The 551,754-nt window shown below is 48.0% G+C and overlaps 18 protein-coding genes, 1 long non-coding RNA gene, 1 other non-coding gene and 1 pseudogene across 45 annotated transcripts; 12 read left to right on the top strand and 9 right to left on the bottom strand.

The window, feature by feature from the left end:
- Positions 1 to 2,291: 2,291 nt before the first annotated feature.
- LOC136309437 (calponin-2 pseudogene) lies at positions 2,292 to 4,612 on the bottom strand (annotated as a pseudogene).
- A 30,883-nt stretch (positions 4,613 to 35,495) lies between these two features.
- CCN5 (cellular communication network factor 5) lies at positions 35,496 to 58,728 on the top strand. 3 transcript variants are annotated; one of them, XM_066235140.1, is made up of 5 exons: positions 35,496 to 35,621; positions 45,351 to 45,443; positions 49,627 to 49,843; positions 55,674 to 55,928; positions 57,602 to 58,728. In XM_066235140.1, exons 2-5 carry the CDS (start codon positions 45,384 to 45,386, stop codon positions 57,820 to 57,822), a joined length of 753 nt encoding a protein of 250 aa, XP_066091237.1. In that variant the 5' UTR covers positions 35,496 to 35,621; positions 45,351 to 45,383; the 3' UTR covers positions 57,823 to 58,728. The 3 variants fall into 3 exon arrangements, with proteins under 3 accessions (XP_066091237.1, XP_066091238.1, XP_066091236.1); XM_066235141.1 differs by lacking the exon at positions 35,496 to 35,621 and adding an exon at positions 45,073 to 45,171; XM_066235139.1 differs by lacking the exon at positions 35,496 to 35,621 and adding an exon at positions 45,096 to 45,171 and having other exon boundaries at positions 45,329 to 45,443.
- Positions 58,729 to 75,009: 16,281 nt separating this feature from the next.
- Positions 75,010 to 359,403, top strand: KCNK15 (potassium two pore domain channel subfamily K member 15). Of its 2 annotated transcripts, XR_010726044.1 has the most exons (3): positions 75,010 to 75,381; positions 80,336 to 82,656; positions 359,392 to 359,403. XR_010726044.1 is itself a non-coding variant. In XM_066235247.1 (2 exons), the coding sequence occupies exons 1-2, from the start codon at positions 75,099 to 75,101 to the stop codon at positions 81,043 to 81,045; spliced, it is 993 nt and encodes a 330-aa protein (XP_066091344.1). In that variant the 5' UTR covers positions 75,010 to 75,098; the 3' UTR covers positions 81,046 to 83,735. The 2 variants fall into 2 exon arrangements, 1 of the variants encoding a protein (XP_066091344.1); XM_066235247.1 differs by lacking the exon at positions 359,392 to 359,403 and having other exon boundaries at positions 80,336 to 83,735.
- RIMS4 (regulating synaptic membrane exocytosis 4) lies at positions 84,635 to 136,648 on the bottom strand. The gene is made up of 6 exons (XM_066235248.1): positions 136,361 to 136,648; positions 99,260 to 99,398; positions 89,736 to 89,848; positions 89,353 to 89,454; positions 88,577 to 88,716; positions 84,635 to 86,780 (listed from the first exon to the last, which is right to left on the bottom strand). The coding sequence occupies exons 1-6, from the start codon at positions 136,455 to 136,457 to the stop codon at positions 86,562 to 86,564; spliced, it is 810 nt and encodes a 269-aa protein (XP_066091345.1). The 5' UTR covers positions 136,458 to 136,648; the 3' UTR covers positions 84,635 to 86,561.
- Positions 170,281 to 193,217, top strand: YWHAB (tyrosine 3-monooxygenase/tryptophan 5-monooxygenase activation protein beta). The gene is made up of 6 exons (XM_066234967.1): positions 170,281 to 170,477; positions 184,816 to 185,118; positions 187,024 to 187,147; positions 188,954 to 189,117; positions 190,886 to 190,981; positions 191,277 to 193,217. The coding sequence occupies exons 2-6, from the start codon at positions 184,819 to 184,821 to the stop codon at positions 191,331 to 191,333; spliced, it is 741 nt and encodes a 246-aa protein (XP_066091064.1). The 5' UTR covers positions 170,281 to 170,477; positions 184,816 to 184,818; the 3' UTR covers positions 191,334 to 193,217.
- PABPC1L (poly(A) binding protein cytoplasmic 1 like) lies at positions 194,236 to 216,621 on the top strand. Of its 2 annotated transcripts, none has more exons than XM_066235158.1 (10): positions 194,236 to 194,426; positions 198,682 to 198,875; positions 200,399 to 200,514; positions 200,762 to 200,901; positions 201,065 to 201,159; positions 205,476 to 205,613; positions 205,927 to 206,022; positions 213,396 to 213,626; positions 214,366 to 214,453; positions 215,647 to 216,621. In XM_066235158.1, the coding sequence occupies exons 2-10, from the start codon at positions 198,702 to 198,704 to the stop codon at positions 215,766 to 215,768; spliced, it is 1,200 nt and encodes a 399-aa protein (XP_066091255.1). In that variant the 5' UTR covers positions 194,236 to 194,426; positions 198,682 to 198,701; the 3' UTR covers positions 215,769 to 216,621. The 2 variants fall into 2 exon arrangements, with proteins under 2 accessions (XP_066091255.1, XP_066091254.1); XM_066235157.1 differs by having other exon boundaries at positions 194,236 to 195,328.
- Positions 221,419 to 238,185, bottom strand: TOMM34 (translocase of outer mitochondrial membrane 34). The gene is made up of 7 exons (XM_066235160.1): positions 237,788 to 238,185; positions 235,743 to 235,842; positions 234,687 to 234,839; positions 230,967 to 231,136; positions 225,879 to 226,023; positions 222,595 to 222,721; positions 221,419 to 222,350 (listed from the first exon to the last, which is right to left on the bottom strand). Exons 1-7 carry the CDS (start codon positions 237,912 to 237,914, stop codon positions 222,231 to 222,233), a joined length of 942 nt encoding a protein of 313 aa, XP_066091257.1. The 5' UTR covers positions 237,915 to 238,185; the 3' UTR covers positions 221,419 to 222,230.
- On the top strand, positions 239,318 to 324,098 carry STK4 (serine/threonine kinase 4). Of its 3 annotated transcripts, XM_066237918.1 has the most exons (13): positions 239,402 to 239,446; positions 244,375 to 244,455; positions 245,674 to 245,833; positions 246,482 to 246,987; positions 251,267 to 251,395; positions 254,118 to 254,232; positions 257,158 to 257,322; positions 260,728 to 260,895; positions 262,764 to 262,901; positions 264,497 to 264,625; positions 264,926 to 265,112; positions 286,995 to 287,152; positions 311,926 to 313,941. In XM_066237918.1, the coding sequence occupies exons 5-13, from the start codon at positions 251,379 to 251,381 to the stop codon at positions 313,450 to 313,452; spliced, it is 2,604 nt and encodes an 867-aa protein (XP_066094015.1). In that variant the 5' UTR covers positions 239,402 to 239,446; positions 244,375 to 244,455; positions 245,674 to 245,833; positions 246,482 to 246,987; positions 251,267 to 251,378; the 3' UTR covers positions 313,453 to 313,941. The 3 variants fall into 3 exon arrangements, with proteins under 3 accessions (XP_066094016.1, XP_066094014.1, XP_066094015.1); XM_066237919.1 differs by lacking the exons at positions 245,674 to 245,833; positions 246,482 to 246,987; positions 311,926 to 313,941 and adding an exon at positions 319,766 to 324,098 and having other exon boundaries at positions 239,318 to 239,446; XM_066237917.1 differs by lacking the exons at positions 245,674 to 245,833; positions 246,482 to 246,987 and having other exon boundaries at positions 239,318 to 239,446; positions 311,926 to 313,942.
- On the bottom strand, positions 321,723 to 321,913 carry LOC136309665 (U2 spliceosomal RNA). Its single transcript, XR_010726348.1, has one exon. It is a non-coding gene; the product is annotated as a U2 spliceosomal RNA (small nuclear RNA).
- KCNS1 (potassium voltage-gated channel modifier subfamily S member 1) lies at positions 331,538 to 335,821 on the bottom strand. The gene is made up of 3 exons (XM_066235937.1): positions 335,746 to 335,821; positions 334,228 to 335,270; positions 331,538 to 331,972 (listed from the first exon to the last, which is right to left on the bottom strand). Exons 1-3 carry the CDS (start codon positions 335,819 to 335,821, stop codon positions 331,538 to 331,540), a joined length of 1,554 nt encoding a protein of 517 aa, XP_066092034.1.
- On the bottom strand, positions 342,063 to 347,131 carry WFDC5 (WAP four-disulfide core domain 5). Of its 2 annotated transcripts, none has more exons than XM_066235812.1 (4): positions 346,914 to 347,131; positions 343,125 to 343,265; positions 342,895 to 343,030; positions 342,063 to 342,524 (listed from the first exon to the last, which is right to left on the bottom strand). In XM_066235812.1, the coding sequence occupies exons 1-4, from the start codon at positions 346,996 to 346,998 to the stop codon at positions 342,509 to 342,511; spliced, it is 378 nt and encodes a 125-aa protein (XP_066091909.1). In that variant the 5' UTR covers positions 346,999 to 347,131; the 3' UTR covers positions 342,063 to 342,508. The 2 variants fall into 2 exon arrangements, with proteins under 2 accessions (XP_066091909.1, XP_066091910.1); XM_066235813.1 differs by having other exon boundaries at positions 342,895 to 343,035; positions 346,914 to 347,124.
- PI3 (peptidase inhibitor 3) lies at positions 358,420 to 360,038 on the top strand. Its single transcript, XM_066235249.1, has 3 exons — positions 358,420 to 358,576; positions 359,434 to 359,685; positions 359,888 to 360,038. Exons 1-2 carry the CDS (start codon positions 358,498 to 358,500, stop codon positions 359,682 to 359,684), a joined length of 330 nt encoding a protein of 109 aa, XP_066091346.1. The 5' UTR covers positions 358,420 to 358,497; the 3' UTR covers position 359,685; positions 359,888 to 360,038.
- Positions 360,039 to 378,187: 18,149 nt separating this feature from the next.
- Positions 378,188 to 379,274, top strand: LOC136307654 (uncharacterized). The gene is made up of 3 exons (XR_010725977.1): positions 378,188 to 378,269; positions 378,409 to 378,567; positions 379,123 to 379,274. It is a non-coding gene; the product is annotated as an uncharacterized lncRNA (long non-coding RNA).
- Positions 379,275 to 397,643: 18,369 nt separating this feature from the next.
- On the bottom strand, positions 397,644 to 409,064 carry MATN4 (matrilin 4). Of its 2 annotated transcripts, none has more exons than XM_066234884.1 (10): positions 408,942 to 409,064; positions 406,647 to 406,760; positions 405,346 to 405,915; positions 404,339 to 404,461; positions 401,510 to 401,632; positions 401,296 to 401,418; positions 398,877 to 399,290; positions 398,630 to 398,782; positions 398,058 to 398,164; positions 397,644 to 397,975 (listed from the first exon to the last, which is right to left on the bottom strand). In XM_066234884.1, the coding sequence occupies exons 2-10, from the start codon at positions 406,723 to 406,725 to the stop codon at positions 397,916 to 397,918; spliced, it is 1,752 nt and encodes a 583-aa protein (XP_066090981.1). In that variant the 5' UTR covers positions 406,726 to 406,760; positions 408,942 to 409,064; the 3' UTR covers positions 397,644 to 397,915. The 2 variants fall into 2 exon arrangements, with proteins under 2 accessions (XP_066090981.1, XP_066090982.1); XM_066234885.1 differs by lacking the exon at positions 408,942 to 409,064 and adding an exon at positions 407,360 to 407,501.
- RBPJL (recombination signal binding protein for immunoglobulin kappa J region like) lies at positions 407,656 to 421,371 on the top strand. 5 transcript variants are annotated; one of them, XM_066234888.1, is made up of 15 exons: positions 407,656 to 407,774; positions 408,910 to 409,018; positions 410,300 to 410,425; positions 411,445 to 411,515; positions 411,677 to 411,792; positions 412,045 to 412,219; positions 414,066 to 414,203; positions 414,618 to 414,727; positions 415,001 to 415,153; positions 416,971 to 417,126; positions 417,258 to 417,361; positions 417,472 to 417,559; positions 417,684 to 417,886; positions 419,037 to 420,472; positions 420,707 to 421,370. In XM_066234888.1, exons 1-13 carry the CDS (start codon positions 407,753 to 407,755, stop codon positions 417,858 to 417,860), a joined length of 1,545 nt encoding a protein of 514 aa, XP_066090985.1. In that variant the 5' UTR covers positions 407,656 to 407,752; the 3' UTR covers positions 417,861 to 417,886; positions 419,037 to 420,472; positions 420,707 to 421,370. The 5 variants fall into 5 exon arrangements, with proteins under 5 accessions (XP_066090985.1, XP_066090984.1, XP_066090983.1 ...); XM_066234887.1 differs by having other exon boundaries at positions 417,684 to 420,472; XM_066234886.1 differs by having other exon boundaries at positions 417,472 to 420,472.
- A 4,657-nt stretch (positions 421,372 to 426,028) lies between these two features.
- Positions 426,029 to 446,872, bottom strand: SDC4 (syndecan 4). Its single transcript, XM_066235074.1, has 5 exons — positions 446,766 to 446,872; positions 434,925 to 435,063; positions 433,739 to 433,785; positions 431,994 to 432,195; positions 426,029 to 428,226 (listed from the first exon to the last, which is right to left on the bottom strand). Exons 1-5 carry the CDS (start codon positions 446,832 to 446,834, stop codon positions 428,075 to 428,077), a joined length of 609 nt encoding a protein of 202 aa, XP_066091171.1. The 5' UTR covers positions 446,835 to 446,872; the 3' UTR covers positions 426,029 to 428,074.
- Positions 446,873 to 460,943: 14,071 nt separating this feature from the next.
- Positions 460,944 to 467,693, top strand: SYS1 (SYS1 golgi trafficking protein). Its single transcript, XM_066237937.1, has 5 exons — positions 460,944 to 461,073; positions 461,286 to 461,525; positions 463,322 to 463,389; positions 464,578 to 465,884; positions 467,582 to 467,693. The coding sequence occupies exons 2-4, from the start codon at positions 461,364 to 461,366 to the stop codon at positions 464,816 to 464,818; spliced, it is 471 nt and encodes a 156-aa protein (XP_066094034.1). The 5' UTR covers positions 460,944 to 461,073; positions 461,286 to 461,363; the 3' UTR covers positions 464,819 to 465,884; positions 467,582 to 467,693.
- Positions 461,003 to 488,613, top strand: DBNDD2 (dysbindin domain containing 2). 9 transcript variants are annotated; one of them, XM_066237946.1, is made up of 5 exons: positions 461,003 to 461,073; positions 463,322 to 463,389; positions 486,191 to 486,337; positions 486,518 to 486,655; positions 487,966 to 488,613. In XM_066237946.1, exons 3-5 carry the CDS (start codon positions 486,199 to 486,201, stop codon positions 488,166 to 488,168), a joined length of 480 nt encoding a protein of 159 aa, XP_066094043.1. In that variant the 5' UTR covers positions 461,003 to 461,073; positions 463,322 to 463,389; positions 486,191 to 486,198; the 3' UTR covers positions 488,169 to 488,613. The 9 variants fall into 9 exon arrangements, with proteins under 9 accessions (XP_066094043.1, XP_066094051.1, XP_066094045.1 ...); XM_066237954.1 differs by lacking the exon at positions 461,003 to 461,073 and adding an exon at positions 461,475 to 461,525; XM_066237948.1 differs by lacking the exons at positions 461,003 to 461,073; positions 463,322 to 463,389 and adding an exon at positions 483,779 to 483,911.
- Positions 471,433 to 485,106, bottom strand: TP53TG5 (TP53 target 5). 5 transcript variants are annotated; one of them, XM_066237943.1, is made up of 8 exons: positions 484,805 to 484,906; positions 482,459 to 482,540; positions 481,067 to 481,175; positions 475,531 to 475,638; positions 474,449 to 474,523; positions 474,130 to 474,260; positions 472,247 to 472,757; positions 471,433 to 471,559 (listed from the first exon to the last, which is right to left on the bottom strand). In XM_066237943.1, exons 5-7 carry the CDS (start codon positions 474,449 to 474,451, stop codon positions 472,268 to 472,270), a joined length of 624 nt encoding a protein of 207 aa, XP_066094040.1. In that variant the 5' UTR covers positions 474,452 to 474,523; positions 475,531 to 475,638; positions 481,067 to 481,175; positions 482,459 to 482,540; positions 484,805 to 484,906; the 3' UTR covers positions 471,433 to 471,559; positions 472,247 to 472,267. The 5 variants fall into 5 exon arrangements, with proteins under 5 accessions (XP_066094040.1, XP_066094037.1, XP_066094035.1 ...); XM_066237940.1 differs by lacking the exon at positions 484,805 to 484,906 and adding an exon at positions 485,031 to 485,106 and having other exon boundaries at positions 471,433 to 472,757; XM_066237938.1 differs by having other exon boundaries at positions 471,433 to 472,757.
- A 7,002-nt stretch (positions 488,614 to 495,615) lies between the features above and the next one.
- Positions 495,616 to 504,608, top strand: PIGT (phosphatidylinositol glycan anchor biosynthesis class T). 2 transcript variants are annotated; one of them, XM_066234733.1, is made up of 12 exons: positions 495,616 to 495,829; positions 496,361 to 496,538; positions 498,563 to 498,690; positions 498,999 to 499,099; positions 499,238 to 499,324; positions 499,869 to 499,956; positions 500,064 to 500,161; positions 500,250 to 500,415; positions 501,041 to 501,241; positions 502,864 to 503,029; positions 503,155 to 503,238; positions 503,938 to 504,608. In XM_066234733.1, exons 1-12 carry the CDS (start codon positions 495,643 to 495,645, stop codon positions 504,188 to 504,190), a joined length of 1,737 nt encoding a protein of 578 aa, XP_066090830.1. In that variant the 5' UTR covers positions 495,616 to 495,642; the 3' UTR covers positions 504,191 to 504,608. The 2 variants fall into 2 exon arrangements, with proteins under 2 accessions (XP_066090830.1, XP_066090831.1); XM_066234734.1 differs by lacking the exon at positions 501,041 to 501,241.
- Positions 504,609 to 531,951: 27,343 nt separating this feature from the next.
- Positions 531,952 to 537,501, top strand: LOC136307942 (WAP four-disulfide core domain protein 2-like). Its single transcript, XM_066234988.1, has 4 exons — positions 531,952 to 532,109; positions 532,666 to 532,809; positions 535,184 to 535,336; positions 537,336 to 537,501. Exons 1-3 carry the CDS (start codon positions 532,031 to 532,033, stop codon positions 535,333 to 535,335), a joined length of 375 nt encoding a protein of 124 aa, XP_066091085.1. The 5' UTR covers positions 531,952 to 532,030; the 3' UTR covers position 535,336; positions 537,336 to 537,501.
- The last annotated feature ends 14,253 nt before the right edge of the window (positions 537,502 to 551,754 follow it).

Genomic DNA, 551,754 nt, shown 5'->3' with positions numbered 1-551,754 from the left:
CCAGCGCTGGGTTTATGTCTGGAGGGTTCTTATCTATTTCTAAAGGAGGGAATTTGAGGGGAGGTCTTAGGAGAGGATCTCAGTAAAATATCCATCAGCTTTCTGCTGATGCACCAAAAGGAGATTTATTCCCTTGACCTTGTCCGGCCTTGGGTGTGGTTGGCACAAGTGGCACTAACTGGATTTCTGTTATCTGCCTTCCTGAGTAGGTTGGTTTAAACTACCCTCCAGTTGGGGAGGAGAAGAGTAAACCATTGGTTAGGGAAGATAGTATTTTGCGGTTTCCTAGATCAGTGGTCCCCAACCCCCGGGCCGCAGACCGGTCCCAGTCCCTGGGCCATTTGGTACCGGTCCGCAGAGAAAGAATCAATAACTTACATTATTTCCATTTTATTTATATTTAAGTCTGAAAGATGTTTTATTTTTAAAAAATGACCAGATTCCCTCTGTTACATCCATCTAAGACTCACTCTTATGCTTGTCTCATAAGTTCGACAATTATATTTAAAAATACCACAGTTTTCACACCGGTCGCATAATTTTATTTTGTGCATTTATCCGTGAAAATATTTTCTGACATTAAACCGGTCCGTGGCCCAAAAAAGGTTGGGGACCACTGTCCATTTCTGGCTTGGCTGTTTATCCATCTCAGTTTCCCTATTCCACTTGTCCTGGCTTACTAACCTCTTTCAGCTGCAGTGAGGGGAGGGCATCGCAGAGGGGCCGGGGCAAGTCGTCTGGAGACCAGGAAGGAGGCAATTGCAGTAACCTGGGGTGGAGGTGCTGGTGACGGTGGGCATAGACGGGAAATGCAAGCTACACTTAGGGGGTAAAATCAGCTGACCTTGGGTTAAGTTACATGTGGTAGTGAGGCAGAGAGCGGGTCAAATATGGTTCTTCCCATACATTGAGGAAGCCAGAGAAGATTTCTGTAAAACCCTTTCTTGGCTCTCTGTGCTCGCAGGATCGATCATAAAGGCTCCATTTATTGATTCATACTTGGAGCAGGTACTCGGGGAAGCGCTTTATAAGCACCATCCCATTTCATCTCTATAGCAACACTGCAGTAGGCAGTGATCTCATTTCACAGATGAGAACGCTGAGGCTCAGAGAAACTAACAGCCTGCTTGGCACGTGTGTTCTCGGTGGCAGAGCTGGGATCTGCATTTGAATCTGACTCTAGAACCTTTTCTCTCTCCTAACTACTGTCTCCAGTCCTTGTCATGACATTCAAGTCCCCCTCCAACATCAGTCCCAGCACATTCCTCAAACACTAGCCAACCTGGATGACTTGCTGGTCACTTAAAGGTGACAAGGTCTTTTGCTACTCCTCCCACTGTGAGATGGAGTCTAGTTTTCCTCCTTTTGTGCCTGGGCCAGACTGAGGAACTTGTTTGCCGGATAGACTGTGATAAAAGTGACATTCCTGGACTTTGAATCTAAGTCATTAGAAGCCTTGTAGCTTCTACTGGGGCCTCTCGAACATTCTCTCTGGGAACCCTGAGTTGCAATATAGGAAGTCCAACTACCGTGGGGCCGTCACACTGGAGAACCCACACAGTCCTTCCACTTGGCAGTCCGGCGGGACGCAGCCTTTCCTCCATCCCCACCAAGGGACCGAACACATTAGTGCAGCCATGCTGGACCCTCCAGACCAGAGCAGCTGCCGGCTGAATATATGACTTCAGTCATGCCACGTGGGACAGAATTACTCAACTGAGCCCACTCCACGTTCCCGACTCGAAGATATATAATATTCTGCTCACAAAGTTAGGGACTATTTTATCACTTCATATTCATTTTGAAATATCCCCTAATTTTTGTGAGCAGTATATAATTAAATGGTTGGTAGTTGGAGCCACTAATTGTTGGGATAGGTTGTTATGCAGCAATAGATAACAGGAAGGCTGGATCCTACCCGACTCATTTCCTCCCCAAAAAAGATTACTTTTGTTTTGCTAAAACTGCCTAAAACATCTGTGGGTCACAGAAACCACAAATTGATCAGCAGAGAAAAGGGAAAAGCGGCAGAAGCAGCCGGAAGCCATTTGGGGTCAGTTTCCCTCCCTGCACAGGTGTCTCCTTCCCACAGCAGCTTGGCCGAAAGCCTGCTGGGAAATTTGCTACCCAGATGTGCCCTGGAGGGACCCCCACCGTACATGCATCTGGATCTGACCTTCACAGACCCTCAGCTGGAAGCACTTGAACACAGAAAAACAAGATGAAAACACAGAAAAAACCCAAATCCCAGATGGGGAGATGGTGTGGGGAGACACCCCACAAAGGAAGCCTCAGTAGCCTGCCTGCTCCTGGTAGTAGGGGAGGAACTCCAGGGACCTTCCTGGGCTTGGGCAGACCCTGGCTGACCTCGGAGCCCCATCAGCCTCTGGGCCTTGTGGGCAGTACTTGGGGTCATACATCTGCCAGCCCAGGCCAGAGACCTGGCCATGCTGGTTGGCACCCTGCACGTAGCCTATCTGCAGAGACATGGAGGAGTTGTCACACTTCTCATTCCCCAGTTTGGTGTCTCAGATGTGTCCCAGGAGCCATCATACCCACCCGGCTGGCACACTCATTGGTGCCCATTTGCAGACTGATGGGTGAGTGGTCAATGGGTGGCAGGACATGGTTCTTGGGGTCATACAGATGTCTTCTTGTGCCCCATGTTGTCATGATTGACTGGCTGGCACACTCGTTGGTGCCCATCTAGAGCCTGATGACACACTGGCCTGCCTTCATGGTGATGTCATCAAAGTCCCACTCCTGCTTCTCTGAGTACTTGATGCTGATGTCCATGCCACTCTGCAACCCCTTTGTCTTGGCCATCCCTGCCAGAGCCAGAAGCGACGCCTGCCTCTGAGTCATGTTCCCACTCTCAAACAGGTCGTTGGCCTGGAACAGGTCCACGGAGTTCATGCCATAGCTGACCATGGTCTTGAAGTTGGAGAGGTAGGTTTTCCAGCTGGTGCCAGTTTTGCGTGGAGCGGTTGGTCTTGGGAACAGAGCCTGGCTGCAGCTCATTCATGAGCGTGCACAAGATAATTCTATCCTTCAGATCCTTCTGGAAGTCGTGATCAATAGGCCCAAGAGTCCCTTGATCCAGTTGTGGAGTCCTGCCTTCTTCTGAGGGTCATAGTTGGGCAGGAGCTGGTTCTTGACCTTGGGTGAAAGCCCTCACAAGATCCCCTTGCTGAATGAACTGTGTGGAGCTCAACTACAATGTGATAAATGGACGCATTGTAAAAGGTTCCCCCAAATTAATTACCACTGCCACCACCTCACATATATATCTCTTCCTTCCTTTTTGGTGAGAACATTTCAGTTCTGCTTTCTTAGCAAATTTTAGGTATACAATAGTGTTATCAGCTAGCCACAGTTGCCAAACTGTATGTAAACTCCTCAGGTCTTATTCATCTGTAACTACAAACAATTCCTTTATTAAACTCTCTTCAATCACTCCATTTGGGTGTGTTGGCTGGTTCCTGCCACGGGCTGGTCTTGGACTTCCCCATGTCAATGCACACTGGGCCAATGTCTACAGAGTTGGAGGAGAGCCTGACCTGTGGTAGTGCAGTGGATAAAGCATCGACCTGGAAATGCTGAGGTCGCTGGTTCAAAACCCTGGGCTTGCCTGGTCAAGGCGCATATGGGAGTTGATGCTTCCAGCTCCTCCCCCCCTGTCTCTGTCTCTCTCTGTCCTTCTCTGTCTCCTCTCTAAAATGAATAAATAAAATAAAAAAATTTAAAAATAAATAAATTAAAAAAATATTTAAAAAAAAAAAAAAAAACAGAGTTGGAGGAGAAATGGAGAAAGGGGTTTTCCCCAAAATGCCTCACCCACACAGCATGCCGGTCACATGTGAAGACAAGAGAGCTACATTCTCAAACCCTCGGGAATTCTAACACTCACATATCCTTCCTGAAACAAATCTAGTTCAAGATCTAATTCCAGCCAAAATAAAGAGAATACAAACAGAACTAACAACTAAGGCTCTGCTCATCTAAAACTACAAAGAATGAAGTTGTGACAACAGCTTTGGTAACTCAGTGCCATGGAACCAAAGGCAATTGTTAAAGATGAGAAGGGGAAAGGTTAGGTCCTGAAGAAAGTCAGGCTTTCAAAGCAGAGGTATTAGCATACCCCTAGCGGCTATAACACATAGACTGTTACAAATACCTGGCAGGTGTGCCAGAAATAGAGTTCTTGCTCATGTAACAAGTCTGGGCGGGTGGCAACTCTCTGCTCAGTCCTTCTGGGACTGGGCTGAATCCACAAGATGTGGGCCTTGAGGTCGCCCTGGGGAGGATCTTTCTTCCAGCCTCTCAGAGGGGGATGAGAGTATCAAGGATGTTTGGGGTTTTGAGGAACCAGGCTCAGCAGTGGCACTCATCACCTCAATCCACACTCAGCCACCACAGCCGAGTCACGTGGCCACACCAAACCGCCGGGAGACTGGAAAAGGCACCCAGCAGCCTGTCCGGAAGGAGAGGAGAGGGGGTGTGGGCGAGCGGCCAACATCTCTGCTGAAGGGGAATGCAGGTTCCTCAGGGAAGACCTTTTGCTTTCCTTCCCATAAGACTTGTCATCGACTTCCGTGTACTGGAGAGTCATGTGACCTTGACCAACCCTACCAGTCAGGTGGATGGTCTTCAAAGATAAGACAGGTTCAAATTCTCCCAGATCTCCTGTCCTGCCCCAGGGCCTGATGGAGAGAAGCTGGTTGTGTGTTGATGGAATAATGGGATATAACTGGGCAATTCAGGTCACTGTCCCCAAGCTCCTGAGATATATGGGAAGCCCTCACCCAAGCATGAGCTGTGTCCAGCCCTGGGCAGGACTCTAGCTGTCTTGAGTTAAGGGAGGGTGAGTCCATGACTAGGAAAAAATATTTCAAGACCTAGGCAATTAATCTGTCACCGTCCCACACACTCTTAAAAAGTATGTGTTGCAATAATAGCTTCTATTTCTCCAGCTGGCCACTGTGAGGAGAGATTAACATGCATGATCTCATCTAGTCCTCCCAGCAGCCCTGTGAGGTAGGCATGTGAGCAGCCCCACTCCCTGGTGAAGAAACCAAAGCTCAAGATGGTCACAGCTAGTGAGAGAAGAAGGGGGATTTTGGTGTGACTGTGCTGGAGCTCAGAGCCTGTGCTCCTGACCTCGGTCAGTATCCAGGAGAAAGCGGGCTAGGTGGTGAGCAGTCAGGCCGGGGGCAGAGCCCTGGGCGGCAGGCACCCTGAGTTTGCACCCCTGTGATGCCATCCTGCTGTGTGTGACCGAGCCTGGGTCACTTCATGCACCCAGCACCCAGCTCCCGAGGCTGGCCCTGAACCAGGCACTGAGGATACGGAGAAAAAGGAGAAAAAAAACTACCTTCGGTTGGTTTGCTCACAGCAGAGCAGGGAAGCCAGCGTCACTGGTTTGCTACAATATGAAAAGGGTCACTATGTATTTCTTCCTCCTTGGCTCTATTGTCTTCCTCTGTGAACTTCCAGCAACTGCTTGGGAAGTCAAGGGTTGCGAATGCAAATGCTGACAGAGCAAGCATGGAATGTTGATAGTCTGGAGTCTTGCCTTCAGCCCTGACGGCTCTGTGACTTGGGACAAGTGTTCTCTGAACCCGAAATTCCTAATCTGTTGAGGAGGGGTCCCCAAACTTTTACACAGGGGGCCAGTTCACTGTCCCTCAGACCGTTAGAGGGCCGGACTATAAAAAAAACTATGAACAAATCCCTATGCACACTGAACATATCTTTTTTTTTTTTGTATTTTTCTGAAGTTGGAAACGAGGAGGCACTCAGACAGACTCCTGCATGTGCCCGACCAGGATCCACCCGGCATGCCCACCAGGGGGCAATGATCTACCCATCTGGGGCATTGCTCTGTTGCAACCAGAGCCATTCTAGCGCCTGAGGCAGAGGCCATAGAGCCATCCTCAGTGCCCGGGCCAACTTTGCTTCAATGGAGCCTCGGCTGCAGGAGGGGAAGAGAGAGACAGAGAGGAAGGAGAGGGGGAGGGGTGGAGAAGCAGATGGGCGCTTCTCCTGTGTGCCCTGGCCGAGAATCGAACCTGGGACTCCTGCATGCCAGGCCGACGCTCTACCACTGAGCCAACCGGCCAGGGCCTGCACATATCTTATTTTAAAGTAAAAAAACAAAACGGGAACAAATACAATATTTAAAATAAAGAACAAGTAAATTTAAATCAACAAACTGACCAATATTTCAATGGGAACTATTGGCCTGCTTTTGGCTAATGAGATGGTCAATGTGCTCCTCTCACTAACCACCAATGAAAGAGGTACCCCTTCCGGAAGTGCGGTGGGGGCCGGATAAATGGCCTCAGGGGGCCGCATGCGGCCCGTGGGGCCATAGTTTGGGGACCCCTGCTGTTGAGTGTGGATAACACATAGTACCAAGCTCACAAGATAACACATAGACATACCTAATTCATAGTATAATCACATATATACCTAACTCATAGGATAATCCATATATGTACCTAGCTCATGGGATAACCGCTATACATATATGGGGGCCAGATTTTGCCCCTGGGCTCCATAGTAACTAAGGTCTCTGCTGATTCTGGTCTTCTAGGATCTCTGAATAGGAAAGAGGACAAGGGAGGGATGTCCCCGGCTCAAATTTATCAAATGGGATTAGTATCAGTTGCACATAACACAAACTCCTAAAATAATAGTAGCAAAAAAACAAGAAAGAAGCTTATTTCTCTGTCATGTGAAAGAACTCCAGAGGTGGGCAATGCATGGCTGCTATAGCAACTCCATAAAGATGGCTCCTTCCATCTCTCTGCTCTGCCATTTCTAGCATATGGCCCTTACCCTCATTGCACAGGATGGCTGCTGAAGCACAGGCCATCACATCAGCTGTCTAGAGAGCAGAGTGGAAGACCTTTCTTCTTTTAAAGATACTTCCTGATTTCCTCAAAGCAAATTCCACTTACATAGTCACATGGTCACACCTAATTGCAAAGGAGACTGGGAAATGCCTTCAGCCAGAAAGCAAGGTAGCTAGCTAAACTAAAAGAAGTGGATAGTAGATATTGGAAGGCAACTAGCCATTTCTGCCACATCAAATAGCCTGGCTTGTGAGAAGGGTGTGTGGATGAGTGGAGGGATGTCAGCAGGCTGCCAGACTCTGCCATCCGCTTCTTCTCTTCTGCCTCATAACTTTCAAGAACTTAAGAGAACAAGACAGAAAGAGGCCATCCGAGAATAGTGAGGACAGCAACACCTTGCCAAGGACCTACTCTATTCAGGCCCTGAACTGAGCCGGTTCAACATTATCTCAGATCTTCATCTTCCAGCCTCTCCCATAGAGAGCCTTCTGGCAGTGGTAGGAAGGGTCGTGTTTTGCCAGTGCCAGCTGAGTCAGGAGAACTCAAAGCCCAGTTGTCCCCAGATGGATAACCAACCAGCCCTTCTGTTTTGAGCTGTCCCACGCATGTCAGTCTTGAGAGGTTCCTGGCCCCTCCAATCCCTCAGCCTTTCTGTGGATCCTACATCGTCTTGTGTCCTGATGGCTCCTCCTGAACAGTCAGGTTCCAACTTCTTATTTGTGTGTGTGTTTTCTCATTTTTATGAGTTTATTTCAGCCAAACTGACGCCATTGCTGGAAAGCAAGGTCTCAAATGCTCCCTCGGGTTTCTCAGCTCAGTCCTCACTCACCCTTTGCTTGCCAGCTTCCGGAATTTGGTGGACTTCTTTTAGCTGTTATTTCTTTTTTTTTTTTTTTGTATTTTTCCGAAGCTGGAAATGGGGAGAGACAGTCAGACAGACTCCCGCATGCGCCTGACCGGGATCCACCCAGCACGCCCACCAGGGGGCGATGCTCTGCCCCTCTGGGGCGTCGCCCCTTTGCGACCAGAGACACTCCAGCGCCCGGGGCAGAGGCCAAGGAGCCATCCCCAGCGTCCAGGCCATCTTTGCTCCAATGGAGCCTCGCTGCGGGAGGGTAAGAGAGAGACAGAGAGGAAGGAGGGGGGAGGGGTGGAGAAGCAGATGGGCGCCTCTCCTGTGTGCCCTGGCCGGGAATAGAACCCGGGACCTCTGCACGCCAGGCTGATGCTCTACCACTGAGCCAACCGGCCAGGGCCTAGCTGTTATTTATCATGTTCTCTTTGTCCTCGTGAATAGGTGTGCATTAAAATAAAAAACCTTTAACTCATTTTATTGGCATTTCAGAGAACAGTGGGAGTAAATAAGTGTTGAAGCCATGTTTAACCAGCAGCCTCCTGCCTGCATTTTTAAAAATGTTCTGTGTTTTTTGTTTTGTTTTTGTGAGAGAGACAGATAGAAACTGACAGACAGAAAGGGAGAGAGAAGCATCAATTCTTCATTGTGGCACCTCAGTTGTTCATTGATTGCTTTCTCATATGTGCCTCGACGGGGGTGGGGGGGGTGGGGGGGCTTCAGCAGACCAAGTGACTCCCTTGCTCAAACCAGTGACCTGGGGTCCAAGCTGGTGAACTGTGCTCAACCCAGATGAGCCTGCACTCAAGCCAGGGACTTCAGAGTTTCTAACCTGGGTCCTCCGCATCCCAGTTTGACACTCTATGCCCTGTGCCACCGCCTGGTAAGGCTAAAATAATTTTTATTGTTTATTTTATTGATTTTAGAGAGAGGAAGAGAGAGGGAGACACACAGAACATCAAGCTGCTCCTGTATGTTCTCTGGCCAGGGATCGAACCAGCAACCTCTGCGCTTCAGAACAATGCTCTAGCCAACCATGCTATTGGGCCAGAGCCTGCCTGCATTCCTGACGGGAGGAGCCCCCAGAGGCTGTGGGGATGGCACGGCATGAGTATCTTCATCCAGCTCAGAGCCCCGCATGCTCAGGGCACGCGGGGCTCTGTTTCTCCCTTTCTGGGCCCAGGCATGCTTCTCTCCTGCTTCCACAGCCCCAGCCCGGCCTCACGCTTCTTTGGACAGAGGCAAGACCAGGCAGGCCTTGGATAGGAGCCCCTGGTGTGGTTCATTCCTGAGCTGAGCGTCCAGGATGGGGCTTTAATGAGTTAAAATTTAAAGTTGGGGAAGAGAGCCAGACACTTCTAAGTTGGAATATCAGAGCCAGTTTCCCCCCACAAGAACATTCCCCCGGTGTTTACAGTGGAGTCCAAAGTCAACGCTCAAGGGGAAGGCCTGATAGGGTTGCACTTGTCCTTGCAAACCCTTCAGCAGGTGCCAGGCTGGACTCGGTGAGTGTGGCGAGGCCAGCAGTTCCTCCCCGTGTCTTGCTTAAGCGCCTGCAGGAGATCCCGGTTTGCATTGAGAAGACATGTTGTGTGAACAATGCCCTTCTTCAGATCCTAGACTCCCCCTCAGTCACTTGTCATGCGCACAGTGCTCAGGGAGAGAGGCACACGGTCCCCGAGATCTAGGGTGACCAGCCATCCCGGTGTGCTGGGAATGTGGAGTTCAGCAGGATGCAAGACTTTCTGTGCTAAAACCAGGACCGGGCCAGGGCAAACCAGGGTGGCTGGCCACCCTATAAGAACACCTGCCACAGAAAGGCTGCCTTCTTACACACCTTCCTGGGCACATCCTTGTTGCAAAGACAACTTAAAATGGAAATGCTGTGCTATTTAACCCCCACCTCGCTTAGCAAGGCAGATGGTGGGTGGTTGGTTCAGCTGTGGGCTTTGGAACCAAGGTGCCTGGGTCCAATCCCCAGCTCCCATATCCACCAGCTGTGAAACAAGTCACTTCACCTCTTCCTGCCTCAGTTTTCTTATCTATAAAGTGGGGAGAAGAATAATAAGTTCTATCCCACAGGATTGTTGCAACGATTGAATGCATTCACAGATGTAAAACACTTAGAATATATTCAGTCTAAGATCCCTTATCTAAAACCCTGATGTCTCAGGACCCTCACGAGTTGTGGGATTTTGACACTTTGGGGTATTTTATTGTTCATTTTGAGAGTATGTTTATTAAAGTCAGGGACAGTGAAACAGGAAAGTGCTGAGGATAGAAGAAACAACAAGAGAGAGCCAGGCAGGGCTGCTTCGGCTCACCGAGAAGTCAGAGAAAAGGGGCCTTGGAGGGTTAGTTAGCCTTTCAGGGGGTGAGTCCAGGAGGCCTGCCGCTGCCCACGCTCCCTGCTTGCAAGTCTCGCGGGTCTAGAAGACACACGTCTATGGTGAAGAAGAGGAAGAAGGGGAGGGAGAGAAGGAAGGAGGAAGAAGAGGGGAAAGGGGGAAAAGAGGGGGATGGGGAAAAAGAGGGGGATGGGGAAAAAGAGGGGGAAGGGAAAGCCACAGCATGCTCCAGGAGGGGGAGCACACAGAGACACATGTTTTAGACAGCATGTGCCCTAAGTTAAATAACACAGCAGTGGGTTCCGGGTTAGCCTCCCATAACTAGACTCACTCATATTTCTGCAGAGAATAATGTCTGAATATTCACATCTATTCAAGGTAGGTATTGGTCCACCAAACCAGTTTTGGTGCTAAGCTGAAATTATTTTGTTCAGAATGTTTTGGCCTCAGATTGCGGAGAAACATTCATAAACCCATGTGAGAGTTTGCTGTTACAATTTCTCGCCCATCTGGTGCAACTGCCGTGGAATCATTTCTTGAGGACAACTCACAACTGTTGTGCCCGAGGCCCTGTGGTTTTGTGAAATTTTCTAGTGGGGCCTTTCTGCACCAACAGCTCTGAACAGCCTTTGAAGACTGAAGAGACAATCTCTTTTTCTTTCTCTATGCAGGCCTTCAATTTAGTGATATCTTCCTGTTTCTTTTACTATCATGATGGTGGTGATGGTGGTGGTAGTGATGATGATGATGATGATGATGATGGTGATGGTGGTGGTGGTAGTGGTGATGGTGTTGGTGGTGGTAGTGATGATGATGATGATGATGATGGTGATGGTGGTGGTGGTAGTGGTGATGGTGATGATGATATTGGTGATGGTGATGATGGTAGTGGTGATGGTGGTGGCAGTGGTGATGATGGTGGTAATGGTAATGGTGGTGGTGACGGTGGTGGTGGTGGTGATAGTTGATGGTGGTAGTGATGGTGGTGTTGTTGGTGATGGTGATGATGGTGATGATGGTGGTGATGGTGGTAGTGGTGGTGATGGTGGTGATGGTGGTGATAGTTGATGGTGGCGGTGGTGGTGATGGTGGTGATAGTTGATGGTGGTAGTGATGGTGGTGTTGTTGATGATGGTAATGATGGTGATGGTGATGGTGGTGATGATGATGATGGTGGTGATGGTGATGGTGGTAATGGTGGTGATGTGATGATGGTGGTGGCAGTGGTGATAGTGGTGGTAATGGTGGTAATGATGGTGATGGTGATGGTGGTAATGGTGGTGGTGGTGGTGGTGGTGGTGATGGTGGTGATGGTGGTGATAGTTGATGGTGGCGGTGGTGGTGATGGTGGTGGTGGTGGTGATGGTGATGGTAGTGGTAGTGGTGGTGATGGTGGTGATAGTTGATGTGGTGGTGGTGGTGGTGTTGATGGTGGTGGTGATGGTGGTATTGTTGGTGGTGATGGTAATGATGATATTGGTGATGGTGATGGTGGTAGTGGTGATGGTGGTGGCAGTGGTGATGATGGTGGTAATGGTGGTGGTGACGGTGGTGATGGTGGTGATAGTTGATGGTGGTAGTGATGGTGGTGTTGTTTGTGATGGTGATGATCGTGGTAGTAATGGTGATGGTGGTGATGGTGGTGATAGTTGATGGTGGTGGTGGTGGTGATGGTGGTGGTGGTGGTGATGGTGGTGATAGTTGATGGTGGTAGTGATGCTGATGTTGTTGATGATGGTAATGATGGTAATGATGGTAATGATGGTGATGATGGTGGTGGTGATGGTGGTGATGGTGGTGGTGATGGTAATGGTGGTGATGTGATGATGGTGGTGGTGATGGTGGTGGCAGTGGTGATAGTGGTGGTAATGGTGGTAATGATGGTGGTGGTGATGGTGGTGATGGTGGTGGTGGGTAAGGTTTTGGAGAGGGGTGGTTCCAAATTTAAGTCTCCAGGAGCCTTTCCCAGTCTGAGCTGAGGGAGCCAGCAAGGCCCAGTGTGGAAGGGGCACATAAGCTATGGAGAAGCGATGAGCAAGCCATGTTCTTGGCAAAGCCACTGTGGGTTCCAGGCAGTGGTCTGCTCTGGGCAGATGGGATAATGGAGCCAAAGAGGCTGCACTTACAGAAAAACGTGCAGAGGGGGATCTTTGTCAGGGTGCATGTTTTCTGAGCCCTCTGGGAACGCATGGTGGGCAGGTGCCCAAGGTCTGAAGGAGTCACACTGGTGCCCAGACAGGAAGAGATGCCCAGCAGCAGAGCCGCAGGGAGAGGGCCCACCTGGAACCCACCCCCACACCTCACAAAACTCCCTCCAGCCCTCTCTACAAGAACATTCCTGGTGCAGTGACCTGGCCTTGGGATATTTTGCAAGTGCATTTCTCTCTGGACTTTACTGTCTGGGACGGACAATTGGTTCCTGTTTTTTGTTGGGGTGTTTCACAATCAAGGACAAGGGCCTTTTCCCATGAGGGAGAGGGGAGGACAGGGGTCAGGCTCTTCCACCAGGCACTCCCTGCCTGGGGAGGGAGATCTGAGTTGCCTGTCGGGCATTCTCAGCTTTATGCAAACTATGGGATCAGAGAGAAGTCCTGGGCTCCCCCCTCCCCTGATGTTCGTCCCTTCACCATTGGGGCTCCCCTTCTCCTTTTGGCCACTTAGCTTCTCCCGCCCCCCAAAAGCCCTAGACACTGGAATCTCCCTCTTTCTCTTACTTCCTAATCAAACCTCCTCCCTGCTCACCGGCAAGAAAGTTCCTGAGAAAGAATCCTGGCATAGGAGTTAGGAGACTCCAGTCTGAGTTTCAGCTCTGCCCTGTACACACGGTGACCTTGAGCTGACCTTGTCTTCTCCATGCCTTAGTTTCCCCATGTATTTGAGGGAAAGATGGAATTTGATCAGGAGCTGCAAAATCAAATCACTCTAGGAGTTGGACAGATTGAAATCAGAGATCAGGTGAATGAGCAAATGACAGCCAGGCAGCAGTTAAAAACGACAGCTCGTTGGTAACCACATGGCAATGTGAGCCCAGTGTTACCAGATTTCTGATTTTCCAAGAGAAGCTGTATGGGTCAGGTTAGGCTGCTGTGACAAGCAACCCAGAAGCTCAGCCTCTTAGTACTTACTACAAAGGTTTACTTCCTGTTCCTGCCATAGGCAATGTGGGCCAGCAGGAGGCTCCACACCGCCACTGACCACCACTCCTACCATCTTGTAGCTTTGCCCTCTCCCAGGGCATAGGTGTTGTCCCCTGATCTGCCTCTGGCCAGCACTCGGGGAAGAGAGTGTGGAGGGCCAGAGGGGAGGTTTTAGGGACTAGGCAGGAAATGGAGCACATTACTTCTTTGTGCATTTCATGGGCTAGAATGTGGTCACGTGGTCCCAGCTAACTGCAAGGGAGTCTGGGAAATAGAGTTTAACTGTTTCGAGAAGAAAAGGACGTGGGTTTGATAAAAGGTAGACACTTGATGACAGTCTCCACTGCAAACTGGAAGCCTCACTTTTATGTGAGACCTTCTGATTTTTAAATAGTGGGAAGTAATTAAAAATTTAAGGAGACATTGTTTGAATGAAACAAAACCTTCTTATGAGCCATACATCCACACGCTATCAGTCTGTGACTTCTAGGTTGGTCAGTCTCATCTTGCTCAAAGGACCTATGATTCTACAGGGGCAGGCCGCGGCAGTGGCTCATGCATTCTCACATCCACACCGTCATTCTGCAAACAGCTATGAGCTCCGACTCTGCATCAGGCCTTGGGAAAGCAGGAGGGCACAGGAAGGCAAAAGCAAAAACAAAAACAAAAACAAACAAACAACAACAAAACACTGTATTACTTCCCCTTGAAAGCTCACTTTTTCTTTTTTTTTAATCCCTGGGTAGAAAACAGTGTTTGATTCTTAAAACTAAATTTGAGGATTATTGGCCATCATGTTACATTATAACAGAGGATAATTCCTTAATGAAAACAATGACTTTGCCCTGGCCGGTTGGCTCAGTGGTAGAGCGTCGGCCTGGCGTGCAGAAGTCCCGGGTTCGATTCCCGGCCAGGGCACACAGGAGAAGCGCCCATCTGCTTCTCCACCCTTTCCCCTCTCCTTCCTCTCTGTCTCTCTCTTCCCCTCCTGCAGCCAAGGCTCCATTGGAGCAAAGATGGCCCAGGCGCTGGAGATGGCTCCTTGGCCTCTGCCCTAGGCGCTAGAGTGGCTCTGGTCGCGACAGAGCGACGCCCTGGAGGGGCAGAGCATTGCACCCTGGTGGGCAGAGCGTCGCCCCTGGTGGGCGTGCCGGGTGGATCCCGGTCGGGTGCATGCGGGAGTCTGTCTGACTGTCTTTCCCCGTTTCCAGCTTCAGAAAAATACAAAAAAAAAAAACCAACAAAAAAACCCCCCCAAAAAACCCCAATGACTTTCTTTTTTTCTTTTTTTACAGGGACAGAGAGAGAGTCAGAGAGAGGGATAGATAGGGACAGACAGATAGGAACGGAGAGAGATGAGAAGCATCAATCATCAGTTTTGGGGTTTTTGTGACACCTTAGTTGTTCATTGATTGCTTTCTCATATGTGCCTGGGTCCTCTGCATCCCAGTCCGATGCTCTATCCACTGCACCACCGCCTGGTCAAGCTAAAAAGAATGACTTTCTAAGCGGGAAATTCTAGGCATAAGGACTAATCAGAAGAGTGGAGGACAGAGTCAGAAGCTCTGGCTGGCTTGTCCCTTCTGAGCTCTATCAGTGTGTGTGGGGGCTCAGGTTTGTCCCGGCCGAGCCTCAGTTTCCACCTCTGTGAAATGGGGATAATGGTTCCTATTCCGCAGAGCTGTGGGAAACAAGAGAAGCATGTAGAGCCTGACCAGGTGGTGGTGCAGTGGATAGAGCGTCGGACTGGGATGCATAAGATCCGGGTTCGAGACCCCGAGGTCGCCAGCTTGAGTGCGGGCTCATCTGGTTTGAGGAAAAGCCCACCAGCTTGAACCCAAGGTCGCTGGCTCCAGCAAGGGATTACTCGGTCTGCTGAAGGCCCACGGTCAAGGCACATATGAGAGAGCAATCAATGAACAACTAAGGTGTTGCAACATGCAATGAAAAACTAATGATTGATGCTTCTCATCTCTCTCAGTTCCTGTCTGTCCCTCTCTCTGACTCATTCTCTGTCTCTGTAAAAAATAAATAAATAAATAAATAAAAATTAAAAAAAGAAAAACCTATAAGAGAAGCATGTAGGTTTTTTACACCCAGGACATGCACAACTCCTTGCTCCCCTTGTTCTTGCGGGTAGTAGGCTGGCCCTCACCTGGCCCAAGATGGCGGTGTGCCCATCACCCCTTAACCCAGGGGCTGGAGGGGAAAATGCACTCTCATTCCAGAGTGACTTGGCCATAAAAAGCTGGTTAGTCATCTTGGTTGACATCAACCAAGAAGCATGAGCACAAGCCTTGGGGGAGCCCCAGGGGACCGGGGTGGGGATGGGAGTTGAGACAGGCTCAGACTGCAGAGAAAAGGCTTCTGCTCAGGCCCCAGTTCACGAGATGACGCTGCACTCATCCTCCCGGGGCCAGAGCACTTCCTCTCACCTGTCGCCATCTGCAGTCGGCTAACCCTGTGGGGCAGGTGCAGTCACAGACCCACCTTACAGATGATGACGTCCAAGTGCGAGCAACGATGCCAACTGGCCCAGAGCTGCTAAGCAGCGGCCCGAAGACTCAAACCCCGGCCCCGCTTCCGTTCTAAGGTTTCTGTGGCGGGGCTCAGAAGACCTCTTCCTGGGGTTCCCAATCAGCCATCCGGGATGGAGGAAGAGAAGCAGGCCATCTAGGGCTCTGCGGAGGTCTGGCAAGAAGTGACTTTCTTTGTTTGAGGCCTGTAGCCCATCTGGGCGGCTGGACTGTGTCCCTCCCTCCCTTCCTTGTTGATTCTCAGCTCTGGCACCTACGATCTAGGAAACCTTGGCAGACCCCTTCAGCGTCGGAGCCTACGATTCTGCTATGTACCAGACACTGCTCAAAGAATGCTGAAGGTGCGGACATGGCCTCCAGCCACATGGCGCAGCTAACGGATTCTCCTGGGAGGAGTGACGCTTCAGTGGAGAATGGACAAGTCGAAGAGCTGGTCAACGCATTCGAGGTGAGCAGGTAGGGATTTCGTTCTGGGGAAAGGCAGGAACGGACCCACCTAAATGCCGAAGCCTATGCGGTCAAGCCCCTCGCTGGCCAGGGGCTTTCCAGCGGCCTGGGAGGGGTCATAGCAAGGCCTACTCAGCGTCACATGCGAGTGTTGAGTTTGCCAAAGTCAGCAATTTTTTTAACTGCCAATAAGAATGCTGCCTCTTTCCTCTCCAGCTTCCCCCTTGGCCACATTTCTCTAATTTTGGGTGTTGCTGGCGTGGTTGTGGCATTTTGGGGACCTAGATAAGGGGAAGTTTCCATGGAGTACCATCAGTGAAAAGAACGAAACTCAAGCTACATCATTGCAAAGAGGACATTGCAACAAATTGGCTCATAGGTGGCATCAACTCAAAAATATTTTGATTTGTAATCAAGGAAATATGCAAAGTCCTGAAACCTTACAGCTGCTATATGAAATCAACTTGACAGAGAGTTTTCTAAAGTTGACAGTGACCCTAAAATTTTATGACACTATCCATGATGAGTTGTGAATTTGAAAGAAACTTATCTAAACTATCAAAAACAAAAAACAAAAACCTTTTGGTCGACTGTGGTTGAGAAAAGATTCTTCTTATTCTCTTCTAGAGAAAATGACATGACAAGATCAATGTCCTGTGAAGACGTTATCCTAAAGGTATACAACTAAAATGAAGAAATAAAAGTGTTATAGAGGTATATCAGGTGGTAAATGTAAATATTCTTTTTCTGGACGTTGGCTAGCGTTTATCAGCTTTCAAAAATTTGTGGTTTTGTTTCTCAATCTAAATATTCACATACTTGTCTGATTTTTTTATTCTTTTTTCTTAGAGGTCTGTCAGCTTTATAAGTTTCAGGTACATAAAATCTAAGTGTACCTCTATGGAGAAGATATGGCATGTGCAAAGGCCCAGTGGTTGTGGGATAAGAGCTTGGCTGTGTACGAGGAACAGAAAAGCACAGAGAGAACAGGCAGAGGAGGAAAGGAAAGCATTGTCCTTAGTCCCAACTTGACCTATCACTGGTTGTGCAGCCAAATAAGGGAGGGAATCTTGGGATCCTAACCTACAGAGACAAAAACCAAAGAAAAGACTTCATAAATCATTTCCTCAACCTCCTACCAGTGCAGAAATCCTCTCCCTGCTATAAGCCTGCTGGGCCTTGGTTCTGCACACCTCTGAGGATGTATAAACACACACATACACACACACACACACACACACACACACACACACACACACACACACACACACAGTTGACCTTTGAACGGCACGGCTTTGAACTGGCCGGTCCATTTCTTAGTATATTTTTTTCAATAAATACTGTAATGTATTTACTCTTCCTTAAGATTTTTCTTTTTTTATTGAATTTATTGGAGTGATTAATAAAATTATATAGGTTTCAGGTATACAATTCTATACTATACCATCTGTATATTGTATTGTGTGTTCACCATCCCAAGTCTCCACCTTATGATTTTTTTTTTACTTTATTTATTGATTTGAGAGAGGAGGGGAGTGAGAGAGAGAGAGAGCCAGACAGAAACATAGATCTGTTTCTGTATGTGCCCTGACCGGGGATCGAACCAGCAACAGCTGCATATCGAGATGATGCTCTAACCCAGTGGTCCCCAACCTCTTTTGGGTCACGGACTGGTTTAATGTCAGGAAATATTTTCATGGACTGGCCTTTAGGGTGGGACGGATAAATGAACAAAATAAAATTATGCGACCAGCGTAAAAACTGTGGTATTTTTAAATATAATTGTTGAACTTACAAGACAAGTGTCAAGAGTGAGTCTTAGACGGATGTAACAGAGGGAATCTGCTCATTTTTAAAAAATAAAACATCATTCAGACTTAAATATAAATAAAACGGAAATAATGTAAGTTATTGATTCTTTCTCTGCGGACCAGTACCAAATGGCCCATGGACCGGTACCAGTCCACGGCCCAGGGGTTGGGGACCACTGCTCTAACCAACACAGCTATCTGGCTAGGGCTCCTCCTTATGATTTTCTTAATAACATTTTCTTTTCTCTAGCTTACATTATTGTAAGAATACAGTATAGAATCCATATAACATACAAAATACGTGTTAATTGTTATTGGTAAGGCTTTCAGTCCACAGTAGGCTATTGGTAGTTAAGTTTTGGTGAAGGCAAAAGTTACAGGTGAATTCTCAGCTGTGCGGGGAGGGAGGAGGTCAGCTCCCGTGACCTCCATGCCGTTCCAGAGTCAACTGTACCCTGTGTTGGCTCTGCTTCTCTGGAGAACCCTGACTGACCGAGAGTCTGTCTCCTAATCTCTAGTCTGCAAGGCATCTAAGAAGCCTAATACTTCCCCATTACCAAGTCCCAGAGACATGATGTTATCAACAAACTGGACCAGCGTCATACCTGTGAGATGGTGCGACGGTCACGCAGAGCTGGAGGACTGACCTTGTCCTGAAGGAAGGTGGTGACGGTGGCCTGCTGTCCCTGCCAGATGACACCGACTCCAGTGCTGGAGGAAGGGCCCTGGGGAATATGTTGCTAACTCTATGACACTGAGGAAGGGGCTTCCCTTCTCTGGACCTGTTTTCTTATCTGTAAAATGGGCAGGTGATAAGATGACCTCCACAGACCCTATTATCCCTCCTACCCCAGAACTTCTAGGACTGATCAGAACCTTGAGCCTCACCAGCTGTGGGATGCTGACCAGTCTGCTCACTTCTCATCCTCAGGTGTCGCGCCTCCCTCTAGCACGGCCGCACAGCTGAAATGCCACACACAGGTAGCAAGCACCGGGATCAGGGGCACTGGCTTCAGCAGTTGGTCAAACCTGCTTCTTTTTTTTTTTCGTACTTTTCTGAAGTTAGAAGTGAGGAGGCAGTCAGACCGACTCCCGCATGCGCCTGACCAGAATCCACCCTGAATGCCCACCAGGGAGCGATGCTCTGCCCATCTGGGGCGTCACTCTGTTGCAACCAGAGCCATTCTAGCGCCTGAGGCAGAGGCCATGGAGCCATCCTCAGCGCCTGGGACCAACCTTGCTCCAATGGAGCCTTGGCTGCGGGAGAGGAAGAGAGAGACAGAGAGGAAGGAGAAGGGGAGGGGTGGAGAAGCAGATGGGCACTTCTCCTGTGTACCCTGACCAGGAATTGAACCCGGGACTTCCGCATGCCAGGCCGACGCTCTACTGCTGAGCCAACCGGCCAGGGCCCAAACCTGCTTTTTAGCCCCTGATCCACCGCTGCTCAGCTGTGCCCCCCCTGGGCGATTCACCTCACCCCGCTCAGCCTCAGTGTCTCCATCTGCTGAATGAAGAGAAGCGTGCCTCCCGGGAAGGACTGCGGTGACAATGAGACGAGATCCTGAGGGTAAAGTGCCCCTCGCATCTTAGGGGTCTGATGAATTTTCTGGCCTCTTTTCTCCCTGAATCCACATGGTCACAAATCTTCCTAAGCTTCAGTTTCCTCATCTATCCAATGGGAAGAGAGGCCCTCCTCATTACAGTCATAACCTCACACAGTGCTTCAATTCACTCACCGCCACCTGCTAAGCCAGATGAACACAAAGGTCCGTGGTCATCTGTTCTGCTAGAGGAACAGGCACGGAAGGGTTCCGGAGGGTAGTCCATGAGTCAAGGGGAAGTACGCACACTTCGCTCCCTTAAGTGGGTTATTTGGAGCCTCTGGTGTCCTACTGCTCTCTAGGCCATTCCTGGGAGAAGAGGAGTCAAGTTTGTGACAAAGAGACACTCACAGTGGGAAAGGTGCCAGGGCTGGTGATGCCCGGCCACACGCCTCCGGCCCTCCTGGCTCGGGAAGGGAAGGGTCGGCAGTCATCAGGTACCTGACCCCACTGAGGGCCAGCAGCCTCAGCAGGGCCCTGCTAGCGGCCAGGCAGCACCTGGTGGCAATGATCTTAGAGCAGGTCTGCAGAAGCTAGCTGGGTGCAGCCTGGGGCGACGTGGGAGAGAGCCCGCCTTTGTGTCCCCTCCTCCCCTGCTCCTGACGGGTCCTGACCCACCGGGGATCTGGGCCCCCAGCTCTCCGCCTATTGTACTGACAACCATTCACAGCCTCTCTGGCCTGCACGGTTCACCAGACAGGCTCTACCCTGGGCCTCATGGGACCCTCGTAATGGCCTGCAAGGGAGGGAGAGGAAGGGGAAAGAGACGGGACAGATGACCCACTCCATCTTACAGGGTGAAGAAACCAGGACCCAGAGGAGGGTCCATTTACATCAGAGGAGGGTCCATTTACATCAGAGGAGGGTCCATTTACATGTCTGCCTCACCCGCTGGTCTGCGAGCAACTTGAGGTGAAGGACTGAGTCTTGACTATTCAGTCACTCACTTCTGGCAGCAGAAACAGCAAATGCAAAGGTCCCGTGGCAGGAAGGCAGCTGCACGTTGGAGAAGCATCCAGGCCCGTGAGCAGAGTGAGCGACAATCGTAGGAGAGGTGTTGAAGAGGTGGGCATTAGCCAGATCTCGTAAGGCCTGGTAGAACAAGAAAGGGGTCTGGCTTTATTCCGGTTGCCCGGGGAGTCCCTGGAAGGTGCCTACTCTGAGAGCGGACCCTGGGAAGAGGTCGGCCAGTAAGACAGGTCTGTCCTTGTCTGTCAAAGGCAGGAAGCAAATAGTTACATAAGTGTGATCCATGCCATGATCGGGGGTCCATAGGGGCTGCAAGAGGACAGAGCAGGGGCCCTGTCTGTCTCAGCCCAAGAGCCTGAGAGCACTTCTGGGGGGAAGATCTACCGCTCACAAAAATTAGGGGATATTTTATAGTTTCAGAGTCGTTTTGAAATATCCCCTAATTTTTGTGAGCAGTATCTTTCCACTGAGACCTAAAGGCTGAACCAGAGTTAACCAGTTGGAAAATAAATGAAAAGAAAAGGGATGGAGTAGCATTGCAGGCAGAAGGAACAGCAAGTGCAAATGCCTGAGAAGAAAGCCTGGGCATTTGGGGGTCAGAAGTTTAGTATGGCTAGATGGTAGGACGCAGGCAGGCGCGGTCTGGTGACGCTGGGCGGTGGGGGTGGCCGGCGGCGGTCCGCTCCTCTCACTTAATGCACTGGGAACCTCCTCTTGCTTGGTGGTGGGCATTCGTCTGCTAGAGGAGCTGTGAGGGCTGCACTGTGTCCTTCCATGGTGCGTTCTGTTGCCTAGTAACCAGCTCCCCAGTGTTGGGCATCCGGGTTCTTTCTGGGGTCTATAAACAATGCTATGATGAAAATCTTTGTTTGTGCATCCTGTGCGCTCATATTATTATCTCTGTATAGCAAGGATGGGGAGTCTCAGGGGCTGCCCGGGGGAGAGGCTCGAGCCCTGCCTTAGAGGGGCCTGAGCCGGACCTATTTGCCAAACCAATCCGGGGCCACTTGGGCAGCCCATTGCTGGGTGTCCGCTTAAGGGCCCTAAACAGGGAGAAGCTGGGAGAAGGTCCGAAGGAGCGATAAAGAGCCCTGACCGCAAGCTCTGGCCACCCACGCCAGATAACGGGCAGGGAGGGGCCCCAGACCCTGGGCCCTACATGACTTTCCAGCTGACCCGGTGCACCAGCTCCCAGCCCCTTCCAAGGAGGCGACATAAGCATTAAGGTACCAGATACAGGGTTCAAACCCTCTGTGCCTCCTGACTGTGTTCTCACGGCTGGGGAAAATGACCTAATAGGGTTATTGTGAAAGTGAAGTGAGATTAATATACACTTGACCCACAGTCCATGTTCCCGATAAATGATGGTGTATATTTTTATTGTCATCTTGGGTCTCCATTCCATCTTTTAAAAAATTATTCTAACAGCATTATTGGGATAAAATTCACATGCCATATAATTTACCATCTAACGTATACAGTTCAGTGTTTTTTTTAACCAGGCTTATCACAATCAATGCTGGAATTTTCTCCTCATCCCTCCACAATGCCTGTACCCATTAGTAGTCATCACTGGCTCCTCTGCTGATCTGCCCCGCCCCCACACATGGCAATCACCTACTCTCTTTCTGCCTCTATGGACTTGCCTATTCTGATCATTTCATGAAATAGAATCAAGTCAATCAGACATCACACAAAGTCTATTGTGACTGGTTCATTTCATTTAGTATGATTGCAAGGGCCATCCACGTTGTGGCCAGAATCAATACTTTATTCCTTTTTATTGCCAAATAATATTGCACTGTATGCACATACCACCTTTAATATATTCATTCATCAATTGGTGGATGTTTGGGTTGTTTCCACCTCTTGGCTCTTGGGAATAATGCTGCTATGAACATTTGTGTGTGGACATATATTTTCATTTTTGGGGGGAGTAGAATTGCTGGGTCCCATGGTACTGTCTAGTTTTAACATCTTGGCTTGCCTTGGTGGGGTCTCTTTTGAACCCCAGAAACCCCTTATTCTTATTTATTTATTTATTTTTGTATTTTTCCGAAGCTGGAAACAGGGAGGCAGACTCCCATATGCACCCAACCGGGATCCACCCGGCATGCACACCAGGGGGCGATGCTCTGCCCATCTGGGGCGTGGCTCTGTTGCAACCAGGGCCATTCTAGCGCCTGAGGCAGAGGCCATGGAGCCATCCTCAGCGCCCAGGTCAACTTTGCTCCAATGGAGCCTTGGCTGCAGGAGGGGAAGAGAGAGACAGAGAGGAAGGAGAGGGGGAAGGATGGAGAAGCAGATGGGTGCTTCTCCTGTGTGCCCTGGCCGGGAATTGAACCCGGGACTCCTGCACGCCAGGCCAATGCTCTATCCCTGAGCCAACGGGCTAGGGCCAGAAACCCCTTATTCTTAAACCCCAGAAGCTTGGGAGGCCTGCTTCTCCAAGGTACAGAACACTGGATGTCAAGTTTGTGATTTCTGGTGCCCTCTAGTGGGAAGAAAGAAGAAAAGCCCAGATCCCTCAGAGAGCTGGGAACCAGGGTTGAAGTCAGCTGCTCCTGCAATGAGTCTCTCAAGATGGGAATCATTGCTACCACTTGAGAAAATAATCTGGGCCAGTTGAGAAAATGATTTTCCACGACACAGCCAGGAGTCAAGCCCGTGGAGCTCAGAGGAGGAAGCATCGTCAAGGAAGGCTTCCTGCACCAGGAGCCGGACATGCGTGGTTGGACCCAAAGTGGATTTACCCTGAGTTTAGTGACGCTTCAGGATACCTCATTTGCATGCCCCCGTCCAAGACCTTTGGGGGACTCTACAATGTGCTCACATGGTCATACATCTTATAAAATTTACAAATTAGGACATTTTAGTTGCAGCTGGTCAAGATCATTGTCTCTCCTCCAGTGTCGAGAATAATGTCTTCGTATAGTGGGTGGTAAATACCTATTAATAAATAAATAAATAATGTGTTTAATAAATTGTGGTAAGTGAATAGATGAGAGTGGAATGAATGCATGAAGTACATTTAGTTCAGTCTGATAGAAGGGCAGGATTTTAGTGAGTGTTTCTTATGTGGTCTAGGAGCGCCCGCTACAGGCGGACCAAATGTAGGCCATGGGTGGTCTTGAATGCCAGGTTGAGAAATCTGGGCTACTTGGCAGGCAATAGGGAGCCATGGGAGGTTTTAGAGCAGAGGAAGGATTCAAGTGTAATTGTCAATTAAGCGAGAGTTGAATGTCTGATAAAAGGACAGGGCCCTATGGCACAGGTCCCAGATTGGCTCAGATACAACTGTCCTCACCCACCAAAGAGCCGGTGCTCAGGTGATGCGATCACATAGGACCTTCCATTGCAGTGCTCTTCAGGGACAAATGTCTCCAGAAAGCCCCTGCCAGGACATCTGCAGGTCCCTGGGAGGGAGAGTCCAGGTTGGGAGGGTCCAAATGCCTCAGTGGGGTGTTTAGCCTGGGTTTGCTGAACACTCTTGTGTGCCCAGCCCAATGTGGGGGGAGGCCAGGGCCCTGCCCGGGTTAGGCAGGGGATCACACGGGTCTGAGGGTCCTAGGCATCGCAGCACGTCCCAGCCCTTCGCTGTGAAGTGAGGTGGCCGTTCTGCAGAAGAGGAACTTGACGCTGGCCAGGCAGTGGAGGACCATGGAAGTGCAGCTGCACCCCTGCCTCCTTTCGCAGCCTGCAAGCCATCCTTTCCTCTCTTCCCAGGTCCAAAACACTCCAGCAACCATTTATTTAGCACTTGTTTTGCGCTATAGCCACTGTTAAGCATGGCTTGTCACCTCATTGTTCCTCCAGCAACCCTGGGAGTGAGAGGAATGGCTACTGTTTTTATTTTACAGAGAACCCAGAGAGGTGGTGTTATTTATTCAAGGTCACACAGCAGCAAATGGTAGACCTGAGATCACAGGCAGCCCGTTTAGTCCCCAGCTGTCGGGCCACCTCCTCTGGCTCGAGCTGGAGTGGAGAGACTCAGCCTCACCAGCAGAGGGAGCTATGCCCTCAAAGGTAAGTTCCACTTCCCAGAATGTGGCCCACAGAATTCTTGCTGCTAGGAATAGCCAGCTACCCCTATCGCGTGATTCTGAAACATCTGGCCTTAGTCCCCGGTCCTGGTGGGGCCTGAGGAGCATGGAGAGGTGGCAGAGAAACATTAAATACAGCCCTCAAATGAGGTGAGCTGATGGTTCACAGAAAAGGAAACACAATGACTTTTAATATATAAAAAGAGCTCACTTCTACTCAGAGAATCCTGTGTCAAAGGCACAAGGAGCAGACACTTCTTAATCTACCAAATGGACAGTTATATAGGTGAGAGTCTGAGGAAACACACCCCCATCCATTGCTGACGGGATTAAAATTGTTTTTAAATAATTTTTTTTTTTTTTTTTTTTTTACAGAGACAGAGTGAGAGGGATAGATAGGGACAGACAGACAGGAAGGGAGAGAGATGAGAAGCATCAATCATCAGTTTTTCGTTGTGCACTTTAGTTGTTCAGTGATTGCTTTCTCATATATGCCTTGACCGTGGGCCTTCAGCAGACCGAGTAACCCCTTGCTCAAGCCAGAGACCTTGAGTCTAAGCTGGTGAGCTTTGCTCAAACCAGATGAGCCCACGCTCAAGCTGGCAACCTTGGGGTCTTGAACCTGAGTCCTCCGCATCCCAGTCTGACGCTCTATCTACTGCGCCACCTCCTGGTCAGGCTAAATAAATAAATTTTTTAAAAACACAACAACATGGTTTAACACCCATGGAAGGTAATCTGGTAATATGATATAATCTACTGAATAGCACACTTGAAATCTGAATGGTTTTGTGAACCAATGTCACTGCAATAAATTCAATTAAAATTTTAAAAATGCACAGGCATCCAACAGAGATGCATAAAACATTAATCGAAAGATTCGTACTAGACCTGCTCTGTTTAATATGAAAGCCGCGAGCCACAGGTAGCTCCTGAGCATTTGAAACGTGGCTTGTCCACGTTGAGATGTGCTGTAAGTGTCAAACATACTCCGGATTTTGTTAGTGTGAAAAATAAATAAAATAACTCCTTGATAACTTTTTTATATTGATGATGTGTTGAAATAATCATATTCTAATTGATTAGGTTGAATCATTTAAAAAGTTAAATGCCACCTGCTTCTCTTTACTTTTTAAAATACATTGCCTGACCAGCGGTGGCACAGTGGATAGAGCATCAACTTGGGATGCTGAGGACCCAGGTTCAAAACTCTGAGGTCGCCGGCTTGAGCGCAGGGTTGCTGGCTTGAGCATGGGATCATTGACATAGTCCTGTGGTCACTGGATTGAGCCCAAAGGTTGCTGGCTAGAGCAAGGGGTCACTGGCTCGGCTGGAGCCCCCAAGTCAAGGCACGTACAATGAACAACTGAGGTGCTGCAACTACAAGTTTATGCTTCTCATCTCCCTCCTTTCTTGTCTCTCTCTCCTTTTCTCCCTCTCTACCCCCCTCTCTCACAATAAAAGATAAAATAAAAATAGTTGGCTAGAAAATTTTAAATTACATATGTGGTTTGCATTTGTGGTTTTGTATTATATTTTTTTATTGTGGTAAACTACACAGCATCAAATTTATCATTTTAACCATTTTGAACTTTCCAGTTCGGTGGCATCGGTACATTCACACTGCTGTCCAGCCGTCACCATCATCCACCTGCAGAAATTTCTCATCACCCCAAACGGAAACTCTGTCCCCATTCCCCGTAGCTCTGGGGTCCTCCTTCTCCCAGGCCCTGGTCAGCACCTTCCACTTTCTGTCGCGCTATGCCCAGCCTACCAAAAAGGCCATGCTTCCCTCACAAGGGAGGCCGGGGAATGCAGACTAGCTGCGTGCAGGCAGCGGACGAAAGGACTGCCAGTCTCTGCCCCGCTTGCCCAGTCCCCTGCTGATGCCTATGGAGGCGCCCTGCTACTGGGTGCTCAGCCCAAGCAAGGACACTCACTTCCGCTCTCAGGACCTCCATTTTCTCATCTGTAAAATGGGACTATAACAATAGAAATTTCTTTCTGTTGATTTGGTGGTGATGGAAGCACTCTTCGTGAAAATCTCGGACTTTGCAAAGAGATGGATGACACAGTCCCTGCCCTCAGAGGTGTTAATAACTAAGGGAAACAAGAATTAAAGATGTGTGCCCAGACCTGAGGAGACTGTGAGGGTTAACGGGGGACGGGGGAGCAGCCAGAGGGGCTGCCACAGGAGAATGTCCTGTGGCCAAGCCTGGACAGCTGATGAGCAGAATCAGCACTGATGCAGGAGCTATGGCTCGGCGGGGAGGACAAGCAGCACGCGCAAAGGTGCGGGGGCTGGCGCATGCGTGGTGTATTGAAGGGGCCTGTATCCCAGCAGTTAGCCAGAAATTCCCAAAGGGTGGGATGTGGGCCGGGCTGGGAGCTGACGCACACATACATGTTTGTTTTGGCAGCATAGATTTGAAAAAGAAAGAAAGAAAAAAAAAGTGTGAGATTGAAAACAGATTATCGGGGAGAAAAGTATTTCAGGCTCAAGACAACCGTCTCTGCAGCCTCTGGCTCCCTTCCCATTCATTCCCCATCCCTGATGCAAGGCTCGCTGGAAGAAGGTATTTCTGGGGCGATGGAAGGTATTTCTTCAAGCTGAGGGCCTGGCCGGCAGGAGACTCAAGCCTACGCCATTCCTGCCTGTATGCCAAACCCCATGCAAGGCTTAAATATACCCTCAGCCTGACAGCATGCCTTCAGCCACACTCATGTTTCCCATGCTCTTTGAATTCTCCCCTCAAGATACACCCTGTTTCTGTTCTCCCTTTCCCAAATAAGTAAACTGAGGCTCAGAGAGGTTACTCAGCTTTCTCACAGCCACACAGCCAGCCAAGGGTGAACTTGACTGATTTCACTGCCCTCTCCTGGGCCTGGGGTGTACACAGAGCAGACGGAGGTTTAGGACAGCAAGGAGGAATGTCCCAGAGGGTACAAGGTTTAGAAGGAGAGACAGCAGGGCGCAGCGGTTACATGCTTGACTCAGGAGTTGGTCTTTGGGGTTGCTTGTTCTGTAGCATGACCTCGCCCTTATCCTGATTGATACAAATCATGATAAACTAAGTTATATGTCCTTAAAAATGTTAGCACTTACCATCTTTCTCTTAGGAGCAGCATTAAAAAATAAATTTTTTTTTTTTACTTTTTAAATCATGGCAAAATACACATAAGATTTACCATCTTGGCCCTGGCCGGTTGGCTCAGCGGTAGAGCGTCAGCCTGGTGTGCGGGGGACCCAGGTTCGATTCCTGGCCAGGGCACACAGGAGAGGCGCCCATCTGCTTCTCCACCCCCCCCCCTTCCTCTCTGTCTCTCTCTTCCCCTCCCGCAGCCAAGGCTCCATTGGAGCAAAGATGGCCCAGGCACTGGGGATGGCTCCTTGGCCTCTGCCCCAGGCGCTAGCGTGGCTCTGGTTGCGGCAGAGCGATGCCCTGGAGGGGCAGAGCATCGCCCCCTGGTGGGCAGAGCGTCGCCCCCTGGTGGGCGTGCCGGGTGGATCCTGGTCGGGCGCATGCGGGAGTCTGTCTGACTGTCTCTCCCTGTTTCCAGCTTCAGAAAAAAATAAATAAATAAATAAAATAAAACAAAAATAAAAGATTTACCATCTTAACATTTTTCAGTGGAACATTTTCAGTAGCATTAGGACCGTCACAGTATTATTATCTAACATCACGGTCATCCACCCACAGAACTCTTCTTCTCTGATAAACTGAAACCTCGTACCCATGAAACAACTCTCCACGCCCCCTCCCCGCCGCCCCGACAGCCCCCCTTCCACTCTGTCCCTGTGACTCTGACCACACTAGGTGCCTCTTACAAGTGGAGTCATATGGTATTTGTCTTTCTGTGGTTGGTTTATTTCACGGAGCACAATGTCCTCAAGGTTCATTCATGTTGTAGCGTGTGCCAGACTTCCCTTCTTTGGTAAGCCTGAATAATATTTCATTGTATATATACAGGGGCTCCTCAGGTTACGACAGTCTCAACATACGACGTTTCGAGTTTACAACGTTCACTCCCATAAAAACTTTTAAAAAATTGAGACGCGAGTGTTTTAGTTTACACCATTAGCGTTGTACTTTTTTTATCACTCAGTCTTTGGTCATTTTTTTTCTGTTACTATGGTACAGTGTACCGTACAGTATATTGATGTCCTTTTTCCTTTTTCTGTGGCTTAGTTGTGTTTCTATGTTCTAGATTATGATTTTACAACTGTTCAGGATAGGTAAGTGACTAAGGCTAGGGTGTGTTTTGACTTACACCAAAATTCGGGTCATGTCACTGTTGTAGGAATGGAACTGTGTCGTAACCCGAGGACCCCCCTGTATAAGTACCACATTTTGCTTATCCATTCATCCATCCACAGACACTGGGGTTGCTTCCATTTTTTGTCTGCTGTAAACATCGGTGTGCAAATACCCAGGGAAACATTTTTTTAAACAAAGTTGTTAGAGGGAAAGGCCCTGACCAAGAAGCCAGGAGACCAGGTCTCCTGACTCGACCACTGACTCCTGGGTAGCTCTGAGCACAGCACTCTTGCCCCTGATCCGAACTTTCCTCCCTGTCTCTCCTCCTTCACAGCAGCGTGATGAGACCAAGAGAGACTGTGGGTGTGAGCGCTCCGCAGAGAAGCCACGAGGGGTTGTGATTGTTATTACTCAGTGGGGTAAGGGCAACGATTTCCCAAAGGCGTGAGTCACTAATGGTGAAATTCCAGAAGAGGCAGTTCTGGGCAGCAGAGACCAGATTCCACACAGAGCAGTGACCCTGACCCTGAACCCCTGGCGGGAGCCACGCCTTCTCTCCTTGGCCACTAGCTGTTGTGAGGAAGGAGCCAGTGAATATGATAGGCATATGGGTCCTTAGGACAGCCTGCGGTCCCATCGCCTCACACGATTGTTAAGGAGGCTCAGAAAAGGTGATGCGCTTGCCCAGGGTCACACAGCCAGAGAGCAGTGAGGCTGGACTAGAATGTGAAACTCTAGACCCCCCGCCCTGCACCACACTGCCTCCCAAGAATGCGGCAGGAGGGGACAGAAAGTCTGCCGGGGGGGCCTGAGGAGAGCTGGCCTCGATTTTAAAAGCTGTGAAAGGAGATGTTTCCCTCTTCTTCCTCTTTAAGTGGTTGTGTGAAGATGTGATGTTTGAAACTCTGGCAGCCATATTGAGACCATGAGGCAGCCAAGCCAGAGGGCTAAAGCCAACACCCCAAGGATGCTGGAGCTGCAATCTGGGTCCTGGATGGCACCACTGAGCACCTGAGTTTACCAATTCGTGGGCCACCCAAGCTCCAGGTTTCTTGGCCACAAAAGTTTTTATTGTCAAAGTCAGGAGCATCGGGATGTTCTATTACTTGCATCTGATCCCCAGGGCCGTGCAGGGTCTCCTGGACTCACTCCCCAAGCTGGCTGCCAGTCCAGCCTACCTCCGGGGTTGTCCTGGTGAAGGCTGCACCCCTGCTGTCCCAGGAACAACCCTGGACCGGAAGGGGAGAGAGAGAGAAGCAGAGTATTGAATGACTTGAACCAATGGAGAAGGCTGCCTTGGCATGTGTGTGACACGCTCCCTGGCCCTGGAGGGAACAAGCCACGGCTGATGGCCATCCGGGAAGGTGACAGAGGCAACTCCTGCATGGTGAGGACCTTTGGATTCAAAGACCTTTTGATTTTGAAAAGCTGTGACTGTCAGTCTCCCATCTCATTTTCTCAGTTCCAACCTAAGACCGCCCGACACTCAAACTCTAGGAATCCGAGACTGCCTGCGTCTCCCCCACGGCGCCTTGTTCCCCATCCAGACAGGTGGACTGGGAGCATCTGCTGACCCCTCAGGGGAGGGGTGTTTCAGTAAAAGCAGAGGACAAGCTTTTAGGTTTCAAAAGCCCTGTTTCATTCCAAAACAAACCATTCCGGAAGGGACTTGGGGGCCTATTAATTCTAATGAATCAGAGCAAGGCGTGACTCGATTTCTCTGTCCTTCCGTGGGTACATGCGGATGGCGGCAGTTCTGGAAGCCGGGACCCCGCGGTGAGGACACACGGAGTGGGGCTGGGCCGACCTCACGTGCAGCAGGAGTTAAGAGAAGCAAGGTTCGCGGGTGGTTGTTACTGCCCCCCCCCCGGCCGACCCTGACGGAGGCACATCTCTCCCTTCCCCCCCTCTCCTTCCTCCCGAATAAAAATACTGGGAAGAGAGCCAGAGAAAAAGCTACAAGTGAACAACATATTTTTAATTCTGTGGGTCAATGTGACCCCAAGAGCTTTGAAGAATCCAAAAGTAGAGGGTGGGGGAAGGACTTGAGAGATGAAATGTCATGCGGTTGGTCCAAGCCAGGAGGGCCTGAGACAACCTCCCACGTAGACACAACCACAGGGAAAGTGTGTGCCCGTGCGTGTGCATTGCGTGTGCATGACGGGGGAGAAGTAACCAAACTGATCAAGATGAATTTTCTTCCCACAGAGGAAGTGGGGTTTCATAATAGAAATAATTCAAAATAGATGATCTTCTCTGACCCTTTGAATTGGAACTGAACCGTGTACCTGCCACACACAACTCTAAGGTTTCAGGATCTGAGAGTCTTAGTTTCGGGGCTCTTGCTATGAGTCTTGCCCTGGGGAGGAGGTCGCCCATGGACCCTGGGAGCACCCAGGCCCAGAAACCAGGAGAACTGGGCCCTACTCTCGAATGTCGCCTGCCAGAGGAGGCCTTCCCTGGCTGCTCAGTTTAACGTGGACCCCTCGTCCCCGTCATCCTGGCATTTGTGATTCTTCTTTTTCCCCAAAGCACTTAGCATCAACTGGTCTGCACACTGCATGGCTGACTTCTTTGTTTGTCCTCTATTCCCCTACTTGGAAGTTTCCAAAGAGATTCCTTGATTCCTTCCTTCCTTCTTTCCTTTTCTTCCATCTCCCTTTTTTTTCTTCCTTCCCTTTTATTTATAAAATATTTTTTTTTCTTTTTTCTTTTTTTCTTTTTTTTTGTATTTTTCTGAAGCTGGAAACAGGGAGAGACAGTCAGACAGACTTCCGCATGCGCCCGACCGGGATCCACCCGGCATGCCCACCAGGGGCTGACGCTCTGCCCACCAGGGGGCGATGCTCTGCCCCTCCGGGGCGTCGCTCTGCCGCGACCAGAGCCACTCTAGCGCCTGGGGCAGAGGCCAAGGAGCCATCCCCAGCGCCTGGGCCATCTTTGCTCCAATGGAGCCTTGGCTGCGGGAGGGGAAGAGAGAGACAGAGAGGAAGGAGAGGGGGAAGGGTGGAGAAGCAGATGGGCGCCTCTCCTGTGTGCCCTGGCTGGGAATCGAACCCGGGACTTCTGCACGCCAGGCCGACGCTCTACCGCTGAGCCAACCGGCCAGGACCTATAAAATATTTCAAACATGCAGAAAACATATAGTGAGCAACCATTTGCCATTTGCCCATCCCCTAGACTTATCAACTGTTAACATTTTACTGTATTTGTTTTGTTGTCTTTTTTTTTTTTGATACCAGCATTTTCTAAAGTAAACAATATCCGGGCCCTGGCTGGTTGGCTCAGTGGTAGAGCATCAGCCCAGTGTGTGGAGGTCCCGGGTTTGATTCAGGGCCAGGGCACAGAGGAGAAGCGCCTATCTGCTTCTCCACCCCTCCCGCTCTCGCTTCTCTCTCTCTCTTCTCTCTCTCTCTCTCTCTCTGTCTCTATCTCTCTATCTCTCTTCTCCCTTCCTGCAGCCATGGCTTAATTGGAGTGAGTTGGCCCTGGGTGCTGAGGATGGCTCCATGGCCTCTACCTCAGGCATTAAAAAAAAAAAAAAAAAAAAAGGCTCTGATTGCAACAGATCAATCAAAGCCTTTGTTGCAAGGGGAGTCTGTCTCTGCCTCTCCTCTTCTCATAAAATTAAAAAAAAAATCGTCACTATATTCCTCTTTGAAAACTTGAAGGTAGAGTTTTGTCTCTTATTCAGTGACTTATCACTCACTGTCTGGGAGTGGCTGTTGAGTGACTAGATCTCATTTAACCTTCACAGAAACCCTATGCCATAGCTGGTGTTCTTAGCCCCATTTTATAGAAGAGGAAACTGAGGCTGAAAAAGGTAAAGTAATTGCCCCAGGCCACACAGTTAGGAGGTAATAAAAGGGGCGTCTGAGCTCAGGCGGGTCGATCCAGAGCCCACACACTTACTGCGCCAGGGCGCTCGGCACTCCTTCCGCTGCGACTGTTCATTCACCCTCTCTTTCTACCTGTCCCATTTGGACAGTGTCCACAGAGGAGACCCAGAGGAGAAAGAGGGGTTCTCAGGCTGTCCTTAAGCAGGTCATTCCCATCTGGACACCAGGGTGGCCTCCATAAAGGCGGGGGCCCTCTCTCCTGCCCTGGAGTGGAGACAGAAACTCCTTCCCAGACGGGTGACCTTTGGGGTTTGTTATGAATAGAGATTCTTTCTGGGGAACATGACTGCTGATGCCAGAAGCTTGGGTCCCCAGGCTTAGCCCCCAGGAATGTAGGGAGAAGTCTCCAGGCCTCCGCCCTCCAGTCCAGTTCTCCCAGCTGCCTGGGCCAACCAGAGAGGAGGGTGGTTCTAGGCAGGGCCTTCTAGGGAGGTCAGGGACCTTTCATCCCCAGGCCGGGAGGGTGCTCCTCAAGGTAAAAACAGCTCCAGGCTTCAAAATCAGAGAAACCGGGGGTCTACCTCATCCTTCCTAGCTGTGTGGCATTGGATAGGCACCCAACCTGGCAAAGCCTCGGTTTTCATATCTGTCAAATGGGGATAATTATTATCCCAATCTCACAGCTGATCTTGGACTAGGGTGCAGTAACCCAGGTACCCAGCACACAATAGTTAAGGAGGCGCTGGCTCTCAGGCACTGACCCTGTACATGCAGGAGTCTGAGGGTGAGTGCCTCCTTAAATTATGCACCCTGTCACCTTAAAGCCACACCCTCATGCCGATCTACTCCTAGAGTTGTCCAGGGAAGGAAGTGAGATATTCTGTGCAGCAAACACATTAGCACAGTGCCTAGTACATGCTTAGTGCTCATTCTTTGAGAAATGCTGTTATTATTACAATTATTCTTACTTTCATAGGTAGGCTGGACCCTGACTCCGAGACTCTCTCTGTGGCCTCTGTCACTTCCTCCACCAGCATGTACTGTCATTATTTGTCCCCCTCTTGCAATATGTAATGACTATGAACTTTACTTTCCTTGTCCTAAAGCTCCTGCTCCCAGTTGCGGCATTCCGGCTGTGATTGCTGATATTGAGCGGGTGCTTACGACGTGCGGGTGCTGTGCTAAGCGTCCTGTACCAGCCCTCATTCAAGCTTTACCATGACGCTGTGAGGTAGGAACTATGATCATGTCCACTTCACAAGTGAGGAAACTAAGGCACTGAAACATTAAGTAACGTGTCCAAGAATGTGCTGTTAGGGAAGGCTGGAGCCGGGGGCAGACCAAGGCGGTCTAATCCCACAAACCCACACGGCGGAGCCCAGAACACCGCGCCTTCACCTTGTCCCGTCCTTCACCCAAGAGGTGCAGACGGGTAGCTCGAGGCAGGGGCCCCTGTGCCCAGGTAGGAAGGCTGACTTCCCTGAGCTGTGCCAGGTTCCAACACCTGGGGACACAGGATGGCCCGGATACGCTCTGGACCTTTCCAGGCCACAGCAAGTAGTTTCTGAGTTCTTCCCAAGCCAACAATGGCTTCTGCCTTCAGGCTGTGATAGTGACATTGAGCTCATATTTCCTGACCGCTCACTCTGAACCAGCGCTGTGCCTCATGCTTCGCCTTCAAGGCCTCCATCGAGCCTCGGGATAGCGCCCTCATTTATTATTGTTTCTGTGTTGTGCCTGAGGGAGACTTCCAGACCAGGGTCACAGCTCAATATGCGGCAGGTCCAAGATCTGGACTCCCATTTCCTGAATCCCAGGTGAGTGGCTGGGTGAAGGTTTGGCTGCTGGGGGCCCTGTGGGCACTTGACCCTAGTCACTGCCACCTTCTGTGCCAAAAATGGGGTGAACCCAAAAGGAGGTCATTGCAGGAGCAAGGGCTGGGGGTGGGGTGGGAGGAAGGCACATGTCTGGGCTCCAAACATTCTAAGTCTGGCTGCTCCATGGCTAGGCTCCCAAACACACACACGTTACTTTGGATAAAGTAGGACACAAGACAGGTAAGTTTTTGCTTTGGGGAGGGATAGCTCACCATCAGTAATGACGCTGAGGTTTGTTATTTGTATACATCAGTTTTTCCCCTGCCTCCAACCTCCTTCCTATGAAAAGCATCTTCCATCCTGGCCACCAGAGTGATCACATCCCTGGCCACCTGCAGGCTCTGCTCGGGACTGTCCATGGCCTCCCTCCCCACAGAACGTCTAAACGCTTTCCTGGCATCCAAGGCTGTTTGCAGACATCCCTCAGCCTGGCCTCCTGTTGCTCCCACCATTCACACACCTCAGGCCCGCACACCACAGTCTTTGCTATTCCACACACAGGTCGTGCAGCAGAGACTCGTGCTGTGGGTTGGCCTGGCCTCTTTGCCTTCCCCAGGCGGCTCCCTCTGCCTCAAATGTCCTTCTTCCCCCAGATCTCTCTCCTCGGGCTGGACTGGGCTGGGCTCACTGAACTTCCAGGCCTGAGAGTGACTACGCAATGCGCTACATGACAAAAATGTAGGCTTTGAACTCGGACAGAGGTGGATTCAACCCCAGCCCTGCCGCTTACCAGCTACAGGACCTTGGGCTGGCCTGGTGTGTCTCAGTTTGCTTCTCTGAACATAGAATAAAACAACCTAGTTCACGGGGAGGGGCTTTGAGGGAGGGGAAGGCCGTGCACACAGAGCCCTGGGCGCGGTGCCTACAGCGGCCAGGGATCAGAAAGCATCAGGTGTTCACTAGCCTGCTCCACAGTCAAGTTTGAACGCCCCCTTGGTATCTACAGGTCTCTGTGCTGGGATAGAGCGGTGAAGGGACTCGTGTGGCCCAGAGAGGCTGGAGAGGCAGACATTCACCAACGGGTTGTCACTGTGACATAGGTAGGTCACTCTCACCTCCCAGGTGTGGCGGGAACCTTGACTTTGAAGCTCCCGGGGAGCAGAACCTGAATCTAATTTATCTCTGTGACCTTGGCTCCTCAGTCACCGCCTGGATGCTCAGCTGCAAACATTTCTGTAACAATCATTTCATTGTTACAACAATACTAATGATACAACAATGGTTCTGTATTATCACCATTTCCATTTTTCAGATGGGGAAACTGAGGAACAGAAAAGTTAAGCAGATTTCCCAGGGTTTTATAGCCAGTGGGGGCGCAGTCAGGATTTGAACCCGGGTTGCCTGGCTCCAGACTCCAGTTGATTCATGCCCCCCCCCCGAGTGGATGCCACTTCCCAGGGGTATCCAGAACGGGCTTGGTCCCCTGGCTCAGGGAGCCCCAGGGCTGGCACGAAGACCTTGCCCACCTCAGTGCCCCAACCTCTGGACTCCTCATCTTTCTACTCCCCAGGTGGGCTGTGGAGGAAAACAAGGGCCCAGCTGCAGCCTCTGATGTCCCCTGCCAAGCTGGCATTCGGAGGCCCGGGGGTGCCTCAGGGGATCCCAGCCCAGCAGCTGGGCCGACTCCAGGGCCAGCGTTTCCGTAAACACCCAGTGAGCCAGCCTTTCGTGGTGAGTCCACGGGCTGCTGGCCCCAAGGGCAGAGGTTTGGCTGACCCTATGCGGTTTCCTCTAACACGGCCATTTCTACCCCCTCTGCCTGGTTGGGCTTCCGGTAATAAAGGGTCTGCTCTGGGGCCGGTGGGGCTGGTGAGATGGGGCTCTGGGACCTCCCTGTCCCACTTACCTCCACTTGGGCTTCTCAAAGCTGGTGTAGAAGCCCCTCACTGCAGCCTGGACAGCCCACATGGCCACTGGGTCTGAGGGTAAACTGGCTCTAAGGGGACAGGCTCAGGCGCTGAGCCCAGAGGGAGGGTGTGGCTGGAACGCAGCCTGCTGCTCCTTTCTGAGAGGTTGCAGGGCGGCAGGGGGTGGGGTGGGGGGACAAAAAACTGGAGCCAGAGCCAGATAGTTTGGAGATGGAAGGGGATGTCTCAGCTGTGGCCATCACCCCCTTCTCACCCAGAGATAGTGGTGACAAGGTGCCATGGGGGGTACTGAAGAAATGCCAATCGTGGTGAGGGCACCATCTCCTGAATATATCTTGGCCCTAGCCGTTTAATTCTCATAATCAGCCCACTTGGGAACAGAGGCCCAGAGAGGTAAGGTAACTTGTCCCAGGTCACACAGTGAGTGACAGAGCCAGGATGGGACTGAGTCTCTCCCTTCGCACTGAACCACTTCTGTCTTACTGTCTGAGTCCCAGACAGCAGGAGCTGGAAGGTGTTTGCAGGCCATTGCCTAAGAGCTAATATAGCGCAGTGGGGAAGAGCAGTGATTCAGGGGCCAGCTCAGATGCGTGGGTTCAAATCCCAGCTCTGCCTCCTCTTGGTCATGTGGCTTTAGGCAAGCTATTTCATTTCTCGGTGCCTCAATTTCCCCGTCTGTGAAACGAGGACAATAACAATACAACACTAGAGGGTTGCTGTGAGGACCGAGTGAACACGTGGCTCATGGTAAGGCCTCCGCGAACACTAGTTGCTTCTAGTCTCTCGCCAGCCGTCCCCTGCGGAGCTGGGGAGACACAGGCCCAGAGATGGAGGCCAAGCCCACTGACTCTTGTGTGGGGCAGAGCATAGCTCTAGCCCATGCCTCCTATGGGGCCACTGAGAAGCTGTGGTGTGTCTGAGCGGAGGGGAGTCACTGGACGCACAGCCGCCTCTGGAGGAAGGGAGGGTCTGCAGAGGTCAAAGCCCAGGAGAGGAGAGCAGTGAGTCAACGCGCTGCGTGACCTCGGGCCAGGCCCTTCCCCTCCGGGTCTCAGTGTCTCCTCCCGAGGGGGGAGGGCGTTTGGACTCTTGGACTCAGGGTGGCTCCTGAGGACCCCAGGGTGGGGGAGGGCAAGAGCCCCCTACACTCTGCCTCATCCTGAACAGTTTTCCTTGGGCCTTTTTAAATATTAGTTTCGTACGGGATTTTATTCCTAACAAGGGTCTGCTGGCGAAGGGTGGGGGCGTGAGAGCTGTGGCCAGCAAGGAGCATGAACGGGGCTCCCCTCCTCCTACCTGGGGACCTCGGGCCGAGCTGATGACCGGCTGGTGACTCACTCCCTTCTCAGCACTTCCTGCCATCCATGACTGGGAGTCCCATGGGGACAGCCTCTCAGCTGGGTCTCCTGACCAGTGTACACCCCCCTCCCCCCCAGCACACATAGGGGCTGGGAACAATTACCTCTCTCCTCGGGCCGGGCCAGATGTTCACGTGGGCATTGGCTTTGCTGACTACATGTGACTCCGGCTCCCTCAGAACTGGAAGGGTCTCAAGAAGCCACACAGGTCAACCCTGTCATGTCACAGCAGGGGAACTGAGCCCCAAGAGGTAAGGGGGAGACTCCCCCAAGGCCACTCAGGGGGAGAAGGAAGGAGGAACCTGGAATACTGAAGCCTGGCCCAGCGCTTTGCTACATCTCCAGATAGTCCCTGGAGGTCCCTCCCGAGGCTTCTGTCCCTATTCCCACCCTCGGTTACAAATGTCCTCCCCAACTAACCCCGCCAGGCTCGCAGCCTCATCGCACGGCCTCCTGCCTGGCTCTGCAGGCTTCACTCAGCTCCTCACAGCTCCCGGCAGCTCCCGCTCCCCCGCTGGCCTCACGTCTTTGTTCTCTGGTCCCTGTTTTAAGTGATTTTTCTCTTGGACGACTCCTACTCTTGCTTTATGACTCAACTCAGATGTCACCTCCTCCAACAAGACTTCCAAAGCCACCTTTCCCACCTCCCGGGCTGGGTTAGGTCCTCTCTCTCGTCGCCCTCAGTACCTGGTACTTGCTGCTAACAGTGCTTGTCTCTGTCTTTCCCTCTAGTCTCTGAGCTCCTTGTGGGCAGAGACCTTATTTTTGATTCTTTATTTAATAGAATCCATGGCCCACTATATTCAGTGTTTGTTGAATGAATGAATGGATATACAGATAGATGGATAGATGGCTGGCTGGCTGGCTGGCTGCATGGATGGATGGATGGATGGATGGATGGATGGATAAACACATGGATCAGTGGATGGACAGGTGGATTAACAGACAAATGGATGGATGGGTCAGACAGATAATGGCATCTGTAGGGACTCAGACAGTAACTTGACATGCTGACTGATGGAGGGGCTCCTGGCTGGGGAGGCAGTCACCTAACCTGGTACTGTATTTGCCTCCTCCATGGGATATCTGGCCACGAGCACAGCCATCTCTGCCCAGTTGCCTGGGTCCTCTTGACCAACTGATTTCAACTGACTGAGGTCTCCTGAACTCAGGTAATTAGTCAGACATCTACAGGAGCCACCTCTGCCTCTGACATTCTAGAACTCTGTGACTCTGAGCGCCCTCCCTCCATACTCCCCTCTGGGTCAGAACTGCCTCACCGGAGATGCTTCCAGGTATAGAAACGTAGATTCCTAGAGCCAATAGGCCCTAGAAAGTATGGCATTCACCCCTCTTCCATTTGCAGATGAGGAAACTGAGGCCAAGCAAGGCCATAGAACTTGCCTAAGAATGCAGTAAAGCTGGCATTAGACCTTGGGTCCTCCAATTCATTCTCATTCATTCATTCATGCAACAAATATGTATCTAGCACCTAATGTATGCCAGGTTCAGTGCCTTTTTCCTGGCACACTAGGTCTGTAAGTAAACCCTCACATCAATTCCGAAGCCTCTCCCTTGCCCCATTATGACTTCCTCCAGCTCCCCAGTAGGCTTATCTAAGCCTCACCAGCTGCACCCTTGGCACAGTCCCCGTGCCAACCCCCTTACCCAGAAAATGAGGACAACATTCTTGCTGGGAACTCCCAGCTCACACTGGCATGTGCAGCTGTGTACAGAGCTGGTCACACGCATGCGCCGAGAGCGCCACACTTCACCCTCTCTCTGTGGGGACTGTGTTGGTTTCTGCACACAGAACCAGCTCAGGCTGAAGCCACATGTTAAACTGTTCAAGTCCCACCACTGACCTGAGGTGGGGAAGGGGAAGCTCATCATGGCACCTGGGATTGCAGGGCCGAGAGCTGACCTCTGAACTTCTACCCAGACTGGGGGAGATGTGGAAGAAGAGGCCATAGACGGGTGCCTGGGGTCAGGTCAGATGAACAGACAGCAGGTAGCAATCACACCGCCCCACATCAGCCCCTCCCAACATGGCCCTAGGCTGGGCAGAGTGGAGGCTGCAAGTCTTGGAGAGATGGAGCTTTATGTTAAGGAGCAGGAGCCCAGACAGGGGCCAGTCGTGGCTATTTGCTGGGCCCCGTCTATGGACCTTCCTGATGGAGAAGACCTCACTGAAGACGTGGAACAACTCAGTAGGGCAAGGACCAAAAGGAGGTTCAGCTGCTCATAAGGGAACACCTTCCGAGAACAGATCAGGGAACTAAAGAAGAATGAGGAGGAGCCACAGAACCAGAGCTGGTTAGGATGAAATGAACATGAAACAGACTCCTCATAAGGCTGATCGTAACTCAAGAGAAATGACGGAATAAAATAAAATACAGAGTAAAAGAAGAAGAAGGACATGGACTTCACAGGAAGTAAAAGTAATTTAAAAACTATTGCGAACAGTTACACACTTATAAATTTGAAAACTTAGGGAAAATGGATAAATTTTATAGAAAGCTATAAAATGTGAAAAGGTTAGCCCAGGAAGAAATAGAGAATATAAATAGGTCAATCAGTATTATTGAAATAGAGAATATAAAAAGGTCAATCAGGATTATTAAAACAGAAGTGGTAGTCAAGCCCTCTCATCCCTTGATATCATCATACTTAGACCAGGTGAGTTCTGCTGAAATTTAAGAAACAGTTAATGCCTATCCTATACAAGTAGCTTTAAAAAAAATGAAGCCATCCTATCTTATTTTCTGAGGCAAGTGTCATTTGATTAAAAAACCTGGATAAGACCTGACCAGGTGGTGGTGCAGTGGATAGAGCATCGGACTGGGATGCGGAGGACCCAGGTTCGAGACCCCGAGATCACCAGCTTGAGCACGGGTTCATCTGGTTTGAGCTAAAAGCTCACCAGCTTGAGCAAAGGGTTACTCAGTCTGCTGTAACCCCCCGCCCTCTGGTCAAGGCACATCTGAGAAAACAATCAATGAACAAGACAATATAAAGAAAATTATAAACCTGTTTTACTTATGAACATAGGATGGCAAAATACTAAAAAATATTAGCCAACTGAACAGTGTGTTACAGTACCGAAAAATTTATCTCAGGAATGCATCAACATCAGAAGATTCTAATGTAACCCAATGAACAGACTGAAATAGGAAATTGTCATTTAGTCATTCAACCAATATTGATTGAGCTCCAACCATGAACTCATCCTGTGCCCCAGGCATCACTCTTAAGGGGGCACTCACTTTCAGGATCTTGCAAGTGCAAGGTTGGCGCCTGAGAGGGAGAGCTCCTTACATTTTGTTCCCTGGGCGACCCTCTTGCCCCTCCCTACGGCTAGTACTGTAAGTCCGGGCGGGAGCCAGGATTTGAAGCCCAGACCTTTTGACTATGAGCCTGAGTTTGTTTCCAGCAATGCAAAGGGCACACATGCTCATTCTGGAGTCTTATTTGGGGGGGCATAGCAGCAGCCAAAAGATCAATGGGTTCCCTGGATTGCCACATCCCTCTGGTGCCAAACTTGGCTGTACCACGGGCAAGCAGTCAGCAAAGTGGCAGTTCCGGCCGCAGTCCTTGGGCACTTTGAACTGTGTATGAAAGGCTCATCACTTGTATGTTCATGGCCAGAGGGCCTCGGTGCCAGCGCGTGCTTCCTGAATTGACTGGGTTGCAGGGCCTCCGCTGTTCACACATGCCCATCCTCAGTGACTAGAGAGGACAAATCCCACGCAAAAATCCATGCTTGCCCTGGCTGGTTGGCTCAGCGGTAGAGCATCGGCCTGGCGTGCGGGGGACCGGGTTCGATTCCCAGCCAGGGCACATAGGAGAAGCGCCCAGTTGCTTCTCTACCCCCCCCTCCTCTTTCCTCTCTGTCTCTCTCTTTCCCTCCCGCAGCCAAGGCTCCATTGGAGCAAAGATGGCCCAGGCGCTGGGGATAGCTCCTTGGCCTCTGCCCCAGGCGCTAGAGTGGCTCTGGTCACAACAGAGCAACGCCCCGGAGGGGCAGAGCATCGCCCCCTGGTGGGCGTGCTGGGTGGATCCCGGTCTGGCGCATGCGGGAGTCTGTCTCCCCCGTTTCCAGCTTTAGAAAAATACAAAAAAAAAAAAAATCCGTGCTTGACTCAGAGCAGCCCCTCCAGGCGGCGGCAACACTTCCACTCATCTCCTGTCACCTCCCTGGGCAGCTGCCCCCCTCACCTCCTCACCATCAGGGGAGTGTTTCCTGTGACTGATGTTGATGTTACCCTTCCTCGTGCCCCTCACCGCCTCCTCATACCTCCTTTCTCTCCCGTCTCCTTTCTCTCCTCAGAGAAAGAAGAAACTGATGGTGTCATGGGTGAACAAGTCAAAACTTATCAAATTGTACACTTTTAAGATGTGCAGTTGACTATATGCTGACCATACCTCAATAAACCTGTTAAAACAGGAAAAACACAAAAACAATGACTGTTGAGTGAGGGGGTGAAGAAGAAGACACAGGTTTTTTCAATCCTGTTGTCTTATGTGACTGCTTGGCGTTCTGACTGGTGTTTAAAATTTAAAACATTGAAACCGTATGAGCTGTGAAGGATAATGATCATGTTATGTTAAGTGCAGATTTTAGTTCACACATGAAGTTTTTTTTTTATCTGATGATTATTACTGAAAATCATTTTGTTGTATAAAGAAGAGGGTGTTCAAAAATTATCCACTCGGGGTATAAAATACCCTAGGCATGCCTCTGATATAAAACAAGGATTTATCCATCAATCATTAGACAATCAATTAGTCATTCTATCTCTCCTTCCCTGCAAGTCTAGACACCCCACCTCTACCCCTAGCCACTTCCTCCAACCATAAATAATCAAATTCTGCATTTTTATCTTCATGCTGTGAACTCTGAGAAAAAAAGATACCTACTAAGAAGGGTTCCTGGTGGCTTACTGGGCTCAAATTTTTTAAAAAAACCAAAGCCTAGCAGCCATGTTCTGCACAGAGGGCTTTCAGGCACATTGCACATGTCAGAGAAGCCTTGCTGAACTGCCTGCCTACAGTGTTTCTGCCATCTGACCAGTGCTTCTAAAGGCTTCCTGGAATCCCATTTCAACCACTAGCACCAGGGGTCCCCAAACTTTTTACACAGGGGCCAGTTCACTGTCCCTCAGACCGTTGGAGGGCCGGACTATAAAAAAAAACTATGAACAAATCCCTATGCACACTGCACATATCTTATTTTAAAGTAAAAAAACAAAACGGGAACAAATACAATATTTAAAATAAAGAACAAGTAAATTTAAATCAACAAACTGACCAGTATTTCAATGGGAACTATGGGCCTGCTTTTGGCTAATGAGATGGTCAATGTCCAGTTCCATATTTGTCACTGCTAGCCGTAACAAGCGATATGACGCGCTTCCGGAGCTGTGACGCGAGCGTCCGGCGTTACCAGAAGTAGTACTGTACCTGAGCAATGCCGTGCTTTGCAGTGCCGCTGCCACATACAGTACTCCAGGAGCACAGGACACGGGTGCATCCTGTGCTCCTCTCACTGACCACCAATGAAAGAGGTGCCCCTTCTGGAATTGCGGTGGGGGTTGGATAAATGGCCTCAAGGAGCCACATGCAGGCCCACAGGCAGGACCCCTGCACTAGGGCTGAGGCTTTCCCCATCCAGCTGGAGCTGTGCAGCCCCAACCAATCAAAAAGGCTTACTTCTGACCAATCAGCATGGTGCCTTTTGGACCAATCAAACTGTGAGAATTTGGATTCCTCATTTGCATAAGAACAGATCAATCAGGGACCTGGGGCAGGGGCTCCTGTCTATATAAGCCAACTCCCCTGTGGCTCTGAGTGCACTGTTCCTTTCCATGAAAGACGGAAGGCTGAATCACTGATGATGTCTCACCAGAGCAGATCAGCACAGAGTGCAGACAGACCATGGAACAGAGCAGAACTGTGTAGCCAGAGAGAGGCTGCTTGGCCTCAGGGCTGCCTCACAGCTGTGCTGTTTTCACAGTTGTTCTGTAGCAAAATTGAGCTGTTTTGCACTGAGTACACTTTCCTTCATTCCTGCACCCCAAATTGGGGATTCCTGTTGGCATTGAATTGGCACCAGTGATCATCAGTTGACATCCTCTATCCCCCTCATCTTCTTCCCCTAAGATGGCAACCGGAGGGGTGTCTCCCTGCTGCTGAAAGTCCCTCAATCTGACACCTGGATCAAGTCCCTCTCCCCCTTCCACCAGCCGCCCATTTTGGAACCCTCTGCTCTCTGGCTCCCTCCCTTTGAGGTTCGGGGTACTGGTGGAGAGTATGGGGGCCAAAGGCTTCTCCAGCCACCCCTTGCCATCACCTCTGTTATCTTTGCAAAGTCTACAGTTGAAGCTCATTCTTCACATCCACCCCAGGGCTGGAATGTTGTAGATGTCCCCCAAACACTAGTGGCTTGAATTTGGGTGTCCTACTCCCCACGTACAATACCACTGCCCTCCTCACAGTCAGCCCTGGTGACCCCAGGGATCTTAGGGTCCTAAAACAGCCAATGCTATCATGCCCGTTCCCACCTCTAGGTGTATGTGCGTGCTGTTTCCTCTGCCTGGAACATTCTGCCCTCTCTGACTCCATCTTTCCTTGGCTCTCTGGGAAGGCGCCTCCTTCAGAAAGCTGTCCCTCACCCTCAGTCTCAACCAGGACCCCTCCTTGGTGTGCCCAGAAATTCCACCTGTTTTCTCACTGTCGTCTCCGACTCTGGGCTTTGACCCAATGGCCGTACTGTGTATCCAGTCCCTCAGAGATAGCGGGAGGGCATAAAATGGATTCAGTCCTTCCAGATCTGATGGTGGTGCCCAGCAAGTGCCAGCACGCAATAGGTCCAGCCTGTGTGGGCTCATCTGCTGCGGCCGCCTGCCAGCGCCCAGCAAGCAAGCTCTGGGGAGGCCCCTTGTTGCCAAAAAGCAAACAGGCCGCCAGGGAAGTTTTGCTGTGGGTCACACCCACCTCTGGGTGGCTGCCAGTCCTCCTGCCAGAAACCGCAGGTCCTCCAAAGCTGCCCAGAGACCGGGCCACAGGGCTTAGGAGGACTTGGGTCAGCTCTGCTAAGGGGGTGTCTGCCCAGCACTTCCTGGATCCACAGCCCCCCAGGGTCGGGCAGGGGGTCTGGGCAGGGCTGCCGCAGCTACAGCTGAGGCATGGGAAGGCCCTTTTGGGCTGGGAGGAGCTACAGAGGCCCCTGCCAGCCTTTCACAGGCTCTTGGTGCTGACACTGGCTCTGGCTTTCACACACACACTCACACATACACACACAAACACACACACACACACACTGGCAGACACCCCCTTGGTGGCCTCCACAGTCTCACCTTCAGGTAAATGGGCTCATCAGCGGGAGGCTGAGGATGGGGAGAGGAGCAAGGAATGCAAAGACCAGTGTGTGTGTGTGTGTGTGTGTGTGTGTGTGTGTGTGTGTGTGTGTTTGCGTGTGTGTGAGCCTGGGAGTGACCTCATAGCCTCCGGAACATAAAGACTTACAGGTCCTGCCTCCCAGGCTCAAAGCTGGCTCCGTGGGGGACACAGTGACATGAGAGGCACACTACAGACCCACCTCCTGGCCTTCTCCTTCCTCTGCCTCCTCTCAAAGGTAAGGGGGACGCTGGGGCCCTGAAACATCGCTGGCTTCCTTGGTATGGTGGGGGAGGTACGAAATCACCGCCGAGGACCCCTGGAAGGGGCCCTGCAGGGACCGTGTTGGGCTAGGGAGGTTCCCTCCTTGGTGCCCAGACAGCTGCCTCTGGCCCGCTCTGTGTGTGACCTCAAGCAAGTCCCTTCTCTCTGAGCCTCAGCTGCCCCTCGGTTGAATGGGCACGATATTCCTGAGGTCTTTGTGAAGATCATTTTTGATAATTCATCTAAAGTGCTTAGCACAGGATCTGGCACATGGCGAAAGTTCAAAGGAGAACTTGCATGCATCTTACCAACCCCACCACCCTCTACAGAGCGGAAGGAGGTGTCCTCCTCACAAGGTGGACTCTGACCTGCTTTGCCTCACAATGAGCCAGGGTTTGAATGGATGCCGGTGTCTAACTCATTGGAAAGTTCATACCGCAAGGGCATTAATACTGTTGGGCCCTTAGGCAGTGAGTGACCTGCTAACCCTGGCTAGATGGGACAGAGAGACATCTTCATGGAATAATGACCTTCTCTTATGGGACAATTTCCAAAGAGCTTGTGGAATGGCTACCTTGTCTAACATACCCAACAAGGCTCAGAGAGGGTAAGCAAGTTGCCCAAAGCCACACAGTAAAGAAACATCAGAGCAATAGAGGAGGTAGAGCAGACATAAGTCCTGGGCGTGTGGGGATAGGCTAGAGACTTCAGTTTGTGCCTCTCCACCCCAGCCTAGGCCATGGCCACAGTTGCTGGACTCTGTCATCCCCTCAGCAAATGCTGAGTTCTCCATCCAATGGGGACGCCCCCCCCCCAAGCCATAATCTCACTGTATTTTCATGCTCCTTTGAGGGGCTTGGGCAGGAGTTTCTCCCTTCAGATCTCAAGCCTTGGTGCAGGGTAGGGTGAGAAGCCTGCGGGTACCCCAATCCTACTGTTTGTTCTGCCAAAGGGGTGGGCAACACACATGCCAGGGTGGGTGGCTGGGGGAGTTGGAACAGGGGACTTAGGGTTTGGGGTCCAGGATTAAATGAAAGGCCAAAATGAAGACATCCTTGACTTCCTGTGCACCCCTTCATTCTTCCCGGGGCCCCGGGAGCCGGGCAGCATCCTACCTAGAACACAGGGACTTTGTCATTGTGAACATGGAAAGCCACCACAATCCTCAGAGAGAGAATGCCGTGTCCTCCAGGCCGGTGGGCTCCTGGGCTCAGGGCTATGGACAGAGGTTGGGGGCAGAGATTTGGAAACAAGCAGAGCCACGTTAACTGAGAACTGGCTCTGGCCTTACTTAATCCCTGTCACTACCCCAAGATAGCTGGTCTCCATTCCATGTTACTGAGGAGGAAACAACTCCTTCCCCAGTTAAGTGAAGTGCTCAAGGCCTCACAGCAAGCCAGTGGTATTACTTAGATTTCAACATTGCCCAGGAGATGCCATGTCCAGGGCTCTCACCACAGACCCTTGCCCCCTGGTGAGCACAGCAGGGGTCTGGGAAACCAGGGGGGAATGGGGCCACTTGAACAGAGGGATGGGGTGGTTAGGATGGAGGTGGAGATAGGAAAACCAGAGAGGGCATATCTCTCCTTGGCTATGCTGGAACACCCTCCCCAACTTCTCATTAGTCCTCTTGAACACATGGGTAAACTGAGGCAAAGGCTAAGCTGGCATCAGAGATCCCAGAGAACAAGAGGCGGGCATGGCAATGAAGAGCCGAGGCCTTGGGTTCCAATCCTGGTTTTACCTCTTCCTGGAGAGAAACATTGCCTTGGGCTTCCATTTCCTCATCTTTAAAATGGGCATAATGACAGCACCTCACATTGGAGGGTAAAATTAGACAACATATTAAAGGGCTCAGTACACGGCACGCCCATGGTGTGCCGTGAATATTAGCCATATTCATTGATCTCATTAGTAACCTCTCCAGAGTATCCAGCCCCTGCCAAGCTTGCCTGGTAGAAAGAGGACGAAGTGGGAAGCCAGGTACAAAACGAAGGCTCATGTCCACCGCCTGCTTTCAGGTGGGAGGGACCTGAGAGCCAGTTCTGGGCAGGGTTCCCCACTTCCCACTAGCCAAGGAAGATGAGCCTCCTGTTCGGCAAGGGACCCAAAATTCCAGCCAGCCTATTGCCTCTCAGGTCAATTCCATGTTAATCTGCATTTATTAAAAGGCAGATTTCGCCCTGGCCGGTTGGCTCAGTGGTAGAGCATCGGCCTGGCATGCAGGAGTTCCAGGTTCGATTCCCGGCCAGGGCACACAGGAGAAGCACCCATCTGCTTCTCCACCCATCCCCCTCTCCTTCCTCTCTGTCTCTCTCTTCCCCTCCCGCAGCCAAGGCTCCATTGGAGCAAAGTTGGCCTGGGCGCTGAGGATGGCCTCTGTGGCCTCTGCCTCAGGCGCTAGAATGGCTCTGGTTGCAACAGAGCAACACCTCAGATGGGCAGAGTGTCTCCCCCTGGTGGGCGTGCCAGGTGGATCCTGATCGGGCGCATGCAGGAGTCTGTCTGACTGCCTCCCTGTTTCCAACTTCAGAAAAATACAAAAAAAAAAAAAAAAAAAGAAAAGAAAAGGCAGATTTCAATTCATAAAGAAGCACCCGCGAGGCTGCATATCTAATAAGCTTCCTGGTGAGGTTTCTGTGACTGGTCTAGACCACACTGAGGGGCGAGAATAGGCCAGGCCACCTTGTCTAGAATCTCTTCAGTATCACCTAGTCCCCTGCCTGAAATTCCTGCAAACGTTGGCACTTATTCCTCGTGAGGCCCAGGGCACCCAGCTGCACCACCAGCTTCCATCACCAGTGCCATTTTAGATGGGAGCCCGGTGAGCGCTTCCTGCTCTGAGACCCCACCGGAAGCTGGTCAGCCTGATTGGGGCGCCCCCTCGTGGCTAGGGTGGGAACTGCAAGCCACTGATAGAATGTTTGCAGAGTAGAGGTGGGACAAGATGGGAACCGGGTCATTGCCTGCTTTGGGGCCACACAGGGGCCCCATATGAGGGCATTGATTTCATCTTCCTAAACTGTAGTCTTCTCTTCGCTAGATAAAAAGTCCAGTCCCCCAAGGATCCTACTAAAAAGTTCAGTCTTCCATGGGTGTGGCCACTGGGAATAACTTGAATTATGTCTCCCTCTTGGTCCCCACCTTCAACTGGACATGCGGGGAGCCTATGGCATCTGGTTTCTGGTTTGGTTGTTTCTCTGTCCTGAGTGGGGAGGGGCAGAGAGGACACTGCCCCCGGGGTGTGGGACCCAGGCTCAGACTTTCCCCTATGACAGGAAGAGTCAACCCCCCACCCTGGGATGCTGGGTCCTCAGCGAAGAGGCAGGTCCCAGCTCTGCAGCTGACACACTGCAACTCTGGGCAAGTCCCCTTCCCTTCTCTGACGCTCAGGTGTCCCTCTGTACATGGTAGGGGAAAGGGTTAGAGAAGCCCCTGCACAACCTGTTAAACATTCAGATCCCAGGGCCCCGCCCCGAAGTTCTGACCCAGTAAGTCCCGGAGGAGGCCTAGGGGCTGGTGTCTTACCAAGTTTCCTGGTTCGTTGCTGCTCGTCCAGCAACATATTCCGGTTTGGCTTCCAGATCAAAAACCCCCATGATACTGTTGGATTTATTCAGCCCTTAAGACAAGTATCTACAGTCTGCCTGCTGGAAAATGTACAGGACCCTGTGGTTTTGAAGCTTCATGTGGCAGCTTTTGCCTTCTGTAAGCTCCGGAAGGGCAGGGCCTAAGCCCTTTACTGTACGTAATTCACCATGATGACCGTCACGGCCAAACACACGGAGCCTCGGCTGCATGCCAGGCCTGTGCTAAGGGTTTAAGATGCACCGTTTCATGTGCTCCCCCCCACAATCCTGAGTTAGATTGCCCCCTTTTCACAAGTGAGCATGCAGAGGCTCAGAGGGTTTAGGTGCCTTGCCCAAGGCCACTCAGCTAATAACCGGCAGAGTTAGGACCGGAACGCTAGTCCGGAGTCCATGCTCGCAACCACAGTGAGTACCATGGGACTGCCAGGGTTCAAGGCCAGGTCTGTGTCTTTCTGGGGCCAGGGTGTGGATCCCACACTTCCCAGCCTGGCAGAGAGGTAGCTAATTGGGAGGGTCTCACTGCCCACCTTCAACAACCATGGCTGAGTGAAGGCTCTGTCTTTGCAGGTGTGTGCCCAGCTGTGCCCAACACCATGTGCCTGCCCCTGGCCGCCACCCCAATGCCCACTGGGGGTGCCCCTGGTGCTGGACGGCTGCAACTGCTGCCGGGTATGTGCACGGCGGCTCGGGGAACCCTGCGACCATCTCCACGTCTGTGACCCCAGCCAGGGCCTGGTCTGTCAGCTCGGGGCGGGCCCTGGTGGCCGGGGGGCCGTGTGCCTCTGTAAGCAGGTTTGCGGGACCGATGGAGTGTGTGGTTGGAGGGGAGGGGCGTCAAGGCCATGGTGTCCTCAAAGGGAAGCCCTTCTCTCGCTCCCCGTTAATCTCATCTCGGGTACACCATCCATTCCAGCCTAGGCCCACCCCCTGCTTCTCCCCTCTCTATTTCACGACAGTGCCACTGCCTGAGCAGCCTCCCCCATTCCTACCTGTCCAAATCATAGCCAACTTGCAATGCCAAATGCAACACCTCCTCCCCTGAGAAGCCGTTGCAGATTCTTCTAACCAGAAATCCTCACCCCCTTCTCAGGGCCCTCACAATACTTTCGGGGAAATAAAAGTGCAGTCCCTTATTTAGGGCATAATATATGGCCAGGCACTGTGCTTAGCACTTACTACATAAATCACATAACCCTCACAATAATCCTCTGAGGTAAGAACTTTTAGGCCCATTTTATAGATGACAAGACTGAGGTGCATAGATATTAACTGACAAGCTTAATATCACACAGTTTGGGACCTGATCCAACAGGCTCTAAAGGTCTTCCCCCTGGATCTAGAGAAAATATTTTTTTAATTTTTTTTAAGACTTTATTCATTTTAGAGAGAGAGAGAGAGAGAGAGAGAGAGAAGGGGGGAGGAGCAGGAAGCATCAACTCCCATATGTGCCTTGACCAGGCAAGCCCAGGGTTTCGAACCAGTGATCTCAGTATTCTAGGTCGCCGCTTTATCCACTGTGCCACCACAGGTCAGGTCCCAGTTTGAACTGAGTCTGCATTTCCCAGTGACCCTGAGCATCCTACATCTTCCATCATTCTTCTAGGCCTTGGGCCCCTGGCACTTTCGACTAGGTTCTCAGCTTTATATTTGGGACCAGATAATTCTTGCTGTGGGGGCTGTCCTGTGCTTGGTAGGATATTTAGCAGTGTCTCTGGTCTCTACCCACTAGATGCCTATGGCACCCAAATTATGACAATCTGTCTTCAGACATTGCTGAGTGTGCCCTGGGGAGGGGCGCATAATCATCTCCAATGATGAAACACTGCTTTAGAAAAGTAGAAAGAACCAAGAGACTGTTTCTTTTTTCTTTTCTTTCTTTCCTTCCTTCCTCTCCCCCTCTTTCTTTCTAATAATAAGCCTTGTAGAGCAATAGACCTCTTTCATCTATTACATGTCAAACTTTTATAAAAACAAGAACAGGAGACAGAGGCCCATGAAGCACTGACAGGGAGTCCATTTATAGGAACAACCCTGTTAACAAGCAGAACAACCAAACTTAGAGACAGAAAGTTATCCTTTAGGCAAGTCTTGTTACATCCCTTATTTGATTAGAGGCTTATAAGAAGAAGAAAGGGGACATTTGTTAGATAAACTCATAAATGATTGCTAATAAAAATGCACCTAAAGAAAGAAATGAGACAAGACACACTTAGATCATAAGGCTGATATTTAGATTAGCATCGGCACGGGTAAGGCATTGGCAGAGTTTATGCACTGACACTGCATAGCACTCAGCAGACGCCAGGTGCTAAGAGTTTCACAAACATCACCTCATCTAATCTCATGGCAACCATGTGAGGCAGGCACTGATGCTATCCTTATTTTATAAATGGAAAAAGGAGGCACAGAGAGGTTAAGCTTCTTGGCCAAAGTCACACAGCTCATAAGTAGCTGAGCTTGGACTTGAACACAGGAAGCTGGCTATACTTAGTTTCCATTGCTCTAAAGCCTGACACTCAGCATATGCTTGGTACCTAGTGACTGCTAGAGCCAAAAACTTCATTAAGGGACCTTTAAAATTCCATCTTGATTCAGATTCAAATACCTGGGGGCCAAAAATTTACTTGGTCCTTGCCCCTTCCTGCAACGCCCAGCCCTGGTCATGCAACATGGTGGGTACTCATGATTGTTTCATGATTTGAAATGAATTTGGAGGCTGGGAGCTGGTGAATCCCACAGGCGGGCCAGAGCCAGCTAAGACTTCCCAGGGGCTGAACTGGGTCTTGGCTCTGAGGGGTCCCCCAATCCCCTGAGCTCCCTCACCCCAAACGTGCAGCTTCCACAGCCCAGCGGAGGGTAGCTTCAGCCTTCCTCTGGCTCAGTTACAAATTTTGGAGTCCTTCTTGATATCTATTTTTTTACATCCCACACATTAGCCAGCAGCAAATTCTTCGCAAGACTCTGGGACCTGACACTTCTCTGTCCCTCCACGGCTACCACCCTGGTCTGAGCCCCGTCATCCCGTGCCTGGATCTGGCAGTAGTTCCATAAGTCTCCCTGCTTCTGTCCTGGTCTATTCTCAACATAGTAGCCCAAAGGCCCCTCTTAATACATAAGTCAGATCACATCCCTCCTCTGCCTGAAAGCCTCTAACAGCTTCGTATTTCCTCGGAGTAAAAAGCAAAGTCTTCTTTTTTTTTTTTTTTTTTTACAGAGGCAGAGATAGACAGGGACAGACAGACAGGAACGGAGAGAGATGAGAAGCATCAATCGTCAGTTTCTTGTTGCGCGTTGCGACTTCTTAGTTGTTCATTGATTGCTTTCTCACATGTGCCTTGACTGTGGGCCTTCAGCAGACCGAGTAAACCCCCTGCTGGAGCCAGCAACCTTGGGTCCAAGCTGGTGAGCTCTTTGCTCAAGCCAGATGAGCCCGTGCTCAAGCTGGTGAGCTCGGGGTCTCAAACCTGGGTCCTTCCGCATCCCAGTCCGACGCTCTATCCACTGCGCCACCACCTGGTCAGGCAGCAAAGTCCTCTTAATGACCCACAAGGCCCCACAGGGTCCTGATCCTGTTAGCTCTCTTATCTAATTCCCTCTCTCCCTGCTGTTCTCTGCTCCAGCTACACTGGCCTCTTTGCTGCTCCTTAAATATCCCAGACATATTCCCAACCTCAGGGCCTTTGCACTGGCTATTCCCTGTACTGTGTTCTTTTCCCCAAATGATAAGTTCCCTCACCTTCTTCACATATTTGCTCAAACATCACCTCCTCAGTGAGGCCTTCCCTGATCACCACATTTAAAAAATTACCACCCTGCCCTCCTTTATTTTTCCAGCACTAATCTGATATCATAAACTCTACATACTTGTTTATTGTGTTTATTTCCACTAGAGCAAAAGCTCCAATGAGGGCAAGATTTTGCCTGTTTTAGTTGTTGCTGTATCACAAGTGCCTGGAATAGTGCCGGGTGCATAGTAGGCACTCAATAAATAATCATTGAATGAATGAATGAGTGCATGAATGATTAATAACAATTGTTCTAGAAGGGCTAGCAGTATTAGGCATTATTTATTGAGCATGTACTGTGAGCAAGCCCTTTACGCTCATGACTTCATTTTAACTTTAGTTATGAGGTAGGTCTTATTATTATTCCTATTTTGCAGATGAGGAAACGGAGGCTCTGAGAGGTTAAATCACCTGCTTAAGATCACACAGCACGGAAATAACTAAAGACAAACTCCCCTACCTCCCAAAACAAAAACTTGTGTTGTTCCTTCTCCTGCAAGGGACTTTTAGAGGGAAGACGGATGCAGAAATCACGAGATGACAAACCCGTGGCCTGAAATTAGTTGGGGAAGGTTGTTGGACACGGGGGCACTGGAGAGGGTATGAGAACGGGAATGGGGTTTGGGCAGCAGTATGTGTGCATGGATGGATGGGGCACCCAAGTGCGAGTGAGTTTGGGGGCAGCTCTTGCTGATTGGGACCACGTACACGGTGCACCAGGGCTGGGGAGTGGCTGCCCACGCGTCATTCCTCCACCACCTTCCCAGCCAGCTCTGAGCTGGAGGACCCAGGAGAGGCTCCAGGAAACCTTGCTAAAATTATCACCCCTCCAGCGGACTTTCCTAAACAGTCCCTCTGTTTACCAGGCCATCTCAGCAACCAAGAGGCCCAGGGCTGCGGCACCAGGGCTGGAGACTGGGATGAAGGTGCAACTGCCCCTGCAGTTTCTGGGACACCAGTAGCTACATGGTCCAGGCTGAAAGGTTGGGACTTCGAGCCAAAGGGCTGTGGCCAGGAAGGAGCAAGGACAGAGAGCTGACACTGGTCCTGTGCCCCCAGAGGAATAAACATCACTCATGCCCATTTATTGAGCATCTGCTATGTTCCAGACTTGGGGCAAAATGCTTGAAGTGCACTAGCTCATTTAACCCACCAGTGGCGGCCCTGTGCACAGGGTACCATGGCTCAGAGAGGTGAAGTAACTTGTCTCAGGGCCCTCAGCTTGCAAGTGGGGAACTGGCATTTGAACCCAAGTCTATATGGTTCCAAAATTCCTGCGTGTGTACGGGCCTCTTTGAGGTTTTTCTCTTTTGACCTGGAAAAACCTGCTTGCCAACAAGTCCTTTCTTCCAGACCCAGCTGAACTGCCACCCACGCCTCCAGGAAGCTCTCCTGATTGCGCCATTCTTTGAACTTCCCGAGCAGCTCACAGGCACCTCTCCAGGGCAATTTATTATATCTTGGGGATGATGACTTTCACATCTGTCTCCCTCTCTGGCCCCTGAGTCTGTCCAGACAAGGACTGTGTCTTAGTCCTTCCTGGCCAGGAACAGGGTAGGGTGTTTGGCACATAGAAGGGACACAATACATATCTCTGGAACTATAGGAGTCAGAACTATTTTATCAGTGTCTCTGATGTGCTGGGCCCTGTGCCAGGCATTCATTCAAAGGGCATGAATGTGTCCCATTCATGCTGTGAACCAGCACGGGAAATGCCAGGGTGAACATTCTCAGCCCCAGACTTCAAGCACGTCTAGCAGAGGAAGTGGTAATAACACCCATATTGTGAGGGATCCATTCAAAGTGTGTTTCCTGAGCACCTACTATACGCCTCGCACTGTGCTGGGTAATATGCACAAATTATCTCATGCAACTGAAGGTAGATTACTGTTCTCATCATTGCTGTAGTTAAGGTGACTCAGAGAAGTTAAGTAGCCTACCTGAAGTCACAGGGCCAGCAAGTTAAGCCCTGACCTCCAGTGATGACAAGCAGATGGACCATGAAAATGTGTTGTATGAAATTTCACTGTGTATATCATAGTTACTCATTATTAATGTCATAACTATGCTAATAGCAACAACAGATCGGCTAGGATTTGTTAACTTCTCCTTTATGTCGTATTCATTACATACAGCATCCAGGCTTCCCCAAACTACGGGCCCGCGGGCCACATGCGGCCCCCTGAGGCCATTTATCCGGCCCCCCACCACACTTCCAGAAGGGGCACCTCTTTCATTGGTGGTCAGTGAGAGGAGCACTGTATGTGGCGGCCCTTCAATGGTCTGAGGGACAGTGAACTGGTCCCCTGTGTAAAAAGTTTGGGGACCCCTGGTACCACAGCCCCATGAAATACAGGGTGAGACAAAAGTAGGTTTACAGTTATGAGCATGCAAAAGATTTTGTTCTTGTATTATTATGTATTAATTATTGTATTATTTGTATGGTAACTGTAAGCCTACTTTTGCCCACCCCTGTAAGTACCTTTATGGCCAGTTTTTCAAGAGAGGGAACTGAAGCAGGAAGTGAAATCACTTGGCCGAGGTCCACAGCTAATAAAGGGCTCAAACCCGGTCAGTCTTCTTGCAGACCCTGTGCCAGGATGCACTGGTCACGCCATCTTCCTGCAGGTGCCAGGGCAGGCAGGCCATGGGGGGCGGTGCAGATCATGGGTCTGGAGCCCCTTGGCAGTGCTCAGAACGTTAAGGGCGCTGCCGCCCCAGTGGGCTCCGGGCCAGCTCTGCACAGAACCATGTGGAGGATGCGGCCAGCACAGCGTTGACCAGGAAAAGGTGGGGATCACCAATGGAGGTCCTCTTTGTCCTCCGCAGGGGGAGAGGATGACGGGAGCTGTGAGGTGAATGGCCGTCTGTACCGGGATGGGGAGATCTTCCAGCCCCACTGCAGGATCCGCTGTCGCTGTGAGGATGGCGGCTTCACCTGTGTGCCGCTGTGCAGTGAGGATGTCCGTCTGCCCAGCTGGGACTGCCCCTATCCCAAAAGGGTGGAGATTCCGGGCAGGTGCTGCCCTGAGTGGGTGTGCGACCAAGCAGGGTGGCTGGGGGTCCAGCCCTTCCCAGCCCAAGGTGAGTGCAGGGGGTACCCAGGCCATGGGGCAGGGCCGCCTGGAGGGGCGGGGCGGGGCCTGAGGTGTTGGAACACTTGGACCCATCAAGGCCAAGGTTTACTGACAGCAGCAGGGAGGGGGCAGTGACTGAGGAGACATATAGGAAAGTGGAGTAGAGAGTCACCGACCTATTTAAAACTGACATAACCAGAAACAGTGGCAGAAGTATGTCATTTTAAATCATAAATAAATAAAAGTAAAAACTGGTGGCAGAGTGGAGAAGGGAAAGGAGAATTAGAATGCTTGAACCAAATTCTCAATTTCATAGTAAAGTATACTATTATAATATGTATTATTACAATACTTGTAATAATATTGATACATATTAATAACATTTATATAATATAACAAGTATATTATCATATATATAATATTAATATACTGTTATTATTTGGGCTTATCAAAAGAGGAACCCAATACTGAATGTAGCCAGGGGGTTGGCTCTGGGACATGGGCCCAGAGGTGGGCAGGGGTGGAGGAAGACAGTTACCGCCTGCTAAGAAATCTCCAGTTTTAGAGAGTTTGTTGTTATGGTGAGGGTTTTTAAAAATTGTTATTATATGAATGTGATTTTTTTTAAAGGAAACTGAAAGGCAGGTATTGGTTCCATAGATGATAGCACCACAGGAGAGGCAGTAGAGCGTGGTGGGTTCAGCATGAAGTCTGCCCGCGTTCTAAGCCCAGTTCTCCCTAGCTGTGTGACTCCGAGAACGTTGCTTAACTTCTCTGTGCCTCAAGTCCTTCAACTGTAACGTAAGAGCACCCACCTCACAGAGTTGTTGTAAGGACTGGATGAGTTAATACAGGTAAAGCCCAGCCCACAGCACTCCATTGGCAGTAAGTAGCTGTTGTTATCACATCTGTTTAAATCCATAGGAGAATGCCATGAGTCCACCTTATGTATAAAAAGCAGGCTGGGACACTGTGTGTGCAATTATATCTCCATTATGTGTGTGCACATATATGTATCATACGTGCTGCACACGTGTGCATATAACACAGGGCTCCTCAACCTGGGCACTACTGACGTTTGGGCCGCATAATGGATGTTTAGCAGCATCCCTGGTCTCTACCCACTAGATCCCAGTAGCAACCTCCCCTGGTAGTGACAACCAAAAATTCTCCAGACATTGCCCGGTGACCCCTGGAGGACAAAATCATCCTTGGCTGAGAACCACTCTTATGAAGGGCCGGAAGGAAGGACACCAAAACATCAGCAGAGAGACTAAGACTTGGGGAGGAGGAAAAGGCAGACCCTGGGGAACCCGCCAGTTTGTTCCAGGCAGAGCCTTGGAGTCACTAGCCTCCCTGTCGCCAAGACACAGCAGCACCGCGCACAAGCTCTGACCTCCTTGTAAAAAGAGAAACTCACCGATGACCGGGGAACGGTCACGTTCAGCACCATCAGAGTTGCCCAGTAACCATCGTGTACAAGTAGCAGGTGCTGTGCTAAGTACTTCAGCTCCACTATTGTATTCAATCCTAACGATCGACCATTAGGAAATTTACAAAGGAAGAAACTGAGGTCCAGAGAGGTTAAGCAACGTGACCAAGACTGCACCACAACCCAGCAGGTTGTTTTGGCTGCCAAGTCCTGACCTCACAGCACTGACCCTTCTTTCTTCCCTCCAGGACTCCAGTCTTCTGGTCTTGTTGCTCCTCCAGCTGCTGGGGTCCCCTGCCCAGAATGGAGCACAGCCTGGGGCCCCTGCTCAACCTCCTGTGGGCTAGGCGTGACCACCCGGGTGTCCAACCAGAACCGCTTCTGCCGACTAGAGACCCAGCGCCGCCTGTGCCTGCCTGGGCCCTGCCCACCCGCCAGTGGCCGCTACCCACTGAACAGTGCCTTTTAGAGTCAGGCCCAGGCAGTCTCGGCTACAGGCAACAACCCAGCTCAGGTTCCCCGTGCGGGCCCTGGAGGACGACAAGAGTGGTCACAAGGTCTGTCTGGATCGTGAGATGGGGCAGGGATGCATGCATTAGTCCCGTTTCCTCTAACTCCCAGCCTGGGGGCGCTGGACAGGTTTCTAGGGCCTTCTGGTCCATTCCCAGCCTCCACACACAGCCTTTATCAAACACACACGCGGACTAGCTTTCTGGGAGGTAGGACAATCATCTCTCCTCAACCATCAGGCTCAGGCAGGTCCTGGGCTGGGCTGGCTATTTCTCTGGGGGTGTGGCGAAGAGGGTCCCAGGTCTTCTGAACCTCCTGCACCCTTTCCTGTGATGCTGTAAAACGTCCCTGAACGTGTGCCACGCGTGAACTCGCATGTCAGGCTTGTGCTGAGAAAAAGCCCTCCCCATCTTGGGCAGAATTCCGGGGCTGAATGCTTCAGAAAAATCGCAAGAGGGAATCATTTCTTGCAGCGAGTCAGAAAACGGGGCCTTGAATGGGTTCATTCAACTCAGCTTGTATTTGTAATAATTACCCCTTCTGAGCACCTGCGACGTGCTGGACGCTGAGCTGGACACTTTGTACAGATCAGTGCTTTGCAATATTTTGGACTCGAGAAAAGCAGGGGAGTCTGTCCCCTGGGGACCAGGGAACAAGGTCTGAAATAAGCCAACCTGAGTGTGAAGTTCTGTTGTTTAAAAAAAAAAACTTATCTATAAATTTATGTCCTCCTCTGTGATCTACTGTGTTTGTGAAAAACTGTTTCCTTCAGGATTCAACCAGGAAATTAGAAAACACACAGTTAAATGCACAGGTCTTAAGCGTGTGGTTTAATGAGTCTTTACAATATACACACCTATGTAACCTGCACCTCAATCAAGGTATAAAACATTGCCATCATCTCAGACAGTTTCCCCCACCCCCTTCCTACTCATCCCCTCCGTTCCCTGAAGATAACTGTTGATCGGAGTTCTGTCACCATAGATGAGTATTGCTTGTTCTTGAACTTCCTATAGATAGAATCACACAGTAGGTAGGTACTCTTTAATGAATGGTTGCTTTTGCTCAATTCTAGCCCTGGGGCCAAGGAGCCCAGGGAGGGCTGCCTGCTGGGAACAGGAGCCTCTGAGGAGATGAAGCCATGTAGACCTTACAAAAAGTAGATGGAGATGGGGAGACAGCCCCCAGCTTCAGCTCTCTCCTGTTCTCCAATTTCCAGTGGGGCCTCCCATCGGTCAAACCTACTGGGGATGGAGCCTGAGAATGCAGAGCCTGGCTGTGGGGAGGGAGAGCCAGAGAGCCAGGGGGAGTCCAGCCCACAAGGTTGTAAATGACCCGCCCGCTCGGGTTCCGCCTCCTCTGGGAACCCCAGTTTGAGAACCACAGCCAGCAGGTTCGGGCCACTTCATCTTCACAAAATGGAACTAACTCTAGCTCACAGATGAGGAAACAGTAGAAAAGTGGCCTGGTTAAAAGCTGGTCTGCTCCTGGGGTGGGATTTTCATCCAAGGTTTATGGTCTCTCATGGGCTGAGAGTTCCGGTGGACCTGGCGCTGCACAGGTGAACTCAGAACACAGAACCAGTTCAAATTCTGACAAAATCCCGAGAAATGAGAGCAGAGAGTGAGGGTAGGACAATGAACTTGTATCGGAGGATTTCTACAGAGCCCTCTCTGCTGAGCGCTTCAACCACAGAATTGCATGTTGCCCTTGGGACACCCCTAAGGGAAAGTGCTATTGATATTCTCATTTCAGAGATGGGTAAACTAAGGCTCGGAGTGATTAATGAGTTGCCCAGGATTGTGGTGCTGGACGCTGGGCCAGGGTGACTACAGACCCTAACCTCACCATTGAGCCGCTGTGAGAGGAACCGTGAAGAGTGGTCTGGGCCAGCCTGCCCAGTCCTGGCACTGCTGTGTCCTAGTGTGAACTCAGGCAGGGTACTTAAGTTCTTTGTGCCTCAGTTTCCTCTCCTCTAAAATGGGATAATGGCACTACTCAATACAGAGGGTTGTAGAGAATATTATGGGAATTAAGTAAACATTTTAACTATTATCTTGAACTGACTTCTTGGGGCTTTAGTTTTTCATCTGTAAAATGGGCATAAATAATAGTGCCCACCCTCCAGGATCAATCGCAAGATGAAAATCACAAGAAGGATGAGTATCTACCACGTAGGAGTATTGCAAATATCAGGTGAATAATTCCTCTGTGTTCACCTTAAATATAAGCTATTATCACCCTGCTTCCAAGTCAGAGAGCGATGAGAAGGCAAGGCTGGCAATCTTATCTGTGGAGAACATGAGGAGGTGTTGGGGGGCAAAGGTTCCCAGGTGAAAATCCGGCTGTCCTCACTGACGCTCAAAGCCAGACTACCCAGCCCAGCTGTTCCCATTATATTTGTACACTGTATCCATGTCATTGTAAGTTGCATCCACATTGTTTCAAGGCACAATAGTCTATTCTTTCTTGTACAATATTCTATTGTGTGGATATACCACATTCTATTTATTCATTCTACTCTCCATGGGCATTTGGGTAGTTTCCAGCTTGGGCTATGATGAATAGGGCATTGTGAACAATTCTGGTACATTGGTAAACATTTCTGTTGACATATATTCAGAAGTCGAATTGTTGGGTTGGGGCTTGTGATCTTTCTCCGGGGTCAGGTTACCTCCTGGTATAAATAATGGAAGTCTCTACACATAATAGGTGCTCAATAAAGATTTACTGCATAAATAATGAGCTAACATTTATGTCCCTCATGCACATCATACTTACCACCTTTGAACACAGTACATAACTCACTTATAACATTTATTATTTGTTGCCGAACTCCACAAGCACTGGGACTTCATCTGCTTTGTTCACTGATGGATCCCCACGACCTAGAGCGGTGCGCAGGACAGGATCCGGCTCAGTCATTACTGAATGAAGGAAATAACATCTCTTGCTTTTAAAAAAGAGATTTAATGGGGCTTAGAAAAGTAATTATGTAGTTGACAAACGGAAGTGGCAGCCCAGTTCCTAGTGATTTCCCGGTGCCATGTCTGTGTGGGTCAGAGCTCACTCCTCCCAGCCCCTAAACGTCAACCTCTGTATTTCTCAGTGGGGTACCCAGACCGGAAGCATCAGCATCGCCAAGGACCTGGTTTGAAACGCAAAGGTTTGGTCCTGTTCCAGACTTACAGACATTCTGGGGGTGGGGTCCATATATCTGTGTTTGAACAAACCTTCCACCTCATTAAAATCTATGTCAGATTCACAGTGTGGCTTCAGACCAGAATCAGAAGAAAAACGGTGGTGTGCTGCTGCCCCCTTGTGGCACTTCAGTGTGTGAACCGCGGAAAGGCCACGGGAGGGAAGGCACCCTCAGAGACTGGGGTCCAGCGGCCTTCTCCTATTTCACAGACGGAGAAACTGAGTCTCAGCGAAGGGAGGCACCTTGACCAGGGTCTCGGAATGAGGCAGTGATACAGCTAGGCATAAAGTTCTTTCCTGTTTGTGACCAATGCAGCAGCTTTTTTTCTTAAAATATTATTTAAACAGATGCCTATGAGGGCCCCCGCCAGGCCCTGAGCCAGGGCACCTCCATCTGTCCCCTGGCTGACTCCCTGGTCCCTCTGCCCACAGCCCAGCTCCCTCCGCCCATACTGCACAGCCAGAAGGTCTTTCTGGAGCATAATTATAGTTATGTCATTCTGCCTAAACCCCTCTGAGGCCCAGCACTGCCCTCTGGGTTCAGTCCAGACTCCCTCCATGACTCATGGGCCTGCTGTGTCTTCCGGACTCTTCTGTGCTCCGGCCACACCAGACTGCTCGGAGGGCCGCCCTGTGGCCCAGGCCTTTCCCCAGACTGCACCCTCTGCCTGGACACGCTCTCCCCACCACCCAGACCCCTGACTCTTCTTCATTAGTCACGGTTCCCCTGCTGGCTGAGGCCGAGCCTCCCATCCCTTCACCTGCCTGGGTGCTGTCCTTCTCCCATTCCACCCCTCCTCCTCCCACACCTTCCAGATGACTCCATCAATATACACACATGCTGGCCTTTCTTCTAGTGCGTGAAGGGTGCCCACCAGCCCATGCCCATCCTGGCTACCCTGGTAACAGGAGGTGAAGTTCCTTCCTCAAGGGGCAACTCCAGCAGCCTTCCTGGGGGTCCCTGGGAAAAGTAAGGCCACATATGGCCAGCAAGTTTGACGTGCCATCAAAAAGTCCGCCTGCCACTCCATGGCTGAACTGTGGCCGAGGGTCTGAGGCTCATTCTCAGCAATGGGGTGGTGATTTAGCTAATTCTGGAGAAATCATTTTTTTCTCTTCCACTGCAATTAAGTATGATATCAGGGTAAACCCAAGGGCAAGAGCCGATGCCTCTCGGACACCGCGAGGTAGGTCAAGAAGCCTAGTTGTAAGTGGCCCCATCACACTGGTTTGATTCTTGTCTGTGGCCTATTTGCTGGTTTCTGGCCCCTCTACGCTGACTTTCATAAAAGTGTTTCCAGTCTCAACACCGAGCTAGGGCGTCTCATCCGCTCTCTGTTGGATGGCCAGTACTTTGACACGAGTTTGGTCAGCTGCTTCTCTCCAGCCCTGAAGCCAGCAGGCGGTCACACACAAGTGGTTGGTGTTGACTTTCATCCCCTTCTCACCTCGAGGACTGGACCTCTGTGTCCTGAGTCCCCTCCTGTGTCCTTCCATCTCTGAGACACCTGATTCACGTCCTGTTCCTCTCCCTTCCTCTCTTGATTCCTGCTCTGTGCCCCACTCTCAACCCCATTAAAGCCCAAGGTTTAGAAACTCGTGACAGCCACAGGTTAGGCGAGACTATAGTAAGTTCTCACCTAACATCGCGGATCAGTTCTCGAAAACTGCGACTTGAAGGCAGACGACGAAGCCATAATTAGACCACAGGCTAATTGATGAACATGTGAGTTACGTTCCTACGGTGTATTTCGGGTCATAAACACATCACCAAACTTCTAAACGAAGGCCAAAAACTCTTTTTCTAATATTAAACATTGAAATAAATGTGAGCTCTACACACATTTCAGAAAGAGGAGTAAAAACAAGAAACCTCATGCTTTTCCAACCTGTTTATTCCAGTTCAGGGTCATGGTGGCTGGAGCCTGTCCCAGCAGCGCAGGGGGCAAGGCGGGACCCACCGTGGATGCGACGCCCTTCCATCGCAGGGCGCACTCACCCTCGCCCAGGCTCAGACCCGGACACTGTAGACACGTGAGTCCACCTCACATGCACGTCTTTGGGGGTGGGGTGGGGTGGGGTGGGGAGGAAACCCGTACAGACATGGGAGAACATGCACACTCCACACAGTGGCCCCGGAAGGGAATCAATTCTTCTTCTCTTGTCTATGTTACAGCGAAATGAAATTGAAGAAAATGACATTATTCGAGGACCGGTTGTAGTATTATTATAATTATTATTATTACTTTCTAGGAACATTGAGAATCTGAGGCTAGGCCTGATTATTGTTCCTGCTGGGTGACCCCGAGCAAATCACCTAACCTCTCTGAACCTCATAATGAAAATGGAGACAATGATTCAGTCATACAGGGTAATCCTGAGGGTTAAAGGGCATGATAGCTCTGAATGCTGGTAATTTATAGCCGAGGTCTTCAAACACCAGCCAGGGAACGGGCGCAAATAATAAGGATAGCGCAGTAAAATCTCATCAAGGTGAATGGATTCCCTCTGTGGAGCTGGCCTGGGCTTTGAACTTAAGACCTTCCTCATCTGAAGGGTTACGAAACCATTCTTTTATAAAATGAGGCTGAGTACAATGAGTACAGGTGGATTTTCCCTTTATTCTTACTTTGCAAACAGAGTCGGCGATGTTATTTGAATTCACAAATATTTTCTGAGATGCGGTGATTTTAGGAAGACCAAAAAGAATGAGAACTGTTGCTTCACACCATCACAAACACAGCCCTTCTTACTATCACTCCCAACTAATAAAGGTTACAGAGGATTTGACTCCTGACCTCGCATGAGTTTGAGTAATAATAATATTTAATGTGCGTTGAGCGTTTCAGTGGGTCCCACACTGATCTAAACACTTCACATGTGTAACTGGTTCACTGAATAAATACGAACTGGCTGAAGGACACGCACTCATAGGTTTAGTGTTTCTTAAACCATTGCCTTTGAACACGTTCACGCAAATCTCTCCTGTTGCCCCACACCTTTCGGTCCAGTCTAAACATCAAATCATATTCTATAATATTTAACACTTCCTGTACATCAAACTTGACCCTTCACCTCAAGAATGCATTGCTGTTAAATTCAACAAACTATTAATAGCCCGACTCAGTGAAACCTTACAATGCCACGCATCTTACAAGAGACTAAACCCAGAGAGGTGAGGTAACGTGCCCAAGGTCACACAGCTGGTAAGTTATAACAGAGGATTCAAATCCAGGCTGTCTGGCTCCAGAGACTTGCCCCTGATCTCCGCATTACAGTGGAGCGCTGAGGGCGCTGTGAGGTCCTTCCTATCCCCCGCCCCTTCTAAATTCTAGTGTTTTCTTGTTTATGATGCCTGGACCAAACAGCAGGGGACAGGAGACAAAAATCTAGTTGGTGTTTTTTCAAGTCCTCCCAGGAAGACGATGTCTTCCGTGTGGCAAGTGTCCGAAGGCTAGCATTCCTGGGCCACACGGGTAGCTCGCTCAGGGCTCCCAGTTTTAGTCTCCTGGCTGTTTTTTTTTTTTTTTTTTTTTTTTTTGCATTTTTCTGAAGCTGGAAACAGGGAGAGACAGTCAGACAGACTCCCGCATGCGCCCGACCGGGATCCACCTGGCACGCCCACCAGGGGGCGACGCTCTGCCCACCAGGGGGCGATGCTCTGCCCATCCTGGGCGTCGCCATGTTGCGACCCTCCTGGGTGTCGCCATGTTGCGACCAGAGCCACTCTAGCGCCTGGGGCAGAGGCCACAGAGCCATCCCCAGCACCCGGGCCATCTCTGCTCCAATGGAGCCTTGGCTGCGGGAGGGGAAGAGAGAGACAGAGAGGAAGGCGTGGCGGAGGGGTGGAGAAGCAAATGGGCGCTTCTCCTATGTGCCCTGGCCGGGAATCGAACCCGGGTCCTCCGCACGCTAGGCCGACGCTCTACCGCTGAGCCAACCGGCCAGGGCTCTCCTGGCTGTTAAGGGACATCTGGGACCCCCTGACTTCTCTTGGACCCTGTCCCCAGAAGTACATTTCACAGCCTCTTTCTGCCAGGGGCCTCTTTTGTGGGCAGCAAAAGGGTCTTTGGGCAGCAGACAGACCCAATGGCCTGGCACCCCCTTGGCTCAGGGAAAGCTCAGCCATTCTTTTTTTTTTTTTTTTAACAGAGACAGAGTCAGAGAGAGGGGATAGATAGGGACAGACAGACAGGAACGGAGAGATGAGAAGCATCCATCATCAGTTTTTCGTTGCGACACCTTAGTTGTTCACTGATTGCTATCTCATATGTGCCTTGACCGCGGGCCTTCAGCAGACGGAGTAACCCCTTGCTTGAGCCAGTGACCTTGGGTCCAGGCTGATGAGCTTTGCTCAAACCAGATGAGCCTGCGCTCAAGCTGGTGACCTTGGGGTCTCGAACCTGGGTCCTCCGCATCCCAGTCTGACGCTCTGTCCACTGCACCACCACCTGGTCAGGCAAGCTCAGCCATTCTTATGCACCAGATGCTGGGTATACAGAATGTCCCCCGCCCCCCCCCCCCCCGCCATTGCTCCCTAAGCACTTTCTCCTCGCACCAACAGGCACCAAGGCATATCTGCAAGCCTGCCCTGCAAGCCTGCCTGACAAGCAGTCAGATGCCACGCACTTCTGGCAGGAACCCCAAATCTCTACAAGTGGGACCTGTCAGAACAGGGGGAGTGCCCTTTTTATTCTTCCCGCAAGACAAAAAAGGTATATCATTTCTCTCTATTCTAGAAAATTATTCTCAGATTCTAGTCTTCTGATTACGGAGGCTGAAGGGGGTGGGGACAGGGTTCCCTAGGAAGGTATAATGTCCCTGAGAAAAATCCCACAGGTGTGGCTTCCTTGAATACGGGGGGGGGGGGGGGGGGGGCGCTTTAACTAAAACGATGAGACAAAGGAAAAGTCCCATTTAAGAGTCTGTTACAAGAGTCTGTATGTCGTCTTAATTTAATCCTCACAACAGCCCTCTTAAGTTTATTAATTAGGGTAATGGTAGCTGCTATAATTAAAGCCCCCAAATCCAGTGGCTTAACACAACAGAAATTTATTTCTTACTCACATAATATTCCAGGGGAGGCGTTCCTGCTTGGAGGGTGGCATTCCTTCACCTGGTGAGCCAGGTGACTTACTTGTTACAGCTCCGCCATCCTCTGGGGCCAGGCCTCGGGTGTCGGTGTTGTGCATCTAACTTGCACACAGGGAGAGAGAGAAACTCACCTGCTTCCATAAGGCCCCACCTCGAAGAGACACTTACTACTCCCACTCCTGTTCCATTGGTGGAAACTAGTCCTACTAGGATGCAAAGGAGGCTGGGAAATGTAGTCTCTGACTGGACAGGTGTCTTCCAGAGACAACTCTATGGACTGAAAGCTGAAAGTTCGTATCCCCTCAAAATCTCTATGTTGAAATCCTACCCCCCCAATCTGATGGTATGAGGAAGTAGGGCTTTGAGGAGGCGATTAGGTCACAAGGGTGGAGCCCTTATGAATGAGATCAGTGCCTTTGTAGGAAGAGATCTGAGGGAGCTTGCTTCCTCTCTCTGTCCTCTGCCAGGTGAGTTGCAAATGAGAAGCTGGCTGTCAACCAGGAAGAGGGCTTTCTTTTTTTGTATTGAATTTATTGGGGTGACACTGGTTAACAAAATTATACATGTTTCAGGTGCATAACTCCACAACACATCATCTATACACCGTATCGTGTGTGCACCACCCCACCATGAAGAGGGCTTCCAAGAGCCTGATCATGCCGACACCTAGATCTCAACCTTCCAGCCTCCAGAACTATGAGAAGTCAATGTTTGTGGCTGAAGCCACCTGGGCTATGGTATTCTGTTATAGCATCCCAAGCTATGACAAATGGCACATTTGCCAAGAATCAGTGGCATCTGGTTTCCAAACCAGACCTGTTATTATACTAATGTAATATAACTAGATGTAATTTAATAAGCTGATGAAATATGAGTGCAAAAAGGAGAAGAGGTTTGCGTTTTTGTGGAAACTCAATACAGATGAGTTGCTAAAAAACACTGTCAGGTTAGGCATGAAAGAAATAGCCACAAAAGATCTGGAAAAACTTACCACGAGAATCTAGGGGGATTCTGCACTCAAGTTGCTCCACAAGTGACTTCAAATCCTTATTCTGCTTAAAATAAACCCAAACTGGAAATAACGAGATGGAATCTTGGTGCAGTTTACCATGTTTTCCCATGTATAAGATGCAGCCATTTTTGAAAAATATAGGGTCCAAAAACTGGGTGCGTTTTATACAGTGGTTGTAGATTTCTTTACTTGCAATTCCCACTTTTTCACGCAGATGAGGAGCTGTATGATGAATAAAACTTGAGTTCAATAATTTTATGTAACACATTTTTTTTCAAATTTGGGCCCTAAAATTAAGGTGTGTTTTATACATGGGAGCTTCTCATACATGGGGAAATATGGCATGTCAGAGGGACAATGTGAAAAGCCAATCAGCCCCACACTCAAAGAACAGATGGGCAAACGTACAGGTGGATGTCATTTAAAATGACTCCCTGCTTCTCTGATTAAATGACTAACCCCTGGTCCAGTTAGTTAAGCTGGACGTGTGGGTTTCTACGAGACTATTACTTTCATTTTATAGGTGAATAAATCAAGGCCCAGGATAGTAGCGGGTAAGGAGTGGAGCCACAGTTCAAAACGAGCCGGTCAGGTTGCAAAGTCCACTCTTGATGCCAGTGATGTCCACTCGAACTTCCCATGACGATGGAGCTGTTTCTACAGGTGCCTGTCCACGATAGTAGCCACTAGCACACAAGCATTTGAAATGTGTCTCCTGTGACCGGATAATGAATTTTGAAACCTAATTTAATTCCAATTAATTTAAATATAAATGGCCACGAGTGGCTGCAGCTCCGTGCTATACTCACATGCCTTCCTTAGAGACTTAAGCACTTTTATCTCTTTGCTTTGACCCTTTGCAGCCATGCCATCTTCAGAAATGCAAACCTATGACCTGAGCTGTGGTGGCACAGTGGATAAAGCGTCGACCTGGAACGCTGAGGTTGCTGGTTCGAAAACCCAGGCTTGCCTGGTCAAGGCACATATGGGAGTTGATGCTTCCTGCTCCTCCCCCTTCTCTCTCTCTCTCTCTCTCTCTCTCTCTCTCTCTCTCCCCCCTCTCTCTAAAGATGAATAAAAATAAAGTTAACAACAACAAACAAACAAACAATCCAATAAAAAAATGGGAAGAGGATATGAATAGACACTTCTCCCAGGAAGAAATACAAATGGCCAACAGATATATGAAAAGATGCTCATCTTCTTTAGCTATTAGAGAAATGCAAATCAAAACGGCAATGAGATACCACCTCACACCTGTTCGATTAGCTGTTATTAGCAAGTCAGGTAATAGCAAATGTTGGAGAGGCTGTGGAGAAAAAGGAACCCTCATACACTGTTGGTGGGAATGTAAAGTAGTACAACCATTATGGAAGAAAGTATGGTGGTTCCTCAAAAAACTGAAAATAGAACTACCTTATGACCCAGCAATCCCTCTACTGGGTATATATCCCCCAAACTCAGAAACATTGATACGTAAAGACACATGCAGCCCCATGTTTATTGCAGCATTGTTCACAGTGGCCAGGACATGGAAACAACCAAAAAGCCCATCAATAGATGACTGGATAAAGAAGATGTGGCACATATACACTATGGAATACTACTCAGCCATAAGAAATGATGACATCGGAACATTTACAGCAAAATGGTGGGATCTTGATAACATGATACGAAGCGAAATAAGTAAATCAGAAAAAAACAGGAACTGTATTATTCCATACGTAGGTGGGACATAATAGTGAAACTAAGAGACATTGATAAGAGTGTGGTGGTTACGGGGGGGAGGGGGGAATGGGAGAGGGATAGGGGGTGGGAGGGGCACAAAGAAAACAAGATAGAAGGTGACAGAGGATAATCTGACTTTGGGTGGTGGGTATGCAACATAATTGAACGACAAGATAACCTGGACTTGTTATCTTTGAATATATGTATCCTGATTTATTGATGTCACCCCATTAAAAAAATAAAATTATAAAAAAAAAAAAAAAAAAAAAAAAAAAAAAAAAAAAAAATAAAGTTAACAACAACAACAAAAAAGAACTATGCCCCCTGAATCAAGAGATTCAGACATCTTTTGATTCCAATCCATTGTGTTGCCTGGAGAATGGGACAGGCGTCTGTCAGCCATGGCTGAGCTTGAACTGCCGTGTGGCAGCAACGGGCACCTGTGCTGGGCACCCTGTGCTGGCACACCGCTAAGCTCCTCGGGCACCTGTGCTGGGCACCCTGTGCTGGCACACCGCTAAGCTCCTCGGGTCGGGGCAGTGTGGCTGTAGCAGCAAGCGCTTGGCAGCAGGACCCAACAGCTCCCTCCCTCCTTCACAATATGACCTCAAGCAAATCGCCACAGCCCTCTGAGCAGGGGTTTCCTCCTCTGCCTGGGGTTCAGAAGTGCCTGGTGTTGTGAGGACTGCACCAAGTGATGCCTGCTTGGATCACAGCAGCTGCTCAGTAATGTCCTTCCGAACCACTCCTACCTTCAGAGTCTCCTCCCACTCAGACCAAGGGAGCAGCAGGAAACAACAATGCGGGTGAAAATCCTCAATCATACATAAAACTAAAGAGAATGGGTTAATAAACCACCCCCCAACACTCCTATCGCTTAGGCTTTTAAATTATTAACCGCAGTAAAGGTTTCAATATCTCCATTCACCCAAGGATACCCATTGTTAGGAGGCTGAAGACCAAACTCCCAAGGGTTCCAACTTAATAGCCACTCACACATACCAGGAATTTCCTGAGCAACCCTGGCTGGTCCCAAAGGTCAGAGGAGGGTCAAGCTCAGACCGTTGTCATTTGTCCCCCAAACTATATCCTCATCATCCTGGGAACGACGACACCCCTCATACTGGGCATGGCTATGGTGTTTCCCTGAAGATACTCAACGTTCCACCTCTCAGAGTTCCCCAAACCATGTGGTTTGTCTTCCAGTGCCTGGAAGATTCTGGGAGACCCCCAAAGCCTGCTGATAACGTTCTTTACATTAGCGCGAGGCAGCCTTTAATTTCTTGCAAGCCACATTCCTAAACGATACCAGGGTTGCCAGAAGGCCACAGCTGCCATCTCAGAGGAGCTGGTACCTATTGTCCCCTGAGGTCAAAACATCCCATTCTTTTAGGAGAGAGAGAGAAGAGAAGAGAAGAGAAGAGAAGAGAAGAGAAGAGAAGAGAAGAGAAGAGAAGAGAAGAGAAGAGAAGAGAAGAGAGAGATGTTACTGGGGAAAACTGCCAGACCCTCTGGTCTTTGGGAAAATTACTGAACTATATTCAAACTATAAAAATCAATGCCTAAGATTCCAGTACGCCTGGGGAATAGGTAACGTGGAAAAGAGAAAGAAGAAATTAACTGGGCAGACAGCAAACGAGCCCACTGGCCCCGCCCCCACGCTGAGTGCTCCTTCACACCTGCCTCCAATCTCACAGGAACACTGTGGGGCAGATATTTTTACCACGTGTCACAGATGAGGAAACTGAGACTCAGAAAGGGGACGTCACTTACCCGAGATGGAACCGAGGTCTGGCTCATTCAGACACCCATGTCATCTCTTAGCGACGGCCCTACCCTGTGCCCCTTCTATGACGGGCCCCTCTCTCCGAGCCTGTTTCCTCTCCCTGGTGTGGGGATGGCAGGGCCTGCCCGGCTCACTAAGCTTTCAGAAGGATCTATACTCATCAGGGATACAAAGTGCTTTAAAGGCACCCAGGGCCCAGCTGGGGACTGGGATCACCTGTCTCCTTGTCCTCAAAGCTGACAACCTTGGAGCTGCAGAAGGTCCAAGGCCCCGATGAAAGGTCACGGGCGTGCGTCTGGCATGAAGGGACAGAGGAAAATCACTAGGTGCCCTCAGGTTCCCAAAGGGGGCAGAAGGGAGGGAGGTGGAGGGAGGGGAGCTGCAGGGATGCCTCGGGGTGTTGCTGTTTTTGGTGACTGCACAGTTGAGAAACACACATACACAAATTCTTACCTCTTCTGGCTTAAAATAGAGCCACTGAACCCAAAATGCCAATCGCAGGGCAGAGTCACCTGCCTGGCGGGGCCAGACAGCTCCCCCATGGCCCCAATAATACCCGTCCCGAGCGGGCACATCTGACAAAGCACTTCTCAGCTGCAGGGCATAGAGTTCTCACGACAGTGTGTGTGTGTGTGCACACGGGGTGGCGGGGGCAGGGGCATCCAGCCAGCACTCCTCAGTCCCATCTTAGAGATGAGGCAAGTGAGGGCCAGAGTGGCGGCGACAGGAAGGTGATAAAGGCAGCGGCATCCTGCCCAACAGGGCCGTGTATTGGAAGGATCGTGGCTGTGGTGGCCAGGCAGCTGAGTTCAAGTGCTGGCTCAGCCACCACCTCTGCTCCTCTGTGCCTCTGTGTCCCCATCAGTCACGTCTGTGACTAGGCCGCGTGTGGACAGGTGCTCACAGTTTTGGCCTCGCCCCTGCTTCTGGAAAAGAATTCCTGACATGGGCAGGCACACAGTTGTAAACAGGGGGTTGCAGGTAGATGGCTCTACCTGCGACCACGCACCTGGAAAGTGACACACAATATTTTATATAACCTTCAACACAGTCCTGTGAGGTTGGCATCATTATCACCCCATTTCTCAGACAGGAAAACCAAGGCACAGAAAATGAGAAGTGCTCTATCTACAGACACCTACCTAGAAAGTGGAGGAGTTGGAATTTGAACCCAGGCCCTGTTGACTTCAGTGATGATCATGACCACACCGCCAGTAACTCCCCAGCGTAGGCCCAGTCTTTCTCCTAGGAACAAGCCTTTCCCACCACCACACCATCCCAACAAGCTCTTCTCAGGCCCTTCTTGGGCTGTAGGTCCCAGGGGCCCCACCCACCCCGCCTGAGACTGTAGCCTAATTTCTGCACCTCTAAAGTCTGGGCAAGAGTCAGAAAATCAAACTTGCTGATGCCATTGCTAAAAATAAGGCTGAGGTGGCAGTTCCGACACCCCACTTCTAGGCCACTGGGCCTCGGTCCAGCTTTTAGGGGACAGAGGAATCCAAGCCACACACACACCCCCCGCCAGGCACTGGGCCCTGACTCTGTCAGGGAACAGCGTCAGGGCAGCTTCTGGGTGCCACGTCCCTACAGGCCCAGGCCATTGTTTGGTTGTGATATTTGTAATAATGGCTACACTTCTAGACAAGTTCCCAAGGCTGGCGGCTGCTCTTGGAGCATCACCTCTACTGGCTTATTTAATCCTCATCACCCCTGTAGTAGTGTCCTATTGCCGCTGTGACAAAGTATCTCAGATTTAGCAGCCTAAACAACGCCAATGTATTATCTTCCAGTTCTGTAGGGTGGAAGTCTATACAGGTCACGTTGTGCTAAAACCAAGGAGCGATGCAGTCCTAAGAAGGGACCCATTTCCTTGCCATTTCCAGATTCTAGAAGTTGCCTGTTCTCTTTGGCTTGTGGCCCCTTCCTCAATCTTCAAAGCCAGAAACATCAGGCTGAGTCTTTCTCATCTTGCATCTCTCTGGTTCTTCTTCTTCTGCATCCCTGCCCCAGTTATAAGGACCCTTGTGATTCTACTGGGCCCACACAAATACTCTAGGACCGTGATGGCGAACCTTTTTATAAAAACCGCCCACTTTTGCAGTGCTGGTCAACCTGGTCCCTCCCGCCCACTAGTGGGTATTCCAGCTTTCCATGGTGGGTCATAGTGGAGCAAACAAATGGCGCTGTGATTGGCCTACCATGAAAGATGGAATACCCACTAGTGGGCGGGAGGGACCAGGTTGACCAGCACTGCAAAAGTGGGCAGTTTTTATAAAAAGGTTCGCCATCACAGCTCTAGGATCATCTCCCAGCTCAAAGTTGGTTGTTTAGCAACCTTAATTCCCACGTGCGAAGTAACCTAACATATTCACAGGTCCCAAGGATAGGATCTGAACATCTTTGGGAGGCCATTATTCTGCCCACCACAGCACCTAGTGAGATAGGAACTTTTTAAACCCCATTTTACTGGTGGGGAAAGTGAGGCATCCAATTTCAAACATCTAGTAAACAACAGTAGCGGAATATGACCCCATGCAGTCGAGGTGTACAGTCCAGATTCTTGACCTCTACACGCTGCAGCTGCTCCTTTGTCCAGTCACTGGTGTGCCCTCTGTGCCAGATCCGGGTGCTGGGGACACAGAGGTGATCAAGACAGGACCCTGGTCTTCAGAGGGGACATGAGTATGGAATAGCAAGAGTCACAACACAGTGGGAGCAATGCAAGATGGTCGGTGGCAGAGGCCACTGGCAGCAGAGGAGGGCCACCTGGGGAGGAGTCAGGAAGGAAGATGTCCAAATGAACTGAGAGCAGGAGGACGAATGGGGCATGAGCCAGCCGCGCCCACAGCACACGGAGACTGTGATGATTAAATGCATTAATCCTTGTAAAGTGCTTCAGCCCGTGTCTTCCCCCTGGCAGGCATTCAATAAGTGCTGGCTGTTGAATGGATAGGGAGAGGGCAATTCCAAGCAGAGCAAGAGTTTGTGTAAGGAGCTAAAAGTTTAGGACAGAGGGGCTTCGGACACAGAGGCTAGACCAGTGATGGGGGACAGGTGACGCATGCCAAGGCTGCAGCCGAGACCAGGGAATGCAGGTGCTCCGGACAGCTGCAGGAGAGGCTGCCTGGTGCTCTGCCCAGAATCTCCACGGAGACTCACCCATACTCTGAAGTGAGTGTCACTTTGGTGCTATGGGGCTGGAGTGGATTCCTTGGAAAGTGAGTGAGGTCAGTGGAAGGCTCCTCAAGCACCCAACTGTTCAAGTCAAAGACCCAGGGGTGATCTTTGAGTCATTCCCTTTGCCCTCCATATCCAAGCTATCAGCAAGTCCTGCTGCTCTGTGCAGCAAGATGACAGTAGCTGTGGTAACAGACCGACCCCATATCCAGGGGCTTATGGCACAGAAGTTCGGAATAGGTGTTCCTGGTGGAAGGTACCTTTGCAATGAGCCATTCAGGCGCTCAGGTCCCTTCCATCCTGTGGCTCTGCCCTCTTCTAAAGACTCTGCATTCAGCCTGCAAGTGGGGGAAGAGAGGTGGAGCATGGCGTGTGGGGGGTCTTATGGGCTAGACCTGCAAGTGGCGCAGGTCACTTCTGCCCACATTCCGTCGGCTATAGCTTGTAAGTGCAAGCGAGGCTGGGAGATGTGGTAGCTGTGCATGCCCAGCTTCACCCCCTAACACACCTCAGGTCCACCTGCTTCTCTCCCTCTCCAGTGCTCCTAGTCCAGGCCCCCCTCGGCACACATTTGGACTACAAGAGTCCCCTAACTGGCCTCCACTCTCAGCCATCCCCCTTTCCCCACTGGACAGCCAGGGACGCTCTTTTTAAAAATGTCAATCAGATCATTGGTGTATTTGTTTTCCTGCTTATAGCCTTTCCAATTGTACTAAAGATGAAACCCATAGAAGGGCCTGTCAGACCTGTGCGAAGTTGCCTCTGTCTTCCGTCGGCTATCCTCTGCCGGGTTCCCCGATTCTCCTGGCTCCAGCCTCACTTCCCAAAGGTCTTGCACTTGCCTGGATGCTCTCTCCGCAGTGACTCCCAGGAAGCCCCCCACCGCCATCACCTTAGCTGGCCGTACTTTCGCAGACTCAGGCTTAGGGTCCTTCGCTCCAGATGTCACTGTTTGCAGACACATTAGCCCCGGGGCGCCAGAGGGTAAACAAAGGCATCTGTGCGGCAGGGGCCGGGCAGCAGCAGTCGGGGGAGCCCTTCCGGCCTCCTCGCCCTCCCCACAGAGGCCCCGCCTCTGGGTGCCCCACCCCGGCGGTGCGTGTCTGGCCTCCTGCCGCGCGGGTCGCGGGCGCTGGCTGGGGCGGAGCTGCACCGGGCGGCCGTCGGGGCGCATGGCCCGGGCCGGGGGCGCAGCTGGCGCGGCGCGGCGCGGAAAAGCGCGGGTCGGGGCGCCGCCATGAGGCAGCAGAGCGTGCGCACCGCCGCGCTGGTCCTGTGCATTCTGTCCTACCTGCTGGTGGGCGCCGCCGTCTTCGACGCGCTCGAGTCCGAGGCGGAGAGTGGCCGCCAGCGGCTGCTGGCTCAGAAGCGGAGCGAGCTCCGGAGGAAGTACGGCTTTTCCGCCGAAGACTACCGCGAGCTGGAGCGCCTGGCGCTGCAGTCCGAGCCGCACCGCGCTGGCCGCCAGTGGAAGTTCGCCGGCTCCTTCTACTTCGCCATCACCGTCATCACCACCATCGGTGAGCGCCCCAGAGCCCCCCATCGGCGCTCGCTCCATCCCGAGCCGCCCGCGGTGCCCTGGGTTTGAATGTCACCTCGCCCCTGCCCAGCTGGGTGACTTTGGACAAGTCATTTCAGCTCAGCGAGCCTCACTGTACCAAATGGGCTGGCTGTCATTCCATGCAGGATGGGCTGGTAGGAGTCAGTAGGTCAAATTTGCCAAGAGGCTGGCACGCAAGAGTGCCCAGAAAATACTCCAAGGGCTGGGAGGCACATCAAGTGGGACTCGGAAGCCCAAGTGGCTGGAGTTGCTTCCTTAGCTGCATCACACTAGCTGTGTGACCTGAGACAGTTGCATAACCTCTCTGAGCCTCACTTTTCTCCTCTGTAAAGTTGGGGTGCTAATCGGCCCTCTCTCGGGTTGAGGTAACATCATTATCATCAAGGAAACAATATATGCATAAAGTTTTTTATCACAGGGCCTGACACATAGAAAGCACTAAAAAAAGAAATTGATTTTTGTATTATAATTATTATTCTGTCTTAGTCACTGCAGTATGACCAGTGCCTGGCACACAGTAGACACTTAATAAATAGTTGTTAAAGGAATGACTGATTACCACAAGCTTTGGACCTCACCCGAGGGGATCCAGAGCACCTTGTCTGCAGCATCTGGACCGCCAGCAGTTGTCATGGCCACCGTGTGGCTGGTACCTTCAGAGCCTAAGCCTGGGGAATCAGGAAAGGAGAGAAGCAGGTTCTGCAGGGCTCCAAGCTGGGTACCAGCCACTGCTGGGGCCCCAGCTGAGGACCACCACCCTGGAAGTCCGCACCTCGAAGGATATATATCTCCATAATGTTCTGGCAGGTGAATGTGAGCTTGTGGGTTTAGCAGTGGAGTCAAAAGCCTGAATTCTACTATTACAATGACCAGAGTTCCACTCTCATCTCGATTGCTTCTTGCCTCTCTGGTAATCGATTGTACCTCTCTAAGCCCCCGGTTTCCTCAACTTCAAAATGCAATTGTTCCTACCTCACTGGGTAGCTGCCAGGCTTAAATAAGGTCAAGCATGTAAAATGCTTGGCCTAGCGCCTGAGACTAAATAGGCACTATTAATTAGTAATAATGACAATTTATTATTTGCCAACTGTGGGCCCAGCTCCCATTCAGCCCTTATGCCCTCTCCTGTCAACACGGGCACCCCCACTTCTCTATTTTAGCTCAGCCTAAGAGCCTCCCTGTCACTGTGCCCAGTGGTGCGAGACCCCATCAATCTCTTCTACTTTCCTCCTGCGTTCTTTAGAGGCCTCCCAGCTGGGTTTGGCCTCCTCTCCTGGCTATTCTCCCCGCCCCCTACCCCCAGCCTCCGCACCAACATGCATCTCCGAGCCTGCGGAAGGGACCGAGGGGGAAAACAGGAGTTTTGCCTTTTGGGCCACCAGGGGGCGCCAGCATAAGCTGTGAGGTGCGGGCTGCATAAGCCAACCTTGCTGAGAGCCCAGGACCCAGGAGCATCACTGCGTGGACAGAGGGACACTGAGAAGCAATGGAAGATAATAGTTAATAGCTCAGGCCTGGTGATCTTTGGGCAGCTCTATCCCTCTAATCCTCATTTCCTTATTTGTAAAATGGCGATAATATCATTTCAAACAGGCACTGAAAGGGTTAAATAAGATAATCCATGTAAAGTACCCAGCATGTTTAGTTGTCATTCATTTCACTCTCTGCCAAAAACCTAACAGCCCCAAACAGCTGGGAACCATACTGGCTGTCTCTGATTCTAAGAGGTCCCCTGGTCTCAGCACTCCTTTCAATGTGGTTTGATGATAACAATTAGTATTGATTATTAAATTTTCACTGAACCCATAGTCTGTGCCAGGATCTGTAGGCCCCAGTGACGAGGGACATAGGGAAGTGGCTGGATGGTTTCTGGCTTCAGGGAGCTCACAGTCTAGTGATGGGCAGAGCCTCACTGCCCTAGTGACAGGTAGGGCCATGCAGCAGAAAAGGGGAAGGGGAGCCAAAAGTCTTTAAACACATACAGTGTGTCCGTAAAGTCATGGCGCACTTTTGACCTGTCACAGGAAAGCAACAAAAGATGACAGAAATGTGAAATCTGCACCAAATAAAAGGAAAACCCTCCCAGTTTCTGTAGGATGATGTGGCAGCATATGCGCATGCGCAGATGATGGCGTAACACCGTGTATACAGCGGAGCAGCCCACGGCCATGCCAGTCGAGATGTGGACGGTACAGAGGAAAGTTCAGTGTGTTCTGTGGCTCGCTAAATTCGAATCCGTGACCAAAGTGCAACATGAATATCGGCGCGTTTATAACGAAGCGCCACCACATAGGAATAACATTACTCGGTGGGATAAGCAGTTGAAGGAAACTGGCAGTTTGGTGGAGAAACCCCGTTCTGGTAGGCCATCAGTCAGTGATGAGTCTGTAGAGGCTATGGGATAGCTACCTAAGGAGCCCTAAAAAATCTGTGCGTGAGCCCACATCAAACTACACTGAATAGGTATGAAATTGGGAGAGTTTTCCTTTTATTTGGTGCCGATTTCACATCTCCATTGTCTTTTGTTGCTTTCCTGTGACCGGTCAAAAGTGCACCATGACTTTATGGACACACTGTATATTGTGTTGATATTTTGAGTAAGTTACATATGCACACAGTATGCACTTCACATGTTCCCAAACAGTATAGAATGAAAAGGCAGTCTCCCTCTTACCCTGTCCCTCAACCCATAAATTCCTTTCCCAGGATCAAAGAGTTACCGGTTTCCTGTGAGTCCTCCTAGATATGCTCTCTCCTTATACATTCTTTTAAAGCACATGCATTATACAGACATTATATTATGCATGCTGTTTTGTCTCTTGCCTTTTTAACTTATATACAGGGTGGGGCAAAAGTAGGCTTACAGTTATTTGCATGGAAAATAATACAATAACTAACAAACAGTAATACAAGAACAAACTCTGTTTCTCATACTCACAGCTGCAAACGTACCCTACCCTACCCTGCATTTTGGTGATGTTTTTATATCAGCCCCTAAAGAACTGTGTCATCTTTTTCATGGCTGTATAGCAGCTCTTCTCACCCTCGACATAACTGACATTTTGGACTGGATGATTCTTTGTTGTGAGGGCAGTCCTGGGGGTGGCAGGATGCTTTGCAGTACCCTCACCCCTACCAACTAGATGCCAGTAGCATGCAGCCACCACTTCCCAGTTTTTTTTTATTTTTTTATTTTTTTTTATTTTTCTGAAGCTGGAAACAGGGAGAGACAGTCAGACAGACTCCCGCATGCGCCCGACCGAGATCCACCCGGCACACCCACCATGGGGCGATGCTCTGCCCATCCTGGGCGTCGCCATGTTGCGACCAGAGCCACTCTAGCACCTGAGGCAGAGGCCACAGAGCCATCCCCAGCGCCCGGGCCATCTTTGCTCCAATGGAGCCTTGGCTGCGGGAGGGGAAGAGAGAGACAGAGAGGAAGGCGCGGCGGAGGGGTGGAGAAGCAAATGGGCGCTTCTCCTGTGTGCCCTGGCCGGGAATCGAACCCGGGTCCTCCGCACGCTAGGCCGACGCTCTACCGCTGAGCCAACCGGCCAGGGCCACCACTTCCCAGTTTTGACAACCAAATATGTCTTCAGACATTGTCAAATGTCCCCTTAGGAGCGAAATCATCCCTGTAACTTGTAACTTGCTGTATCACATTCCATCATTTGGATGACACTGGGATTTATTTAATGAGGCCCCTACTGATGGACACTTGTTGTCTAAAATTTTCACTATGAGCAACAATGCTTCGATGATAACCCCAGTGCATACATCACTTTGCACATGTGTGTTTTGAAGGACTAACTTTCTAACTGTGGAACTGCAGAGGTCAAAGGGTTTGGGTATTTTACGTTTTGGCAGATGGGGCCAATTTGCTAGAGAAAGCATATTCTGTTGGGAAAAGCCTACCTGAATTTTCCTGGGTCAGCCTTTGAAAATACCGTGAAAGCTTTCCCTCCTCTCTTTTGGAAAAAATAATTATCCACGTATGTTTTGGCCCCTACACCAGCTAAGGGGACCTAATGAAGAATTGCTACGCCAGCCAGGCTGCAGAGGTGTTCAGTGAGCGCCGGCTTGGAGTAGGATCTGCGGAGGAAGAGTGGACTGGGGCAGGGCAGATAGGACAATGGGGAGGGGTGACATGAGCAAAGGCAGGTGGAGATGGGACGAGCTGGCTGGGGAAAGAACATGGGGGTCTGGAGAGGTGAGGGGGATTCAGATCATGAAGGAGATCAGACACCCCGTGAGAACTTTTTCTTTACTTTGTGGGGAATGGGAACCACAGAAAATTCTGCCTTAAAAAAAAAATCCAAACACAATTTACATTCAGTAAAACTCACCATTTTTCAGTGCACACTTCTGTGGGTTTTGACAAATGAAGACCTGTTGTGTAACAGCGGTGACCGTCAAGACAGAACATTCCCATCACCCTCCAAAGTTCTGTCAAGCCCCTTTGTAGTTAACCCCCCCTTCAGTCTCAGTGACTGGCAACCACAGATCTTTTCTCTGTCCCCATAGTTTTTTTGCCAGCATGTCATTTAAATGGAACAATGCAGTTTGTACCTTTGGAGAGCTTGGCCTCAGCATAATACATCTGAGATTCGTCCTTTGTTGCTGCTGATAACTGCAGTTCATGCCTTTCTGTTGCTCCAAAGAATTCCATTGTGTGGATGTACCTCTCAGGTGGTTTACCATTTTCTAACTGAGGGACATTTGGGTTGTTTACAATTTGGGGTAATTATGGATAACCGTGCAAGGTTTTGAAACCAGAGAATGACCTAGTTAGATAGAAGTAGCATTTTCAAGATGCCCAGCCTGCTCTGGGGGATGGGAGACCGGGCAGGCCGGCCGTGTTGTTAGATGGCACTGGGTACTCGCCGACCCTCCCCTTCTATCTCTGCTTTCAGGGTATGGCCACGCCGCGCCAGGCACGGACTCCGGAAAGGTCTTCTGCATGTTCTATGCGCTCTTGGGCATTCCCCTGACGCTGGTCACCTTCCAGAGCCTGGGCGAGCGGCTGAATGCGCTGGTGCGGCGCCTCCTGCTGGCGGCCAAGCGCTGCCTGGGCCTGCGGCGGCCGCGCGTGTCCACCGAGAACATGGTGGTGGCCGGGCTGCTGGTGTGCGCGGCCACCCTGGCCCTCGGGGCCGCCGCCTTCGCGCACTTCGAGGGCTGGACCTTCTTCCACGCCTACTATTACTGCTTCATCACCCTCACCACCATCGGCTTTGGTGACTTCGTGGCGCTGCAGAGCGACGAGGCGCTGCAGAGGAAGCCCCCCTACGTGGCCTTCAGTTTCCTCTACATCCTTTTGGGGCTCACGGTTATCGGCGCCTTCCTCAACCTCGTGGTCCTGCGCTTCCTGGCTGCCAGCACCAACGCGCCCGAGCACGCTGCCCGCCGCGCCAGCCCGTGCCGCCAGGGGGCGCCCGAGAGCCGCGGCCCTGCCCTGCCCTGCCTCCTGGCGCGCCTCGGCAGCTCCTCCGTCTCCTACCGCATCCACCAGCTGGAGATGTGGGCCCGCGACAATCTGGGCTTCTCGCCCCCTGCGAGCCCTGGCGCTATGGGTGGCGGCGGCGGGGCAGGTAGACCCCCGGCTCGGCGGAAGTCCATCTGACAGTCCTACCCTGTTGGAGGTTGATCCTGGAACAGAGGGTCTGGGTTCACCTATCAGTGCGCCACTCTCCCCAGAACTTGGAGAGGGGCCAGGGACCAGGCTGCAATGTCCTCTCCTGCCACAAGCAGGTTCTCATTCCCTTCAGCAGCTAGCCCTTCTCTCCTCTCCAAAAATATATTAAAGTTGCATCATAAGCATAAACACGACTCTAAAGTCACCCAAAGGTGCAAATATCTGTGGTTCAGATTGATTTAGGAAGGTGCGGCCACGTGAGCCACCTAAGAGGCTCCATGGCCTGCGTCTCTATCTGGCCCTGCCAAGTGGAAACGGGCGGCTATTATGCCCCACGAAAAGGCCGGTTTTCCATGTCACAGGGGAAATGCATGATTTTCAACTCTGGAATCCTACCCATGAGGGCAGCTGCTCACACCAGAGAGGAACGGGATGGAGAGGAACTGATGGGAACCGTCTCTACCAGCCAGTGTGGACCACTGGGCAAATCACTGCACAATAATCGTGTTCTCTTGCTCAGCATGTAGAGGAACTGGACCCTGTGGGAATTAAGCACACTCTCCTCCCACTCAAACTGATGCTCTTTGTCCTTGGCCAGCCTCACTTTGGTATTAGGGGGCCTTGCCGACTCCCACCATGTCACTGGGGCCATCTGGACACGGCTGAATAATGTGAGACATTGTCTGGGAGATGTGAAGTCTGGGTCCTGCTAGTCACCCACAATGTGACTTTGGGGACTCTCATCCCCTATCTGGTCCTCGGTTAAATTTCACCCGTAAAATGACAGGGTTTATCCAGGATCCTGCTCCCTCCTGGGCACCTCTGGAAGCTCCCGGGGACGGACCGACGAGGGGCATCATGAAAGCCCAGGGTGGGGCATGCTGGCATCCTGTAGCACTCGGCTCCTTAAAACACCAATTGCCCTTAGCGCCCCAAATAGAACTGTCCCGACACAAAGTAGAGCAAGACAAGTTAGAAAAGCCAAAAACTTTAATTTTCAACATGAGCTACATGGTCATGAACACAATGCATTGTGACCCACTCCAACCCAGGGGCTGGGGAATCCTCCCTCCCCAAAGGCCCAAGTGGCTCCCGTTCCTGGAGTGGGAATGGAGGAAAGGTGGGTGGATGGAGAGGCCTCAGCCTGAGGATCCGGGGTCCTGCCTTCCTGCCACCCCCTCAGGAGGCAGCTGGAGAGTGAGAGGGCCCCAGATATGATGTCTGAGGCCCTGGGTTCAAGTCTCCACTTTGCTCTCACAGAGTTATGAGTAAAATGGGCACGGTCAGCCTCCCTACAGGGCTTGTGAGTCAGAGGAGCTCATAGACATGATAGCTTCCCATCACTCTATCAGGCGTCCCCAAACTACGGCCCATGGGCCGCAATTTGGCCCCCTAAGGCCATTTATCCAGCTCCCGCCGCACTTCCAGAAGGGGCAACTCTCTCATTGGTGGTCCGTGAGAGGAGCACTGTATGTGGGAGCCCTCCAATGGTCTGAGGGACAGTGAACTGGCCCCCTGTGTAAAAAGTTTGGGGACCCCTGCTAGGTGCTGCCATACAGACACGGGGCCCTCCCAGAGGGCTGCGGGAGATATCACAGGGTCATGGGGGTGGCCCTGTCCCCTAGGCCCGGCACAACGCTGCTGCTCAATAAATAAACACAGGTGGTCTTGCCTGCCGCAACAGCTGTGCTCCAAGGGGAAGGGGCTCAGTGCTGTCCTGGACACCAGAGTGTGCCCGGGAGCTCTTGGTTTAAGGAACTGGATGGTGAGTCAGCTCGTGAAGTGCATAACCACCCCCTAAATGGCTCTATCTCCCAGCCTAGAAGGAAGAGCTCTGAACAGTTGGAGAACTGAGTTCTAGTCCAGGCTCAGCCACTAACTCACAGTGGAAGCCTAGCAGGTAGCGTCCCCTCCCAGGGCCTCTCAGCTTTCCTCTTCTTCAAAAAGGGGCTGATAAGCTCCCACACACACACCTACTGCCCAGGGGCTCCTGTAAGGGTGTACAGTCGAGGTAAAAGCATTTCGAAAACAAAAATGTCTGAAAAGTACTACAGGGAGATCAAAGAGTATTACATCCGAGGGTTTTGTGAGGATTGCCTTAGGATGAGGTGTACAGAGCAGCCTCACACCCACGCAGCCCCTGGCAGGAAACGGCGCTTCTTACCTCCTTCAGGTTGGTCCTGGAGGGTTATGGCCCCTGGATGGAAGCCCCCACCCAGTCACCAAGGCCTGGGCCAAATCCTCGATCAGCTGGGCCAGACTCCCAGAGCTAGGTCTCTATGGCAAACCCTCTTTCCCAAACCTGGGCCCAGAAAAATTACTGGCCATGGAGATGGAGCCAAGCAGGGCTGGGTGGACCAGGGTTTAAAGGCCACAAATACTTATCATAGCAGACAGGCCCTGGAGCGGTGGTCTCCTGTCCCGTGAAAGAGGGACCCACGTTCTGTCCCCATTCTGGGCCTCTTTCCTCCCCTCTCAGGCCCTGCCCATCTTTTCAAGGTCACTGGGAGGCTCCATTAAGAGTAGGGAGGAGGAAGCGTGGTGAGAAATGGCAGTGCTCCCTCCCCTTCCTACCCTGGCTCTGTCTCAGCCTCAGGTAGCAGGAGCCCCAGGCTAGGGGTGCTATTGAACTTACAGGTGACCCCAGAGGAAAGCAATTCCTGCTCGGGCCTCGGGCTCCCCCTCTGCAAAATGGAAATGACTCTAATAATGGTCCCAAAGCCGCCTTCCCTTTAGTATGAAAAGCAGATTCTGAAGAAGGAAAGTGGAGACGACTCCCTCCCGTGCTACCTCTGCAAGTGACATCTGAATCAGAGATTGAAAAATAAAATCACCATCTAGAGACCCCAGCTCCTCCCCACCCAGGTCCTCCCAAGTCCACCCTCTCTGATCCTCTCCAAATGGTGTTTGAGCTGAAAGGACCTGACAGCAGTGGGCTGGGCTTGAAGGTTCCCAGAGCTAACAATGAGAAGAGTCACCCCCTCCCCAGACCCCGATCGGTGAGGACAGACGGTGGTTCCCATGTCAAATAGAGCCCCTCGGAAGGGGGCACGTGCTCACAATGATTATACAAAGAAAAAGGGCTCCAGCCCCCACCCATCCCACCCCTCCAGGAGGTGAGCTGATTTTCACAGAACAAACAAGAAAGTCAGTGAGGGGGCCCTCGGGGACCACCCCCAGGATGTTATTGCTTTGGAGCCTCTCTCTCTCTCTCTCTCTCTCTCTCTCTCTAAAGGCTGTGCAGACACCAGAGGGCGGGCTCGGGCTGGGGGGCACCGCGCCCCTTCTCCCTCTGGTTGGGATGGCTAGGCTCTCTGCCCCATCTTTGAAAACTACCCCTGAACAACCAGAGCTGCGACGGCTGCAGAGAGAGAAGGTGCTCTCTTGGCTCAAAATATTCCAAATGGCGAGTAATAAACAAACAGCAGAAAAAGCACACTGGTTTAAAAAAAAACCAAAAACAAATGTTGAGGGGCTGATTCTGGGCCTCCGACAAGAGTGCAGCCAGAGCCGGCTGCCTCCTGCCCCATCTCAGGGTTCCACCCCACAAACCCCGGCACTCTGACGGCCTCCCAGAGCCGGCTGCCTCCTGCCCCATCTCAGGGTTCCACCCCACAAACCCCGGCACTCTGACGGCCTCCTCAATGAAGGGGCCTCCGTCGCCCCTGCCCCGTGTAATGTGACAAGCTCCCCAGAGGCAATGGAACTCAGCCAGACTTTAAAGGATGCCTAGGGCTCAAACAGGCAGGGGAGGGGAGGTTAGGGCTGTGTGTGTGAGCAATTCCAGGTGCAGAACCACCTGGTCAGTAGCCTATAGTGAAACCAGGATTGTACAGCGGGACTGGACACAGCGGGTATTCGCAGTGGAAAATGACCCCCTGTGACAGTGTCCAGGCTGCCTCCACCCACACCCACAACCTTAGGAATGCTTCATAAAATCAGTGCCCAGGGTAATAAACCAGAATATCTGAGTCGAGTGGGCAGCTCCGGCTACAAGACTACAGGCGAGGGGCAGGCAGGGGCAGACGGAGGGGCTGGCCTCCAAGCCCCAGGCCCAGGCCAGCAAGGGGACAGTGGCCCCCTGGAATGTACTCGTTCCCTCCTCTGCACCCCATCTGGGGACTCCGGGAGAACTATGTGCGAGCTAAGGACAGGCCCCAGGGCTTGGAACACTAACTCTACCCAGCTAACCTGGACTACGCCCTACACAGCAGGGACTGGGTGATGAGGGGTGGCGGGCTGCTGGGGGCCTCCCAGGAGAAGTGGCAGAAATGTGCTTCTATAAAGAGGGGCCAGCCCGAGTCCTCCCCAGCATGCAACAGGGCTTCTGCAGGCCCCGGGGCGGGCTGGGCTGGGAAGGCAGCTCCCCCCTGCTTGAGAAGGAATCTCATGGTTCTTAGACTCACACCTCCTCTCTCCTTCTCTCCTTGAGCCAAGGTAACTGAGGCCGGGGCAGTGGGCTCTGCCCTTAGTACATGTGGTTTGTTTAAAAAGACTAAAATAGGGGAGCTCTGTTGCCTCCCCAAACCCCTAGCCTGGAGGCAAAGGGATAGACAAGATGACCTTTGACCTCATCCAACAAGAAGGGATTCCCCTATTTGGGAAACCTCACCTAGGCATCACTAGTCCCAACCCCAGCATTCCCTAGACTTCTTTTCCAACCCAGCACCCCAAAATGCAGAGACAGTGAGCTTTCTGACTTGGGGTTCTGGAAAATCAGGGTCCCAAAGCTCCTCCACCAAAACCCAGGTGACAGGGTTCTCTCCTGTCCCACATTTCCAAAGCAACTTGTTTCAGTCCCACAGAGCAAGGCACCCCGGGGTGGGGGGTCTGGGCCAGGCCCTGGGCACCTCCCACCACCTTCGGTCCGTGCTGGACCCCAATCCCACCGGAAGAGGGGCAGGCAGGAGGGGACAGACAGATGAACTCGGACAGGCTGCGGCAAAGCTCCCTCCACGGGCCGGCGGAGGGAGGCCGGAGCTCCTCTTCAAGTGGGGGGTTCTGGGCCCCCCGGAGCTAGCTCCGGATCCTTGCAAAGCTGCCCCGTCAGCTTTGGGGCAGGTGTAGCTGCCTGAACCCGGTGCCACAGGAAAGACACTTGCTGGTAATTGGCACCATGGAGATGGCCGCTGGGTTCTGGACTTGGCTCTGGGCAGCGAGCTTCCGAGGACGCTAAAAGGGGGAGCAGTCGGACAGAGTCTGGGGCAGGAGAATGGTTTGCTCTGCCACCTCAGTCTTTTCCTTCTCCAGATTGCAGCTACATCCACCAGGTCAAGAACCGGCCAAGTCAAAAGCGCAGCCAATCCCACTGGGAGAGGAAAGGTCTCAGGGGATAGGAGGCAAAGAAGGGGTGAGGAGGGTCCCAAGGGGTCTCCCTGTTCTGCTTCCCCACTGTGGGCGAGAACCCCGTCCTCCTCTGTTCAAGGTGCCCCTAGGCCTAGGGTCCCAGGTCGGGGCTGGGTGGTCTCCAGGCCATCTCGGGGAGCCCCTCCCCATCCCTGGCACTAAGATCGCTCCCCGCAGGGCCCCACGGTGCTCTCAAGGGACAATTGGGATGCCTGCCGAAGCAGGGGGCCTGTGGCTGGGTCCACCATGGAGGAGGTGGGGAAGAGCTTGTACCAGCCCACGGCCAGGGTGGTCAAGTCCAGCTCCTCCAGCAGCACGCGGGCCACACCCATGAACTGCTTCCGCTCCATCCGCCCGTAGTTCCCCCACACGATCACCTGCGGGGCAAGAGACACAGTGGTTCCAATAGTCCAGTGCCCCTCACAGGCCCAGAACCAGACCCTGGGCTCACTCCCACACCCAGTTCACTTCCTGTGATTCGACCACCTTAAAATCGCTGGCTCTAGTGCTTCCGTCATCAGTCATAGAGATGACTGTCTTCCTGCCTCCAGTCTTGCCCTCAGTTCTGTTCTGTCCTCCTCACGCCCCGTCTTTGAATCCAAGTCTTGAGGGCTGACCCGTATCATCAGTTCCTTACCTGCTTTCTGCCCCACGGGCCTTTTGCTTCCAGAGTCTCAGAATCCTCCCCTCCCCCCCCCCCACCCCCCCCCCCCCCCACCCCCGTGAAACAAAGTTTTTAAAAGTGGCAGGTACGTGCACAGTAGCTAGATGGTCTTCCGGTTGTTTGAAATGATACCTGAAGGGCTTTTGCAAACCTTTTTTTAACAGGGATCATCCTCACCCATGCACACATGGGCTTCATAATTGAAGCCAGTGACCCACTAAAGAAGGAGACTTAACCTTACTAGGAGTGAGAAATGTTTTCTCTCCTATCCACTCCACTGGAAAAAGTGTTAGGACTAGCTAAACTGATTCACAACTCAGTGATGGGTCTCTACCCACAGGTCAAAACACTCTGTTCTGGACAGGACCTTGGCTTCCCAGTTTAGCAAAAGTCCCACTGTCTTAGCCATTGGTAACACCTTGGCCCCATCTTCATTTGCTTTGCCTGCCCAGGTGAGAAGCAATAAATTAGGTGCAAGCCAAAAAGTGCCTAAAACAGGGGTCTCAAACTCACGGCCCGCGGGTCGCATGTGGCCCGCCGAACAATTTTGTGCGGTCCACAGACTAATCCACGAAGTTCAAAATATTTTGGATAAAATTAAGTAAGCCCAGGGGCCTACTTGTATTTTTCATTTCTCTAGCATCCTAGCTAGATATTAGCTTAGTTAACAGCAGTTGTGATGCGAACTACAGTTTCTGGTCGTTTTGTGACACTGAGTAAACTGCATGTACGATTGTGCTTGTTGTACTGATTTTTTTTTGTTTTCAACTGCAGTGAGAAAAGTGTTGCGTAACAGTTGCCTTTTGTAGACCTAGTGCGGCTGGCCGAACGGCTGTGATCTTGCTCTGCGGCCCACATGCTGAGTTGAGTTTGAGACCCCTGGCCTAAAAGACAACTCTGAAAGGATGGGCATCCTGCTTCTGCAGGCATCTGGCCGGGGCCCTGCCCATACCCGCAATGGGCAGCTGTTTCTAGCTCCAGGTTTGAGTCACCACTGGGATTCTCCTAATGGCCAGAGGGCCCAACACCTGTGTGAATGCTCAAAGGGCTTCCAGTTTATTATCACTGCTTCAGGCCAAGCCCTAGGCCTTCAGAGGTTTATGCTGATGCTGATAATGGTGATGAAGACGAAGATGATGATGATAGTGATGATGATGGTGATGAAGATGATGATGATGGTGGTGGTGATGATGATGATGATGATGATGATGGTGCTGATGATGGTAATGAAGGAAGCCATTTGTAGAGCACTCACTATAGGCCAAACATGCAAATACTTTTCTTGCACAAAGCACACATTTTACTGTTACGGTCACTGTTATCAGTAAGTACTGTTAGTGTCCTCACTTTACAGACATAGAAGCTGAGGCACAGAAAGAAACTTGTGCAAAGTTGCCTGGCAAGTTGTGGAGCTCTGATCAACCACAGCACTCCACTTCCTCCAGGCGCGGCCCGGCCCGGGGGCGCCTGCCTCTCCCTTTACTACTGTGTGACACACACACCCCTCACCTGCAAGACTTTGCCCTGGGGACTCTCGGGAAACAGCAGCACCTGGTTGTACAGCGGGTCCAGTGACTTGCGAGCGACTTTGGTCTTCTTCTTGGCAATGCAGACGCCATTCTCCAGCAGGTAGGCCTTGATGTAGGCCGCTGGGGACAGAAGCCAGCAGGGTGAGTTCTAGTGTGGGCCTCACATGGTGGGCATAGGCACCATAGAGGGAGGCTGCCCACCACTGCTGGGCATCAAAGTGCCCCCCTGGGGTTCTGGGGAGGAGACAATAGGGCCAAACTAGATGGTGGGTGGGTGTGATGGGGTGCAGCCAGGGTTGGTGGGGCTACGCCACCCCCTCAAATGGTCCTGCAAGCCTCCCTCTTCCCTTGCTCACTCTGTACTCACCTGTTCCCTTTCTCTGTCTCTGACATGCCCATCCCTTTCCTGGCTTATACATTCATTCTACCCATTCACCCAACAAATGTTTTCTGATCACCCATTGCGTACCAAGTACCTGACCAGACACTGGGGTATAATCCTACCCAGGAAAGAAGGTCCCTGCCCTCCAGGAGCTCAGTCCAGTTGGGAATGACAACAAGGTCAGCTGATAATCTCAACTGGGTCCCCAGAACAAACCCTGAATCACCAGTTCTTTGTGAGTCACTAATGTTGGGACAAAGGCATCCTCAACCTCCGCACTGGGTTCAATTTTCTCTCTTCTAGACCCAGATATACCTCCAGTCATGCTTGCCAACCTCCCACCCCCACCTCGCAGAAGGGAGGGCACTCCACACCTGGCAGTGTCTTGGAGCCTGGCTTGGCAGTCAGTCCCCTTGCCTGGATGATGTCCACTTCGAGCTGACCATTCCGCTCCTGCAAGCCAATCTCCACGTCCCCTGCAAGAGGGCTCAACAGATGAGACTAGAAAATGGCTTGAAAGCTCAATCAAGGACACAGAACCTCCTCTCTGCTTAGAGATAAAATCCCCTTCCCCTGCTCCCAGCCCAAAATAAGACCAGAACCAACTGCCACACCACATGCTCAGCTTCTGCTAAGGGCTTGGCAGGTGTGGACCAGGCTCTCAGCTGGTGCCAGCAGATACAGCCAAGGCGAAGAAGGGGCAGTGCAGGGCTTCCGGAGGGACACCCCTCTTTGGAATAGGTCTTGGGGCACTCACCCATCGGTGTGGTGGCCAGGGTCTGGCGGCCCACAAACTGCGCCGGCCCCATGCTGCCCAGGAAGTCACTGAACTGCGCGTCCGACGCCAGGCAGACGCCCCCATAGTTCAGGCTGGAAGAATAAAGGATGAGATGGAAACTCATGTTCCCTGGGGCCAACCGAGGACTCAGATGACTCAGGCGGTCAGCTCCAGAACGTCCCTCGTGCCATGGTGATTCTGTCCACATCCGTCACTCAGGCTCAGACAGACCCATGTCCTGTCTCTCTCTCCTTTCTCTCTTCATGGCCCTAAAATCCCAGCTCCGACTCTGAAACTCGGGGGCTTAGCTTTTGTGACCTGTACCACCTTCCTCCCTCTTGTCACGGAGCCTGAGGTCCCACCTCCATGACATGGGTGAGGGGATTCCTGCGTCTCGGGCTGGTTGGAGGCATTGCGGGAGATGATGCTTGTCAGTGCCTGGTACCTATGATTTAACGCCGTGATATTCAAAGTGTGGTCCAGAGACCAGCATCACCCAAGAGCTAATTAGATACAGAACTACACCCCGCTCCACCCCCGGCTGCTGAATCAGAACCTGCCTTTTAACATGATCCGCAGGAGAGTCATTCGCACCTGACAGTTTGAGCGGCGTGGATGGGACCAGTGGCTCGACCTTGGAAGTCTGCATTCGTTGCTGCTGGGGGCTGCCCGATGTCGACCCGTTACTTTGGGAATGAGATTTCAAATCTCCTCTAGGGAGCCCTCTCCCCAAGGTACTGATTTCCATCAGTGGAGCAGACCTGATGCCAGAGGCTGGTATGAGCTCAGCCTGGCCCATCCTTCCCAGCAACTGGCTCAAAGACAGGTCCGTGGCCAGACTCAGCCCCCAGGAACCAGGCTGGGAAGCTTCTCTGAACTGCAGGAAGGGAAACGCTCTCTCTTCCCACTAGTCTTGACCCTGAAACAGACCAGAGCCTCTGGCAGCTACCCTGCTACCACCTGGAGTCCATGAACGAAGCCACCGAACTTGATGGCATTACGTGAGCTCCTGGACCACGCTCTGCCTAAGGCAAGAACTTCATAAATAAAAAAAGTCGTGTGACTTTTTTATTTAGTCACACGAGTCAAAAGAACGACAACAACAATAATTATAATATATTTTGCTTAAGCCAATTTTAGTGAATTTCCTCTCTTCCAGCTCTGAAGTGGGGGTAACAAAGTTTCCTTCTGAGCCCTGTGAATGTCTATCCTTACAAACAGCCTCCAACTACCAGCCCCCTCGTCCTGGCTGCTCAGCTCTCTCTCTCAGCTTTGTGAGAGGCCCCATCATCGTTCCAATAAATTTTGTTTTTATTTGTTATCAGCAGAGTTGCTGGCAGAATAACAATTTGACATTTTAGCCTGTGTGCGTCTCATTTTCATGATTCCTGACCACCTCCTGCTGCCCCACCCAGGCAGCAGCCAGGGAACAAGACCATCAGCTTACTGGCTTCTGAGCTTCAAATCTAGGAAGAAACAGACTGAGAAGGATAGGTACAAAAGTAGGCTGCCCTGTCTCCAAATAAACAAGCAGACAAAAGCCCTCAGCCCGGGGGGGCAGGGGATGTCAGAGGGGAGCCAGGGAGGGAGCTGGGGGGCTGGAGGACCCTCGAGGAAGGTCTGGGTCCCCGGGCTGGGCTGGCGGCGCTGAGGGAGGCCAGGAAACCCCAGCTGGGGTGGAGCCTGGAAGCCCAGAGGACTGTGCCCACCCTTCTCCTGGGTGGCGCTGAGGACAGGGCAGGATGCTTTGCAGCAGTGGCTGCTGGTATCCTGTGGAGTGAACCTGTGAGACTCTCAGGCTCTATTGTCCCCCATGCCGCAGAGGGGACCACATGTTCCCGCTGCACGCAAGAGAAGGCCTAAGCAAGGCAGGGGCAGAGCGCTATCTGAATCCAAGCGGTTGGGCTCCCAAACCTCTAAGCTCAACGATTATGCAACAGCATCATAAAGTATGGGAAAAGAACTTAAATATCTGGGGATAGAAGTGAGTACTCGTTATTCTTGCAAACCCAAAGACCCTTAATGAATAGCACTAGAGCAAAGACCAGACTCTCTTGCAAAAGCTGGTGGCATGGCCTTCCCTCCACACCTGTTTCTTTCCCACCTCAACCTCCTGGCCATTTGGGGGCGGGTCTGGGAGCTCGCTTCCAAAATTGTTGCTACCTCTTGAATTCCAAATCACTGAAGGGACCCAGCCTCTCAATCAGAGCCGGCCTTCTGCAGCCTAAAATTGAAAGTTTCCTCCAACAACGCCATTGTCTGCTGCTCGGTTCCTGGTGGAATCGTGAGCAGACAATGGGGAACTGGCAGGCCTGGTAATTAGCGGTAATTGTTTATAATATCTGGGCGGCTGCCTGCTTTCCCATCCAGGGGGCCTCGCCAGCTGCCAAGGATCCAGGCAGACGCCCCAGAAACCCTGAACGGGTTAGCACATCCTGCATGGGGCTGGCAGAAGAAAGAAGACAGCGGTGGCAGGTCCTTGCTGGCCAGAGGACCAACAGCATCGGGGACCCCACTCCACCTCGGGGTCTTCCCGGGGGCGGGGCGAAAGGCTGCAGATGCACAGTCAGAGCTGCTTCTACTCCTCAGAGTCAACTGCTGGCCACCTGCCGCTGTCTCTGCCCGTGACTCTTCTCTGCAAACAAGACCACACCTGCCGCTTGGACAGTGTGCAGCCAGTCCGTTAGCGGTGCCGGTGCTGTGCCAATTTTAAATGCATCAGAAATCTCTGCTCATTGGATCCATTTGTAACGGGGTAGGAAAGAGCTTGTGAATTACTACCACATACACGCTACTACACAGACCATGACTCATCTGCAGTCGGAACTCAGTAAACGTTCACTGCCAGACGCTTCAGCTGGGCCCAAACTGGAAAAAATACAGTGGTTTAAGACTGGACTTTGGCATAATACAGGCCTTGGACTGCAGTGTTGTGCAACCTGGGGTAAGTTCTATAACTTCTCTGAGCTACTGCTTCCCCCTGCATAAAATGGGACTACACTGTCACCACCTTGCAGTCGTTGGGGAGAGGCAGGCCGGTAAGGGAGGGAAGGTGTTTGGCGCAGGACCTAGCAGACAGTGTGTGCTGAATGAATAAAGGACTGAGATGCCATGGCCTGCTGCCCGGCCGGGAAGAGCCTCTTCTATCTTTGGTGCTCTTGCATTTCTGATTGCAGACCTGTTAAGAAGTGCAGCATCTGGACCTCTGAGGCCAAGCCCGGGTCGTGGAGGGGGAACGGCTGCAGCCAGAGGCACATGCCATGTGGAGCCCTGAAAAGAGATGACAGCCCATGTTCTACTGGCCTTTTATTTTGTGTTAATGGTGAAATGAGATTAGCTGCCTTTCAAAATCCTGTTAGGTTTTGTTTGAGGAGCTGAGACCTGCTTGTCTTTCATGATGAATCATTGAGCTCGACCTGGCCCTGGACTGTCCATGCTCTCAATGGTTAAAGAAGTAATTGGGTTATTGGGGGTTGGATTCGGTTCTCTTTTCCGGATGGATCACCTGTCCCAACTGTATCTGAAACTAAAAGGCTGCGCAGCCCTCGTGGCGATGATGGGTTTTGTGGTTCTGAAAGGCTTTTGAAGTTTATGAACTCTCTGTCCATCCTGCATTGCCTGCCCCCCACGTCCATCCACCCATCCATCCACCTTCTCACGGCCTTGCTGAGCCTACCACACAACCAGTTGTGCTGTAACATGAAGTATACACGCGCTAAAAGTTACTGTGCGTGCAAAATCCTGCAGTAAAAAAAATCACAGAGCTCATGGGGAAAATGGGGTTGGGGCACAACACCCAAATATTATGTCAGTATCACACACACACACCCCCCAAAAAAAGAAAGAAAGGAAATAAAAGACAGGAACATAGTAAAGATGGAAGCTCAATCTTACACACGTTAAGTGGTGAAGAAATGTACGAATACTACAATAAATACGGTGCTTTACCTTGCCGATGACCTGAAGTTTACTGCGGAAATGAGTGTCAGGATTGCAGCCTGTGACTGACTGTGAAGGGGTGAGGAGGGCTGATGAACTGGGACAGGAAGCTGTCACATGGGGTGTGGATGGGACAGCGCACGGAGGCTGAGGGAGCAGGTTATGTTGGGGGGGAGGTGTGCACGTGTGCGTCATGTAATCCTACGTGGGTGCAAATATCCTCCGTTCACCTAATGCTTCTCGTGTATGAAATCGTACCTGAGCAAAGGCAAAATGTGTGCTGTGCTCAGATTATTTCCCAAGACTCCAATTGCGTGGGAACAAATTCAAGTTTTCAAACAAAACGTTGAAGCAGAACTGACCACACGCCAGGACATGCAGCCTCGCGCAGTCCCGACTCCGGTTTCTCCAGCACTCGAGACGGCTCCAAACCGGCCCCTCCCCCAGCCCCTCCCCCACCTGCCACGGCAGTTTGGCTCATGGGCATGACGCTGGGGATCTTATTTTATTTTTTTAATTTATCAAAAATCTGTCATGAGCCAAGCACCGATAGTACTAGGTTATCGACATTAACTTGTTTAAGTCTCATTTAACAACTCCATGAAGGCTAGGTATGCTTTACCAATACCCATTTTACAGAAGGGGAAACCAAGGCACAGAAATGTCAAGTAACCCAACCAAGATCACCCTGCTAATAAGCGGTAGACCTGGGGTTTGAACCCTGGGATTCTGGCCCAGAGGTCATCTTCTTAACCAGTCTGCTTCACTGTCTCTATGTGTCCTGAGGGGACCACAGCCTTGCCCAGAGAAGAGTGCAGGGTTTTGCAGTCCAAGCTTTGGGATCTGCAGGCCTGGATTTGAATCCTGACTCCCCACTCACTAGCTGTGAAGACACAGTCTTTACCTCCCAGAGCCTGGTTCCCCTTTTTGATGAAATAGGAACAAACAATGATAGATTACAACCTCCTCGGTGCTGATGTAAATATTAAATGAGATAGATTTCTCACAACAGAATCTGGCACAGCCAAATGCTCAACAAACACTCATGCTTATAACCCCCTTGTCTCCTCGCCCACAGTCACACCCAGTCCTGGTTTGTCCTTCAGGCATGGTGTCTGGGCTAACATCAGACGTGGGGAAGAGGCAGGGGGTTCTGACAACCCACCCAGACTCCTGGCCTTCAGTGGTTTGCAATCAGGCTTGGAAGGAATTAGCCCCTGAGCCCGGGGGCCCAGGTGGCCCTACCACCAGCCCACACTCTGCTTTCCAGGGCCGTGGGCACAGTGACCTAGACACCCAGGAAGCTAACTCAGACACCTTGGGACAACGAGGAGCAGAGGGGAGGGGCCAGAGGGGTGCTGGCAGCCAGCTCGGAGAGCTTGGGGTTTACAGAGAGGATGCTGAGGCCCCAATTCTGTGTGATGAAGGAGACTGGAAAGGAGGAAAAGCAGAACCTGTGCATGCTTCTGCTCATGGCACCTACCCACTATTCAACAGAATCTGCAGAGCATCATCTCTGGGCCAGGCCCATGGTGGGCAGGCGCTAAACTAACTCAGTGTCTGGTGGGGCAGACAGACACGTGCGTGAGAATTACTACAGGGTGGAAGGTGCTGTGAGGGGCAAGAATGACCTGGACGCTGCTGATACAGTCAGGGAGTGGCAGACCACGCCATTCCACCTCCCCTGCCCACGCCCAGGGCAGACATTGCTAATCAACCTCAACACTCCTGCCAAACCTGGATTGGGCTCCAGAACCCCTCTGAACACAGCAATCCAGGGAGCCATTATCAATTAACTAGAGTTGGCACATGAGACAAAGCTACGTGCCAGTTCTTAGCTGAGGTCTGAAGGAGGAATGAGTCAGAGGATGCAGCAGGAGCAGGGGTAGGAAAGGAGGTGCCAGGAGGAGGGCGCAGTGGAGGAAAGGCCCAGAGGTGAGGCAGGGAAGCGTAAGAGGTTCCGGGCGCTGGAGCGGAGGCACAGGGCGGAGGAATTAAGTGCTGAGTGACAGACTGTGGCGCTCAGATCAAAAAGGGCACTTACTACAGGCATCCAGGCAGGAGTGTGAGGCAGCTTCATCAAAGGGGTAGGAGAGGGAGAAATGAATGGAGTCATGAGATAATCGGGAGTGAAAGAGTAGAGCCCAGTTAGGGATCGGGTCTGGAGTGTGAGAGAGGGTACCATCGGGGAGAACCCCGGGTTTCCGGTTTGGGCCGCGGGACATGGTGCTGTGCACTCAGACGGGGGAACAGACTCTGCCGGCCTCCACCCTCAATGTCCCCTGACCCTCCCCACGGCACACGGACTTCTCACTGCCAGCACACGCGTCCCCTAGCCCCCGAGGAACTTCTCTGGCCCCCGGAGCCCCCTGTGCCGCAGGAAGGGCAGGAGGGTTAACCAGAGCCGCCTTCAACCGGTAATTGATGAGAGTCTGAGTGTAAAGTCTTCAGCTCCCTCGCCTCCCAGGGGATGACTCTCAGGCACACACTCCACACTGGCTCCCAGAGGTCTCATCAGGACTGAACTCCGGTTGCCCACAGTGGCAGCTGGCATCTCTGGGCACACATTACTGGATGCCGCCGCTGCCCGGTCTCTCTCACGTGCTCGTTCGCCGTGGTTATCTAGAATCGCCTCCCGTGACCTAGCTGCATTTGAATCCACGTGTTGGGTTGGGTTCTGAGGAACCCACCCTGAAGAAGACAGTCACCAGGGAGGATCTCAGGATTCGGGGGGGTCTAGGGAGATACTGTTTCATGGTCCTTTTTCAGGGGACTTGAATCCCTGCTCTCTGTCTAGAGGAGATGGGCCTGTTGGTGGGGGGAGCTTGGCTGACTGCCAAACCCACCGCTGTTCCCTTCCATCCCTGACATTCAGAACCCCAGTCTTCAGTCAGGCGGAAGGGGGCTCAGGGAAAGAAAGCCCTTCCTCAGCTTCAAGGGATAAACCAGGATCAGTCCAACATACTGAGACCTACCAGGCGTCCCCAAACTACGGCCCATGGGCCGCATGCGGCCCCCTGAGGCCATTTATCTGGCCCCCACCACACTTCCCGGAAGGGGCACCTCTTTCATTGGTGGTCAATGTACTGGAGTACTGTATGTGGCAGCCCTCCAACGGTCTGAGGGACAGTGAACTGGCCCCCTGTGTAAAAAGTTTGGGGACCCCTGGCTAAACAGAGAGACTCAGGGCCCCTGATAGCATAATTCAGCCATCAAACCATCCTGAAATCATCTACCTCCAGAAGTAGATGCAGCCATTAAATGAGGGAGAGAGTCAAGTGTAACACTTAACAGACTCCAAATGCCTGGGTTTGAATCCCAGCATTTGAAGCCACTTACTGGCTGTGTGACCTTGGGCAAGTTAATGAACCTCTCTTGGTTTCCATTTTCTTGTCTGTAAGATGGGGATGTAAATAGTCCCAGCATCATTGGGTTGCTCTGAGAATTGAGTGAGTCAGTATGCGTAAAAGCGCTTTAGCAGAATGTCTGCCCGCAGCCAGGTCTCCGGAAGTGGTAGCTCTAGCACATTACTACTGTTACACCAGGGCTGCTCAACCTTCATGTGCACATGAACCACCTGGGACCCTGTTAAAATGCAGACTGATTCAGTGGGTCTGGGATGGATGCGCCATCCAAGGTCCCAGGGGATGCTAATGCTGCCGGATTAGAGACCACAGCCCGAGCAGCAAGGGCTGAAGCCACGGTCACCTGGTATAGTATAACTTAGAGCCCAAAGACCTTCACTGACTGAATGGCCCAACCCACGTGAACCTTCCCAGCCCCAAGTCCGGGGTAGGACACAGTCCCCAAGTTCTCTATCCCTGTCCTTTGCAGCTCTCACCGCTGCTAGCTACTTCGTCAGAAGAAAGCAGGGTCCCTGAGGTGCCCAGCCCAATTGTCTGGCACACGGTAGGTGCTTGATCCTGTTTGCTGAAATGAAGATCCACGGGGGAGCACCCCTGTGCCCACTAGCAGGAAGACACATGCCCGGTGATCCAGTGCCCGGGACAGACAGATCCGGAAGTGCCCTGGGCCTCAGGCTGGCAGGGGCTGCTTGGGCAGGCTGGCTTCCTGTGAATCTGAGCTGGGCTGGCAGGAGCCCAGGAGGAGGACAGTCATACCCCCTCAGTTCTGCCAGTGCCCAAAATACCTCCAGAACAAGGAGGAGGCCAACCACAGCTCAAGGTCCCCACCTGTCCCTTCACCTTCCCTTTCTTGCCCAGGTGTTGAACAGGGTGTCAGCACCTGACTGAGCTCAGCCTCTCTCAGGAGGGCAAGACTCTGCCCTCGGCTAGACCCTGCCCCCTCCAACCCACCCGATCCTCCCTCAACTGGGCTCAAGGCATCCACCCAAAACTTTTTAATAATTATAAAGTCAACATTTATCCTGTGCTTACTCTGTGCTAAGCACCTTATATAGAAATGATTATATTTAGGGGGGTTCACTATGTCCATTAGGATGCATCTGACCTCACAGAACAAAATACCCAAGTAACAGCAGCTAAGTCAATAACAAACAACAATCATCTTAACGAATAATATTGCTTGCTATGTGCCATTCATTATTTTAAGTGCTTTCACATATATTAGCTCATTTAATCCTTACAACTTTATTACCCTCCTATGCTGCTCCCCTTGGAGAACGCTGTGTGGCATCGCCGAGCCTCCTGTTCTGTAAAATGGGAATATGGGTCTGACTTCCTGTTTATACTCACTGCACCACACTACCCTCCCACGACCTGGTCCTCCAACCTGCCTGGAAACCAACAGATGAGACATCTTCTGGCCTCCTGATGCTTAGATGGGTCAAGGAACATGCCCAAGGCCACTCGGGGTCTGCGGCAGAGCCAGGACCCAGACCCAAACCTCCCAATCCCCACAAGCTCAGCAGGGAATCGCTGCTACTCAGATGCCCAGAATATCTTCCACCAAGTTCTGCTGCCTTGCCAAGTTTCTCAGGTTAAAGAAAACATTTGTTCCCTTCCTCCTTCTCCTCCTCTCCCTTCCTCCTTCTCCTCCTCTCCCTTCCGCCTGTCCTCTCCTCGCCCTCCGGAAAGTCTCCGAGGAGGTGGGTGGAACGGCAGTATCTGCCAAGGCGAGGCCACTCAGAGGCCGGAGATGTCCAGTTTCGGAGGGCCTGGGGTGGGCAGGCTTTCAGCCAGCAGAAGCCCCCAGCTGCCAGTCAGGGTCCCAAATGGGAGGGAGCTGAGGTGGAGGTCGAGCACTAGCCTACGCTTTTAATAAAAATGAACCCGTTCAGTCTTCATAACGCCGCTATGAAGTATTTACCCTCATTTACAGAGGAGGAAACTGAGACACAGACGACCTGACCAAGGTCACACAGCTGGTGAGTGGAGCCAGGATTCAAATCTAGGCCATCAGGCACTGGGGTCTGGCCCTCCTCGCTCTTCCTCAGAGCGTCCTTGCTTCATCACCTCCCTCCTGAAGATGGACCGGCCAGGGGACCTGAGCCAAGGCCCCTCCCAGTCCGAGGTCCTCCCACCCTAGGCCGGGGAAGACCAAGAGCCAGGAAGGCTTGCAGGCAGGTCAGACTCCACACTCACTTGCCCTCCGAGCCGTAGCTGTTCATGCTGTCCTCGATGGACTCGTGGCTGGCCTGGCGCAGCGTCCGGCTGGGCATCTCCACCGCCAGGCCCGTCTCCGTGCTCCTCTGGATGGCCCCCTTCAGCCTCCGGCTGTCCCCTACTTGGCAAAGAGGCCAAGAGGAATGGCGAGAGAGACACAGGGTGGGAGGGGACAGAGAGGCGAGACATCAGGTTAGCATTTCCGTGGCTGGTGGCTGCCCAGCCTCGGCCCCCACCCCAAATCCATCAACCTCCTCCTACCACCGGCCTCACCTCTACCCACCCTTCCTGGGGCAGACAGCCATTCAGAGCCACCCAAAAAACAGTGTCACTGTGTTCTCTTCACTAACAGATTCCTTTATATGGACTGTTTCTCCTTTTTGAATTGAAACTCACTTCTCCCCTGCAACCTTCTCCAAATCCTTTCTTCTCTTCCTCCTCTTCTTCAGCAATTATTTACTGCACACCTACTATGTGTCATACTCTTGTCAAATGCTTTTCAGGGTTTCCCAACCCCAGCACACTGGCAGCTTGGATGGGATATTGGCTTGTTGTCAGGGCATCTCGTGCATCGTAAAGGTCTAAAGTACCCCCAGTTTGTACGAGTAAGTGCTAGTAGCAGCCTCCAATCCAGTGTGACAATCTAAAATGCCTCCAGACATTGCCAAACATCCCCCGGAGGCACAAGTCACCCCCAATTGAGGACTTCCAATTTCAACCACTGGCTCTGAAACCTGACTGCCCAGGTTCAAATCCTGGGTCTCTTTCTCATCGGCTGTGAGACTTGTGGCAAATTACTCAGCCTCTCTGTGCCTCTGTTTCCCCAACTGTAAAACAGGAGACAACAAAGCTTTTATGAAGACAAATGGCCCTCTGCCCCTGCTCTCCCCTCCCCTTGGGCAGCCCTGCCCCTCAGCAGCTCAATCTATCTCTTTCACCCTGTGAGCACACATCGTCCTATCCAAGACCTTCACTGTGCATTTCTGTGTCACCCCAAGTGTTTCTGAAGAGCATGTAGGGGGATGTGCGTGTCATTCTGTTTCTTCCACGCCACTGTTTGTTCTTTCACTCACTGTATCTGCAGCACACACACACCCCACCCCGTGCCCAGCATTTCTCTTCCTCTGTGTATAACAGGTACAGAGGCACTGAGGCAGATTCCCAGAAGCACGGCGTGCGCACTCAGGAACAGACTCACAGGCACGGAGACGTCCCTCCTCCGTTCACACATACACACAAGCACAGTCATATATGTCGGGGACAAACACCAGACCCCTGCCTGGGACTTCTACCTCCCCACTGAGCCCTGGTCTGGGGTCCCACACTGGCTCGCCCCCATCCACCAGGGTCTGACACATTTATCCCCCTGAAAAGGGCAGGACCAAAACATGACACCAACCCAGTCCCCATGGGGGCTGGCGGAATTTGGAGAGGTGAGCTTCATATCCGTGTCACATTCTACAGCCCCGAAGTACCCCACATCCGGTACCCAATTTGGGCCCCAGGTAGATGTGAGTCACCACACAGGTGAGCCTGGCTTTGCAATCAACAGCCCAGGCTCAGTCACAAGCAAGCTGACCTTGGGCAAATTGGGTAGCATCTACTCCATAGAGCTATTGAGATGGTTAAATGACAACATTTACCGCAGTGCCCAGCACATAGTAGATGCCAAACAAAAGCAGCCGTAGCCACTGCAGAGAAAGACCTCCCAGCACCCCCCAAATCTCCCCAAGCAACTGTCTTGCATGTTCCCCAACAGCCACCTTCCCCACCTCATAGTCCCCAATCTGGGGGGGGGCACAGTTGTGCCCAACCACACCAACAAGGCCCACCTTCTAACCCGTCCACTGGCTATCTCTTGCTCACGCGGTCACAGTGCCCGAAGTGTGGGTCCCAGTGCTTCCCAGTCCCCGCCCCAGAGCCCCATCCATCCCAGCAGATGGCCTTTCTCCTACTTGGCTGAAAAGATAGGTTTCTTTGACTTGCTCTTTCTCACTTCCAGATTTCACAATCCTCAGACCTTGTAACCTGCCCCTCGACCTTCCCCTCCGCTGAGAGGGAGGGTGACCTCCCTGCCGAGGCTGATCTGCCATCTGTTCTCCCATCCCACCTCCCCCCACCCTTCCTGGAAGCTGCTCCCATCCCTGGTCCTCTCTGGCCCTTGAATCTGCCACTTCTCCATCTCTGGCTCTTTCCACTCCTCCAGCAAGCCTGCGCAAGACTTTGCTTCTTCCACCACCCCCTTCAACCGACACACTTCAGAGAACAGCCTCTCCCACCACATCACCGACCACGCACTCCCACCTCTCACAGCCACAGTGTGGCTGCCACTGCCTCTGGGTTCACTCAGCTTGCTAAACCAGTCGGATGACTGCCCTGACTGCACATAAGGGCCTCCTCTCAGGCCCCCGACCCCTGAAGTGTGGCACTTCCATTCACGCCGGAAACACTCCTGAGTGCCTTCCTGTTCAGTGGGAAGCCCTCATGATATTGTTAAGCGTACTTCTAAGCCTGGTTTACACTGGTAAGAGAGGCTTCCTTATCCATGGTCATCACGGTACTCTACGGCAGAAGCCTGGAGTGGAGTCCTCTAAACTCTGCATACCAGTTGTGGCTGGTCACTGTGATACACACATAAACAGAGTTGGAATGACCCATTTTTTTTTTTTGGCCAACCGCTCACACTTGCTGCACCCAACACTCCAACTGTGCAGCTTGAATTTTCTCCTACAGAGTCCTAAGTCCCTCTTCTCCCAGCCTGTGCAGGGTATTGTGGGTGAGGCTGGGGGAGAGGGAGGGTGTGTGGACGGCTGGAGTCCTGCAAGAGGCAGCGAACACTTAGGAAACCAACGCCGTGTGTGCCAAACACCACGCCTGATGCTGAGGACACAGTTCAGCGAGGGAGGCAGCCATTAAACAGATGGACACGTGGATTAATCACAAGTGTAGGAAGTGCTCTGAAGAGCACGTACAAGATAATGATAACACCCACTGGAGGGAGAGGAACTAACAGAAAGACTACTTTGAACAATAGTCACTTCAGACCCCTCCTTCCTTGGCCTCTGCGACAGCGAATTCTAGCAGATTGCCTCCTGTCTGTCTGCCCACTCCTGCCATCCCTGTACGTTAGGACCTCACCATGCAGTCCTTGGATTCTTTCTCTCAGTCTGAAACCCTTAACTCTATCAAGAGCAATACTTCCGCCCTGGCCGGTTGGCTCAGCGGTAGAGAGTCGGCCTGGCGTGCGGGGGACCCGGGTTCGATTCCCGGCCAGGGCACACAGGAGAAGCGCCCATTTGCTTCTCCACCCCCATCCCCTCCTTCCTCTCTGTCTCTCTCTTCCCCTCCCGCAGCCAAGGCTCCATTGGAGCAAAGATGGCCCGGGCGCTGGGGATGGCTCCTTGGCCTCTGCCCCAGGCGCTAGAGTGGCTCTGGTCGCAACAGAGCGACGCCCCGGAGGGGCAGAGCATCGCCCCCTGGTGGGCAGAGCGTCGCCCCTGGTGGGCGTGCCAGGTGGATCCCGGTCGGGCGCATTCAGGAGTCTGTCTGACTGTCTCTCCCCGTTTCCGGCTTCAGAAAAAATAAAAAAAATAAAAAAAGAGCAATACTTCCAGCTGCATTCTGGCCATCACCGCCTACGTGATGAATGGGGTCCTGGAATGCAAGTTGGCCAAAACTAAACCCATCCCTGGTCCCATTTTCCTCAGTCAACTGCTTCTGACTTGTGTTTCCAGCCTTCCCAGTCTCCTAGACTCAGAAGCCCCAGGACCTCTCTGCCTTTCCCCTCTGCCATCAACGCCAAGTCAGACAAAGGCTTTGCCCTTAATATCTCTTAAATTTCTCCCTTCTTATCCCTCGACTAACTTCACATCCAACCACCTTCATTACATGGAGTCTAAACTATTTTAACAGCCTCCCAACTGGGCTCCCTGCTTCCAACCCACCCACCAAACAAGCCATTAATAGATTAACTATCTTAAATTACCACTTAGGACCAAGATATTCCACCCCTGCTAATTCATTTTCCACAAATAATCACTCAAGTACACAGAGATATGCATGAAGACATTCTCCACAGGATCGTTCACATCAATGAAATGCTGGAATTAACTGTCCATCAACAGGGGACCTGTTTACAAAATGACTCATTTCACAGTAGAATACCGTGCAACTGTTAAAAAAGGATCACCTAGATCTACATGTACGGTAACACAGAGAGACTGCCTCAACATATTAAGCAAAAAAGAAAAAAAAAACCAAAACGCATTGTGGGATAGGATGTAAAACATATGGTTGTTTTGTAAAGTTATAGATTATACGTATCTTTATCTTTGTGCACAAACACAGAAAAATCTGTTAAGGGGGAATAACTGTAGGGAGAAAGGGTTATTTTTTTATTATTTAGAAAATTTAATTTAATGGAGCAACATTGATCCATAAGAGTATACAGGTTTTAGGTAAACATTTCTATAGCATTTGAACTGTTGATTATAACTGGTGTATAACCATCACCCAAAGTCAAATCATTTTCCGTCACCGCATATTTGTCCAGGAGAGGGGGGAGAAAAAGTGTGTGGAAGGTTATCCCATAACCTATTCATTCAAGTATAAGGTGTATAGAGAAAAGTGCATAAACCTTAAGTGTATAGCTTGATGAATTTTCACAAATGAAACATCCCCATGTAATCAGCACCACGGTGAAGAATCAGACCTTTGCTAGGGTCCCCAAAGCCCACCGTGCCATCTTCCAGTCTCTATCTTGCTCCACAAGGGTAGCCACTGCCCTGATCTCTAACACCATATATTAGTTTTGTTTGGCTTTGAACTTTGTATACTAGGCATGGCCTTTCTTGAGAGAAGGGGTGTTTCTTCTGCTCACTATCAAGTTGATTGTAGGAGATCCATCCATATTGTTGTATGCAGTTGTAGATGAGATGGCTTATCGCCACTGTATGGAAATACTGCCATCTATTTATCCATTGTACTACTGTTGATGGGCATTTGATCTTTTTCCAGTTTGGGGCTATTAAAAATAATGCTGCTATAATTGCTTTAGTGTATGGCCTGGTGAATATTTGTGCACAGATCTCTTAGAAACATACCTAGGAGTGATTACTGGCCCATAGAGCAGGCACTCATTCAGCTTTAGAAGACATTGCCAAATAACTTCACAAAGTAATTGCACTAATTTATACTCCAACCAGCACACTGGGGAAAATTTCTCTTTTGTATGCCTTTATGTCTCTTGAAGTTTTACAGATAACGTGTTAATTCTATGATGTAAATAAAGATAAAATACAAATTCGTAAATAAGTCACACCTTTAATCACACTATAGTCCTATTTAAAACCTTGGAATGGCTCCCCTCTGCCTGTCAAATTAAGGTTCAGTTTTTGAACCCAAGTATTCAAGACTCTCCATTGCCCAATTCCCTCCCCATCTGCTCCTGGTCTCCCTCAGTGTCCACAGTCCAGCCCAGCTAGGCACCTCAGTGCTCACGTCCACCCTCAATAACTTCCTCACCCTGCTTTTCTCTCCCTTGCCTGCCTCCCTCCCTCCCTCCTTCATCTTCCCTATACACATTCTAATTATCCTCCAGAGTTAAGCTTTAAATAACACATAATTTATTGGGCACTCACCAAACTCTTAGGGCTTTCATGAAGATTAAATACAACAATAAGGTAATGTAATAATATAACAACATTTAATCCTCAGAACATCCTTGGTGGGTGGAGGCATTAAGTGAGCACTCCACAAAGGTGGCCATTATAAAAATTATTATTACCATTTTGCTAGATGCTATGCCAAGTGTCTGACACAGGCACCATCTCCTTTAATTCTCACAGGAAGTCATGAATTAGATAACTACTACCTGATTTTGCAGGGAGATAAAATAAGAATCAAGAAAACTAAGTAACTTTCCCAAGGCCAGACACAGCTATGAACAGCAGTGCCGGGTTTCAAGCCCAGGTCTTTCTGGCTCCAATACCATGATTTTGTCAAATCATTAACTCAGTTTGTTCTCCCACAAAATTCAAATGCCATCTCTTCCACAAGGACTCCCCTGATCAAATTACTTGAGCCCCAAGAGCCCTTTATATTCACCTCTACTGGTGTCTCTATTCCACGGCCCCTCTAAACAGTCCTCATTCAACCCAGTTGATGGCGACGGCGTAAGCCCATTCCTCCCGTATTGTCATTCAGCACCCTGGACAGCGCTCAGCCTGGCTCATCTCGCTAACCGCGTGTTTTTGGTTGAATCTGCTTCCTTCTTAGGATGTGTCCCCAAGGAACATGCAAATTCTCACTAGGTCGTCTATAATTGAGTGTGAATGTGTTTAATGTACCTTCTCCCCAAACCAACTGTTCATAAGGAACAGGGTAATAAAATGATGACAATGATAAATTATTAGAATATGTAACATTATTTTTAGCATTTACCCTGTACCAGACAAATATGTACACTATATAACATATTCTTTACACGTAATCTATAATATTATTTAGAACTCACCCATGCGTATATGTGTGTGTATGCTATATATATAATGTAACCATAACTCTGAGAGTCAAGTACTATTATCCTAATTTAACCAAAAGGAAACAGGCCCAGAGCAGTCCAGCAGCTTATCCAACGTTACACCAGACAAGATAGAGTTAGGTTTCAGACCCAGGTCTCTGTATACAAAGCATGCTCATCTAAGGAACCAGCATTCAGATCAAGGAAGTGAACATTGCCAATGTCCCCAGAAGCCCCCCCCCCAAAAGTACCAGTTACTTCCCCTCAAAAAGTAGCATTACCCTGACTTCTAACAGCACCGATTGGCTCTGACTATTTTGTACTTTTACACACACAGAATCACTGGTATACATTCTTTAGAGTCTGACTTCTTTCACTCAACATTATGCTTGTGAGGTTCATGTTGATTGTTCCATTGTAGTTCATTCATCTTCGTGGCTTTACTGTTGTTCACTGTGAGAATATATCAAAATTGTTCTCATCCTTTTCATTGTCGATGAGCATTTGGCTAGTTTCCAATCTGGGGATATTACAAATAGTTCTGTCAAACACAAACACATTCTTGTCCGTGTCTTTTGGGGACCACATGTGCACATTTCTTCTGGGCACATACCTAGGAGTGAAATTGTTGGGTCATAAGCTATAATTTGAAATGCTTTACAAATGGGTAAAGCATGATGCGGACTGAAAATGTTAACACATTACATTACCCTTCAGCAGGAAGCAATGTTCTGAAGAAATGAGGCTCAGGCCTGGAATATTTTGGGAAGAATAATGGTGAGAAAACAGTTAACTGTCTATCTGGCTCACATTTCTTTCCCCCAAATGTAATATTTGTTAAATGCATGTATAAAGGGCAGAGAGCACCCAGGACAGGAGACAAAGGTGTGAAAAAGGCATGGAACACAGTAGGCATTAAATAAATGCTGGGCTATTATAACTAACCATTCAAAGGTCAATGGGATCAATGGCTTACTGATATTATCTCTCATAATCTGTCCTCATTTTATTGATTCTAAGACATTTTTTCAACATCTCTAAAATTAAGATATGAGTGACAACCGATGGCAAGTCAGAGGTGAATTGTGACGTTTTATTTTTCTTGGTGGTATATACAATAAACCCATGACTTGAGAGTGAATGCCGCTTAGACACTATTAAGTGCAGTCTTCACACGATCCCCCAGACTCGGGACAGCGGACTGTCCGTGGTGCTGACCAGGAATGGAGGCCAAGGCTTGCCTGGGGCAAAGGTGACAGTTCACAGATCTCAAAAACAACAACCCCATCCCAGGCTTGTTATTAAACCACAATTCCTTTCCACTGGCTTGCTGATGCCTCAAAGTCCACTGTTCCACATGGACTTTCTGAGCTCAATCAGAACCTATGATAGGTGCTCAACTTACATCCATTTAATCTTCACAACCACTATTGTCTTCATTTTTCCGAAGAGAACGCTGAGTCAGGGGGGTCAATGAGCCTCCCTTAGATGGCAGAGTTGCCGCTAAGCGGGAGCAGATCAGAGCACACTTTTCCCTTTAGGCTGCTTTACACTGGGGAAGGGATAGGGGGTGGGGCAGTCAATGCCTCGGATCTTTTTCCAAGATGATTTAAAGGGTAAAATGGAAGAGATCATAAAGATGCAAAAATTAAATGGGTGGGAGCAAGGGAGGCAAGGGGCCCATGATAAGGATTGAAGAACACTAGATGGTGAGAATCTGAAGAGCTTGAGAGGATCAACTGGGTAATGTATATGAATGTACTTTGTAACTCTGCCCCTGGAATGAAATGTATTCTTCTCATTCATCCAATAAAATAGACATTTACTGAGCTCATCCTCTATGCCGTGCTTTTCTTGGCATTAGGGATTCTAATACGACACAGTCATTGTCTTTCAGGAACATACAGTTAGTAGAGGGGGAGGGAGGATGAAACAGACAAGTAATTAACATTCATTCAACAAACTCTTACTAAGTGCCCATTCAGGATCTGTGCTGGAGATTCATAACACAGAAGAATTACACCCAGAGCTTGCCGAAACCCCCAGTGTACCAGGAGACAGACAAGTAAAGGGGCAATTATAACACAAGGCATTATAATTACAACAGTATGGTTCAAGAGCAGAATATACACATATTGTAAGAGTAATAAGAGGAGTAATTAATACAGCATTGGAAGTTGAAGGAGGCTCTGGGTTGTCAATAGAATTATTTCAATACTGAATTGAAGTTGATTGCAAATAAAATCATAAAAGATTTTATTGTAGATGCAAGCACTACCTTCTGGAAGTTTACAACCGAGAACTATCCTGCTAAGTGAAAACACGGAGGGAGAAGGTAAAAATGTGGAACCAAAATATAAACCGAAGGCAGAGTTATGAATGCCCTCATAAGGAGGGGGAGGTCCTATACCCAGCAGGTATGGTCAGGGGGAAGCCATTCACTCTATTCCAGCTAGCATGGGTGCAGACTTCCTGAAGAAGGGGGACTCTCAGCAATCACTGGAAGGAAGACAAGTTACAGTCCCCACAAGTGGCTGCCTTTCCCTGGGAAGCCATTCCCACCTGCACCTTGGAAAAGCTGGGCAGCTCCAGAAGAAGTTGGGTTGCGGATCACAGGTAGCGTCTTTGGGCACAGTGCTCAAGGCTTTTGTGATCTGCCCCGAGCCTACACACGACCAGTCAACGCCATGCACATACCCGGTGTTCCATCCATACTGGGTTACTCATCGTTCACCAAACACAGCCCACATACTTCCGTCTTCTGTAGAGCACAGGCTCTGCAGCCAGAATAACTGGGCTTGTCTGAGACTTGGAGCGTCCCTCTGCTACTTGCTGAGAACACTAAAGAAAGCTACTGAGCTTCTCTGAGCCTCAGTTCCCTCATAAGATAGAAATAAATCCTGACCAGATGGTGGCGCAGTGGATAGAGCGTCGGACTGGGATGACGAGGACCCAGGTTCGAGACCCCAAGGTCACTGGTTTGAGCGCGGGCTCATCTGGTTCAAGCAAAAAGCTCATCAGCTTGGACCCAAGGTCTCTGGCTTGAGCAAGGGGTTACTCGGTCTGCTGAAGGCCCACAGTCAAGGCACAGATGAGAAAGCAATCAATGAACAACTAAGGTGTTGCAACAAAAAAACTGATGATTGATGCTTCTCATCTCTCTCTGTTCCTGTCTGTCCCTATCTATCCCTCTCTCTGACTCTGTAAAAAAAAAGAAAAAAAAGATAGAAATAAATAATAGCATCCACTTCACATATTATTGGAAAGATTAAATGTATTGGTCAGTTCTCATTAGGTTGTGCTACAGTAACAAGTGACCCCCCCCCTCCCAAATCTCAGTGGCTTTGAGAACAAAGGTTTAGTTCTTGCTTGGATTAAACATCCTTTGTGAGTTCACTGTGGCTCTATCCCATGGATGTTTTGGGGGATTCAGGACGGAGGAGGCAGCCTTATCAAGGACGTGCTGATCTCATGGCAGGGTGAAATCAGGAATGGTGGAACCCAAGTTCTTCCAGCCACTGCACTTTTTTCCCAATTACATTGTACAAAAGAAAAGGTAAGAAATATGCCACCTCATAATGTGAGAAAGCCAGAAGTGCAGGGGAGGGGTGAGGAGCTCTCTCCCCTGCACACACATTGAAAAGAGACTTCATCAAGCTACCAAATGATATGCTGTAACAAGGCAGCCTGTTAGCCCATCATAGCACAGGTCCACATTAATTGTAAAATAAATCCTCTCGTGCCCCTTGCGGGGCTGAACTCAATGACATATGTGCAGTGATGGCCACGAAAAGATAAAGGCACGCAGTAGATTATAACTGCAATTATCAACACATAGTGTTATCGAGCTGCTCTGAGACGGACGGCACTGCGCCCAATTCCCAGGAACTCTCAGAAAACTGAGGCTTTGCAAACTGAAGCAGTTCACTCACAGTCCCACAGCCAGTAAGTGTGTGGGGGGGAGGCAAGGTGCAACACAAACCCATCCCCCTCCACACAAAGAGCTGAATGCAAGGTTCCCAGCAGCATTATTCCTATGAATCAAAAAGTGCAAATGATCCCAATGTTCACCGGCTGATGAACAAGCAAAATGTAGTCTATCCTGACATCGGAATATTACTCAGCCATCAAAAGGAACAAAGTACTGAAAAATGCTACAACATACATAAGCCTTGAAAATAAGGAATACGAAAGGAGGCAGTCAAGAAACAACCCTATTCAATGACTATTTACAGAAAATATCCAGAATAGGCAAAACCAAAGGAACAGAAGGCATACTAGTGGTTGCCGGGGGCTAGAGTGAGGGGAGAATAAAAAGTGACTACTAATGAGTATAACTGTTTCTTGTTGGGTGATAAAAATGTTCCACAATTGATTGTGCTGATGACTACATAACTGAATGTACTAAAAACCTGCTGAGTTGAACACTTTAAATAGGCGAAGTGTATGCTATGTAATTTTATTTCAACATAGTGCATCTTTATATGTCTACGTATATATCCATCTCATCTCCCAGGCCCTGCTCTTGACCCCACTCTACACTGACTCCCAGAGGGTCAGGGAGCCAGTGGTACAGGGGTGGGTGAGGCTTCTTCAGGCCAGCACTGGCCTCTGCCAGCATGTGAAGCCTGTTCTTAGAGCACACACAGACACCTGTCTCCCCACAGAAGCACACCACATAAAAACAGGTGGCGGGCACATGGAGGGCGAGGGGGTGGGGCTCCTTCCTCTCAGCACCACCAGGGCAGACCTTCTGTCTGTGCCCCAGGCCCCCCACTGCCACCTTCCTCAGTCTATACCCTTGGTCAGCTTGAACTAGCCAGGATCCACGGGGACCAGTTGAAACCCGCTAGAAGCACCCGTCACCAGCACTCACCGGAGGAAACCGGCCTAGGATGAGCTGTCCTCAGCACCGGAGGCTGCTGGCGACGCTGGCCTCAAGCACCACATCCCCTGTTGCTCCCTCTCAGCTCCTCCAAGTCTCATGACGCCTTAAAATCCAGTCCCTTTCTGCACTGCGCTACAGGAGGACGGCTAAGTGTGCCCACTGCAGCTTTCCAGGCAAGAACGTCCCTGCACACCTGCCTAACGCAGGTGGGGGCGGGGGGGAGTGTCTCACACTCCTTGGATGGAAGTTCAATCCTTTATTTGCAAACAGTTGAAACAAAAATCTCCCTTGATTCGGCCTTGGCAGAGCTGCAGAGCTGCTGGGCCCCGTCTTGGCGAAGGAGCCTCAGTTTCTTTCTGCTCCCTCCAAGGAGGGCAGGGAAGTGACCTGCAAAGGTGCCTGGCACTCAGCAGGTACTCCATACCCATCCAGGAAACCAGAGCCTGCAATGCTTTCAAATTACAGCTCCATGCTTCTCAGGCTTTAATGTGCAAATGAATCACCCGGGGATCTTGTTAAAATACAGATTCACAGATGTGCTAACTCCAACGGCCTTTCCAGCCCATTGCCAATAAACAAGCATTTGGGGGGGGGACAGATTCAGACTCAGTAGGTGCAAGTGGGCTTGGGATTCTGCATTTCTAACACCTCCTGGGTGAGGCCCGTGCTGCTGGTCTATGGCCCCCACTTAGAACAGCAAGACTTCAGCCCATCTCACTCACTCTTTTTTCCTGATTTCTTTGCCTTCCTTGGTTGTGCAACCATCCTCGTGAGAAGCTGATGAAAGATATGCTCTCTTTCCTTAGAAAACTACCTGCCAGCACATCCACACAATATGTTGCCTGAAATTCTGAGGCTTGCAGTAAAACCTTTCTTCTGGACAGTTTTTGTGGAAAAGAGGATGCAGTAGAAAACGGGGGTGGGGATGGGCTCGTCAGAGCGTCGGGGCTACTGGGTCCGGTCCCTGCTTCACTATGGACTTCCTGTGTGACATCAGACAAGTTTCTGCCTGTCTCTGAGTTTTAGTTAGTTTCCCCCACCATGGCAGGACTGGACTAGATTATGATGATAAATACGTCTTCTTATTTTTGCCAACTCTGGTAGCTGTTACCTAAAATATCCTATGTTAAGAATTCTTAGTCTGTCTAGACTTGGCAGAAAAGGGTACCATGATTGATTGGTGATTCCTGTCATGGTCCCAGGAAACCAGGGGGGGGGATGGGAGCTTAATTAATTGGTGATGTCTGCTAAGGTCCCAGGCCTAGAGGGCCCTTGGAGCTGTGACACTCTATAGCTTATTTAGAGTCATCCCAGACTGGGGAGAGAGAAAGTCTGCGCTTCTCCTCAAGGGGGCAGGAAGAGATAACTCTTTAAGCTGCTGCCTTCTCAAACCTGCCACCCTGCAGCCCCCTTTGAGAGCAGGTAGCAGAATCCCTGCTCCATGACAGAAAGACAGCATGTCCTTGTGCTCCCATCCTTGGCTATTTTTAACTCCAAGGACAGAGGTTCAGGCAGAAGCTCAAACACAGAAGGGCTGCCACAGGCCACCCAGACTGAGGGAGGGGAGGCTGCCACCCTCCCTTCATCCCCAAGTTGCTCCATTGTTGGCCAAGTGAGACTCACGGCAAGCTCCCCAGGGACAGGAGAAGGTTCCTCACCTCGCTTCCTGCGTGAATTCTTCCACGCCTCTGCCCACTTCCCCAGGCTAGCCAGTGCCCCTCCTCGGCTCAGCCGCAGACCCTCTGCCCGTCCCTATCTATCCCACTACACCTGTATCTGCCCGTTCATGCATCCAGCCCCTACACATGCTGGGCCTTGTACTAGTGCCGAGGACACAGCATCAAGCGTGTTAGACGTGGGTCCTTGTCCGCTAAGCCCATCCAGGCTGGGGGAGGGGGGGCTGCAAACAAGATGGCCACAATTCTGCAGTTAACAGCTACTTGGTAGGGAGTACACCGTGGTCATCCCCATGCCTGTGAGTCCTCAAGAGCTGGGAGGTTCTTTCTCACCTTTCTATCTCCAAAACCTAAGACCTCACCTGGCACAGAGGAGGGTGCAGGGTATATCTGTTGAGTTATTATTACCTGAGACAGCTACTGCTTAAATCCAGAAACAGCTTCTGGGACTCCCGGATCCTACAGGAAGGAGTCCATCTCCGACTAAGTGAGATGCATTCACTCACTCCCTTCACCACGCCTTTTCTTGAGCATTTTCTGTATGTTAAGTGCTGCTGTAGGCACTGGAGCTAGTGCAAAAAGCGAAATAAGGGACACCCAGTGACCTCCTAAGGCTCCCATCTAGAAGAGGCAAGCAAACCTTAAACCACACAAATAGACAAAGATATAGAGGGTGACAGGTGAGTGGAGGGATGGGTGTTTCATTTCTAAATAGAGGTTAGGGAGGCCTCACTATGACCTGTGGGTAAGAATGAGCCAGGTGGACATCTGGGGGGAAAGTGCTCCCAACACAGAGACTGCAAACAGACAGACCCTGAACCGCATTTACGTCTGCACGTTTGACAAACAAGGAAGCCGGAGCGGCTGGAGCGAAATGAGGAGGGGGAGAGGGTGGTATGAAATGAACTTTGAGATGGTGTGGCCGGCAAGGAAGTCCAGACTTTGGGAAGAAGACGCCACTTGCATCAAGCCTGGCATGCAGCGGATGGACACAATGGTGAGGAGGGAAAAGATGATGCCGACACAAGCAGCCAGCATTCACTGGGCACTGACCACGTGCCAGGCGCTATGCTCGACCACCGAATGTGGATCTGGGGCTGGGGTGCCCAAGATAGTAGCCACTAGCGACATGTGACCACTTAAACTAATTAACCCATGAAATAGGTCCTATATAATTCCCACTTTACAGAGGTACGACCAAAGGTACACAGCTTGGAGGCGGCGGGGCTGGGACAGGAATGCCAGCGGCCTGCAGCCAATCCGCTGTCTCCCTGATCCCACCAGCCCGGCTGCACATGCGCCGTGAGTACAAGTTCCTTTCCCTCCCAGAGTTCTTAAACCATTTGGATTCCTTTGAAAATCTTTTGAAAGCGGCTTTTCCTCATTTGAAAAATTCTGGTTTTCTCCAAAAATAAAAAAATAAGACGCACAATGACACAACTTGTACATAATTTCAAGAGGTTCAAGGTTATGAACTCAGGCCCTGAAAAGTAAGTGCTTCGCAAACACTGGTAGCAAAAGCAAGAATTGTCAGTTGTCTAAAGTGGCAGGAGGGGAACATGGGCTCCCAAAACACCAGCTAAAACTACTTTGACAACTTGTCAAGAGACTCCTGGGAGGGAGACACGGGCAGATTCACTGTATCTCATTTAAACCCCATTGTAACCCGGTGAGGTGACTGTTGGTATGCCCCTTTTACAAATGAGGAAACTGAAGCACAGAGAGAGGCTATGATTGCCCAAGATCACACCACTGGAGCTAGACTCGACCCCAGACCTCAGTCTCCATTCCAGACCGCTTCTTTCTGGATTCTCTAACTGTACCTTTTTATCTCTCCAGAGAGGGTTAAAAACTTGTGCAAGGTCTCATAGCCCAGCACATAGAGAGAGCTGGGTCCAGGGCTTGGTTGCCCAAGATAATAGCCACTAGCCACATGTGACCACTTACACTATTTAAAATGTTTTAAAAGTTAAGAATCTGGTTCCTCAGTTGCACTAACCACATTTCAGGAGCTGAACAGTCACCTGTGGCCTTCATCACAGAAGTTTTTATTGAGCAGTGCTGCTTTACAGCTTGTCTCCTCTCAACCCAGGGTTTTCCCACTGTCGGGGGCTACCAGAGGTGAGATTTGCATGATTACTGAAGTGGGTGGAAGGGGTGACCGAATAGAGCGGCTTAAGGTGGCACAAGAGGGCAAGCAAGCTCAGAGAAAGGCTCGTAGGAAGAAAGCCCAAGGCAACATCTTATATAGGATGAAAGGCATAAGAACCACTGGCTTGGGACCCCCCTCGCCAGCAGCGAACACGCCTGGACGTCTGATTACAGGAACCCATTTCCAGCTACATCACTCCTTCCCTCGTTGATGTGTGTGGGTTCTTTACAAGGGAGCAGGGACTTTCAACCAGTGGAGGGAGGTCAGGCTAAATGGCAGTCCCCTGGGAGAGGGAACTCAGTAGTCAAAGCTCCTGCTGACTTCCCTGGGGAGGCAAGGGGACCAGGAGCAGGGGGCATTCTATAGCCAGCAGAGGCCAGCCTGGGACCCAACAGATCACGTAGGGCCTGGACTTGGGGAAGACACACTGAGTATGGGGCAGTGACTCAGGGGCTGCAGACAGTGGACAAGCTGTCAGCTGCACCTGCAGCTGCCAGAGCAGATCTGAAGACCCCGACCTCACTCAGGCTGCAAACCCAACCAGGAGCAGCTGGCCGAGCAACCAGGCCACCCGGCGCTCCTCGGGGTCTCCTTTATCTGCAAGATGCTCAGAGACATCAGAACTGGATTTTCCTGATGGAATATTGTGGAGGGAGAGAAGAAAGGACCACAGATCTGTCCTGAAACTGCCTGGAACAGAGGAGACCCTGGAGGCTATGCTGGGGAAGTCCCTTAACCTTGAGCATAATGGTCCCTCCCAGCCTCCCTTCCTTCCTGTCTTCCTTCACATACGGACAATCGTGGCCCTGGCCGGTTGGCTCAGTGGTAGAGCATCGGCCTGCCGTGCGGGGGACCTGGATTCGATTCCTGGCCGGGGCACATAGGAGAGGCGCCCATTTGCTTCTCCACCCACCCTCCTTCCTCTCTGTCTCTCTCTTCCCCTCCCGCAGCCGAGGCTCCATTGGAGCAGGGATGGCCCGGGTGCTGGGGATGGCTCCTTGGCCTCTGCCCTGGGCGCTAGAGTGGCTCTGGTCGACGACCCCGGAGGGGCAGAGCATCGCCCCCTGGTGGGCAGAGCGTTGCCCCTGGTGGGCGTGCTGGGTGGATCCCGGTCGGGCGCATGCGGGAGTCTGTCTGGCTGTCTCTCCCCATTTCCAGCTTCAGGAAAAGAAAAAAAAATACAAAAAAACAACAACACAAAACACATACGGACAATTGCAAAAGGCTATAAGAAGGGGGGAGAAAGGAAGAGTATTCAATGGAAGACAGATTCAATTCCTTCCCTTCTTTCATCAGCTGAGTGGACTTTCAAAACTCCCTAAGCCTCTGAGCTTCATCTTCCTATCAGTAAAAGGTGGATGGATTTCCTACTGCTTCCTCCGCCAGCCGCTCTGTGTGGCTCAGGTAATACTAATACTGATAATGGCGACAGCCATTGTTTAGTAAGAACTTTTTCATGATGCGCTCCGCCGCCTACAATAGGGTTGGGCATTCATTCAGTACTCAGTAAAAACCTTTAGGATGTTGAATTTACCATGTAAATGTTCTATGTAGTAGTAGTAATACTACTAGTAAATTATTATAAAGTGAGTGTCTCACTACTGGACCGAGCTCGTATCACACATTATACTCAATCCTTCCAGTGGCCTGAGAGGCATGTGCTATTATTACCTCCATTTAGGAGACAGGACACTGAGACACAGGGAGGCTAACTGGTTTTGAGTCAAAGCTAATAGGGTAGGACAACAAAAGGGAAGTGGTTTAAGTGACAGTCTGTCTGACTTTAAAACCTATGCAGTTTTTGCCTTCAAATTAATAAGCAGTTTGTAGTCAAGGGACTGTACATTTTTGATTTTCAGTATCATCACTGTGTTAGAATTAATGGCAAAGGTCTGGGCACAAGGGAAGAAGGACGCTGTGTAGCTGAGCTGTTTGTCCATAGAAGGAACTGCCCTGAAAGGCTGTGAGCTCCTTCCACCGTCATCCAGGAGAGCCTGGACTGGGGGCGAGGGCACGGTCCCCAGATGGGAGCCTGGATGGGCACCGTGAATCCCAAATGTACATGGTCGAACACCAAAACCACCTCGGAGGCTTGTGAAGGAACAATTTCCAGGTCCATCTGAGACTTTTAATTGTGTTGTCTGGATTGGAGCTCAGGATTCTGGGTTGGAGCTCAGGATTCTGGGGTGGTGCTCAGGATTCTGGGTTGGTGCTCAGGATTCTGGGTTGCTGCTCAGGATTCTGGATTGGAGCTCGGGATTCTGGGTTGGTGCTCAGGATTCTGGGTTGGTGCTCAGGATTCTGGGTTGGAGCTCAGGATTCTGGGTTGGTGCTCAGGATTCTGGGTTGGCGCTCAGGATTCTGGGTTGGAGCTCAGGATTCTGGGTTGGTGCTCAGGATTCTGGGTTGGAGCTCAGGATCCTGGTCCCCGATAGAAAGGCATGTGCAAAGCAGGTTGAGAATCACTGGACGAGCGAAATGCTGAGCACCTTCCTTAGCCAATATCATTGGATTCTAGAAGCCATGAGACCCACCAAAGGAACCTCGGACATGCCCGCAAAAAGCATGTGACCACTTAGTAATAACGAAACCTTGCTCTTTGCCAAGCATTACACTCTGGCCCCACAGACTGCTTCTCCCAGGCCACTTCTTCCCCAGGTCCCTGTCTCCTTCTTCCCTTTTTCAGTTCCACCATCCCCTCCTCCAGGAAGCCTTCCCTGACTTCCAGACCTGAAGACTTCTTGTTGGGCTTGCACAATGACAAGATTTTCACTTGCAGATGTCTGTGTCTATGTCCACCCCCACCACCCCGGTCATGATAGAGCTGGTGGCTCACTCCAGTCCGTGTGCCCAGCAACCACGCCCGGTGTAGGTGCTTACTAAACATTCAGAGAGGGACTTGCTCTGCTCCGTGAAGGATGGGCAGAGGAGGCAGCGAGGACAGCAGCCGCTGCAGGAAGGAAGTAATCCAGGTCACCAGGTTGGGAGGAAACAGAACCTACAAATTCTCCCTGCCACCGTTCAGAAGCAGCCTGGGCTATTTATAGCTCACAAGCCTTCTGCTTCTTGCATTTAAATGCCGGGCCAGGCATGGAATAAAATCCTGGGTAGGTCTGTCAGTTTTAATTTTTTTTAAAAAAAAAACAAGAACAGGAGCAGAAAGCAGAGTGGAAAATGAAGCGTGGCTGTCGGGGTGAGCTGCCCTGGGCCCGCATTGGCAAGCCTGTGATCTGCAGACGAATCATATGCAGCTCCAGACCTGATCCTAGAAATGGGTGTCCCTGTGGAGACCAGCCTGTGAAGGTCCTTTTAAGGTGATTTTTAAATAGTGGCTTCAGTTTACAAAACAGTATCATAGCGTGACCCTGCTTTGGTTTGAACATGCATCCCTGCACACACACGTGCACATGCACGCACACACACACAAATAAAAAGAGACGCCCCTGATGGTTAAATGGTCTGCTTTTGGATTACAGAACTGGAGTCACTTTGACTTTCTTTGTGTGTGCTTTCTCTGCATTTTCCCCAAATTCACCATGAGTACACGCAGTATAGACTAAAGACATTAGACACAAGGGACCTTGGGGAAGTTCCTTGATCTTCTCATCTATAAAATGGGAAGAGCAAGAGGACCTTTCTTGGTGGTTCACTCTGAGGAAGACACAAGGTCATGTGCATGAAATCTTAGCACAGCATCCAGAACACAGATGTGTGCAGAAAATGCCAGCTAGTACAGTCACACAAGTGTTTGCAACTTGTGAAAGCACATTACTGTTCTAAAAAATTAAAACGATAGTGATTCGCCCACTCCCGGTACAGACCACAGCCTAGAAGGGCTCAGAGGCCTGTGTTCCACACCCAACCTGGTTGAAAGCACCCTATGGCCCTTCCTTTCCCTTTCAATCTCGTTTTTCTGCCTTTGAAAAGCCTGGTGGTGGTGGTGAGGCCTGACAAGGATGACATAGCTCTGGTCTTTGAGAAGGGCCAGGTCCTGGGCATTTTGTAAGCCACTCATGCTTCTTTCCTGGCCCCATTCTTCCCTGTGCCCATTGCCAAATGCACCTACCTTGCCTCCATAAGACATAAATAAAAACCCCAGGAAGCTCCTCCCTGACCACATGGGATGCCCAGGAGACTGAAGCACCAAGTCCAGCCTGGTGAACAGCTTTTCCTCTTCAAGGCAGTACTCAGCGCCGCCCCCCCTGCCCCCCGCTCAATGGGGTCACCTAGTTACATGCTCTGCTTGCCTTTCCTCCTTGGCTGAGGGAGGCCCCATCCTCTCTCATACCATACCTTCAGTACCCAGCACAGTAGAACAGGGGTCGGTAAATACGTTAACTGCATAAAAGTTGCTTTTAAAAATGATCAAGGGCAGTGCAGAACAGTGGTCAGGCTAACATCCTCAGTACCAGCAGGCCTAGGTTTGACCTTACTATTGAATGGCCGTGGGCCAACAATGAGCCTGTCCTCTCTGAAACTCATTTTCCTTTTCTATACAATGGGTACGACAATTGTACTCCCTCATATTCTGAGGTTTCTATAGGATAATCCAGGTGAAGTGCTCAGAGTACCTGGCATGCATAAGACACAAAACAAACATAAGCTATCATAATGAGGACAATTATTAAAAGTATAGGATGTGATAGACAAATAGATAAAGAACAGGTGGTACATATATACAATGGGGTATTAGCCATAGAAAAAGAATGAAATCTTGCCATTTGCAACACCATGGATGGACCGAGAGGATATATTATACTAAGTGAAATAGTCAGACAGAGAAAGACAAATACCATATGATTTCACTTACATGTGAAATCTAAAAAACAAAATAAATAAAACAAACCAAACCAAACCAAAGGTGTAGGATGACTTATGATTAGCTCGAGATCCCAGAGGGTGAGCACTGTCCCTTCTGGTCTTGCCCGTGGCTCCTCTCTGGTTCGGGTTGATGGAACCTTGTGAACTATTGAATGGTTGCTACCTGCACAAAGGTGCCCCATTGGGGGTGGTCACAGGGCTGAAGTCCAGCCTGTCATCACCTGCCAAGCCATACACCCTGCTGGCACCAGAGAAGGGGGAGTCTTTTTCTAACCCATCCACCTATAGGAGGCACCATTTGTTTAATTTAATCACCCAGATGGAGGTAAGGGGAGAAAGTGTCTCCTAATTGGCACAAAGGTGTCATACAAACCATGTGTCCCGCACAGGGCCCAGGACATGGGACCATGAGGGGAAGGGCCGTCCCTGGGTTGCTCTCCCTCTCAGTTCAAATGATCATGTGGTGCCCAGGGCAATTGAGGCCCACATACTTATTCTAAATATTTAAAAGTTATAAATCAGGCTATTGAATAAAATATGTCCTGTCCTTCCACTTTGACAAATCTGCCTTCATAATGACCTTGAAGGCCGAGACAGGTTCAAATTTAGACTCCTCAATGCTCCATGGCTAAATCCGAAGTGAGAAGGGAGCTGGCCCTCAGCTGCAGCCTGTCCCTTCCTGTCATCATTGTGTCCCCACCCCCACACACCCCCATGACACCCCTCCCTCCGCGCATAGCAAGGGGCCCACCCCGCACATCTATGTTCTGTTCTCACTTCACAAACTGCCACTTTGGGGCCACCTATCAGGATATTAGTGATGGACAAAGTCCACCCTGGATGGACCCGGGGAAGTGGTCCAAACAGACCCTGAAAGCGGACTCAGAGGCCTCTCTGGACAGGGAATTTTGGGGTCCCCTGTTCCCTAGAACACGGCCTGAATAGAGAGTGGGCATATCCTCATTTGCCCCAACAGGGAGGGCTGGAGAGCAACCCAACAGTGACCCCAAATCAGGGCCTTTCTTTCCAGTCTAAAGGCGGTAATGACACGGTTCCACCAGCGGCCAGGTCTACTGCTCCCCAAAAAGGTTGTGAGAAAACTCACAAGAACCTGACATGGGTTGATCTTTTGGGAACTGTGACCCAAGTGTTACCAAACTCTTTCACCAATCAACAGATTTGCCAACCACTTGGGGGGTGAGGTGGGCATGCAGCCTCTCTCACCTGTTTTCCCTAGCAAGGCCCAGATTTAGCGGTTTAAATTTCCTGGGCATCCCCCAGTATCTGTAGGCTGAGTCCTACTCTGAGCCTCTTCTGGGGCTGGAGACAGACAGAGCCCTGCTCCCAATTCCTGGCCAGGATTAGGGTCACAGACAATCCAGCACACCCAACCTTTAACTAAAGAGTGGTTTTCCTTTATTTTTTTTTTAATTTTAATTTTTTTCTTTTTTAAAAAAGATGTAGACATCCACCTCTGGAGAGAAATTATGGGTTTCAAGAGTTCTTGAAAAAGAGCTTCCTTCCAGAAATGTAAAGCCGGCATTTTAAATTTGGTTCGTATTCACTGCTGGAAAGTATTAGAATGAAGATTACAAATTTAATAATGTAACACGGCAGGAATTGGCCCAGCCTCGTCTCCAGGAGAGTAATTTGTTCCTGCCTGCAAGCTGCCACTTCCCAGCCTCCCAGCGTCACTGGACCCGCCTGGTGACACACTCCTGACTTTCTCGTGCCTTGTGCTCCAGCCCACACAGCCAGTCCAGACTCCAGATCACCATCATCGCCGTGGCGTGCGGATTCAACGCTGGAATGGTCAGACTCACTTGGAGACAGTCACCATAACCAAAGGGAGCTATCCGGGGGCCTCTTGTCCCCATTCTTCCAGCCTGCAGCCAAAGAGGTCTTTGCAAACAAATCCCAGATCTGAATCTCTCCCTTTGCTGCTAAACACCCAACAGGGGCTCAACTGTCCTTAAGCTCAAGTCCAAGAATCATGACTTTAGAGACCTAGTATGATCCAGTCCTGCTATTTCCCCAACCTTTGCCCAGGCTTTCAAAACACTGAGTGCCCACCACAGGGCCTCTGCACAGCTGCTAATAAGAACTAAATTAATAGAGCCATACCAGTGTGCCTGGCACTGTTCTCATCCCTAACCTGGGAGGTAGGCAGTCTAGCCAAGTGATTAAGCCTAGTCTCTGGAGTCAGACAGCTGGGTTTGAATCCTGCTTCTGACCCGTACTGGCTTGCGTGATCTTTGGCAATGTACATAACCTCTCTGTGCCTGTTTCCTCCTCTGTCAACAGGGCTGGTGAAAGCACCCACCTCGTGGAGCAGTTGTGAGGCTTGAACGAGGTAGTGGAGGTGAAGTGTCAGAACGTAACGAGCGCTGAAAGTTACTCCCATTTTACAGCAAGAGAAACAGAAGCACCAAGTGATTAGACAACGTCACTAAGGTCACACAGCTACCAGTGACAGCGTGGTCTCCAGACTCTGAAGCCCTCAACCTTCACCATGACACATCCGTTGTAAAAAATTTGAAAGATATATTTTTTAAAAGCACAAACTAGAAAGCAAAAATTATGCATAATTCTGCCATGCAGACACAATTGCTATTAATATTTCCATTCATGTGCATGCATGTGGGGGGGGGGTGAAGGGGGCAGCCTCACAGATTGAGACTATCCAGGATTCAAACCCTTCCCCCAAGTTGACTCCCAAATTTGTGCTCTCAGCATTATGGCTTCTGGTCCCACTTTCCTGCCTTCACTTGGCTACTCCTCTTATCCCTTAGGTCTCAGCTTAGCTGTCCCTTCCCATACTCGCCTCCCCCCACCTCCAGACAAGTCAGTTCTCCAAACTCCAGCCTCTCTGACTCCCAGCCGTTGTCTTGTATGACACTCATTACAGCAATGATCAAATTATTAGTTGTTCCTTTGGGTTATCGAATGTCTAGCCCCCACCACCACTACCACCACTGCCAGCAGACTGTAAACTCCATGCGGGCAAAGACTGAGCTTGCCTTGGCTTACCAGCTCCTAGAATAGGGCCTGGCCATCAACAGCTACTGGAGAAAGAAAAGGGGAAATGGAGGGAGGAGGAGAATGGGAGGAAGGATGAATGGGAAGAAGAGAGAAGTTTGGGAACCAGCTCCACCTTTTAGCTACAAATCCCCTAGGTGAAATGCAAACGAGAATTACACAGTCCCTGAGCTGGAGTGGCTCACAGTGTGGCAGCAGAAAAGTCACAGAAGCCAATGTATAACTACCCCCCCCCATCCTCCCTCGCTCCTGGGATAACCGGGGTGCAAGTTATACTGCAGGGTCTGGGAACTATGCCCTATGAGCTAAATCCAGCTCACTGCCTATATATTTATCAATAAAGTTTTATTAGAACACAGCCTCGCCTGACCTGTGGTGGCACAGTTAATACAGCGTCAACCTGGAACGTTGAGGTTACCGGTTTGAAACCCTGGGCTTGCCAGGTCAGGGCATATGAAAAGCAACTACTACAAGTTGAAGCTTCCCGCTCCTTACTTCTCCCTTCTCTCTCTCTCTCTCTCTCTCTCTCTCTCTCTCTCTCTCGCTTAAAAAATAAATAAATAAATAAATAAAATCTTAAAAAATAAATAAATAAAAGAACACAGGCTCACCTAGCAGTTACACATTGTCTAGGGCTGCTTCTGAGCTCCAACTGCATAATTGAGCAGTTGCAAAAGAGACCTTCTGGCCCTCGAAGACTAAAATATCCACTGTCTTGCCCTTCACAGGAGTTTGCTGAGTCTTCAGTTTCCCAGAAACCCACAGTAAGACTCAGCTCTGTTTTCCTCAGTCAAATTGGCAGAAATGGGGTCGCAAATCCAGGCTTTCTTATGACCAATCCAGGACTCATTCCGTGACAAATCAGCTACCCCTTAAACTCTTCACCTCAGGCAGCCTGTCACGGCCCCTACCTGCCAATCTTCTATGAGGATCAGGTGACAGCAAACAGGCAAAAGTGTCCTGTCAGAGCCAAAGGGCTTTATGTTTTGCAAGGCGCAAAGGAGAAAATCAAGATAGACACCCTTCGAAGAAGCACTTGGTAAAAGCCCACTGGGGTGCACAAATATCTATATGCACAAAAAAAAACCTAAATGCAGTACAGAATTTGGGGGAGACCGCAAGTGTTGAAGGCGGACCTGGGTTTGAAGCCCTTCCTGGCCCTCACTGGCTGTGGGACATGGCTAAGCCAAGAGTCCTTCCGGATATTCAATTCTCCCGGCCCATCAAACGCAATGACTCCATACACTTCACAGAACTGTGGAGAGGGCGGCCTGAAATAGGGGTGAACAGGATCTTTAGCTGTTTCTTTTCCTGCCCAGCAGCACAGAGTGGGCCGCCCCTGCTGTCCCCACGTCCCAGACAGCAGGGGGCAAACCCAGCCCAGCCAGATGCCCTTTGCCAAGCAGGAGTATCTGTGAGTATCTGCTGTGAGTAGCTGTGGGCTGGCTCTGGCTCACTTTTGCCCCTTGTTTGGAGAACTGCCCTGAGCTGATGAGAGCTGCCTTGCCCCAAAAATTATGCCCACCCCCCCAACCTGAAGGACTGCCCAGAGCCAATGAATGACTGATACAGGAGCACAAAAGGCCAGTCGACTCTGTGATGCCATCCGCTCTCTAGAACTTCCCATGGATCAGGCTGAGGCCGGCCTGCGGCTGAGCACCCACCTTCAGCTGCTTTCTTTTCCTGCCCATCCTGCGTCCTTCTCACCTTCCCGCGGGCCTCACCTGAGACCGGCAGAGCACATACCTGCACGTGAATCTATGCCTCGGGCTGAGACAGTGGGCACAGGAGGGAAGAGTTCTCCCATCTTCTGTATTCTTTTGAACTTGAAGGCTGATGGAAGGAGTCTGAGAATACTACAAAGGCACACTCAGCACACCCAACACCAGCTGGGCAGAAGTGGCAGCTTGCTGGGACCAGATGGCTTGGGTGTGGGTTGGCCAGGGCCTGGGTGGGCCCCAGAGGCACCTGGTTCCATCTAGTCTTGGTGTTGGGCCCGGGCAGATAAAAAATGTTTCTCAAGACATTTGCCAAGGAGCTAATTAATTTCCATTATGGGCCCCAATTAGTAACAAATCTAGCCACCCACTCCCAGGACCACTCGAGGTGGCATTTTCCAGGGACACCATGTGCTGGAAACACAGGGTGTGGACATAAAGCCACACATGCCAATAGGATCCAGGGTGGCTGCTTGGGCCACCTCAAGGGAGAGAAAAGGGCCTTGGCAAGGAGTCCAGAAACACAGGTTCTGTTCCTGGCTTTGCCAGAGACCTGCTGTGAGGCTCGGACAAGCCATGCAATCCCTCTTTGGGCTTCCAGTGGAGATGAGTAGATGACCTCAGACAGACTTCTCCTTGAAGGCGCTAAGATAGCTAACACTTCTGACACACTTATACTGCGCATGGGCGCTCTACAATGCACTTTTTACAAATATTTACTCATTTAATCTTCATGACACCTTCAAAACAGGGAGGGGATACTGTTAGCATTTTACAATTGAGGGTACTGAGGCTCAGAGAAGTTCGGTAACTTGTTCAAGGTCACACAGCCACTAAGTGGCAAAGCCAGGATTCAAACCCAGACCATCTGGCTGTGGAGTTTGTATGTAACCACCACCATGCCAAACTGCCTTTTATAACCTGACTATTCTCAAATCCTCAAGCGCCTGGCACAGGGCTGGGCACCACCACGAGCACTTAATAAGAATTTCATAACTGGGGCCTGACCTGTGGTGGCACAGTGGATAAAGCGTCGACCTGGAAATGCTGAGGTTGCCGGTTTGAAACCCTGGGCTTGCCTGGTCAAGGCACAAATGGGAGTTGATGCTTCCAGCTCCTCCCTTTCTCTCTCTCTGTCTCTCTCTCTCTTCTCTCTCTCTCCTTCTCTCTCTCTTCTCTAAAAATGAATAAATAAAATAAAATAAGAATTTCATAACTGGAGAATAAAACCCGGTAGCGTAAAAGACCAGTGGTGGTTTGTGGAAGTGGGACTGGTGGCCAAAGGAGAGGGAGACTGATGTTCCTTGGGCGTCCTTTGGTGCTCTTTGGCTTTTTAACCAGGCATATATTACTGCCAGTAGCAGCTGCATAGAGGGTTTTGAGAGCAGTGGCTGTCCCAGGAAAGGGCCAGGAGAGTCAGGGGATGGAGGTGCCTGGGATACTTTTCTCTGGGTATCTTCCATGCTTTTAAAATGTTGTACCATCTGCATATACTACCTAATCCAAACACTACTTATTCTTTTAAAAATTATTCAATGATCAATCAGCCAAGGATGAACTAGGGAGAAACCCTGGCAGGAGGGGACGCTCTGGGGATGTAAGTGACCGTGGAGGGATGGTAGCAGAGTGGGGGAGAACTCCAAAGGAGGAACTAGGGGGCCTGGACTAGTGTCCTCTGTGTCCTGGGATCCTCTGGTTGTATCTAAACAAAGCCCATCAGACCCACACTCTGCAGATAGAGATGACAAGGCCTAAAAGACAAAGCAAGCGGCCAGAGGAGACGCTGAGGTTCAGCAGTTGCGCAGTGACCTCTTCTCCCAACTCCCTGTATAGCCTCTCGGTCTCTACCAGGAGCACAGTCAACACCAACTCTCCAGACCAGAGCCAGGTGTCCCACACCAGGCAGGGCAACCCCACTGTCCTGTCCTTCCTGTACCCAGGATGTCTACAACAGCAGAAAAAGCAGCAGCTTCCACTGACTTCTAATTCTCATGAGGCAGGACTTACTCCATTTTGTGCAGGACAAGGCCAAGGCCCAGAATGGTGACATGCCACAGTCAAGAGATCCAGCCAGTACTGGGCACAGGCTCAGAGCAGGTTTGGGGCCTCCCAAGTCCGTGCTCTTTTGCTACACAAATCACCCCTCTTGGAGAGTTATTTCCCACCAGTTCAGGACAAGTCCCACCTGGAAACTAGTTGTCAATGCCTTTGTCGTCACACTCTGAGTTTTCTGGGACTGGATGGGAAGCCTATCACATCATACGGTTTGTCCCCGCTGCCTCTAATCCAAGCTAAATCTCCGCTTTCCCTAGAAAATCACCAGCGACCCTTTCGGAGAAACATGTAAATAAACTGACTCAGTAAACTCCCCTGGTAGCAGTTCCCAGCATTTTACCCCTTTACATGGATAATTCCTTGATTGCTTTGATTTGCTTCTTCCCAGCAGAGGCCTGTCCTCAAATGAACCTCCCGCTTTTCACACATCGCCCTGCCTTTCCCTGACACAGGAAAGGGGCTGCGTCCTGTTGCCTCTGGTGAGATGTCAGACCTGAACCTCTCAGAATCCCCAGAGCTGTCTGAGTCCTAGATCCCGTCAAAGGATATTATGACCTGATGTGTTATTCATGTCTACTCATGTAGCATTTCTAGAGACGAAGACTTCCAAGAGGTCTGATGGGGTGCTCCACAACGAACTTGGTGCAAAGCAGGACAGCAGCGGAGGCTCATTTGATCTGAGACCATGTGGCGGAAACAGGAGCGCCTGAAGACTATATCTGGGTACTGAATTTGGAGTCCCAGCATCTCAGACACAGGTTGCCGGGAGACATCCCAACTTGAGAAGACCCTTTCGCTTCTCTCCAACTCTTGTCTCTAACCCAGTGGTTCTCAATAGAGGGTCTCTGGCCAGCAGCATCAGTATGAGCATCCCTGGGGGGGCTTGTCAGAAATGAGACTTTCAGGTCCCACCTCAAACTGAATGAAAAACTCAGGGGTGGAGCCGGCCCTGGCCGGTTGGCTCAGTGGTAGAGCGTCAGCCTAGCATGCAAGGGGTCCCGGGTTCGATTCCCGGCCAGGGCACACAGGAGAAGCGCCCATCTGCTTCTCCACCCCTCCCCCTCTCCTTCCTCTCTGTCTCTCTCTTCCCCTCCCGCATCGAGGCTCCATTGGAGCAAAGATGGCCTGGGCGCTGGGGATGGCTCCTTGGCCTCTGCCCCAGGCACTAGAGTGGCTCTGGTCGCAACAGAGTGACGCCCCGGAGGGGCAGAGCATCGCCCCCTGGTGGGCGTGCTGGGTGGATCCCGGTTGGGCGCATGTGGGAGTCTGTCTGACTGTCTCCCCGTTTCCAGCTTCAGAAAAATACAAAACAAAAAAACAAAAAAACAACTCAGGGGTGGAGCGCAGCAACCGGTATTTTAACAAGCCCCCTCGATGATTCTGCCCCATTCAAACTGACAGTAATAACCACAACAATTGTAGCAGCTACCACTAACTGAGCAACTACTATGTGCCCAGCATTAAACCCAATCTTATCAGTCCTTGTAACTAAGGAAACCTTAATTCCACATGCCCAGCACTAGGCTACACATACATTTTATTCCTCACAATAAGCCTTTGAAGAACTTACTATTATCATGCTCCCATTTTACAGGTGAGGAAATTGAGCCCCAGAGAATTGAAGCCATTTGTTGAAGGTCACACAATTTAGAAGTGGCCAAGGCAAGCTGAAAATTCCAATCGGTTGGATTCCAAAGTCATGTTCTTTATTATTATTATTATTAATAATAATAATAATTTTGAGAGAGCTAGAGTGAGGAGGGAAGCATTGACCTGTTGTTCCACTAATTTATGCATCATTGGTTGATTCTTGTATGTGTCCTGACCAGGGATCAAACCCACAACCTTGGCATGTCGGGACAATGCTCTAACCAACTGAGCTACTGGGCCAGGGCCCCCAAGGCCATGTTCTTTCTGTTCCACCATGGAAGCTTCCCAGGGACTTTCACAGTTACATCAGCCCAAGAAACTATAAAGCTGGGTCAGGTGAGATTCAAGAAGGGGAGCAGGGCAGGTAGGGTGGGGCCTGCCCAGACCTCCACAGTACCATTCCATCTACAATGAGAAAGAAAGCCACGTGGTACACCTAAAGGAACAGCCATCGCTAAGGAACAAAAAAGACAGGGGCTCAGGACACTTGTTCTTAGCCTCTCTCCCACCTTACCCATCCTGGGCAGGGGGAGCTTTTCTCCTCCTACTCTGAACCTCAGTTTCCCCACCTGATATCATTGTCCACAAGGCTAAATGATCTGCTCCCAGTTTACTTCTCTGACCTCGTCTTCTCTACCTACTCTGTCTAACCATGCTGGTCTGCTTTCTGTTCCTTAACCACCCAAACTCACACTGACCTCAGGGCCTTTGCACCAGCTAGTTCCCTCTGCCAGGATCACTTTATCCCCTCCTATTTCCATTGTTGTCTCTTTGTTATTTAGGCCTCAACTCAAATGTCATGTAGAATGAGCCTTCCCTGACTACCTTACTTAATGTTATTGCCTATCCCATTAACCTGTTTTATTTTCAGTCCACTGTCACAACCTGAAATTATTTTTTAATTGCTTACCTGTTTATTGTCTGTCTCCCCCACCCTGGGCCATAACTCCATGAGAGCAGAAACTGTGCCTGTCTTGTCCCCCGATATATCCCCAGCAGCACTGAGAAGCTAATTAAATATCAGTTGAATGAATAAATACCAAAGGAGAAAACCCAGACTCAGAGACCAGAGTCCTGGCTCCTTAATATGTGACCCTAGCAAGCCACTTTGCCTCTCTGAGCCTCAGCTTCCCTCCTTGCCTAACGAGGGCAATAGAATAGATACTTGCTAAGTGTCTAAGACTGCCAGCCTTGGAAAGGTCGGCCTGGAACCTGCCCAGTCGGTCCACCCAGAAGGGGCAGCTGGCCAGGGTCCCTGCAGCAGTTGCCCGCTCCCTACCCTCACTGTGTCCTGCCCAGGCACACAGTCCTCTCACTCCCCCTTCACAGACACTGTTAATGAAGTGCACGCTGCTAAATGCAGTTACAATTATGGGGGCTAAGAATAAGGCGCTGACATCAGCCTCTCAGTTTCCGAGTGAATCAGAAGGGGAGGGGGAAGGAAGGAGAAAAGGGGAGGGGGCATGCGCTCTGGAGCTGTCAAGTGGAAATAGCACAGCGTTAAATATAATCCAGCAATGGCCTACATCGGTCTGGAGAGGCAGGTGATGGCTGGCCCCCAGGGCCAGGGCAGACAACTGGATTCTTCAAGGAGGCCAGGCAGCCCTGTGATGGGGAACATCCAGGAACTGATGGCCAGGAAGGCACTCCAGTGGGGCGGGGCAAACTGTAGTGGGAAGGCGGCCCCTAAGGGGGTGAATGAATGTGACAGGCCCCCATACCATGACCTTTGTCCGCTGCTGTTTTGAGGGCACAAGCACAACCCTAGGGCTTATTGGAATCTCATTTCATGCCAAGAGGCAGAGGGGGCCTGTGGAGTGGAACACACCTGGGTTTGAATCGCCACCATGCAACACAAGAGAGTCGTTAAACTACTACAAGCTGCCCGGCTTTTCTCATCTGCCAAATGGGTACGTCTGCAGCAGTAGCACCTTCTGGTTGCCAAGGATCCAGCGAGATCACGGAAAGCACGGAGCACAACCAAGCTGCCTTCAGTCATTTCATTTTACAACCCTGAGGGAGCTCAGACAAGGAGAATTAACCTTTTTTTTCCTGTTTTCCCGAAATAAGAAAACTGAGGCCCCGGAGCCAAAAAAAAGTCAGACCCGAACTCCCAGGATTAAACTGAGCTGAGGAGGGAGAGAAGGCCGGTGCAGTTGGTTGCTCATTGCAGGTGACCAAAGGGTAGGAACTGGAGCACTAACAGTGACACAGGGGGACTAACTGTAGCCCCGGAAAGGTGGGCAGGGAACAGATTAAAGAGGGGGACATGTTTGCACCCTTTGGAGCACATTCCCCAAGACTGGCACCTTTCTAACAATTTTTATCTTATTTTCTTTATTAACTTTTTTTTTTTTTTTTAGAGAGAGAGAAAAAGGAAGAAGTGAGAAGCATCAACTCATAGTAGCTTCCTGTATGTACCTTGACCGGGTAAGCCACCAGCGACCTCAGTGTTCCAGGTTGACGCTTTATCCACTGCGCCACCACAGGTCAGGCCAGCTTTCTAACAATTCTTTTTTTTTTTTTTTTCAGAGACAGAGAGAGAGTCAGAGAGAGGGATAGACAGGAATGGAGAGATGAGAAGCATTAATTATTAGTTTTTCGTTGGGCATTGCAACACCTTAGTTGTTCATTGATTGCTTTCTCATATGTGCCTTGACAGCGGGTCTTCAACAGACCGAGTAACCCCTTGCTTGAGCCAGCAACCTTGGGTCCAAGCTGGTGAGCTTTGCTCAAACCAGATGAGCCCGTGCTCAAGCTGGCGACCTCGGGGTCTCAAACCTAGGTCTTCTGCATCTCAGTCACGCTCTATCCACTGTGCCATACTGCCTGGTCAGGCTCTAACAATTCTTAAAAGCAGTGTTTTTCAACCACCGGTCCAGGAGAGAGTTAACCACCCTGATGTTGTATGAAGATTGTCTACAATTATATAGACATATTGTCTATATGTCTACATAATCTTCATACATCATCAGGGTGGTTAACTCCTCATAAAATGTCAGGGTGGTTAACTCCTTCATGGACCAGCGGTTGAAAACCACTGTTTAAAAGACATGCTGACGCTATGGTTGTTAAGGCCATTCTCGACGTTAGAGGAGGCAAACTCAGAGAAAGACCCTGGGATGGGAGACAAGGTCAGCTGACATGGTAGCTCTCTTACCTTCTTGCCCTCCTCCACTCCTCCGGCAGCCCTCACTCACTCAGCCAGCCTGCAGCTCAGGCAGGCTCTGCCTCTGGCATGAAGGAGTGGGGAGGGAGGCAGTATCATCCTCAAAGGAAGACAAGTGGATAGACCCCTCCTCCCTCTTTCCCACCAAACAGAACAGGTGGGCCTCTGGCAGCTGCAAAGGCAAGGACGCTGAAGCCATGAGTCTGGCAGCTTGGGGCCGGGCAAGAGGAGATGCCCTGGGCAGAGAGAGTTTAAGAAAAGAGCACTAACAGCGTCAGAGCAGGTCCTCGTGCCAGTGATCTGGGTAGTGGGGGAAGGAGTGAATCCCCGTGCACCTGATTTTTCTAAGACACTTCTTTCAGGGTAACTGGATTAAGATAAAGTAGTGTGGGGGGTCCATATTCTCACCCCATCCCGCGACTTGAATTATGGGAATAATTGGTTCAATTCTTTACCATGCCTCAGTTATCCAAATCTAGAAGAGTTCTGCCCAACTCCCAACACAGAAAGGAGATTACTGCTCTGGGTGGTAAACTGGGGGAGGGCCAGGGAGGGGCGGGGAAGGACGGGAAGAGGCCTGCCCTAGGCAGGAGGGAAGGAACAGAGGCTTCGAAACCTCAGCCTCATGCTCTCAAGTGGCCCTGACCCTAAAGGATATTTTAAGGCCTCCCCCTTACCATTCCCCCGTATCCATCCAGGACCCCTCTAAGGCTGAAGCACTCTGTTCCCACAATCTCAGGGGGAAGAGGGTGGACAGGCAGGACATTTCGTTTCCCAGAAAAAGCTTAGGTCAAATTTCAAGGACAAAAGTTTGCACTTGGTCTGGGAAAGAAAACTCTGCCAAACGGAGTAAATTAGAGGGGAGGGGGTGGGAGCGCTGATTCCCCTTACCGGGATCTATCCGGCAGGGTATGGGTATTGTATCTTTGCTCCACAGCCCAGGAGAAGTAAGTAACTCAGACAGCCTCCTTCCATTTCCCCTCTGGCTAAAAGAAGGGGAGTGACACTTGTTTGTGGGATCCATCGATCATGCTACCCCACCCACCAGATTTGGACTGAGCAGAAGGGGGAGGTGCCGTAAAGGGCTTTCCGGCCCAGAGATGTTGCCCAAACGCCTAGGAGAGGGACCGGTGGCCAGCCGGTGTTGCCATGGCAACTTCTCCCTGCGCTGGATCGAAGCATCCTATGGGCAAATCAGAGCTGGCTGCTTCAGATTCTCCGCCCCTCTCCTGGGCGGGCGGGGGAGAACTGGATGCCAAAACCACTTGGTCAGACTCAGGGACACCATCCTCAATTCCAGACCCTGATGGAAGAACCCTCTTTGGTATTTGCTGGAAACTGGCGACACCACTGCTCCTCAGCTGTGCCCCAGAGTGGCAGGGCTGGGACTGTAGATGTGATTGATGGAAATTAACTGTTCAGGAAGAACAGAGACATGGAGAGCTAGACTGTTCCCCAGCCTCTTATTCCCCATGTAAGTCCCACAAATCCCCATCTTTAAACCAATTCCAAGAAGGAGGGCCCAACTCTACCTTAGTAGCTGTAACAAGGCAATAAAACTAGCTTATTACAAATCATACAAGCTAACATTTCTGAGAATGGAGTTTTTCCCTTCCCCAAACCTACAGTTTCTTTTTTACAGTCATGCTGAGAAACAAAGCTTACTTGGTAATAAGACAGATAACAGGTATTATGAGCCTACCTGCTGCCAGGTACTGACTGTACTAAGCCTTTTGCGTAGCACAAACAGCATAATAATCAAAAGCACAGATGCTTGAGAGTCAGATTGTTAAAGTTCAAATCCTAATTCCCTCACTTCCTGGCTGAGTGACCTTGAACAAATCCTCTCTCTGTGCCTCGATTTTCTCATCTGAACACAGATATCTTAAATGTTAATTCTATAGGGTTGCTATGAGGAAATAATTAACATAATATATTTAAAGTGCCTAGGAGGATACCTATTCAAAGATGATCATTTTTTAAATGTTGACTTTATGTGACCCACACTATTGTTTTTATTTTCACACAGAAGAAAAAGCCGAGGTCCCATGTCTAACTCCTCCCCACCCCTCCTCCCCAATGACAGACCCAGTGCTAGCGAGGCTGAGTGACGAAGACACAGACACAGAAAATGCCCCCAAGTACAGACCTCTTTAAAACCCTAGCATCTTGGTGAAAAGGGGCAAAGGCAAGATAAGGAAGAAGTTCTGAGTGTGCAAGGAAAGATACCCCTTGAGAGGAATTCTAGGAATCTGCAATGACCAGCATCCTGAGCCCCAAGGTGGCTAAAAAGAGCTGAGAGGAAGGGGCAGCTTCCTTTGCCCACAAAATGTCCAAACCTCCCAAGCCCAAGGCAGTAAAGTGCTCTGGCCCAGTTAAGGCTAATGAAATAGTCTCCTCACACGGTTTCTCAGGAAACCAGCTAAAGGGTGGCGTGTGAGCCCTGAAGATGGCTCTGGCTCCATCTGGTTGATGAAAAAGATGCCTCCAATAGGAGTCAGAAGCAGCGACAAGAGGAGGCACCTGGATGAGCCAAAGGCCGTTCAGGGACACACTTCTGAACCGTTACGGGGACCTGAGAAGGGAATGGAGAAGAGGGTGATGGAGTGAAGCTGGCCCTGACAGCCCTCCTCCCAAAGCAGTCTCTGTCCAGAATTTGAGAGATTATTCAAGCTGCTTTTAGAAATTAGTTCAACGCGATGCTGTTCTAAAAGAATAAATCCAAAAGGCTTTTTTTTAGGAGAAAATTAATGACTTGGAGGAGAACGAGAGAAATTAAGCACCAAGACAACGCTCTGTACTTCCGATTTTCGCCAAACACTCATTAGTCTTCCAGAAATAAAACTGGACTATCTCCTTCCCCCTCCCAAACTCGAAGTGTCCCTTAAGATGAACATACAGCAGGCACAAGATGCCCAAACCAAACTCCTGGCTGTCAGCCACTCCCTGGGGCCTCCTCACCTGGGAACCATTTTCTACACAGCGAGATTTGACTCTTTAAAAATCCTCTTTCAGAGAGAGGGCTAATGAAAAGAGAACCAGATTTTAGTCTCAGCTCTGTGCCTGTCTCACTAGGTGACCTTGAGTTACACACACACACACCGGGACTTCGGTCTCTCACACAAATACCAGAATTTCTCTGTTTGTCTGTCTGTCTGTCTGTCTCTCTCTCTTGTATTTGGGAGCAAAAAACAGTTGGACAAGATGATTTCTAGGTCTTTTCCAACAGAAAAACTTAAGAATTTGAAGAAACCCACTGGGGAAGAAAAACCATCAGGTGGACCTTTAAATAAATCTCTACTTCCATGAAGTTACCTATTCTGACTTAAGTGAAGCCAGAGCAAGTCACTTGGCAACCAGCAACCATCACCAAGGCATCTGACCGAGGGCATGACTTTGAAGGAAAACCGAACTGTCCCTGCCACGGAAGTTGCTACAAACCCATGCTCTTCCCCAGCCTGGCTCTTGAGACCCTGTTGAACTTCAGGAGAATCCCTGATCATCAAGTCAGGGGTAGGGGAACCGACTCATCTAGGCTGGAGGGGCTCCCGGCCCCAGCCCCCACACTCACCTGACTTCTCTCTGAGTTTGCTCCAGTAGAGGCAGCTGTGTTAAGAGAGCCCCTCCGTTCCTCCTCACCTTGCCTTGTCCAGGATAACACAACCTCCCTTGGCTACATCAAGGGGGGGGGGGAGTTAAGCCCCTGAGCCTCAGTTATTTTTTCTGTAAAATGGGGATTCTATAAAAGGGCTCTGCAATAACCATCTTTACCCCCCCCCCCCTTAGGACAACAACAAGACAGGTCTACCAAAGGTCTGCTTTACACACTCCCACTCATTCACTTAGTCAACATATTCTTCTGGAGAACCCCCCACCTTTCCCCACCTGCCTCCTATTCCAGCAAGAAGACACGAATCCTCATCACCCAGGCTCCATCCATGGTTTATCGGACAACAGGTTGACAAGACAAGAGTCCCTTTAGGCAGGAAGTCTTAAGCAGGGTCCATGAACTCCCTAAACTAAGCTGTGGACAAAATTTTGTAGATGTGCGTGTGTATATTTTCTTTCTTTTCTTTTCTTTTTTTTTTTTTTTTTTTTTGAGATAGTCCATCTTTTCATCAAGTTTTAAAAAGTTTCTGTGAAGCCATTTTGCTCCCCTTCCACCTCATACACTCCTCTTCCTTTTTGTCACCTGATTGAATTTAAATACTCTTGGATTTTCAGCTTACAAAACACTTTTAACTCCATTCTTATGTCTGAGGCACTGTCATCCCATTTTGCAGATGAGGATATTGAGGCTAGGGGTGACATGACTTGCCCAAGGTCACAGCTAGTAAGTAGAGAAGCAAGATTGGAACCTGATTCTGACTTCCATCTGGCACTCCCTGGGGAACTCTCACCCAGGCCCTCTAGCTACCCCACCTGTTGGTGAAGTCGTTTCCACAGGGCAGAACCTGATGTTCCCTCTGCCTGGTCCCAGGCCCCCAAAGAGCAGGTTTCCCTACATTTCCCCACCCCTGGGGCTCTGGCTGAGGTTGCGGGCAGGCCAGGGTGCCAGAGGTTCCGGCTGCTGGATGGTGTCTGGGTTCAGCCCACCCAGAAGGGCTACTCCAGGGACAAGAGCACTCAGGGTCAGGGGCACACTCCGGAGGGCGTGCAGGTGTAGAGTTGGCGTCGCCCTACGCCTCCTTCCGGACCAGCGGGTTGGAGAGAAGAGGATAGGCCATCACCCGGCCAGTTTCCCCCACTCCTTCCCCGGGTTCGCTCCAATCTGGTAAGAACCAGGAGTCCGGAAACCCCACCTCTAGAAGCAGAGGAGAGACAAATAGGGTGCTAAGGCCTTGCCCGCAGGGCAGGGGGTCTAGGGCAGGGAGCTTCTGGATGCAGCCAAGACAAAGATGGAGAGTTAAGGTCTGCGCGCCACCTCCAATGGCGGGGGGGGGGGGGGGGGGGGCGGGGGGGGGCGGGGGGGGCGGGGGGGGGCGTCGGAGCCCTGGGGTAGAGGCAGCCAATGCCCTGGGGTTTGAGCGTGGATACACACAGGAGGTTCAGGAAGGGTGGTAGTACGATCCAGAGACAAAACAGGGGACACCAAGTAGGCGCATGTGAGTAGGGAGAGCTGGGTACAGGAGACTCAACGGGCCCACCTGCGGGAAAGGAGTGAAGGCAGACGGGGGTCCCTAGGGGGCGGCGCGAGGCTAGAAGACACCGCCTCCTAGAGACCCTGGGGTCCGGTGGCTGGGGAAGGAGACCCTGGAACGCATCCCCGGCTGGGGTTGGGGGTGGGGAGGAGGGAGAAGCCACCTCCAAGGGTGCACCGGATTGGGGAGGAGACCTTTGGGTCTGGCTCCCTGGACGACCCCCGGGGATCGGAGGCGAGCGGCGCGCTTACCCGCATCCTCATCGTCGAAGGAGTTCATGCACGGGAAATAGATGGCGAGAGCCTCGAAGGAGGCTGACAAGCTGAGGCGGCTCTGCGAGCGTTCCATGCCGGCGCCGGCCGCCTCGGCCGCCGCTGCGGCGGCGGGCGGCTTGGGCAGCTTGGCCGCCCCATTCTTCACGCGGAGTACGGCGCGCGGCGTGGTGGCGGCGGCCCGGGGCCAGGTCGGGGCTCCGCGGCCGGGCTGGCAGGCGCGACGGGCCGGGAGCTGGCAGTGCGCGGAGCCTGGGGCGCGCTTGCTCCCGGCAGCGGCGGTGGCGGCGGCGGTGGCGCTGGCGGTGGTGGCGGCGGTGGCGGCGCAGCGCGCTCTGGCCCGCGGCGCCCCCAGCTGGCCACGCGGGGCGGGCTCGGAGCCGCCGCCTCAGCCAATGGGCGCCGCCCGGGGTGGGGGCGCCGCGTACCGGGGCGTGGGAGCCCCGAGGGCGCCAAAGGGGGCCATCTCGCTAGCCCTGCCCGGCAGCTGTGTACCGGAGAAAGGAGCGCGCCAGGCTGGTTGCCATCCGGTCCCGTGGCCGTGCCCAACCCCACGCGCTGCCAGCAGGCTAGTCCCCGATGCAGGCGTGCAGTTACCCACCTAGACCGGTCTCACCCAGGGGCACAGACCCACTCAGAAGGGACACACTCTGACCGACAGACACGCATAACCCTCACATTCACACAGGAACCCACGGTGGAGCTCAAAAAGGCACCCACTCTATTGCATTCACTCCACAAAATACACCACAGCCACCTGCAGACTCACACACACCTGAGAGATTCCTCCAGACATACTTGTAAAGACGCTTGTGAACCAACCAGACTCCAGACTCCCAGAGACCCACACAGTTAGGGACACCCCCAGACTCTAACACGGACACACACAGACTCACATCCTGAGACTTATGGACACACATAGAGTGACAAACATGGCCACACTTGACCACACAGTGAGACCCCCAGTTCCCACACAAACCAATAGAGAAGTTCAGATGGGCACACGCACACTCGCATGCACCCACAGTACTCACAGACACCCTAGGATTCACACATACGGGCACTCATAGATAGACTCAGATGATACACACTCTCAGACCTGCACACAGAGACTCAGCCCCGCCCCCCAGCGATGGCTTCTCAGCACTGATTCACACATACACACAAACATTGGTACTCTCAGACTAACACAGGCACCCTCAGACACAGACCCTCAGAGAAAGAGACACTCAGACACACTTCAGTGACACACACATGCTCATTCTGAGACACAGCCACACAGACTTAATCTCTCCCAGTGACAGATACATTCTGATGCACAGACTACGCTCAGATTCACACACAATGAAACACTTCACCAAGCTCCCACGGACGCTCCCACATATAAACTGTCAGGGACTCACACACCAGGCTCAGACCCTCAGAGCCCCTGAGATGAACACGATCATCACAACCAGAAGCTGGAATTCCATTCCCTGGCCTGGATCAGGACCCAAAGTGCCCATCCAGTCAGGCCTCGGATGTTGAACCTCTGCCAGCTGCTCAGATACCCTCTCCATGAAGCATGGTAAGATGAGATGGCAAGATTCCAGAGTTTCAATCCCAACTCTGGCACTATCCTGTGTGACCTAGAGCAAAGCCCTTTACCTCACCTACCTGTTCCCTCTGTACAAGGGGATGGGACCCTCCATTTGGATGGTTGTGAGGATTTAGTAAAGTGAGTTTCTATTGCTGTGCCACAAACTAAGAGGCTTAAAAACAAAACCCATTTATTAAGTTATAGCTCCATAGGTCAGAAGTCAGAGCAGGCTCAACTGGGTTCTTTGGTTAGGCCTCACAAGCTGTGAGCCAGACTGGGTTCTTAACTGGAGGCTCTGGAGAAAATTCCTTTTCCAATCTCACTCAGGTTGTTGATAGTATTCACTTCCTGTGGCTATAGGACTGAGTCTTCTGTTTCCCTGCTGGTCATTGGCTGAAGTCGCTCTCCACCTCCTAGAAGTGGCTCTCTGGTCTTTACACATGGTCTTCTCCTTCTTCAGGGTCATCACAGGATGTCAAACACTTCTCATCCTTTGACTCTAACTTCCCTTCTGCTTGATAAGATGAGAAAACTTTACTTTTAAAGCACCCTTGTGATTTAATTAAGTCCACCTGGATAATTTCCCTTTGTCGTATAAGGTGACATAATCCTAGTAGTGAGATGTCATTATATGCATAGGTCTCACCCACACTCGAACAGGAGGGTAGTTTATACCAGGGCCAGAGTCTTTGGGGTCCTTCCTAAAATTCTGCAGTCACAACATGGGAACTAGCCAACATAGCGTCTGGCACAGGTAAATATTCGTGCTAATTCCCCTCCCCTCTTCCCAGGAACCAGACCTAGCTGAAAGCAGCCTGGTGTGACAATTAAGAGTCAATCGCCCACCCCCGCCCCCAATTGTGCCCATCTTGGTAATTGGCAGCTTCATTTTTTCCCCATGGTTCAGGCCATAAATCTTGGAGTCATCTCTGGTTTCTCTCTTTCTCTCACCTGCCACATTCAATCCATCATCAATTCCTATCAAGTCTATGCCCAAGAATGTATCCAGAATCTGACAATTTCTCCCCACCACCCCTTTATTACCACCCTGAGCTAAGCTCCCATCAACTCTCACCAGGCATCATGTAGCAACCTCCTCTCTGGTGTTCATGCTTCTGCCCTTGGCCCCTACATCCACACCCAACAGCCAGAGGGACCCTGGGAAAACTGAGACTTCTGCCTCTTGTGCCCACAACCCTCCTACGAGACCCATAAGGAATGCCTGAGAGTCCAACCTTTGGAGGTTCAAATCCCAGCTTTTCTACTTATCAGCTGAATCCTTGTGGTGGTTTTAAAACATGTGTGCACATTCTTTGTCCTCCCATTGAGAGGTAAAGTCTACGTTCTCGTCCCTTAAACTGGGTCAACCTTAGTGACTGGCTTGTAACCAGTAGGATGCAAAAGAAGTGACATGCAAACTTCTGAAGCTAGGTCAGAAAGTTTCCTGCAGCTGCTTTCCATCTTACTCGGTGACTGGCTCTGTAGAAAGCCAACCTCCTTGTAAGAAGCCTGACTACCCAGAGATGGTTGTGCTGGGGAAGCCACCATAAGCCCTGCTGGCCTCCCAGACAACAGCCGGTATCAACTGGTAGACATGTGAGTGAGTGATCTTAGGTGTCCCTCTTTGACACAGCCCTAGCTGACATGTGATGGTAACTGCATGAGACACTCAAGCAAGAAGTGCTTAGCTGAGCCTTCCCCAGATTCCTGACCAGCAGAATAAATGGTTGTGGTTTCGCACCACGAAGTTTTGGGATAATGTGATATGCCACAATGGAACAGTAACCTTGAGCAAGTGAATCAACCTCTTTGGGCCTCAGTTTCTTCAGTTGTAAAATGGAGACAGTGAGGCACTGTCTCCATTTTACAACTGTGTGTCATCATCTGTGTGTCATCATCGACTGAGGAATGAATGTGGCATTCTTAGAACGGTGCCCAAACACAGTCAGTGCTCCGCAAGGCTGAGGTCCTACTACTAAGGACAGGACAGCGCCATCTGTCAGAGGCAGATGTCCAGCACTGGAGGGATCTAGAAAGCCATCCAACTCCCTCTTCTGGGAGAGAGGGAAACAGGCTCAGAAGGTGCAAGGGACTGCTTAAGGCCACCCAGCACCTTGGGGCAAAGCTGGTGGCAGGACAGGACAGAAGCTTCCTGATGTGAGCCAGTGCTTTCCTTACTGCACTCCAGGTTGCCTGCTCCCCTGGTAAGAGTGCCAGGCGGTCCAAAGGTGACAGTGTGGAGGAGGAGAGGCAGCCAGCAAAGCAGACTCACCCTCTGGCCAACAGCAGAGGCAGTGGACTCCTGGTGTGATTTCTCCTTTCTTGTAGCTCATGCCTACAGTTCCACCAGTAGGTTTGCACCCATAAACTTAAATCTTTGATCCTTTGTAAATACCTAACTTCCCCAGTGGAAATCTAAGTTGTCCACGATTTGCTCCTAAATATGAATTATGTGTTCTAAGAACAAGTTTGGCAGTAGGGAAGGGGGGGCTTGAGATGGTGTGGGGGTGGTGGTGAGTGTTCGACAGGGAAGGGTGAGGAATCAGAACCGTAGATGCCAGGGGCTGCACGCCTGGGGGGCTTGGGGCTGAAGTGCTGCTTGCCTTGGGTGTGGCCATCCTTGTTTTAGCTATGAGTCCTTGGGAAGGTCCTCTAGTGCTTTCATCAGAAAGTGAGTATAGGCCCTGGCCGGCTGGCTCAGTGGTAGAGCATCGGCCTGGCGTGCAGAAGTCCCGGGTTCGATTCCCGGCCAGGGCACACAGGAGAAGCGCCCATCTGCTTCTCCACCCCTCCCCCCCTCCTTCCTCTCTGTCTCTCTCTTCCCCTCCCACAGCAAGGCTCCATTGGAGCAAAGATGGCCCAGGCCCTGGGGATGGCTCCTTGGCCTCTGCCCCAGGTGCTAGAGTGGCTCTGGTCGCAACAGAGTGACGCCCCGGAGGGGCAGAGCATCGCCCCCTGGTGGGCAGAGCGTCGCCCCCTGGTGGGCAGAGCGTCGCCCCCTGGTGGGCGTGCCGGGTGGATCCCGGTCGGGTGCATGCGGGAGTCTGACTGTCTCTCCCCGTTTCCAGCTTCAGAAAAATACCAAAAGAAAAAAAAAATGGTGAGTATACTTAGCATGTGATTTCACTTACATGTAGACTCTAAAGACCAAAGTAAATGAACAAACAAAACAGAAACAGACTCATAGATGCAGAGAACGTGGTTGCCTAATGGGAGTGGGGTTGGGGGGATGGGGGGAAAAGGGGAAGGGATTAGGAAGTACAGATTGGTAGTTACAGAATAGTCATGGGATGTAAGGTACAGCACAGGGAATATGGTCAATAATATTGTAATAACTACGTAGGGGGCCAGGTGAGTGCTTGAGTCCTTAGGGGGATCACTTTGTAAATTATATAATTGTATAACCACTATGCTGTATACCTGAAATTAATGTCTAATAATATTGACTGTTAACTGTAATAGAAATTTAACATTCACTTTGCAAAGCCTGTGTAGTGCCTGGCCCTTAACAGATACATTCATTGAGTAAGTTTTGAGTACCACCCTCTGGCGGTCACTGTATCGGTACTAAGAACAGAGAACAGAGATGAGTTAAACAGACTTGGTCTCTGACTTCATGGACTTCACAGTCTAGCAACATTAAGTAAATAATTATGCTAGTAATCATTTAATGACAACATTGTGTAATATTTCACTATAATAATAATTTAAATTACTATTGTGATGTCTCATACAAGATTTATATCTGTGTACATGTGTGTGCCCCCTATGTAACCCAGCTGAAGGGATCTAGGAAGGCTTCCCAAGGGAGGTGACATTTAAGCTGAAAATGGCAGCTATTGTGTGCCTGGTACTGTTCCTGGCCCCAAGAACACACACACACACACACACACACACTCACACACACACACATACACACACAGAGTCAAGTCATAGCTTTTGCATATGCATTTTAAAATGATTCCTGGGCTGCTCTGGAAGGAATGTAGTGGAGTAAATTCAAAGGGTTAACTTCTCTCGTCTTGAGTAAGTCCTGAACTAAAAAGCCACAGACATTTTTTCCCCCATTGACTTGAGAGAGAGAGAAACATCAACTTACCATTCCACTTGGTTGTGCACTCATTGGTTGCTCCTTCTACGTGCCCCGACCAGGGACCAAACCCACAACCTCAGCACACGAGGATGGTGCTTTATCCACTGAGTCACCCGGCCAGGGCCAGCCATTGATTGTTTTTGACAGGGGAGGCTGAGAAGGAATGCCCCATGGAAAGGTGAAGTGGAGGAGGGGGAACATGGGGCCCCACCAGCAGGACTTGGGGGGGGGGAGCCAACGCTGAGGAGAGGGCAGGAGGAAGGGCTGAGCCTGAGGAAGTTCCAGAGATAACCTGAGCCAGATTAAGAGACAGACCGGACAGAAGAGGATCAGGAAGGAAATGGAGGGGGGCGGCCCTGCCAAGTTTTGGAGCATCAAGAGAAAAGAGCAGTGTGGATGGTACCTCCTTTTCAGCATCTCTCCCCAAAGATGAAGCACTGAGGGAAGCAGCCCCTAAATTTTGCATATTTAATATTTAGCAAGACCCAGGCAAGTGCCTTCCCAGAGAAAGTGAGAAGTGGCTGGAAAGTGGCTGAGCCTGACAGGGCCCGGTTTGCTGCTTTGTAGAGAGAAAATGACTGTTCCTGTTTGTGTTCTGCCTGCTGAGGTGTGTCTGCGTGTCTGCGGGTCAGACATCTCTGTGTATGTGTGCATGTCTCTGAATAGCTGGGCATTTCTGCATATCTGTATCCTTGTCTGGGAATGGCTTTGTCACTAAGCATGTCCTAGCAAAGCTTATGTTCTTGTGTTAAGTGAATGTAGTCCGGCTTTCAATGCAACATGCAGCCTGGTCTTTGTATGTATTGGGGGGTATGTGTGTGAGACAGAAATGGGGGAGATAGAGAGACAGAGGTAGAGAGAGAGAGTGCTTGTTCATTCTCTGTGCACATGACCCATGTGCACATGATCTTTGTGTGGGTCTGCATCTGCTTGAATGGGTATATGCTGGTGTCTTCTACTGATAGTGTTTATTCCTCTGTGTCTGCCTCACCTGAGTGTGTTAGTGTCTACATGTATGTGTGTGTGTGTGTGTGTGTGTGTGAGAGAGAGAGAGAGAGAGAGAGGGAGAGAGACCAAGTTCTGTTGGTTATATTTGTGTATCAATGTAAGATTTCCTGACCATCCCAAAAATCAGTTTATTCTTCCATCCAGCCAGCCAGCCACCTATCCACCCATTTACTTCAATTGCACTGACATTTACTAGCTATGTAGTTATCCATCTTAGCAAATTACTAAATTTCTCTTGTCTCAGTTTTCTCACCTATAAAATGGGAATGATATAGGTATCTATCTGACAGGACTGGGAGTGGTGTGGGAGAGAATAAAGTGAGATATTACATATAAAGCACTTAGCACATTGCATAGTACATAATAAATGCTTACCATACTAACTATTATTGTCCTCATCATTGTGGCCAGTGTATTTCAGCAAATTCTCATCAACACTTTATTAAGAGCCACTCCCCCTTGAGCTAGAGGCTGATGAGGCTCTACCTATAGCAGAGGCCATTAAGTGTTTCTGCTACCACCTTGTGTGACCTGTACCCCCTCTATAGCTATAGAATGGATAGAGCACCTTTGCCCCGCCTCCCCCAAGGATATTCTGAGTGCACGTGCTCTTCAAAGACTGCAAAGAACTGTGTACGATTATGTAGCAGGCTAGGGGACATCCCAAAACCTCAGAATGGCAGGGAACTGTCCTGTGTCATCTGGAAGGTCAGGCAGAGCTGGAACAAAGCCAGGACCTAGGGCTCAGTCCACTGCTTCCTGCTGCTTCTTTCCTATCACTTCCAGTCTCTGTTCTCCCAATGTAAATGCACTTGATGTGCTTTAGTGGTGGGCCAAGTGTGTAGGGGGTCAAGAACACACCTTCTTCTCCATGGAGAGCATTTTCACTTACTATTTGGGGGGGGGGCTTCTGGGAAAGAATAAAAGAGAAGGAAGGAAGGGAGGGAGGGAGGGAGGGAAAGAGGAAGGGAGGGAAGGGGAGGGAAGGAACTGTATAGAGGTATGATTCCTGTCCCAATAAACCATCTCTTTGGACAAGAGCCAGAAAAAGAAAAAAACAAAAGGTAGAAAGAGACAGCGATGAGAAAAGAATCAGGGACATAGTAACAGAGAAACACAAGAGACAGAAACGAGAGGCAGAGGCAGAAACAAGGGAGAGGGAGGGAGATTGACTGGAGACAGGAAGACAGAGGGAACGATGTTGGGCTCATTGCGGAGCAGGTTTGAGCTGCTCGCAAGCAAGGCTTCCCCTGTAGCAGTCCCTGTGTCAACGCTGCCATTCTTCTTGGGTCATCCTCGACCAACACACACACACACATGCATGCACACTGACCCCAATTGGACTGTGATGTAAGCAAGAAATAAAGTCACTGAGATTTCAGACTTGTTAGAGCAATTAGCCTACCCTGGTAGGCTTGTACTGCAGGTACTTGTCCATGAACTGGGAGGAGAAATTAAGGCAGGGCTAAAGGAGCCTTGAAGGGGTCATGGGCCATGTGGGGCAAAGAAAGCCAGACTACGCAGAGAAGCAAGAGAGTGAAAAAGAATTCTGTAGAGATGAACAGAGAAAATGAGCCTTAGTGCCTATTTCAGTTCCCAGTTCCATTTCTTCCTGAAGTCATCTAACCCTACACGGTGGGTTGCCGACCCAAATCCATCTTCCTGTCCCTTCCACTATTTTTATTTGGGTGACTGCACAGCCATTCCTCTTGCCTATGTTTGGTGTATGCTTATGACTCAAGTCTGACTGATGTGACAGGAGTGAGATTGGGGGGCAAGCAGCTACTTGGAAAGGTTCCCTTGCTCTTGAAAAATAGGCACATAGACGGAAACATTACCTTTCCCAGCGCTGGACATATACTTATTGCAACCAAGAGGAAAGCTAAATTAGGACAAAGCTGAAACACTGTTTGGTGGAGCAGGTAAAAGAAGGAAACTAGTTCCTTAATGATGTCATTGAGCCTCCAAATTAACCAAGCTTGGAACTGTCCTACTTAGTGTCTTAGTGCAATTGTTAGTGTATACATGTCATTATTGTTTAATACATATCCATCCATCCTTTAATAAAGTCCTTTAATATAATTCGTCCTTTCCCCACTGATTTATGGTGCCACATCTATGACATACCAAATATCCAAATACATGAGTCTGTTTCTGGTTTCCCCTCCTCTGTTCCATTGGTCTACAGATCTTGCATTAATAGCACACTTTGTCAAACTAGCATTTATAGCATGCCTCAATATCTTGTTGGGTGAAATCTCACCTTTGCTTTTATTTTTTTTAGAATACTTGTCTTAGCTACTTATGGAAATCTGTTCTTCTGTACAAGTTTTAGAATTGGTTTGTCAACTTCTCTTCCACAAATATTTAGTTAGAAATATATGAATTGACATTATTACAATGCTATGCCTTACCTTCCACAAACATAGGATATTTCTCCATTTATCCAGGCCCTCTGCTTATCCAGGAGATAAAAAAGAAATCTCCTTTAGTAGCATTTTCCTGGAATCCTTGGTTAAATTTTTAGATAATTCATTTTCTTTCCTTCTCTCTCTCTCTCCCTTTTAAAAATTATTCTCCAATTTAATAGATGGTAATGGTGTCTTCTTCCAGGAAAACCAGATTTTCTATACATTTCTTTCATGGTATTTCCCCCTGGATAACCTCTTTGGCAAGGGATGACTTCAAAGATCTCAGAAATCCAGACATAACCAGGAAGGCACTAGTCAGAGGGGCAGTTACCAAGAGTGCCAATCTCTAGGAAGTGCTAAGCATCACTGGGGCTCTAAAACAACTTTAGAGATGAAGAGAATTATAGTGACTCGAATTCCTCTCAAGGATGTCACTATACCTACTTAAAGGTGATGCTTTAAAAAACTGTTTGGGGTATTAGAGGAGTGGAAGGAGATGATTTAGACTATTAAACAGCCTTCTAAGGAAGATGGGTCTGCTTAACTGCTGGGCTCTAGTTTCATTAAACCAGCTCTGCAAGTTTGGGGCCAGAGCTGAATTGCTTGTTGCTACAAGGAGTCTTCCATCTCAGTTACAACTTCATGCATTGCTCAGTCTCTCTTCTAAACAAATGTTGAACAACCATGTACTTAAAGAGAAAAAGATACTAAATTATTAGTTGCTCTGGGAACCTACACATCTCAGGCTGGCAAGGTATGGTGAAAAGAGATGTTCAGATAGCAAGGAGTCCTAGCGAGAATGAAGCGGAAGCCCAAACCTAGAGGAACCAGGAAATCAGATTGACCACCAAGGTGGGAACTTGGCAATGGGGAACAAGGCCAAAGCTCTCTTATAGGAACTGCCGCCCATGCAGGATGGAACGCGACTTCTCGAATTGGGTAGTGGGCCAGTTATTGAAACACCAGCACATGTCCCAACAACAACAACAAATAATGAAACACCTGACCAGGCAAATTGCCAAATAACAAAAACAAATGGCCAATATTTTTAAAAAATAAAAATAAATTTTAAAAAGAATAAAATGTTCAACCTCACTAGAAAGCAAACCAACGATAAGAGATTCCCACCCCTAACCCCCTCTGATCAGCAAGTTTTCTTTTTCCTTCTCCGTGCTCTTCCTCCCTCTCTTTGTTCTTTATGATGATACTCATTGTTGAGAGAATGGCAAGAGGGCGCCACTCACCGCTAACGCTGTTCTGGTCCTTTCCCCACACACAGCTGGTAGTTCTGTGAGTTGGCACAGCTTTCCCGGAGGGCAATTTGGCAGACTGCATTAAAAAGCCCTAAAAACAAACATTCTTTTTGATCTGGCAATTCCACTTCTAGGAATTTTGTCCTAAGGAAATAATTAGAAGTGAATGCGGAGATGAATAATAGCAGTTTAACATTTACTGGGTGTTCACTTCGTGCCAGGCAATATGCTGAGCACTTTACACTTCACACACCATTCTTTCTGGCAACACATGATGAGTATTATCGGGGCCACCTTCAGGTGGGGAGTCTGACATTCCAAGAGTAATCCCAGTTTCTCCACCAACAAGCAATGTGCTCTTGAGCAAGCACTTCACCTCCTTGAACTTGTTCAGTCCAATAAAACGGGCTAATAAAGTTCCTACAAAGGGTATCAGAAGAATTACCTAAGAATGTATGCAAGAATGTACTAATGCTTAGTACAACACAAGTTTAGCCTGACATTCAATAAATGGCAGCTCTGATTATTATCATTATTCAACTCTCCTCGCCAACTGACCACAATTTATTTTTATTTATTTATTTATTTATTTATTTTCATTTTTCTGAAGCTGGAAACAGGGAGAGACAGTCAGACTCCCACATGCGCCCGACCGGGATCCACCCGGCACACCCACCAGGGGGCGATGCTCTGCCCACCAGGGGGCGACGCTCTGCCCACCAGGGGGCGATGCTATGCCCATCCTGGGTGTCACCATGTTGCGACCAGAGCCACTCTAGCGCCTGAGGCAGAGGCCACAGAGCCATCCCCAGCGCCCGGGCCATCTTTGCTCCAATGGAGCCTTGGCTGCAGGAGGGAAAGAGAGAGACAGAGAGGAAAGCGCGGCGGAGGGGTGGAGAAGCAAATGGGCGCTTTCCTGTGTGCCCTGGCCGGGAATCGAACCCGGGTCCTCCGCATGCTAGGCCGACGCTCTACCGCTGAGCCAACCGGCCAGGGCCTATTTATTTATTTATTTTTATTTTATGTTTTGGGTTGTTGATTCTATTTCATCTATTTCTGTTGTCACCTTCATTATTCCCTTCCTTGTGCTACTTTGGGTTTATTTGCTCTTTTTCCAATTCTTCAAGGTGTACAATAGGTTATTTTTTAAAAAATTTATTTATTCATTTTAGAGAGGTTGGGGGGAGGGGGGGAGAGTGAAAGGGTGTGGGGAGGAGCCGGAAGCATCAACTCCCATATGTGCCTTGACCAGGCAAGCCCAGGGTTTGAACCGGCGACCTCAGCATTCCAAGTCAATGCTTTATCCACTGCGCCACCGCAGGTCAGGCTGACCACAATTTATTGATTTCCCAATGCCATGAGACATCTGCTGCCCTAAGCTATTTTGTCTTACCTGCCACATAACTCATGGGCCACTGGTAACTTATGGATAAGTCTCCCCAGGTATAGTAGCCTATCTCAGACCTTTAAGTTTCAACCTTGGGTTGGAATTCCAACAAAGGTTTGGAATTGCATGGTGGCCTGTGCCCAGTGGTGTGCCAGTAAATATTTAACAGTACTTCAAAACAAACAACAGAAAAAGTTTTTGCCAATTTCTATAGTGTAAATACTACCACCATGGATGATTTAAGCTACCAATGGGATGCCACTGAATGCAGAGCTGGGGGAAATGTGCACAATGGACTCTGACGAGCTAGAGCTGGCCAGCTTCAGCACACCACTGTCTGCACAGGTAGTCTCTCTCCAAGAAGGGGATATGGCAGGAACACTGTCCAAAACCCACCTCCTGGAGCATTGACTAAAGTGTGTCTTAGATTGGGTTCTCTTGAAACAAAGTCTGAACTAGGATTCTTGTAGAAATAATTATTGAGGGACTTCTCAAGGTGAAACCGGTTAAGAGATGAGGGAAGGGGAATAAGACAGGAGAGAAAGCTAGGCAAAATAAGGTAGGTTCTGATCCAACACAGAGCTCTGGAGAATAAATACCACAGAACTCTCCCAGCGTGACGCAAAGGGTCAGGGGACTTATACCTTGCAGGTAGTCAGTCATTGGGTGCAGGCTGCTTTCAGTGGGGGAGCTTCCTAGAATTTCCTGGCAAGGAAGTTCTGTTGGTTGAGGGGAATTCTCAGAAGGGAGTATCTGTGACCTGTGAACAACCAACTCTCACAGCAGTTAGGGGTCTAGTGTACCAGCCTGATGAAGGGCATCCAGGCGGGGCCCCAGTATCATTTACTATGTAGTGGTAACAATGGTCACGATAGTTTTCACAGTGAAGATGATGGAGATGGAGATGCTGGAAGTGGTAACAGTTGTGGTGGTGATGGTGGCGGCAGCGGCGGCAGTGGTCGTAGTGATGGGGATGGTGATGGTGGTGATAGTGATGGTGGTGGTGGGGATGGTGGTGGCGGCGGTGATGGCGGTGGCGGTGGTGGCGGCGGTGATGGTGGTAATGGTGGTGGTGGTGGTGATGGTGGTGGGATGGTGGTGGTAGGGATGGTGATGGTGATGGTGGCGGTGGTGGCAGTGATGGTGGTGATGGTGGTGGGGATGGTGATGGTGGTGGTAGTGGTGGTGATGGTGGTGGTGGCGGTGATGGCGGTGGCGGTGGTAATGGTGGTGGTGATGTGGTGGTGGTGGTGGTGGTGATAGTGATGGTGGTGGTGGTGATGGTGGTGGTGGTGGGGATGGCAGTGGTGGCAGTGATGGTGGTGGCGGTGGTAATGGTGGGGGTGATGTGGTGGTGGTGGTGGTGGTGGTGGTGGTGATGGTAGTGGGGATGGTGGTGGTGGCGGTGGCGGTGGTGGTGGTGGTGGTGGCGGTGGTGGCGGTGGTGGTGGCGGTGGTGGCGGTGGTGGTGGCGATGGTGGTGGTGGTGGTGGTGATGGTGGTGGTGGTGGTGGTGGTGATGGTAGTGGGGATGGTGGTGGTGGCGGTGGTGGCGGTGGTGGTGGTGATGGTGGTGGTGGTGGTGGTGATGGTGGTGGGATGGTGATGGTGATGGTGATGGTGATGGTGATGGTGGTGGTGGTGGTGGTGGCAGTGATGGTGGTGATGGTGGTGGGGATGGTGATGGTGGTGGTGGCGGTGATGGCGGTGGTGGTGGTAATGGTGGTGGTGATGTGGTGGTGGTGGTAGTGATGGTGGTGGTTGTGGTGGTGGTGGTGATAGTGGCAGCGATGGCAATGGTGGTGGTTTCACTGTTGTTGGCAACATTGAGCTTGATTTGGTTGAGGGTGGTGTTGATGGTGACATGATGGTGTGACAGTAGTATGATTAACTGTGGCGATGGTGGTGCTTCTCAGAGTGATGATGACTATGATGACAATGCTGATTATTGAGGGACTAAGGATATCAAGAATCCCTATTTCTTTAAGGTTTGTCTCTTTGTTTTATGCTTTGGACTTCTACAATGGCCCTGGGCAATGAAACAACTTAGAATTTCATCTTGTTAAGACTTGTGGATAGAAACATGACTGACAGAGTTGAAATACATTCATTTCACCAGTGATGTCCTTGCGTGTAATTTTTTAAAACAAGGCACACATTCCCCAGGGCTGTTATTTATTCTATGTGCCACTACATGGCACGGTTCACTGAGAAATGTAGGGACATGGTGACTTCAGACTTCTTAACCCATCAAACCGATGAGCAGAGTTTAACAGCTCAACATTATATCAGGAAGCTCTAGAGATTGCTGGAATGAATCCATCCTGCATTATCATGGGATTGCTGTTCTCAGCTAGAGACTTGTTTGGGAGGTGAGGGCAGAGTGACTGTGACGGGGGTAAGCAGGTCAGCGTGCTGGCGGGGAGACTGTCAGGGGAAGAGTCTCTTTACCTATCTCAGAATCTGCCTAGATCTCCCTCCTCTCCTCCCTCCTCCTCCCAGAGTAAGGTGGTAAGGAAAGAGGGGGGTATTCACTTTCCACTCCGAGCAGCTGTCATATTATCTTTTCAACAAAACAGCTCCCTACCTAAGAGTTATTGTTGGATAAATGTATAGTTCATTCACTCATCCAATAAATATGTATTGAACATTCACAACGAGCTATGCCCTGGTCTAGGTGCTGGGGTTATAACAGTGGAAAAAGACAAAAATTCCGGTCCTCAAGAGCTTATATCCTCACGGTTTTAAACATGTCTCATTCTCATCACTCATGGATGAGAAAACTGACTTGACCAAGGACAGTCAGTAAAGCGCAGTGCTATGATTTTAACCAAGGCCAGACAGTTTCTAAACCTAAACCCTTGACCAATTCTATACTACCTGCAGTGGACATTTGTTTTGTTTTTACTGCCCAACATCTTCTTGTCATTCTTTTGGTACTTGAACTTTGAGGTTGCTTCAGGAAAACCACTCTTCTGAATACTATCTAGAAAGTATTCTTATAGAAGTGATTTATTGAGGGACTTCTCAAGGTGATACCTGTCAGTTAAGGCATCCTGCCCTGTGTAGTAGGCTCATGACCTAAGCTATGTCATCCCAACACTGGTTTCTGCTGTCCAGACCTCCTGCAAGTATGGTTCCCTTTGTGTCCACATTGGTTTTTCAGCTTTGCCTGCAGTCCTGTGAGCCATCTCATATTCTTCCCCAGTATATTTTCCTTTAGTTATAAATTCCACTTTCATTGCATGCAACCAAATAACAGGACTGACACACGGTCACTCCATCTTCAGGACCTCAAGCAAGTTTTGCTATCTGCTAACTAGGAAGTGTAACACCACCTTGCAGGAAGCAGTAGGGGAGGTCTTGTTTCCTTGAACCAGGCCTTGCAACATCCTTGGTTTCTAGTGCCTTCTTCAGATCCTGCACTCAACTCCCTTCTTCCAGGAGAAGCTTCCCCATTATTTAGTGGGGCTGCCAGACATATAGATGCTGCACACTCAGCAAAGCAGTGGAGGAGCCTGAGCTATATTTGAGCTTCCTAGAGAACACAGCCACAACCTCCTGTGCTCTCACTGGCCGGGGAGAGTGTAATTAATGGTACTTTTTTTTCAGAGCATGGTCAGAACAGGTGATGGCTCAGCAAGTTCAGAATCACAGCCATGGCCAAACCCTCCTCCCCAGGTCTATTTTTGGATCTCTGCAGGTGCTTATTAAAGCCACATGTAAGGGCTACAGGGCAGAGGAGACTTTTCTTGGAGACCTTGACAGTTAGGCTTGCATGGAATTGCATGTAACCAAATAAAGCTTTATTTATCTCATGTAACAAGTCTAGGGGTAAGCAGTCCAGGCTGGTACAGAGGCTCAAAGAAATCATCAAGGACTGAAGCTATTTCTATCTTCTTGCTTTGTTATTTTTAGCAAGGTGGCTCAGACCCTCATGGTAACAAGATGGCTGCTCCACTTCCGGAAATCTCACCTACATTCCAGGCAGGAACGAAAGCAAAGGCAATGAGAAAAGGTATGTGCTTGCTGAGTTCCATATGTATGAGGAAGTCAAGAGATTCCCAGGAAGCTCCATCCAAATTTTCACTTACATCTCATTGATCAGAACCAGGTCAGAGGACCACCCCTAGAGGCAAGAGATGTGGGGAGGCATTTTAACTGTGCCCATTTTATCCAAACAAAATTGGGGTTTTGTTACTAAGTAAGAAGGGGAGAATAGATGCCGGTTAAGCAACTAGCAGTGCCTGTCGCCAAAGGTGAGAAGAGGAATGGGTCATGATTCAGGAAGCCTCTGAGGGGCTGAGTCAGGTTCTCAGAAACACAAGAGATGGACCAGTTTGCAGAGCCTAACGGGGAAAGTTAGAGGGCTGGAGGGTGGACTTAGGGCTGTGAACAGCCCCTACATCATCCTCTTTATGACCTATAGTGAAAGCCAGAAGCAGCGTAGATCCGTCCTTTAAAGATGGCACTGACCTCCAAAACATGTGAAAGGTAGAAAGGAGTCAAACAGTCCTGGTTTTAAACAGGTATTGGAATTTGAGGTGATCTTTGCTGTCCTTTTTGTACTTCTCTAACTTGTTTATGATGTGCATGTACCATTTTTACAAAAGAAAGCCGAACTTTAGGGTCAAGAAGGTTGATTAAGCACATCTGTTTATCTCTCCTCCCTATAAACATCCCATTGAAATGACAAAAGGGGCATCCAAAAGTACTAATGAAAGCTATCAAAATAATAATAATAATACCTACCCTTAGAATGATAAGGTCTAGCCCGACCAGGTGGTGGTGCAATGGATAGAGCGTCGAACTGGGATGTGGAGGACCCAGGTTCGAGACCCGGAGATCACCAGCTTGAGCGCAGGCTCATCTGGTTTGAGCAAAAGCTCACCAGCTTGGACCCAAGGTCACTGGCTTGAGCAAGGGGTTACTTGGTCTGCTGAAGGACCACGGTCAAGGCACATATGAGAAGGCAATCAATAAACAACTAAGGTGTCGCAACAAAAAACTGATGATTGATGCTTCTCATCTCTCTTCGTTCCTGTCTGTCCCTATCTATCCCTCTCTCTGACTCTGTCTCAAAAAAAAAAAAAAAAAAAAGAAGAATTATAAGGTCTAAAATCTGGCACATAATGCTTGACGATTATTCTTTTCATTCCTCATCCACTTGTAGGTCTAGAAAGACCATTAAGACAGGGCATTTGCAGTCTGAGGAAGTCTACGGACCTCTTCTTAGCATAGTACAGGGGTGAGCAAAAGTAGGTTTATAGTTGTGAGTATGTGAAACAGAGTTTATTCTTGTATTATTAGTTATTACTTGCTATTTATTTGGATAACTGTAAACCTACTTTTGCCCACCCCTGTACTTTTAAATGAATACACTTTCACATATAGGACTTCAAAGGAAATCATTTATATTGAAATGCAGTTATCAAAATATTTAAAAAACAAATCTGTCATCTAGTAACATATGTGCTTCTATATTAGGAGATTTAGCAGTGTGTCTAATAACTAATTTCCAAGTCGTGATGAGCATAATGATATTTTGAGATAGCTCCAACAATGGCATTGTGATAGGAAAATATCTGGTTTCAACTGGTGAGGAAGCCACAGGAACTGCTAATCTGACTATGGTTTGTTGCTGATGTTCAGAAGTGAAAGAAATGCTGAATTTAAATTGAACCTAGTGAAAGTTGAGACCAATTTTCCTCATCTAACTTCATAGCTTCTAATTTTTTTATTATAGAGAGGATGGGAGAGAGAGAGACAGGAACATCAATCTGTTCCTGTATGTGTCCTACCTGGGAACCAAACCGGCAACCTCTGTGCTTCAGGGCAATGCTCTAACCCCCTGGTCAGCAAACTGTGGCTCGTGAGCCACATGCGGCTCTTTGGCCCCTTGAGTGTAGCTCTTCTACAAAACACCCCATGCGGGTGCTACCTCAATAAGGAATGTATCTACCTATATAGTTGAGTTTAAAAAATTTGACTCTCAAAAGAAATTTCAATTGTTGTACTGTTGATATTTGGCTCTGCTGAGTAATGAGTTTGCTGACCACTGCTCGAACCAACTGAGCTATCCGGCCACTTCAAATTTAACAAACTACGTGTTCCCATAGATCTTTGCTTAAGTCCTTTTATCTGTTTGGTCTCTTTCTCATTTCCATCTTTCCTCAAATGTGTGGAGACTCTGGGCTGTCTTAGCTAGTCATACTTTCCAAAGAAGGTTCTTCGAGCCTCTTTTTAGGGAAGTATAACCCTCCTGGCCAGCATCCTGGAATCTAGGTTGGGCTACGAGCCTGAGAGGCATGGTAGGGCATCTCAGTCTTCTACAGGCTCTGCATTCAGGGCAATGCCCCTTCTTCCACAATGTGCGGTGTCTCCCAGTCTCTATACCCTCCTGCCATCTCTACAGCTGTGCCATCCATGCAGCAGCCTCTGTCATGTGTGGCTATTTACGTTTAAATTAATTAAAATAAAATTTATTCAATTAATGAAACTTTCAGGTCCTTAGCTGCACTAGCCACATTTCGAGTGTTTGATAGCCACGTGGAGCTAGTGGCCAGCTACTGCATTGGACAGCACATGACATTTCTGTCATTGACGAAAGTTCTATTGAACAGTTCTGTTCAGGACAGGGACTGGCACATTTTTCTGCAAAGGGCCAGATAGTAAATATTTTTGGCTTCGCATGCCATATGGTCACCTTTGCATCTACTCAACTATGTCACTGTAGCGTGAACACAGCCATAGGCAGCACATGGAACACGTATTAGAACACAGGGCTGTGTTCCAAAAAGACTTTATTTGATACAGAAATCTAAATTTATTGTTTTCATGTGTCACAAGTATCATTTTTCTCCCCCCCCCCCCCGCCAACTATGGGCAAAAGTAAAACTATTCGTAGCTTACAAGCTATATACATAAATGGGCAACAGGCTAGATTTGGCCTTGACCATAGTGTGCCTAGTGCTGTCTTAGTGCTTTGCCTTTAAAAAAATCTCTCTGTGCTGTTATTTTAGTAGGTTCAGAGAGGTAGCAGAGGCTACGGTGAGCGGTTCTTTTATTGTTGTTCTTACCTAGAAGTCTCATCTGTTCAGGGCCTGCCTTCTCCCTGCACCTTAGGGTTTCTGAGCACAGAGCCTATCTCTCTGTTCACTATTCTCCGCCAAGTGTCCACCACAATGCTTGACACGGAATACACTTAGTCAATAGAGCCCAATGACTGAATGCTCACCAAGCCTCCTTCTTTGTATAATTTGACTTTTCACTTAGATAGGACTTTAGGAAAGGTCATGCTGATGAGGATGTTCCAGTCTGCTTGACAATTACATTTCTTGTTATCAGCAAATACATGGACATAACAGTTTTCCCCATCAGTCCCATGAGCTTGGTCAATGTAATTCCACCTCTGAGAAAAGACATCAGCCCCTAAGCCTGTGTAGTATCAAACAAATCTCGATTATAGAAGTGTGAGTCTCAATCGGATTTGATAAGAAGACTCACAGAGAGGGGTAGAGTGATCTGGCAGACATAAGCACTTAGAGATTTTAAGTGCGGCCCTGAAATTGCCTTCTCGGCAAGAAAAGGAGGAGGTTATTGTTCGCATTGTGTGACGGGTAGAGGACAATATGCCAAGGGTACTGTTGGGAACCAATCGGAGGGGGCAAAAGCCACAGGTTAGATTTAAAGGTATGTCCAGACTCCTAGCAGATAACAGGACAAAACCTTGAGTATGGTAATGACTTTTTAGCTATAACACTGAAAGCATAATCCATGAGAGAAATTATTGATAAACTGGACTTCATTAAAATGAAACCTTCCTTCTGTTCTACAAAAGACAATGTGAAGGGAACAAAAGACAAGTTAGAGTGGGGGGAAATATTTGCAAAAGACATATCTGATAAAGGACTGTTATCCAAAAATAGATAAAGAACTCTTAAAACTCAACAGTAAGAAAACAAACAATATGATTTAAAAAATGGGTCAAAGACTTAACAGACACCTCACCAAAGAAGATGTACAGATGGCAAATATACATCTGAAAATATGTTCCGCATTATCTGTCATCCGGGACATGCAAATTCAATGCAACAAGATACCCTGAGAACAGCCAAACTCCGAAGCACTGACACCAGCAGCTGCTGAGGATGTGGAGCGACAGGAATTCTCATTTGTTGTCAGACACGGTGTCTGAAGAAAACGTTCCTCTCCTACTTAGTGGCTTTCCACCTCCCAGTCTGCCCCACGACAGATCTTATCACTATGGGTTCTCTGATTAATTGATGCTATTACCTGTTTCTATGCCACAAGTCTACCAGAGGTAAGATAAATATGTGAACATGATTTATGTTACAAAGAGTTGTACATCATATGACAAACATGTGCCAAGCCCAACTAACGTCAGGTATAAGTGGTCTGGTCTTATCCACAGCCACAGGACTGGGACCAGGGCGGGCTCTTGACTTCCGGCCCAGGGCCGGCTGGCCACACCTCAGAGTCATAACTGCATTTGGCTCTGGACATAGAAAAAAGAGAGAGCGCCATTTCAGAAGAATTGAAACATTTCCTCCTGTGCTAATTGTTTCTTTTTGTACGGGCAAGTCCAAGGTGTTCTGACAAAGGTCAAGATTATTTATTTTCTTTAATTCTCTAAGGATGAGAATGAGACACAGATGAAGGGGAACCAGAGGGAGGAAAGGAGAGGAAAGGAGACTTTTTTCCAACTTTGATGGCTGCTGAAAGGGCTTCTTTTTATTCATAGGAAATGGCTGGTTTGGAACACAAAACAACCTCTGGTTTGCTATCAGAAACAACAGAAATTATAAGGAAGGAATATTAAGAAGTTGTTGAACAGACAGATGATGTGATCAAGGCCGCTGTCTATCTGGCCCTGCCCACCTTCTTGCCCTCCCCACCCCACACCTGACGCCTGAGTTTTGCCAGTCCACTGGGTTCCCAACCACTGAACTTCCTGTACTGTTCCCTGGGCCTAGACTGCCTGACCCCAGTTTCGTGGCCTGCTGAGTCCTCCTCTAGGACTCAGATCAGGTGTGATCTCCTCCTCAAAGACCCCTCCTCCCCTATCTCTGCTTCTATGCACCCATCACTTGACAGTTTTCCATCTTCGCACTTACCAAGCTGTGTTGAAATCTCCCATATGGCCATCTGTCTCTCCCACTGGACTGGAGATCATCCACTGGACCCTCAGGCTCAGGTCTGGCATTCAGACTGATTCTATGGTTTAGCTGGGCCTGCACAGCTCAGGCCCGTGTGGTATTTAAAAAATTTTTTTTTTTTTTGCATTCAAAGTTATGAGATTTCACATAAATATCCAGATTTCTGGCTTCTCTTAACAAATTGGAAACCCAGCAATATGTGTGTACTTCTCTACCCTAGTGTCAGTGGTTCCCCCCTCCTTTGGAGAAAGCATGGTTTCTCCATTTCTCCACAGTCCCCACTTTGCCCTATTGTCTTCACCTTAAAAGTTCATATCAGAGCCATTTGTTTTAACTCTTGCAATACTGTGTTTTCTTGCAGTGGATTAAAGGAGAATGTAATTTTTTTTTCACCCCTGTTCCTTCCTCACACCCAGTCCACTTCCCTTATATATTTATATATCGCCAGACTAGACCCTGTGGGTACCTGGGATTCCCACTCTGCACTAGGCTGGGAGCTCTTTGAAAACAATCATGGTGCTTTGTTCATCTCTGTGGCTCCAACAGCAAGTACAGTGCCTGACTCAGAATAGGTTCCCCATAAGTTCCTGTTGGAATTATAAATGTAACCCTTGCTTCCAGAAGAAAACTTCTTTCTATTCCTTTAGTCATCCATTTAACAAATACTAAATCATATGTGTGTCCACTTCTCTGAATTGGTGTCCTCTTTAGCTCTGAGTCCTGGATTTTCTTGTAACTCCCCAAATCATCAAAACCTCTTCCTAGATTGCCAGCTCAGGTACCTCTTATAAAACCTTGCTCTTAGCGATTACATAAGAGAAGCTCATAAAGAACCATTGATTGGTAGTGATAGTATGGTCACCAGTTATAAATAGTGACCATTCATTGGGAGCTTCCCATGTACCAGGAACTCTACATACTTCTTCATTCAAGCTTCTACAGCAACCCTGTGGGGTGTGTCTTTGCTCTTCATATTAGTCAGCACTGTCAGTGACAAGTAGAACAACAAAACCACCAATTCTCAAAATGGTTTAAGCCTAAAAGTTCAGGTAACTGAAAACTCAGCTCTAACAGTCATCAAACCATTATGTGGCTGACACAGTTCTAAGAATTTTACACATACATATTAATTCCTTTGATTTTTCTAAACAACACTTTGAAAAAGGTCCTATTATTTCCATGTCACAGATGGAGAAACTCGGGTACTGAGATTTCAACAATTTTACTATAGTCATCAAGCTAAAAGGCATTATTTTTTTTTGTCCCAGCATCTGAACCCCCTTCCTGTGTTTAAAGAAATTGCCTATTTTATTAGACTCTTTGGGACCCAGAGTTCATTTCCTACAGAGGAGGCAGAAAATGCCAAAGGCTGGTTTCTCAGCCTCCTTTTCATTTTGGACATGAGCATATGGTATAGGCTCTGCCTCCTAGCTTCTGGCTCATGTTAACAACTGATGACAAACTTTTCTCCAAGTCAATAGAACCACACACACTTGTGCGCGTGCCTATTTAGAAATCCTGCTCTTAACTCCCAAAATATGTACTGTAAGGGATGCCTCACTAATGGAGGCATCTTGGGCACCAGAGATTGCTTGGTGAGGGAGAGAGGGATTTCAACCATGGAGGGAGCCCTTACTGGCATCCCCAACACTGCACTGCTGACATGGTCTTCACGTAAGCTCACTCCCCCACAGTTCTGGAGTGCGTGTGAGAAGGCTGAGGTGGGCACCCTCAGGCCCCACCACGGAAATAGATCTCGGCTTGGCCCGGGGCCAGTGGCTCCCGAGAATGCCTGCTGGCCTACCTGCAAAGCTGAAGGACCTACAAAGTCACTTCTGTCTGGAGCTCCTGGATCCAGGCCCGCTAACCTCGCCTCCCCCTCAAGCCCTTCAACACTTCCGTGTTGGGTTTCTTTCTTCTTTCTCCTACTCGGCAATTTTAATCAGTCCAGGAACCAATTGCTCTGCCCTCAGATCAACAGCCCTCGGGAAGGACTGCGGATGCCCCTGGGGAGGCACCTTGGCTTTCTTCCTCACTCAGTTTCAGTCCAATTAAGCTTCTTCCGCTTTATTAAAGCAGCAACAACCCGGAGCCAGTGGCTAACACTTATCTTTTCATCTCATAATCCAGCTTTCCAACGGGAGTTTAAAATTTTCTTTTCTTCTCTCTCTCTCTCTCTTTCTTTTTTTCTTTCCTTTTCTTTTTTCTTAGCCACCATCATGTTCTGGAAGGGATTTCAAGCTGCCCTTTGGCAGGTGTAGTGCTCAGTAAGTATTTGTTGAGGAAGGGATGGAAGAATAAATGACAGATCAGCCAGCACTTGGTAAATGGTTTGAAGGAGAGTCAAATGAGATGATGCAGGTGAAACTGATGCGTAATCAGTAGTAAAGATTGTAACGGAGCTGGGCAGGGCTGCAGCCTTAGCCACTGGCGCCATCTGCTGGAAATAAGTTCCCACAACAGGTCTGCTTTAGTGAGGCACGAGGACCCCGCCTGGCTCTTGGACATGCCTGCAAGGAGTTGTGGGAAAGCGGGTGCTAAGTACTTTATATGCATTATTTCTCTTCATTTTCACTGTAACCATAAGAGACAAATACTATTAACGTTGAACCTCTAGATATTAAAACTCTGAGGCTTATAGAGACTTATAGTGGATTTATGATGCCTAAGGCCACAGAGCTAGTGTGTTTTGGGGATAACACTCAAACCCAGTCCTGTCTGACTTTGGAGTCTGATATGGGCCGGGTTCCCCAGGAATCAGACTGCAGCCTGAAGGTGCGCATGCAGGAAGTACACTGTGCAGTGCCCGGGATCACAGGTGGAAGGGAAAAACTGCAATGCAGCCTGGCATTTTCCTCAGCACCTGTGGCAGAGACCACTAAATGTCCCCTAATTAAGTGTCTTCCTTCCCTCTACAAAGCAACAAGGAACTCCAGGGCCCCCAAACTATCAGGAAACAGGGCTATAAAATCTGTGCAGTCCCATAAAACGTACCACTAATGTCTATTAGAGCCATAAGGATAATGGACAAGGAAATGTCTCCCTGAGGGAAGAGCCAGGGGTTATGGAGGTTGGAGGATAGGGACACCCCTCCCAGAAAGTAGAACCAACTCACCTAACAGATCAGAATGTCTGTCCAGTTCTAGACTTGGATTAGTATATACAGGTCACCCCTTGTGCCTAGGTAGATGGTCTCCCAAATCAATACTAATTTTCCCAACCTCCCTTCTAGCCAACTATGGCTGTGCAACTGAGTTCTGTCCAATAGGATATAAAAGCAGACTCTAGAACATTTCATTAAGAGATAGCTGGGTTGCACCTAATACCTTTATTTATTTCCCCTGGTCTCTTCCTCCTTCTTTCTGGCTTGGATGCAGATGTACTGGCAGGTTTTGGGACCATAGGTGAGCTTTGAAATGACAGCTATGTAGAACAAAGCAGCAAGATTAAAGGAGCCCTGGCCAGATAGCTTGGTTTGGTTAGAGCATCATTTCAAAGGTTGCCAGTTTGATCCCCGGTCAGGGCACATACAGGAGCAGATTTGATGTTCCTGTCTCTCTCTCTCTTTCCTTTCCTCTCTCTCTCTTTCTAAAATCAATCCAATAAACATTAAAAAAGAAGGATTAAAGCAGCCTAAATCCCAGTAGACTTTACAACACAAACCACCAAATCAACCCCAAATTTCCTATCTACAATGTTAACAGGAGAAGGGAAATAAAATAACTTTCCATTAGTTGAAGTCATTGATACTTGGCATCTCTTATTCACAGACAAACCTAACCCTAACTGATACAGCATCCAACTATTGGTAAGTCATAGCCACTACATTTAACTAGAAGGCAAGAGCTCTTTCTCTGGTTGTTTCTGTTAGTAGAAACAATAATGCTCTGAAAATTTATGTCTGGAAGTGGTTCGGTGTGCTGGAAAAGAAGATTTGACTGCATTTAGAAGACCCACGTTCTCGACCCAGTACTGTTGCTGATGAACTGTGGGACCCTTGCCGTATTTCCCTCACTGGTAAAACAGGGAAGAGGGGGTTGGAAGAGGAAGCAGAATCATCAATAAACACAGGAAAAAGAGGCTTACCTTCACCAGTAATAAGAGAAATGCAAATTAAACCAAGCACATAAAATTGCACGCCAGATTGGCAAAATCAGGTATAGATGTGGGTATGGGGGAAACAGGAGTTTTCATACAATGTTGGTGTAAATGTAATTTGGTACAACCAATATAAATTAACCATTGATGTAAAGCTGAAAATGTGCATAACCTGTGATCCAGCAGCTCAGCTTCTAAATATATACCTGAGAGACAGTCTTGCTAGCATGTCCCAAGAGATGCTCCAGGATGTTTATTGCAGCAGAGAGTAAACACCCTATTATCTCCATGTGTATTACAGAAACAAATGAGATCAGTTCACTGATATATTCAGTTCACTGTGAGTATATCAGAACAGTGAAAATGAACCTCATTTGTGAGTAGGATTAGGCTTAGGTTTCGAGATCCTAATGCTGAGTGATAAAAGCAAAGTATACAAGGTGGCATTCATATAAAAGTTTTAACCCACAAAGCAATTTTATGTACTCTTCATGGACATATACATGTGTAGTAAAAATATCAAAATATGGTAGGAAAAGATATATAACCAATTCAGGATAGTGGTTCTCTCTAGGAGAATGAATTAGAGAATATAAAAATGATTTCAACTTTATTTGCAATGTTCTCTTTTTTTTACTATTTAAAATTAGCAGCAAAATTGAAAAAATTTGTTACCTTACTCTCTTATATTTTTTGTATATTTAAAGTTTTTAATATATAAATAAAAAATGAGAATTGGAATAGAATAATATCCAAGGTCTCATTCAGCCCTAAATTTAGATGTACGAAACATATTTGAAGACTGGTATGAGACAGGGAGTAGGGTTCGAATCCCAGGTTGAAGTCTTTTCACTTGAGTGACTAACACACGCACATACACACTATCACCACCAACAAAAATGTCTGAAGTGAAAGGGAATTCGTTGGCTCATGTTACTAGACAGTCATGAGTAGCTTCAGGTAAGGCTTGATCCAGGACTCAAAAGGTGCCACTAGATCCATTTCTTGGCTCTTCCTCTCCACTAGCCCCTAATATTATTACATGATGGATGAGGCAGTATTTGGCTTTACATCTTCTCACCACTGTCCCTGCATTACCAGCAGAAGTCCTCGCTAATTATGAGTGTAATGCAAATTTAAAATGTATTTAAGCCTGACCAGGCGGTGGCGCAGTGGATAGAGCGTCGGACTGGGATGCGGAAGTACCCAGGTTCGAGACTCCGAGGTCGCGCGCGGGCTCATCTGGCTTGAGCAAAGAGCTCGCCAGCTTGGACCCAAGGTCGCTGGCTCCAGCAAAGGGTTACTCGGTCTGCTGAAGGCCCACGGTCAAGGCACATGTGAGAAAGCAATCAATGAACAACTAAGAAGTCGCAACGCGCAACGAGAAACTGATGATTGATGCTTCTCATCTCTCTCTGTTCCTGTCTGTCTGTCCCTGTCTATCTCTGCCTCTGTAAAACAAAACAAAACAAAACAAAAAAAACCAAACAAACAAACAAAAAAATGTACTTAAGTAAGCCCTGGCCGGTTTGCTCAGTGGTAGAGCATCGGCCTGGCGTGCAGAAGTCCCGGGTTCGATTCCCGGCCAGGGCACACAGGAGAAGCACCCATCTGCTTCTCCACCCCTCCCCCTCTCCTTCCTCTCTGTCTCTCTCTTCCCCTCCCGCAGTCGAGGCTCCATTGGAGCAAAGATGGCCTGGGCACTGGAGATGGCTCTGTGGCCTCTGCCCCAGGCGCTAGAGTGATTCTGGTTGTGACAGAGCGATACCCCGGAGGGGAAGAGCATCGCCCCCTGGTGGGCAGAGCATCGCCCCCTGGTGGGCGTGCCGGGTGGATCCCGGTCAGGCGCATGCGGGAGTCTGTCTGACTGTCTCTCCCCGTTTCCAGCTTCAGAGAAATACAAAAAAAAAAAAAAAAAAAAGACATATAAAATGTACTTAAGTACTATTTTTCACTTATGATGTTGGCAAACAATTAAATCATTCCCTGGACTGTGGGCGGGAAAGTGGTGCTCCTACGGATTGGCTCCCTCCTCTCCACCTCCCCTGTGTCCCAGGAGGCAGGCCTGCATGGGCCACATCAACAGACTCCTTGGCCCTCGGTCATCTGGTTGAGGTCAGCCCAGTAGGAGACGGGAGAGAAAAGGGTGGTTTGAGGCATTGACTCCCTTGGCTCCTTCCAATGGGGCCATGCAGGGCTGGCATCACCCATCCCTTTCGACATGACTCTCCTCCGTGTTCTACTAACTGCTCTCTCCTCTTGCTTCTTCAGACCCAGGGGTGGTGACAGCCCAGTGTTACCAGCTCTGGAGTACTACACTATTCTTTGTAAATAGCCCTGTTGTTGAACTCTCTTTGAACTTCTCCTAATGAGTGTGCCACCTTAGCCCACAGAGAAAACTGACACAGTTCCTTTGGAGAGCTATTCATCAGCAATTCCACTCCTTTGTTCCCACCCTAGAGAAACTCTGGCTCATATGCACAAGGGGCAAGTAAAGGATATTTGCTATACCTTGTTTGCGATAATGAAAATCAGAAGCAATTTAAATGTCTTCAAATAGGAAACAGCTGAACTACGATACATCCATCTATGCTGTGGCATACTATGCAGCTGTTTAGAATAGAATGAATCTATTTGTACAACATGTTCTGACATCTTTTTGCATGAAGAAAGTAATTTTTAGTACCATAACAAATGATATAAAAATCATACCTATTTCTATAGTTTTATGTACTCTATAAGACTTCGGGGAAATGTTCACTGCTCATCCCTACAGATGAATTATATATCCGTCCCACTGGAGTCAGGCTTGGCCACACAATTTGCTTGGACCAAGGAAATGTGTGTGAAAGTAACATGAGATTTCCAAAGAGAAACTTTAGGAGGTTCCCCCATTCTTTTCCCTCTGCCATGAGCTCAACATATCCCAGTTGCTCTTCAACCCGTGTCTGGAGATACACCTGAAGCCAATGCGTGACAAACATGTAAGGATCAAGAAATAAACCTTGGTGGTTGTAAGGAACTGAGATTTTGAGAATGTTTGTTATTGCAGCTTAACCAAACCCACCATGCTTAATGTATGCTGCTGCATAATTGCTACTCGGTGACATTCTGGGGAGGAGAAACGGCATCAGGGGTGGCGGTGATCACAGGGGACTCTCGCTTCTATCGTTAATATTTTCATTTTCTTACAATGAAATTATATTTATGCATCACCAAGTAATAAAAATACACTAGTTAAAAGGAATACAGCAGGTGCTTTCTTACTTAAAGTTAAATGTTAAAAAAATATCCTTCTTAAAATACACATACAAACACCCAATAAAGTACTGGAGTGTGACAATGCCTTGTCACTGTCTCTGCAGGTAGAAATATCTGCAAAGCCTAGACACGCTGTGAAACTGACTTCTGGTTCAGCTATCACAAAATAGAAATAGAGATTCATAATCTTTTTCTTGTTTACATTAATGATGTCTACCTTTCCGGTGACCTCAATTATGTGAAAGCAAAGCTGATTATATCACCAAAATCCAATTCAGTGCATTTGGAGAATTCTGGTCTCCAGACACAGCCTACCCTTGTCTGGCAAAGTTTGTGAGCGCTACGGAAGTGGTTTCTGATTATGCCTATAGATCTCTCAGAGCCAGGATTTCAGCCTTTGTTCCATTAAAACGAAAAGCCAAAAGTGGTTGGATGGGTATGAAAGAGCACATGTCCATTGACATGTCATAAACTACCCTGCAATTTCAACTTCTTTTTTTTTTTTTTTTTTTTTTTTTCTTTTTTTTTTTTTTTGCATTTTTCTGAAGCTGGAAACAGGGAGAGACAGTCAGACAGACTCCCGCATGCGCCCGACCGGGATCCACCCGGCACGCCCACCAGGGGCGACGCTCCGCCCACCAGGGGACGATGCTCTGCCCATCCTGGGCGTTGCCATGTTGCGACCAGAGCCACTCTAGCGCCTGAGGCAGAGGCCACAGAGCCATCCCCAGCGCCCGGGCCATCTTTGCTCCAATGGAGCCTTGGCTGCGGGAGGGGAAGAGAGAGACAGAGAGGAAAGCGCGGCGGAGGGGTGGAGAAGCAAATGGGCGCTTCTCCTGTGTGCCCTGGCCGGGAATCGAACCCGGGTCCTCCGCACGCTAGGCCGACGCTCTACCGCTGAGCCAACCGGCCAGGGCCCCAATTTCAACTTCTTATTCAAGCCAAACAACAGCCCTCCTGTCTTTGAACTTTACTTTTGAGACAAGTGTCAGTGGCAAGTTCCCCAATCCAGTGCCTAAGTCCTCAAATTCATGTGATTAAGAAGTTATGATGGCAGCAGTAGGAGCTATGGGGGCTTTGAAACATAGTACCGCCCTGACTTAGAAGAGTAAACTAAAGCTGGGTGATAGGTACAAGTAGCTTACTATGCTATTCTCTCTATTTTTGTGTTTGTTTGAAAACTTTCATAATAAAAAGTGAAAGAGAGGAAGAAGGGAGATAAGAAAAAGAAGAAAAGAAGAAATAAAGAAAAAATCAAGGAAAAAAGGGAGAAAAGTGGGAAGGAAGGAAACAGGGAAGGAAGGGGACCCACTGGGTGTCTCAAAGCCATTAATCATGAAATTGAAGAATATTGGGATCAAAAAGAAACTTTTTTTTTTTTTTTTTTTGTATTTTTCTGAAGCTGGAAACGGGGAGAGACAGTCAGACTCCCGCATGTGCCCGACCGGGATCCACCCGGCACGCCCACCAGGGGCGACGCTCTGCCCACCAGGGGGCGATGCTCTGCCCCTCCGGGGCGTTGCCCTGCCGCAACCAGAGCCACTCTAGCGCCTGGGGCAGAGGCCAAGGAGCCATCCCCAGCGCCCGGGCCATCCCTGCTCCAATGGAGCCTTGGCTGTGGGAGGAGAAGAGAGAGACAGAGAGGAAGGGGGGGGGTGTGGAGAAGCAAATGGGTGCTTCTCCCATGTGCCCTGGCCGGGAATTGAACCCGGGTGCCCCGCACGCCAGGCCGACGCTCTACCGCTGAGCCAACTGGCCAGGGCTAAAAAGAAACTTTTTGAGAGACAAACCAAGTTCTTACATTACACATCTATATAAGAATGGCTGAAATAAAAAACAAGACAAAACAAACCAATTCCTGACAATACCAAGTGCTGACATGAATACGAAGCACCAGAACGCCCTTTCACTGCTGGTGGAAATGCAAAATGGGGCAGTTATTTTGGAAGACAGTTGGGCAGTTTCTTACAAAGCTAAACACAGTTTTAATGTGCAACCTAGCACTCATGCTTCTAGGTATTTATTCAAATGAGCTGAAAACTTATGTCCAAACAAAAACCTGCACACATACATTTATAAACAGTTTTAGTCATCAAAAGCTGACTCAAGATGTCCCTCAGTAGGTGCAGAACAACTAAGGTGTTGCAACACACAACAGGTGCAGCTGTTCCCTAGGGCTGCTATAACAAAGGATCACACACCAAATGGCTTAAAACAACCATATCCTCTCACAGTTCTGGAGGCCAGAGTCTGAAATCAAAGTTTTAGCAGGGCCATGCCCCTCTGAGACTCTGGTGGAATGCTTTCTTGCCTCTTCCTACCTTCTGGTGGTGCTGGTGGGTCCTTGGCATTCCTTGGCTGGCAGGTGCATCCCTTCAATCACTGCCTCTGTCATCCCATGGCCTTCTCCTCCTGCGTTTCCCTCCTTTTATCAGGACATCCATTATATTGGATTAGAGCCAATTCTTATCTTATCTTGATTACATTTCCAAAGGCTCTTTTCCAACTAAGATTATACTCACAGGTACTGTGGGTTAGGACTTCAACATACCTTTTTGGAGGACACAAGTCAACCCAAAACGGTAGATAAATGGAGAAACTGGAATGTTCATACAATAGAATAATATTGTATGATAAAAATAGAGTGATAAAAAGCAATGAGCTCTTATGCCATGAAAAGGTATGAATCATATTGCTTAAGAATCCTCAGTAAAGGCTATATACTGTATCATTCCAACTATATGACATCTGGAAAAGGAAAAACTAAACAGCATAAGAGAAGTTATTGCCAAGGGTCAGGGTGAGGTTTGAGTAGTTGAAGCACAGGGATTTTTATGACAGTGAATTTGTTTTATGCGATGGTACAATGGTAAATGCCTGACATTATGAGTTGTCAAAACCCACAGAACTGTACAACAAAAAGAACCCTGTGGTAAACTGTGGGCTTTAATTAAGAATAATGTCGATACTGGTTCATCAATTATAACTAATATACCACATAATGTAAGATTTTAACAATAAAGGAAACTGTGGGTGGGGAGAGATTGGGTATATAGGAACTCTGTACTCTGATTAATTTTTCTGTAAACCTAAAACTGTTATAAAAAAATAACAGCCTGACCAGGAGGTGGCGCAGTGGATAGAGCATCGGACTGGAATGCAGAGGACCCAGGTTCGAGACCACGAGGTCGCCAGCTTGAGCGCGGGCTCATCTGGCTTGAGCAAAAGCCTACCAGCTTGAACCCTATGTCGCTGGCTCCAGCAAGGGGTTACTCGGTCTGCTGAAGGCCCGCAGTCAAGGCACATATGAGAAAGCAATCAATGAACAACTAAGGTGTTGCAACACACAATGAAAAACTAATGATTGATGCTTCTCATCTCTCTCTGTTCCTATCTGTCTGTCCCTGTCTATCCCTCTCTCTGACTACTCTGTCTCTGTAAAAAATAAATAAATAAATAAAAATTAAAAAAACCCAACAAAGTCTGAATATTACAAAATTTTATTATGGATTCTAAGGCTCAAGTACCACCTCTTTCAGGAAGTCTTCCCTGCTCTCCCACCACATTCCCAAGATGCATTAGGTGCCCTTCTCCCAGGTCCCATAATGCCCTGGACATATATGGTCTGATGGCTGCATCTGACATATTGTATGCTAGTATCTCTTCGTGTCTGTCAGTTAATGGCTGTGGTCTGCTAATCCCTGACCTAGAATGCAAATGGTGAAAGCAGCTAATTCATGCAACACATTAGTAGGCACCCAGGGATGCCTGGTAAAGGGTACTTCTGTTCCCTCAATGCACTCTCATTTGTGGTGCAACCATCATGAGCCCTGTGACCCACTAGGCTATTTTCTGGATGGGGACATAAGGCACAGTCATATCACATTAAGCCTTATTTCAACCTGAGAAGTCTCTGGATTACTGATCTTTGGTTTGCTAGAGATGGATCCCCATGGGGAAGTTTTGGCACTGAGCAACTTTCCTGGGGTTCAAATCCTGTGGTTTTGATGTCAGGTCCATGCTGTTTACATTACACAACACTCTCCTTCCATCTTGCTCAAGTTAAGAGGTGGTATGGAACAGGGGTGACTGGCACAAATGCCTACATGACAGATAAAATAAATGCGGAAAGCAGACTGTCAGGAGGGGTCCCTGGCACTTTGCAAAGTCCATGTCTGATCTAGAGTGGGCAGCCACTCCTTGGTTCCAGCCAACTGTTACCACACAGAAATGTGGACATAGTGTTACCAGGCAAGGCAGAGATGCAGACTTCTGTTCACACAGAAATCTGTGTCTTAACTGTTGGCATCTAAAACTGTTATTTCTGGTTTAGAAATACTGGAGTAGCATATTGGGAGGAGAAGGAATTATGCGATTGAATTGGGGGTTTATGATGGGGGAGAAATAGCAGGGAAAGGCTACAGGGTAAGGACAGCTTTTGTTGAACTCTGTCAAACTCAAAGGTGTTATCAATTGTCTTCTAGATCTGAGTAATCACCGAAGGATTTAAGCAACAAAGGGCCATGATTAGAATGGCATTTTAAAAAGATCACTTTGGCAGTTGATGGGAGCAGAACTAAGGGTAAGGTGATGAGTTAGAAGTCTATCATTAAGCTGAGTCAGGGTAAAGGAGAGATGACAAAGGCCTATTCAGTTTGTTCTTTCTCCTACCAGACTGTAAACTCCCAGACAGCAGGCCCCCCTCTGTGTTGTTCTTGCTGTATCTCCAACACTAAGCACAAAGCCTGCTCAATACATATTTGCCGAAAGACTGGGTGAAAGGGAGTGGAGGTGAGCAGCATTCTGAAGAACAATGTTTAAGAGTCAACTGCCTTCACATGAAACCTATAAAATTTTATTAACCAATTTCATCCCAATAAAGACATTGAAAAAAAGTCAAATGCCTTGGGAGGAACAGCAGGTTGATAATGGAGAGAGCAGTCACAGGAGTGGAGGGTCTTTTCCTTTCCTACAGTTTCCTCTAAGAGCTTGGGAAGGGGAGTATATTCAATTAAGAGATTCAATTAATTAGACACACTTCAAAACAAAAAGCCCTTCATGGTTCAATTCCTGGGACCTCTTCAGTCCACAAAAGGAGGAAATGATAAGTACCTTGAAGGCCAGAGAGAGGATTAAACGAAAATTTAGAGATTAACAATTTCTGTCTTTCTCTAGGTCCAGTATTCCTAAGGGACACAGAAAATGGGGACTGACCTCAACCTCCGACCCCTCAGCCATTACTTTTTGGGTGGGGTGGGAACCGATGACCTCGGAATCTTCCGGCTTGGCCCTTGAGAGTTTTCGCCCAAGCAAAGAGGACCTCAAGCCCGCCCAACCCCGAACCTCGCCCAGTCCTCCCTGTTCCCCTAGGTCCTAGTTCTTGACTCTGCCCCCCCCCCACAACCGCCCTCTCCCCTCCCACCTCCTCTTTCCGCTCCCCCGCCCCCATTTCCGCCTTCCTCCTCTTCGCCCCGCGCCCAGGCCCTCCGCCCTCCCGCGTCCGCTGCGTCCCGACCCTCCGCTCTGCTTCCTCCTCCCTCCGTCACGGCCCCTCTAGGGCGGCCGGGGCAACCCCGTGCCCCGCTCGCCCAATGAGGAGATGGCGCAGGGGTGGGGCGGGGCTCGGGCTGGAGCGGAAGTGGTGACCGGAGCGGAAGTGGAGCTGCCGCCACCGCCGCCGCCGATTCCGGAGCCGGGGTAGCTGCCGTGCCGCCACTGCAGCCGCCGCCGCCGGTGCTGCTGCCTGGGAAGTAGGCCAGAGAAGGAAGCGGTCACCGCGATCGGAGCTCCGCTCGCAAGCGTCTTTGCCTCCTGCAGACCTCCCACGGTGAGTGCGGGCGGGATCCGCCCGGGGCCCCCAGGGGCCCAAGCCCTAAGCTCCCCCTTCGGCGGCAGTGGCGTCCAGGGCGACCCCCGGGTAGACTCCGGGAATAGGGGCACGCGCCCTTCTCGGCCCCGCACGGCCGTCTGCAGCGCGAGCCCGGCCTCACCGCGGCCCCTCCCTGTTTCCGGGGCCGGGCCCTCGGCTAGAGAGGCCCGGGCCGCCCTCGCCGTTGGCGGCCCTGCCCGGCGAGCTGGGTGCGGCTCCATACCCAGTAGAGAGGGATATCGAGCCGTGCACCCCGGACCCTCTCTCGCTGCCCAGTTTTGATCCCCGCACGACCCCTCCCTGTGCTTTGAGCGTCGAGATCCGATCTTTTCAGCCCTGTCACCCCTGCTCCTTGCTTTCCGGTTTCCAAAAATTAAAATGGAACCAAATGCGAGCGAGTTGTCTATCCCCAGGGCCTCTGCTTGACTTCCCAGGATGGGTAAGGGGTTTAACCTTGGGAGAGAGCAGAGAGCAAACCCCCTCCCACTTTGCAGTAAAGCCGTTTCATCATCGTTCGCTGGTTTTGGAGCCTGGCAGGACCGAGATTCCCTGAGAAGCCCAGGGTTGAGGTTTGAATCAAGTAATTGCATTTGTTGAAACCGGTTTCCGAGTCAGGCCGGATCCCCAGGAAAAAAAAATGTCCGAGGCTGAGAATCAGATATTTTCCCACGGTATTTGTCATCATTAATCTTTTATGTTCTCGCCTAAAATTCCCCCATACTGTGTGTTAGCATGTTTTTAGGGCTGCATTTTGCCTAATGGCTCCCTGGTAGGAGGGGTGGGAGTGATTTGAGCCCATTTTTTTTTTCATAAGATGAGTAACATACATCTTTGTCTGTTGCATATGGAGAATTCGTATGTAATGGGATTTTCAAAGGTGACAATGTTGGTAAGACAATTTGCCACCTTTTCTGTAAAAATCCATTCCTCTTGTCCTTGCCTTCACCGCTTTTCTCTTTGGTAAGGCTAGATAGATAGCATCAGGCTCTGATTTTACTTGCCCCGGGTGGGAGATGGAATTTGACAAGATGGTGTTATGAACATACCAAATCAGGCAGTCACAGGAGCCCAGACAGAAAGATCAAGCTCTTGTAAGAACATAAAAATTGTGTTTCTCATGTGTTTCTCACTGTCTCAGTTGTTTGTGTGGAACCACACTCATAGGTAGTTTTATAGAATAGGACATGTGGTTATTCAGCTTTTTGCATTTTCCTATTAGAAATTTAAATGTATAAATAGACTGCTCACAAAAATTAGGGGGTATTTCAAATGAATATGAAGCGATAAAATATTCCCTATTTTTTGTGAGCAGTATATTACTTAGTTCTTAGTGAATTTCCTCTTAAACACTTCCAAGTGCATCCCCATTCCTTATGTAGGAGTCTGTATCACAGTTGCCTTCCCCATCATTTTTCTTGGATCTGTGTCCTTAGCAGCACGAAGAATGGTAAGGATAAAATCTATTAGTTTTTCTGCACCCAGGTTAAAATTTTACATGGGGTTTTCAAGTTAGAAGACTAATAATTCAGGAGCAACTGCTGAATTATTTTCCTAGGCCCTCATTTCAGTGAGATAAGAAACCATTCACCCATCTTACAGATGGAGTTTTTATTTGAAGCTAGGTGATTTTGCCTAGACCACACATCTGGTTTTCAGATTGAATATCTTCATTCATTAGTAGTAAATATTTATGGACTGTCAGCTTCTGGAGTATGGTTCCTACCCTATAATCTGCTGTACATTTCCCATCATGCAGTGCTTGTGTTATGTTGAAGCCATTTTAGAATTGAAGCTCTATAGATCAGGGAGGCAGCATCCATAAAACCAGGCTGAGCATACTCCCATGATCCCATTTCCCAAGGCAGAGTCTTCAGATTTGGGGGCCACTGTAAAAAGCACATTTTGCCCATTTGGCTGTGAATATAGAAGCAGAAAGCACTGGACCAGGAGTCATCAATTTGATTCAGGTCCTGCGTGCAGCATTTTCTAGCTGTGTGATCTTCAGCGTGCTGCTTAATATCTGGTTCTTGGCTTTATCTCCAGAGTTGTTGTGAGGCCTTTTACAAACTAGATTTTTAAATAAAAGATTTGGTTTTGTCCTCTAATCACGGAGTTCACTGTTAATGGCTTTCTTCTTTCCTCCAGTTACATTCTGATGAGATCCAACCTTTTTATACATGCTGCTTTCAAAATTAGACATAGAATTATATTATAGAACCTTGTTTTGTAACTAGCATCTTTAATTTTTCAAACACATTTTCTCATCTGTATAAATGCAAATATGTAGTAATAGTCTTGAATATGTTATTGTGACAAACTCAGTAGTAAGGGTCTAGAATATAATAGGTATTTAATAAATGTTATTTAACCATATGAATGAATATGCACATATATTGAATAGACATACATATATATGCTATATCACATAGACACACAGAGTTCAATTCAACCATTTGTGATGTATGCACAACTGATAAGATAGTGTAAACAATTAGTCTGTAATAATACCACTTATAGTGCTTGCTTACTATGTGCCCAGCTTTGTTCTAAGCACTGTACACATATTCACTAACCCTTCCTAACAGCCAATGGTATGTAAGTACTGTTAGCCCATTTTACAGATGAAGAAACTGAAGCATAGATAACTTAATTAATTTTCCTAGGGACATACACACACAGCACAAGGTAAGTAAGTGTTGGAGCAAAAATCAAACCCAGGCGGTCTGGCTCGAATGATGGATTTCTACTTGTAGTTGAACAACTTGTGTATATCTATTGTGTGAACCCCATTTCTCCTTAATTTTTCTTTACATGTGTCTTATTGAAGTAATTGTGTTCAAGCAGAAATTTCAGCTATGTTTAAAAACTGCAGTTTATCAGGGTGGGGAGTCTGTACATTCTAGCTTGAAGGGATGATACTGCTTGGGAAAATTTGTTTTTTCTAGTGTTTTCTTCAGAGAAAAGATCATCAGTTACTTTGTGGCATACTAATTTATCCAGTCCTGGATAAATTTGTCATCTAATTGAATTTATCAGGACCACCGTTACTCATTTTTTCTTTATTATACTACCTTTTCTTTTTTTTTTTTTTTTAAATTTTTTTTTTCTTCTTTTTTATTTATTTATTTATTTATTCATTATAGCTAGGGGAGAGTGAGAGAGAGAAGGGGGGAGGAGCAGGAAGCATCAACTCCCATATGTGCCTTGACCAGGCAAGCCCAGGGCCCTGAACCGGCAACCTCAGCGTTTCCAGGTTGACGCTTTATCCACTGCGCCACCACAGGTCAGGCATATACTACCTTTTCATAGAGTTAGATTTTTCAGATTTTGTTAGGGAGGAGGAGATGAGTATATCTACATGGTAGAGAGAAAATTCTAAGTTATAACATCCTCCTACACTGCCTCTTTCTTCCATGGCATCAAACTAAACAGTTTTCCTTTAAATGAGAATGAACTAAAATGTATTTGTAGAGGAACTTGAAGTTTCTGGGTTCCTACATTTTTCTAGGGAGAGATGACAGTTCACTAGCTAGTGGGCAAGAAATGAATTGTATAATAGCAACTTTTAAGTGGGCCCTGGCTGGTTGGCTCAGTGGTAGAGCGTCGGCCTGGCGTGCAGGAGTCCCAGGTTCGATTCCTGGCCAGGGCACCCAGGAGAGGCGCCCATCTGCTTCTCCACCCCTCCCCCTCTCCTTCCTCTCTGTCTCTCTTCCCCTCCTGCAGCCAAGGCTCCATTGGAGCAAAGATGGCCCAGGCGCTGAGAATGGCTCTGTGGCCTCTGCCTCAGGCTCTAGAATGGCTCTGGTGGGGACAGAGTGACGCCCCGGATGGGCAGAGCACCCCCCCTGGTGGGCGTGCCAGGTGGATCTCGTGGGGGAGTCTGTCTGACTACCTCCCCATTTCCAGCTTCAGAGAAATGCAAAAAAAAAAAAGACTTAGAAGTGGCTTGGTCTCAATATGAATATGATCCTATTAGTCATCTATATGTCATGATGGAGAAACTATTAGAGTTGGATTCTGAGGGAATTTTTCTAAGGGAAATACTTAGGAAGGAATTATAGACTCGTGTGCTTTCTATTTTGTGATGCGCATGCTAAAATCCAATCATCTTACTGCTTTCTCTGCTGTAAGTGATGCTGATATAAGCATCACTATGTATTTGTAATATTTAATAATGCCATGAAATTGATTGATGACCTTGATAACAAGTCATTCCCAGCACACTTTGAGTGAGATGACTTTAAAAATCTGTTCATTCCTCCATTATGTAAGTTTATTTCATTGTTTCTTCCCTAAGAGATCCAACAATAAAGTTATTTTTGAATGGCCTTGACCAGGACAGAGATGGGAGGCAACAACAGAGTAGATGTGAGCCTTGGCCGTTATTGTTTGTCTGCAAACCTTACCATAAAGCTTGTTTAACAGTCTGGTGAATTTCTGGCATATGCTGTTTATTAACTGCTTATTTTGATGTTGGCTTTTTAAAGCTAGATAAAATTAAGGTCAGTTCTCAAGCTTCACTGTTACAACTTTTAAGAATCTTTGAAAAACTGTCCATTCTGTATTTTTCGTAAGTAAGAACTGAGAATCATAATTGATCTTTGGGAATAGTGCTACAGAGAGAGAAGAGCAGGTTCCGGATTTACCTGTGTGACTCTGGGCCGGAAGCTCCTGGCATCTCTAAAAGGAGTGACACCTACCTCATAGGATTCTCAGGATTAAATGAGCGATTTTCAACTTTTTTCATTTCATGGCACATGTAAATTCTGCGACACACCAAAAAATGTATTTTTGCCTATCTGACCAAGAAAAATAAATACAATTTTGATTCATTCACACTGGATGGCTGTTGTGTTGACTATTGTCATTATTTTATTTGACAATCTAAGGAAAAAGAGATCAGTGATCCTGACTAGTCAGGTATTACGTGTTTTATTCTTGTGGCACACTGGTTGGAAACCACTGATATAAACCCTTAGTGCTTTACACATTTAGGTAGACCATAATTAACAGATTTTTGTTTTTGTTACTAAACCATGTAGCTGGTAGGGCTTTTTGTATAGCTGATTGGACTTTTGAATAGAGGAGATGGACAGAAAGCAAGGGCTTTCCAAGGGCTTGTTGAAGCTCACTTTTAGTCTGTAAATATGGTATAATAATTGGTAGCAAAAAAAAACAACCAAAAAGGTGTCTTCTGAATGGAGCTCTTTTTAAATATAAAATGCAACAAACGAACCAGACTCATAGACACAGAGCGTAGTGTGGTGGTTACCAGAGGGGACGGGGTGGGGGGATGCTAAAGAAGGTGAAGGGGTCTAAATATGTAGTGATGGAAAGAGATCAGATTTTGAGTGGTGCGTGCACAATGCAGTATACAGATGATGTATCATAAAATTGCATACCTCAAACTTACACGACATTAACTAAGGTTACCCAATAAGTTTCATGTAAAAAAATAATAAGAATCTAAGAGTATAGATATAGTCTGTATTTTATAGGTCAGATGTGATCTACCTGCCCCTGTCCACATAGGAAATAACAGCTTGTTCGCTTCCTTGAAAAAGCATCAGTTGGTCAAGAGGTCTCTCGTATTCAGCGTGACAGGCATTGTGTTGTGTGTTGGGCACCCACAGATAAAAAGTCTGGGTTCCTACCTGAAGCTCAACAATCCAGTGTGGGATCCAACAAAGACATTTACAGTAAACTGATAACCGCTATTTTAGAACTAGGCATGGGTAAGTTAAATGTATCTTTCTTTTAAAAGGCTTTAAACAAAGCCGTCTGATTCTGAAAGAAGTGAGGCATGTAGTAAGTGTCCCTTCACCGGCTGACCATTTGTTAGACTTTTGTGTGGAATATACTCTGGCTGACATTTGAGTGCTTACAGGGTATGGAGACTGCTAAATTAAATTTTTTTTTTTTTGTTTTTTTTTTCATTTTTTCATTTTTCTGAAGCTGGAAACGGGGAGAGACAGTCAGACAGACTCCCGCATGCGCCCGACTGGGATCCACCCGGCACGCCCACCAGGGGGCGATGCTCTGCCCATCCTGGGCGTCGCCATATTGCGACCAGAGCCACTCTAGCGCCTGAGGCAGAGGCCACAGAGCCATCCCCAGCGCCCGGGCCATCTCTGCTCCAATGGAGCCTTGGCTGCGGGAGGGGAAGAGAGAGACAGAGAGGAAAGCGCGGCGGAGGGGTGGAGAAGCAAATGGGCGCTTCTCCTGTGTGCCCTGGCCGGGAATCGAACCCGGGTCCTCCTCTCGCTAGGCCGACGCTCTACCGCTGAGCCAACCGGCCAGGGCTAAATTAAATGTTTTGCATCAGGAACAACTATGATCCTTACAAGAACCCTATTAAGTAGGTTTGCCTATTTAATGCATGAGAAAACAGATTTACAGAGGTCCAGTAACCTATGGAGTTGGTGTGTGTCTCTGGTCAGATGGACTGGGTCATTCCCATTTTGTTGGTGATCCAAAAGCTTTTGAACCCTATTCACAAGGTCAACCAATTGGGCCATCTTTGTGGATCAGAAATAGCAGATTGACTTTTTAGATTGATCACTTAAAGCCAGGAGATCATTTTATTGTCACATCTGCAATTGACTCACATTGTTTGACCTTGACATATCACCACCTCCATTGTTTTAGGTTTAATTTTGGCTAATTGGACATAATTAACAATAATATTCAACAACTGATGTGAGAGCAGTAAGGGATTTTCAAATGGAAGTGCAGTTGCCCTCCATAAGTCTGTTCTCTGGACGTTATGCCAATGACTTTGAATTTCAGATAATGCTAATGCCATGTTTCATTTTCTGACAAAGAGCCTGTAAATGTTTGAATGGAATTCAATGTATTACAGGACTTCATTTTGTGTGTAGAATGGCACACAGATATTTTTAGAGTGGGTGTCTTCAGTGAGTAGTTTCTTTAAAAGCCAGGGATACTTTTTCTGGGTAGCACCCACTAACCACCTGGCCCACTGACTTCCTCAGTCACTCCTGCAGTCGCTAGGCATCTGTTTTTCCTTCAGCAGAATGACTCCAGGGCTGTAACTTTCTTTATGGTGCATGGGTGGTCTATCTGGAATGGTACGTCTGTGAATGGTTTTCAGAATTTCCTGTCAATTCCTTATCCTATGGGAACTTTTCAGCCTAGATTTTTAAGATGTTGCTGGCAGTTTCCTCTCTCTAGATTGATAACTGTTTTCATTTCTATCTTGGCCTTTGATTTCTGTGTATTTCATCTAGAGAAACAGTGCACTTTATTCATACATCTGTGTTTCGGTCCTTGGGAGGAGTTCCCTTTTTCTCTCCTGTATAGAACTCCACCCCAACCTCAACCCATAAAGCCAGTCAGGACCCAGTCATATTTAAACTAAACCTGTTCCCCTCTCATTCTATATGGTTCCTTCTCCAAGAAGCAGCTTTATAACCCTTAAATATGTGCTGTTTTCTTTTCTTTAAAAAGTTTTTTTTATTGATTTTAGTGAGAGAGGAATGGAGAGAGACAGGGACATCAAGCTGTTTCTGTATGTGCCCAGACCAAGGATCAAACTGGCAACCTCTGCACTTCAGGATGGTGCTCCAACCAACAGAGCTATCCAGCCAGGACAAACACGTGCTGTTTTCTCCTGTTCCTCCATGGAACTCCTTTCAGCAATTAATCAAAAGACTTCTTGGAAATAATGGTAGATTTTCATTACCTACAGTCCTACATTACATTTTTGTGAAGTAGTTTACGAAGAATATTTGCCTATTGAGCCTTTATTCTGACCAGTATTGTTTGCATTTTATGTACGTCATCTTGTTTGTTAGCTATTAATGTCTCCTTTTAACACTTAAGGAAACTGAGATCGAGAAAAGTTATTTTTTTAAAAAATAAATGTACTTTGTTGTGTAAACGTACCACAGCTTTTTTTAAAAAGATTTTATTTATTTATTTATTTATTTAGAGACAGAAGGATAGATAGGGACAGACAGACAGGAACGCAGAGAGATGAGAAGCATCAATCATCAGTTTTTCATTGCGATACCTTAGTTGTTCATTGATTGCTTTCTCATATGTGCCTTGACCACGGGCCTTCAGCAGACTGAGTAACCCCTTGCTTGAGCCAGCGACCTTGGGTCCAAGCTGGTGAGCTTTTTGCTCAAGCTAGATGAGCATGTGCTCAAGTTGGCGACCTCAGGGTCTCGAACCTGGGTCCTCCACATCCCAGTCCAACACTCTATCCACTGCACCACCGCCTGGTCAGGCCAGAAAATTTATTTTTAAAATCGCCTAATTTTTTTCCAGAAGCTCATATTTGTTGTATATAGGGCTTTCTTAATAGACCCGACTCATATATGTTTTATATTAGAGTTTTGGTAATCCTGACACATAATGTAGAATCGATAAAGAATCCTCATTTTAAACTCCTAACACATTATTAAACTCAGCTAAATAGTGGCTGTTCCTTTCCTTGGAAACAAAACATAGGTGAAAGTTAATACCTTCCAAAGCCACCACTGTCATTTTTAACTGTTTTGCAACACCTTTTTTTTTTTTTTAAAGAAAAGATGGTTAACAATGCATAGATAGCCCCTCCCCCCCCCCCCACACCCTTTCTTTTTTCTTATCCTTGGATGTCTGCTTCTGGACACTGGGAAATGACCTCAATGTTCCAACTATGGCTAAAATAAAATATTCCTTGGGCAAAGAATGGAGATTGAGGGGCTACATTGGTTCATAGATGCACTCTTGTTTCAGCATTTACATCTGATTTTGGGACTCATTTATTTGAAGGAAATCCTATTATTTCATGGATACCTGTAGAATTATTCTTCCTAATGTCCTTTAGGGGATAATTTATAAAGGCATAATATTGTAGTGCAGTTCTACCCTCCTCTTCCTTTTATCTCTTTAACAAATATTTCTATGACATTAAATCCCTCCTTTTGATAGCATATAGTCTTGTAACATTTATTTCTCTTCTAACCACTCCGGATTGCACTGGGAAGTGTTTCAACTAGTGGCTTTGAACAAACAGCTCGACAGCTGTCATCATCATGTGGCTGTGTTGAGAATCCCTGTTCTGGAGCTTGTCGGTGTCTTCCTGACTATACCAGGCACAGGGAAGTTTCTTGGCCCACTGCAAGGTTAGACCTCTTTCAGCCTCTAATCATTTTTTTGCTCTGCTGTCCTGCCATGCCTGCTGACAGATTGCAGTCTTTTAAGGCTTTTTAAGAGGCTCTTCTGCCAATGTTTGTCTTGGTCTGGAATCTTCATTATAAACCATCATTACTTGATATCTAGAAAATTCAGTTAGAAACTTTGAATGAAACTATTGCAGGTAACATTTCTGTCCATTTTGAGGATATTGAGGGGTGGAGTTTTATCTAAGAATGTTAATATTATAACGTTCACTTCCTGTACAGGATTCATATAGACTTGCTTTTCCTTCTCATGGGCTGTACATTTAAAAAATTAAAAATGCAAGCTTACATTTAGTGGGTTAAAACAGTAATAATGGAGGCCCTGGCTGGTTGGCTCAGTGGTACAGCGTCAGCCTGGCGTGCAGGAGTCCCGGGTTTGATTCCCAGCCAGGGCACACAGGAGAAGTGCCCATCTGCTTCTCCACCCCTCCCCCTCTCCTTCCTCTCTCTCTCTCTTCCCCTCCCTTATCTGAGGCTCCATTGGAGCAAAGATGGCCCGGGGGCTGAGGATGGCTCTGTGGCCTCTGCCTCAGGCGCTAGAATGGCTCTGGTTGCAACAGAGCAACGCCCCCTGGTCGGGCGCATGTGGGAGTCTGTCTCTACTGCCTCCCTGTTTCCAACTTCAGAAAAAAAAAACAGTAATAATGTATTGGTACTCTGAGAGGAGCAATATGCACTATGCATTTAAAAAATTTCTTTTTGTATTTACTATTGTTTAATTCTCTGCCCCTCGTCCTCCAGCACCACCTCTTCTGAGGTAGAAGCTGTTGTCTCCAGTTTATAAATTGGGAGACTGAGATTGAACAAGCTCATGTGGCTGCGAGGTGGCAGATTCTGCTCTCACATGTTATCCTGTTGTCTTTCCACCATACTACATTTAGGTAGCCTGTCTTCTCTCTGCTCTTCAGAAATGATTTGTTTTAAAAAATTGACTCATTTGAGCATCAGTTTTGTTACTGGCCTGTTTTCAGGCATTAAATGAGAAACAATGTGAAGGTTTTCTTTGAGGACATGCACATGTTAAACGGTTTGTAAATGGTACACTGTTCATCATCCAACCATAGAATTAGAGGGCAGGTAGAGAGAAGCCCTAGACAGTGCAATAGGCTGCAAGTGTATTTGGATTTATAGGCAGAGTAGATCAGTTGGAGATGGGGGGTGGTCACGGAAGGCCTCTGGCTGTGGATGAGTGGGTAGAGTTTGCATGGGGATAACGTAAATAGAGCATTCTAGATGAAAGGAACTAGAGTAGTGCCCTCTTATCCTTGGGGGGGTACATTCCAAGACCCCTGTAGATGTGTGAAACCGCAGGTAGTACTGAACCCTATGTATACTGTGTTTTTTCCTTTATGTACATAGCTGTGATAAATTTTCATCTGTAGGTTAGACACAATAAGAAGTTAACAGCAGTAGCTAATAAGGTAGAATGATTATAACAAACTGTAATAAAAATTATGTGAATGTAGTCTTCCCCTCTCTCTCTGATAACCAAGATGGCAACTAAGTGACCAACAGGCAGGGAGTGTCTACAGCATAGATACGCTGGAGAAAGGAGTGATTCACATCCTGGGTGGGACAGAGCAGGGCGTCACGAGATTTCATCATGCTACTCAGAATGGCTCACCATTTAAACCTTACAAATTGTTTAGTTCTGGAATTTACTTTCTAATATTTCCAGACTGCGGTTGACCGTGGGTAACTGAAACCATGGAAGGTGAAACTACAGATAAAGGAAGGCTACTACTGTCCAGCAGCAATTTTAGGCATGTGTGAGCATGGCATTGGTGGGGTATTATTCAGTGATGTCCAGCCTGGGAGAAAGGTACACGTTGGAGACTAGTGGATGAGAAAGTCTAACAGGTCTGGAGGGACAATTTAATTTCTCTGATGTCTGCTGCCTTCCTCCAAACTGCTGGGTGTTGTGTAACCCATTTCCTGTTGAAATTGGTCTAGCTGCTTCATAATCCATGTTATATAAGTCAAAAGTTACATAAGCTGCAGACATCAGGACACTTAGCTATTCTATGGCTTTTGATTATTGTAAGTTGTTTTTGTGTGTGTGGTTTGAATTTTTTAAACAGCTGCATAAGGCATATATGTATTCAGTCTTACCATATCATGCTGGGTTCTCAGTCCCCAAGAGCTCTTGCAGTGATCCCAAAGAAGCTTGGAATAGTTGGCCCCAAACCAGAAAGATCACATTTTATTTTGAAAAATAGGGCGTGTACATTTGGGAGGTTTTAGGGAGTAGTCAGGATTCTTCAGAAAGGTATGCTTTAACTTTTAATGTTTGGGAATGGGATAAGGAGGTGTGCATCTTTTTTATTATTATTATTATTTATTCATTTTAGAGAGGAGAGGGAGAGACAGAGAGAGAGAAGGGGGGGAGGAGCTGGAAGCATCAACTCCCATATGTGCCTTCACCAGGCAAGCCCAGGGTTTCGAACCGGCGACCTCAGCATTTCCAGGTCGACGCTTTATCCACTGCGCCACCACAGGTCAGGTCAGGAGGTGTGCATCTTAACTGGGGGGCCTAGTAGGGACAGAGACTTTCCAGGCATCCTTTACCAGTGTGAGTGGGCTACAAAGTGACTGCTGACTTTGAATTAACCTACAGACTGGAAAATTTTTTGAAGTCCATTGAAAATTGGCTTCTTTCTGCTCCTCTCTTTTAGAAACAATGAAGTGGAATTATTTAATGATGGAGATAATGTCCTGATCTCAAAGACTTTATGGTCAAGAAAGTTAGACATACTGATAGAGTATAAGTTTTAAGATGATGAATAGTATATCTTTGATGTACTTATATTAGAATAGGCTAGGTTGTATTGTAACAAACAGCCCCATCATCATCTCAGTGGCTTAACCTAACAAAGATTTCTCTTTCACATTGCTTGTCTAGTGCAGGACTGCAGAAGTCCCTTCCGTCACAGACACTTCACTGTTCTGTGATTTGCACCATCTAGAACACATTGCCTTCTAAGTAGCTGCTATAAGAAGAGAGCCTGGTGAACCATGCATAGGCCTTTAGCAGTTTCAACGTGGAAGTAGCATCATTTCTGGTTATGTTTCATTGGACAGAACTAATCATGGGACCCCTCCTGAGTACACAGGTTTGCCAGGAAATGTAGGAAAGCAAATGGAACATTTTATGAGGATTATTAGCCCTCTAACAGTATCACTCTAGTGAAGTGGGTGAAGATGTTAAACAGATACAAGGTGAGACTTTTTCACTAAGTGTAAGCTTCGAGTTAGGAAGCCTCATTTAGAACACAGCTCTGAATACGATTTAGATAATAAGCAAGGGATAAAATACCATAGTTCTGAACTAGAGATTCAACTCTTTCAGAATTGTCTAAGTTTGGGGTGTATCTTACCAGGATAGTATACCATGGTTCTGAACTAGAGATTCACCTCTTTCAGAATTGTCTAAGTTTGGGGTGTATCTTACCATTGTGCTTCACCTCAAAATATTTTTGTGTGGTGGGGCCTGTCTGTAGAATTCCTCTCTTGAAAATACAGAAATGACTTTTGAAGCACAACCATTTTGTTAGGTGTTATACATCCTCTATTTTAAAATTATTAACCATTTTCAGAATCTTAAATTGTGATACCATGTATATAATAATGAAAGAAGGTTTTTAAATTTTTTTTAATTCATTTTAGAGGGGAGAGGGAGAGACAGAGAGAGAGAGAGAGAGAGAGGAGAGACAGAGAGAGAGAAGGGGGGAGGAGCTGGAAGCATCAACTCCCATATGTACCTTGACCAGGCAAGCCCAGGGTTTCGAACCGGTGACCTCAGCATTTCCAGGTTGACGCTTTGTCCACTGCGCCACCACAGGTCAGGCCAAAAAGAGGGTTTAAAAAAAAAAATACTGCTACTCCTACAACTATTTAAAATAGCATTTTATGTTTTTGTACTTTAGTATATTAGTGTATTTTTACATTGGCACACATGGATATATTGAAATTTAAACCAATAATAGTACATAAAACCAGTTTGTATTGGTTAATAATTTTTTAGCTACATGTTATTCAAAACTTACTGTATTCTCTATAAATGGTGATTATTATGGTGGGGAGTTGACTAAAGTGAGGTGAGTAATTTAAGAGGTATTCACTGGTTGGTGTGTAAAAGGCCAGTAAGATTTTTATCTATTTCAAAAAAATTTAAATGAACTCAGTTATAGTTTGAAGTTCTGTTGCTGTGCATATTGTTAAATACACTCACTCATATCTGTTGCAACCTATACCATGTACAGAATTCACACCTGAAGTTAGTATATAATACTGTGAGCTTTTCAGAGTGGCTGCACGTGGATGAGGTCGTTTATTCCCGCACAGCATCCCATGGGGAGTAAATTGGTAGTTTTCTTATTCTCCTCTGAGGAAACTGAAGCTCAGAGGTTAAGTGATTAGACCAAGGTCAGACCACTTGTAAGTAGCAGGGCTGGTGCTAGATAGAGCCAAATCTGTCTGCCCTTAATTTATGCACTAGTGTGTTCTTGTAACAAATCTAGCAAATTGCAGAAGATATAAAAATGGCATATATTCTTTTATGTACCTACTACTTGATGGGCAAGTAATATCTTCTGCTTTAAGATTGAAGATTGAAGCAGTTATCATTCTGAAGATGTTTTTCCTTATACTGTGGGGGTGACCATACTTGTTCATAACAAGCCCAGTCTTGAGAAAAGTAAGGAACATATACATATTTAGCATAAAGAAATAGTTATTAAGCAGTCTCTTTGTATTGAGGAGACAGAGTAGGAAAGTGGAAGAGAATAAGAACTAGAGACAGAGAGACCTGAATTTGAGTTCTGGCTCTGTCTTCCCCAAGCAGTGCTGCCTTCTTGCAACCTCCATTTCTTCGCCTCAAAGAAGGTGGAAGAGATTGCTGTGAACATAGACACCTTGTAGGACTGTTGGGAAAATGAACTGACCAAAGTAATAAAAAGGTCCGATAGATGCTTCTGGTCCGTGTTGAGGGCATCTGGAAGTAGATGTTTCACCTGTAGGCGTGCTTCTTTCAGGTGGGTTGGAAGAAGATTCACATGCATTGCCTGAAGCCTGATGTTTGCTTTCCTTTGCTCTTGTTCTAGGGAATGACCATGGATAAAAGTGAGCTCGTACAGAAAGCCAAACTCGCTGAGCAGGCGGAGCGCTATGATGATATGGCTGCAGCCATGAAGGCAGTCACGGAACAGGGGCATGAACTCTCCAACGAAGAGAGAAACCTGCTCTCCGTCGCCTACAAGAACGTGGTAGGCGCCCGCCGTTCTTCCTGGCGTGTCATCTCCAGCATTGAACAGAAAACGGAGAGGAACGAGAAGAAGCAGCAGATGGGCAAAGAGTACCGGGAGAAGATAGAGGCTGAACTGCAGGACATCTGCAACGATGTTCTGGTAAGGCCCTGTTTCTTTTAAACTGTGATTTCTGAATTGTATCAATTTAATGGACAAATGCAAACTCTCAAACAGCTTATGAGGCAAAGGTGTCTGAATATACTGGAAATCTGCAAACCATTTGCAACTAATTTTTAAGCAAATGATGTGATTTTTCTCACCTCTTACTTGAGCAGAGGTTGCTTATCACTTATAGGGAATTTTCCTCTCCCTTCAAAAAGACCCACGAAAACCAGGAGCATTTAGTCAGCATCCCCCCTCTAGCTTGTCTTTAGGAGTTGGGTCCAGATAGACAGGATTAGAGATGGATGCAGCTACAGATAGGCTCTTCTGTATCTGTGGAGCAGAAAGCCAAGCTGCCTTTCAGACTCCCCGTCATGCCTGCCCAGTCCTTGTCCAAAAGTTAGCCGCACTCGTCAGTGTGGGCTGCGTTCCAAAGCCAAATCAACAGTGGTCGGGGTTCTCCTCTCCTGTGTGTTACAGAGCCTTAGATGATCGGGTCCTAACTGCCTTCACTCTGACCACCATTTGGGGTTGGGTGGGAGGGGGGCGCTATCCTAGAGCAGATCATGGTCATATTGTCTTTCCCTCACATCCTGAGCCCACTGGGAACTTTCTTTTTCTTCCAGGTGAAATCAGGTAAAAATGAACGGTGAGGGCTGCTTTTGAAGGGAAAAGGAATTCACACTTGTGGATCTACCTCCTCCCCTGCTGGCTGCCTTTCCGAATTACTACCCATGACACCTTTCTTTTGAAAACCTGTACAGAGCTTGTCAGCCATCAGGCAGTTCTCATTCCTAACCCATAATGAGTTACGCCCTGTCTGTCTGCAGAGAATATTAAAATGACTACTGCTCTTGCATCTTCACACTTTGATTAAATCCCCTTGTAACTAAGCTTTCGCATTGAGCTTTTTGTTAGACTTATAGTGTAAGAATGTCATGACTAAATTTGTTGCCTGTTGGTAATTTGGGGGTTTGTTAATGGTGCACTAATTCCTGAATGTTAGGTACATCTGATATTCAGATGAAGTATGGCATGTATTCCAAGGGCAAGACATTCCATAATTCCTGAAAACGTAGACCAGCTTTTAAGAGCATCTGAGAGAATGTGAAGAAAGCATGGTACTTACTGCCTCTTAACCAGTTTTTCAGGATGCCACATTCTAAAACAACTCTTCGAAAATATTGCTCTGTTTACGAAGCTTGGACTCCTTCAGAACTGCTTTTGTTGTAAGCATAAATGTTTAAAGGAATTTATTATTAATAATAATAGTAGCTACTTTTGGAGTGCTTACTGTGTGCCAGGCAACATGTTAAGCACTTTATGTACGTGAGCCCTTTCTCATAACTACCCTAGGAGATGGCTGTTGTGCATCCCATTGGAGAGCTGAGGAAACGGAGGCTCAGGGTGTAGTAGGTCCTTTGTCCAGGGTCATACAGGTAGTTCCTTCACCTAGAGAACCATTATTAACATTGAAAAATAGCCTTCCAGACTTTTTCTGTACGTATTTTTGTGCGTGTACACGTGTATTTTAATATAAAATAGGACTCGTATTTATAAGCTTTTTTTTTTCACTCAGACTTATTTTGAGAACCTTTTCACATTATCAGTATAGTTCCACATCGTCATTTCTAAAGCCTGCCTAGCATTCATTGTATGGCTGTACTTTAATCAACCCCTTATGGATGGTCGAAGTGATTTTTAACAGAAGAAAACAGACATCTGCTGTTATGACCTGGGCTAAAAACCATGTAAAAGCTTTGGATGAAAGTGGGGTTTTTTTAAGTCTTCAGGAAAAAATTATTTAGAAGTAGTAGTGTGTATTTTGAATCTCAGATATAGGTTTTAACAGCTTTTAAGTAATAGTTCCAAATTCTTAACAAAATGTGAATCATTTTTTAGGAGCTGTTGGACAAATACCTTATTCCCAATGCTACACAACCAGAAAGTAAGGTGTTCTACTTGAAAATGAAAGGGGATTATTTTAGATATCTTTCTGAGGTGGCATCTGGAGACAATAAGCAAAGTAAGTAACATTTTTTAAAAAAAACAAATTTGACCAGTAGAGGAGCCTGTCTTCCTTCATCATAATTTTAACAGTTTTGCTTTGTCTAGTCACCACAGTACTCAATTCGGAAGACCACAGCCTTGTGCTGACCTGTGATAAATGGGGTCATTGGGGATGACGGATCAAATCTAAGGGGAAGATGTGGAGGGCATTAAAAGTCTGGTACAGAGTGCTTTTAACATCTTTTTTTTTTACAGAGACAGAGTCAGAGAGAAGGATAGACAGGGACAGACAGACAGGAACAGAGAGATGAGAAGCATTAATCATTAGTTTTTCGTTGCGCATTGCGACACTTTAGTTGTTCATTGATTGCTTTCTCATGTGTGCCTTGACCACGGGCCTTCAACAGACCGAGTGACCCCTTGCTCGAGCTAGTGACCGTGGGTCCAAGCTGGTGAGCTTTTGCTCAAACCAGATGAGCCCGTGCTCAAGGTGGCAACCTTGGGGTCTCGAACCTGGGTCCTCGGCATCCCAGTCCGACGCTCTATCCACTGCGTCACCGCCTGGTCAGGCCATAGTGCTTTTATTTTATTTAAAAAATTTTTTTTTAATTTATTTATTCATTTTAGAGAGGAGAGGGAGAGACAGAGAAAGAGAGAGAGAGAGAGAAGGGGGGGAGGAGCTAGAAGCATCAACTCCTTTATGTGCCTTGACCAGGCAAGCCCAGGGTTTCGAACTGGTAACCTCAGCATTTCCAGGTTGACTCTATCCACTGCACCACCACAGGTCAGGCCAGGCCACAGTGCTTTTAGAAAAAATTGTATCTTGAGGATCATTTGGTAGCTCTCTCTTAAGAGGTGAAACTTGAAAGAGTTTGATAGCATAAAACCACCATATAAGTAGTAATGCATTTCTTTTACCCCATATGTGTATTGCTGCGATGGTGGTAACCACAGCTGTTGTATTGAGTCCTACTATATGCCGAGCATTGTATGGTCTCATTTATTCCTTACACACCCTGGGAGTTTAGGTGGGAGTTTGTTATATTTCTGATAGGGAAACTAAAGCTACAGGGGTTTTTACTTCAAGCCAAACACCTAGTGAATAAAAGTTGGTAATTTAAGCTTGGGTCTAAAGTCCGTGACCTTTCCACTAAAACATGCTGTTTTTTATGTTCTGTCTCATTAAAATTTCTCTATTTCTTTAAACAGTTTTTATTTTATTTATTTATTTATTTATTTTTTTACAGAGACAGAGAGAGAGTCAGAGGGATAGACAGGGACAGACAGACAGGAATGGAGACAGATGAGAAGCATCAATCATTAGTTTTTCATTGCGCGTTCCCACTTCTTAGTTGTTCATTGATTGCTTTCTCATATGTGCCTTGACTGCGGGCCTTCAGCAGACTGAGTAACCCCTTGCTGGGGCCAGGGGCCCTGGGTCCAAGCTGGTGAGCTTTTGCTCAAGCCAAATGAGCCCGCGCTCAAGCTGGTAACCTCGGGGTCTCGAACCTGGGTCCTTCCACATCTCAGTCCAACACTCTATCCACTGCGCCACCGCCTGGTCAGACTATTTCTCTATTTCTTAACTGCTTTAGTGGGCTTTGTCATTATTGTCTTTGTTTTTCCCCAAAGCATTAAATACAGTACTTGGCTTAGAACAAACATTTAGCAAATGATTGTTAATCAGAATGGTGGAGACACTGACCCCTCGTTTGATCAGCCATTTAATCCAGCCTAGTTTGGTGAAATAATTTGACAGTGGTCCAGTATGTGATGCAGCCTATGAACGAACCCAGCTCTTAATATGTCATCTTTCTTTTAGCCACTGTGTCGAACTCTCAGCAGGCTTACCAGGAAGCTTTTGAAATTAGTAAGAAGGAAATGCAGCCTACGCACCCAATTCGACTTGGCCTGGCGCTGAATTTCTCCGTCTTCTACTATGAGATCCTGAACTCCCCTGAGAAGGCCTGCAGCCTGGCAAAAACGGTGAGAAGGCGCTGGGGCTGCTGCCTGTGGTACACAGCGCTGTGCTTATTGGAAGATTTCTTGGGGTTGGGGTAGGAGTATATCTTTTAGGAAATAAATTCAGACATACTTGTTGAATTCTCAACATCTGCTTTTTTTTTGTTTAATTTTTGTTGTTTGATGACTATTCTTCAGGGGTGGTTGTGGGAAATTCAGGGTGAGGCTAGTTGTGCCTTCTCAAGCTTTGGGCTGTAGGCCTCCATTGTGTGTTAATATTCCTCGTACCAAGATTCAAAGTTATAGCTGTAGAAATGAAAGAAATGAGATTGTGGTGGGGGTTTTTTTGTTTGTTTGTTTTTTTGTATTTTTCTGAAGCTGGAAACGGGGAGGTAGTCAGGCAGACTCCCGCATGCGCCCGACCGGGATCCACCCGGCACGCCCACCAGGGGGCAATGCTCTGCCCATCCGGGCGTTGCTCTGTTGCCACCAGAGCCACTCTAGCGCCTGAGGCAGAGGCCATGGAGCCATCCCCAGCGCCCGGGCCAACTTTGCTCCAGTGGAGCCTCTGCTGCGGGAGGGGAAGAGAGAGACAGAGAGGAAGGAGAGGGGGAGGGGTGGAGAAGCAGATGGGTGCTTCTCCTGTGTATCCTGGCTGGGAATCGAACCCGGGACTTTGGCACGCCAGGCTGACGCTCTACCACTGAGCCAACTGGCCAGGACCTGTTTTTGTTTTTTTTTTGTTTTTTTTTTTTTGTTTGTTTGTTTTTTTCTTTTCATTTTTCTGAAGCTGGAAACAGGGAGAGACAGTCAGACAGACTCCCACATGCGCCCGACCGGGATCCACCCGGCACGCCCACCAGGGGCGAAGCTCTGCCCACCAGGGGGCGATGCTCTGCCCATCCTGGGCGTCGCCATGTTGCGACCAGAGCCACTCTAGCGCCTGGGGCAGAGGCCACAGAGCCATCCCCAGCGCCCGGGCCATCTTTGCTCCAATGGAGCCTTGGCTGCGGGAAGGGACGAGAGAGACAGAGAGGAAAGCGCAGCGGAGGGGTGGAGAAGCAAATGGGCGCTTCTCCTGTGTGCCCTGGCCGGGAATCGAACCCGGGTCCTCCGCACGCTAGGCCGACGCTCTACCGCTGAGCCAACCGGCCAGGGCCCTGTTTTTGTTTTTTAATGTGTGCTGAGTTACCTCCTAATCTTTTGGTAACCCAGTTGCCTTTTCTACATATTTTTATAGTCATTCACCCTGCATACTGTTATTTTAAATTTTTTTAATTTGGAAAAAGTGTGTGAAATGAATTCTCAGTGTTCCATTACTTGATTGAATCAGATTCAGTGGTATGAATTTCTGTTCTCTCTTTATCTCCTGTATCTAGACCTTTTAAGTTTTAGGGGTTCTTTCTTTTTTTTCTTTCTTTAATCTTCCTTTCCCCCTTCCCCCTTCCCCCTTCCTCCTTTCCCCTCCCCTCCCCTCCCCTTCCCTTCTAGAAATGTCTTCAGTAATTTAAAAATTACATGATTTTGCCTAGAATGAATGCTACATTTATGGTAATACCTGCTGACTTATTAGGTAAAGTTCTTATCTAGGACTTTTTGTCATTGTTGGTTGGTGCTTTATAAACATATATTATTTCTTTGCTGAAACAGCTGGCAAACAAGGTAATAATGGCCTAGGTTCCCCAGACTACTGGACAGGAGGAGAAATCATATTCACTGGTTAAGTGGGAAAAAATTAGGCTAAACTTGCTTCAGAGAATCTGTGACCTTTGCTAACTGCTCTTTGCTGTAGGCGTTTGATGAAGCAATTGCTGAATTGGATACACTGAACGAAGAGTCGTACAAAGACAGCACGCTAATCATGCAGTTGCTTCGGGACAATCTCACTGTGAGTACTGCTGATTTCAGGGGCCGCTTTGGGAGGGTTTACAGTCTCGATTCACTCACTATAGCCCGAGACTCAAGGGATTTGGTACCTTGTAAGTATAGTTAACATTATACAGTGTTTAATTTAAGAGTTAAGTAAGCGCTGAAGTTTTGACCTTTGCCGTCATCATTGTCGGCAGTTACACAGCAAGAATTTTAAACAGTCCAGGGAGATAAGATAGATGCTCAGAGTGGGGACCTCCCGGAGTAGATTTGAGGAGCCCAGCTTTGATTATGGCTCTGTTTTTCTCTTGCAGCTGTGGACGTCAGAAAACCAGGGAGATGAAGGAGATGCTGGGGAGGGAGAGAACTAAAGTCTGTCGTGCTTCGTGATCTGTTCAGTGTCACTCTGTACCCTCCACATATATCCCTTTGTGCGATAAAAAAAAAAAAAAAAAAAAGTACGTCGACTTTTCAATTTTTCACAGCCTCAGCCTAGCAAAAATGGTCCATGGGATAAAAAGCTGGTATTTGTATCTCAAACTCAGTTCGGTCACATAAATGCCACGGCATTCTGAAGTTTTGATATTTAACATTGACAGGATTACTGTGTGTTTAATTTTTTAAAAAAACAACACTGTGATTATGGGGTTTTGTAACTTAAGCAGAACTCTTACTGGTAGAAAAAAAAATAGACCTAAATTATCTGTAACTTTTGGGAAAGTTTAATATCAAAACAGTCACTGAAATGCAGCTCCATTGTAAAGTTGTACAGAAAGTTGTAGAGATTATATGGCGATACTGGGACATGGAGTGAGACACCTATCATTTCGCATTCGAGTTTGACAGCATTTCACAGTGATTCTGCCCGTTGTTCAGGGCTGTAGACACTTGACTGGTTTGGGCTAGTGCCACTCAAAAGTTTGTGAACGCAGTTGTCCGTTGTCTTCCTCTGAGAAAACTTAAAAGCCTAAAATGGAAATTCTTTGTGGCAGATAACTGGGTTATGACACCATGAGAAGGTCCAGTGCTCATATAACACACGTGACTAAAACCCCTGTCCTATAACAATGTCACTGATTTGCGACTTGTGCTTCGGTCATGGGTATGTTTTTCTTGTAACCACGAGCTAAAGGAGAAAGCTTTGTATCTTATGAATGGCCTTACCTGTCTCCTGGGTAATACCTTTAAGAATAATGTTCTGCAGAGATTGCCTTTTACATGAGGAGTACCAAGTCTTTGGGCTCTACCTAGCTTGGGGCTTTTAAATTTTGAAATCTAAACATTCTTTTCCACTGTCCTTTTGACTTGACTTTCTTTTCTCTTCCCTCTTTAAATTTCTGTCCTGCTTGTTTACACTTTTTTTCTTTCTGAAGTCGGTTTCTCTCTTGTTCACAGTTTAATACTATTGTATATGGACAGGGATAGTGGGTCTGGAGGGGGTGAGGAGTGAAATTGATGAGCACTTGGTGAGCAGGCCTTGTTTCAAAGAGACAAGAAGAGCTTCCAGCACCATAGCTCTGTCTTCCTCCAGTTCGCAGCACAGTTGCTGTTCAGGCACACCAAGATCTGAATCAAAAAAGTGTTTTTTAAATATTCATGACTTCTCCCTGTATTACAGCCAGCCCTGATAATGCTTGTTAGTACCTGTCACCAGATCTCCTAACTGTACTCATCCAGCCAAGTTCACAGACGTGTTTAAACAAGACCCTATAATGCAGGGAAGTTGCATGAACACTGCCATGTGGAGAATCCAGAATACCCGGGCCTACCAGTCTCACAGTATCTCCCCCCTCCCCCAACATTCCACATAGCTTTAGTATCCATCTGTTTGTCCATCTGCTGAAATGAGAAAAAAAAAACATTCATGCACTGATGAAAACAAACCAAAAAAAGAAAAAAAAATCCCTCCTTTCTAGCTGAACAAAAATGTGCAGTTAAATACTTGGCGCTTGAAAACACAGTAGTGAATGTGGAACGAGCCTGTCTGTATATCTGGTAGCTCTTTCTTGCTTTGTTTTCCTTACCAGTATTCTGCCTCACGTTTGCTTCTGTGATGGTTATATTGCCTAGCAAGCACACCCGTGGTTGTGAAAATAGTATAGCAAAAAAAAAAAAAAAAGAAGAAAAAGAAAATTCCCTGGTTATTGATGTACTAGATTTGTGTATGTCTTTTAAACAGTTCTAGTTTCCACCTTACACGGAGTAATCAGGAAACATGTAAAATTCAAAAGTGAAATAAAAAATTTTATCAGTTAGTTGCCTGTGAATTGATGTGTGGCACCATCTCGATCACTGCCAGAGTTCGCTTTTTTGATCATGTTTATTTTGAGCTCTACTCTTCCTTTAAAAGTAGGCAACAGTTTTATGTCATTCTTTAGAACCAGAAGTGAAGTAAGTTAGTGTCAAAGGAAAGAAATTGCCATTAACACGGAAACCTATCCACCTTCCACAGACTGTCCAGGTCTTAGGTGTTCTGTGGGGGTTTCTAAGATTTGGTGTAGCCAGTGGAGTTTGGATCCCATTCAAGTCCGTCCATTTCCCCTCACATACATTTATTTTTTATTTTTTGTATTTTTCTTAAGTTGGAAACGGGGAGGCAGTCAGACTCCCGCATGTGCCCGACCGGGATCCATCCGGCACGCCCACCAGGACAGATGCTCTGTCCTTCTGGGGCGTTGCTCTGTTGAAACCAGAGTCACTCTAGTGCCTGAGGCAGAGGCCACAGAGCCATCCCCAGCGCCCGGGCCATCTTTGCTCCAGTGGAGCCTCGGCTGGGCTGCGGGAGGGGAAGAGAGAGATGGAGAGGGGGAGGGGTGGAGAAGCAGATGGGCGCTTTTCCTGTGCGCCCTGGCTGGGAATTGAACCCTGGACTCCCGCACGCCAGGCCGAAGCTCTACCACTGAGCCAACTGGCCAGGGCCCACACCTTTTTTTAAACCCTGAGGTGTAACCAAGACAGTAAGAGAGGGTTACATAAGGCCAGGACCTCTCCAAAGCTGTACCAGTCTGTCATCTCCCAACAGTTTGTGGTGGCCTGCTGTTTCCTCATGGGATTTGCCCCTTTCTAAAAATGTCCATACTCCCACAAAAAAAAATCTAGAGGTATTTTTTAGCCCAAGATTAGAATTGATGTTTTCTTTGCTCCCTGTAGCCTGGGCAGCCAGACTAGGTCCTGTCCCTGGTTCCAGAGCTGTTCCACTTGTCAGTCACGCCCAACCAAAGGTCAGCGGGAACTTGACTGCAGGGAAACCAGGAGAGGCTCTGAGAGGCCAGCTGAAGGAAGTACTGTTCCACAATGGATCAGAATTGTTCAGAAATGACCCCACACCACAGATTGAAGCAGTAAAGTGACAAGAGGGGTCTTCCAGCTCAACTTGGGACTACTTCGCCCTGACCTGTTAGGTCCCCATTGTTCCCGTAGAGGCTGGGTTACAAGTTACGATGGACCTTCCTGGTGGCGTGCAGGTAGAATGGATTCTTTATGAGAAAGATGGGCAGGGAATATTCCAGGAAGAGGCATTGGAAACAAAAGATTGGTATCAAAGAAGCCCTTAGTGGTCTCCAGTGCCTACATGGAGCCTTCAGTCTTCAGCCCCAAGTCAGGAAGATGATTCCAGAAGGGTGGGACTAGATCTCAGCTGTCTTGGGTAAAAGACTCCTTTCAGGTGGCTAGGTAGGCTCCTTTGAAACTGGCCAGACATCGGCTCCAAATTCTCTCGTCTGGAAGGCACACACCCAGAGGGTATGGTCTTTAATCCTCGCGAAGGAGTTCCCAGAGAAGGGAAGCGGGCGCAGAAAGGCAATGACATTGGAGATTAGAACCCACGTCCCGTGCCCTCGCAGAGAGCTCAGCACCTCCGCATCCCAGCAGCCCCATCCCAGGCCAGGGGAGGGCTCTCCCTGCCTTCGGAAGCGGAAGCAAAGATGCCGCCCACCTGAGGTTTCTAGAACGCTGAGGGGTCCCAGGTGGGGAGCTAAGGGGCGGGAGCCCGAGCGTAGGCGATTGGCTCGCGAGCGAGCGAGCGCCCCCACGTAAAGGGGGCGGCGGGCCCGGGAGTGCAGGGCCCGTGCCTCCTGCGCCCCCACAGCCGCCAAGGCTCCCGCCCGGGTGATGAACGCTGGCGTGCAGCGCATGGTAGCGCTGGCCGGCTCCTGGTTTCCCCTGCGACCGGCCATGAAAGTCAACGGCCCGGGGTTCCCGCTCGCCTCGCTCTACGTGGGCGACCTGCACCCCGACGTGACCGAGGCCATGCTGTACAAGAAGTTCTCCCCCGCCGGGCCCATCCTGTCCATCCGCGTGTGCCGCGACGTAGTCACGCACCGCTCGCTGGGCTACGCCTACATCAACTTCCAGCAGCCCGCCGACGGTGAGCGGGCGAGGGGCGGGCGCCCGGGCCGACCCACCGCGTCTCCGCCGGCTGCCTTTTTTTTTTTTTTTTTTTGGTCTTTTTTCCCCAAAGTTAGAAGCGGGGAGGCAGAGAGACAGACTCCCGCATGCGCCCCACCGGCATCCACCCGGCACGCCCGCCAGGGGGCGACGCTCTGTTGCCGCCGGAGCCATTTTAGCACCTGAGGCGGAGGCCATAGAGCCGTCCTCATGGCCCGGGCCATCTTTGCTCCAATGGAGCCTTGGCTGCGGGAGGGGAAGAGAGAGACAGAGAGGAAGGAGGGGTGGAGGGGTGGAGAAGCAGATGGGCGCTTCTCCTGTGTGCCCCGACCGAATCAAACCCGGACTTCCACACGCCGGGCCGACGTTCTACTGCTGAGCCAGCAGGCCAGGGCCCCATCTGCTCTTTTATCTCTGCTCCTCCATCTTCAGTTTTGTAGTCAGGGAAACTGAGGACCAGAGACCTCCCCCACCGCCAGGCAGGAACTAGCAATTAGTGTACCCCTACCCCTAGTGTGTTTTATTGGTGATCCGTTTTGCCGAGGGGAGAATTAAGGCTGAGTGAAAACAGCCAAGAGCTTTGGGGCCACGTTGACCTGGGGTTAGAAAGCCAGATGCTGTGTGACTTGAAGCAAATTATTCAACCATTCTGAGCTTCAGTTACCTGTTTGAAAAATGGGGCTCAGATCTGCCTGAAAGAGTTGTTGTGGCCCTGGCCGGTTGGCTCAGCAGTAGAGCGTTGGCCTGGCGTGCGGGGGACCCGGGTTTGACTCCCGGCCAGGGCACACAGGAGAAGCGCCCATTTGCTTCTCCACCCCCTCTCCTTCCTCTCTGTCTCTCTCTTCCCCTCCCGCAGCCAAAGCTCCATTGGAGCAAGGATGGCCCGGGCGCTGGGGATGGCTCCTTGGCCTCTGCCCCAGGCACTAGAGTGGCTCTGGTCGCGGCAGAGCGGCGCCCCAAGGGGCAGAGCATCGCCCCCTGGTGAGCAGAGCGTCGCCCCTTGTGGGCGTGCTGGGTGGATCCCGGTCGGGCGGGTGCATTCGGGAGTCTGACTATCTCTCCCCGTTTCCAGCTTCAGAAAAATACAAAAAAAAAAAAAAAAAAGAGTTGTTGGGAAGAGGAGAAAATTCAAAGTGAGGAAGGTGTGGGAAGTGACACAGGTGGTGAGTAGGGAACCCAGGAATGCTGGCCTGGGGCTGGCCTCTCCCATGTGACGTGAAGCCTGCACCAGGGGCCTCCCCCTTGGTGAGCCCTGAAAAGCTGCCTCCGCTGTGGGCTCTAGAGCCCATTTCTCAGACCTGATAGGATGGATTAGAGCAGGGGTCCCCAAACTATGGCCCGCGGGCCACATGCGGCCCCTTGAGGCCATCTATCCGGCCCCGCCGCACTTCCGGAAGGGGCACCTCTTTCATTGGTGGTCAGTGCGAGGAGCATAGTTCCCATTGAAATACTGGTCAGTTGGTTGATTTAAATTTACTTGGTCTTTATTTTAAATATTGTATTTGTTCCCTTTTTTTTTTTACTTTAAAATACGATATGTGCAGTGTGCATTGGGATTTACTCATAGTGGGTTTTTTTATAGTCCGGCCCTCCAACGGTCTGAGGGACAGTGAACTGGCCCCCTGTGTAAAAAGTTTGGAGACCCCTGGATTAGAGCTTGCCAGATGGGTTATGCCCACATTTCTGTTGAGAGAAATTAGTTTCAAGATTAAGAGCACCGGGTTTTGCTTCAGGTCGGCCACTAGGGTGTGAGCTTGAGCAAGAGTTCACACTCCGCACGGATCTGTGAAGTGGGGCTAAGGCGTATTTCCCAGTAGCATGGAAGAACTGCCTCTAGGAAGTATCTTCAGTGCATTCTAAGGGCTCAATAAGTGGTAACTTAAGAAAAATAATAGTAACTGTAGTGTTCAGGTGTAAGATTCCAGAAAGAACCAAAAAAGGCCTGCCTGGCCAATTCCAAAAGAGGGCACCATTACTCCTGGTCCCCTGGTGACTGGGGTGGTTCCCTGGGCTGGGGTTTGCTGAGGGTGGTTCAGCAAAGGATTTTCCCCACCCACTGCCATTTCTAGCTTTCTTCAGGCCCTGCACTACCTGACTTTTTGGCCAGACTTCATAGACGGGGAAGCTGAGCTCCAGAGAGAAGGGGTTTCGCCCCTGGATGTTCAGTGGCAGGACTGGAAGGAAAAAACCAGACTTCTTGAAATGTGCCCCACTGAATTCTGCGCAGTTCCTCTCCAGGCTTCTGAAAGGAGAGGAATCCTTGAAGCAGGGGACAGCATATTCCCTGGGAGGCAGAGGGCAGGAGCAGTGGCCGGAGCACAGGCGTGGGCTGCTGTTTGCTAGCCACCTGTTTTGTGCCGGGTGCAAAGGACAAGGCAGCATGCATACCTTATTTAATTTCCTGCCTGTCCAACAACTTGGACGGAGATGGGATTTTCTGCCACTGTTACGTGTGGAAGGGTGGTTAATATTATCGCCATCCCTACTTTACAGGAAGAAACCAGCTTAGAGAGGTCAGGTTCACCTCCAAACCCTGACACTTGGGATTGAATGTCAACTCTGCTGCTCAGAAACTTCGAGCTTTAATTTCCTCAAAGTGCTGCCATCGTTTGTCATAGGGGCCCTCCTTTTTATCTACTTAGTGTGCTTCAGAGACCATCGACCTGGCTCTGCCACTGATGTTTTCCCCTTTCTGGCCTTAGTTTTCCTGTCTGTAAAATGGGGATAGGAAGCCCTGGCCGGTTGGCTCAGTGGTAGAGTGTCAGCCTGGCTTGCAAGAGTCCTGGGTTCGATTCCCGACCAGGGCACACAGGAGAAGCACTCATCTGCTTCTCTACCCCTCCCCCTCTCCTTCCTTTCTGTCTCTCTTTTCCCCTCCCGCAGCCAAGGCTCCATTGGAGCAAAGATGGCCCGGGTGCTGAGGATGGCTCTGTGGCCTCTGCCTCAGGCGCTAGAATGGCTCTGGTTGCAACAGAGCGATGCCCCAGATGGGCAGAGCATCGCCCCCTGGTGGGCGTGCCGGGTGGGTCCCGGTCGGGCGCATGCAGGAGTCTGTCTGCCTCCTCTTTTCCAACTTCAGAAAATACAAAAAAAAAAAAAAAAGGGGATAGGAATCCATGCTCACGTGACCACAGTGAGAAGTTGAATGAGATCCTAAAAAGTGGAAGGAATGCCATAAGCTTTAATTCCTCTATCCCTCCTGAGCCTTCAGGCTCTTATCTCCAATGGGACCCAGAGACTGCCCATTTCGGGGGGAGGGGATTCCCAATTAAGTGCCTTAGGGCTCACGGAAAGAAAGCCCCCTTTACGTGCTTCTTTCCCTCTTCTGTCCAGCGGAGAGAGTACTGGACACAATGAACTTTGAGATGATCAAAGGCCAGCCCATCCGCATCATGTGGTCCCATCGAGACCCAGGACTTCGCAAATCGGGTGTGGGCAACATCTTCATCAAGAACCTGGAGGAGTCCATTGACAACAAGGCCTTATATGACACCTTCTCCACCTTTGGGAACATCCTCTCTTGCAAGGTGGGTGTGTCTCATGAGGGAGTCTGTGTCAAGTGCCTGCAGGTGGGGGGATTCCAGGCAGCACCTCACCTTATAGTATATGAGGTCTCTTCAGCCACACTCCAGGTTCGGCAAGCACCTGAATGGTAGTGGTTGTTTCAGTTTCATCTTCATAGACCTGTCAGAGGCCACCTGTGTTTCAAGTTGCTCTTGCTGTATTAGCCACCCCATAGCTTAGTCACTGTCAGCAACCGTTATTTAGCTTAGAGTTCTGCAGTCGGCAATTTGGGCTGAGTTCAGCTGGGGGGGTCTTCTGGTCTTAGCTGGGCTCCTTCATGTGCCCACCGAGAGCTGGGTGGCTCTGCTTCTAGGCTGTGGGTGGCTGTCAGCTGGAACATCTCTGCTTCCCTCCCTGTGGTCTCTCATCCTCCAGCACGCTACCCCAGGCTGTCTGTCCTCCTGGAACTGGCTGGGGCTTGGCAGACAGAGGGCTGGAGAGTGGAAGAGGGTGCATTGGGCTTGGATTTGGAAGCAAGACAGGTACAGGGCCAATTGAAGAGCCTCAAATGACAAGTTGATCTAGTTCTGTGGGTAGTAGGAGCTACAATTACATTTTAGAGAAGGCATCCCAGTGGTCAGCATGGAAGCTGGGGTGGGAGGCTGGGGTGGTCGTCTAGGCAGAAAATGCCACTTGATTGAGCTGGGGCACTGGCTGCAGGGATGGGTGGGGCCAGAGACACTTTGCAATGGGCATTAGTGATCTTAGTGCAAGTCCAGCCAGAGGATGGGGATCGACATGACATGAAGATTTTTCCCGTTTTCAAGCTTTGCCCTTCCAATTTGAAACAGGAGGCTCACAAATGGGGATAGGATGTTTGTCATTCTTTTACAACATTAAAATGAGCTTGTTGTTCAAGCAGTACATGAATTGGTGAAGTTTAAACGTGGAAAAGAATGAGGTGAGAAAGAAGCCACCATCCCTCCCTTTCAACCCTAGTCCCCAGGAATAATCATTAACAGTTTTGTGTGTGTCTGTTTAAAAGTTTTCGATGTGTTGATGTCCATTTGAACCACTGGGCCTTTATCCCCCCCATACATATAATGATACACCCTCTGGCTCACTGTGTCCGCCACGTAACCTGCCATGTTCTCTCCTGCACACCTCCAGTCAACCTGTACGAATGTGCTGTCACTTAACCAGTCTCTTCATGGATACTCAAGTTGTTTCTAATTTGCTGTTAGAAACAAGGATGCAGGAATAGGGGTTTGGATCGGATCCTCTGGCTCATCACTTTAGGGAGATAATTCAGAACTTGTCTGTGGTATAGGAGACCTGTGTGCTATTTGCAGACTCTATCCCTCCTTACTGTGTGATCTTAAGCAAGTGAATTGACCTCTCTGAGCTGTAGTTTCCCATCTGTAAAATGGAGCTGTTGTGTGACCTAGGATTGTTGTGCAGGCACAGAGCAAGCACTCATATTCGTTGTTATCATCTCGCCATGCTTTTCTACCTGAACCCTCTGTTGGATGCTCTCCTTGTCCAGGTGATGTCTGACGATCATGGCTCCCAAGGCTTTGGCTTTGTCCATTTTGAGACCCTTGAGGCCGCGCAGAAGGCCATCAGCACCATGAATGGGATGCTGTTGAATGACCGTAAAGTGTGAGTGGCGGGGCATGAGGGCGGGCCGAAACTAAAGGGACAGAATCATGGTGCCACCTACTGCAGAAAGTGGTCGGGCCTTGAATATATTCCATCTAAGAAGTATTGCCCTGCCCAGTCCCCTCATGAGGGAATCATTGCCTGGAGGCGGGTAGCGATTGACCCCAATGACCCAGAGTTGCTGGCCGGGGTGGAGGTGGGAATGGCTGAGGGCTGGCAGCTGCCTACCCTGTTGATGTGTCCACAGCTTCGTTGACCACTTCAAGTCCCGACGGAAGCGGGAGGCTGAGCTGGGGGCGCGGGCCGTGGAGTTCACCAATATCTATGTGAAGAACCTCCAAGTGGATGTGGATGAGCAGGACCTCGAGGAGCTCTTTTCCCATTTTGGTGGGTGTGATTCCCGAGGGAGTTCGAGGTTGCTTTCCCTTCTGCTCCCTGGCCAGGCTGGGAGGAGGGGCCCTCCTGGGGCTTCCTGAGGATTTGTGGGAAGAAACGGGGAACCCCTTGGGGTTTCCCAAACCCCTCTTTGAGCCTGGTCGGTCCTTCCCAGGGAAGATCCTGAGCCTGAAGGTGATGAGGGACAACAGCGGCCACTCCCGAGGCTTTGGCTTTGTCAACTTTGAGAAGCATGAGGAAGCCCAGAAGGTAGGAGCCTGCTTCCCTAGGGCCCTGTTTCATAAAGGAGATGCTGAGGAGGACTAGGAAGCAGGGAGATCAGGAGCAGAGGGCTCCCGCTGCTCATGGAAGGGAAGGAAGTCCCTTCCCAGCCTCTCCCACACAGGCTGAAGGGCAGAGGCTTCAGCTTCCTTCGGTGCCTTCCAAGCCACGAAGCTGGCTTATTTTTATAGGTTCTTGCCACACAGGAGGTAGAAGGGGCCTTCAAGACAGCCACTACCCTCTTCTTGAATTGATGACAGGATCGAGGCCAGGGAGGGGAGGGGCTATGCTATTGCTTGCTTCCAGGCCTTTGCAAATGCCCTTTTCTCATGCCACTTTTGCTCTTTAGACCCATGCTGTCCAATAAAAATATAACGTGAGCCTCATGTGTGATTAAAAAATTTCTAGTAGATTAAAAAATAATTTTCAGCCTGACCAGGCGGTGGTGCAGTGGATAGAGCGTTGGGCTGGGATGCAGAGGAACCAGATTCAAAACCCCGAGGTCGCCAGCCTGAGTGCAGGCTCATCTGATTTGAGCAAAATGCTCACCAGCTTGAGCCCAAGGTTGCTGGCTCGAGCAAGGGGTCACTCGGTCTGCTGAAGGCCCGCGGTCAAGGCACATAAGAGAAAGCAATCAATGAACAACTAAGGTGCCGCAAAGAAGAATTGATGCTTCTCTCTTTCCCTTTCTGTCTGTCCTTATCTGTCCCTCTCTCTGTCTCTGTCACTAAATAAATAAAATTAACAGAATCTTAAAAAATAATAATTTCCGCTAGATTAAAAAAATAGTAAAATAAAATTTTCCAGTGGCCACATATAAAAGGGTGAAAAAGAAACTAAATTTCAGTAATATATTTATTCAATATAACATATTTACATTATGACCACTTCAGTGAGTACTTAATATAAAAATTGAGATGATTTCTTTTACAGTGACATTTTTTGTACTTAATTCTTTGAAATTTGGTACTTGCAACACAGTTCAGACTAGCCGTCTTTCAAGTGCGTAGTAGCCACATGTGGCTAGTGACTATTGTATTGGACAGTGTAGCTTTAGACTGTTTAGTGCCTGTCCTTTGGGTCTCAGCTCGTACTTTCCCTCCTTCAGGAAGCTGCCTCTTCCTGTCTTCACTTGTGATACCATCTGTCTCCATCATTAGCACAGATCTCCATGTCTAGAGCTGAGGGTAGAGGCTGGGTCTCGTTTCACTTTTTTTTTTTTTTTAATTTTATTTATTTATTTTTTTAGAGAGGGGAGAGAGACAGAGAGGGAGAGAGAGGAGCGAGAGACAGAGAGAGAGAAGGGAGAGGAGCTGGAAGCATCAACTCCCATATGTGCCTTGACCAGGCAAGCCCAGGGTTTCGAACCGGCGACCTCAGCATTTCCAGGTCGACGCTTTATCCACTGCACCACCACAGGTCCGGCCTTGTTTCACTTTTAATATTGTACCTGCCAGTAGATACGTGATACATATTTGCTGAACAAAGGAATGGCACAGGGCACACAGTGACAAAGATAGAATAACAATGTGATATTTGGCCTCCTACCATAAAGCTCTTTCCATGGCTGCTGCCCCATTAAGATCACTGGACATGGAAGAACTCAGATCAGGTCACGGCTGATTCTGGCCGGAGACCTGCATCCTGGTGTCCTCTCGCCAGCAGCCACTTCTCACTGTGCTAAGGGTTTTGCATACATTCTTATCTCTACCCCCATTATGAGGGCTCTGCCATGATTCTTCATTCAATTCCATGGGTTCTAGCTAGTAAGAGTGGTCACTGGGATAGAACCAGCTCTTTCTGACTCTGAAGTTTGGTTCTTAAGTAAATGACTCCTTTGAAAAGTAACTTCTTATGTGTCCTTGGACAAGTACCACCCTTTCTGTAGGTTTTGGTTTCCCCAACTGTAAAATGACACGTGGGAGTAGATGGATGAAGCTGTCTGGGTCCACTAACTCCAAGATCTTAGATGCTTTGGTAATGACCTTTAAACTGCTATAAACAGCCTGACCAGGTGGTGGCGCAGTGGATAGAGCGTCGGACTGGGATGCAGAGGACCCAGGTTTGAGAACCCAAGGTCGCCAGCTTGAGCATGGGCTCATCTGATTTGAGCAAAAATCCCACCAGCTTGAACCCAAGGTCGCTGGCTCCAGCAAGGGGTTACTCGGTATGCTGAAGGCCCGCGGTCAAGACACATATGAGAAAGCAATCAATGAACAACTAAGGTGTTGCAATGCACAATGAAAAACTAATGATTGATGCTTCTCATGTCTCTGTTCCTGTCTGTCTGTCCCTGTCTGTCCCTCTCTCTGACTCACTCTCTGTCTCTGTAAAACAAACAAACAAACAAACAAAACTTCTATAAACAGGCAGATGCTGGGTCCATCGGGTATTTTTACTTCTATTTATGTATTTAGGCAGGAAAGCAAAAGTCATATTTATGTGAAAGTATTTATTAATGAAGTGACCACTTACGAAAAGTCAGTTCCTGTCAACATTTCTCTTCACTTACACCGTTATCTAATCCTAACTATTGAGTCAGTACCCATATGGGTCCACCTTTTGCTGATTTCTGCAGATAAGTCAATGCAAATTCAGTTCAGTAAAAATGGATAGCAGCCTGACCAGGCGGTGGTGCAGTGGATAGAGCATCGGACTGGGATGCAGAGGACCCAGGTTCAAGACCCCGAGGTTGCCAGCTTGAGCGTGGGCTCATCTGGTTTGAGCAAAGCTCACCAGCTTGGACCGAAGGTCACTGGCTGAAGCAAGGGGTTACTCGGCTTGCTGAAGGCCTGCGGTCAAGGCACATATGAGAAAGCAATCACTGAACAACTAAGGTGTCGCAATGCGCAACGAAAAACTAATGATTGATGCTTCTCATCTCTCCGTTCCTGTCTCTGTCCCTGTCTATCCCTCACTCTGACTCTCTCTGTGTCTCTGTAAAAAAAAAAAAAAAAAAAAAAAAGATAGCAGAGAGAAATCGCACATCTCTTAGGAGATGTAGGGTTTCATGCACTCAGTGCCACTGACGAGTTAGGATCTGGCAGGCATAGGCTAGTTAACTGAAGAAAAGGAAAATCAACAAGAGTTAAGACACAAATGTTTCTACAAATTAGAAGTTTTCATAATTAGCAACAGAATTCTTTGTGCTGTGAAATCCAACATGAAGTAAAAGAATATTGATTATGTTGTCATGCCATTTTGAAAGAATTATGCTTGCTGCTCTGTTTTAAATCAGTATGGTTCTGGCTGGTTGGCTCAGCGGTAGAGCATTGGCCAGGCATGTGGATGTCCTGGGTTTGATTTCCAGTCAGGGCACACAGGAGAAGCGACCATCTGCTTCTCTACCCCTCCATCTCTCCCTTCTCTACCTCTATCTACCTCTCTCTTACCTTCCTGCAGCCATGGCTCAGTTGGAGCAAGTTGGTCCTGGGCACTGAGGATGGCTCCATGGCCTTGCCTCAAGCACTAAAATAGCTTGGTTGTTGAGCAACAGAGCAACGGCCCCAGATGGGCAGAGCATTGCCCTATAGGAGGGGCTTGCTGGGTGGATCCCGGTCTGGGCACATGAGGGAATCTGTCTTTCTGCTTATTTGCTTCTCACTTAAGAAAAAAAATAAATCGGTATGTACAGTAGTTAGAAACTGTCAAATATGAGAAACTGCAAATTTCAATTTCCCTTCTTAAAACAGAGTCAAGGCAAGTTCTTTTAAATCTAGTTTACTCTGAAATTTTGTCCCATTTTTTTGTATTTTTTTTCTTACAGAGACTGAGAGAGAGAGTCAGAGAGCGGGATAGACAGGGACAGACAGACAGGAACGGAGAGAGATGAAAAGCATCAATCATCAGTTTTTCGTTGCGACATACACCTTAGTTGTTCATTGATTGCTTTCTCATACGTGCCTTGACCGCGGGCCTTCAGCAGACCGAGTAACCCCTTGCTCAAGCCAGTGACTTTGGGTCCAAGCTGGTGAGCTTTGCCCAGCTTTGGACCCAGCTTTGGGTCCAAGCTGGGTCCAGCAGATGAGCCTGCGCTCAAGCTGGTGACCTTAAGGTCTCGAAACTGGGTCCTTTCGCATCCCAGTCTGACGCTCTATCCATTGCGCCACCGCCTGGTCAAGCTTGTCCCATGTTTTTTAAAAGTGGATGGCCTCTATTCTGACACTAATTATTCTTGGCTAACAAGGCTGACCTGGCTGACAGGTGGCTCCCTCTAGACCCAGGAGGTGGGACTGGAGGCCAGGGCTCAGGCCAGGACCTGACGGATGGTTACCAAGCGCTCTCACTCAGTCTTCTCCACACAGGCTGTGATGGACATGAATGGGAAGGAGGTGCAGGGGCGGCGGCTCTACGTGGGCCGGGCCCAGAAGCGGGTGGAGCGGCAGCAAGAGCTTAGGCGAAGGTTCCAGCAGATGAAGCAGGAGCGGCTGAAACATTACCAGGTGAGAGTCAGCCTCCTGGTGCAGCTGCTTCTGTGTGTGTAGGGCCCTAAATGCACCTCCTTCCTCTAGCAATCCCACTTCTGGAAACTTGGCTTTAGAGATTGTGGGGGCTGCAGCTTCCAGGTGATGGGCATGCTGAGTGATCAGTGGGGTGCATGGGTGCTATACGAGACTGGGGACGGGAGGCTTGGTGGCCAGGGCTTCCCCTGCCCACGGCAGTTCCCTCCATCCTCCACCCCCCCCACCTCCTACCCCCCAGGGCAGTCGGGAGCTTGGAGGGGAAGGCATATCTAGTAGTATCCTTTCCTTCCAGGGCGTGAACCTGTATGTGAAGAACCTGGATGACTCCATTGATAATGAGAAACTGAGGAAAGAGTTCTCTCCATACGGAGCGATCACTAGTGCCAAGGTGAGGGCTGTGGGTTCCTACAGGGGACAGAGAGCCTTCCCCACCCATCCTCTCACTGCCAGCACACCCTCCTTCCTCGCATGGCTTCCAGAGAGTTGGTGCTGGGCTGCACCTTTTGGATTTCAGTGCTATGTCTGACCCTGTTGGAGCTTGTCACCCATCTGCAGCTTTGGGTTCAAGGGAGGAGGGTAGAGATATAGTTCTAGTCGCACAGCTGGTCTTATTGGGGCTCACTGGTAACCTTTTTCATTCTGCAAGCAATTATTGTGTGCCTGTTGTATGCCAGATTCCAGAAATTCATGTCTTAGCATTTCCATTGACTTTTATTGTCTGGGCTTGGCCGGTGATGTACCTCAATTTCTCCATCTGAAAAAGGGAGAGGGTTGGGCTACATCATTCTTCACTTCTTCCCCATTTATTAAGCTTTCTTAGCACCTGAGGTGTGACAATTGGCTGTTCTACTCAGTAGCTCTGTGACCTTGAGCAGATGTCTTCTGAGCCTCATCTGTAAGATGAGGGAGTTGGCCTGACCTGTGGTGGCACAGTGGATAAAGCGTCGATCTGGAAATGCTGAGGTCGCCGGTTCAAAACCCTGGGCTTGCCTGGTCAAGGCACATATGGGAGTTGATGCTTCCAGCTCCTCCCCCCTGTCTCTCTCTCCTCTCTTTCTCTCTCCCTCTCTCTCTCCTCTCTAAAAATGAATAAATAAAATTAAAAAAAAAAAAAAAAAAAAAAAAGAAAAGATGAGGGAGTTGGATTTGCTGGATGGTTCTCAACCCTGATGTCTCATTAAAATCCTCTAGGGCAGGGGTCCCCAAACTTTTTACACAGGGGGCCAGTTCACTGTCCCTCAGACTGTTGGAGGGCCGGACTATAAAAAAAAACTATGAACAAATCCCTATGCACACTGCACATATCTTATTTTAAAGTAAAAAAACAAAACGGGAACAAATACAATATTTAAAATAAAGAACAAGTAAATTTAAATCAACAAACTGACCAGTATTTCAGTGAGAACTATGCTCCTCTCACTGACCACCAATGAAAGAGGTGCCCCTTCCAGAAGTGCAGCGGGGGCCAGATAAATGGCCCCTGGGGGCTGCATGCGGCCCGCGGACCGTAGTTTGGGGACCCCTGCTCTAGGGAGTTCTTAAATACAGACACCTGAATCAGAGAGATTGACTGTAGATCTCTGAGAGTAGGGACTGGGCATTTTAAGAGCTCCCCAGATGATTTTAAGATGGCCCCAGTGTTCATTCATTCCATACTTAAGCACTCATTGTTTTACCGGGCCCTGGGGGAAGTGTGCAGGAAAAAGTCCTTGTCCTTGAGTAGCTTATAGTCTAGTACAGACGTCAGATGTAAAAGTGGATGGCCTCTATTTTGACACTAATTCTTCTTGGCTAACAAGGCTGACCTGCCTGGTAGGTGACCCCCTCTAGACCCAGGAGGTGGGACTGGAGCCAGGGCTCAGGCCAGGGCCTGACGGGTGCTTACCAAGCACTCTCAGTCTTCTCCACACAGGCTGTGATGGACATGAATGGGAAGGAGGGCCCAGTCCTACCCTCTTCCCTTGAACCCAAAGCTGCAGCTAGATCACTAACTCAAATCTACTATGTATTGGGTAGGGTAAGTATTGGAGGCAGAGCTGCAGTAGCTCAGTGGAACAAGAAGGAGGGCTTCTTGTAAGAAGTGGCAGTGGCAGCAGCATTTGACTTGACTTTGAGAAGGTAGGGAGTTGCAGGTAGGAATGAGGAACTTTCTAAAGAGATCGGTATGGGTATTGGGGCTGGGGACCTGTACATGTGTGGCGATGACTGGTTCTTAGGAAGTAGTCTAAAAGTTCTTTTACCTGTTAATGCTTTGAGTAGTACAAATGTTCATGTATGTCCTCATGCCTCACCGTCCAGAATACAATCGTACAAAAATTTTTATTTAAAAAATATGTAAGGCAACATTTAAAAAAGGTAAATATATTGGCCCTGGCCAGTTGGGTCAGTGGTAGAGCGTCAGCCTGGTGTGCAGGAGTCTCGGGTTCGATTCCTAGCCAGGATACACAGGAGAAGCGAGTTCAAATCAGAACTCGCTTCTCCACCCATCCCCCTCTCCTTCCTCTCTGTCTCTCTCTTCCCCTCCTGCAGCCAAGGCTCCATTGGAGCAAAGTTGGCCCGGGCACTGAGGATGGCTCTGTGGCCTCTGCCTCAGGTGCTAGAATGGCTCTGGTAGCAACAGAGCGATGCCCCAGATGGGCAGAGCATCACCCCCTGGTGGGCATGCCGGGTGGATCCCAGTCGGGCGCATGTGGGAGTCTGTCTAACTGCCCTCCCCCCCCCCCCCCCCCCCCGTTTCCAACTTCAGAAAAATACAAAAAAAAAAAAAAAAAAGGTAAATATATGTTCTTCTTGTTTCCATAAATTGGTTATCAAACAAACATGATTTTAAGTTAATAAAACTGTAATTAGCCTGACCAGGGGGTGGCATAGTGGATAGAGCGGGGTCCCCAAACTTTTTACACAGGGGGCCAGTTCACTGTCCCTCAGACTGTTGGAGGGCCGGACTATAAAAAAAACTATGAACAAATCCCTATACACACTGCACATATCTTATTTTAAAGTAAAAAAACAAAATGGGAACAAATACAATATTTAAAATAAAGAACAAGTAAATTTAAATCAACAAACTGACCAGGATTTCAATGGGAACTATGCTCCTCTCACTGACCACCCATGAAAAAGGTGCCCCTTCTGGAAGTGCGGTGGGGGCCGGATAAGTGGCCTCAGAGGGCTGCAGTTTGGGGACCCCTGGGATAGAGCATCAGACTGGGATGCGAAAGGACCCAGTTTCAAGACCCTGGGGTCGCCAACTTGAACACGGGCTCATCTGATTTGAACAAAGCTCACCAGCTTGGACCCAAGGTCGCTGGCTCGAGCAAGGGGTTACTTGGTCTGCTGTAGCCCACGGTCAAGGCACATATGAGAAAGCAATCAATGAACAGCTAAGGTGTCGCAACGAAAAACTGATTGATGCTTTTCATCTCTCTCCATTCCTGTCTGTCCCTATCTATCCCTCTCTCTGACTCTCTCTCTGTCTCTGTAAAAAGAAAAACAAAAAAAAACAAAACTGTAACTAGAACTAATTTCAATTTTTGAAGAACTCATTCCTGGGGGTCAGCGAGCATGAGAGAAACTCAATACTCAAAGGGTTAAGTCCAACTTTTAAAAAAAATTTTATTATTATTTATTTATTTATTTATTTATTTTACAGGGACAAAGAGTCAGAGAGAGGGATAGATAGGGACAGACAGACAGGAACAGAGAGAGATGAGAAGCATCAATCATCAGTTTTTTGTTGTGACACTTCAGTTGTTCATTGATTGCTTTCTCACACGTGCCTTGACTGCGGGCCTTCAGCTGACCAGGTAACCCCTTCCTCGAGCCAGCGACCTTGGGTCCAAGCTGGTGAGCTTTGCTCAAATCAGATGAGCCCATGTTCAAGCTGGCGACCCCGGGGTCTTGAAACTGGGTCCTTTCGCATCCCAGTCTGACGCTCCATCCACTGGGCCACCGCCTGGTCAGGCAGGTTAAGTCCAACTTTAAATGTCCTTCAGGGACCCTGGTGTTTGGGGAAGAGATTCTAACAATTTTTGAATTAAGGAGTTTTTGAAAAAGGAAATGTGACAGAAAGCTGTGGGGTATGTAAATTAAGCAATAGGAAATTTGATTAATCATCATAAGTTGTGGGGCCTCTTTTTTGGCAAATGCATAATCGGTGTAGGCTTGTGGTTGAAAGCTGGGATGTTAAAGTTAATCAGAACTATTGTAGATCTAAATCCCAGTTCTACCATTTAATTATTATTATTATTATTATTATTTTTTGTGGCAGAGTCAGAGAGAGGGACAGACAGACAGGAAGGGAGAGAGATGAGAAACATCAATTCTTCGTTGCGGCTCCTTAGTTGTTCATTGATTGATTTCTCATATGTGCCTTGACTGGGGGCTACAGCAGACTGAGTGACCCCTTGCTCTAGCCAGCGACCTTGGGCTCAAGCTGATGCCTTGCTCAAATCCGACGAGTCCGTGTTCAAGCTGGTGACCTCGTAGTCTCGAACCTGGGTCCTCTGCATCCCAGTTCGACGTTCTATCCACTGCGCCACCGCCTGGTCAGGCTAAAAAAATTTTAATTTAGAAAATTAAATTTAATGGGGTAACATTGATCAATAAGAGTACATAGGTTTCAGATAAACATTTCTTTTTTTTTAATTTTATTATTTTTTTTACAGAGAGAGAGTCAGAGAGAGGGATAGATAGGGACAGACAGACAGGAACGGAGAGAGATGAGAAGCATCAATCATCAGTTTTTTGTTGTGACTCCTTAGTTGTTCATTGATTGCTTTCTCATATATGCCTTGACCGTGGGCCTTCAGCAAACCGAGTAACCCCTTGCTCAGGCCAGCGACCATGGGTCCAAACTGGTGAGCTTTTTGCTCAAGCCAGATGAGCCCACGCCCAAGCTGGCAACCTCGGGGTCTCAAACCTGGGTCCTCTGCATCCCAGTTCGACACTCTATTCACTGCGCCACCGCCTGGTCAGGCAGATAAACATTTCTATAGTATTTGAACTATTGATTATGTTGTGTGCCCATCACCCAAAGCCAGTCTTACCATTAACTAGCTGTATGACCCAAGGGAAGTAACTTTGCCATTTGGACTCTATTTGCCCATCAGTAAAATGGGAGCAATATTCCCTACCTCTAGAGGTTTCCTGAGAACTAAAGAGCCTGCACATAGAGCACCTGCCCACAATAAGTAGTGAAATCGTGATCTAATTGTTTATACACATTGCATATAATTTCAGGAGATTCATTCACCTCCTTAAGGACTCTTTGAATGAAGGGAATTATAAAAATCTGGATTGCTTAGAGTTGAGGCACACCTATCTTATTAATTCTATATAATTTTATATATTTAATATATTTTCTCTTATAGTAATTATGAAAATTAAATGAATTAATATATATAAAGTGCTTACAGCACTATCAAGTTCATTGTAAACTTTGTAAAAGTGTCATTATTTTTTTACTACCTAATATAAGTTCTTATTAACTCATTAAGACTCATTAATTTTTTATTAAAGCTTTTATTGAATTTTGAGAGAGAGAGAGAGAGAGAGAAAGAGAGTGAGAGAAGCATCAAGTCATAGTTGCTTCACTTTAGTTGTTCATTGATTGCTTCATGACTGGGCAAGCCTGGGATTTTGAAAAGACAATATTTTTGTGTGCCAAGAAAATGTGCCTGTCTGATGAAGCCTATGGTCCCCTTTTGAGAATAGTTCTAAATGCATAAAGGAAAATGCATAGGTTTACAACCAACAATTATATTGAAATAATTATCAAAATACTAAGGTGACAGTAAGTTGTGCTTTTTATTAACGCATCAAACTATAAGATCTAGTGAAGTAGCAATTAGCATAAATGATATTTTGAGATCAACAGTAGTGAATATAATATGGAAATATTTTCTCTTCCTGAAAAAGTCACAAGCACATCTAATACTTTATTTTTGGTGGCTCACACTAAAAATAGAAAGAAATGCTAATATGAAAATACAGGTGCATTTTTCCCTGTCCAAGTTTACAGACCCTCTGAATTCCATCCATTGACCTCCCTGTGGATCTGTGGACTCTGAGGTTCAGGCCTCTATGCTAGTGGGTAGCAAAGGATAGTTGGAAAATCACTGATGTGGGGCAGGAGCTCTAATAGAGCAGATTTAAAAATGATCTCGGCTCTATTGTTCACAGAGTAGGTGAGCCCGGCCAGTCTCTTGACCCTAAAAAAAGAAGAAAAAACCTAAATGTAATATAGATTCCATCCTGAAAGAGAAAAACGATATAAGTAGTAAAATTAGTGAAATCCAAATGAAACGTACAGTTTAGTTAATAGCATTGTAGCTAATGCTGTAGTTAATCATATTGTGCCAATGTTACTAGGATGGTTTTGACAAACGTACCATGTTAACACTGGGGGCAAGCTGAGTGAAGGCTCTACAGCAACTCTCTGCTATTTTTGAGACTTTTCTGTAAATCTAAAATTATTCCAAAATAAAAAAGATTATTTTAATTAAAAGGCTAAGAACTTCTTTCTCAGACTCAAAAGGAACTTAGGGCCTCGCAGAGGTAGTGGGGGTTTACCATATGGTGTGTTGGGTTGAAGTCCTGGCTGATGTATGACCAACTGGCTGGGTGATCCTGGACAAATCCTCCCCCTGCTTTTTTTTAAATGGTAGAAAGGATTTCTACTTCTACTAAAAAGAAAATAGATTAAAGCACTGAATATAGAAATTCAAATTATTTTCATATTCCCTACCAATTTAACACTTTATTGGAGCCTCTAGGAAATAGAGCTGTTAAGAGCATATTTTTTTTGGTGTCTATAAATCACAAATTAAGTAGAGAATTTTATGAATAGTTTAAGAAATCCAAAGCCTGACCAGGCGGTGGCGCAGTGGATAGAGCATTGGACTGGGATGCGGAGGACCCAGGTTCGAGACCCTGAGGTTGCCAGCTTGAGTGTGGGCTCATCTGGTTTGAGCAAAGCTCACCAGCTTGGACCCAAGGTCGCTGGCTTGAGCAAGGGGTTACTCGGTCTGCTGTAGCCCCACGGTCAGGGCACATATGAGAAAGCAATCAAGGAACAACTAAAGTGCCACAACGAAAAATTGATAATTGATGCTTCTCATCTCTCTTTGTTCCTGTCTGTCTGTCCCTATCCCTCTCTCTATCTCTGTAAAAAAAAAAAAAAAAAAAAAAAAAAGAATAAAAAGAAAACCCAAGAAATAGTCAAAAATCAAAATGCAGATTTTTATCAGTGACCTCAACTGAGTGTTTAAGGTTGTGGCCGTTGCTGAAGTACCTGCCCTATCCTTACTTAGGTTTTTAACTAACGTTAGATGATCATCTCACTTTATTACAGCCCGTCTGAGGAAGGTCTATACATTTAATTAAGTCAGCCTGCCATCACAGCCGAAGAAAATGTTTTCAGGAAGAACATTTAGAGATAAAAATTTATTCTGAAACGCAGCTCTTCTCCCTGACTCTGGGGGATGGTCTGTGAGACACGCACAGGCCTCCCTTAGCAGGTGGACTTGTGGACCGGTCACACGCAAGCCCCACTCCTCTCACCTATAAAGTGGGAGTCACGGTGAAGAGTGAGGAGTATCAAGTATCTGGCACACAGTGAGCCTCGGTGAATGTGGGGTGACAGTGTACACCCGTCAGCCCCCATAGCAAGTGTCTCCTGGGCCCCCGGGGGAGGAGGGAACAGACCCCAGGAGTCTCCCTGCCCCTCCCCCAGCAGCTCTTGTCTTGTCTTGCTTTTAGGTGATGACAGAAGGTGGTCACAGCAAAGGGTTTGGCTTTGTGTGTTTTTCCTCTCCGGAAGAGGCAACGAAGGCCGTGACGGAGATGAACGGGTACGTCCTGGGCACCAAGCCGCTGTACGTGGCGCTGGCCCAGCGCAAAGAGGAGCGGAAGGCCATCCTGTCCAACCGGTTCATGCAGCAGCGCCTCCTGCGGTGCTTGCAGCTGCCCACCAGCTACTTCCTGTCCCAGGTGAGGTTCTGCCCGCAGCCCCGACAGCCAGCCGGGTAGAGCAGAGAGAGCTTTACAGGCAGACATAGGTCCCCAACCTGCTTCTGCCAGAAACGGCCAGTGGTCCGAACCATCTCTAGAAAGGCTAATAGTGTTGCCGTCTAACAGCGTTTCCCAGTCAGAGGAGAGATTTGTGAATGTTATGCTGAAAAAGATCTTTGGTCAAATTTAAGTTTGGGAAAATATTGTAGTAAACAAAGGAAGCCTAGGTTTCTGGACCACATAAGTCATTTTACCTTAGTGTGCCCGTATGTATCCTGACTTTCCATCTTGGGGTTGTTTTTGCGGGGTCCCTGCTAATATCTCTAGAGGGCATGGTTTGGGAAAAGGGCTTGGGTGACGCAGAGGAAGTAGAAAGTTGTTAGCTGTTAGGGTACTGGAATGGGAACATTCCTGCTCCTCTGAGCAGCTGCTTCAGCTGGCACAAGTTTCATAGGACATGTCGCCATTTTACCCAGGTGGTTGGGCTAGTAGCTCCGATAATAAGGGGCAAGGATGGAATCTGAGATCTTGCCCTGAAGGGTTGAGGGATAATGAACATTCTGAGGTGGGAAGCAGGCCTTCATCCTAGCCTTGTGGGTCTTGACTAACCAGTCCCCTGCAGGGGCCAGTGGAGTCCCTGCGGTGGTGCCCCTGAGGGACGCAGTTTCCTTCTTGCCCGGCTGTAGCCCCGGCCCTCACTGGGTTTTCTCCCACACAGCCTCCAGCTCAGGCTGTGTACTACAGCTCTGGCCCACCTGCCCAGCCTGCCCTCAGGTGGATGACGACCCAGCCACTTCGATCCTCGTGTGAGTGACCCAGACCCTTCTGCCCCTGAATGTGGACCCTGTGGGGTAGTGTGTAACACAGATCACAAGCTTTGGGGCCAGGCCTGACTGTCGCTTTCTAAGGTGTTCAGTTGGGTGGGTAACTTCCTCTCTGAGCCTCAGCTTCCTCTTCTGAATGAGATAGGTATAAGCACAGGGCTGAGCCTATCAAAGGCTCACATTATCTCCAGTCAGCTCCAAAGGCTTGTCTGGTGTGTGACTACGAATCCTCGCAGAGCTGAGGAAATGACTCCTGTGGCTGTGTTGCTGATGAATGGCCCCCTTCTGAGAGCAAAGCTCACCTGACTTAAAAACTGGGGACGAGGGTGTGTGATCAGGACGTCTGTGCCTCTAGGGGCCCCGGGGAGGTGTGAGTTGGTTTGTAATAGATCTCCACCCCCGCCCCTTGGAGTTGTGGGTCTGACGAGGTAAGTTCACTCAGCTCTCTGCTGTGAGTGCCCTGGCTCCGCTTCCTCACCATGGAACTGTCAGGACGCAGCATGGCCCTCTGATGGGTACTCCCCTTGCTGCCAACCTTTCTCTCTCCGTGTTCTCTGTACCACAAACTCCCTACCCTCAAGCTGCCTCAGTGGACCAGCCACCAGCCATGTCTCAGCGCCCCACCCACTTCAGCAGTGTCAGGAAGACCTCCACTAGGGCCCCCCCAGGTGCCCCACGCCCAGAGAACGGGGGAGTACAGGCAGGCCGGGAAGAGTAGGAGTGCAGGGGGGCTGGCCGAGGGCCTTGCCGGGTTGGCTGTGCACTAACCGAGTCAGAACCGGCCCCCACGGGGACCTGGCCATTCACCTTCTCGAGAGCAGGGCTGACTTTAGAGACCGTGCAGCACCGTGGTTAGTGTGGACCTGCAGGCCCAGTGTCTGGGCTCACTCACTCTGTGGCCTTGCTAACTGCTGGTAGTGGATCGCCTCATCTTTAAGATGGGGATGAAAACACTTTTCCCATTTTGGCGTGTGGGCGAATGAGATCATGCGTGCAGGGGCTCAGCACCAGACCGGAACTTGGATTTTGACTACAGGCGAGCGCCTGTGGCAGATGTTTGTGCATCTGTGTGCTGGCACCGTGCTCACTGTTGGGGGTACTGTGTGAATACTTGTCTTTAGGCTTATGCCTTCAGGGTGCTGCCAGGCCCTAACATCCCTGCTTATTTTTTACAGTCAACGTCGGCACTCAGAACACTGGACCCAGTGGGGCAAGACGCTGTGCGCCAGGCAGGCCTCTTCTGACACAGAGATACACCTCGGGAATGCTCAGCACCCATGAGATAAGGCTTGCCTAGCTGGCCTCTTACTCCAGCCTGGTGGGGGCCTGGCTAGAACCTTGCTGTGGCGTTGGCCCTCTCTGGGCCTTGGTTTTCTTCCTTTTCTTGGCTTGTAAAATTTCCTTTATTAGCATGTAAAATCAGGAGGAGGTCACCACCCTTACTAACAGGAGGAGAAAAGGGGCCAGGACCACATTTTATTAGTCACAATTTGTGTTGCCTGGGTTATTACCAAAATTAATTTGGATTTCCCAAGTATTTATGTGTTAAGTAGCAAGGATGTGATTAATGTGCAAAACAGAACTGAAAAGACCTGTCATGAAGTTTAAAGGCTGTATCTCCCTTCCCCAACCCCAAAAAAGTCTCAAACTCAGCATTTTCATCTGTCTAGGATTTCAGTGTGCATACTTTGAACTAGTTCTTGCAAAATGAAAAAGAATAGTTTTTAAACAGCAAACTGTTTTTTAATTTTTATTCATATTAGAGAGGGTGGAGGGGGGGAGAGAGAGAAGGGGGGAAGAGCAGGAATCATCAACTCCCATATGTGCCTTGACCAGACAAGCCAGGGGTTTCAAACCAGCGACCTCAGCATTCCAGGTCGATGCTTTATCCACTATGCCACCACAGGTCAGGCCTAAACAGCAAAATGCTTTTAAAGTTAACAAGATGTGAAAGGGTCATATATGTATGTTAGGAATATGGCCATAAAAACTACTTGATCCAAAGTGCTTTGTTGGATTAGTAAGGTGTGACTTCATTTGGTGACATGCATGGGAGGCCTTGAGAGGTTCCTAGCACTGTGGAAAACATCTACATTAGAGTGTAACTTTGGCCTGACCTGTGGTGGCACAGTGACTAAAGCATTGACCTGGAATGTTGAGATTGCTGGTTCAAAACCCTGGGCTTGCCTGGTCAAAGCACATATGGGAGTTGATGCTTCCTGCTCCCCCCCCCCCCTTTCTCTCTCTCTCTCTCTCTCTTCTTTCTCTAAAAATGAATAAACAAAAATCTAAAAAAAAAAGGCAATTTATAAAAGAAAATAAAAAGAATGTAACTTTGTGGTTTAGTCTGCCATGCCCTTGTTGGGGACTTTGTTCCACCTGATACTTGATCGTCCATACCTTGCCCCTGCTCCCCTCTCCCAGAGCCTTCCTGGAGGCCTGTGCTCACCTGCCAGGGTTAAGTGTTTTGAGGCCTTGCCTGTCTGGTGGTTAAGGGAGGTGTCCCTGGCCCCCCGTGCAGGTCCAGGAGCCTGCTGTGTGTGTCCCCGGACAGGAGCCCCTGACTGTGTCCATGCTGGCCGCCGCCCCACCGCACAAGCAAAAGCAGATGATTGGTGAGTGGCTGGTTCCCCTGCTCTGGAGCAGGAGGAAGGGGGCTGGGCGCTGGCTAGCCTGGTGGGAAATAGCCTGAGAGGAGGTCAGGCCTGAGGACCAGCTCCAGCTTTGCTGATGACCAACCTGCTGGGTGACCTTGCCCAAGTCGCCTCTGTAGTCTAGGTCTGTTCTCTCATCTTAAAATACTGGTCAGACCAGATGTTCCCAAGGTTTCTTTAGCTCTGCTCTTCTTGACTTTGACTCAGGCTGGGAGAGCCCCCAGATGTGGGGAGGTCAGGGGCCAGGAGGAGGAGTAAGATTATGAAGGGTATGGTCTTCGGCTTCTGCTCGGACATGGCCTTTCAGGTGGGCGTTGTGGTTCCGCATACCCTCCCTGAAGGGGAAGAAGCTGTCACACATTTAGCATCTTCCCAGTGGAGCCCCCTGCAGGGAGGTGGAGAATGAATGTGCATCAGGAAAATAAATGTTGTTCCCCACTGGACTCCAAATTCCTGAATTCATCCCATGTCTATGACAGGCCCTGCTCAAGGGCGCCACTTGCAGTTGAATGAGCAATCTTGCCTAGTGGTTAGCAGGTTCTCTTCTTCAAGGCCTCCAAGATCTCCTGACCCATCTCTGCAGGCCCCCACTGCCACCACCTCACTGTTTTCCTCAGTTCACTTGAGGTTTTACCACCTTACTACCTAAACCTCAAAGAAAAATTCTCAGTGGGCTTGATGGAGGCAGAAGGCTCTGTTAGCAGTTCCTTGTAAACATCCACTTGCATCATGGGAAGACCTCTCCCACCCCCATTCCCACTTACGGCAACCTAGCCTGCCTAGGCACTCCACACATTGCCGAGATGGGCTGACCACCAACACTCAGCCCTCTCACTAGAAGGAAATTGTGTATGTGGCTCCCCACCTCTCCCAAAAGTCAAGTTCAGCAAGTGCATGCAACTATTTCACATCTAATACTCAATACAATTCTGCAGACTGACCTCCAAAGCAGGGTTTGCTATGCTCACTTCACAGTTAGGAAAGAGGCTCCTGGTAACCCGGTTAAGTAACAGCCTGTAAGAAGCAGTCCTGGGACAGCCACCTGGGTGCCGCACTGCTCCATTCCACAATACTGTTCCTGAGATGCTGGTGTCTCAGCCAGGGTTGTGTTCATAAGCCGTCAGAGGCTGTTCCATATAGGTGAGCGTCTCTACTCCCTTATCTACGATGGCCACACCCAGCTGGCCAGTGAGATCACGGGCATGCTGCTGGCGATTGACAACTCGGAGCTGCTGCTCATGCTGGAGTCTCCTGAGTTCCTCAGCACCAAGGTGGGCTGGGGCTTGGGTGGCAGGGAGCCCGGAGGGCAGGAGGAGAGCTCAGGACCAAGGTGTCTCCTAGATGAGCCAGCAGGCTGCTGCTTGCACAGATGAGGTTTCTCTTGTTAATACCCGTGAATCTTGGAGTGGGACAGATGATTCACTGCAGCTCTATAGGCCCGGTTTCGGCACAGGGAGCTGTGGTCTGACTCGGGATAAGGGTTATGATTTTCCCAGCTGTCCAGCAGTATACTTCTGTCTTAAGGTGATCGTGGGTTTGTCATGAGAGCTGGCAAGAGTCAGGTGTGGGGTCTGCAGGAGTGCGGTGGAGGGAAGAGAATTCTCGTGTCCAGCGTGCTGAGGCAGGAGGCGGCCAAGGCTCTCCCGGGCCCTGTTGGGGCAGCCACGTTACACCCCTCCCGCTGTCCCACAGGTAGAAGAGGCTTTGGCAATGTTGCAAGCTCACCAGGCCACAGAGCCAATGAGAGGGAACGCGACTAAAACCAGGTGGGTTGGGATGGTGACAGTAGCTGAGCTCAGAAGCTGTCAAGAACTCGGCCCGGACTGGCTGGCTTCCACAAAGTCCCTGAGAACCATGTGGTATCTATCACTGCTTTCTCTGAGGCCCCAAGGAGGAATGTAGGGTAAACTAAGGGTCAGAGAGGCAGCTGTGTGACCAGAGTGGGTATTAACTATCAGATAAAGTGAAGGAGGTGGTCTCTTGCTAGCTGCCCTGCCTGGCCTCACTCAGAATAGGTCGGGCTTCCCTGGGGCACCGTCTGGCTCTATTCCGCCTGCTCGAAGGCCTAGCATGGTCTGTCTCTGTTCTTAGTTGAAGACCAGATGTCTGCCATACTTCAGAAACATTTTTCTCTCCCCTTTCATCCCTAGAAAATGAACTCCTCACTCCCGTGACCAGAGAACAGCAACATTGTCTCTAGCTCTTGACTCCACAGCCCTGTGAACCGAGCTCACCTCCCAGCTGGGCTGTCTCTGCACCCCCGCTGTGTGTGGAGTGAAGGCTGGTCACCCAGCCAGCCTGTTACCTATTGCCTTGTGCATTAAAAGTGCTGCAGACTGGTCTGTCTCCCAGGAGGCCTGCTTGTGTGAGGGAGGTGGGGCAGAGCCAGGAGGGCTTGCTGGCTGGGGCTTTGGTATGAGGCCCGGAAGGCCAGATGAGTATTGGACACAGGGGATGCGACAGCACAGGACTGCTGGGGGCAGAGCTCCAGGGGAGCAGCTGTACCCCCCCCCCATGCCTGGATGGTTGTCATCACACAGCCCTGAGAAACCACCTAAAGCTACAGGTGCCCACACCTGGATGCTTGGCTTGAGCTCCCGCAGGGCAGGTAAACGTCCCAGAAACGGCAACAGCTTCTAGGCTCCAGGCTGAGGGACCATCTAACACAGCAGTTCTCAACCTGTGGGTCGCGACCCCAGCGGGGTTGCCTAAAGCCATCGGAAAATACATAATGCATATCAGGTATTTACATTCCGAATCATAACTAGCAAAATTACAGTTATGAAGTAGCCACCAAAATTATTTTTTGGTTTGGGGTCACTGCAACATGAGGAACTGTATTGCGGGGTCACGACATTAGAAAGGTTGAGAACCACTGATCTAACAGAAAGATCCCTTAGAGAAATGCTTTGGGCTACCCTCCCAGCTCATGATTCTCCCTTGCAGGGAGGAAAAAGCCTCTTCCTGTTGTACTGGTCTGTTTGTTTTCATTAGTAAATCCAGATACATACCTTCTATACCTCAAAAAGAGAAAGTCCTCAGTCATGTTTGATGTCACTACTAAACCTGCCTCAAATGAGGTGAGAGCCATGCCTGCTTAGAGGGGCAGTAAGAGGGGTACAGCTCTCCGCTCTGAAACAGTCCCCTGGCCGTGGCCATGGTGCTCATCTGTGGACTCTTAAGACCCACTTGAGCTCGCGGGTCTGACTTCTCAGCCGAGCCTCCTGCAGAGGTCGGAAGCAGCATGCCAACAGCGAATGAACACTAGGCACTGGAATGGGGAGCGAGAGGACGGGGAGAACCCTCCGTCTGCTCTGCGTCCGCAGTCATCAACTGCTACTCCATTAAGAGGAAAACAACTGAACTGGGACACAGCCCAGGAAAGGGAGGCAGCCTCAGTTCTGGCTGGATGCTGAAGTGCTCTCTGGCCTCAGCCATACCATGTTTTATAACCCGGAGTGTCACCTTCTGGTCCCTGGGCTCACCCTGTCCTCCCAAAGAGGCCCTTTGCCCTCGCCTCTTCACCAGCTAAGATCCCACATTAGAACTCAATTCAAGTTTATTTCCTTTCCCCATGAGGTCAGATCTCCACAGTTAGGCAGGGAAGGCATTGTGTGATGACTCCTTTAAAATGCCTAGGCTGGCCCTGGCCGGTTGGCTCAGTGGTAGAGCGTCGGCCTGGCGTGCAGGAGTCCGAGGTTCGATTCCTGGCCAGGGCCCACAGGAGAAGCGCCCATCTGCTTCTCCACCCTTCCCCCTCTCCTTCCTCTCTGTCTCTCTCTTCCCCTCCCACAGCCAAGGCTCCACTGGAGCAAAGTTTGCCTGGGCGCTGAGGATGGCTCTGTGGCCTCTGCCTCAGGCGCTAGAATGGCTCTGATTGCGGCAGAGCGATGCCCCAGATGGGCAGAGTATCGCCCCCTGGTGGGCATGGCGGGTGGATCCTGGTTGGGCGCATGCAGGAGTCGGTCTGATTGCCTCCCCGTTTCCAACTTTGGAAAAATACAAAAAAAAAAAAAAAAAAAAGCCTAGGCTGGCTACAGTTTTAGCACTTGCTCCTGGGATTGTGTTTATTTTCTCACAGTTCCGCCTGACTGCCAGCCCGCTGAGAGCAGGGACTGTGTATTCATTCACTGTTGTTTCCACAGCACTATACACAAGGCCTGGCCCAAGCAGACACATCAGTGGATTTGATCAATGAATAGATAGATGGATGCTCAGAAAGTGGTAGCTTTTGTTGTTACTGCAGAGTTCCAAGCACAGAGCGAAGAAACATACATGAAAGTACAACGGACATTTATGTAGAAGAAAGATGTTTAATGTAATTGCTTAAGCACACAGTTCAACAAAATTGGAGTCAGTTCAGTTCAAATTAACTTCACATAACAAAGAAATAAGCCTGGAGGGGCCACTGTTGGGGTCAAAAGGCAAGTCCCTACCCAGAACACAAGGACACTGACTTCAAGGAGGCCATTCTTGCCACCTACCTTCAAGAGTGGCCACACCTCCAGGCTCCCGAAACAGCTTAAGCACTTCCACACAGGAGGAAGTACAGAGACACAAAGCCATCCAAGGGTCGGAAGTCTGCATCCTACCAAAGTGGGGCCCGGCCAAAAGGGGCTGGAGCTCAGAACTTGGGACATGCCAAGGACAGGGCAGGATGGCAGCCCTGGAGAACCAGCTCAACAGGCTGCTTTAGGTGCCAGTGGGCCAGGGTTTTCCAGTCCTGGGCCCCCCTCCACGCCCAGCTCAATGTGCTCTGATCAACCACACCGAGGTGGGTCTGGTGAGGCTCGGAGGGCAGCACTCAGGGAGTAGCATGCTTAGGGCAAGCACAGAGCCCAGCGCTTTGCTGCTGAGGACCTGCTTGCGTGATCTGCTAGCTGTCCAAGGCAGGGGGAATGGAGAATGGCTTGAGCAGAGCAGGGGACCTTTCCAGCAAAACAGTGTCTGGTTTTTGGCTAAACTGAGCTTAATTTAAACCAAGCCTCCTAAGGGGTGGGAAGCCTCTACCTCTCCAAGGGGCAGAGAAAGGTGCTTCAGAGCTCGCTCTGGGCGCGCGGGGTCCCAGGAGCAGGCACAGAGGATGGTCGTCTGGCAGAGGTTTCCTACTGCCCTTTAGGGTTTTTAAAATTCTGGTTCACTTCTTGCTGCAACTTCTTTGCAGGGCCATTCCTGGGCTCAATTTTTAAGAGGCTGTTGATGTCTGCAATGCTGGATTTGTAGTCCTAAGAGAAGAGAGGAGGGTATGGGAATGGTGCCGTGACCGAGGGGAGGTCAAGTGTGGGTGGGGACAGCTGCTGCGACAGCAGAGGCTTTTCAAAGCCAGCAGCAGGCCCGACCTGAGCTGCCTAGGCCCCGAAGGCGAAGCAACACGGCCAGCACCACCTCCCCTTGCCGGTGCTCTGGAAGCGCCACCGCAGGCACAGATGTCTGTAGCTCAGCTGGCGCCTCCAGTCAGGGTCCTCTTACCTTGAGTGCCTTATAGGCTTGAGCCCGTCTGTAAAATGCCTTCACGTTCCTCCCATCCAGTCTGAGGGCCTCTGTGCAGTCCTTCACCGCTTCCTTGTACTGCTTCAGGACCAAATAGCAGAGGGCTCTGGCAGGACAAGACCGTGCCAGAGGTCTCAGTCGCTTCTTAGGGGCCCCCCAGAGCTGTGAGGCAGCCTGAGGAGTAATCCTGATTTGCAGATCTACTCTATGCTGCTTACTTTACACCTTCATCCATCCTCACAACCACCTTGGCTCTTTTCACAGGTGGGAACGCTGGCTCGGAGGGGTGAAGCGACCTGCTGAAGGGTCTACCACTGCTGAGGGCAGACCCGGGACTCAACCCAGGTCCTCCTGCCTCCAGACCCTGACCTCACCGAGTCCCGCATTTCGTCTACCTCACATTCCCACTCTGTGCTCTTTCAAGCAAAGAAAACGCTTCCTAAGACCCTTCCCTGTGACAGATTAAAAAGTTAACTTGCTTAAAAAAAACAAAATACCTAACTACTGGACTTCAGCTACCGCTATGCATGCTGACATGTTAGGGGTGAGACGTAATGGTGTCTGCAACTTTGAAATGTATCAGAAATAAGACAGAGTGATAGATGGCTAAATAGTGATAAAGCAAAATAACAAAATGTTCATTATGAATTTGGATGATAGGTATATAGGTGTTCAGTGAAAAAAATCTTTCAATTTATATTTAAAATTTTTTAAATGTTGGGAAAAATAAGTCATGCACATACGCACAAACCACTCTGCAGCTATGAGGAGTGTGTGTGTGTGTGTGTGTGTGTTCCTCACTCAATTCCAGTCCTTTTGCCAAAGACAGGCTCTAAAACAGATGTCTTGGAGCTCAGTACGTAAGCCCATCTGCTCCACCTCATCGTTCTGAGTGGGTGCAGAGTAGTCACTTAGCTGGGTGTACCTAATTTATTTTTCATTTCAAAGCTGTCTGAGAGACAACATGCATGAGTGAAAAGGAACCCAAGCTTTGGAGTGACAAAGACCTGGCTTCAATCACGGCTCTACCTTGCCTGAGTTGTTTCTTTCAGTGCTTAATTCATCTTTCCAAACCTGTTTTCTCACAGGTAAAATGGGACCATGACCTAACTTGAAGAATTGATTAAATGAGTCTGGAGGCCCATCCAGGGCCTGGTAAGTGTGGGTGCCGAGTACCTGAGCAGTGACATCCAGGGGTATCACCTGCACTGAGAGAGTGGAAGCGAGCCCAGGACGATGCACGGGTCCACACTGATGCATATGCATGAGGCGGAGCAGCAAACGGCATCCAGCATGTGGTATAATTTCAGCCTCAATGGGTGGAAATCGCAGTTTTGTGTCAAATTATTAGCCCTCTAAGTTAATTGATAAAGTCAACATAACCACAACCAAAAGCCCAACAAGATGCTTTTTGTAATTTGTCAAAATGACTTTAAAGTTTAGCTAGCAGAGCAGATCTGGGAAGAGAGCCAGGGATGCTGTGATTGAGAAGGGGGCAAAGACCAGTCCTACAGATAGCATAAAGCAACAGTAATTACACCAGTGTGGCACAGGCACACTAAAAACAGTATTTAAACAAAGCAAAGTATTGTCCCAAAACATGACAACGATCCAGGAAAATGGGTTACGACGGGTCGGGAACCTATGGCTTGCGAGCCAGATGTGGCTCTTTTGATGGCTGCATCTGGCTCGCAGACAAATCTTTAATTAAAAAAAAAAATGTTAAAAATATAAAACATTCTCATGTATTACAATCCATTCATTTCCTACCACTCATGTTCGTGGTTGCGGGTGGCTGGAGCCAATCACAGCTGTCCTCCGGGACAACACCAAATTTTTATTGGATAATGCGTAATATACACGGGTTGTTGTACGGCTCTCATGGAATTATATTTTAAAATATGTGGCATTCATGGCTCTCTCAGCCAAAAAGGTTCCCGACCCCTGGGTTAAGAGGTCTCCAGCAACTTGAGGTTAGCAAGGCCGGAGGCCCAGAGAGAGAGGGCTCAGAAGCTGCTGCTGCACGAACCTGGAACAAGTGTATGGCCTTCCTGTTCCCAGGCAGGCCGAGGCTCCCTGGTCTGCTAAGCCAGCAGACCACAGGTCCAAAACTGAAGCTTTAAATCTAGAAGTTCCCTTTTCAACTCATTAGGCAGTAAACCAGGGGTCTCAAACTCGCGGCCTGCCGAACAATTTTGTGCGGCCCGCAGACTAATCCACGAAGTTCAAAATATTTTGGATAAAATTAAGTAAGCCTAGGGGCCTACTTGTATTTTTCATTTCTCTAGCATCCTAGCTAGATATTAGCTTAGTTAACAGCAGTTGTGATGCGAACTACAGTTTCTGGTCGTTTTGTGACACTGAGTAAACTGCATGTACGATTGTGCTTGTTGTACTGATTTTTTTTTGTTTTCAACTGCAGTGAGAAAAGTGTTGCGTAACAGTTGCCTTTTGTAGACCTAGTGCGGCCCGCTGAACGGCTGTGATCTTGCTCTGCGGCCCACATGCTGAGTTGAGTTTGAGACCCCTACAGTAAACCCTGACCCGAACTGACATGAAACTGTTCTTTCCTCATACTCCCCCATGTTAATGTGGAATTTCCTTATGTTTTGCCACAGAAATGCTAACAATTAACTTCACGGGCTATCCCAGACCGTAAATGTTATGTGATTCAGTATGTGGACCATACTACCTTACTAAAATCTGAAACATTTAGATTAGGAACGGTGAGTGGATAGCAGATCTAAGCTCTCTGAACTAAAGTGTAACGTGGCGCAGGCGCAGGGCCTTCTACACTGCCAGGAGTCTACACCCTCAGGCTAGACTGCCCTGTCTCTTGCTCCCAGGCCAGGTGATTACTCCATACCCTGGGTCTGCCCTGTGTTCGGGGCCAAAATTTCTAATAGGAGGGTCTTGGAGAAGCCATGGGCACGAGCAGGGAAGGGGTGCAAGACTTGTGCTGAGGTCGTTTCTGTGTACAGGACAGCGTTGCTGATTGGGGTGGTTAATGAAAGTTCTGGGGAGGGGAGCTAACAGAGCCCAGGCTCCCCTTGGCTTCCCTCAGTTTCTATCCCTCTAAGAGAGTGAATGCTATTGGCAACGCCTGCCTCACCGTAACCAAAATGAGTGTGAATGCGCGTTCTGAGCTGTAACATATTGACTAAGTGCTGAGAAGAAGAGCCCACCATAGTCCAAGAGAACATTACGGAACGGTAGAGCCAATGTCCTGAAATCCCCCAGACCAGTGGCTGTGGGGAAGGTACCTGTTGCTGTACGTGGCGGATTCCAGGTTACTAAGCGAGAGGCTTTCACTGTACTTCTCAATAGCTTTCTTATGGTTTCCCTTCTTTACAAGCTCATTGCCTTCTTCCTTCAGAACTCTGGCTCTCTCCACATCCCCAGAAGGCACTAGATGCAAATTCAGAAGAGGAAAGAACCATGGAGCAGGTGCCCAGTGGAGACCACGAGGCCTCATTGACATCATCTCTTCTAGCTGACTGCAGCCCTCTCTCCCCAGAGGTGCCCTACACTGTCGTCAAGGGTCCTTCCTGATCAATGGCTCCCCCAATCAATGGCTTCTGGGGAATTCAATGTGGTGTTTCATTCAGAAGAGGGTGGGGACTCCTGATTCAAACGTACATGCACACAGTAACTTACACATGATAAAAAGCAACCTGAGTTCCAGCCCTGGCACTGCCACTGGAGCTGGAAGATCTTGTGTGACCTACCCCTACCTTCTCTGCTGGCCTCAACATCCTCACCAATACAGTGGGGGCGACACCTACTCTACACAGGGCTGTTGTCCAGAGGAAAGCTGAGCCTCCACAAGAAAGTGCAGGACCCCCTATGAACTTAAAGCAGGAGGATTAATTATTTAAATAAACTTGCATCTGGTAAAGAAAGGGTGTACCCCCTGGGCTTCCTCATCACTGTTCTGGTCCGAGCCTGTGAGGATCCCCCTCCCTCCTCCCTCCACCGTCTGCCCAGCTTTCGAGGGGAAACAGGAGAGAAAGTGAAATCCAAGCTGCTCAACCTGGCTTCAGGCTGGAATTCATGTTCTAGCCCCAGCTTCCATATCACCTTTTTTTTTTTTTTAAAGATTTTTTTATTATTTATTTTTTATTCATTATAGGGAGAGAAGAGAGAGAGAGAAGGGGGGAGGAGCAGGAAGCATCAACTCCCATATGTGCCTTGACCAGGCAAGCCCAGGGTTTTGAACCGGCAATCTCAGCGTTTCCAGGTTGACACTTTTATCCACTGTGCCACCACAGGTCAGGCCTGCTTTTTTAATTTTTAAAAACTATATAACTAGCCTGACCAGGAGGTGGCGCAGTGGATAGAGTGTTAGACTGGGATGCGGAGGACCCAGGTTCGAGACCCCGAGGTCGCCAGCTTGAGCGCAGGCTCATCTGGTTTGACCAAAGCTCACCAGCTTGGACACAAGGTCACTGGCTCAAGCAAGGGGTTACTCGGTCTGCTGTAGCCCCACGGTCAAGGCACATATGAGAATCAATGAACTAAAGTGTCACAACGAAAAACTGATGATTGATGCTTCTCATCTCTCTCCGTTCCTGTCTGTCTGTCCCTATCTATCTCTCTCTCTCTCTCTCTCTCTCTCTCTCTGTTTCTGAAAAAAACAAAAAAATACAACTATATAAACTGAGTATTTATGACAAAGGTAAGGTTTTAGGAGTGAAACACCCTGGCACTCATCCCTCACCTTAAGAAAAGAACATTTTCGAGGACATTTGCAGGCCTGAGGGCCCTTCTCCAAATCAACCCACCCAGGAAGAAACCATTCTCCCCACTGTGTGCATCCTTCCCTTTTTCTTTCTGGTAGTTTACTACGTACAATAGTTTCTATAAACCACTGTTTATTTTTGAACTTTATGAAAGGACCAAATAATTCTATATATTCTCCTGTGATCTTGTTTTCTTTTTCCCCTCAAAATCATTACTGAGACAGATCTGTGTTGGTAGGTGTACCTATAGTAGTTCATCCATTCTCCCTGCTGTCATACAATTGGTTTTCTGTTCCCCTATTTATGGAGGCATGTGTTATTTCCAGTTCTGTTTTGTTTTGAGAGAGGAAAAGAGGGGGGGAGAGGAGAAAGAGAGAAAGAGACAGATGGGAAGGAAGAGAGAGAGGAGGGAGAGGGAGGGAGAGAGAGGAAGAGAGGGGAAGAGAGAGAGAAGCATCAACTTGTTCCACTTAGTTGTGCCATTGATTGCTTCTCATATGTGCCCTGGCTGGGGCTTGAACCAGTGACCTCGGGATCAGGCTTGTGACCTTGGCACTCCAGGACAATGCTCTATCCACTGCGCCACCAGCCAGGGCTTCGGGTTTGTTTTTTGCTATTATAAACATTTTGCTGTGAACACTCTTACACAGGGGTCCCCAAACTGCAGCCCCCTGAGGCCATTTATCCAGCCCCTGCTGCACTTCTGGAAGGGGCATCTCTTTCACTGGTGGTCAGTGATGCATCCTGTGCTCCTGGAGTACTGTATGTGACAGCACCGCAAAGCGCGGCGTCACTCACATACAGCACTACTTCTGCTGATGCGGGATGTACGCGTCATGGCTCTGGAAGCGCGTCATATCACTTGTTACGGCTAGCAGTGACAAATATGGAACTGTACATTGACCATCTCATTAGCCAAAAGCAGGCCCATAGTTCCCATTGAAATATTGGTCAGTTTGTTGATTTAAATTTACTTGTTCTTTATTTTAAATATTGTATTTGTTCCCATTTTGTTTTTTTACTTTAAAATAAGGTATGTGCAGTGTGCATAGGGATTTGTTCATAGTTTTTTTTTATAGTCCAGTCTGAGGGACAGTGAACTGGCTCCCTGTGTAAAAGGTTTGGGGACCCCTGCTCTACTGTCTCCTTGTGCACATGAGCATGGGCTTCTCTAAGCAGAGCCAGTAGACTGCAATGTACGTACCTCCTCATTTTACTTGGCTCTGCAATGCACTGCGTACTGGTCCTGCTTACTCCTGCTGCTCACCAGCAGCACCCCGTATCTTCACTAACTCTCTGCCAAGAATTTCCACCCCTTTTCCCTTTCCCACAGGAAGAATGCGCTTTTTTTTTTAAGGTGGGCAATTTTTTTTTATTCATTTTAGAGAGGAGGGGGAGAGACAAAGAGAGAGAAGGGGGGAGGAGCTAGAAGCATCAACTCCCAGATGTGCCTTGACCAGGCAAGCCCAGGGTTTTGAACCGGCGACCTCAGCTTTTCCAAGTTGACGCTTTATCCACTGCGCCACCACAGGTCAGGCCAGAATGCGCCTTTTAAAAAAAAATTTTTTCCCCTGAAGTTAAAAGCAGGGAGGGGTGGCGCAGTGGGTAGAGCGTCGGACTGGGATGCGGAAGACCCAGGTTCGAGACCCCGAGCTCACCAGCTTGAGCGCGGCTGCTGAAGGCCCGTGGTCAAGGCACATATGAGAAAGCAATCAATGAACAACTAAGGTGTTGCAACGCACAATGAAAAACTAATGATTGATGTTTCTCATCTCTCTCTGTTCCTGTCTGTCTGTCCCTGTCTATCCCTCTCTCTGACTCACTCTCTGTCTCTGTAAAAAATAAGTAAATAAATAAAATTAAAAAAAAAAAAAGGCAGGGAGGGAGACAGACTCCTGCATGCGCCTGACTGGGATCCACCCAGCATGCCCACCAGGGGGCGATGCTCTGCCCATCTGGGGTGTTGCTCCATTGCAATCAGAGCTATTCTAGCGCCTGAGGCGGAGGCCATGGAGCCGTCCTCAGCAACCGGGCCAACTTTGCTCCAATGGATCCTTGGCTGCAGGAGGGGAAGAGAGAGACAGAGAGAAAGTAGAGGGGGAAGGGTGGAGAAGCAGATGGGCACTTCTCCTGTGTGCCCTGTCTGGGAATTGAACCTGGGACTTTCAAACACCAGGCTGATGTTCTACCGCTGAACTAGTTGGCCAGGGCCAAGAATGTACCTTTTAAGGCACAGCTCAACCTGTCACCTCTACTGCCACCTCCTCTGTGAGCCTTTCCCTGCCGCCCCCAAGCACACATCAATTCTGATTCTGAACTCCCCAAATACTAAAGACTCTTAAGCACTTGTTCTTCCCCCTGCATTTTCAAACGCTGTGTTTCTCAGTCTCCCATCAGACTGAGAGCTTCTGAGGGCTAAGACCGCCCATCCGGTCTGTGTCACACTGCTCAGCACAGGGCCTGGAACACACACGGCCCAGTATCTCTGAAAGAATGAAATAAGTGGTAGCTGCACTGAAGCCATCTAGTTCCTCAGCACCCCACAATTCCAGTCCAGGGAAGAGTGGGGACCAGTTACCTGGCTCCCACAAACCAGAGTGAATGCTACCTACGGCCCCACAGGTTCCTCCTGGGAAAGGAGTAACTCCTGCCATCCACGGAGGCTCTCGCTCTGACCCCCCTGCACGCACCACCTACCCTCACCACCTACTTGCTGAGCTGGGAAATTCCCCTGGAGCACTATCAGTGTCCAGTGAGCCCCTGAAGAATGGCCTCTTAGTTTCCAGTCAAGGTGGACTGTCCCCTGTGCAGGGCTACCTGCCTGTGCTCTCCCTTCTCTTGTTTCTCCTCCCCAGGGCCTTGCACAGGGCTCATGTTCCTGGGGAAGTTACCACCCTCTATCTGTAGAGGTAGGGCAGATGGCTCAGGGCTGAGCTCAACACAAAATTTCAGGCCTTGGTCACAGTGACTGGGTCAGGGAATAGTCCATGACCAAATGGGCCAGAATAAACTGTGAAAATATGTGAGTTAAAGATTTGGGGGAAAGAAACCCTCACAGAAAAAAAGAAAAGTTTTCCTCTTCCTCTGGGTCATGAGCCATGGTCTATGGATGTGAGGCCAGGGACTGCTGTGGCTATTTTATTGCCAAGAGGGAAGCGTGCCTGAAGCCCACCCCAGAGGAGAGAGCTGAGAGTATCGAGAAATGGAGTCAGAGCCTGCTAGCAGTGAGCTGCTGGGCAACTTCCCCTGAACCTGAACTCTGGACTTTTCAATTATATGAGCCACTAAAATCTCTTCATTATTCACCATGGTGAGTTCTGTGTTCTTGCAACCAAAGTGTCCAATATGATACATCCCAAATGCTGCCAGAAGAGAGAAGGAAACTAACACCATATACCTACACGCTAGGCTAGGAGTTCAACAATTCTTACAGTGGAGGGGCTTTGCTCACAACCCTCACTGTAGAATCGAGACAGTCTCTAAGAGGTTAAGACTTTTTGTTTTAATATTATTTTATAACTCAGCTTAAATGAGGCCAATTTTTAAAGGCTTGCTCTAGAGAAAGTGGCTACGGGGAAATCGCAAAACTGAGGATAAGTCACAGCTTACCTCTGTTCTTGGCAGTTGTGGTTTCTTTGGGTTTACTTTTAGCTGACTCTCTGTGGTTTTCCGGAGGCAAGGAATCCCACCTCTTCTGAGCTGAAACAGGCACCAAGGGGATAGAGGGGAGCTTCAGGCGCCACTCGGGCCCAAGTGAGTCCATGAGCGCTCTGGTCATTCTGGAAACAAAGCATACAGGGAGGTTTCTGGCTGGGTCAAGAAGCTTCTCCTCTCATAAACCCAAAGGCAGTGTCTGAGAGTCAGAGTTATTATTTTTTCCTGAGTTGAATCATCTCCTTATATCCTCCTGACAGGTAGAGGAAAGGCACAGGAGTCTGACACCTATACAAGTCTTCTCAGTTCAGCCACCAATCATGACGCTCCCTGCCTGCTTGGCCCTCATCTGGTCACATTCTACTTTCAAAGTGATGATCTATTTCTTGTTAAGGGTCTACAGAAACCTTACCTTAACCCCAAAGGACGGCACATTCACTAGGAAAAGACCATGTTTTATATTTCCTTAATGAAGCTATTATAAAGCCATGCAAGCACCTGACAGTTGATTTGATTAATGCTCAGAGATGTTTTAAAAATGCAAATCTCATCATGTCATTCTCAAATGTTAAAGTCCTTCAGTGGTTCCCATTTCCCTAGGGCTGCGATCTGGTCCCCTCCACCTGTTCATCTTTATCAGATGCCACATTCACGCTTGAGCCTATGTTCAAGCCTTTGAATGTGGCTGTCCTCTTCCTGGAACAATCTCCCCCACTTCCCTGTCCCTAGTCCCACCTCTAGGCCCAGCTAACTTGCTCAAAATGTTGTTCAGTGACCATATCTGGTTTGTCAGCTGAAATCTAGCACCTAACATATCATTACCTGGCACCAAGATCTAATAAGTACGTATTGAATGAGTGAATAAAGCCAACTGTGTGCTTTTTCTGCTTTTACAACCATGTTCCTACGATATAGAATGAAAACAATACAATGATGATACCACTACAAATTTATGGTCTCAAAGCCCCCAAAGCTGTTTTTCTGATCAGCCCAGCTATACTGTTCACAAAAATTATGGGATCAGGGAACTCTAGTACCTTTAGCCTTTTGTAGAGTGCATTTTCATCAATGAAATAAAAGTTGGTTTTCATCACATTTGCTTTTTTTATTTTTATTTTTTATACAGAGACAGAGAGTCAGAGAGAGGGATAGACAGACAGGAAAGGAGAGATGAGAAGCATCCATCATCAGTTTTTTATTGCGAAACCTTAGTTGTTCATTGATTGCTTTCTTATATGTGCCTTGACCGTGGGCCTTCAGCAGACTGAGTAAACCCTTGCTCAAGTCAGAGACCTTGGGTCCAAGCTGGTGAACTTTGGTCAAACCAGATAAGCCCGTGCTCAAACTGGTGACCTCGGGGTCTTGAACCTCGGTCCTCCGCATCCCAGTTCGATGCTCTATCCACTGCGCCACCGCCTGGCTAGGCTCATTTGCATAACTGAACAACTTTCTTTGAATTGTTTGCTTTTCTGATGTTCTTGTTTAATAAAAAAAATCAAATGCTTCTTTTTTATCACTTCACATTTATTTTGAAATATCCCCTAATTTTTGTGAGTAGTATTTCAAACCTCTAGCCCCAACTCTGCTCCCTAACCCTCCTCTTTATCTAGAGCAAACAAACTTCCTCATACCCCAAATACAAGCGTACCTGCATGGGCACCCAACCCTCCGATTTCTTTTGTCACAACAGAAGAGCTGACAAGGCCAACGCCTCCACCTACGCTCCGGACCCCTTCTCTTCCCAGCCCTCTCAAGGGCCACACTCGGCCAGCATCTCCGTCTCTGGGACTTCACTGTTTCTCTCCACTCACTCCAACTATCGGCACTTAATAAAACCCTCCTGGACGTCCCTCTGCCATCACAGTGACAACCCTCTGTCCTCACAGCCAGACTTCTTGAAACCACTGCCATAGTGTCTGACCCCACTGACCTGCTTCTATCAGAATCACAGTGATTTCTATCAGAAATGGGACAGTGACTTCATTCCTGAACCCTTCATCTACTTAAGCTCATTGGGACACCTGACATGAATGACATCTTTGCCCTTCTGGAAATATTCCTTCCCTTGTGACACCAAAAGCTTCAAGTTTCCTCCCATTGCTCCAGCTGCTGTCCCTCTGTAAGTTCCTAAAATGCTGGAATTTCTCAAAGCTCCATCCATTTCGCCCTACACACTTGCTGTAGTGGTCTTTTCTTCCATCATTTCGGGCCACCTCTATGCCTATAACCCCCCAACCTGTATGTCTGGCCTATATTTTTCTCCTTTGCTCCAAACACATGTAAACACCCATTGCCTTCTCACCCCTCTAGTTTCATGCCCCCAAATCACCTTCAACTCAACATGTCAACCACTTGGATATCTCCTCTGTTCTTCCCTTCTCCCCATCCCTCAACCACCAAAACTTGTTGAAATACTACCTATATACCCCGGGGGGTCCCACTGCCCTCTACCACCGTCTCCACGAGCTCTTCTGGATTATTGCCTGCCCCCTTTCCAGTCCGGTCTTTCACGTCATCCTTCCACAGGGCAGCCAGTGAACTTCTCTTTTAAGTCTGCTCACGTTGCTCCCTTGCCTAAGGCCCCATCATGGTGCCTCACTGTGCTTGAATCGAGCCCAAGCGCCTGAACACTAGGCCCCGTGTCATCTGGCCTCACCACCTGTCCCGAGCGGAGCTCCTTGCCTGCAGCACCACGTGAAATGGACTTCTCACAATTTCCATAGTGCATCACACTTGCTCACGCTTGTGCAGGTTGCTTTTTCTCCTTGCTGGCCTTTAGCCCCAGACCTCTACTCACCTCTGTCTCAGCTCACCTCCCCCGGAAACCCTCTCTGGCCTGCCTCTAGCTGGCTAGGGCCCTCCTCTCTGCTCCTACTGCCTCTGTGCTGCGTCATCTGTTCCCTGGTTCTGACTGGTGTTCTCCATGAGACCACAGATAGATAGAGCTTCCCATGAGCTCTATTAGGGAAGAAAGAGGTATGTCTCCAGCATTAGCCCTGGCCCTAGTGCAAAGTCAGGCACATAAGTGGCAGATTTTGTTTAATGTTAGAAACGAAAAGGAGGCAGAGAGCTCAAGGTGAAATGCAAATCCAGCCAGAAATAATGCACAAATATATACCATGAAACCCTCACAAGGCTTTGCTACTAGTGTAGTGTCTGGCTTTCTAGCAGCTCATGCAAAGGAAACACGATCAGTCACCCAAATGAGGACATCACGACATGTCAACTGCTGAGGGCCATGACATGTCATAGTATAATATTTTGAACCACACCCACAACAATATACCCATGACTGCTTATCTGAGCTGTTTATGCTTGAGCCTTCCTTTCCCCTCTGCTAGCTCTAAGGCAAGTGGAGTCTGTACTTCCTTTTGTTTTCGTATTCCTACTAACCTTGGCACAACACCTTAAACAGAGCTCAACAAATTACCACTGTTTGAATGAATTTGAACACCTAGGGAAAAACAAAACAAAAACTCAGTACAGTAATCCTGACCCCTTAAATACCTACCAAATGGGACAGCAAATTCTCCTTCCACACCTTCACACAAGCTCATGAGAAATTTCTAAACCTATTCCAAAGGGACCTGCTGGAAGATGCTCAGGGGGTAGTTCCCAGCCAATGACAGAGGGCAGGGAGGTCCAGAGGGAGTGCCCGCAGTGCCTCAGGCTCACCTGTTGACACCTTCCAAGGCTGACCTCACACTGCCATCAATCTGCAGCACAATCTTGTAGTCAACATAGGCCAGCGGATACTTCTCCAGAGCCTCGTAGGCTGATGCGCGCCGCAACAAGGGCTTCATGCTGAAGGGAACCAAGGCCAGTGCTCTAGAGTGGGAGACAGAAATGTCATCAGCTGCTGTCACCAGGCTCCACCCGCAGCTCCCTTGAGGCGGGCTCATCTATAAACCTTGTAAGATAATCTTTTCAACTTAGACTGAAGCAGAAAAGGGAAATGGACAGTCACTAATATTATGAAATTTGTATGCACATGCATCAATTTTCATAGTTGCAATTCCCCCCAAAATCAAGAACAAGTGCCTTGTAGCTTTTATGCTTCTATGTGTTTTCAGAGTTGTGGTCCCAAAGGAATACCACAGAGGCTTGAAATCAGATGGAGTGGTGTTTGAATTCCACCTATGCCACTACCATCTATCACCAGGGCATGAATCTAAAACAGTAGTACAGGCTATCAGATCTAAGAACACATTCAGGTATGCATACTACTTTAGTGATGATGAAAGAAGGCAATATCAGACTTGCTTGAAGAAAAAGAAGTATGAAAAATTGTTTCATGTTCTCTATACCTGGTTATCCATGGATACCATTTTCTGCTTTCTCCTTGCTTCTTTCCTGGCTGTTAACCTCTCCCTCTCTCTTTCTTTCTCTCTCTTCCTCTCACACAGACCCATCCCAGAAAAAAACCCTTGCAAGCCAGTCATTAGTCTACAACTCTCCCTCATCCCCAGGTCTCAAATCCCATAATTTAAGTTTCACCTGGAAGTGCCCACCCTACTTCTTTTACAGCTGCAGAGCCAAGACTCCAAAGACACAAGACAGGAGCCACAAAGACCAAGTAGAGCCTCCTATTCTCAGTGACCTGGTGACACTTCCTAGTATCCATCACAGATGTAAACTGGTGGGATCAGTCCAAAGAAGGAACAGGCCAGATAAACCTAGATTCCTCTCCTGAACCCCTCAGGCACCCCCGAGTTCCCCCTGACCACTTACGAAGTGCAATCTTGGATGCAGTCACTGCAGTTCCCATCCTTCAAGTGGCACGCTGCGCGGTTGGAGTAGAGAACACTTTCTTCTTCAGGGTCTGCAGGACCTGCCCAGGTGGAAGCAGAAAGTGTGAGATCAGCAAGTTGGGAAATGGATGCCTTGGAATGCAAAGTGCATTTCACACTGAGCTCTCTGGGCTTTGGTAAAAGGGAGCAGAGATGCCTGTAACCTGACCTTTTTGCTGGTGGAAGATCTTGTCTTCCATTTGTAAAAAAAAACAACATCTGTGAGGCATAATAAAGAGAAGCACAATAAAACGAAGTATGCCTGTGATTATAGTTCCTTCCACCTGAAATGTCCAAAACTTTGTGCACTTTTCTTCTTCTCATCATTCAGACATCTCAAATGTCACTTCTTCAAAGAAGTGACACTTCCGAGTTGTCCTTGACCTCCCCCCATTCTAATGGAGTTTCCTAGTCAACTCTCTATCACATTACCATGTTTGTCTTCTACATACCCTTCTTTATTATTAGACAGGTTTTATGGTTTGAGATCAACTTCCCCCCAAAAAACAAGAATAATCATCGAAAGGACCTTCTCTGTCTTGTTATACACTTGTCTGTACACGTGTTAAACAAATATTAATTTAAATTGAAGAATGAATGGTTGAGGAGAAGGTAGTTTGAGCTACATATTATCCTCAGGGATCAGCATGAGAATCAAATAACAGGATAGGGGCCAAAAGGACAATTAGGAAGCAGGTAGCTCATACCTATCAGGATGGCCACAATCAAAAGAACAGAAAGTAAGTGCTGGTGACAAGTTTGAGAAGTTGGAGCCATTGTGCACTGTGGGTGAGCATTATCCACAACAGCTAAGAGTGGAAGCAATTCAAATGTCCATCAACAGGCCCTGGCCGGTTGGCTCAGTGGTAGAGCGTCAGCCTGGCGTGCGGGGCATCCGGTTCGATTCCGGCCAGGGCACATAGAAGAAGCGCCCATTTGCTTCTCCACCCCCCCCTCCTTCCTCTCTGTCTCTCTCTTCCCCTCCCGCTGCCAAAGCTCCATTGGAGCAAAGATGGCCCGGGCGCTGAGGATGGCTCCTTGGCCTCTTCCCCAGGCGCTAGAGTGGCTCTGGTCGCGGCAGAGCGACGCCCCGGAGGGGCAGAGCATCGTCCCCTGGTGGGCAGAGCGTCGCCCCCTGGTGGGCGTGCGGGGTGGATCCCGGTCGGGCACATGCGGGAGTCTGTCTGACTGTCTCTCCCTGTTTCCAGCTTCAGAAAAATACAAAAAATAAAATAAAATAAAATGTCCATCAACAGATAAATGGGTAAAAAAATCTGGTATATCCATGCGATGGAGTATTATGCAGCCTTAAAAAAGAAAAAATCCTGTCACATGCCACAACATGGTTTAAAATGTCCTCATGGACATTATTCTAAGGGAAATAAGAAATAAGCCAGTCACAACAGATAGATACTGTACGATCTCACTCATTTCAAAGATTGAAAGTGGCCAAAATAATAGATACAGAAGTACAAAGGTGGACACCGAGGGCTGAAGGGAAGCGGAGTTAGTGTTTACTGAGTTTCAGTATTAGAGTTTCAGGATTGCAAGAAGATAAAGTTCTAGAGATCTGTTGCACACAACAACGTGGACAGTTTATACTTGTCACCACTCAACTCGACACTTAAAAATGGCTAAGATGATAATTTTAATGTTGTGGATTTACCACAATGAAAAGGTGATAAAATATTTATTAATACAGAAATACGTTTCTGATAAGTCATTAAGTGAAAAAGAACCAGTAATAAAACCACATTAAAAAAAAATTTTTAAAGGCGGAAAGAAAGGGCCAAGGAAGTTTCTGGAAGGATGCCCCAAGTGGGGGAATGGGCGGGAAGGGTGGTGGGCGGGCCTGGCGGGGGAAGTCGGCTTGCAGGGAAGGCAGGTCCCACAAGAAAGGGACAGCGCGAGGTCCGGGTAGTTGTGGGGGGGGGGCCGGGAGAGAGGAGCAGCGCTGGCGGGGAAAATGGGGGATCAGGGTCGTACCTTGCTCCTGCAACACCCGCAGCGCGCGGCTGTAGAACGTGGCGGCCTCAGCGAACTGGCCGTTGCGGAAGCTCTCGTTGCCGGCGGCGCGGAGTCGCTCCACAGAGTCCGCGAGTTTGGGGGCCATCTTCCGTTCCCGCAACCGAGCCTTACCGCACGGCGTCCGAGCGGCAGCTGCAGCTGTGGGTACAGCGTGCGACTATTAACCTGGCCTTGAGGGGGCGGGACGGAGCGCGGTGGAGGTGGGGCCTGCGTGAGTCGGTGGTCCGTGATGCCTGGCCCTCCGCGCCTGGCGCATGCTCAGTTCGGCGTTTACGTTCCCGGAGCGCGCGATCACCCTGGAGATGCGCTGGGCTCCTTCAGTGGCTAGAATGCTATGGAGCAAACAAGTGAAAGAGGCCGGGTCCCAGCTCGCAGGTCCCATTGGGAACCGGCAGGCAATTAACCCACCAGCAAACGAAGAGGATAACCTCAGGTTATTAGTGCTGTAAGGAAAACGAAACACTAATGCCCTGAAAGGGACCACGTGGGAACTATTTTAGATAAGAGGGGTGGGGAAGGCATTTCCGAAGGACTAATAATCGAGCTGAGACCTGAGGGATGGCAAGAGCGAAGGCACTGAGGCTGGAAGCTAACTGGCACTATCGCTTTAAAGACATTGACTTAATAAGTGAATGCACGGATAGACTAATAAAGATCTGCTGCGGGAAACCAGTTTATCTTCAACCTCATCTGTCTTTAGGTCCCACTTAATACTCCAATTTCTTTTAATTGCTTGTTGCTACCTGCATACATTAAACTGTTTCTCTCGCTTCCTAACCTTTGTTTATGCTTTATTTTTTCCAAACACGTTTTCTCTTGCCTCATCCCAACTCAAGCTATAATAAACTCAAACATCTCCTCTGAAAAGTCTTTCCTTAATATTCCTCTCCTCTCCCACTATGTCCCTTCTCTGCTCCCATTGCTTATGAGATTTATCCCTAATTTAGTATTTATTCATTCTGTGGTGGTCGGTTTACAGTTTTTGTCAAAGATTGTGAGGTCTTTAAAGGCAGGACATAGGTCTTCTTTATCTTGTCTCCCCAAGACCTAATAGGATCTGGCACCCAACATGCACTTATGAAGGTCTGTTGACAAAAGGTCTGGTCTCTGCCCTTAGAAATCTAGTTATAATTATTTGTGTAAACTCCTAACCCACAAGACTATGAACTTCCTGAGGGTTAGGTGGCTGTTCCATCCGAATCCTCTCAGCCTAGCTTAGGCCCCATAATGTGGTGGGGAAACCAGCTGAGACACACACACACCGAGGCCGGCACGGAGGCAGAGATGGGGTTCCGGGCTGTCTTGGATAAACAGCATCGCAACGAGACAACATCATCGAGTCTCGAGCCTGACTCAGGCCACTCAGGACAGGAGCCTTCTTGACTCCACGGTTCCCGGTCCACGCCCCGGTGCACCACGTGATCCAGACCGCGTCCTCGCGGCCCCGCCCAGCTCCCCGCGCCTAGCATCGCTTCCGGTATGGGCGGAAAGCGGAAGCGTGGGAGGGTCTGCGGGGCGGGCTCTGGGAGGTCTCCGGGGAGGATGGAGCAGTGAGCGGGTCTGGGCAGCTGCCGGCAGCGCCATGGAGACCGTGCAGCTGAGGAACCCGCCGCGCCGGTGAGGGGACACTGGCTAACAGGAAGGGATGCGGTGGGAAAGGCGGGAACTGGCAGAGGGGGAACACCCGTGTGCGAGCCCCCGGAGGGAAGGGACCTGCGGGGCGTGGCTACCCGGCTGATAGGGGCACCTGCTGAATGGGGGACCTCTGGCCGGTGGGGGTCCGACAGAGGGGAGCACGCGAGGAGGGGGATAAACGTGGGACTGGTTAGGGAAAGCACTTGCTGTGGGGGGGACGTTCTGAGAATAGGAGGGCACCGCTACGGAGCAGGTGCTGAGGACGCGAGGACAAGTTAGGGAGCAGCTGCTGAGGGCCCGGGGAGGGGGCTACTGGGGTAGGCTATCTTAGAAGGGACTCACTGAGATAGGGGGAATGCTGAAGCAGGCTGAGAACCCATGTGGGGTCTGTGTAAAGGATGAGTCCGGACAAGCAGAGGAAAGGTTGGGTAGACTTTGTAAGGGTGGAAGTCTCACCCGAGGGGTGCAGTCTGGGAGGATGTGATGAAGGGAAAGCTTTGCTCCTGAGGCTGAAGGTATATCAAGAAAGAGTAAAGATCGAGCCAGGGGGACTTCGTGGATTGTAGCATTTAGGAAGATGATCTTGGTGGTGTCCCACGCTAGCATGGCGATGGCACCTTTCATTCCTGATATCCAGTGTCTTATTTTCCTCATATCCTTCAAAACCCAATGTTGGGAGGAAGATAAGGAATAGGTTATTTTCAAGATGGGCAAATTGAGGCCTAAGAAGAGTTGAGACAGTCCTATGAGTTTCTTTCTTTGCTCTAGGTCTGGGTGACTGGACCCAGCCTGACTGTGCCCTTGTCAGGCCTCTATTGTTCTGTATCAGCTCCAGATTCTGCAGCTACCTGGAATTGTTATAAGTCAAGATCAGGGAAGTGGCTGAGCCTAGAAAGTCTGAACTCCTGGGTTGATTGCAGTTGTATCATTGCTTTGCTCTGTGGACACCAGGGTCTTATGCCACAGCTGGAGAAAAGTAGACAGAGACTGAGGGAGTCATGCTTTTCTAAGGTACAGCATAGTTAGCTTTGGTTTCACAGAGACCTCTGACTTCCTGCAGCAGAATGAGCGCTGAAGTAGGAAGTGTTCAGTGTGTGGGAGTGCGGGGCAATGGAGGTGAAGGGAAGGGATTTGGGCTGCACGCTGGGTGTTTGTTTCAAGTGCACAAATACTGCAGAAGGCAAATAGCTGGTTGGGATGGACTCATAATTCACCCTACTGTAGTGTGCTGAGACTGAAATAGTAATGATTGTTACACTTATACAGTACTTACCGAATGCCAGACGCTATTCTCAGTGTTTTCCACGTCTCCTGCTGAACCGTATGAAATTGCTGGTATTTGACCAGTTTTGACTTATAAGAAAGGTCATTTCATATGATTCAACTTACTGTTAACTCATTTGGTCCTCATAGATATTCTATGAGGTAGTTTTTCTGTCTCTCTATTTCACAGGTAACAAAACTGAGGCCCAGAGAGGTTAGTGATTTGCTGGAGGTTCCATAGTTAGGAAGTGGCAGAGCTGGAGTTTTAATCCAGGCAGTGTGATCCAAAGTCAGTGCTCTTAACTGCCTCGCTCTGATGCCTCTCTGGAAGTACCCCTGTTTCCCAGGGCCTCCTGTGTGTCAGCAAGATTTGCTATGGCACCATGGTGACCCCGTTATAAACATACATTTGTTACATTTCTTTCTAAAACAAGTTTGTTCTTTCTCAGAGGCTTTGGTCTGATTGAAAAGAGAATTAGTCATCTGAGTTTTGTCTTTACCTTTACTTTGCATTGTGAGATCTTGGACAAAAGAGTAAACCTTTTTGTTATTCTACACTCATTCCTCTGCCTTTTGGATTTAAAAAAAATGTATTAAATGTACAAGAGAAGAGTGTTGCAGGGCTGTATTTTCGAGACTGGTGCTTTCCTGCTCTCATAACCAGTGGATGCTTAGTTGGCATCAGATTAACTTTATTATCATTTGTGCTAGTTTCTTAGGACTGCCATGTCAATTTCGCACAGTGGGTGATTTAGCCAATAGAAATTTATTTTCTTACAGTGTGGAGGCTGGAAGTCTGAGATTAAGGTGTCCGCAGGGTTCTTTTGAGGCCTGTCTCCTTCCTGTGTCTTCATACTGTCTTCCCTTTGCACCTGTGTCCTCATCTGCTCTCAGAAGAACACCAGTCATACTGTGTTAGGGCCCGCCCATATGACCTAATTTTACCTTAATTACTTCTTTAAAGCTCTGTCTCCAAATACAATCACATTCGGAGGTACTTCAACATATGAATTTTGAGGGGGCGGGAAACACATTAATTTTATTACTGTTTAAAAACTTTATCAATTTATCTTATATATTTGTTGTAACCCACCCATATCAAATATTGTGTGGAAAGAGAATGGGTGTACATAAATAAAATGAACCTTACTAGAGTTCTAAAATGGGAGAAAGAAGTTTGAGATTTAGTCAAACCTGTGAGTAACTCTTTCATAAACACGTTTGTGTTTGGAAAGGTACAGGTGTCTTTCAGAGATTCAGACGGTATGTGTTTCCAAAAAGGGGTAGCAATCCCAATGCAGGAAATGCTCCTTGTGTTCATGAGTTTGACATCTGTGTGTGACTAAGTAAGTGATGACAGATTAAAGTTGGTGGTTGCGTAGGAGGTTGATTTTTAAAGTGAGTTGCCATTAGATAACAGTGCGGCGGAAGGTGTAGAGTGCATTTCTGGGATGCTGGCCATCCATGTAGCCATCTGACTTAGGAGAGGAGCAGCTGCTGGTATTTGGTCCATGGAGGCTGTGTTGGTCAGGCCTGTTTATGTGCAAGCTGTGAAACTGCCTAGGTCCTGAGGAAGTATCAGCTGAGAGAGTTGAATCATGAGTTAGACTGTTACGTTTATAGTGTACTTTCCATGAAGACTCATGGTATAAAATATCAAGTCACTTATCAAAAGATTTCCCCATAGAAATCCTATTTGTTGATAATCCAGTGATACTTCTTAGGGTGAAATTCTGTTTTATTTTGAAAACTCACAAAGATCGCTGATAAGAACATCATTATATATTTGTTAATCCACTTAGCAAATATTTATTGACCACCTCTAGGTTATCAGGCACCAGTGTAAAGATCTCTTAAACTGGAACCAAAAACAAACAGAAAAGCACTTAGATTGTTTTTAAAAAGTATCTGAGCAGTCATACAAAGTTTGACTTGTCAAAGTATTATCAGCGCTTGCAGCTGTCTCTTGTGGCAGCAAGCTTCCTTTGTTATGCATGGTCTCCATGTAGTTGAAATAGTTTTGCTTTTGGTAAACCACAAAGTCAACATTTCAAAGGAACACATTTGATCTTCCTTTATATAAGCTGTTTATAAAACTTGAATTATACTTGAGGAATGAGGTATTGTCTATTGTTTATATAGTTATAAATTCAGTGCTTCCCAGCCCTCCTCCCCCCTCCTCCCCGATTTATGAGATGTCATTCTAACTTCTGAGTTCATAGAAATTTCACTTCTGAGGTTTAAGAGAAGTTTCACTTCAGCCCTTTATGTTTGGAAACTGGGAGTTTTTAATGATGTCATTGGAATTTAATTTTTTAGGATCTTTTGATTTCCAAAGGTCAGCGTGGTCATTTTGTTAAGTTTCAAGTGTTGGCAATTATTGACTTGAAGCAAAACTCCCATTTCTGTATACATAGTCTTTGGTATTTGGAAAATTCTTTAAGGTGGCTTTTTTTTAGATCAGTGTTTGTTGGTAGATACACTGATATGTTTACTGATATGTTTAGAGGGGTTTTTTTTTGTTGTCCTTTGGCTTTCCTATTTTCTCTAGTAAGTTACACATTTGTGTGGTTTTTTTTTTAAGATTCATGTTTTGTTTTGTTTTGAAAAGATTGGTATTATTTAGCTAGTTTCAACCTTTTTCTTTACAAAGAAATCTCTAGTGTGACTACTTCATATTTCCCCATTTCCTGAGCTCTTTTCTTTGTTGTCCTTTATAGTTTCAGGAAGACACACACACACACACACACACACACACACACATTCCTTAACAAGCTCCCTGAAGCTCGTTAATGATTTTCAGAGGTCTCAGAGATTAATGACAATATTGTTCATTTATAACCCCCCATGTTTGTTATAGTTGTACAGTTGTCAAGCACAGACATGAAGATCTGAATTAGCTGGAAGTTGTAAGCAATCATAGATCTTTGATTTTGGGGAACTAGTTAGAGGTACATGGCTACTCTTGGGAGTCTCTTTTGATGCTCTTTGTAAGTCTCAGCTGCCTAGTTATTTTTCACTTTTGATTATGTTTAAGCATATAATTTCCACTTCCTGTGCCTGTGATACTTGTAGACTCTGTGTTTCCACAAAATTATCAACAACTTGTTATGGAGGAGCAAAGGTCTTTTATGTTTTCCTTGGCCTCCTAAGACCATATTTCAATTCATAGTTAACCTTACATTAAACCTGTTTTCTGAAGAGATAGTTATACCATTTTAATTCATGGAATCATAAGATTTAGATGAATTTTAAAGGTTACATCTATTGCTTGAATGCACTCTGTAGCATTTCAGCCACATGATGATATATTCTCTATTTAAAGTCTTCAGTGATGGGGATCTTGGGACTGCTTAAGGCAGTCTAAACCACTTTAGAACTACTACTTTTCTTATAAGAAAATTCTTACACTTTTTGGAGTCAAGTTCACCCATTGGTAGCTCTCCACCATCCGGTCCTGATTTTGCTCGTTTTATACTTCCATGGGACAGCCCTTCAGCTTCTCATAGTTTATTTTTGTTGTTGTTTACTAATGAAGACTTAAGAGAGAAATTCCTAAGATGATAACTTAAAAATAAACAATGTATTTTGTGTTCTGGGTGCTAGCAAGTAAAATGTGTTTTGTGTTTCTATTTCTTTATTCTCAGGCAGCTGAAAAAGTTGGATGAAGACAGTTTAACTAAGCAACCGGAAGAAGTGTTTGATGTCTTAGAGAAACTTGGAGAAGGGTGAGTGTATGGAAAATATAGGGAGGCCAGCGGACCCCAAAACGTTTCTTCCCACAACACCAGAAGGATATGAACCTTTCTATGGAGATACTTTGCAAACCTAGGAGAAGAAGGGTGTGTGTGATGCATATTGTCACTGCTCTGGGTGGGGTAGGAGGTAGATTTATAGCTTGAAATGACTTTCCCTCTTCCCCCCACCCTGTCACTATTATTGACAGATTTAGTGATCCCTGGTCTTTTTTAACACCAGTGACATTTATTGGTGGTTGTTGTTGTTTTTTTAATTCTTGTAGAATCCATAGTTCGCATGATTATATCTATTTAACAGACAGTTCTAATTAGTTTACACTTTGTTTAAAATTTATTAGTCAGACATTTTTATTTGTAGGTCATAGCTTCTAATCGATACGTAACAACTTGTTTCAGTAAAAAAAAAAAAAGAGGGAAATTCAGCAGTTTAGTTAGTGCAACATTATGAAATAAAGTAAATAAATCAAAGACTTCTACTAGTTTCATAGCTTTCTAAGGATCCAAAAGCACAGGCTGGGAACTAGTGGACTTCTTAAAACACAGATTTGTGATTGAGTTTATAATATACTGCTGACATGATATTTAGTAATAACCATTGGCCATTATTGACTCTAATGATACATAAAGGTTACATCATAATTTTTTTATATTTTTACATATCCTTTTAATTCTTGTGTATTTATTCTCCTGTAAATACTGGAACATTAAAATATTAGAGATACCCTCTCTTAAGTCTTTGTTGCTAATTTTCAAATAGGTAATTAATTCATATTCAAAATTCAAAAAGCATACAAGTGTCTACAGTGAATAAAATCCGTCCCCTACCTCTATCTCTCAGCTACCCAGAAGCAACCAGTATAACAGTTTTTTATGTATTCTTCAGCTATAATATGTATATAAGCAAATAGTGTATGTGTGTGTATTTTTTCCCTAGTCTCTTGGGAGTATTGGTTCAAGAGAAGACCTGAAATATTAACTTTAAAAAATGTCTATTATCTATTTACTGTATGTTCTGATCTTAAATGTCTGTTGTCTGATAACTGTATGTTCTTTAAAGTCAGGCCTTATATGTCATTAAAATATTTCACGGTTTAGTGCCATTTATGCCTAATATAGATGAATAATAATGTTAAACCCATCCTGGATTACACGGAAGAGGGGTTTTTTTCATGGATTACCTCCTTGTAGAAAACATTAGTCATCATCTTTTTGTAAGTTGGAAAAATACTGTTTGGAATCAAGCAAGAAATTCAGCAGAGAGAAAAGTAAAAGACAACACCATCTGTGCTGCTTACAGACAAGCTCAAGATGAATTTGAAGACTGCACATGGACTTGGCCGAGTTAAAGGTATGGGAAATGGCAGTCCTCTGCTTCTCTTGCCTGCCACGGTCAGCTTTAGCTTGGCACCGTCGCTATTCTCCTCGAGGAAATGAATCTAAGGCCCTTAATCTAACAATGTCATGCTCTGAAGGAGATCAAGAGTGGTAGGCATCACTGACTATGTAACTGACTTGTTTCTTTCATTTTTAGCAAAAGGGCGTTACTATAGTCTGAAGTCAGGCAGACTTCAGACCTTTATTAAACCCTGGCTCTATTGTTTATTAGTCATAAATGAGTGAGCTTGGGCACATGGCTGAAGCTTCACAAGCCTCAGCTATAAAATGGGGATATTAGTAGCTCCTTCATAGGGTTATGTCGAGTACTACCTGAGATAACGGGGGTAAAATGCTTAGTACAGTGCTTGTCACACAGTAAGTGCTCAGTAAGTGGCAGCTAGTGTTTTATTTTTAACTATCAACTGAAACATTTTTCACACCTTCTCATGTGAAATCAGAGTTCAATCTTAAGCTTTCAAGTATATTGAGGCATTCTTGAAGGGAGCTCTGGGTTGACTGGGTTTGGGGAAGGTCAAAAGAAAACTGCAGACAGAACATGTCAGGAATATAATGTAAGGAAAAACTAAATTAATTATGATTATTTTTAATTGTGTTTTAGATCTATGGAAATTTCCCTGTAAAAATATTCACCAGGGAAAAAACAAAGAATGCTTCAAGTCTTTCTTCCCATGTTATTCTTTTAAATGATGCCACAAGTGCTTAGATTTCTGTCATCATGGTTGAATGAAGCTGATCAAGCCTCACTTAACTAGCAAAATCCTGAAGGAAGACTTTAACTTCACTTTTTCGCCATACACTGTCATGCCATCTTTACACTGTTCTGGAAAATGAGTGGATTGTGAACTCTCTGACTTGTGCCTCGTGAAATAAGCTCTGGCTAAAGGACTGTATTGGATCCTCGGGGCTGCAGTCAGTCTGTTTTAAGGAAACTGGATCTGCAGAACAGGAGAGCCAAAGCTCCACACCGGGATGACGGGACAGCACCTGGAAAGTGTTTTTGCTTTAGTGCCTTTTTCCTACTATTTTACTTAACAGTTTACACTTGGACTCATTTAGGTTTTTATCGAAGGATGATCAATCATCTTGCCCGTGGTTTCATAGCTAGTGAGTAGTAATGTGTGGTTTCATAGCTAGTGAGTAGTAATGTGACCTGTACCTGGTTAATTTGCCCTCCGATATTTCTTTTTTTCTACATTGCTTCTTGCCTTGTAATACCTACTTCCCCACCAACAGTGCCAGTTAAAATTCATTGAACCACTTAATTTTCATTGTAGGGCATTAAGTATTAAGGGACTTGCCTATAAGTAAGCATGATTGCTGAAACCTTCTAAATCCTCTTTAGATTATTGTCAGTGCAGTATGTAGAATTATGTATCTTAGCTGCTCACATGAGCTATCAGAGTTTTCTTCGCTGTCAAGATAGCATAGGGAAGCATGGAGTGTGTTCCGGTCAACATTGCAGAGTAAGTGTATGCAAAGACCTCTCTCTCCACTTGAAATATATAAGAATAATGAGTGGCCCTGGCCGGTTGGCTCAGTGGTAGAGCGTCGGCCTGGCGTGCGGGGGACCCGGGTTCGATTCCTGGCCAGGGCACATAGGAGAAGCGCCCATTTGCTTCTCCACCCCCCCTCCTTCCTCTCTGTCTCTCTCTTCCCCTCCCGCAGCCAAGGCTCCATTGGAGCAAAAATGGCCCGGGCACTGGGGATGGCTCCTTGGCCGCTGCCCCAGGCGCTAGAGTGGCTCTGGTCATGGCAGAGTGACGCCCCCTGGTGGGCGTGCCGGGTGGATCCCGGTCGGGCGCATGCGGGAGTCTGTCTGACTGTCTCTCCCCGTTTCCAGCTTCAGAAAAATACACACACACACACACACACACAAAAAAAGAATAATGAGTGAAGATGAATTTAATAGCCAGCTCTGGAACAGTGATAGAAAGATATCTATAATAGGGAGAGGACGGTAAAGCATGTTCAGCCTTGTCAGGAGATTATAGGTGGGCTTCCGACATGCAGTTGTGGGCTGGGACAAGGCTCTGCATCTGTGAGCTAAAGCTGAAATAAATTTGTCTGATTTCCACTGGAAAGTATTGTTTGCCTGTGGCCTGGGGAGGAAGGGAAGGCACTGGTCTGACAATAGGAACTGGGCCTGGACTGAATTCAAGTATGGGTTCTTGAATGGCAACACCCCCAAACTTCTAATATGAGATCTAGTTTGAATTGGACAGCCTGGATGACTGGGTTGAGGGAGCTATAAAATTATCATGTCATGGAGTGCTCATGACAGTGCGCATTATGTAGAGGAAAATCATTCAAGATGAAGGGAGACTCATACAAGGAAATCCGCTGCGATGAGATAATCAGCAGACCTAACAAATGGGAGAATCACACCCAAGGAAGTAGAAATAATGGAGCAATGTGAGAAGAGATTTAACATGTTCGTTTATGGTTTTCAAAAAGGAGGGAACAACATCCTTAAAAGAGGAACACCAGGTTATTAACGTGATCAGTTAGCTCCATGAATAATAAAAAGCTGGGATTTCTGACAGTAAAATCTATAATTATTGAAGTCCTAAAAGCCTAGTTAATTGGATAAACAATAAACTAGAGAAGCTGAAAGGAAGATTTGTGAGTTGAAAGATAGAAATGAGGCCAATCACACAGTGGAAGACAGAGAAATACAGTGTCAGAAACCAGAAAGAACATGGACCGAGGAGGTCCAGTACAGGCCCGAGAGGAATTATAGAAGGATATATTAGAAGACACAAAGAGGAAATAAAAGGACAATGCTGAGAATTCTCCAGACTTGAAGGAGGACATGTATCTTCAGATTGAAGAAATTTATGAAGTGCCAAATAAATTGACTTCTGGTTAAATGATAGTAAAACTGTAGAATGTTAAGGATAAAGAGAAAATCTTAAGAGCGACAGAGAGATTGCCTGTAAAACATGATAACCTGGGGATAGCTGACTTCTGAGTAACAACAGAAACTGTAAAACTCAGTGAAAAATGTTGAGGGAAAGCTATTGTCAAGGAAGAGTTCTCTATCCAACAAAACTTACTCAAAATGAAGGTGAAATAAATGCATTTTCACACATAATGGGAATTGGTGTATCAAGAATAACTTTGGAAAAAAAGAATAACTTTGGATGAAAGTGACAGGATACTGAACTAACAGTAGCTAACTAATAAGGGCATTTAATGATTAAGTAATAATAAGTCTGGGGTGGGGGGATTCCAGAATGGTTAATTGGCTTGACAATGGTTTAGCATTTCTGTAATTTTCTTAGTCTCAAAATGACCACGTTAGTTTCAAGCATCATGCCTCACATTACAGTCAATCAGGACAGGAAGTGGCAAGTAAAAAGGGCCTTCTGGTGTGCTTCTCTCTTACCTGGAAGAAAGTCTTTCCCAGAAACCCTACAGCAGAATTCCCCTCAAATTGCATTGGCCGGAACTTCATCACTGGCTGAAGGAGATAGGATTACTATGGCTGGCTTGGGCCACTGTGCTTTATCCCCTGGAACCAGGTGTTCCCAACAAATCAGAGGATTATTTTAGCAAAAGGAAGAAGGTTCTTCTCGACATGATCAGTGGTTGCTTTGTTCGTGCAAAAAAGAAAGAAAGAAAGAAAAAATTTATGTAACATTTAAGGATTACTATTCTAGTTTTGCCAATGTAAGGGATTCTGATGGAGTTGAGATTTTATGTGTCCTGCAAAGATTTTTTTTTTTTTTTACAGGGACAGAGAGAGTCAGAGAGAGTGATAGATAGGGACAGACAGACAGGAACAAAGAGAGATGAGAAGCATCAGTTTTTCGTTGCGACACCTTAGTTGTTCATTGATTGCTTTCTCATATGTGCCTTGACCACGGGCCTTCAGCAGACCAAGTAACCCCTTGCTCAAGCCAGCGACCTTGGGCCCAAGTTGGTGAGATTTTTGCTCAAGCCAGATGAGCCTGCGCTCAAGCTGGCGACCTCAGGTCTCTAACCTCAGTCCTCCGCATCCCAGTCCGACGCTCTATCCACTGTGCCACCGCCAGGTCAGGCATGTCCTGCAAAGATTTAAAAAAAATACATTGACATGATTCTTGAATACCATTTTGACAGCTTAGAGCACTCAGCTACTTTGATATATTAGGTTGTACTGTTATTTTGATCTCACTGAGACAGTATCAAGAAACAGGTGTGTTTGGGGAACTTGAAAGACAGTTTTCTCATTATTTCACTGAATGCCTTCAGGATTTCAATGAAGATACAGTCTGTTTTAGATGGAGGGATGGTATGTCATTTGACCATCAAAATTGTCTTGAACAGTAGCTTGTGGTGTTGTCATTTTACAGATGAGAAAATGGAGGTGCAACAGGGCTAATACTATGTCTATAAATGTAGTGGTGGTAGGACTCAAATCCTGGGTCTTTAGATTCTAAATCTAATATTCTTTTGGCCTCTAAATTAAATGGATCCAATGCTTTTTATTTATTTTGATAATAAACTCAAGAGGGCCCTGACCAGTTGGCTCAGCAGTAGAGCGTCGGCCCAGCATGTGGAAGTCCGGGTTCAAGTTCCAGCCACGGCACACAGGAGAAGCACCCATCTGCTTCTCCACTCTTCCCCCTCTCCTTTCTCTCTGTCTCTCTCTTCCCCTCCTGCAACCAAGTCTCCATTGAAGCAAAGTTGGCCTGGGCACTGAGGATGGCTCTATGGGTTTGCCTCAGGCACTAAAATAGTTCAGTTGCAGAGCAATGGAGCAACAGCCCCAGATGGGCAGAACATTGACCCTAGTGGGCTTGCCGGATGGGTCCTGGTTGGGGCGCATGTGGGAATTTGTCTCTCTGCCTCCCTGCTTCTCGTTAAAAAAAAAAAAAAAATGCAAGAAAACAAAGACATCCACTTTTGTGACCCCATTCAGATACGGAGCAAGCATAGACTTTGTATTCAGTCACAACTGGATTGAAATTCTGGACGGACCGCTTATTTATCACTTATGTGACCTTGGCCAAGTTGTATAATCTCTCTGAACCTTTCACACTTACCTGTGAAATAGGGATAATGACCCCTTCTTCATTGATTTTTGTAAGGGTGAACTGAGATGGTGCACAGTTCCTGGCAGACATCAGGCATGTAATGGTAGCTACTATAGTAATTATTTTATACTAACACATTAAGTACAATTTTAATGTCAAATTTTTAAGATGCCATTTTTGTGGCTGTTTTCTTAATGGCAATTTCCCCCCAAAAGTACTTGATCACAATTTTGCAAGTGTAGCTAAGTATATATTCATTAGGCACTTAGACATGTAAATTAAAACTGAGTTGCTTGTGTTTCACCACTTTTACCTCTTGGATTGCTTTAACTTTATAAATATTCTTTTTCCCCCAATTTTAGGTCTTATGGCAGCGTATATAAAGCTATTCATAAGGAGACTGGTCAGATTGTGGCTATTAAGCAAGTTCCTGTGGAATCAGACCTTCAGGAAATAATCAAAGAAATCTCTATAATGCAGCAATGTGACAGGTAAAGTCATGTGGTTTTACTTTGGAGAGAACACAGCTTTGAATTTGCTGTGATTGTTTAAATAGAGTTTGATGCCTAGAGTTGCATTTACTTACATATTTTGCAATTTAATGGAAACTTTATGCTTTTTTTTTCAGAAAAAAATGATGAAAAATGAGTGTTTTAGTAGGTAAACTTTTATAGTTTCCATTTCTGCATAGTTTTTGTTTTGGTTTTTTTCAGTAAGCCCTTTTCAAAACTAGGAAGAAGAGGCCAAGAGGGAGAAGGCGGTGCTAGCTTTTTTTTTTTTTTATAATGGCATCTTATTTCCTATTGAGAAAAACACTTCTACAGAGACAGCTAAGAAGAGGTCCTTCAGATGCTTTTAGCTTTAGAAAGCTTAGCATATACAGATAGATCTGTATCTTTTGCATTACTGTTCCTTCAAATTTTTAAGAAATTATTTAAGCTAGGAATAGCTGTTTTATTTTTTGAGGAACTAATATTTGTCAAATGCAGTAGCAGGAAGTTAGGCCAACAGGCGACCACAGAAAAGCACGTGGTTTGCTCTGAAATTCCGTGACAACATGGGTGGTCACAGTGATGAAGCAGACTTCTCCTGTACCCTTTAGATTAGAGAAACACGAACTTAGGGGCAATGCCAGCTCTAGAGAGTTAAAAGGAGAGTCAGGAAGTCTTGCACTTGAGCCTGCATTCATTCTTCTGAAGCTCTTTTGGTGAGCAGATGAGCTGGTACCTTCTATTTTTTTGTGAAGCTTCAACATTAGGAGAGGTGGCACTACCTGCTAGGAAATTTGCTCAAGAGCCCTTAAGTCTCACTGACTCAAGAATTCAGTTGTATCTTTTCTCCCTTCCTCCCTTCCTTCCTCTCTTTTATTCTCTATACTTTGGTGGTTACTTTTCTTTTTTATAAAGTGAGAGGAGGGGAGGCAGAGACAATTTCCCACATGCATCCAGACCAGGATCTACCCTGCAAGCCCTCTACAGGGCGATGCTCTGCCCATCTGGGGCATTGCTCCATTGCTTAGCAACGGAGCATAATTGCTCAGCAACAAAGCCACTCTTAGCGCCTGAGATGAGGCCACCACAGAGCCATCCTCAGTGCCCAGAGCCAACTCATTGCAATCGAGCCATGGCTGTGGGAGGGGAAGAGAGTAAGAGAGTGGGCGAGAGAGAAGTGAGAGGGGAAAGGGTGGAGAAGCAGATGGTCACTTTTCCTGTGTGCCCTGACCGGGAATTGAACCCAGGACATCCACAGGCTGGGGCAATGCTCTACCACTGAGCCAACTGGTCAGTGCTGGTGGTTACTTGATAGGAGATAAAAACCTCATATTTCTTGATTGGCTTGACCAGAGTAAGGTAGCAGTGTTGCTTTCCCTCATCCATAAGATAAATTATAGGATTGTTTTCCAGTTGGCAAAATGGGATTTGGCAACTTTTGAGGGACTATGCAAGAGCTATGTTTTAAACAAGGTATATTAATGTCTCTGGTTAAGGAAGAGGTATTTTGAAGAGCCTACTTTGTGTCTGAGTACTGGAAGGAACACGGAGAAATACAGGGCCAAGTTCTCATCTCCTGGGAGTAGACTGATTGGGCAGGCCAGGCATACAAACGAACAGGAAAATGTAGCTGGAAATATGAGCTGTATAGAACATATTCCAACAGGAAGTGCCTGACAGTAATTGCCTGGTAGAGGCCACAAACACCATAGGAATCGAAGGAAGAGCAAGTGGTGATATGTACCTTAAAAGATTTATTACTTTCTTCATTAATATTCATTTAGATTTTTTTTTCCCTCCTGTCCTGATCTTTACCTTGTTTCCCAAGGATGAAGGGACTTGAAATTCTGAGAGTTAATGGAGCTGAGTGGGTTTTATCATCTTCAGCTATTATGCAACACTATTTAGCTCTGATAATAGTCTGGCTAGTTAAAGCTGGCGCTTCTCAGATGGCAAATTATTTCATTTTAATGGGATATTTTACTTTTCTCTGAAATTCCTTGTTTGGTATCTTTCTTGAGGCTTGAAACCCCCAATTTTTCCCTGTATTAGATTGTAGTGGGTTTTTTCCGCTCAAAGTACGTGTGACTTCTTGGGAAAATACAAATAAAAATAAGAAAATAAAATTACTTCTATTGGAAAAATAATCATTGTTAAATACTACTTAGTATACATATTCTCCCCTGTCTCTTTTTGGAGTTTCACTGTGCTTCCTATTATGCAACCTCCAGTGTGTGTGTGTGTGTGTGTGTGTGTGTGTGTGTGAGAGAGAGAGAGAGAGAGAGAGAGAACAGGAAATCTTATGTTATCAAGTATTTATTCTGTAACATTTTCCATGGTTATTTCATTATATGGATGTATCATTTTTTTTTACTAAACTCCCTAATGTTGAACATTTAGATGGTATCTAAATTTTCACTTTTATAAATAGTACTATGATGGTAATCATTTCTTTTTGAACATCTGTAATTGTTTTTATTTAGGATGAATTGTAGACTTAGAAATGCTGGGTTAAAAGACCCATACTTTTTTCCCACTTTTGTTGTTTACTGTGTTCAAGAAAAATTAGAGTAGTTTACATTCTTAGCAATAGGGGGTATCCATTTTATGAATGCTTAATCTTTTGAGCAGAGGAATTTTCAGGTATTTAACAGCATGACTTGAAGAGAGATGTTTGAAGGCTTTCCACTAATTTGTATTGTCTCTCTCACTTTCTCTCTAGCCCTCATGTAGTCAAATATTATGGCAGTTATTTTAAGAACACAGACTTGTGGATTGTTATGGAGTATTGTGGGGCTGGCTCTGTGTCTGATATCATCCGATTACGAAATAAAACAGTAAGTTTACCTTCTAGAATAATGCCACTGAGCACGTCTCTCAAGCCATCTTCTTTCCTCTGCCTTTTTTCACGCGCACTCTCCTGCTACCTTATCCAGAGAGATGACTGTCAGATTTCCCCCTTTCCGTGGCTCTTTCCCCCTCTTCGCTCTTGGATGTCTCTTAAGTGGGGCAGTTTTTTTTGTTGTTGTTTTTTTGTATTTTTCCGAAGCTGGAAATGTGGAGGCAGTCAGACAGACTCCCGCATGCGCCCGAGCGGGATCCACCTGGCATGCCCACCAGGGGGCGATGCTCTGCCCATCTGGGGCGTTGCTCTGCTGCAGCCAGAGCCATTCTAGTGCCTGAGGCAGAGGCCATGAAGCCATCCTCAGCGCTGGGCCAACTTTGCTCCAATGGAGCCTTGGCTGTGGGAGGGGAAGAGAGAGACAGAGAGGAAGGAGAGGGGGAGGGGTAGAGAAGCAGATGGGCGCCTCTCCTGTGTGCCCTGGCCGGGAATCGAACCCGGGACCCCTGCACGCTAGGCTGACGTTCTACCACTGAGCCAACTGGCCAGGGCTAAGTGGGGCAGTTTTGACAACAACCCAGTCCAGTGGTATTTACACGCTTTGCTTATTCTGTCTTGGGGGAAAATGACTATCCAGTCCTGCCTAAACAATAAATTTTGAATGTTTAAATTTGGATTTAGCATTCTTCTCCTACCCACAATGTTCACAGATTAACTTCCTCTACATTCTGTCAATCAGGGAATACTTTCTGTGTCAAAGATTATTTGCTGTTAATTGTGATTACATGGTGGGACTTGAAATACGGTTTGTCTGAATTAAGATGTGCTGTAACTATAAAATATGCACCAGATTTTGAAGAATTATTACAAAAGAGCGAATGTAAAAATAGTAACATTTTTATATTGCGCTCCTGTTGGAATAATATTTTGGATAAATATGGTTTAGTAAAATATGTTATTAAAAGTAATTTTGCTTGTTATTTTTTTCTTTTTTAAATGAACTACTAGAAAATTGAAAGTTGTGTTTGTGGTACACACGTATTTCTTTCGGGCAGTGCTACCATAGTGATTGGCTCAGCTGTTTAGAATAAGGAGCCAGGAAGCAAGTGATGAGCCCTGTCCTCTTTGGCCACAGAAGGTACCCCAAACGCTAGCTCACTGCCCTACCAACGTATTTGCTTGGACTTTAGTGAAAGCTTTATCATTTATTAGCGCTGTGACCTTTGGCACAAATTACTTAATTTGTGCTTCAGCTTATATAATAATAGTACCTACCTTATTTGATTACTGTAAGGATTAAATGCGATTACAAAAATAGTGCCTTGTATAAACTAAATGCTTAGTAATCATTAGATATTTTTAATGTTATTAGCATAATGCCTGGCTTATAATAGATGCTTCTTAAATATTTGTTGATTGGTTGATAGTGGAGTTATTAAACCATGTGTATTCTTACATGCCTTATATCAGTTCATTGTCATGAAACTCTTGAAGGTGATATTTTTATGTCATAGATTGAGAAACTGAGATTAAGAGAAGTTTGGTAACTAGGTTAAGTCACACAGCTATAAAGGAGAGCCAAGAGTAAAAGCTAGATCTTTCTGTTCCCAGATTTCTTATTTTTTGTGCCACAGTATACTCCCTTCTGTTTGTGAGTTGTTTGTCTTAGAGGACTGAATGAGAACTTGTGGATTGACTGAGTTTGTTTAGGACTGGGACTGATCAGATAGACATCCTGTGTCAGTTTCCAGCATTCTCTTATGTGTTCATTATCATTCAACAAATATTTTTTCAGAACCCTACTATGTGTCAGGTGGCTTTCCTGGTGCTAGGCATACAGTAGTAAACAAATCAAAGACATTTTAAAATGTATTTGTATATTTCCAGTAGGGAAGACATTACATAAATAGGTATAGAAATAGTATATACTATGTCAGATGGTAGTAATGCTGTGTTGACCAGTAAAGTAGAATAAAGGAATAAAGGATAATCTAGGAATGGAGGGATTTTCTGATGAGGTGACATTTGGACAGAGACAGTGAAGTAAGGGAGCATACTGCAATCTGGATGAAGAGCGTTCTAAACAGAGAGAACAGCAGGCGAAAAGGCCCAGAAGGGGGAGTGTGTGTACAGTGTTCGAGGAACACCAGGCAAGCCTACATGACACACAGACGGAATGAGCAAGGTGGAAAGTGGGAGAAGATGAAGGTAGCTGGAACCAGGTCATGTAATACCTTGGTGGGAACTGGCTCTACTTTGGAGTGACTTAGGAATCCATTGGGATTGTGAGGAGACCTGGCTTACGTTCTGAAAGGTTCTTTATGGCTTCTGTGTGGAAAACACACTGTAGAGATTCAAGGATTGAAGCAATGAGACCAGTTAGGAAATTATTAGAATAATTCGGGCAGGATATGATGGTAGCTTGGACCAGGGTGAGTACAGAGAAAATGTTTGGATCTGTTTTCAAGACAGAGTAAAGCCAAGGATGACTTCAAGGTTTTTGGCCAGAGCAACTAGAAGAATGAAATTGCCTTTTAGAGAGAGAGAGAGAGAGAGAGAGAGAAAGAAAGAGAGAGAAGCCTGGGAAGAGTAGAGAAGGTTGGGTGGGTGGTAAGGAAAGGGGTAGGATGTTGGAAGAAATAAAGACTTTGAGTTTGACATGTTATGCTTGTGGTACTTGTTAGGTATTCATTGGAGATGTTGTGTAGGCAGATATATGAATCTCATGTTTGGAGAGAGATCTGGGCTGGAAATAGAACTTTGGAAGTGGGCAGTGTAGCAATGGTATTACAAGCTGTCAAGTGCTGTTTACGGGTTGAATAAGATCTTATATTCTAGGAGAGGAGTTTGGATTTTTTTTTTCTTTTTCTAATGTGCTGATATAAACTGATAGAATTTTTATTTCTCATTCTTTTTTCAGTTAACAGAAGATGAAATAGCTACAATATTACAATCAACACTTAAAGGACTAGAATACCTTCATTTTATGAGAAAAATACATCGAGATATCAAGGCAGGAAATATTTTGCTAAATACAGAAGGACATGCAAAACTTGCAGATTTCGGAGTAGCTGGTCAACTTACAGTAAGTAAAAATGTTACTTGTACTGATAACTTTCAGCTCTGTTCTGAGAAGGAGTTCCTTTTATTTATTTTTCAAATATAATACTTGATGTAATTGTGTTAACAAAAAAATATAAAAAATTCATATAATGTACCAGTAGGTTACCACATAGCTAGTAGGTTATTTTAGATCCTTTCCTGGACTTCAGGTCTCATAGTTTGAATTTGGTTAACTTTGATATAAATAAAATCTAAAACAAGAAATGACATAGTAGAAGTTTGAATATTATTGGGCTACATCATTATTATATTTATAAAAGGAAGACAAATTAAATCCAAACTGCTTTCCTTGAATAAGACATAATGTCTTCTCACTGGGCCCGCCTAGTTTAAGTCACAGTTACTGAAACACTGTCCCCATTGGTTACAGGATACAGTGTCTTAATTCTCCTTCTGCCTCAACAGTGTTTGACAATGAAAAACAATTTTTTTTTACCTAAAACAGGAAGTCTAGAATTATCTGATTCTGTAAAGTATGTAGATAAGTACGTATGTGTAAAATACACATAGAAAAAAATAAAGTTATACACGTAGAAAAAAATAAACAGTTCTGGGTAGTTGTATACTAAAATTTGCAACAAAGTTGTATATCAATTAATTTTCTTGGGTGGTAGACCCTATAAATATATTTTGTTTGGTTGTTTTTTTAGCGCTGGTATTATGTGCAGTTTTAATTAATTTATTTTTTTAAATCAACCTGGAACATGTTAGTCTGTTTCTGGACTTAGTATTTTCTGTTGACCTAGTTGGCTTAGCATCTACTCAGTACTTTAAAAAAAAATTATAGCGATCCAAATACCCATTTGTGGTTTTAATCTTTGAAAACAACTTTGACTACCACCATTTGAAAATGCCCCAGCAAATTTCAAGTTTCAGAGCAAAGGAAGTGACTAAGCAGCAAGATAGTTCCTGTGTTAAAATTTTTTGCATAGGACTGACCAAATGAGATCGATTTAAAAATATTAATATTACCTGTCATTAGCTCCTGACTTGGCGTAACCTAACTGAAACCACAGGCATTTTAGAAGGAACATGGGTGATGGTGATGGGAAGTCCTATTGCATATTTAGTTGTTTAAAATCCTCTTCCTGCCCTGGCCGGTTGGCTCAGTGGTAGAGCATCGGCCTGGCGTGCAGAAGTCCCAGGTTCGATTCCCGGCCAGGGCACACAGGAGAAGCGCCCATCTGCTTCTCCACCCCTCCCCCTCTCCTTCCTCTCTGTCTCTCTCTTCCCCTCCCGCAGCCGAGGCTCCACTGGAGCAAAGATGGCCCGGGCGCTGGGGATGGCTCCTTGGCCTCTGCCCCAGGCACTAAAGTGGCTCTGGTCGCAACAGAGCGACGCCCGGGAGGGGCAGAGCATCGCCCCCTGGTGGGCGTGCCGGGTGGATCCCGGTCGGGAGTCTGACTGTATCTCCCCGTTTCTAGCTTCAGAAAAATACAAAAAAAAAATAATAATAAATAAATAAATAAAATAAAATCCTCTTCCTGCCTGACCAGGCTGTGGCGCAGTGGATAGAGTGTTGAACTGGGATGAGGAGGACCCAGGTTCGAGACCCCGAGGTCGCCAGCTTGAGCACCGTCTCATCTGGCTTGAGCAAAAAGCTCACCAGCTTGGACCCAAGGTCGCTTGTTCCAGCAAGGAGTTACTCGGTCTGCTGAGGCCCCGGTCAAGGCACATATGAGAAAGCAATCAATGAACAACTAAGGTGTCACAACGAAAAACTGATAATTGATGCTTCTCATCTCTCTCCATTCCTGTCTGTCTATCCCTATCTATCCCTCTCTCTGACTCTGTCTCTGTCCCTGTAAAAAAATTAAAAAAAAAATAAATAAATAAAATCCTCTTCCTAAACTACAGGAATTCAAGGAAGGTTCTCTTTCATTAGGGCCATGCCAACCTGGGGACCTATGCAAGTAGTTATTTACCCATGTTTACTGCACTATATATTCTTCTTTACTCCCCAAACTAAGCCTTTATATATATATATATATACACACACACACACACACACACACATATATAAAAACATATATAAATATAAATATATATATGTTATATAAATGATATTTAAAATTATACATGTATGTACATGCATATATAATTTTCTTTCTTAAATTTCCTGACTGTACATATAATATATGGTCATATAAACCATAGAATATTACAGAAATATATGAGATGGGAAGAAGTCCTTAGTGATTCTAATTTCTAGATATACTTGTTAATAGTTTGGTGTATGTTACTTGAGGGTTTTGGGGTTTATTTTTTGCTATTTATGTAACTTATTATTATTGGTTATTGTTTCATTATTTTTCTTTTTTGGAAACAGGCTATATGTAAGGTCACAACCAAATTTTTTTTATTGATGTTAGGAAGGGAGAGAGAGAACAAAACATCAATTTGTTGTTCCACTTATCCATGTATTTATTGGTTGTATCAATTGATTCCTGTATGTGCCCTGACCAGGGATTGAGCCTGCAACCTTGGCCTATAAGACACTGCTCTAACTAACTGAGTGGCCTGGCCAGGACCTTTTTTTTTTTTTTTTTTTTTGGTTTCACAATATATAAATAGTTTGTACATTTTTTCTATGCCAGAAAAATGTATTTATCTCTTTTTTAAAAATATGGTATCTGCCTGACCTGTGGTGGCGCAGTGGATAAAGCGTCGACCTGGAAATGCTGAGGTTGCCGGTTCGAAACCCTGGGCTTGCCTGGTCAAGGCACATATGGGAGTTGATGCTTCCAGCTCCTCCCCCTTCTCTCTCTCTGTCTCTCCCTCTCCTCTCTAAAATGAATAAAAAAAAAAAAAAAAGGAAAAAATATGGTATTTTATTGTACAGATGGCTATTTATTGTTTTTAACATACCCCCTTTAGATAGTCATTTGGGTTATTTTTCCTCCCCTCTCCCTATTACACATATCCCTACAATACTTGTACATAGTATATATTTCAGGGTACCTACAGATAAGATACATCTCTAGAAATAGATTTGGATCCAAGGATATATACATTTAAGTTTAATAAATATTGCCAAATTACCTACTAGAAGTGGTACCAATTTATACCCCAATAACAGTGTATTTTATTGCATAATTTTATGCTTTTATCAACACTAGTTATTAGTAATTTTTTTCATTTCTGCCAACCTTAGTGTTTTATGATTGTTATTTTCTGTGTTTCAGTAACTGATGGAGAATATTTTATGTCTCTAGGTCATTTGAATTTCTTTTGTGACTTGCCTGGTCACGTCTTGAGTATGATGGTTATATGTGTTTCAAGTATGAGACATTTCTTATTGTTGGAAAAGTCTCTTTTTCTTCATAGTTTCAATGCTGAGTGTTGACCTCTCCCCTTTCTACTTTAGGATACAATGGCCAAGCGAAATACAGTAATAGGAACTCCATTTTGGATGGCGCCAGAGGTGATTCAGGAAATCGGGTACAACTGTGTGGCAGACATCTGGTCACTGGGAATAACTGCCATAGAAATGGCCGAAGGAAAGCCCCCGTATGCCGACATCCACCCCATGCGGGTAAGGTGGGGTGCTTAGTTCCTGGTCATCAGAAAGTTAGTTCCATGGCTTACTTGGTTGGGTTTTCCACTTTATCAGTCTCCATGATTCCCTGTTTACTAAGTATCGGTTGTCACTTACTGCAGTGACTTCTCTAATGATGTCTTAGACTAATAGTGAGAGGAAAGCAGACTATTTTTTTGAACTCATATCTCTAACACCCAGTCTGGTTTGTGTGTTGTCTTTTTCCTGCCCGACCCTTACAAGTATTTAAATTTTTTTTTTTTTTTTTTTTTTTTTTACTGAGACAGAGAGAGAGTCAGAGAGGGGAATAGATAGGGACAGACAGACAGGAACGGAGAGAGATGAGAAGCATTAATCATTAGGTTTTCGTAGCGACACCTTAGTTGTTCATTGATGGCTTTCTCACATGTGCCTTGACCGTGGGCCTTCAGCAGACCGAGGAACCCCTTGCTCGAGCCAGCGACCTTGGGTCCAAGCTGGTGAGCTTTGCTCAAACCAGATGAGCCTGCGCTCAAGCTGGTGACCTTGGGGTCTCAAACCTGGGTCCTCCGCATCCCAGTTCGACGCTCTATCCACTGCGCCACCACCTGGTCAGGCACAAGTATTTAAATTTGTAAGTTCTGGTTTATAGATCAGCAGACTCCCCTCATCTTGGAGGCTCTGTATCCTCCAACCTCCATCTACTTCTAGAGCACTAAAGGCCAATAGATCTATTGTCCACCGAAACACCCTAAGGCAGTGGTTCTCAACCTTTCTAATGCCGTGACCCCACAATACAGTTCCTCATGTTGCGGTGACCCCAAACCAAGAAATAATTTTGGTGGCTACTTCATAACTGTAATTTTGCTATAGTTATGATTCGGAATGTAAATACCTGATATGCATTATGTATTTTCTGATGGCTTTAGGCGACCCCGCTGGGGTCACGACCCACAGGTTGAGAACTGCTGCCCTAAGGGGTGTCCAGATTTTGCCCACCCCAGGACCCTGCACCATAGCAGTTATAAGACCTTGACCCTTCCTCAGGGGCTCTGTGGTTTTCTTCAAACCTCTCAACCCAGCTCCTTCTCTCCTCTTATTCATTAGTTCTCCTATTGAAAGACATCACAGTTTTTTTTAGAAAGTATTCCTGGACCCAAAGATAAACTCCCCTCTTTTTGTGGGGGTAGAAGTGGGGAAGGGTGGGAGGATTTACTGGTTATATTTTTAGATTTAAAGACTATGATTTAAGCTTTGATTTTTGCAAAGAGTTTTGTTTTCTTTTAAACGGTGGCTCTTGTATTAGAAACTCAGTAAGTAATAGTTATATATATATATATATATATATATATATATATATATTTTTTTTTTTTTAACTGCAATGTAGTGGGCCAATTCTTTTTTCAAGTATGTTGAATTGGCTTGGCTTGGAAGTTAATGACTCCCTTGTGACTTTGGGGACTTGTGGGTTCAGGGTCTCCGTGCAGTCCTCCAGTGGTTGGGTAACATTTAGGGAGGGGGGAAATTTGACAACTGTGGGGCTGAGATTTTATCTTCAGGATATTGATGCTCTTGGGTCTTGTCTTTTAACCTTGAAAGGCAATGTACTATGGTTAATAGAAATAAAAAAAAGCTTGGTGGATATTGTGAGGTTTGTGGGACAAGTATACATACAGAAGAGGGAGAAGTAAGGAGGGAGAGAGTTAGATCACGTATTCTAACTGTCGTACTTCTTACTTTAAAGGCTTAGACTTTTATTGGAATTTGGGTGAGTTCTTCAGTGCTTAAGAGAAAAATCATTTTATTGAACTTCAAATGTATTTGTACTTATATTTTTATTGGAGCATCACTTTTATTTTACCAAATCTTTTTTTTTTTTTAACCAGGCAATCTTTATGATTCCTACCAACCCTCCTCCTACGTTTCGAAAGCCGGAACTGTGGTCAGATGGCTTCATGGATTTTGTGAAGCAGTGTCTTGTGAAGAGCCCTGAGCAGAGAGCCACTGCCACTCAACTCCTACAGGTATGAGTCACCCTGAGGGGCTCCCCCTGCATCTCATCCACGTGCTGACCGAAAGATGCTGTTAACCCACCCACACCGAGTTGGTAAAGAAGTACAGTATAAGACATTTCCCACCTCCCAGGAGGTTTGGATCTGATTAGAAAAGACATGGGAAAGAATATTAAATCATCGGATAAGATAATCTGGCGAGAAAATATAGGGTCTATAGAATTAGAGAATGGGAGGTGACATTTAGTGAGCACCTGCTGGGTGCACATGTCACATCATTTAATCCTGGTCGGAATGCTCACCACTTCGTTTTTGTAGGTGAGAAAATGGAAGCTTAGAGAAGCTAACTCTTTTGAGGCATTCAGCTGGTGAACAGCAGAGCTGAGATGAGAACTTAGGTCTTTTTGATTCCAAAGCAGGAGTGCCATCAAATCTACCCAGTTCCGGGAAAGCACTGAGATTAATGGTAGGTGCTGTGGTAGCTCAGCGTGGAAGGAGGCCACTTTGGATGGAGATGCGTACTGAGCATGCTTTCCTGGAGGAGGAGCCTGTGTGCTGGGGCCTCAAAGGGTGGGCGGGGTTTGGCCGGCTAGGTGCGAAGTGATCTGGAGCTGGAATTCTAGAGCTCAGGCTGCCCAGGTTTGAACCTGGCTCCCTACTTCCTCGCTTTATGACCTTAGGCATAAAGTACCTGTCTCACATGTTGTGAAGATTAAGTGATATAATGTGTAACTTTGAACAGTCCTTTACATGTATTAAAGATATATGATACGGATTTGACAAATATTTGCTGTTATTATTGGGCTAGGCCAGTGGCTTTCAACCATATCAGACCCTGTGTGTAAGTGTGTATTTTTAAACACTCATTACTCTTTTGGAATGAAAATCATAGATAATAAATCTATTTATGCCCATACTTGAAAAAGAATCAGTATAATGTCTATGATATTATGGAGACATATAAAGATACTTTATAATAAAACAATGTATTTGTCAATACAGAAATGCTCCAGCTTTACTCAGCTTACAGACATAATGAAGTGGAGACCTGTACCTATCATTATGGAAGAACTTAGATTTACGAGCAGTAAAAAGAACAGAAACCATTCCACTCATGAAATACAGGAATGTGAATCAGTGGGCACTAAAGCTAATGTTAAATAACGGCAGACCAGACTTATTTGTATATGATAAGAGGAGGGAAATGATCTTAGAGGCTTTCCAAGTGGAGGGAATAGGCAACATGATATTCTTGCAAATGAGCTGGGTCTTATTTCTAAGTGTAGCGGCAAATTCCTTTCTGCCTGGCTGGCATACTGATAAATTTTAAGGAAAAGTTATCTCCTGTATTGTGATCCCACCACATGTTGAGGCATACTTTCAATCTGTAGAGTATTTACAAAGAACTTGGAGACTGTATCTTTTGGCAAAGCCTGAATGCTCTGTTATAAAGTGAGTGTGGTTTAGCTGTTGTCCAAAGCAAAATGAGAATGATTAGATTTGTTGACTGATTTAACAAATGTTTCAAGTCCCTGCCGTGTGCCAGGCACTGTTTTGGCACTGGTGCATAGAAACTGTCTCCAGCGTTTTGTACTTTTTTGTTTCAGCACCCGTTTGTCAAGAACGCCAAAGGAGTGTCGATACTGCGGGACTTAATTAACGAAGCCATGGACGTGAAACTGAAACGCCAGGAGGCCCAGCAGCGGGAGGTGGACCAGGATGATGAAGAAAACTCAGTGAGTGGCAGGCCTGGCTTTGGGGCCCAGGCCATTGATGCTTGTTATGTCATGGCTGCCAAGCCAGGTAAGACGCGCAGATGTTGGGTCAGCCTGGACCTGGAGACCTTCCTGTCCTGGACCAGGGTTTGCCAGAGGCTTGCTTCATGTGTGTTGGCTCTTCCGATGACACTTCCTAAGACAAAGTGGGTTTAGAACCTAACTGTCAAATCCAGAAATACGTGCGAGAGGAGTCGTAGTAATTCAGAAAACTCACTTTTGATCCAATTAGCCCAAATTTCAGCTTTTGTCCTTTTACAGGAGGAGGATGAGCTGGATTCTGGCACGATGGTGCGAGCAGCAGGTGATGAGATGGGCACGGTCCGAGTCGCCAGCACCCTGAGCGATGGAGCCAATACCATGATTGAGCACGATAACACATTGGCATCCCAGCTGGGCACCATGGTGATCAATGCTGAGGATGAGGAAGAGGAAGGGACTATGAAAAGTAAGGCTCTGACTAAACACGCTAACTTCTCAGACAGACCATGCACAGCGCACAGAAAGCAGGTTCACGACCCCACAGGCTCAGTCTTGAGGCCTTGTCTGTTGCTACAACCGAAGGAGGAAAAACATGGGAGGGCTATGGTGAGGGCATGGGTTCAGGGACGGGGAAAGCTGGCTTGTGTGGTCAGAGGCAGGAGAGCATCAGCAGTGAGAGGGGCCTTCCTTTTGAACCTGAATGGCCATTCTGTCATTGAATGCTATCATTTTTCCCTCCTTTTCCTTGACCTGTGGAGGCAGGCACATATGCTGTGTTGATGCGTAATTCTGAACTATTGCAATTCTGAGTGGTTGACTGTACATAATATCTTCAGTATTTTTATTTATTTATTTATTTTTTCCAGAGACAGATTGAGAGTCAGAGAGAGGGACAGACAAGGACAGACAGACAGGAACGGAAAGATGAGAAGCATTAATCATTAGTTTTTCGTTGCGCATTGCAACATCTTAGTTGTTTATTGATTGCTTTCTCATGTGTGCCTTGACCGTGGGCCTTCAGCAGACCGAGTAACCCTGTGCTTGAGCCAGCAACCTTCGGTCCAAGCTGGTGAGCTTTGCTCAAACCAGATGGGCCCGCGCTCAAGCTGGTGACCTCGGGGTCTCGAACCTGGGTTCTCCACATCCCAGCCTGACGCTCTATCCACTGTGCCACTGCCTGGTCAGGCAATTATCTTCAGTATTTTCATAATACTCTGTGTGGCTAACCCAGGTCAGTACTCAGCCAGTCTGTTCAGAATGTACCAATTTAAAAGTCCTATCACATCCCCTTGAATTTAAGCCCATCTTCATTCTTATCCTGCTGATCATTTCATACCTGTGACTGAGTCCTCACACCTGAGCTCAGCTCCCAGGATAGTGCTTCTTCTCCCCCCTTCTTCAGTTGTTTCCCTTTCCCTTCCCCTGTATTCCAGACCAAGTCACAGAGAAAAGGAATTCAAGGGTACAAAGTGGTAATAGTTGAGTTGAATAAGTACAGTTTAGCCTAAACTTTGCATAGGTGTAAAGCATTAAGTCTCTATGATCTTTTCATTATCATCTTTTTTTTTTTTCATTCCATTTTTAAAATTCAAAATTTCTTCCTCTCTAAAGCAGGGATTGTCAAATTGTGGTCCACATCCTGAGCCTGGCCTGCCACCTGGTTTTGACAAAGTTTTATTAGAACACAGTCATGTCCATTCATTTACATACTGCCTGTGACTGCTTTGTGCAGAGTTGAGTATTTGTGACTGAGACCACGTGGCTCCCAAAGCCTGAAAGCTTTGCTGTCTGGTCCTTTACAGACGGAAGAAGTTCTCTAACCCCTGCCCTAGACCCTTCGCTTTGTGATTAATTGATTCATTTTTCTTTAGCACCTGTTGTATTCCAGGTACATACGTGGGTGGATGCTGAGAATGCAGTAGGGAGTAAAGAAACAGTTTTTGCCCTGAAGGAACTCATTGTCCAGTGTGGGAGACAGACCATTAATTATACTTCAGTGTACGAGATGAGTTCTAAAATAGAGGTAATGTAGGGTGCTGTCAAAGCAGAATGGAAGAGTATTTAATTTAGAAGGGGGGTTGCTGAAAAATCCCTGGAGGAAAAGGAAGGCGGGTTGGCAGGTAAGTAGGGTGGGTTGGAGATGTTCCAGCAGTGCTCACAGACTCGTAGAGGCAGGAGAAGAGCCAGTGGGTTCAGGGGAACTGTGGCTGGTTTGTTGTGGCTGGAACAGACAGTCTCGGGCTGGGGTTCCCAGGCAGCCCCCTCTGATTTTCACCTTGCAGGTATTCATATTTACAATCAGCCCTTTGTTTTTTGAAGGAAAAAGGTTTTCATTTTGTTGTTTTGTTTTGGGTCCAAGGCTCATCATCTGTGTTTGGCCTCTGATCAGAATCACACAGATGGTGAAAGATTAGTAATACTGTTGATAGATATTTAAATTGTATAACTTTTCTGGAATGTAGTATGTATTGAGAGTTCAAAAGGTTCAAACCTTTGACCCAGTAAATTCCACTTGTAGAAATCTGGTCCAAGAAAATAATTGAAGGCCCTGGCTGGGTAGCTTAGTTGGTTAGAGCTTCCTCCCGATTCGCCAAGATTGTGGGTTTGATCCCAAGGCAGGGCGCATACAAGAATCAACCAGTGTTCTTCAGTTTCTTCTGTGTCTTGTAAATTTCACCTTTTGCGACAGCATGGATGGACCTGGAGAGTATTATGCTAAGTGGCATAAGTCAGACAGACAAAGACAAGTATCATATTATTTCACTTATATGTGGAATCTAATGAACAAAAAAAGTAGAAACAGACTCATAACTATGGAGAACACACAGCCGTCAGAGGGGGTTGAGGGTTGCGAGACTAGGGGAAAAGGTGAAGGGATTAAGCAAAGAAAAAAAACTCAGAGACACAGACAACAGTATGGAGATTACAAGAGGGAGAGGGGGTTGGGTAGAGAGAGAAGAAGGTAAAGGGTGCCTGGCCAGGTGGTAGTGCAGTGGATAGAGCATCGGACTGGGACACAGAACCCAGGTTCGAAACCCTGAGGTCGCTGGCTTGAGCGCATGGTCGCTGGCTTGAGCCCAAAGGTTGCTGGCTTGAGCCCAAAGGTCGCTGGCTTGAAGCCCAAAGGTCGCTGGCTTGAGCAAGGAGTCACTTGCTCTGCTGTAGACCCCTGGTCAAGGCACATATGAGAAAGCAATCAGTGAACAATTAAGGTGCTGCAGTGAAGAATTGATGCTTCTCATTTGTCTCCCTTCCTGTCTGTCTGTTCCTGTCTGTCCCTCTCTCTGTCTCAATCACAAAAAAAAAAAAAGAGGGTGAAAGGGGGGATAGATGGCAGAAGGAGACATGACTTGGGGTGGTAAACACACAATACAATATACAGATGATGTATTATAGAATTGTATCCCGGAAATCTATATAATTTTATTAACAAATGTTACCCTAATAAATTCAATAAAAAGTTCTTCAAAAAAGAGCTAATGAATGCTTAAATAAGTGAAAGAAATTGATGTTTCTCAAATAAATAAAAACAATTTTAAAGAAGAAAATAATTGAAGATATAGGCAAATGACATTCAAGAATTTTTTTCAAATGTGTTACTTAAAATTGTAAAAAAACCTGGATTAATTTAAATGTTTAGTAGCAGATGGTTGGTCAAATAAATTATGATACAGCCATATGGTAGAACACTACATCATACAAAAAGATTAATGACCCTGTTTCAGAAGAAATATTTAGGATATATTGTTGAGGGAAAAAAGGAATCAAAATTATAGCATGACTCCAATTTTACAAAAGTAAAAAAATAAATTAACATGTTAATATGTGCATAGAAAAAAGGTGGAAAAAACAATAAAAAAGCTGGACGGAAATGAATAAGTAGCTATTTTTGGTGATAGGATTATAGGTATTTATGTTTTTCCCAAATTATTTTCTAGCATTTATCAGGAAAAAAAATCCCACCAAAAATACTATTGATGTTATAGTGTGAATTAGGACTTTGAGCTATGTAGTGCCTTAAGAACCTTTCTTTTTCGCCTGACCAGGCAGTGGCGCAGTGGATAGAGCGTCAGACTGGGATGCGGAAGACCCAGGTTCGAGACCCGGAGGTTGCCAGTTTGAGCTCAAGCTCATCTGGCTTGCGCAAAAAAAAAAAAAAAAAAAGCTCACCAGCTTGGATCCAAGGTCGCTGGCTCGAGCAAGGGGTTATTCGGTCTGCTGAAGGCCTGTGGTCAAGGCACATATGAGAAAGCAATGAACAACTAAGGTGTCGCAATGTGCAACGAAAAACTAATGATTGATGCTTCTCATCTCTCCGTCCCTGTCTATCTGACTCTCTCTCTGTCTCTGTAAAAAAAAAAATAATAATAATAATAAAAAAAGAACCTTTCTTTTTCTTTCTTCCTTTCATTGCTTTTTATGGCCTTAAAATGGATATTTACAGAGTGACATTTGTCATTCCTTTATAGTCTCTGTACATTCTTTTTTTTTTTTTTTTTTTCTTTTGTATTTCTCTGAAGCTGGAAATGGGGGAGAGACAATCAGACAGACTCCCGCATGCGCCCCACCGGGATCCACCCGGCACGCCCACCAGGGGCGCTGCTCTGCCCACCAGGGGGCGATGCTCTGCCCCTCCAGGGCGTCACTCTGCCGAGACCAGAGCCACTCCAGCGCCTGGGGCAGAGGCCAAGAAGCCATCCCCAGCGCCCGGGCCATCTCTGCTCCAATGGAGCCTCGTCTGCGGGGAGGGGAAGAGAGAGACAGAGAGGAAGGAGGGGGGGGTGGATAAGCAAATGGGCGCCTCTCCTATGTGCCCTGGCCGGGAATCAAACCCGAGACTTCTGCACGCCAGGCCAACGCTCTACCGCTGAGCCAACGGGCCAGGGCCTCTGTACATTCTTATTTCATTGTGTTCTTAGGGTATGTTTTATCCCCTGAAGTCAAGATGGAAATGCCCCACATATATTGTTCTTGGTGTTACAGAAATTATCAAATGAATGCTGTAAACTAAATTTAGTTTTTCTTTTTTTCTTTTTAAAGTAACCTGTGTGCTTGGTTAGGAAGGTTTGTTTTGTGGTAATAAGCTGCCTCTAGTTCTTCTCTTTCATTCGGAGTGCCATATCTCCTTCTTGTTTGAAGGGCTTTAATTATGCAGATGATTATAATCAGAGTGCAGTATATCTAGGCTGACCCATTAACATGTGTTGTGCGTGCATGTGTTATGGAAAATCTGCCTTTTTTATTTAAAGAATTAATTTTGTTCCAAATGTAATTTTCATATTTCAAGTGCTAATTAATTCAATGGGTTGTGTGTTCAGCCTCTGAGCTTGGATTGTTTCAGCATGCCTAATGAGAAACATGCATCTTTTATTATAGTCGTGGTGAAAAAAACATTTAAAAACCTGAACATTCACTGCTGAGTGATACTGAATATCCTCAGTTCACAATCTGCACAGGTCTTATAACACAGTTTTTGAGTCACAAGTTTGACAGATTTCCCATTTATTTTGATATCTTTTACCCATTGTTTTAAGAGTAATTTAAACTTTTCATTATGGAAAATTAAAGTAATATACACAATTGTGCAGAATAATATCATGTTTTCAATGGACCTATCATCTGGTTTCAAAAATAACTCACTGCCCAGCATATTTCAGCCCCCTCAAAGGAAAATAACAAGCTGAATTAACTTAAAGCAATAAATATTAAAGCCAAGACTTGATGCCAGATATGTTTAATTTCATAGCTCCTGCTCTTAACCATTATATTATACTGCTTCTCAGCACAGCCCCTTTGTTAAGTTGTTGGGGGACAGAATTAAGGCTCTTGTTACAGGTCCTATGTTGGCAAGCCTCAGACTACGTGAACATACCTCTTCTTACTGCTTATTTGAATAACTAGCTATTCTCCATGTTTCCTCAGGATTTCCCGAAGCAAATGGTAGATGATTTTCAGAGAGGGTATGCCCCTGTTGATAGGTTAATGATGTTGTTACATAAGGGAGTAGGTTTTGGTTTTATATCTCTGAATCTACAGTAAAGAATCACATCGAAGTTGGAGGGAGGAGATTAGAGTGGGTGAGATTTGATTGTTTTATAAGAAGACACCTTCAGAACACCTGTAAGAACCATAGAGGTAAAACCATGGCCCACACTACAGTGTGTCTGTAAAGTCATGGTGCACTTTTGATTGGTCACAGGAAAGCAACAAAAGACGATAGAAATGTGAAATCTGCATCAAATAAAAGGAAAACTCTCCCAGTTTCATATCTATTCAGTGCAGTTCGATGTGGGCTCACGCACAGATTTTTTAGGGCTCCTTAGGTAGCTATCCCGTATAGCCTCTACAGACTCGTCACTGACTGATAGCCTATCAGAACGGGGTTTCTCCACCAAATTGCTGGTTTCCTTCAACTGCTTATTCCACCGAGTAATGTTATTCCTATGCGGTGGCGCTTCGTTATAAACGCGCCGATATTCACGTTGCACTTTGGTCACAGATTCGAATTTAGCGAGCCACAGAACACACTGAACTTTCCTCTGTACCTTCCACATCTCGACTGGCATGGCCATGGGCTGCTCCGCTGTATACACGGTGTTACGTCATCATCTGCGCATGCGCACGCGCACATGCTGCCACATCCTACAGAAACTGGGAGGGTTTTCCTTTTATTTGGTGCAGATTTCACATTTCTATCGTCTTTTGTTGCTTTCCTGTGACCGGTCAAAAGTGCACCAAGACTTTATGATCACACTGTACTTTGAGAACAGATGTCTGAATAAAATACCAGTTTAGAAATTTTCGGAAGGCTTCTGCTATTTGTTTATATAAGTGGTTTTTTTTGTTTGTCTTTGTTTTTAATTTTTATTTTTTAGTGGAAAAGGAAAGGAGGGAAAGAGAGACAGGAACATTGACCTGTTCTGTATGTGCCCTGACTGGGGATTGAACCTCTGCGTTTCGGATGATCCTCTAACCCAGTGGTCCCCAACCTTTTTTGGGCCACGGACCGGTTTAATGTCTGAAAATATTTTCACGGAACGGCCTTTAGGGTGGGACGGATAAATGTATCACGTGACTGAGACAAGCGTCAAGAGTGAGTCTTAGATGGATGTAACAAAGGGAATCTGGTCATTTTTAAAAAATAAAACATCGTTCAGACTTCAATATAAATAAAACGGAAATAATGTAAGTTATTTATTCTTTCTCTGTGGACCAGTACCAGATAGCCCACAGACCGGTACCAGTCCGGGGGTTGGGGACCACTGCTCTAACCAACTGAGCTATCCAGCCAGGGCTTTTTTTAAATTTTTTTATTAGGGCTATAGAAGAACTTTATTGACCCCCAAGAACAGTAGAACATATTCCTGAAGTGACATGAGGGGTTCTGTCGGTGTTGGGATCATTGTATTTCCTTTGGCCAGCAGAGGGTGCTCTGTAATAGGTTATGAGTTAAAATCGTGTTCCCATTTTGTGTTCACAAATCTCCTTTCTATGGTAGGCTTTATTCAAGGTTAAGACCATTATTTATTTCTAAATATATTTTAAGTAACCACAGCAACATGAGGGCAATGTCTTTATTTTATTTAGGTAGGAGTTTGGATACCTCATACTTGGCAAAGTTCAAGCAAGACTGAAGTCAGCCAAAACCTGTCAAAATAGTTTAAACTTTTCTTCCCTCTTCTCAGATTTCTCAGAATTCTTAACCAGAATTGATGCTTTCTTTCTGCATCATGGTACCATGCATATACTTTTGAAGCTGTCATCAGCTAAAATGGCCCTAACCAAGCAATTGAATAAATTTTAAAAATAAAACTTCAAATTCTTGTGCAGAACTGACTTGGGAAACGTTATTTTATGCATCAATATAAATAATAATGCCAACTTATAGTTTTTGTTGCCTAGCCTTTTTGGTTTTCATTTAATTCATTTCCATGTTGCCTTATGCTTTCTTGGCCTAATGGCCTTTTTCTTTTTTTTTACTGATTCATGGTAGCTCTTTAAGTTAGATACTAATTTTTTGTCAGTTATATGCGTTGTAAACATTTTATCCCAGCTTGTGACTTTTACTTTTAATTTTGTAGGGTCTTTTCTTAAACAGTAACTTTCATTTTCATGCAGTCGCTTTTGAATTTTCTTATGCTTTTTGTGTCTTCTTGAAGAAATCTGTTGCTATCCAGATATCTGAAAAATAGTCTCAAATATATGTTTTTCTTTTAAGTTAAAAAGTTTTACTCTTTAGGACTTTATAATTTGTCAGAAATTGGTTTCTGTTTACAAAATGAATGTAGTTATTTACTTTTATTTTTTTCTCTGTGAAGAACTTGTTTTCATCCTCCATTCAGGTGTTTGATTTATATTGTCTTTTTAAGCCTTCCTTGACCATCTATCTAAAATAAATTCTCTTATCCCACAGATGACTACTTGAAATTTAGATCATTATTTATTCCATATAATGTTTAGCAACAGTGTGTCACATTTTGTAAAATAGCACTGGGGTTTTGAATGAATTGTATTGAATACATAGATTAGTTAGTCAGATTTGCCATCTTTATGATAGTCTTCCTGTTCATGAACATAGTTTACCTTTCCATCTGTGTGGCTGATTTCTTCTGTTCTTAGATAACTTTGTAATTTTATCCACAAAAATGTTTTAAATCTAAAATTGACTTTTTTTGGATTGTTTAATTTCTTCTAGGTTTCCTGGAGCTTTTGTTTGTTTTTTTATTTATGAAGATAGTCAGATAGTCATCTGTGAATTACAATCCTTGTTTTTCCTGTTGATCTTAATACTTACCAGTACATATTTTTGAGTCTTACTAAGATCTCCAGTATGGTAGTAAATAATAGAGAGGATAGTGGGCATTCTTTTTTTTTAGACAGTGAGTCAGAGAGAGGGATAGATAGGGACAGACAGACAGGAATGGAGAGAGATGAGAAGCATCAATCATTAGTTTTTTGTTGCGACATCTTAGTTCATTGATTGCTTTCTCATATGTACCTTGACCGTGGGGCTACAGCAGACCGAGTAACCCCTTGCTCGAGTCAGCAGCCTTGGGGCCAAGCTAGTGAGCTTTGCTCAAACCAGATGAGCCCACGCTCAAGCTGGCGTCCTCAGGGTTTCGAAACTGGGTCCTCCGCATCCCAGTCCGACGCTCTATCCACTGCGCCACCACCCGGTCAGGCGGGCATTCTTGTCTTATTCCTCACCTTAAAGAAAATTTTTCTCATGTTTTACCATTAAGTCTTATTTTGTAGCAGGATTTGGTGTAGATATCCATTATCAGGTTAAAGAAGTTCTTACCTGTTTCTAGTTTAAGAAATTTTGGTTTTTAATCCCAGTTGATGTTAAATTTTATTGTTTCTTGAGTCGAACACCTAGCTGTTTAATTCTCCTGCTTAGTGATGCATTCAGTTAACATTGTCATTTTCCCTCTAGGTTCTGTTTTGGCTACATCCCATAAGTTTCATACGTGGTACACTGTAAATCTTTTTTCCCAACTTGGCATGTTTTGTGCTTTTTATATTTTTCTTTTTTAACCCATGAATTATTCAGAAGTGCTTTTTAAAAACGAAGTGTGTGAATTTTAAAAACTGCTTAATTTTGATTTTCAGTTTCAGAGAGTTATGGTTAAAGAATATGGTCTGTGTGGTATCAGCTCTTTGGTATTTTCTTGAGACATTTGTGTTAGCATGTCAGTCATATTGTTTCTGATATTGGTATTTTGTGTTATTAAGACTCACAGTGTGTTGCCTGACCTGTGGTGGCGCAGTGGATAAAGCGTCGACCTGGAAATGCTGAGGTCGCCGGTTCGAAACCCTGGGCTTGCCTGGTCAAGGCACATATGGGAGTTGATGCTTCCAGCTCCTCCCCCCTTCACTCTCTCTGTCTCTCTCTCCTCTCCCTCTCTCTCCTTTCTATAAATGAATAAATAAAATAAAAAAAAAAAAAAAAAAAAGACTCACAGTGTGAAGATGAACAGACAAGGTTTTATTAGCCAGATTGACGGAAGGACAAGTCAAATGGAGTAAAATGTTAATATTTGAGGAGTCTGGGTGAAGGGTCATCAGAGTAACATTGAAAGTTCTTTGTACATATAGAACTATGCCAACATAATGCATTAAATGATTTTCAGTCCATGGTTTTCAGTTTTTAGAATTATGTCTCAAGAGGCTAATTTGATATAGTTTATAAATTGAAAGAGTTTCACTTAAGAATTTCCTAATAAAATAGTATCTTAAGGTTGTTGATTTTTACTAACTGATACAGATATTATTTCTGTCTTTAATATTGATAGAAATATGTGCTTCAGAAAGTCAAACATATCCCAGAGGTTTAGGAAAATGTTAATTAGCCTTATTATGCATCATTCAGAGTAATATATTGGACACTGGATACCATTAGTACTGTAATAATAAGGAGATTTTATAGCTGTTGTCTCCTGTGCATTTTAAATTAAATTATATGTGGGTTTTGTTGATGTAGCTTAATATGCAAAAAAATAATTTCACTATTCCATTCTCAAGCAAATGTCATTTTTTAAAAGAAGAGAATTTCTCCTATGTTTTATTTGATCATTATCAAACAGGGCATTAATATTTAAGAGCTAAAATGAGAACTTCTAGTTTTATACTAGAAGTATAGAAAAAAATTCAAGCTTTCAAAACATTAAAAGTGTTTTGGTAGATAAAGTATATCTATGTATATTTGGTAAATATAGCATATATTTTAATAATACTTTAAAGATAAAGTATGTTTGAAAGCAAAAAAAATGTTTTCAGAGGCAGTGATAGCATGATCTTAGAGCAACTGAAATAGCCTGATTTGCATAAATTTAGCAGTTAAGTGCTGTTGCCTCAAATGAGGAAATAACAGGAGAAAGGATGGCCATTTAAAATAATATGTACCTCTGGCCCTGGCCAGTCAGCCCAGTGTGTGGAAGTTCTGGGTTTGATTCCTGGTCAGGGCACACAGGAGAAGCGACCATCTGCTTCTCTCCCTCTCCCCCTTCTCTTCCCCTTCTCTCCCCCCTCTCTCCCTCTTCTCTCCTCCTTCTCTCCTTCTTTCTCTCTCTTCCTCTCCTGCAGCCATGGCTTGAATGATTTGAGCAAGTTGGCCCCTGGCACTCCATGGCTTCACCTCAGGCACTAGAATAGCTTGATTGCCAAGCAGTGGATCAGTGGCCCCAGAAGGGCAGAGCATTCCCCTTTAGGGGGCTTGCTGGGTGGATCCCAGTTGGGCGCATGTGGGAGTTGTCTCTCTGCCTCCCTACCTCTCACTTTTAAATGTATATATATAATATATACTCCATCTACTAAAGATTCGACCCTAGTTCTCCCTCCCAGGTCTCATTGGCTCTATGGTATCATGACCCTCGTCCCTACCGCATTCCCAAGAGATACACAGTGGTCAGTTCCCCTCCTATCTCCAGGCCTGTGAGGCTGAGGGGTGGCAGAACTTGGATGACTGAATTGAAAGGTTTCCACCAACTCAGAGCCTTTCAAATTAAACTCAGTGAACTAAGGGAGTAAAAATATGGTTTCTCTTTAAAACTGTCAGTCCATTCATAATTTTTAATTTTTATTCTAGAGGAATTGCCACATTAATCTCTTTGAAATGGAATTTTAAAGCGTAGTGTCATAACTAAGTTTGGGTGACCCAGAAGCATGTTTTAGGTAAATTTCTGTGATGTATTCTGTGTAAAAGCATTTTGTATCGATGGTTCTGCAGAAAGTCATGAAGACACCTATTGTGGCTGAGTCTCCACACGTTAAGACATCAAATCCAGGCTCTTGTTGAAGTGATTTTATTTCACCACCATCCATCAGATACTAATTTCAGAGCTGCGTAGGATGGAAATTCTTGACTCACAGCCTATGTTCTTTCCACCTGCAGTTAGTTGTTTGAAGGGGATTGTTGTAACATTGCCTCCCTTGTGTGTTATCTGTCCCGTTCTCCCGGACTCAGATGATAGCATTTGCAAGGACGGTACATAAAACATAAAGGACCGCTGGTATTTTAGCACTTTTTTACCACAATAGGCCTACTGTCCTATTTCTGATCTGCAGGACATTTATAACTATCATGAGAGACTATTAGTGTTCATGTGTCCTTGCTGCCACTCACAGTCAGCATCATACGAGAGTTACAGATAGCATTAGAGTAGAGACCCCTCCCAGAGCTAAAACTTAAACATTTAGTTGTGTTAGACTCATATCTCTGAGTAAGAACAAGAAAAAGAAAAAGTAGTAGTGGAAAGAACAGTAGTTTGTGAAATCGGTAATTTGGTTTGAAACTTGGCTCAGAGTCTCACGGACTGAGTCAGCCTGGGCAAGTTACTTCCTTTCTTGAACCTCAGTTTCCTCTTCTGCAGAAAGGGGGCATAAAAATTCCAGTTTTGTAGGGTTGTGAAGATGATATGAGTTAATATATGTAAAATCCTTCATATAAATGCTTCAAAATGGTAGGTAGGTTATTAATTATATGAGCCTTTTAATGTATGGCAGTGGAGTTTTCCTTGGACCTACAATTTCCTTGACTCAGGGCTACTTTTCAGCATCCTGACTGCTTTTCTCTTGCTAATTAGGCTTGTAGTTTTCACTGTTGGTATTAATCATGTTTTTTAAATGCCACCTCGGTGTCTGAACACTGTTATGAAATTGGTCCATTTAAAGGAAGATCACTTGTCAGTTTCAGTAATGTTTTTTTAAGATGTGCTGAAGAGAGAGAGGGAAAAAGAGATAGTGTGCATATGAGTGTGTGTGTGTGTGTGTGTGTGTGAGAGAGAGAGAGAGAGAGAGAGAGAGAGAGAGAGAGAGAAATTCCTTGTAAATAAGATGATAGATGTTCTGAGAATCTGTGAAATAGCTCAAAATACAAGATGGTGGATTTTAAAGAGGGCTGGACTTTGGATCCACATGAGCCTTCCTTTGTGGAGTTTTAAACTCTTATCTTAATACTGTGGAATGTATTACTGACTGGAATTTTTTCCATTCCTGAAAGATAGTCACTGTGGTTCACTGGGTATTTATCAAAAGCTCCTCTTGGGTGAGATTCACAATAGAAGAGCAGACATCTTGGTTCTTAGACTTTTCTCACAGTTGCACAGATAATTCAAGGTCATTGTGCCAGAGTGGAGACTAGATCCTAATTGTTTGTGCAGTTTGTCTAATTGTGTCCAGATGTTGGGCGCACTTTTATCTTTGGAAACCATTAACATTCTTGATTCTTTTAGGATGAGCCAAAAAGCACAGACTCTTGGTGCCTGAAAATTCATTCAGAACACCCTGCCAGACCACATGTTAGGATATGAAAGTACCAGATCTCAGCGTAACTTGGGTAAAAGGCTCAAGACCTATATTTTGGGTATGATAAGGTGCTCCGTAAGAATTCAGCTGGTGAAAGGTGAGCCAAGAGAGGGCAGCAGTGTGATAGTAATGAAGGGTAAAGGAAAATGTGTCCCGAAAGATATACTTTGGCTCTTATGCCTACGAAGCAGATAGATCAACTTCAGTCAGTTAGGGGAACATATTTCTGTTTCTCTAAGCTGTTTTTGACTTCCTTACTCCTCTTGTTCAGCTAGAAAATGGGGATGCATTTTGATAAATTTAAATGGGTCTATAAACAAAGTAAGTGATTCTCTTAAGTGTTTATGTTCTAGAAAAGATCACTTGAAATCGATATTTGTTAAAATATTATTTAATACCAACCAAGAAGCACTTATTAGGTCATTACTATGTACTGTACAAAAACCAACTGAGATGTTTAATGCTGACAAGGAATTTATAGGTTAAAAGGAGAAGAGATGACAGTCACTGTGACTATTATCTAATATTTATGGCGTGCCTACTGTACTGTACCTATTCTTTCTTATTCCTTGTGTGGATGAAGCATCCCCTAGGTGCTTCAGATAGTGGTATTTGATGACAACATAGCTTAGTTAACATTATAGGGCCTCTACATGTGAATGTAATGTAATCCTGGGCCAACTGCTAGGTAAGTAGTATAGAAAAGTGTTAAAGGGTCTGTAATATACAGAAAGGATAGGGGAGGCTGTTCCTGGCGGGCACAATGTCACAAAGGTAGGAAAAAACATTGAATATTCTGTTTGGCTGACGGGGATGTTGACTTGATATTGGAGAACATTGAATGCCAAAATAAGGAGTTTGAACTTGATTCTGTTGGTAGTGGTATAATATAAAGACTTTTTATCAGAGAAGTGATATAACAAAGTGTTTTTTAAGAGGAGTTAATTGGATGATTTGGAGTTTGAAAAGACCAGAAAAGTTGAGACCGATTAAGAAATTGTTGAAATAACATAGGTACGGATTATTCTCACTTGTGAGCCTTTTATATCTTTTTAGATGCGCTGCCTCTGTTCCTTCAGTTAGTAACCCATTGAAATTTGGATTTAGATCTCTTTGAATACACATAGGACAGCCCACCAGATTTAAAGAACTAGAGCACCATTGCTTAGCAGTCAAGTCAACGTACAGAGAGGCACTTACCAGAACTGGCTAACTGGAAGAGTTATTTCAGCTGGGCTCCAGGGAATTTTATAACTTATGATTCCAGTAATTCTTAGTGGTTTCAAAGAACATTCAAGGGAACATTTATGGCCACACACAGAAACTTAAAGTATAACTTGTGTAATTAAATGAGTTAATACATGTAGGTTCCCAGTAACAAAAACAAAACCAAAAACCACACACACATAATAAATGTTAGATTGAGAAACAAAACAAGCAACCTTATGATAAGGCATATTATTTCAAGGAAGAAAAAAAGTTCTGAGGGATTAAGTTTTGTGAAACTGAGAAGAAAATGCAGGCTGTGTCCAACCTTCTAGTTTAAACAGAATTAATTACTATTAAGGTAGAAAAGAGTTATTATTATAGAAATTAAGGAGAGAGTAGTTTGACCATTGTGGTTTACTTAGTAACAATCTAAAAAATGAATGTTGAAAATGGAAGGGCATAAAGTTTAATGTCTAGTTGATGGTCATTCCAAGGGAAAAGGGGGTTCAGACTTTGATCAAGCTTCTTCCCAGTTATGACAACTTTGCCATTGTGTTATAGTTTCTTTTTTTTTTTTTTTTTTTTTACAGTGACAGAGAGACAGATAGGGACAGACAGACAAGAACGGAGAGAGATGAGAAGCATCAGTCATCAGTTTTTCATTGCAACACCTTAGTTGTTCATTGATTGCTCCCTCATATGTGCCTTGACCATGGGCCTTCAGCAGACCAAGTAACCCCTTCCTTGAGGTGAGCCTTGCTCAAGCCAGATGAGCCCGCACTCAAGCTGGCGACCTCGGGTCTCAAACCTGGGTCCACCGCATCCCAGTCCGACGCTCTATCCACTGCACCACCACCTGGTCAGGCATGTTATAGTTTCTTTAGAAGAACCCAGAAATAAAAGCACTAGTAGAGGAAAGAAGTCCTGCTGTTTTTTTTAAATTGAGTTATTGATACATAATGTGCATATCATATAATTCACTCATTTAAAATGTGAAGTTCAGTGATTTAACACTCCAGAAGTTTTTACTAAGGACTATTTTTATAAAAACTGCTATTGCTTCTAATTTAGAATTTTGTTTAAAACGAAGAGAATATACTTTCATTAATTTCCCTTACTGTGCCAACAGAAAGTCTTAAGTAAACAGGCATCTTTCCAAATCATGAGGTTGCTGGGGTAGTGGTCAGGATATTTTTTATTAAGTCAGAGAATATAAGGAGATCTACAGTGTTAAGGTAGAAATGGTTGCTCAGGCCTGACCTGTGGTGGCGCAGTGGATAAAGCGTCGACCTGGAAATGCTGAGGTCGCCGGTTCGAAACCCTGGGCTTGCCTGGTCAAGGCACATATGGGAGTTGATGCTTCCAGCTCCTCCCCCCTGTCTCTCTCTCCTCTCTCTCTGTCTCTCTCTCTCTCTCCTCTCTAAAATGAATAAATAAAAATTAAAAAAAAAAAAAAAAGAAAAGAAAGAAATGGTTGCTCAGTACAATGTGCAGCCTGAACCCATCCAGGATGACTGGACCCAATTTTGGCATATGTTATGGATAAATTTGCACTGGAAAATAAACCAAGGCACCACAGTATATCTTATATTTTGGTAAACAATGTTCTCTGGATAACTTTTCAATTTTCCCAAAAGACTAATATATTTCAGTATTTTTATTACATCCATGTTAATTTTGAGTTGGCAGAGGTAACCTAACCAACTACCATTATGTTTTGATAATAAGGGATATACATTTTAAGAAAATTATTGAAATAAATAAATGTGCAATTCAGTGGTTTTTAGTGTTCTTACAGAGCTGTGTAACCGTCACTGTTATCTAGTTTAAAATATTTTATTATTTTTAAATTGAGGCGTAATTCACATATCATAAAACTCACCATGCTAAGGTTACAATTCTGTGGATTTTAGTGTATTAACAAGGTTGTGCCACCATAACCACTGTTGAATTCCAGACATTTTCATCACCCCCAGAAGAAACCACAGTCCTGTTAGTGGTCGCTTCTCATTCCTCCCTTCCCTATCCTTAAGCAACCAGTAATCTGCTCTCTGTCTCGCTGGGTTTGCCTATTCTGGGCATTTTATATAAATGAAATTATACAAAATACGGCCTTTGTGTCTGGTTTCTTTCACTAAGTTTAATGTTTTCAAACTTTATCTGCTTTGTAGTATATATCAGTACATCATCCCTTTTCATGGATGAATATTATTATATTATGTGGGACCCTGTTTTGTGTACAGTCTTAATTTTAGAACATACTGATCACTCCCCAAATAAACTTCACATCCTTTAGCAGTACTCGCCATCCCACCTACTCACCCCAACCCCATAGCCCTAGGCAACCCCTTACCTTCTTTCTGTCTCTACAAACTTGCTTATTCCAAACATTTCATATAAATAGTCATAGAATTTGTGGTCTTTCGTGACTGACTTCTTTGATTTAGCATAATGTTTTTGAGGCTCATCCACGTTCATGTATCAGTATTTTGTTTCATTTTATTGCTGAATAATGTCCCACTGGATAGAGATACCACGTTTTATTTATCTATGCATCAGTTGATGGACATTGGGGTCCTTCTGCTTTTACATAGCATTTTTTTCAAAGGAACATAAATACAGGCTACCGTTGCTTATGAATTCACCCCTTTGTCTGTGGGCTTAGACAGATTGCCCATTTAGCTTGCCAGATGCTGCTTACAAAGACAAAACGGGCCAGCCCCAGTATAGGAATTCATGCTTTTCCTCCATCAGATAAAAGAATCTGAGCAAGGCATGGTTGTTTTCAAAGTTTGACTTCTCTGCTCTCCCTGTGGCTTCAGGTTTCTGGTATTATCATTCAACTAAACGTCTTCATTCCCTGGGATACACCTGAAAAAATGTCCTGGCTGACATTGGAACAAAAAGCCCACCAGGCAGCTGGAGCCCTGGGGACAGCACTGCCTTTAATCAGCTTGGAATGATTCTCTTACGCTTTCAGTACTGACAGGCTGTTGTCCAGCGCACTTGATCATCTAGCTCCACAGTGCTGAAAGAAAAGTCCAAAGATAAGGTTACTGGGAAAATTCCATTCTCCAGCTCTTTCTACACTCAACTCAATGGCAGTTCTGACATGTCAAGAATTTTCATTTTGGTTTTAGAGAATTTGCAATATGAGATGCAGCCAACTGGACTTAAAACCTGATGATAGAGGGTTCATATTCTATCCTCCATGGTCACGAGCCATGAAATCTTAGGGAAATGTCTCACCCATAAGGTGGAAATAATAATACATACTTCAAAAGCCTTGAGGCTTAAGTGAAATAGTACCTTGCCTAGCACTAGGCAGGGTGCCTAATAAGTGCACGTTTTCTTCCCTCATGCCTATGTTCATGGTGACCATGACATTGGGATGAGAACCTCATGTGACAGCACCGAGTAAAAAGCCAGAAACTTAGGAGGTACCCAGTACATGTAAGTCGAATGTGAACTTGAGTTTCCAAAGAGTGATATTCTTGTAGAGAGTGGTGTGTGTGAGTGAGGGAAAGAGACAGACAGACACTGTGTCAGTTCTTGCTGTACCACCTCAATGTAGTGACCAGCTGGTGCACAGCAGCTGGCTCTGGCTGCTTTAGAGAGGGCCTCCACTAAGATAGGCTGTTGACTAAAGCCTCTCTCCACGTGGTATTTCAGCATCGAGTGGGCTCACCCAGCTTTATTTGCATGGTAGTAAGACACAAGCACTTTTCAGGTACCTGCTTTGGTCTCAATGGCCAAAGCAAATTGCATTGGCTAAACCCAGAGTCATTGTGGAGGGCCCTACAAGGGCAATGATACCAGGAAGAAATTATCGTGGCCATTTTTACAAACAGTATACCTTAGATACTACTGTAATTACTATAGAAATGCAGATATGTTTACTGAGAATTATTACCAGTCTATAAAATCAGATTGAAGACAGGTACAATAATTTTTTTTTTTTTGGTATTTTTCTGAAGCTGGAAACGGGGAGAGACAGACAGACTCCCGCATGCGCCCTACTGGGATCCACCCGGCACGCCCACCAGGGGGCGACGCTCTGCCCACCAGGGGGCGATGCTCTGCCCCTCCGGGGCATCGCTCTGTTGCGACCAGAGCCACTCCAGCGCCTGGGGCAGAGGCCAAGGAGCCATCCCCAGCGCCCGGGCCATCTTTGCTCCAATGGAGCCTCGCTGCGGGACGGGAAGAGAGAGACAGAGAGGAAGGAGAAGGGGAGGGGTGGAGAAGCAGATGGGCGCTTCTCCTGTGTGCCCTGGCCAGGAATCGAACCCCGGACTTCTGCACGCCAGGCCGACGCTCTACCACTGAGCCAACCGGCCAGGGCCAGGTACAATAATTTGATGACAGTGTTAAGGATATGTGGATCACAGCTGGCATACTGTCTCCTCCGTATAAACAATCTATTGCTTAAACACTCAGTTGAAAAGATAGAATAGTTGGTAATTAACCCCAAAAATAAGTCTCTGAGTTGAGAAGGACTATTGTCATTTTATAACTCAAATATGAAGAAAACAAATGTTGTGCTTTTCTCATGTAAACAGTGATAGAAATTCAACAAATGATTCTACTCTAGCTTGACAGACCTTTGATTTTTACGCCATGTTTTAGAATTAGACCATGGAAAAGTTATTTCTAGTGTTTCATCACCTGGTTTAAAGACCTGAATTTCTAAAATCCACCAGTATTGTGCCTGAAAGGAATTAATGAAGCATTATAGAAGTATGCAGTACTAATTATACAGTTTTTATTGTTAGATATGGTACTTTCTGAAACAATGTCTTTATGGTTTTTGTAACAATTCCACAGGCAAACATTCTAGATGACCTTTTATTGTCACTTTTATTGGTGGATTAATCTCAGTAGTTTTTCTGTGCATATAGATGGATGAATAAACAGATGGAAAATGACAAGAGTGATGAGGAGAGGTTGGTGTATGATATACATGCAACTTATTCTCAAACAATAAGTGTGTATCTTTTTAGGATTTTATTTATTGATTTTACAGAGAGAGGAGAAGGGGAGCGAGAAATATCAACTTATAATTGCCTCACTTTAATTGTTCATTGATTGCTTCTGATACCTGTCTTGACCAGGGGGCTTCAGCTGAACCAGTGACCCCTTGGTCAAGCCAGTGACCATGCAGTCATGTCCATGATCCCACGCTTAAGCCGGATGAGCCCATGCTTGAGAAAATTCTTTTCAAACAAGATGATATTTGTTGCAAAAGTTTACTTCCAGTTCATCATTTGTCCTGGCTTATAGTGTATGTGTGCTTATTAATTTTTAAAAATTTGTGATGTTTTCTTCACACAAAAGGTTTTCATCTATTCATTTTTTATGGCATCTAGGTTTTTTCCATAGTTAGAAAGCCTGTTCCACACCCAAGTTTTAAATGTATTCACACATGCTTTCTTCTAGTACTTAACGGTTTCCATTTTTACAATTAGAGCACTTCTCCATTTGCAGTTTTCCTGGTTTAAGGTTATGAGGTGTGGATCCAATTTAATCTTTTCCAACTAGCTCTCCAGTTGTTTGGATAGCCATCTTGGCTTTCTATTTTGTTTCCAGACTTTCTATTCCATTCAGCTGGTCAAGGTCTCTAGTAAAAGTACACTGTCTACCTTATATGTCAGCAGCTGCTTGGCTCAAGGAGGCTTTCCAAACACTCCTTTTTTATGTGTAGGATTCTGTGTAGGGCTTGCTACAGAGTTAGCGGTCTCAGAGAAGGGGACTGATTGAGCAGAAGAACTTAGGTTCCTGACTTGTTGGCAAATCCCTAACACCCCCATTTAACAAGTTCATTTTGTTGTAGTTCCTTCAGAACTGTATTATGAAATAATACCCTAAGTTTAACATAAAAATTAAACAGTAAGCATGAAAAGCACTTAACATTATACCTAGGACAAACAAAACGAAACACACACTCGGCACCTAATCACTGAACTGGTCTTGGCCAATACTGTGTTTAATTCCTAATAAGTAAGGAGGCAGCAAACAGTGAAGTAAGCTATTGGCAACGTCTGGAAGTGGTCAGATCTGGGATGGGCTGCTGTTAAACTTAGCAGTGGAGATAGTGAGCAAGATGACAAATGTCTGAGAGGCGGTCAGGAGTCAGGAGATAAGATAGCAGGAAACAAGGGTGCCAGGAGAGAAACACTTGCTATTCTTTGTCTTCTAGACTCTTCCCCATCCACTTCTTCTTCCTTCCTTTTTAAGTAAATGTGAATTTATTAGAATGCTATTTGGATATCACAGAACCATGTTCAAAAATAGGATGAAACCAAGGTACCTTTCTTTCCATTTCTTTTTCAATTACAGTTTACATTCAGTATTATTTTGTATTAGTTTCTGGTGGACAGCACAGTGCTTAGACATTTAAATAAGAAGTGCTCCTGCTGGTATTTCTGGTACCCACCTGGCATCATACATAGCCCACACCCACTTCGTATGGCTCTAAACCTTCTGGTCTTTTTTCCTAGTTATTGGAGAGAAGGGCTATATAGCCCACACATTCATGGAAAGCACTAAATAAAAACTATTTCCCAGTATTAGACTACTAAGCACAAGCACTGAGCCACTTCAACACATGAAATAGGTACACTGAGCTAGCTAGGTTTTTACGTCATGCTGAGTAAAATTGTTCTTTTTGCTGTTGCTACTAGCTGTAACCAGTAGCTGCTACCTTCTGCTGTCATATAACTGCTGTTACAGCTGTACTGCTGTGATAACTGCCCCACTCTGTACCTGCTGATGCTTTTCTTAGGGATGGTTTGAGACCCAGCCTAACAATATCTTCCCTGACTGCTCCAGCTGGCAAGAGTCCTCCATCTTCTGGGCACATGTAACTCTTAGGATCAGTTCTATCTATTTAATGCTTGTCCTATACTATCTTTTTTTAAAAAATATTTAAAAGAACTATGTATGGTGTCCTGGGTGCTAGATTTATCAGGGTGACTGCTTCATAAGTTATATAAATATCTAATCACTAGATTGTACATTTGAAAGTAATGCAACATTGTATGTAATGTAATTGAAAAATAAAAAAATTATTCAAACAAAAAAAATGTTAAAAAGAAGTAAATAAAATCACCTACAATCCTATTATCAGAGACAAATCCTAAACATTGTGGTATATTTTCTCTCAGTCTTTTTATTTTTTTCTCCTATGTATGTGATTTTACAGAATTGATATCATATTGTGTGTTTAATATTGTATCCCATTTCTCTCAACTTTATCATTAACCATTTGTAAATGATATTTTAAAAGTTATATAATATTTCGTGGAGTGGATTGTGATTTACTTGTATTTTCTTTTTCATGAGTATTTTTCTCTTTGGTCCAACTGAGATTTTCGAGGGAAGCCACCCAAATGAAGAACCCCCTCTCCTTACAGCAGTACCTGTAGAGAATATTATATATGTCAGTAATTAAGAAATGTTTTTGCTTGCTCCTCCATTTTCAGGCTGATCCTACAGGAACTATTTGTTACAGGGGACCCAAAAATATTGTTTGCAGCTTACTCAAAACCATTGTATCAGCCAAGTCTTTCCACCTAGAAAAAGGGACCCGGATGGAAAAATTGAATGTGTTTTAGGGAGGCTGTGAGTCCTTTGAAATTGTATGAGGAATATTTTCAGTGAACATTTGTACATATTCCTATAGTTTTCATAAGACTTTTGAAGAAGTGCTTATCTAACAAAAAAGGCACAAAACCAGAGGCTATACGTACCCCCTCTGGATGAAGAGAGATCTATTTATTAAACTTACCTGAAATCTAAGTTACTGTATCTCACCTTTTGTTTTCTTGGTTTTCAGGAAGGGATGAGACCATGCAGCCCGCAAAACCATCATTCCTTGAATACTTTGAACAAAAAGAAAAGGAAAATCAGGTCAACAGCTTCGGCAAGAGTGTGTCTGGCCCCCTGAAGAACTCTTCGGATTGGAAAGTCCCACAGGATGGAGACTATGAGTTTGTGAGTAGTGCTGGGAGTGAGCGGCTCTGTCGGCTGGGAAAAGCTATTTGCAATATCACACCTCCCCTTCTGTCGTTCCACTGAGAGTGCCTGAACATTTCCCATGCGGTTCAAGTCCCCTCTGACCACCCCTGCAAGTCGTTCCTGGGCTGGGGCCTCGTGAGTTGGAGACAACAGCATTTTGACTGATATTTGAGCAGTTATGGTTCTCCCAATTAGCGACATCTTTTTCACTTTAACGATTCTTTATTCACTTGCCATTTTTCTTTTGTCGAGTTTGAAATTGTTAATGGTAGAAGAAATATTCAGTCATCAAATGAAAATGCACTGTCTTTAGAGGTTAGTCTGAGATTGTTTTTATTTGAGTTAGACCAGAAGTCAGTTAATGCTGTTTTGTAGTATGTTGTTTTGCTCTTACCCCAATTGTAGGCCCTTTGAAAGGATTATTCTGAATTCTGCCCAAGGATGAATATTAAGTTGTTCCAGAGTTTCTTGTGAAAAACTGGGTGTGTTTTTTCCTGTCTCTGCTCCGGAACATTCTCCTTCGGCCACAGACACTTGTTAATGTTCACAAAGATTTAATGAGTAGAGGCAATAAAAAATTTGGGGGAAAAAAAAATTAAGCCAAGGAGTGTGCATTCCTTTCCTGAATATTTTTAGAAAAGAATTTTCTCTTTAAGAATATTTACATTTTTGTTTTAAATTTTTATGTTCTTAAATACCATTGTAATTCTGTTGTTGATTATAAGCTTAGTTTAGGTGTTACATAGTATTTGGATTCTGAGAGGGCTTTTTAGTCCTGGCTTCCCCATTATCCTACTGACTGACTGGCTTAGAGGAAGTGATGTCATCCTTCCATAAAATACTTTCTACTTTTGTAGAGTGGCAGGAATGTCATGACTGTACAGCTAACGATAGAGATCTTTGGAGGACCAGAATAACTCACGTGAGGTTATTTCACTGATTAGTCACTGAACCCAAGTTAGAACCCAAGTTCACATGTTTTATCATGTTCTTGTTCATTCATTCATTTACTCATCATCTACTCTGAAGCTTCATCTGTTGTTACTGTCTGCTTAGCCACTCATTTATTTATTCGTTTTTTGAGTACCAGTGTATACTTGACGCTTTTCTAGGAATATAGTAGAGAATAGAACAGCCCAAAATCCGTCCCTCATGGAGGTTTCATCCTAGAAGATGGAAATAAGGAAATATATTTAGTGTGTCAGATAGTGGTAAGTGTTGTAGAAAATATAAAGCAGGAAAGGGAGATTGGTGGGAAAGGGAAGTAAAGAGAGAGAGATAAGAATGTATTTATATTTTATTAATACTGCATGATTTTTGAGCCCTGGCTGGGTAGCCCAGTTGGTTAGAGCGTTGTCCCAATGTGCCAAGGTTGTGGGTTTGATTCCCAGTCCGGGCACCTGTAGGAATCATCCAATGAATGCCTAAATAAGCAGAACAAGAGATCGATGTTTCTCTCCCTCCCGCCCGCCCTCTCTTTCTCTCTTCCTCCTCCCCCTCCCCTTTCTCTCCCTCTAAGATCAATAAATAAAAAAATTTTAAATAAATAAAAATAGAATTCTAATGAAGCACAAAGAGCTAATAACCTAATATGTCTCTGAAGTTGTGCAATACTGGGCCCATCAGAATATAAAACCATTAAAATATTAATTCAAAATTAATTTGATAAAAATAACAGAAACAGAACAAGACTGATTGCTTGGATTCCCCGGGTAGTTATAAAGTTATAAGCCATTCACAGCTTTTTGTGGTAAGGAAGGATACATTTTAGCCCTGAGTTTTCCCTGGAGAGTGATAGTCTCTGATTTTTATTAACTTTATCTTAACTATTCTTTTCTAGATCAGGGCTCCAAATAAGACTGTGAAATAGAGATTTCTTGGGGTTTTTATAAAGAAGCTTTACTGAATTATTAGGCCACAGTTGATTACTCTTTTTTTTAGATTGTACTTTTTGCTTTTGGCTGTACAGTTTAGAAATTAGACGTTTGGTGGGAGGTGAGAACTATAATTTAACATCATGATTGCCATGGGAGCAGAGATGCTTTATTTCCATGTGTTTAAATTAATACTCTCAAGGATGCAATGTGATTTTTTTTGGAGGAACCCAGGTACCTAGAACTTGAAACTTTATCTGCCATCTTACAAAAATGAAAGAAGCACTCCCCAAACTTTCTGTCTTTGAATTTATGGTCCATTTGTTTCAAAATGAATTTTTTAGAATTTGTGTATATCCTTAAATAATCCCAGTGTCAGTTGGTAAGATAGAATCTGTTAATGTTTCCATAGTTCAGTTATGACAATTATCAACTCATGACTCATCCTCCATTTCTAATATTCCCACCACTTTTACCACTTGATTATTGTGAAAAAAAATCCCAGGCATATTTAAGCAAAAGTACCTTACAATGTGATCACCCCACTAACTGTAGTAATCATGTCACCGTGCAACATGTCACAGTAATATTAACTGTATTCCCTTTCACTGTTTTCACTCATCCCCCCTCTCCATTCCGGTAACCATCCCTTTGGTCTCTGTTTCTGAGTCTGGTGGTTTTTTTTTGCTGTTGCTGTTTTTGTTTGTTTGTTTTGGGGGGTTTTTTTTTAGATTCCACATATAAGTGAAACCATACAATATTTTCTTTGTCTATCTGACTTTTTTCACTTAAGGTAATACCCTCTAGAATCTAGATCTACCTGTGTTGTTGCAAATGGCAAGATTTCATTCCCTTTTGTTGCTGCATAGTATTTCATTGTATATTATATATACACACCACATCTTGATCCACTCATCTATTCATGGACACCAAGGTTACTTCCATATCTTGGCTATTGTAAATAATGTTGCAATGGACATAGGGGTACCTATATCTTTTTGAATTTCTGTTTTTGTTTTCTTAAGATAAATACCCAGAAGTGTAATTGCCGGGTCATGTGGTATATCTAGTTTGAGTGTTTTGAGGCATCTCCATACTGTTTTCCATAGTAGCCCCACTGACAGTGCACAACGATTCCCTTTTCTTCACATCCTCACCAACACATTATTTGTTGATTTTTTTTTAAATTTTACTTACTTACTTATTTATTTTTTACAGAGACAGAGAGTGAGTCAGAGAGAGGGATAGACAGGGACAGGCAGACAGGAACGGAGAGAGATGAGAAGCATCAATCATTAGTTTTTCATTGCGCGTTGCAACACCTTAGTTGTTCATTGATTGCTTTCTCATATGTGCCTTGACCGTGGGCCTCCAGTAGACTGAGCAACCCCTTGCTGGAGCCAGCAACCTTGGGTTCAAGCTTGTGGGCTCTTGCTCAAACCAGATGAGCCCGTGCTCAAGCTGGCGACCTTGGGGTCTCGAACCTGGGTCCTCAGCATCCCAGTCCGACACTCTATTCTGACACTCTACCCACTGCGCCACCGCCTGGTCAGGCTGATTTTTTTATAATAGCCATTCTGACTAGTGTGAAGTGGTATCTTATTGTGGTTTTGATTTGCATGTCTTGCACTTTGAATGAACTTTTACTCACACATGATTTTGTAACATCATGCATTGGTCATTTGGAAAATACTGGTTCCCTGAGTTACATAGATTTTTCCAAATGTTGGCATATTTCATTATACACTATTAAAAACAACCACATTCCTTGAAATTACCACCAATCTCATCAGAAAATTTTCTAAGCATCTGAACTGTCAAGCTCATAGTGGTGGAATCCCAAAATTCTGACTTTTATTTGAAAGTTTGAATTTTAATCCCTGGCAACACTGTTATTTTTCTCAAAGTGACCGCCTCACTTAGTTCACTTTTGTGGAAATGCCTGCCAAGTGCTCAGGTCTGAATAAGCCCAGTTTGTCAGTCATTGCAAGTAAAACCAGTGCTCCGTGAAAAAAGCGGCTAGTTCCGTGTGCAGCGCATTTGCACAAGTACTTTGCCTCAGTGCAGCCATCGCATTTCAGTCTGAGGCGGAAGCGTGCTGTGCACACTGCCTATTTCACCCCAGACACTGTTAAAAAGGCATATACTCAAAGTGTGAACTTGAATCAAATTAATACTTTTTTGCTACTTTATCAAGGACATTGCTAAGGTATATATATACTGCTCACAAAAATTAGGGGATATTTCAAAATGAATCTGAAGTGATAAAATATCCCCTGATTTTTGTGAGCAGTATATTTTTTAACGGTCGTGAAGAATGCGGTAGCTACTAAATACCATTTGGTGGCACTTCTTGATTCGTACTAAGTGGCTAGCAGTTTTCCCCACCTCTGCTTTTTGCCATCAGTGCACATTTCAGAGCAATAGAAAGGCAAGTCCTGTCTCCATATTAACGTGAGAATGGGTGGAGCTCACAGGGCTCCTTCAAGAGGGCCTCAAGGATTTCCCAGGGGTTTCTAGGCCACACTTGGAGAATTGCTGATTTGGAACCTTGATCAGACTCAGTTTCAATTCTTTTGGGCAAGGCTATTTCACAGGTGGTGTGTGTACTTGCATTTCCAAAGGCAAATGTACAGAACAAAGTTATGTGGACTTAGTTTGTCCCTATCTTTTCTGCTCTGTCCCTCCCTCATTTTTTGTTGTTACATTTTGGTTTTATTCACACTCACACACACAAATACATGGATGTTTGTACCCCCATTTTTAATTAAGCAACAGTATACCATACATACTTCAGTCTATTTTTTTTTAATTGATTTGAGAGAGAGAGAGAGAGAGAGAGAAGAGCAGGGGAGGAGTGGAAAGCATCAACTCATAGTACTTGCTTCCTTTATGTACCTTGAGGTTCTGAACTGATGACCTCAGCATTCCAGGTTGACACCTTATCCACTGCGCCACCACAGGTCAGGCTCAGTCTACCTTTCTGTTTTCACTTAACTCTATCCTAGAACTATCTCCGTAGCAGGACAGGGAGATAGTCCTCATTCACTGTACGGTAGTTGATTCTGCCAGTCCTCTGATGATGGACAGGTTATTTGTAGTGCTTTTACAGTTGATCTCTTCATAACCTTATTTATAAATAGACAATGATACAGTTTATAATTGTTCCCTTTGTTTTTTAAAGTTCATGCATTAGCCTATTAGTTTTGAGAAACAAGTTACATACTTTAAGCCTGTAGAGCTTTCATTTCTTTGTAGTTAATGCCGGTGGTGGTGAGGATGATGGGCACTGAATGAAATTACTCAGAGGTCTCCCTCTGCCGCAGTCTGGTGCTGTGATATAAACTAAAGCGGCTCTGATTCTGTCGTAACACCTGTGTCCCAGCGTGAGTAATCACTCTCCCTGTTTGTGAGATGCCCCGGGTGTAGAATGTTGCCAGGACGGTAATGAGGAGGGAAGGAGTTCCCCGCAGGCCTGGAATTCCTAATTGCTGTAATCAGAACCTGAAGTTTCTTAAGGTTGAATCTCATGTCTCAACTAAGGCAAGAGTTGCTTTAATTTTGCTGCGTTTGAAGTCAAAGAAAAAAAATGACTTTAAGTTTTATATTCCTTACTCTTCAATAAGAAGGTTCCAAAGGCTAAAACATAGTTTTAATGTAAATGAATTATTAATCTAGGAAGCAGTTTTAAATTTTCGAATGTGAATTCTTTTTCTCACTTCCAAATCCACAGCCATGACTTTGAATTGTGACCTCATGCACCCAGACATATCTTTCCACTCTTCTTCCTCTAGAGCTGTCAGATATACTTTCCTTATTCCTTCTTCTCAGCTTCGCCTCTAATTTTTGTCTCACGTGGACTCCTGAGGGTTCGGTATATTCCTAGGACATGAAATGGTAAGAACATAGGGAAAAGATTTATGCCAATCCCCTCCCCGCCTCAAGGAAGAATATTAGAATTCTGAAAGGAGTATTTAAAGCCTCGTACCTTTGAAAGAAAAAACACAATGTGGAACTTGTTACCTGAGATAATTATTCCTTTATCACACACCCCTCCCCCCCAAATCCTGATGAAACACAACAGAATGGAGCATCTTTTGTCTTTGGCAGCCTTTGCTGCAAACACCAATAATTCTTAATGGAAGGCAGGTGTCTTATCCTTTCTTCATCTCACGGTTGGAGTTTGATGCTGGTGTTACTGAGACTTCAAGCTGACAGTGGAAGGAGAAGAGGTATTGAGAAGGTGATTCAGACAGGAGGGGGCTGATTGATGGTGACTCGTATTGCAACTGAGAAAAGAACACAGCACAGGCTATTGGTTATTTTTAGACAGGAATGTGTTAGATTTCACATTTGTTTAGAAATTCTTATAAACTTGCAGTTGGGTCAACTTATAAGGAAATATGTTGTGCCTGCGTGTAGCTAAGTGACTGCTGTTTTGGTTGAGGCAGTAGTATGCCTGGTAGTTATGATAACTACAGTTGGACTTTTAGGGTCCGTTCTGTAATAGCAGTTCCTGTAGGCTAGATTCTGTGTGTGTGTGAGAATTAACATTGTAATGCATATGAAATGCCCTGAGCAGATCATCCGCACTTCACAGAGCTCGCTTCCTCCTCCTTCCCTCCACTTTCCCTTTCTTTCTTGAAACATTGTTCTTGGAGTAAATTTCAGTAACCCAAACCAGTGATTTTCTAACTTTTTACACTTGAGGACCTGTGAAGACAGGAGAATTATTTCAGGGACTGTTAAGGCAGAAATCACCCTGAGCATAAGTGGAATTCAACTAAGATCACTGGGTCTATAATCTTCATACACCAGCAGGGTGGCTAACTCTTTCCTGGACCGGCACAATGCTCTGGCAGACCGGTCCACACACCGGCGGCTGAAAAACACTGACCTAAACCGCTCTCCCCAGTGATTGCCATTCACTTCCATTTTAAAACCAGAGCTCCATTCCCAAAGAAAGCTTGCTCCCAGAGACTGCTTCAAAAGCTACTCTGAAAAAGGAGTTAGAACTATATTACCAGTTGGAAATTAATTACCCAGAGTGGTCATGGGTGTGATCTTTAGAACTTCCCAGTGCTGGCTTTCTTTCCCTTACATCTCTATTCCATACAGCTTTTTCTTTCTACCCACCTCTCATGCCATAAATTTAGGGTTAGTGACATTTTTCAATTCTAGAGTTGTCACACTTACTCCCATTGCAATGCATGCTTCCTGCCAATAGGTGCCGCCCTCTCTCTTCTTGTGAGCGCAGTGTCCTCTGAATTTCCTTCCAGTAAAGGAGAGGTTGCTGCTCTATTAAAGGAAAGATAAAAAAACTACTTCAGCCTGGAAGCTGGGCGTGGTGTGAAGTGAGCTTCCTTGCAAATATGGGAACCTCGTACCACAGACCAGTCGACTGAGCATTCGATTGTGTCAGTAGAAGGGTGAATGGCCTTGCAGGAGTCACTGTCCTCTTTGAGCTTCAGGTTTATGATCTGTGCAAGTCAAGCTTTCCCCAAAGGGTTAGAGGAAGGATCAAACGAAATGGAGTTTGGGGTTACTATTTTGAACCAAGTTTGTTCTAAATCCTACCATTTGGAACTATGGTAGAATTCTACTAGCAGAGAATTGTAAGATTGCTTCTGTTTGTTTTTTGTTGTGTTGTTCATTGTGTATGAAGTATTAGTACTTATTTTATTCTTATTTTACTCTTAATTTCACCTTTGTAAAAAAAAAAAATTATTAGCTCTTTGAGTAGTAACAGCTAATCCAGAGACAGGAGAGGGCCGAAGGAGCGGGTCAGCTTGCACCGCTGCTGTCTTCCGTTTGCTGCTGATGGTACCGTTACCGTCACATTAGGGTCCTAGAACACTTAATATTGTTAAAGGCACGTTCGTACTTTGTTCCTTTATTTGGTGATGCTTCCAGAGTTCCTGTAAGGGAGGCAAGGGGAGGTTTCTTATCCTTTTTATAGTTTGAGGATTTGAAGTCCAGAGACATTAAAAGCTGGAGCCGTGTCTGGAACCCAGATCCGCAGGTTGCTTCCTGCCTCTGGTGACCATCGGGTGTTTTCCCACAGGAAACCAAATGGAGCAAGCTGATCGTGAGCTCCAGGCACATACTAGGTATTTAAGGGATGTTACAAAGCAGGTAAAAGAATTACATTTTATATAGTATGTCATGGGGACTGTAGTGACCAGGAAGAATGGTTTCGGGTGGATTGTGTCTTACTGAGAATTTTGTAATATTAGAGGAGTATTCATTATTGCTATGAATGGTTTTTTCATACTTAATCGGAACATAAGGCAGATTGACAAGCTTTGCATTTCATTAATTATTGACATGAATTATTCCCCTTGTGGGAACAATTGAATTTACACCTTCTTTTGATGTTCTTTATTATTTACGTTGTAACCATGGGTTTATAGTTATTATGCTGTTCTTCAGGAACTAAACTAACTAAAAAGGCATTATTATTTTTAAAACATTTTTGGTTTTGCCCAGATGTAGTTGCTGTGGAAACAAATGCATCTATCGTAGAGGAGTCTTTTTTTAAAAGATTTTATTTGTTGATTTTAGAGAGGAAGTAGAGGAAGATAGTAGTTGCTTCTTGTATGTGCCTTGACCGGGCAGGCCCAAGGATTCCAGCTGGCAGCCTCAGCACTCCAGGTCAGTGCTCTGTCCAGTGTGCCACCACAGGCCAGGCAGTAGAGGAGTCTTACTGGCTGAAGCAAACATGTGCTATACCCTCAGGTGAAATCTCTGCCACAGTGCGCCTGTCAGTCCCATCCAGGCCCCTATTCCCAAATTTCCCCCTTTTTCATACCCTGTTATCTATTCAACATCAGCTTTTCTTTAAATTTACTTTTATTACTGTTATAGTATTCAATACTTTTATTAATATTCATATTGGTTGTTTGTTATCCTGTCTTTGTCGTCTCCCCCTCCCTTTACTTTTACTATTATTTTTCTGACTAAAACAGCTGACATGAGCTCCACCTCTTGGCAAGTTTTTAAGTCCTGGTGCACAACGCAGGACTGTTAGCGACAGGCACCGTGCTGTCCAGCGGATCTCCAGGACTCATTCTCGCGTACCTGACACTTGGAACCTTTCCACTAATAGCACCCTGCTTGCCCTTTCTCTTGTCTTATTTTAAATTTTATTGGCAGGGACATTTGCCCTCTTAAGGTTGCAGAATTTGAGAAGAAAATGGTGGAAGTAGCAGTTACTGAAAAATGTGTTACTTTATCACGTGGTTTTAACCCATTATGCATTCTTATGTGCATTCCCATCCATTCATCTGAGCATACAGGAGCATGTTAATTAGCTTAGAAATTTGGTAGTTTAAGTCTCTTTTCCTTTTTGGTAAAATGTTAGCGGAAAACATTGATTGGACCTGCAGTGTTGGGAATCCCCTAGATCAGTGGTCCCCAACCTTTTTTGGGCCACGGACCGGTTTAATGTCAGAAAATATTTTCATGGACCGACCTTTAGGGTGGGACAGATAAATGCACAAAATAAAATTATGCAATCACCGTAAAAACTGTGGTATTTTAAAATATAATTGTCGAACTTACGAGACAAGCGTCAAGAGTAAGTCTTAGACGGATGTAACAGAGGGAATCTGGTCATTAAAAAAAATAAAACATTGTTCAGACTTAAATATAAATAAAACGGAAATAATGTAAGTTATTTATTCTTTCTCTGCAGACCAGTACCAAATGGCCCACGGACCAGTATCGGTCCGCGGCCCAGGGGTTGGGGACCACTACCCTGGATCCAAGTTGCGTAAGGCGTGCCGCGCATTCAGCAAGGTGCCTGGCGTTCCTTCTCTGTTATTACTGTGTGTGTTCCTTTCAGGGTGACAGCTTATGTAAAGTGAAGGGGGGCAGTGGATTAGGAAACAGATCTCAGCTCTGACAGTAACTAACTTTGTGTCCTTAAGCAAGCCACCTAAGCTTGCTGCGGCTCTTGTTTCTTCATCTGCTAAATAGAGGTGAGATTAAAAAGTCTGTAAGAGCCCTCAAACTCTCAGTCTTTGTTTGCTAATCTTTACAATGGAGATAATACAGCCTGTCACTGGGGTTATTTGAGCCTGAAAGAGAGAGCCTGTGGAGAGCACATAAAAGATGCTCAGTGTATGTCAGGGTCCCCCCCCCCGTTTTTTGTGAATGCAGGGAGGTATTTTGAACACCCTGAAAACCAAAATGAGCATAGGAGGCAGTTAAGCCTACTGACCCAGAGCCAGCTAGACCTGGATTCAATCCTGGTCTCACTATTTTTGAGATCTGCAATTCTAGGCAGCTCACTTAACCTAGAATGAAAAACTAATCATATTTACATCAGGGTTATTGAGAAGATTAAATTAGAAAATACTGTTAAGTGCTTAGCAGAGCACCTGACACATAGTAGGCATTTGGTAAATTTTATTTGCACGTATAATACCTAGGTGGGAAACAGGAGCTACCAGAGGGGAGGAGTTAGGAAAATGAGATGGGCTGCCCCAAACGACAGGCAGGAGATGCGTTCAAACTTACTTCATTGTTTTGTTGAGGGCTCTGCTGAGGCAGCTCCCACTTCTAGTCATTTGCTTTGAAGTATTTAATACCGAAGATAAGCTTAATTCTGTTGTGACTTTCTTATTCGTCGGGTATAGGTATCAAACATACTGATTCAGACAGACCTTTTGTGTTTCCTCTGATCAGATTGTTTTCCTCTGCATCTGCCTGGAAGCTGTAAGACCTGGAATATTTCTACATTGATGTTCTTAATACTGATGGTGTTGTTGTTAATATCAAATGGTGTGCATCTGTATGTGTGTATGAGAGAGAAAGGGAAAGAGAGAAGGAGAGAGGAAGAAAGAGACACAGACCAGCAGAGAGAGAGAGAAAGCCATATGGGGAGCCACCCTGTGAGCACTCCAGTTCCCGTAGCCTAGTTCACATTGCACGCACACACACCCCCCAATGAGCAGGTGGCCACAGCAGAAGGAAGTGCAGCCTCAGATCCGTGTTGCAGACCCACCAATCACTTCCACTTGCTCTTAGGGAAATCATATTAGAGATAATTCAGACATGGATGTATTTTTTTTCAATCTAACTTATATCCCTTGTTTTTTAAATTAAACTTTTTATTTTGAGATAGTTATAGTATCACATGCTGTTGTAAGAAGTAATAGAGATCTCGTGTACTCTTTATGCAGTTTCCCCAATGGTAACATCTTGCAAAACTCTAGCACAATATCCTAACTAGGATATTGACATTAATCCATCAAGATAAAGACCGGTTCCGTCACCCCAAGGATCCCTCCTGTTGACCTCCATAGGTGCACGCTCCCCACCCCATTTCCTAACTCTGAGTAGCCACTGACCTGTTCTCCATTTACTGGATCTGCTCTGAAGTTTAAAAAAATCTGAAGGGCTTAGGGTTTCAAAGGAAGGAAAGTCAGGAAATCTGCTGTGTTCCCCCGCAAGCGCTCTTGTGCCCAGATGTAGCAGGAAGTTCTTTTCACACGTTGGGAAGAAGCACAACCATTCCCCCAATTCAGGTGGAGGTTTCCTCCTTTGAAGTGCTGCCGAGACTGTAATTATAATCTAGGATGAATTTAATCCAATTTTTCGGATGAATTAAGATGTGATGAAATAGCATGTGCCATCTGCTGCATCATCTGAGGCTGCTCTGCTCTGTGCCAGCTCGGTGAATGAGGGCAGCAGCTGTCCAGAAGTTGTGTTGCCGAAGGAACGTGTTTAACATCCGGGACTGTGGGTGCAGCACTTCGCAGGAGAATTTTAAGAAAACGCTCCCAAGTTCCTGGTATTTAGCCAATATGTGCAGTTTTACGTACAGTTACGTAAAAGGTACATGATGTGGAGGAGGTCTCCCTTTTTGTATTCTCACCACCTACCCTTCTCAGTTCTGTTAGCACAAAAAATGAAAATCCCCCAGGAAAGACTCGTCCTTACTCCCTTCCTGCTGGCCTTCCACCACATCGCTCTCCCTTTCGTCTCCACGTTCGGTCCCTGGGCCTTTTTTTTACACAAGGCGGGTGACTGTAGCTTCAAGGGAAGCTCAGTGTTGGGCTAGATGACCTCTAAGGTTTTGTCCTACCCCAAGAGTCAGTGAGGCACCCTCAGCGACCTCGTGCAGCTCCTCAGATGTGATGGAGGAGCTTTGGCATTCACAGTAAGGGGCGCTCCCAGGCTCGCAGCGGAGAGCCCCAGCAGCCGCCCTTACTCCGTGGCTGTGGACTGCACTTCTCACCGGGACTGAGGTGGGCAGCGGGGGGAGGAAGAGCCCGCTTGGCCGCAGCACATACCCGTTTTACAATTTGAATTACTGACGTGGGGGTAAGCGCTCCAGTTTACCACAGATCATGCCATTTCCTGTGTATTGTTTTATAACTGGCCTCTTGAGTTTATTTTTCCTGTCTGTGCCAGCCCCTGAAAACACTTGCATTGTGACCTGATTTAACTAATCCTCAACTCTTGGCCATTTAGGCGGCCTTCAGCTTTTTAATATTCAACATTGCTTTAATGATTGTCTTTGCATAGTCTGTATGTCCTTAAAATGAATTCCTACAAGTAGAATGCTTGGGTCACACTTTACAAGTGTGAAATCATGATATGTGTTGTCAAATTTCACTGTTGTTTTTGCTGTTTCAATCGCCAATTTGTGTGATTTATTTAAGGAAATTTTTATTCTCCTTACTGATTTCAAAGGGTTCTTCATATATCAAGTAAGGTTGTAAACATTTTAACATATATAGTAAAGGTATTTTTCCAGTTTCTTAAAACTTTATATAATATGTGGTATCTAACTATTCAAATATTTTAAACCTTTATAAACTTTGATTTAGCTGCTTTTTTTTTTTTTTTGATTTTATGGAAATTTATGCCATGTTGAGAAGATTTTCCCATCCCAAAATTATAAAAATATAAACCCTTTGTTTTAGACTTTTTTTTTCTTTTTCAGTATCCATTCTGTCTGGAATTTGTCTTGGTTTGAAGAGTAAGGTAGTGGTCTAGCTTCATATTTTTCTAAACAGCTAGGCAGTTTTCCTACAAAACCAACAATGTTTAATGTACATGGTAAACTTGGAATTACCAAATTTTTATGGCTTATAGTATCTAAAACTGGCTTATTTTTATAGAAAGTTTCCACTTCATATTCTGAGTTTCAATATTTTTCTGCTTTTAAAACCTCTAGAAAGGAGCTGTGAACAAACAGATCACCATATTGGTTTTGGCATTAACTTTAATGCATCTCAAATAGGCTGATTCCTCAGAATTTAATCCAAAAGTACTTCTATGTCTTAATGCCTGTTTGCCAAGCAAAATTGATTATTTCTAACCAAAGGGCCTTCAGTGCTGGACTGAAAAAAAGAGTCAGGGGTCGTCCTTGGCTGGTGGCACATTATGTAATTTGGCATCAGGTACAATGCTTTTTATTTTTCTTGTAAGTTTCTTTCTATCCTCTAGCCTGCAGTGGTCAATGCCTTTTGTTGTTGGGGACTTTGGGGGTGGTGGTGGTAATTCTGATACTTTCTGTCCAAGTCCTAGTGTTATAACTTTAAAGTGCTTTTATTTTATTTTTTTCTTGGCAGTTTAATCAATAGCTATCAGAAGTCTTTCTTTGGCCCTGGCCAGTTTACTCAGCAGTAGAGCGTCAGTCCAGTGTATGAAAGTCCCAGGTTTGATTCCTGGTCAGGGCACACAGGAGAAGCGATCATCTGCTTCTCCACTCCTCTCCTCGACTCTTTCTCTCTGTCCTCTCTCTCTTCTCCTCCTGAAGCCATGGCTCAAACGGTTTGAGCAAGTTGACCCCAGGCACTGAGGATGGCTTCATGGCCTGGCCTCAGGTGCTGAAATAGCTCAGTTGCTGAGCAATGGAGCAGTGGCCAGACATGGGCAGAGCAACTCCCCAGAGGGAGCTTGCCTGGTGGATCCCGGTCAGGGTGCATGCGGGAGTCTGTTTCTGCCTCCCCACCTCTCAATAAAAAAAAAAAAAGAAGTCCTTCTTTGACAGTTATTTCTAGCCTTCTCTGTATTGTAGAATTTAGTTGTGTTATGAATTTGTTTTTGCTGGTATATTTTCACCTGTGGTGCTTTGTGGCTGTATCACAGGGATTCTTTCTGTTACTTTCATTAGAGGTACTTTTAGTTCTTCTAGTTTGAAAATTTATCAGCGAACCTTAGTACCTTGGTAGATTCCTCTTGTCATCTTCTAAATTATTATAGTGTCTTTTCAAGTAGACTTTATTACTGATGCTTGGTTTTAGGTCAGGTTTGTTGATAGGAAGGCACATTCTGCCAAAGTGGTTCAGAGGCCGTATACAAAATGGTTAAAACCACCAGAGTCATTCTGTTTGGGTTCATAACCTATCTTCTCCACCTAGTATGTCAACAGGCTAAGTTTTCTTTACCTATCAAATATGGATAAAAGTTACACCTGTCTCATAGGGCTGTTGTAAATATCAAGTGAGATAATGCATATAAAACATTTAGGATAATGCCTGGCCTGCAGTGACATTTAATAAGTGTTATTGTTCAGTCTCCTTTTTAGTGTTTATTTCCCTTCCTAGGATATTACAATGCTGTTTCCCCCCCCCCTTAGTTGTAAGTACAGTGTGTCCGTAAAGTCATGGTGCACTTTTGACCGGTCACAGGAAAGCAACAAAAGACGATAGAAATGTGAAATCTGCACCAAATAAAAGGGAAACCCTCCCAGTTTCTGTAGGATGATGTGGCAGCATGTACGCATGTGCAGATGATGACGTAACACCGTGTATACAGCGGAGCAGCCTACGGCCATGCCAGTCAAGATGTGGACGGTACAGAGGAAAGTTCAGTGTGTTCTGTGGCTCGCTAAATTCGAATCTGTGACCAAAGTGCAACGTGAATATCAGTGCGTTTATAATGAAGCACCACCACATAGGAATAACATTAGTCGGTGGGATAAGCAGTTGAAGGAAACTGGCAGTTTGGTGGAGAAACCCCGTTCTGGTAGGCCATCAGTCAGTGACGAGTCTGTAGAGGCTATACGGGATAGCTACCTAAGGAGCCCTAAAAAATCTGTGCGTGAGCCCACATCGAACTGCACTGAATAGGTATGAAACTGGGAGAGTTTTCCTTTTATTTGGTGCAGATTTCACGTTTCTATCGTCTTTTGTTGCTTTCCTGTGACCGGTCAAAAGTGCACTATGACTTTACGGACACACTGTAGAATACATACTCATTGTAGAAAGTTTGAAAATTGAAGAAGTTCTAAGTTCTCTTCTACTGTTCCACCACCCCCAGCAGTAATCACAGTTTACATTTTAACATCTGCATCTAGTTTTTTATACTTATATTTATATATTATCATACATGTATATATGGACATATACATTACCGTATGAGATCATTCTATGTGTGTAATATGGCATCTTATTTTTTTTTAACTTTTTTTTGAGGTTTTTTAAAAAAATTTTTTTAAATTCATTTTAGAGAGGAGAGAGAAAGGGAGAGAGAGACAGAGAGGGAGAGAGAGACAGAGAGAGAAGGTGGGGAGGAGCTGGAAGCATCAACTCCCATATGTGCCTTGACCAGGCAAGCCCAGGGTTTCGAACCGGCAACCTCAGCATTTCCAGGTCAACGCTTTATCCACTGCGCCACCACAGGTCAGGCGGCATCTTATTTTTTTTACTTAACACATCTTAAACATTTTCTCATATCATTAAAAACATTTATCCAATCATCACTTTTGATGGTTACATAATAGTCAACCACAGTATATTATTTTGATGGTCTTACTCATTCTCCTTTTATTTGGCATCTAGTATTTGGAACTTTTTTGGTTGGAGTTAGGTTGCTTTTAGATCGTTCTAATTTAGGCCAGGCTTTCTTTCTTATTAACAACAGGTTTAGAAGTTGAGGCTTGTTTGCTTTTGAGATTGATTTTTTTTATTTTTTGTCTGTTAAGTGTGTGTGACTTAAGCTAGGATTTGAAACGTCAGACCCTATATTCTCTGACTTGTGCCTTCTATTCGGGTCTATCTCTATGCTTGTTTGCCTTTCAGTCTTTCTTTGATGAGTTTCATTTTATAATCCTGCGCTGGAAGAAGGATAAATGGAAACCATGATTAGTATTTTGGTCTCTGACCCCGCAGTGCCCCATGAATGCCCAGGAGCTGGCCACAATAAACACCAGTTGCATGTTAATAGATCTTTACTGAGGTAATCATGCAGAGAAGTTTCTGGTGAGAGGACTATCCTAAATCGTTCTTGACAAGGTTTACTGGTTTTGTTTCAAATTTCTTGTTTTTCCTGTAATGCCGGGTTTAAAGTATGTTAAAGCTGAGTGCATTTGTACTTGGGAATATAATGAGATCTTGTACTTTTTCATTTTCTGAAAACCAGCCAAGAACAGCAGTCTGAAAAAGAAATTCGTATCCAAAATTGCCAGGGAAGCCTGCTGTTTAGATATGCTTTCTGAGAAACCACATGGCAAATGAATGTCATCTTTGTCTCAAGTCGCAGGAGCCTGGCCCTGCTGGTGAATCGCGCTCGCTGATCTGAGCTTGGTTTTTAACTCAGTTATTGCAGTGGCACTGAGCAGCCCTTAAAGGCCAGTGGTTTGTGACCTAGGAGGTTGCTTAAAATGGTATCAGTCTGTGTGAGCCTGACATTGTTTCTCATTTGCTTTGTTTGGTTCCGGAACTGCTTGGCAGCTTTCTTCTTTATAGTTCACTCTCGTGGCCTCTTAGTTTCTACTGTTAAATTACAGGACGATTTTTATCTTAACCACATGTGAGCCAGAGAGCTGAACCCAGACGTGGGGCTGTGTGAATTTGAGGAAGGCATGAAGAGTGATAGGAAATCATTTAGACCTAGATGACTTAGGACAGAAGATCAGAAATGAACCCTAAGATCTGTAAATAGTATCTTGGCACCTTGGGCCCCAGCCAGTGCTGTCCTGAGGTCATTTCCATGTGGCTTCACTGGAAGCACACATGCCAAATGGCATATATCTTAAAATCCTAGAAGCCATCGCTTTTCTCAGTGAACTGTTCCAACCCTGTGTCATTCAGAGAAAGATGGGCTTTCAGCCCCTGTTACATCTCCAACAGAGGTGTCTCCAGTGTCCCTTGTTCACTTCTGGTCATTTCTGAGAAGAAGGGGGCGTCCACAAGTTGGAAACTACTTCATACCATTGCTTAAAAGCTCTTCCTGATGATAGGGTTTTTTTTATTTCATCCAATTTTATCCCCAGGGAACATCAACCCATGTGTTTGGTTATTTCTCACAGGAACTTTGCAGAAGGTTGGCATTTTCTGCCCTTTCCACTGTACAGATGGAGAAAGTGAATCTCTGGCCTTTAGCCAGCACTTAGTATTGTGGTAACTTGACTTGAATAGACCTTACCAGCCCTATGCTGACTCTTTGTTACCGGGCAAGCCACTAAATTCTGGTACTCCCTGTATTCACTGTTGCGTTGGTGGAGTCTTTGTGCTTCGTTCTTTCTGAAGCTAAGAGTGTAAGTGTGAAATTGCCTGACCAATAGTGGGTGTTAGGTGATGTTTCATTAAAAGTATTGACTAGTGTCAGAGCCAGATTCAGTTTTGATCTCTGCCACTTGGTGACTCAGATTAATTCGGCAAACCTCAAATTTTCCATTTATTGAATCAGGTTAATAATAATAGCTGTAAGATCAAATGAGATAATACACGAAAGTGCTTCGCATAGTGACCGGCTGATGTTTTTAAATGCTGACTATTATTATGACTATAATCATTCTGCAGGGAGCCCTTACATCCCGCCCTCTCACCAGGGCAGCATTGCTCTGGCTTCTGCCTTCCCTCCCTTTATGTCTTCTTGATTTACTGGGAATAACGACGTCAGCATTATACGAAAATGAGATGGGTGTACAGGCAATGTCTCTGGCCCCTGGAGAGTCGTGTTGCCAGAACTGGGGATTGGGAGTGAACTAGCCCTTTTTGTCCCGCTCACAGAAGAAGCACCCCTGCTCATCCGGCTGTGTCCTCATGGTCCCGAATCCTTAGCCCATGGTCTTTACGGTTTTATTCCAGATAAATCAAACCATTGTTGAAAAGAATAAAGGACTGTCGCTTAGCCCTGGCTGGGTAGCACATTTGGTTAGAGTGTCATGCCGATACACCAGGTTGTGGGTTCGATCCCTGGTCAGGGCACACACAAGAATCAGCCAATGAAAATGCATAAATATATGGGACAACCAATCATTGTTTTTCTCTCTCTAAAATCTGTAAATAAAATTTAAAAGGGAAAAATAGGACTGTCACAAGGATCTGGGACTTCTACATATTAATACTTTTGCAGAATAGGCATACACTCATCTTTTTCAGATTGTTTTAAGTAAGAAAAAAGAATTTTAATGATAAAAGTCCCTATTAGGACGTTAAGTGTTTCTGGAAAAATTGAAAATCTCTCTCGTATACCCCCCCCAAGACGTGATGTTAAGTCTTTGACAAGACTTGATAGCCATTGCAGAAAAATTCTGACATGCCTTCCAGATAGACTGGAAGCTAACTCCGCTTTTGTTGCAGAATTCTTTTTCTCAAAGGATATTGAGAGAATATTTGGGGAGCATTCTTTAGGTTGTAGATCTGTGCCCTTCATTACAGAGGTGTTCCCAGCAGGAGGGCTCACTTACAGAGGTGTTTCTATACTTTCCAGAAACCGAGTGCTCTCCACTCACCAGTATACCCAGTGTAAGAAAGCCCAGGCTGTAAAAATCGAGGCCTGCAAAGCAGCTTACTCAGAGAATTTTATTTGCATTCCTAACGAGTTTTCTGTAGGCATTTTGTTCTTCCAGTGTATTTAAGTTGGATCCTATTTAGTCAGGAGATACCTTTTAAGACTCCCTCTATTAAGTAAAGTGGGACCAGTTTGTATTTTAGCTTTCAGATTTGCTTGGCATTCTTTGGGCTTCTTCTTGTTATCTTGGAAATTTCCAGCCTGAGAAAGTATCCAGAGGCACAGCTTGCGGGGATTCTTACGTGATCAGCAAGCTCTTTTCGTGAATTATTAAGCAACGTTAAAGCAGCAGCTCGGTATAATTGGTGTTTGGGTATTCTTACCTTCTGAAAGATTAATATCGCTGCGGGAATGATGATACGTTTGACATCGCCCTCGCGTGCTTTCAAGTATCAGGAACATCATCTTCTGCTCTATTCTTGTGCTCTACCTAAAGAAGACACTCACTGTTATTCTAGGAGGTTTCCTTCTTCTAAGCTCCATGTTTGCTAACTCTCTGAAAGTTTGCCTCTCACAGTTTGGCTTCCTTAAGTGTGACATTTATAACCCAGTTTTAGAGCTACCCTTAAAATAGAATTTTCTTAAAAAGCACTGATGAGCCACCAAGACCAGAGAGAATTTTGATGTCCATTTTCCCTTGCAGCTTTATGGTAATCATGACACTGGATGAGCTATTCGTTTTGATTTTGGCTTGCCTGGGTCCATTTGGAGTAATTGACAGAACCTTATTTAACAAACTTATATTATCCTCTTAGGTTTATTTATTGATTACAGATTTGCAAAGCTTCTCAAAAGCCCAGTGTCTTACTAATAATTGAGGGACCGCAGTAAAAGGTCATTTTCAAGTAAGGACGTAAAGCTTAAGAATATATTTCTTTATTAAATATTTATTGAGAACTCTTTTCTGCTGGCCTGACTCTGAAAATATACAGGGTGGAGCAAATGTAGGTTTGCAGTTGTTCCTATGGAACATAATAATCAATAAATAATAATACGAGGATAAACTTGCTGTTTCACATACTCACAATTGTGCACCTACTTTTGCCCCACCCTGTATCGGATGTGCCTCCTACTCTTGTAGCTCCCACTTTATAGAAGGAAAAGGCAGTCAGGGAGGAGGAGGGACTAGAGTTTGAGCTGGGCTGCAAGGGCGGATGGGTGCTCTCTGAACCAAAGACAGAATTCTACTCAGCAGAAGGATGCCGGTATGGGACATATGTACCTGAAGGAATTTTGAGTAATTACCGTAATATTGAAATACGAACTCGAACTCGTAAGTCCTTTCATTTACAGGGTGGGGCAAAAGTAGGTTTACAGTTTCTTGTATAGAAAATAAGCCAGCCTGACCAGGTGGTGGTGCCGTGGATAGGGTGGCAGACTGGGACACAGAGGACCCAAGTTTGAAACCCCAAGGTCACCAGCTTGAGTGTGGGCTCACCAGCTTGAGCACGGGGGCGCTGGCTTGAGCGTGGGTCATAAACATGATCCCATAGTCGCTGGCTTGAGCCCAAGGTTGCTGGCTTGAGCAAGGGGTCACTCGCTCTGCTGTAGCCTCTGGTCAAGGCACGTATGAGAATGCAATCACTGAACAACTAAGGAGCTGCAACGAAAAATTGATACTTGTCTGTTTGTCCCTATCGGTCCCTCTTGCTGACTCTCTGTCTCTGTTAAAAAAAAAAAAAAAAAAAAGGATCAAATAATTAACAATAACACAAAAGTAAATTCTGTATATCTTGTGTACTCACAACAGTCAACCTGTATTTCACCTAATTTTACCAGTGCCCTGTATCTCAAGTGTGATGCTTATTTAAAAGAATATTTGTGTTTCATTGTTTAAAATTCTACAATTCAAACTTTTGCCTAAGTTAGAGTGAGCATCCGTTCTTCGCAGTATAAACGTGTAAAAAGGTGAGGCCCTCCTCGGAGACCCTGACCACAGGACTGCTTCCCTCTAGACTCCGGTAGCACGTGTTGCCTTGACACGGAGTCAGCTGGGGCTTCACGGTCGGCATGCTAGGTAGGGCTCATCTATCTCACCAACCGGCACTGCTGCTTTAGGGCCATGAGCGAATTCCTGTATCTCTGACCCTCCGTTTCCACCTCTGTGAGATGGGATGATACTACTTTTTTATGGACTGTTCCAAGGATTACATGAGTTAATGTGTGTAAAGTGCTGAGCACACCTAGCACATAGTACTCAGTTAGAGGTGGCTGCTGTTCCTATTAGCAATTGTCAGCATGTAGTAATGCCAGATTGTAGCTTGTCTTTCTTCATGACTCATCCACCTCAGTTATCTCCACTTCTAGTGTCAAGGGTGTAAGGTATTTTTCCCCGCCGAGAAGGAAGGAAGAGGGCTCGGAGCCACCAAGTGTAGAATAGCAAAGGCTTTATTGAGTACAGTGCATCCCGCCCGGCAGGGTTCCCTGGCCCCGAAGAAAGAAAGATGGAGGCCAGATGGAGGCCAGGGAAGTTTCACGGATTAAACCGCATGGGAGATATTTAAAGGGGTCCCTCTAGGGAAGTCGAGCTAACATGACGTGGTGAAATCCCACTGGCTAGTAGACGGTCGCTTTTTTCCAAACGGTTCCTGTGAAGCCTCTTTTGGCGCGCTTGGTTGTGGGCAGTCCCAGCCAAAGTTCGTGGGTCTGAGTTCCCCACATGACCATCCCCCATTATCCACCAACCTCACAAAGGGATCCTGCCACATACTTTTATCCTGCACACACCCTCACTTAGCTACACCCCCATCACCCTTACTCCTGTCCTGTCCAGCCTAGCACAGTGTCTGACACAGAGAAGATGCTCTCTGTGTCTTTATAGTTAAAGAGGTAACGCTACATAGTAGCAGTACCATATCTTGTGAGAACCATTTCTCTCTGATTTGGGGTATGAACGCTCCTGTGGGTTCTTACTGTGGAAAATCAGAGTCATGAGAGTAGGAAAAATGTGGCTTTGGTCAAAACTTTATTACTTTTGGCCAAAGGGCTCTTATAAAACTCACAGAACCAAAACAAAACAATAATAACAAAAAGCAGGTGTGTTGTGATATTCAGAATAAGTTGTGAAAGTTCGTGCCAGAGCCAAGTTGAAGTAAATGCTCTGTAGTAAAACTGTTTTAAAGAAAAAATCTTTTGCTTTTTTCTTTTGTTTACACCATTTACTGAATCGTGTCCTTATACACACGCATAGTGTAGATACAGAGCCCTCGCTAAGCGGGAGGCTCTCTGGATTCGGTCTGCAAGTTGGTTGAGGCTAATCAGCTGACCCACGTCAGAGCTCTTGGCATTATATCCCCAGCCGGCTTCGAGGCAGATCTGTTTGTTTTACCCAGGCTTGAGGTCTGTGTTTCATTCCAGTCTTCTTGGTACATATTTATATACATGCAAATGTTTTCTTTAGTTGGAAATCTGGTCATCATCCCATGTATTGATTTAAAATGATCATTAAAAGTTTTACAACTTTTCTTCCTTATCGGAGAAGCATTAGGAAGACTTTATAAGGGCCTAATGGAAATAAATTTTGGCATGACCATAATTTGAATCAGAGGAAATTGCTCATTACAGTTCTCACACAGTTCACTTAAGGTGCAATATCTTTTGAAATCAAAGGGTTTAGTGCTTACTTCATCTACACAAGTTGTGATTTGATTGTCAGCTTCCTTGCTTTTCTGCTTGACTATCTTCTCACTCATCTGCTGAATGATTACTGCATCACCTGGGAGTCTTATCCTCTGAAGTCACCTCTCCCCAATCTAGAATCCACTCCTAGATAGAGACAAGATAGGGTAAACATCTTCAGTGTCACTAAATCAATGCCCTGAGTACCTTTTGACCAACCTTCATACGTTTTCTCTATTGCTAACCTTCAAGGACTGGTGTTGAAGGTGTGGAATGGCATGTTGGTGGCTTCATTCAACTTTTTAGCTTTTATCAAACTTCCATGCTGTCTTGCTAAATTCCAAAGGTGTGTTCTTTCCTTATTCTTGGCCACAATTAAACACACCTGTGACGGGGCATCAGCCTGACTCACCTGTCCAGAAGAGATGATGTGTTTGAGAAACCCTGTTTGTGACACTGGACACAGAATTATGAGAGCTCAAGTACAGACTGTACAGAAATGAAGCTTGTCCTTCAAGTTTTGGCAGGTCTCTCTTGGATGGTTTTTAAGGGACATCTCCTGATGCTGTTTGCACAATAGATTTCTTCTTCTTCTTTTTTTTATTAAGTGCAAGGCAGGGAGGCAGAAAGACAGACTCATGTGCCCCGAATGAGATCCACCCAGCAAGCCCTTTATGGGGCAGTGCTCTGCCCATCTAGGGCCATTGCTCAGTAACTGAGCTATTTTAGCACCTGAGATGAGCCCATGGTACCATGCTCAGTGGGGCCAACTTGCTCAAATGAGCCATGGCTGTGGGAGTGGGAGAGAGAAAGTGAGAGAGAAGGGCGATGGTGGAGAAACGATGGTTGCTTCTCCTGTGTGCCCTGACCAGGAATTAAACCTGGGACTTATATATACTGGGCCAACACTTTACTGCTAAGCCAACAGGCCAGGGCCACGATAGACTCCTGAGGTGAGACTTTCCAGCAACAGAGGAGCAGAACTAACTTTGAAACAGGTCTAAACCCTGTGCCTGGGGTGAGGGCCAGACCTGTCTGTTCATATGGGCCTGTGGCCAAAGCAGGTGAAGCCATGCTATACATTCTGATGTGTTTAGTTGAGCATGACTCTGCTGATTCAAGATAGGCAAATTGTCGGTGTCATTACTGTGAGTTACCACTTGTGATGAAACTTCAGCCAGATCTTCCCAGTTGTTCTCCGGGCCAGTTGTGCAACTGACATTGTACATGGTATAATTTGGAATTTCAGAGTTGCAAAGCTGTGTGAGAAGAAATCAGTTCTCATCAGCCTTCTGTTCTAATACCTTCTGGAACCCGGGGGTTGCTATGAGGAAACAGGCCAGATTCATCTAACTTGGCATTTCTCACGCATAGTTCACTAGGACGCCTCTGTGTGTATGGTGTGTGTCCCGCGCTGTAGTTGGAGCTCATTAAGCCCAGTTCTTACAGCAACAGCAGCCACTGTTTAGGTTCCTCATGGGTTTCCTCCATCTTCCAGAAGGGGATGTAAGGAGGTAGTTCCCACTTACCACTCTCATCCTGGTGTGCACCAGACACTAGGCTATGCACTTCACCAGTACTGCTAAGCCTCACAACTTCCCTTGTGGGCTAGACACTGTTGTCCTGTATGAAAAGTAGGGAGAGTGAGGCATATGTTAGATGACTTGCCCCAAGGTACCCAGCCACCAAGGGCAGAGCTCCCAAGGGGCCCAGGTCCCTCTGCCTCAAAGCCAGGGCTCCTCCCAGAAACCTGTTTGCTTCTCCAGCAGACATTGCCTTTTATTTTTCTGTTGCCCAACAGTGTTCCTGGCCTGGTAGAGCTGCCGGTAAAGTTGGCTGATGAGCTTCGAATCGTGTCCAGCGACCTTGAGTTGAGTCACTGCCGCTCAGCCTCAGGGTCGTGCACATACTGGGCTCAGGAAGTGCAGCCAAGTAGTCAGCATCGTTCATCCCTGTGTCACAAATGGTGTCACAAATGGGGAAACAGATCCCAGTGAGGTCACTTAACTTACATGAAGTCCCAATCGTTGCTGAGCAGTGACATTTTTTAATGTGAGGGCCATCAGATGTATTTAGCATCAGCCAAATTCATAATTCCTCCAGTCTCCCCACGTTTGTCACTAACACGGGCTTATTTCCAGAAACGCTTCAGTCTCTTTCAATGCTTTGCTGTTTCCCCGTGGGAACTGACTTGCCCCCTCTTATCCTGATTGACCTCATTTGTAGAAGGAGGACAGTAACGACCCCTACCTTAGAGAAGGGTTAAAGGCAATGGTGCAGACAGAATGCTTAGCTCCATGCCGAACGCACGGCACATGCTCACACAACACACTTCTGTGTTTACGTGTAGACTCAGTAGCAAGACAGCACTGTACCCTGCTGAAACGGAGGGAGGCTGAATTTTGGGTTGAAAAAAAAAAAAGCATACTTGAGATATAGCCCATTTCCAGAGACCTCATTGTTTAAGAGACTCTCATCTCTCCCACTCTTGCTCCGGAGTTCCCGCGCCAGAGACGCAGCAGCACTCCCACCGACCACACCCACCGCACCCTTGCTCGCCTCTCCGCCGCCGGGAGCCAGTTTGCGCCGCCGCAGCCGCCCAGCCCACCGCCATCCTCCGCAGCCATGTCCACCACGTCTGTGTCCTCGTCCTCCTACTGCAGGATGTTCGGCGGCCCCGGCACAGCCAGCCGGCCGAGTTCCAGCCAGAGCTACGTGACTACGTCCACTCGCAGCTACTGTCTGGGCAGCGCGCTGCGGCCCAGCGTCAGTCGCAGCGTCTACTTCTCGACCCTGGGTGGCGTGTACACCACCCGCTCTTCCGCAGTGCGCCTGCGGAGCAGTGTTCCTGGCGTGCGGCTGCTGCAGGACTCCGTAGACTTCTTGCTGGCCGACGCCGTCAACACCGAATTCAAAAACACCCGCACCAATGAGAAGGTGGAGCTGCAGGAGCTGAATGACCGCTTCGCCAACTACATCGACAAGGTGCGCTTCCTAGAGAAGCAGAACAAGATCTTGCTGGCCGAGCTCGAGCAGCTCAAGGGCCAGGGCAAGTCGCGCCTCGGGGACCTCTATGAGGAGGAGATGCGGGAGCTGCGCCGGCAGGTGGACCAGCTCACCAACGACAAGGCCCGCGTCGAGGTGGAGCGCGACAACCTGGCTGAGGACGTAATGCGGCTTCGGGAGAAGTTGCAGGAGGAGATGCTTCAGAGAGAGGAAGCCGAGAGCACCCTGCAGTCCTTCAGACAGGATGTCGACAATGCTGCTTTGGCGCGTCTTGACCTTGAGCGTAAAGTGGAATCCTTGCAGGAAGAAATTGCCTTTTTGAAGAAACTCCATGATGAAGAAATCCAGGAGCTGCACGCCCAGATTCAGGAGCAGCATGTCCAGATCGATGTGGACGTCTCCAAGCCTGACCTCACAGCTGCCCTGCGTGACATACGTCAGCAGTATGAAAGTGTGGCTGCCAAGAACCTTCAGGAGGCTGAGGAATGGTACAAGTCCAAGTTTGCTGACCTCTCTGAGGCTGCTAACCGGAACAACGACGCCCTGCGCCAGGCCAAGCAGGAGTCCAACGAGTACCGGAGACAGGTGCAGTCTCTCACCTGTGAAGTGGATGCCCTTAAAGGAACCAATGAGTCTCTGGAACGCCAGATGCGTGAAATGGAAGAGAACTTTGCTGTCGAAGCTGCTAACTACCAAGATACTATTGGCCGCCTGCAGGATGAGATCCAGAACATGAAGGAAGAGGTGGCTCGCCAGCTTCGTGAATACCAAGACCTGCTGAATGTTAAGATGGCTCTTGACATGGAGATTGCCACCTACAGGAAGCTGCTGGAAGGCGAGGAGAGCAGGATTTCTCTGCCTCTTCCCAGCTTTTCTTCCCTGAACCTGAGGGAAACCAATCTGGATTCACTCCCTCTGATTGACACCCACTCAAAAAGGGCACTTCTGATTAAGACAGTTGAAACTAGAGATGGACAGGTCATCAATGAAACTTCTCAGCATCATGATGATCTGGAATAAAAGTTGCACGCACTTGGTGCAGCAATATATATTACCAGCAAGAATAAAAAAGAAATCCAGCCTGACCTGTGGTGGCGCAGTGGATAAAGCGTCGACCTGGAATGCTGAGGTCGCCAGTTCAAAACCCTGGGCTTGCCTGGTCAAGGCACATATGGGAGTTGATGCTTCCTGCTCCTCCCCCTGTTCTCTCTCTATCTTTCCCTCTCTCTCTAATAAAAATGAATAAATCTAAAAAAGTAAATAAATAAAAAATTTGAAAAAAAAAAATCCATATCTTAAAGAAACAGCTCTCAAGTGCCTTTCTGCAGTTTTTCAGGAGCGCAAGATAGATTTGGAATAGAAATAAGCTCTAGTTCTTAAGAACCAGCACTCCTAAGAGTTAGAAAAAAGTTTACAACATAATCTAGTTTATGAAGAAAACTTGTGCTAGAATACTTTTTAAAAAGTATTTTTGAATATCATTAAAACTGCTTTTTCCAACAAGTATTTGACCAATGCGTCTCTGCTTCAATAAATCTTTGTAAAACTCAAAATAAAATAAAATAAGAGAGAGACTCACATCTGATCTGCACATATGTTGTTGCCTGTAATTGCCCAGACATCTTGAGAGATGTCATCAGACAGGGTCAGAGGCAATGGTGAGTGACGTCCCGGTGTTTAGTAGACAGTAGTGAGTGAATGTAACCTCAGTACATCAGCACTTTCTGTCACACTCAGAGCCCACCCTTTTCCATTTTCCTAAGCGGTCAGGGGATTCTAAATAACCGTAAGAGGCTTGTTTAGTCCTCCAGCCTTCTGTGACCTCCAGGAAGAGAGCTGGAAACCCCAGTGTTTGTTCCTGTCTGCACAGCCCACCTGCAGGAACGAGCCTGTGGCTTTGGGCTTGGCGTGCGTTTTGTCTTGTCCAGAAGGATCGTGTCTTATTCTTTGGATTGTCTCATTCTTTCTTGAGACTTGTTTGGAGGTTCTCGTAGGGGAGCACAGCTACTCGTATACCCTTGACTGAAGAACTGTCCTCTCCTCTAGTGGGGAAGCTCGTCCTCTTCGACTGAGTGCGCAGCTTCGGCAGGGACGCACATGGAGCGGGGAGGGAGGAAGGGGACACCCGCCTAGCCAGCCAGATCAGCCGAATCAACCCTGGCGATCAATGGGGTGACAGATGTCGCAGCCAGATCGCCCTCACATCCTGGATTATCTCATTCTTTCTAAAGTGTGTTTCTTGTACTAGAAGTTCTTCTGTTGTCTGGGGGGAAAAAATAAATTGGACATGTCCTTTATTGCTGAATAAACCAGGATGGGAGACCTGCTTCTTATCACTCCATATAAAACAGAGACTTTAATCAAGTGAGCAAAGTCTTCCTTCGATTTCAAAAGAATGTCGAGAGGGAATATAAGCTCCGTTCACTGCTTACTCTGCAGTGGGCCCTCTCAGCGCCTTGCCCAGAGCCTCGCTGCCTGTGGTGGTGCCCACAGGACACCTGCTGCCTTGATTTCTGTGGCCTCCCTGTTTGTTTGACTGGAAACCAAGGGCACTGCCATTCCTTCAGCCAGTGTTATGCATAGTGTCGGAAAGTGGACAGAGTCACCACCCTCGGGGAACTTTCATCCTGGGCAGAGAGACAAATAAAAGAAAATAGATAAGATGACAAGGTGCTATGACTGTTGTGAAAGAAAGAAACCAGGGGCTGAGACAGGGAATAATGGCAAGGAGGCGACCTTTCTAGATGGCCAGAGAACCGGACGTCTGAGCTAAGGCCTAGGATGAGGAAGAACTGGGGATGAGCTGTCCGGACAGAAGGAGCATTTCCCTGGAGGCCAGAGAAAGTGTGGTCAGTTTGAGGACCTAGGATACAGTGTGGCTCGAGGGTCCTGAGCACCGGGACGAGCTGCAGGGAGGGAGGTGGGTGGGGCCGCTGGAGCCCTAGTGAGAGGGGGTTTCATTTGAAGTGTAGTGGGAAGCAAGGGTGAAGCGATCCGATCCGTTTCTCATTGGTAATCATGTTTGTTGCTGTGAGATAGTGGTTGCCTGAATTACGGGTCGGAGGTGGAGAAGGGGAAAAGCAGCCGGATTTGAGTTATACCAGTATTTCAGAGATTGAAGGGCTGGACACGGGCCGGGGCTCTGAGGGAAACGGAAGGACCAGGGATAATGTGCGCACCTGAGAAGGGGAAGATTGGGAAGGAGGAGCAGGGGTGGGGGGGGCAGGAGGAAGGGCAGACTGCAGAGTTTGGTTGTAGCTGTGCTGACGGGCAGACTTACACAAAATCATCAGGGGCCGAGATATCCAATAGGGTCTGACCCAGGCGTGTGAGTCTGGAGTACAGAGGAAAATTCTGGTCTCGAGGTATTGATGTGAGAGTCCCGTACAGAGAGGACAGCCAAATCCTAGCCCCGGTCAGCACACTGCGGCTTGCAAGCCAATGCGGCTCTTTCACAAAATACCACGTGCGGGCGCTACCTCGATAAGTAATGTACCTACCTATATAGTTTAAGTTTAAAAAATTTGGCTCTCAAAAGAAATTTCAATCGTTGTACTGTTGATATTTGGCCTTGTTGACTAATGAGTTTGCCGACCACAAAACCTAGGGGATACTGACATACTAAATGGTGGCATTTCCTTTCACTAGTGACAACAGCTCAAGCTATCTACATGGCCAGTTGGAGAATTTCCTCCTTCAGGGTGCTGGCTGTAGTAAAACTGTGGAGCTACAGTTATTTTCCTGCAAGATGTCCACTTGAAATTTATTTATGCCACCAGCAACCATGAAGGTGAAATGCTATACTTGGCGCCGTAAGACCATTCCCTGAGCTTGTTTGCAGAAAAATCCATATCTGGATGGTGTGACCGAGTCATTAGCAGTGACTGGCTGGCTGTGTTCTAATAGGTCAGGTGTAACTTAAGCCCCGAAGGCCTTTGGGAAGTAAATTAGTCTGAAGGTGGCTGAGATAAAGCCAGGGAGCTTGTTGTTGCCCCAGATTAGCATCAAGGGCAAAAAAACTGCCATGGAAATCAGAAACCTAGAGGAAACTTTCCACCAGAGACAGGCTAGTGACTTTGGAGGATTTTGCTACCAGGAAAACAAGGAAGGCGCAGAATCAAGCTCACCGAACAGGAGGGTTTATGAGACACACTTGAATAGCTTCTTTAGCATCAAAGTCTGGTGTCTCCACCCTGGGAGTCTGACCAAGGAGCTCTGGATTGGGGCTCAGGAATCTGTACTTTTACCAGGTGATTCTGGTGCAGGTGACCCACGGAGCACACTTTGAGAGACATTGAATCTCAAAAGACCTTTGAGGTCTAGGCAGCCCTCTCTGAAATGGGGAAATAGAGGGAGGGATTGTCTTGAGTCACAGAATGTGTTGAAAAGCCAGGCAGGTCTCCTAACTCACATTTCTTCATGTTGTAGTTGACTCTTCATCCTAACAGTGGATAAAAAGCCAGTCTTCTCTCCTAATTGCCGACTCCCCTCCCTTCACTGTATTTTCTTTTCCAAAGCACGTATCTCCTTCTAATGTAAGAGGAACTTACTGTGTTAGTTGTCTCTGTCTTGCCTCACTAAAATCAGCTTCATACGGGCACTGATTTCTTTTTCCTTATCAACTGAGGCAGGGAGGCAGACAGACAGACTCCTGCATGCAACCCAACTGGGATCCACCCAGCAACTCCCTGTCTGGGGCTGATGCTCTGCCCATCTGGGGATGCTGCTCTATTGCTCTGCAGCTGAGCTATTTTAGCACCTGAGGTGAGGCCATGGAGCCATCCTCAGTGCCTGGGGCCAACTTGTTCATTCAGACCATGGCTGTGGGAGGGGAAGAAGTGGGGAGGAGCGGTGAAGCAAATGGTAGTTTCTCCTGTGTGCCCTGACTGCGAATCGAACCCGGGACTTCCACATGCTGGGCTGATGCTCTACCACTGAGCCAACCGGCCAGGGCCACAAGGGCACTGATTTTTGTTTGTTTCACTGAAAAAAACCACTCCACCCTGGTGGGGTGTTGAATGAGTGTGGAGTGCTATGGTGGCCTTCCCAGAAATGGTTTGGCGAACTGTCACTATTGGAATTTCCCTCTGTATCCTATGTGCCTTGGACAGCGCCTGGCCCATAGTAGGTGTTCAGTGAGTATTTAATAAGTGGATGAGTGGCTGAAAAATATGTTGTTGAACTATAATAAGTTAATGAGCAGTGTGGGGAAGTGCCGACCCTTAGGTATTGTTAGCCCAAAACAGTGTGGAATACACTTGTTTGATTCTGGTTTGGATCAGATGTTACAGGAACAACTTGTTTATAGGAGAGTAATAGAGGTTTTAAAAATAATATTAATATTAATATTAATAATAGCAACAGTTATTAATAACAACAGTGATGACTCTGCCATGTATGTACTATATGAGGTTCTGAGCTAAGAACATCACACCCTTAACACATCCAGTCCTCATGACAGCCCAGTGATGGAGGGACTGGTATTGTGTTTCCCAGAGGAGGAAACTGAGGCTCAGGGGTCTAAGGCTACACAGTCAGTAGAGATTTAGGGTCTGTTATCCGAAAGGTGAAGTCACACATTCAGTATTAGGTCTGGGGCGTTCTCCGGAGAAGGAACTGAAAAAGCTAAAGACTAGGCAAGCATCACTTTTTGGGGTGTCCTTGGGCCAAGAACACCAACTCTTAGCTGGTAGGAAACCGCAGGCTGGAAAGAAAGATGCATTTTTCTCAGCCTGGCTTTCCAGCGTTCCCCCCACTCTCCAGTCTTTCCATCCTTGCCTTACAAAGAGTCTTTGGTCTCGGGCTGTTAGAGTTTTCTCACTCCTCAGACAGCCTCCCTGCAGCGGGCCAGGGAAATTCCTGTGGCGACAGGTCACTAAGCCGTTTCTGGGGAGCCACTGTAGCGCTCCGCACTCACTCCCACCCCGCCCTGTAAAGGAGGGGGCAGAAAGAGGCCCCTCCACCCACCTTCCTCTGCCACTTCCCTGTCGGGTCTCAGGAAGGGGCTGAGGGAGAGGAAGACTATAAATCTCTAAGCCTTGACTGAGCCTTTTGAGTTCTCACAACCTGTACCTATAAAAAGAGTTGTGAGCTCACAGAATTTATCACCACCTGCTGTGGATAATGTCGCATTCATTCCCACCCTGCCAGCCAGGACTGGCCTCGCTCGCTCACTCAGAGTCAGTGAGTGTGCCACGCACACAGCATCGAGCCGCGTGCCCTGTGACTGCGGGCACGGGTCACACACGGCGCGCCCCTGGGCTTCAGGGAAGAGAGGGTTGTCAGACGCCACGCCCTCTCTAAGCACACAGTGGACCAGGCACTGTGCTAACCACTCTACAGCCCTGATCTCATTTAATTCTAATCATAAGCATGGCGAGGCACTGCTGTCTCACTTCGTAGACGAGGAAGGCCCAGAGAGACTAGCAGCTCACCAGAGGTGCACAGCACTTGCGAGAGCAGAGCCGTGTTGTACACATGCAGCTTCACAGCAGCTTGGCCCATGCACTGCGAGTCTGCTCCTGCTGCACGGCTGGGTCAGAGCGCGGACTCGCATCTGAGCCCCCGACCAGCTGTGGGACTCAGGCAGGTCAATCAGCCACCCTCTTGGTTGGCTCGCTCATCAGGTACATGGGGATAATGACATACTCAGATCATGAGGCAGCTGTGAGGATTAAATGCATCAATATACGTAAAGCACTTCGTGGCTGACACATAGCAAGCACGGTGTGCGGGCCTGCTGTTGTGATTTGTGTATCGAGGCCTGTTTTCTTCTATGGGTGATGGGAACTGCGAAGTTTCAGGGTTTCTCTAACCCCCCACCTGCGGGTTGTGTCTTTAGTCCAAGACACTTACAGATAATCCACAGGAAGTGCTTAGAGCAGAGCTGACATATGATGATCCCCCAATAAATGTTAGCGCCAGGACGTTGGGGGTGTGGGGAGGCCGGGGTGGGGAGAGCACTTGGTCTGTAGTCTGTATCCGTCCTCCTTGTGTGGTATCCGGGAGGTGTGGTCACCGTCCAGATGCCCGTCTCCTGGGTAGGACAAGCACTGGGAGACAACCGTTACTTTGCAGACATCAAGTTACTCTTAAATGAATGTAAACAGTAGGGGAGATGAGAGTATGATTCAGTAAGTTCCTGGTCAAGGAGCAGCCAATCTGAGAGACTGGTACCTTGAACTCTTACAGGGATAACTCATCTCAGGAAAGCTTGATGGTGAGACCACGTGTCCTCCTCTCCCTTCCCTCCGGGTGCCTTTGAAGGGCGGCCTCTGTGCTGTTCAGCCACTGGCCTGGGCTGATTTGTGACTGCTGTCCACTTGTCTTCTAGTTGAAGAGCTGGACGGTGGAGGACCTTCGGAAGAGGCTCCTGGCCCTCGACCCCATGATGGAGCAGGAGATCGAGGAGATCCGGCAGAAGTACCAGTCGAAGCGGCAGCCCATCCTGGATGCCATTGAGGCCAAGAAGCGGCGGCAGCAGAACTTCTAAGCCCGGCCTGGCGGGAAGGTCCCTCTCCCGCATGGCAGTCGGGGCGCTCGTGAGCTCGGGACTGCTCGCCCACAGACTTGTCGCCACTCCTGCGCCGTCGCTGTTCCACGGCACCTTTGTGAACTCAGGAACGTGCGCCAGCGGGAAGGGCCGCCTCGCCAACCCGCGGGCCCGCCGTCTCCTTGGTGTGTGTGTCTGAACTGTTCAGGTGGATGATTGCAGAGGGTCTGTACTGGCGCTTGTAAACTCAGAGTTTTAATCCCCAGGAATAGAGACTCCTCGTTGAATGATAGCTGGGAAAGTCTTACATTGTCTTGTGTTTTTCTTCTCCCAATAGCTTTCAATTGCTCTTTCTGGAAGACTTTTTAAGAAACTATAAATATGCATATATGTATAAATTATGACCAGATTCCCCACTCGATGTGGTGGCATCTCTGTACAGGTACAGTTTTAAACAGTTTGCCTCTTTTCTGTAAGATGATGGTACTGTGGAATGAGGGCAGGCGACGCCGGGGGCTCTGGGGTCACTCAACTCCCGGGAGTTACCCTCACGCTTCTGCAGGGCTGCATTTCAAAATGAGGTTCGGGCCAGCCTTCACCGCGGTATCGGCCTTGTGTGGGTCTTCCTGGCTTCTGGAGCTACTGGTGACGTCCAGGGCAGAGCCCTGGGAGTCACGTTTACTCTGAGTCCCAGGGGAAGCCCGGCGCCCTCTTTGTGAATTGGCCTCCGCGGTCCCAGCGCCTTTGGTCCACCTCCACTCTCCCAACTGCCTAAAGTCACAGCACAGATACTGCCCAGTGCCTTAAGGGGAGCCGTGACCCAGTGAGGGGACAGGCCTCCCAGGGACTCGCAGCAAACACGGGGCTGTGTTCAGTCCGCAAAAGGGAAAAGGGTTTTCCATGTTCTCACTGTTCACGTGAAGATCACACACGGGGCATTTTGCTCTGCATTCCATAGAGATGGGGGTGGAAGGCATTGGTTTTGTGATCCACATTCAACTATGTGACTGTTTCCTTTTTTATTTCACTGCTAAGGGGTCTGGAAAGGATCGTGAATATCAGAGTAAGATTGGTTCTCCAGGAGGCTCAACCCAGACACGTGGAATGGCTGAGCTGGAAGGGACCCTTGACCTCATCTGATCTGACCGAGGCTTGGAGAGGGCCAGTGACTTGGCCAGAATCACAGAGCCAGTTCAAGTAGGAGCCTGGGACTAGACCTCAGGCTCCCCTAGTCCTGGTTCACTGAACCCAGCAGCCCCTTCTCCAAGGGAAGAAAGCTGTGTCAGTTTTGGTTAAGTTCCAGGGAAGTCTGCTAATGGGAACTTGCTCTTGCTTTGTCTCTTCTGGGGGTGAGATGACGAAGAGATTCCCAGGGAGGCCAGGTCGTCCTGGGTCAGCCATTCCATGGCCTCCGCACCATCTGCCCAAGAGCAGACGAGCCTCTGTAGGCAGATTTAGGGCCAAGAGCAGAGCAGAAGGCTCATCAGACAGCACTGAGTCCTCCTGCAGCCTTGGCTCAAGGCCACCTGTCATTTAGTCCCATAGCAGAGAAGAGACAGTTGGGAAAGGCAAATGTGTTTTTATTTTCAAATATCTCTTCCTCTCAGGGGCTGTGACTGGGTCTACCGAAGGATCCTGCAATTTGACTCCATAATGGCTTTTGCTTCCCAAACCTGGGAATCAATGGAAAGGCAGGGAATGTTCTGCTTCTGTGGCCAGATTCTATCCTTTGCAATTAAAGCAAGTTTTAAAAAATGCAAGAGGCAGTTATTGGTCTGCAGGGCTTGGCCAGTTAAGCAGATGTGTGGCCGATAGAGGACAATTTGAGGATCCCACGGGAATAATAAATGGCAGCTAGCATTCATTGACCACTTATGATTTGCTCCAAACTTTGCAATAATAACTCTGTGAGTTAAATACTTTATCTCCATTTCAAACTGATAAGAACAAATACTACGCTTGATCTTAGCCAAAAGGCCGAGAAGCGATTTTATCTCCATTTCAGACGAAGAACAGGCTCAGAGGGGGAAAATGTTCTTTCCCAAGGCAGGACATCTACTAAAATTGTAGGGTCGGGATTCATAGCATCACCATATGGGATCAGTATTTACAGAGGAACGTCTTTTTCAAACGAAGTTACCACCTTTTCTTGCATGAACTAAATAACTTCTAATGTGTGTTTTTAAGCTGGGAAACAGCTGAATTAGTAGTCAAGTCTGACGGCCAACTAAGTGAGATTAAAAAACCAAATCATGGAGCAGGCTCTCCCCCACACCATCTGCTGTGAAAATTAACAGCCCTGCCTCATTCTCTTTCTTTTTTAACAAGGACTTCACACCGGGCCAGACAGGGAGGCAATGCCCATTTTCTCCCTTCCAAAGAGAGATCTAAGTAAAAGAAGGTTCGGTTCATTTCCCATAAATATTCTTGTGTCTTGATCTGGAGTTTGTTTCAAGTATGTGTGCATCCAACAGGCTAGTCCAGCAAAGGACACTGCTCACCAGTCCAGCGAGACAGGGTCCGTTGCCAGAAATCCATCTGGGCTCAGATAAACTTCCTGACAAGGTGTGTTTGTTTTCTAGTGACAGGAAGGCAGGGGAGCAAGCCCTAGGCATTCAAGAAAAACCTTTTTCTTGAATACTGAATTCAAGATAGATGACTGTGCTCTCATTGAGCCCTGTCAGTCATTGCCTGAGCATTTGTGACTCAAACTTCCAGGGGACTCTTAGCCCCTTACTTGTCCTCGCCTTCTAAGAAAGGATGACCCACACATAATTGTGTTTAAAATTTTTTTCCTAATTCTCTAAGAATATCTTAATTGCTTCCTTGTCAGCAATTTTGAAGCAAATTTCTATTTTTCTTTTTCCATTGTCCCTTCTCTCAAGCATTGGATTGATGGATGAATGTTTTGGTGGTTGACTGGCTGGCTGGCTGGTTGGGTGGGTGGGTGGGTGGATGGATGGATGGATGGATAGATAATAGACCAATGCAATACTCAGAAGCAACTTAAGAACTATAGCCTTAACTCCTTGAGACTATATCAGGGGTCTCAAACTCAACTTAGCATGTGGGCCGCAGAGCAAGATCACAGCCGTTCGGCAAATACAAGTAGGCCCCTAGGCTTACTTAATTTTATCCAAAATATTTTGAACTTAGTTTGCGGGACGCACAAAATTGTTCGGTGGACCACATGCGGCCCGCAGGCCACGAGTTTGAGACCCCTGCTATAGATTCTGATCTAGGTAACATTTACTTGGCACCTAGCAGATGGCAAAATTTATTATACCATTTAAAACTCAATATCTCTTAACCAATACCAGGAATAGGAATAACACAGGTTCTTATAGATCCTACAGATGTTAAAAGGCTAATTATATGAACACCTGTATGCTAATAAATTCAACAATTTAAATGAAGTGGACAAATTAATCAAAAGATACCAAGTACTAAACTCAAGAAGGAGTAGATAATCTTAAAAGTACTATATATATAGAAATATAATAGTTCTAGGAGATACAGGTATTAGTGTCCTCTTTTATAGATAAACTGAGGCCCAGAGAGAGAAAGTCTGTTGCCCAAGGTCACACAGCTAGAATATGGCAGAGCCAGGATTTAAAGTCAGTTCTTCTGATCCTTATTCCAGAGCCCTTTCTAGCATACCATGTTGCCTCTAAAGATCGCAGCTCCTCCTTTACAGGAAAATTGTTCCCACCCGCTCCACCCCTTCCCACTCCCTCCCCTCTTAAGAACCATGTTTGTGTTTTCATCAAGATTATAGTAACTGTCTTTGGAATCCATGTTCTTATTTGCGTTTGGGGGAAAAAAATCTCTTCTACCAGCTTGCACTCAGACCAACTTGGAAAAGAAAAGCATAAATGCTGTTGCAGATGTACATCTTAAAAAATGTGAAGTTTGTAGCTTTAACTTTTTGTAACAAAAACTAGTAACACTGGCTTAAGTGCTGACTTGAAATGCTGTTTTATAAGGTTTGGATGTAAATACTCTGTCTTATCAGTGGTTTGTATATGTGTGAGACATAGCTTCCTTCACTGCCTTTTTTTTTTTTTTTTTTTGAGATGCTTCCTATATGCTCTTATTTTGGAATTGTTTTTCCTCCTTCCGTCTTCCTACACCTTGTCACCTTTGTTTTAAATAAACCGTCCTTTGGACCACAGACTGTCCTCTTTTTAAAAATGAGATCCTCCATCTGTTGCCTGGATAACGGTGGCATGGCCCTTCTCAACGGCGACTTTGTGTAACGTTTATTCTAGAATCCAGAGCCGGGGGGAGGAAGTAGGGTAGGGAGTAAACTCGGGTCAGACACGCACCGTGTGCCAGGGACTGAGCTGGCTGTCAGGGGTGTAAAGATGAACCAGACACAGTTCTTGCAGCCCAGCCGCGGCGTCAAGTCAGACAAACCAGAGCAACACTGGCGATAGCCCAGTGGAAGGGAGTTCAGAGCCTGGGGACACGTGAGGAGGAGTGATGATCAGTTCTGCTAGAGTGTCTAAGGAAGCTTTTCTGCACTTAAAAAACAAAAACAAGATGGCCAGGAGGAGAAAGGGAAGGGAAGTGACCGAGAGAAAGCATCCTGGGCGGAGAAACCAGCCTATTCAAATAGTCTCATGTGAGAGAATTATCAGCACCTGACATTAAACCAAACCTCAGTCACAGCTAAACACGAACTAAGTCCTCACTTAACAGTGTCAGTAGGTTCACTTGAAGTAAAGTGGTGGATAAGTAAGCCAGTTTTACCATAGGCCAGCTGATGGAAACTCAAGCCCCTCTGGCATCTCAGCGTCAGCAAGGAAGCCACATTGAACAAAGTGGTGTTATTTCTTCAGGGAACTACGTCTGCTGTTTGTGTGCTGGTGAGGCTGGCTGTGGTGGTTCCTATACCCTTTCTCCCAGCCAGGTGATGGGCGTGTGACCCAAGGCAGTCCAGTTAGACTCAGTCTTTGGGGAATTTCTAGTTTGAGCAGAGTGATACATAAAACAGACAGTTGTTATTCTGGTGTTTTAATTACAGTGTCCTAAAGAGGTGATTCATGGGTTCCAACAACCTCGCGCTCTGTGTCACCCTCATTCCTGTCTTTCTCAGAGCCTGCTTGTTTAATTTCACTTGGATCTTAGCAAATAGCTATCGGATGCAGTCATTTTTTTTTTTTTTTTTACAAGGACAGAGAGTCAGAGAGAGGGATAGACAGGGACAGATAGACAGGAACGGAGAGAGATGAGAAGCATCAATCATCAGTTTTTTTCATTGTGAGACCTTAGTTGTTCATTGATTGCTTTCTCATATGTGCCTTGACCACAGGCCTTCAGCAGACTGAGTAACCCCTTGCTCGAGCCAGAGACCTTGGGTCCAAGCTGGTGAGCTTTTGTTCAAACCAGGTGAACCTGTGCTCAAGCTGGCGACCTCGGGGTCTCGAACCTGGGTCCTCTGCATCCCAGTCTGATGCTCTATCCACTGCGCCACCACCTGGTCAGGTCAGATGCAGTCATTTTTTGCCTAAGTTTTCCAGAGTTGGATTCTGTCATTTGCTACTAAAGACTCCCGACTGAGACAGAAACAAACAGGCAACATGTCCTCCAGGCCAATGTGGGTACTAAAAATGACTGAGCTGTCACGAGGCAAGACACACTGAGGTTGCTGCTCGTGCTTGGCCTGGGACACAGTGGGCGAGCGCCACTTCCTGTCTTCCTTGATATCGTCTGACCACCGAGGAGGTGGCTGGCTCTCTGAGAAGGGGTAGCTTCTGTCATAGCCCAGTCTTAAGCAGGAGAGGAACTCCCAGGCTGTGCGATAGAATGTCTGATTTGTAACTGCACAGGACAATGTAAAGGGGAAGTCAGCAAAGCCAGCCCAGATTCCTATGGGCACAGAACGGAATGGGGAGCAAATTTTCCATGACCACGGCGAGCGAATCTCATGACTCGGCATTGGGTTAACTCTCCAAAACCAAAGTTGGCAGTTGGTTATGCAGGATGCCAAGTTCACCGGAACTCTGCAGTGGAATGGAATGAGGCACCGACAGGAAGAGTGGGATGGCTGTATGAGAAGACAGGAGAAGCCCAAGGCACTCTGAACCTCCGGGTAGAAGCAGTTCCGAAAGCTCCCAAGTGCCTGCTTGCCCCACCCCTCAGGCTGCCTAGCTGCAGGGCGGGATCAGTTTTGACCTAGAGGGCAAAAAACGGACTCGGAGTGAGTAGGAAAGAATCTTAAAGCTGTACAGAAGTGCAGAAACGCATTAACTGATACCACCATTTCGAAATTTGGGGAATGTTCGTGGGAATGGCTTTTTGTGGTGCTTGAAGAAGGAAGGCGGCAACGTAAGGGACCAGGCTGACCTCAATATGCGTGCATGTCCCAGGGGTTCTGCATTCTTCGTGCTCATGCCAGGAGCTGGCAGGGTTCTAACAACTGATGGGTTGGCCAGTGCAAACTTGTCCAAAGGCTGGCCGACATGAAATGGAATTTAAAGGCTCCAAATCCCTTGGCATCATAGAGGAAAGGATTTAGATATTTCTGAAGACAAGAGTGCTAGAGTGGATCTGTCTTGTGTCTCCTTCCCACAAATACCTCTAACTACGGCCCTCAGTGAACCCAGAACACTTGACCCTTGCTCTGAGGGAAAGTCTAGGTCAAGAGTGCCGGGGAGAAGGGCTCTCTGATACCAGAGGGAAGGAAGAATGCAGAGGTGTGGAAAGCCAGGTGTTGGCATCTCATCCTCAGAAACTGAGTGCGAATGGTCACCGTCGTACTCAGCAGGCTCTGAATGAAGCAAGATCTCAGCCTAGAGGACCCTAAAAAGTTTCATCAGAGGTGGCCACTCAAGTCTTAACTTGATTTGTATAACCCAAGAAAATGTAAGAAACAAAGCAAAGCAAAACAAAAACAAAAAAACATTCTCTAAAACAAAACAAAAAAGGTCCTGACTTAAGCTAGCATGACAGGTGCAGAGCTTCACCTAACACCCAGACTTGAGTTTGGCTGTTGATCTAAAAAGCCTCTGGAATGAAACATGCTGCTTGCCCTTGAGGAAGGACTGCTATACTGCCGCTACCTGGACAAGATGTGAACATTTTCCGCCTTCTCCCTCAGGACCTGTGGCCACCGACCAGGGTAACTGGGTGCTGAACAAAGGTAAATACTCAACCCTTTCACGGAACCTTGGATGAAGACTGGGAGCTAATATCGATTTCTTGAGTCCGAGAGGACTACTGTCGGTCTACCCATCATGGGAAGAATAGTGCTTTAACCTTTTTCCTTGTCACTGGAGATCAAGTGGTTTCCCAAAACTGTCCCGTATATCCAGTTTCTGAGTGCTAGTTTGAAAAGCACTCCACCTGGTTCCTTGACCCATGGAGGCCATTATAATATAAAAGGCCAACAGATTCCAATTGAGCAACTGTTCCGGAATAGAAAACTCAATAGTAGAACCACATTTGGGGGGAGGCTGCAAAGATTACTGCCTCCACCCGAGATCCTGCAGAGTGGTGACTCCTATCAAAAAAAAGCATCATTAGTTTCCTGTTTGGGGAAAACAAGATTCAATGGGTCTTGAGAAAATGGCAGGGGGTTATTTTCATCAAGTGGTAATTCCAATTTTAGCTGCTGTATCAGATAATGTGCCCCTTATTACAGTCCCTGGAGCTGATAGGAATCTACTGGTTTCATTTTCTATTCCAAGAAATAGAAATCACTGGAAGCATTTTGCTGGAAAGGATAATGGTTTTTCTTTACTGTTCACTCAGGGACACCTCAGTTCTCTTCCAGCTCTGTATCAGAAGGACTCTGATTCCCCGATTCCACTACAAGACATCAAACTGATTCACTACATTGATTAAATCCCATTAATGGGGCCTGGAGAGCCAGGATCATTTCCTTATGTTAGAAACATTTATAAAACTGCGTGTGTAGGCATAATGTGTGCTGGGCAGCCAGAAGTTGGGATGAAGTGGAAATCTACTTTTGCCTATTAATATCTTTCCCCTTTACTTTGGTGACATCACATAACCTTTTCTTTGGGTAATTATCTTTTTTCCATGCATGTGATCTCTTATAGATGTTAACCTAGGCACCCTGCCCTCCACGCCCTCCAAGGGAGAGGGTATGGCACAAGCTAGGCAAATCAGCCTCTCTCTTGGGATTGGGACTGTGAGCAGAATGATCTAGAGAAGGGAGGTGATTGGAGGAGGAGCATTTGGATGGCAGTGTCCTGAACAGAAGGTTCCTGGGTCCTGTACTGTGGCCCCAGAGCTCCCTTCATTCCTGTACTATCTGAGGCCTGGTCAGTCAGCTTTTCCTTTGCCTGGGTGAACTTCACCAATCCTCTTCCATACTGGGCTGAATGGTGGTCCCAAAGATATGTCCACATCCTACCCTCTGGAACCTGTATGTTACTTTATTTAGGAAAAGGATCTTTCAGCGGATATGATTAAGTTAAGGATCTTGAGAAGAGATCATCCTGGATTAGCCAAGTGGGCCCTAAATACTAGCATGGGTGTCTTTATGAGAGACAGGCACTGGGAAATTGGACACACAAAGATAAAGTGTCGTGATGACAGAGGCAGCGTTTGGAGTGATGCAGCCACAAGCCAAGCAATGCCAGCAGCCACCAAAAGCTGGAAGAGGCAAGGAGTGACTTCTCCCCCAGGACCCCTGGAGAGACTGTAGCCCTGCCGACACTTTGATTTTAGATTTCTTGCCTCCACAATGGCGAGAGAATACTTCTGTTGTTTTAATCAATCAAATTTGTGGTCATTTGTTATGGCAGCCACAGGAAACTAAGACGCCTTCCAATAAATTCATTTTTTTTCCTAAGGTTTCTGTTGCTTGTAGCCCAAGAACCCTAGTTATAACTGTTGTTCATCTCGTCAATGATCGAGGCTAATGAAGGACCCTTCTTGACCAACTTAGCTCCAGCTGGATTCCCGTCACTTGCCACCTGTGTCAAATTGAGACTGGAACCACAGAATGGGGATTCTGAGTCACTCCACATTATCACTCCACCCTCCCCCAATTGCCCAGAAAACATGCCAGGCAGCCAGCTCCACGCAGGCAGAAACAGGTCCCTGGGCCCCGCCTCTTCATTTGCATAATGGTTTTCACTGACACATGGCTGTTGTTGCTTGTCTGCCAGGACCACACACAACTTCTTGAAAGGCTCAGGCCAGAGGATGTTCTCCTGAGCTTTCCCCACGCCAGCTTTAGGGATTTGTCGGTGGTGTCAGAAGTCTGGAAGCTAACTCGCTCCTTGGCTGGTTCAGCAAGACCATAAGGGTGGTGGTGCATGCAGCCCTGCTGGTCTATGCCCTGACCTGGGCAGAGCTGGGGCTAGATGTTACCAGGTGAGCACGCGGGAGCACCGGTGTGTGCGCACGTGGTCAGTTCATGAGTGGCCCCATGGCTTAGTTCCAGTCTCTACTCCAATCTGGAGACTGGAATCCATCTATGTCTGGAGGTATATGTACGAGGCCCTGTGTATGACACGAGGTCTTCACACATGCCGTTCCCTCTGCTTGTCATACACGGCTTTTCTGGAGCCCCCGCTGGCTAAGTTGCTATTTACCCATATGATGGCGGGTTAAACTGTCACTTGCTCTGGAAAGTCTTCTCTGACTTTCTCGGTCAATGATTCCTACTGTATTATACACCCTTATAGTTCTTATATGTAGTAGAGTTTATTATTACATATTTATGCTATTACTGGATTAAAACCTGTCTCCCCACTAGTCTGTTAGCTTCAAGACACAGGGATGCATATTTTGCTTAGCATTCTATCACTTGAATCTAGTGAGATGTCAAGAAATCACAGGCCTGGCAGGTAGAGCAAATCTCAGTGGTGGAGCTAACACAGGGATAGTGGGGGGGGGGGGCACAGTGGGGAACCTGAGAGTGCAGCCAAAGGCATTTAAATTTTAAAAATAAAGTAAAAAGACTGTTCAGCTAAAAACCTGCCTGCAGGCCACAATGTGAAGCCCCGGCTTATGGCTTTTCCTCTGGATATTTATTGAATGAGTGAAGAATCCACAAGGAAATCATTGTAAAGCCTCAAAGCGAGGAGGAAGAGCGAGGCAGAACTGACAGGACCTCCTTCTCAGTCTTGTCTGCACCCTCTCGAGGGCTGGTCTCCTTCTGGCTCTTTCTTTCCCTTTCTCCCCAGTGCTCAACACAACAGCGCCTGCAGGAACTTGCTGACCCATTCAGCATTCACTAAATGCCTCCGCCCCCTAACCCCGGGTCCAGACAGTGTCCTCCATCCCAAAGCACAGCGTGGCGGGACAGACAGAGCCACAGTCAGGCAATGACAATACAGTGGTGGGTGTTCTGGCAACAGTGTGGGAAAGGGCTAGGGGAACCCTTGCCTCCAAACATTTCTAGCAAGTAGAGAGAGGATTCAGCCTGCGAGAAGAGGAAATATGCCCCCAGCAAGGATGAGGGGGCTGGAACTTGCCCCAAGGGACAGGAGTCTCAAGGGCTTTTCTGGATGGTAACTCAAGGTCTGGCCGGAGGTCTGCCGGGGGTGCAGACAGGAACTGCCACAGTCAGACTGGGGGGATCCAGGGTGACAGGACAGGTGTCCACGCAAGGCAGCTCCTTGCTACCAACATTTCTGAGCCAAGCTGACTTGAAATCAGTGCCTTCCTGTTCCACTGGGCTCTCATCTCCCTCTGGGCCCTGACTGTGACCATTTGACAGATGGGCTGAAACCTGGAGATGGGGCAGGGACCTGCCCACTTCACATATCAGGTTCTGGCAGAGCTGGGTGTAGACTTCAGGCCTCAGGCCAGGGCCTCTCTTCTGTATCTCAAGCCAGCCCTGGGAGAAAGCTGCAGGTATTGCTTCACAAATCTTGCACAGCAGCTAAGGAGGCAGCTTGCTCTTCCTCCCACACCTCATCTTAAGAGAGCTGACTCCTTTTGGAAGCTCCTGGGAGAGAATCACAGCTTAGGTCCAAGACTCCTACATTTGAACCCCGTCTGGTCTTTTCCCTACCTCTGACAGAGGGTTCTAACTCTACAGATCAAGTCTGGGGATCCAGGAACCCACTAAAACCCCGTGTGACTTCCATGAGGGCAGAACACAGAGTGGAAGAAGCACTGTTTTGGTAGACCAACAAGCATGGATTCCAAGTTTGACTCTACCACATCTAGCTGTGTGACATCTGAGCAAGTTATTGCACCTCTCTGAGCCTCAGTTTCCTCATCTGTGGAGTGGGGATAATTCCCATCCTCCAACATAGGGCCAAATGTGACATGGCTAATGGATAGCAGGTGTTCAGGAACTGTTAGCATCCTTCAGACTTTCTCCCGCTGGCTGATGCTGCTTCCCAGTTTGGAGGTTTGCTTTTAAAGGTCCCTGAGTGGCTCTTCAGGCTCAGAATCTCAGGCAACACTATCCTGCCCCAAGCCTTTGGAGGAAGGGACCCAGCCTCTGGGTGTCATTTCTCGGGCCAGGGTGAGTGAGTGATCCTGAGCATTCATGCTACCACAAAGATCTTCAGGGGATGAATCTCTGCTCTGCTGTAGCTGGCTGCAGGGGTGTGCGAAGGGGGACATGGAGCCCTGGTTTTAATAAATCTGAGAGTTTGGAGGCCCATCAGGGGCCTAGGCCTCCAGGTCTGTAGATTTTCCCTCCTGGGAGGTCTCGTGGGATGTGTCCAGAGACCCCTCCGACACCCCATCAACACTGCTTAGCAAATCTTCAAACTCCTGGTGGCCGCTGTTACGCACGGCAGCTTCCAGAGCCTTCTGGCGCCGGTAGAAGTGCGAGAACTTGTTGAAGATGATGGTGATGGGGAGCGCTACCACCAGGATGCCCCCTAGGATGCAGCCCGAGGCTGCCAGCTTGCCGGCCACGGTGACTGGCACCACATCCCCGTAGCCCACGGTGGTCATGCTCACTGTGCCCCACCACCAGCAGGCTGGGATGGTGTCAAAGCCCACGTCCTCCTCCTTCTCAGCCGTGTAGGCCACACCGGAGAACACGGACACACCCACGGCCAGGTACAGCAGCAAGATGCCCACCTCACGGTAGCTGTGCTGGAAGACAACGCAGGAAGCCGAGTCAGAGCTGGGGGGGCTTACCGACCTGGCCTTGGGCATACGGGGAAACTGAGGCCCAGAGAGTAAAAGGGACAGGTCCAAAGTCACAGAGCAAGGAAGAGCTGGTGCCAGGCCCCAGACCCCCTGACTCTAAACTAAGGTCTTCAACTACATTAGCAGCAAAACCCCTGAGACTGAACACAGGCCTGATTTCCACTGCCCAAGCTGCCTGCTAAGCCATGTACATTTCTTCTAATGCGGATAGCACTTGAGACACCAGCCTGTTAATGAAAAGTTTGTGGTTTTTGACACCGTTGCAGAATCAAAAGAGAGCTATAGTTTACATTCCACCATGCAGTTGGTTTTGTGTACTTCTTCCTGGTGGACCACATTTCTGATAAGGACAAAAATATTTTCTGCCTCTCAAGGAAGCTAAGAGGATATATACGTTCCCTAGAGACCACTCACCAAATGCACTCACCTATGGGTGTGTGTATTTGCTCTTACCCTAAGGCCAAGCCCTAGGGCAGTGGTTCTGAAACAGGGCAATTCTAACCACCATCCCCCCCAAAGGACATTTGGCAATGTCTGGAGACATTTTTGATGGTCACATTGGGACAGGTGTGCTACCAGAATCTAATGGGTAGAGACCATGTATGCTGCTATATATCCTACAATGCACAGGACAGCCCCCACAACGAAGAATTATCTGGCCCCAAATGTTAGTAGAGGCTGAGAACTCCTAGTCTAGAGCAGGGCTTCCCAAGCTGTAAAGTGTGGAGAAATCGTGTAGGTATCTTGTTTAAAAGGCAGAACCCCACTGAGAAGTTCTGGTTTAAGGCCAGGAATTCTGCAATCCTGGGAAGCTTCCAGCTAATGAAAAAGCTGCTAGTGGTCTCAAAGGGGCCTCGCTATGAGAAGCAAAGCTCTTATCTAGAGTCTTACACCTGTGTCTTGGATCTTGGAATCCTCCATCAATTCTCTTCTCCCTCCTCACAGAAAGAGCTGTTAGCATCAGGCCCTGGCTCCCTGCATGGTGGAGGCAAATCAGAGTTGTGGGGTGGAGGGATCATCCCTGGAGGGGTACTGAGTTCAGGGTGTCTGGCTAGTCAAATTCTCTGTACCTGTCCATCGCCCCAGCTCACCCTGCCTGTAGCCAGCATCCTGGCTGCCTTGCCATGAGGGCATGAAAAAGGCTTTCCAAAGTCACGGGTGGGAAGGATCTATCAGCACTGTCTCGGGCTCCTTAACAGGGTTACATGCAGCTTTAGGAGAAAACACGTGGTGCTGAATTCAGGCACAGCTGGGTTCTTCTCTAGGCTCTGCCGCTCACTCACAGAAGAACCTCTGACAAGTCCTACCACTTCCTGGAGCCTCAGTTTCCACATCCACAAAGTAGTAACAATAATACTTTCCCCTGCTTCAACCCCATTTCCCTTGGGATAAAGTCCAAAAACCCTGGGCCAAGAGTTCACAGCCCTTCAATACCCTGTTCCATTCACCTCTTCACTCTCATTAACAGGCACCCCCTCCCTCCATCTCCCCTTCCCAACATTCATCCCGTTCTCCCTTCTGGCCTCTGTCCAAGCTGTTCACATGTCCTCCCTCCCCAAACCAGGCTAATTCCACCCACTTGGGGGTAAGCTTCCCCGGGCGGTGATTCACCCCCCAGTGCACAGCCTGGCTCAAGGAGGGTGCTCAATAAATTACAACCCGGCTTTAAAAAGCCAACCTCAGGTTCCTCATCTACGGGAAGGGAATAATAGCATCTTCCCGAGGAAGTTGTCCTGAGGATGAAATCGATAATGGATGTGAAAATGGCACAGAATTAGCACTTGGTAAGTATTAGCTCTGGGGCTATTACTAGACTTGTTCTATTAAGCGTGACCTGTGATATCTGTGCCCCCGTATAACGTCAGAAGAAAGGCTCAGTGGAGAAGCCAGTTAGCGTCCTGCTTTGTATATTCTGTGCTATGTATTATTTGATATTTGACTGATGGATCAAAAGTGACCTTTGTCTTTTATTTATTTATTTTTTTAAAGAAGACCAGCAAATCTCTGCCTCAGTTTTCTCCCCTGGGACATAGAGATAACCTTCCTTAAAGCGCTGTTAGGAAGGTCAAACTGGACGTGAAATGTACACCTGGTTACCTAGCCCTGTACCTGGTATAAAGAATGTGCACCTGGACACAGCAGGCCTGTAAATTCACCTGCCCCTTGGGTACACAACCGCCCGGCCCTGAGAGCCCTACCTTGAGCGTGGCGCCCAGCGAGCGCAGCCCGGTGGAGTGGCGCGCCAGCTTGAGCACGCGGAAGATGCGCATGAGACGGAACACCTGCACCACCTTGCCCAGGTCGCCGAGCTCCTCGCCGCTCGCACCTGCCTGCTTGCCGAGCGCCGCCCCAGCCACCAGCGTGAGATAGAAAGGCAGCACAGACACAATGTCGATGAGGTTGAGCGGGTGGCAGAAGAAGTTACGCGGGCTGGGAGCCAGCAGGAGGCGCGACGACACCTCGAAGCTGAACCAGGCGATGCAGAAGTACTCGAGGCGCCTCAGCACCGGGTCGTCGCGCGCTTCTTCCGCGCTGCGGCCCGCGGCCACCGCGGCCAGCGCGGCCGCTGCCTCGCGGGCCTGGTACTCGGGCAGGCTGTGGATGCACATGGCGGCGATGGAGGCGAGCACCACGCCGATGGAGACGCAGCTGAAGAGCTTGCTGGGCAGCGAGTAGCCCGGGTTCTCCATGGTGAGCCAGAGACGGCGGCGCAGGCGGCCGCAACGCGCCGCGCCATAGCGGGCCAGCTCGCGCTGCACGTCGGAGATCTCGCCCGGGCTCGGGTCCACGCTGCTCGGCGCGTCGCTGTCCTCGTCCCAGGCGCGCGGCCGCGCCACGCGCCGCTCCAGGTAGCGCTGGCGGCAGCACGTGGCCAGCGCGCTCTCGCCCAGGCCCCAGTAGTCGGCCTCCTGGCCGAAGGCGAAGACGCACAGCTCGTCAAGCACGTGCAGGTGGCCGGTGCGGTAGAAGTGCAGCAGTCCCAGGAAGAAGCCCGGGTGCCGGTCGAAGTAGAACTCGCGTGACGCCGCGTCGTAGTCGTCGCACAGGCGCCGCGCCTGCTCCTCCGACGCCGCGGCCTGCAGGCGGCCCAGCCGCGTGCCCGGGAAGCGCGCCAGCGCGTGCGCGCTTAGCCGCCGCTTCACGCCGCCCACGTTCACGCGTAGAGCCTCATCGCTTCGCCGCCAGGGGACCCTGGTGCCGGGCCTCGGGGACTCACTCACCATGGCTGCAGCGCGCCCACCTGCGGACACGGGAGAAGCGCGCTGAGGAGGGTCCCAGAAACTTCCTTCCAGGAAGATCCTCAAAGCCCCTGCCTCATCTACCCACCAGGGCCAGGCGTGCTGGCTGCTGAAGTGTCTGGTATGTAGTGGCTCTCAGTAGGTGTCAGGTGCCCTCTGGACAGAAGGGTCAGGCTTGGGTTTGACTCGCTCTCACTCCCGGACTGGAAGACTTTGGCCAAATCACTGAGCCTCCCCCCTCTCATTTCATTGGCATAAACAAACGCTGAGCTCTCTACCTTGAAGGATTATGACAGTGGCTGAATGGCAGGATGTCCTGGTACAGGGGCGGGGCGGGGGGCACCTCCTATAGGATGTCTCTTTTTCCCCGACAGAATAGGATTTTTGAATCCCAGAGATCTACTGTGGGATCTTGGACACGCCAGCACACTGAACCTCAGTTTCCTCCTTAGCAAAATGGGGGTAGCGAATGATTGCTTCCTAGGGTTGTGGAGAGAATCAGTATAGACCAGCAGTTCTCAAACTCTGTTCCCCGGACTGGAAGCATCAGCATCACCAGAAATTTGTCAAAATGCAAATTCCCAGCCTGCTCTGGACTTGCTGAATCAGAAACGCTGGGGATGTGGTCCAGTAGTCTGTGTAGTAACAAGCTCCAAGGGTGATTTTGATGCATGGTCAAGTTTGACAGCAATTAGCTTAGACTGTTTAAAGCATCTGTAGAGTTTGTCAGATTGAACTTTGGCTCTCTGGTGTGGCTGTAGGTAAATCGTGTCACCTCTCTGAGCTTCATCAAGTGAAGATCAAAATATCCACTTCAAACTCTGGTTGAAAAGGTTAAATGAGCTAATGTCTGTATGGGGCCTGGCTCCCAGAAGAGGTTTGGTAAATTATCCACCTGTTTCACTGTCTCCTGGAGTCAGGCAACCTTTGTTTATCTCCACTACAGGTGCACCTGGCACCTTGAGGAAGATGCTTTTCTCCACTTCAGCTTCTTGGGCCATGCAGACAATAGCACCTGCCCCCAAGGAAAGCTGGAGGATTAAGGTAAGTTATGGAAGTGCTCAGCCTTTGTGGATACCAAGGAAAGGTTAGACCCTGCCACTGCCCACTGTCTCTCAGCTCTAATGGAATTGAGGGCCAGAGACTCACCCCCTGACCTCGGTAATGTCATCTGCACTATGGGTTCAGTAATGCCTGCTTCCCAGGATGGACAGGGATTGAGTGTGCATCAGGCAGCTGGCCCAGTGCCTGGCAAGGAGCGGGCGGGGTGTCCTTCACTTACCCTGGGCTTGGCGTTTAGCGAGTCAGGGTTTTGTCCTTAACTCTATTATTTGTGTGATGGAAGACCAGTCTTCTCCAGCTCCGGGCTTTAGCTCTCTTATCTGTAGAATGGAGCACTTCAATTAAAGGGTTAGTGTGAGGATGTGCGCAAAATTCCTGGAACACAGTAGGTGCTCAGTAAGTGTCAATCCCCTCTGGTCAGACCTGGGTTCCAGCTCTGAGCCTACCTCTTACCAATGATCTTGAGTGGACCCTTCTCTGAGTTTCAGTCGCTCCATCTGTAAAGCGGAGGCACCGTCCTTTCCTGGAGAGCTATGAGGATTACACGAGGCAAGGTGTTTAGCAGCACAGTCCCTGGCACATACGTTGTGCACAATAAATATCACCTTCCTGCTCTATGAAATGGGACAATTAATCAACAAAACTTCCCCCACAAGCATCTAAATACCAGTAAAGTGATGTCTCAAAATTACCCAGCTAGTCCACGGCACGGGTAAGGCTGCAAACAGGGTTTTGTGACTCTCAAGACTCTTTTCACTCTTATTTTGATCACCTGCTATGTTCTGGTCACTTCTCTGGGCTCCGTGTACTCTTCACTGGTTTGAATCTCTACCCTAACCCCACCTGCGAGGTTTTCTAATTTGACAGAGGAGCAAACAAGAACAGCCCCAAAGTTCGGCCATCCCACTTTGCTCTCTCCTTGGGGGTTCTCAAAAGCAGCCCTCACCGTCCACTCGCACAGCCCCCGCCCCTTCCCCGGACCACGCCCCTCCCGGAGGAAGGCCCCCTTACCTGCCGCCCTGGTGCGTCTGTCTGGGAAGGCGCGCCTAGGTGGGGAGCAGCTGGCCGCCCCGGGGCTGGTGTCTGCCCCGCAGCCTGGCGGAACCACGCTGCTGCGGAGGCCCCGCTGCCTCCTCCTTCCCAGTCTTCCTCTGTCCCCCGCGGCTGAGACTGCATCGATCGCTGCCGGGGGAGGGAGGGAGACCGCGGACGGCCGGAGGCGGTGGTTTCTATTCCTGACTTGCTTGGGGAATGTGAGGGTGTCTGGGGACTGGGCCCTGCAGCCAGGACATCCTCCCAAGTCAGAGACCAGGGGATGAAGGATTATTTAGGGGACAGGGTCCCCCCTAAAGAGATATTTTAGCAGGGGCTTCTCTGACAAAGGAGCAACAGTAATAATAGCTTCCTATCTTGATGAGTACCACTCTGCTTCAGGTGACTTATCTAAGTTATTGCAGACACGGACTTGACAGGGACCGGGTCTTACATTCCCCCCTTTTACAGGTGAGGCCGAGTCACCTGCTCAGGGCGCTTAGCTAGGAGTTGTGGGCTTGAGATAGGAGCTCACATCCTCTAAGGCAGGGGTCCCCAAACTTTTTACACAGGGGGCCAGTTCACTGTCCCTCAGACTGTTGGAGGGCCGGACTATAAAAAAAACTATGAGCAAATCCCTATGCACAGTGCACATATCTTATTTTAAAGTAAAAAAAACAAAACGGGAACAAATACAATATTTAAAATAAAGAACAAGTAAATTTAAATCAACAAACTGACCAGTATTTCAGTGGGAACTATGGGCCTGCTTTTGGCTAATGAGATGGTCAATGTACGGTTCCATATTTGTCACTGCTATCCGTAACAAGTGATGCAAGTGTGCGGCGCCACCACAAACAGTACTCCAGGAGCAGATGCATCCTGTGCTCCTCTCACTGACCACCAATGAAAGAGGTGCCCCTTCCGGAAGTATGGTGGGGGCCGGATAAATGGCCTCAGGGGGCCGCATGGGCCTGCAGGGCCGTAGTTTGGGGACCCCTGCTCTAAGGCCACCACAGGGGATCTGCACTAGGGAGTTGGAGAAAGTGGCTTCAGCCCCCTGTGAGTCCCAGGCCCCCTCAGAGCCTGCTCAGGACTCAGCTCTTTCCCTGCTAAGCTGTGAAGTCTGGAACAGATCATTTTGCCCCCTGAAGTTCAGTCTCCTTCACCCGCCCAGAAATTCCTAATTCCCACCTTCCGAGTGGGTTGTGAGGATAAAGTCTCTGTGCCAAAGATTTTGTCAACGTTGTATAGTCTGCAAGTATTTATTAAGCACCTACTGTGTGCCTGGTTGGGGAGAGGGTGCTGGAGTTTAGGACCTGGATACAAGGAAGGATTCCTACTTTACAAATATTAATTGTTATTAATAATAACAACCAATGTTTATCGAGCACTTATCTTGAGCCAGGTATTCTATAGGTCTCATCTTGTTTAAGCTGCAAATATATCTGTGGGGTAGGTGCTATTATTATTCCAACTTTACAGATAAGAAATGGAAGGCATGAAAGGTGAAATGACTGGCCCAAGGTCACATAGCTGATTTCTGAATCCTCCAGAGGAGTACTATCCAACAGATATAATGTAAGCCACACATTAATTTAAAGTTCTGATAGCAACATTAAAAAAAGAAAACAGCCTGATCAGGTGGTGGCCCAGTGAATAGAGTGTCGGACTAGGACGCGGAGGACCCAGGTTCAAAACCCCGAGGTCACTGGCTTGAGCACAGGCTCATCTGGCTTGAGCGCAGGCTCACCAGTTTTGAGCGCAGGTTTGCTGGCTTGAGTGTGGGATCATAGACATGACCCCACGGTCACTGGCTTGAGCCCAAAATCGCTAGCTTGAGCAAGGGATCACTCGCTCTGCTGTAGCCCCCCCAGTTAAGGCACATATGAGAAAGCAATCAATGAACAACTAAGGAGCCGCAATGAAGACTTAATACTTCTCAACTCTCTCCCTTCCTGTCTGTCCCTATCTGTCCCTCTCTCTGTCTCTGTCACACACACACACACACACACACACACACACACACACACATGAAAACAGGAGGAATTGGCCTTAATGTATTTTACTTAACCCAGTATATCCAAAATACTATAATTTTAGTATGGAATCAATAAGAGATTATTAATGAGATTTTCATTTTTGTACTAAGTCTTCGAAATCCAGTGTATTAATTTCTCATTGTTATGTAACAAAATTGCCACAAACTGAGCAACTTAAAACAATACACATTTATTATTACACAGTTACCGTTAAGTCAGAAGTCTATGCCCAGCATGACTGGATTCTCCACTCAGGGCCTCACTTGGTTGAAGCCAAGGTGTCATCTAGGGCTATAGTTTTCATTTGGGGCTTGGGGTTCTCTTCCAAGCTCACAGATTATTAGAAGAATTTATTTCCTTGTGGTTGTAGGACTGAGGTTCCCCTTTTCCTGCTGGCTGTCTGCTGGGGATCACACTCAGCTCCTAGAGGCTTTATGTGGCTCCTTGACATGTGGCCACATAGGATATTCACAACATGAATGTTTGTTTTCTTCCAGGCAAACCGGAGTGCTGATTTCCTTTTTTGTGACCAGCCAGAGAACATACTCTGCTTTTAAGGGACTCTCCTGCTTAGGCCAGGCCCACCAGGACAATCTCCCTTTTGCCATGTAACATACATTCACAGGTTGTACCTACACTCAAAGAGGAGGAGATTATACAGGGATGGGGAGATCACCTTAGAACTCTGTCTACTGCATCCACCTACAGTAAATCTCAATTTGGACTCATCACATTTCACGTGCTCACATGCGGCTAGTGGCTACCACATTGGACAGTGCAGCTCTAGGCTTTTTCACTTCAGTTCTTCCCTCAAAGTTAGAAAGAGCAGGAAGATGCTTAGTGATCCTCTTGGCCAATTCCCTCATTTTTCCAGCAAGGAAACTGAGGCAGATCTGCAGAGAAGCAGGTCTCCCATTTCCTGGCGTAGTACTCTGTCTACAACCTCCACTACCCTCAAAACTCGGGGTATGCCCCCCTGGAATTGGAGAGGTTGTTTCCAAAAAGAGAAAAGACAGATTCGTTTCCCAAGGGCAGAAGGGAATGGAACCGGGATCTGGTTTTGTCCCCAGATCATGCTGGTGTTGTGGACAAATTCATGCATGACAGAAGTGGGAAGAGGGGCCTTTGGTACTAAAGGGGCATCCGTACAGTGCCATGGATGCCCCCCAGTTCTCCTTTATTCCCTGGCTCCAAGGGACCATCTGAACCCAAGGGGTTTTACCCTAAAGAGTAAGCTTGCTGTTGCATAAAGTTCAGAAACTTTGGAATTAATTAGACCCGGATGTGGCCAGCAGCTTCTAGAATATCTCCCAATGAAGTTTGCCTGCTGAAGTCACAGCTTTGTGTAATCCCCGCGTCCCCAAACTATGGCCCGTGGGCCGCAATGTGGCCCCCTGAGGCCATTTATCCGGCCCCCGCCGCACTTCCAGAAGGGGCACCTCTTTCATTGGTGGTCAGTGAGAGGAGCATAGTTCCCATTGAAATACTGGTCAGTTTGTTGATTTTAAATATTGTATTTGTTCCCATTTTGTTTTTTTACTTTAAAATAAGATATGTGCAGTGTGCATAGGGATTTGTTCATAGTTTTTTTTTTATAGTCCGGCCTTCCAACGGTCTGAGGGACAGTGAACTGGCCCCCTGTGTAAAAAGTTTGGGGACCCCTGGTGTAATCCCTTCCCCTTTAGTGTGGGCAAGACCTCCTGATGTGCTTCCAATGAACAGAATAGGACAGAGGTGATGGGAAGTCGCCCCCCGGATGAGGTTACATAAGATTTGACTTCCTGCAGTTTTGGTGAGGCAAGGTGCAATGCTGGGAAGGCAAGAGGAAGGGCACCCTCCCACCAGCAACCAGCTTGGAATTCAATTCAAATGCCCTCAAGGACCTGAAATTCTGTCAGCAACCCCATGAACTTTAAAGTAGATCCTTCCCCAGTCGAGGCTCAGATGAGGTCCCAACCTTGGCCAATACTTTGTTTTCAGCCTGGTAAGACCCAGAAGCCCAAGACCCAGCACAGCTGTGCCTGGATCCTCGACCCACAGACACTCTGAGATAAGATAAGAAATGTGTGTTGTTTTGAGCTGAAAAATGTATGGCGATTTGTTACACAAAAATAGATAACTGATACACTCAGTTCGAATCTGCCTTTAACCACTAAAGTGCTGCGGGAACCTGGCCAACTGATGTCCCCTCTTGGATTCTGATCTTCCTCTGTATCCTGCGACTTTACTGAATTCATTTATCAGCTCTGGTAATTTTTTTGGTGGAATCTTTGGGGTTCTGTATATAATGTGTCACATCATCTGCAATGATGACAGTTTCACTTCTTCCTTTCCAGTTTGAATGCCTGTATATTGTATTGTGTGTTTACCACCCCAAGTGCTAATGCTCATTTATTTCATCAGAGGGCCAGCTTCCAGCTCACAATCTTGACAGGTGGCAGTGTCTAACTAGAATTCAGTACCATTATTTAATACTGTTCAGTCGGACATGATTTTAATGGAAGTCAGCTGTTTTCATTGCTTTTGCTTTTAGAATTACATTCTATTTGTGACAAATGATCCTGTTTGTCCCGTTTACAGTAGTGACATCAAGTTACTCTTTTGAAATTATATACCAAAGTGAGCCCATTTAAAGGAAAAGCATTAGATAAACAGGAGTACAAGCACTACACAAAATGTCACGATGCTGTTTTGCAAGTCTGGTGAAAATTGTGAAAGGGGTACATGAACAGACGTGTTCGGGAAACTGCTGGAACATAACATGTGGGTGGCTTGGGCTGCCACCAAGAGAGGCCTACCTGAATCGGGCATTTTAGGGGCAAGAAACACATGTACAGAGATGGGAAGGTGGGTGTTAGGAAGGATGAGGAGCTCAGTGTGGCCATGGTCCAGAGAGGGGTCCTTTGAGGTCCGGCCGGGGACTTTGATTCCCAGAAGGAAAATCCAGGCATGGATGGGCTGCAGGGGAAGTCACAGCAGATCTGTGTCCGTCAGAAGGCTGGAACTGCCGCTGGCAGAGATCTGTCTGGGTGGCAGGTCCCAGGCCCCTCCGTCATCATCTCTTCCTGCTGGGAACCCCATCCTGAGATTCAGAGCTGAGGATCCTAAACCAGAATTAATCTGAGGACAGAGAAGGAAAGGATTAACTCCCTCCCATAACAGGGCTCTGAGTTTTGGACTTGATCGCCCACCCAGACCCCATCAGCCCAACCTGGTGACCACGAAGGCAGGATTTTCCACTGTTTTTCAAGGCAGAAGCTCAGAGCAATTTAGAGTTGTGGTCCAAGGGACATGGCAAGTTTACTAAGAGAACTGAGGATCCCCAGTTCCTCCATCATCCTAACAGGACCCCTCAAACCCTACCCACTTCCCCAATAATGGCCTCAGGAGGGCCCAGGCTTCCTATGGAGCTTGTCGGACTAGACGGTATCTTCGAGCTGGGTCTCAGAGAGGGAGCAAACCTGCCCCAGCTCACAGGAGCTGCACTTACCTCCAGCTGGGTTCCGGCAGTCCCGGCCGCAGGCGCTGAGGCAGCACCGACTCTTGCCCCGGCAGTCGGAGTCCTTGTGGCACAGGTGCAAGGTGGGGCTGAGGCAGCGCAGTCGGTCCTCGGGGCAGGTGCCCTGCTTTACTGCAACACAGGCACCTGGTGAGCCCTGCCGCAGCCTGGGCCCCGGGGCTTGGGCTCGGGAGGTCAGCGAGGTGGAGAGGGACCCTTACCTGCGACCAAAGGGACACACTGGCGGAAGCAACTTTTGTAGCAGCACTTCATCCATAAGGGACACTGGCTGTCTTCCATGCACTGGTTGGGCACCGACAGGAGGCAGGGCCCATCGTCCGGTGGACATCCCCCACGTTTCTCTGTAAGAGAACCCCCCACGTATTGCAGCCGGAGGCAGATCAGAGTCATGTACTAAGGGCTGACCTGGGAATCACGTCTGAATTCTCTTCCTGTCCTTTGGCAAGTTATTATTTGTTTTTTTGTATGGATTTGCTTTTATTTAGTTAGTTAATTAGTTTTTTTAATTGAGGCTTAACCAACATATAACATTGTGTTAGTTTCAGATGTACAACAACGATTCGGTATTTGCAGACATTGTAAAATGATCACCACAGTAAGTCTAGTTAACATCCACCACCGTAGTTGCTAGAAATTTTTTTCTTGTGATGAAAACTTTTAAGATCTACTTTCAGCAACTTTCAGACATGCAGCACAGTGTTATTAACTAGCGATGCCATGCTGCACCTCTCATCCTCGTGACTTACTTATCTTATATCTGGAAGTTTGTACCTTTTGATGCCTGCACCCAAACGCCCACTCTTCACCCCTCCACTTTCTGTATCTGTGAGCTTGGTGTTTTCTATAGGTTTGGTTTGGTTTTGCTTGTTTTTTAGATTCCACATATAAGTGAGATGTTAGGGTATTTGTCTTTCTCTGTCTCACTTATGTCACTTAGCAGAATTCCCTCAAAGTCCTTTCCACTTTGCAAATGGCTGGCAAGTTTTTATTTTATTTTTATTTATGTATATTTACTCCAAGCCTCCGTTTTCTGTCTACGAAATGGGAAGCTGCACTCCCTCCATTTGGGCAGGTTTGAGACTCAGGTGACATAAAGGATAGGAAAAAATGAAGTTCAAAACCCACCCCTGCGCTAACACGGCCGCACCTGGTCTGTCCCCGCCCATCTCCCTGGCCTTGTCCTCTCTTGTCCTCTTCGCTCTCTGTGGCGCCTGACCCACGCACGCCACACCGCTTCTCTTTGCACGGGCTCTGGCCGTGCCCTTGGCCTGGTGCACCCTCCTACACCCCGTTCACCCGGCGTCAGCTGAAACGCCACCTCCCCAGGAGACCCTGCCTCTTTGACCCTAGGTCAGCCGCCCTGCACCCCACATGCTCCCGAAGGATCTTTCCTCCAGGGTTTGGGACCCTGCCTCCCTGTCCGCCTCTCTCCCTTTGCCAGCAGCTATGACAAGAGACCCCCTGTCTGCTTAGCTCACCACGAGACTGAAGTACAACCCTTGACACAGAACACTGGAGGCTCAGCGACTATTTGAAGGAAAGGGGTTTTGTTGTTGTTTTGTTTTGTTTTTAAGAAAACAATGCCTGACCAGGCGGTGGCGCAGTGGATAGAGCGTCGGACTGGGATGCGGAAGGACCCAGGTTCCAGACCCCGAGGTTACCAGCTTGAGCACGGGCTCATCTGGTTTGAGCAAAAGCTCACCAGCTTAGACCCAAGGTCACTGGCTCCAGCAAAGGGTTACTCGCTCTCCTGAAGGCCCACGGTCAAGGCACATATGAGAAAGCAATCAATGAACAACTAAGGTGTCGCAACGCACAACGAAAAACTGATGATTGATGCTTCTCATCTCTCTCCTTTCCTGCCTGTCTGTCCCTGTCTATCCCTCTCTCTGACTCTCTCTCTGTCTCTGTAAAAAATAATAATAATAATAAAGAAAACAAAAGGGTCTTTACTTGCCGTGTTTGTGAAGAAGACCAGCACTCAGCATTGGCTCTCCCAGTACAAGACCCAGCAACTACTTAAGGAAAAAAGGCCCTTCAAGGTTACCATTAGCTGGCTGTTCATGACGGGGGAGACGGCAGTGTTCTCACTTAATTACTACATCTGGGAGATCATCACTTAGCTGCAGGTGCTGGTATTGCAGAAGTCGGGGGCAACGTGTTTACTCTTGAGTTAGCAATGTGGAGGAAAGGGCCCAAGTTCTCATGTATTTTGAGGACTGAGTTTAGGCAAAATATTCCTGCTTTTACGGTTTATCTCAGGATGGTCAAGTGCTTCCTCCCCACCTCCTGCCACTAGGATGTGGTGGGTTGGTCACAATGGTGGCAGGACCAGGTGTTAGTTTTGCTTATTCGTTATATGTATCGGCTTGTCTGTGTCATGTCTGTCTCCTGCCTTTAAAATGAAAGCTCTAGGAAAGTAGAGACCTTGTGTGTTTTGCTCTCTGCCATATCTTGATACCTAGAAGAGTGTCGTGGTGCATAGTGGCGAGCACGCACTAACTGTTTGCTGAAGGAACAGATGGATTTGAGGTAGCAGGTCTTCGTTCCAGCTTTGGACCATCTGAGAATTTTCTAAACCTACAGACTGTGTCTTCTAATTAGTTGTTGGCACACTATTGAACACCAATCGGTGTTAATTCACCAATTGACAACTCTTGGGGACAGTTAATGGAGTGATTTCTCTCACATGAAGAACTCCAGCATCAGCTCTGCTGTTTTCCTCCACTGTCTGAAATTCTACAGCGAGCCAGGCCAGGATCTCATGTGGAGAGTCGGGAGGATGGACACACAATGAACAGTGGAGACCAGCATATGTTGTTCCTTAAGACACCATTTACTCCTGAGACAGGGGCATGAGCCCTCATTTTACAAGGAGTGGGTTTGGGCAGTGAGTCTTCCTGATTCCATAGACCTGCCCTCAGTGGCCACCTTTGACACTGACTCAGAGTCAGTCTTTGGCCTTGGGCAAGTGGTTCCTCACTGAGCCTCGGTTTCCTCATCTGCAAAATGGGGATAAAAATAGCCGTGACCTCACAGCCTTGCAGTGAGGAGGAATATGGTGATGGTGCATGAATCAGCCAGTGTGGGATCTGACCTTGGAACTGGCCAGCGCCCTTCCCTTCTCAGCCTGGGGCTTCTGAGTGTCCTCTGTGAGGGCTCCCAGAGGGCACAGGGGACTGCTCCTCAGGGCCCTGCCCTCACTACTGTCGCCTGCCCCATGGAGGCAGGGCTAGGGCTGCACAGGTGTATGTAGGTCAGACTGTTCCAGCCCACAAGGGGATGGAAGCAAAGGCCTCACCCAGGTGGGAGGCACCTGTCTAACTACTCCGGCAGCCCCAGCCTCCTTTACCTGGTGATGGGTCAGCCCCAGCCTTTTGGGGAGCTGAAGGAGAGAAGAGAGGAAGGGCTAGACCTTCTTTCCAACAGGTCCGAGATCTCAGATCCCAGAAACTACATCCCTACTCCATTCCGTAGTCCCCTCTACAGATTGGGCTGGGACTCAGTCAGGGCCTGAGAAAGGCAGAAATAAGATGGGCAGGGGCCAGACCAGGCATGGCCTTGTTGGCCACAGAGGACAACAGGTGGGTCATCTCCCTGCCATGTGGACCCACAGATCCACACACCTCCATAGAGACAACCAGAGCAAAGGGGGTACAGCTAGGCTTGTGCCCCCCACCCCGCAGAGATGCTCATGGATACGGAGATGGACATGTGTGCGCCCACAACCCCACACTCAGCTGTGCAGACAGGCACAGACAAGCACCGAGAAACTGGCAGGAAGACGTTTACAAACATAGATGTGGGCAGGCTGATGGGCACAAAGAGGCACCAACAAAACACAAGCACTAAGAGCAGACACACAGCTCACGCACAGACACATCACACACAGATACACACTGAGTTCCCTGCCTCCTCAAAACCCTTACACTTGCCAGAGAGGTAGAAAGCACCTGGTCCCTGGAGCAGAGGAACCTGCCCACACTTACCTCCCTTCCTTCTGCCCGAGGCGGCAGGCAGCTGGCTCCCCAAAGCCAGGAGGGCCACCAGGAGGAGCAGGCTCTGGGCCCTCATGTTTCTGTTGTAGTACCTAATAAGGTCAGGGCCCAAGGGCCCCTAAATTACCCCCTGCGGTCCCAGGGAGGCTAGAGCAGCTGAGTAAAGGAAGGAAGGAGATGGCGTGGATGGAGTGGCAGGTGTCTGCCTCATCCTGGCCCCACCCCCTGCCCAAGAGCCTCAGTGTAAGGGCGCTTGTGCAAGAATTGATGATATAGGTGGAGGAAGGACCTGGGTGTGGGGGGCTAGGATCCGGTCCTGCCTGTACTGCTGACTTGGGCTGTGATCTTGGGCAAGTCTGGTCCCTCATTGGGCCTCAGTTTTTCTCATCCATATAATGGGTGAAGGTTGTTGAGTCAGATACTCCCTTTCCTGGCTCTCTAAGATCCTGAAGCCCCAGCACCGGCTTAGGCAGGGGAATACAAGTCGGCTTTAAATGGCAAGGATTTGCAGAGTTCTGGGTGCCTAGGAAGCATGATGGTTAGGGGCAGAGCTCTGCTGGAGGAGGCTGGCCCAGGCTGCACTGTGCATAAGGCCTGGCCTGCCTCTTCTCCTGCCCCTCCTTGAGAGGTAGACAGAGAACGAGCGAGCAGGCGAGCGCCCCACCTTTGACGAGATCCACTCCAGTGGCGTCTGGAAGACCCGCCCTGTGCCCTAGTCTGGCTCAGCTGTCGGGGTGGGTGAAGCATAGGATTGGGTTTGGCTGAGGTCGCTGTCACTACAGATCTAATTCTTTAATCCAGCTAAAATTTATTTGAGCATAGGGTGTGAAATAGGGAAATGCCTTTTTTCTAAGTTATTAAGCAATTGTCCTAGTATCATTTAGTAAATAATTCAAACTTTTGCCCCTGGTTGGGAATCAGAACTTTTATCAAAAGCTCCACGGTTTTCTGGTTTTCCTGTTCTCTCCCTTTGATCGGACTGCTTTTGTGATGGTTGCAGCTTCACCATGCATTTTAGGGCTGACGATGTCCCGTTACCTCTCAGTAATCTCCATTATCAGCCGTCCCTGTCACAGGTATTTCATTCTTCCATATCAACCTAATGGCCATTTCGTTACGTTCCAAAAATAAATCCATTGTTTTTTTGTTAAAAATTTTCAAAAATACACAAAAGAACAGCAAGTAGTTTTATGAAGTCCCATGTACTCCCTCGCCCAGATTCAACAATGAACATTTTCCCCAGCCTCATTGAGATATCCTTGACATGCAACATTGTGTCAGTTTAAGGTGTGCAACGTGATGATTTGATACACGTATGTATTGTGAAATGCTTACCACAGTGAGGTAACACTCCCATCACCTCACATCATTACCATTTTGTTGTTGATGTTGTTGTCATGGTGAGGACAGGAAAGCTCTACTCAGAGCAGCCTTCAAGTAGACAAGACAGTATTGATGGTTATAGTTACCATGCCGGACGTTAGATCCCTGGAACTTAGTCATCTCATAACTGAAAGTCTCACCTGGCCCTGGCAGGTTGGCTCAGCAGTAGAGCATCGGCCAGGTGTGTAGAAGTCACCGGTTCAATTCCCGATCAGGGTACACAGGAGCAGCAATCATCTGCTTCTCTACCCCTCCCCCTTCACTCCTCCTCCCACAGCCATGGCTCGAATGGTTCCTGCAAGTTGGCCCCAGGCACTGAGGATGGCTCCATGGCCTTGCTTCGGGTGCTAAAATAGCTTCATTGCTGAGCAGCAGAGCAGTGTGGCTCCAGATGGGCAGAGTATCTGCCTTAGATGGGGGTTGGTTGCTGGGTGGATCCCGGTCCAATCCATCCCATCCTAATCTCATGCAGGAGTCTGTTTCTCTGCCCCCCCCCCTCACTTAATAAAAAAAAGAAAAAGGAAAAAGTCTCATCAATTAGCATCCTACAACACTCCATGTATATCCCCACTCCTTTGTAGGAGAAGTATTTTAAAGCAAATCAGATGTGTCTTACATTTTTACTCTTAAATACTTCGATACGCATCTCAAAGAAATAAGATTGTATGACACTTTCTCACACAATCACCATGTTGTTGTCATACCTAACAAAATTAGCAGTGATGGTTTAACATCTAATATTCTCCATATATTCTAGTTTTCTTACCGTTTCTTATCTGACTTTGTTCAGTCGGGGTGCTGGCGTCAGAATCTAAATAAGGTGCATTGGTTGTAATGTCTCGTACCTTTCTTTTCATCTGGAACATTCCCTCCAACTCCGACTTCTCTTCCTTCCCTCCTCCTCCTCCTTTTTCATGCTATTACCGTAATTTGTTGAAGAAAAAAGGAGGAATTGTTTTCTAGACAGTTCCACATTACTTCCCTGTGATATCTTTCAACTTCCTTCTCTACCCTTTGTATGTCCATGGATGAACATTAGCTCTAGAGGCTTGGTGAGGTTCAAGTTCAGCTCTCTTGGCACGAACGCTTTACAGGTGTGCCCTCTTCTTGCGTCAGCTCAGGAGGAACACGGGTTTCACCCGCCTACTTTTAGTGTATGAAGATAGATGAATGCGTTTTTAATTAGTGTCTCCTGATGCCTCTTTTGTAAAGTTGTGCTTTCCTCCTTACAAACAGCAAATTAACTGCAGGATGATGAGCTGGCACCCTGTGAATACCCAATCCCAGTCAAACTTTCGCCTAATGATTTTTGAAGCCACGGAGGATCATTGGCTGAATCGGGGATTTCCTTAGGAGACACAAAGACTGGTTTTGATTACAGTTAAGATGTGAATTGTGTTGGCCAAGATGGACATCTTTACCTTGTGGAAATGTCCTGTTTGGGGAAAAGCATCTCTTTTTTAAAAACTCTTTTTTATAATGGAAAATGAAACTGTTATACATAGAGCAGACAGGGGGCTGACTTGACTTGCTTATCCACCTTCTCTCCCCCTTGTCCTGTTTGATCAAAGTTTTGCTATTTCTACATTTTCACAGTGGATCATATTCACATACTATTTGTTCTACTTTTGCCTTAGAGTTAGTTCTATGATAGACATTTTCAGTGGTCAACAGTAGGCATTTTGCTAATTCCTGGAAACATCTCTTTTATTTTTTGCCTAACAAGGAGTCTTTACTTTTAAGTAAGGTGACCAATCATCCTTTTTTAGGGAGGACAGTTCTTCTTTTGTAAGTTCCATCTTCCCTCGAAAAGTGTCCTCTAAATAAATAAATAAATAAATAAATAAAAGTGTCCTCCTACATGTTCTTCTTATTCATTTTTTTTCCTTAATTTTAATTTTTATTTGTTCATTTTAGAGAGGAGAGGGAGAGACACAGAGAGAGAGAGAGAAGGGGGGGAGGAGCTGGAAGTATCAACTCCCATATGTGCCTTGACCAGGCAAGCCCAGGGTTTCGAACTGGTGACCTCAGCATTTCCAGGTTGACACTTTATTCACTGTGCCATCACAGGTCAGGCCATGTCCTTCTTTTTGATTTTGGGTGACTAACCTGTAAATGTCCGTATTTGATCGATGCAGAGTTGATCCATTGTGTGTGATGTGATGTATTTGTATCTAAATGAGTACTTTTTTCTTACAATTATTATTAAAAATTAATAGGCATGAAAGCATAATTACAATATAAAATATTACAAATGTTTTTATTATGCATTTATATTATAGTGTATTGTTGCAATGAAGAAAATGTTTTATTTACGATATTATTTTCTTTAATTTATTTTTGTCCTCCTTTTCATTGTAAAAAAGTTGGTTACCTTATTTTAAGTGGTTATCAATCAGTACACCAAGTAATGAATTTTTTTTTTTTTTTAGTTTTTATTGACTGATTTTAGTGAGAGAGAGACAGGAACATCAGTCTGCTCCTGTATGTGCCCTGACTGGGGATCGAACCGGCAACCTCTGTGCTTCAGGACGATGCTCTAACCAACTGAGCTATCCGGCCAGGGCAAGTTTTTGAATTCTATCAGCTAGTAATTTTATTAAAAGATACTAAAAACAACTCAAACGATTATATTATAGTCATTGTTCTAACCCTTAGCCAGAAAGGGCTGTTTTAAGGCTGGCCACTGCTTTGCAGAGGTTACAAATATCTATTTACTATTTTTTCATAGATAAAGCCCCTGACCTTCAAGAAAAGTTTAGGGAGAAAAACATTTTTAAAAGTTTCTTTCATAGCCTGACCAGGTGGTGGCGCAGTGGATAGAGCATCGGACTGGGATGTGGAAGGACCCAGGTTCGAGACCCCGAGGTCGCCAGCTTGAGCGCGGGCTCATCTGGCTTGAGCAAAAAGCTCACCAGCTTGGACCCAAGGTTACTGGCTCCAGCAAGGGGTTACTTGGTCTGCTGAAGGCCCGCGGTCAAGGCACATATGAGAAAGCAATCAATGAACAACTAAGAAGTCACAACGCGCAATGAAAAACTAATGATTGATGCTTCTCATCTCTCTCCATTTCTGTCTGTCTGTCCCTGTCTATCTCTGCCTCTGTAAAAAAAAATAAATAAAAAATAAAAGTTTCTTTCATAAAAAAAATTGTTTTTTTTTACTACATCTAAGAAAGAAAAAGTTAGTATTGATATACATATGTTGCTTAAGCTAAAAAGCATAGGAAAATAATGCATACCTATTACATTTCTAAGAAATATGAGGTTAAAAGATGATGAAATCTTTGGAACAGCTCTAAGTTTGTTCCAAGAAACTAGATTTGTTATTCTCCCGAAGTAAAAGGACCTACTATGTAATAGACGGAAATCACCTTAATGCCTTTTCACAAGAATAGAGCTCAAACTGCAAAAGCTTGCTATTCCACGGAGGAATCTAGGCCTGACCTGTGGTGGCGCAGTGGATAAAGCCTCGACCTGGAAATGCTGAGGTCGCCGGTTCGAAACCCTGGGCTTGCCTGGTCAAGGCACATATGGGAGTTGATGCTTCCAGCTCCTCCCCCTATCTCTCTCTCCTCTCTCTCTCTCCCCCTTTCTCTCCTCTCTAAAATGAATAAATAAAATTTAAAAAATTTTAAAAAGATATTTAAAATGCCAATCCATGGAGCAGGCGCTTCTTTCTTCTTCCCCTATTAATGCAGTAGTTTTCATGGATTTCTGGCCGATGTCACACCAAGGGGTTAGCCAGGACGTCGTCCCAGTTCTGCGGGATGTAGGTCTGGAGGATGGTCACCTTCTCCTGGTGTCCTTCCCTTCAGTTCTGCAGGTGCCCTGCGATCCCAGAGCCTCCGCTTCCTTGGCCTTGACCTCCTTCTCCCCCTGCAGGCGGTACGGTGCAAGTTCAGCCTGAGCCTCTGGTGGCTTCAACCTCAGGGTATTTCACTCGGGGGCCTTGGATGGGTACCTCGGGTGCCCTGCGACAGACTGGCCATGGTGGTGGTGACTGCCCCGCAAATGTTTCTTGGCTGCATAAATCTTGTCTGTTAACAGCATGGTGTGTATTTCTTCCTACCTTCCCTCGTTTTCATTCTTAAACCTAGGCATCTGTGGAAGTTTCATGTGTGTCTACTGAAATATTATTAAAACACAGATATCTCTCTCCAACTTGATTTTTTTGTTGGTAAGTTCCATGGACATTTCGAGAAGTTAGTAAACAGATATCTAGTGCCTTTTGTTCTTTTTCTAAGATATTTATAAATGTAATAGGATCACATCAGGCCTAATAAGTTTTTTTGTTTTGGTTTGGTTTTGGTGAAACAATATTTATGTACTTTTTTTCCTTTGCCTTCCCCCTCTCTCCTACCTCCTTACCTTTGTCCTCCCGTCAACCACTCAGGAAACTAGACTGATATTATGATGTGCAGCCCTCTTAATATAACTGTAGCTATGTTTATGTAATATAACCATGTTAAAGACATGCTCTCACTGTGTGCTAGCATCTGGTTTTGGACCCTCTCTCCTGTTTCATTAAATTATTTATCTATCATTATTCTAATACTACTTTATTATAATTATTACAGCTTTAAAATAAACCTTGATATCTGCTATATTAAAGTCCTATTAAATTGTTCTTATTCAAGCCTGACCAGGTGGTGGTGCAGTGGATAGAGCATTGGACTGGGATGCGGAGGACCCAGGTTCGAGACCCCGAGGTTGCCAGCTTGAGCGCGGGCTCATTTGGTTTGACCAAAAAGCTCACCAGCTTGGACCCAAGGTCGCTGGCTCGAGCAAGGAGTTACTCGGTCTGCTGAAGGCCCGTGGTCAAGGCACATATCAGAGAGCAATCAATGAATAACTAAGGTGTAGCAATGAAAAACTGATGATTGATGCTTCTCATCTCTCTCTATTCCTATCTGTCTGTCCCTATCTATCCCTCTCTCTGAGTCTCTCTCTGTCTCTCTAAAAAAAAAAAATTGTTCTTATTCAAGAGTGTCTTGGCTATCTTGCCATTTGCATTTTTTAGATCTAAATTTTAGAATCATATTGCCAATTTTTTTTTGGCTTACTTTTACATAAATCTATCTGGGGGTTTAATTAAGATTGTTTTTAATCTAAAAATCAATTTGAGGGAATTGGCATCTCTTTTTTTAAAGATTTTATTTATTCATTTTAGAGTGGAGAGAGAGAGAGAGAGAGAAGGGGAGGAGGGGCAGGAAGCATCAACACCCATATATGCCTTGACCAGGGAAACCAAGGATTTGAACCAGCGAACTCAGAGTTCCAGGTCAACGTTTTATCCACTGCACCACCACAGGTCAGGCGGAATTGGCATCTTTATCAACAAATTAATATAGCATGAAGAAGGAGGAGGAGGAAGGGAAGGAAGAGAAGTCGGAGTTGGAAGGAATGCTCTAGATTAAAAGAAAGGTTATTTAGTTTTCCTTAGTTTTGAGCCTTATAACATGCATATAATTCTAAATATTTTCTTTTGGGATTTGAATTTTTCATTCAACATTATTTTCATTGGAGTCACATTGGGGCTATATATTATGTTATGTTATATTTATAAATATAACTATATGTAAATATTAAATGGCCATATTCCTTTTATACTTATATACTATTTCATTGTATTAATATGTCATAACATGTATAGTCATTTTTTTGTTGTTGTTGGTAATACGGGCTGTTTCCAGTATTTTGTTATCAGAAACAGTACTTTTGTGAACATTCTAATGCATGTCTCCTGGAAGAACTGTGAAAATATTTATCTTAGGAGTATAATTGCTAGGTCATAGAATTTTAATAGCTGATGCCAAACCTATTTTCAAATAGGTTGCAAAAATATAGACCCTCACTAGTAACACATGAGAATTTCTTGTCTCCACAAATCAATAAGAAAAAAAGATAGACAACCCATTAAAAATGGGCAAGACACTTGAATAGGCTAATTAGCAGAAAATCCAGAAAAGTGGTGATCTCTGGGAAGGAGAAAGGGGGGAGCAATTGGGGAGGAAGGACAGTGGGTGTAACAGTGGGGTGTGTACCCAGGAAACATGTCCTCCTGTACCTGGTGGTGAGCACAGACTGCCTATCTCAGTGCTATTCTTCAAACAATATAGTTTGTTCTACACACTTTTTAATGTGTGATTTATTTTGCAATGAGCCCTTTTTTTTTTTAGGTAGCCAACAGACTCCAACAATCTAACCTTTGTATATATCTCCTGAATGTGTTGGCATTGATAGGCATGTGGTCTGAGCCCAAAGAGACAAAGGATGGAGAGTTAGTCAACTGGTTCACTATCTAATAATTAGTCTGCTTCTTCTCTTTCTCAAGCAAGCTTAACTCGATCACTTCCACACTTCAGGTTCTGTCCCTGGTAACGCCCAGCTTCTAGGTATTAATTTCTATTACTCGCAACTTCTATAGCAATGACAAAATGCCAACTCAGACTAGCTTAGACAGAAAGCTAGTTCATTGGGTCATAACTCAACTGTGGGAAGAGTGTGGGATGAGCTGTTCTTAAGGGAAAGAGGCATGAAGGATGAGCTGGTGCCTTCCAAATCCTCTCTCGTCACTTTTTCTCTGTTTCCACCAGTGTATTAATTAGGTTCATTTTTCTCACACAGTTGAACTCCTCCCAGACTGGACTCATAGCTCCTGGAGTTCCCAGGCTCATATCTATTGTAGAATCTTCACCCAAAGAATTACCCTTAGTGATCAATTCAAATAAAGGACTTTAATAGACCTGACTACACACACACACACACACACACACACACACTTTTTTATTTCCATTGATTTGAGAGAGAGAGGAAGGAAGAAAGAGAGAAGCATCAATTTATTGTTCCACTTAATTGTGCACCCATTTTTTTTTTTTTTTTTTTTTTTTTTACGGAGACAGAGAGAGTCAGAGAGAGGGATAGATAGGGACAGACAGACAGGAACGGAGAGAGATGAGAAGCATCAATCATTAGTTTTTTGCTGAGACACCTTAGTTGTTCACTGATTGCTTTCTCATATGTGCCTTGACCGTGGGCCTTCAGCAGACCAAATAACCCCTTGCTCGAGCCAGTGACGTTGGGTCCCAGCTGGTGAGCTTTTTGCTCAAACCAGATGAACTTCTCATACATGGCCTAACTGGGGCTCCAACGGGTGACCTCAGGGTCGAGCTGGCACCCTTTGGATTGAGCCTGCAAACCTGGATCAAGCAGTGACCCTGAGATTGAACCAGCAACCTCCATGCTCCAGGACGATGCTCTGTCCACTGTGCTGCTGGCCAGGGCACACACACCTACCTTCATGATTAGCAGTCCCCATTAGACTCTTAAATTGATGATACAAAGACACAAGAGTCCTTCAGAAGAATCAGGGCGCTCTTCTAAGAAGGAGGAAAGCACTGTAGATTTCCATTTAATGCGTGATTTCTGTGCTCTTTCTTTTTGTGGGTGCTTTTATTTTTCTTACTGTGATTTCAAGGGCATCCTCCCCTTCTAGATAGATCTAGACTTCTACCTTCCCTGTTACTTTTTTTGTTGCATCTCAGAGACTACCTATGAAATGGCAAAGTGCAGAGATTAGCCATTAGACTTTTTTTTTTTTTTTTTTTTACAGAGACAGAGAGAGAGAGTCAGAGAGAGGGATAGACAGGGACAGGCAGACAGGAACGGAGAGAGATGAGAAGCATCAATCATTAGTTTTTTGTTGAGACATCTTAGTTATTCACTGATTGCTTTCTCATATGTGCCTTGACCAGGAGTCCCCAAACTTTTTACACAGGGGGCCAGTTCACTGTTCCTCAGACCATTGGAGGGCCGGACTATAAAAAAAACTATGAACAAATTCCTATGCACACTGCACATATCTTATTTTAAAGTAAAAAAAAAAAAACGAGAACAAATATAATATTTAAAATAAAGAACAAGTAAATTTAAATCAACAAACTGACTGTTGGGCAGATAAAATGTATTATGCTCACTTTGTTAAAGATAACACGAGGAGGCCGTTGCCCAGGGCTTGGTTTTGGGATTAAGCCTTTCCTACCCTTTTTGATGTGGGGCGGTACAATCCAATCATGCCTCAGAAAGTGACTTTGTATTAGAGACTTCCCTATTTTGTATATTGGATTAAGGGTTTTGAATCTACACTATAAAATAGGGGTAGAACGGGAGCTTGGGCTCTTGGTTCCTGAGATTAGCATGAGAGAGCAGAGAGAGTAGAGCCAGCAGCGGAAGGAGGCCACGTGGAGGAGGCCAGGAAAAGCAGCCAAGACGGCGGAGTGCTGAGTGAGATGCCAGTTTGTACAGAGTTTGTATCTGGGATAAGGAAGGAGATGGGGAACTGAGGAGAATGAGGCTGGTGAGCTAGAAACCTTTGATTCTAGGAAACTCGGATAAGTCAGTGGCTTTGTGAGCACTGAATGTGACTGGGTTTTGGAGCCCAGTGTGTATTTTTACTTGCCCGCCGGGTGCAAGCTAGGATTAAAGACTATGGCCCACCAGTTTTTGGCTCCATTGTCTCTTTACCGACTGTTCGAATCCAATGTGAACCTGCATGGGCCAGACGGCTGTGATGGTGGCCCTGGCCTTGGCTTCTGGCTTTACACTGACCAATATTTCAATGGGAACTATGCTCCTCTCACTGACCACCAATGAAAGAAGTGCCCTTCCAGAAGTGTGGCGGGGCCAGATAAATGGCCTCAGGGGGCTGCATGTGGCCCGCGGGCCGTAGTTTGGGGACCCCTGGTGTAAAGCCAGGAGCCAAGGCCAGGGCCACCATCACAGCAGGCCAGCCCATGCAGGTTCGCATTGGATTCGGACAGTCGGCAAAGAAACAGCGGAGCCAAAAACTGGTGGGCCATAGTCTTTAATTCTAGCTTTGCACCCGGCGGGCAAGTAAAAATACACACTGGGCTCCAAAACCCAGTCACATTCAGTGCTCACAAAGCTACTGACTTATCCGAGTTTCCTAGAATCAAAGGTTTCTAGCTCACCAGACTTATTCACCTCTGTTCCCCATCTCCTTTCCTTATCCCAGATACAAACTCTACACAAACTGGCATCTCACTCAGCACTCCACCATCTTGGCTGCTTCTCCTGGCCTCCTCCACATGGCCTTTCTCTGCTCTCCTCTGCTCTCATTTCTAATACTAGTCTCAGGAACCAAGAACCCAAGCTCCCACTTCGTCCCCATTTTATAGTGTAGCAATCCAAACTCTTAATCCAATATACAAAACAGGGAAGTCTCTAATACAAAGTCACTTCTCTGAGGCATGATTGGATTGTACCGCCCTACATCAAAAAGGGTAGGAAAGGCTTAATCCCAAAACCAAGCCCCAGGCTACAAGGATTCTCCCTGCCTTTAGCCCACCCCAACACACATTAATATCACCTGGGCAATGGCCTCTTTAACAAAGTGAGCATAATACATTTTATCTGCCCAACACCTGGCCTTGACTGTGGGCCTTCAGCAGACCAAATAACCCCTTGCTCGAGCCAGTGACATTGGGTCCCAGCTGGTGAGCTTTTTGCTCAAACCAGATGAGCCCGCGCTCAAGCTGGCGACCTCGGGGTCTCGAACCTAGATCCTCCACATCCCAGTCCGAAGCTCTATCCACCGCACCACCGCCCGGTCAGGCTTAGCCATTAGACTTTTAAGGCAAATTTGCCTTTGAGGTTTTTTTCGGGGCCAGGGGGAGAACGCAAAAGAAGCCCAGCTCGATGCTGGGAAGGGTAAACTGTTAGGGCCCCTAGCAGTGAGGCTGGCAAGGTCAGGGAGTAAGGCGGAGCGCCTCAGGTCTGAAATCAAATCACCGAACCGCTGACTTGCTAAATGACCTTGGGTGATTTCTGTCTTTTCTCTGGGCTTCATATTCTTTCTAAATATAAACAATTGGGTCTTGATGGTATCTAAGGGCCAGCAGCCCCCATCTCCGTGTGAACGTAGGACAGACAGCACTCCTAGCACTATCAGAGATGATGTAACACAGTATCTGCCATTTCTCTTCCTGAATCATCTCTGGGGAAAGCCCCAAGTTCCCTCCCAGGATGGGGGTGGATATTTCCTGGTAGAGCCACAGAAATATAGGTCTTATCCCTTGTAAAACCACAGACCCGCCCTTGGCCCCAGGCGAAGCTGTGGCTGCATAAAACAGGCTTGGCCTCGGCTCCTAGCCATACACTCTCCTGACAACATGAGGACCAGCAGCTTCTTGGTTCTGGCGGTTTTCGTCGTCCTTGGGACACTGGCAGTACAGGCAGCTGTCACTGAAGGTGAGTGGGCAAGTGGCCAGGCCGGGCTGGGCCGGGCTGAGCTGAGCTGAGGAGAGCTTGTCACAGGCAACCTGGGTCTTGACAGGGAGCACTTCCGGGGCAACAGGCTGGGCTTAGGCCACACTTCCGCCTGTGGTCACTTCCACTGTAGCCAGAAAAAGTAGGCAGTTGCCCAGCAGACCCCATGTGCTTCTCACCCCAGGATTGAATTATGGGGACTGTTTGTGGCAGAAGTGTCATTCTGTGTTCTTGGCCTCAGATATGGAGACCTCTGCAGAATGAAGCGAGGAGACCCAGGAATCTGGGCCCTGGCTGTGGGGTCTGTCCCTAGCCTGTCTGCCCCTTGCTTGGCTGAGAGTCATCAGCCCTCTATGAGGAAGTTAAGAACCAACAGGGCCTCAGGAATTGTGTCATTTGAAGCCCGCCGTTTTACTGTGGAGAACAGCGAGACCTAGAGAGGAGCGAGGGACTGTCGTGGCTGCGAGCTCAGGTCACCTGGCAGGCGTCTCGGGGCTCTTCTCCCCTCCACTAAGTTTCCTCGGAAGTGACAATGTGTCCTTCTCACTTCTGGGAGCCAGCCCAGTCTGGCATCTCCTCCTGAGAGCACCAGGACTTGGAGTGGAGGGGTGGTGAGGGACAGGACACCCGAGGAGACCACGGTCCTGTGGACCCTTTCCGCAAAGCTCAGGGCATAGCCTTCCAAGAGCACAGGTTAGCCTTGGTGACCCAATCCCCCCCCCCCATCTCAGGTCCTAATTTGGGGGACATTGGAGTGAGCAGTGGCTGGACCGAGAAGAAAGATGAGGTAGGTAAAGCAGGGGCATGGGGTCTAAATGAGGATATGTTTCTTTCAACAGCTGCTTATAAAGGTCAAGAAGCTGTCAAAGGTCAAAGTCCATTTAAAGATCAACAACCAGTCAAAGGGCAACGTCCAGTCAAAATCCCAAGTCCACAAAGAGATACCCGCAAGTCTGGCTCCTGCCCCCAGGTTCTGATAAGATGCGCCATGATGAACCCACCTAACGCCTGTAGGAGTGACAGCGAGTGCCCGGGGGCCAGGAAGTGCTGCCAGGGCCCTTGTGGGCTGGCCTGCTTGAATCCCCAGTGAGGTGAGAACTGTATGGAGGACACAGGGCACAGAGAAGGCTGAGCAGGGGGGAGTGCCCCTCGGCTGGTGAGGGGGGGATGTTGGCAGGTGATGGGAGGTGGAGGGGTCTCAGAGGCTGTAGCTGGGGTCCTGAGAGGGGTGACATGCGGACTGGATCCTTTGTCCCGCTGAATTACATCTCTGGTTCCTCTTTCTGCCCCCAGGGAGCTGGTCCTGGCCTCACCTGTGGAGCCCCGAGAGCTGCAGTCCGGTGGTCCCTTCGGCATTCCCCTCCCCCACACTGCTCATCCTTCCTCTTGTTGAAGGTTCCCAAGCCTGGGGCTGCTCCTCCCATGACTTTCTAATAAAAGACTGCTTTCTGCTCCATTTGTATGGTTCCTATGACTTCTGTGTTCTGGAAGCTCCTGGCGGAGGGTGTGGAGTTGGGGCCCCCTCTCCCCAGTGAGGGTGGGGTTAGAGGGCCTCACGGGAGCTGATCCTGGTGCGCTGGAGAGCAAGGGGGCAGGAGCAGGAGGCTCCTTCCTGCGGCTTAATGTCAGAAACCCGGTAATCAGCCCGAGAACTACAGTCTCCGTATCACCAGGAAATGGGAATCTGGAAATTTCACTGGTTCATGCCATTAACACATATAATGCCTTTGGGTTAAGCAATGTCCTATCCCAACTTTCTATTTTAAGATGTGAATGAAGAGACAAGACACACCAAGTCCTTGATCCTCAGTAGAAATGTTGAACAGTGTTCTCTGGAGACATCAAGTTGGGGACAGGGCTGGCCAACGTGGAGGGTATATGTTGGACAAACTTGAACGACCTCGTGGCTCTAATGTTGCCCCCCTACCCCACACTGCCCTTGGACAAGCAAGCTGTCCAGGAAGACCAAGGCCATGGGAGGAGGAGCATGGTGGGTGGAGTGGGAGAAGCACAGGCTTGGGGGTCTGCAGACCCGAGTTCCGGCCCCACTTTGCCTCCCAATTTGCCGGGTGACCTCAGACAAATCTCCCTCCCTCTCTGAGCCTCAGTTGTCTATTCAGTTTGAGGGTTTGGATGCAATTATTTTGGAAGTGCCATCTAGCCCTGACATTCTGGCCCTGAAACAACTTTTGTGTCGGGCTCCTGCTGTGAGTGGAAGTGAGGGGCAGAAGCTTGGGGAGACAGGACTGGGAGCACTGGCCCGCTTCTCGCCGGGAGCACACCAGCCAGGGCTTCCCGTTCATTCTCCAGGGGTCAGCTGGACTGGGCCAGAGCTTTGAGACCAGAGCACCTTGGCATATGAATGAGAGATGTGCCTAAACTTCTGGCCTGACAAATACAAATTACGCCATTGACGGTAAGAGTAGTTTATGAGTTGATGTTGTACAGTATTTAGTTTTCCCTGTTCCAGGTCCTGTGCTGAGTACGTTAGCTATATAGTCTCCCCCTCTCCACACACACACACACACACACACACACACACACGAAGTGAGAAGCGGGGGTGGGGGTGGGGGTAGAAAGACTGACTCCCACATGTGCCTGATCGAGATCCACCTGGCATGCCCACCAGGGGGTGATGCTCGCCCCCATCTGGGGCATTGCTCCACTGCAATTGGAGCCATTCTAGTACCTGAGGCGGAGGCCATGGAGCCGTCCTCAGCGCCCGGGCCAACTTTGCTCCAATGGAGGCTTGGCTGCGGGAGGGGAAGAGAGAAATAGAGAGAAAGGAGACGGGGAAGGGTGGAGAAGCAGATGGACACCTCTCCTGTGTGCCCTGGCCGGGAATCGAATCTGGGACTTCCACACGCCGGGTCGACACTCTACTACTGAGCCAACCGGCCAGGAGCCTGTTAGTTGTATAGTCTTATTCATACCTCACAAGAGCTCAACTAGGAAGGTGTTAAAACATAAGAAGGAAAGTCCACACAGTGAGCAGTCATCAGCATACCAACATCCCCTACGTTGTGGATTTTCATAGAATTCCAAACTCCCCATGAAATTCCAGGGAATCTTTCCACTGGCAATTGCAAAGGGGATGGCATATATGGTGCCACCTCCCCAGTCACCATGGACATATATCCCCAGTAAAGTGCCTTCTTCTAGCAAGCTATGCGGCAAGACGCCTCTCCTGTCAGTTTCTCCATGAGCAGTAATTTATTTCACAAGGTCACTTTTGATAAACCTGAATTATTTTTCTGCCCCTATTGTAATCACAGGTTACGTCAGGGGTCCCCAAACTTTTTACACAGGGGGCCAGTTCACTGTCCCTCAGACCGTTGAAGGGCCGGACTATAAAAAAAACTATGAACAAATCCCTATGCACACTGCACATATCTTATTTTAAAGTAAAAAAACAAAACGGGAACAAATAAATATTTAAAATAAAGAACAAGTAAATTTAAATCAACAAACTGACCAGTATTTCTTTTTGTTTGTATGTTTGTTTGTTTTTAAGTTTATTCATTTTAGAAGGAGAGAGACAGAGAGAGAGAGAGAGGAGAGACAGAGAGAGAGAAGGGGGGAGGAGCTGGAAGCATCAACTCCCATATGTGCCTTGACCAGGCAAGCCTAGGGTTTCGAACTGGCGACCTCAGCATTTCCAGGTCGACGCTTTATCCACTATGCCACCACAGGTCCTGACTAGTATTTCAATGGGAACTATGGGCCTGCTTTTGGCTAATGAGATGGTCAATGTGCTCCTGTCACTGACCACCAATGAAAGAGGTGCCCCTTCTGGAAGTGCGGTGGGAGCCTGATAAATGGCCTCAGGGGGCCGCATACGGCCCATGGGCCATAGTTTGGGGATCCCTGGTTTACGTTCTCAGCTTTTTCACACTAGGTAGTAGTACTATGTCTTCCCTTTCCTCAGCTTGGTGTTTTTATGGAGACACTAATTCATCCATAATATCTGTCCCATTATCTTTTACTCCCGAATCACAACAGAGCACACCTCTGCTGCCTCTGGGCAAGTTGACGTCACATCCTGTCCAGCTAGCACTTCCATAGCCTTTGACATCACTTCCACTCCTCTTCCAGCTGCAGGTATAAATTCTAATTTCTTCCTTCCTCTGTGTCTGCTTCCTACTGTCACTAGTCCCTACATCCACGACGGAGCCTGTGCACGTGTCGTATGATGCAGGAGTGACTGCAGAGGAGGCCGGGAGAGCAGGCATCTAGACCTTCCAGCTTCCCTGGGGGTCATGGGTTCAGCCTCCCACTCCCAAGACTGACCTTTGGATAGGCTGTAATTATAGGAGTGGTGTTTGTATGCACAGTAGTCATGAGGTAAAAGTTGTCTAGACCGTTCTCACACCCACTGTGAGCACAGGGCAGCTGCCCTCTGGGTTGTGTTCTAGCCTCAGTCTCTGGCCTATAGTTTAACCATCTGTAAAAAGGAAGGAGATTGGAGCTTGTAAGGCTTCCAAGGCCTTTTGGGTGATATTGTCTAAATCACCTATTGCTTGCCTGACCAGGCGGTGGCGCAGTGGATAGAGCATCGGACCGGGATGCTGAAGACTCAGGGTCGAGACCCCGAGGTCGCCGGCTTGAGCGCGGGCTCATCTGGCTTGAGCAAAAAGCTCACTAGCTTATTAAGCCCAAGGACACTGGCTCAAGCAAGGGGTTACTCAGTCTGCTGAAGGCCCACGGTCAAGGCACATATGAGAGAGCAATCAATGAACAACTAAGGTGTTGCAACGAAAAACTGATGATTGATGCTTCTCATCTCCCTCTGTTCCTGTCTGTCTATCCCTATCTATCCCTCTCTCTGACTCTCCGTCCCTGCAAAAAAAAAAAAGGAAGAAGAAAATAAACAAATAAATAAATCACCTACTGCCTTATTAACGGCATTTTCAACTCTGCATAAGGTGGAGGGGAAAGAGCAAGAACGATGGGGAAGACGAGAAGGTCTGGGGCTGCATGACATTAGTGAAATGACCCTGAGATGCTGGAGGAGGTGCCCAGGGTGAGCCCTGCGGTCTTAAAGTATGTGGCTGTAAAGCCAGTAGCCGCCTGGCCCATGCAGGTTCACATTTGATTCGAATAGACGGTAATGAAACAACGGAGCCAAGAACTAGTGGGTCATTAGCTTTAATCCTAGCTTGCATCCGGCTGGCAAGAAATACACACAGTGAGAAAACACTTCCCTTTCCATTCAGGGCTCCCAAAGCCACTGACTTATCCAAGTTTCCTAGAATCAAAGGTTTGTACCTCACCAGCCTTATTCACCTCTGTTGGTCAAATAAGTTTATAAATATGATATATAGGTTTGCTCACTTATAGTTTGCGTTGGGTGTGGGCAGGGTTGTTATACCCTAAGGCTTAGTTTTTTCTGAAGCTGGATACGGGGAGGCAGTTAGACAGACTCCCGCATGCGCCCGACCGGGATCCACCCGGCATGCCCACCAGGGGGCGATGCTCTGCCCATCTGGGGCGTGGCTCTGTCACAACTAGAGCCACTCTAGCGCCTGAGGCAGAGGCCATGGAGCCATCCCCAGTGCCCGGGCCGTCTTTGCTCCAATGGAGCCTTGGCTGCAGGAGGGGAAGAGAGAGACAGACAGGAAGGAGAGGGGGAGGGGTAGAGAAGCAGATGGGCGCTTCTCCTGTGTGCCCTGGCCGAGAATCGAACCTGGGACTTCCGCATGCCAGGCCGACGCTCTACCACTGACTGAGCTAACCGGCCAGGGCCCCTAAGGCTTAGTTTTAAGACTAAGGCTTTCCCACCCTAAGTGACTTTGTATCAGAGACTTCCTTGTTTGTATATTGGATTAAAGGTTTTTATTTCTACACTATAAAATGGGGCAGACCAGAGCTTGCTCTCTCTCAGTTCCTGGGATTAGCATTAGAGTAGAGAGCAGTGAAAGGCCACATGAAGGAGAGGAGAGGCAGCCAAGATGGTGGAGTGCTGAAGGAGAAGCCAGTTTGTGCACAGTTTGCGCAGGGAGAAGGAAGGAGATGGGGAACAGAGATGAATAAGGCTAGTGAGGTACAAACCTTTGATTCTAGGAAACTCAGATAAGTCAGTGGCTTTGGGAGCCCTGAATGGAAAGGGAAGTGTTTTCCCAGTGTGTGTATTTCTTGCCCACCGGGTGCAAGCTAGGATTAAATGTAATGGCCCACCAGTTCTTGGATCCGTTGTTTCATTACCATCTGTCCGAATCAGATGTGAACCTGCATGGGCCAGGTGGCTGTGATGGTGGCCGTGGCTACTGGCTTTACAACCTCTGTTCTCCATTTCCTTCTCTCTGCACAAACTGGCTTCTCCTTCAGCACTCCGCCATCTTGGCTGCTTCTCCTCTCCTCCACGTGGCCTTTCTCTGCTTTCCTTTATAGTGTAGAAATCAAAACCTTTAATCCAATATACAAACAAGAAAGTCTCTGATACAAAGTCACTTATCTGAGGCATAATGGGATTCCTCATGAGAGTGCACTACCCCATATCATGCAACAGTCAAGGGTGTGGGGAAAAGCTTAGTTTTTAAAACTAAGCCTTAGGTTATAACAACTTTGCAGGCTTACAGCCTGTCCCCCAAACCCAATGCAAACTATAAGCGAGCAAACATATATCATATTTACAGATTTGACCAACAGTGTTTAATTGGGAACAGCGGCTGCTGCCAGGCCCCTCCCAGAGACAGAGCGTTCTCCAGCAGAGGGGTTTTTGCCAAACTGTAACCCTGATGTAATATCAGTAGGCTCTGTTCCATGTACCTGGGGGGTTGAGTAGCCAGGGTCACTGATCACTTGGGGACACTCTCTGGCCACTCTGAGGCTCTTCTTGTCCAGAACCTTCTCAGAGGAGGAGACTCTGTTCTAGCTGGCCATGTGTGTCTGCCCCCAGGAGTCCAGCGTGACAAGGGTCATGCATAGACACCAAGTGCTTCTCAGCTTGTCCCAGTGTTATAAAGTACCACACCCCAGATTCTGAAAGGCACCATACCTCACTTCATCGAGTCTACGCAGAGACACCCAGTCCAGATAAATTTTGAAGAGTTTTATTAAAAGAGGAAAGTTTAAATATGCCAGCCGCATATGGCCGACACGGGGCATCCGCAGGCCCAGATCGTGCAGCCCCCAAAATAGTTCCGGGGCTGCTTATATACCCTTGATCACACGCAGGCAGGGGAGAGCATGACGTCATGGCACAATTATTAACAAGATTATTACATTTGTCTAGGGCAGGGGTAGTCAACCTTGTTATACCTACCGCCCACTTTTGTATCTCTGTTAGTAGTAAAATTTTCTAACCGCCCACCGGTTCCACAGTAATGGTGATTTATAAAGTAGGGAAGTAACTTTACTTTATCAAATTTATGAAGCAGAGTTACAGCAAGTTAAAGCATATAATAATAATTACTTACTGTAAAGCCAGGAACCACCATTGTGGCCATTCACATGCAGGTTCGCATTGGATTTGGACAGATGGTAATGAAACAACGGAGCCAAGAACTGGTGGGCCATTAGCTTTAATCCTAGCTTGCACCCAGCGGGCAAGTAAAAACACACAATGGGCTCCAAAACCCACTCATTCAGTGCTCACAAAGCTACTGACTTATCCGAGTTTCCTAGGATCAAAGGTTTCTAGCTCAACAGCCTTATTCACCTCTGTTCCCCAGCTCCTTCTCTCTACACAAACTCTGCACGAACTGGCTTCTCTTTCAGCACTCCGCCATCTTGGCTGTCTCTCCTCTCCTCCATGTGGCCTTACTTTGCTCTCTGCTCTCTAATGCTAATCTCAGGAGCCCAGAGAGCAAACTCCCAGTCTGCCCCACTTTATAATGCAGAAATCAAAACCTTTAATCCAATATACAAAATAGGGAAGTCTCTAATACAGGGGTCACTTACCTGAGGCATGATGGGATTGCACCACCCCACATCAAAAAGGGTGGGAAAGGCTTAGTCCTAAAACCAAGCCCCAGGCTACAAGGATCCTGCCTGCCTACAGCCCGCCCCCAACACACATTAATATCACCTGGGCAACGGGCTTCCAAATGAGCAGCGCCATCTTTAACAAAGTGAGCATAATATATTTTATCTGCCCAACACTTACCAAGTACTTTATGTCGAATTTTTGCTGTTTAGCAGAATAAATCTTTATAAAACAACTTACTATAGTTAAATCAATCTTTTTATTTATGCTTTGGTTGCTCCACTACCAACCACCATGAAAGCTGGAACGTGCACTAATGGGCGGTAGGGACCAGGTTGACTCCCACTGGTCTAGGGCAGCGATCCCCAACCCTCAGGCCGCGGACCGGTACCGGTCCGTGGGCCATTTGGTACCGGTCCACAGAGAAAGAATAAATAACTTACATTATTTTTGTTTTATTTATATTTAAGTCTGAACGATGTTTTATTTTTAAAAAATGACCAGATTCCCTTTGTTATATCCGTCTAAGACTCACTCTTGACACTTGACTCAGTCATGTGATACATTTATCTGTCTCACCCTAAAGCAGGGGTCCCCAAACTACGGCCGGCGGGCCGCATGCGGCCCCTTGAGGCCATTTATCCGGCCCCCGCCGCACTTCCGAAGGGGCACCTCTTTCATTGGTGCTCAGTGAGAGGAGCATATTGACCATCTCATTAGGCAAAAGCAGGCCTATAGTTCCCATTGAAATACTGGTCAGTTTGTTGATTTAAATTTACTTGTTCTTTATTTTAATTATTGTATTTGTTCCCGTTTTGTTTTCTTACTTTAAAATAAGATATGTGCAGTGTGCATAGGGATTTGTTCATAGTTTTTTTTATAGTCCGGCCCTCCAATGGTCTAAGGGACAGTGAACTGGCCCCCTGTGTAAAAAGTTTGGGGACCGCCTGACCTGTGGTGGCGCAGTGGATAAAGCGCTGACCTGGAAATGCTGAGGTCGCCGGTTCGAAACCCTGGGCTTGCCTGGTCAAGGCACATATGGGAGTTGATGCTTCCAGCTCCTCCCTCTGTCTCTCTCCTCTCTAAAAATGAATAAATAAAATAAAGAAAAAAAAAAAAGTTTGGGGACCCCTGCCCTAAAGTCTGGTTTGTGAAAATATTTTCTGACATTAAACTAGTCCGTGGCCCAAAAAAGGTTGGGGACCACTGGTCTAGGGGATACACAGAAACATTAAGACTTTCAAGGTAGCCTGACCAAGCAGTGGCGCAGTGGATAGAGCATCTGACTGGGATGCCGAGGACCCAGGTTCAAGACCCCGAGGTCGCCAGCCTGAGTGCGGGCTCATCTGGTGTAAAGCCAGTGGCCACGGCCACCATCACAGCAGCCCAGCCCATGCAGGTTCACATTGGATTTGGACAGTTGGTAAAGAAATAACGGAGCCAAAAACTGATGGGCCATCTTCTTTAATTCTAGCTTGCACCCGGCGGGCAAGTAAAACACACACTGGGCTCCAAAACCCACTCATATTCAGTGCTCACAAAGCTACTGACTTATCCGAGTTTCCTAGTGTAAAGCCAGAAGCCAGGGCCAGGGCCACTACCACAGCAGCCCAGCCCATGCAGGTTCGCATTGGATTCGGACAGTCGGTAAAGAAACAGCGGAGCCAAAAACTGATGGGCCATAGTCTTCTTTTTATTTATTTATTTATTTATTTATTCTTTTTTTTTTTTAGAGAGGAGAGAGAGAGGGAGAGAGAGGAGAGAGAGACAGAGAGAAAGGGGGAGGAGCTGGAAGCATCAACTCCCATATGTGCCTTGACCAGGCAAGCCCAGGGTTTCGAACCGGCAACCTCAGCATTTCCAGGTCGACGCTTTATCCACTGCGCCACCACAGGTCAGGCATGGGCCATAGTCTTTAATTCTAGCTTGCACCCGGCGGGCAAGTAAAAATACACACTGGGCTCCAAAACTCAGTCACATTTAGTGCTCACAAAGCCACTGACTTATCCGAGTTTCCTAGAATCAAAGGTTTCTAGCTCACCAGACTTATTCACCTCTGTTCCCCATCTCCTTCCTTATCCCAGATACAAACTCTGTACAACCTGGCATCTCACTCAGCACTCCACCATCTTGGCTGCTTCTCCTGGCCTCCTCCACGTGGCCTTTCTCTGCTCTCCTCTGCACTCTCTTCTAATGATAATCTCAGGAACCAAGAGCCCAAACTCCCGTTTTGCCCCCACTTTATACTGTAGCTTCACAACCTCTAATCCAATATACAAAATAGGGAAGTCTCTAATACAAACTTACTTCTCTGAGGCATGATTGGATTGTACCGCCCTACATCAAAAAGGGTGGGAAAGGCTTAATCCCAAAACCAAGCCCCAGGCTACAAGGATTCTCAACACACATTAATATCACCTGGGCGATGACCTCACGTGGGCAATGTCATCTTTAACAAAGTGAGCATAATATATTTTATCTGCCCAACACCTAGAAACTCTGCACAAACTCTTCCTCTACACAAACTGGCTTCTCACTCAACACTCCGCCATCTTGACTGCTTCTCCTGGCCTCCTCCACGTAGTCTCTCTCTGCTCTCCTTTCTGCTCTCTCCTCTAATGCTAATCTCAGGAACCAAGAGTGCAAGCTCCCACTCTGCCCCTATTTTATAGTGTAGAAATCCAAACCTTTAATCCAATATACAAAATAGGGAAGTCTCTAATACAAAGTCACTTTCTGAGGCATGATAGGATTGTACCACCCCACATCAAAAAAGGGTGGGAAAGGCTTAGTCCTAAAACCAAGCCCCAGGCTTCAAGGATCCTGTCTGCCCACAGCCTGCCCCCAACACACATTAATATCACCTGGGCGACGGCTTCTGTGTGGGCAGCGCCATCTTTAACAAAGTGAGCATAATATATTTTATCTGCCCAACATCTGGTTTGAGCAAAAGCTCACCAGCTTGGACCCAAGGTTGCTGGCTCGAGCAAGGGGTTACTCTGCTGAAGGCCTGCGGTCAAGGCACATATGAGAAAGCAATCAATGAACAACTAAGGTGTTGCAATGTGCAACAAGAAACTAATGATTGATGCTTCTCATCTCTCCGTTCCTGTCTGTCCGTCCCTATCTATCCCACTCTCTGTCTCTGTAAAAAAAAAAAAAAAGAAAGAAAAAGAAAGACTTTTCAGGTAACACAATCAAAGATTTTTAGGGTCTCTCTTCCCTCACTAGCCTAGAGGTATTTTACTCTCAAGATTCCAGGAAGGAGCCTGACCAGGTGGTGGCGCAGTGGATAGAGCATTGGACTGGGATGCGGAAGACCCAGGTTCAAGACCCAGAGGTCCCCAGCTTGAGCATGGGTTCATCTGGTTTGAGCAAAAGCCCACCAACTTGAACCCAAGGTCACTGGACCCAGCAAGGGGTTACTTGGTCTGCTGAAGGCCCGCGGTCAAGGCACATATGAGAAAGCAATCAATGAACAACTAAGGTGTTGCAACGCTCAACAAAAAACTAATGATTGATGCTTCTCATCTCTCTCCGTTCATGTCTGTCTGTCCCTCTCTATCCCTTTTTCTGACTCACTGTCTCTGTAAAAAATAAAATAAAAATAAAAAAATAAAAATAAAATGCCTAATTGAAAAGTTTAAAAAAAAAAAAAAAAAAGATTCCAGGAAGGAAAAAAAAAAAAAAAAGATTCCAGGAAGGGGGAGGAACTACAATCAATGCAAGGTGGTATGTAAATCCTGTTTCCCAATGAAAGAGAAGTTTCTCAGATAACCTTAATCCTTTCAGAGAATTTAAAACCAAATGATCCTAGTCATGCTTGTAAATCAGGAGACTTCTACATTCCTCTCCCTCCCCTCCCTAAAGGAGGGACAGGACAGGAAAGCCTGATGGAAAAGCCTGACCTTTCCTCCCAGAATATCAATATTAATTTGCAGCTTTTTGGTACCTTACAACACCGGAGGCCCTGAGCCACACTCTTCCACTGAATTTGGAGTTGAAAGTTGTTGGGCAGATAAAATGTATTATGCTCACTTTGTTAAAGATAACACAAGGAGGCTGTCGCCCAGGTGATATTAATGTGTGTTGGGGTGGGCTAAAGGCAGGCGGAATCCTTGTAGCCTGGGGCTTGGTTTTGGGATTAAGCCTTTCCTACCCTTTTTTGATGTGGGGTGGTACAATCCAATCATGCCTCAGAAAGTGACTTTGTATTAGAGACTTCCCTATTTTGTATATTGGATTAAGGATTTGGATTTCTACACTATAAAATAGGGACGGAGCGGGAGTTTGTGCGCTTGGTTCCTGAGATTAGCAAGAGAGAGCAGAGGAGAACAGAGAAAGGCCACGTGGAGGAGGCCAGGAGAAGCAGCCAAGATGGCGGAGTGCTGAGTGAGATGCCAGTTTGTGTAGAGTTTGTATCTGGGATAAGGAAGGAGATGGGGAACTGAGGAGAATAAGTTTGGTGAGCTAGAAACCTTTGATTCTAGGAAACTCGGATAAGTCAGTGGCTTTGTGAGCACTGAGTGTGACTGGGTTTTGGAGCCCAGTGTGTATTTTTACTTGCCCGCCGGGTGCAAGGTAGGATTAAAGGCTATGGCCCACCAGTTTTTGGCTCCATGGTTTCTTTACCGACTGTCCGAATCCAATGCGAACCTGCATGGGCTGGGCTGCTCTGATGCTGGCCCTGGCCGTGGCTACTGGCTCTACAAAAGTGTTGTCAAGTAATCCTGCGAGTTATATAGAGACACCAAGATAGGTTGTAGAAGAAATTTTAGAAGGAGCTTTATTATTATTAAGTTGATGACATGCATGGGGCATAATTCCAAATCATGCAGTCCAGAATATAGCTCTAAGGCTGGTTATATAGATGTTGGGCGGATAAAATGTATTATGCTCACTTTGTTAAAGATGGCGCTGCCCACGTGGAGGCCGTTGCCCAGGTGATATTAATGTGTGTCTCTGTGGGCTGTGGGCAGGCAGGATCCTTGTAGCCTGGGGCTTAGTTTTAGGATTAAGCCTTTCCCACCCGTTTTGATGTGGGGTGGTAGAATCCCATCATGCCCCAGATAAGTGACTTTGTATTAGAAACTTCCCTGTTTTGTATATTGAATTAAAGGTTATGAATCTACACTATAAAATGGGGGCAGAACAGGAGCTTGAGCTCTTGGTTCCTGAGATTAGCATGAGAGAGCAGAGAGAGCACAGCAGAGAGCAGAGAAAGGCCACATGGAGGAGGCCAGGAGAAGCAGCCAAGATGGCGGAGTGTTGCGTGAGAAGCCAGTTTGTGCAGATTTTGTGCAGGGAGAAAGAAGGAGATGGAGAACAGAGGTGAATAAGCCTGGTGAGCTAGAAACCTTTGATTCTAGGAAACTCGGATAAGTCAGTAGCTTTGTGAGCACTGAATGTGAGTGGGTTTTGGAGCCCATTGTGTGTTTTTACTTGCCCGCCGGGTGCAAGCTAGAACTAAAGATGATGGCCCACCAGTTTTTGGCTCCGTTGTTTCTTTACCGACTGTCCGAATCCAGTACGAACCTGCATGGGCTGGGCTGCTGTGATGGTGGCCGTGGCTACTGGCTTTACAATAGACATAATCACATACTGGTTGGGGGGGGGAGCATGGTATAAAAGTCATTTACTAACAAGCTTATTGAATTTTTGCTGTCTTGTTTATAATATTTATCTATAGGATCTGTCAAAAGGAAAAAACACTCCTACACACCAAGACCATAAGATAACACAGTAGTGACGAGTGTTTTACATACCTGACAAAGACATTCCCAAACCTTCTAGGATTTACAACCTATTCCTGTTGCCACAATAGTGGGAAATGTTTACTTTAGGATAAGGAGAGTGTTGGGCAGATAAAATGTATTATGCTCACTTTGTAAAAGATAACGCTGCTGCCCACGTGGAGGCCGTTGCCCAGGTGATATTAATGTGTGTTGGGGGCAGGCAGGATCCTTGTAGCCTGGGGCTTGGTTTTGGGATTAAGCCTTTCCCACCCCTTTTTGATGTGGGGTGGTACAATCCAATCATGCCTCAGAAAGTGACTTTGTATTAGAGACTTCCCTATTTTGTATATTGGATTAAGGGTTTGGATTTCTACACTATAAAATGGGGACGGAGCAGGAGTTTGTGCTCTTGGTTCCTGAGATTAGCATGAGAGAGCAGAGAGAGTAGAGCCAGCAGCGGAAGGAGGCCACGTGGAGGAGCCAGGAAAAGCAGCCAAGATGGCGGAGTGCTGAGTGAAATGCCAGTTTGTGTAGAGTTTGTATCTGGGATAAGGAAGGAGATGGGGAACTGAGGAGAATAAGGCTGGTGAGCTAGAAACCTTTGATTCTAGGAAACTCGGATAAGTCAGTGGCTTTGTGAGCACTGAATGTGATTGGGTTTTGGAGCCCAGTGTGTGTTTTTACTTGCCTGCCGGGTGCAAGCTAGGATTAAAGACTATGACCCACCAGTTTGTGGCTCCGTTGTTTCTTTACCGACTGTCCGAATCCAATGCGAACCTGCATGGGCCGGGCTGCTGGCTTTACAGAGAGAAACTAAATGAAGTTACTTTTGCAAAGAGGGTTGGGGTTAGCTTATTAGGAAGTCCAAAGCTAGTCCCCGTTTACTTAGTTTACTAGTTTTGCACATACAAAAAATTTCAAAATGATGATTATTAGAAAGCATATAAAATGTTACAGAATACAGGTTTTTCATGCAGGAGGGTGGGAGCTGGTGATCCCTTTGTCTAGAGGTATAGGTCACTCTCATGACTCCAGGATGGGAGGAAGTCAGGATTAGTGTAGGAATTTTTAATTAAGGTACGTAAACATTGTTTCCTGAAGGCTTTTAAGAGAAGAGAAGAGGAAGGGATTTTCAGATAGGTTCTAGCTTCTTTGCTCTGTCTAGCAAGTGGCATCAGTCCTTGCAGAGAACAATAGGAACTAGTTAAACTATATGACTAGCTGATTTTTGCCCCTGTAAGCTCTTCTTCTTGTTTTTTCTTCCTCAGAAAAGAGGGGTAAGGGGCATGACTCTTCCTTTTAAAATTTTCATGTTAACAATTTTGCAGTTCCTTGGCACCTTATCACAAAAGTCCCCTTTGACATAAGCCAGACAAATACCTTCATCTGGCAGATGGAGAAACCGAAGTCTAGAAATGCCGTCAGAATCCATACTAGGGGTCAAGGGCAGAGCTGAAGTCAGGAACTGTCTGTCCTGAAATGCCTTTTCTCTTTATTTAAGATGTGACTAAGTCAAGAGGACTAGTAGCCTTTAAAAAAAAGACTTGCTGGGCCCTGGCTGAATAGCTCAGTTGTTTAGAGCCTCACTCTGAAACATGAAGGTATCCCTAGTCAGGGCACATTCAAGAAGCAACCAGTGAATGCATAAATAGGTGGGACAATAAATTGATGTTTCTGTCTCTCTTTCTAAAAAAAAAAAAATCAATTAAATCTTTAGGCCCTGGCTGGTGGCTCAGTGGATAGAGCATTGGCCTGGCGTATGGACGTCCCAGGATCAATTCTCCATCAGGGCACACAGGAGAAATGACCATCTGTTTCTCCCCTTCTCCTACTCTTCTTTTCTCTTTCTCTCCTGCAGCTAGTGATTAAATTGGTTTAAGCACTGCCCCAGGTGCTGAGGATGCTCCGTTGGAGCGCAGCAGCCTCAGGTGCTAAAAATAGCTAGGTAGCCCTGGCCGGTTGGCTCAGTGGTAGAGCGTCGGCCTGGTGTGCAGAAGTCCTGGGTTCGATTCCCGGCCAGGGCACACAGGAGAAGCGCCCATCTGCTTCTCCACCCCTCCCCCTCTCCTTCCTCTCTGTCTCTCTCTTCCCCTCCGGCAGCCGAGGCTCCACTAGAGCAACAATGGCCCGGGCGCTGAGGGTGGCTCCTTGGCCTCTGCCCCAGGCACTAGAGTGGCTCTGGTCATGGCAGAGCAACGCCCCAGAGGGGCAGAGCATCGCCCCCTGGTGGGCAGAGCATCGCCCCTGGTGGGCGTGCCGGGTGGATCCCGGTCGGGGGCATGCGGTAGTCTGTCTGACTGTCTCTCCCTGTTTCCAGCTTCAGAAAAATACAAAAAAAAAAAAAAGAATAGCTAGGTACTGGAGCATTGGCCCCTGATGGGGTTGCTGGGTGGATCCTGGTAAGGGCGCATGCGGGAGTCTGCCTCACTATCTCCCCTCCTCTCACCTAAAAAAAATTTTTTTTTTTTTTATGTAGAAACATTTTTTTTTATTTATTCATTTTAGAGAGAAGAGAGAGAGAGAGAGAGAGAGAGAGAGAGAGAGAGACAGGGGGGAGGAGCTGGGAGCATCAACTCCGATATGTGCCTTGACCAGGCAAGCTCAGGTTTTGAACCAGCGACCTCAGCATTTCCAGGTCGACGCTTTATCCACTGCGCCACCACAGGTCAGGCTAAAAAAAATTTTTTTAAATAATTATAAATAAAAATTTAAAAGTCTTAAAAAAAAAAAGATTTGTTTAACTGTACCAGAGAACAAGTTTGTAACAGGAATTCCAGGAAAATAGAGTGACTCAAACCAAAGTGGAGAATCAAAGATAATGTAAATTTGAGGGGAAGATAAGAACAATTCAACTATTAATGGACATTGCGCAAAAGACCAAGTGGGCCCTGGCCGGTTGGCTCAGTGGTAGAGCGTCAGCCTGGCGTGCAGGAGTCCTAGGTTTGATTCCCGGCCAGGGCACACAGGAGAAGCGCCCATCTGCTTCTCCACCCCTCCCCCTCTCCTTCCTCTCTCTCTCTCTTCACCTCTTGCAGCCGAGGCTCCATTGGAGCAACGTTGGCCCAGGCGCTGAGGATGGCTCCATGGCCTCTGCCTCAGGTGCTAGAATGGCTCTGGTTGCAACAGAGCAATGCCCCAGATGGGCAGAGCATCGCCCCCTGGTGGGCATGCCAGGTGGATCCCGGTCAGGCGCATGCGGGAGTCTGTCTGACTGCCTTCCCCTTTCCAACTTCAGAAAAATACAAAAAAAAAAAAAAAAGGCCAAGTGTCCTACACCATTTTGATGTCTTCCTGCTCTTCTCTTGCCAATTTACTCCTCACCACACAGAGACCTTTGCTTAGAATCTTGTAGTCTTTCTCAAGCCAGATGGGTATTAAGAGACCAGGTCACTCATTTTACAATAACTGAGACATGTACACTGTTGAGCAGATAAAATACTATGCTCACTTTGTTAAAGATGGTGCTATCCATATGGAAGCCCGTTGCCCAGGTGATATTAATGTGTGTTGGGGCGGGCTGTGGGCATGCAGGATCCTTGTAGCCTGGGACTTGGTTTTAGGACTAAGCCTTTCCCACCCTTTTTGATGTGGGGTGGTGAACTCTCATGAGGAATCTCATTATGCCTCAGATAAATGACTTTGTATTAGAGACTTCCTTATTTGTATATTGGATTAAAGGTTTTGATTTCTACACTATAAAATGGGGGCAGACTGGGAGCTTGCTCTCTCGGTTCCTGAGATTAGCATTAGAGGAGAGAGCAGAGAAAGGCCACGTGGAGGAGAGGAGAGGCAGCCAAGATGGTGGAGTGTTGAAGGAGAAGCCAGTTTGTGCAGTTTGTGCAGAGAGGAGTTGAGGAGCAGAGGTGAATGAGACTGGTGAGCTAGAAACCTTTGCTTCTAGGAAACTCGGATAAGTCAGTGGCTTTGTGAGCACTGAATGAGTGGGGTTTGGAGCCCAGTGTGTGTATTTCTTGCCCACCGGGTGCAAGCTAGGATTAAAACTAATGGCCCATCAGTACTTGGCTCCGTTGTTTCATTACCATCTGTCCGAATCCAATGCGAACCTGCATGGGCCAGGCTGCTGTGATGGTGGCCCTGGCTATTGGCTTCACATACATAGCACTGGGCATGGGTACACGCCCACATGTGTGTGTGACCTTCTAGATTCCCACAAATAAGAAAGAGATTTTCAAACCCTCCTCGATAGCTCATCTCTCACTTTTTCCTTTTATGTTTTTTGGTCAGCTTCTTATCAGCTCCAGCTGGTCTCCCTGTCTGAAGAAGCTGTGCTGTCAAAAAACTGATCCATGGATAGACTTGACCACAAAGAGCAAGCTCTGAGTTAGGTGGGTGGATTAAACCTCTGTACTCTTTGAACAATGTCACCCTCTTAAATTTAATTTCTAAAAAAAAAAAAAAAATGCCCCAAGGACAGAGCTTTTTATGAAACTACTGGACAGGTCAAATGGTGACATTTCCCGAAGGTGGAGCTTTGGTGTAGCATGTAGTCCATTCTCCCTGCTGCGGTGGCTGAGCTGCTGGTGCTCATGGGCTGCTGGGTGAGCCTGCTGGCTTCAGGGCCACCACACAGCTAGGAGAAAAGGATGGGGATAGGGCAAGTCAAACTCTTCTTGCCGAGATCCACCTCTCTTTCTTGAATAAACACTCCGTGGATTGTTGTGAGCCTTTGGTGAAGTTCTGGGGTTCTGAAAAGGTTGATCTTAGCCATATTTGTCAGTGTTCTAATGGCTTCCTGAAAGCAGTAGGGTTATTGTAGAGGCTAGCTATCAAATTAAAATGAACTTCTAATCCTAGGTTATTATATTCTTCTATCATTTATTGATTAATTGATTAATCTGGTAATTGATTTAGTGATTTTGCACATATTTTACTAATGATATGAAAATGACCATATGCTTTTCCCTTTATTATATTAATAAGGACTATTCCATTGAGTTACTTTAGAATATTAAACTTACTAGACATTGTTGAAATAACTCCCCACTTGTTCACGATGTATCATCATTTTTATATAGGACAAAATTCACTGGCTAATATTTTGTTTAGGATTTTTGCCTTAGTTTATTTATTTATTTTTATGTGAGAGGCATGGAGGCAGAGGCAGACTCCTGCATGCACCGTGACCGGGATACACCCAGTAAGCCCACTGGGGGGCAATGCTCTGCCTATCTGGGGTGTTGCTCCATTGCTCAAGCCATTTTAGTACCTGAGGTGGAGGCGGAAACAGAAGCCCTCAGCACTGGGAGCCAACTTGCTCAAACTGCTTAAGCCATGGCTGCGAGAGGACAAGAAGGGGGTGGGATGTGGAGAAGCAGATGGTCGTTTCTTCTGTGTGCCCTGACTGGGAACTGAACCTGGCACTTCCACACGCCAGGCTGACACTCTACCGCTGAGCCAACCTGCCAGGGCCAATTTTTGCCTCATTTTTCTCGCAAGATTGGCATATAGTTTTCCTTGCAGGTGATATCATTGTCATGTTTTGGTATCAAAGTTGTTTGCTTATTTCTGATAATAGTGACTGTGCAGGTGTGCGGTTCCTCTCCTTTCCTCCTACTGTGGTCCTGTAGCTGCCCCCTGGTGTCTTCTTGTTTTTCCTGTGCCTCTACACCACTGTCTTCTGGCTCTAGCTTGGCCTGTCCTTTGTGTGCTTCAGTCCAAATTCAAGGGAAAATTCTTTCCCAATTTTTTTTAACAGGCCAATAATGTAAAGGGTTTGCAGTTCTATTCTCAACATGTTTGCAGTCCCACAACCGATCTGTGTGACCTTTGTATTTTCAAAGAACTTCAATATTGCACTTCTGACTTTGGGCCGTTGGGACGACAGCTCCCCCTGCCGGCGGGCCCCTGCCATAGACATATAAACAGCTGCCCCCGCTGTGTTCACCCATGCACTACTGCGAGATGAAGCTGAGAAGCCTCTTTGTACTCACCGTGATCTTCCTCCTTTTTTGCTTCCACCTGGCGCAGCCCGGTGGAGTGCAGAAGAAGAAGAGTGAGTGCAGGGCGAGGCGGTGCTGTGTGTGGCAGGGGTGGGGAGCACTTCCTCAGAGGGGTCCATGGGACAAGCTGGCACTGATGCCCGGCCACAATGCACAGGTGCCCCCAACTCACTCTGGGGCTTTTCTCCTCAGCGTTGAAGAAATCCGGATACTGCCCAGAGTTCTTAAACGATTGCCCTTTCAGAATGATACCTGTGTGCCGGCAGGATAGCGGATGCCAGAAGGCCAAGAAGTGTTGTTTCTACAACTGTAGATATCAGTGCATGGAGCCCTGGAACACTCTGAATTGAGGTAAGAAACCTCACACTTGCTGTTCTTGACTTTGCCCCAGAACATTTTGGAGAGCCAGGTGATCCAGAGGCAGCCGAGACCTGTCCGTGTCCCCGGAAATCATTGTGATCAGAGCTTTCCCATTGGCATCTGCCCTGAAACTTTCGCCTCGAGGACAGTAAGGAGACCTCGCTCCTCAGGAAAGAATTCATTTTCTGTCATGGGCGTCGCTGCCCTGTGGAATGGTGGGGACATTTGGATAAGATTAGCTTTAAGCTCCTCAACTATTACTGAATTTTTATGATGACTGTTTTCGGTTGCCCTTGTTTTTTCATCCAGCTTGTAACAGGGAATCACTTTCCACTTCACATTTAGATTGCGTAGTAAAGGATTATAAGATTATATCGTGCGCGAGGATGGCCGGCCTAGAATTCCTGATGCCCAGGCCCCGGTTCTCAGTGCTCCTGGGAGGAAGGTCCCGGGCAGGATTCAGACCACAGCGCTGTTGGGACTCAGCCCGAGTCCCCTGCACAGTTTGCACCGTCTCATATCTCTGCTTCTGTCATCTCTCCTCAGGTAGAAACCCCTTCTTAATTGGGCCTGAGAAGACGCTGGTAGTACAGGCTCAGACTCGGATAACTGATTCCCAACTCTTCCATGATTTCCTCATCCTGGAGCCGTCCATCAGAGTTCAGTGCTTATTCATACGAAAACAACACAAAGAAATAAAGCGCTATATATTTAAAATGACTGTCCATGAAAACCTATGACTACTGGATCTCCCCTCTCCTGCCCCTGTCTCTTTCTTCCCCTCCCCCACACCCCTTTCTCTGTCTTCAGCCTTTTGGGAAGATCTTTTAGGGATTGGAACACAGGTTGGGGGTAATGCTTTTCACATAGTTTTGATCAAAGCCTGCACTTCTTTCTGTTTTCCTGATGTTTCTCTCTTCCTGTGTCTTCTCACACTCAGATTCTCTGTTGGTCAGATTCCAAAATCTGACCTTGGATCCCGGGGCATTTTGAGTCATAGTTTCTGAGTTTTGAGTCAGACATTATTCTGAGATGAAGGAGCAAGGCTTTTTGCTACAGTTTCTCTGATACTGCTGGTGGTGGCCTTTCCACTTGTCAGAGTAGTAGGAGCTAGGACTGGATTTGGGACTTGGGGTGGAAATGGAGAAGAGCAGTGCCTGAGTTCTAGGCTACTTTAGGGTCTAAAATTTAGGCCATCATAAATCAGAAAAAGAGGGTTTTGTCTGTTGTTCACCCAGCTTAACTATCTTGGCTCATAGTTTGGGGGTTGAAGCCTTAATCTATTGAATAATGAAATATTATCTAGCCTTGTATTTTCTCACTTCCTGCCCAAAAATGGTGCACAAATTCTTTTTTTTTTTTTGGTATTTTTCTTTTAAGTTGGAAACGGGGAGGCAGTCAGACAGACTCCCGCATGCCACCCGGCATGCCCATCAGGGGGCGATGCTCTGCCCATCTGGGGCATCGCTCTGCCACAATCAGAGCCATTCTAGCGCCTGAGGCAGAGGCCATGGAGCCATCCTCAGCACCCGGGCCAACTTTGCTCCAATGGAACCTTGGCTGCGGGAGGGGAAGAGAGAGACAGAGGGGAAGGAGAGGGGGAGGGGTGGAGAAGCAGATGGGCGCTTCTCCTGTGTGCCCTGGCCAAGAATCGAACCTGGGACTCCTGCACGCCAGGCTGATGCTCTACCACTGAGCCAACCGGCCAGGGCCCGAATTCTATCTTTTAATATCATATCTGCCTCTGACTGACTGGGTGGCTATGAGCAATTGATTAGATCTTTCACAGCCTCAGTTTCCCCATCTTTAAAATGGATGCAATTATATCCACTGAAATACTAAAGGTAAAAGTGCTTTTTAAGACTGGAGGTGCTCTGAAACCAATAGAAAAATAGAAAATAATATTGAAAGTAAAGTGTAATTTTTTTTTTTTTTTTTTTGTGGCAGAGACAGAGAGAGTCAGAGAGGGACAGACAGGGACAGACAGGAACGGAGAGAGATGAGAAGCATCAATTCTTCGTTGTGGCTCTTTAGTTGTTCGTTGATTGATTTCCCATATGTGCCTTGACCGGGGGGCTACAGCAGAGCGAGTGACCCCTTGCTCAAGCCAGAGACCTTGGGCTCAAGCTGGTAAGCCTTGCTCAAACCAGATGAGCCCACGTTCAAGCTGGCGACCTTGGGGTCTCAAACCTGGGACCTCCGCATCCCAGTCCCATGCTCTGTCCACTGTGCCACCGCCTGGTCAGGCATAAAGTGTAATTTAAAAAAATTTTAATGACTATAGTAAATTTGATGTTACAGGTATTTTACCATAATTTTTAAAAACGTCATTGGTAGATTGTCCAGCTCTGTGGTACACGGCAAGTGCTTGATGGCCAGACAAACCTGACTCTACCACTTAGCAGCTACAAGAGCCACGCAAGTGACTTAATCTCCCTGAGCCTCAGTTTCCTCCTCTATAAAATGAAGATAATGATGATGATGCTATCTAATTTATAAAAGCTCTGCAAAGATTTAATGAGATAGTAATGTTTGTCAAGTGTAAATAAAATTCTGAGTATAATATCTAGAACAATAAGTAATAATGACTCAAAACGATGTTTTATTGCTAAAAGAGAGAGAGAGAGAGTTTAGAGGTGTTATGTCAATTGAGATAGAATTGTGGCCCTGGCTGATTGGCTCAGCAGTAGAGCGTCATGCTGGAGTGTGCAAGTCCTTGGTTTGATTCTCAGTCAAGGTACACTGGAAAAGCAACCATTTGCTTTTCCACCCCTCCCCCTCCCCTTCTCTCTCTCTCTTTCTCTCTTTCTCTCCTTCTCCTCCACTCCTCTCCCACAGCTATGGCTTAAATTATTCAAGCAAATTGGCCCCAGGCACTGAGAATGGCTATATGGCCTCACCACAGGTGCTAAAATAGCTCAGTTGCCAAGCAACAGAGCAGCGGTCCCAGTTGGGCAGAGTATTGCCCTGTTAGGGGGTTTGCCGGGTGGATCCCAGGTTAGGGTGCATGTGGGAGTCTGTCTCTGCCTCCCTGACTCTTGTCTCTCACTTAATAAAACTTTAAAAAATAAAAAACACATAAAAAAGAGATAGTATTGCAGTGGCTATGGCTTCAATTGGCTGGTTATCTGGAGCCACAGGAAACCCTAGTGTGATGCACAGGTGCAGAGACCTTTGCAGGGCCCTCTGGCCCCGTGTCCTAATTTTACCAGGGGGATCCGAAGCAGAGAGTCAGTGAAAAGCCTGGACTTGTTCTGGATTCCTAGACCGAAGAACGCTGTTTCACCTGTTCCAGCACCGTGCTCTCTCTTTCTCTCTCTCTCTCTCTCTCTCTCTCTCTCTCTCTCTACTTTTCCGAGGGGGCTTTGGGCATGGTGCGGGGAGGCCCCTTTTGGTGGGAAGGCTGGATGGGTCACTTGAATTGTTTCTGTGCTGTAGCTCTGTTTTATTTCTTTCCACAGATTTTTTAAAAATTGATTTTAGTGAAGAAAGAGAGAGAGAGACAGGAACATCAATCTGTTCCTGCATGTGCCTTGGGATCAAAGTGGCAACCTCTGTGCTTTGGGATGATGCTCTAACCAATGAAGCTATCTGGCCAGGGTTCTACGGATTTATTCTTGACAGTTCAATAAGATTAGGACTTCCTGATAGGTGTGATCTGGGGAATCCTTTTTCCCCCAAGCCTGGATAAAATGAGAGGACCTTGATGAAGAGATGGCTTTGTGACTGATACCTCATTGGGAGCTAAGTTTTGACCTGTTTTATCTATGGATCCTCAGCATTCATTAGGAGACTTGGTACAACAGGAAATGTCTGATGATTAGTGAATAAATAAGTATTCAAAGTATTCTCTGTGTCTCCATCTTCCCTGACTCACTGAGCGTGACCTAGAATATAATGGGTGAGATGAAGACTGAAATACCCGCACCTGTGGGGTTTCTCCCACAGCCTATGAAGTAGAAAGAAGAGAGTATTTGGAGTCAAGTAAATTCAGGTTGAAATCCTGCATCCGTAGATTACTGGTTCTGTGATTTGGGGCAAATGACTTTGTCCCACTGAGCCTTGGTTTTGTTTTCTATAACATAGGCATGATAATAGCAATGCCAATCCCATAAAGGGATGAGGATTAGAGGTGAAAACATGTAAAATGTCCAAGGATTGTCACATAGTAGATTCTCAATAAATGCTAGTCTTATCCCAGAATAAAAAGGCATTCTTAAGCAAGGCACAAAGAATGAAGAAAATAACTGATAAATTTGACTACGTCATAAAAATTATGAACACAAAAGAATTTAAAAAAATGATAGCCCCTGGTTGGTTGGCTCAGTGGTAGAGCGTCAGCCCAGCTTGTGGACATCCTGGGTTCAATTCCTGGTCAGGGCACACAGGAAAAGCATCCATTTGCTCTTCTACCCTTCCACCTCTTGCTTCTCTCTCTCTCTCTCTTTCTCTTCTCCTCCTGCAGTCATGGCTTGATTGGAGCGAGTTGGCCCTAAGCGTGAGGATGGCTCCATGGCTTCCGCCTCAGGTGCTAAAAAATGGTTCTGGTTGCAACGGAGCAGCGGCCCCAGATGGGCAGCATGGGAGAGTCTGTCTCTGCCTCCTCTCCTCTCACTAAATTAAAAATAAATAAATGATAGCTTTGAAGTAAATACTTGGGATAATAATAACAGACATAGGAAGATAATGAACAATATGTGAAGAATTTCTACAAATCAGTAAAAACCACAACCAAGCTCTTAAAATCAACAAAGATGTATTATTATAACAAAGGGCCAATAGGGACATAGAAGAAGCTTCAACCTCACTAGTTATCAGGAACAAGCCAATTAAAACACCAGAGATGCCATGTTTCATTCATCAGAAAGGTAAAAATCAAAAACCTACAATACAAACTCTCAGCTGATGGCAGTGTAACTGGGACAGCCACTTAGAAGAGTGACAAGTTCTGCCTAATAGAAATGAAAACACACATAAGTTATCATTTAGCAGTTTCCCTTCCAGATATGTAGGCAAGACAAAACACTGCCCAATGGGAACCTAACAGCTGTATTAGGATGTTTATTATAACATTGTTCCAAAGAATCAGGAACTGAAACCAACTTAAAGGGCCCTCATTGGTGAACTGGTTCAATTTTCATACCTTGATATGCTATAGAAAAATTAAAATAAATGTATATGAATCAACATGACATTTCACACACAAAAATATTTTTTTGGGAAAAGCAGATTTCTGATATAAATATGTAGTATGTAGTATGTAGTATTCATCTATGTTTAAAAATCACATAAAACAGCAAGCTGTTTATGGGCGTACACCAAAGGACACGCACCAGAGGCAAGATGATGGTTTCAATACCTCCGAAGAAGAGGCGTTGAAACCAGGACTAGGAGTGTTGACCAGAAGACTGATGGTTTATCTTCAAGATTCATTACTGGAAAATCAAACAAATATATATAATACCCTCACTAGGCACTTCTAGTATCAAACGTCAGGGTAAGACAAGTCCTCTGGTCTTCTCTTCTTCCTAAAGCTGCGCATGGAGAGCAAGAAGCAGAAACTCAAAGCCCATCTTGATGAAACTAGAAATCAGCCGTACCCACTGGCTACAGTAGAGACCTGGAAATCAAATCTTCAAGTAGAAGAAATGCTAAAGCTCATGGTTTGCAGCCAGGGATATTTATGCTAGAAAATCAGTTCAGCCTCACCTGTGGCAGCGCAGTGGATAAAGCGTCAACCTGGAAACGCTGAGGTTGCTGGTTCAAAACCCTGGGCTTGCCTGGTCAAGGCACATATGGGAGTTGATGCTTCCTGCTCCTCCCCCTTTCTCTCTCTCTCTCTCCCCTCTCTATAATGAATAAATAAAATCTTAAAAAAAAAAAAAAGAAAATTAAAAAAAAAAAAAAAAAAAAAAAAGAAAATCAGTTCAGCCTGACCTGTGGTGGCGCAGTGGATAAAGCATCAACCTGGAAATGCTGAGGTCACCGGTTCGAAACCCTGGGCTTGCCTGGTCAAGGCACATATGGGAGTTGATGCTTCCAGCTCCTCCCCCCTTCTGTCTCTCCTCTCTCTCTCTCTGTCCCTCTTTTTGTCTCTCCCTCTCCTCTCTATAATGAATAAATAAATTAAAAAATAAAAATAAAAATAAATAAATAAAAAAAAGAAAATCAGTTCAGTTCCAGAAATCTCTGGGAACAAGGAATGTGGCTAAGAAAGCATAGATCTGGCCTGTAGAGAAAAATAATAAAGTGGGTCTGAAGCCGAGAGGGGAGACCCTGCAGTGAGAGAGGGAGGGACCTGATGGTAATTAAGGTGACCAACTTTTTTACAATGACAAGGAGGACAAAAATAAATTGAAGAAAACAATATCATAAATAAAAGAAACATTTTCTTCATTGCAACAATAATACACTATAATATGATAAATGCATAATAAAAACATTGGTAATGTTTTATATTGTAATGATGCTTACCTGCCTATTAATTTTTAATAATAATTATAAGAAAAATAATATTATCCAAATGAGTACTTTTCCATTGAATGAATATTTTTTGTCAATGTAGCATCTTGTAACAATATATTGGAAATATCTGAACAAGAAATATCCTTCATATTGAATTTTACGTGAATTGTGCTTACCTGTCTATGATTGAATATTCACTGAGAAAGAAATAATCGTGAGTCTACAATGTTGGATGTGCCTTGTAGTGTTTCAGTAAAAAGTATACAAAGCCATTTGCATGCTCGGTATATCACGCGCTCTCTCAAGGTCTCCTGTGCAGAGCACATGCATCTCATAATGGCTTCTCTCGGCACTGCACTGATCCTTGACAAATAGTCATGTCAAATACAAATACGTCACATCACACGCAGTGGATCGACTCTGCATTGATCGAATACGGACATTTACAGATTAGTCTTCCAATATCAAAAAGGAGGACACTTTTTGAGGGAGGACGGAACTTACAAAAGAAGGACTGTCCTTCCTAAAGGAGGACAATTGGTCACCTTATGATAATGAGCCCTGGAGTTCCCCAGTAGCCACGCCCTCGGCATTTTGCTGGGCACGCAGCTAGACTGAGTTTCCCAGGGCAGTTGCGTGTTGCTTAAGCCTGGGCTCTGGCCAATGACGTGTGAGTGGGAGGGACGTGTGTCAGTTCTGAACCTTGGCCATAAAACTTCTCTCTCACTACCTGCCTGTGTATAGAGAGGACTTGGAGGACCCAGAGGAAGGTGCAAACAGAATGAGCCCGAGATCTCGAGTCTCTATGTGGACCGCAGCTTCTCCTCCCCACTTGCGTAGGACTCTTGACAGTAGCAAGACATAAATTGTTATTGTGTTCGTTGGAATAAACCAACTGAGACTTGGAGTTTGTTTATTACACGACTAACACAGCCCTGACCACCGTTTGGGGTCCACTGTCCAGCCTAGCTTTGGTTCCTGCCCTTGAATTCTATGTGATGTCTTTTTTCATCATGGATCCCATACGGACGCGTTTGTCTCTAGTCCATCTTAAGGTAGGGTTGGGGGGACGGGAAACAAAAGTAGAAGAATCAGAAACCTCACTACAGGGGCCTGACCAGACGGTGGCTCAGTGGCTAAAGCATTGGACTGGGATGCAGAGGACCCAGGTTCGAGACCCCGAGGTTGCCAGTTTGAGTGCGGGCTCATCTGGTTTGAGCAAAAGCTCACCAGCTTGGACCCAAGGTCGCTGGCTCAAGCAAGGGGTTACTCGGTCTGCTGAAGGCCCGCAGTCAAGGCACATATGAGAAGCAATCAATGAACAACTAAGGTGTTGCAACGCGCAATGAAAAACTAATGATTGATGCTTCTCATCTCTCTCCGTTCCTGTCTGTATGTCCCTGTCTATCCCTCTCTCTCTGAAACACACACACACACACACACACACACACACACACACACAAAATAAATAAATAAAAGGAAAAAAAAGAAACCTCACTCAGGGGTGCCGTGTGTATAGAAATTATCGTCACTCGCCAGGGCCACTGAGTATCAAGCGATTTTCTCTTACTTGCGTTTCTGGTGTTGGTGGGGACGGGTGAACTCAACCTTCAGCGTGTGTGGATTCTGTGTGGTGGATTGGCTGAAGGGGTGGGGAGTCCGTCTTTTTTGGCGGGAGCAAATGGAAAAAAACTGCCGCCCTCCACTCTGGCTCCAGCTCCCCGCTAGCTTATCTAAAATCAAATATTTGAACCACAAGATTATTTTTCCCTGAAAGCCTCCCACAGGCTAGGTGAAGGAATCTGATCTTATCGCAGGATCCCTTCATTCTAACCTTGCTGTGCTGAGCGAGCATCTGCCCTTCCAATACTCCGGATACATTTTAAACAGGTCCTGGGCTGACTGCCGAGTTCGGTGCTCAAACCACTTCTTTCTGGTCTCTTGTTTTTAAAAAGAGGGTGAGGAAAATGTTCCTTCCTCCTGACCCTTTGCAAATAGGTCTCCTATCATGGAAGTTAGCTTGAGGCGGGGTCTCTTTATTCCAACCAGAACAAACCCTGATTCACCACTGACTTATTGTATGACCTGGGGCACATCTCTCTGGGCCTCAGTTTCCCCATCTATACACTAAGACGGTGTCACTAGACAGCCTATCTTTGACTTCCTAGTTGTAGCTAACTGGGGCACCCACCAGTCACATCGCCAGGTAGGCAGGTGCCCCGGGAGATACAGGCAACGTGGGGGGTATTGAGAAATCGCTTGGCCAGGCTTCAAGGACGGAGGCTGATTCCTCGAGTCTGCTATTGACTCAGCCTATGACACTGGCCATGCTCCTTGACTCCTCGTTTGTCTAATGAAGAGATGATTCAGGTCCCACTTTGTTCTGCTGTTTTACAAACTGATGATTTGTAGAAACACCTTGTGGGAAAGTCCCAGAAGGATGGGCCGCCCCATCTAGTTCTATGAACTCCCAGAGATGATAGCTTCCCTCCAATCTTCTGGACTCCCTCTGCCTCATCTTCCCTGGTTGCTGTGGTCAGCTTCCAGGCACCTGCTTACCTGGTGATTATGACTTACAGGTGTCCCAATTAGCTACAACTAGGAAATCAAAGATAGGCTGTCTAGTAACACCTTCTTACTGTACAGATAGAGAAACTGAGGCTCAAAGAGAAGTCCAAGCTCATCCAGTAAGTCAGCAGTGAAGCGGAAGGCCTTTTATCTCTACGCCACATTCTTCTTCACTTTCAAGTTTACTTATTATCAATGCTATGGTATGCTGTGCAGATTCCCCTTTAAGATGGAGGCTCTCGGCCTGACCTGTGGTAGCGCAGTGGATAAAGTGTCGACCTGGAAATGCTGAGGTCGCCGGTTCGAAACCCTGGGCTTGCCTGGTCAAGGCACATATGGGAGTTGATGCTTCCTGCTCCTCCCCCCTTCTCTCTCTCTTTCTTCTCTCTCTCTCTCCCCCTCTCTCTCTCCTTTCTAAAATGAATAAATAAATTAAAAAAAAGAAGTTAAATATTAAAAAAAAAAAAGATGGAGGCTCTCGTGCCCTCTGTTGCTGAGTGTGTTGGCTGCTGACACTCACAGCTCAGTCTCAGTCCGTCCCTGGGATTTTCCCTGGGCCAAAGGGAGCTGCTTCGTCCAAGGTGACACCCCATTCCCAGGGCAACCTACATCCACTGAGGCCAAAGGGAGCTGCTTCGTCCAAGGCGACACCCCATTCCCAGGGCAACCTACATCCACTGACTGGTTGATGTCAGGTGCAAAGGCTTAGCTCCCTTGTTTGATTTGGGACATCTCTGAAGGGCCCTGGAGCTCCAGGGGTACCCACGACAATGGTGAGACTGTTGCAACTACATGGCTGTCCCACTTCTCCTTCCCTCCAGCCCGCTTCTTTTACCTCTCAATGGTGTCACTCCTCAGAACAGCCCCCAGGAAACCTCCTGCCTATGAATATCTTCCCCGAGACCGTTTCCCAGAGAACCTGACCTAAGGACAATGATAAAGGTGACCATTACCCAAAAATATACTAAAATGAAAAAGCGCTCTATGAAAGGCAGTATCAAGGGAATAAGAAGACAAGCCCCAGGTTGGGAGGAAATTTTTGCAGAAAAGACATCTGATGAAGGACCATTATCCAAAATTTGCACAGGACTCTTGCAACACAGCAATGAGAAAACAAGCAACCAGATTTTAAAATGGGCCTTCCCAGCCACCTCACCAGAGAAGACGTGCAGGTGGTGAATAAGCGTAGGAAGAGATGTTCCACGTCCTATGTCATCAGGAACATGCGAATAAAAACAATGAGATGCCACCACACACCTATCGGCATGGCCGAAGTCGAGAGCACTGACAACGCGAATGCTGACCAGGATGCAGAGCAACAGGGACTCTCATTCACTGCTGGTGGGAACGTCAAATGGTGCGGCCACTTTGGAAAACAACATGGCAGTTTCTTACAAAGCTAAACATACCCTTACTATTCAATTCAGCAATCACACTCCTTGTGTGTAATTACCTAAAGGAATTGAAAACTTATGCACACACACACACACACAACTGCACACAGATGTTTATAGCAACTTTATTCATAATTGCTAAAATTTGGAAGGGAAGCAACCAAGATAGATGTCCTGCAATAGGTGAATGAATAATAAGTGGTAGTACATCCGGACAATGCAATATTCAGCACTAAAAACAAACGAGCTGTCGAGTCGTGGGAGGACACGGAGGAATCTTAAATGCACATTGCCAAGTGAAAGAAGCCGATCTGAAAAGGCTACATATTGTAAGATTTCAACTCTAGGACACTCTGGAAAAGGCAAGATTACGCAGACAGTAAAAAGTTCAGTTGTTTCCAGGAACTGGGGAAGGAGGGATGAACTGATGGGAGGACAGAGGATCTTTAGGGCAGTGAGCCCACTCTCTGTGGTGCTACTGTTGGTAAGGAAGAGGCTATGCCTGTGTAGGAGTGGGGAGTATGTGGGAAATCTCTGTACTTTCTTCTTAATTTTGCTGTGAACTTAAAACTGCCCAGGGCTTCGAACTGGCGACCTCAGCGTTCCAGGTGAGCACTCTACCCACTGCGCCACCACAGGTCAGGCATAGATATCTTGATCGTGAGAGGAGGGGCCGTGTTCATCGCGTGCATTGGGCTCATCAGTCTTCTGCACAGAATGAACTTGGCGTGGAGGGGCCACCCAGGAAATACTGTTTAGCTGAACTCAGCTAATAGCCATATTGTCATTCACATCCAAGCTACATCGTCATTTCTGTAACTCAACTGGACAAACCAGTTATCACCAGTTCTTGGTTTCTGTTGGAAAATCTGTGTATGTGTGAATCCTGTGCATGAATCACTTTTTCTTTATTTCCAATTTTTCTACCGGAACTGATGCCTAGAAGAAAAATGTACTGGGTCACAGGGTTTGGATATTTTTAATTATTTTTTATTTATTCATTTTTTTAGAGAGGAGAGACAGAGAAAGAGGGGGAGAGAGAGAGAGAGAGAGAGAGAGAGAGAGAGAGAGAGAGAGAGAAGGGAGGAGGAGCAGGAAGCATCAACTCCCATATGTGCCTTGACCAGGCAAGCCCAGGGTTTCGAACCGGCGACCTCGGCATTCCAGGTTGATGCTTTATCCACTGCGCCACCACAGGTCAGGCGGGTTTGGATATTTTTAAAGCTTTCAACAAAATCAACTGCATTCTTTGCTCTTCCCAAGGCCTTCATGAAAATCAACTGAGGCAGAGGATATACCGTATTTTTCGTTCCATAAGATGCACTTTCCCCAAAAAAAGTGGAGGGGAAAATGCCCGTATGTCTTATGGAGCGAAAAATATGGTATTTTATTAAATATTTTAACACACCATTTGGTTCAGAATATTTTTTTTCTTATTTGCCTCCTTAAAACCCTAGGTGTGTCTTATGGTCAGGTGCATCTTATGGAGCGAAAAATACGGTAAATGATTGTGTTAAGAACTTTCAGGGTGTCTGGCATATAGTCAGCTCCTGGGACATGCTCTCCTCTTTGAACAAGTGACACATCGCACTTGCATACAGAGTCACGCACAGGTGTGTCTTTAAATGTCCAGATCTAGAATGCAGATATGCCAGGCTTGTCAAACTTCCATGGGCAAGAGAACCATGAAGTGAAGCTTCTAAGTCAGTATGTCTGGGGTGGGGCCAGAGACTCTGTATTTCTCAAGCTCTTGGGTCTGCCCATCCTGCTGGTGGTCTCCGGTCCGCACCGTGAGTAGCAAACAGGTAGGTAGAAACCCACTTGCAGGCGTAAGTAAAAACCCACACACGCACACGAGTTATCAGGAATATACTGTACTAAGAAATAGCAGTGAATTACCCTCACTCAAGTTCCCCTAATAAAGAAACCAGCTACCACTGTTAGTTAAGACGCTTAGACTATTTCAATATTTGCAGTATCTTTGGATGTGCATGTGTGCCTACTTTAAACTAGAGTATTTAAGATTTACTTCTGGTCAGTTTTTTATTATCTGATGTAACTTCATATTTCTAGTATGAATATTTTTGTTTCCAATGTACAGACCTTGATATATAATTTGCCAGTATGTTCATTGAGATATATTTTAGAATTGTTTTGTTTTTTTTAATTTTTTTACAGGGACAGAGAGAGCCAGATAGAGAGATAGACAGGGACAGACAGACAGGAACGGAGAGAGATGAGAAGCATCAATCATCAGTTTTTCGTTGTGACACCGAAGTTGTTCATTGATTGCTTTCTCATATGTGCCATGACCGCGGACCTTCAGCAGACTGAGTAACCCTTTGCTCGAGACAGTGACCCTGGGTCCATGCTAGTGAGCTTTTTTCCTGAAGCCAGATGAGCCCGCACTCAAGCTGACAACCCCAGGGTCTCGAACCTAGGTCCTTCTGCATCCCAGTCCGACACTCTATCCACCGTGCCTGGTCAGGCGAGGTATATTTTAATTAATCTATTCACAAATATAACACGATGAGAAAAGTGCCTAAAACCTAAATGTGCAATGTAATAAATTATTATGAAGCAAATCCCATGCAACTATCACTCAGAATGAGATTTTTTCTTTTTATTATTATTTTTTATTTAGAAATTAAATTTAATGGGGCGACATTGGTCCAATAAGAACGCATGGGTTTCAGGTAAACATCTCTATAGCATTTGAACTGTTCATTGCATTGTGTGCCCATCACCTAAAGTCAAATTATTCTTCGTTACCATATATTTGACCCTCTTTACTCTTCTTACCCCCTCCACCCCTCCTTCTGGTAACCACTTAAAAAATGTTTTTATGCGCTGGCCAGTGGCTCAGTGGTAGAGTGTTGTCCCACAGCACCTAGCAAGTGTCAGTGCCTTGCGTGACTCAAAATGTGCCAGTGATCTGAATTGTGCTGCTATGAACATTCGTGGACAAGAATTTGACTGAAGCCTGACCTGTGGTGGCGCAGTGGATAAAGCATCGACCTGGAATGCTGAGGTCGCCGGTTCAAAACCCTGGGCTTGCCTGGTCAAGGCACATATGGGAGTTGATGCTTTCAGCTCCTCCCCCCTTCTCTCTCTCTCTCTTTCTCTCTCTCTCTCCCTCTCTCTCTCCTCTCTAAAATGAATAAATTTTAAAAAAATTTAAAAAAAATAAAAAAAAATTAAAGAATTTGACTGAAGACATGTTTGCAATTTTGGGGTGTATACCTCACAGCAGAATTGCAGAGTCACATGGTAATTCTATGCTTAACTTTTTCAGGCAGCACAGAACCGTTTTTCCACAGCTGTGATCTATCCACATGATGGAGCATTATTGAACCATAGAAAGGTGCATGTGACAGTGTGGATGAGCCTCAAACACAGCATGCTCAGCGAAAGAATCAGACACAAAACGTCATCTATTGTATGGACCCACTTAGATGAAACATCCCGAATAGGTAAGTCTATAGGGACCAAAGGCAAACTGGTAGCTCCCAGAAGCTTCGAGGGAAGGGGAATGAGGGTGGCTCTGAAAGGGTAAAGGGTTTCTCTTAACCAGCGGTGGCACAGTGGATAGAGCATCGACCTGGGACGCTGAGGTCCCAGGTTTGAAACCCCGAGGTTGCCAGCTTGAGTGTGGGATCATCGACATGACTTCATGGTCGTTAGCTTGAAGTCCAATGGTTGCTGGCTTGAATCCAGGGTCGCTTGTTTGAGCAAGGAGTTACTGGCTTAATTGGAGCTCCCTGGTCGAGGCACGTATCAGAAGCAATCAGTGAACAACCAAAGTGATACAACTACAAGTTGATGCTTCTCATCTCTCTCCCTCCCCCCTCTCTCTTTCTCTAAAAATAAAAAGGGTAAAGGTTTCCATCTGTGGGGATGACAATGTCTTGAAACTAGATAGAGATGATGGTTGCACCTCACTGGGGATGTACTATGTGCCACTGAATTGTATACCTCAAAGTCGTTAATAGTTAAGTTTATGTTATATGGATTTCACTTTCATTTTTAAATAGTTTTAAATGTCTTGTTAGACATTTTGAAAATGAAACCTGTTTATCCGAACCTCGCACAAAACTCATTTTGTAATACAGAAAGTACTGTTTTCCCAGTTATAATACCCACTGGGATTTCTTTTTTTCAGGAATGCAACTATGATGTAAATTCAGGGAACATTTCTTTTTTTGTTCAAAACTTTATCAAGAGCTATTGACTACTTTACAACATGATACCCATAATAGGGACGTTTTCATGATTTGCATTTGTGTATGTCACACTCACATGGAATATGAGCTCTTGGCAGCTTCGTGACATCGTTACAGACCTTATCAGCAGGAACAGAGTGGAGAGGGGAACCCGAGGTCAGGACATTCCAGGACTCCCCTGATCTTACCCAATGTCCAGGCAACACATGATATGGAGTCTTTTTTTGAGATCTTGCATCACAGTTCTTTGCACAAAAGTGGAGATAGAAATTCCAGGCAGAGCCTCCCCCTACAGAGCAAACAGGCTCTCATCCACAGCCCAGGGCACCAAAGGCTGGGGTCCTAAGTGGGTTACATGAGGTCAGCCTCCTCAGGATCTGCCACAGCGAGAACACGTGTCTTCCATACACACCCTTGCAGCACTAAAAGTCGCCTTTCTTCTCACGGTTGTTTGGGGGTCGAGCATCTGGATTACTCCCAGGCCTTAAACACATTAGGAGACAGCACAGCCATGGACCAACCCCATCATTATGCCTCTTGCCCCACCACTCCTGATGATGCTTGTCTTTGGAATAAACAATCCCCCAGTTGGCCAATGTCGGACTTTCCCTGCCAGTAAAACCCGTAACTTATTCAGCCTCTGGTCCATTCTCTTCCATTCAGGGCCATGAACTTTTAACCAAAGCCAAGCACGTTGTCAGATAGATGTTAACTTACTCATCCTGCTCCACGCATGATGTATGCTTTTGATCTGAACACTCATCGTCCTTTGATTCTGGGAAAGCCTCTCTTGTTACATCTTTGAATATTTCTTCTGACTTTCTCACCCACCCCTCCCATTCCTGAACTTGAGCTGTCTGTATGTCACACCCTCTTATTTTCTCCGCATCCATCTGCTCTTGTTTTATATCTACCTATTTTTTTTTATAACCTCCTCTTCTCTTTTTATGAATATTATTCTTTTTATCCTCTCAAGGGGCAAAAATTCTTCTTTCCAAGTTATTTTGGGAATTAGGCTGTTATTTGCATTTCTGGCTTTCATGAACGCATCTCCTAATTAACTTTGTTGGCTATCCTTTCAAGAGATCCTTAATCAAAATGCTTTTATAAGTCTGTGACTCTTTTACACTCTCAATAATACTATTTTTCTCTCTGTTGGTTTAGAAACAAATTTATAGGCTATAATAATATAGCAATTATACCAAGACTCATGGGCACTTCTCAGAAACATAAATGTTACATGTTGCAAGAAATAGAACATGAAATGATTACAAGGTATGCATGGCGAGTTTCTCTCTGTGCAAACACGGTACCAGCTGGCTGTTTGGCTTAATGTTATAGAGCAGGGACGGGTATGCCCATGGAACCTGCCTTAAGGGTACTAGTGGAATTTAGACAGGTCTCATCACAGCCAGTCATTTATTCTCTGAGGCTTGAGGGCAACTGACCCCTTAGAAACTTAGTTTTCCCTTCCATAGGTGGCGTTTAAACAGGACAATGCAGGTGCGAGGCATGGCACAGCTGGAGGTGTGTTGTAATGTAACTGATGGTTTGCTTCTGTCCTTTCTCACTATTCTGAGTCCAAAGAACCAGAAGAGTCAATAACCCTTGGAGATAGCCGCTGTGCCGGTTGGAGGAACTGAGACGGGCTACAATAGAAGGACAGAAAGGCCAAAAGTCAGGAAGAAACAGAGAGCCAGAGGAGAGAGAGAGAGAGGGAGAGAGCTGAGATTCAGAAGGGGAGGCGGGTGACTGGCTGAGGCTGCAGACCCTTCCCGCTCTTGGTTTTCCCATCCGGGGCCTCCTCTAGTGCGCGTTACCAGGTAGAAGAAACAGCTCCATGAGTGATATCTCGGCAACCACTGTGGAAGACACTGGCCTTTTAACTATTCAAATCTCTAGGCTACTGAGAGGGCTGAGGACGGTCCTTCCTTCCAGGAGACCTGGGCTCACGAGTCCCCAGAATGTAAGTGCTTCGTGCCCGGGTTATCATGAGGCCCAGACCCCATGTCTGTTAAGACTGTGTGCCTCCTTGTTGGGCAGATAAAATGTATTATGCTCACTTTGTTAAAGATAACACGAGGAGGCCATCGCCCAGGTGATATTAATGTGTGTTGGGGTGGGCTAAAGGCAGGTAGAATCCTTGTAGCCTGGGGCTTGGTTTTGGGATTAAGCCTTTCCTACCCTTTTTGATGTGGGGTAGTACAATCCAATCATGCCTCAGAAAGTGACTTTGTATTAGAGACTTCCCTATTTTGTATATTGGATTAAGGGTTTGGATTTCTACACCATAAAATGGGGGCGGAGCGGGAGCTTGTGCTCTTGGTTCCTGAGATTATCATTAGAGGAGAGAGCAGAGCAGAGAGCAGAAGGAGGCCACGTGGAGTAGGCCAGGAGAAGCAGCCAAGATGGTGGAGTGCTGAGTGAGATGCCAGTTTGTGTAGAGTTTGTATTTGGGATAAGGAAGGAGATGGGGAACTGAGGAGAATAAGTTTGGTGAGCTAGAAACCTTTGATTCTAGGAAAATCGGATAAGTCAGTGGCTTTGTGAGCACTGAATGTGATTGGGTTTTGGAGCCCAGTGTGTGTTTTTACTTGCCCGCCGGGTGCAAGCTAGGATTAAAGACTATGGCCCACCAGTTTGTGGCTCCGTTGTTTCTTTACCGACTGTCCGAATCCAATGCGAACCTGCATGGGCCAGGTGGCTGCTGTGATAGTGGCCCTGGCCCCGGCTTCTGGCTTTATACTCCTTTTGACCTAAACTTTCTTGGTGCTGTCACTTTCCTTCCCCCACCCCCACCCCCACTGTCACTTGCATTCTTTCTGTTTTGGGTTAGTGGATGTTTGTTTTACTGAACTGATGAGTCCTTTGTAAGTCTGAGATCCTTTGAAGTAGGAGGGGTGTAAACAAAGGAGCAAGGGCTGGCTACCCTGTGTGGGACATTCTTTCCCATCCAACAGGCAAAAGGGGGCAAGAGGAAAGGGAAATGCGAGAGAGGGGACTGGGAGATGAGAAAGGAAACCAGCATTTGTCAACACGACACAGCTGGTGAGCAGCAGGGCCAGTCTGTAAATCCAGGTATGTGCAATACCTATCGAATAGAAGCAGCTTCTAGCCTGGGGTGGTGGGTCTGCCAGAGGGGCGGAGGGGTCTGAACAAGGAAGAGGGCCTGATGGAGAAGGGCCGGCCTGGTTCCTTACAGTGCCAGATGCCAAGTGCTTGATTTGGGATTCAACTTCAAATCAGAGCTTCAGGCGCCATCAAGTGGCAATTGAGGATATTGCAGGATAAAAGAACCTGGTGAGAAAAGAAACTCCCGAGAAGGCAGTATATGCATGGAGTTCCCATTTACTCCAGTCACTCTTAACTACACATGATCATGCTTCATTCACTTGTAAAATCCCCTATGGCCACCTGCGTAAATTCTAGCCATGGGTTAAGGCTTTGCTGGAAGATCTTATAACATGGGGATGATAAAGGCAATACTTCCTACCTCACAAGTTTGTTGTAAAAATAAAATAAAAATACCTGCAAATCACTTAGAATAACGCTCACGACTAAATATGTTAACTATTATTATAAGAGTAATTAATAGTTACCATTAATCGAGAGCCCAAGATGTGCCAGGCACAATGTCAGATGCCTTAGAATAATTTCCTCAATTCTCACCGTCACTCTTGGGGGTGACAGTTTCAATCCCCATTTTACAGATACGGAAACAAACTCGGAGTAATTGCCCACAATCCCTCTAGGTCTGGAAGCATTTTAATCTTTGCATTTTCTTACTTGCACTTGGGGAATGGTACTGGCTTGTGCTCTTTACCACAGAGGGCTGGTTTTAGAGGGTGTTTTGCTTTGTTTCGTTTTGGGGAGCGAAGGCACGGAGCGTGGGGCACAGGCTGTGCAGGCAGAGGCCTGCTTGCCAGAGGTCCTGGCTGATACCTTCTCCTCTTCCTACCTAGTGCAAGAGGGAGATAAAATCCAGGCGAAACTCACCTATCTACCCCACACACACACCCGGTCCATCTCGGGGCTCAATTACTGCCTCCCGCTTCCTCACCAACTTCCTCGCCCAGTTCTAGCAGCTTTTCAGCCAGGGGGGGGGGGCATGGTGAGATAAGCATGGCCAGAGAGCGAAGTGTTCCATCTGCGGGGATGAAGGGGCGCAGACTTCGCAGACCCCAAGGGTTCCCGTGGACCCTCCTCCCTCCTCGCAGCCTGCAGAAGGAGCCGTCTGTTCTCAGCTGAATAAACAAGGAGGGGGAAGCAGTGCCCGGTCTCCTGCCCCCCAGCCCGACCCCCGCACAATGCGCCTTTCTCCGAGGAGACGCCGCCCGGGCGCCGCCGGAGCGCGCTCCGTCTGGCCTCCCCTCCCCCTGGCGGCACAGCAAGACCCACAAACCGACCCCATGGAAACCAGATTTTTTTTTTTTTTTTTAAAGAAAACAAAAAAAGAAATCTAACAAAGAACTGAGCACAAGAGCACGCGGCGAGGGCGTGCAGACAAGCACGTGCCCCCTTGTCCCCCGCAGTCAGTCACGATCCAGGCTGGGAGCCCGCGAGCCCCTGATCCTCGACAGCCCGGGCCCGAGGGGCTCAGGTTCAGCCCGGCCCCGGCACCCCGAGGGTGCACGAGGGAGCACAGTCCTCCAGGTCACGCCCCTGCCCGGGTACTGGCCACCGCGGTGCTCACATTTGGGTGGCCAGCTGGTTCTCCAGATCCTCCAGGCGCGCCGTCAGCTGGGCGAGTGAGAGGTTAAGGAAGCCGTTGGGCGTCGCGGGGGTCCCGTCCCCTTCCCTCCAGCCGGGGATCCCATCCTCAAAGGATATGGTTCTGAGTAAGACTCTCGAGCGCCTCCAGCGTGCGGCCCTGGAACTCCACGAGGCTTTCGCATTCACAGGGACTCCGAAGCTCTGTCCCCGCGCTGATGCCCTCCTCTGCCAGGCGGGCACAGAGAGTCGGGAGTCGGGGGAATGAGAATCTGCAGGAGGACCAGCCAGCACTGGCCGAGGCCCTCTGATATACTTCCACCCAGCCTGTGGTTGAGTGTATGGGCTTTGGGTTCAAACAGAACTACATAACAGTTCACCCAAATTGTTTTGAACACCCACTAATTTGGGGGACAGGTAGCCTAGTTCAGTGCTTGAACATACATACGAACGTCCTGAAGGTCTTATGCAAAATCTGATTCATTAGGTCTGGAGAGAGCTGGAAATGCTGCAGTTCTAACAAGCTACAGCCCTGCTGCGGGTCTGCGGACCACGCTTTGAGTAACAAGGCTCTGTCCAGTGAGCCTATGCTCTGCGATAGCGCTACGAAGTGGGTGGGGGGTGAACAGTACCAGGAGATACCAGAGGCTGGGCAGTGAGGGAGGGGAGGGGTCCCGAGCCCACTGTGCTCACCCGGACAGATGCTGCCTTTGAGGTTCTCCAGAAGGTGCGTCATGGTGTTGAAGTCAGGGGAGTAGGACACGTGCAGCTCGGCTGGCTCCGAAGCGATCTCGCGCAGCTCCTCCTCCACTGCCTTGCCCACGCCCACAGCGTACATGACGATGCCTATAGGAGACCCAGGGGGAGCTCTAGACCGCAGGAAAGCCACGTCTCTGAGTCTAATCTGATCCCAGGCCAGTGCGTCCCGCAGGAAGCCCACCTTCCTCCTTGGCGCGCGCTGCCCACACTGAGATATCATCCTGGGAACGGCCGTCGGTGAAGACCAGGCCCACGCGAGGCACATTTAGGACACGGGGCCGCGCGCCCTGAGCCTCAGAGAAGCTGTGCTCCACCATGTGGCGCAGCGCCAGCCCGGTCATAGTACCGCGCTCCATGTACTCCACGGCCAGGACAGCCTGCTTCACCTCGGCTGCGGTGCCATAGCGGCCCAGTGGGAACTCCGTGCGCACTCGGCTGGAGAACTGCACCAGCCCCACGCGCGTGCCCTCGGGGGACACGTCCAGGAAGTCCACAATCTGGTTCACAAAGCGCTTCACCAGCTCGAAGTTCTGTGGGCGCACGCTCTTGGAGCCATCAACCAACAGAACCAGGTCCACGTGGCCTTCCCGGCACCCTAGGCAGTGAGGAGAAGGACTTGGAGGGAGGGACCGGAACCTTGGCTGGCAGCGGCCATCTACCCATCTATTTGGTCATTCATTCACAACACTTATTATATAACAAGTACCATGTGTGAAGGCTGTCCTGTGCCAGGCACTGCCACGACGTATTTTTTTCATTGAATTTATTAGGGTGACATTGGTCAACAAAATTATACAGGTTTATGATGTATTTTTATTATTATTATCAGCATCATTTTAACCTTTGCCATTTATTGAATGCTGAAAACAAGCCAGGCAATCTACTAAAAGCATCGTTTTAATAATAATAATAATATAATAATAATAATACCCACAACCACAATAGTTACCATTTATTGATCATCTACTATGTATCAGACAGAATTTTAAACACTTTACAAATATTAACAATACTAAATAAAAACAAAAACATTATCTGACAGCTTACCATGTGCCATGCACTGGGATAGATACTTTATGTATATATTTTTTCAATCCTCCCAATAACCTTGGGGATTATCCCCATTTTCTGTAACCTGAGGTTCTGAGGGATCAAGTGCTTTGCTCTGAATTCTGTAGCCAGTGATAGATGAGTCAGGATTTGAAACCAGGTCTGTCTAGCTCCCAAAGCCATGCTCCTAACCACTCTGCAATGTTGATGCCCCCGTGCTGAGCCAGTGACTTTGCTAGCCCTGAAGGGGGTTCAACAATAAATGCAGCATAAGCCTGACCCATAAGGGAATCAGGGTGGAGCAGAACAGTCAGACATGCCATATCTTATAGTTAAGGCAGTTGCTAGTATAGAGGGTCATGCAGAGAGCTCAAGGCAAAAATAATTTGTTCTTCCTGGAGTTGGTGAGGAAGGCTATACAGTATGAGGGTGGTGACATCTGACTTGATCTTCAAGGATGAGTAGGAGTTCCCCAAGGCAGGAAGGGATATTCTAGAATCTAGATGGTGGAAGCAGGATGTGCAGAGGCATGGGAGCTCTCAACACATTTGGGAATGGGCAGGCCAGTACGGCTGAAACGTTCAAGTGTGGCAGGTGACAGGCTTGGGGCTGGCTAAAGCTAGACTGCGATGAGCTAAGGTGGTGGTTTCAAAAATCTGACCACGCCTGACCAGGCAGTGGCGCAGTGGATAGAGCGTCGAACTGGGATGCAGAAAACCCAGGTTCGAGACCCCGAGGTCGCCAGCTTGAGCATGGGCTCATCTGGTTTGAGCAAAAACTCACCAGCTTGGACCCAAGGTCACTGGCTCGAGCAAGGGGTTACTTGGTCTGCTGAAGGCACATATGAGAAAGTAATCAATGAACATCTAAGGTGTCACAATGAAAAACTAATGATTGATGCTTCTCATCTCTCTCTCTGTTCCTGTCTGTCCCTATCTATCCCTCTCTCTCTCTCTCTGTCTCTGAAAAAAAAAAAATCTGACCACAATCCACAGTAAAAACCAAAACAAAACAAAACAAAAAAAACCCCAAAGCAGAAAAAACAAAACATCATGATGTAGTATCACATATGCTCACATATAATTAAAATTAAGTTTCATGAAACAATACTTAGTCTTTCTACATGTTGTAAACACTGTTTCTCTCTCTCTTTCATTTTAATGCTGGTTGTAACCCCCTAATTTTATTTCATTACCCACCATTTGAAAAACTCAGGCGCAAGGTGTTTGATCTTTATTCTGTAAGCACTGGTGAGCCACAGAATGGCTTTTGAGCAAGGGAGGAATGTGATCAAATATGTATCATGGAAATTAACGTTGGAAACAGTAGAGAATTGAAGGGAAAGAGATGGAGACAGGGCATGGCACACCCTCCAGCCCCCCCACCACCACCCACACTCACACATGCACACCACACCCACACATTCACACCACACCCACACATTCACATCATACCCACATATTCACACCAGACCACAGCAAGGGCAGAGTCAAGGATGCTCAAAATGTGGGCGGTGGGACAGACAGAATCCCCTCCCACACATAACTCACGGTTGCAGCTCTTGCCATCTGCCTGGAGTTGGCGCCCTTCAGGGCACAGGCAGCGGTAGGTGAGGCCCTCACTCACGCACTGGAACTCACACCCATGGTCTACACCATTGCAAAGGTCCCGGGCTTAAAGAAGAAACAGGTCAGGATAAGTCAGGGTGGATTCAACCAGCTAAGACCCTCGCCCCTCTGCACAATGCAGGAGACCCCTCCTCACCTTGACAGCTCCTCCCATCAGGCAGCAGGTCGTGGCCATCTCTGCAGCGGCACCGGGGCCCACCAAGGGTGCTAACACACTCGTGCTGGCAGCTGTGGTTCCCAAAGCTGCAGTGGTCAATGACTGGTGGGAAGGAAGAGGCAGCAAGATGTCACTTCTGATTGGAGCCATCAGAGACCTCAGTCCAGGGTGCTAGTGGAGGGCTAGCTGACCCCTGCATCTCCTCCGGTCCTGCTGCAGTACAAAGCCAGCTCAGCAGTGACAGAAATAGGAACGTGGGAAGCTGACACAGTGGTGCTGACAGCCATGAGTCCCTTCAGTGCACAGGTCAATGACTAAGGATGAGGGGAGACCAGCATAAACCTTGGGGCTGCACCTCTCAGCCCTGACAGCACAGTTTTAAAAAACTGAACCTCAATTCCCAAAGATCCTGACTTAATTAGCCTGGAGTGGTACCCAGGCATCTGTTATTTCTTCTTCATTTTTTTTTTTAACATTTGTATTTTATATCAGGTAGTAGGACTGGGGTTTTTTTTGTTTGTTTTTTTGTTTTTACATAGACAGAGTGATACATAGGGACAGACAGACAGGAACGAAGAGAGATGAGAAGCATCAATCATCAGTTTTTTGTTAGGACACCTTAGTTGTTCATTAATTGCTTTCTCATATGTGTCTTGACCGCGGTCCTTCAGCAGACTGAGTAACCCCTTGCTCCATCCAGTGACCTTGGGTCAAGCTGGTGAGCTTTTGCTCAAACCAGATGAGTCTGCGTTCAAGCTGGCGACCTCGGGGTCTCGAACCTGGGTCTTCCGCATCCCAGTCCGACGCTCTATCCACTGAGCCACTGCCTGGTCAGGCACATCTGTGATTTCTGTATGCATAAGGCCTCCTTCCTCTGGGCCAGCTGGCCCTCCCAACTCAAGCCCCAGATGCATCCCAGAGTACCCCTTACGAAACCAGGAACGAGATCAAGAATCCAAAGTTGTAGAAGATGGGACCCAATCCAAAGTTGTTGAAGATGCTCACTGACTAATAGAGGAGGACCAGACTCTGCCACGTCACCTGTCTGAGCCTCCACTTTCCCATCTGCAAAATGGGCATATAATGGAAGGGGACAATTGCTATTTACAACTTTCTTCTGAGGAGCGTGGGCTGTTGCCCTGTTGAGTATCTTGATGGTTTAGATGCACAAAGACGGCTTAGTGCTGCACAGGGATATATGGGCTGGAGAGAGGTGGATTAAACTGCATTAAAAAAAAGCAGTATTTTAGGGTTTTTAGAAAACAGATGGGAGTTGAGAGAAAAAGAAAGGGAATAAGACAAGTGGCATGAAGATAAGTGACTGGATTGAGGTGCCAGGAAACAATCCCTTGCAGGAGGGTAACTGAGGGATTTCAGGGTCACGGGTGCCTAATATTCGATTATTTAAAAATGGATGTTTCCTTTGTGTGTGTGTATATTTGACTCTATGTAGCTGTAATTCACACCTCTGTCCACCCCATCTTTAGTTAAATGAACATATGCCCACACATACATATACACACACATGCCCTTGAAGGCACAAGTGGAGGAGGCTGATTTATACACATGAAACAAGGACAGTATGTGTGGGGTTGTGAAACTGAGAGAGGAGCCTTAAGTTGACTGAATTTAGGAGTTCAGAGAGGAGACCACCGGGTGCAAGCATTTGGGAAATTCCCAGCGATCTTGGGGAAGGGATTGGGATGTTCATGGGTCATCACATGGAGCTTCAAGCCAGTTTTGCCTAAGTTCTAGAAACAGGAAGACCCCAGGTACACCTGGGTAATGGAGATCACACGACCTTATTTTCCAGGCTCTTGTGAGGTTGAGAGGTGACGTATTCAATGCTCCAAGCACAGTGTCTGATACCACTTAGTACAGGGTAGTTGCCGTTAAGATCAAAGGAGTGGACACACATACACATAAGAAAGAAAGTCCAGCCTGACCAGGCGGTGGTACAGTGGATAGAGCATCAAACTGGGACACAGAGGACCCAGGTTCGAAACCCCGAGGTCACCGGCTTGAGCACAGGCTCATATGGTTTGAGCAAAGCTCACCAGCTTGAGCCCAAGGTCACTGGCTTGAGCAAGGGGTCACTCAGTCTGCTGTAGCCTCCTGGTCAAGACACATATGAGAAAGCAATCAATGAGCAACTAAGGTGCTGCAACGAAGAATTGATGCTTCTCATCTCTCTCCCTTCCTGTCTGTACCTATCTGTCCCTCTCTCTGTTTCTCTCTGTCTCTGTCACACACACACACGCACAAAAAGAAAGTCCAGTCATGATTGTATAAGTAAGGTCTTGTGTGCCATGGATTTCCAGAAGGCAAAAATGAAGAACCAGGCCTTGAATGATTTGCAGGTACAGAGAGGAGCATCAAGAGAGCCCAGGTGAGCAGCCAAGAATGAGCTGAGATGCAGAAGCATAAATAACAGCACATACGACAAGGTGGGGTGGTTGTGTATGAAGACCTTAGGAGACCCCAACAATGTCTAAGTTACAGAAACTGTAAAGATGTAAGGACACAAACAAGTTTGGGAGGTATATTGGAACCAGGTAGGAGACGAGCCTGGAGGAGTGGATAAAAAACTTTGGAAAGAACACAAGTGTGAGGTCAAGGTTTCTAGCTCTGGTCCCATCAAGAACTTGTGTGACTCCAGGCATACCTTCCCTTTCTTAGACCTGTAAAGTGAGGGAGCTGGACTTTAGTTCCAAAGGCTTTTCCAGACCCTTTGGGCTGATGCTGGGGCAATGGGGAGCCACAGAAGGCTCGGGAGCAGTAGGATTGCAGGGCAGGAGTAGCTCTCACCCAAACAGCTCTTGTTATCTGCCGCTAGCTGGTAGCCAGGATTGCAGGCACAGTGGAACACGCCAGGGGAGCTGACACATTGGTGCTGGCAGCCGTGTCTCCCATCAGCACACAGGTCCTTTCCTGAGGACACACAACAGGAGAATCAACAAGGGACAGATGGGCAGAACCTTCTAACAAGAGACAGCTGGATAGAGTCAAAGGCAGGAACCATGATCAAGTATGGCTTCTGGTGGGATGAGTCGTTTGAAAAGGGCCAATCCAGCTGGGACGGCTTCGGGAAAGAACAGCGCCTGAACAGCTCCTGTGAATAGGCTCAGAAGACGGGGGTGGGGGGGAGCATTGGAGGGGCGGACTAGACGTGTCAGTGGGATAGGGCAGGGGTAAGTAGAGAGGTGGAGAGGTGCTGATTTAAGGTGGGCAGAGTAACTCCAGATGGACTAAAACAGATCCTGTAGCTTTGTGGGAGGAGCTAAAATGCAAGCAAGTGTGGCCTTGCCCGTGTGGGCGGGACGTGGGAGTGGGTGGTTGCTCAGCTTTGAGGAATGGTGCTTCTTGTGTTGAGGGGCGGTGTTGGAGTGACATTAAACGTGGGGCGTGTGGTAAACCAGAGCTCATCCTAGTAGGGGGTTACGCCAAATGTTGCTCCTGGTGGGCGAAGCCTAAACAAAAATTGGCAAAGCTGGCATGTGACACGGCATGCATTAGGCCTGAGCTACAAATCTACCTGGTGGGCGGGGCTAAAGCCGGAGTGGGCGGGACCACTTGGGATTGGGGTGGGAGTTACTGAGATGGAAATAAGAATCTAGGCCAGCGGTTCTCAAACACAGGGGTCGCCTAAAGCCATCCGAAATACATATTTATTATACAATACATTTTTAAATAAAATATGTATTTCCGATGGTTTTAGGCGACCCCTGTGTTTTGGTCGTTCGACCCCGCCGGGGTCGCGACCCACAGGTTGAGAACCGCTGATAGGCAGTTCGAGCCTCGCTCCCCTAACTCACCACACAGCCGGCCCTGGAACTGCAGGCCAAACTCCTGGATAAGGTCGAAAGATTCAACCAGGAAGACGTGCTCGTCCAGTGGGGGCGACGCCATGGCGCGCAGGGAGCCCACGTCGGCGCGCTGCACCCCCACCGCATAGATCTCGATGCCGCGGGCGCGCGCCTGCGCCGCCACCTCTGCCACCCTATCCTGGGGCCGCCCGTCGGTCACGATGACAGCGACTCGCGGCACGCGCGCCTCCAGCGGACGCGCCCCTTCGGCCACGCTGAAGGCCACGTTCATGGCGTACTGGATCGCCAGCCCGGTCATGGTGCCCTGCGCCAGCGGCACCAAAGCGCGGATGGCGCGCTCCATATCCTCGCGGCGGGAGAAGGCGCCAAGCCTGAAAACACTCTGCACTTGACTCGAATACTGGATCACGCCGACGCGCGTGGCGTTGGGCCCCACGTCCAGGCTGCGGAGGAGGCCCACCAGGAACTGCCGCATGGTCTCGAACTCGAAGGGGCGCACGCTGCGCGAGCTGTCAATCACAAACACCAAATCCAGGGGCCCAGTACGGCACCTGGGACCTGCAAGGAGATTAGGAAATACTTTCCTAGGTCAGCAAAGCGTCGTCGCCGTCACCGTCGCTGTCGCTGAGGAGTTCCCCTGGGAAACCCAGAGCGGAATGGTACTATCTCTGCATAAAAACGCCCACACAAAATTAGCGTAGCAAATGGAAATTAGATACATTCATTCGCCCAGCATTTTTTGGAGGCTTGGGCTAGGAGGTTTCACCAATTCTCTATCCTACAGCTCTGGGGGCTATTCTGAGGAGGTATTATCCTTTTGGAAGAGGGAGAGAGAATGTCACAAGCTTAAATGCCTACAGGGGCCAGACAGGCAACATAGATGAGTGAACTGGTGGGGTAGGATGGTGGACACCCAGGGAGCCCGTATTCCTCCTAAACTGGGCAGCTCCAGCCAAATATTGCCGCGCAGACATGTGAACCTTGTTAGCAAATCCTCGGATTTTTCCAGAGAAATCCCCAATCAGGATTTTATGTGAAATCTCCCGATTTTTCAGTTAATTTTCAAAACTTTAACACCAAATGGGCATTCTGCATGAGCCCAGTTTTGTTACCTCTAAGCCACGCCCTGCAGGTGAGGAGACTGAAGTGAAACAGTGAATTCGAACCCAGCCCCCAGGGTTCCAAAGCTCATGTTCTTCTCTCCCCAGCAGGCCTAACTGGCTGCAGAAAGAAAACCTGCTTTTGTTCCTCTCCCCTCGCTAGCTAGCGAGAGCTGGGCCCGAGCTCACCTTCGAACTGGAGCTGGGTTTCCCAGGACTGGAGAAGGAGCAGCAACATGGGCAGTGGTGAGCATGGCAGGCGCCTCATGGCACTTGGGGGACAGAGAACAGAGGTGACAGAGCCTGCAAGGAGGAAGGGAAATAGCAACATAATAGCATTTGCAGAACTCCCATTCTGGGTGATAGGCACTTGGAGGCACAGGAAGATTGTGGATTTATTTTACTACCGTAATTTCTCTACTTTTATGGATATTTTCATAATAATTTTTATGACAGCTAGATTGCTGGGAAACATAAGGAATTCTGCTTTGTAAATAAATAGAAGTCGATAAAAATATACAAAAATTTTTTTAAGCCTTTCCTAAATGCCGGGCACAATGTTAAACGCTTCTCATGCATTGTGGCATTTAATCGTCTCAACAGTTATGAGACCCAGCCTGCTATTGTTTTCATTGTACAGATTAGGGAACAGGCACAAAAAAACTAGTAATCTCTGGTACCCAAATTCTCGCGACAAGAAGTGACTACGCTAGGGTACAATCCTATGCCTCGCGGATTCCGAGGACAAGCCTACGTGTTCCACGCCCTCGTCTCCCGCGGAAGAAAACCTCTGCAAAAGGAAGCCATTCCCCACCTCGGTGCCTCTTCCCCTCCCTATACAAGGCGTCTCTGTGTGGCTGTCCTTCACACACTCACGCATACACACGTATCCAGACACGCACCGCGCAACCTCACGTTTCAGGGGAAGGCCGCGCGCCCTTTCGCTGGGTTGAAAGGGTAGAAGGCGGGCACTGCGTTGGCCAAAATCCACCATGCCCTTGAACTCGAGGTTTGGCGCCTCCACTTCCTGCCAGCTCTTAAGAGAAGCCTCCAGGGGGCGCCTTTCCGGGTCTGGCTACGTTGGCTAGGTGGCCGTGGGAAGTCCACATCTGCCCAGCAGGTGCCCTGCCCAGAGCAAACAGCGGCCGGGAACCCCCGGGCCTTGAGATAAGGCCCTGGCAGGATATATCCGGCATGAGAGCCCAGGAGCTAGAGTGCGCAGGGTTCGGAGGACAACAGCGCTATATACACCCAGAGAGCTGTGAGTGAGCGGCAGGGGGCCTCGGAAGGCGGCCATGGACCCTGTGGGGGCAGCAGGTGAGCGCTCACCTTCCTGAGGCCCTTGACGACGCCCCTTGAGTATCATAAAAGACTCCCATTGTACGGATGGGAAAAGTGAGGCCCAAGAAGGCGGCCTGCTGAGCTGCAAAGAAATCTGGGACTCCTTGCTCCTCTTCTGCCTTCTGAGTTGCCGGCAACCTGGCGCCTAGGAGACACTGAACCTCTTCTCCTTTCATTCACTCGCTCTGCTCTCTACCCCCCGCCTCCGTTCCCCCTGCTGAAGCTCCGTTAGCCATTTTTCTATTGCTGTCTCTTAATAGAGGGAGCCAGCCGCCCCTAACCCAACCGCAGCCCTTTCCCCTCCCCCCAATTCCGTGAATGGGCCTATTCTGAGCTAGGCCGGGATCCTGCCCCTCACTCTAGGAGGCCTTCCCATCCGGAGCCTCTCTGCCTTCGCCTTTCAGGCCTGCTAGAGGAACAAAAATCCTTCTGGCAGAGTCTGTCATGGGAGGGTGACTAAGCCAGATGTGCCAGCTGCTGGAGGTGGGAGGGTGTGGAATGCTTTCCCTAGCTTGGGCCATAGCTGAGGCCAGGACCCCCGGGGAGCACGGGGGTAAAGGCAAAAGGGGCCTTTGCCACCTCTCATCCTTTCCTACGTTCAAAAGCCTCCAGGACCCCAAATCTTGATTGTCCTGAGCAAACATCTTGCCTGGCACCCCCACCTGTACCCAGGAAACCCTAGAAAGTCAAAATAGCGTCTGCCTCAAAGTTCATCACCGTTCCAACCCCCTCTTTCTACACTGGGTCCAGAGAGGGTAGTGTCCCACTCAAAGTCACACAGCAACTGGGTGACAGGCTGAGGCTAGGACCCAGAGCTTCTTGGAGGGGTTAATCAATCCTGTGTTAAAATGAAAGATTTGGAAATGCCTTTCGGGTGGGGAAAGAGGGAGGACAGTTCTGTAAATGATTCCTCAAGAGTTGCTTGAAGAGAGAACACCTTGAGAATGTTCCTGGGGGTTCCTAGAGGGAGGAGATTAGGGAAAACGTCCCCTCCCCTTGTCGGTGGGCTTGCTAGTGAGGACTCAGCTTGGAAAGGACCACACAGAAGTGGGAAAAGGTCCTGCAGTTTAAATGCGGGCACCATAGGCTGGCTGCCTGCCCCCCCCCGCAGACCCCTCAGTGCCCCCAGGCCCTTTGACTCACCTGAACCTGCTGGACAACTCGGAGGCGCGGCCGCAGAGCGGAGCCGACGGGCGGAGCCTCCCGGGCAGCTGGAACAGGTAACGGCACGGGCAGCGTGCCCGAGGTGGGGACTGCCAGGCAGCTGGAGCTAGCGGAGGCGGCGGCCGCATTTAACCCGGACTGGCGGGTGGGGAGGGGGAGCGCGGGCTGCGACCCCTCCCACTGGCAGAGCGATCCCCGGTCCGCCGAGGGCCGGGGCGGGGCCAGAGCGGTGCCCCCGCTCCAGCCGCCCACGGAGCCGCCGCCGAGGCGGGCTGCGGAGCCGGAATTCGGTACCGCGGGAGGCTGGGCGGCTACCTTCCCGCAGCCGGAACGCGTTGGAGGCCTCCGAGACACTTCCCCGAGGAGAGCCCCAAGGGGCGGAGCGGGGCCTAGCTGGGCCGCCGTCGGCCTGGCCCGCTTCCGAGGGCGCGGTCCGGCTTTTGCCCTCCGTTGCCCACTCCAGAAGTGAGGAGAAGCCCCCGACACTGGTCCTGCGAAGAGGGTAAAGGGTTCAGAAGGGCAGCCTCAGGGTTCGTGGCTCTCCCGGACCCCACCTGGTGGCCCTTCAGATCTCTGCCACCACGGACTCCTTTACCTGTCCTCGGCAATTGCTTAAGTCTTGGACCCACCCACCCTCACCCATCCAAACTCCCAGGCTGAGAAGCCATCAGGCCCCGAGGCTCTGCCTGGACCACTTTACAAGGCTGAGGGAGGCCCTATGATTAAGGGAAGTAAAGCGGAGACAGTAAGAGGCCCCTGTTCTTGGGAGGAAGAGGGGAGGGAGTGTTCCTTTGACCACGGAAAAACTGGAATCCTCCCGCCCCCGCGTGCCCCAGCATTCTGGGGACGCGGTTTCAGGGCCCTTCCATGTTTGCAGGCATCTGCCGGCAGGCAAGAGAGCACCCTGCCCGTGGGTCCAGTAAAGACTCTTCCCTCCTGGCATCAAGACTTCCCTGGGTGGGTCCTCTGCGGGTGCAGGGAAAGCCATGTGTGCTCACGTACTGTGCCTCCATCCCAAGGCCAACACAAGCGAGGCCTTTGTGCCGCTGGGGCCTCGCCCCAATGTTCCAGGCTACAACGGGCGTGGAGCCAGACCCGCAGAGTGGCGCCTGGGTGGTCCCCGGTGGGCTCGGTGCAAGCCTCACTCCGGGCAAGCCTCATTGAACACCGCGCAGCCTAAATATTTTAGCCCACCACTGCACGCTTCTACTCCCTTACCTAACACTTCCTCGCTATGACCGCGAGGGGGCACCACCTAGAACTTCATTTCATTCAATCTACCCGCTTCGAGTTCCATGCTACCTCACCCTTTGACGCTCCCTGCTGCGGGCCTCCAGGTCATCCCCGGAGCGCACCACAGTGCTGAGGGAAGGCGTGCGCAGATGCCTGCAGCAGCAGTGCGAGCAGACGGTGCGGATCCTGCATGCCAAGGTGGCCCAGAAATCATATGGAAATGAGAAGAGGTAGGTGCCTCAGCCGCCCTGCCCAAGTCACTAAGCATTCAGCCCTATGCACTCCTAGGAGGTTAGTGTCTTTTGGAACCTGGAGAGGACTCGGGGCTCAGCTATTGGCCGATCATGGGCCTTTTCCCTCAGACTGATAGTCTCCATTTTGGTCTTAGCAGAACCTCCCTGGGAATCTACAATCCCCATTCATTCACTCATTCACCCATTAATTCAGTTTCATTCAGCAACTAATAACTGAGTGCTTGTCATGTGCCAGGCTTTGGGGGCATCGCTGAGCACTGAGCACACAGCTGAACAAGACAAGTACAGTTTCTGTCTCGTGGCATTTTCATTCTAGTGTAGAAGAGAGAAATAAAGTTCTCTGCATTCAATGAACAAGACCCCGATGAAAGCTAGAAGGAAATAGACTGTTGCACTGTGATAGAAGTGGAAGAGGGGCTACTTCAGCTAGAAAGGTCAAGGAAACAGCTGAACTGAGATTTGAATGTGAAAATAGAGCCAGAGAGGAGAAAATCTTGGGGAGACATGTTCCATTTAGGAGAAACAGAACATGTACAGACCCTGAGACTGTACCAACTCGGCCCATCAAAGTACAAAAGAAATTAGAGTGGCTGCAGTTTGAGAAGGGGGGAGGGGTGGTAGAAAATGAAGCTGGAGGGTAAGCAAAGGCCAGATCACGTGATGACTTTGAATTCAAACCATTGGAGGACTTGAAGAATATAATTAGTATGACTGACACATGGTTTTATCAATACAAATAAAAAGGTAGAGGTAGTAAGAAGCCAGTGGGTATCTGGATATGTTTTAAAGGTGGAGTGGACAGGACGTACTGATGGTTGAATGAGGGGCGTGATCAAAGGTTTGGATGTTAATGGGGTTCACAGTCATGGAGAAGACTGGGGAGGGTGGTGGAAATGGCGGAGGAGAATTCTTTACGGTCCCTGTTAACTTTGAGATACCTACATCCAGTTGAGCTGGTACATATACATGAGTCCAGCGCTCACATTTCTCCGCAGGTTCTTCTGTCCCCCGCCGTGTGTCTACCTCGCAGGTCCCGGCTGGAGGATGAAGCCAGTGCAGGGCCAAGGTGAGGAGGCTCCAGGTCTGGTCGCCCTGTTTGGTAAGGGGACCACGCTGTAGGGACTAGGAGCGGGCAGTCTGTCTGCGCCCTCTGGCGGCAAAAACTAGGCTTGCCTGGCCCCTGAGTCTTCCGGAGTCCTTCCGGAGCCCACTGGCGTCCCTTTCCAGCCCACCAGGCAGGGGAGACGGGGCCCACTGTCTGCGGTTACATGGGACTGGATGGCGCGTCCGGTAGCGCCTCCGAGACACAGAAATTGAATTTCGAGGAGCAGCCCGACTCCAGGGTGAGAATGCATGGGAGGGGGTCCTGAGTCCTGCTCCCACCTTTGCCTCTTCGATGGGAAGGAGGGCTCATTTACTCCCCTGCAGAAGCCAAGCCGGAGACCGAGGTTCTGCATGGAGGGTGCGCCCACGGGTTTGGGCCATGCCTCTTCGTGTCGTGTCCGACAGGGCGGACGTCAGATAACTGGGGGAGGTCGGTTCATCCCGAGGCAGACGGCTGAGATGAGCCGACCCCATCCCGGTGAATCCCGTAGGAATTCGGTTGCGCCAAGACCCTGTATATCTCAGACGCAGACAAGAGGAAGCACTTTCGGCTGGTGCTGCGGCTAGTGCTCCGAGGGGGCCGGGAGCTGGGCACCTTCCACAGCCGCCTCATCAAGGTCATCTCAAAGCCCTCGCAGAAGAAGCAGTCACTGAAAAACACCGACCGTGAGCGGGGCGGGGCTGGGCTGGATCACAGAGTAGGGCGGGGAGGTGCCGTCTAGTCTCAGGGACGCGATTTTTGGGAGAGGGAGAGACCTGGCTTGCAGGGGTGGGGTCAGAGTGGAAGAGGTGGAGTCTGAGCCGAGAGGGGCGGGGTCTGGATGAGCGGATGCAGTTTAGGTTTGGGAATGAGAAGTGAGAAACAAGGGCAGAGTGGGGAGGGGACAGATAACAAACGAGTGTGTGTGTGTGTGGGGGGTGTAGTTCGGGGTTCCTCAAACAGCCAGCAGGTGCTGAACTAGAGATTGAAAATGACAATAAAAAGAGGAAATTCAGTTAAAAATATCTATTCAGGGCCTGCTCTACGCCTGGCTCTGTGCTATGTGCTGCATTCCATAAATAAGGGCAAGTGTCTATTCTGGAAGAACGCACAGTCTAGCGGGAAAGAGAGACATGCATAGGAGATCAAAGAGACAGTTTGAGATAAGTACTGTCCGGGGTGCCAAGTGACAGATCCCAGGGCTGGAGGACTTGAGAATATAAAGGGGAAAAGGCCTGAATAACAGTGACACCACCACTACTGCCCTTGCTGGGAGGTGGGAGGGAGGAGGAGAAGGAAGGGTTGGCCTTCCTGGAACACGTTACATGCATTGTCCTATGTGATGCTCATGGTGTCCTTGTGAGGTAGGTACTGTCACTGTTCCCATGTTGTAGATTTGGAATCTACATTTATTGTAGATTCATCCATTCATGTGAGAAACACCGGGCTGAGTATATTCTAGGTAACTTGCCTAAGATTGTCCAGTTAGGAAGTGGCCCAGCCAGGATTGGGATTTGGGTCCATGTGACTCCGGAGCCCAGCTCTAAGCCCTGCCCCATACATACTAACTTCCTGTCTGTTGAAAACCCTGAAGACTGTCTCAGATCCAGGCAGGGCTCTGGCTGACCTTTGGTGTCGGCAAAGGGCCAGGGAGGAGTGAGTGGTGTAGTGTAGACCCTGCAGCAGGTGGCCTGGCTTTGAATCCTGGCTCTACCCTTCGCTAGCCGAGTGATCTCCAGCAAATTGCTTTCCTAAGTAGAGATAATATTATCTAGCTCAGAGGGTTTTTGAGAGGCTCAAATGAACTACTATCTATAAAGCATTTAAAACAGTACCTGATATACGATGGCTGGGAACTTGGGCTAAGTATGAATTGAGCACCTACAGTGTGCCTAGCACTGTGAGGAGAGAGAAGAAAATGACCCAATGCTTCATCCCCAAGTGCTCAAAATCCAATCAGAAAACAAAACCAGCTCTGCCTGTGTAACAGGCTGGAAGACATCGAGTTCGAGCCCCAGAAGCATGTACTGCTGTTTCACACCGGATGGTCTGCTTATGCAGCTCCCCCCACCCCCAAGCAATCAATCCTACCTACTTCATGCTCCCCAGCTGAGTATAACCTCCTCCAGGAAGCCCTCCGTAAACCGGTTCTTACCACATCAGACTGAAGTTTTATATTTATGCCCCTGTCTCCTCTCTGAGACTCTGCACTGCCCCCAGCAAGGCTGGGTCTAATTCACCCTTTGATGCCCAGCATCCAGCACAGTGCCTGTCACAACGTAGACACCTAGTGAATACCTGATAATTCTGTTTATTGAACTGGAGGGTGCCCAGGCAGCAAAAGGGAAAGGCGCAAGTGCAGAGGCAGGACTAGGACAGGTGTGTGATAAATAACTGTGAACTATGAGTGCCCAATGTGCCCAGGCCACTGGGTGTCTGGTTCAGACTGGCTTGGGGGACAGAGACTCAGATGTGTCTGGCAGGTCTAAGGGACCAAGCACGCCAGGGCCCTGATTCCACCCCCCCTCACAGTGTGCATATCCTCGGGCTCCAAGGTCTCCCTCTTCAACCGCCTACGCTCCCAGACGGTCTCCACGCGCTACCTCTCCGTGGAGGACGGGGCCTTTGTGGCCAGCGCACGCCAGTGGGCTGCCTTCACGCTCCACCTGGGTAATCAGCAGTATCCCAGGGTTGGGCACTTCACAATCATGAGTTTATTTAATCCTCAACAAAACGCCTCAAGGCAGGTAAACTCCACCCTTGGAATTGAGCCTTTGAAACGCAAAGACTTGCCAAAGGTCCCAGTGAGTGGGTGACTGACTGATCTAAGCTCTGCTGACTCCAGCGTCCAGCTGGTCCCTCATCTAAGCCCCTGGCGGGTGGGTGGGGGGAACATTTGCGAAGACGGCCGCAAGTGACCCCTCCCAGATGAGAGCCTCTAGCCTTAGCTGTCCTGCCACATGACAGCTCTATTCCCAAGACCCATGTGTGAATGGGGTAGAATCAGAAACAAGGGCAGGGTTTGGGGCAGAAGCTTGGAGCCCCCTGAAACCCTTCTTTCTTCCTTCCTTCCTTTTACCCCAGCTGATGACCACTCTTCCCAGGGGGACTTCCCACCTCGAGAGGGCTACGTCCGCTATGGCTCCCTGGTGCAGCTCATCTGCACTGTTACGGGCATCACGCTACCTCCGATGGTATGGGGAGGGCGGGCCCCCAGATCCATGCACAAGGTCTGACCCACATGGGCAGGGCTGAGGCTGTGGGCCCAAGGCATGAAGATACTCATTCAGCTCTCCTCCCAGGATACTCAGTGCTTTGTGGGGCTGGATGGGGGGGGGCAAGGGCTGGCATGGGGGGATCTGCCAGTGCCCACATGGCTATTAGAGTAGCAGAAAGCTGTCTGGGAGGACAGCCTTTGGCCACCCAGTCACCTTGCCACCACACTTCCTGCCACCCTTCTGTTGTAGATCATCCGCAAAGTAGCCAAACAGTGTGCACTCCTCGATGTGGATGAGCCCATTTCCCAGCTGCACAAGTGTGCGCTCCAGTTTCCCGGTGGCCCTCCTGGAGGAGGTGGCACCTACTTATGTCTTGCCACAGAGAAGGTGGTGCAGTTCCAGGTGAGAAATAGAGATGATCAGCATCGAGCATCTTAGAAACCCAGAATGCAGAGAACCACAGAATGCAAGACCATCCTAGTCCGAATGAGCTATACTGCCTCCCAGGGAATGTTAGAATCTCAGACTACAGGGACTGAATCAGAGACTGTAGAGAAAAATAGAAATAATATTACTGAGCAATTCTCCTTTCCAAAGAATATTAGAGTCATAGACTGTTGGGATATAAAATTGTAGTACGTAAACAAAAATAATAATAAGTGCCCGACCTGTGGTGGCGCAATAGATAAAGCAGGGGTCCCCAAACTACGGCCCGCGGGCCGCATGCGGCCCCCTGAGGCCATTTATCCGGCCCCCACCGCACTTCCGGAAGGGGCACCGCTTTCATTGGTGGTCAGTGAGAGGAGCATAGTTCCCATTGAAATACTGGTCAGTTTGTTGATTTAAATTTACTTGTTCTTTATTTTAAATATTGTATTTGTGCCCGTTTTGTTTTTTTACTTTAAAATAAAATATGTGCAGTGTGCATAGGGATTTGTTCATAGTTTTTTTTTTTTTTTTTTTTTTTTTTTTTTTTTTTTACAGAGGCAGAGATAGACAGGGACAGACAGACAGGAACAGAGAGAGAGATGAGAAGCATCAATCATCAGTTTCTTGTTGCGTGTTGCGACTTCTTAGTTGTTCATTGATTGCTTTCTCACATGTGCCTTGACTGTGGGCCTTCAGCAGACCGAGTAACCCCCTGCTGGAGCCAGCGACCTTGGGTCCAAGCTGGTGAGCTCTTTGCTCAAGCCAGATGAGCCCGCGCTCAAGCTGGCGACCTCGGGGTCTCGAACCTGGGTCCTTCCGCATCCCAGTTCGACGCTCTATCCACTGTGCCACCACCTGGTCAGGCTGTTCATAGTTTTTTTATAGTCCGGCCCTCCAGTGGTCTGAGGGACAGTGAACTGGCCCCCTGTGTAAAAAGTTTGGGGACCCTTGAGATAAAGTGTCAGCCTGGAACGCTGAGGTCTCCTGTTTGAAACCCTGGGCTTGCCCGGTCAAGGCACATACAAGAAGCAACTACTGCCTGACCTGTGGTGGCGCAGTGGATAAAGCGTCGACCTGGAACACTGAGGTCGCCGGTTCGAAACCTCAAGCTTGTCTGGTCAAGGCACATATGGGAGTTGATGCTTCCTGCTCCTCCCCCTTCTCTCTCTCTCTCTCTCTCTCTCACTCCTCTCTCTCTAAAAAATCAATAAATAAAATATTTCTTTAAAGAAGCAACTACTATGAGTTGATGCTTCCTGTTCCTCCCCCCTTTCCCCCGATTCTCTCTCTGAAAATCAATAAATAAAATCTTTTAAAAAATAATAAAAAGTAATAGTATTGAGTATTATTAAGCAAAGACTATCTGAATCATAGACTCTTAAGTCATAGAATTGTAGACTGTGAGAAATTATTATTATTATTATTATTAAGTAATACTCCTTCCCCCCCCCCAAAAGATGATCACAGAATGTTAAGGGATGAAATTATAATGTGTGGAAAATAACATTATTGAGCAATATTCTCTCCCAAAGAATTTTAGAATTGTAGAATGTTAGGGCACAGAATTGCATGCAGTGTTAAAAATAGAATTGTAGAGTCCTAACAAAACAGACCTTTAGAAGCCAGCTGGTCCAGCGAACTTATTTAACTCTGAGAGAACTGAGGGGTCCTGTCCAAGCTTATGGGGCAGGTGAACAGCAGAACCTGCGGCTGAAACCGGAGCCTCCTGGGCTCCGCGGCCCTGGGCCACCGTCCGAAGCTTCCGCCCCTCCCCTCGGGTGTCCTCGCAGGCCTCTCCCTGCCCCAAGGAGGCGAACAGGGTGTTGCTCAACGACAGCTCTTGTTGGACCATCATCGGCACCGAATCGGTGGAGTTCTCCTTCGGCGCCAGCCTGGCGTGTACGCGAGAGCCCGTCACCCCGGTGCCCCTGATCAGCACCCTCGAGGTGAACCCCAGCGCTGGGGGGGGAATCGCGGCCTGACCGCTCTGGGTGGGGGGAGGGGCCAGGGAGGGAGGGCAGCAGGCCGTGGGCCACCCCCTTCTCCCGCACCACGTGGTGTTCCCACCCTTTCCCAGCTGAGTGGCGGGGGTGACGTGGCCACGCTGGAACTCCACGGTGAGAACTTCCATGCGGGGCTCAAGGTGTGGTTCGGGGACGTGGAGGCCGAAACTATGTACAGGTATAGGTGGGAGAGTCTTCCTTGAGTCCTCGGGAACAGGGAGGAGGGTGGTCGTCATCAGCGCTAACTGATGTCACTGTAGCCCTAACCGCCATGCCCCCACTGGTCAGGAGCCCGCGGTCCCTGGTGTGCGTGGTGCCCGACGTAGCCGCCTTTGGCAGCGACTGGCGCTGGCTGCGCACCCCCATCACAGTGGCGGTGAGCCTGGTGCGCCCCGACGGTCTCTTCTACCCCAGCGCCTTCTCCTTCACCTACACCCCCGAGTACAGCGCGCGGCCAGGCCCCCCCGGCCCGCTTCAGCCCGCCGCCCCCGCCGCCGCAGACTCCGACGCCGACGCGCTCCTGGAGAGCATCCACCACGAGTTCACGCGCACCAACTTCCACCTGTTCATCCAGACGTAGGCGCGCCCGGGGCCTCCCAGGTCCTAGGCCCTGCCCTGCCCTTTGCTGCGGACGGAAGGGAAGGCCCAATCAGAGCAGCAGCAGCAGGATCTCGTAATCGAAACCTGGCCCTGCGGGTCTCACGTGAGTCACTGGCTCCTCCTTTGACGTCTAGGAAGACGCGGTCTGAATGATGCTGTCTTTGCGTCCAGTCACCAGTGCGGGCTCTCCCTGCCTTTGTCTCTGTTCCACTCTCTAAATCAAAGTATCTCAGTCTGTCTCCCCAGGTACTTTGTAGATTGCTGTTTGGGTGGCCATCGCTCCATCTTTGTCCCTCTCTGTCTCTGTCTCACATAGTTTCACACCCCGGGCATGGACTCCAGGCCCTGGAGCACGGGGTCCTGGTCAGAGTACTAGATCTGTCCTGGAGTGCCTGCCAAGTGCCACGTAGAGCACTGGGTGCCACCTGGAGCACAGAATTCTACCCTGAACACAAAGACCTGCCCTTCCTTGTACTCCTTGTGGCTGAAGCCAGGCACCTTGCCTGTGTTTGCTCCCTTGGTCACATCTTTAGTGGCTGGGCAGGTGCCTGGGACAGTGAGAAGGTTTACCATCCTAACTGTCCACGCTGGCACTTCTCTCGAAGGCCCAGTAGGATGCAGTGCTGAGGGGCAGGCATCCCCCCAGCAACACCCTCAATCCAAGGCGGAGTCTAATCTGTACGAGTCCCCTGTGCACGGTGAGAGATGCCTGTGTACTTCCCCCACCCCCCTCACACACACAGAGGAAGGTGTGTGGGAGTGGAGCGCCTACCCTTTGGGCTCTTTCTAGAGAAGAAGCTAGCATCCCTGACCCCTGTCCCTGCTGTGGGGGCCATCTGTGGGCTCTGTTGAAGAGTTACCTTACTAGCCATTCCCCGACCCCAAAGATGTACCCCAGGCCCACAGGCAAACACGGGACACAGAATAAAAATTCCCAGGACAATTTTGGGCAGAACTCCTGGAATCAATGGGGCAGTGACCCAGCCAAGAGAGAAGCTTCTCTGTCTGGATCCTGGGGACCAAGTTACAATCCATTTCTGCTCAAACTGCACACCCTGCAGAAGAAGCAGGCAGGGTCCTGGCTCAGGCTGCTGGACCCAGGGACACAAATCCCGTGGCGCCAGCTACCTGTACCAGCCCCTGGTGAGGCCAAATAGGGAGAACCGGTTTGAAATGTTGGTTCAGGGCTCTCACCACTCCCACCTTCCTTGAACTCTGAGAGGGGGCTTATTTTCTACAAACTCCTCCCCCAGAACATGGAAAGTCCCGTGAGAAAGAAGATGCCAGCATTTCCCAAGAGGTTTGTTTTTCAGACTTCCCCAAGTTCCCATCAGCAGGCTGAACTGTGACAGGGAAGAAGAAGCTTGTTCAAAGCCCCTCGTGGCCCCTGAGACCAAGTCCTGGCCAAGGAACGCAGGGCACAAGTTGACTGGGAAATGTCCCTGACATGAGTGCACACCTCAGGAGAGCCTGATCTCATCGCTGTGATGACGTTGAAGCAGGAAGCCACTCATAAGGAGGCTAAGAGGACTTTCACAGCACACCACACAGGAAGTTGGGGCTCAAGGGCCCATCCAGCCCTGCCCTCAAGGACTTCCTCTGCCACTGCACCTGGCAGGAGTGTCAGAAGCCGAGAACCTAAGTGAAATCCTGGGCCCAGCCATGCAGCTCTGTCTTCTGCACTCCCCTCGGAGCACCCTCGGACCCCGGGCCCACTAACCTACCCACCTGGAAGCCTGTGTCCTCAGAGCTCCAGCCCTGGCCTTTCTTCTGTGTTCCAGCTCCTGGACTATCTTTGGAGATCCTCCCAGCCCCAACCCTGAGTTCCTGGACCATCAAACTCCGCTCCCTGCCCCACTCCTGCCAATGGGCCCTGATCTTCTCTCTCCTTCCCCACAGCACCCAGTCTCCGAGGCCTAAGACCTGACCACCTCTCCTTCCACACTAAAATAAGCTTCCTCCTTCCCTCTCCCTCCACTGCTGCTCTGTTCTCCAAATGCAGCTCAGATGTCATTCCTCTAAGATTTCCCCAAGGTCGGACCAGCGACATAATTTGTGGGGCCTCGGGCAAAAATAAAATGCATAGCTCCTTGTGCCAAAATTATTTAGACTTCCAAGACCGCAACAGCGTGAAATCAAGACAGGGCCCTGCTAAGCACCAGGCTGACTGTGTGCACCCTGGCTTCAGGCTGTGCACACCGTGGAAAACCTCACTGGGACCGTGTCACTTCCCAAAGCGCTTTATGTAAATTTCAAGTGTCCTCTCTGGACTGTGAGCTTCAAGTGAAAAGGAGCTCACTGGGGCATATCCTGGAGGGTGCGTTACAATGCTTGAACATTGAGCTGGGGCTCAATAAAGACCAAATTGCATTGCATTGCATTGGCATATTTGGAGATTTGCAAGTGCAGAGTGAAACCAGCAGGTGGCACTGTTTCCTTCCTAAGAATTGAATTTTCCCTATAGTTAAACTGTTAGGGTCCTTCAAGATAATCTCCACTTTTTCAAGATCTCAGAATCAGAACCTTCCAGGGTTGAAAAATCATTCCTCTCATCCACATTTCCTCCTCATTTTTACAGATGGGGAAACTGAGGCTCTGAGAGCAAAGGCTCATGAAGCCCTGAGAGCAGGTTGAGCGCAGAGTCTGATTTGAATCCTATACTCCTGATGCTAAAGTCTCGGTCTCTGAGGTTCTTTTATTTATTTATTATTTTATTTTATTTTTATTTTTATTTATTCATTTTAGAGAGGAGAGGGAGAGACAGACACAGAGAGAGAGACAGAGAGAGAGAAGGGGGGAAGGAGCTGGAAGCATCAACTCCCATATGTGCCTTGACCAGGCAAGCCCAGGGTTTTGAACCAGCGACCTCAGCATTTCCAGGTCGACGCTTTATCCACTGCGCCACCACAGGTCAGGCTCTGAGGTTCTTTTAATTCCCTACCTAATAGCAGTGGTGGGAGTCAGCCAGTTCGCACCGGTTCAGTACAACCGGTACCTAATTTTTTGTTGAGTTCAGCGAACTGGTTATTAAAATGGCACTTGTAAGCAAGGTTCTCTCTAAGGTGGGTGCCTGGGCAGCCGCCCAATGTGGAAATCACAAAGTTACATTCCTTACTCTTTTTTAACATTCATCTGTGCAACAGCGTATTCTAAGCGTCTGTAGTCATATTTATTCTGTTTATAGGTGAAAATTGCAAGTGAGGACCCCAATCAAGAAGCAATATGGAAATAAATAAGTTTTATTGATTTTTGTCAAGTATTATTTAATATTTTTTCATTAATATTTTAAAACTCTTATAATCTAGTTTTGTGTACCTCTTTTATTGTTCTTAGTTAAATATTAAATGCATTAAATAATAAACCACCTTTTGGTATATCTTTTTTTTTATACTAAACTCATTAGGGCAGAGAACCGGTTGTTAAATTATTTGACTCCCGCCTGACCTATGGTGGCGCAGTGGATAAAGCGTCGACCTGGAAATGCTGAGGTCGCTGGTTCAAAACCCTGGGCTTGCCTGGTCAAGGCACATATGGGAGTTGATGCTTCCAGCTCCTCCCCACCCCTCTCTCTCTCTCTCTCTCTCTCTTTGTCTCTCCCTCTCCTCTCTAAAATGAATAAATAAATAAATAACTTTTTAAAAAAATTATTTGACTCCCTACCTGACCAGGCGGTGGCGCAGTAGATAGAACATTGGATGGGATGCAGAGGACCCAGGTTCAAAACCTCGAGCTCAGGCTTGAGCATGGGCTCACTAGCTTAAGCGCGGGGTCACTGGTTTGAGCATGGGATCATAGATGTGACCCCATGGTCGCTGGCTTGAGCCCAAGGTCACTGGCTTGAGCAAGGGGTATCTTGCTCTGCTGGAGCCCCCCCTTACCCCCCTCCCCATCAAGGCACATATGAGAAAACAATCAACAAACAACTAAGGAGCTGCAACAAAGAATTGATGCTTCTTATCTCTCTCCCTTCCAGTCTGTCTATCTGTCCCTATTTGTCCCTCTCTCACACTCTCTCAGTCTCTATTTTTTTTTTTAAATTATTTGAATCTCACCACTGCCTAATAGTATTTAATACTGGTCTTTTTGTTGCTATGTGTAGGTAGAGTGTCATGTTATAAGGGACGGGGAGCAGGCAACGGGACACATAGTGGGCACAAGGTCCAAATCTCTGTTCTAAAATGTCCCAATCGACCAGCTCTCATGCTGCCTGAAACTCCACCATGAACAAGCTAGTTTAAGCATGGACTTTTGGGTCTCTCTCTCCCTCCCCTGTTCAAGTTGGGTTTCCTCAGAGAGGAACTCATAACACAGTGTGGGTGAAACTCTCAGATACCTTCCTCCCTGGGGAGGATGTGGACTGCTCAGGGCATAGACCATGAAGATGGCAAAGGAAAGAGGAAGTGGCTTTAGGGGGCTTGAAACCAATAGCACAATATCTAATACATTGTGCACGGATAAGCCAATAAAGGCCTCGCAGTCAGGCTTGGCTCCATTCTGACCCAAGAGACAAAGGCAGGCGGGGCAGGGGCAGCACAGTAATCATTCAGTAGGGAAGCAGTAAACACCTGCCAGAGCTGGCCACTTGCCACCAGGGGCAGGGGCGGGGACAGGAGGATCAGGCAAAGTCCTGGGGAAAGGCACAACCTTGTGACCAAGTTCTCTTTTTCTGTTTAACAGTATCCTGTTATTATTTAACTTGTGTTACATTTATTCAGATGAGATCGGGTGCGTTCTGGGTGGTATGGCTGTAGACCGTGTTATATTTATTCAAAATTAAATGTTATGTCAATATGACTGAGTTCTATGGACTCACTTTGGTTATAAAGTGTTGAAGTGGCGACCACTTTGCCAAGCTCATCCTCAAGTCTGTACTGATTCAAAACCTCGTCCCCAACCCCGGCTGGGGTCTGAAAGTGCATCTTTAGCACCTTACCCTGGGGAGGGGTAGCCTGGGTTTGTCCCGGTGCATATATACTCTTCTCACACTAATTACTCATGTATATTTTCAGAGGGGTCACCTTAAAAAAGGACTGCAGATCTGGTGACTGTTGGAGTCAACGTGATATGTACTAACTGGGTGAGCTTGGCAAGTTCAAGTCACTTAATCTCTCTGTGCCTCAGTTTCCCCATCTGTCAATGGGGATAATAGTATTTGTATCATTAGATGTCATGGGGAATAAAATTATTAATATATGTAAAGGACTTTCAACAGGGCCAGGCCCGCAGTTACCACTAGATATGGGCTAGCTGCTGTCATTGTTACTCCAGAAGCACTTTTAGAGATAATCCAAATATTGTGCACCCTCTCCATTTAACAGATGGGGACATTGATGGTCCAGAGGCAGTAAGTGACCTTCTGTGTTAGCTTTCTATGTTGCTTAACAAATTACAACAAACGTAGCAGGTTAAAACAACATACATTTAGTGTCCCACAGTTTCTGTGGGTCAGGTGTCCCAACACAGCTTAGCTGAGTCTTCTGCTCAGAGTCGCCCAAGGCTGTAATTAAGGGTTGCAGCCAGGGGTGCAATCTCTGAGACACAGACAGGGTCCTCTTCTGAGCTCCCACAGGTGTTGGTGAAACTTATTTCCTTATAGCTGTAGAACTCATGGCAACCCACTTCTTCAAAGTCAACAGGAGAGCACTGCTCTTATCAGGAAGGTTCCAGACCCTCTTTGAAGGGCTTTCAACTGATTAAGTCTGGCCCACCCAGGATAATCTCCCTCTTTGCTAACTCAGAAATCAACTAGTTGGGAACCTTCATTACATCTGAAAAATACGTTCCCCTCTGCTATCTAGTGGAGCCTAATCATGGGAGTGACATCCATCACATTGGCAGGTCCTGCCCACACCCAGGGGCAGGAACATACAGACTATAGACACCAGGAGGCAGAAATCTTGGAGGCCATCTCATCTTAGAATTATCCTTATTCCACTCTGTTGACAACTCTCAAACTATTGGCAAGGGAACATCTATTTGGCCTGCAGGCCACATGAAGGCATTGCCCCATGAAGGGGTTAGTGCTTCTGTAGCCTCAGAAAATTGGTAGGATCATGAAATAAAATGACCTGATATTGTCCAAAATCCACTTTGCATTCCCTGCCCAAGTTCTCAGAAACAGTATCATACCAAGTTCCACTCGGAGAGCACTCCAGATAAATGAAACTCTGTTGAGAGTTGACCAGCAGTGGGGCTACAGTCACCAGCCCTTCACATGGCTTCTAATGACCCTTACCCCCTACCCTTCTGCTGTCCCCTCTCACAATGAGGACCAACCTGTATGACCTATAGGACATTGTGGAAGGGACAGAGTGTGACTGCTAAGGATTGGTCATTAAAGGCATGTGGCTTCCACCTGGCTCTCTTGGATCATTCTATGGGAAAAGCCATCCCTGTGTCATGAGGACACTTAATCTCTCTGTGCCTCAGTGTGGGGGTCTACAGGGGGTGGAACTGTGGCATTCTGCCAACTGCCAGAACCAACTTGCCAGACATTCAAGGTCCATCTTGGAAGTGGCCCCTCCAGCCAGGTCAAACTTTCAGCTGGCCACAGCCCTGGTCAACATTTCAAATACAACTTCATGAGACCCCAGAACCACCTAGCTAAGCTGCTCCCAAATTCCTGGCCCACGGAAACTATGTAAGATATTTATACCATCATAAGCCCCTGAGTTCAGGGGTAATTCTACACAGCCGGGACCTTCTGGAGCTAACACCTTAGCTGAAAGGTGGCCTCTACGATGACAATAGATGATTACAATAGAGGCCACTTGACAAGCACTAACTGCATGGCACCAGGCTCTGACCTATTCCCCATCGGCTGTTGGAGCACAAGGTAAACAGCTAGTGAGAGCTGCTATCCAAACCCAGAGGTCTGATACCGCCTCACACAGCCGTACCAGAATTCCTACGACCCGGAAGTGTTTTCCGTTTGCACTGTCCAATGGAATAGCCCCCAGCCACGTGTGGCTATTGAGCCCTTGGAAAATGTGGCTAGAGCATCTGAGGAATCGAATTTTGGTTTTTAAAATTTTTGGACATCACAGATTGAACACATGCAAGGGCTTTCACAAGACCCATGTTACAAGGAGCAGGGGCCCACTCAAGCATCCGAGGGCTCAGGAAACACAGTGTGGCAGGGGTCCCAGGAGGGATTTGGGACCAGACTCAGCTTCAGAGGGGGTTTGTGGGGCCTGAGCAGCCCCTCAGTGAAGGGGCCCTGGGTGACTTTCTGATAGGCAGTGTGGTTATGAACAGACTCCAGAGCCCGCCTGCCTGGGTTCGAATCCCACCTCTGCCATCGGTAGCTGTCAATTTAGACAAGTTATTTCATCTCTTTGCTAGTTTCCCATCTGTAAAATAGGGGTGCTAACAGCACCTACTTTGTGAAATTGTGATAATTAAGTGAGTCCTGGTATAAAGCATAGAATGGGTTTGGGTGGTCCGCTTGGTGAAGGGGATCTTACCCACCTCACAGGGTAACTATGCGGATCAGAAGTATCTAGAGCCTGCCAATTATATTGCCAGCTGAGGCCAAGCAGCTGATGTGAGTGAAGCTGAAGGAGGCCTGGGAGGCCGGGAACCCACGTGCAGATGGGTCCCTGCCTGTCGCAACTCTTACTGCCTGAGAGTTGGCAAATCTTCCCAAGAGAAGTGAGGAATCTGCATTTTAATGGGAAATGCCCTCATTTCTAGCTGGCAACTGATCTAAGGACTTCTGCCTATTTGTTGTTTTTTTCAAATATATGCACACACATCTTTTTTTTTTTTTACAATTTTTATTTTTTTATTTTATTTATTCATTTTTAGAGAGGAGAGAGAGAGAGAGAGAGAGAGAGAGAGAGAGAGACAGAGGGGAGAGAGAGAGAGAGAAGGGGGGAGGAGATGGAAGCATCAACTCCATATGTGCCTTGACCAGGCAAGTCCAGGGTTTCAAACCGGCGACCTCAGCATTTCCAGGTCGACACTTTATCCACTGCGCCATCACAGGTCGGGCCTGTTTTTTAAACACGGTGCTGCCTAAACACAACACGAAGCAGGCGCGCTGTGCCCACGGGCGGCGGGCAGCGGCGTGTTCTGCGGGTCTTCCCTCCGCTCCGGGCCCTTCCCGGCTTCTTCAGTCCCTGCCTCTGCCCTCTGCCTCCCCAAAGGGCACTTGGGCAGGGCCACTGTCCCGGGACCCACTGAGGCCAAGGGATACGGAGCCTAGAAAGGGTCGCTCCTTACGAACTTTAAAATCACAGAGGCAAGTGATCTAGAAAGTACAGGTTTTATTATCTCTTTACAAAAAATCAGTAACAGTCAACAGTTGTGAGGGGGAGCTACCAGAGGCGCTCACTTCCAACATAGCCAGAGCAGAGTATGCGGGGGCGGGGGGTGGGGGTGGAGAGGGGTCCCAGCCAGCTGGGAACCCTGGGCTATGGGAATGAACCGTGCAGGAAGCGAGGCTAATTCCCCCCACCCCAGCCAGTGGGGTCAGAAGACGCAGCCTACCCGGGCTAAGCCACCAAGCCTCTCCTCTGTGGAAGGGAAGGTCACAGATAACAGGCTCCAGAGCTAGGGCCTAATCAGCCCTCCCCAACCGCCCCTTTGCCCAGGGAGACAAAGGTCATCACCCCAGCAAAGATGGGGCCGCCACTCGCTGAGCCAGCCGGGTTCCCTAGCAGTGTGCTCCCCTAGACGGAAGTGGTCTCTACCCGCCCGCTCACGCCGCGGCCACTAGCCACACGTGGCAACCCAGCACTTGAAATGTGGTTAGTGTGACTGAGGAATGGATTTTTAACTTTAGGTGATTTTAATAGACTTAAATAGCCACATGTGGCTGGCGGTCACCGTTTCAGTCAGCACGGCTCTTCCATCTTCTTAAATTTGGAGAAACTGAGGAACACCAGCGGGCTCAAAGCAGAAGCTAAAACAAGACAGAACTACCTACCCTCATTACTCGAGCCCAGTGAAAAGGCACCAGGAACAGGGCAAGAGAAAGAGGCAGGAAAAAAAACCAAAACAAAACAAAGCCAAAAAAAGAAGAAAAAAAAAGAGAAAGAGGCAAAAACCCTCCTCAGTCACATAAAAATTCACTCATTCAACCACCCAGCCAACTTCAAGTGGGAAATACCAAGCTATTTCCTGAAAAAATATATGTATCTATTTTTCTAGAAACAAGAAAGAATAATAATTATATTACAAGAAAAGAGAGACAAATATCCCACCATCCCTTACACTATTATTTTGGGGTCTGCTAGAAAACTATGTCTCGGCAAAAAGCTACTTCTTCGAGGGAGCAGCTTCAGAAAGGGTCAATGTCAGGAACAGGACTTTAAAGTATGTTTTATAAAATGGGGAGAGGATTTAAAGAAAAAGGAAAGAGAGACCCTGTCTGAAGCTATAAATAGTAAAAAAAAAACAAAACAAAAAAAAACCAACTTAATAAAAATCATTATCTCCAGCTCTTCACTTATTTTAGAGAAACAAAAACAAAAACCCCATTAAATACACACGTAGCTGGTACGGTGGAAATGTGCAAGAGGGCAGAGAACGCCACGGCGCCTGCGCACTCTCACCGGGCAGAGAGGCTCTACGCAAAGGAATGAACTGTTCAAAAAAAAAAAAAAAGAAACTAAACCCCACTAAAAATAGATTTACAAATATTCTATAAATCCATTTCAGTATGGTCTTTTAGCTCTTCTCTCCACCCTCCCAGCTTCCCTTCCCTTCCCTCCCCAAATAAAAAAGGTTATTTCCAAAAGTCACCGGAAAGAGCCCAATGGCCCAAGGTCTACCACAGAGACTCCTGCAGTGTGGACACAGGGCCCTTTGATGGGCGCCGCTCAAGGTGCAGATGGTTCTAGTTCCTTCTCCCAGTTCCCCGCAGGGGGGCCGGCTGGGAAAGGGAGGGGCAGGGAGAAAGGCACTGGGGGCAGGCTTCTGGAGGGACTCACGATAGCTTGCCGGCTTCTGAGGGGCTCTGCAAGGCACGGTCAGTACAGGCTCTAAGCCAGGCCTAGATTCTAAACTGGAAGGTGAAGAAATAACCCAACCCTACGCTTGCCTTCGGAAAGGCCAAGGTTAGCCTCATTATCCTGCTGGGACCACCGAGGCCCAGAGAATCAAGAAGAGGCAGGCAGGAACGGAAGATGATGTCTCTGCTGTCCCTTGAAACGTCATCAGAGCTGAAGATGCTGACAGGTCAGTAATAGGTTGCCCTCCCTCTACCCTAGTGTCCACCCTGCTCAATCCTTCGGCCTCCCACCCCACTCCAGTCCAGGCGGAAGCTGGTGCCGGTGAGGAAGCTTCAGGCGTAGAACTCGTTGGTGGGGGCTTTTTTGTAGATGGGTTTCTTGCCCAGGTCGTAGCTGCCTTCGTCCTTTTTCTTCATGCGGTACATGAGCAGCAGGACCAGGAAGACGGCGAAGAGGATGCCCACGGCGCCGCCCACGATCAGAGCTGGGGGGAGGAGGGGACGGCAAGGTGAGCGTGGGTCCTCGAGACTTGGGGACCCTCCCCCACCCAGTCATGGTATCACTTATGAGAAGGGGGGAATCATGGGGAGTCACTGAAGACCATAGCGACAGAGTGGCAGAGCCACCATTCCAAGCCACATCTGTCTGATCCAAAGCCAGGCCCTTTGCAAACACCAGGCCAACCCACCAGCAGCAGCTTGTCGCTAACTGAGCCGGAGAGAAGGAGCGTCACAGCCTGTAAGAATGGCCATAGACAGCCTGACCAGGCGGTGGCGCAGTGGATAGAGCGTTGGATTGGGATGTGGAGGACCCAGGTTCGAGACCCCGAGGTCTCCAGCTTGAGCATGGGTTTATCTGGTTTGAGCAGAGCTCACCAGCTTGGACCCAAGGTCGCTGGCTCAAGCAAGGGGTTACTCGGTCTGCTGTAGCCCATGGTCAAGGCACATATGAGTAAGCAATTAATGAACAACTAAGGTGTTGCAACGAAAAACTGATGATTGATGCTTCTCATCTCTCTCTGTTCCTGTCTGTCTGTCCCTATCTATCCCTCTCTCTGACTCTCTCTCTGTCTCTGTAAAAAAAAAAAAAAAAAAAGTGCACCTGTATGCATACTGGCCTACACTTCTATAGACAGGTAGACGCATCTGCGTACACACAGGTATACACTACCATACAGGTGTACCAGACTGTTGTGTCCACAGAACATTGTTCTAGATAATTGCCAGTGGTTTATGATCGGTGGTTAAAGCCTAGCGTCCACTGACGTCCTGCCACTTACTGGCTGTGTGATCGTAAGTGCCTTCATCTCACTCATTGCAAAATGGAAGTAATAGTACCTTTCTCATATGAGTGTCCCCAGAATTAAATACATTAATCCACTTATACAGTACTTAGAAGTGCATAGCAGATGCTCAATACTCCTGAATTGCAAACCTATCTGTGTCCCTAGCACCGTGAATCAGGCCTGGCATAACAATAAATGACACTCATGGTTGGGCTCAAAGGAGCACAGCCCAAGGGCACCTGGCCAGGGTCAGGCAGATGTGGGTTTCTAACCTCGGGTGGATGTTCTCGGTGCTCCGCCAACAGGCCTGAATAGCACATTCCCTGTTTGTCGAGGGGGCAGGGATGTCTCACAGAATCCTTTCTGTGGCAGATTGAGTCCCCTAATTCGGTCTTACTCAGGCTAAGAAGATTAATTTTCCATCCCTGCCCACACTCCTAAGCCATGTAGAGAATGGGGGCACAGGAGCCAAGTAAGGTTCTGTCTTAGCTAAAACTCTGAAAAAGCAGCAACAAAGTGCCCCCAGGAAATGCCAGGAAAAACACAGGGAATATCAGGTACCAACCCCATTCTTGCTGTCCTCACCTTCCCCTCTGACAACCCCAGCTCCTCTAGTAGTTCTGCGCTGGGACTCCCCACAGGGTCAAGGTTCAAGTACAGTCTCAGAAGTGAGTATGGTCCTAGGTTCAAATGCCAGATCTACCACTTCCTGGATTTACGACTTTGGACAAGTGATTTGGCTTCTCTGAGCCTCAGTTTCCTTCTCTGTAACATTATCAGTAACTACACCAATCCAACAGGGTTGTCGTAGGGACTCAAATGAAGGGGGCACATGAATCACGTGGCACATAGCGAGCACTTGATAAACTCCCAGGTGCTGTTTAGGAAGGTGGGACTGGGTGTAGCTCAACAACCTAGCTTCACATGAAGATCGTATACTTGTCTAATTCTCTACTGGAAGGTTTAGGACAGGACCTGACTTCAGGTCTGTCTCTTGCTGTGTGACTCAAGGCAAGTAGTTTGCCTTCTCTGGGCGGCAGCTTCCCTGCGGGAAAGGAATAGTTGCTTGGATTAGATCGGTGGTTTTTAAAACCACTTTTATGGTTTTCAAAAAAGGAATCTTTTTCTTTTAGAGGAAAAGAACCCTTAGTTGGTAAAAGGCAAAACATTATGTAAATCCCACAGATGCCAGCTGAAAGTGAAACTGTGGTCGAAGAAAGATGGGGGAGGTTTTAAATACCGCAGCCAAATCGTCCGAAACTGGAATGACTGAATGGTCTCTGAAGGTCCCTCTGGTTTCGACAGCACCCCCACCGCACCCACCTCACACAGAAAGTAGTGAAACAGAAGGGCTCAGGTATGGGGGCCAGGGTGAGGGATAAGAGGGCCCCAAAGTCACCTGGCGTTATACTCCCAGGGGGCCTCATCTGCAGGAAGCAGGCAAGGTCCCTTATCTGCTCTGGATGGAGGCAGGACACAGGGCTCTGTCCCTGTACCTTGAGCACAGTATACACAAGAACCCTATGGCTCTCGCCTGAGGCCAACCACTGAAGTACCCTAGGCCTCAGTTTCAACCTGTCACATGGAGGCTCCCTCCCTGTGTGCCACCTACTGGGAAGGGTAGGTGAAGATTCAATGGCGGATTTGTGAAAAAGAATATGAACAAAGCCACTTAAAAATGGAGTCAGAAAGCCTGACTAGGTGGTGGTGGAGTGGATAGAGTGTCGGACTGGGATGTGGAAGACCCAGGTTCAAGATCCCAAGGTCGCCAGTTTGAGTGCGGGCTCACCTGGTTTGAGCAAAGCTCACCAGCTTGGACCCAAGGTCGCTGGCTCGAGCAAGGGGTTACTTGGTCTGCTGAAGGCCCATGGTCAAGGCACATACGAGAAAGCAATCAATGAACAACTAAGGTGTTGCAACGAAAAACTGATGATTGATGCTTCTCATCTCTCTCTGTTCTTGTCTGTCTGTCCCTAGCTATCCCTCTCTCTGACCCTCTCTCTGTCTCTGTAAAAAAAAAAAGGAATCAGAGCTGCCAACCTAGAGGAACTGCCTTGCAGGGCTTATTTCTCAAACCTTTGGAATATCAAAACTGGGCAAAGTAACCTTTGGAGGGATGGGGCCTAAAGTGGCATTGTATTCCAAACAACTGATGACAAAGATAACAGAAAAGCAGATATCATGACTGGAAATTAAAGATATTCTTTAGAATCAGCATCACTATCTTAGCTTATCTGCTACTTTAGCATATATAAGACCCATTGGAATTTCTACCTTCTATTCACGTAATTACTAACCCGAACACTATTTGGGTTTCTGCCTGAATCAGTGCTTCCCAAATAGCTCTTGTTTTCGATCTCAAACTCTTGTTGCCTCTCACCTTGACCTTATATTTAACATATCACACTAACAAATGAGAACAGCCCCTTACAGTTTGCCTAGTTATTTCAGATCCTATTTTTCATGGAATCATTATACCAAGCCCAGGAAGTATCACTGTCCCCATTTACAGAGGAGGAAACTGACTCTCCGCTGAGGTTCAGAAGCTTCTCAGCCAAGGTTAGAAGGCTGTCAAGTGATAGAGCAGGGGGAGGGGAAGCCAGCCTAATGCTAAAGAGCATCTGGGCTTTCAAGGGAGGTCTTCAAAGAAGTTAACTTTTAATAATTAACTCCCCAGGTAGCAAACCCAGTAGGCAAAAATGCTTTGAAAGGAGGAGAAAGGACTTAACTGAATGATTCAGCTTGTCCTTGTCTATTCTTTAGAAGACTTTGATGTGCAATTCTTCTAGCCCTCACCAAGCTGCAGAGTCAGAGCCCCACCCCACCTTAGGGTGGGACATCCAGAGTATGGCCCTAAAAAAGGGCCACCAAGTAGCCCCATGGGCTCTGGAGTTCCTGACTGCTGTACTAGCTCCCACTGAGCCCTCCCCTTCTGCCAGGAATCATGTGAGGGGCAGGGACCTTACCTGCCAGGACCTCTGTCCTCTCAAAGATGTTGCTGCTCTTGGCAGTGCTGGACATGGACACTCTGTTGGACACATCCTCGTTCCCTTCAAGAGATGGTGAGATCCTCTTGGGGATGACCTCATTCTCCTCCAGGTCCTCGGGTTCGGTGGGGGCCTGGCTCCCAGGCCCTGTTCTCTCAGGAATGTGGTTCTCTATGGGCACCTGGATTGGGGAAGGAGAAGAGAAAGGCTCATTTAAGTTGGGGAGGGAGGCCCTGGCCGGTTTGCTCAGTGGTCGAGTGTCGGCCCAGCATATGGGAGTCCTGGGTTTCTCGACCAGGGCACACAGGAGAAGCGCCCATCTGCTTCTCCACCCTTCCCCCTCTCCTTTCTGTCTGTCTGTCTCTTCCCCTCCCGTAGCCAAAGCTCCACTGGAGCAAAGTTGGCCCGGGCACTGGGGATGGCTCCATGGCTTTGGCCTCAGGCGCTAGAATAGCTCTGATTGCAGCAGAGCAATGCCCCAGAGGGGCCGAGCATTGCTCCCTGGTGGGCATGCTGGGTGGATCCCAGTCTGGCACATGCGGGAGCCTGTCTCTCTGCCTCCCTGCTTCTCACTTCAGAAAAAAAAAAAAAAAAAAGAGTTGGGGAAGGACCCAGGGCAGGGGACAGGGACATTTGGCCAGGTGGGAAATCTGGTCCTGCCCTCTCGCTGACTGAACCATGGCACCCTGGAGCAGAGATGAGCCTCAACCTCAACAATTACGCTGCCAAGTCCTTCCCCATTTTGAGATCGATCTCAAAATGGGGATGAATAATGTGACCAAGGGTACAGGGAAGCAGGGGTCCCCACTCACTGCTGCTTGATGGCTATTCTAGAATAACCATTCTGAAGGGAACGTTTGGCAAAACGGCAGAAATTGGTTGTCCTTTAAGGTAGTGACTTTGCATCTGGGACTCTGTCTTAAGATGCTAATCAGAGAAAAGATGCTTGCTGGAGTGTTATAATTTCAGGCTATCAAAAAATTATAAACAACTTTTCTATCAGTAAGGGGAATTAGGTGAACTATAATTATGCAGCCTCTAAAAATAGGAAGAACATTTAACTCTGTGGAAAAATACTCATGACTGCTTTAAGTGAAAAATACAATACACAGCCTGACCAGGCAGTGGCGCAGTGGATAGAGCATCGGACTGGGAAGCGGAAGACCCAGGTTCGAGACCCCGAGGTCGCCAGCTTGAGTGCAGGCTCATCTGGCTTGAGCAAAAAGCTCACCAGTTTGGACCCAAGGTCGCTGGCTCGAGCAAGGGTTTACTCGGTCTGCTGAAGGCCTGCGATCAAGGCACATATGAGAAAGCAATCAATGAACAACTTCGGTGTCACAACAAAAAACTAAAGATTGATGCTTCTCATCTCTCTCCGTTCCTGTCTGTCTGTCCCTACCTATCCCTCTCTCTGACGCTCTGTCTCTGAAAAAAAATAAATAAATAAAAATACAATACACAGAACTGTGTATACAATTTGATATTTATGTTGGGAAATACCTATAAAAGCACAAAAAGGGGGCTGGAAACACATCTAAATGTTGACAGTGATTATCCTTGCAGGGAGGATGGCCTCCCCGTGACCCACAGTGGCACCCACCCCTAAGTTGCCCAGGTCACAAATAAAAGCCTTCTTGCAGAGTGAGGTCAGATTCTCACTTATCTGCCTCTCTCAACAGGTGTTACAGAGGAGCGCGGGAGAGGCATGGCGTGCAGTTACTTACCAAGGGTTGGGTTGCTGCGGGGGAGGCGCTGGGGTCCTCTGAGTCATCTGTGAGGTCAGAAGGACTGTGTGAGTGTGAAGTCAGATACCCCCCAGATAAATGACCCCCTTTTAGCCACGGCTGTGGGGAGCCCTGACTTAGCACTGCCAAATGCTCAATGTCCAGCAAGTGACATTCCTACCCCAGCCTCAGTCACCTCATCTGTAAAATGGGGCTCTTAGCACCTGCCTCCCTGGCTCTGTCCCAGGAATGCTGACCTGGTCTCTGGGCAGATGCTTTGTCAGCCCCAAACCCTTGCTCTCAGTAAAGGACCAAAAGCACACCTTGGGGCCAGTCAGAAATGCAGAATGTCAGGGCCCACAGAACCAGAATCTGCATTTTTAACAAGGTCCCCAGGGGACTCATTTGAGAAGGCAAGACTTTAGATTACCATATTAAATATTAGAAATCACAATATTAAAAAATATACTTAGTGCTTGGTATGTGCAGAGTCCAGTGCCCAAAACACTGGTGTAATGTCATTTCTATTTCCATTTCACAGACTTGGAAACCAAGGCTCAGAGGTCATAGGCCGGCAGTTTGAGCTCAGGACTATGTAACACCAAAGCCAGACTTTGAATTGTTACACCACCCTGCACAGTAGCTTTGTCTGGTCCAGCATTCATGACCAGAAAGTCACAGAAGACCATGCAAGACATCATCAGCGCCAGGTGCAGCCCCCAGAAGCCTGGGTGCCTTCACCTGCTCCCACCCCCTCTGAAGCCGGGGTTTGTTCTTGGTTTCCCACCCACACCTCTGCCCGTGTAGGACCCCAGGTCTTTCTGCCCATGCCAGCCCACTCTCACTGTGCGCTAGCTAGGTGGAGAGGTCCAGGCTGGTGCTCGGAAAACCTAGAGCTACAGCCAGCCCTGGGAGGGTCTCAGGGATGGAAATGGCCAGCCCCGTCACTTTGAGTCCTTTTATTTGGGGAGGAAGGATCACTCTAGGAAAATCCCCACAAAGGCCAAGTCTCAAGGTGTAATCACCCTCCCAGGGGTCCCGGCCCCCTCCCCTCTAGCCCCACGCCCCAGCCCTCCCAGGGGTCCTGGCCCCCTCCCCTCTAGCCCCACGCCCCAGCCCTCCCAGGGGTCCCGGCCCCCTCCCCTCCAGCCCCACGCCCCAGGCCCATCTGCCGCACCCTCCGTACCCAGATCTCCCGAGCCGGACAGCTCAAAGTCATCAGAATCCTGCCCGGGCTCCCCGATATCCTCATCGTCCGGTAGGGGTCCAGAAAAGTAGCGGGCTTCTAGGAGGGCTTGGGGGTCGATGACCTCGGTCTCTCGGATCTAGGGCGAAATAAGAGACAGATCAGCCTCTAGCCCCCAAATTAGTCCACAACAGTTCCTGAGCCCCAAAAGGCAGTGAAATGGTCATTTTAGAAGCTAAATAAGGTGCCAGAAGGGGACCAGGCCAGAGCCTGGAGTCCTTGGTTCTAGACCCCTCCTGCCCCCTAACTTGCTGTGTGACCTTAGGCAAGTCCCTTTCCCATTCTGGGCTAATAAAAATAATGAAGGTGGTAATAATCAGAATGTAAATATAATACTAGGTATCATTTACTAAGCGATTACTATGTGCCAGGCCCTGTTCTTAATTCTAAAGACCAGACTTGAACCGACCCCATTTTACAAGCGAGGAAAGTGGGCATCAAAGACAGGAAATCGGCCCTGGCCAGTTGGCTCAGCGGTAGAGCGTCGGCCTGGCGTGCAGGGGACCCGGGTTTGATTCCCAGCCGGGGCACATGGGAGAAGCGCCCATTTGCTTCTCCACCCCCCTCTCCTTCCTCTCTGTCTCTCTCTTCCCCTCCCGCAGCGGAGGCTCCATTGGAGCAAGGATGGTCCGGGCGCTGGGGATGGCTCCTTGGCCTCTGCCCCAGGTGCTAGAGTGGCTCTGGTCGTGGCGGAGCGATCCCCCGGAGGGGCAGAGCATCGCCCCTGGTGGGCAGAGCGTCGCCCCTGGTGGGCGTGCCGGGTGGATCCCAGTCGGGCGCATGCGGGAGTCTGTCTCTCCCCGTTTCCAGTTTCAGAAAAGTACAAAAAAAAAAAAAAAAAAAACAAAGACAGGAAATCATTTTCTTTTGGTGACACAGTAGCAGATGGAGAAGTGAGGATTCCACAGTGAGCCACCTGACTTCAGAGCCAAGTGTTCTCACACAGGCTGACGGGAGAATACACTACTCCAGGGTTCCGGGAGCCAGGGTTCTATGATGCCGCTGCAGCTGATTCACCCGCAGCAGAGAGGGCTACTGGCTCCAGGACACGTTCCCATCTGAGTCAGACTCGTCTGGGACAGGCAGGACCGCCTCAGGTCAGGGCGTTGTGCAAACCTGGTGACTCAAGACGCATAAGCGTCGTCTTGTATCCAGCCTTCCAAACAGCTCCGACAGATCTATTCTGCCACCAACACTGTGCAGGACTCAGGGAGGCACAGTTCCTGCCCTCACGGACCATCTACTCCAGTACCAACAAGTGTCACTCAGCCCCGCCCCCACGGGGACCCACCTGGTCATAGCAGAATCTTACTGTCCATCCCCACTGAGTTTTTAAAAGGCAAGTAACAAAGGTCCAGAGAGGCAAAGAACCTCAAGGTCCTACAGCACATCCCAACCCCGAAGGCTCAAGGGCGTAGGAAGCACGGACTGCCCAGCACCCGTCCTTAGTTCCAGGCTGAGGCTCTCTCTGCCCACAGAACAGCAGCCCTGGGCCAAGTCCATGATTTCACTAATTATTTAAATATTAAAAGGTCTACTATTTGCCAGAAAGGTTAGGGTTTGATTACTTCAACACCTCCCCCCAACTGTTTCTCCTCTTCTTTCCTAGAGGCCCGAATAGCAGGAAGTCGGGGCTCTGCTCAGAACCACTGAATACCAGCTGGAGAAGCCAGGGACATCCTGTTCTCTCATTTCACAGAATTCGAGAGAATATTAGACCCGGACAGGCCAATGACTTGCCCAAGTTCACACGGTGAGTTAGCTACCTAGCTCCCAGGGGAATGAGGTCGAGTCTCTGTTTCTAATGCCCCAGGCTGTCCTTCCAACATGGGGGAGCACGAGAAGGAATACTGTTCCTAAGACAAGGCGACCACCTCAGGAGGGGCCCAGGCTCCTGCACTCCCTCCTCTGGCTTCCAGGAAGAGAGGCGGGCGGAATCCACCTGTCAAGCTCTGTTCTACGCCCACCAGGGCTTCTGCTAGGTTCCAGGAAGGGAGCGGGGCCAGGCTGGGAGGAAGGCAGTGGGCAGGCACCTCACCTCCTCAGGAAGGATTGCTGAGCGCTTGGCACACAGGGGGTGAGCAGCCAGAAGGGGTTAAGCCCTGGTTAGGGATGACTTCATGACTTGGGAATCGGGAGCCGCTGAGCTGCTGGCGCTGGAATCCCAGCCCCCGCACACAGCCCTGTGCCTGTGGCTTCGGTCTGGCAGCTCGGTGGTAAGGCTCCGAGGTGGTTGCACAAGCTGCCAGTACCTAGGGCGGGGTCCCTGTGTCCTGACCTATCCCTTCTCCTGTTGCAAATTCCTCTGGGGCCTAGAACCTGACAGCAGGCCCTCCATGGCTAACCAGCATTGAGCATGAAGTAGCTCTCTTCATAGATTATTTTATCTTGTTTATTTTATTTAATTTTATTTCTTTTTTGGCGGAAGTGGGCGTGGGAGGCTCAGAAAGGTAAAGTCAAAGGCAGAAAAATGACCACACTGGACCAGAACCGAAGCATGGGTCACCTGAGCCTTTATCCACGTGCATAAATCCACGTGCACACAGAGTGCCCGCCTACCCAGGTAGGAAGGGAGCCCTGGTCAGTGCAGGTCAGACCAGTCCAGGAGGCAAAGATAGTACTAGGGCCACTTGTTGACCTGGCCTGGAGACCAGCCTGGCCGGGGGAGTCAGAGCTCGGTCTTCAAGACAGGAGCTGTTTCAGGCCGAGACCCTCCCACCTCGTTCCCAGGAGCCCTGTGACGTTGCTTCCTCACCTGCCTTTCGGTATGTGAGGGTTTCAAAGCAGCCCATGGGTTAGCAGGCTGATCGGCGACAGTAATGCTGGTGAAATGACATCTAAGAGAAGGCGGGCGTGGCAAGCTTGCAGCCAGATCTGCAGAACTGAGGCTGAACCACATTTATTCCCAGTCCAGCCCTCTCTGTGGTCACCTGGTCATCCCTGACCTTTCACATTTAACCAGGTTCCTGGAGAGGAGAAAGGACTTGTCTAAGGACACACAGGGTCAGCAGCATGATCAGGATTAGACCCCATCAGATACCTGTTCAGGCTCTGAAAGGATGGGGTCCCTAAAGGCTGTATTAGGTAAGACCAGGTGACCTCCTACATCAAGTCAAAGTAACTTGGGAGAATTGTGAAGTATGTTGATTAGAGGAAACAGGAAATTAAATTCTCATTCAACTCTAAAAGCAACCTCTCTGGCTCCTTCTCTACCCACGACCCTTGACAACAGGGAAACTCCCAAGTGAGCAGGAGCCCTTTAAGATTAGGCCAACAAGACCAGACTGTGCTGCGGAGGCCTGTGGGTAATCATCACTTGTTTGTGTGTGGGCCCTCTTATCAGCAAGGCCCACTGGGTCTGGACCAGGCCCAGCCCTGACCAGAGGAGGACCCCACCCTGCTGCTGGCTTAGGATATGTTTTCCTCAGCTTGCCCCATCCCTGCCCAGGGAACATGCACCCACACGCGTACGCACGCACAGGCACCCTCTCTGGGCCCTCAGGTCTCCCCGTGTCTCTGCCCTTCTCACAGACACACACCAGAAATCAGCAGGTGAATGAGGCCGTGGGCCTGGGTCGCCCAGACCTGCTGACCCCAGGGCTGGTGGGCACCTGGAGCAGTGCCTGGAGGGTTAGCGGCGTTGGGACCCCACGCTATCCATAGAAGGAAGAGGGGCAGGTGCTGTTTTGTTCTAAAGGCATTAACACCTGCCAGCAGAAGGTATCTGAGGCCACAGAGCCCAAGCGTCTCATTTTATAACCCAGAGAACAGATTAAAAGACAAGGGGCTTTGCCAAGGTCACCCAAGCAGCTGGTGACAGAGCTGGACTTTGAACTTAGGTCTCCTGGCTCCCGAGCTGGAGCTGTCCTCCCTCCCCTCTTCCAGGGCTTTGGCTGTCCCTGAGGTCTCAGCAAGTACACAGGCAGCAGCTGTCAATCAGATATACCCCCATCCAGTCCTTAGGCTACAGGCATGAAGCTCAGGAAAGGTCGGCAACCCTGCTCCAAAGACTTACAGCTTTTGTCACCCAGGACAAGCATGGGGGCTGGGGCATCTAGCACAAGTACCACTGTGTGTCGGGCACCGAGCCGGGTTCTTCTCTACATGGCACAAACCGATAGGGTGTTCGTTCTACCCATTCCGCAGGAAACTGAGGTGCAGGTGAGTTATTCATCCAAAGTTACAGAGCTAGAAAGTGAAAGAGCTGGGATTCAATCCCAGATCTTTCTCAAGACTTGTGTTTTAGCCACAGTCAGACTTCTCACTGCCACCCACACGTCTCCTCTCCACCCAGGCCCCACAGCCCACACTGCCAGCCAGGACTCCAGGGCACCCCTTCCCCTGGCCAGGGAATAAACAAAGGTGAAAGTGATATTGCTTAAACAAAAGAACAGAAACTTGGCTGGGGCACCAGGGAGAAGTTCAGGGTCAGGGCTTGGCTAATGTGAACTGGTGGGGGGAAGAGGGAGAGCTTTCTCCCACCTGGCTCTTCCCCAGGGCAGGTAGGGTCAAGGACACACTTGACCTTTCTTCCCAGAGGTGAGGCCAGAAGGACGCTGGTCATGCCAAATTTTGTGAAGGGGGAGGTTGGTGAGCACCCTGGCTCCATGACTAAGCCCCCCAGAGAGATCCTAGCAGGAGATCTCCAGAAGGGGCCACAGTCACTGTTTCCCCCACCCCCCTTCTGAAGGGTCAGATGACGCTCAGAATGAGCAAAACCCGGGGGCCACGATCAGGATTTTCTCCATCTTGCCTGAAAGGAAGGCTCCACTAGAGCGGTTAGCTGGAAAGGCAGGTCTGCAAGCAAAACTGTGAGTCTAGGGGCTTATTTTACACCTGGAATCCTAAGTTTCCTCTTTTGGTAACCAGGGCTAGTAGCACCTTGCAAGGTGATGAGGATTAAGGGAAATGCATTAGTGTGTGCAAAGGGCCTGGGGTACAGAGCAGGTGCTCAATGAGTAGCTAGCGGCTGTTAGTAATCCCCACTTGTCTTCCTTCTGGATAAGGAAATTAGTAGTCAAAGGGTCCAAAAAGATTGAACAAGAATAAGCCACAGATGCCTGAAATTCTATGCCAGAATATTTCCTGCCCTGCCCTGGGGTTGCAAAAAAATACCTACCAGGCAAAAACAACCACCCAGCAATCCACAACCTGGTGCTCTGGCACCTGAAGGGTTAAGCCAGGTCTGGGGCGGGGTAGGGGTTCCAATGTCGGCTCTGCCCAGGCTCTACCCACTCCGAGGTCGGGTTACTCTGAACACAATCGCTCAGGAGAGTAGCCAGGCCTGGCACTGCCAGCAGCCAGCTTTCCACCAACCCCCCAGGGCAGTCCATTCCCACAGCAAGGGCTTCAGGTTCCTGAGGTGCCAGCTAGGAATGGGGGCAGGGTGGGGTGGGGGGCTTCTGGAGCCTCCTGAGGTCCCCCTGCCAGGAGCTGATGCCGTACCCCATCACTAACTCCCAGGGCGATCTCGGGAGATTGTCTCTCTGGGCCTTGGTTTCCCCACCTGTAAAGACAGTTCTCAGAGAGACAAGCCTCCCTCTGTCTTGAGGCCTGGTAACCAAGCTGGGCACTGCTCCGATTACCGGTGGAGACAGCCGGGAGGGGCTGGCTCCCGCAGGGCCGCACAGACAGAGGTGCATTGAAGCCCGGGTTCCTAATCTAGGCAGCGGATCCTGCATCTGAGGTCCCTGCTGGATGGCGGGCGGGACGTAAACAAGCCTCCCTGTTCTCAAGAGCAGAGTCGATAGCCTTGTCTGAGCTGATTAGATCAGCTCTGGGTGCTGGCTTCCTGCCCCTTCGAAGCCTCTCCTGCCACTCGGGGAAGCCACCAGTCCTGATCAAGTCAGTTTGTCCCACAGACAGCTCTCAGCCTGGCTTCCCCAGGGCAAGGAGCGGCCCTACTCTTGGTGGCTCGCACAGCCATTGGTCACCCTGCTCCCATGCCCCGAGGTTGGAGCGGTAGAGCCAGTCCCTGCAGGCCTGGCCATGACCGGCAGGCCCCATCAAGTCACTGTTTCCACACATACCAGCCTCTCCCTGCCTCCCTTTCCATTACCCCAGGTGTCACCTGACTAACAGCCCTTTGACTGTGCCAGAGAAAACTAGGGCAGCTGAGCTGGGGCTGGAGGACGGGTTAGGGGGCAGGCCGAGTGAAGACCGGTGGGCTGAGTTGGAGGGCCTGGGTGGAGGGCGGGAGTGGGGGGGAACAGGGGACACAGAGGGAGGTGGAAAGCAGAGGGGTCCGTAGAGGGGCTGCACAAGGCCAAGGCTGGAAAGAACTGTTCAGACCAGAGTGATCTTCGGGGGACTCCTGGAGCCCTACGAAGAGGATAAAATGTTTTGAACCCCAAGAACTGGATCCATCGGTTTACATTTTCAACCTGTGTACAGACACCACCTTCTAGAAGCCAAATTCTGGCCAGGTTAAGAGCCCTGGTCTAGTTGAAAATAATAAACTAAACTTAAGCCAGCACTTTACAAGTTTGCCAAACACCGATTATGACCCTCAAGTGACACGTGTTTTATAGAGTGCCATCTGCGAAGTGACTTATTAGTTGTGTATCACTGAGGGGTGAGAGGCAGAGCTGGGATGGGACTCGGGGTTTTCTGGCTGTGAAAGGTACCACTCACTCTCCAGTCACCGGGCCTCCGGCAGACAGGGCCGGAGGCCCCTTGGACACGTAGGACCGCACCCAAAGCTCACCAGCAAGTTAATAACAAGCCAGCCCGAGAAGCCAGGCATGTTGTACTCCTAGGGGCAAATAAGGCCCCGACTGCTGACAGATGCCTTCTCCTCTGCCCTCTCTAGGCACTAGGCAATGAAAACAGAGGAGAACGGGCTTTTCAGAACAGTACCTCTTCTGTCCACCATCACCCTCCTCAAAGCCCATCGCCCGATCTGCAATTCGCTCGGCCTCTAACACCCTCCTCCAACTTGGGAGGGTGACCCCTGAGTCATGGACAGCGTCCTAGTGGTTGTAGCCTTTGGGGACCCCCTAAACCCTCTCCCTCAGGGTTGTTAGCTGCTCAGCTGGGGGTTCCTATGGACCCAGGCAGGTGGGGTGGGGCTGCTGGGAACTGGTTCTTGATTAAATATAGATCCATCTGATAATTAGCAAACAGCCCACTTCTAAGACAAATAAATAGCAGATTCATTGGGGTTCCGTCAGTCCCACCCTAGACTCTTCCCTTCCCATCTTGCAGCTATAGGTTAGGAATGGGGGAGGGGAGGAAGCTTTCCCGAGGCCAAGGGCATGGGTTCCTCAAAGGTACCAGGTAGCATCCAAGGGGCCTGGACAAAGCAAGGGACTGTCACTAAGAACGCCTTCTCCCTACCAGGCACAAACTGGGAGCTGTATTTGCAGTCTTGTTATCTCCTACAAGCCTCCCCACAAACCAGATTTTCCTACAGACCAAGATGCTAAGGGTGGAGTGGTCCGCCCTGAGCCAGGTAGGACTTCACATCTCTGGAGTTCGGCCTGCCTAACCCCAAACCAATGTGCCAATGCCCTTCAGGCAGGGCCCAGAGAGCTAGGAGGGGGCGTCCAAAAAACCAGAGACTCCTGGGGTCAAATCCAGCCTAGACTGTCCCAGTTTTGCTTTATAAACTCAGACTAGTTGCAGCCTTAGTTTTGTTTTAAGGGGGAAAAAAAGAAAAAGTACCTGCTCAGCAGAGGCCCAGGGGCCAGTTTTGAGGACTGGCTGAACTCTACTCTTTCCAAGTCTACACACAGGGCAAGGCACTGCGAAGGCCTGGGCCCTGGACACTGAGACGCTCACTGTCTTTATTAGGCTCTCAGAGGACAAGGTAAAACTCGGGAGCCCCCCACAACACCCCTACCACAGAGCCATCCTGTGGCCAAGAGGTGGGACGGGTAGAGAGACCCGGGCAGGCCGGCTCCTGCTCTCCTGCAGCCACTCAGAGCTCGGTCCAGCCCCTCCTCCCAATGTGCAACGTCATTTGGAAATCACAGCAGCAGTCCAGGAGGCTGAGGACAGCTAGGAGTCAATCCTCCTGGGAGGTGGCTGGGGGTGGGTGGCCCCAGCCTGGCTCTCCCAACCCCACATTCAGGCCGCTCAGCACTCCGAGTCCTTGGAAAAGCCCTCTGTTTCCAGGAGCGGAAGATGGCAGGAGCTGAATGTCCCTCCCCACCCCCAGCTTCTCTCCTGTTCAGGCTCTTTCCCAAGAAAGCCCAGAAAGGCTCTAGTCCAACCTCCTCATTTTAGAGTTGGGGACAATGAGATCCAGAGATAGGGCATATTGCTCAAGGTCATCCAGCTTCAGAAGTAAGACCTAAGGTATCTACCTTCAACCTGGCCAATTTCCTGATCTGGAATGTTCTCTGAGGACACTCAAAGCAGATACATTGTGTTATCAGACAGACTTTGTTTTGACCTTGGCAAACCACTACATTCCTCTGGGCCTCAGTTTCGTGTGTAAAAACGGAGATAATCATACCTACTTCCCAGTGCAGCAGGAGGCATTCATACCAGTACTAAATAACCCAGTGCACCTTTTAGAATGAAGTTACAGGCCTGAACAGTACTTACTCATTCATAAAAACATTTCCTGAGTACTAACTACAAGACAGGTACTTCACTAAAAAGGAATAGACTTCCTGTCTTGGGTGTGTATGGGTGGAAGTGGTGTGTGTGTGTATGTGTGTGGGGGGGGAAGGGGTGCACAACTCAGAACTTCATGGGCATATCATTCCCCATATATAACTTTCTTTAAGGGAGAGAAAACCTTAGATGTCTTTATAATTTCCAAAGCCCTTTTCAAAGTGTAAGTAATTAATCACTAATAGAATATCCGAGTTGGAAAAGCCTCTGGGGGGTGTCAACCCAGAGAGGGAAAGGGGCCAAACCAAATGGAACCCCGTCCCCTCTCCACAAACCATGGCCCAAATATTCTCCTGGCTGCTTGGTAGCCTCAGGGCTTCTAAGAATTCCAAAGAGCTCTCACTGGTCACTCAAGGGTCCTAGACCCCTGGGCTTCTTCCTCAACCCCACTTCTACGCAATCAAGGAGCGAATTCTCAAGGAGATCAGAAATATCTCTAAGCTAAAGTACACTGGGAGGTGGGGGACAATTCCCCAAAACCAACTGGGCCTTATGCCACACGGGTGGGTTGTGCACTAGGGGGTGGTTGTCAGACTCCCAAAACAAGGCAGCTTTCAATTGGCCAGCGAGGGAGTGGCCGGAAGGCAGTTGAGGAGAATGCTCCCAGCTGGACAGGAAGAACTGGTTTAGGATGGCAAGCCCAAGCCAAATGGAGAAGACGCTGGGTGCTTGGCCTGGCTTCCCTTCCCAAAACTTGTGGCACCTGGGGGAGGGCACCACCCCAGGAGAGGGCAGGCCTTGGGCATAAACCCACAGTTTGAGGAGGGGCCCCAACAACACTATTGGAAGGTGGTAGTGGACAGATTCTGATGGCCTGGATGCTCTCTGCTTCCCCAAAGTGGTACCCATTTTACTGCTCTCAGTTCCCTCGTCTGTAAAGCAGGCACAGTACAGTCCCCACCGGCTCTTTGTGGAGTGCTTTCCACATACTCAGCCTGGCATAGGGCAAGCCCTCAATAAGTCATAGCTGCTATCAGCAAAACCCTCCTCCCTCGGCCTCGTTTTCTCCACCTGCAAAAAAAAAAAAATAAATAAAAGGCTGACTAGGTCATCTCTGCGGTCTAATCCCACTGTGACAGCCTGATTTTTCCAGCCACATCCTTGGGAGGAAAGGGGGCAGCGGGGCCAAAAGGGGAAACCCTGTGACCTGATTAGAGGCGGAAGGTCTGTGACATTAGCCAGGAAGGGGAGCACTAAGGTCAGGTTGAAACAGAAGAAGAACACCTTTCTCAGGAAGCAGCTGCTCAGGGCTGACTTGTCCCCAGCTGATGGGTCACCACACACAAGGGACTGACAGCCCTCCCCCAAACCACATCCTTCTGACTGCCTCCAGGACATAGCTGTCTGCTCCTCACTCAAGGACTTGCCACCTCGGCAGTCCCTGAGCCTAGACTATATTGCCCGAGCATTGACCTCATGACCTCTGGGGTCTTCCTTCTCACATTGTCCAGGCCAGCGGGTACCAACATGGCCTTCCTTTGGATGCCTCCCTGACTGCTGGACTTCAACACATCCTTCAGGGCCTAGTAAGGACCACTGCACCAAGGAACAGGATGGCGTGCGAGCGTTGGAGTTCTGGCTCAGCCACTAACTTTTTGGAAGGTTGCTCTTAGTTTGGGGAAGTCATCACTTTCTACCTCAGAATGCCTTGAGGCCGGCCAGCCCCAAATCATTAGAATCTAAATTGGTCTTGAGTTATGGGAGGAAGGGACACAGCAGCAGCTACTCAGAGTAGCATCAGAGGACAAGTTAAGATGAGAGCAGGGAGGAACCAGCCTCCTAATTAGCTGGGTGGCCTGGGGCAAGGTAGTTAGCCTCTCTACCCTCCAGACCAGTTTAAGAACAGTAAACCCGGCTGTTGTCAGAATTAAGCTAGTTGAGCGAGCCATTAGAAAGCGATTAGAAACTGCCAGGCACACCGTAAGCACTAACTGCTATCATCACTGCCTACCTGCAATTGTGCTGGAGGGTTATTGCTCAGGGTCTTACTCATTCCTCCACTGAAGCTTGCCAAGCAGAAAAGACTTTCCCCCAAGCCCAGAGAAATGAGAACCCTAGACAGGAACTGGCAAGAAGACTCACTGCTCCCTCCCCAAACCCCAGAACTTAAGAGGCTTGAAGAAGACACAAAACCCAGACCCTTGGGGGGCAGATGGCCTTTTCCAGCAATTCCGGCTCCCCCACCTTCCAGAGGAGAGTGCCTCCCTACTCCCCCGATGGCTGCTGGGGTGGACGGAGCTGCAGGTGGCCCAGGGCTTTGTAAACTCCTACAGAGACCCGTGGGCAGCAAGAAGGAAAGGCTCTCCGGGCTCACGGAGGCCTTCTCTCCCCCTTTCACCTGACTCCCCTCAACGTGGGTGCTTCGATGTTCCAGTCTATACTGAGTAGAAACAGACATTCCCTTTCAGAAAAGGTAGGGGGTGGGGAGCGCTCAACTCGATGTGAAGTGCTGAACCTCAACCCTACCTCCCGGCTACCCTAGAAAGAGCAGAGTCTCAACTTTGTAGGAACGGACCCCAAAGACGCACTGGCCACCTCTGCCCTACCCCCCCCCCCCATACCCTTGGTGCAGGTGGGAAAATTGAGACTCAGGCAGGGGCAGGGCCAGTGGCACAAGCCAGTGGCAACGCGGCGGCCAGAAGTGAGGGCAGGACTCAGTTCTCCACTCCCCGGCGTGTGAAACAAGGCCCCGCACAACCCTACATCCCTCCCCTCCCGAGCACTCACAGCCCCCCTCAACCCCAGGCATCTCGGATTCTGGAGCTGCCCGCTCCGGAGCCCCGGGAGCCCAGGGGACGACGTGAGGGTTCGGGGCTACGAGCCCGTCCCAGGATCACAAGGGAAGGTGCGGGGGGTGGGGGAAGATGACACCGGCTTAGTCACGTCCGAGCCAGGAGCCCGCGGCGGGGCGGAGGCCAAGAGGAGGCGGGAAGAGCAACAGGCTCTGGGCGCACGGCGAGCGGAGGAGCCACCCCACCACCACGCAGACACACCCGGGGCCTCCCTGTGACCTCGGAGCCAAGTTTGCAACAAAGTTTCCTCGGCCTCGGCAGCTACTTGGGGGCGGCGCAGCCCCCGATCACCCTATATCCCAGGTTCCCAGGAACAAAGGAGGCACTGCTCTGCCCCCCCCCCCGGGGATCTTCAAGCACCTACCGACTCCGCGGCGGCGGCGGGGGCGCCCACGAGGAATAGCAGCAGTGCGAACAGGCGGGCGGGGGCCATGGTATCGCGGTTCGGAAAGGGCGCGCAGGCAAGTGGCCGCTGTCGGCGTGCAGCCCTCCTTATAGGCGGTGGCCAGCCCCGCCCCGCCCCGCCCCCGTGCCCGTGCCCGCACCCCTGCCCCCCCACCCCAGGAATTCCCCGGGAAAGCTGGGCCTCCGGGGCGCTGCGCCCGCCCGCGTAGAGGGAAACCACAAGGGATCCGCCTTGTGTGCGCAAGCCCGTCCGCAATCTCCTCGAAGCCCCTTTATTGATTTGATCTCTTGCTAGGCAGGCCCCCAAAGATCACTGCGTCTAGCCTCATTTTTTTTAGTGGGGCAAACTGAGGTCCACGGACAGGAACGACTTGCCCAGGGTCCTCAGTTTAGACCAGCGCTCTTCAAACCAGGTACGCTCTCCTCGGAGGGTACGGACCACTTTCCAAATGGGACCGGAACACAGGTAGTTGTAAGGGGTCAACAAACTTCTGCGAATAACTAAGTATATTTTTAGTCTCTGCTGGCCAGAAGGTCTCTTGCCACAGTTACTTCAACTCTATAGTTGTAGCTCAAAGGGAGCCAGAAAATAAAAGAACGAGCGTGTGTGTTCTAATAAAAAACTATTTACGGAAACTGAAACTTGAATTTTACAAAAATTTCACGTGTCACTAAATGTCATTCTTAAAGATTTCATTTATTCATTTTAGAGAAGGAGGGAGGGAGGGAGGGAGAGAGGGAAAGAGAGAGAGAAGGGGGAGAAGCAAGAAGCATGAACTCCCATAGGTGCCTTGACCAGGCAAGCCCAGGGTTTAGAACCGCCGACCTCAGTGTTCCAGGTCAAGGCTTTACCCACTGCACCACCACAGGTCAGGCAAATGTCATTCTTCTTTTGATATTTTTTCCCAAGCATTTAAAATGTCAAAACCATTCCTAGCAGTGAGCTGAGCAAAAACAAGCCATGGGCAGACTTTTTAGAGTGGCTGACGTCTGTTTTAAGGGATTTTAAAAAGGAATTTGTTTTTTTCCAGATTTTGAACTTGCTTAAACATTTGATCTCTCAGAGAACTGGTCTGCAAGTTTCCCTCCCTCCATGCTCAGGGCTGCTTCCACCATAGTGAAAAAAGTTGTCAGTCAGCCTGTTTCTGCATTCGAATAGTGTGTGTGTGTGTGTGTGTGTGTGTGTGTGTGTGTGGAGGGGGAGAGATTAATCCTCCCGCTCAGAATGCAAGTACTGTTGGAATTATTAAGAGGGAGCATCCTATGATAGTCAGAGTACATAGCCTTATCTCTTCTTTATTTTATATGGTATAAAGATATGATATATGAATAAAGATATACACATACATAACATCTGTTCTAAGGCTGAGCATGGCTTCAGAACCAGGATATTTTGGCCTGTCTTGGCATGTTATGAATTCATATACTCTGTGAAGAGCGGGGAATGACTTCTGTTCTTGCGTCCCATTCCTTAATTATTATCAGAGGATGAAAATGTTCTGGGCCAGAGAGCCTTGACAGTAAAGCAAACTGCAAATACTGCTCACGTTTTCTCCCACAGATTTAAAGCTAAGCATATTCTTCTCAGCTATTCTCAATACTCTTCTCTAGGATTTGGAAATAAACCTAGAAAATGAATGAATTTCATGTCAGAATAAGAAATCCTTTTGCAGCCTGACCTGTGGTGGCGCAGTGGATAAAGCATCGACCTGGAACACTGAGGTCGCCAGTTTGAAACCTTGTCTGGTCAAGGCACATGTGGAAGTTGATGCTTCCTGCTCCTCCCCCCTTTCTCTCTCTCTCACTCTCTTTCCTCTCTAAAATGAATAAATTAAAAAAATTAAAATTAAAAAAAAAAGAAATTCTTTTGCAAGTCAGATGGGTTTTTGCCATCTTTGCTGTCCACAGAATTGAAGGAGGGCCTAATCTAGTTGTCAGTGGACAGATCATGAAAGATAATTTTTTTTTTTGTATTTTTCTGAAGTTGGAAACGGGGAGGCAGTCAGACAGACTCCCGCGTGCGTGCCCGACCGGGATCCACTCGGCATGCCCACCAGGGGGCGATGCTCTGCCCATCTGGGGTGTCGCTCTGTTGCAACCAGAGCCATTCTAGCGCCTGAGGCAGAGGCCATGGAGCCATCCTCAGCACCTGGGCCAACTTTGCTCCAATGGAGCTCAGGCTGCGGGAGGGGAAGAGAGGGACAGAGAGGAAGGAGAGGGGGAGGGGTGGAGAAGCAGATGGATGCTTCTCCTGTGTGCCCTGGCCGGGAATCGAACCCGGGACTCCTGCACGCCAGGCCGATGCTCTACCACTGAGCCAACCAGCCAGGGCCTGAAAGATAATTTTTGATGGTAGATCACTGTGCAATTTTGGTTATCTGTTATCACACTGCTATAACAAAATGCCTTTTGCTTCCATCAACTTCTTTAAGTGAAGAGGACTGCTTGGCACTTATAGCCAGTGGTGTTCTGGTAAATATTTAACAATAGGTGGTATGTAGGGTACCCTTTGCCAATTTCTGTGGTGTAAATACTCCCATCATGGCTGATTTCAAGCTACCAATGTGATGCTACTGAACTTGGAGTTGGTGAGGGGTGGTTGTTTCTACCACACAGAAACAACAGGTACAAATAATAGCAAGAGCATACATAACAGTAAAATTTAGGGAAATAATTAGGAAGTGATGAGTTTTGAATACTTATTTCCTTTGCCCTTTTTTTGGTTTATTTTACTGATTTTACAAAGAGAGAAACATTGATCTGTTCCTATATATGACCTGGCCAGGGATTGAATGGACAAGCTCTGCTCTTCGGAGTGATGCTCTAACCAACCAAGCCTTCTGGTCTGGGCCTCCTTTGTCTTTTTATATAGTTTATTTAATTGTAAGTTTATATAATTTAATTGTTAGTAATAGTTATGTTTAACTACCATCCACAAAATACCCAAAACTTGAACTAGTAAGCTAGTTTCAGCACAACACTGTTCAACAGTTGTAAAAATTAGGAATAAAATTATTGCTAGAATGATCTCAGTCTAGTACAAGCAATAGTCACCTAGGGATATGTGAATTAATTGAAGAGGAAAATTATCCAGTTTTACTTTTTTTTTTTTACAGAGACAGAGAGTGAGTCAGAGAGAGGGATAGACAAGGACAAATAGGAACAGAGAGAGATGAGAAGCATCAATCATTAGTTTTTCATTGCGCGTTGCAACATCTTAGTTGTTCATTGATTGCTTTCTCATATGTGCCTTCACCGCGAGCCTTCAGCAGACCGAGTAACCCCTTGCTGGAGCCAGCAACCTTGGGTCCAAGCTGGTGGGATTTTGCTCAAACCAGATGAGCCCGCGCTCAAGCTGGCAACCTCGGGGTCTCGAACCTGGGTCCTCCGCATCCCAGTCCGATGCTCTATCCACTGCGCCACCGCCTGGTCAGGCTCCAGTTTTACTTTTTGTGTTTAATAATTATCAAAGTTTGAAGGACTGGTTTCATGAGCACGTACATATGTCAAACTGTATACTTTAAATATGTGTAGGTTAGCCTGACCTGTGGATAAAGCATCAACCTGGAACACTGAGGTTGCCAGTTCAAAACCCTGCACTTGTCTGGTCAAGGCACATATGAGAGTTGATGCTTCCTGCTCCTCCTCCCTTTCACTCTCTCTCTCTCTCACTCTGTCTCCTCTTTAAAAAATGAATAAATAAATAAATAATTTAAATATATGTAGTTTATTTTATGTCAGTTGTATCTCAATAAAGGTGTTAAACATTTTTGTATGACATTTAAAATTGTAATGTATTTACATGGTTTTTCTCTACTGCATTCTTATTATAATTGTAATGATAGAAAATTTTAATACCTAGTCTTATGACCATAGAAAGTAAAATTATTTAATATATATTTATATATATATATTTTAGGCAGAGAACTACTATAAAATTAACAATAAGCCATGTAAGCATAAAAATACATATGGTAAAATTTTGTGGTGAGACATGGAGTGGAAATTTGAGTTTGAATAGGAAAAGGAGGGATGTAAAATTTCTGACCATTAGAAAATAAACTTTGGGCCCTGGCCGGTTGGCTCAGCGGTAGAGCGTCGGCCTAGCGTGCGGAAGACCCGGGTTCGATTCCCGGCCAGGGCACACAGGAGAAGCGCCCATTTGCTTCTCCACCCCTCCGCCGCGCTTTCCTGTCTCTCTCTTCCCCTCCCGCAGCCAAGGCTCCATTGGAGCAAAGATGGCCCGGGCGCTGGGGATGGCTCTGTGGCCTCTGCCTCAGGCGCTAGAGTGGCTCTGGTCCCAACATGGCGACGCCCAGGATGGGCAGAGCATCGCCCCCTGGTGGGCAGAGCTTCGCCCCCTGGTGGGCGTGCCGGGTGGATCCCGGTCGGGCGCATGTGGGAGTCTGTCTGACTGTCTCTCCCTGTTTCCAGCTTCAGAAAAATGAAAAAAAAAACCAAACAAACAAAAAAAAGAAAATAAACTTTGTGTATTTCTTAAATGGAAGGCTGGAAGTATCAGATTGCTAGGGTATTTAATTAACTGGATACATTTAAAAGAATAATGTAACTATTTGTTTTTAAGTTATGACTTTACTTCTTTATCAGAAGTTACAATTTTTGTAACTATGTACACTTTTGATGGAAAAGGTTATATGTCAACTAAAAAGTGTGCCAGGAAAATAAATAAATATTTAAAAGTAAAAGTGTACCAGGAAGAACATAAATTTTCAATGATCACTTAGCATACTGGCAAAAAGATTGAAGGCTGCCAGTTAGGCAGTTGGTGGAAGCTCTTCTATAAAACTATGCCAATCCCTGCAATTAAGAAATTAACTACAGCCTGACCAGGTGGTGGCATAGTGGATAGAGCATCAGATTGGGATGCAGAGGACCCAGGTTTGAAACCCTGAGGTAACTGGCTTGAGCGCAGGCTCACCAGCTTGAGCACAGGGTTGCTGGCTTGAGCAAGGGGTCACTTGTTCTGCTGTAGCCCCCCCCCCCCCATCAAGGCACATATGAGAAAGCAATCAATGAACAACTAAGGTACCACAACGAAGAATTGATGCTTCTCATCTCTCTCTCTTCCTGTCTGTCTGTCCCTATCTGTCCCTCGCTCTGACTCTCTCTCTCTGTCAAAGAAAAGAAAAAAGAAAAGAAAGAAATTAACTACAAAAAAAAGAGGAAGAAATGAACTTCCCCTTCTCCAGGTTCTGTCTCTGAAAGTGTGCAATATGTTTGAATGCGTTTATTTGTAGATTTGTGCAGTGGAGAAGTGATTCAGGGAGTCAACAGATACTTGCTGCACCCACAGCTCAAAAAGGGGTACAAGATTCAGCCTAAAGCCCCACCCTTTCCCACCTCCTGGGCCAGACTTAACTGAGGCCGGGGGACACAGCTGCAGCATCCAGCATCTAGAGACACCATGGCCAAAAAGCTACAACAATCCCATCCCCAGCTCGAATGCCTCCTCCTCTTGGAAGCCTCTTCAATCCCTCACCTCTTCATCTAGCTCTCTCTTGCATATAGCTCTGTCTGTCCCCTGAGACCTCTAGTATTCTATCTGTCCCTCTCCTTGGGAAGACACCTGTTTCTCTTTATCACAGAGGTCAAGAGCAGAGGCTTCAGGGTCAGAGAGACATGGGCTGTAATCCTGGCAGTGTGACCTGAGGCAGGACACTTTACCCCTTTGCCTCAGTTTCCTCATTTGTAACTTGGGAGTCATGATAGTTATCTCATGAATATGGAGGGTGTGGTGCTTAGCAGAGTCAATATTATCCATTTTTATGATCACAGAGGTGTCCTCTGAGTCTCAAGTTATCCCCTTCCCCAACCACCCCTCACAGAAAGCAAGCAACAACAGGTACTCATGTCACTATTTCCAGAACAGCTGAGAGAGTGGGCGTGGGGCCCCGCCGGAATGGCACCAACCCTCTCCAGTCTTCCTCAACATGCAAATCTCTCTCCAGTTCCAGATAACGCCGGCCTGGAGCTTCCAGAGGCCATAGAATGGCCAGCCACTGCCTTGCATAGCTGCAGAAACTGGGAAGGACCCTCCCCGCCCTTTCAGCCTGAGAGACAGGAAAACCCATTGTCAGATAGGCAAACCAAGGTCCACACAGTGAGTCAGCACCAACCAGAGGTAGCTGAAAGAATTCTAAAAACAACCCTCACCCCCTCCAATCACTCTTTCTCCTTGCTTTATTTTTTTTTTGCCATAACATTTTCCTTAGTTGACAACATGTATTTATTCTTTTACTTATGTGTCATTTGTTTTCCCACCAGATGTAAGTTTCACAAACATAGGGACTTTGTCTGGTTCACAGATGTATCCTTAGTGCCTTGCTCAAGTAAGCGTTGGCTGTATGGGGAACTGGACGGATGCCATTTGGATGTTTGTCCTTAGAAGCAAGCCTAGAAATGCATTCATTTGGTCATTTATGCAATAAACTTTTGATGAACATCTTCTATGTAAGACACCTTTTGAAAAATCCTGGCGAGTGAGACGCCTTCCTGGCTCTTAAGCCGTTTCCTGATTCGGGAGCAATGGCCACCAGTGACTAAAGGCCTACTCTGTGCCAAGCTCTGGGAGGGCAACCTTAGGTGTATCTTCTCTGTGTTAGAACAGCTCTTGCAATTGCGAAGAACCATGTCTCACTCAGCAACTCTTTAAGAAAAAAAAGAGCCTGGGGTTTTTAGAAGTATATAGAGGACTAAAAACAAAAACAGAACAGACATCGCCTGACCTGTGGTGGCGCAGTGGATAAAGCGCCAACCTGGAAATGCTGAGGTCGCCAGTTCGAAACCCTGGGCTTGCCTGGTCAAGGCACATATGGGAGTTGATGCTTCCAGCTCCTCCCCCCTTCTCTCTCTCTGTCTCTCCTCTCTCTCTCTCTCTCTCTCTTCCCCTCTCCCTCTCCTCTCTAAAATGAATAAATAAAAATAAAAATAAAAACAAAAAAACAGAACAGACATCAAGAACTAAAATGATCCCATGGGCTGGCAGACTTCTCTCCAGCGTTTGAAGCCTGCGTGGTCTTAATTTGAGTGTCTCTTTTCCCTGGACGCGGGCCTTTCACTCTTTGAATGTCTTGCTGGCTGGCTCTTTTGTCTAGTCTGAGCGTGGGGGCCAGCCAGTCTGCTTGACCTGCATCGTCTCCTGGAGTGAGAGCTTTCAGGTCAGACCAGTTCTTGGATTGCTAGTTGGCCTAGACAGTGAACATCACCTAGTTTCTTTTCTTTCTTTCTTTTTTTTTTAAATTTATTCATTTTTTTTAGAGAGGAGAGAGAGAAAGAGAGAGAGAGAGAGAGAGAAGGGGGAGGAGCAGGAAGCATCAACTCCCATATGTGCCTTGACCAGGCAAGCCCAGGGTTTTGAAACGGCGACCTCAGCATTTCCAGGTCGATGCTTTATCCACTGCGCCACCACAGGTCAGGCCACACATCGCCTAGTTTCTAACATACCCTGAACAGAGGGTGTGTTTAGTTAGATGGAAGTGTTGAACATCATCCTTCCTCCGACCCTGTGAAGTGGATAGAATTTCTCTTTTACAGGCAAGAAAACAGGCTCAGAGAGGAGGAATGACCACAGAGCAGTGCCAAGCTGACCTGCACACCCATGGTTGAGAAATACATGCTCTCATTGATTGGCACTGAGATCGGGATGTTTGTGATGCAGCAACAGCTGACAACTGATAGTGCAACTGTTTTCTAGATGCTTTAGAATTCAGAACGTGCCCTTTGCACACAGCAAAAAATTCAAACCGAAAGGAAACAGGGTAGAAGAAAAGGAAGGAAGGAAGGAAGGGAAAAAGGGAGAGAAGAAGGGAGGGAAGGAGGGAGGGAGGGAGGGAGGGAGGGAGGGAGGGAGGGAAGAAACAGGGTAGGAGATAAAGAACCTCAGTGGAAGCCTGGCTGGTCCTATGATTTATGACACGACACGGGCAATTCACATCTCCGCTCTGTTTTCTCCTCCTATAGATGGGGATTATCAGGTGATGACACAGGGTTGTTCCACACGCTCTGTCTCCTCTGCCTGGCACACCCTTGCCCTGGCTGGCTTCACTGTCTCCCAGGTTTACTACCATCAGGCTACTTCCTTAGAGAGGCCTTCCCTGAGGCCAAATCGTGTTCTTGCCTAAATACTGCCACATCGCTTTCTTCCTGGCACTCACAACCATTAGATTTATATGATTTTTTTGGCTTTCTCGCTTTCTTGTGCCTCCCTTCTACTAGATCAGAAGCTGCCCGAGGGCGGGGACTATGTCTGTTTCTTTCTTTTTTTTTTTTAATTTTCATTCACTTATTCATTTTAGAGACGAGAGAGTGCGAGTGAGAGAGAGAAAAGAGGAGGAGCAGGAAGCATCAACTCCCATATGTGCCTTGACCAGACAAGCCCAGGGTTCGAACCGGCGACATCAGCGTTCCAGGTCAACGCTTTATCCACTGTGCCACCACAGGTCAGGCTATTTCTGTTTCTTATACGCAGAGACTGGCTCTGTGCCCACTACCTAGTAAGCATTCAAAAAATATTCGTTGGATGGGTGAATAAAGCTGCCGCCCTCTTCCCATCCCTCCCGCCTACCCCAGGCCCACTCCCACTCCCCCCTCACCTCCCAGGGCCGTTGTAAGGTGATAATGAACTGTAAGCTGGAAAGTCTTGGGCAAGGGCGGAAGGCTGGAGCCTCCACTCTGCCCTCTGTTTGCTCAGTCCCCGAGCCAGTGGCCTCCTTGCCATCCCTCCAACATGCCAATGTCATTCTTGCCTCAGGGCTTTGCATTTGTGGTCCCTCTAGCTGGAATGTTCTTCCCAGATTGTCAGTTGGCTTCATCCTTCCCTTCAGTCAGATAGCTGCTTAAAATGCCACCTCTTCAGGGAGGTCTTCGCGGACTGCCATTTCTGAAATAATCCTTCTTGTCATCCTTGCTCTCTGTCCCCAACTTCCCCCATTTTCCTTCAGAGCGCCTCTCACTACTTGATGTTAAATTTTATAGTTTGCTTGACTTGTTTATTCTCTGTCTCCTCCTCCATGAGGAGATAAACTCTATGAAGTCAGAGTTTTTTTCTTTATTCACTTTATTTGTGTATATCTGTACTACCCCAGACCAGTTCCTGGTAAATACACAATGTACGTTTATCAAATAAATAAATGATGCTCAACGAATATTTATCATAGTAAATGCAAAAGAATATTTATCAAGTGAATAATTTAATGAATGAATGATGATGAAAAGAAGAAAACAAGTTTTCTTTTTTAATTTTATTCATTGATTGACTTGAGAGACAGAGAGGGGCATCGATATGTTGTTCACTTATTGTCTCCTGTGTGTGCTCCGACCTGATACCAAACTCACAACCCAGGCATATCAGGATGACACTAACCACCCGAGCTGTCTGGCCAGGGCAATAGCATTTCTTCTTAACCCTTTGAGTAGTGAGTTGCTTGTGGGTTTTTTTTCATGCTCGCTGACCCCCAGGAGCGCGTTTTTATTTTTCTTCAAAAAATTAAATTAGTTCCAGTTACTCTGGATAACAGGAGTTCCAGTTACTCTGGCCAGGAGGTAGGAGGACGTACATGAACTTTCATACTACTCAAAGGGTTAATTAAAATAAAGCCCTAAAATCCTTCAAGGTCAGAGCAAGGAATAATTTCTAGATAGGGTCAAGACCAACCACATCCCAGCTGTGAACTGAGTGAGTCATTTCCTTCTCTGAGCCTCAGTTTCTTCATCTGTTTAAGTGGGAATATTGTATCCACAATTCACAGACTCGGTTTAGAAATTATGTAAGAATTAAGTGAGCTAATATAAGTGTCTGGCACACAGGAGGTACTCAGCAAGTGCTCTTCCCCAAACATGGAGGCACACATAGCCCTTAAAACAGTCTGGGTAATAAAAGGTTCTCAATCTGGGGGAGGACACAGGCAGGCAATGAGCTCTCTCTCTCCTCTCTCTTCAGTTTCCCTTCTGAGACAGGAACTCACTGGCCAGAGCCCAGGATGCAGAGGACAGGCAGCCAAACTCCTCTCACATGGAGTTTCCAAAAAGTGTGAGCACAGAGTTGCATAACCTGTCCCTGAGACACGTGTCTGTCCTGAAGTGTTTTCACCAAACGTTCCTTGAAAGGGTTGACGTGAGCTGGGCTGTAGGGCAGCCTGAGGGAGGAAGAAGGGAGACAGGTAGGGAGCTGGAGAGCCTGGGGGGTAGGGTGAGATGAGGGAGAGCCTACTACATTTACTGAGCTCCTGCTGGGTGCCGAGCACTGGGCTTACTCTAGTATCTACCTAGATCCTTTTTTTCTTTTAAACTCTTTCCTTTTATTTATTTTTTTTTAAAAAAAGACTTTATTCATTTTAGAGGGGAGAGAGCGAGTATGAGAGAGAAAGAGACAGAGAGCGAGGAGGGGGAGGAGCAGGAAGCATCAACTCCCACATGTGCCTTGACCAGGCAAGCCCAGGATTTCAAAGCGATGGCCTCAGAGGTCAAGATTGACGCTTTATCCCCTGCGCCACCATAGGTCAGGCTCTATCTACCTAGATCCTTGCCATAACTCTGAAAGATCAGGTATTGCCACTCCCACATTCCAAGAAAATTAAATAACGATAATTAATATTGTTAATATATACATAATACTAACTGTGTACCAAGCAGTGGAGTAAGCACACATTTAATTCTCAGGACAGCCCAGGACATGGGTACTATTCTGATCCTCATTTTATAGAAAAGGAAACTGAGACGCAGACAGATGCAGGATCTCCTTCAAGGTCACCCAGCAAGACCGTACTTGAGGCAGGATTCAAATACAAGCAGGGCTCCAAAGTCCTGAGAACAGTATGAGGACATTTCCCAAGGGGTTTGTGGGGGTGGATCTGGAAGGTGACCCCAGCAGCAGTTGTTCTTACGTGTCTGGTGGGGGGGATAGTGTGGGGGTGACATAAGTCACCGAGTGATTAGAGGCACTCCCCTTTTCTGCACCCGAGGGACAATTTGTCCCAGCTTGTGGCTGTTTTGTCATTCTGCCTCTGACCTGAAGTTTAAAATTTCATTCATAAGTTTGGAAGAACAAACTTGGCCACGAGGGAAGGGCCCTTGGAGATCAGCTATTCTAGTCCAACCCCCTCATGTTACAGATGGAAAAACAACCCCTGAGGTCCAATGCCCATAGCAAGGTCACAGCAACTTTCTGTTAGAAGGAGGAGTTGGTTTGATCACCTTGTTCTGTAATTACCGGACATGGCTGTACCTCTGAATCACTCAGGGAACTCTTTAAATATACAGACTTCTGTACTCTGCTGCTGGAGATTCCGACTTCAGTTTACAACAAGGCCTAGGAATCTGACTATCTGATATGTTCCTCAGGTGATTCAGATAGAACAGGGCCATGAACTGCATTTGGATGTTGAGTTCAATTCCCCTCTTTCGTTTTATAGTTTGGGACACTAAGAACCAGCAGGTCCCATGACAAGTTAGGGCAGTCCTAGCTCAGGCTTTGTGGTCTGAACCCAAAGTTCATTCTTCTTTTCCAGGCTGCCTGTGGTCAAATGCTTAAAATGGACCAAGGAGGCTGGCCAAGGGAGTTACTGTGGTTTTCACCAGCCCTTGGTTTCCTTGTACCTTAATTAAGGCACAGGATGGTCCATTTCTGGGGCTGGGAATGGTGAGAATTCAAGAGCTGGAATCCTCCATGGGAAAGGAAATTGCAATAGGCTGTCTTACTGGCTGCCCTTGGGGGTTTCCCAGAAGTAAGTTCCAGGCTCTAAGGATGACGTCAGATACCAGCACCAGCTATTTAGCCTGCCTCAATGCCTCAGGCTTCAGGTTACCTGCAGTTTCCATTTCAGGAGAATGGGTAGGAAAAGCCTTCCTTCTGTGGGACAAGAGGGGCTAGAGAGGTCCAGCTGTGACGTCAGGGAACATGCCTCAGGAAGAGCCACACATTCCAGCACCTGGAAGGAAGACATTAAACCTCTCAAACATTTTCCCCTGAGCCTCTCCTCCCACCACCTTTAGTCTGTCACCCTAGAGCCACTTGATCTGGGGGCTTTACTGTTCCTTTGTCACTTCCCACTACTCCAACATGCATCTTTCTTTCTTTTTTTCTTTCTTTCTTTCTTTCTTTCTTTCTTTCTTTCTTTCTTTCTTTCTTTCTTTCTTTTTCTTTCTTTTCTCTCTCTCTTTCTTTTTTTCTTCCTTCCTTCCTTCCTTTTTCTCTCTTTCTTCTTTCTTTTTTTTTTCTTTTTCTTTTTCCTCTGGAATAGTATCTTGGTGTTTGGAGTCAGATGTCCTGGGTTTGAATCCCAGCTCAGTTTCCTATGAGCTCTCTAACCTGGATAGAGTCATGTCCTTCTTTGAGCTTCAGTTTCCACTTTTTCTTTCTTTCTTTCTTTTTTTTAGTTTCCATTTTTAAAAAGGAGGATAATATCTATCTTCTTGGATTGTGAGGATAAAACAAACCACATAGGTACTTAAACAGATGTTTTTTCAGAAACACTAGGTCATGTAATTAGACATCAAAGGGATTTGAATATATACAGGGTGGGCAAAAGTAGGTTTACAGTCATGAGTACGTGAAACAGTTTATTCTTGTATTATTATTTATTAATTATTGTATTTATTATTGTTATTATTAACCTCCTCTTGTCTACTCCTGTATTTACACAACCATATGAAGGCACCTAAGAATGGTTGAGCTGGAAAGCACCTCAGAAATCTTTGGACCTTAATGACTTCCAAACTGGAGTGCAAGTGAACTGTTTACAGTCTTTCCAAGTGATAAGGGAAATCACATACTTAACTCTTGATAAAGTCTCAAGTTTCTTTACTTTTGTCTGGAATTGTATTAACCCAAGGTGATAATACGCTATTCAGAAGTTCTGATTGGTAGCTTCACAGGTCTTTGATACTTTTTTTTTACACTTGATCTTAACCAAAAGGCCAAGAAGCAATTTCAATTACCTTTTTCTTTTTTAAAATGAGAACATAATTTGTAGAGGGTTGGTTAAATGTTGAAAACATTAATCTTGTCTAACTCCCCATTTCATAAACAGGGAAGCTGAGGTTAAAGAAGGAAGTGGTTTGCTAGTCAAGCATCTAGTAGAGTTGGCTCGAGACCCAGGTTTCTTTCCTGGAACCAGTTACTTCCCTTCTTCCCATTCTGGAGAAGGGGAACCTATTATCAATGAGGTTGAGGAATTTTGATCTGCTGGTACATGAATAAAGTGACTCATCACTTTGCTGTTGCCCTTTCTCTGTTCTTACCTCATTCAGCAAATATTTACTGACTGTCCACACTGTTTGGACTCAGAAGGGAAGGCTGAGAGAAAACAGTCATAGTGACAAACAGGATCTGTTCCCAGATCCCTCAGGACTTCTAACCCCCCCTATTATACATATACATGAATACATGAAAAAACACCCGCTACTCTGCCCTCTAATTAGGTTTTGTCTGAGGGCAGGGCCTCTCTTTAATATGAGTACAAACCTTCCTGGCACCCAGTAGGTACAAAATCAATGCTGTGGTGTTGGCAACACCTGAATTCTAATCCTACTGGTACCATCTCTTATGTCTTTTTTTTATTTTTTATTCATTTTAGAGAGGAGAGGGAGAGACAGAGAGAGAGAAGGGGGGGGGGGGAGCTGGAAGCATCAACTCCCATATATGCCTTGACCAGGCAAGCCCAGGGTTTTGAACCGGCGACCTCAGCATTTCCAGGTCGACGCTTTATCCACTGCGCCACCACAGGTCAGGCTTCTTATGTCTTTGAGACAGACAGTATGTTGCTTTCCTTCTCCGATCCTTAATTATCTGTGAAATCTTTGCTAAAGAGAGTCAACGTTTATCTCCTGTTTATACCTATCTTTCCCTCGCCCTTGGTTACCCTCTCTTCCTTCTCCCCTACTTGCTTTTTTGTCTTCAAACTCCCCTCTAGAGGGCACGCAAGCTCTACGGTTCTCGTGCCTCACTTCCGATCGCCTTCATTCTTCATTTTGCGCATGTGCACACCTCGCGATACTGCGGCCCGTACCCTCATTAGGAGGCTCAAAGTTGCATCCACTACGCCTGCGCAATCTCAGCCCCGCCCCTCCACCGCCATCCCCGGAAACGCTTTCCCCCTACGCAGGCGCTACAGCTGTCCGGGTCGCCGGAGCTTTGCCTCTCTAGGCCGGTAGGGGCTCTCCTCCGTGGTCCTGTCTGTCAAGACTCTTTCGAGGGTCGGCGGGTGAGGCTGGGCTGCGCTCGGACGCTTCGATCCTCGAGTCGGTTACTGGTGAGTGAACTCCCCAGGAGCCTAAGTACGGGTGGGGCCCGAGCAGCCGCACGGGCAGGATTTTCCCCCACTCTGGGAATGGGTCGGCCCGCCCCGCCTTCCGCCCACTCCTGGAATGGGCTCGCCCCCTCGGTCCCAGTTCCTCCTCCCCAGCTGGGTGGCGTTGCCATGGTGCCGGCCGGATGGCTGAGGCTCCGCGTGTGTCCTCGCAGGTGCCGGGGCGTCCGGGAGCCCATGGCGCGGCGGCACTGACTCAGACCCCGAGCGGAGGCCGGGCCCTGCGGGCCGGCATGGCGGGCCAGTTCCGCAGCTACGTGTGGGACCCGTTGCTGATCCTGTCGCAGATCGTTCTCATGCAGAACGTCTATTACGGCTCCCTGGGCCTGTGGTTGGCGCTGGTGGACGGGCTGGTGCGCAGCAGCCCCTCCCTGGACCAGATGTTCAACGCGGAGGTAGGGCCCTCCAGCCGGCGCGGGCGGGGTCTCGGACTCACCGGGTGAGCTTTGTGGTCCCACACTACTGGGCTCTGCGCCTGACCCGGCCACTTTCTAGCTCTGCGGTCCTGGGGGAGGGATCTCACCTGGCCGAACCTCAGCTGCACCAGCTCTAAAACGGAATGACTGTTAACAGAGAGGCTGATTTTGGTACAAAGGAAACTGGCTGGATGTTATGACAACAAGCCAACGTTGTAGGCAACCTGATACAGGTCCTTTCTGACACTTGGCAAAGTGACTTCACTTCTCTGAGCCCCAAGGTTCTCAGGTGCCAAATTGGGGAGGGGGATGAATAAAAGAGTATTCAAGGAGCTGTAATGAAAACTGCCTGGACTTTGAAGTCAGGCCTCCATTTAAGTCCTACCTACTGGCTGTGTGACCTGGGACAAGTATCATCCTGTTCCTGAACCTCCGTTTTTCTGTTTGCAAAATCGTGAAACCAGAAGCAGAGAGGTCGGGACTGCGGTACAGAGAGCCTATACTTTTGATTCAAAAAGGCTAGGTATTCTATCTAGGCCCAAACATACTAGCCCTGGGACTTTGGGCAAGTTGTTTCACCTTTCTGAGCCTGTTTCCTCTTCTGGACATGGGACAGAATAACCTCAGCAAAGTGTTATGAGGCCCAACGGGGTCTAGGAATATGAAAGTACTTTATAAAGTGTGATGGGGGCCTACCAGGTATTTGCATCTTAGAGGCAGATGTCATGTATGGTAATGAGCACTGCTCTTGGAGCTGTGAAATCTGGGATGGAATTCTTACTTCTGTTGCTTATTCTCTGTGTAGCCCTTGCATAAGTTTTATCCAAAAAGAGGTAAGAATAACAACAACGAAAATAATGGCTTTGTGAGATTGCTGTGAGAATAATATGAAATTGTGGGTATCAAAGGCCTTTGTAAGCTGAAAGTGTTGTGCAGATGCTTGGCATTCAGCAGTAGTATATCAAGAGTGGTGGAGGTTGCTCAGCCACAGGTGCCCAGTAGTTCCCTCTTAGGAGCTTCTGTCCTCCTCGGAAGTGCATGTGGGAGTCCTAGGCTTCGTTAAAGAGTCAGCTCATACACACAACCTGAATTCTAGACCAGGGGAAGGCAAGCATTTTCTTAAAGGATGAGGTAGTAAAGATTTTAAGTCACAACTGCTTAACTCTGCCATTGTAGCACAAAAGCAACCTTAGACAAAACTGAGTAAGTGTGGCTGTTTGTTTCTTTTTAAGATTTTATTTATTACTTTTACAGAGAGAGGAGGATAAGGGGACAAGAAGTAGTTGCTTCATTGTAGCTGTTTATTGGTTGTTTGTGTATGTGCCTTGACCGGGCTAACCCAGGGTTTTGAACCAGCAACCTCAGCATTCCAGGTTGGCGTTCTATCCACCGTGCAACCACAGGTCAGGCGGCTGTGTTTCAATAAAACTTTATTAATAAAAATAGGTACCTGGCCCCTGGGGCCATAGTTTGCTGAACCCTGTTCTAGACCTTGCTTTTGCTGTTTATTTACCATATCACTTTGGACAAGTTACTTGACTTCTCTGAGCTCTTATTCCTCCTTTGTGAAATGAGGGTAATAACCCCTTCCTGGCTACTGTGAAGGTTCATATGAGATGTCTGTGAAAGGACCTTGTTGGAAGTAGGCTGCGGATGAAGGGGCCATTGTCTCCGTGCTCTGGGAAGCGTTCCTTAGGAGGCTGGCTGAGGTCCTGGAGCCTGGGGCTCGACCAAGTCGCTTCTCCAGCATGTTTCCATTTGTGATTCCCCCTCAGATCCTGGGCTTTTCCACCCCTTCAGGCCGGCTCTCCACGATGTCCTTCATCCTCAACGCCCTCACCTGGTGAGTATCGCCAGTTTTGCTGTCCAGCTTTTGGGGTCCTAGCACTGGAGCTAACTTCCTACATTTGGACATGCGACAGGCTGGTGTTTGTTGCTGGGGAGTGGTGGACTAAAGTGGGGAAGATGGTCATTCCGGGGCTGGCTTATCCCAGGGCCCTTTCATTGCTGCTTGGGCTTAGCTGGAAGGCTCTACGTCACTCTCTGCATGCTGCCCATGGGAAAGCTTGTCTCAGATCACTTCCCTGCTCTGGAATGAGGTGAAGAAAGGATTAGATTGGGAATCCGGGGAATGGGGTTCTATTCTTGGTCCTCTATTGGCCAAGTTACTTCCCTCCTCTCTGGGTCTTGGGCTTCACATCTGTACACTGGGTAACATCTAATATCACTCACGACCACTGCCTGTTTCTTGAGAGGCAGGTTAGCATAGTGATTAAGATCTCAGATTCTGGGGGCGGACTCACGTGGCTTTGAACCTCAGCTTTACCACTAGTCTAGTGACTATGGACAAGTTAATCTGTCTCGGCCCTAGTTTTCCCATCAGTAAAATGAGGTTAATAATATTACCCATCTCAGAGTTGTAAGAATTGAATGGGCTAATTCAAGGAAGTGCTTAGAATCATACCTTGCACATCACTACTCCTGACCTTGCACTAGAGGCTGGGAACTGGCGGGCTGACTCCAGTGTGGCTCTCAGATATGTTCCGTTGGCTTACCCAGTTGTCAGTACATGCATGGTGTTTAAAATGTATTTCCACTTAGTTGAAAGGCAGGATATTTTATATTTAAAAAATCCAGAGTTCTGACTTCTCTTGAAAAATGGGAAGACTGATTCTAGGTCAGACGTCTAGCAGGATGATTTACTCAGCTGCAGGTAGCTCTTATCCCCACCTTACACGGAACACGTGTGCTTCAGCGTGCTACAGGCCCCACCCCTTCCTAGGATACTCCTGAGTGACAGCTGCCATTTATCATCAGGCTCGTACTTTTGTGTTTCTTCTGCCCAGCCTGACTCACTCTCAGCATTACCTGCCAGATTCCTCCAGGCATCTAATAATGTAACCCTTGCTCCACATTTATCTTGTTTGCTTCTGATCTTTGTGCTGTCATCCTAATTGTCCCCACTCCCCCAATAACCTAATTTAAGGCCAGGACAACCCAGTGACAACTCGCTGCTGTCCTCTCCCCACAGTGCCCTGGGCTTGCTGTACTTCATCCGGCGAGGGAAGCAGTGTCTGGATTTCACTGTCACTGTCCATTTCTTTCACCTCCTGGGCTGCTGGTTCTACAGCTCCCGTTTCCCCTCGGCGCTGACCTGGTGGCTGGTCCAGGCCGTGTGCATTGCGCTCATGGCTGTCATCGGGGAGTACCTGTGCATGCGGACGGAGCTCAAGGAAATCCCCCTCAACTCATCCCCCAAATCCAATGTCTAGAATTGGGGCTCTTGGACATCCTGCTGGGCGGTTGGCCCTCCCAACACTTTGAGCTGCTCAGACCCTCCCAGTGAGGCCCAGCCCAGGTCTGAGAGGAACCCTGGAATGTGAAGTGTGTTGGTGTGGGAGAGATAGTGAGGCCCTGTCAAGGAGGCAGGTAGCAGTCAGGGTCACAGCTGCAAAAGAAAGGCCTCCATCTGCTGAAACCTCAGCATCAGGGAGGTCAGCAAAGGGATCTGGACTTGGTATTGGGGAGGTCAGCAAGGGGACCTCTTTCAGGGTAATAACAGAATTGGAACCATGTCACTCTTGAGCCATCATACTTGTCACCAGCCTGTTATTTTTAAAAAGAAAAAAATCAAGGATATCTGATTGGAGCAAACCACTCTTCTAGTCATCTGTCTTGTCTCCCTGGGACAGCTGTTACCTTTGCCTTGTCCGAAGCACAGCTGTTCTCTTTGGAGAAACACTTGGTATCTGGATCCATAGTCTCAGAAGATGTAGGTGCAAAGTAGTAGACAGCTGTCGAGGAGAGGATGGCTGATGGAGGCAATCAAGCACGAGGAGACTGCACAGCCTGTGTCCTGCTACGCGCATGTATGTGTGCACCCATGAACCCACGACTAACTTCCAGTTTTCCCTGCTGGGTCCCCACCCTGCTGCCGACTTTGCACAGTAGGCCTTAGCACCCAGAGAAGAGTCCCAGCAGCGCTCTCACTCTAGCCCTCGTCACAGAGTCTGGAAGTGAGGCACCTTGGCTCCCACTGGACACCAGTTCTGGCAGCAGGTCCCTTTCCTGGTGCACTGGGAAGTCTGCAGTGGGACGGGTATGGTGGGTGCTCCGGCGTAGGAAGCCCAGCCTTCCCGCTGGACCCGCACGGACAGTGCCGAGGGAGATAGGAATTTGCTGTTAAGATTTTCTTGGTGGAGTGTCCTCTGTGAGGGGCTTGTGGCTGTCCTTCCTTTGTACATAAATACAGTATTTTCCACAGTTCTGCCTGTACTTGCTTTGCAATGCCACAGTCGGGAGAGTTGCAAGCCCCCTGGGAGAGGTCAGCACAGCCAGGTAAGCGAGCTACATGGAGAGAATTATTAGGTCACCCTCTCCTTTCCTAGATCCTGAGATTCTCCCTCCACCTGGGGGAGATACAGTGTCCCACCCCACCACCTGCAGCCTCCTCTGCCGTGCCCTTGGTGACCCGCCAGGACTGCCAGGATTCCTTCCCCACTTGCTGGTGATTTCTGAACATGTCCAGTGAAAACGCGCTGGTCTAGACCCACTTCTGCATTGAAACCATTGGTGTTCCTCGTTGGGTCCTCTGGAGTGTGCCCAAGAGAGCTGTCAGTTTTTATCTTCTAGCATTGGGGCGACACAGATGAGTTTCGTATCTCCCCAAGGAGCCTTTCTAGCCTCTTGGCCCCTAGCCCTCCAGAGTAGAGCACGGAGGTTGACAAGATGAAAGGTTAAGAGTGAACGTGCCTGGGCAGAGGCTGGGGAAGCACTAGGGTGAGGCTCCTTAATGCAGGGTGCTCTGGCCATAGGAAGGAGGCAGTGCGGTGATGGGATTCTACTGGCTGCGGGGTCCAGGAGGCAGGACCTGCTGAGATGACCTCCCGTACGTGGTGGATTTCCCTCCAGACACCACACACTCCGAAGGCACGTGACTAACTTTATTTTGAGAAAGGCATCTGAACACTGATCACGTGGCTGCCGTCTGCCTTGGTCATCTCTGCTGGTCGCTGCAGCTGTGCTAGCACACCTCTCGGGGGCTTCCTTGGAGCACTGTGCCTTCTGCGTATTTCCTGTGATAACAGAGCTCTGCCCCTGGAGTGTTCATTTGATTTTCGGACATTATCCAAAGTCAGGGGAGGCAAAATATTTTGTTGTTGTTTTGGATTTTTTTTCCCCCTCACAGACAGAGAGATAGAGATAGACAGGGACAGACAGGCAGGAAGGGAGAGAGATGAGAAGCATCAATCAGTTTTTCATTGTGACACCTTAGTTCATTGGTTGCTTTCTCATATGTGCCTTGACTGTGGGGCTACAGCAGACCGAGTAACCCCTTGCTTGAGCCAATGACCTTGGATCCAAGCTGGTGAGCTTTGCTCAAACCAGATGAGCCTGCGCTCAAGCTGGCCACCTCAGGGTCTCGAACCTGGGTCCTTCACATCCCAGCCCAACGCTCTATCCACTGCGCCACTGCCTGGTCAGGCAAAAAAAATTTTTTTAATAATAGTGACTGAGCATAATGACAGTTAGGGTCAAATATAGGTGACCTTGCCTGCCCTGTGTTGGCACAATAGATAGAGTGTCAGCCTGGGACGTTGAGGTCCCAAGTTCAAAACCCTGAGGTTGCCAGTTGAGCACAGGCAGCGTGAGATCATCAAGATGACTCCATGGTTGCTGGCTTGAGCCCAAGGTCGCCGGCTTGAGCAAGGGGTCACTGGCTCAGCTGAAGCCTCCAGTCAAGGCTTCACATAAAGTGACGCAGCTACGAGTTGATGCTTCTCATCACACTCTCTCTCTCAGAAAGTGACCTTAATGAGATTTTATTTTTAATTTGTAAAGTAACAATAAAATCAGTATCTAGAGGCAAGTTTTAGAGAGAACTGGGCAATGGCAGTGGTGTCATGTTAGTAATAAATGACATCTATCGAGTGCTTCACAGATGTCCAACAGTGGGCTAAGTATTTTATGTCTTCTTGCCTACTTAATCTTCACAACACCCTTCTGAAGTAGAAAATATTGTCCATATTTTACAGATGAAGAAACTAAGGAATTTGCCAAAGGTCACATGTTAGCAGCTGGCAGAGCCAGGATTTGGGCTCCAGTGGTGACATTAATAAACTCATTCTGAAGACTTTAATAGTTCAAGGATGTATACGTTTTTATTGGTTAAATAACCTACCACCTTATAATCAAACCTTCTCATCGTATTGTACTGTTTTAAATACCGAGGATGTATAGTGCTTTGTAAGTATTACTAGTGTTCTGCCTGACCTGTGAGTCACAGTGGATAAAGCGTTACCTGGAATGGCTGAGGCTGCCAGTTTGAAACCTTGGTTTGCAGGGCACATCTGAGAAGCAACTACTATGAGTTGATGTTTCCCGCTTCTTGCCCCCCCCTTCTCTTCTCTCTCTAAAACAAACAAACAAAAAATATTATTAGCTTTCTAAGAGAAACTGATATACAGTACATTAAATATGGCCCCAGATTTCCAAGTGGATGGAGGAGTGTAGGAAATGTTTTTATTTCTGAAAGATACAGGAAAGTTACATCCACCCCACCATGACTTTCTAGGGGTCTGAAGTCTGGATCTCCCTTTAGCCCACCTGTACCTGAACTTGGGCCTTTTGGAGGGAAGTAGAGACTAGTGCATAGCAGACGCTCAGAATAGCTTATAAAGCATGGGCAGGATGAAAAGGAGAGAGGGGTGTGCGGCTCCGAGGTTGACTCATTTCTAGTTCTAGGTAGCACTGTCCAGATCAGAGCCAAACGGGGCCTGGTGGCGGTCAGTAGACACCAGGGGGTGGGGTGGAAAGCTCCAGGTCCCCATGAGTCTTCTGGGGTGCACAGCTCAAATAGGCATCCCTGGAAGCAGTTTCTTAATTTAATTTTATTTTATTTATTCACTTTTAGAGAAGAGAGAGAGAGGAGAGAGAGACAGAGGGGGGGCGGAAGGAGCTGGAAGCATCAACTCCCATATGTGCCTTGACCAGGCAAGCCCAGGGTTTTGAACCAGCGACCTCAGCATTTCCAGGTCAACGCTTTATCCACTGCGCCACCATAGGTCAGGCCTGGAAGCAGTTTCTTAGACCCTTAGACTCTTCCTTAAGTGACTCCCGGATCAGGGAGACTTCCTTCTGGCAGCCCCAAAGGCAGTTGGTGTGCAGGTGAGGAACTCCTGCCCAAGGACCACAGGGCCTTAGGAGCTGGGGGAGTAGGGGCAGACTCAAGGCAGAGAGAGGCCCTCTGCAGAGAGGGAATTAAAAGCCACTACAGGGGTTGAGGTTTTCCGTAGGAAATTAGCATGGGGCTGAGAGGGCCGGGGGAGCTGAGAGTTTCAGTCCCTGCCCTAACCCTGCCTGGGGTCTAATCTATAAGAGAAGACTGGAGAGAGCTGTCATGGAGTACAGAGTTAAGTCCTGGAGTCCCATTACTAGCTGTGAGACCTTGGATAAGCTACTTAACCTTTTCCTACCCCGGCTTACTCATTTGTTAAGTGAGGATATAATAGTACTCCCCTGCCAAGTGAGGGTTCACTGAGATGTCATATGGAAAAGCACTCAGCACTGGGTCAGGCACGTAGGAAGTGATCCATGCGTCTAAGTTATAGTTAGTGTTTTCAGCTGTTAGATGGGGGAAAGGCTTACCTATGATCTGAGTACAGCCAGCAAGCATTGAGCTCCTATGTGTGTTTAATCCATGATTTTCCTCATTTTGCAGATAAATGGAGTATAAGGATTAATCGAGGGTAAGAAGCTAGGCCTCACTGTCATGTTTGAGTGGTACATGATTCAGATAGGGAGAGGGACAGGCTCGTGAATCCAGATGTCAACGTAGCAAAAGATTGTGAATGTGAACACAGGATTGGCTTTTAAACAAGTAGCTAGTTCCCTTTAGTGGGCAAGTTAGCTGCTCGTAAGTGAGAAACAGGGCCAGTTCTGGCCTTGGGGCTTTATTGTGGTGTAGGGCCAGGGAGAAGGCATGGAAAAAAAGGTCAACATTTTGTTCAATACTCCACAAACTAGCTGTCCTCCATCAAGCCTGATTTGCTCAAAGCTCTCTGGAATGGGTATTAGTATCCCTATTTTATAAACAGATGAAACAGCATCAGAGAGGTCATGTGACTTATTAAAAGTCACTCAAATACTTTAAAGATAATTTCTGGGTCGGTTTCTGATCCTTGTCGCAGACTCCTGTCCAAAGTCAGGATCTGAGCCCAGAAATGGGGCCTCAGATTAAACAAAGTGTGTAGGGGGGTGTAGTAGGGAGACCCCAGCTGTGGGATTGTGGGAGGTTGGTTGCCTAAGGACCAAGTGCCAGTGCAGGTGGGGATAAGACTGGAAGAAGTGCACCTGCTGGGAGTTATCCTGGCTGCGCTGGAGCCCAGCCTGGGCACACAGGCTCCCGTCTGCTTCTTGGGTAGCTCTGGCTGCCTTGGGGCAAAGCAGAAGCTGCCAGTCTCTCTGGGCCCTCAGTTGGGGTTCCCTGGGCAGGCTCCTACAAAGAATAGTTCAGGGGGCTCCCCAACAACGTTTCTTGGGTTTTTAAAACTGGTTGGGAGTGCACTGCCCTGGCCACCTGCCTGCTGATCGCACAGAAGTTCACTGGAAGGTGGGCTGATGGAATGGGAAGTGCCTGGGGTCCAGTAGAGGTTGTTTTCGAAGGCTGATGCGAGCGAGGACCTCCAGCAAGGGAACTGGAATGGAGACTCAGGGGCTGGGCTGGGGTGCAGGCTGAGCCAGAAGAGGCCTGAAGTGGAGGTTCCTGGGGTGGTGGTTGCACAGAAGTGGTGAGGCTGGGGGGTGGGGCTGGGGGTGGGGGAGGGCTGTGGCGGGACGGCGCCGGAGGAAGGGAGGGAGTGCCATCTGGCCGCCTTGCCCAGGCACCCAGACACCCAGGCAGAGCCATGCGGCACAGGAGAGTCCCGCTCAGGGCGCCAGGCTGTCCGTGCTGCCCTCGTGGTGCTGAGCACCAGTGGGGTGGAGGGCTCGGGAGCCCTGCCCATTCTCTTCCCTCTCTCCCAATGTGGGATCCCTTCCCATCAGTGCCCTAGCTCCCAGGTGGGGTTGGGCTCTGCACCCCTGGAAGGCCCCACTGCTTTCCTTTGGGCTTCTGCTCAGCATCTAAGGGAAGGAATACAGAGGATTACAGTCTTCGTTCAAGAAAGTCTGAGCTTTCCTCTCTCCACCTGCATGTTCAGGGCTCTATAGCTGCTACCGACAGAGAGTCCCGCCAAGTGGCTGGACCAGGGCTTGGGCTTGGGTGATGTATGTGCCTTGTCACACGGGTGATGTATGTGCCATGTCACACGGGTGCAGTAGGAACACAGTACCAGCCTTCCGCCTGCCACGGTAATCTGTGACTCTGGTGGGCCCCAGCGACACCCATTTATTGACACCCCCCCCATGCTGTGATAATCAGGGCACAATGCTCTTGCCTAATGGCCTGGATGGATGCTCCCTTGAGCCTTTTGTCTTCAGAAAGGGAACGAGGAGCATCCAGGAGACCGAGATTAGAAGAGTTTTTGCTCCACTGCTCCTAGCGATGTGAGCCTGAGCAAGTACGTCCCTTCTGGGCACTCTGGTGGCCTCTCCTTGGCTTGCAGGACCATTGTGAGGCATCTGGCACCAGGGAACACCCAGAAAGCACCCAGGAAATGTTCCCCTTCTATGACTTCATTGAGTACACCACTCAGGAGGCCAGTGTGGGGAAGTGGGGAAAGGTGCAGCTCTCTGGCTTCTTTCTTCAGGGTTTTAGGCTGACCTTAGGGACCTGGGGATGGGTGGGAGAAGCATGAAGTCGTGATGCACACTCCCCACCCCTCTGTGGAGGGCCTCTTTTCTGCAGCCTTGCCAGCCGCGGGCAAGAAGACAGAGCCATCGGAAATATTCTTTAGTGCTATTTGGGAGACTTTATTTGTATACTCGTGAATTTTTCTGTCCAACCCTCCCATTCAGATGATTGCATGATCTCTGCCCTCTGTTCCCACTCCGGCTGCCAGCGAAGGTGACACCTGCAAGCAGAGACCTCCATGTTAGCAGCTAAGACTGCCCCCAGGGGGCGCTGCTGTCCAGGGAGAGGGTTTAGGGACCCGGAGCTGCCTTGCCTGGCCAACTGGAGATAGGGGTTTTGAGAAGGGGACTTCTCCCTTCAGCCGGACCCCAAAGCTCATCACCCCCTTCCTTTCTTGGGACCTGACTTTTCTCTTCGAGGGTATGGAGTATTTTCTTTCTAATGTTAAGGAACTTTCGCAGAGTAAATCTTTTTTGAAGCATCAATAAATAAAACAAAGGGAGAGTTGATTTGGTCTGAGGGGCTGGGCTGTGGCCAAGCCCCACTTGGCCACATCCTCTTCCCCTACATTTAGAAATTCCTAAACTGCTTACTTCGACTACTGTGATGTTCTGAGCCACAGCAGTTGTGGCCCCTCCTAAGGCCTCCCGGCGACAGGATGGCCCATCTCAGAACCCACACTCCCAGAACATGCCTCTCCTTCCCTAGAGCCCCTGGTTGGGTGCTTAGAGGCTCCAGCCTAGCCCCGAGGCTGCTGTGTGGTCTTGGTCAATGACTTCCCCATCTCTGAGTTTCCCTGTCTAGGCCTGAAGGTGGGGCATCCTGGCACTGCCCCCAAGGCCGTAGATCCTGAGCCCCTCTGACTCTGAGGCCCAGCTCTAGGCCTGGCTTGGGTCCTGCATCTCACCCTGGCCTGGCAGTGGGGTTGTCACACCCTCTCTGGGTGGCACACAGGTCGCTCAATTGACGCAGAGCAGAAGCGGGTGCAGCAGCGCTTGACCCAGCGCAAGGTGGATGATCTGCACATCACTCGCGGCCCTGGCAGGTGGATTCGCGTGGGCAGCCCCTTGCACCAGGTCCACTGGTCTGCTGCTTCCAGCTGCTCCCTGTCGCCATGGTGGGTGTTCAGGAAGACGGCTCCGGGGTCCCCCGTGGGTAGTTGCCTCCTCCAGGCTTCAGGGCAAGTGGCCAGGCCAGGACCACTCGATGTCTTTGGGACCTCAGGGTCCACCTGTCCGCTCTCTGGCACAGCTGCACCTGACTGCTGGACCTTCTTCCTCTCCTGCAACCCCACCTTGGGCTTCAACTCATTAGGCTCCCCTATGGACTCTAGCTTCCTGGACTCCAGTTTCTTCCTGGACCTGGCCTCCTGGAGCTCTTTGTTATTCTGGTCCACCTTCTCGCAGACAGACCTGTTCCTGGCAGGGAGAGGAACAGCGGTCAGCAGAGCAGGACTGAGCGAGGGCCTGCAAAACAACCTCCCTACCACCCCGAGGCCCTGCACCCGGGGCTGGGGTGTGATACATACTGGCAGCGGGGACGGAAGACGTTGGGAAGGCAAAAGGTGATGACTAGTAGGTAGGACACTAGAAATACCGAGAGTCTGCACGGGGCACTAAGTTAGGGTTCTGCCTCTCTGGATTTCGGTTAATGGAATGAACTAGTTCTGCGTGTTTTTTTTCAAATTGTGTTCCAAGAAGCCTGAGGGGTTCTGAAGAATCCCCCCCACACACATGCTTCCCATCCCCCTTGGGCAGGGGGCCTTCCTTCATAATGCAGTTGGGGCCTGCGGACAGACTTTGAAGTGGGGTTCTGCTGCTTTAAAAAGGTTGGAAACCTGTGGGACTAGAGGATCCTGACCCTCTGACTTCGTGTGTCCGACTGCCTGCATCAGGGAGGCCAACTCAGAGGAGGAGCCGGGAGAGGCGGGGTTACCCAGAGGTATTAAACGCTGAAAGGGACTTTCCCAACTGGTAGTAGATTGGGTCCCCTGCAAAGCGGCAGCACTGTCCTAGCTGAGTGTGTAGAGAGGGGCAAGGCCTCGGGCTCAAGGTAATGACAATACTGATGATGGCAGTGGCAGTGTGAAGTCCGCTGTGTGAGGCCTGGGACTGTCACAACAGTCCTGCGTAGTAGGAGGCAGGGAGCAGCACAATGGCTTAGAGAGCACAGGCTTTTGAGACAGATAGGCTGGGATTCAAATTCGCTTCTGCCTCTTAATATGTGTGATTGGGAGCAAGAAATGTAACCTCTCAGAGCCTTAGTTTCCTTGTCTGTAAAATCCGGATAATTCTGCCTACCCAGTAGGATTGTTGTGAGGAATAAACTCCTGGTAAATGGGAAAATGTAAAGTACTTAGCCTAGTACCTGACACTTAGCAGGTGCCTAATAAATGTGACTGCGGAGACTGAGGCTCAGCAAGATGCCTCAGGGGAATGTCGGGGGGGGGTGGTGACTTGAGAGGGGGAGCAGGAGGGCTGTCCACCCTGCTCAGTGCCCCAGGTGGTGGTTAGTCCCATGATTGCAATTATGACCATGGTTGTTATGATCACAGCTCCGATAATAGACAGGAATGGCTTCAAATCCTAGTTCTGCCACTTACCAGGTCAGGTAACTGGGACAAGTCACTTCATCTCCTGAGCCTCAGCTTTTAATAAAATAGTGCTCATAATTACCTTTCTCACAGAGCCTCTGTGAAAATTAGGTTTTCTAAATTTCTTAGCACAGTGCCCGTTCCTAGTAAAGGTAGCTGTTGGATCCACTTGGGGACTGTGGGTGGGCTGAGCTCACCTAGGGGAGATCAGGAGGAACTTCTGAACTCTGAGCAGTGAATTCCAACAACTTTTGGCTAGGTTATGCAGCTCGTTGATCCGGGGGTTTGAGCTCTTGAGTAGCCTCAAGAGCGACAAGTTTCTTAACACCTGCCAGAGTCAAGAAACCAGAAAAACAGACGCTTCAGTTTTCCAGGGATAACCTCCCACTCCCCGTCCAGACTTTGGCACAATTCAGCCTCGTGACTTGTTCTGGGTCACTTAACCATGACAACCAGGAGCAGCACTGTATGGGTGCTCAGTCTCTCCTTAGCTGGAACCAAAATGGGGCATCTCACCATTTTAAGTCGGTTCCGCTCAGTTAATTTGCTGACAGGCTGCTGTATCTTGTCCTGTGGTTTCCCATCTTGTGCCTGAGAAAGAGAGAGAGACAGGGAGCGCTAGCACAAGAGGACACCCCCCCCCCCACTGTTGAACACTCCCACTATGCCTTTCCATTTGGCTCAGCATGATTTGACCAGCCCTAGACTGAGAGTTTTGTCACCTCGGTTTGGGGGCAGAAAGGAGGAGACCATTCTAACTCTCCTGACCTCCCTTCCCCCTTGAGCTCTCCCTTCCCCCCCACCTGCCCCAGGTGTGTTTGGAATCTCTAAAGCCCCCTCTAGTTCCAGTCCTAGTCCAACCTTGAAGACCACACTGTTCTTGGGCCGTTTTGCTGATGGACTCATGCTGGGGCGATGAGGCCTCAAAGACAGATAGAGCAAGACTGGTACCAGGTACTGCCGAGCCCTGCCCCTCTCAGGTCAGCCAGCACTCAGCTGGGCATTGGGATGGCTGTGCTGCAGCTCCCAGGGAGGGGAGTGTGACATCACTGAAATGTGTGACAGCAGCAGGGCTGGGTCTCCAAGGAGTGTGTGTGTGGCAGGGGTGGAGGGTGAGGAAGAAACTCCCCTCTGTGCAGAAACCTGGCAGGTGCCAGGCAGAGGCTTATATTATCCCCACTTCCCTGTGAGTTGAAAGGATTGTCCCTTTTTTTTTAATGAACAATCCAAGGTTCAAAGAAGTTAATGGTTTACTCAAGACCATATAGTTGGATAATTGTGAAACTGGGACCCTAAGGTCTGACAGTCAACCCAGGAAACCACGGGTTCCCCCTGTGCTCATCTATCTGTTCATTCATATCACATGTGGTACCTGTGCCCAGCTACCTGCCAGGTGTTGTTCGAGATACTGGAATAAAAACAATTCCTGCCTTAAGAGGACAAACAAAACTGTGCGTGCTTGTAAATGTGTAATAATTGGCTCTCAAAAAAATGTGTTTGTTTGCATGTTTATTATAACTTTTATGCATAGAAATCTGAAATAATGAAATTTGACAATACTCTTTATTGTAAGTTCCAGATAGTGAGTCAGTTCTTACAGGACAGTTTTCTTGAATTGTGCCTCACTCTTGTATCCGTAGTCAACCTATGATTGTAATGGAGGAGCAAGTGTAATTTTGACAGGAATGTTGATATTTTCATTTACACTAAGAGAAAAAAGTGAAAAAAATGAAAGAACAAAGATGTTGGCATTCCACCCATTCATCAATGACATGATCAACTTATTTGCTGTATTGGATCATAGTTTTCAAATAGTGGAAATGTATATAGTTTCTCATTTTGGGGGTGGGGTATGTGTTGCTATTTACATGTAACAGCTATAGACAGGACACATGTTTATGTTTAATCTGCATTATTAATATCTCTAGTACTTTTTTAAGGCTAGACCTGGTGTCAGGAAATTTCTTCTGTAAAGGCCATATAGTTGCTCAGCTCTGCTATTGAGGTAGAAAAGCAACTATAGAGAATCTGTAAATGAGTGGGCATGGCTGTGTTGCAATAAAACTTTATTTATAAAAAATAGTTAATGGGCCTGACCAGGTAGTGGCGCAGTGGATGCGGAGGACCCAAGTTCAAAACCCCGAGGTCGGCCCTGGCCGGTTGGCTCAGTGGTAGAGCGTCGACCTGGCGTGCAGAAGTCCCGGGTTCGATTCCCGGCCAGGGCACACAGGAGAAGCGCCCATCTGCTTCTCCACCCCTCCCCCTCTCCTTCCTTCTCTGTCTCTCTCTTCCCCTCCCGCAGCGAGGCTCCATTGGAGCAAAGTTTGCCCGGGCTCTGGGGATGACTCCTTGGCCTCTGCCCCAGGCGCTGGAGTGGCTCTGGTCGCAACAGAGCGACCGCCCCGAAGGGGCAGAGCGTCGCCCCATGGTGGGCATGCCGGGTGGATCCCGGTCGATGCATGCGGGAGTCTGTCTGACTGTCTCTCCCTGTTTCCAGCTTCAGAAAAATACAAAAAAAAAAACCAAAAAAAAAACCAAAAAAAAAAACCCGAGGTCACTGGCTTGAGCTCAGGCTCATCAGGCTTGAGCACGGACTCACCAGCTTGAATGCAGGGTCACTGGCTTGAGCATGGCATCATAGACATGACCCCATGGTCTCTGGCTTGAGCCCAAGGTTGCTGGCTTGAGCAAGGGGTCACTGGCTCTGCTGTAGCCCTCCAGTCAAGGCACATATGAGAAAGCAATCAATGAACTAAGGAACTGCAACAAAAAACTAATGATTGATACTTCTCATCTCTCTCTGTTCCTGTCTCTCTGTCCCTCTCTCTGACTCTCTCTCTCTAAAAAAAAAAAAAAAAAAAAAGGCAGATGGGCTGGATTTGGCTCATGGCCAACCCCTAGGCTAGCTCACATTCTGTGGTTTTGCACAGACATGAGTTTTTGGAGGACCCCATTCAACCCAGCACAGTTACTTTTGTTCAGTTCTAAGATTTCTATTTGGTTCTTCTTTATATCTTCTATTTCTTTTCCTAAGATGTTTTAGTTTTTATTTACTTCAAGAATGTTTGTCATTGCTTTTTTTTTTAGTTTATTTTTTCTTTTTTTAGATTTTATTTATTCATTTTGGCCGGGGGGGGGGGGGAGACGGGGGGAGGAGCCGGAAGCATCAACTCCCATATGTGCTTTGACCGGGCAAGCCCAGGGTTTTGAACTGGTGACTTCTGCATTCCAGGTCGACACTTTATCCCCTTTGCCACCACAGGTCAGGCTGTCATTGCTTATTGAAGCATTTTTATAATGACTTTGAAAATCCTTATCACATAATTCCAACATCATGCGATTCTAACATCATGTTGGTTGTCTTTTCTTATCCATGTTGAGATTTTCTTGGTTCTTGGTATGGTGAGTTATTAATATTTTCATTTATAATCTGAACATTTCATAAAGGATGTTATGAGACCATGGGTCTCATTTAAATCTTCCGTTTTGTAAGCCTCTGCTGACCTGGGACAGTGAGATGGGTCACCCACTCTTTACCACCAGGTGGAAGCGAAAATCCAGGCTTCCCACATGGCCTCCAGTGACACCACGGAAATTGTGGGAAGGGGTACTTGTTACTTCTGGGCACTCAGGAAACCCAAGCACCGCTCTTGGCTTCCTCTAATCCCACCTGGGGGTGAGAAGGTGCCATGTTACCACAAGACAAAAGTTAAAGTTCTAAGCTTCTCCTCCCTGCCTTTGCTAGTGGAGGTTGGGAATGAGGTTTAGCTGGAGTGGGACATTTAATGTCAAAAGATTTCTGTCTTGCTAGAGTTCCCCTTTTAGGCTTTTCACAGAGTGATGTTTGTCTGTGGCAGTGTGGCATTTCCAGGTGGCCGGCTTCTCCGGCACCCTAGCAGGGACTCATCACTTATTATTTGAGTCCTGGGATTCCTGTGTTATTTGAGTGCTTATGTTTGTTTTGTATCTAATATCCAGCATTTTAAGCCCTACTTAATGGGAGGGATAGAGAGGAGTGCATCTACTCCATCTTGTTCAGAATCAGAAGTTCTCTTTTCATTCTATACTCCCTTGATCTCTTTAAGTCTAAGCTGGAGATGTATCTGGATATATAATCCTTTTAAGAATTTGTGGGTCACTCTGAATCTTATTCAAGTCTACTCTATTAGACACAACCATGCCCAGAATTTCTTTGAGGTAAGCCCTTCTTCCCATTAGGCTTCTTCTGAAATAGCTAAGGGACAATAATACCCTTAAGCTTTCTAGAACCCCTGTTTGATTTACAGGATCTGTGAGGCACACCTGTAATTTCGTTAGAGGTCTTTTATCTGACTGAATAGTAGTACGCTGAAGCATTGCTTTAAATCTTTCTGAGATGTAAACAGAAGATTTTATAGTCAACCTCTCCATTTCATTTTGGACTAGGGTTGTTTTTGTTTTTTGGGGTTTTTTTTGGCAATGCCCTGGATTTGAGCTTTGCTCAGAAACCTTTTCTTAGTTTTACCATCATTTGCATTTGGAGAGGTTGAGAACTTTCTGCCAGGAAGTCCTGGCTCCTTTATACTTAACAGTCCTTTCTTTTAGTTCAGGGTTTCTCAACCTCAGCGCTATTGACACTGTGGGCAGGGTCATTCTTTGTTGTGGGGGGAGGGGGTGGTGGGGAGAGGGGTCTGTCTTGTGCATTGTAGGGTATTTAAGTATCCTTGGCCTCCACTAACTAGAAGCCAGTAGCAACCTTCAGTTTTGACAACCGAAAATATTTCCAGACATTGTCAAATGTCCCCCAGGAGGCAACGTGGCTCTCATTTGAGAACTCCTTCAGTTCCTCTCTGCACTTGCATTTACTATGAGCAGCAGGAGGAGATCAGGGGTGTCTTTGGCACCTCGCTTGGAACAGCCTTAGCTAGATCACTCAACTCAGTAGGCACACTTCCTGCTCTACACTTCACTGCAGTGGGGTTGCTAGACTTTGTGCCACAGCATAACAAGAGTGCCTCTCCCCCCGGTTTCCAGTGGTGTTTATTTCACTTTCCTCCATGCCCAGCTGCAACCATATCAAAGGCCCGGGCTTCCAGTAACAGCTTGTTCAAGACACTTTAGGCTTTCACTCTTCTCAAAACCTCCCGCTCAGTTCTAATGCCTCTCCCACATTTTAGAGAGCCGTGACAGCAGCACTCTGCCCCAGTACCCAAACCTCCAAATGCTGTCTACTGCTGCCTAGCAAATTATCCCCAGGCTTAGCAGTTTAAAACAAGAAGTGTTTATTATCTCAAAGGTTTTGAGCATCCGGAATCCAGGAATGCTCTGGCTGGGGTTCGGCCTCAGTTCCTCACGGGGTTGCAGTCAAGCTGCTGGCCAGGGCCACATCATCTCAAGACTTTACGAGGGCCTGTGAACCTGTTTCCAGGCTCACTCATGTCGTTGCTGGCAGGCCTCTGTTCTTCTCTGCCTGGTGGCCGGAATCTTCAGTTCCTTGCCATGTGGGCCTCTCGGTGGGGCTATTGACAATGTAATAGCTTGCTTCCCACAGAGTGAGTGCTCCAAGCAATAGAGGACACACCTAAGATAGAAGCTGTGGTCCTTTAAAAACATTTTTTTTTAATCCAAATTTTGGGAGCGATATATACCATCATTTCTTCCATGTCTTATTGGTCACATAGAGTAACCTTGATACAGTGTAGGAGAGAACAATACAAAGGTCTGAATAAACAGAAGGCAGGAAACACTGGGAGCTGTTTAGGTGGCTGGTAAATGCAGTTCAGTTTTATTCAAGATTTTTCTTTCTTTTTATTAAGTGAAAAGTGAGGAGGTAGAGTGACAGATTCCCACATGTGGCCCTACCAGGATCCACCCAGCAACCTCTGTCTGGGGCCGATGCTCTGCCCATCTGGGGCCATGCTCACAACTGAGCTAAGGTGGAGGCTCATGGAGCTATCCTCAGTGCCCAGGGCCAGTGTGCTCAAATCAATTGAGCCATGGCTGCAGGAGATGAAGAGAGAGAGAGAGAGAGAGAGAGAGAGAGAGAGAGAACAGGGAGGGTGAGGTATGGAGAAGCAGATGGTCATTTCTCCTATGTGCCCTGACCGGGAATCAAACTGGGGACATCCACATGCCTGGCTGATGTTCTACCACTGAGCCAACCAGCCAGGGCAAATTCTGGTTTTGTTTTTTTTAATCTGAAAAAAGTGATCTCTTTGAAGTTGGAAAGATATTTTTGCTGGGTATAAAATTCTGGGTTTACAGTTTTTTTTTCTTTCAGCATTTTAAAGATATTTTATTGTCTTTTGGTCATATAACTTCTGATTCTATAACTAATGAGAAGTCTGCTTTAATTCTTACATTTGTTCCTCTGTAGGCAATGTGTTTTTTTCCTCTAGATGCCATCATGATTTTCTCTTTATCTTTGGTTTTCAACAGTTTGAATATGTAGATAGATCTATCATATTGTATGTGTGTATATTCTTATCTGCATCTCTTCTCCTTCTGGGATTCAAATTACACATTTGTTAGCTCTTGGATATTTTGTTTTGCTTCATTCTTTTTTCCTCTTTGTTTCAATTTGGGTAGTCTCTGCTGACCTATCTTCAAGTTCACTGATTCTTTCTTCAGCAGTGTTGAATTTACTGATAAGTCTGCCAAAGGTGCACTTCATCTTTCTTATATTCCTAGTTTTTAAAATTCTTATTATTTTCCATATGGATTTTTTTATAGTTTCTATCTCTCTGTTAAAATTCCCCTTCTGTTTATGCATGTTGTCCACATATCCAGTGGAATCTTTCACATATTGTTTTAATTGGTTTAAACTGTCAGATAACTCTGAGTATCTGTCAATTACTTTGTCTCTTGACAATAGGGCTTTCTGGGTTTTTTTGGCTTTGTAAAGTTACTTTTTGGTATGCATTATAATTTTTTATTGATTGCTGTATATGGTGCATAGAACAGTAGAGACTGAGGACAATATTACTTATGCCTATAAATTGTCATATCTCTTCCTTGGTCATTCTTGTGGAGGACTGATTCAATCTTGTCTTGTTCTTTCCATGATTACTTTTAGTATCTGCGGACTCCCACTCCTATGCTAGCCATACTGGGCCTTTAGCAATTCAATAAAAACTTTAGCTGGACTCTTCTTACCTTGTGTGGAGACCGCGTCTTCCTCCTGCTTCACAGTGTGCCAGCATTTCTTCTTGAGGCCCCTGTCCTTGTTTGGAATTCAGGTTGTTTGCTCTGCAACCTTAGCTCTCTGATGGATTTGAGAAAATTTAGAATTTTACAGATTCTCTAACAATTAAAACAATATTAGTGTGATAATAATGCTCTCCCCAGCTTTCTGCATCCTAGATAGAAGCCAGAAGTCGAAGCTGTCTACTTTTTCTTTTCCTTCCCCTTTTTTTGTGTGACAGAGACAGAGAATCATAGAGAGGGACAGATAGGGACAGACAGGCAGGAATGGAGAGAGATGAGAAGTATCAATTCTTTGTTGTGTCTCCTTTAGTTGTTCATTGACTGATTTCTCATATATGCCTTGACCGGGGGGTTACAACAGAGCAAGTGACCCCTTGCTCAAGCCAGCAACCTTGGGCTTCAAGCCAGCGACCATGGAGTCATATCTATGATCCCACGCTCAAGCCAGCGACCCCTCACTCAAGCTAGTGAGCCCATGCTCAAGCTGGATGAGCCTGTGCTCAAGCCGGCGATCTTGGGGTTTCGAACCTGGGTCCTCCATGTCCCAGACCAATGCTCTTTCTCTTTTTAAGGTTTTTTATTTATTTATTTTTTACAGAGACAGAGAGTGAGTCAGAGAGAGGGATAGATAGGGACAGACAGACAGGAACGGAGAGAGATGAGAAGCATCAATCATTAGTTTTTCATTGCGCGTTGCAACACCTTAGTTGTTCATTGATTGCTTTCTCATATGTGCCTTGACCGTGGGCCTCCAGCAGACCGAGCAACCCCTTGCTGGAGCCAGCGACCTTGGGTTCAAGCTTGTGGGCTCTTGCTCAACCCAGATGAGCCCGCGCTCAAGATGGCGACGTCGGGGTCTTGAACCTGGGTCCTCGGAATCCTAGTCCGATGCTCTATCTACTGTGCCACCGCCTGGTCAGACCAATGCTCTTTCTCTTGACTGACATTCTTCCAGCATTACCTCCTGAACTATTTCTAGCTTGGATGCTTCTGCCCCCACCCCTTCATCTGGTAAATATCAGGCAAAGTGAAGGGAGAGAGATTCCTGATCTATCACCATCTTGAAAACAGCTCTCAAAACAATCCATGGAGTTCTGTTCCTAGGAATGAGCCTGAAAAGGGGGGAGATGACATTATGATCTGAGTTTTCACCCATTATACTCCTGACTTGGCCTTATTCCTCTGTGCCAGGAAATGGGACCAAGCATCTACTCCATCCATTAATAAGGACTAAGAATCAAACTGACCAAAACATTTCCTGGAAGACGGAAGCTGTAACAGGGTAGAAGGGGATCAGGCCAGGAGTAGTGGTTATCAGCACGGTCTCTGGAGGCAGCTTACCTGGGTTCAGGTTCCAGCTCCGCACTCGCTGCATGGCCTTGGGCAAATCCCTTCACTTCTCCGCATCTTAATGTTTCTGTACCTGAAAATGGAAATAATAATAGTACTTACCTCACAGGAGTGTTAAGAGGATTAAAAGAGTTAATATACACAAAGTACTGATAATGGTGACAGGTGCATAATTTCTGCAGAAGTATTAACTATTAGGGTGTACTTCTACAAGTTCAGAAATTCATGGAAGAAAGTAGTTTCTTTCCTTTCTCAGAACCCATTACAATCAATACAGCTAATATTTATTGAGCATCTCCAAAGTGCCCAAGTCCTGTACTAAGCATTTTATATGAATTATCTCATAAGAAGTAGGGATTAATTATTCCTATCTACTAGGCAAGGAAACCCAGGATCAGAGAAATTCTGTGTTTAGAGAGCTGGTTAGACACAGCTAGATTTACAACCCAAGAGGGTCTGACTTCTGTGCCTGTGCTCTTAAACCTGCATTGTTTCTTCACACAAACTAGTTTCCTTGCTTGTAAAATAGTGGGAAAGCTGTTTGCTGTAGGATTTATCTCACAGAGTTGTTTTGAAATCCCGATAACAACGGAAGAGGCAATGCTTTAGGTACTTGTGCAGAGTGCTGGTCTCCTGACATGGAAACCTGAGTGCGTCATGAATTTTCACACTTACATTCCTTTGCACATGCCCTTCCCCCTGCTCTGCTTGTTGAACTCATCTCTTCAAAACTCAGCTCAGATGTCAGGCCTAGATTTTATTCTGACAGCGGAGGAGTTTAAGCAGAGGGTGGCATGTCAGATTTGCACGTTGAAATGATGACTGGCTGCTGTGTGGGGAATGGAGTGTAGCAGGGCCAGAGTGAGTACCGGAAAACCAGCTAGAAGGCTATTGTAGGGGCCAAGGGAGAGATGGTGGTGGGAACACGGAAGAATGGTGGATTGGAAAGATATTTAGACAAAATTGACAGGAAAGGAAGACATATTTTAATGTGGGCAGCGCAGGACAGGGAGGTGCCAAGGATGAGTCCTAGTTCTTGGCATGCTCAAAGATGTTCGTTGAATGTATGATCGAGTGACCCCAGGGCAGAAGAAGCATCTCCGACAGACACCTCTCCCTACCCCCTCCGTGGCTTCTGGAGCTACGAGCACAAGAGGATGTGTGGAAGGGAGGAGGAACAGAATGGATGAGCACAGTCTCTCCGTGAGGGAACAGCTAGAGTTTCCGCCTCTCCCCTCCACCCCTTGAGCCCAGGCATGCAGCGTTCCTCTTAGCACCCTGCAGGAGTTGGTTCTTTGGTAACCGGTAGCGTCTGGGGGTGCGGTGCAGCGACCCACCCCTCCAGCCCTGACCCGCCCCGTCCCGGCGCCCACCCCGCCCAGTGCGCTGGAGGGCTGGGCGTTGGCTCTGTCCAGTCCCGGAGCCAGGAACCAGGGGCTGCTGGGTGAGTGCCAGGCTCAGGGGGTCCCCCGCCGCGGTGCACCTGCCCGGACGGGTGGCACTGGGCCGGTGTCCTCTCCCTCCGGTGGTCCTCAGCCTCTCTTTTCCTGCTTTCCCCCTCTTGAGGTATGCGCGCATCATTATGCGAGTGTGGTGGTGGTGGGGGGTGCGGGGTGCAGGTTCGTGCCGGCGGCTTCGGGGCTGCCGGGGAGTCCGGGAACAGCAAGCATGCGTGGGTCGGGAGCCCGCGCTTGTCCCCGCGATGGGGCGCGGCTAGTGGAGCGGGGTGTGCGGAACCGAGCGCACGGGCGGCGGAGAGGCCGGCTGGGCGCGGGCAGGGGGATGCGGGCCGGGAACTTTTCGCCCTCCCTGGAAGTACTAGCTGTCGCGCCCGAAGGGGCTCCCGGCCGCCAGGCGAGAGACGGCGCGTGTGCCCGCCGCCCCTCCCCCACTTCCGCCTCCCGCCTCTTCCTCGTTCCCGGCTCCCAGGGCCCGCGCGCGTCCCGGGGGAGACCCAGCGGCGCGGCCCCACCCGCCCGGCGCGGCTTGCTCCCACGCCCCCGCAGCCGTCTTGCCGGAGCGGACAGACTGAGTCAGCCGGGGCGCTGGCGCGGCAGGTAGGGGCTCCGCGGCGGGGGCGCAGGTGCAGCGGGAGGGCCGGGCTGGGTGTGGGGGGGACGCGATCGGGGCGAAAAGCCCCGGCGGGGGAGGCACCTCCGTCGCCTCCCCTCCCTTCCCCCACGGACATGGCGTGTCCCTTTTTAGGGAATTCTTTTGCTCTCTCTGACTCCAGTGCGGGTGGGGCAGAGACCGGGACGGCACTCTCCCTTTTACGGGTCCTCAGCCGGCCCCTGGCAGCCTTCAGCCCCCAAATCTCTTCACCCCTCTCCCCAGCACCTTTAGTCACGTAAACAACTCCCCTCTTCTCTCCAGCACTCGGTTCCGCTGCCCCCTGGGGGACAGCTTCTTCAATCTCCTGAGATTGATGGGGTGGGGGAGGGGAAATGAGAGGGGGTGTCCCAGAGCCCCTGGTCCCTGTCACTCCCCTACCCTCCCACTCGCCCTCCCCCACCCCTGCTAAAGCAGTCGGCCTCAGGGGCCCGGGTATTTTTAGCGTTGTGACCTGGGCAGCAGATCTAAGCCTTTCCCAGGAATCCGCGTCAGCGCCTTCCTCCTCCACCAGCAGCCCGCGGCCGCGGCCACAAGGTCTCCCTACACTTCCCTGGTCCTGCCTGGTCCGCCGGGGTTGGGTCCCTCGCGGCCGCCGCTGCGCCTGTGGAGCTGACCAGGGTCTTGAATATGCTGAGTATAGATGAGGCAGAGATGGCAGTCTGCCTAGGAGGATGATCTGATCCATAGGTTAATACTACTGCCTTGCCTTGGGGGACAGGCTCTGAGCTGAATGCCTGGGAGGAGATTGAGCGAATGTCAGTGAATACGTTGGGCTCGGGCTAGCCCAGAGCTCTGGTGTTCTGGAAACCTCTCAGCACTGGGGGCCTGGTCTGAATTTGACCCAGGACCTGCCGTTCCGAAAGTTGCTGCTTGTTAGCCACGAGCTGTGGGGTTGCAGAGCAGAGACGTGGGGCACGTTTTCCAGGGCATCCTCCCAAGCAGTGACTTGTGTCTGAGGCAGGTAGGATGATTATGGCATTTGCAGATGGGAAAACTGAGACTAGAAAGATGATTTCCTTCGGTACAGAGACAAGCCTGGAAGTCAGGTCTGTGACTTAAAAGCAGGGTTTGGAGGGAGTGGGGGTGAAGGTGATGGGGTGTGTGAGTGGAGGGGGGAGGGGGTTCTTTAGCTTTTGCCTGAATTTTGAAGAAAGGGCAGAAACCAGAGCACTAGGAAGAGGGAGGACCTTCCACCCAGAGATCTCTGTCCTGTCCTTATCCCCGTCCTCTGTGGAGAGATGGGGTCCATTAAATGGATAAAATGCCTCCCCTATTTGGGCTGTAGCAGTCTCTCCAACCCCTCTCAGCATGATTCTGAGACTTGGCCATTGGCCGTGTCTGTGCCCTGAACACAGAGGAGCCTCTCTTGCTGTGCCTGGAACTGGCATCCCCTTTGTGGATGGAGCTAGGGTCAGCCCCGCCTTGTATGAGACTTCAAGTTGGTGGCCATGGACTTTGTTTTAGGGAAAGGGAAGGAGGAAGCCAAGTCCAGAGGTGTCTGGGCTGGAACTAGAGGCCCCACTGCTGGGCTGCTGGCTGCAGTGGGGCTCCCCAAGTTCAGCCCTCCACTGCATTGCCTCTCAGGTTCATAGCTTTTCCCTCCACCTCCAGGACCTGCCATGGACCCAAATCCTCGGGCATCCCTGGAGCGTCAGCAGCTCCGCCTGCGGGAGCGGCAGAAATTCTTTGAGGACATTTTACAGCCAGAGACAGAGTTTGTCTTCCCCCTGACCCACCTGCACCTCGAGGCACAGAGACGTAAGTCCTGGGGAGAGGGACTGGCAGAGGGAGAATGTCTTGTAGATCTATAACCTGAGGGCCCCTCCCTCTTATTTTCTTGGCCCTCTGAACTTCTGTCTCTGGATCTGACAGATATGTCTGACCATCCTGTCGGCTCCAGCCTGGCTCCACCTGACCTTCCCCCTTCTTGATCTGCAGCCCCCATAGGTAGTATCTCATCCATGGAAGTGAACGTGGACACACTGGAGCAAGTGGAACTTATTGACCTTGGTGATCAGGATGGCGCAGACGTGTTCTTGCCTTGTGAAGATCCTCCACCAACCCCCCAGATGTCTGGTATGCTCTTGGACGCCAGTTAGCCAGGGCCGGATGTTGGGGCCCTGACAGGCAGCGAGGCCTGGCTGGGGAAGTGTACCCAGAGGGGCTGGGAGGGGGCGTTTCCACCAATGAAACAGTTGTCTGTTCTGATTTTAGGGAAGTTGACCCTGAGGGCAACTGGGTTACAGATCCCCAATCTGAAATTCTAGGAATGCCCAACCACCCTCCCTTAGCCTTGTTAATTTTACATTTATGAAATTAATACAATTAAAGTTATATAAAAATGTAATTTTTACATTAGAGAGGTAAGCAGTTTTCATCATCTTAATAATATAGTACTTATTGAATGCTTTATTAAGTTCTAATATTGTGCTAAACTACTCTACATGTATTATCTCCATCCTTACAAATGTCCCATTAGGGCAGGTAGTATTTTCTCCATTTTATAAAGAAGGAGATTAGACTCAGAGACATTGTTGTATAACCAGAAAGTAGAAAAGCTGCTTTCCAACCATGGCTTTCTGACTCCAAAACCCATATATTGATACTTAATGTATAAGGTGGATATTCTCTTATTTAAGACTGCTGCTATTATCTTTTTTTTTTTTTTTACATAGAGAGAGAGTCAGAGAGGGGGATAGACAGGGACAGACAGACAGGAACAGAGAGAGATGAGACGCATCAATTATCAGTTTTTCGTTGCGACACCTTAGTTGTTCATTGACTGCCCTCTCATATGTGCCTTGACCGTGGGCTACAGCAGACCGAGTAACCCCTTGCTCGAGCCAGTGACCTTGGGTCCAAGCTGGTGAGTTTTGCTCAAACCAGATGAGCTTGCGCTCAAGCTGGGGACCTCGGGGTCTTGAACCTGGGTCCTCCGCATCCCAGTCCGACGCTCTATCCACTGCGCCACCGCCTGGTCAGGCAAGACTGCTGCTATTAATTGATAGCCTGCTACTATTGCTAGGCATTTTATAAGCATCATTAGATTTTATTCTCAAAATTCTTCTGGATTGTAAGAATCCCCCCCCCTTTTTTTTTTTAATAGAAAAGGAGCAGAGTCCTTGAGGGGAAAAGAGACTTGCCTAAAGCTACTAAGTAACTAAGTGACTTGAAATCTTGAATTGATTGACCTGACTACAGAGCCCAGACGTGACCCCAGAAGCAGAAGGAGCAGGGAGTTAGGAGACCTAGTTCTTTGTTGCACTGGCTAAGTGACTTTGAACAAGTGCCTGCCAGTCTGGGCTGCAGTCTCTCCTGGCCAGATTGCCCCCACGAGTCCTCCGAAGGCCTGTGTGTGACCCTGACTAGCTCTTCTCTCTGGGCAGGGGTGGACAGCCATCCAGAGGAGCCGAGCCTGCCAACGCACACGGCAGACAGGACCACATCCCGCACTTCCTCCTGGTCTTCTGACTCCTCCGCCAACCTGCACAGCCCAAATCCCAGCGACAGCGGAACAGACACGCCCTTGGCCCAGTCTGATGAGGAGGATGGAGGCGAGGGAGGGGCAGAGCCTGGAGCCTGCAGCTAGCAGTGGGCCCCCGCCTATGGACTGACCGAGCTGGCCATTCTCCACATGAGACCTGGGCTCAGCCAGAGCTGTTCGGAGAAGACCAGACTCTCCTCGTAGTAGTCACCAGAGGGAGGAGAGGATGGTGGGATGGTGAACCTCCCTGGCAGTTAACCCTCTCCTGTTTTACTGCTAACTTTTTCCTGCTGCAACCCTCCCACTAGTTTTCGGCTTACTCCTGGGGTAGATGCAAGCAAGGAGATGGAGGTGAGGTAGGACAAGATGCCGCTGCGTCCCTTAGCACTCCTCTCCCCGACTACTCCTGCAGTCTAACAATCTCCCGCGCCTTGTCTCCAGATGGACATGAACTCTTCTCTCAAGTGAGCTGGTGCTCCAGCCATCCTGCTTCTTTATGTCCTTTTTTTGGAATAGGGCATGGTATAAATAATAAACAAATAATAATACACCAACCATTCCACTTTCTTTTTCACATTGCAAAGATAGCAGACCCCCTTTCTTTGTTTAGCTCTAACCGACACCATATCCCCCTCACTCATTTACTCCATTTATTCCAGAAATCTTTATTGAACACCCACCTGTGCGGGGCATTTGGAATACAGTTTTTAATAAGACAGGCTGTGCCCCTGCCTCTGTGGGGCTTACTGTCCCTGGAGGAGAAGATGAAGTAAATGCCACAGTCCACAGTGTAGAAAGTATTGTAGCATGACAAGGAACCACTCTGGTATCAGAAGACAGTGGCATCTTAACCTAGCTGGTATAGCTGTTGCAGAGCTGATTTTGAAGCTGAAATCCAAAGGATGAGTAGGAGTCAGCTTGGTGGGGGCTATAATCCAGGCAGAAAATGCAGCTTGGGAGGACTTTAAATGGAGAGAAATAGCTGCAAGGAACTGGAGCACATTCAGCTTGACTGCATTGCTGAATCTGAGGAGGAGAGGGAAGGAGAGGGAAGATCCACAGCGCTTCAGGGCTTGTAATGCTCAGAAGCCTGTATCATGTTTCAATTTGACTGCTAGTGAAATAGCAATAACTTAAGGTAGAGATTTATGTCCTCATCGAAAAGAAGTTCAAGTACAGAGCACTGTGGCTGCACCAGGGGCCTGTTTGGCTCTCTTTGCCCAGCCATCCCAGGCACGTGTCTTGAATTCTCACTGATATTTCATGTCTGAAATGGCTGTTGTAAACCCCCCACCCCCCACATCATATTCTTGAAACTGGCAGAAAGCAGGAGAAGAAATTGGGGATAGACAAAGCACACCCAGCTCTCTATTCACAAGTCAAGAAGCATCATCACCAGTGTTGTGGACAGAGGGCTCTAACTCGAAGTCCACCCCTCCTCCTACCCCCCTCTCCCTCTCATTTCCCCCCTCTCCTCCTGAAGCCATGGTTTAAAGGGTTTGAGCAGTTTGGCCCATCCACTGAAGATTGCTCCATGGCCTCACCTCAGGCGCTGAAATAGCTTGGTTGCTGAGCAACGGAGCAGCAGCCCCAGATGGGCAGAGCATTATTACCCTGTAGGGGGCTTTCTGGGTGGATCCCAGTCAGGACACATACAGGAATCTGTCTCTCTGCCTCCCTGCCTCTCACTTAATAATAATAATAAAAATCAGTAAATATTAGAGGTCAGTGTTGAACATGTATACAACACTGAGCACAGCCATGGAAATGTAGTAGTGGCAAAAAAAGGACAGAGTCCTGCTCTTAATGGAGCTTAGAGTCTCGTGGGGGCTAAATGTAAAAACTGCAACTCTGGCTAGTGCTAGAGCAGAGTTAATAGCCTATTCAGAGAGGTCACAAGGTATTTCCCTTGAGGAAAGGGCCTTTGAACTAAGATCTGCAGGATGAGTAGGAGCAAACTAGGGGAAGAATGGCTGGAGGGGCTCCTTGTGGAGTACTGATTGGAGGGGACCAAAGTGGATGTCTGGGAACTAGGAGATGATTGCCGCCACCTAGATCAAAGGTAATGGGTTAGGGTGGAGGTGGGCGGGATGTAGGAAAGTGGAAGAATGAAGAGATATTTAGGCAAATTCCAAAAGATTTGATAGATGGTGTGAGGAAGGGGTCAAGGGTGCCCCATTGTTTCTGCCTTGCACAAGAGGATGGTTTGGAGGGTGCTTCACCCAGATGGGGAGGTTAGGAGAGAACAAGGTGTGGGAAGAAGGTCATTAATTTGGTTTTAGACATGATGAATTCAAGGTGCGTGTGTGTGTGTATGTGTGTATGTGTGTGTGTGTGTGTGTGTGTGACAGAGACAGAGAGAGGGACAGACAGACAGGAAGGGAGAGAGATGAGAAGCATCAATTCTCCATTGCAGCACCTTAGTTGTTCATTGATTGCTTTCTCATATGTGCCTTGACGGGGGGGGGGGGGTACAGCAGACCGAGTGACCCCTTGCTCAAGCCAGTGACCTTGGGCTCAAGCTAGTGAGCCTTGCGCAAGCCAGATGAGCCCGCACTCAAGCTGGTGACCTCAGGGTTTCAAACCTGGGTCCTCTGCGTCCCAGTCCAATGCTCTATCTACTGCGCCACCGCCTAGTCAGGCTCAAGGTGCTTTTGAGATATTCAAGGGGTCATGCTGAATAGGTAGTTGGATCCATAAGTGTGGGATTTAGATGACAGCATGTCATCTAAAATAAATACATGAGTTATCAATGTATAGGTGACAAGTGAAGCCATGGGTCTGAGTGAGCTTGCTCAGGGAGAGTGTGGACTGAAAGAAGGGGTTATAGGACCCAGCCTTAAGAAACATAAAGTCATTGCTCAAATTAGAAAAAAAACAAATCTGCCCTGGCTGGGGAGCTGAGTTAGAGCATCATCCTGATATACCAAGGTTACAGGTTCAATCCCTGGTCAGGGCACATACAAGAATCAACCAATGAATGCATAAATAAGTGAGACAACAGATTGTTGTCTTTCTTTCTCTTCCTCTTTCTAAAAGAAAAAAAAAAAAAAAAAAGAAAAAAACCCCAAATCATTCCACTCTCCCTTCCTACATCAAACGCCACCCACAGATCAATGACCTTCAGCCTAAATCCCAAAGCTCTTTGTGCCACCCAGGCTGAGTGACAGGGCTGCAGTCTTCCCATGGTCCCATCCTGCTTTCACCCCTGCAGGAGGCCATTGTAAGTGACAGTTCTTAAGTGCTTTTCCTAGCGCTAAGGAGAAACTTGTGGGAGTTTTGTGTTCCTTTTGTCTAAAAGCTTCTGTGTCCAAGTTGAGAGCATCCACTAAGCTGGGTGAGGGCTCAGTCTCATGTTAAATTCTGTCGTTTCTCTGGGTTGCTTATGACTTTGCTGCACACAGTCTCCGTCCTCCGCCCTCTTGTGTCTTCCCTTCCTTTGGAGCAGCAAGGCTACATACACCTCCTGTCTGACTGTGGCTGAGCCTTCTCCTGGGCTGCAGCCCCAGAGCTCCACAGCTTTGCTATGCAGGGGTTCTCAGCTCCCCGGGTCACCCCGCTTCCCTCCAAGGTGAGTGATGAGAAGCTAGACTAGCTTGATTGCTGTCATCACATTAACAAACCTCTCAGTACCCTAGGCATGTGATGGGGTTTTGGGCAAGGAGCCTGCTCTGGCGACCGGGATCTATCTACAGCCCTCTGGAGAGGTAGAATCGTTTGTGAGCCTATGGGGAGCCTTCAGTTCAGCTGCTATGAATCCAAGCCCTGCCTGGAAAAGTCTAGGGTCAGCTCAGACCCCAGGACCACTTCCTGGTTGGACAATAACCTCTTCTTCTGCCAAACCACAGGGGCTTGGCTGGCCTTCAGAGCCAGCATCTCCAGCTGCCTGTTTCTAGAGACGACACAGTGCCCTTGGAGATGGGAGGATGATTTGGAGCCAATTCCGAGGCAAGCAACCCAGCTTTTAGTCTCTAAGCCCCAGTGCGGCTGCTTCTGTCTGTTGTGTAGACTTACAGACTCTGGCAAGGAGGGAGGAAGACAAATTCGTTCTATGGAATCAATCCTGTGGCGGGGGGGGGGGGGGAGTAGGAGCGACCACAACCCAGGGGGTAATTCCCTAGAAGGCTCACACTGTAGCAGTCCCCAGGAGTGCACAGAACTTGATACTGTGAAGAGCATAGCAGTGTAGGGTGACATGGAGCTGTGCTACGATGTTGTCTTGTGTGTTTGTTCACTCAACATTACTGAGCACCTATGCTAGCCTCCTTGCTTAGGCAACAAATACTAAGGTGACCAAGTGCTCTTCCAGGAGCAGATACGGCCAAGGGTAATGGAAGTATAATGTGAGCTATAGCATAAGTGCCCAGAGGACAGTAGCACAGTAGAGAGGGAGAAGGTAAGTCTTCTCTGGAGGTAGCTGGGTCTTGAATGATGAGGACAGGCAATTTCAAAAGGAAAAAGCATAGAAAAGCAAAATAATCATAATCATAGTGATAGAAACTACTTTTTAAATTTTTTAATTTTTACTTTTTCAACAGAGAAAAAGGAAGAGAGATGAGAAGCATCAACTCGTAGTTGCGACACTTTCGTTGTTCATTGATTGCTTCTCATACGTGCCTAACTGGGGGGGGGGGGCTCCAGCTGAGCCAGTGACCCTTTGCTCAATCCAGCGACCTTGGGCTCAAGCCAGCGATCTTGAGCTTTTTTTTTTTTTTTTTCTTTATTTTATTTATTCATTTTTAGAGAGGAGAGAGACAGAGGGAGGAGCTGGAAGCATCAACTCCCATATGTGCCTTGACCAGGCAAGCCCAGGGTTTCGAACCGGCGACCTCAGCATTTCCAGGTCAGCGCTTTATCCACTGCGCCACCACAGGTCAGGCAATCTTGAGCTTTAAGCTAGCAACCTTTGGGCTCAAGCCAGCAACCATGGGATCATGTCAATCTCATGCTCAAGCTGGCAACCCCACTCTCAAGCTGGTGAGTCTGCACTCAAGCTGGCGGCCTTGGAGTTTCTAACCCGGGACCTCAGTGTTCCAGGTTCATGCTCTATCCACTGCACCACCACTGGTCAGGCTTTTTTTGTTTTTTTAATTTTGAGGTTGATAGTGTAGCTTCTAGTCCTGGTTCCATCATTCAATGTGATCTTAAACAATTTTCTGTTTCTGTATCTCAGTTTTCTTGTCTCTAAACGGAGATAATAGTACCTACCTCAAAGCACTGAGTAAATGTTATTAAGCAACTTACTACATCCCAGATCCTATATATACATAACTTTTCATCCTTACTACCCTGAAAGTAGATTTATCCATTTTACAGAGGAGGAAAAGTGACACTTATGCTCATATGGATTAAAGGCTGGTGTGGAGATTTGAACCCATATCTGACACCCAAACTCACGGCCTTCATTCTATTCCACGTCTAGTGGGACAGAAACATTGGGTGTAAATTGAATAAAGTCATAATTAGATAAAGACACTTTTTGACACTCCCTCTCTGCTTGCTTGCAGACCAGAGGTATATCTTAGCAGACCAACCTGACACCAAACTTGGCTCTTTCTAGAAGTATGGTTGTCAGTTTTACCAAATGACTGTGTGTAATATTCTTCATGAATGTGTTCCCTATAGGGCATTTGGAAACCAAAAGCAGAATACTGGAACCCCTACAAATACTAATAAAACGGCAAACCAGCCAGTAAAAAAGAGGGGAGAGGCCCTGGCCGGTTGGTTCAGCGGTAGAGCGTCGGCCTGGCGTGCAGGAGTCCCGGGTTCAATTCCCGGCCAGGGCACACAGGAGAGGCGCCCATCTGCTTCTCCACCCCTCCCCCTCTCCTTCCTCTCTGTCTCTCTCTTCCCCTCCCGCAGCCAAGGCTCCATTGGAGCAAAGTTTGCCGGGGCGCTGAGGATGGCTCTGTGGCCTCTGCCTCAGGAGCTAGAATGGCTCTGATTGCGGCAGAGCGAGGCCCCAGATGGGCAGAGCATCGCCCCCTGGTGGGCATGCCGGGTGGATCCTGGTCGGGCGCATGCGGGAGTCTGTCTGACTGCCTCCCTGTTTCCAACTTTGGAAAAATGAAAAATAAATAAATAAATAAAGAGGGGAGAGTGCAAAAAGATTTTAACAGAATTTTCACAGAAGAAGCTATATGAATGTCCAATAAGCACATGAGAAGATGCTCAAATCATCAGGTACCAGGGAAATGCAAATTAAAACCACAATGAAATACCACTACATGCACTCCCACATGACTAAAACAAAAAAGTCCAAGAATTAAAAACAAATGCTGACCAGGAACTCACACATTGTTGGTACAAGTATAAAATGATACATTTTGGAGAAAGGTCTGGCAGTTTCTTATAAAATTAAACATACAGCGAATCTACTCTTTACTATTAAGTATTTACCCAAGGTAAATGATAAACATGTGTCTGAAAAGTAAACTGTACAGCAGTCTAGTTCATAATAAATAAAAAATTGACAGAACTAAGGTGTCCATGAATAGGAGAATGGATAAACTATGATATATTCATATCATGCAATACTCCACCACAGTAAAAGGAAACTGCTGATACATGCAAGAGCATGGGTAATTTTCAAACACCTTGCCATGAAAGAAGTCTTGCACAAAAAAGTATACATACTATATGATGATTTCATTTATATGATGCTCTAGAACAGATGAACTTATTCTGTGGTGAAAAATCAGGACAGTGGTTGCTTCTGGAAGGTGGGGAGAGGCAGGGATTGATTGTCAAGGGGCATTGGCCAACTTTCTGGGGCTTCAGGAATGCTCTATATCTGCACAGGCATTTGGGTACACAGGTGTTTGCATTTGTCAGACTCAGTGAATGTGCACTTCAGTGTTGTACATTTCATTGTATGTGAATTATACACCAAAAGAGAACTGTAAACAAATATTGAACTCTAGATAATGACATGCATGCTGAAATATTTAGGGGGAAGTGTAGTTATGTCTGCAATTTACTTGGAAATGCATTAAAACATACGATGAATTCAGGAATTTATAGACTGATATATGATGAAGCAAGTATAGTAAAGCAAGTATAGTAAATATGTTACTGGTGGGATCTAGCTGATGGGGAAACAGGTGTTCACTCTTTCTACTTTGGTGTATGTTTGAAAATTTTCATAACAAAAGGTCCAAGTATTTGGGGGTTTGCATGAAAACTCTGCCAGGAGGAGCCAGCCAGTCTTAGGACATTAGCTGAGGGAGGCAGGAGCAAAGCCCTGTTACCTCACAAAAGTAATTTACCTTTTCCAGTCTGTTTCCTCAACTAGCAGTGGTGGCAGTCAGTATTATTAAGCACTTTCTCGCGCCTGGGAATAATTCAAAATTGAATATCCTCAATCCAGCCCCCAACCACACCACACGCCCACTGCCTGCACTACCTTCCCAGAGCCCCCTTTAATTCTATAACCCTGAAGGGCCCGGCCTGGCTGTTGCTCTGGCAACCGCACCCCGGTTTCCGGGACGGCACAGGAAGTGGCTTATCATATTCTCTTTCTATTGGACAGCGGTCTCTCGTGGGGCGGGCACTGTAGAGGGGCGGAAGCAGCCGCAGCATGGCGGCGGCAGTGCCGCTCTGCCTGGTTGTGCTGCTGCTTCTGGGGCTGGGCAGCTGGGGCTATGCAGAACCCCCACGCGACAGCCTGCGGGAGGAGCTCGTCATCACCCCGCTACCTTCTGGAGATGTAGCCGCCACATTCCAGTTCCGCACGCGCTGGGATTCGGACCTGCAGCAGGAAGAAGGTGAGAGGACGAGACTGGCCGGAGAAAGATAGCTGTGGCACCTGCTGGGAGTGGGTGAAGCAAGCCTTGGGGGGCGAGGCCTAGTCCCTGGGTGGCTGGCGTTCAGGCCCGTGGCCGTGGAGCCGAACAAAGTGGGGCCATGGCGGAAGAATGGGATAGTTATTAAAGAACCCCATTCTACCGTTGGTGAGACTAAACCCCCGAGATGGGCAGCGACTCCTAGTCCAGTGCTCTTTCTGCAGCTCCAGGTTGCCACTCTAAACCTCGAGTTAGAGCCCTCTGTCCACAACACTAGTGATAATGTTGTTGACAGTTACCATTTATACTGGGTGCTAAGTTCTGTGCAAGATTACTAGGAAGAAATTAGAGGCGTAGAGAGGTAAAGGCACTGGTTCAAGATCACATCTCTGGTAAATGAGTCTGGTCTGGAATTCAGATCTTTCTGACGCCCGAGTCTGGGGTCTACTGCTTCTTTGGGGTGGCTGAGAACCCTTTCTCTGGGTCATCTCTCACCTGCTCCTCCTTCTCTAGTTTCTCATTATAGGCTCTTCCCCAAAGCCCTGGGGCAGTTGATCTCCAAGTATTCTCTCAGGGAGCTGCACCTGTCACTCACGCAAGGCTTTTGGAGGACTCGGTACTGGGGGCCACCCTTCCTGCAGGCCCCATCAGGTGCAGAGCTCTGGGTCTGGTTCCAAGACACCATCACTGAGTGAGTGCCCGCCTTGAGGCCTACTGCAGGCCATGGAGGGAATGTGGCAGGGGAAGGTGTTGTCATATTGCCACTGCCCTTGTGGGCAACAGTTGTAGCAGGCAGAAATCTCGTGGCGGGGAGGTGTGGGTAAAGCTGCCTTGGATGTAAGAAATAATTTACCTCTGAGTGGCATGCTTTACTTTGTTGAATATACTTCCTTCCCCTACTACTTCCAGACCTGAGGTAACACATGCCTATCTCTGCAGGGGCAGATAACAAATACCATTGGTGGGCTAGAAGTGATCTACAAGATGTCAGATCTCCATAATAGAGGAATTGCTTTTGTTTGGGAGGGGATGGGACTAGGTGCTGCTGTACCACAATTTCCTCTTAATTCCACTATGAGAAATAAATAGTAGAAATATGATTAAAAAAATTCTTTTAGAGGAATAATAGGGAGCAGTGGGGACTATGGCAGGCTAGAGAGCTTGCGAGGACAGCTGCCACTCATCCCCTGGGGGTTATTGCCATGGCAGTAGAGCTCCACTGTTGTAAGATAGTCTCATTTTTTTTATTTATTTATTTTTTTAAAGATTTTTTTTTTTTTACTTTTCTGAAGCTGGAAACGGGGAGAGACAGTCAGACAGACTCCCGCATGCGCCCGACCGGGATCCACCGGGCACGCCCACCAGGGGCGACGCTCCTCCGGGGCATCGCTCTGCCGCGACCAGAGCCACTCTAGCTCCTGGGGCAGAGGCCAAGGAGCCATCCCCAGCGCCCGGGCCATCTTTGCTCCGATGGAGCCTTGGCTGCGGGAGGGGAAGAGAGAGACAGAGAGGAAGGAGGGGGTGGGAGTGGAGAAGCAAATGGGCGCTTTTCCTATGTGCCCTGGCCGGGAATCGAACCCGGGTCCCCCGCACACCAGGCGGACGCTCTACCGCTGAGCCAACTGGCCAGGGCCAGATAGTCTCATTTTTAAAGAGGTACCTGAAATCTAGATTTTATTGTGAAAATCGACAAATTTAAATATCAGCAGGGAATTTAAAACTCCAAGACATGCTGTGGGGGTCAGTGTTGTGCACAGCAAATGAAATGTGGTTCTGGTTTGGGTAGAGCTTTCGGGCTTTAAGGGTACAATCTTTATTTGAGGCTTACAGCTTAGAGCAATTGAAAAGCTCTGAACAGAGGATTATGGAAAAACCCCAGGACCCACTGAGGTGAATTAGGCGCAAGCCGTGACCCCCTAGATTTGCCGAGGCTTCTGCCTGAACGCTGGCCCCTTGCCTTTCTCTTCATTTTCTTTGTTACCACTGTCTCTGCTCAGCTCATAATTGCCTATGATATGGAGCTGATGTTTAGATTTCTAGCTTTATGCTGTCTATGGTTAATATAGAGAACAAATCTGTTTTGATACTTCTCTAAGGGAAAAATATCTAATTTAATTTTATGGGATTTTAAAAAAAATGCTAGAATGGTGGTTTATCCTTGTTCAGTCTTTATAGATGTAAGACTTCCTACCCTGAAGGTAGCACCAGGACTTACTTGCTTGCCCTGGGCATTTATAGAATGCTTTTTTGCCCAGCTGAGCGTTTTCAGCCTCTGGAGCACTTTACGTGGTGTTGTGAAACATACATGGGTGACGCAGACTTGCGTCTGTCCTCAGGTTGCTTCCAGCCTGGTTGAGGAGAAACGATACTTAGAACAAGATGCTGCCACACTAGCCATTTCCTAGGAGAGACCCGAGGAGAGGCTCGATGGTCAGATCCGCTGTGGCACAGGTGGAGGCTGTGGTTGAGGAGCGCAGGAAAGGCTTCCTGGAGGAGGGAGCCACGTGGGCAGAGGGAGTGAGTGGGGCATTCCCAGGCAGGAGGAGGAGGAGGCATCGCCTGAGCAAAGGCCTAGGCGGCGGCAGGGCTGAGCAGGCCAGCGATGCGGTTCCAGCTCGGCAGCTGACCAGGCTAGCAGCGTGGCAGCCACCGCGCAGGCTTTGGGAAGGGAGCAGAGGCAGCCCCGGATGGTGAGTGGGCTTGTGTCTCCGTCAGCGTGGATGAATCTTGGAAGGAGCTCAGTAACGTCCTCTCAGGGATCTTCTGCGCCTCTCTCAACTTCATCGACTCCACCAACACGGTCACTCCCACAGCCTCCTTCAAACCCCTGGGGCTGGCCAACGGTGAGAAGTCCCCAGGCCCTTTTCTTCTCGTTACCTCTTGCCCAAACCTTTGCCTCCCTTCCCCTCAGCTTCCTCTTTCCTCAGTGGGACCAGGTCATAAACCCCGTGGGTGTGCAGGCCCCAGAGGCTTCCCAAGACAGCTGTCTGCATTGCCTTCTCCCAAGGGGAGGAGAGGGTCTCACTTCCAGCTGGGACAATTAGCTAGGGAGGTGTATGGGGAGCAGGAGGGGTCGCCCCCATCACTGGAGTGTGGGTCCTGAGGAGTGGGGCCGCCAGGCCCAGCCCAGACAGACTTCTGTGTCCCTTAGGCACTGACCACTTTTTCCTGCGCTATGCTGTGCTGCCACGGGAGGTTGTCTGCACTGAGAACCTCACCCCGTGGAAGAAGCTCTTACCCTGCAGTTCCAAGGTGAGACCAGAGTGGTCAGAACGTGGGTGGGAGCCCTGGAGAGTGGGTGGACTTGGCAGATGTCTTTCCACTGCTAGTCAGCCAGGTGTACTGCCTGTGCCCAGGGCACTGACCTTTCATCTCTTCCGCCTCCTCCAGGCAGGCCTCTCTATGCTGCTGAAGGCTGACCGCTTGTTCCACACTAGCTACCACTCCCAAGCAGTGCATATCCGCCCTGTTTGCAGAGTAAGTCGTAGGAGATGGGGGTGGGCGCCATCCAGAGACTTTGAGAGAAAGTGCAGGTAAAGCGCGTAGCCCAGGGTCTCAAGGACTGAGCCAGCAGTAAGCGGTAGATAGTGGTGATTTCTCAGGGCATTGGCCACGCACCAAGGAAACCGAGTGGTTGCCTGGCAAGCATTCAGTAAGTCTTTGTCGTGGAGCAGAGTGGTTCAGAATAGCTACGTGGGTACACCTGCTGGCTCAGTCACTCACCAGCTGGCATGACCTTGAGTGAATCATTCTGTTTCCCTGAGCCTGGTTTCCCCATCTGTCAAGTAAGAGTAATAGTTGTAGTAGCTCCCACGATTGTTGGCCACGGTTCATCCGACTGATGCACAGCAAGCTGCTGGCACAGGGTGTGACACGGGGTCAAGTGTTCAGCAGTGAGTAGTAGCAAATCGATGGATGGGAAGATACATAGTAGAGCAGGGACCGAGTCCAGGTAGGAGTCCCCGAGGCTCTGTGGTTGGAGTGATTTGGCCTCATCGCTCCTGTCTGACCCCTGTGGTAGAATGCTGTCTGTACCAGCGTCTCCTGGGAGCTGAGGCAGACCCTTTCCGTTGTGTTCGATGCCTTCGTCACGGGGCAGGGGAAGAAAGGTAAGCTACCATGGCAGCTCACCGCTGCTCACCCATTGCCAGCCCCGCCCAATCTGCAGACCAGGCCTAGTCCCAGCCCCTGCTCAACCCTGCTTTCCGCTCCTCAGACTGGTCCCTCTTCCGGATGTTCTCCCGAACCCTCACGGAACCCTGCCCCCTGGCTTCAGAGAGCCGAGTCTATGTGGACATCACCAGCTACCGCCAGGTACCAAGGGCTCCATCACACACATTGCTTCCCCTCAAGGCCATCCTGCCCCTCTGCTCACTGCTCAGCCCTGCCCCTGTGTCCCCAGGACAATGAGACATTGGAGGTGAACCCGCCCCCACTCACCACGTACCAGGACGTCATTCTGGGTACCCGGAAGACCTATGCTGTCTATGACTTGCTCGACACGGCTGTGGTAAACAGCTCCCGCAACCTCAACCTCCAGCTCAAGTGGAAGAAACCCCCGGAGAACGGTGGGTGAGGGTAGGCCACGGGGGGTTGAATGCCATCTCCTGGGGAGGTCTCACAGTGCTGCCTCATCACCACGAGATACGGCTTTTTAGACCCAGATCTCTAGAGTTAGCCACCTGGTTCTAACTCCATTTCTCCAAAGCTCTCTGACCTTGGGCAGGTTCCTAACCTCATCTGGAAAATAGGGATAGTAATAACTAGCTGATGGGATGAGACAGTTAATGTAACATATGAACTTTGTCCATGTAATCATTAAACCAATAATTTTTGAAGACAGAAGATACGCTGCATTTGAGAAGCATGTCTGCTAGTTGAGGCAGACATCAAACAACTGCCGTTGTGTTCGATGTTACCAAGGAAAGTGCAGAATATCATGAGAGCATCTGGTTTGGGTTAGAAGGGGCACAGAGCTCAGCGCAGAAGTGTTCAGGAAATAATAGTAATCCTAGTATCGCTGTGAGCTGGGCAAGATGGGGTTGATTCACGAATGCAGGTTTCCCAGTTCTGACTGCAGAGCCCCTTCCTGTCCCCTCCCTGGCTTTGAGACTCTGAGTGTGGCCCGGGGGCTGTGGGTGGGCGTGGCCCTTCCCTTCAGCAGCTGCTGACTGCTGACTCTGGTCTGCGCAGAGGCCCCGCCGGTGCCCTTCCTGCACACGCAGCGGTACGTGAGCGGCTACGGGCTGCAGGCCGGGGAGCTCAGCACGCTGCTGCACAACACCCACCCGTACCGGGCCTTCCCCGTGCTGCTCCTGGACACCGTGCCCTGGTACCTGCGGCTGTACGTGCACACCCTCTCCATCACCTCCAAGGGCAAGGAGAACAAACCGAGTGAGAGCCCAGCCCCCTTCAGCCCCCCTGCCCCTGCGCACCCCACCCTCTGTCCCTTCAGGTCCCCAAGCCGTCTTTTCTCGGGGTAGTTAGGAAGTCCACTCCCCAGTAAAACTACACAGGCAGAAAGAGCTAGGAATAGTTTGACAGATGGAAAGGGGAATCTCTCCAATGCCAGGGCGGAGGCATTTGTGAAGCAGAAATAGTTAACACACATAGTACTGGTGATTCCCATTAAGCCCGGAGGAGGGCAGCAGTTTCTCCCCTTTCTCACTGGCTGCTTCCTGGCACTGCTCCGGGCATAAACTTTTGTGATGATTCACGGGCTCTTTCAGGTAGAGAAGGGTTAGCAAGAACCACAGGATTGTTGCGAACAAAGGGAATAACAGACCTGGAGATGGTTTCTGCTTCCTTAGGAGGGAAGATGTTCGGTTCCCTCCCTTCAGAAAGGACTTCTTAGGAAGCTGTTACCGCATACCCTGGAGGCCAGACTTACCCTCTCCTGGAGACCCTGTCCTTCCAGCCTGCATTAATAGTGTTGTTTGTTTTCAGCACCACAACTCGTCCCAGCTTCAGGGCATCTGCTTTGGACGTCCTGCCTATGAAATTTTTAGTTTTTCTGTTTTGTTTTGTTTTTTACCTTTTGCTCTGGAAAATTTCAAACACACACCCAATGGAAGAGTGTAGGCAGCTGCCCAGTGCCCAGCAGTCCCTGCGGTCCCAGCTTCCCCACAGTGTTGTTTCCTCTCCCCCTCTTTGGTTATATTTCTGCTGGAGCGTCTTAGAACAGGTCCTAGACGTCATGCCTGTACACCTTTAAACGTTCAGCACAGGTCTCTAACGGACAAAGGGCTTCAAAAACTATGGCCCATCGTTACCATCCCAGTGGTCTGAAAAATAACTTTTTATAATTGCTTTGTTTGACTTGGGATCTAAACAAAGTCCTCACTTTGCGTTTGCTTGATGTGCTCTTTAGTTTCTCTCTTTTTCTCTTCTTAATAGACCTTTTTTTAAAAGAGTAATTTTAAGTTTATAGAAAAATGGAGCAGAAATTAGTCGTTCCCATGTATGCCCTCTGGCCCCGCCCACAGCTCCCGCTGTTATTAACAGCTTGTGTTGGTGTGGTACTCTGAAGGCTTGTAATCTGTAACAGTTCCCATTCTTCCTTTCTTTTTAAAAAAATTTATTTGTTGAGCAAACTGACTCATTTGTTGTATAGTCAGCACTTAACATGTTCCTCCATCCCCCATGTTTCTTGGGTGTTGGTGGCTGGTGTGGAGACTTGATTAGATTCGGGTCCCCTGGTTTTGGCAGGAAAGTGGCCCGGGTGGTTCTGTGAACTTCCTGTTGCATCACGTCAGGCACCTGATGTCTGCTGCCCAGTTTTCCTGATGTGAAGGTTGATTAGTTGTCTGCCTGGGTGCCTGGGATGGCTGCCCTGGAAACATCTTTCCCTTTTTAGAGGCCCAGCTCCCTTCCCTGAGCCAGCCTGGCTTGTCTGCTCCAGAGCCCGCTTGGGCACCCAGGTCTGGCCTCAAGGCCTCGGTAGGTGGGCAGGAGGTGCAGGTCGCCTGGCCCCAGGAAAGAGGTGTGGGTGACGCTCGACCCTTGCCTGTCTTCAGGTTACATCCACTACCAGCCTGCCCAGGACCGGCTGCAGCCCCACCTCCTGGAGATGCTGATTCAGCTGCCAGCCAACTCTGTCACCAAGGTCTCCATCCAGTTTGAGCGGGCGCTGCTCAAGTGGACCGAGTACACCCCGGACCCCAACCACGGCTTTTATGTCAGGTGGGCTCTGCCCCCCACGTGCTGCCCCCGCCCCCTGACCCACCTTCTCTGCCACTGGCCCTGGGCGGGGAGGGGGGGGCCAGGAAGGAACACGGCTCACGGAATGCCCACCTGCTTCTCTGCAGCCCGTCAGTCCTCAGTGCCCTCGTGCCCAGCCTGGTGGCCGCCAAACCCGTGGACTGGGAGGAGAGTCCCCTCTTCAACAGCCTGTAAGTGTGACCTCAGCTGCCTGGTCTGGGTGGGCGTCAACACAGATGACCTGGGACAGGCAGGGTCGGCTGAGGCTAGGTGTTACCTCTCCTCAAGCAACGTGGAGGTTTAACCCAATCCTAATGAAAGTCCCAGTGGTCTTTAATATTTGTGCAGCCTTTAGAAAATGATTCTAAAGTGCTTCTAGAAGAATGAATAGGTGAGAAGAACCGTATTTACAGCCTACATTAACTCACTGATGCTCTTAACAAGTATTTCCTTGAGCACTTACTGAATGCCGGAAATTCAGAGAGCACTGGCTGTCCAACATTAAACAAAACAGACGTGCCCCTGCTGGGCCAGCGCTCACAGTCCCAGGGAGTGTCTGTTCCAGGGAGCAGGGGGGCCCGAGGCGGTGCAGGAGTTTCTGATGGGTGATCCAGGAAGGCTTCTCTGAGGAGACGGCCTTTAGGCTGAGACCAGGAGGCTGAGGAAGAGGCAGCCAAGCGGAGGCAGGGCCCCTTCCTCTCCCGCAGTACAGGATAGCTCTCTGTCAGGGTTATGTGTTGAGCCTTCATCTGAGAAGTCTTCTGTTGAAAAGGCGTGGAGACTGAGAAAACCCTTAACCTCTGAGCACTGGCCCGGAGCAGCCCCAGGGAGGATGGGGGTGAGATGGGGAGAAAGGGGGTCCTGCCTCACTGCTCCTTCCTGACCCCCAGGTTCCCGGTCTCCGATAGTTCTAGCTACTTTGTGCGGCTCTACACCGAGCCGCTGCTGGTGAGCCTGCCGACGCCGGACTTCAGCATGCCCTACAATGTCATCTGCCTGACGTGCACGGTGGTGGCCGTGTGCTATGGCTCCTTCTACAATCTCCTCACCCGCACCTTCTACATTGAGGAGCCCAAGACCGGCGGCCTGGTCAAGAAGCTGGCCAACCTCATCCGGCGTGCCCGTGGTGTGCCCCCGCTCTGAGCCCCGACCCCGTCCCAGCGGGGGATGCCGCTTCTCTGGGCAGGCGTGGCGGTGGCCCCAAGGACTGCTCTGCTGCTGGTTCTCGCTCGAGGTGGCTCTTGAACCAGACTGCCCCTGGACGAGGCTGGGGCCTGGAGCCACACTGTGCAGTACAGTGGCCATGAGCCAAACGTGGCATTGGAATGTAAATTAATTTAAATGAAAATTTCATCTCGGCTGTACTAGCCACATTTCGAGTGCTCGGTAACCACAAGGGGTTCAGTGGCTGCTGTTTTGGGCAGTGCGGAAAGATGTTTCCATTGGTGCAGAAAATCCTATCGGACAGCACTGGCCTGGATAATGGTGGCTGGAGTTTGTGGCCCTGGGTGGTAGATGGGACTTCCTGGTTGTGGAATAAAAAGTGGCTGCTTCCTTGGTTCTTTGCCTCCTGTCTCCCGAGGCCTGGGAAGAGCTGGGGACTTGTTTGCTGAGTGCCTGGACAGGAACACCTACCTCCTAACAAACTGAACTCCCACATCACTCCTGCCTCAGAAAGTCTGCTTCCTCGTCCCCCACCAGCCTCAGCAGACAGCAGTTCCCAGAACTCCCCAGGAGTGTTTATGTAAGCACACCCATAGCCATGAAAATGAATCATTCTCTGCCTTTTTTAGGGGCCCTGAGAACTGGTCCCCCTCACCAAGAGTAGAGTTGGAGAGGCGGCACAGCTGTGGGTGGTGGTTTTCTAATGGGATTGTTCACCACAATTATTTGGGGCTCTTGTGAAAATAATGCAGATTCCTGGGGTCCAGACCGCAAGGATTCAGTTGATCTGGGTGTAATCCAGGCTTGGAATTTTTATCAGGCTCCTCATGATCTTGTGTGGTAGGTGGCTCTTCGGCCACCCACAGGCTTTGATGCCAGGCCCATTGCATTGAAGCCTGCCCCTGCCCACCTCCCCTCTGGTTATCTAATTCTGGATTTCTGTAAAAGAGGCCCTGGGAAGCCTTTCCCTGTCCCTATCTTCTGTCTCTTCCTCTGACACAATTGGCAACAACCGTATCAGTTATATGTGGTCCTTCACATGATAGTGATTGGCTTAGAATGCTCTATTCCCACCAACCATGCATCCCACTCAACTGCCTGATTCACAGATGAGTGTTGCTTCCTCCAGGAAGTCTTCCCTGATACACCAGGCTGCTGTAGGTCCCCTTCCCTCTGCTTCCACAGCTCCCTGGATTTATTTACATACTCTTTATCACTCTTATCATTATTGTCCTTTAATTTCCATTAGACTATGGGCTTCCTGGAGGCGCAGGGGCTGTTTGCCAATCTGGACCTGGCCCAGCTCAGGACATGTAAGTGCTTAGTCTGCAAATAGTAGATGTATGAATGGGTATGGGCTATTCTGGCTTCGGATATGGGGTCCAGGAATAGGGATGAATAGGGCAAGGGCACCTGTAATCCCCCTAATGTAAGTGCAACAGTCTTTAACACCCCCCCTTACCCCTTCCCAGGGGTAACCACCAACCACCATACTGTTGTCTGGGGTTATGAGTTTTTGTTTTTCTTGTTTGTTCATTTGTTGCTATTTTATGTTCCACATATGTGTGAAATATTATAGTTCTTTTTCTGTCTGACTTATTTCACTTGGCATGATATTCTCAAGATGTATCCATGATGTCTCAAATGGCAGTATTTCATCTTTTCTTAGGGCTGAGTAGTATTCCATTGTGTATTTGTACCACATGACATGAAATATATCTGCGCAAAGACATGGAAACTGCCAGTGTCCTTAGATAGGTGATTGGATAAAGAAGATGTGGTACACATTGAGTTTTTATTGACGAGTTCCCAGAGGGTTCCAGGCTGGGTTCAGAACGGGCCTCATGCAGGAATGGGGGCAGAGCCAGCTTTCAGTCAAGACCTAGGTATGTGCAGGCAACATCTGTCGCTTGTTTACGTAGTTCTCTGTAAAGGAGATGACAATCAGCTTTCTCTGGCTGACCCACTGGTGGCCTGGAGCCAGAGCCATCAAGCTGGACTCCTTACTCAACCCTTTGATCACCTACCATCCTGGGCGCCTCTTCTTATCTGCACCACAGCCACAGTCACATCCGTCATCTCTGTTCACGATCGTTCCACTGCTGTCTTCACTCTGGCGCAGCAGCACGGCCACATATCTGAAGAGGCATTACACAAGAGCCAGTGTTACCCCCACGTTAGTACCCGTTCCAGCGCCAAGCACAGCCTCGCTACCTGCGCCTCAGGCACCCTCATCACCACCAGGTGACAGGTCCCTTATGCCCATCATTCTTGTCATTGCCACCTCCCATATTAACGTCACCTCTGCATCACCCCCACCCTCCTCACCAACACCCTCCACGTGTTCACCCTCCTCTCGCCTCCTGGACTCTCCCATTTCCCGTAAGGACGCACCAGTGCTTTGCAGACCCTCAAACACATCCCTGTGCTGTCAGAATCATTAGCCTTGCACTGAGAACCACCATAGGCACAGTGCTCACGCTCATTGGACGTAGAGGTGTGGAAGTATCAGCGGATGCAGCCTTTGCATAGCCACCTTGCTGTGGGGAGCCGGCCCAGCGCAGGGAAAGTTTGGGACACTAATTGGGGATTCTATGCTTGAGATTAGCTGCAGAGGTGAGGAAGGGCAGGACTGTCAATGTGTGCATGTGTCCTTATTAACTGATAAGTATTTTTCCTGAGCACCTCTTCTACCCCAGGCGCCATGCTAGGTCTTTGCCATACTTTGCATTATTTAACCACTCTATGGAAAGGGCTGTGTGCACCATTTGTTTTAATAGAGCCTTGATTGCTGTTGGCATGGCAATGAGAGGGTTCACCCCAGGCCAATCAGCTGCGAGGACTGCCTGTGACTATCGAGGAGGCTCTGCTGTGCAGGGGTCGGCCCCACAGAGCAGGACTCCATTCAGCAGTGCTTTGTGCCAGACTTTGCCTGCCTGCTGCCCTTGTAACCTGGGAACAGTCTGCTCCTAAATCAGAGGCTCTAAGATGGGTCAGCAGTAGCTACAAATTAAATCTATCAGCCCAGCGTCTGGAAGGTGAAACGTCTGAGGAAGTTTCAAAGGTGGGAGGGAGGCTTCAGGACAGGCCTGCAGAGGTGTGCTCCTTTGGCACGTGGATTCTTCTGAGCTGAAGGCGGTCCTGGCCCTGCGGGCGCAAGAGAACCTTTCACCTCTCCCTTAAAGAATTTCAGTGTGGGGTCTTTCCAAAGAAGATAATCAAAGTTACTACCAGATACAACTGTGTCCTATCTGGGCAAGGCAAACATCTAATTACTGAACATCTCTCTGGTCTTTTTATCGATCTGCGAGTGACCCTCCTCCCTCTCAAAGGCCCAAGGCTACTTACCTCATTCCTAGGCTCAGGATGCCAAATATACCTTCATATATTTTAATATACCTTTCTATCTCTGAACTTCCCATGTATGACGGGTCTTTGACTCACATGTATGTGGAGTTCCCATATGTACATATGTAATTAAGTCTGCTTATTTTCTCTTGTTAACCTGTCTCCTGTGGATGTAATTATTAGACCAGCCCCCAAACCCTAGGAGCGTAAGGAATTTTATTACTCCCCACAGGTGTGAAAATGATGATCAAAATAGGAACCCTGAATTACTGAGCATTTATTCCCCAGGGACATAAAAGCTAAGCGCTCTCTATCAGTCTCAAATGCCCTCACAGGAACCCTGAGAAACGGAGTTGATATTATAAACAAGCCTGGTTTACAGATGAGGCCATCGAGGCCCAGGAACACTCAGGCATTTTCCAAACCCGGTCCCCTGATTGTGGATCACGCCCTCTTAGCCACTGTGGCGTCTGCACTCCCGGCTGAGTCTATCTCCAGCATGTCAGGTGAACTCAGAGTCTTGAAGCTTGCTAGGAAGAAATCATAAAGATTTAGTCAAGGGTCTTAATGGTTTGCAACTGAAACATGACTAGGAAATGCCCGGAGGTTTCTGAGGAAGGTAGAGAAGCTAAGAGTTCTTACAGTAAAAAGTACATTCTTGAGAACAATCTGTCCTGCGTTCTTAGCCTCGGGGTTGGTCTGAGATGGTTATCCTTAGATAGCACTTTTCAACTGTTACATCTCATGGCGCAGGTAAACAAATTACTAACATTCTGCGGCACACCAAAAAGTATAATTTTGCCAATCTGACAAAAATAAATAAATATAGTTTTGATTCATTCACACCGGAGGGTTATTGTGTTGGGCTGTTGTCATAATTTTATTTGACAATCTAAAGGGAAAAGAGGTCAGTGGCCCTGACTTAAATAGTCAGGTATTGCATGTTTTAAAAATTCTTGCTGCGCACCGGTTGAAAATCGCCGCTCTAGAAGACTGGTGGTCTAGAGAATAGATGTCAGGTCATCTGGAAAATGAATGCAATGTGGTCTGGATATGAGAGCATTCTTTCCTTAGTCCTTCAAAGGGTCATCAGAGGATTATCTGGAGGTCTGACGTATATCCTGACATTGACACAGGACTGGAAAGTTCAAAATGAAAGTTTCTAGGCTAGTCATAACAAGAGTAGTTTCCCCATGCCTCCTCCTACCTGATTTTAGTAATTTACCAGCTTGACTATAGTGACTCCATTTGTGTTTCCTCCCCCAAGGGTACTTGTAACTCAATCCCGTCCAGACCTGAGGGTCTCTCTGCCATAGCTGGGTGGGTGACATTGTAATTATAAGTCTCATGAACTTGTTGTGCACGCTGTGTGGTGTGGCGCAAGCTCATGAACATTGGCTGAATTGCCTAATTCTCTGAGGGAGGTAGGGTGGGAGAGATTCATTCATTCCTGCAGAAAGGAATCAATTGGCCTGACCAGGCGGTGGCGCAGTGGATAGAGCGTTGGACCGGGATGCGGAGGACCCAGTTTCAAGACCCCGAGGTTGCCAGCTTGAGCGCGGGCTCATCTGGCTTGAGCAAAAAGCTCACCAGCTTGGACCCAAGGTCGCTGGCTCAAGCAAGGGGTTACTCGGTCTGCTGAAGGCCCGCAGTCAAGGTACATAAGAGAAAGCAATCAATGAACAACTAAGGTGTCAAAACGAAAAACTGATGATTGATGCTTCTCATCTCCATTCCTGTCTGTCTGTCCCTCTCTCTGACTCTGTCCCTGTATAAAACTAAAAATAAATTAAAAAAATAAAAAGAATCAATTGACATTCTGGACACATGGCAGAAATTGTGACCATTCCAAAGAAGTCATGCAGAGGGGCAGATTAGTGGGAGTAAATTTAGGGGTTGTCTGGATCTCAGCTCTTCCTGACCTTGTCTTCTCTGCCACTTTTCCAACACGTGTGGGAAAGGCAGCTTGCTGTTTGCCTGCGTCCCCTCTCCCTGACCTTGCTCCCTGAAGACGGTTTTGTGGAGTACTTCATAGGAGAGGAGAGGGCCTGGGGATGGATGCAGCTGGGACAGCAAGCATATTAGAAATGTGAATTCTCAGGCTTCACCCCAGACCTGCAGCACGGGAATCTGTATTTTAACAAGATCCCCGGGGTATCTGCAAGCCTATTAAGGTTTGAGAAGCGCTATTACAGAGCACTGTGGTCCAGCCAACAGAAACAGGAAGCCAGGGAAGGTGGGGAGGTCATAGAATGAAAAGGACTGACCCCAGCTCCCCCCCTTCCTCACTCCTCATCTCCTCACTTGTTCCCTCCCCTCAGCTGGGATGTTAAAGCTATGTCAGCACCAGGTTCCCTCAGGAGCTCTCTATCAAGGCTGTGAAGATGAACCGGCCACCTAGCTGCAGCCCTCTTTGTCCTCCCGAGCATCCTGGCGGCTGGCGCGCAGGGATGTGACACCTGGACTCATTTCCAGTGTAAGTCCAAGTTCACTCGTCCTCTGTGGACTGGGGCAGAGAATGAGTTTGTGGAAGGGGTTTCGGATCAAGGGTGTGGGTAGGTGGAACCAGTCTTCTCTCTCCAGATTTCTCCTGATAAGTTGGGAAGTTTTAATTAACTTCAGGAACATTTCATGATTTTAAAAATAACTTGCGTTTTCAGCTTTAAAAAAATGATGCTGCCTTTGGTTCTCGGCCAGGGCACACAGGAGAAGCACCCATCTGCTTCTCCACCTTTCCCTCTCTCCTTCTTCTCTGTCTCTCTCTTCCCCTCCCACAGCCAAGGCTCCGTTGGAGCAAAGTTGGCCCAGGCGCTGAGGAGGGCTCCATGGCCTTGGCCTCAGGCACTAGAATGGCTCCAGTTGCAGTGGAGCAATGCCCCAGATGGGCAGAGTATCGCCCCCTGGTGGGCATGCTGGTGGATCACAGTCAGGTGTATGCGGGAGTCTGTCTGTCTGCTGCCCCCTGCTTCTCACTTGGGCAGGGGTGGTGGTGCTGCCTAACACTCATCAGCTATACCAGATCCTGAGTCTCTCTCTATTCCTGGCCCCTGCCTCCTCCCTTAACCTCACTGCAGTATAATAGAAAGATAAATATTTGATCAAGTTTCCTGGCCTAGGCATCATAAAAACCTTGGAATTTATGGCAGTGGTCCCCAACCCCTGGGCCGCGTACCGGTACCAGTCTGCAGAGAAAGAATAAATAACTTACATTATTTCCATTTATTTATATTTAAGTCTGATGACCAGATTCCCTCTGTTACATTCGTCTAAGACTCACTCTTGATGCTTGTCTCAGTCGCGTGATACATTTATCTGTCCCACCCTAAAGGCCAGTCCGTGAAAATATTTTCTGACATTAAACCAGTCCGTGGCCCAAAAAAGGTTGGGGACCACTGATTTATGGTCTTTTGTTTGGTAACAAGATGACTCAGCACAGGGCCTTTGATAGTTTCAGGACAGGGCCTGAGAAAACCTACGTACCTGGTGACCAGATTAGAATTTTCAATCCCCCAGCACCTCCGGGGAAGATGGGATGGTACTGAGATTGAGTTCAATCAGCAATGGCCAGCGATTCAGTTAACTACCCCTACATAATGAAATCTCAGCAAGACCCTCTAAACATCGCAGGTTGGAAAGCTTCCAGGTTGGTGAACGCCTTGAGGGGCTGTGACGTGACGTACCCAGAGTGGGAGAGGAAGATCTGAGCTCCCCCTTCACCCTCTACCTTGCCCTACAAACCTCCATTTGGCTATTCCGGAGTTTTAACCCTTATTACCAACTGGTAACAGTAAGTAAAGTGCTTCCCTGAGTTCTGTGAGTTGTCTAGTGTATTACTGAACCCGGGGGTGGTGCTGTGGAACCCCCGATTGGTCACCTGCATGGACTTGTGACTGGCGTTGGAAGCGGGGGCAATCCTACGGAGTGAGCCTTTAATCTGTGGGGTCTGTGTTAACTACAGGGATTAGTGTAAGAAGTGAATTGACTGCAGGACACCCAGTTGGTTCTGGGGAATTGGTTAGTGTTGGTAGAGATACTACATATTTGGTATCAGGAAAATAAACCAGACTCACTCCTGTCTGTGTTTGGTTGGTTGGGGTGGGGTGAGGTGGGAGATGGGGAGGACTGAGCGTGGACAATGCCCCCAGAAACACTCACCAGTTATCTGGGTTTTCAGAACTCCCTGCAGAAGTCAGGTAGTTTCCTAAGGGAGAGAATTGTGTTTTATTATGTGCAGGCAAGCAGCTTCCAAAGTGATTCAAAGCTTCCCCTTTCCTCTCTGGACAGTTACATGATAGTTTTAGCCTGTGTTTCATAGGATTATTTTTCTTGTTTACTTGATGGTTTATTGAAGGCATTAAGAAACCTGTGACTGAACAAGCACATTGAATAGTTCAGAGACTTTTAAGTTCCTATCTTAAATATTCACCAAGATATATATATATATTTTTACCAAGATATTTTATATTTTGACAACTTACGCCAAGCGCAAAACCAGATTGTCACCTGTGCTTTTGACCGAGTCACTGTAGGCGGGAGGTTCCCACCAGACCCTGCTTGGGTTCAGTTAAATTTGCTAGAGTGGCTCAGAGAAATATTTTACTTGCTGGATTCGAGGGACAAGCAGATGAGAGATGCACAGGGCAAGGTATGGGGAGAGGGGCGGAGCTGCCACCCCCTCCCTGGGCAGCACTCCCGCACCTCCAAGCCTGCAGCTCTCCCAGCCCCTCCTTTCGGGTTTTTATGGAGGTTCCATGACGTTTCCATGACTGTTTAAATCATTGGCCATTGGCGATGGCACCCATCTCCAGCCTCTCTCCCCTCCCCTGTGGAGGGGGATGTGGCTGAAATTTCCAACCCTCTAATCATCACACTGGTGGCTTCCCCTGACAGCCAAGCCCCGTCCTTCGTCCTTCGTTACCTCAAGGCTTTCCAAATGTGAGATGTCACAAGACACCTTTATGGCTCTCATTGCTAAGGGAATTCTGAGGGTATTGGGAGCTCCGTGCCAGGAACCGGACCTAGACCAAATATGTATTTCTTATTATAAATAACAATACCACTCCCCCCCCCCATATTGCATCATTCCTGTCCCCCTGGAGTAGCCAAAGTTAACATGCTGGCGCATTTTCTTCCACGCCTTTCTCCATTACAGCGTGAATCTTGAAAAACTGGCAACTTTCAACTTGGAGGGGTGAACACACAATACAGTGTAGAGATGTGTTGTCAAATTGACACCTGAAACTGTATGTATAATTGTGTTAGCCAGTGTTACACTGAGGCAGCCACCCTGCAGAGCAGGTCCACAGTGTCCCCGAGATGCCACCACCCAGGCTTGGCAAACTCACGTCCTTCTTGTTGGTCTCCCCAGTTGTGGGGAGGACTGCGGTCGCTCATTTCTGGGATGGTGTGGGACTGTAAGGGTGGACTGCCTGGGGTCAGGGGCTTCAGTGAGGACAACCAGCAAGTTCCTTTGTGTTGCTGGGAGCCCTGAGGTGCTGAAGTAGTTCATGCACAGCTGGGCTGCGGCGGTGGCCTAGAACTGCTCGGACCCTGCTCGCTCCCTTCACCCCAGTCTACTTGTTCTGCGTCTCATCCCCTAGACAGCTCATCCTCTAGACGTCTCATCCCCTAGACGTCTCATCCCGTAGACTCTCATCCCGTAGAGTCTCATCCCGTAGACTCTCATTCCGTAGACTCTCATCCCCTAGATGTCTCATCCCCTAGACTCTCATCCCCTAGACTCTCATCCCCTAGACTCTCATCCCGTAGAGTCTCATCCCCTAGACTCTCATCCCGTAGACTTTCATCCCCTAGACTCTCATCCCGTAGACTCTCATCCCCTAGATGTCTCATCCCGTAGACTCTCATCCCCTAGACTCTCATCCCGTAGACTCTCATCCCCTAGACTCTCATCCCCTAGACTCTCATCCCATAGAGTCTCATCCCCTAGACTCTCATCCCGTAGACTTTCATCCCCTAGACTCTCATCCCGTAGACTCTCATCCCCTAGATGTCTCATCCCGTAGACTCTCATTCCGTAGACGTCTCATCCTGGAGACTCTCATCCCCTAGACTCTCATCCCGTAGAGTCTCATCCCCTAGACTCTCATCCCGTAGACTCTCATCCCCTAGACTCTCATCCCGTAGACTCTCATCCCCTAGATGTCTCATCCCGTAGACTCTCATCCCCTAGACTCTCATCCCGTAGACTCTCATCCCCTAGACTCTCATCCCGTAGACTCTCATCCCCTAGACGTCTCATCCCCTAGACTCTCATCCCGTAGACTCTCATCCCCTAGACTCTCATCCCGTAGACTCTCATCCCATAGATGTCTCATCCCGTAGACTCTCATCCCCTAGACGTCTCATCCCGTAGACTCTCATCCCCTAGACTCTCATCCCGTAGACTCTCATCCCGTAGACGTCTCATCCCGTAGACTCTCATCCCGTAGACGTCTCATCCCGTAGACTCTCATCCCGTAGACGTCTCATCCCGTAGACGTCTCATCCCCTAGACGTCTCATCCCGTAGACTCTCATCCCCTAGACGTCTCATCCCGTAGACGTCTCATCCCCTAGACGTCTCATCCCCTAGACGTCTCATCCCCTAGACGTCTCATCCCGTAGACTCTCATCCCCTAGACTCTCATCCCCTAGACGTCTCATCCCCTAGACGTCTCATCCCCTAGACGTCTCATCCCGTAGACTCTCATCCCCTAGACGTCTCATCCCGTAGACTCTCATCCCGTAGACTCTCATCCCGTAGACTCTCATCCCCTAGACTCTCATCCCTAGACGTCTCATCCCGTAGACGTCTCATCCCCTAGACTCTCATCCCGTAGACTCTCATCCCCTAGACTCTCATCCCGTAGACTCTCATCCCCTAGACTCTCATCCCGTAGACTCTCATCCCCTAGACTCTCATCCCGTAGACTCTCATCCCCTAGACTCTCATCCCCTAGACTCTCATCCCCTAGACTCTCATCCCGTAGACTCTCATCCCGTAGACTCTCATCCCGTAGACGTCTCATCCTGGAGACTCTCATCCCGTAGACTCTCATCCCCTAGACGTCTCATCCCGTAGACTCTCATCCCGTAGACTCTCATCCCCTAGACGTCTCATCCCGTAGACTCTCATCCCGTAGACTCTCATCCCCTAGACGTCTCATCCCGTAGACGTCTCATCCCCTAGACTCTCATCCCGTAGACTCTCATCCCCTAGACTCTCATCCCGTAGAGTCTCATCCCCTAGACTCTCATCCCATAGACTCTCATCCCCTAGACTCTCATCCCGTAGACTCTCATCCCCTAGACTCTCATCCCGTAGACTCTCATCCCCTAGACTCTCATCCCGTAGACTCTCATCCCCTAGACTCTCATCCCGTAGACTCTCATCCCCTAGACTCTCATCCCGTAGAGTCTCATCCCCTAGACTCTCATCCCGTAGACTCTCATCCCCTAGATGTCTCATCCCGTAGACTCTCATCCTGTAGACTCTCATCCCGTAGACTCTCATCCCGTAGACTCTCATCCCGTAGATGTCTCATCCCCTAGACGTCTCATCCCGTAGACGTCTCATCCTGGAGACTCTCATCCCTTAGATGTCTCATCCCGTAGACTCTCATCCCCTAGACGTCTCATCCCGTAGACTCTCATCCCGTAGACTCTCATCCCGTAGATGTCTCATCCCCTAGACGTCTCATCCCGTAGACGTCTCATCCTGGAGACTCTCATCCCCTAGACGTCTCATCCCGTAGACTCTCATCCCCTAGACTCTCATCCCGTAGACTCTCATCCCCTAGACGTCTCATCCCGTAGACGTCTCATCCCGTAGACGTCTCATCCCGTAGACTCTCATCCCGTAGACGTCTCATCCCGTAGACGTCTCATCCCGTAGACTCTCATCCCGTAGACTCTCATCCCCTAGACTCTCATCCCGTAGACTCTCATCCCCTAGACGTCTCATCCCGTAGACTCTCATCCCGTAGACTCTCATCCCCTAGATGTCTCATCCCGTAGACTCTCATCCTGTAGACTCTCATCCCGTAGACTCTCATCCCGGAGACTCTCATCCCGTAGACTCTCATCCCCTAGACTCTCATCCCGTAGACGTCTCATCTCGGAGACTCTCATCCCCTAGACTCTCATCCCGTAGACGTCTCATCCCGGAGACTCTCATCCCCTAGACTCTCATCCCGTAGACTCTCATCCCCTAGACGTCTCATCCCGTAGACGTCTCATCCCGTAGACGTCTCATCCCGTAGACGTCTCATCCCGTAGACTCTCATCCCGTAGACGTCTCATCCCGTAGACGTCTCATCCCGTAGACTCTCATCCCCTAGACGTCTCATCCCGTAGACTCTCATCCCGTAGACTCTCATCCCGTAGACGTCTCATCCCGGAGACTCTCATCCCGTAGACTCTCATCCTGTAAACTCTCATCCCCTAGACGTCTCATCCCGTAGACTCTCATCCCGTAGACTCTCATCCCCTAGACATCTCATCCCGTAGACTCTCATCCCATAGACGTCTCATCCCGTAAACTCTCATCCTGTAGACTCTCATCCCGTAGACTCTCATCCCCTAGACGTCTCATCCCCTAGACGTCTCATCCCGTAGACTCTCATTCCATAGACATCTCATCCCCTAGACGTCTCATCCCGTAGACTCTCATCCCATTGACGTCTCATCCCGTAGACGTCTCATCCCGTAGACCCTCAGTGCCACGGGAGCACAGCTCTGCCCCATGTTTTGCTTGTCACTTTCTCCCTAGCCCTTAGTTCATGGCAGAGAAAAGGAGTCCGCCGCCTCTTCCCCATTCTTCTCGACTGGATTGATGGACTGACCATAGGGTGAGAGGGTAGAAGCCAGGGCTCTACCCCGGGCCTCATCCTCAGTTTCCCCACCTCCATGCCCCACCCCACCATCACTGTGATCTCGGGGGTGCTGGTGGTGGAATTTCTGGCCTCCAGTTCTGAGTCTCAGTGGGGACAGGGATGTTTTTACTACAGAAGGCCCTTCCTCTGCAGCCATGTGGCCTCACGCTCTCTGGCCTTATATTTAAATAAATTCATTTGTGTTGTTTGCATCTAAGAACCTGTGTCCTGTCTGTATAGTCCATTAAAATGGTGGCATTAAGAGCCTGACCTGTGGTGGCGCAGTGGATAAAGCGTCGACCTGGAAATGCTGAGGTCGCTGGTTTGAAACCCTGGGACATATGGGAGTTGATGCTTCCAGCTCCTCCCCCCTTCTCTCTCTCTGTCTCTCCTCTCTCTCTGTCTCTCCCTCTCCTCTCTAAAATGAATAAATTTTAAAAAAAAGTTAAAATGGTGGCATTAAGAACTTGTGTCCTGTCTGCATAGTCCATAAAAATGGTGGCATTTCACATTCTTTTTTTTTCTTTTCTCTCTTTTCTTTTTTCTGAAGCTGGAAAGGGGGAGAGACAGTCAGACAGACTCCCGCATGCGCCCGACCGGGATCCACCCGGCACGCCCACCAGGGGCGACGCTCTGCCCACCAGGGGGCGATGCTCTGCCCCTCCGGGGCGTCGCTCTGCCGTGACCAGAGCCACTCTAGCACCTGGGGCAGAGGCCAAGGAGCCATCCCCAGCGCCCGGGCCATCTTTGCTCCAATGGAGCCTTGGCTGCGGGAGGGGAAGAGAGAGACAGAGAGGAAGGAGGGGGTGGGGGTGGAGAAGCAAATGGGCGCTTCTCCTATGTGCCCTGGCCGGGAATCAAACCTGGGTTCCCTGCACGCCAGGCCAACGCTCTACCGCTGAGCCAACAGGCCAGGGCTCATTTCACATTCTTCTGCACAGGAGTGGGTGCCTCCTCCTCTTCCGCCTTCAGACCGGGCCCCACCAGGTATAGGAAGCACACCGCACCTGTGTGCCAGGCTCCGTGCTTAGCATTTCATGTGCATTGTTTCTTGACTCCTCCTAAGAATCCTGCGAGGGAGAGAATGGGAGCATGGGGGCAGGGGGCACAGAGCCGGTGTATTTGTTTCCTGGGGCTGCGTAACCTGGAAATCTGGCGTCAAGCACAGCAGGGCCAGTCTCCCTGGAAGGCACCGGAGAGGCTCTGCCCAGGTCTCTGTTTTAGCTCCTGGGCGGGCTTTGGCTTGAGTTAGTGTAAAGCCAATCTTCACAGGGCATTCCCTTCATCTGTGTCCTAATCTCCCCCCTCCATTTGAGATTTTTAAGAAATTTGTTGATTTTAGAAAGAGGAGAGAAAGAAGGGGGGTGGGAGGAGCATGGAGCATCAACTCATAGTAGTTGCTTCTCATATGTGCTTTGATAGGACTAGCCCAGGGTTTCGAACCAGCAACCTCAGCATTCCAGGTTGAGGCCTTATCCACTGCGCCACCACAGGTCAGGCCTAATTCCCCGTTTTATAAGGACACCAGTCATATTGTATCAGAGCCCATCTTCATGACCTCAACTGATCACTCCTTAAAAGACATTAGGGCCCTTTTTTTTTTTAATTTATTTTTTACAGAGACAGAGAGTGAGTCAGAGAGAGGGATAGACAGGGACAGACAGACAGGAACAGAGAGAGATGAGAAGCATCAATCATTAGTTTTTCATTGCACGTTGCAACACCTTAGTTGTCCATTGATTGCTTTCTCATATGTGCCTTGACTGCGGGCCTTCAGCAAACCAAGTAACCCTTTGCTGGAGCCAGCGACCTTGGGTTCAAGCTGGTGAGCTTTTGCTCAAACCAGATGAGCCCGCGCTCAAGCTGGCCACCTCGGGGTCTCGAACCTGGGTCTTCTGCATCCCAGTCCGACGCTCTATCCACTGTGCCACCACCTAGTCAGGCAGGGCCCATTTTTGATGTCCTATTTTGAGGTGTGCAATGTTAGGACTTTAAGATATCTTTATTTGAGGGGACAGGCCAAATATAAGAAATGGCAGAACCTGGGCCAATCTGACTGACCCAAAGCCATATCCTTTGGAAGGAGGAAGAGCCCAGACTCACCAGCTGGGCTGCAGGGGTTCCAAGCGTGGGCACAGGGCAAGTAGCTCATTAGGTAAGGTGGGGTGGGTGAGAAAGGGGAGGAAAGGCAGCCAGCAAACGTTGAGTTACCAAGCCCCCCACCGCTGTTTGGGACTGCTGCTAATGTCTTCTCTCTCTCAGAACAGGTTCCTGTTTTGAAGGTTGTGGAACTCCCCCTTCTTCTTGTCAGGATGTGAGACAATACAGTGCCGACGCGATGAGATGAAGTATGCTGCCCAGAACAGCGTGCAGTTTAAAACGTAGGAATGGCTTACTTCTGGAATGTCCCATTTGATATTTTGGGACTGTGAACTGAAACAGCGGAGAGCAAGACCACGAATAAGGTGAGGGCTCTGGAACTGACAGCTAGAAGTCAGCCAGCAGCACTGGATGGGTAGCCCCGGGGGTCGGGAGGGCGCACAGCCTCGGCCACACTGTTCACAAGCTTTGAACAAGTTACTTAACCTGTCTGTGCCTGTCTTCTCTTGACATGGGATTGTCATGAGGATCAGTGGATTCATACATGTGGAGTCCTCAGACCAGAGAGCCTGGCGTGTAATGAGTGCGGTTTAAACATCTGCTAGGATTATCGTTGACTAAATTATGCTCTCCTGTACTGGACGGTGAGTTACCTGACACTGCTGAGAAATGCTCATGCTGGGAGCATGCGTGTGTGTGTGTGTGTGTGTGGGGGGGTCCGGTCTAAATGAATTTCACAGGTGTGGAACTTGAGGCCCGAGAAGGAAGTATCTTACCCACCATCACCCAACTAACATACATGATCATTTAAATAAAATAAACCCAGGCAACATCTATTATTCATCCATTCACTCTCTCATGTATTAAAACCTATTCTGTGATAAGCACTAAATTTATCCTATCATTCACAGCCATATCAATAAAATTATTTTGAGTGTACAGCTCCCTCTTTTTTAACACAGAGAGAGGGATAGAGAGACAGACAGATAGGAACAGAGAGAGATGAGAAGCATCAATCAATTAGTTTTTCGTTGTGAAACCTTAGTTGTTCATTGATTGCTTTCTCATATGTGCCTTGACCGCGGGCCTTCAGCAGACCGAGTAACCCCTTGCTCGAGCCAGCGACCTTGGGTCCAAGCTGGTGAGCTTTGCTCAAACCAGATGAGCCCACCCATGCTCAAGCTGGTGACCTCGGGGTCTTGAACCTAGGTCCCCCGCATCACAGTCCGGCGCTCTATCCACTCTGCCACTGCCTGGTCAGGCTGCAGCTACCATTTTTATAATTATTATTATTTTTTTTTTTAAGTCTTTATTTATTTATTTATTTCAGAGACAGAAAGTGAGTCAGAGTGAGGGATAGACAGGGACAGACAGACAGGAACGGAGAGAGATGAGAAGCATCAATCATTAGTTTTCCATTGCGCTTGCAACATTTTAGTTGTTCATTAATTGCTTTCTCATATGTGCCTTGACCGCGAGTCTTCAGCAGACCGAGTAACTCCTTGTTGGACCCAGCGACCTTGGGTTCAAGCTGGTAGACTTTTGCTCAAACCAGATGAGCCCACGCTCAAGCTGGCGACCTTGAGGTCTCGAACCTGGGTCCTCTGCATCCCAGTCCGATGCTCTATCCACTGCGCCACCGCCTGGTCAGGCCATTTTTATAATTATTTAGGATTATATGCATGCTGTACTATAATGTATGCTGTTGTACTATAATGTACGTTCTAAGCATTCAATAATACGAAGTTGAAGAATAGCTTAGAAATAAATTTGTAGAAGTTTCTAGAAAGTTTCTTCCTGTGCCTCAGTATACCCCACTTAGGAGACCTCCAGACCAGGACAGCCTTTACTCTCAAAGGGTTTCCCATGCAGTGACAGAGGCAGAGGCATTGAATTTCAGTACCACACATGTTGTGGGAGCGAAGTAGAGACCCTGACCCTTACCTGAAGAGGTCAAGGCTGGCCCCCCAGAAGGGGTGATGTCTGAGCTGAGCTTTGAAGGCGGAGTTGGAGTCTGTCAGATAGAAAGAAGGCAGCGGGGTGGGGGGAACATGAGTTTGGGGGCTTGACAGAGATGTGGCGATGAGAAAAAAAACCTCGTCCCTTCCAGTTCCTACCTCACCATGTGGATGCTACCCTGTACACGCCTCCAAGTAGCTATTGGGCGTGACAAAGTGACCACAACTTGTTCCTCAAAGTCCACCCAACCCTGAATCCAGAAGAACCGGGAAGTCCTCTTGGTGGGGAGTAGAGGATGAGGGTGACCTAGGAGAGATGGGGAGTCACCCATTGGCACAGAGTCCTTGTCCGGCTCTACTCTGCTAGCCCCAGCTCACGAAGGCAGTGAGCCAGCTGCCTTTATCATCTCTAAGTTACAGACCCATCGGAGGTGAGCCGCAGAGCAGTGAGGCTTGGGCTGGGGCAGGGATTTGGTGTTGGAAGAAAAATCAGGATAATGACTATAGCCATTAAAGTCTCCAACCACAGGCCACTGGAAACACTCCTGTTCCTGGGGTAGGAGTTGGGTTTATTATTCACTGCAGCAAGGGAGAGTGCGCACCTTGGGGACCCATACGGCATCTCACTGAGAGGATACTGGAAAGGACAGGATTTGAGCTTGTGTTAGGTGGTTGGGGGGAAGGTTTAAGAAAGCTGGCTTGGCTTTTGATTGGATGCTGTCAGGAAGTAGGGCAGGGCTATGATTGGGTATCTTAATTTTAACTATAAGAAGGGAAACTAGCCCTGGCCGGTTGGCTCAGTGGTAGAGCGTCGGCCTGGCGTGCAAGGGGTTCGATTCCCGGCCTGGGCACACAGAAGAAGTGCCCATCTGCTTCTCCACCCCTCCCCCTCTCCTTCCTCTCTGTCGCTCTTTTCCCCTCCCCGCAGTGAGGCTCCATTGGAGCAAAGATGGCCCGGGCACTGGGGATGGCTCCTTGGCCTCTGCCCCAGGCGCTGGAGTGGCTCTGGTCACAACAGAGCAATGCCCTGGAGGGGCAGAGCATCGCCCCCTGGTGGGCAGAGCGTGGCCCCTGGTGGGCGTGCCAGGTGGATCCCGGTTGGGCGCATGCGGGAGTCTGTCTGACTGTCCCCGTTTCCAGCTTCGGAAAAATACAAAAAAAAAAAAAAAAAAAAAAAAAAGAAGAAGGGAAACTAGATAGAAGTTAAAGCTGTCGTTAGAAAAAAGAAGCAGCAGCCATGCCTATCCTCCAGGATAAGGGAGTGCTGGTCATTTCTGTGGCTTGTATCTCATGTTTTGTCTGTGTTCAAACAGACACAGTGCCATGTTTCTACCTTGATCCATCATGGGCACAGAATGGCTTTGTCTGATTGGGATGTTCTGTGAAATTGCTTCTGTTCATCGGGAGAACATTAAAGACCAACTGTGACTGCCAGGTCAGCTCGCGGAAGCCAGGGGCCGCTTTTCTCTTTCTTGTAGCAATCTCATAGAATTATGATAGATTTGTAAAAAGCTTTGTACAGATGCCTGGCAGAGTAACCCCTCAATGAATGGCAACTCTGATAAGAGTAACAATAATACCATTAACAAATAAAAATGAGTTAGCTAATTATTGTTAATAATTATTCATGAATAACAGTGCAATGGAAAAGGGCTTGGTATGAATTAGAAGCATGTGGCTTCAGTGGCTCTTGATGTTGCTGGGTGACCTTGGGCAAGTCGCTTCACCACTCTGTGCCACAGCTTCCTTCTTTCCAAAATAGGGTGATGGTATCTGCCTTAAGAAAGTCACAGGTTGGGCCTGACCAGGAGGTGGTGCAGTGGATAGAGTGTCAGACTGGGATGCAGAGGACCCAGGTTCGAGACCCCGAGGTCGCCAGCTTGAGCGCGGGCTCATCTGGTTTGAGCAAAAGCTCACCAGCTTGGACCCAAGGTTGCTGGCTCGAGCAAGGGGTTACTCGGTCTGCTGAAGGCCCGCGGTCAAGGCACATATGAGAAGGCAATCAATGAACAACTAAGGTGTCTCAACGAAAAACTAGTGATTGATGCTTCTCATCTCTCTCCATTCCTGTCTGTCTGTCCCTGTCTTTCCCTCTCTGTAAAAAGAAAAAGAAAAAGAAAAAAAGTCACGAGTTGGGATATTTTTGAGGACTATGCTGATTATGGTGCTGAAATGTTTTGAACACCAAAGCAACTTATTGAAAGCACATAGGTTTTTAGTTCCCTGGGCTCCTGAATGCTTTTCAAATGTGCTGTCTACTGCTTCAAAGAAAAGAACAAGTAGCACTGTGTGTGTGTGTGTGTGTGTGTGTGTGTGTGTGTGTGTGTAGTGTTATTTTCTGGAAGTCCACCTCTGGGAAGTCCCTCCATTGCCCAAGGAGTGCTATAATTTTTCTTCCAAATGAGTCACAGTCTTACAGGTGTAGCCTAAAGCCCTCTTGCTTCAGTGATAGCCTTCACATAGGTCTATTCTGTCCTCAGCCCACCTTTACTTCACTTTCTCAGAAGTGAGCACAGGAGGTAGAAGATACTGCTGATTTTCTTTGGGAATCCAAGACGCTTCTTCTCCAGTCATTAGGAAGGCCTGCCTGCCTCCTAGTGGCAGTAGAAGGAAGTGCAACCTCCACTCGAACCCACATAGCACCCCCTTCCCTTAGGACAGTGATGAAAGGTACTCATTTTCTTTATTTCTTTTTATTAAAAATTTTAACTTTAACAAATATTTTTACTCATTACGGGCAGCAAACTACACACATTTTACTGAAGCAATGTTTGATAGAAACCCTCATTTATTTTATGCATCATAACTATAAAAATGGCTTGAACAGCCTGACCAGGCGGTGGCGCAGTGGCTAGAGCGTTGTACTGGGATGCGGAAGACCCAGGTTCGAGACCCCTAGGTCACCAGCTTGAGCGTAGGCTCATCTGGTTTGAGCAAAAAGCCCACCAGCATGAACCCAAGGTCGCTGGTTCCAGCAAGGGGTTACTCAGTCTACTGAAGGCCCGCGGTCAAGGCACACATGAGAAAGCAATCAATGAACAACTAAGGTGTTGCAACACGCAATGAAAAACTAATGATTGATGCTTCTCATCTCTCTCCGTTCCTGTCTGTCTGTCCCTGTCTATCCTTCTCTGACTCACTCTCTGTCTCTGTAAAAAAAATAAAAAATAAAAATAAAAAAAAGAGAAATTAAAAAAAAAATGGCTTGAACAGTTGCATTTAACCATTTATTAAGGGCAACTACATAATATCCTGTATTTCAGCTCAGAGGTGACACAGACACCCTCGCTGCCGGTTTCTACCACTTCCAAAAAGATCTAGACATGTTAAAAAGGACTGTCCCGCCTGACCATGTGGTGGTGCAGTGGATAGAGTGTCGGACTGGGATGCCGAGGACCCAGGTTCGAGACCCCGAGGTCGCCAGCTTGAGTGCAGCCTCATCTGGTTTGAGCAAAGCTCACCAGCTTGGACCCAAGGTCGCTGGCTCAAGCAAGTGGTTACTCAGTCTGCTGAAGGCCCGCAGTCAAGGCACATATGAGAAAGCAATCAATGAACAACTAAGATGTTGCAATGCGCAACAAAAAACTAATGATTGATGCTTCTCATTTCTCCATTCCTGTCTGTCTGTCCCTGTCTATCCCTCTCTCTGACTCTGTCTCTGTAAAAAAAAAAAAAAAAAAGGACTGTCCCACCATACAAAGGTGCCTATGGCAAGAGCTTTAATCTGTTTTCTTCCACACTCAGCCCCTAGATGATTGCAGGGATAGATCTTCCACATTACTTGGGTCTCAGTGCTAATGTCAACTCTGCAGAGAGCACTTCTCTGTTCCACTCCACCCCCGACTTACATTGACATGACTCAACTTTATTTTTTTTATAGCATTTATCAATAGTATTTTCTTTTTTTATTTTTAAAGATTTTTATTTATTCATTTTAGAGAGAAGAGACTGAGAGAGAAAAGGGGAAAGGAGTAGGAAGCATCAATTCCCATATGTGCCTTGCCCGGACAAGCCCAGGGTTTTGAACCGGCGACCTCAGCATTCCAGGTCGACACTTTATCCACTGCGCCACCACAGGTCAGGCACTCAATATTTTCTATTTAGTAATTTGCTTATTTTTTTCACTAGAGTATATATATACTGCACGAGGACAAGATACCTTGTTCATCTGGTTTACCACTGTTATTATGGTGATTTAATGTGCATAACAAACCATCTAAAAACTAGCGGCTTAAAACAATTTGTTACTATCTTTAGTGGTCTTGTGGGTTGACCTGGATCAGTGGGTTCTGTATGAGGTTGGGTCAGATGGTGGCTGAGGCTACAGCTGTCTGAAGACTTGATTGAGCTAGACATCTATGATGGCTCCCTCACAAGGCTAGCATTTGGTGCTGGCTGTTGGCTGGGATCTTAGTTAGGGTTGTCCACGGGAGCGCCACATGTGGCTGCATGTGAAGAACGGATGGAATCCATGGAAGGAAGGCAAGAATGGTGGAAATGGTGAGAAGTGGATTCTGAAAGTATCAAATATTTATCTATTTCAACCAGAATCAATAGGGTTAGCTGATAGAAAGAAAGGGAGGAATTGTGGGTGACTATATAGCTTTTGGCTTGAGCACCTGAGAAAATCAAGCTGCCATTTATGAGATGGAAGAAGCATGTTAAGGAGGAATCAAGCATTGGATTTTGAGATGTTATGATTGGAATGCAGGTTAGACTTCCAAGTGATGCTATATAACAGAATGGAGTTAGGAAGAATATAGGAGGCACATGTGATCATTCAACCTTGAGGTAACAAAAGCCTGTGCTGCAGGGAAGCCAACAGATGGATGTGAAGAATGTTCAGAAGTGGCCCTGGCCAGTTGGCTCAGAGGCAGAGTGTCGGTACTGGGTTTGATTCCCAGCCAGGGCACACAGGAGAAGTGCCCTTCTGCTTCTTCCCCTCCCCCTCTCCTTCCTCTCTGTTTCTCTCTTCCCCTCCCGCAGCCAAGGCTCCATTGGAGCAAAGTTGGACCAGGCTCTGAGAATGGCTCCATGGCCTCTGCCTCAGGAACTAGAATAGCTCTGGCTGAATGGAGCAACAGCCCAGATGGGCAGAGCATTGCCCCCTGGTGGGCATGCCAGGTGGATCCTGGTCGGGCGCATGCGGGAGTCTGTCTGTCTGCCACCCCCCATTTCTCACTTCAGAAAAATTAAAAAATAAAAAAGAATGTTGAGGAAGTGTCGACCATGATGCTGTGATTGTGAACCTCTTGCCCTAAACAATGAAGCAGGAGCTTTAGCTGTTCTTACTGATAAAGTGTTGAGTTTAAGAAAATGGGACACCAGGTGGAAATGCTCTGTCCCAGGCAATGTGCAAAGCCAACCCCTGAGGATGAAAAAGACCAAAATGAAGCATGGGAAAAGACTGAGTATAGAAGACTCAAAGGAGAGGTGGGGGGGGGGTTGTGGAAATAGACCTGTACTGAGCACCTACTATGTGCCAGGTTCATTGCTAATGCTTTACATTAGTAATGGCAGATAGCCCTTCCCAGGTGCCTGCAGGGAGGGTGTCACCATCCCATTTTACGTGTAGGACATCAAGGCTCAGACAAAGTATGAGGAGTGCCGGGTACCTAAGAAGGCAAAAGTGGCAGAAAAAGTCTCCTGCCCTGATGCAGTGGTAGAAATCTCTGAGTAACTCTGAGAGAGGTACAGTAGAATAGAATAATATCCCGTGCCACTTGCTGAGCACATTTTATGTAGCAAGCGTTGCACATATATCTCCATCTTGAAACATCACAACAATCTTGGGAGGTTTTAAATCTATCTACCTATCTATTTATTTATTTATTTATTTTATAGAGAGAGTACCATCAGTTTGTTGCTCCACTTATGCAGTCATTGGTTGATTCTTGTATGTGCCCTGACCGGGGATCAAATCTGCAACCTTGATGTATTGGGGTGATGCTCTAACCAACTGAACTACATGGCCAGGGCCGGCCTTGAGAGGTTTTATTCCTTTTTTAAAGACAAAAGAAGGTGAAACTCAGAGGTTTAGTCGCTTCTCCAAGGTCACATAACTGATAATGGTAGGAGTTATGATTCAAATTTAAGACCCTTTGACTCCAAGGACTGTCCTCTAAAAAGAGGTTTGAAAGCTGTGTCCTCAAAGACCCCGGAAATCACAAAGGGGAACGCGGGTGCTGCAAATAGGGAAGCTCTGCTTTTCATGGTTCTCTGCACTGAGACTATGTGGGAATTTTTTTTTTTTTTAAATTAATGAAGTGAAACCATCTAATTTATTTATTTATTTATTTTTTCTTTATAGGGACAGAGAGAGAGTTAGAGAGAGGGATAGATAGGGACAGATAGACAGGAACGGAGAGAGATGAGAAGCATCAATCATCAGTTTTTCGTTGCGACACCTTAGTTGTTCATTGATTGCTTTCTCATATGTGCCTTGACCGCGGGCCTTCAGCAGACCGAGTAACCCCTTGCTTGAGCCAGCGACCTTGGGTCTAAGCTGGTGAACATTTTTTTTTTAATTTTGCTCAAGCCAGATGAGCCCGCGCTCAAGCTGATGACCTCAGGGTCTCGAACCTGGGTCCTCAGCATCCCAGTCCAACACTCTATCCACTGCGCCACTGCCTAGTCAGGTGGAAAAAATTGTTTTACAAAGATTCTGGTTTGTATTTATGTCATGAAGGCCTAACTGTCGGTTAGAGGAAGGGTGAGGGCTGAGAAAAGGCCATTGGATTTGCAAATGAGAAACTTGATGGTAGGTACAGGCAGTCAGATCTCTCTGGTTGCTAGCAACAGAAACTAACTCTGACTCTTCCAAGCAGAGAAGGAATGTGTGGGAATGGTGTGGGCATGTAGTGGGCGTCTAGTCTCCCTTCCTAATAGCAGCCTTAAGTTAGCCCCTTGGATACTTTGTCCTGCAAGCAGTAGAAGTGGAGGGAAAGCTAAAGGAACCCAACCAGGATGGAATGGTAAACAGGCAAAACTGAGATCTTCTCAGGGCACCTTGGAATGAGTGCCATACAGTTTTGGGTCTCTTGGAATTCATTGATCAAGGTTAAAATCCCAGGGAGAGCATCTGGTGGTAGGGCAGGCACTTTGATCAACAGGCCCTCCTCCCTCTACCCACCCCGGGCAGAGGAAAAGTCATTCCCCCAAAGCAAAATCAGGATACTGTTACCAGGAAAAGGACAAACGGAAGCAGAAGCTAGGTAACAAAATAGCCAATATATTCAGAGAGAGAGAACTGTTCGTGGACTGAAGGAAGTTCAGGTGGGTCTCAGGGTCCATGAGGATGAGGCCCCCTTGCATGGTTAAAGACACCCTGCTTGCCCCTGGGAAGTTTTGGAATCATCAAGGTTAACTTGTTTATAGTCGTCTTAGAGTGGGTGTGTCGACATCTGACAGATATCACCTCCCCTAGTAAATCTTTCCTTCTTTCTTATTGCTTTTCTTCCTTTCCTTTCCTGATAAATATTATTTTATGCTTATGAAGTCATGTCCAAAATGTTTGCTGCGTCACCTGTGGTAACCTCAGGTGTACGTGTGTGTAACATCGAAATCACTCAGACCACATGACTAAAAGCTTTGGCTACTTTCTTCCTTCTGGTTTACTGGCTGTGTTTCCTCCAGTAAGTCACTTTGCACAGCTGACTATTCTTTGCACAGTCATCTGTAATACGGGAGTAATATTTATAATACTTAATTCATAGGATTGTTAAGTAAACAGTCGCTACCTTTTACTGAACACTTACTATGCAACTACCACCAAGGTCACAATTTTAAATGTCCTCCAGGCCAGGTAAGTAATGAAATTGGAAATAGTTGGAATGAGGGTGAAGGCATGTGCGACAATAAGGAATAGTGGAGACTATAGGAAAGTGGAAAGAATTCTCCTCTCATAAAATGAAAGCGGGTCTACTTAACCGCAGTTAATGGTTTTCCAAGTATGATACACTACTGATACTTGGCCAGCAGTCTCGGCATCGCCTGGAAACCAGTTGGGATGCAAGTTCTTGGGTCCCACCTGTTGAAATCAAAAAGAGCCTGGAGGTTTTGCTAGAAATAAATTATAAAGGTTTAGTCAAGCCCTGGCTGGATAGCTCAGTTGGTTAGAGCATCAGCTAGAAGCACAGAAGGTTGCTGATTCAATCCCCAGTCAGGGTGCATATGGGAACAGATTGATGTTCCCTGTCTCTCTCTCTCTCCTTTTTCTGGCTAAAATTTTAAAACAAGGGGGGAAAAGATTATTCAAGACTCTTAGGGTTACAAACTGTAAACATAACTAGGAAAATACCCAGAAGTGTTCTGAAGGAGAAAGAAAATTTAAGAGTTCTTATAGTAAATACATTCTTGAGAATAATCAGTCCTCTGTTCTTAGACTGATCCAGAATGCTTATCAGTTAGATGCCAAGTGGTCTGCAGCATGAGTACCAGGAGGTCTGGTCATGTCTAGTAATCTGGATACTGGGCATCAGGTGGTCTGGATACATGAGTCTTTCAGGGGTGATTGGAGGGTTATCTGGAAGTTTGATATATAGCCAGGCATTGATACAAGACTGGAAAGTTAAAAAGTATAAGTCCCCAGGCTTGTTAAAGGAAGAGTAGAATAGTTTCTTCATATCTCAACCTACTTGCTTTTAGTAACTTAGCTTGACTGTAGTGACTCCATTTTATTTCTTCACTCTATTCCTCACATCTCAGACCCACTGAATCAGAACTTTGGGGGTAGAGATCTCCAAATCTGTGTTTTAACAAGCCCTCCAAGTGACCCTGATGTTTGTTCAAATTTGAGACCCACTTAATGCTACATAAGACTGCAGGTCTCTGTTGCCACGTCGCTTACTTTTTCCAAGAGAAGCTAGAAATCTATTTTTATGTGAAATCTCCCACCTTCAAATCTTTGCAATGAATTAAAATGTCAGAAATATACTGTGTGGGGCCCTGGCTGGGTGGCTTAGTGGATAGAGCATCATCCCAGCATGCCGAGGTCACAGGTTTGATCCCTGGTCAGGGCATGTATGAGAAGCAGTCAGTGAGCACACAACTAAGTAGAACAACTAAGTAAAGCAACGAGTTGATGCTTCTCTGTCTCTCTCTCATATCAACGGGAAAAAATTTTTATACACTGTATGGGCTAACAATAAATATTTTAGTCAGATTTGAAACCTCTGGTTTATGTTTTTTCTCTTTAATCCTTAAAATAATCCTGCAAAACAATTATGATGATACCTTTTATATGGAAGAAGATGAAGTCCAAAAAGCAAAGCTCTGATCTAAGTCAATAGCCAGGAAGTGGCCAGCCCCTGATATGGACCTGAATTTATTTGGTTCTAAAGTCTCTGCCCTTTTTACGTTTTATAGATGAGAAAGTATATGAATGTCCCTAGGACAGAAACAAGCATCACAAAAGTGGAACATCTTTTGCACGCTACTCGCCCCCCCTCCCCCCCCACCTTCCGCCGACCGATGAAACTCTCCTCTCCATCCTCTGCCCCACACCATGCCCTCAGCCTCAGACTAATCCTCATTCCTGTAAAAGAGAGCCAATCATCGGGAGGGGAGCCCATGAGGGCTGGGGAGTGGTGGGGCTGGGCAATCTCTTGGCCTGAGGAGCTGGAAAAGTCCCCGAAGAAAGCTGTGGGCAGCAGTGCCTAAGGCTGAACATTCAGTAGCCACCTGGGTCCGCAGGCTAAAACCTGCTGCTCACCAGAGTTCTCTGCATGCCTTCGACTGAGTCTCCAGAGCCCACGCAGCATTGTGCCCCACCTGGCTCCTGCTTCACTGCTGTTGACTGCGCTGAGCTCAGAGTAAACAGTCCTGGCCCCTCCCAATGAAGGCATGTCTCTAGGCTCCAGGCTGGGCTTGGAAAGTTGGGGGAGGCGTTCTTAGCCTTGTCCATCTGTGGGGACAGCGGCTGGAGGTCAGACCTACTCACTTGTCATCCCAGTGGTCACTGCCTCAGACCCCCTTAGCAGCAAAGACCTTCTGGGTCTTTGCTTACAGAATTTCAGATTGTTGGAGCAGCAAGGATATTGGGAGGCACTTCTTGTCGAATTCCCTGGGTAACTCTGTCTTGGCATTTGCCAGCCTGGTTCTAAAGCTTGGTATATATTATACTTATCAGTCTCCTTAGTAACGGTAGACACCATTTATCCATTATGTATCAGGGCTGGGTTCCTATGTCCGTCATGTGGACCTAGCCCTCAATGAGTACACAGTAAGTCCACATCAGGAACATTACATTCATGTTCTCCTTGAATTCTGATATTATTGTCATCTTTGTAGATGACAAAAAGACAGCTCAGAATGGGGAAGTGATTTATTCATGGCTCTTCAGCTGGAGAGTGTTGGAGGTCATCAAATCCAGACCCTGTTATGTCAGGGCCAGTGCTTGAAAGTTCCTTTGATTACTTAAAAAAAATTTTAATTTATTTATTGATTTTAGAGAGAGAGAGAAAGGGGCGGAGGAGTGGGAAGCATCAACTCATAGCAATTGCTCATCCATATGTGCCTTGACCAGGCAAGCCCAGGGTTTTGAACCAGCGACCTGAGCGTTCCACTGTGCCACCACAGTTTGGGCTCCTTTGATTACTTTCTCTAAACCAAGTGTCTTCCCCAATATGTGTCACATAATGGGCACCCAGAGAATATTTAAGATAGAATAGGAAAAACAAGAGCTTGGAGAGAAGGACACCTGGATTCTAACTCTTGTCTCTACAGCATCACATGAGAGCTTGTGGGGCAGGGCGTCTAAACCCCCAATATCCAGTTCATCTATCATATTCAGCTGATGACAATAATAACTCTCTGCTCATAGGTTTGCTGAGAACATCGTGAGACTTGTGAGGCAATGAGCATACAGTCAGCCCTGGCTGAGGGTTGGTGTGGAGAACAGAGAAACACACACCCTAGAAGGCCCCAGACTGTTAATAGGTGTTTCATCTTTATGGGCCTCAGTTTCTGTGTCAGATTCATAACTGATTTTTCTCTAGCCCTTACTATGTGCTCTGTATCACTACACTAGACCTTCATCACTAATCCCTAAAGAGGAATCTGTTCTGATCTGTCGGCCCCCAACCCAACCACTCAATCCCCAGGCTCTAGAGCCTCCCGTGAGCCCTGCTCTTCCCCCTCCTCACTTCCCCCTCCTCCTCCGACCCTGGGCATTACGGGGAGACCCCAGAGTCCTGGAATGGGAACGCGGGAGTCCTGGGCCTGACCCTCTCCTCCCGCGGCCCTGCCCTCAGGCCCCAGGAAGGAGGAGAGGAAGGGGAATTGGACAAGGGTCCGGCTGCAGCTGGTCAAGCTGCGCCTGCCTGGAAGCTGATTAGGTTCCTGGTTCCCACCGGGGCCAAGAGTGACACCTGATCCCAAGGGATTGTGAAATGGCAGGAGGTGGCAGCCGGCTGTGGTGCAGAGCAGTCTACCCCGCCGGCTCGGCCCCGCCCCTACCCCACGCCCCCCTTGCGCGCGGTTAAATCCCCCCATCCCCTCAACCACGGCTCTCACCTGCACCCCGCCGGGCGCAGCACCATGACTGCCAGCCGCCACGGTCTGCTCGTCGCCTCCCTTGTCCTGGGCCTGCTGGTGCTTGGCTTCTCCCTGGTCACAGGTGAGGGGCAGGGGCAGGGGCAGGGAGAGGCCAGGCGCTGGGAGGGCCGGGCCAGGAACGCCAGGAGGAAGCCGGGCAGGGGCAGAGGCGTAGCCTCTCTGGGGCTGGAGAGTGGGGATTCCTGGGGCGGAAGTGGGAAGACCCATGAAGACTAAAATTTGAAGATCCCTGGTGCCTAAGATAGTGACCCTTATAGTTTAGGGTATGGGGTCCAAAGTATTGGAGGCGGGGAGACCACTTAAGACTGAAATTTGGGAGGGAGGCTTTGTGCTGAAGGTGGAGACTGTGCCCGGAGTGGGGACGCTCTGCCTGGACATCGGCCGTTCCTGGACGGTCAGCTGAGCGGGGGTCCCTGGGGATAGAGGACTCCTGTACTCCCCGGTGTCGGGGACCCCTGGCCTGGAAGTGGGGTCCACTGAAGGCTGTAAGAGGGACGCCTAGAGCCAGAGACTGAGAATTCCTTGAAGCTTGGATATGGGGTCCTCAGAGCAGGGAGTGGGTATCCTCTGGGACCCGGGCTCGGGTCTCCCACTGACGCCCTGTCCTCCCCTCCCAGGCAGCGAAGCAGAGAAAACGGGCGTGTGCCCCGAGCTCGAGGAGGATCTGAACTGTACGCAGGAGTGCCGCTCGGATGGAGAATGCGCCGACAACCTCAAGTGCTGCCGGGCGGGCTGCGCCACCGTCTGCCTGATGCCCAATGGTAACTCCAGGGCGACCTGCGAGGGGCGGGGCGGGGCGGGGCGCGGGGAGGAGGCGGGAGCGCGCGGGTTCCAGGAAGAGGGACGCCACGGTTCCCGGACCCGGGGACCCCCTGGCAAAGTCGAGGCGGATGGAACCAGATCGGTCCGCGTTCTCCCTCGCCTAGCCCCTGGGAGACAAAGGCGTCGCTGAGGCGCAGCGGGAGGTCAGGGGGGCCCCCACCCCTACCTGTATTCCATTCTCTGATGCATGACGGGCTTCCGGCACGCACAGCAGGGACGTTGTTCTGGCCGAGGTTTCGAAGTTGACTTCCCCACCGGGCGGGTGGAGCCGCGGGGAAGCCCAGCGCTGGAGGGTGTGCTGGGTCCCGAGGCCTGGAGCGCTCATTCCTCTCTGAGCCCTTCCCTTGGGGCCTCCCTGGGACTCCAGGCCTGGCAAGACTTCCCGGATGACTCTATTTAGGCCGGAGGAAATCTTACAGATTTAGGAGAGAGAAAAAAGTTCTTGCCCAGAGTCACAGGACCAGCCCTTGACTCAGCAGGAGTCATAGCCAGGGGAGTCAACTTTTGCCCCAGTGGTTTCAAGAAAGGCAGGGCTCTTCCCTGCGTACTCTTTCCCCTGTCTCACCTGTAAAACAACCAACCCTCTCCGCGCTAGGGAGGGGGGGGGGGAGAATGTGTGAGACATTTTGGGTGTTCTATAAAAAGTACTTGCTGGAGTTCAAGTCTCTCCACCAGGCCGTGGGACTCCCATCAGAGCAGGAAGTGGCATTAGACAGCATGAACACCAAGCTTCTCGTTTTTTTCACAGGGAAAAACAGGACTAGAAGCAGGGCTATGACCTGGGGTACCAAGATGTTGTGATTCCAGAATATGGTCCCTGTAGTTTTCCCTCCAAGGATGCCAGCAGGGAAATGCCAGTTTGTAACTCGAGACCTTAGACACTGTGATCAAGGAGGTGGGTGGTAGAGAAAGGACTGGCCCATCAGGGCAGCTTTTGGGTCTGGAGGCCTCTAATCTGGACCAGAGAGGGGAGGAGCGGAATGAGAGGTAGAGACCCAGAGGGAAAACAAGTGGCAGGCAGACTGATGGGACAGGTGGAGGAGGGAAAAAAGGAGTCTGCTGTTAGGTGAAGTCTTTGCTGTTCCCTTGTCTCTGAGGGACGACTAAGGTAGGAAGTGGGGCGGGGCTAGCCTCCTGTACTAGAATCCTGGTTCTGCCCTCTGCTAGTTGAGGGCTCCTGAGCAAGTCGCTCTACCTCCCTGACCCTCTGCTTTCTTGTCTCTCACTCACATTTTATAGGAGTGACAAGAGGGCTAGATAAAATATGTGTGAAATATCTTAGTAGGGAGTACATACTCTATGCACCATGCCTTGTTTTGTCAGTAAACTCTGGCCAGCCGGATGTCCAAAGCCCCTGCCTTTTTCAAAGGAATGGGTTTCTTTGTGCTAGGAAGTCAGCACCACTCCTGTGCTCTGCAGTGAGTCACCCAGTTCTGTGCCTGTGTTTGACATTTGGCTGGGTTTGCTCCTGGGGCTTCTGGGAAGTGAGTCGAGTTCTCTTCTTCTTGACCCAGGAAATGGAGCATGGTGTGTGTGAATGTCGGGGTGTGTGTGTGTTAGTGGAAGAACACTTGTCTGCGTGTGGATGAAGAGCATGGATGGGGTGCTCTGTGTTTGTGAATGGGAGTAAGTATATGGGAGTGAGTACAGAGATTGTGGGTGTGTGACCCCACCTGTGCACTATACTTTACAGTTTGCAAGGCAGCAGAGTGCATGGCACACAGACCCTGAAGCCTGATTCCTGGCTTTCAAATCCTGCCTCTACCCTGTATGGCCTTAAGCAAATTATTTAGCCTCTTGGTGCCTCAGTTTGCTCATATGTAGCATGAGGACATAGTAACAATACCTCTCCCCTTCTTTAAGGACAGTTGTAAGGATTAGATGAGTTAACACGCAAATTAATGCACATCAAGTGCACAGAATAACACCTGCCATGTGGAAGGAGCTAAGTAGATGCACCCTGTTCTAATAACTCATTATTGTTGTTGCAAAGTGATTTAGTTTTTCAGGGAGAAGCAATATGGGTATACTGCCTCCATTCCCTTCACAACAACCCCACGATGTGGGCAGCAGTCTTCTGTTGCTTACATCCTAGGCGCTGAGAGATTTCTGGCCCCAGGCTGCAAAGTTAGGAAAAGGCAGAGCTGGGGCTCAAACTGAGGTCCTGTGATTCTGAAGCCAGTGGTGGAGGGGGAGGGGTTCGCAGGTGATCTTCCAGGATGAGCTGGGGTGGGAGGTCAGGCTTTGGGTAAGTGCTCATCTCCTGGCATCCTCCCCCCCCCCCCACTTTCCCCTACTGCTTCCTCTACGCAGAAAAGCAGGGCTCCTGCCCTCAGGTGGACATGCCCTTGACCCCGCTCGGCCTCTGCCGGAACCAGTGCCAGGTGGACAGCGAGTGTTCTGGCCACATGAAATGCTGCCGCAATGGTTGCGGGAAGGTGTCCTGCGTCACCCCTGTCTTTTGAGGTAGGTGGGTTGGAGGCATTGCTCTGATGCCCAGATGGGATGGCACCCGTGGGAGATGGAGGAGGGGGGCCCCTGGGCAAACATACGCTCGCTCACATCATCTGTTCCTTTGTACTTCTGTCCACTCAGCGGACACTTTCTGAGCATCTAGCACGTGCTGGGGATGCTTCATGAGTGAACAAATCAGACCTCTTCCCGATGGGGTTTATAGCTAGCGGACAGTAAAGGAAATAAGCAAACAGACTGTAGAATGTAGAGGGAGATAAGGGCCGCAGGGAAAAGGGAAACTGAAGCGGGGGTAAGAGCACTGAGGCAGGGCGGGGCGTGCAGGGAGCACTGCAGCAGGGCGGGGCGTGCAGGGAGCACTGCGGCAGGGCGGGGCGTGCAGGGAGCACTGCGGCAGGGCGGGGTGTGCAGGGAGCACTGCGGGAGGGAGCACTGAGGCAGGGCGGGGCGTGCAGGGAGCACTGCAGCAGGGCGGGGCGTGCAGGGAGCACTGCAGGAGGGAGCACTCCAGCAGGGCGGGGCAGGCAGGGAGCACAGCCGTAGGGTGAGGTGGGCAGGGAGAACTGCAGCACGGTGGGGTGGGCATGGAGAACAGCGGCATGGTGGGGTGTGCAGGGAGCGCTGCGGCACGGTGGGGTGGGCAGGGTGCACTATGGCAGGGTGGGGTGGGCAGGGAGCAGTGTTGCCATTCTCTACCCAGGACAGTCAGGGGATGCCCCATCTGGAAGGCACTGACGGAGGGAGCGAGGAATACATCTGGGGAGAGTGTTCCAGCAGGTGCCAAAGCAGGAGCATTGCAGGAAAAGGCAGAGGCTGGAGCCAGTGTGGGGAGAGGGTCAGAGGGGGCGGGATAAGCGAGCAGCTCGTTGGTGGCCTGACAAACCGTTGTAAGGACTTTGGTCTTGAACCAGAGACGGTGCACCCTTGGAAATGGACATGCTCTGACTTCGACTTGGAAAGGCTTGCTCTGGCTGCTGTGTGGATAGACTGCAGGGGCAGCGGCAGAAGCGGGGAGGCCAGCGAGGAGGCTCCCTCAGGAAGCCGGGGGGTGGGGGGAGAGCAACCTGTAGTCAGTGCTGCAGTGGAGGGAAGGGCGGGGTGTGGGGGGATGGACAGGAGGGGAACCGCACTCACTCAGGCAGGACTGGGGGGAGGATGGAGCAGGCTTCCCGGAAGGGTGACCCTGACCCCTAATGGATGAGTGAAAGGTGGCCAGTCTGGTGAAGTATCACGAGGAGGCTGTTCCAGGCAGAGGAAACAACGAGCAAGAACCTTCGATTACAATCTCGTCATTGACCTTCTGCTGCCTTTGATAAGCTCTCAGCCAAGGGCCTGGCCGGTCACAATGGACCCCAGTATTACACAGATGAGACTGAAGCCCAGAGAGAGGGGAGGACAAGCCCAAGGCCCCATGGTTGCTATTTTAAGCATGACCTTCAGTGCCCTAGAGGGAACCACAGTCTCTCCAGAGCCCAGAGCTCTCCAGTGATTCCAGCCCTCTCTGACCTCTATGAGTGCCAACAGCATGGCCGGGCTTCGCAGTCGGGAAGACACAGGTTCAAATTTCAGCTCTGACACTTAACTAGCCTTTCACCTCCCTGAGCTGCAATTATTTTATTTCTAAAATGGGATAAATAAGATGTCTTTGATCGTAAATTAATCATAGCTTAACCCAAAGAACCAGAAGCATGGTGGAAATTTGTGGTGGTGGAGGGACTTTTAGGGAGATAAATGACAATAGCTCCTCAGGAAGGCCACGTGGCCACTTGGGACCATGGTGTAGCCAGGAGTGCAGGACCTGCAGAGAAGTACAGGTAGAGCCCCAGGGCCTCAAGAAGGTGAAGCGTGTGTGTGTGTGTGTGTGTGTGTGTGTGTGTGTGTGTGTGTTTTGGGGAGGGGGTGGAGTGGGGGAAGCTTGGTCCAGAATTGCAGCTGCGGGCACTCTGGTGTTGTGGACATTGTTGATGGTTTTGTTGTGCTTTTCTCTCTCCAGCTTTAGTCACCATGGCCTGAAGAATGGGGGAGTGGAAGTTTCTGCCCCACCTGGTGCGGCTCCAGCCCAGCCGCCCTCCCCTCTTGCTGGCCTCTGCACGCCCTTCTGTGCTGGCCACAGCTTCTCTTTCCCACCAATAAAGTGACCGCTTCCAGCACTGGTAGAACTGTGGCCTCCATTCTTATCGTTCTGTCCCTGCCTCTCCTGTCCCCGGGTGGAGGGTTGAGATCTGATGGGCGGGCGACCGTTCATCAGGGCACAAAGTCCAGAGAGGGAGCAGCTCTGAAACAAGGAACATGTGCTCAGGGCTCGCCCTGCGGCGGTTGTGACGGGAGAGAAAACAGAGGCTCAGAGATGGTGGAGTGCGTCTGAGTCATTCCGGTTCATGGTTCATTGTCGGGGGCTCCGATAACAGCAGCAGCACGTGCTGTGCTCCACGCACAGGCATGGCACCAAGGCCACCCAGAGTGGTGGATGACAGCCCCGAGCTACAGACCAGGACTCCACCAAGCTCCTAGCTTGCAGCCCCAGAGAAAGGGGGAGGCAGAGCCGGAGTCCTTTGTTGCTATTCTTACTGTTTTAAGTCAAACCATTGTTTAGGATAAACGATCAACTCATATTGGTCAAAATTTAAAAGGTAAAATTGAAAAGGCTCTTTCACCCTTGACTCCCTCCAATCCCAGCCACCTAGCCGTTTTCTATGGGTCTGCTATCAGTTTCTGGTACATTCTTTCCGAGTGACAGCCCCAGCTCTCCCTCTGGATCACTCTCTATTCCTTCCCTCCTTTTCTCTTTCCTATTCCCCTCCCCCATATCCCTTACTCTCTCTATCCCTCTATCCCTGCCCCTACTTCCCTTCTTCTCTCTTCTATTTCCCCCTTCCTTCCCTTACTTTCTTTACCCTTCTCTTTCTCCTTTCCCCTCCCTCTCTCTATCTGGCCCCCTTTCCTATTCCTTATCTATTTCCCCTCTGTCCCTCACTCTCCATCCTCTCTATCCCCCATCCTCTCTATCCCCCATCCTCTCTATCCCCCATCCTCTCTATCCCCCATCTCCTCTATCCCCCATCCTCTCTCTACTCTCTCTATCCTTCTCTGTCCCCCTCTCTCTATCACCTGTTTTCCATCCTCCATTCTCTGTGGCCCTCTCTCTCTATCTTCTATTCTCAAAACCCACAAGTGTTATAGGATTATTTCCTCTACACCTAATGAGTCCTTTAAAAATGGTGTCTAGCATCATGTGTGGGAGACAGTGGAGGCCCTGGGAGGCCCAGAGGCTTTTCCAGGACACAAAACTGGTCAGAAAAAAAAGAGGCCTGAGCTCTGCTCTCTCCTCAAAGCCAGGAAGCCAAAACATTCCCGGGGAGCTGTGCTAGATAGCGGTATACAGGTGTGGAGATGACATGGGCTGCAGGGGTGAGTAGTCAACAGCCCAGAGGGGGATTTGGGGGCTCTGATTGGAAGAAGGGGCCCACGTAATGAAATGCTGAGGGGTGACCTCATTTCCTTGGTGACATGGCAACAGAAGTTAGAACTCTGGTAACCAGGCATCCCTACGCAGCTCACCTGAACGGAGCTGGTCAAGAGAGCAGGATGTATCTGGCTGTCTCCCGACTTCCCGAGGCTCCGGGTTGAGGGAAGTCCGCAGTGTCAGCCCACAGTGAGGGACCTTTCTGTGGCTGTGGATACTGGCACAAACCTCATCTCCAGTGCCTCTGGGCATTAGGCATGCGGCACCCTCAGGTAATGGAGAAGCCCAAGGCAAGCCAATCCAGGCCAGGCCCCAACTGGAATCCCACCTGGGCAGTCCTCTTCATTTTTATCTTTTCTCTCCGTCCCCTTGTCTCTGTAGCTCTCTCTGTTCCTCTCCATATATCTTTCTACCTTTCCATCCCTTCATTCTACACCAGTTTTTCTTTCTTTCTCTCCTCCACATATCTCTCCCTCTTCTCCTTACCCCTCCCTCTCTGTGCCTGTTGTCTGATCACCTATCTCCATCTATCTAGAACAGAGGTTCCCAAACTTTTTACACAGGGGGCCAGTGCACTGTCCCTCAGACCGTTGGAGGGCCGGACTATAAAAAAAAACTATGAACAAATCCCTATGCACATTGCACATATCTTATTTTAAAGTAAAAAAACAAAACGGGAACAAAGACAATATTTAAAATAAAGAACAAGTAAATTTAAATCAACAAACTGACCAGTATTTCAATGGGAACTATGGGCCTGCTTTTGGCTAATGAGATGGTCAATGTCTGGTTCCATATTTGTCACTGCTAGCTGTAACAAGTGATATGACGTGCTTCTGGAGCTGTGACGCATGCGTCCCACGTCACCGGAAGTAGTACTGTATGTGAGCAATGCTGTGCTTTGCTGACCACCAATGAAAGAGGTGCCCCTTCCAAAAGTGTGGCGGGGGCCAGATAAATGGCCTCAGGGGGCTGCATGCGGCCAATGGGTCATAGTTTGGGGATTCCTGATCTAGAAATATCTAGATATAATACTCTCCTCTACCCCACCACTGTACATGAATCATACACTATACACTTCATTTTCTTCACATAATGTATCTTGTTGATCACTTCATAGTAAAGGATAAAGAATTTTTTTATAAAGAATTCTTGATTCTTTCCTGTGGCTGTGGCATATTCCATTGTTTGGATGTACAAAATTTACTTAACCACACACTTCTGGAATCTTTAGGTTGCCTTCAATCATTTTTCTTTTAAATTTAATGAGGTGGCATTGGTCAATAAGAGCACACAGGTTTCAGGAGAACCTCTCTGTAGCATTGGAACTGTTGATTGTGTTGTTTGCCCATCACCCAAAGTCTAGTTGTTTTCTGTTAGTGTTGCCAGATATAAGTATGGCCACACCTGCTTTTCTTCGGATATTATTTGCTTGGAGGATTCTTTTTCAACCTTTCACTTAGAGTCTACTTTTGTTCCTGCAGCTTAGTTAGATGTGTCTCCTGAAGGCAGCTTATAGTTGGTCTTGCTCTTTGATCCAATCTGCTACTCTGTGCCTCTTTATTGGTGAATTCAGTCCATTTGCATGTAGGGTAATTATTGACATATAAGGGTATTCTTTTTTCTTAAATTTTATTTGTTGATTTCAGTGAGAGAGGAAGGAAGAGAGAGAGCGAGAGAGAGACAGAAACATTGAGTTGTTCCTGTATGTGCCCTGATCAGGGATCAAACTGGCAACCTCTGCACTTCGAGACAATTCTCTAACCAGCTGAGCTATCCAGCCAGGGTAACATATGAGGGTTTTCTATAATCATTTTATGTTTTGTTGTCTGGTAGCTCTGTGTATCTTTTGGTTCTTTTCCTTTGTGTCTCTGTCATTTGTTTTTGTTTGGTGGTATTCTGTATTCTGTTTGCTCCTTGGATTCAAGGATCTAACTCTTTTTATAGGCTTGGGACTTTCTCATTAATTATTTGTTTGAAGAGGTTCTCTATTCCCTTCTCCCTGTCTTCTTCTTTTGAAATACTCATTATTCTTATATCACTCTTTCTGATGGAGTCAGACAATTCTCATAGAGCTCTCTCCTTTTTCTTTTTTAATTCTTGAGACTCTCTCTTCTTCCCTCTGTGTCCCCTCTAGTTTCCTGTCTTTAATGTCACTGATTCTCTCCTCTGTCTGGCTTGTTCTATTAGCTAAACTTGCTAGCTCATTTTTCAATTCATGTATTGAGCTCTTAATCTCTGTTTTTAAAGTTTCAATCTCCTTGGTGAGTATTCATTTTGTTTTCTGAACTCATTAAATTACCTATCAGGGTTTCCTCCCATCTCATTGAGTATTTTCAGAACTTCAATTTCGAATTCTCTATCATTTAATTGCCAGATTTCCATGTGATTGAGATTGGTTTCTGGAGACTTTTCATTTTCTTTTTGAACTTTCTTTCTTTTTTTCTTTCTTTACAGAGACAGAGAGAGAGTCAGAGAGAGGGATAGACAGGGACAGACAGACAGAAATGGAGAGATGAGAAGCATCAATCATTAGTTTTTTGTTGCGCATTGTGACACCTTAGTTGTTCATTGATTGCTCTCTCATATGTGCCTTGACCGGGGGCCTTCAGCAAACTGAGTAACCCCTTGCTCGAGCCAGTGACCTTGGGTCCAAGCTGGTGAGCTTTGCTCAAACCAGATGAGCCTGCACTCAAGCTGGCGACCTCAGGGTCTTGACCTTGGGTCCTTAGCATCCCAGTCCGATGCTCTATCCACTGTGCCACTGCCTGGTCAGGCACTTTGTTTCTTTCTTGGGTAGTCATGGTATTTCTTTTTTTCTGCCTTGAGGACATTTGAGAGTGGTATTGTTAAGAAATTAGGCAAAAAAAAAAAGCCAACAAAAAATAAAAATTAAAAAATAAAGAGAAAACCCACAAAAAATAAAAAACAAAAAACAAAAAAATTACAATAATCAAAAACAAACAACAACAAAAAGAACAAAAGAAAAACAAAATAATTAGAAAAATTTTTCTGAGAGGTTTTTCTGTCTTTTTCCAGTACGTGGTGCTGGAGTATAAGTTTTAGCTCCGTAAAATCCCAGGTTGAACTGCTGAAAGCTGCTGTCGCAAACGTGGAGGAGGTGGGGCTGTAGTCGCGATGACGGGTGGGCCATGTGAGGGCTCTTCAGCTTTAGTAAAGGCAGTCTCAGGCTTGCATGCGCTCCTCCCTTCATTGCAACGGAGCGGAGACCAGACACAAACCACCTCTTTTCTTCAGCTGTGGGGTAAGTCTCTGCCACTGTCTGTACCGCCAAGGGAGGCAGGGGGTCTGGAAGGCTGGGGGGGGGTGCACTTTGTATTTTTGTGTCTCTGAGTGGGGGCTGTGGGCAGACCATGGAACACAGATGGTGATCCTATGCCCTGCCGTTTGGGTTCAGTATCACACCAAATGCCCCCCAATCTCTCTGCTCCTCCTGGCAGAACACCTACAGTCCGAGTTTTTCTCCTCTCTGGAGCCCAAGTGTGAGTGCTTTTTATCTTCCACCTTCGGTTTTTCCCATTCCCACCTTTAGTCGATTGGGTGCACATACCTTTCAGGTGTGCCCGTGAGCCCAGCTGGGGCTCCTTCGCTGAGTTATAGCTGTTGAATTTCTTTGAAATTTCAAGGGGAGAGATCAGGAGTATCTCTCACGCCGCCATTACTCTTGGGTTTCTTTTGATCTTTTGCGGGCCTGGATCGGAACCTGAGTCACTTGACGCTAGGGTGCCATGTTTGCTCCACTGCAGGGATTTCTCCCTTTAATCTGTGGGGTGTGGGCTTAGCCTTTGGGCTGAGGAAGAGGGAAAGGTCCAAGTGCTGGCAGTGACTCTGCCCCCATCCCCCCAGGACAGCCTTTGTGCCTCTTGTTACTCCACCCACCTTGGAATGTGAGAGACCAGGGCAGATTGCATGTGACTGTCTGGAGACAGAAGAGTTTGGTGGCTCGGTGTTTGGTCTTATCTTTATTTTCTTGTGGGCCCCAGCCCTAGGCCATGAGCTGGGCAAGAACCAATAACTCTTCCATCTATGCCCCTGGGGGTACAAGGTGAACGAGTCTCCTGGATGGGAGTGGGGGTGCTCAGTGCAGGAGGCTGTGCCCTGGCGACAGGTGGCCATGTAGCTTTCCTTCTAACTTCCCCTTTTCTGATGTCTAACCCTGTCCATGCTCGGGTCTCCCTTGCCCTTCTAGGCAGCCACAAAGGGAGCCAGTGATGGGCTGGGTAGAGGTGTTAGGACTACATGTGTGGCTACCACCCCTTTCACTTTCTGCCGGTTGGCATTCTGAAGGAGAGCCCCAGGCGGGGCCACGTCTAACTGAGAGGTGGCAGAGGTCTGTCCTTTGCCCGCCATCATTCCTCCTTCCAGCACGCTCACTGGGAATTTTGCCACTCATGCTGCTCCCTTTGTGAGCTTCTGCGTGGCCACAGAATCTAGCTCAGGGCTCCAGACAGCTGCTACCAGCTCCCCAATCACGGGAGTTGGCCAGCAAATTTGCTACTCCTGATTTAACTCAGCAAATAAGCGCCAGCAGTGGAGTATCAGACCTGGTGGTTGAGGTTCTCCTGAGCGAGAAGGCTGCACAGGGCCACCCTGAGGAGGGGTCCAAGGGGGATGGAACCTCAGGCCTTCCACCAGAGCCTTAAGGTGGGGCGGGGGCTTTTCCAAGCAGCCTCCTGGGAAAGATGATGAGGTGGGGAGGGCCAAGGTGGAAGCATCCCCGCAGGAACAGGAAGAATCTGCCTGGGGAGGCAGGTTGAAAGGTAGAGTGGGTCAGGTGAGAAATCTGGGTGGGGGGAGAGGAGAATCCCCTGGCCAAGAGCCTTTCTTTGATCAACCTTTGCAGCCTAGTGGCTTCTCTGTGCTGGGGACTCCGAAGGTCTTCGGCTGAAGAGGGGGAAGAGGAAAGAGGGAGGAGGCTCTGGCCTGGTCCCTTCCTCCTGCACTTCTGGTTTTGATGGGCTCCACGTTCCATAGTCAGACCACAGCAGTCCTGAGTTTGCACTAGGAGGGCCGGGAGTCCTGGCAAACTGCAGGCTCCAGACGGGACTGTCCCCCTCGCGGCCCCTCCCAGAACTGCTCAGTCCCGCTGCCCGGCCAGAGCTCAGGGCAGCTCTTACTCCCAGCTCTTCCTTTCTCCTGTCTCCAGCAGCAAACTGCTTTGCTGACGCCTCTAAACCCCGGCTCCAGTCCACAGGGCCGTGTGGAGTGATGCCCATGTGAAAACAAACATCTGTTCTGCAGGAAAGTGCAGGTTTGGGGTTGGAGGGAAGTTACAACCAAGGAGTGAGCTGGAGCTTAAAAAATGAAGTTCTAAAAGCAGACCAATAGAGGACAGCTCTGTCTGAGGAACAGCATAAACAGAGGCACTGACTCATTTGGTTGATATTTATTGAGCTCCTACTGTGTGTTTTGTTCTAGGTGGTAGGATTTGACATCAAGAAGCTGTGTGTTGGGGGCACTAGTCAATAACTGGATGAACCAACATGTGCACCATGTCAGCTTGTGGGAAGGTGATGGAGAACCATCAAGTTGGGGAAGAGCACTAGGCAGCCCAGGGGACGGGTGGAGATGGGGGTGGTTAGTCCTCAGGGGTATTCAGGGAAGGCCTTTCATAAGGTGTCATGCAAGCAGTGAGCTGAAGGAAGGATGACGTGAGCCATGTGACAGTCCACAGGGAGAGCTGCTCAATCCGAGGAACCTTCAGGGCTAAGGGCCCGGGGTCAGTGTGCTGTGGGTGTTGGAGGATCACCCAGGAGGCTGGTGCGAATGCACGATCAGGACCATGACGGGAGATGAGGTCAGAGAGGTCATGTGGGCACAGATTAGGGAGAACCCAGTGGTCACTGCAAGGACTTTGCCTTTTATTCTGAGTGAATTTAGGAGCCACTGGAGGGTTTGAACAGAGTGATGATGTCATCTGACTTAAGGGTTGAAAGAGATCCCCTCTGGCTGCTATGTTAAGAATAGGCTTAGACCTGTGGTGGCGCAGTGGATAAAGCGTCGACCTGGAAATGCTGAGGTTGCCGGTTTGAAACCCTGGGCTTGCCTGGTCAAGGCTCATATGGGAGTTGATGCTTCCTGCTCCTCTCTCTGTCTCTCTCTCTCTCTCCTCTCTCTCCCTCTCTCTCTCCTTTCTAAAATGAATAAATAAAAAAATAAAAATAAATAAAAAACATTAAAAAAAAAAAAAGAATAGGCTGTAGGGAGGCAGGCCTGGGCCCTGTAGTTCAGTTGGTTAGAGCATCGTCCAGACACGCCAGAATGATGGGTTCAATCCTTGGTCAGGGCACATACAAGAGTCAACCAGTGAATGCATAAATAAGTGGAACAACAAAACGATATTTCTTTCTCTCTCTCCCTTCCTCTCTTCCTCTCTTAAAATAAGAATAAGAATAAGTAGACTCTAGGGGGCGATGTGGAAGCAGGGAGAGCAATCAGGCTACTGAAACAGGGCAGGGGAAGAAATTACTTTTTTTTTTTTTAAGTGGTATCTAGTGGAACGAGGTTCCCCAAACCACCAACCCAGGGTTCCGGCTGTACCGGCTCTGACAGCTCCTGGGGGCTGCCACGTGGTTCTGCTGGTCATGCTCATTGGCGCAGTTTTGAGACTCTCTAACTTGTGAATAAATCACATAGCAAGCTCATCCCCACAGTCCCTTTCCTTCCCCATGCTTACCCAGTTGATAACTCTACCACTAGGTTGTGGCAAAAGTGAGAAGGAGGAGGAGAACGTAAAAACAGATGGTGGCTGCCATCTAACCCTCCGTTCAGTGCCGCAGCCGCCATCCAACCCTCCGTTCAGTGCCGCAGCCGCCACCCAACCCTCGGTTCAGTGCCGCAGCTGCCACCCAACCCTCCGTTCAGTGCCGCAGCCGCCACCCAACCCTCGGTTCAGTGCCGCAGCCGCCACCCAACCCTCCGTTCAGTGCCGCAGCCGCCACCCAACCCTCCGTTCAGTGCCGCAGCCGCCACCCAACCCTCCGTTCAGTGCCGCAGCCGCCACCCAACCCTCCGTTCAGTGCGGCCACCTGTTGCGTGAGGTTCTGGTTTGCTGAACCAGTAAAGGTGGCACTTGGCAGGAGCTGCTGATTCCTCCTCCAGACTGAAGCTCCGTGCTCGGCTGTGGGCTGTGGGCTGTGGGCTGGGAAGTCAGTCTCCCCTTTCCACACCCCTAAGGACTGGATGATCCCCAAGGAATGGCAATGTCTGTGCTGGGATGTGCTCGGTACCTGGGTCAGGGGTGGGTCAGAGGTTTGCCCCTGCCAAGCACCTTCAGCATGCACGGTGGTGCCACCGTTCCAGGACAGGGACAGTTGCTGACGTGGTTTTCCTTGAAATGCCATGGGGTCTGCACTCTTAACTCAATTGCTGTCCCAGCCACAGGGTGGCAAAGCCAGGGGGGTAAAGGTCTAAAGGGGAAAGCTGGGCAGGGCCAGGGTGCTACGGGGTGGAGAGCCAGCTGCTGAGAATCCATCCTGGAGTCAGCAAGAGTTGGGACAGCTCTTGAGACAGGGCCCCAAGTCCCCAGAGCACGCTCCACCCTCTTATTGGCCTTCACTTACAGAATACAAAATCAAAATTAAAATTATGGTGAATTTCAAGACAGTGCCCAGAGATCATGAACCCAGGTACAGATTCCTCCTGAGTGTAGGGCCCTGTTTAGCTTGGCTCTACGTTCATGAAGCCTGTCTACACACCTTTCACTGATTGTGTCAATAACTTCCTTTATAGCAAAGTAAAATCTGGATCCTGCATTCCCATTCAGTTGTCATTGTCTCTTTAATCCCCTCTAATTTGTAAATTTTCTTTGATTATTATTTATTTATTTATTTATTTTTCTTTCTTTCATGACTTTGACATTTTGGAAGATTATCAGTCAGTTATTTTATGGGATGTCTCTCCATGGAGCTTCTCTGCCATTTCCTTGTGATTAGATAATTTATGCTCTGCATTTAGGCAGGAACACAGCAGAAAAGATACTGTGTTCTTTGTGGTGTATCATAGTATTCAATAGAAGGTACACGATGTTGATTAGCTTGGTTACTGGTGACGGTAACTTTGATTATTTGAGTAAGGCGGTGCCCGCCAGGATTCTTCATTGTGGAGTTCCTGTTCCTTTGTGATGAATCAGTCTCTCTGGGGAGACACTTTGAGACTGTAATATCCTATTACTTCTCAAAACTATACTCACTGATGATTCTTGCAAGAACCAACAATTATTTAATGGTTGCTAAACCATGGTTTTTAACTCTATCCTTTTGAGCTCCTTTTTTTTTTTTTCAGAGACAGAGAGTCAGAGAGAGGGACAGATAGGGACAGACAGACAGGAAAGGAGAAAGAGGAGAAGCATCAATTCTTCATTGCTGTTCCTTAGTTGTTCATTGATTGCTTTCTCATATGTGCCTTGATGGGGGGGGGCTACAGAAGAGTGAGTGACCCCTTGCTCAAGCCGGTGACTTTGGGCTTCAAGCCAGCAACCTTTGGACTCAAGCCAGCGACTATGGGGTCATGTCTAAGATCCCACGTTCAAACCACTGACTCCACACGCAAGCTGGTGAGCCTGTGCTCAAGCCAGTGACCTTGGGGTTTCAAACCTGGGTCCTCTGTGTCTCAGTCCAACGCTCTATCCACTGCGCCACTACCTGGTCAGGCTTGAACTCTTTTTTGACTTCCTGTCTCTAGCTACAATGTGAGGGGTGGGTATTGTGTTTCATCTACACTTCTGAGCCTGGGGGGCATGGTGGGGTAGGGGGTAAGCTTTGTAGGAGGTTTTGAGATCTCTCCTCTGAGTTTTGTTAAATGTCCTATGCTGGGGTTTACTCCATTTTGGTAGTGTAATGTCCTGCTCCCCAGAGGGGGTTACCTTCAGGCCTTACATTAATCCACCCATTCTGAGCAGAGCTTGGAACCCCTCCCCTACTTTCTCCTATCTTCCCTCCTTCCTTTCCTTCATTCTTCCCTTCTTCCCTCTGTTCCTTTCTTCCTTCTTGCTTTCCTTGTTCTCTTTTATAATTCAGAGATGATGAGACTCAGAACATTAACTCATAGTTTAATTTTTTTTTTTTTTTTTTTTTTTTTTTACAGAGACAGAGAGAGAGAGAGAGTCAGAGAGAGGGATAGACAGGGACAAACAGATGGGAACGGAGAGACATGAGAAGCATCAATCATCAATTTTTTGTTGCAACACCTTAGTTGTTCATTGATTGCTTTCTCATATATGCCTTGACCATGGGCCTTCAGCCAACCGAGTAACCCCTTGCTTAAGCCAGCGACCTTAGGTCCAAGCTGGTGAGCTTTGCTCAAACCAGATGAGCCTGCGCTCAAGCTGGCGACCTCGGGATCTCGAAACTGGGTCTTCCACATCCCAGTCCAATGTTCTATCCACTACGCCACCACCTGGTCAGGCCAGAGTTTAAAATTTAACTCCAAAAAATAAATCCCAGGTCCTCCTTTCCTCTGTGATATAATCTCTATGAAACTAATCATCAGTACTTGCTGATACAACCTCTTTCAACTAATCAAAGTTAACATCCCTAGTAACCAAACAAATCACCATCATGTACTCTGTGCATGTCACTTTCCTGGGCTCGGTGTAGGAGAGAGATGTGTAAGGCAAGATCTCTGACTTCAAGAACCTCCAGAATGTGAACCTGAACAAGGTAGAGGCAGGCAAGCTCAGATCTCTTTGTAGTCTGTAAGGAGAGGTCCAGGGGGGTTTCTGGGATGGAGAGGTAAGCAGGAACTGGGCTGGTCATGGCCAGCTGAACATTAATTCTAGTAAACTGATTAAGAATATGGGCTCTAGAGTCAGATTTTGATTCAAACACCAGCTTTATTCCTTGCCAATTTGCTGTTTTAGGCAAGTCATTTATCTTCCTGGACTTCAACTTCCTCATTTGTAACATACAGATTTTAAGAGTCTTCTCTCTGGGCTGTTGGGAATATTAAACGAGATACTGTATGTAAAGCATTTACCTTGGTTCCTGACATATCCTAAGTATGGCTCCCACCAGGTCCCTGGCAGGGCTGCTGCTTGGTCCCTGGATGGGTCCTCAATGGGCAGAACTGACCCTATTCCATGGTTGAGAGGGACTGTAACTGAGCCCCAGGGCTGCTAGAGCTTCCAAGCCAAGACTGAGGTCTGCATAGCTGGCTCTGGAGGCCCCTCTGGGTGTGTCTCCCACCCAATTGAATGTTCCATCCCTCAGTACAGAGCAAGTTTGAGGGAATGATAGGGTGGACATTGCAATGCAGAGGGCAAAGTTCTTTCCTTGGATTGGTGATACTCTGTTTCATTGGTACCTGTGATTTTAGAGAAGTCCTTACCCCCGTGATGGCAAACCTTTTTATAAAAACCTCCCACTTTTGCAGTGCTGGTCAACCTGGTCCCTCCCGCCCACTAGTGGGTGGTCCAGCTTTCATGGTGGGCCAATCGCGGCACCGTTTGGTTGCTCCACTACCCAGTATGAAAGCTGGAGCGCCCACTAGTGGGCGGGAGGGACTAGGTTGACCAGCACTGCAAAAGTGGGTGGTTTTTATAAAAAGGTTCATCATCAGGGCCTTACCCATTTCTGGTCCTCCATTGTCCCCTTCTGATTTGGATAACAACAGCTTATCCCCCTGTTTTCTCCTTCCCCTCCACGTTGTAATAATTGGTGTTGCTGAAGGCAGAGCAAGGGACTTCAGGACCAGGGCTCTTCACTCCTTTCCTCAGGTAGCCCATGGCAGGATGATGTGATGTAACCTTAGAACAGAAGGGCTTTCATAAAGTTTCACTAATTTTTATATTAAAAATGGTCTTGATATCTTCGTTTCCTCCCCCATTTCCCTTTCTTCTCTGGTTTCTCTTGTTCCCTTGTCTTGTTTCACAGGACTCGGGAAAACTTTTCCTAGTCCAATGTAGACCCATTGGACACCACACTTAGGTTTTCAGATTCACTCCCCTCTCCTCCAAAACCTCTGTCCTCTCATGGGCTAAGCAGTAATTCAAAGTAAGTGTGAATGGTTGTTAACTCTTAATTTCCCCAGGGTATACAGTGTGTCCGTAAAGTCATGGTGCACTTTTGACCGGTCACAGGAAAGCAACAAAAGACGATAGAAATGTGAAAACTGCACCAAATAAAAGGAAAACTCTCTCAGTTTCATACCTATTCAGTGGAATTCAATGTGAGCTCATGTACAGATTTTTTAGGGCTCCTTAGGTAGCTATCCTGTATAGCATTGGTTCTCAACCTTTCTAATGCCGTGACCCCGCAATACAGTTCCTCATATTGTTGAGGTGACCCCAAACCAAGAAATAATTTTGATGGCTACTTCATAACTGTAATTTTGCTACATGATATGCATTATGTATTTTCCGATGGCTTTAGGCGACCCCTGTGTTTTTTGGTCGTTCGACCTCCGCCGGGGTTGCGACCCACAAGTTGAGAACCGCTGCCATATAGCCTCTACAGACTGCTCACTGACTGATAGCCTACCAGAACGGGGTTTCTCCACCAACCTGCCGGTTTCCTTCAACTGCTTATCCCACCCAGTAATGTTATTCCTATGTGGTGGTGCTTTGTTATAAACGCGCCAATATTCACATTGCACTTTGGTCACGGATTCGAATTTAGTGAGCCACAGAACACACTGAACTTTCCTCTGTACCGTCCACGTCTCAACTGGCATGGCCGTGGGCTGCTCCGCTGTATACATGGTGTTACGCCATCATCTGCACATGCGCACATGCTGCCACATCATCCTACAGAAACTGGGAGGGTTTTCCTTTTATTTGGTGCAGATTTCACATTTCTATCGTCTTTTGTTGCTTTCCTGTGACTGGTCAAAAGTGCACCATGACTTTACGGACACACTGTATGTATGTATGCATTTTAAAAAGAAGGTCTTGAGGTCTTAAGCGTGTTGTACTGTTTATAGGATTTCAGGCACAGAGATGAGTGAGTTATCAGAATGCAGTAGGGAGAATGAATTTGGGATGAAGAAATGCATCTCTTGTCCAAGGAATTGCCTTAGAGCAATCCTGAATCCTCAGGGGGCACAGCTCTTACTACAACTGAGATTATTTGCAGGTTTTCTCACACAATTCTTTCTTCAAAAAGTAGTTCCCATTGCCATTGCAGCCTCCATAGAAAAACATATGACATTCATGGCTTTTAGAGTTGTAAAACCATCACTGGATTTTGGCTCAACACTGGCCCCTTTTGAAAGGAAGATTGCAAACATCTGGGAAGACATCCCATGATTGATTTGAATGGCCTAAAGAGAGGAAGTGGTTGAGAGAGGCCAAACTTATCACCTTTCCCTGGTTAGCCTCATATGCCCGGATCTGGGGTGGCCATTGGCACAACTGTCAGGCTGTCCACAGTAGCTGAGCTCTGTACCTCTTCTTAGCCAGCCGTGGGCTTTTCTATCTATACAGAAATAGAGATTTTCACTTCTGGAAGCAGCCTGCTATGCTGAAAATCCCAGATTCAAGAATCCAGCTCTAGTGGATTCAAATCCACTCACTGCTGTGTGATACTGTATCAACTTAACTTCTCCAAATCTCCATTCCTTCATATGTAACAGGGAGTTGTACTCTATCATCTCTGAGCATCCTTTCAGATCTGACTTTCTAGGATTTGATGAGTAAGCTCTCTCGGGCTTCCACCTTCTGTCTGATAGATATCCTATGTAAAAGGAGGGCTGACATGGAATTCAAGAGTGGGGTTCACAATTGATTAAATCATTTTGGCTGTGTGATCTTAGCCAAATCACCTGTATCTTTGGCACTCAATATTCTTCATATAAAATGGGGGTATAATAGTTACAGAAGGGTTAGAAATAACCTATAGAAAACATTGATAAACAGGAAAGCATCAATAAATAGTAGTTGCTCTCAATCACTCTTTGCTTCCTTAACCAAGAGGACTTATTCTTTTTCTTT

Source organism: Saccopteryx bilineata, chromosome 6 (genome assembly GCF_036850765.1).
Source record: "Saccopteryx bilineata isolate mSacBil1 chromosome 6, mSacBil1_pri_phased_curated, whole genome shotgun sequence".
Taxonomy (NCBI): Eukaryota; Metazoa; Chordata; class Mammalia; order Chiroptera; family Emballonuridae; genus Saccopteryx; species Saccopteryx bilineata.
The sequence above is the reverse complement of the archived record's forward strand: the minus strand, read 5'-3'. Positions and strand labels throughout refer to the sequence as shown.

Coding starts and splice junctions, on each gene's coding strand:
- CCN5 (XM_066235140.1), top strand. CDS start 45,384: ATGAGAGGCACACTACAGACCCACCTCCTGGCCTTCTCCTTCCTCTGC. Junction 45,444..49,626: donor TCCTCTGCCTCCTCTCAAAG/GTAAGGGGGACG, acceptor CTGTCTTTGCAG/GTGTGTGCCCAGCTGTGCCC. Junction 55,929..57,601: donor CCAGCCCTTCCCAGCCCAAG/GTGAGTGCAGGG, acceptor TCTTCCCTCCAG/GACTCCAGTCTTCTGGTCTT.
- KCNK15 (XM_066235247.1), top strand. CDS start 75,099: ATGAGGCAGCAGAGCGTGCGCACCGCCGCGCTGGTCCTGTGCATTCTG. Junction 75,382..80,335: donor CACCGTCATCACCACCATCG/GTGAGCGCCCCA, acceptor CTCTGCTTTCAG/GGTATGGCCACGCCGCGCCA.
- RIMS4 (XM_066235248.1), bottom strand. CDS start 136,457: ATGGAACGCTCGCAGAGCCGCCTCAGCTTGTCAGCCTCCTTCGAGGCT. Junction 99,399..136,360: donor CTTCGACGATGAGGATGCGG/GTAAGCGCGCCG, acceptor TTTGCCAAGTAG/GGGACAGCCGGAGGCTGAAG. Junction 89,455..89,735: donor CCTGGCCACCACACCGATGG/GTGAGTGCCCCA, acceptor GCCCTCTTGCAG/GGGACGTGGAGATTGGCTTG.
- YWHAB (XM_066234967.1), top strand. CDS start 184,819: ATGACCATGGATAAAAGTGAGCTCGTACAGAAAGCCAAACTCGCTGAG. Junction 187,148..188,953: donor ATCTGGAGACAATAAGCAAA/GTAAGTAACATT, acceptor TCTTTCTTTTAG/CCACTGTGTCGAACTCTCAG. Junction 190,982..191,276: donor TGCTTCGGGACAATCTCACT/GTGAGTACTGCT, acceptor TTTCTCTTGCAG/CTGTGGACGTCAGAAAACCA.
- PABPC1L (XM_066235157.1), top strand. CDS start 195,073: ATGAACGCTGGCGTGCAGCGCATGGTAGCGCTGGCCGGCTCCTGGTTT. Junction 201,160..205,475: donor AGCATGAGGAAGCCCAGAAG/GTAGGAGCCTGC, acceptor TTCTCCACACAG/GCTGTGATGGACATGAATGG. Junction 214,454..215,646: donor CCAGCCACTTCGATCCTCGT/GTGAGTGACCCA, acceptor TATTTTTTACAG/TCAACGTCGGCACTCAGAAC.
- TOMM34 (XM_066235160.1), bottom strand. CDS start 237,914: ATGGCCCCCAAACTCGCGGACTCTGTGGAGCGACTCCGCGCCGCCGGC. Junction 234,840..235,742: donor TGCATCCAAGATTGCACTTC/GTAAGTGGTCAG, acceptor CTCCCACTCTAG/AGCACTGGCCTTGGTTCCCT. Junction 226,024..230,966: donor CACAACTGCCAAGAACAGAG/GTAAGCTGTGAC, acceptor ATTTGCATCTAG/TGCCTTCTGGGGATGTGGAG.
- STK4 (XM_066237917.1), top strand. CDS start 239,412: ATGGAGACCGTGCAGCTGAGGAACCCGCCGCGCCG. Junction 262,902..264,496: donor CTGCCACTCAACTCCTACAG/GTATGAGTCACC, acceptor TTTTTGTTTCAG/CACCCGTTTGTCAAGAACGC. Junction 287,153..311,925: donor AGGATGGAGACTATGAGTTT/GTGAGTAGTGCT, acceptor CTTGCTCCGGAG/TTCCCGCGCCAGAGACGCAG.
- KCNS1 (XM_066235937.1), bottom strand. CDS start 335,821: ATGCTGATGCTTCCAGTCCGGGGAACAGAGTTTGAGAACTGCTGGTCT. Junction 335,271..335,745: donor TCTCTCCACAACCCTAGGAA/GCAATCATTCGC, acceptor CCGTGTCCGCAG/GTGGGCGCGCTGCAGCCATG. Junction 331,973..334,227: donor CGCTGGGCGCCACGCTCAAG/GTAGGGCTCTCA, acceptor GTTGTCTTCCAG/CACAGCTACCGTGAGGTGGG.
- WFDC5 (XM_066235812.1), bottom strand. CDS start 346,998: ATGAGGGCCCAGAGCCTGCTCCTCCTGGTGGCCCTCCTGGCTTTGGGG. Junction 343,266..346,913: donor CTCGGGCAGAAGGAAGGGAG/GTAAGTGTGGGC, acceptor GTTCTCTTACAG/AGAAACGTGGGGGATGTCCA. Junction 343,031..343,124: donor GTGTGTCCCTTTGGTCGCAG/GTAAGGGTCCCT, acceptor GTTGCAGTAAAG/CAGGGCACCTGCCCCGAGGA.
- PI3 (XM_066235249.1), top strand. CDS start 358,498: ATGAGGACCAGCAGCTTCTTGGTTCTGGCGGTTTTCGTCGTCCTTGGG. Junction 358,577..359,433: donor ACAGGCAGCTGTCACTGAAG/GTGAGTGGGCAA, acceptor TTCTTTCAACAG/CTGCTTATAAAGGTCAAGAA.
- MATN4 (XM_066234884.1), bottom strand. CDS start 406,725: ATGAGGCGCCTGCCATGCTCACCACTGCCCATGTTGCTGCTCCTTCTC. Junction 401,419..401,509: donor TGATGGGAGGAGCTGTCAAG/GTGAGGAGGGGT, acceptor TTCTTCTTTAAG/CCCGGGACCTTTGCAATGGT. Junction 398,165..398,629: donor CAAAGGCAGCATCTGTCCGG/GTGAGCACAGTG, acceptor CCCGCCTGGCAG/AGGAGGGCATCAGCGCGGGG.
- RBPJL (XM_066234886.1), top strand. CDS start 407,753: ATGGACCCTGTGGGGGCAGCAG. Junction 411,793..412,044: donor AGGAGCAGCCCGACTCCAGG/GTGAGAATGCAT, acceptor TGAATCCCGTAG/GAATTCGGTTGCGCCAAGAC. Junction 417,127..417,257: donor CCCTGATCAGCACCCTCGAG/GTGAACCCCAGC, acceptor ACCCTTTCCCAG/CTGAGTGGCGGGGGTGACGT.
- SDC4 (XM_066235074.1), bottom strand. CDS start 446,834: ATGGCCCCCGCCCGCCTGTTCGCACTGCTGCTATTCCTCGTGGGCGCC. Junction 435,064..446,765: donor CCGCCGCCGCCGCGGAGTCG/GTAGGTGCTTGA, acceptor ATTTCGCCCTAG/ATCCGAGAGACCGAGGTCAT. Junction 428,227..431,993: donor GAGGACAGAGGTCCTGGCAG/GTAAGGTCCCTG, acceptor TCCTCCCCCCAG/CTCTGATCGTGGGCGGCGCC.
- SYS1 (XM_066237937.1), top strand. CDS start 461,364: ATGGCGGGCCAGTTCCGCAGCTACGTGTGGGACCCGTTGCTGATCCTG. Junction 461,526..463,321: donor ACCAGATGTTCAACGCGGAG/GTAGGGCCCTCC, acceptor ATTCCCCCTCAG/ATCCTGGGCTTTTCCACCCC. Junction 463,390..464,577: donor ATCCTCAACGCCCTCACCTG/GTGAGTATCGCC, acceptor CTCTCCCCACAG/TGCCCTGGGCTTGCTGTACT.
- TP53TG5 (XM_066237940.1), bottom strand. Junction 472,758..474,129: donor TTCCTCCTGATCTCCCCTAG/GTGAGCTCAGCC, acceptor TCTCCCTGCCAG/GAACAGGTCTGTCTGCGAGA.
- DBNDD2 (XM_066237946.1), top strand. CDS start 486,199: ATGGACCCAAATCCTCGGGCATCCCTGGAGCGTCAGCAGCTCCGCCTG. Junction 486,338..486,517: donor GCACCTCGAGGCACAGAGAC/GTAAGTCCTGGG, acceptor CTTGATCTGCAG/CCCCCATAGGTAGTATCTCA. Junction 486,656..487,965: donor ACCAACCCCCCAGATGTCTG/GTATGCTCTTGG, acceptor CTCTCTGGGCAG/GGGTGGACAGCCATCCAGAG.
- PIGT (XM_066234733.1), top strand. CDS start 495,643: ATGGCGGCGGCAGTGCCGCTCTGCCTGGTTGTGCTGCTGCTTCTGGGG. Junction 499,325..499,868: donor ATATCCGCCCTGTTTGCAGA/GTAAGTCGTAGG, acceptor CCCCTGTGGTAG/AATGCTGTCTGTACCAGCGT. Junction 503,239..503,937: donor AGTCCCCTCTTCAACAGCCT/GTAAGTGTGACC, acceptor CCTGACCCCCAG/GTTCCCGGTCTCCGATAGTT.
- LOC136307942 (XM_066234988.1), top strand. CDS start 532,031: ATGACTGCCAGCCGCCACGGTCTGCTCGTCGCCTCCCTTGTCCTGGGC. Junction 532,110..532,665: donor TGGCTTCTCCCTGGTCACAG/GTGAGGGGCAGG, acceptor CTCCCCTCCCAG/GCAGCGAAGCAGAGAAAACG. Junction 532,810..535,183: donor CGTCTGCCTGATGCCCAATG/GTAACTCCAGGG, acceptor TCCTCTACGCAG/AAAAGCAGGGCTCCTGCCCT.